The sequence below is a fragment of the Rutidosis leptorrhynchoides genome, chromosome 1 (assembly GCF_046630445.1).
Source record: "Rutidosis leptorrhynchoides isolate AG116_Rl617_1_P2 chromosome 1, CSIRO_AGI_Rlap_v1, whole genome shotgun sequence".
NCBI classification, from domain to species: Eukaryota; Viridiplantae; Streptophyta; class Magnoliopsida; order Asterales; family Asteraceae; genus Rutidosis; species Rutidosis leptorrhynchoides.
In genome coordinates this window covers 305795179-306371894 of record NC_092333.1, presented here as the reverse complement: position 1 = coordinate 306371894, position 576716 = coordinate 305795179, and the positions used below count along the sequence as shown (strand labels likewise).

Here is a 576716-nt window from a genome sequence, read left to right as displayed (position 1 = left end):
CCAACAACCAATTCAACAAGCCCAAAAGAACACTATACATGGACTGTTTTTGCTGCATCATGACCGAAGCAAAATAATGCAGTGCAATTGCCTTAGATTACGGTTCATTTTACACTTTTTAGAATCTATAATGGGAGACAGGAACACCAACAACTAATCGTGCAAACCACTTTTATCATTCAATTCCATTTGGTAGGTTTCAACACCTTTTGCTTTATTATTTCTTCTATAATTGGACGATAGCCATTTCAACCTCACGTCCCTCTTTATCATTTATATTTATTGTATAATTCGTTGTCTCAAGAAAAAAAATGAAGAGGAAAATACGGAGAATGGTTCACAAAAGAAAACTATTTATCGGTTTGCTTAAGGTGGTGGTTCTTGGTTATGTTTGAGTGGTATAGCAAATTAATGTGGCGAGTTTATTGTGCTGTTTTGGATGTGGCATTCGAACAGGAAAAAAAATATAACAATCGGTGAAAAGATTTCAAATGGTGTTAGTTTTGAAAGGTGGTTCATGAAGAATATTAAAGAAGAGGAAAGGGTTGTGGTTCTTGTGAAACAATTGCAGCTTCGAATGACTAGTAGTAATATGAGTAATGGTGATCGTTTTGGGTTGTGATTAAAATAGAAACAAATAACGGGAAAACGTTCAAGGTGACGAAGGTGGTTGATGGTGAGTTGCAGCGGAGATATACTAGGAGGTGGTCGTATGGTGATTCTTGTAGGTTGAAGAAGGTGGTGGCTCTAAGTGGTTTAAGGTGGTGTTTTTGGTTGTAAACCGAAGAGGAACAAGGAGTTGTTGAATGGGTTTCAACAATAAAGAAGATAGAAGGGCGAATCAAATCCCTAACAACTTCTATTCATCATATTATATAATGAACGTGGCATTGACAGATTTATTCAAGCCAGGAAGAAGAAAACAAGATAAATAAAGGTAGATTATGACCTGTAACAAATTAGTACACTTATTTGATATTTATTTCTGACACATTTTGTTTTGTAGCTTATTGATATTGACAGAAGAATCATTTGAGTCGACAAGAACAAAAGAGAAGAAATAAAATCCAAAAGCTGATATCTACGTTCAACTGATTTCGTTGTTATATGGAAGAATTGGGTGTTGACAGCAGTTCCAATCAGAAAGCAAATAGGAAAATATAAAAGTTGAGATTGATTGCTAACAGATTCGTACAAGTGATATGGATATGTAGCAAAGAGTTAAACAAGAATATTAATTAGAAAAAGAAAAGAAATAAACAGATTGTGATATTTGACTGATTCATACATATTTCCTTTTTCTTTTCTGTGTTATAAATAATAAATAATATAAATATATTATTAATTATAATACTAATTAATAATAATAATAATAATAGTAATAATGATAATCTTATTATTATTTATACATATAAAAATACTGTTAATAATAATATAATGATAGTACTAATAACAAAAATGATAATTCAATAAGTTTACCAATAATTAATAATAAAAATGATAACAATAGTATTACCAATTAAATGTATCCAATTTCATGTATATATTATATGTATATAATGATATTGATAATAATGATATTAATATTAATAATACTAATGAAAGTAATAACAACTATATTTTAACTTGTGATTACATTTTTATATATTAATATTACAATTTTAATTATGTAATATTATAGAATATATATTTAATATCATATATTGAATATTTACCATTTATATATTTTAATATTTTACAATATACATCTAATTATTAGTTTTGTATGTATATATATATTCTAATAACAACTTAATTAGTTATATTTTATTATCTCTAATTAATATATATACATATTTATTTTCAAACAATTGTTCGTGAATCGTTGGGAATATTCAAGGTCAAATAAATATAGATTTCAAAACATTCGAGACTCAACATTACAAATTTTGCTTATCGTGTCGGAAACATATAAAGATTAAAGTTTAAATTTGGTTGGAAATTCCCGGGTCATCACAGTACCTACCCGTTAAAGAAATTTCGTCCCGAAATTTGAGTGAGGTGGTCATGGCTAACAATAAAAATGTTTTCATGACAAATATGAGTTAATAAATATCGTTTTATCATTATTGATTAATATAGATAAAACGATTCGATCATACGGAGCGTATGAGTAAAGCTATCACAAAATAGTGAAATGAAAGGATAAAGATTTGCCTTAGCTTTTGACAGTGTCAGGGTTGAATTCCGGAATTCAAGGGATATAAAGAAAATTTTCGAAATCTACAAGATTTTATTCTTCGGCGAATAAGGAAATTAAGATCTCTATAATTAAATACGAAGATCTGCCTTGATTACTCTGTCTGATATTTTCATTATAAATTAAGCTTCTTCCGTTCCATTATCCTCATCATTCCTATATTTTCTTTCTTAGTTCATACGTCCAAAGATTGTGAACTGCTTAATCCAGTTCTAATCCTTGATATTTTTCTAATTATCATTTCTGTCATCCTTCTTTCAATCTTCCACCAGAAGAATCTGTCTACTTCTGCTTTTACCTTGGGGTGATACTATTCTTAATTATACCTTGTCTTTATATTGCTTTTCATATTAATATTCACGGTTTGTAACCTCCGTGTTGTTATTGGGCTTTATATTTTCTCTTATATTTTTGAGCTCTTTGCCTTTTTATTATCCTCCCGACCTCTAGTAAAGCGAGTAACGGTCCAGAATTCGTAAGTATGGAATTTCGAACAAACATCGTGTTCTAAATAAGAACTAATGTATTAACACGATTTGATTTATCAAATTATCAGAATCACTGAAAATAGAATTATCAAGAATATATTTTCTTGATATGTTCAGAAGTTATGAAGAATGAAAGAGTTATGTAACAGGGCACGTGATGACGTTAGGATCTGTGAATCATCACGTCCCATTAGAAACTCAGCATGACTTACTATAATATAATCACGTTGATCAAATGTCATTATATTATACTAATTCATGCATCAGCTCCCAACATTACTTCAATAACATTCATATTTTAATCTCGAAAGTTTACAGAATATAGAAACTAACAGTTTCTATATGATGTAACACTGATAGCACTAATAGATTAATGATTTCTAGATAAGAATAGTTACGAAAATGTCTTCAGAAATATGGAGGATATTTATAATGAAAGATACGATGATATCTTGGAATTTCTAATATCTAAGGATGATGAAGAAGATTTATCCTTAAGGGTTTAGATTCTGAAGCACGATGTTGGCTAAGGATTTCATCAGATATAGAATCATCAAGATTTTTAATGTACAAGTTTAGTCCTTGTGATTTGTTCAGAGACTCCTTCATGGTTAGCTCAATCTGTTTTCCAGTTCCAAAGTTTCTGAGCTTTTCCAACATACTATTCTTTATCATCAAACTTTTAACCGTTTAGACCATCTACAATTTTTCTGTTTCCTCTGCATTTAATGCTACGATATCTGAATCATCGGTTATCATTCAGAAGTGGTTTTAAGAGAATTGTGTTTTTAGATGATTAAACGCTAATGGTAACATGGTGGAATATGAAAGGTTCCCTGGTAACAATAAAAGAGCACACATATATATATCAAGGTTATAATAAGGTTGTTTCGAATGAAAAGTCGAAGTTGACTTGCTGGAGCTGTGATAAAATTGGCTACTTTGAAAAAGGATCGCAAAGTTATTTTTGCTAATAAATGCCAAAGGATCTGACGTGGCTACGTGTTAAACTTTTACTCAGTTGTCGAGAGTTTCTCAGGTGCATAACTATATGCATCAATCTTTCTTTCCCGTAGATGATGTGCGGTTGATTTATCCTTTCGGTTGAGGTGTTTTTAAGAATCATGAAAGGTTTGAACGCAGAATGTAATCGTGAAGATACGAACGAGGTTTAAGATGAATTCAAGTGGCAACTTGAGGAAATATTTAACTGTAGAAGATGAAATTTATTTACAATCTTTTAAGTCGAAAAGTGTTGTATTTAATATTTCCTACTATTTTAATAATTTTTAATTGTCCATAATAGTAGTCCAATATTCCAATAGTTCAATAGCTCCACCAAAACTAGTATATTTTAAGGAAATAGTCATGTAGTAACAGTTAGCTAGGAACAGTTAACATAGTTTTAAGGTTTTACGTAGTTAATTAATTGGTTACTAATAAATTTTATTTTGTTCATTATTTTCTTCATTATGCCACTTGTCAAATCTTGACTTGGGTTTGATCGACAAAAACTCGTATGTGAAATTTAATTTGAATGAAAATGGTTATTCTTTGGTGAACAGATACGTATACCTGTGGAGTAAGTAGGATAGTAAATGACTGTTGAATCAGATTCGAAGAATGTACATTGTAACTTATTAATTTGAAATCTAACTATTCCTCGGGTATTACCTACCCGTTAAAATATTTTCATCATTAATGGTTTGTACAAGAGAATTTTTAATTACAATCGTTATGAAAAAATATATATACATATATATTTTCTTCAGATGTAATCATGGATTTAATGAATTAACATGATATTAAACTCATTAGATCTACGGTTAGAACTAGAGTACATAATCTCTAAAACATTAGAGATTATATTTAATCGCCATGAAAGACGAAGATAATCGATGTAGAATGATACGTAGAACGATGATTATACTCAAAGTACAGGTGATGATATTGAAACATGGATTGTTGATGGTACTGGTGCTGTTATTGATTGTACTGTTGGTGCCGGTGATGTTGCTGAAGCTGGTACATTTTGCACCATATTCTCCGAATTGATTATTCGAGCGCGAAGTTCATTGACTTCTTCTATTATTCCGGGATAATTGTTGGTCGGAATGAGCAGATGAATAAGGTTTAGAATTGTGGATAGAATATAATCGTGTCAAGCTACTCTTGAAATGAGAGAGAAAATGGTGTCTCGAATAGGTTCGCCGATAATTGTTTCAGGTTCTTCGCCAAGAGGTGAATTTGGTTGATGGAAAGGATCGCCTTCTTCGTGTCTCCATTGATTTAATAGACTACGAACCCATCAGATGAATTGGAGATGGCTGATTGGTTGTTTTCATTCTAGTGACACAACTTTCGGAGTTTAGGTGAAACTCGATGTCGGAATAGCTGTCGGAATTCGAGGAATTCGAACTGGTTGAGGGATTCATCTCGTACGATCAGAATGAAGGATTTTCGATAAGAAATAGATTATAGGATGTAGATTAGTACCCTGCAATACATAATTTACATATGTATATTTAATACTAAAATCCCATAAGTTACGGAGGAATCTACGGAGGTTGTCAGGCAAAGTCTACAGTAACAGATACGCTAAGATATGAATTGTTAGATACGCTAAGATATGAATTATAAGATACGCTAATGAAGGTATTTCGTATGCCCGAGAGACATATTAAATTAACGTGGCTGACGTGTTATGATCCAAGTCGGGTCATACCCAATAACAAACTTACCAACACCTTATATGTATTTAATCTTAACGAATGGGTCGTTAAAAAATACGCGACACTTGAATTTTAGAAAATCGGTTTTCTAAAATATTATTACTTGAGATAAATTATTAGGATAATTTATATGATAAGCATTCAAATATTTACAAGTTTAAGTAAGTTATATTGTGATACATTTCATAATTGTTTTATAAAATGTAAGTAATAAAAGAGCATGACATGATATGTAACTAGTTTTATTAAATAATGCAAGTTACATAATTTTGTAACATATCCCCATGGGGGACGGTTTTGTGGAGACCAAGGGGGTCTCACCCATGCTCATTTTACTACTTTAATGTGGCACAATATCACATACACATGCTTAACATAGATACCCATGCTTTGACTCAAGTATTTTTTCCAAGACATGCATTCAAACATAACTACAACAAGAAACACACTCTCATGCTTGGTGAGCTGATTCTGGCCGAAATTTTCAGCTAGAGGAGAAGGTTCTTGAGCTTGTTTGAAAGCTTGTTTTCAAGTGATAATAAATCCTAACCATAGCATTAGGTGTTGGGTAAAAGTTTGGGGTATTTCTCCTTGAGGCTTCATTGTTTTGGAGCTTGCTTTCATCATCTTATTCCCTACTTGTTGCTGTCCAAATTCAGCTCAATACTCATCATTGTGAGGAGGTATAATCTTCTTCTTCACTCATTTTATATGTAAGCATGATTCAAGACTTGATATTTATATGGAATTTGACAAAATGCCTTTACAAATATACATGTTCTAATAATGCTTCCGCTTGTATTAACTATCTTAAAATTGGTTTTATGATTGTGCAAATTACATGAACATGTCATTTTGAACTTATTAAATTCCATCAATGGTATCTAGAGCCGAAGTCTATGGATTATGCTTCGTATATTGTCTTTAAAACCCACTATATTTGCATTCCATGTACATGCATGAATATGGAATGTAAAAATGTTCGGGTTTGGGTGGGTTTGGTAAGTTGGCCGAATTATTGGGGTTCCAAAAGGGTTTGGAACTTGTCATTTGGTCAATTTTATTCTATGTTGTTGTTCACAATCAATGCCTAGACCTTGTGTTTGTTTGGTTGTGTGTTTGAATGATTTGTATTATTCATTTGGTTTGTAAAATTAATTATTCATTTGGTATGTAATATTAATTTTGGCTATGTAATTTATTTTATATTTGGTATGTAAAATAGATTAGGTTGTATTTTCATTTTTTTTAGAAAAATGTATTAGGATATATTTTTTGTAAAAATGAAGATAAAAGATGGTGTCAAAGGAAGAACACAAGAAGAATCTACTTGGATGCAAGATTAAGTGGGAGTGGTAAAATCTCCTACTTTGTGTTATGACCCATTACCCGGTGGCATTTTGTTTTCGGCTAAACAAAATGCTTACCAAAAGGCTTGATTGTGAACAAAATTGTTTTGCATGCATGTTGTGTTGTTTGATTATGGTTTGTATGTTTGGTTACTACAAGTTATCACACAAGTTTACAACAAGCACAACTACATTTAATTGGTTAAATTAATAATAGTTAACAACATGCAAAACGGAAAATTTAATTGGTTAAATTATTAACAAACATGAAATTTATCAAACCACAATTTAATCGGTTAAATTGAAATGGCTAAAAGGACATTAATAAGTGGTTATTAAGAACATGATGTATAAAATGGTTTATATCATGTAATTGGCTAAAATTACAAGACATGAAAATGGTTTTTCATAAGTACCATACACTAAATGCATGTTGGTGTATGGCATAAAAGTTTTCTCAAACTAGAATTAACGAAAACTCAAAATCCCTTTCACTAACAAGGTAAACAAGTTTAACGCCATCCTATTGTGTGACACTTAAAAGTATTAGGGAACTCATGATGGGATAAAGGTCACCTAACCGTTATGAGCAAACTAATATGATTAAGGTAAATTTCGCATGCTTGTGGGATAAAGGTCACCTAACCACATGTATGTTAAATTTACAAGTCTATACAAGTAGGACGACTTGATTTGGGAATCATGAACTTAGGGTCACCGAAGCATGAAGAACAAATAGGCGTTGATGGGATAAATATGCCATGCAAAAGGATTGCATGATCCCATACTCTAGAAGTTGCAAATGGATTGCAATTGTCATTTATTTGACTACCTAGCTAAATCAAATTGCGGGATAAAGGTCACCTAACTGAAATTTGGTTTACCGTTGGATTCTAGAATTTAATAATTCAATTTGATTTAAAGGGTATTGAATGTTAAATTAAAATCGATACTTAAACGAACTTTGTTAATTTTGTAGATGGCCACCAATAACAACAACAACATTCCTAACGCACCACTTAACCTAAACCACCTATCATTAAGGTCTCTCTTAGAGAAAGACAAACTCAACCATACAAACTTTATGGATTGGTTTCGCAATCTTCGGATTGTCCTCAAACAAGAGGATAAAATGTATGTGCTTGAGGACCCCATTCCCGATCAACCGGATGAGAATGATGTGGAGGCAATGGCCTCTTACGATAAGTATTGCCACGACTCCCTTCAAGTCTCATGCTTAATGCTTGGGACTATGATACCCGAACTCCAAAAGGATTTCGAACATCATAGTGCATACGACATGATAACGCAATTGAAGGAGATGTTCCTTCAACAAGCGCGTGTCGAACGCTTCGAAACGGTTCGAGCGCTACATGCTTGTCGTATGGACGATACCCAATCGGTTTCATCTTATGTACTTAAGATGAAAAGCCTTATTGATCGTGCTAACCGTCTTAACCTAAACATATCTAATGAGTTAGCCACCGATCTTATCCTTAACTCCCTATCAAAAAGGTTTGATCAATTTGTAATTAATTACAATATGAATGGGATGGATAAGAGCATAGGTGAGCTTCACGGTATGCTTAGAACGGCGGAAACTAGCATGGGTAAAAGGGCTTTACCCGTGTTAGCAATCGATCAAGGTGGGTCCAAAGGTAAGACCTCTAAGCCAAAGGTGGCTAAGAGAAAAGGACCCGCTTACCAAGGCAAAGGGAAGGGGAAGATGGTTACCCCAACCATCAACAAGGCTAAGAGGCAAAAGGTAGCCGAGAAGGCAAACCCCAAGGAAGACCCATGTTTCGGTTGCGGTGAAATGGGTCATTGGAAACGAAACTGTCCGATCTATCTTAAGGAGTTGAAGGATAAGAGGGATGCAGGGCAAACCTCAGGTAATATATATATGGTATATATAGAGCTAAGTATTACTTCTTCTAATACATGGGTATTAGACACTGGATGTGGAACTCATATTTGCAATTCTTTGCAGGGGTTCAAAAGAAGTGATCATAAGGCGGGAATATCAAGTCTCTATATGGGCAATGGTGCAAAGGTGCATGTTAAAGCTCAAGGAGATTTTATTTTAAAGCTTCCAAGCGGATTGGAACTTATTTTAGAAAATGTTTTGTATGCTCCGGATTTGTGTAGAAACATTATTTCTATTTCTCGCTTAAAACAATGTGGTTACATTGTTAATTTTATTGATGATATTCATGTTTCTAAAGATAATGTATTCTATTTCAAGGCTTCGCCTTCAAATGGAATTTATGAATTGGTTCATGATGACACATCATCGAGCTCTATATACCACACTAGCACCAAGAAACTCAAAAGGGATTTGAGTGATTCCTACTTATGGCATTGTCGCCTTGGTCACATAAACAAGAACCGAATGCATACACTTCAAAAGAATGGACTCTTGAAATCAAATGAGATGGACTCGTTTGATGTGTGTGAATCTTGTTTACAAGGCAAAATGACTAAAGCACCTTTCAAAGGGACCTATGAAAGGGCTAAGGACTTATTGGGATTAATACATTCGGATGTATGTGGACCCTTTAAGCCCATAGCTAGGAATGGTGAAAGATACTTCGTTACTTTCATTGATGACTTTAGTCGTTTCGGATATGTCTACTTATTAAGACACAAGGACGAAACGTTTGAAGCATTCAAAGAATATCAAAACGAAGTACAAAATCAACTCAATAAGACAATTAAGGTACTTCGAACCGATAGAGGAGGTGAATACCTAAGCGATGCCTTCCAAGATCATCTTAGAAGTTGTGGGATTATCTCGCAATTTACTCCACCTGGGACACCACAGCTTAATGGTGTGTCCGAAAGGAGGAACCGAACCCTAATGGATATGGTTCGATCTATGATGGCTAGAAGCTCGTTACCTCTATCATTCTGGGGTTATTGTCTATGCTCAGCGGCTCGTATTTTAAATATGGCCCCAACCAAGAAAGTGGAACGAACACCTCATGAGATGTGGTTTGGAAAACCTCCATCTCTATCATACTTAAAGGTATGGGGATGTGAAGCTTACCCTAAGCGTTACGTCCCTAATAAGTTGAATGCTCGATCCACGAAGTGTATCTTCATAGGATATCCCAAGGATAATATGGGATACTATTTCTATGATCCTTCCGAGCAGAATGTATTTGTTGCTCGGAAGGCTGAATTCCTTGAAACTAAGTTCCTAATGGAAGGAAATAGTGAAAGGAAAATAGATCTTGAAGAGGTTCAAGATCAAGTAGATGATACACAATTGGTTGACACTAGCACTCAACATGAAAATGTTGATAGTGATCAAATGGATGATCAAAATACACAAGACATTCGTAGATCTGGTAGGATTAGCAATCCTCCTGAGAGATATGGGTTTCTCATAGATGGTTGCTATACGGTTGATTTGGATGAACCAACAAACTACCAAGATGCTTTATCAAGGATTGATAAAGATAAATGGCAGGAAGCCATGAACGCCGAGATGCAATCCATGTATGAAAACCAAGTGTGGGAACTTGTTGAGCAACCTCCTAGCTCTAAGCTAGTTGATTGCAAATGGCTTTTCAAAATGAAAACCGACATACATGGAAACTTGGATACATATAAAGCTAGACTTGTTGCAAAAGGTTTCACTCAAACTCAAGGGGTTGATTATGATGAAACTTTCTCGCCTGTGGCAATGCTAAAGTCTATTAGGATATTATTTGCCATTGCTGCTCACTACGACTATGAAATATGGCAAATGGATGTCAAAACCGCATTCCTAAATGGATATCTTATGGAAGATGTCTATATGGTCCAGCCTGAAGGTTTTGTTGATCCAAAATATCCTAAAAGTGTATGCAAGTTAAAGAAGTCAATCTACGGATTGAAACAAGCATCTAGAATGTGGAATCATCGTTTTAATGAGGAAGCCGAGAAATTTGGCTTCATTAAAAATGGTGATGAAGCTTGTGTATATAAGAAAGCTAGTGGGAGCACTATCATGTTCCTTGTACTATATGTGGATGATATATTATTATTTGGGAATGATATTACCACAATGCAAGGAGTCAAAACTTGGCTAAAGAGTTGCTTCTCCATTAAGGATCTTGGAGATGCACAATACATATTGGGGATAGGGATCTATAGGAATAGATCCAAGAGATTGATAGGTTTAAGTCAAAGTACATACATTGATAAAATCTTGAAAAGGTTCAAGATGGAAAACTCTAAGAGAGGTTTGGTACCTATTCAAAAGGGAACCGTTCTCAGTTCATCTCAGTGTCCTACCACGAAAGATGAACAAGAGAGAATGAAGAAAGTCCCATACGCATCTGCTATTGGGTCTATCATGTATGCAATGATATGTACTAGACCGGATGTGTCATGCGCTCTAAGCTTGACAAGTAGATACCAGAATAACCCAGGAAATAGTCATTGGATTGCTGTTAAAAGCATATTGAAATACCTTAGGAGGACTAAGGATATGTTTCTAATATATGGGTCTGGTGAGGAGGAACTCGCTGTAAAAGGTTACGTGGACGCGAGTTTTCAAACTGATCGAGATGACTCTCGATCACAATCCGGTTATGTCTTCATGTTAAATGGTGGTGCGGTCTCTTGGAAGAGTTCGAAACAGGAAGTTGTTGCGTTATCCACTACAGAGTCGGAGTACATTGCCGCCTCACTGGCAGCTCAGGAAGCTGCATGGATGAAGAAATTCATCGACGACTTAGGAGTGGTCCCTTCCATTCAGGACCCTCTTGAGATCTTTTGTGACAACGAGGGTGCGATTGCTCAAATCAAGGAACCTCGTGCTCATCAAAAGACTCGTCACATTGAGCGGAGATTCAACTACATCAGGGATGAGGTTGAAAAGGGAAAGATATGTATTCACAAAGTTCACACAGATCAAAATGTTGCGGATCCACTCACGAAGCTTTTACATGGGCCAAAACATGAGGGACATGTTTGTGCATTAGGGCTTCGATATTCTAGTGATTGGATATGATCTATTTTATGTATTGTACCGGAACGAAATTATTCAAACTCATTAATATAACTATGGTGTTAATTTATTTGAGTTATGTTCCTATTTTGCATATTTCATCCATGAATAAGCAACTATTCTAAATTTCCGTAGTCGATCACATTTGTGGGAACAAGTGTGAGGTTTAGACTATTATGAACTTGGATTGGTATACATTCATAGGTTGAATGTGGGGCAAGGTTGCAACCAAGGTTCATAGATATTTGTGGGAAACAAATATTGGAAGACCCGCTCTCAAGAATTACTGTATAGAGCCTTTGTGGTTGATCACATGTAATCTTGAGTAAAGGCGAATATCATCGTATCCTCTGACCTGAGATACATATTGGGTCCTAATATTCACCAAGTATTATGCCTTGATTCTTTCCTTCACTATTCTGGAATATGATAGTACATAAGGAAGAGCTCAGGTATAATACAAAGTGTGTATCTAGGACGTATGTAGTCAAGATGGAATTTGTCCCTCTTATTCGTTGAGAGTCAGATGTCTAAGGCCTGATAAAGTTAAATCTATAAGAGAGTGGTCACTCTGTATCTCTTGGATTTGACATGACATCTAGGACGAAAGGATATAATGAAAGATTCACCTAATCATGTTCGAGATGGGAACTCGAAAGGGATGATGTTATTGAATGGCACAAAGTCATAACATATCAGGGGTGATGGACGGTGTGTTAGGCTGTATCCATCACTTGCATTAATTTCTTATGTTTCTCGTGCAAGTGGGAGATTGAAGGTATTTCGTATGCCCGAGAGACATATTAAATTAACGTGGCTGACGTGTTATGATCCAAGTCGGGTCATACCCAATAACAAACTTACCAACACCTTATATGTATTTAATCTTAACGAATGGGTCGTTAAATAAATACGCGACACTTGAATTTTAGAAAATCGGTTTTCTAAAATATTATTACTTGAGATAAATTATTAGGATAATTTATATGATAAGCATTCAAATATTTACAAGTTTAAGTAAGTTATATTGTGATACATTTCATAATTGTTTTATAAAATGTAAGTAATAAAAGAGCATGACATGATATGTAACTAGTTTTATTAAATAATGCAAGTTACATAATTTTGTAACATATCCCCATGGGGGACGGTTTTGTGGAGACCAAGGGGGTCTCACCCATGCTCATTTTACTACTTTAATGTGGCACAATATCACATACACATGCTTAACATAGATACCCATGCTTTGACTCAAGTATTTTTTCCAAGACATGCATTCAAACATAACTACAACAAGAAACACACTCTCATGCTTGGTGAGCTGATTCTGGCCGAAATTTTCAGCTAGAGGAGAAGGTTCTTGAGCTTGTTTGAAAGCTTGTTTTCAAGTGATAATAAATCCTAACCATAGCATTAGGTGTTGGGTAAAAGTTTGGGGTATTTCTCCTTGAGGCTTCATTGTTTTGGAGCTTGCTTTCATCATCTTATTCCCTACTTGTTGCTGTCCAAATTCAGCTCAATACTCATCATTGTGAGGAGGTATAATCTTCTTCTTCACTCATTTTATATGTAAGCATGATTCAAGACTTGATATTTATATGGAATTTGACAAAATGCCTTTACAAATATACATGTTCTAATAATGCTTCCGCTTGTATTAACTATCTTAAAATTGGTTTTATGATTGTGCAAATTACATGAACATGTCATTTTGAACTTATTAAATTCCATCAGCTAAGATATGAATTTTGTCTATACACTATTCATGCAGTCATTGCAGTAAGATGTGTCTAGACTAAGAATGATGAGCAGGTAATTTCCTAAGGATGATAAGTAGATGATTTTCGACTAGAAATGATAAGCAATACTTTTGACATGCAGACACGGTCGAAGTCCAGACTTACTAATGTATCTACACAAGTATCAGTTAGACACACTAATGCATGACCTGGTTCGCTAAGACCACCGCTCTGATACCAACTGTGAAGACCCGTCCTAATCCATCCGGACGAAGTCCATATCGATTATAAACGATTCTCAATAGTGGATTACATCGCGAGGTACTTGACCTCTATTTGATACATTTTACAAACATTGCATTCGTTTTTAAAAGACAAACTTGCTTTACATCGAAAGTTGATGACGTGCATATCATTTCATAATATATTCAACTATAATTGACTTAAATATAATCTTGATGAACTCAACGACTCGAATGCAACGTTTTTTGAAATATGTCATGAATGACTCCAAGTAATATCTCTAATATGAGCAAATGCCCAGCGGAAGATTTCTTTCATACCTGAGAATAAACATGCTTTAAAGTGTCAACCAAAAGGTTGGTGAGTTCATTAGTTTAACATAAAATAATCATTTTCATCATTATAATAGACCACAAGATTTTCATTTCTCATAAACATACGTCCCATACATAGAGACAAAAAGCATTCATATGGTGAACACCTGGTAACCGACATTAACAAGATGCATATATAAGAATATCCCCATCATTCCGGGACACCCTTCGGATATGATATAAATTTCGAAGTACTAAAGCATCCGGTACTTTGGATGGGGTTTGTTAGGCCCAATAGATCTATCTTTAGAGTTCGCGTCAATTAGGGTGTCTGTTCCCTAATTCTTAGATTACCAGACTTAATAAAAAAGGGGCATATTCGATTTCGATAATTCAACCATAGAATGTAGTTTCACGTACTTGTGTCTATTTTGTAAATCATTTATAAAACTTGCATGTATTCTCATCCCAAAAATATTAGATTTTAAAAGTGGGACTATAACTCACGCATATAAATATTGTAAAACAGTTAATAAAGCATTTTGCATGTATTCTCAGCCCAAAAATGTAATGAATAAAAAGGGAGCAAATGAAACTCACCATAATGTATTTTGTAGTAAAAATACATATGACGACAATGAACAATGCAGGGTTGGCCTCGGATTCACGAACCTAAATCATTCATATTTTTATTAAAACATATACTTGTAACCGAACAAATATATATATAAATATATTATTAGTGATATAGTTTTTATATTAATACTTATATATTTCATTATTTAATTAGGTTTATTCATTTTATATATTTTAATAAATAAAATATTAATATACTTTAAGTATGTGTATTAAGTATATTTCTATTTATTTGTTAAATTATTTATTATGATAACATCAATATTAATAATAACAATGTTATTTTATAATAATAATGATAAAAGTGATAATAATAATAATGTTAATAAAATATTGATATTAATAATGATAATAATACTAAATTGTATCATAATTATAATAAATATGATAAGAATAGTTATAATAATTTTACTAATTCCATTAAATCATATCTTGATTAAAGTTCTAGTCATTTTCATAATAATAATATTTATATCAAAATTTCTATATTTTATTTTAATAATATTTTGAAAGCCTTTATTTTTATGGTCATAATAATCATAATCTTCGTAGTTAATAACTATGGCTTCTCATAACCTTAATTTGTATCAAAATTATAATTTTACATATATCATATAATTATAACAAATTTCTATAATCTTTAATATAACAACCTTTACTATATACTTGTGTTATTAACCTGTTTAATAACCTTGAAATCATAATAATAATATTAACAATAATAATATAATGATAATAATACTAATAATAACAATAATATTTGTAGTAATGATAATACTAAAAATCATAATATGGTACATGTATTCGTTTTAATAAAAATGATATTAATAATAATCTTAATAATAATAACTGATAACTATTACTTATCTTACTAACAATAATAATAATCATACTATTATAGGATAATATTAATAATAGAAATAACAATAATATTTACAATAATAATAACAACAATAATAATAAACATAATAATAATAATAATTGATAAATAGTAATAAAAATATATAAAAGTGTGTACCCCTTAGAATCTTTTTTTCTAAAAAGAATTGTCGGAGACCGGACTCGAACCCCCGACCTCTTGTTAACCTCTAAACACCCAAACCACTCTACTGTCACCTTCATTTCCGAATTAAATCACAGAAGTAAATATATAAGCCGTATACTCATCTCGATTTTCTCCTTCTTCTTCATAAATCTGATCGATCAAAAAAAAAATACTTCTCTGTACCGAGTTCGGCCCAACAACCAATTCAACAAGCCCAAAAGAACACTATACATGGACTGTTTTTGCTTCATCATGACCGAAGCAAAATAATGCAGTGCAATTGCCTTAGATTACGGTTCATTTTACACTTTTTAGAATCTATAATGGGAGACAGGAACACCAACAACTAATCGTGCAAACCACTTTTATCATTCAATTCCATTTGGTAGGTTTCAACACCTTTTGCTTTATTATTTCTTCTATAATTGGACGATAGCCATTTCAACCTCACGTCCCTCTTTATCATTTATATTTATTGTATAATTCGTTGTCTCAAGAAAAAAAATGAAGAGGAAAATACGGAGAATGGTTCACAAAAGAAAACTATTTATCGGTTTGCTTAAGGTGGTGGTTCTTGGTTGTGTTTGAGTGGTATAGCAAATTAATGTGGCGAGTTTATTGTGCTGTTTTGGATGTGGCATTCGAACAGGAAAAAAAATATAACAATCGGTGAAAAGATTTCAAATGGTGTTAGTTTTGAAAGGTGGTTCATGAAGAATATTAAAGAAGAGGAAAGGGTTGTGGTTCTTGTGAAACAATTGCAGCTTCGAATGACTAGTAGTAATATGAGTAATGGTGATCGTTTTGGGTTGTGATTAAAATAGAAACAAATAACGGGAAAACGTTCAAGGTGACGAAGGTGGTTGATGGTGAGTTGCAGCGGAGATATACTAGGAGGTGGTCGTATGGTGATTCTTGTAGGTTGAAGAAGGTGGTGGCTCTAAGTGGTTTAAGGTGGTGTTTTTGGTTGTAAACCGAAGAGGAACAAGGAGTTGTTGAATGGGTTTCAACAATAAAGAAGATAGAAGGGCGAATCAAATCCCTAACAACTTCTATTCATCATATTATATAATGAACGTGGCATTGACAGATTTATTCAAGCCAGGAAGAAGAAAACAAGATAAATAAAGGTAGATTATGACCTGTAACAAATTAGTACACTTATTTGATATTTATTTCTGACACATTTTGTTTTGTAGCTTATTGATATTGACAGAAGAATCATTTGAGTCGACAAGAACAAAAGAGAAGAAATAAAATCCAAAAGCTGATATCTACGTTCAACTGATTTCGTTGTTATATGGAAGAATTGGGTGTTGACAGCAGTTCCAATCAGAAAGCAAATAGGAAAATATAAAAGTTGAGATTGATTGCTAACAGATTCGTACAAGTGATATGGATATGTAGCAAAGAGTTAAACAAGAATATTAATTAGAAAAAGAAAAGAAATAAACAGATTGTGATATTTGACTGATTCATACATATTTCCTTTTTCTTTTCTGTGTTATAAATAATAAATAATATAAATATATTATTAATTATAATACTAATTAATAATAATAATAATAATAGTAATAATGATAATCTTATTATTATTTATACATATAAAAATACTGTTAATAATAATATAATGATAGTACTAATAACAAAAATGATAATTCAATAAGTTTACCAATAATTAATAATAAAAATGATAACAATAGTATTACCAATTAAATGTATCCAATTTCATGTATATATTATATGTATATAATGATATTGATAATAATGATATTAATATTAATAATACTAATGAAAGTAATAACAACTATATTTTAACTTGTGATTACATTTTTATATATTAATATTACAATTTTAATTATGTAATATTATAGAATATATATTTAATATCATATATTGAATATTTACCATTTATATATTTTAATATTTTACAATATACATCTAATTATTAGTTTTGTATGTATATACATATTCTAATAACAACTTAATTAGTTATATTTTATTATCTCTAATTAATATATATACATATTTATTTTCAAACAATTGTTCGTGAATCGTTGGGAATATTCAAGGTCAAATAAATATAGATTTCAAAACATTCGAGACTCAACATTACAAATTTTGCTTATCGTGTCGGAAACATATAAAGATTAAAGTTTAAATTTGGTCGGAAATTCCCGGGTCATCACAGATCGTGTCGGACCAGTAGCTTACCGACTTGAGTTACCTCAACAACTCGCGGCTGTACATAACACTTTCCACGTCTCGAATTTGAAGAAATGTTTTGCTAAAGAAGATCTCACTATTCCGTTAGATGAAATCCAAATCAACGAAAAACTTTAATTCATCGAAGAACCCGTCGAAATAATGGATCGTGAGGTTAAAAGACTTAAGCAAAACAAGATACCAATTGTTAAGGTTCGATGGAATGCTCGTAGAGGACCCGAGTTCACCTGGGAGCGTGAAGATCAGATGAAGAAGAAATACCCGCATCTATTTCCAGAAGATTCATCAACACCTTCAACAGCTTAAAATTTCGGGACGAAATTTATTTAACGGGTAGGTACTGTAGTGACCCGAACTTTTCCATGTTTATATATATTAATTGAGATTGATATTTACATGATTAAATGTTTCCAACATGTTAAGCAATCAAACTTGTTAAGACTTGATCAATTGAAATATGTTTCATATAGACAATTGACCACCCAAGTTGACCGGTGATTCACGAACGTTAAAACTTGTAAAAACAATATGATGACATATATATGGATATATATATAGTTAACATGATACTATGATAAGTAAACATATCATTAAGTATATTAACAATGAACTACATATGTAAAAACAAGACTACTAACTTAATGATTTTTAAACGAGACATATATGTAACGATTATCGTTGTAAAGACATTTAATGTATATATATCATATTAAGAGATATTCATACATGATAATATCATGATAATATAATAATTTAAAATCTCATTTGATATTATAAACATTGGGTTAACAACATTTAACAAGATCGTTAACCTAAAAGTTTCAAAACAACACTTACATGTAACGACTAACGGTGACTTAACGACTCAGTTAAAATGTATATACATGTAGTGTTTTAATATGTATTTATACACTTTTGAAAGACTTCAATACACTTATCAAAATACTTCTACTTAACAAAAATGCTTACAATTACATCATCGTTCAGTTTCATCAACAATTCTACTCGTATGCACCCGTATTCGTACTCGTACAATACACAGCTTTTAGATGTATGTACTATTGGTATATACACTCCAATGATCAGCTCTTATCAGCCCATGTGAGTCACCTAACACATGTGGGAACCATCATTTGGCAACTAGCATGAAATATCTCATAAAATTACAAAAATATGAGTAATCATTCATGACTTATTTACATGAAAACAAAATAACATATCCTTTATATCTAATCCATACACCAACGACCAAAAACACCTACAAACACTTTCATTCTTCAATTTTCTTCATCTAATTGATCTCTCTCAAGTTCTATCTTCAAGTTCTAAGTGTTCTTCATAAATTCCAAAAGTTCTAGTTTCATAAAATCAAGAATACTTTCAAGTTTGCTAGCTCACTTCCAATCTTGTAAGGTGATCATCCAACCTCAAGAAATCTTTGTTTCTTACAGGAGGTTATCATTCTAATACAAGGTAATAATCATATTCAAACTTTGGTTCAATTTCTATAACTATAACAATCTTATTTTAAGTGATGATCTTACTTGAACTTGTTTTCGTGTCATGATTCTGCTTCAAGAACTTCGAGCCATCCAAGGATCCATTGAAGCTAGATCCATTTTTCTCTTTTCCAGTAGGTTTATCCAAGGAACTTAAGGTAGTAATGATGTTCATAACATCATTCGATTCATACATATAAAGCTATCTTATTCGAAGGTTTAAACTTGTAATCACTAGAACATAGTTTAGTTAATTCTAAACTTGTTCGCAAACAAAAGTTAATCCTTCTAACTTGACTTTTAAAATAAACTAAACACGTGTTCTATATCTATATGATATGCTAACTTAATGATTTAAAACCTGGAAACACGAAAAACACCGTAAAACCGGATTTACGCCGTCGTAGTAACACCGCGGGCTGTTTTGGGTTAGTTAATTAAAAACTATGATAAACTTTGATTTAAAAGTTGTTATTCTGAGAAAATGATTTTTATTATGAACATGAAACTATATCCAAAAATTATGGTTAAACTCAAAGTGGAACTATGTTTTCTAAAATGGTCATCTAGACGTCGTTCTTTCGACTGAAATGACTACCTTTACAAAAACGACTTGTAACTTATTTTTCCGACTATAAACCTATACTTTTTCTGTTTAGATTCATAAAATAGAGTTCAATATGAAACCATAGCAATTTGATTCACTCAAAACGGATTTAAAATGAAGAAGTTATGGGTAAAACAAGATTGGATAATTTTTCTCATTTTAGCTACGTGAAAATTGGTAACAAATATATTCCAACCATAACTTAATCAACTTGTATTGTATATTATGTAATCTTGAGATACCATAGACACGTATACAATGTTTCGACCTATCATGTCGACACATCTATATATATTTCGGAACAACCATAGACACTCTATATGTGAATGTTGGAGTTAGCTATACAGGGTTGAGGTTGATTCCAAAATATGTATAGTTTGAGTTGTGATCAATACTGAGATACGTATACACTGGGTCGTGGATTGATTCAAGATAATATTTATCGATTTATTTCTGTATATCTAACTGTGGACAACTAGTTATAGGTTACTAACGAGGACAGCTGACTTAATAAACTTAAAACATCAAAATATATTAAAAGTGTTGTAAATATATTTTGAACATACTTTGATATATATGTATATATTGTTATAGGTTCGTGAATCAACCAGTGGCCAAGTCTTACTTCCCGACGAAGTAAAAATCTGTGAAAGTGAGTTATAGTCCCACTTTTAAAATCTAATATTTTTGGGATGAGAATACATGCAGGTTTTATAAATGATTTACAAAATAGACACAAGTACGTGAAACTACATTCTATGGTTGAATTATCGAAATCGAATATGCCCCTTTTTATTAAGTCTGGTAATCTAAGAATTAGGGAACAGACACCCTAATTGACGCGAATCCTAAAGATAGATCTATTGGGCCTAACAAACCCCATCCAAAGTACCGGATGCTTTAGTACTTCGAAATTTATATCATATTCGAAGGGTGTCCCGGAATGATGGGGATATTCTTATATATATGCATCTTGTTAATGTCGGTTACCAGGTGTTCACCATATGAATGATTTTTATCTCTATGTATGGGATGTGTATTGAAATATGAAATCTTGTGGTCTATTGTTACGATTTGATATATATAGGTTAAACCTATAACTCACCAACATTTTTGTTGACGTTTTAAGCATGTTTATTCTCAGGTGATTATTAAGAGCTTCCGCTGTCGCATACTTAAATAAGGACAAGATTTGGAGTCCATGCTTGTATGATATTGTGTAAAAACTGCATTCAAGAAACTTATTTTGTTGTAACATATTTGTATTGTAAACCATTATGTAATGGTCGTGTGTAAACAGGATATTTTAGATTATCATTATTTGATAATCTACGTAAAGCTTTTTAAACCTTTATTGATGAAATAAAGGTTATGGTTTGTTTAAAAATGAATGCAGTCTTTGAAAAACGTCTCATATAGAGGTCAAAACCTCGCAACGAAATCAATTAATATGGAACGTTTTTAATCAATAAGAACGGGACATTTCATAAATCCCTACAACCAAGGCTCTGATACCACTTGTAGCGACCTCGACAAATCGTCAAGTGACGGCGTCGACTACGTGGGTCCCATTACCTGGTCATAAGTCTTTATGACAATGTTTGACCAAAATATGTCACCCTCATTTCAAAATAAAGATTGTTTTCAAAGTTTACAAGAATTTTTCAACCAAAAGTTAAGTTACAAGGTTATAAGTACATTTGAAATCTAGGCGACACGGTTTAAAGTAAAGTCAAAAGACGCTCCAAGTAATGCATGTATACTCGACATCCAATGCAAGTATCAAATAGTGAGCGGAAGCATGTATCATATATCGTGCAAGACCTGAGAAAAACATAGAAATCTGTCAACGAAAACGTTGGTGAAATCATAGGTTTAAATAAGTAAATGAGTAAAAGCAAGCTGAACCACAAGAGTTCCAATATTGATAAAGTCATAGTACATTCTAAAAGTTAATATTCACGAGCACCCAATTATCAAAGCTTAACATTCCGTCCGTTGAATACCCCATAAATTAGTGCTAGAACAACACTGTTTCCCGAAAATATATTTCATCCGTAGACGGTAGCGAACCGTCAAAGATGAGGGTTGTCAACCCATATGGCCATATAACATAAGTTCTCGCTTACACCATCTGATGTAACTAATGATAATCGGATTGAGGATTTTCGTTCTAAACTCGTATGTAGAATGTTTGTTTTCCCGTTCTTGTGTTCACTTAGTTCAAAAGAATCGTTTATGTTTTCTCATCCCAAAAGTAAGTTTAAAAGAGTAAAAGTGGGACTATGATCTCACCTTGCATGCACGAACCAAAAAGTACTTCGACAAGTAAACATGCAAGAAACAATGCTAGTCTTGACCTAAACAAATAGGTTGTATCAATAACGATAGTCACGAAGGGTCAAAGATGTTAAATTAGTCCTATGGCTCGTTACGACTCGATTAATATAGCACGTGGATCAATTTGTCAAGTTTCATGCACGACACAAGTAGTTAAGCATGTTAGAACGATTGTATAATCGTTTGGTTAAGTTTGACTAAAAGTCAAACTTGGTCAAAGTCAAAGTCAACGGGGTCGGGTCGGGTGTCCGACAATTTTCTCATGATGAGAAGTCATATACGAGCATAATAGTCAAGTTTCATGGTAAACGGGGTTATAGTAAAGCGGGAAACATTTTTGTGACATGAAAAACAAAGACAAAATGAGCTGGGCAGTATGCGCGGCGCGCTATGGGTTGCGCGGTGCGTACCCAAGTGTAAATCCTGGTCAGAACTTAACCACGAAGGCAAACATCTGGGATTTCTAATTCTGCGCGGCGCGCGGGTATATGCGCGGCGCGCAATACCTGGGAAACATGCAGTTTGCAGAAAAATGGTCCAAGTCACGAACCAAAATACAATTTAACACATCTCATGCACCGAAAACACTTAAAACGCATATCATATATCATTAGAAAGGTAATTTGACAAGGAGAATAACTAAACGCATTTACTCAATCAAAACCAAACAAACTCATATCAAAATCACCATTAATGCTCATCATTTATTACTCCAAGTTCAAAAATGCCATATTATGATTCGGGAAATTAATGCACATGTGTAATACGCCGTTTTGAAGATAATCAAACACACATTGCAACAAAACACTTAACAACAATATCTCATAGCATTTGACGCATCAAAAGTTCATGTAAAGCTCATCAAACCCTAATCCAAGTTCACAAAATCATTAATCATGTTCTTGGAGTTTCCTTAATCAACCTATACATCAAAACGAAGCTAATGATACTAGTAACACTTTTAAAACATGCACTTTAACAATCTAACAACATTTGATCATCCAAAATCAAGGATTTAGCAAGTAATTTTCATATTGAACTAGTTACACCAAAAACAACGAATCGAGCATACAAATTACATACACGACATCACAATGAGCCATAGACACTTAATTAACAACTTTATAACTCAAAAATCTCAAGAACACATAAAATTAGTGATTTTAGAAAGTTACCCAAATGAGATGAAGTTGGTATCAAATTGAAGAGGATGAAGAGAGGATTCCAAATATGTATTTTGTTTTGGTTGAAGCTTCCAAATCCGAATTTAGATGATGATTCTTTGTAGTGGTGTTTGAGAGAAAATTGGAAAGTATAGAAAGAAAATGGAAATGAAAATGAAAAGGAAAATGGGGAGGTGGGTGTTGACTAGTCAAGCTAGTCACATCTTTTGTAGTGACCCGGAAATTTCCGATCAAATTTAAACTTTAATCTTTATATGTATCCGACACGATAAGCAAAATCTGTAATGTTGAGTCTCGAAAAGTTTGAAAACTATATTCATGTAATCAATTACCCTTTGACCATGTCTGACGATTCACGAACAAAAATGTGTAAATAGAAATGTATGTGTATGTACATATGTGTATATTTTTTTTAAGCTAAGAAATATTGATAAAACATTTAAGAGCTTGGTGATACAAAAATAGATTATGAGATTATTATGTGACTTGAAAGCATTGAACGAATTAGTTGATATGAATATAAGCTACGAGATCTATTTTATGAACATAGAAATGCTATCACAGTAGTTAGTGAATAATACTTTACTTGAACGTATTTGTTCGATGTAAGTTTATCAATGAGATTAAAAGATAATATCAAGTGATTGATTTATCAGGTACATTGAATTATAATTACGAGTCTTTGTTATGAGGTCCACTTGAATTAGAAAACTCTTACTTTTAACGGTATTCGGAATATTTAGTAAAGTGATTCCATGTAAGAACAAAAGTGTTATTATTGAGGATTAGACAGAGGTTAGCGGAGAGTCTCGTTTAATTATCAAAAGCGTACCTTGCAATGATTGACTTGTGTCACTTGGTAGGTTAATTATTTAGTTTTCTTAATATTGAAGACGTTTTACGATATAGATGAAACCTTTTAAAGAATGATTTTGAATATAACTAATTTTGGAAAACTAAATTATATTTATTCAATTTAGTACAAACACATTTTTTTTCGATATAATAGAATTTGATTATAAAATATTTTTATGGATTTTCAATGATATAAAAATAAAAATAAATATAAAATAAAGATTTCTAATGAGCACCAAAAGACTACAACATTTCATCACAAGATTGAAAGTTAAAATGTTGGAAATCACTAAACCTGCGCACTTGCACGAGAAAAATCATAACTAAATCATACTGACTCGAAAAAGGGTGATTCCGGTGTCCAAACGACCGTAACTCAAAAATCTACAACTTTCATGAAGACACCATACACGAATCGTGTACCTATCTACACGAAACGTGTAATCTTGTGCCGACATATTTTGGTGGCGGCTCACTATGCAACATGTTTTTAATTTTTATTAATATTATATTATATTATTATATTATTTATAAATCTATATATATAGGATCGATCATAATTGTTTTCTAACTATCTATCTCTCACACTCTCTCTATAATTATATTTATTATTATTATTGTTAGTGTTATTATTATTATTATTATTAGTATTATTATACATAAAATACTACGACGAGGTCATGGGCGAGTTATTTCAAAACGGGTTTTATGAGCGGGATAGAGCTAAGGAAATTATGAGTTATGGTTATGGAGGTGATGGGTATTGTTCATGGGTATGCTTGTGAGGTTAAACTAGTGTTTGTCACCTCCATTGCGTCTACGTACCTTTCCTACAATATTGAACCTCAATATTGATACGTGAGTACTCCTAATTTAATTTTTACATACTAATAGTGTATCCCTGACTAGTGCTCGAGAAAATAGGATTATGCATGCTTGTAAATTTGATAGTGCCCTTAGATAGGTTATGCCGAATCTTAAAGGTTGTTATATTATAGTTGAAGGAAGATATAAGATTTGCATGTCCTTAAAAAGCTAGAAAAAAAATTAAGAACTTTTCCTTTAGATGCCAAATAGATTTGATGGACGGATTAAAAGTTATAGTCAATTAAAATTTCGTAAAAATGATTATTATCGTCGTTAATATCGTTGTCTTAATTTTTTTATCAAATTGTTATTATTCCAAAATAACACGACTGTTACTTATTATTATTATCAATACTATATTATTAACTAGAAATGTAATACAAATTATATAACTACCTTAATAGAATCTATCGTAGTATTTTTATGATATTAAATGAACTTTATAAGTTTTATTACTTAAGATATATAAAAGTATATTTTAATATAAAATTTTATTTATAAACGAATTATATTATTTACTTTATTAAATCTTTAAAAAAAAAATATTTTAAAAATATAAAACGACGATATTTAAATTATATAATAAAACATTTATAAAGTTTTGAAATCATTTGGAGTTAAACTAATTTTTGTCGACCTTTGCATACTAGACTCGAGCATTAGGATTGTGGTACACTATGACTTAACTTAATGTATTAGACAAATATTGACAAATACATAATTATATATAAATAATTTAGGTTCGTGAATCCAAGGCCAACCTTACACTTGTTCAATGATGTTATATGTATTTTTACTACAAAATACAGTATGGTGAGTTTCATTTGCCTTTTTACCCTTTATATTTTTGGGACTGAGAATACATGCGCTTTTATAAATGTTTGACGAAATAGACACAAGTAATTGAAACTACATTCAATGGTTGAATTATCGAAATCGAATATGCCCCTTTTTATTAAAGTCTGGTAATCTAAGAATTAGGGAACAGACACCCTAATTGACGCGAATCCTAAAGATAGATCTATTGGGCCTAACAAACCCCATCCAAAGTAACGGATGCTTTAGTACTTCGAAATTTATATCATGTCCGAAGGAGGATCCCGGAATGATAGGGGATATTCTTATATGCATATTGTTAATGTCGGTTACCAGGTGTTCACCATTTGAATGATTATTTTTGTCTCTATGCATGGGACGTATATTTATGAGAACTGGAAATGAAATTCTTGTGGTCTATTAAAATGATGGAAATAAATGATTATGATAAACTAATGAACTCACCAACCTTTTGGTTGACACTTGAAAGCATGTTTATTCTCAGGTTTGAAAGAGATCTTCCGCTGTGCATTAGCTCATTTTAAAGATATTACTTGGAGTCATTCATGACATATTTCAAAAGACGTTGCATTCGAGTCGTTGAAGTTCATTAAAGATTATTATTAAGTAAATGACAGATTAGGTCATTTATAGTTTGGATATTATGAAATGGTATGCATACATGTCAATTTTCGATGTAAAGAAAGATTGTCTTTTAAAAACGAATGCAATGTTTGTAAAATGTATCATATAGAGGTCAAATACCTCGCAATGTAATCAACTATTGTGAATCGTTTATAATGTATATGAACGGGTCCTTTCAGTTGGTATCAGAGCGGTGGTCTTAGCGAACCAGGTCTGCATTAGTGTGTCTAACTGATAAGTCGTTAGGATACATTAGTGAGTCTGGACTTCGACCGTGTCTGCATGTCAAAAGTTTTGCTTATCATTTCGTGTCGAAAATTACCTGCTTATCATTTTTAAGTCTAGACGCGCTTTCCTGCATTTATTGCATAATAGTGTATAGACAAATTCTTATCTTAGCATATCTGATACTGTGAACTTTGACTGACATTTTTAAAGATTCTCCGTAATTTATGGGATTTTGGTATTATATATACATATGTAAATTATGTATAGAAAGATATCAAATCTAACTCCTATAATCTATTTCATATCAAAAATTCATTCCCTTGATCATACGAGATGGATCCCTCAACCAGTTCGAATTCCTCAGATTACGACAGCTATTCCGATATGGAGTCTCATTCCAGCTCCGAAAGCAGTATGACCGGAATAGATCAACCAATCAGTCATCACCTATTCTGGATGAAATGGGGATGGGTTCGTAGCCTCCTCAATTATTGGAGACAAGAAGAAGGTGATCCTTTCCATCCACCAAATTGCCTTATTGACAATGAACCTGAAGCACTTACCGGCGAACCTGTTCGAGAAACCATTTTCTCTCTCATCTCCAGAGTATCTCGTCACGATTATATACTACACCAAATTCTTGATTATATTTATCCGCTCGTCCGAACCGACGATCACCCCGGTGTAATAGAAGAAGTTAACGAGCTTCGCGCTCGGGTAGTGGCTTTGGAGAATACGGTGCGAAGGTTACAAACACCATCAGCAGCACCAGCAGCGTAACCAGTACCGCCAGTAACATCCACATCGCAAGTCTCAATACTAAAAGCACCAGCAGCATCACCGACATCAACATCAACCACCATTATTAACATCAACAGGATCATTACCACCACCAACAATCACATCCGCATCACACACCTCAATATCCCAATCTGTATATCGGATATCAACGTCACACGCACCAAAGATACCAAGGAGTACCAACAACAACAAACGATGAAGTATTGATTCATAACTTCATCGGAGAAACATTCTGTGGTGATTAGGTAATCTCTAAAGTTTTAGAGATTATCTATCTCAGCCTTAACCATAAACCAGATGAGTGGACAGAGATGATAGAGAGAAGAACCGAAACCCTAACAAGACTGGTGCGTAAGGTACAAGCTAGACTTGTTTTACCAACATCATCAGCAGTACCAATAGCCTCACCAACACAGTCAATGCTGTCAACATTGTTAGAATCGTCAGCACCTCTAACTTCACAAGTTTCGCCAATTCAAGAATCACTGTGGAAACCATTACAAATTAATAACAAGTATATTGTATCAACGAGTTATGAAGTATTAACTCAGTTCCTCCGAAGAATTTATATGTATATTCTATAAAAAAATTTTTACCATAATAAATCTTTCTGTACTAAGCTATTATGTATGGAACTTAACTATCTGGTTAATTCATATTACTAATTTGCTATGATGTACATTCTTCGTTAACAATTTAATCATTGTTAACTACAATCTCTGCTTCAACTCAATGAATTTTATTTCATAATAAATCAAGTGTATCATTCAATAACATGTTTGATTATACACTTTCATCTTTGATATACCCGAAATTTACGGGAAAACAATATTCGTATCTTGCGAAGTTAGCAAGAGTTCCATGAGCATCAGCATGATTCACTAAGGAAATACATATAAATATTGAAGCATTGATTACATTAGTGAAATACTCCGCAAAGTTTATGTAATCTCTAATGTTTTAGAGAAAATTCATTTCTAATTCAATCCGAAAAAATCAAATGAGCTTAGTATGATATTAACTCATTGAATCTGTACTACATCTGAAGAAAATATACCCACATATATTTTCATAAAGATTGTAATGAGAATTCTTGTTCAAAATATTATTTGTGAAATTTTTTTAACGGGTAGGTAATACCCGAGAGATATATAAAATCACAATTAATATGTTACATTCTTCAATTCTGATTCAATAATCATCAACTAAACCAATATACATTCTTCTATAGAAATCAAAACAATCATACTCATTCGAATCTAATTACATATTCTGATTTTGGGAATTTCAGAATTCAACTCGAGATACAACCAAAATCATCACTCTTAGATCCTTATATTTTTCAAAGCTATACTTTGACTTCAAAACTGTGATAGCACATCACTTTTAATCGTAATACACAAGATGGATATGAGAAATCATTCGGGATTTAGGACGATTTCATCATTTGGATATTGACTATGACAATCTGCAATCAAAACCCTCCAAAATTCTAGAAGACACTTCAAATAATAAACAATTGAGATGATGATCCAACCACACGTTACCCGAAGTTTTGTACCTGAAAAACTCTCGAAACCAAAGTCATAATCTAACATGTACCTGCGTCGAATTCTTCTAGCAAGAACAACATTTCGATTCCTTTTCAAAGTAGCCAATTTTGTCATGGATCCAGCAAGTCAACTTCGATTTTTTCAGTCGGACCAGTCTTATTATAACCCTGATAGATACGTTGCCCTTTCGTCATTATTACTGGGGAACCTTTCATATTCCACCATATTACCACCAGCGTTTAATCATCTAAAACACGATTCTTCTGAACCCACCTCAGATTGATAACCAGAGATTCAGATATTATTGCATTAAATGCAGAGGAAACATAAAAATGGTAGATGGTTTAAACGGTCAAAAGTTTGATGATAAAAGATAGTGAGTTGGTAAAGCTCAGAAAAAGAAAGGATTTGGTACTAAAAAATGGATTGAGCAAAGTATGAAGGAAGCCATGGACAAATCACAGAGACTGAATCTGCCTTCAAAGGATCCAAATGATTCAGTGCCTGCTGAACTCGTTAGCGAACACCTTATTTCTTATTCTAAATCTCCACAGACAAATATTCTTCATCATCATCATATCTTGAATATTCTAAGATATCATAGTATCTTTCATTATAAATATCCTTGATAATTCTGAAGATATTTTCATAAGTATTCTCATTTGAAATCAATTATCTCTCTGTAATATCTGCAACATAAAAAGAAACTGTGTTAGTTTCTAAATACTGAAAAATTCGAATATGAATGTTTTTGAAGTAGTGTTGGGAACTGATACATGAGTTAATATAATATAATGACACTTGATCAACGTCATTATATTACAGTAGGTCATGTTAAGTTTCTAATGGGATGTGATGATTCACAGCACCATCATCATGTGCCATTTACACGACTCTTACATTCGATCTAATCCTTAAACATAGCAAGAAAATATTTCTTGATGATTCGATCTTTTACAGGATATTCTGGTAATTTGACAAGTCAAAATCGCATCATTAAGATTTCCTTCTTAGAACATTAACTATGTTCATTCCGAAATTCATAACTGCAAATTCTGGACCATTACTCGCTTGACTCGAGGACGGGAAGAGGAAACGAAAGAATGAAGCTCCAAACTAGAAATTGGAGCATAAACCGCAGCAAATAAAAGAGAATATTAATTATGGGTGACAATGATTATAGAAGACAGATGCAGGGGCATCGAAATATAAGGGAAGATATAAAACTCAACAACCACCCTGAAGCTACAAACCGTGCATATCAATACGTATTGCCACGTAAAGGCACGGAAAAATTAATAACACTATAACCCCAAGATAATAGTAGAAGTAAATAAAATCTTCCGGTGGTAGATGAAAGAGAAGGATGACAGATGTAAAAATTAAGAGTATATCAAGGATCAAAATGGGATGGAGCATATTGACGAATGTTTTAAAGTATGAACTGAGGAGAAAGAATAGAAGGTGTGAGTTGTAAGGAAACAAAGAGGGTGGATTTATAGAAAAATATCCGACAGAGCAATCGGAACAGATTATTACATTTACTCAAAGAAGATCCTGATTTCCTAAGTCGCCGAAGAACCAAATCTTATTACGAAAATTTTCTTTAAATCCCTTAAATTCCGGAAATCAATCATAGCTACGTCATCAGTTAAAACAAATCTACATTTACTCATTTCGCTCTTTTACGATAGCTTCACTCATACGCTTCGAGAAATCGAATTATTTTATCCGTACTTCTTAATCATGATAAAACTCTATGTATCAGCTTATATTCGTCATAATAACATTCTTACTATTAGCTATGACGACCTCTATCAAATTTCGGGACAAAATTTCTTTTAACGGGTAGGTACTGTAGTGACCCGGAAATTTCCGATCAAATTTAAACTTTAATCTTTATATGTATCCGACACGATAAGCAAAATCTGTAATGTTGAGTCTCGAAAAGTTTGAAAACTATATTCATGTAATCAATTACCCTTTGACCATGTCTGACGATTCACGAACAAAAATGTGTAAATAGAAATGTATGTGTATGTACATATGTGTATTTTTTTTTTAAGCTAAGAAATATTGATAAAACATTTAAGAGCTTGGTGATACAAAAATAGATTATGAGATTATTATGTGACTTGAAAGCATTGAACGAATTAGTTGATATGAATATAAGCTACGAGATCTATTTTATGAACATAGAAATGCTATCACAGTAGTTAGTGAATAATACTTTACTTGAACGTATTTGTTCGATGTAAGTTTATCAATGAGATTAAAAGATAATATCAAGTGATTGATTTATCAGGTACATTGAATTATAATTACGAGTCTTTGTTATGAGGTCCACTTGAATTAGAAAACTCTTACTTTTAACGGTATTCGGAATATTTAGTAAAGTGATTCCATGTAAGAACAAAAGTGTTATTATTGAGGATTAGACAGAGGTTAGCGGAGAGTCTCGTTTAATTATCAAAAGCGTACCTTGCAATGATTGACTTGTGTCACTTGGTAGGTTAATTATTTAGTTTTCTTAATATTGAAGACGTTTTACGATATAGATGAAACCTTTTAAAGAATGATTTTGAATATAACTAATTTTGGAAAACTAAATTATATTTATTCAATTTAGTACAAACACATTTTTTTTCGATATAATAGAATTTGATTATAAAATATTTTTATGGATTTTCAATGATATAAAAATAAAAATAAATATAAAATAAAGATTTCTAATGAGCACCAAAAGACTACAACATTTCATCACAAGATTGAAAGTTAAAATGTTGGAAATCACTAAACCTGCGCACTTGCACGAGAAAAATCATAACTAAATCATACTGACTCGAAAAAGGGTGATTCCGGTGTCCAAACGACCGTAACTCAAAAATCTACAACTTTCATGAAGACACCATACACGAATCGTGTACCTATCTACACGAAACGTGTAATCTTGTGCCGACATATTTTGGTGGCGGCTCACTATGCAACATGTTTTTAATTTTTATTAATATTATATTATATTATTATATTATTTATAAATCTATATATATAGGATCGATCATAATTGTTTTCTAACTATCTATCTCTCACACTCTCTCTATAATTATATTTATTATTATTATTGTTAGTGTTATTATTATTATTATTATTAGTATTATTATACATAAAATACTACGACGAGGTCATGGGCGAGTTATTTCAAAACGGGTTTTATGAGCGGGATAGAGCTAAGGAAATTATGAGTTATGGTTATGGAGGTGATGGGTATTGTTCATGGGTATGCTTGTGAGGTTAAACTAGTGTTTGTCACCTCCATTGCGTCTACGTACCTTTCCTACAATATTGAACCTCAATATTGATACGTGAGTACTCCTAATTTAATTTTTACATACTAATAGTGTATCCCTGACTAGTGCTCGAGAAAATAGGATTATGCATGCTTGTAAATTTGATAGTGCCCTTAGATAGGTTATGCCGAATCTTAAAGGTTGTTATATTATAGTTGAAGGAAGATATAAGATTTGCATGTCCTTAAAAAGCTAGAAAAAAAATTAAGAACTTTTCCTTTAGATGCCAAATAGATTTGATGGACGGATTAAAAGTTATAGTCAATTAAAATTTCGTAAAAATGATTATTATCGTCGTTAATATCGTTGTCTTAATTTTTTTATCAAATTGTTATTATTCCAAAATAACACGACTGTTACTTATTATTATTATCAATACTATATTATTAACTAGAAATGTAATACAAATTATATAACTACCTTAATAGAATCTATCGTAGTATTTTTATGATATTAAATGAACTTTATAAGTTTTATTACTTAAGATATATAAAAGTATATTTTAATATAAAATTTTATTTATAAACGAATTATATTATTTACTTTATTAAATCTTTAAAAAAAAAATATTTTAAAAATATAAAACGACGATATTTAAATTATATAATAAAACATTTATAAAGTTTTGAAATCATTTGGAGTTAAACTAATTTTTGTCGACCTTTGCATACTAGACTCGAGCATTAGGATTGTGGTACACTATGACTTAACTTAATGTATTAGACAAATATTGACAAATACATAATTATATATAAATAATTTAGGTTCGTGAATCCAAGGCCAACCTTACACTTGTTCAATGATGTTATATGTATTTTTACTACAAAATACAGTATGGTGAGTTTCATTTGCCTTTTTACCCTTTATATTTTTGGGACTGAGAATACATGCGCTTTTATAAATGTTTGACGAAATAGACACAAGTAATTGAAACTACATTCTATGGTTGAATTATCGAAATCGAATATGCCCCTTTTTATTAAAGTCTGGTAATCTAAGAATTAGGGAACAGACACCCTAATTGACGCGAATCCTAAAGATAGATCTATTGGGCCTAACAAACCCCATCCAAAGTAACGGATGCTTTAGTACTTCGAAATTTATATCATGTCCGAAGGAGGATCCCGGAATGATAGGGGATATTCTTATATGCATATTGTTAATGTCGGTTACCAGGTGTTCACCATTTGAATGATTATTTTTGTCTCTATGCATGGGACGTATATTTATGAGAACTGGAAATGAAATTCTTGTGGTCTATTAAAATGATGGAAATAAATGATTATGATAAACTAATGAACTCACCAACCTTTTGGTTGACACTTGAAAGCATGTTTATTCTCAGGTTTGAAAGAGATCTTCCGCTGTGCATTAGCTCATTTTAAAGATATTACTTGGAGTCATTCATGACATATTTCAAAAGACGTTGCATTCGAGTCGTTGAAGTTCATTAAAGATTATTATTAAGTAAATGACAGATTAGGTCATTTATAGTTTGGATATTATGAAATGGTATGCATACATGTCAATTTTCGATGTAAAGAAAGATTGTCTTTTAAAAACGAATGCAATGTTTGTAAAATGTATCATATAGAGGTCAAATACTGTAACACGGGATGGGTGACCTCCTGGGAAAGTGCTCGTCGTGTGTGGTTGCCAAAAAAATCCGTGCGCCTACGGGCAAAGCGGACAATATCATGCTACGGGGAACGTTTACCTGGGATGTTACAGATGGTATCAGAGTCAGGCCCCGGACCAAACGTGCACAGCGAGGACGCTGTGTCCCATTAGGGGGGAGGATTGTAACACCCGTGTTACATCCGTCCCATATCGGTTGGAGAGGGGAACGAAGCATGCCTTATAAGGGTGTGGAGACCTTTCCTAGCAAGACGCGTTTTGGGACCACAAGCGCAGTAGATCTCATGAGAACTCTGCAGTTAAGCGTGCTCAGGCAAGAGCACTACCAGGATGGGTGACCTCCTGGGAAAGTGCTCGTCGTGTGTGGTTGCCAAAAAAATCCGTGCGCCTACGGGCAAAGCGGACAATATCATGCTACGGGGAACGTTTACCTGGGATGTTACAAATACCTCGCAATGTAATCAACTATTGTGAATCGTTTATAATGTATATGAACGGGTCCTTTCATCTTTGCTCCAATGGCGAAACTAGTCCCTCGCGTTCGGTTGCGGGTGCGTGAATTGACCAAACGAATTATTTTAAATTACACGGAAGTACGGGAGATATTAAAAATCCGATAACGAGAATATTTAAAATGTTACTTAACAAAGGATACGAATCTAGATATGAAGGGTATTATTTAAAAAGAAAAATACGGGCGTTAAAATAATTTAACGGAAAAATGCGGGATGTTACACAATTCATCTGATGGGTTCGTAGTCGACTTAATCAATGGAGACGCGAAGAAGGCGATCTCTTCCACCAACCGAATTTACCTCTTGGCGATGAACCTGAAGCACTTACCGGCGAATCTGTTGGTAATACTATTTTCTCTCTCATTTCCCGAATATCTCGTCAAGATTATATTCTATCTAAAATTCTAAACCTTATTCATTCGCTCGTTCCAACCAACAATCATCCCGGAATAATAGAAGAAGTCAACAAACTTCGCGCTTTAAAAATAAACTTGGAAAATATGGTGCAAAATGTACCAGCTTCAACAACATCAACGGCATCAACTGTACCACCAGCAACAACACAAACCACAACAACACATGCCTCAACATCCCATTCAGTACCTCGAGTACAATCATCGTTCTACGTATCGTTCTACATCAATTATCTTCGTTCTTCATGGCGATTATGTAATCTCTAATGTTTTAGAGATTATGTATTCTAGTTATAACGGTAAATCAAATGAGATTAATATTATATTAACTCATTGAATCTATGATTAGATCTGAAGAAACTATATATGTAAGTATATTTTCATAAAGATTGTAATTAAAAATCCTTTTGTACAAAATATTAATGGTGAAAATATTTTAACGGGTAGGTAATACCTGAGAAATATTTAGATTTCACATTAATAAGTTACACTGTACATTCTTCAAATCTGATTCAACAGTCATTCACTATCCTACTTACAACTACCGATATACGAATCCGTTTATCGCAGAATAACCATTTTCATCCAATTTCATATTTAGATTTTGATTTACCAGAATTCAACAAGTGGCATAATGAAGAAAACATTGGACAAAATAAAATTTGTAGAAACAAACAAATTAACTATGAGAAATTCTATTAAGAATCCACGCTAACAAAATCCTAGCTAACTGTTCCTAGCTAATTGTTAATGCCGTATTACCTTTTATTTATCGCAACTTATTTATTGCATTTTATTTATCGCAATTTTAATTCTCGTAATTTTATTTATCGTCATTTAATTTATGTTATTTATTTTATGCACTATAAATATCGGGACACGTATACAAGGTTTTGACATATCATATTGACGCATCTATATATATTATTTGGAATAACCATATACACTCTATATGCAGTAATGCGGGAGTTAGCTATACAGGGTTGAGGTTGATTCTACAATAATATATATAGTTTGAGTTGTGATCGAGTCTGAGACGTATACGGGTCACGATACGTATTAATTAATTCAAATATTATATATTAAACTATATATGAATCATTGGATTGTTAACTGTGGACTATCGACTGTGGACTAATAACATTGGACAATTAAAATGAATTAAAATATTGATTATAACATATGAAACTAAACATTTCTTCAAGTTTGCCACTTGATTTCATCTTAAACCTCATTTGTATCTTGACGATTACAATCTACGCTCAAACCTTTCACGAATCTTGAAAACACCTCAATTGAGAGGATGAACCAGCCGCACTTCATCTACGGAAGAAAAGATTGATGCATATAGTCATGCACCTGAAAAACTCTCGAAAACTGAGTAAACGTTTAACACATAGCTGTGCTAATTCCTTAGTGTTATTATTACCCAAAATAACTTGATAATTCCTTTCAAAATAGCCAATTTTGTCACAGCTTCAGCAATACAACTCCGACTTTTCATTCGAAACAACCTTATTATAACCTTGATATATATGCCTGTTCTTTATTGTTACCAGGAAACCTTTCATATTACCATCAGCGTTTAATCATCTAAAAACAAAATTCTCTTGAAACCACCTCGGATTGATAATCGATAATTCAGATATCGTAGCATTAAATGCTGAGGAAACAGAAAAATTGTAGATGGTTTAAACGGTCAAAAGTTTGATGAAAAAGAAGGGAGTATTAGGAACGCTCGATAGAAAATTTGGTACTGAAAAACGGATTGAGTTAACCATGAAGAAAACAAAGAACAAATACAAGGACCAAACCCTATATTCAAAGAATCTAGGTAAATCTGGATCCGATGAAATCTTTAGAAAATATTTTGCTCCGTACCCACGTTAAAATTTTGCGGGAAAATTTTCTCCATCAATCTTTGAACTTAGAAATTCCAAAATATCATCATAAATATCTTCGATATTTTTGAGGATATTTTCATAAATATTTCTGTCCGAAATTATCTACCTCTTCGTGTTTTCAGTATTCCATTATATTGAAAACTTCTGTAAAATCTAAGTATAAATAATGAATGAATTGTGGAGAAGTGTTGGAAATTGAAGCATGAGTTAGTATAATATAATGGCGCTTGGCCAACGTGATTATATTACAGTAAGTCGTGCTGAGTTCTAATGGAACGTGATGATTCACAGATTCTAACGTCATCATGTGCCATGTTACACGACTCTTTCATTCTACTTAATTTCTAAGCATATCACGGAAATATTTCCTTGATATTTCTGTTCTTCCGTAATTCCAACAGTTGCTAATAATTCGTGCTAATACATTTTCCTTCTGATTAGAAGATTTCCTTAAATTCCTTGAATTCCGGAAATCCACCATGACTACGTCAAAAGTTAAGACGAAACTTTTCACTCTTTTGTGATAGCTTCACTCGTACGCTTCACATGATCGAATCGTTTTATCTATATTAATCAATAATGATAAAACTCTAATTATCAACTCATATTCGTCATGAAAACATTTTTATTGTTAGCCATGACGACCTCGATCAAATTTCGGGACGGAATTTCTTTAACGGGTAGGTACTGTCACGACCCGGAAAATTTTGACTAATTTTGAACCAAACTCTCGATACAATTTGATATCTGTAACACGATAAGCAAAGTCTGTTAGGTTGAGTCTCAAAAATTGTGAACTGTTTCATATATTCAATTGACCTTCGACTGTTCTCGACGATTCACGAACAACTATTTGTAAATAGATACATATATATATATATATATATATATATATATATATATATATAATAATAATTTGAAATATTATTTGATATAATATATGATTTAATTTTAGGAAATAAATATGTAAAATAATATGCGATGTAATGAAAACTACCATTATAAATATATAGATATGTATATATATGTATATCTAAATGCTTCTTGTAAATATATCAAATTATATTAAATCTAATTGTTTAAAAATATATAATATATTTTAGTAGTTAAAACTTGCTAAAACTATTTGCATATAGAAAGAGAATATATTAAAAGTAATTGATCTCGAGTCTAATTAGTAATCGTCAGTGACACTCAGTTGACGTTTCGTTAGTTTTAATATAAATATAATACGTGTTTATGAAAGATTAAAATAAAAATTGGAGTGCAAATTGATTACGAAGATTCTAGATTTGTTAAAAAATATTTTTATCCTTTTAGTTTAAATTTTAGTACTCCGTACATATTAATTGGTACAAAAAATAAATAATTACCGAACCTTTTTGATTAGGTTTCAAACAGATAACGAGTGAAATAATTTAATATGCTTAATCTAAAAATTTGGGATTTTTAGGGACACTTTTATGTATTAACTGTTTAGCAATGGACACGAAATAATACCTGGGAAAAGTGTCGGTAAATACAACAAATATTAAGCACGAGATATGTTACTGTTTTCACTCTCTTTTCCCCACCATCATATTATTACTATTTATTTATTTATTATATTTATATAAGTATTATATATGTATATATAAGTATGCAGTAAGAGTTAGAGAGTTAAAGACACTTGAACACTTGAACACAACCACTATTTAATCACTATTACCTTTTATTTTTTTTGTTTGCTGTCTTAATCGAACACCTGCATTCCATTTAAGATTTTTTTAATATTATATTATTATTAATTAATATTATTATAATGATATACATATATAGTTAGATGGCAGATATATATATATATATATATATATATATATATATATATATATATATATATATATATACATTCAATCTTATAAAAACATCATCACCACAATTAAACCCGACACCACACCCTTGCATTTTGTTTTCCGTTTCTTTCTTGCTTGTAGAGCACCGGCTACCGCCACTTCCACACCGAACAACCACCATAAAACCGCCATCACAATTCTACAACCCATATCACCACCCTCTCTATTCCGTCTCTCTCTACTTTCTCTCTATATATTTTTCTCGTGAATACCATGGATACAAACCACCACCTTCGGCTCATCTCTTTCATCCAAAACAAACATTAAAACACTTTCACCACCGGTTACCACTTTCGATCACCACCACCGTTTAACCACCATGATCACATATCCGCCATCATTCACTCTCCATCTTCGTTGTTCGAGACCATCATTAAACCCACCACTATCGACACCCATTAAACCACTCACTCATCGCTTTGTTTTTTTAGGTATATTTATATTTATTATTAATATTGGTATAATTATAATTAGTATTAGTATTATAAATATTATTATTATCCTAATAATTATTAATATATGATTATAATTATGTTAAAGGGTAACGAGGATGATGATGTGTAAATGATGGAGTGAGTAACGATTATGCAGTAGGAAGAAGATGGGAAAACAGAAAAATACGAGTTATATATTTAACAAGATAGATTAAAACAGAAAAAGGAAACAGTGAGACGGTTGTGGTTGTTTGTATATAATCGAGAGGTCCCTGGTTCAAAACCAGGCGGCGACTCCCTATTTATTTTTGTTAATGAACCTGGTCTATTGTCAAAGTGAGTTTGTCACGACCCGAAAAATTTCGACTAATTTTAAACCAAACTCTCGATACGATATTTTATTTTGACACGATAAGCAAAGTCTGTAAGGTTGAGTTTCAAAAATTTTGAACTGTGTTCATATATTCAATTAACATGGGGACTACTTCCGACGATTCACGAACCTTTAATCGTAAATAGAAATATATATATATATATAAATAACTATGCATGTAAATAATTATATATTATAAATATATTAAGGAACTATTATGTGATTAGAAAGAAAACTTAAAATTTGTATTTAAAAATGATAATGAGAGTAGATTGAATGTACATAATTATTGATTGTATGTTCTTTACAATATATTTAAAAGAATGAATAGTTAATATTCGATACATGTTAATATTACTATATTAAAGGCAATTACAAATTAAAAGTGTATTGTTTATAATAATATTATTATTACTTTTATACATAGTAATATCAAAATAAGTATTATTAATATATGACTTTAATATAAAAATAGAAACAAGTAATTTGTTATATTTTCATTATTACTTGTATTATGATTAGATACTATTACTATTAAAAATCATTATTAAAGATATCATTGTGCTTATTATAAAAATAATACAAATTATTATTATTATTTTTATTACTTTTATTATTATCTTAATTGTTATTATCATATTATTGTTATCTTTATTATTATTATTTTATTACCATTATCATTAAGAATTATTATTATTATTATTATTATAAATTTTAAGAATATAAGTATCAAAATAAAGATTTTAAAAATAAATATTATTATGAAAATGATAAAAAAATTTAATTTAGTTGTAATTTAAATACTATTAGTTATTATTATTACAAATTTTCATTTTTAACATGATTATTAAAAAGAAATTACATTTTTATCTAAAATTACCATTTTCTTTATTACTTTTATCATTATTACAAGTAATATTTTGATTTTATTATTATTAATAAAATTATTACATTATGTTAACTTTATTATATTTTTTTTTATATTTATTTACTATTAATATTAAATATAAAATATAAAGACAAATGATTTAAATAATTTGAATAATTCGATCTGTTTGATATCACGAGCGTAACTGTTTTTGATTTTTGTACCTATCTATAAATTTGTTATAGATCGACATCAGTAGTACAAATCTATTTCCTTTTCAGTAACTTTTATTTTTATTTTTTTTTCTTTATATATTTCTGATTGAAATATTGTTGATTACTTCGTATTTTAAATCAATCGAATTACTCAAGATATTGATTAATTCCTTCAACCATAAATCGTCACCATCAATTAGAAACTATTACAACCATTAACAGAGTAAATTCATCAGAGATATATCAAGGAAATCGGGTCGCCTCTGTTCTGTGTTCATTTAATCATACATTCGATCTTAAATGAAATTTAAAATTCTAATTATGCAGTTTTGTTAGAAAACATTCGTTCAAACAAACTGGAAAGTTTCAATTGCCAATTTTCTATATCGAATCTGAATTCTTGAGTCAAAGTTTGAGTTTGTAAAAGTCAACATTTTGTTTATCACAAAATTCGGAACCAAATCGAGGTTTCTGTTTCAATTGAGTATTCATAAAGATTATAGAGGTGATTTATAAACTTTTTCGTGTTACAATCTATGTCTAAAACAGACCTCAATTTAAGATTTAATGTTGGAGTTCATAGAAGGTTTATCGTGAACCGTCATCTTTATTTTCATTTATTTTGTTTTCCTGATAATCTCGATCAATCACAAAGAACATTCTGTATCAAATTTTAGTCCAGTATCAATTCATAAATTCGTTATAAAGATTGTTAAGAGGGTTGAGTTCTGATTGACTAATATTGAAGAAGAAGAGAAACTGTAATATACGGGTTATAAATTAATAGAATCAGATTTTAAAACAGAAAGACACGATTGGCCTGAATGGTTAAGGGTACTAAAGGGTGAGCAATAGGTCTCGGGTTCGAGTCCCTCATGGAGCAATATATATTTTTAAGCCTTTCTCAAAGAAGGTAGTTCATTTTTATTATTATTTTTATTTTCATTATTACTTATTATTATTGTTAACATAAGTTTTTGTTATTATGTTAAAATTTAAGTTATGATATAATTATTATTAATATCAATTTGGTTATTATTAAGTAATATCATTAAATATTATTATTATTATTATTAGTATTATTATCACTAGTATTATTGTTATTATTTGTAGTGACCCGAACTTTTCCATGTTTATATATATTAATTGAGATTGATATTTACATGATTAAATGTTTCCAACATGTTAAGCAATCAAACTTGTTAAGACTTGATTAATTGAAATATGTTTCATATAGACAATTGACCAACCAAGTTGACCGGTGATTCACGAACGTTAAAACTTGTAAAAACTATACGATGACATATATATGGTTATATATATAGTTAACATGTTTTTATTATAAGTATGTATCTCATTAGGTATTTTAACAATGAGTTATATACATAAAAATGAGACTATTAATTTAAGAAACTCGAAAACGATATATATAACGATTATCGTTATAACAACGTCTTACTAGGTACATATGAATCATATTAAGATATTGATACACTTGGTTAATTATGTTAAATGATAAGTAAATATATTATTAAGTGTATTAACAATGAAATACATATGTAAAAATAAGACTACTAACTTAATGATTTCGAAACGAGACATATGTGTAACGATTATCGTTGTAACGACATTTAACTGTATATACATCATACTGAGATATATTATATATCATAATATCATGATAATATAAAAATTTAATATCTCATTTGTTATAATAAACAATGGGTTAACAACATTCAACAAGATCGTTAACCTAAAGGTTTCAAAACAACATTTACATGAAACGACTAACGATGACTTAACGACTCAGTTAAAATGTATATACATGTAGTGTTTTAATATGTATTCATACACTTTTGAAAGACTTCAAGACACTTATCAAAATACTTCTACTTAACAAAAATGCTTACAATTACATCCTCGTTCAGTTTCATCAACAATTCTACTCGTATGCACCTGTATTCGTACTCGTACAATACACAGCTTTTAGATGTATGTACTATTGGTATATACACTCCAATGATCAGCTCTTAGCAGCCCATGTGAGTCACCTAACACATGTGGGAACCATCATTTGGCAACTAGCATGAAATATCTCATAAAATTACAAAAATATGAGTAATCATTCATGACTTATTTACATGAAAACAAAATTACATATCCTTTATATCTAATCCATACACCAACGACCAAAAACACCTACAAACACTTTCATTCTTCAATTTTCTTCATCTAATTGATCTCTCTCAAGTTCTATCTTCAAGTTCTAAGTGTTCTTCATAAATTCCAAAAGTTCTAGTTTCATAAAATCAAGAATACTTTCAAGTTTGCTAGCTCACTTCCAATCTTGTAAGGTGATCATCCAACCTCAAGAAATCTTTGTTTCTTACAGTAGGTTATCATTCTAATACAAGGTAATAATCATATTCAAACTTTGGTTCAATTTCTATAACTATAACAATCTTATTTCAAGTGATGATCTTACTTGAACTTGTTTTCGTGTCATGATTCTGCTTCAAGAACTTCGAGCCATCCAAGGATCCATTGAAGCTAGATCCATTTTTCTCTTTTCCAGTAGGTTTATCCAAGGAACTTAAGGTAGTAATGATGTTCATAACATCATTCGATTCATACATATAAAGCTATCTTATTCGAAGGTTTAAACTTGTAATCACTAGAACATAGTTTAGTTAATTCTAAACTTGTTCGCAAACAAAAGTTAATCCTTCTAACTTGACTTTTAAAATCAACTAAACACATGTTCTATATCTATATGATATGCTAACTTAATGATTTAAAACCTGGAAACACGAAAAACACCGTAAAACCGGATTTACGCCGTCGTAGTAACACCGCGGGCTGTTTTGGGTTAGTTAATTAAAAACTATGATAAACTTTGATTTTAAAGTTGTTATTCTGAGAAAATGATTTTTATTATGAACATGAAACTATATCCAAAAATTATGATTAAACTCAAAGTGGAAGTATGTTTTCTAAAATGGTCATCTAGACGTCGTTCTTTCGACTGAAATGACTACCTTTACAAAAACGACTTGTAACTTATTTTTCCGACTATAAACCAATACTTTTCTGTTTAGATTCATAAAATAGAGTTCAATATGAAACCATAGCAATTTGATTCACTCAAAACGGATTTAAAATGAAGAAGTTATGGGTAAAACAAGATTGGATAATTTTTCTCATTTTAGCTACGTGAAAATTGGTAACAAATCTATTCCAACCATAACTTAATCAACTTGTATTGTATATTATGTAATCTTGAGATACCATAGACACGTATACAATGTTTTGACCTATCATGTCGACACATCTATATATATTTCGGAACAACCATAGACACTCTATATGTGAATGTTGGAGTTAGCTATACAGGGTTGAGGTTGATTCCAAAATATATATAGTTTGAGTTGTGATCAATACTGAGATACGTATACACTAGGTCGTGGATTGATTCAAGATAATATTTATCGATTTATTTCTGTACATCTAACTGTGGATAACTAGTTGTAGGTTACTAACGAGGACAGCTGACTTAATAAACTTAAAACATCAAAATATATTAAAAGTGTTGTAAATATATTTTGAACATACTTTGATATATATGTATATATTGTTATAGGTTCGTGAATCAACCAGTGGCCAAGTCTTACTTCCCGACGAAGTAAAAATCTGTGAAAGTGAGTTATAGTCCCACTTTTAAAATCTAATATTTTTGGGATGAGAATACATGCAGGTTTTATAAATGATTTACAAAATAGACACAAGTACGTGAAACTACATTCTATGGTTGAATTATCGAAATCGAATATGCCCCTTTTTATTAAGTCTGGTAATCTATGAATTAGGGAACAGACACCCTAATTGACGCGAATCCTAAAGATAGATCTATTGGGCCTAACAAACCCATCCAAAGTACTGGATGCTTTAGTACTTCGAAATTTATATCATATCCGAAGGGTGTCCCGGAATGATGGGGATATTCTTATATATGCATCTTGTTAATGTCGGTTACCAGGTGTTCACCATATGAATGATTTTTATCTCTATGTATGGGATGTGTATTGAAATATGAAATCTTGTGGTCTATTATTATGATTTGATATATATAGGTTAAACCTATAACTCACCAACATTTTTGTTGACGTTTTAAGCATGTTTATTCTCAGGTGATTATTAAGAGCTTCCGCTATCGCATACTTAAATAAGGACGAGATTTGGAGTCCATGCTTGTATGATATTGTATAAAAACTGCATTCAAGAAACTTATTTTGTTGTAACATATTTGTATTGTAAACCATTATGTAATGGTCGTGTGTAAACAGGATATTTTATATTATCATTATTTGATAATCTACATAAAGCTTTTTAAAACCTTTATCTATGAAATAAAGGTTATGGTTTGTTTTAAAAATGAATGCAGTCTTTGAAAAACGTCTCATATAGAGGTCAAAACCTCGCAACGAAATCAATTAATATGGAACGTTTTTAGTCAATAAGAACGGGACATTTCAGTTGGTATCCGAGCGTTGGTCTTAGAGAACCAGAATTTTGCATTCGTGTGTCTTATCGAGTTTGTTAGGATGCATTAGTGAGTCTGGACTTCGACCGTGTTTACTTGAAAAATGATTGCTTAACAAATTTTGTTGGAAACTATATATTTTTAACATGTGAATATTATGTGATATATTAATCTCTTAACGCGTTTGATATTATGTGATAGATGTCTACCTCTAGAACAAGTCCCATTGACTCACCTAATAATAATGAAGAGTCAAATGTAAATTGGAATGATTTGTGGACTGATTCACAAGTTCCCGAAGAGGAACCGGAAGAAGAGTCGGAACCGGAAGAAGAATCGGAACCGGAAGAAGAATCGGAACCGAATGAAGAAATAGAACCGGTGGGGGAAATAATAAAACGGTTAAGTAAAAGAAAATCCTCAACCAACCGACCAAGGTTAATTATGGTCAATGGTGTTTCCGCCAAGGAAGCAAAATATTGGGAGGATTACCAATTCTCCGATGAATCGGATTCCGACGAGAATTCCGATGATGTTATAGAAATTACCCCAACTGAATTTAAAAAGGCAAAAGAAAATAATAAGGGAAAGGGCATAAAAATAGAGAAATCTAATTCCAACCCCGATGAACTTTATATGTATCGTCAACCCCCGAAGTCCTTAAGTTGTAACAATGACCCGGGAACCTCTAAACCACCAGGTTTTTCTAAACCAATGTGGATCACGACGGCTCGTATTAGGGGAACATCATATATCCCTAGAAACTTGGCAAAACGAACCAAAACTGAAGAAGAAGAAACGAGCGAGTCGGAATAAGATAGTTGTATTCGTGTGGTGTAATATATGTAATATAGTGTTCGTATGCTTTATGATATATGTAAAAATTGCTTGTATTAATAAGTATTTTTTTATGAATCTAACTCTTGTCTATTTTACAGTTTAAAAACACAAAATGGATAGACAACCCAATATTTTAAGAGACCTACCCGGAGACATGATTGATGAAATCTTGTCTAGAGTCGGCCAGAATTCCTCGGCACAACTATTTAAGGCGAGATCAGTTTGTAAGACATTCGAAGAACGTTCCAAGAATGTCTTGGTTTATAAGAGACTTTCGTTTGAAAGATGGGGGATATCACATTGGGAAACCCATAAGTTACGATGTGTTTACTTTGACGCATATATTGCGGGGAACCCAAATGCTATTTTACGCAACGGGTTAAGAAATTATTTTGACTCAATATATCCGAATATTGGACTTCGTGATTTAGAAAAAGCGGCTAACATGCAACATAAAGAAGCATGTTATGCTTACGGATTAGTAATGTTCGCTTCTCACCAAAGTGAGAACAAGAACATCGGGCTACAACTATTAAACAAAACGTTTCCACAAGTGACGGAGTCGGTAATTGGGGTAAGAAATGAGGTTTTTAGATTATTACGGGACTGTTGGACATTACGTAACCCTCGTCCCTTTGACGACGTTACAACACGCTGTCTTATCAACGGCCATAACGGTTATGTTGCACAAGACCAAGGATGGGAAGTAGTCCTAGTAAAACCAGAATGCATGACTTGTTTCTGGACGTATGAATTACGTGTCTTTATTGCCTTTGCTGAACGACTTGTGTACTAGCTAGAATTATCTTCACAACTATCGTGTATCAAAGTTATTGTGTGCTATATTTCATGCTTTATGTAAAATAAGCGGTATTGTAAGTTTGTAAAATATTGTATAAAAGTTTGAACGCGAAATATTATTATAATCAGTTTTTCATATAGAATTGTAGTAGTTGAATTGTATATTAGCTACTAAGTATGAACTTAACGGGTAGGTACTACCCGAATTTAAACTTATAGAACGCTAATATGAAGAAAAAGCTTTTATAAATGAGTTCATATTATGCTACGAAATACTATTAACTACTCTTAATATTCTGTATGATTAACTTGTTCCATTTAACTATTTTGAAGGAAATGGCACCGACTACTCGACACACCGTGAATATGAATGAAGAGGAATTTCGTACTTTTCTAGCTTCAAACATAGCCGCAGTACAGGCTGCGCTACATACCAACAATAACCTTGGATCTAGCAGTACAGGAAATCGTGTAAGATGCACCTACAAAGAATTCACTGCCTGCAAACCTTTGGAATTTGATGGAACCGAAGGACCGATCGGATTGAAACGGTGGACCGAGAAGGTCGAATCGGTGTTTGCCATAAGTAAGTGTACTGAAGAGGACAAAGTAAAGTACGCTACGCATACCTTCACAGGTTCTGCGTTAACATGGTGGAATACCTATCTAGAGCAAGTGGGACAAGACGATGCGTACGCACTACCGTGGTCAGCATTCAAGCACTTGATGAACGAGAAGTACCGTCCCAGAACCGAGGTCAATAAGCTCAAGACAGAACTTAGAGGGTTACGAACCCAAGGATTTGATATTACCACGTACGAAAGACGATTCATAGAATTGTGCCTATTGTGTCCGGGAGCATTCGAAGATGAGGAAGAGAAGATCGACGCGTTTGTGAAAGGATTACCGGAAAGAATCCAAGAAGATATAAGTTCACACGAGCCCGCCTCCATACAACAGGCATGTAGAATGGCTCACAAACTCGTGAACCAAATTGAAGAAAGAATTAAAGAATAGACTGCTGAAGAGGCCAATGTGAAGCAAGTCAAAAGAAAGTGGGAGGAAAACGGTGATAAGAATCACCAATACAACAACAACAGCAATTACAACAATAATCGCAACAATTATCCCAACAATCGCAACATCAATCGCAACTACAACAAACGGCCCAACAACAACAACAACAACAACAACAGCAACTACAACAATCATCCCAACAACAATAATAACCGCAACAACAACAACAACAATCAGAAGCAGCTATGCCAAAGGTGTGAAAAAAATCACTCGGGGTTCTGCACCAAATTTTGCAACAAGTGTAAAAGAAATGGTCATAGCGCGGCGAAGTGTGAGGTCTACGGACCAGGGGTTAATAGAACGAAAGGAACAAATGGTGTCGGAACGAGTAATGGTGGAGCAAGTAGTGTCGGAGCAAGTTATGCCAATGTAGTTTGTTATAAATGTGGAAAACCGGGCCACATTATTAGAAATTGCCCGAACCAGGAGAACACGAATGGACAAGGCCGTGGAAGAGTTTTCAATATTAATGCGGCAGAGGCACAGGAAGACCCGGAGCTTGTTACGGGTACGTTTCTTATTGACAATAAATCTGCTTACGTTTTATTTGATTCGGGTGCGGATAGAAGCTATATGAGTAGAGATTTTTGTGCTAAATTAAGTTGTCCATTGACGCCTTTGGATAGTAAATTTTTACTCGAATTAGCAAATGGTAAATTAATTTCAGCAGATAATATATGTCGGAATCGAGAAATTAAACTGATTAGCGAAACATTTAAGATTGATTTGATACCAGTAGAGTTAGGGAGTTTTGATGTGATAATCGGTATGGACTGGTTGAAAGAAGTGAAAGCGGAGATCGTTTGTTACAAAAATGCAATTCGCATTATACGAGAAAAAGGAAAACCCTTAATGGTGTACGGAGAAAAGGGCAACACGAAGCTACATCTTATTAGTAATTTGAAAGCACAAAAACTAATAAGAAAAGGTTACTATGCTGTTCTAGCACACGTCGAGAAAGTACAAACTGAAGAAAAGAGCATCAATGATGTTCCCGTCGCAAAAGAATTTCCTGATGTATTTCCGAAAGAATTACCGGGATTACCCCCACATCGATCCGTTGAATTTCAAATAGATCTTGTACCAGGAGCTGCACCAATAGCTCGTGCTCCTTACAGACTCGCACCAAGCGAGATGAAAGAACTACAAAGCCAATTACAAGAACTTTTAGAGCGTGGTTTCATTCGACCAAGCACATCACCGTGGGGAGCTCCTGTTTTGTTTGTCAAGAAGAAAGATGGTACATTCAGGTTGTGTATCGACTACCGAGAGTTGAACAAACTTACCATCAAGAACCGCTACCCACTACCGAGAATCGATGACTTATTTGATCAACTACAAGGCTCGTCTGTTTATTCAAAGATTGACTTACGTTTCGGGTATCATCAAATGCGGGTGAAAGAAGATGATATTCCAAAGACTGCTTTCAGAACACGTTACGGTCATTACGAGTTTATGGTCATGCCATTTGGTTTACTAATGCACCAGCTGTGTTCATGGACCTTATAAACCGAGTGTGTGGACCATACCTTGACAAGTTTGTCATTGTTTTCATTGATGACATACTTATTTACTCAAAGAATGACCAAGAACACGGTGAACATTTGAGAAAGGTGTTAGAAGTATTGAGGAAGGAAGAATTGTACCCTAAGTTTTCAAAGTGTGCATTTTGGTTGGAAGAAGTTCAATTCCTCGGTCACATAGTGAACAAAGAAGGTATTAAGGTGGATCCGGCAAAGATAGAAACTGTTGAAAAGTGGGAAACCCCGAAAACTCCGAAACACATACGCCAGTTTTTAGGACTAGCTGGTTACTACAGAAGGTTCATCCAAGACTTTTCCAGAATAGCAAAACCCTTGACTGCATTAACGCATAAAGGGAAGAAATTTGAATGGAATGATGAACAAGAGAAAGCGTTTCAATTATTGAAGAAAAAGCTAACTACGGCAGCTATATTGTCATTGCCTGAAGGGAATGATGATTTTGTGATTTATTGTGATGCATCAAAGCAAGGTCTCGGTTGTGTATTAATGCAACGAACGAAGGTGATTGCTTATGCGTCTAGACAATTGAAGATTCACGAACAAAATTATACGACGCATGATTTAGAATTAGGCGCGGTTGTTTTTGCATTAAAGACTTGGAGGCACTACTTATATGGGGTCAAAAGTATTATATATACCGACCACAAAAGTCTTCAACACATATTTAATCAGAAACAACTGAATATGGGGCAGCGTAGGTGGATTGAATTATTGAATGATTATGACTTTGAGATTCGTTACCACCCGGGAAAGGCAAATGTGGTAGCCGATGCCTTGAGCAGGAAGGACAGAGAACCCATTCGAGTAAAATCTATGAATATAATGATTCATAATAACCTTACTACTCAAATAAAGGAGGCGCAACAAGGAGTTTTAAAAGAGGGAAATTTAAAAGATGAAATACCCAAAGGATCGGAGAAGCATCTTAATATTCAGGAAGACGGAACCCGGTATAGGGCTGAAAGGATTTGGGTACCAAAATTTGGAGATATGAGAGAAATGGTACTTAGAGAAGCTCATAAAACCAGATACTCAATACATCCTGGAACGGGGAAGATGTACAAGGATCTCAAGAAACATTTTTGGTGGCCAGGTATGAAAGCCGATGTTGCTAAATACGTAGGAGAATGTTTGACGTGTTCAAAGTTCAAAGCTGAGCATCAGAAACCATCAGGTCTACTTCAACAACCCGAAATCCCGGAATGGAAATGGGAAAACATTACCATGGATTTCATCACTAAATTGCCAAGGACTGCAAGTGGTTTTGATACTATTTGGGTAATAGTTGATCGTCTCACCAAATCAGCACACTTCCTGCCAATAAGAGAAGATGACAAGATGGAGAAGTTAGCACGACTGTATTTGAAGGAAGTCGTCTCCAGACATGGAATACCAATCTCTATTATCTCTGATAGGGATGGCAGATTTATTTCAAGATTCTGGCAGACATTACAGCAAGCATTAGGAACTCGTCTAAACATGAGTACTGCCTATCATCCACAAACTGATGGGCAGAGTGAAAGGACGATACAAACGCTTGAAGACATGCTACGAGCATGTGTTATTGATTTCGGAAACAATTGGGATCGACATCTACCGTTAGCAGAATTTTCCTACAACAACAGCTACCATTCAAGCATTGAGATGGCGCCGTTTGAAGCACTTTATGGTAGAAAGTGCAGGTCTTCGATTTGTTGGAGTGAAGTGGGGGATAGACAGATTACGGGTCCGGAGATTATACAAGAAACTACCGAGAAGATCATCCAAATTCAACAACGGTTGAAAACCGCCCAAAGTCGACAAAAGAGCTACGCTGACATTAAAAGAAAAGATATAGAATTTGAAATTGGAGAGATGGTCATGCTTAAAGTTGCACCTTGGAAAGGCGTTGTTCGATTTGGTAAACGAGGGAAATTAAATCCAAGGTATATTGGACCATTCAAGATTATTGATCGTGTCGGACCAGTAGCTTACCGACTTGAGTTACCTCAACAACTCGCGGCTGTACATAACACTCTCCACGTCTCGAATTTGAAGAAATGTTTTGCTAAAGAAGATCTCACTATTCCGTTAGATGAAATCCAAATAAACAAAAAACTTCAATTCATCGAAGAACCCGTCGAAATAATGGATCGTGAGGTTAAAAGACTTAAGAAAAACAAGATACCAATTGTTAAGGTTCGATGGAATGCTCGTAGAGGACCCGAGTTCACCTGGGAGCGTGAAGATCAGATGAAGAAGAAATACCCGCATCTATTTCCAGAAGATTCGTCAACACCTTCAACAGCTTAAAATTTCGGGACGAAATTTATTTAACGGGTAGGTACAGTAGTGACCCGAACTTTTCCATGTTTATATATATTAATTGAGATTGATATTTACATGATTAAATGTTTCCAACATGTTAAGCAATCAAACTTGTTAAGACTTGATTAATTGAAATATGTTTCATATAGACAATTGACCACCCAAGTTGACCGGTGATTCACGAACGTTAAAACTTGTAAAAACTATACGATGACATATATATGGTTATATATATAGTTAACATGTTTTTATTATAATTATGTATCTCATTAGGTATTTTAACAATGAGTTATATACATAAAAATGAGACTATTAATTTAAGAAACTCGAAAACGATATATATAACGATTATCGTTATAACAACGTCTTACTAGGTACATATGAATCATATTAAGATATTGATACACTTGGTTAATTATGTTAAATGATAAGTAAATATATTATTAAGTGTATTAACAATGAAATACATATGTAAAAATAAGACTACTAACTTAATGATTTCGAAACGAGACATATATGTAACGATTATCGTTGTAACGACATTTAACTGTATATACATCATACTGAGATATATTATATATCATAATATCATGATAATATAACAATTTAATATCTCATTTGTTATAATAAACAATGGGTTAACAACATTCAACAAGATCGTTAACCTAAAGGTTTCAAAACAACATTTACATGTAACGACTAACGATGACTTAACGACTCAGTTAAAATGTATATACATGTAGTGTTTTAATATGTATTCATACACTTTTGAAAGACTTCAAGACACTTATCAAAATACTTCTACTTAACAAAAATGCTTACAATTACATCCTCGTTCAGTTTCATCAACAATTCTACTCGTATGCACCTGTATTCGTACTCGTACAATACACAGCTTTTAGATGTATGTACTATTGGTATATACACTCCAATGATCAGCTCTTAGCAGCCCATGTGAGTCACCTAACACATGTGGGAACCATCATTTGGCAACTAGCATGAAATATCTCATAAAATTACAAAAATATGAGTAATCATTCATGACTTATTTACATGAAAACAAAATTACATATCCTTTATATCTAATCCATACACCAACGACCAAAAACACCTACAAACACTTTCATTCTTCAATTTTCTTCATCTAATTGATCTCTCTCAAGTTGTATCTTCAAGTTCTAAGTGTTCTTCATAAATTCCAAAAGTTCTAGTTTCATAAAATCAAGAATACTTTCAAGTTTGCTAGCTCACTTCCAATCTTGTAAGGTGATCATCCAACCTCAAGAAATCTTTGTTTCTTACAGTAGGTTATCATTCTAATACAAGGTAATAATCATATTTAAACTTTGGTTCAATTTCTATAACTATAACAATCTTATTTCAAGTGATGATCTTACTTGAACTTGTTTTCGTGTCATGATTCTGCTTCAAGAACTTCGAGCCATCCAAGGATCCATTGAAGCTAGATCCATTTTTCTCTTTTCCAGTAGGTTTATCCAAGGAACTTAAGGTAGTAATGATGTTCATAACATCATTCGATTCATTCATATAAAGCTATCTTATTCGAAGGTTTAAACTTGTAATCACTAGAACATAGTTTAGTTAATTCTAAACTTGTTCGCAAACAAAAGTTAATCCTTCTAACTTGACTTTTAAAATCAACTAAACACATGTTCTATATCTATATGATATGCTAACTTAATGATTTAAAACCTGGAAACACGAAAAACACCGTAAAACCGGATTTACGCCGTCGTAGTAACACCGCGGGCTGTTTTGGGTTAGTTAATTAAAAACTATGATAAACTTTGATTTTAAAGTTGTTATTCTGAGAAAATGATTTTTATTATGAACATGAAACTATATCCAAAAATTATGATTAAACTCAAAGTGGAAGTATGTTTTCTAAAATGGTCATCTAGACGTCGTTCTTTCGACTGAAATGACTACCTTTACAAAAACGACTTGTAACTTATTTTTCCGACTATAAACCTATACTTTTCTGTTTAGATTCATAAAATAGAGTTCAATATGAAACCATAGCAATTTGATTCACTCAAAACGGATTTAAAATGAAGAAGTTATGGGTAAAACAAGATTGGATAATTTTTCTCATTTTAGCTACGTGAAAATTGGTAACAAATCTATTCCAACCATAACTTAATCAACTTGTATTGTATATTATGTAATCTTGAGATACCATAGACACGTATACAATGTTTCGACCTATCATGTCGACACATCTATATATATTTCGGAACAACCATAGACACTCTATATGTGAATGTTGGAGTTAGCTATACAGGGTTGAGGTTGATTCCAAAATATATATAGTTTGAGTTGTGATCAATACTGAGATACGTATACACTGGGTCGTGGATTGATTCAAGATAATATTTATCGATTTATTTCTGTACATCTAACTGTGGACAACTAGTTGTAGGTTACTAACGAGGACAGCTGACTTAATAAACTTAAAACATCAAAATATATTAAAAGTGTTGTAAATATATTTTGAACATACTTTGATATATATGTATATATTGTTATAGGTTCGTGAATCAACCAGTGGCCAAGTCTTACTTCCCGACGAAGTAAAAATCTGTGAAAGTGAGTTATAGTCCCACTTTTAAAATCTAATATTTTTGGGATGAGAATACATGCAGGTTTTATAAATGATTTACAAAATAGACACAAGTACGTGAAACTACATTCTATGGTTGAATTATCGAAATCGAATATGCCCCTTTTTATTAAGTCTGGTAATCTATGAATTAGGGAACAGACACCCTAATTGACGCGAATCCTAAAGATAGATCTATTGGGCCTAACAAACCCCATCCAAAGTACTGGATGCTTTAGTACTTCGAAATTTATATCATATCCGAAGGGTGTCCCGGAATGATGGGGATATTCTTATATATGCATCTTGTTAATGTCGGTTACCAGGTGTTCACCATATGAATGATTTTTATCTCTATGTATGGGATGTGTATTGAAATATGAAATCTTGTGGTCTATTATTATGATTTGATATATATAGGTTAAACCTATAACTCACCAACATTTTTGTTGACGTTTTAAGCATGTTTATTCTCAGGTGATTATTAAGAGCTTCTGCTGTCGCATACTTAAATAAGGACGAGATTTGGAGTCCATGCTTGTATGATATTGTATAAAAACTGCATTCAAGAAACTTATTTTGTTGTAACATATTTGTATTGTAAACCATTATGTAATGGTCGTGTGTAAACAGGATATTTTAGATTATCATTATTTGATAATCTACGTAAAGCTTTTTAAAACCTTTATCTATGAAATAAAGGTTATGGTTTGTTTTAAAAATGAATGCAGTCTTTGAAAAACGTCTCATATAGAGGTCAAAACCTCGCAACGAAATCAATTAATATGGAACGTTTTTAGTCAATAAGAACGGGACATTTCATTATTACTATGAATATAACTTTTATCATTATTAAGAAAAATAAGACAACCTATTATTACTATTATCATTAATTATTGTTATATTATTAGTAGTAATGTTATTATCAATATAATTAACTACAACTTTTATTTATATTAAATATTATTAGCTATATAAAAATATACTTATAAATATATATATAAAAGTATAAATTCAGTTGATTAACAATCTGTATATAAATATCTATATATATAATAAATTAAGTATTTTTAAGATATAGATATGAATATAGATATATTAACATAACTAAATGAATACATATATACAAATTAAAATAAAATAAAGTATATGTTTTAAAATGAGATTCAGTATAGGTTCTATATAACTACATGTATATAAATAATATATATTAATAAATGAAATTATGTGAAATCCATTATATGCATTAATAAATATACAAATGATATAGGTTCGTGAATCCGAGGCCGACCCTGCATTGTTCAATATAGTCCTATGTATTTTTACTACAAAATACAGTATGGTGAGTTTCATTTGCTCCCTTTTTAATTACTTTTGCAATATATATTTTTGCGCTGCTTTTATAAATGTTTACAAAATAGACACAAGTACTAAAAAAATATATTCTACGTTGAGTTGTACCACTAGCATATTTCCCTGTAAATTGGTAACTATTATTTACATGAGGTATTGTAAACGCGAATCCTGTTGATAGATCTATCGGGCCTGACAACCCCAACCGGACTGGACGACCAGTATTCAACGGTTGCACAGTACTTCATTTTGTAGGCTACACTTGGTACAGTGTAGTGAGATTTCATAATAAAGGGAATATGGGACGTTGATTAATAGTTAAGTATGGTTACCAAGTGCTTAATAGTTAAGTATGGTTACCAAGTGCTCAACCACTTAGAATGCTTTACATACACTTGCGAGTGTATTATGTTTATGATTATGAAATCTTGTGGTCTATTAATATATTAAAAAGATTGTTATGATAAACCTATGAACTCACCAACCTTTTGGTTGACACTTTAAAGCATGTTTATTCTCAGGTGCAAATTAAGTCTTCCGCTGTGCATTTGCTCATTTTAAGGACATTACTTGGAGTCGATCATCGCAATGGGACCAAATGTTGATGACTTCGTCCAGGTGGATAAGGACGGGTTGTTACAGAGTTGTTGGGCCGCAGGTTTACTCTTGGGCCGAGAATTAAATTATTATTGGGCTTCTAAGTTTTAGCTTCTATCGTTGGGCCGAAGGAACATACTAAATGAATATTTGGTCGAGTTATTAACAAAACAAACAGATGGTTCAGCTGGTTAGTGCATGTGCTAGAGTATCGGGAGGTCGTGGGTTCGAGTCGAGGCAAGGGTATTTTTATATTTTTTTTGGACTGGACGACCAGTATTCAACGGTTGCACAGTACTTCGTTTTGTAGGCTACACTTGGTACAGTGTAGTGAGATTTCATAATAAAGGGAATATGTGACGTTGATTAATAGTTAAGTATGGTTACCAAGTGCTCAACCACTTAGAATGCTTTACATACACTTGCGAGTGTATTATGTTTATGATTATGAAATCTTGTGGTCTATTAATATATTAAAAAGATTGTTATGATAAACCTATGAACTCACCAACCTTTTGGTTGACACTTTAAAGCATGTTTATTCTCAGGTGCGAATTAAGTCTTCCGCTGTGCATTTGCTCATTTTAAGGACATTACTTGGAGTCGATCATCGCAATGGGACTAAATGTTGATGACTTCGTCCAGGTGGATAAGGATGGGTTGTTACAGGTGGTATCAGAGCGGTGGTCTTAGTGAACCAGGTCTTGCATTAGTATGTCTAACTGATAGTCGTTAGGATGCATTAGTAAGTCTGGACTTCGACCGGGTCTGCATGTCAAAAGTTTTGCTTATCATTTTTGTCAGAAATCATCTGTTTATCATCCTTAGGAAATTACCTGCTTATCATTCTTAGTCTAGACACATCTTACTGCAATGATTGCATGAATAGTGTATAGACAAAATTCATATCTTAGCGTATCTGCTAATTCATATTTTGGCATATCTGTTACTGTAGACTTTGCCTGACAACTTCCGTAGATTCCTCCGTAACTTATGGGATTTTAGTATTATATATGCATATGTAAACTATGTATTGCAGGGTACTAATCTACATCCTATAATCTATTTCTTATCAAAAATCCTTCATCTGATCGTACGAGATGAATCCCTCAACCAGTTCGAATTCCTCGGATTCCGACAGCTATTCCGATATGGAGTTTCACCTATGCTCCGAAAGCAGTGTCACCAGAATGAATCAACCAATTAGCCATCCCCAATTCATCTGATGAGTTCGTAGTCTACTTAATCAATGAAGACGCAAAGAAGGCGATCCTTTCCACCAATCGAATTGCCCTCTTGGCGAAGAACCTGAAGCAATTACCGGCGAACCTGTTCGAGACACCATTTTCTCTCTCATTTCCAGAGTAGCCCGACATGATTACATTCTATCCACAATTCTTAACCTTATTCATCCGCTCGTTCGAACCGACAATCATCCCGGAATAATAGAAGAAGTTAGCGAACTTCGCGCTCGAGTAATCAATTTGGAGAATATGGTGCAAAATCTACCAGCTTCAACAACATCACCGGTACCAACAGTACCATCAGTAACAGCACCAATACCATCAACAATCTATGCCTCAATATCAGCATCTGTACTTCGAGTACGATCTTCGTTCTACGTATCGTTCTACCTTATTTATCTTCGTTCTACATGGCGAATATGTAATCTCTAAAGTTTTAGAAATTATTTATTCTAGTTCCAACCGAAAACTAAATGAGTTTAATATTATGTTAACTTATTAAATCCATGATTACATCAGAAGAAAATATATATGTATATATGATTTCATAAAGATTGTAATGAAAAATTCTTTTGTACAAACTGTTAATGGTAAAAATATTTTAACGGGTAGGTAATACCCGAGGAATATTTAGATTTCACATTAATAAGTTACATTGTACGTTCGTCGGATCTGATTCAACAGTCATTTACTATCCTACGTACATCCACAGATATACGTATCCGTTCACCGCAGAATAACCATTTTCATTCAATTTCATATTTGGATTTTGACCTATCAGAATCCAACAAGTGGCATAATGAAGAAAAATATTTGACAAAATAAAATTTGTTAGAAACAAACAAATTAACTATGAGGAATTTTGTTAAGAATCCACGCTAACTGTTCCTAGCTAACTGTTCCTAGCTAACTGATTATATTTTATTTATCGCAATTTAATTATCGCAATTTACATTCTCGCAATTTACATTCTCGCAATTTACATTCTCGCAATTTACATTCTCGCAATTTTATTTATTGTCATTTAATTTCTGTATTTATTTTACGCACTTTAGATAACGGGACACGTATACAAGGTTTCAACATATCATATTGACCCATCTATATATCTATCTTGGAACAACCATAGACACTCTATATGCAAATGACGGAGTTAGCTATACAGGGTTGAGGTTAATTCCAAAATATATATATAGTTTGAGTTGTGATCAATACTGAGACCGGTACACGGGTCACGATACGTATTAATTAATTCGAGTATTATATATTAAACTATATATGAATCATTGGACTATTGGACTATTGGACTGTTGGACTACTAACTTTGTACAATTAAAATGAATTAAAATATTGATTATAACATATGAAACTAAACAATTCTTCAAGTTTGCCACTTGATTTCATCTTAAACCTTGTTTGTATCTTGACGATTCCAATCTGCGCTCAAACCTTTCACGAATCTTGAAAACACCTTAATCGAGAGGATGAACTAGCCGCACTTCATCTACGGAAGAAAAGATTGATGCATATTGTTATGCACCCAAAAAACCCTCGGAAACTGAGTAAACGTTTAACACGTAGCTGTGTTAATTCCTTTAGTGTTATTATTACCCAAAATAATTTGGTAATCCCTTTTCAAATTAGCAAATTATGTCACAGCTCCAGCAAGTCAACTTCGACTTTTCACTCAAAACAACCTTATTATAACTTTGATATATATGCGTGCTCTTTTATTGTTACCGGGGAACCTTTTATATTCCACCATGTTACCATAAGCGTTTAATCATCTAAAAACACAATTCTCCTGAAAACACCTCGATTTGATAACCGATGACCCAGATCCGTTAACTTTGAAAATGTTGACGAAGCACCATGTTGTAGATGGTGCTAATGACCAAAAGTTGATGATAAAGAAGGAAGTGTTAGGAACGCTCGATAGAAAATTTAGTACTGAAAAACGGATTGAGCTAACCACGAAGGAGACCAAGGACAAATACAAGGACCAAACCCTATATTCGAAGAATCCAGGTAATTCGGGATCCGATGAAATCTTTAGAGAATATCTTGCTCCTAAGTCATGTTAAAATCTTGCGGAAAATCTTTCTTCATCAACCTTCGAACTTAGAAACTCCAAAATATCATCATAAATATCTTCGATATTTCTGAGGATATTTTTATAAATATTCTTGTTCGAAATTATCTACCTCTTTGCATTTCTGTATTCCATTATATTGGAAACTTCTGTAAAATCTATGTATAAATTATGAATGAATTGTGGAGAAGTGTTGGGAACTGAAGCATGAGTTAGTATAATATAATGTGCTTGGCCAATGTGATTATATTACAGTAAGTCATGCTGAGTTTCTAATGAAACGTGATGATGGTTCACAGTAGATCATACCATTATCATGTGTCATGTTACATAACTCTTACATTCTACTTAACTTCTGAACATATCAAGAAAATGTATTCTTGATGGTTCTATCTTCCGTGATGCTGATAAATTTGAAAATCAAATCGTGCTATCACGTTCCTTCCTGCTTAGAACATTATAATCATTCTAAACTCTATATCTACAAATTCTGGACCATTATTCGCTTGACTTGAAGTCGGGAAGAGAAAACAAGAGCATGGATCTCCGAAATATAAAGGAAAATACAAAGCCGATCATAAACCCATAAATTACAAACCATGTATATCAATGTGAATATAAAAATAAAGACACGGGAGAATTGGAAAGACAATAATCCCTAAGGCATAATGGAAGAAAACAGATTGCTCTGGAGGCAATTGAAAGAGAAGGATTATTGTTGTAATGACCAGAATAATGCTCAGAATTAAAACTGGATTAAGCATTTACACAATCCTTGGAAGAATAGATTAAGGAAGAAGTTATAGGGATGATGAAAATAAAGGGAACAGAAGAGGTTAATTTATAGTGATATACCGGACCAAGCAATCGAGGCAGATCATTGCATTTAATTAAAGAGATCCTAAGTTCCTCATTTACCGGAGAATCAGATCTTATAGATTTTGAAGATTTTCTTTAATTCCTTGAATTTCGGAAATCTACCGTGGCTACGTCAAAAGTTAAATCTCTATCTTTTGTGACAGCTTCACTCGTACGCTTCACATGATCGAATTGTTTTATCTATAATAATCAATAATGATAAAACTCTATTTATCAACACCTTTTCATCATGAAAACATTTTTAGTGTTAGCCATGACGACCTCGATCAAATTTCGGGATGAAATTTCTTTAACGGGTAGGTACTGTCACGACCCGGAAAATTTCGACTAATTTTATACCAAACTCTCGATACGATATTTTATTTTGACACGATAAGCAAAGTCTGTAAGGTTGAGTTTCAAAAATTTTGAACTGTGTTCATATATTCAATTAACATGGGGACTACTTCCGACGATTCACGAACCTTTAATCGTAAATAGAAATATATATATAAATAACTATGCATGTAAATAATTATATATTATAAATATATTAAGGAACTATTATGTGATTAGAAAGAAAACTTAAAATTTGTATTTAAAAATGATAATGAGAGTAGATTAAATGTACATAATTATTGATTGTATGTTCTTTACAATATATTTAAATGAATTAATAGTTAATATTCGATACATGTTTATATTACTATATTAAAGGCAATTACAAATTAAAAGTATATTGTTTATAATAATATTATTATTACTTTTATACATAATAATATCAAAATAAGTATTATTAATATATGACTTTAATATAAAAATGGAAACAAGTAATTTGTTATATTTTCATTATTACTTGTATTATGATTAGATACTATTACTATTAAAAATCATTATTAAAGATATCATTGTGCTTATTATAAAAATAATACAAATTATTATTATTATTTTTATTACTTTTATTATTATCTTAATTGTTATTATCATATTATTGTTATCTTTATTATTATTATTTTATTACCATTATCATTAAGAATTATTATTATTATTATTATTATGATTATAAATTTTAAGAATATAAGTATGAAAATAAAGATTTTAAAAATAAATATTATTATGAAAATGATAAAATTTTTTAATTTAGTTGTAATTTAAATACTATTAGTTATTATTATTACAAATTTTCATTTTTAACATGATTATTAAAAAAAAAATTACATTTTTATCTAAAATTACCAGTTTCATTATTACTTTTATCATTATTACAAGAAATATTTCGATTTTATTATTATTAATAAAATTATTACATTATGTTAACTGTATTATATTTTTTTTTATATCTTTATTTACTATTAATATTAATATTAAATATAAAATATAAAGACAAATGATTTAAATAATTTGAATAATTCGATCTGTTTGATAACACGAGCGTAACTATTTTTTATTTTTGTTCCTATCTATAAATTTGTTATAGATCGACATCAGTAGTACAAATCTATTTCCTTTTCAGTAACTTTTTTTTATTTTTTTTTTCTTTATATATTTCTGATTGAAATATTGTCGATTACTTCGTATTTTAAATCAATCGAATTACTCAAGATATTGATTAATTCCTTCAACCATAAATCGTCACCATCAATTAGAAACTATTACAACCATTAACAGAGTAAATTCATCAGAGATATATCAAGGAAAGCGGGTCGCCTCTGTTCTGTGTTCATTTAATCAGACATTCGATCTTAAATGAAATTTAAAATTATAATTATGCAGTTTTGTTAGAAAACATTCATTCAAACAAACTGGAAAGTTTCAATTGCCAATTTTCTATATCGAATCTGAATTCTTGAGTCAAAGTTTGAGTTTGTAAAAGTCAACGTTTTGTTTATCACAAAATTCGGAACCAAATCGAGGTTTCTGTTTCAATTGAGTATTCATAAAGATTATAGAGGTGATTTATAAACTTTTTCGTGTTACAATCTATGTCTAAAACAGACCTCAATTCAAGATTTAATGTTGGAGTTCATAGAAGGTTTATCGTGAACCGTCATCTTTATTTTCATTTATTTTTTTTCTGATAATCTCTATCAATCACAAAGAACATTCTGTATCAAATTTTAGTCCAGTATCAATTCTTAAATTCGTTATAAAGATTGTTAAGAGGGTTGAGTTCTGGTCGACTAATATTGAAGAAGAAGAGAAACTGTAATATACGGGTTATAAATTAATAGAATCAGATTTTAAAATAGAAAGACACGATTGGCCTGAATGGTTAAGGGTACTAAAGGGTGAGCAATAGGTCTCGGGTTCGAGTCCCTCATGGAGCAATATATATTTTTAAGCCTTTCTCAAAGAAGGTAGTTCATTTTTATTATTATTTTCATTTTCATTATTACTTATTATTATTGTTAATATAAGTTGTTGTTATTATGTTAAAATTTAAGTTATGATATAATTATTATTAACATCAATTTGGTTATTATTAAGTAATATCATTAAATATTATTATTATTATTATTAGTATTATTATTACTAGTATTATTGTTATTATTACTATGAATATAACTTTTATCATTATTAAGAAAAATAAGACAACCTATTATTACTGTTATCATTAATTATTATTATATTATTAGTAGTAATGTTATTATCAATATAATTAAATACAACTTTTATTTATATTAAATATTATTAGCTATATAAAAATATACTTATAAATATATATATATATAAAAGTATAAATTCAGTTGATTAACAATCTATATATAAATATCTATATATATAATAAATTAAGTATTTTTAAGATATAGATATGAATATAGATATATTAACATAACTAAATGAATACATATATACAAATTAAAATAAAATAAAGTATATGTTTCAAAATGAGATTCAGTATAGGTTCTATATAACTACAAGTATATAAATAATATATATTAATAAATGAAATTATGTGAAATCCATTATATGTATTAATAAATATACAAATGATATAGGTTCGTGAATCCGAGGCCGACCCTGCATTGTTCAATATAGTCCTATGTATTTTTACTACAAAATACAGTATGGTGAGTTTCATTTGCTCCCTTTTTAATTGCTTTTGCAATATATATTTTTGGGCTGAGAATACATGCGCTGCTTTTATAAATGTTTACAAAATAGACACAAGTACTAAAAAAATATATTCTACGTTGAGTTGTACCACTGGCATATTTCCCTGTAAATTGGTAACTATTATTTACATGAGGTATTGTAAACGCGAATCCTGTTGATAGATCTATCGGGCCTGACAACCCCAACCGGACTGGACGACCAGTATTCAACGGTTGCACAGTACTTCGTTTTGTAGGCTACACTTGGTACAGTGTAGTGAGATTTCATAATAAAGGGAATATGGGACGTTGATTAATAGTTAAGTATGGTTACCAAGTGCTTAATAGTTAAGTATGGTTACCAAGTGCTCAACCACTTAGAATGCTTTACATACACTTGCGAGTGTATTATGTTTATGATTATGAAATCTTGTGGTCTATTAATATATTAAAAAGATTGTTATGATAAACCTATGAACTCACCAACCTTTTGGTTGACACTTTAAAGCATGTTTATTCTCAGGTGCGAATTAAGTCTTCCGCTGTGCATTTGCTCATTTTAAGGACATTACTTGGAGTCGATCATCGCAATGGGACCAAATGTTGATGACTTGGTCCAGGTGGATAAGGACGGGTTGTTACAGAGTTGTTGGGCCGCTGGTTTACTCTTGGGCCGAGAATTAAATTATTATTGGGCTTCTAAGTTTTAGCTTCTATCGTTGGGCCGAAGGAACATACTAAATGAATATTTGGTCGAGTTATTAACAAAACAAACAGATGGTTCAGCTGGTTAGTGCATGTGCTAGAGTATCGGGAGGTCGTGGGTTCGAGTCGAGGCAAGGGTATTTTTATATTTTTTTGGAGCGTTTTCTTCAAGAGGTAGTTATTATTATTATTATTATTATTATTATTATTATTGTTGTTGTTGTTGTTAATATTATTATTATTAAAAAAGTAATTACTTTTGGTAAACTATTATTTTTACTTTATCATTATTAGTAAAAATATTTTTTTATTAAAATTACTATTATTACTATCATCATTATTATTATTATCTTCAATCTAGTAATACTACAAATATTTATTTTACAAAACAACATAAGTATATATATATAAAAAATATATATATTTTTTTTACATAAGGTATACAAATATCACATAAATTTTGTTTTAACTAATATTATTAATATAACATTAACTAAATATCAACTAAGTATCATAATGTATTATAAGTATTAATAAAATTATATATAAAAACATTAATCTTTATACATTACAAAATATATAAACTTAATTGATTTATATCATAATGTGTTAATATATATACATGATATAGGTTCGTGAATCCGAGGCCAACCATATACTTGTTAAATGTCGTCGTATGTATTTTTACTAGAAAATACAGTATGGTGAGTTTCATTTGCTCCCTTTTTAATTGCTTTTGCAATATATATTTTTGGGCTGAGAATACATGCGCTGCTTTTATAAATGTTTACAAAATAGACACAAGTACTTAAAAATATATTCTACGTTGAGTTGTACCACTGGCATATTTCCCTGTAGCTTGGTAACTACTATTTACATGTGGTATTGTAAACGCGAATCCTGTTGATAGATCTATCGGGCCTGACAACCCCAACCGGACTGGACGACCAGTATTCAACGGTTGCACAGTACTTCGTTTCGGTGACTACACTTGGTACGGTGTAGTGAGATTTCATAATAAAGGGAATATGCGACGTTGATTAAATGTTAAGTATGGTTACCAAGTGCTCAACCACTTAGAATGCTTTACATACACTTACAAGTGTATTATGTTTATAAATATAAAATCTTGTGGTCTATTAAGATATTGAAATGATTGTTATGATAAACCTATGAACTCACCAACCTTTTGAAGGTATTTCGTATGCCCGAGAGACACATTAAATTAATGTGGCTAATGTGTTATGATCCAAGTCGGGTCATACCCAATAACAAACTTACCGACACCTTATTCGTATTTGATCTAAGCGGTTGGATCGTTGATTAAATACGCGACACTTGAACCTTAAGAAAAATGGTTTTCTGAAATATTACTTGATGTGTATATATATATTATGGAATAATTTATATATTATGGATTTAATTATTTATAGGTTAAATAATTAATTAATTTGTGTTACATTTTATATAAATTGGTTTATATAATAAAATGTACATAAAATTAATATGCAAATTTATAAAATGTATTTTATAAAACTAGTTTTATATAAATCTAGTTTTATTAAACTATTTTATAAAAGAAATGGAAGTGGCATTGGAGTCCATGTAAGCATGCATTTGACTTGTCTTTTGTATGGTTACTTCCCATTTTCAAGAAGCATATTAACCAAGGCATTCAAAGACCAAAAGGGACTTGCAAAAACACACACCAAGCAACAAAAAAATTCTGCTTTCTTTGAGCAGTTTGGCCGTGAGGTTTGGTTCTCAAAAGGGAGTCCTAAAATTAGTTTTTACAAGCTAGATTCAAGTGTAATTAAATCCTAACCAAAGGCTAGGTGTTGGTGCATAAGTTTGGGGTATATCAACTTGAGGTTTCATACTTTTGGAGCTCCATTCATCATCATCATCTTCATCATTCACTAGCTAGCTTGGAGAAGGTATAAACTCCTTTCTTGCTTGTAGTTTGTAAGTATGTTTCACAACTTGATCCTATTTGGGATTTAACTTTAAAAGGTTAAAGAAATACAAGTTCTAAAATGGTTATTAACATGCTTCCGCTTTCATATAATTCTTAAAATGGTTTATGTGTTTTTGAACTTGTTAAATCCCAACAATGGTATCTAGAGCCGAAGTTGTTGAAATATGCTTCGAGATGGTTATTAAACCCACTATAATTTTGCATTCTATGAACATGCATGAAGTAGAATGTAAAATTTTCGGTTTTGGGTGGTTTGTCATTTTGGCCAAAATCACTTGTGATTCTGCATTCTGTACTGCAAATCACTTGTGATTTTGTACTGCCAATCACTTGTGATTCTGTGTTGCCGATCACTTGTGATTCTGTACTGCCGATCACTTGTGATTCTGTACTGCCAATCACTTGTGATTCTGTGTTGCCGATCACTTGTGATTCTGTACTGCCGATCACTTGTGATTCTGTACTGCCAATCACTTGTGATTCTGTGTTGCAGATCACCTGTGATTCTGTGTTTCCAATCACTTGTGATTCTGTATTGCCTATCTCTTATGTAGTTAAAGTTCACAATCTAAGCCTTGACCTTATGTTTGGTTGCATGCATGGTTGATTGATATTTATTCAATTGGTTTGTAATAATATTTATTCATTTGGCATGTAATAATTCATTTGGTTATGTAATTTATTTTATATTTGGTATGTAAAATAGATTAGGTTGTAATTTCATTTTTTAGACAAAATGTATTAGGATATATTTTGTAAAATGATGAAGAATGATGAAGACTTGAAGAACACATGAAGAAGCATTTGGATGCAAGGTTAAGTGGGAGATTTGAAATCCCCTACTTTGTGTAATTACCCCTTACCCGGTGGCATTTTGTTTTCGGCTAAACAAAATGCTTACCAAAAGGCTTGATTGTGAACATGTTGTTTTGCATGCTTGGTTGTTTTGTATGATTATGTGGATTGTATGTTTGTATGCTACAATTTAATCACACAAGTCGACAACTAGAAAATGAAAATTTAATTGGTTAAATTAAAAATGGCTAAAAGGACATTAATAAACGGTTATTAAGATCATGATTAGGATCATATATATAAAATGGTTTGTAGACATGAAAATGGATTTTCATAAGAACCATACACTAAATGCATGTTAGTGTATGGCATAAAAGTTTTCTCAAACTAGAATGAATGAAAACTTAAAATCCCTTAACTAAAACAAGGTAAACAAGTTTAACGCCATCCTTTTATGGAAACACTTAGACATATTAGGAATCTCTTGATGGGATAAAGGTCACCTAACCGTCATGAGTGAACTAATATGAATAAGGTACACTTCGCATACATGTGGGATAAAGGTCACCTAACCACTTGTAGGTTAAGTCTACATGTTTACACAGGTAGGACGACTTGATTTGGGAATCATGAACTTAGGGTCACCGAAGCATGAGGAACAAATAGGCGTTGATGGGATTAATATGCCATGCAAAAGGATTGCATGATCCCATAACTTAGAAGTTGCAAAATGATTGCAATTGTCATTATGAGTACCTAGCTAAATCAAATGACGGGATAAAGGTCACCTAACCGGAATTTGATTTACCGTTGAATTCTAATATTTAATAAAACAAATTAAAAGGGTATTGTTTATTAAATCTAAAATCGATACTTAAAATGAACCTTGTTGAATTTTGTAGATGGCCGCTAATAACAACAACAACAACAACATGCAAAACGCACCACTTAACATGAACAACCTATCGTTACGGTCTCTCCTCGAGAAATACAAACTCAACCATACCAACTTTATGGATTGGTTCCGCAATCTTCGGATTGTCCTCAAACAAGAGGATAAAGCGTATGTACTTGAGGACCCCATTCCCGATCAACCGGATGAGAATGATGTGGAGGCAATGGCCTCTTACGATAAGTATTGCCACGACTCCCTTCAAGTCTCATGCTTAATGCTTGGGACTATGATACCCGAACTCCAAAAGGATTTCGAGCACCATAGTGCATACGACATGATAACGCAATTGAAGGAGATGTTCCTTCAACAAGCGCGTGTTGAGCGCTTCGAAACGGTTCAGGCGCTACATGCTTGTCGTATGGACGATACCCAATCGGTTTCATCTTATGTACTTAAGATGAAAAGCCTTATCGATCGTGCTAACCGTCTTAACCTAAACATATCTAATGAGTTAGCCACCGATCTTATCCTTAACTCCCTATCAAAAAGGTTTGATCAATTTGTAATTAATTACAATATGAATGGGATGGATAAGAGCATAGGTGAGCTTCACGGTATGCTTAGAACGGCGGAAACTAGCATGGGTAAAAGGGCTTTACCCGTGTTAGCAATCGATCAAGGTGGATCCAAAGGTAACACCTCTAAGCCTAAGGTGGCTAAGAGAAAAGGACCCACCCATCAAGGCAAAGGGAAGGGGAAGATGGTTACCCCAACCATCAACAAGGCTAAGAAGCAAAAGGTAGCCGAGAAGGCAAACCCCAAGGAAGACCCATGTTTCGGTTGCGGTGAGATGGGTCATTGGAAACGAAACTGTCCGGTCTACCTTAAGGAGTTGAAGGACAAGAGGGATGCAGGGCAAACCTCAGGTAATATATATATATGGTATATATAGAGCTTAGTATTACTTCTTCTAATACATGGGTATTAGACACTGGATGTGGAACTCATATTTGCAATTCTTTGCAGGGGTTCAAAAGAAGTGATCATAAGGCGGGAACATCAAGTCTCTATATGGGCAATGGTGCAAAGGTGCATGTTAAAGCTCAAGGAGATTTTATTTTGAAGCTTCCAAGCGGATTGGAACTTATTTTAGAAAATGTTTTGTATGCTCCGGATTTGTGTAGAAACATTATTTCTATTTCTCGCTTAAAACAATGTGGTTACGTTGTTAATTTTATTAATGATGATATTCATGTTTCTAAAGATAATGTATTCTATTTCAAGGCTTCGCCTTCAAATGGAATTTATGAATTGGTTCATGATGACGCATCATCGAGCTCTATATACCATACTAGCACCAAGAAACTCAAAAGGGATTTGAGTGATTCCTATTTATGGCATTGTCGTCTTGGTCACATAAACAAGAACCGAATGCATACACTTCAAAAGAATGGACTTTTGAAATCAAATGAAATGGATTCGTTTGATGTATGTGAATCTTGTTTACAAGGCAAGATGACTAAAGCGCCTTTCAAAGGGACTTATGAAAGGGCTAAGGATTTATTGGGATTAATACATTCTGATGTATGTGGACCCTTTAAACCCATGACTAGGAATGGTGAAAGATACTTTGTTACTTTCATAGATGACTTTAGTTGTTTCGGATATGTCTACTTATTAAAACACAAGGACGAAATGTTTGAAGCATTCAAAGAATATCAAAACGAAGTACAAAATCAACTCAATAGGACAATTAAGGTACTTCGTACTGATAGAGGAGGTGAATACCTAAGCGATGCCTTCCAAGATCATCTTAGGAGTTGTGGGATTATCTCACAACTTACTCCACCCGGAACACCCCAACTTAATGGAGTTTCCGAAAGGAGGAACCGAACCCTAATGGATATGGTTCGATCTATGATGGCAAGAAGCTCGTTACCTCTATCATTTTGGGGTTATTGTCTAAGCTCCGCGGCTCGTATTTTAAATATGGCCCCAACCAAGAAAGTGGAACGAACTCCTCATGAAATGTGGTTTGGAAAACCTCCTTCTCTTTCATATCTAAAAGTATGGGGATGTGAAGCTTATCCTAAGCGTCATGTAGCAAATAAGCTACATGCTCGATCCACAAAGTGTATCTTCATAGGATATCCCAAAGATGACATGGGATATTACTTCTATGATCCATCCGAGTAAACGGTATTTGTTGCTCGAAAGGCGGAATTCCTTGAAACCAAGTTCCTTATGGAAGGTCATGGTGAAAGGAAGATAGATCTTGTAGAGATACAAGATCAAATCGATGATACACAATTGGTTGGCACTAGTACTCAACATGAGGATGTTGAAAATGATCAAGTGGATGATCAATGTACACAAGACGTTCGAAGATCTAGTAGGATTAGTAATCCTCCCGAGAGATATGGGTTTCTCGTGGATGGTTGCTATACGGTTGATTTAGATGAACCGACAAACTACAAAGATGCTTTATCAAGGATTGATAAAGATAAATGGCAGGAAGCCATGAACGCCGAGATGCAATCCATGTATGACAACCAAGTTTGGGAACTTGTTACACAACCTGCTGGCTCAAGGCTAGTTGATTGTAAATGGCTTTTCAAAATGAAAACCGACATACATGGAAACTTGGATACATATAAAGCTAGACTTGTAGCAAAAGGTTTCACTCAAACTCAAGGGGTTGACTATGATGAAACTTTTTCGCCTGTGGCAATGCTAAAGTCTATTAGGATATTACTTGCCATTGCTGCTCATTATGATTATGAAATATGGCAAATGGATGTCAAGACCGCTTTCCTAAATGGATATCTTTTAGAGGATGTCTATATGGTTCAGCCTGAAGGTTTTGTTGATCCGAAATATCCTAAAAAGGTATGCAAGTTAAAGAAGTCAATCTACGGATTGAAACAAGCATCTAGAATGTGGAATCATCGTTTTAATGAGGAAGCCGAGAAATTTGGCTTCATTAAAAATGGTGATGAAGCTTGTGTATATAAGAAAGCTAGTGGGAGCACTATCATGTTCCTTGTACTATATGTGGATGATATATTGTTATTTGGAAATGATATTCCGGCAATGCAAAGAGTTAAAACTTGGCTAAGTAAATGCTTCTCCATTAAGGATCTTGGAGAAGCACAATACGTCTTGGGGATTGGGATCTACAGGGATAGATCCAAGAAACTGATAGGTTTGAATTAAAGTGCATACATTGTAAAGATCTTGAAAAGGTTCAAGATGGAGAACTCTAAGAAAGGTTTGGTACCTATTCAAAGAGGAACACTCCTTAGTTCATCTCAGTGCCCCACCACGAAAGATGAACAAGAGAAAATGAAGAAGGTCCCATATGCGTCTGCCATTGGGTCAATCATGTATGCAATGATATGCACTAGACCGGATGTGTCATGCGCTCTTAGCCTGACAAGTAGATACCAGAATAACCCAGGAAACAGTCATTGGATTGCTGTCAAAAGTATATTGAAATACCTTAGGAGGACTAAGGATATGTTTCTGATATATGGGTCTGGTGAGGAGGAACTAGCTGTAAAAGGTTACGTGGATTCAAGTTTCCAAACTGATCGAGATGATTCTCGATCACAATCCGGTTATGTCTTCACATTAAATGGAGGTGCGGTCTCTTGGAAGAGTTCAAAACAGGATGTTGTTGCTTTATCCACTACAGAGTCAGAGTACATCGCCGCATCATTGGCAGCTCAGGAAGCTGCATGGATGAAGAAATTCATCGACGACTTAGGAGTAGTCCCTTCCATTCAGGACCCTCTTGAGATCTTTTGTGACAACGAGGGTGCGATTGCTCAAATCAAAGAACCTCGTGCTCACCAAAAGACCCGTCACATTGAGCGGAGATTCAACTACATAAGGGATGAAGTTGAAAAGGGAAAGATATGTATTAGCAAAGTTCACATAGATCTTAATATAGCGGATCCTCTCACGAAGCTCTTACATGGAGCAAAACATACTGGTCATGTTTGTGCATTAGGGCTTCGATATTCTAGTGATTGGTCATGATCTGTTTTAAGTATTGTAACGGAACGAAATTGTTCAAACTCATTAATATAATTATGGTATTAATTTATTTTGAGTTATGTTCCTATTTTGCATATTTTATCCATGAATAAGCAATTATTCTAAATTCCGTAGTTGATCACATTTGTGGGAACAAGTGTGAGGTTTAGACTATTATGAACTTGGATTGGTATACATTCACGGACTGAATGTGGGGCAAGGTTGCAACCAAGGTTCATAGATATTTGTGGGATACAAATATTGGAAGACCCGCTCTCAAGATTCACTAAATGGAGCCTTTGTGGTTGATCACATGTAGTCTTGAGTAAAGGCGAATATCATTGTATCCTCTGACCTGAGATACATATTGGGTTCAGATATTTGCCAAGTATTGTGCCTTGATTCTTTCCTTCGCTATTCTGAAATATGGTAGTTCATAAGGAGGAGCTCAGGTATAATGCAAGGTATATATTTAGGACATATGTAGTCAAGATGGAATTTTTCCCTCTTATTCATTGAGAGTCAGATGTCTAAGGCCTGATTAAGTTAAATCTAAAGGAGAGTGATCACTCTGTATCTCTTGGATTTAACATGACATCTAGGATAAAAGGATGTAATGAAAAGATTCACCTATTCATATTCGAGATGGGAACTCGAAAGGAATGATGTTATTGAATGGCACAAAGTCATAACATATTGGGGGTGATGGACGGTCGTTAGGTGGTATCCATCACTTGCATTAATTTCTTATGTTTCTCGTGCAAGTGGGAGATTGAAGGTATTTCGTATGCCCGAGAGACACATTAAATTAATGTGGCTAATGTGTTATGATCCAAGTCGGGTCATACCCAATAACAAACTTACCGACACCTTATTCGTATTTGATCTTAGCGGTTGGATCGTTGATTAAATACGCGACACTTGAACCTTAAGAAAAATGGTTTTCTGAAATATTACTTGATGTGTATATATATATTATGGAATAATTTATATATTATGGATATAATTATTTATAGGTTAAATAATTAATTAATTTGTGTTACATTTTATATAAATTGGTTTATATAATAAAATGTACATAAAATTAATATGCAAATTTATAAAATGTATTTTATAAAACTAGTTTTATATAAATCTAGTTTTATTAAACTATTTTATAAAAGAAATGGAAGTGGCATTGGAGTCCATGTAAGCATGCATTTGACTTGTCTTTTGTATGGTTACTTCCCATTTTCAAGAAGCATATTAACCAAGGCATTCAAAGACCAAAAGGGACTTGCAAAAACACACACCAAGCAACAAAAAAATTCTGCTTTCTTTGAGCAGTTTGGCCGTGAGGTTTGGTTCTCAAAAGGGAGTCCTAAGATTAGTTTTTACAAGCTAGATTCAAGTGTAATTAAATCCTAACCAAAGGCTAGGTGTTGGTGCATAAGTTTGGGGTATATCAACTTGAGGTTTCATACTTTTGGAGCTCCATTCATCATCATCATCTTCATCATTCACTAGCTAGCTTGGAGAAGGTATAAACTCCTTTCTTGCTTGTAGTTTGTAAGTATGTTTCACAACTTGAACCTATTTGGGATTTAACTTTAAAAGGTTAAAGAAATACAAGTTCTAAAATGGTTATTAACATGCTTCCGCTTTCATATAATTCTTAAAATGGTTTATGTGTTTTTGAACTTGTTAAATCCCAACACCTTTTGGTTGACACTTTTAAGCATGTTTATTCTCAGGTATGAAAGAAACCTTTCGCTGTGCATTTGCTCATTTTAGAGATATTACTTGGAGTCGTTCATGGCATATTTAAGATCAGTACCTCGCAATGGGACCAGATGTTGATGACTTCGTCCAGGTGGATAAGGACGGGGTTTGACATTGAGATTCGTTACCACCCGGGGAAGGCAAATGTGGTAGCCGACGCCTTGAGCCGAAAGGACAGAGAACCCATTCAAGTAAAATCTATGAATATAATGATTCACAATAACCTTACTACTCAAATAAAGGAGGCGCAACAAGGAGTTTTAAAAGAAAGAAATTTAAAGGATAAAATACCCAAAGGATCGGAGAAGCATCTTAATATTCGGGAAGACAAAACCCGGTATAGGGCTGAAAGGATTTTGGTACCAAAATTTGGAGATATGAGAGAAATGGTACTTAGAGAAGCTCATAAAATCAGATACTCAATACATCCTGGAACGGGGAAGATGTACAAGGATCTCAAGAAACATTTTTGGTGGCCGGGTATGAAAGCCGATGTTGCTAAATACGTAGGAGAATGTTTGACGTGTTCTAAGGTCAAAGCTGAGCATCAGAAACCATCAGGTCTACTTCAACAACCCGAAATCCCGGAATGGAAATGGGAAAACATTACCATGGATTTCATCACTAAATTGCCAAGGACTGCAAGTGGTTTTGATACTATTTGGGTAATAGTTGATCGTCTCACAAAATCAGCACACTTCCTGCCAATAAGAGAAGATGACAAGATGGAGAAGTTAGCACGACTGTATTTGAAGGAAGTCGTCTCCAGACATGGAATACCAATCTCTATTATTTCTGATAGGGATGGCAGATTTATTTCAAGATTCTGGCAGACATTACAGCAAGCATTAGGAACTCGTCTAGACATGAGTACTGCCTATCATCCACAAACTGATGGGCAGAGCGAAAGGACGATACAAACGCTTGAAGACATGCTACGAGCATGTGTTATTGATTTCGGAAATAGTTGGGATCGACATCTACCGTTAGCAGAATTTTCCTACAACAACAGCTACCATTCAAGCATTGAGATGGCGTCGTTTGAAGCACTTTATGGTAGAAAGTGTAGGTCTCCATTTTGTTGGAGTGAAGTGGGGGATAGACATATTACGGGTCCGGAGATAATACAAGAAACTACCGAGAAGATCATCCAAATTCAACAACGGTTGAAAACCGCCCAAAGTCGACAAAAGAGCTACACCGACATTAAAAGAAAAGATATAGAATTTGAAATTGGAGAGTTGGTCATGCTTAAGGTTGCACCTTGGAAAGGCGTTGTTCAATTTGGTAAATGAGGTAAATTAAATCCAAGGTATATTGGACCATTCAAGATTATTGATCGTGTCGGACCAGTAGCTTACCGACTTGAGTTACCTCAACAACTCGCGGCTGTACATAACACTTTCTACATCTCAAATTTGAAGAAATGTTTTTCTAAAGAAGATCTCACTATTCCGTTAGACGAAATCCAAATCAACGAAAAACTTCAATTCATCGAAGAACCCGTCGAAATAATGGATCGTGAGGTTAAAAGACTTAAACAAAACAAGATACCAATTGTTAAGGTTCGATGGAATTCTTGTAGAGGACCCGAGTTCACCTGGGAACAAGAAGATCAGATGAAGAAGAAATACCCACACTTATTTTCAAAAGATACGTCAACACCTCCAACTGCTTAAAATTTCGGGACGAAATTTATTTAACGGGTAGGTATTGTAGTGACCCGAACTTTTCCATGTTTATATATATTAAATGAAATTGTTATTTACATGATTATGTGTTTCCAACATGTTAAGCAATCAAACTTGTTAAGACTTGATTAATTGAAATAGGTTTCATATAGACATTTGACCATCCAAGTTGACCGGTGATTCACGAACGTTAAAACTTGTAAAAACTATATGATGACATATATATGGATATATATATAGTTAACATGATATTATGATAAGTAAACATATCATTAAGTATATTAACAATGAACTACATATGTAAAAACAAGACTACTAACTTAATGATTTTGAAACGAGACATATATGTAACGATTATCGTTGTAACGACATTTAATGTATATATATCATATTAAGATATATTAATACATCATGATATCATGATAATTTAATAATTTATACATCTCATTTGATTTAATAAACAATGGGTTAACAACATTTAACAAGATCGTTAACTTAAAGGTTTCAAATCAACATTTACATGTAACGACTAACGATGACTTAACGACTCAGTTAAAATGTATATACATGTAGTGTTTTAATATGTATTCATACACATTTGAAAGACTTCAAGACACTTATCAAAATACTTCTACTTAACAAAAATGCTTACAATTACATCCTCGTTCAGTTTCATCAACAATTCTACTCGTATACACCCGTATTTGTACTCGTACAATACATAGCTTTTAGATGTATGTACTATTTGTATATACACTCCAATGATCAGCTCTTAGCAGCCCATGTGAGTCACGTAACATATGTGGGAACCATCATTTGGCAACTAGCATGAAATATCTCATAAAATTTACAAAAATATGAGTAATCATTCATGACTTATTTACATGTAAACAAAATTACACATCCTTTATATCTAATCCATATACCAACGACCAAAAACACCTACAAACACTTTAATTCTTCAATTTTCTTCAACTAATTGATCTCTCTCAAGTTCTATCTTCAAGTTCTAAGTGTTCTTCATAAATTCTACAAGTTCTAGTTTCATAAAATCAAGAATACTTCCAAGTTTGCTAGCTTACTTCCAATCTTGTAGAGTGATCATCCAACCTCAAGAAATCTTTCTTATTTATAGTAAGATATCTTTCTAATACAAGGTAATACTCATATTCAAACTTTGATTCAATTTATATAACTATAACAATCTTATTTTCGAGTGGAAATCTTACTTGAACTTGTTTTCGTGTCATGATTCTACTTCAAGAACTTTCAAGCCATCCAAGATCCTTTGAAGCTATATCATTTCTTGTCACTTCCAGTAGGTTTACCTACTAAAATTGAGGTAGTAATGATGTTCATAACATCATTCGATTCATACATATAAAACTATCTTATTCGAAGATTTGAACATGTAATCACTAGAACATAGTTTAGTTAATTCTAAACTTGTTCGTAAACATAAGTTAATTCACGAACGTTAAAACTTGTAAAAACTATATGATGACATATATATGGATATATATATAGTTAACATGATATTGTTGTAAGTAAACATATCATTAAGTATATTAACAATGAACTACATATGTAAAAACAAGACTACTAACTTAATGATTTTGAAACGAGACATATATGTGACGATTATCGTTCTAACGACATTTAATGTATATATATCATATTAAGATATATTAATACATCATGATATCATGATAATGTAATAATTTAAACATCTCATTTGATTTAATAAACAATGGGTTAACAACATTTAACAAGATCGTTAACTTAAAGGTTCCAAATCAACATTTACATGTAACGACTAACGATGACTTAACGACTCAGTTAAAATGTATATACATGTAGTGTTTTAATATGTATTCATACACTTTTTAAAGACTTCAAGACACTTATCAAAATACTTCTACTTAACAAAAATGCTTACAATTACATCCTCGTTCAGTTTCATCAACAATTCTACTCGTATACACCCGTATTCGTACTCGTACAATACACAGATTTTAGATGTATGTACTATTGGTATATACACTCCATTGATTAGCTCTTAGCAGCCCATGTGAGTCACCTAACACATGTGGAAACCATCATTTGGCAACTAGCATGAAATATCTCATAAAATTACAAAAATATGAGTAATCATTCATGACTTATTTACATGTAAACAAAATTATACATCCTTTATATCTAATCGATATACCAACGACCAAAAACACCTACAAAAACTTTCATTCTTCAATTTTCTTCATCTAATTGATCTCTCTCAAGTTCTATCTTCAAGTTCTAAGTGTTCTTCATAAATTCTACAAGTTCTAGTTTCATAAAATCAAGAATACTTCCAAGTTTGCAAGCTTACTTCCAATCTTGTAGAGTGATCATCCAACCTCAAGAAATCTTTCTTATTTACAGTAAGATATCTTTCTAATACAAGGTAATACTCATATTTAAACTTTGATTCAATTTCTATAACTATAACAATTTATTTCGAGTGGAAATCTTACTTGAACTTGTTTTCGTGTCATGATTCTACTTCAAGAACTTTCAAGCCATCCAAGATCCTTTGAAGCTAGATCATTTCTTGTCACTTTCAGTAGGTTTACCTACTAAACTTGAGGTAGTAATGATGTTCATAACATCATTCGATTCATACATATAAAACTATCTTATTCGAAGATTTGAACATGTAATCACTAGAACATAGTTTAGTTAATTCTAAACTTATTCGTAAACATAAGTTAATCCTTCTAACTTGATCTTTAAAATCAACTTTACACATGTTCTATATCTCTATGATATGCTAAATTAATGATTTAAAACCTAAAACACGAAAAACACCGTAAAACCGGATATACGCCGTCGTAGTAACACCGCGGGCTGTTTTGGGTTAGTTAATTAAAAACTATGATAAACTTTGATTTAAAAGTTGTTCTTCTGAGAAAATGATTTTTCTTATGAACATGAAACTATATCCAAAAATTATGGTTAAACTCAAAGTGGAAGTATGTTTTCCAAAATGGTCATCTACACGTCGTTCTTTCGACTGAAATGACTACCTTTACAAAAATAACTTGTAACTTATATTTCTGACTATAAACCTATACTTTTTCTGTATAGATTCATAAAATAGAGTTCAATATGAAACCATAGCAATTTGATTCACTCAAAACGGATTTAAAACGAATAAGTTATGGGTAAAACAAGATTGGATATTTTTTCTTGTTGTAGCTACGTGAAAATTGGTAACAAATCTATATTAATCATATCTTAGCTAAATTATATTATATTATACATGTATTCTAATATATTATGTAATCTTGGTATACCATAGACACGTATGCAAATGTTTTGACATATCATATCGACCCATGTGTATATATTATTTGGAACAACCATAGACACTCTATATGCAGTAATGTGGGAGTTAGCTATACAGGGTTGATGTTGATTCCAAAAATATATATACTTTGAGTTGTGATCTAGCCTGAGACGTGTATACACTGAAAGGACCCGTTCATATACATTATAAACGATTCACAATAGTTGATTACATTGCATTTATTTTTAAAAGACAAACTTTCTTTACATCAAAAATTGACAGGCATGCATACCATTTCATAATATCCACTATCAAACTATAAATTGATTTAATAATAATCTTTGATGAACTCAATGACTCGAATGCAACGTTCTTCGAAATATGCTATGAAAGACTCCAAGTAATATCTTTAAAATGAGCAAATGCACAGCGGAAGATTTCTTTAACACCTGAGAATAAACATGCTTTAAAGTGTCAACCAAAAGGTTGGTGAGTTCATTAGTTTATCATAATCATTTATTTCCATCATTTTAATAGACCACAAGAATTTCATTTCCAGTTCTCATAAATATACGTCCCATGCATAGAGACAAAAATAATCATTCATATGGTGAACACCTGGTAACCGACATTAACTAGATACATATAAGAATATCCCCTATCATTCCGGGATCCTCCTTCGGACATGATATAAATTTCGAAGTACTAAAGCATCCGGTACTTTGGATGGAGTTTGTTAGGCCCAATAGATCTATCTTTAGGATTCGCGTCAATTAGGGTGTCTGTTCCCTAATTCTTAGATTACCAGACTTTAATAAAAAGGGGCATATCATATTCGATTTCGATAATTCAACCATAGAATGTAGTTTCAATTACTTGTGTCTATTTCGTCAAACATTTATAAAAGCGCATGTATTCTCAGTCCCAAAAATATAAAGGGTAAAAAGGCAAATGAAACTCACCATACTGTATTTCGTAGTAAAAATACATGGTGCAAGGTTGGCCTCGGATTCACGAACATAAATTAATTATATATAATTATGTGTTGGTCAATATTTGTCTAACAAATTAGGTCAAGTCATAGTGTACCACAATCCTAATGCTCGAGACTAATATGCAAAAGTCAACAAAAGTAAATTTGACTCAAAATAATTTCCAAAAATCTATACATGATTAATATATAGTTTAAATATTGCCATTTTATATTTTTAAATATTTTTAAAAGATTTATTAGAGTAAATAATATAATTTATTTATTAATAAATAAAATTTTTATATTAAATTTATATAATAAAATATACTTTTATATATATTAAGTAATAAAATTTATAGGGTTCATTTAATATCATAAAGATAATATGATAGGTATTATTAAAGTAAGTTATTACACGTAGTAAAATATGTTTGTATCACATATTTATTTGATAAAATAATATCTATAATGATAGTAAGTAAAATTTATATTATTTTGTAATAATAATTATTATTATAAAAATATCAATATTTATAATTACTAAGATGACATTATGATAAAACGATAATTCTAATTATGATAACTTCAATATTTACGATAATTTTTAATATTATCTTTAAAATAATAATTTTATTTAAAATAATAATAATAATGATATTTTATAGTAACAATGACATTTCTATTAAAATGATATTTTTTGTTAAAATGATAGTTTTAATACTAACGATACTTTTAATAATAATAGTAATGATAAAAATAATAAGAACGATAATTTTATCTAAATCAATATCTTATAATATGTTAATTTTATCATGATACTCTTACTCATTATTTTCTAATCATTTCGTTTAATAGCTTTTAATTGTCTTTTATATCGTGTGCATAATAATGATAATAATAGTAATCAAAATAATTAGGTGTTACAAATATTTGTTTTAATTACACTAATATTAATAATGATAGTTACTATAACATTATTAACGATAATACTAATAATTATCTTAATGATAATATAGTAATAATAATAATAATAACAATAACAATAACCATTTTTAAATAATGATATATATATTAATAATGATAATAATAATAATAATAATAATAATAATAATAATAATAATAATAATAATAATAATAATAATAATAGTAATAATAATTGGATAATAATAATAATACTAATTATAACTTTAACGATAATAACGATAGTAATAATAAAAAAAATAACAATTTTTAATGATAAATTCCTTTTATTGATAAAGATAATAATAATAATAATAATAAGATAAAACTAGAACGACGATAAAAACGACGATAATAATAATCATTTTTAATAAAAATATCGAAAATTCAATTGATTATAACTTCTAATCCGTTCATCGAAACCATTCGATATCTAAAGGAAAAGTTCTTAATTTTTCGCTATCTTTCCAAGGACATGCATATCTTATACCTTATCTCAACCGCAAGTGTAACTAATTCAATATTCAACCTAACCTGTCTAAGGGCAATATCAAAAGTACAAGCATGCATAATCCTAAAAACTCGAGCACTAGTCAGGGATACACTATTAGTATGTAAAAGTTAAATTATGAGTACTCACGTATCAATATTGAGATTCAATATTGCAGGAAAGGTACGTAGACGCAACGGAAATGATAAACACTATATTGACCTCACGAGCATACCCATGAACCATACTCAATCACCTCCATAGCTATAACCCATAATTTCCTTAATCATATCCTACTCGAAAAACAATTTCGAAATCACTCGGACAGCACTCCTCGTAATATTTTATGTATACTAATAATATCTTGAAATAATACGGAGTAAATATATATATGTAAATCGATTGAGAGAGTTTAGAGAAAAATATTTTCAAGTTTCTATGAAATAATGAAACCTATTGAATTCTATTTATAATAGATTTTTGAATTATTAAAGTGAATTATTAAAGTATGAATTATTAAAGTGAATTATTAAAGTATAAATTATTAAAGTGAATTATTAAAGTATGAATTATTAAAGTGAATTATTAAAGTATGAATTATTGAAGTGAATTATTAAAGTTAAAGTAAAGTAAAAATAAAGTAAAGGTAAAGTTTAAGTATAGTAAAAGTATAAAACTATGTACGTATAATACGCGTATAAATATATATAATATTAATTTAAATTGTTATATATATTTAATAAAATAAAATAAAATATCGTTATCTTTATCATACTAGTTAAGTAATGAGTTGTCAAAAGTAGTTCTAGATATTTATAAAAGTTATATACGTTTTAATAATAAAGTTCTTTTTAAACTGAAAACGTTTTTTTTTTACGTTTGAAACTAAATAGATCAATCGAGTCTTTATAAGATTCAATCTTCCACTATCCTTTGTCTAGTTCTCAATGATTGACAATTTGTTCTTATTTATAAATCACTTTACCATTTTCCGAATATTGTTAAAATGGAAAGATTTCTCAAATCAACGTGGGCTTTTCAACAGAGACATGTAATCATAATTCAATATATCTGATAATTCAATCATTTGATCTTATCTTCTAATTCCATTGATAAACATTTTGAAACAGATACAATCATATAAAGTATTTAATCTAATATTTTGTTTACGTTTCAAGTTATAATATATATACACATATACATATATAATCATATTCGTTCAATGGTTCGTGAATTGTTGGAACTTGGTCGAGGTTGAATGAATGTATGAACATAGTTTAAAATTCTTGCAATTTAACTTAACAAATATTGCTTATCATGTCGGAATATATAAAGAATAAAGTTTAAATTTGGTTGGAAATTTTTGGGTTGTCACAGTACCTACCCGTTAAAGAAATTTCGTCCCGAAATTTGAGTGGAAAGGTCGTGAATGATAATAAGTATGTTTTCATGATGCATACGGGCTGAAAATTAGAGTTTTATCATAAGTGAATAATTTGGATAAACAATCCATTTATATGAAGAGTACGAATGAAGCTAACATAGAAGAGTGAAATGAGTAAGTGTAGATTCATCTTATCATTTGACGTAGATATGATTCATTCCCAGATTTCAAGGGATTTGAAGAAAATCTTCTTAATAAGATTTAACTCTCCGGTAATCAAGGGAATTAGGATCCGCTTTAAATGCGATCGTCCATTTTAAGTGTTCTATCATAAATTCACCTCCTTCATTTCCTTACAACTCACACATTCTGTTGATGCATTTTATGCAAGTCCCTAGTCATCTACCCACGTCCATTGTAGGTACAACAGTTTACAGGCCACCATGATTGCTCGTTATCATCCTATCCGTGTTTGTATGTGGTTACAGGAACAGCAGGAACGAGATTTAGATGTTTGACTATGTTAGACTTAGTCAGACGTACGAGTGAAGCCTCACTAGTACGGCTGACAGGCTCATATGCACGGTTGATGCTGAGCTAAGTCACAATTACAACCTAAATGAGAAGACACAAGTGAGTGATCACCCGTACGGCTGATGAAGCCAACTCGTACGTGTGATGAATGAATCGTATGGATGAGTCACCAGCAGGAGTATACAAAGTCTTATGTTCTTCATTTTAGGTTAAGCCTCTCATTTGTTACACACACTCAGATCTAGTGAGCTCCTCCGATTCTCTCTCAGTCCAAATCACCCAGGTGGTGAATAATAGCTCTAGGTGTTGATCTAATCACACTTGATTTAGTTGTGGTTTGACTAAATTAATTAAAAAAAACTTAACCTATTCACTAGAGAGTTTGATTCACTTATTCCGCCATTGTGTGAGTTAAATCTGTTGATTTCTAAGTTCATAGTCATGTTTCATCACCTTCTATTCTTTCCCCCTCAACTCATATTTTAAAGTATTCATCAATATGCTCCATCCAGTTCTGATTCTCGATATACTTCTAACTTTCATATCGGTCATTCTTCTTTTTTATCTACCGCCGGAAGAATCTATTTACTTCTACTATACTCTTGGGTTTATAGTGTTTCTAGTTCTCCCGTGTCTTTATATTGCTATATGCATCGATATATATGGTTTATAATTTCTGATTTGTCGTTGGGATTTATATGTTCCCTTATATTTCAAAGTCTCTGCTTCTGTCTTCTATTATCATTATCATTCACAGTTAATTCTCTCTTTTATTTGCTGCAATTTATACCCCAATTTCTATTTCGGAGTTTTGTCCTTTCGTTTCTTCTTCTTGCGATTAAGCACCGCTTGTAATGGTCCAGAATTCACAGATATGAATTTCGGAATGAACATTGTTAATGTTCTAGGAAGGAAATTGTGATGGCACGATCTTGACTTGTCAAATTACTAGAATACCTTGGAAAAGGCCGAATCATCATGAAATATTTTCTTGATATTTTAGAGGTTAAATAGAATACAAGAGTCGTATAACATGGCACATGATGATGTTATGATCTGTGAATCATCACGTTCCATTTAGAAACTCAGCATGACTTACTGTAATATAATCACATTGATCAAGTGTCATTATATTATACTAATTCATGCTTCAGTTCCCAACATTACTTCAAAATATTCCTATTTTAAACTTGCATGTTTCAGAATTTAGAAACTAAAATAGTTTCTTTTATGATGTAATACAGAAATATGGAGGATATTTATAATGAAAGATATGATGATATTTTAGAATTTATAATATCAGAGGATGATGAAGAATATTGTCCGCAGGGGTTTAGATTCAGGAGCAAGGTATTCGTTAATGACTTCAGCAGGTACTGAATCATTTGGATCCTTTGAAGTCAGGTTCAGTCTTTGTAATTTGTCCACAGCCTCCTTCCTACTTTGCTCAATCCATTTTCCAGTTCCAAAACTTCTCTTTTTCTGCGCTTTGCCAGCACATTTCATCATTATCATCCAGCTTTTACCGTTTAAAGTCGTTTATAGTTTTTGCTGCTTCATCAGCATTTTTTTTTCCATTTTTGGAGAACCAATTCGTAGTTCGGAGTGTTTTTCAGAAACTTCACATTCAAATTAAGTCCAGAAGATAGACGTTATATACACATATAACTGTTGGCGTAGACATCCTGCGAGATTTCAAAATACTGATTGCTAATTCCCAATGATTCGTATGGCAATTCTCATTACAAGATGCGAATGAGTAAATGATGGGGTTTCAATGAATAATTATAATGACTTTTTGGAGAGGCTAAAGTCAAAGGGTAATGAAGTTGTTGGTGCATCTGCTAATAATGTGGTGGAATGTAAAAGGTTCCCTGGTAACGATGGTGTATATCTTAAGGTTATAATAAGGTTAGTCTGACTGAAAAGTCGAAGTTGACTTGCTGGAGCTGTGACAAAACTGGCTACTTTGAATAGGGGTCGCAAAGTTATTTTTGCTAATAAATGCCAAAGAATCTGACGCGGATACGTTGTTTAAACTTTTACTTTGGTTTCAAGAGTTTTTCGGGTACATAACTGTGGGTAACATGTGGTTGGATCATCATCTCGATTGCTCATCATTCGAAGTGTCTTCGGAAATTTTCGAAGGGATTGAACACAGATTTTAATCGTTAACATACATTTGATGTTCTAACACAGTTTTGAAGTCAAAATATAGCTTGTGAAAGATGTAAGGATCTAAGAGTGATGATTTTGGTCATATCTCAAGTTGAATTTTGAGATTTCAAAATCAGAATATGTAATTAAATTTTGAATGAGTATGGTTGTTTTGATTTCTATAAAAGAATGTATATTGTTGTGACAGTAGGGAGTATAATGGATGATTTGCTGAATCAGATTCGAAGAATGTAACATATTAATTGTGAATTTATATATCTCTCGGGTATTACCTACCCGTTAAAAAAAATTTCACAATTAATATTTTGTACAAAAGAATTTTATTACAGTCTTTATGAAAATATATATATATGTATATTTTCTTCAGATGTAACATAGATTTAATGAGTTAATGTTAAATTAAACTCATTTGATTTACGGTTGAAACTAGAATTGAATAATCTCTAAAGGCTTTAAAAAGTACATAACTTTTACGCAGTATTTCTTTAATGATATTGAAATTATGAATCAATACTTCGTTATTTGTTGATGTATGATGTTTGGTTCGTGGAATTCTTGTGAATTTCGCAAAGTACGAATGATGTTATCTGAAAAGTTTCGGGTACATCGATGATGAAAGTGTAAAATCAAATATATACTTGATTTATTATGAATTGGAATTTGTTGAATTGCGACAGAGATTGTAGTTAACGCTGGTTAAGTTGCGGCTGAAGGACGTACATTATTGCATATTTGTAATATGAATTAACCGAGTAGTTAAGATTCACACACAATAGCTTAGCACGGAAAGATTTATTTCAAATATATATATATATATATATATATATATATATATATATATATATATATATATATATATATATATATATATATATATATATATATATATATAATATACATATAATTTTCTTCAGAAGGAATGAGTTAATTCTTCATAACTCGTTGATACAATATACACCTTATTGATTCGTAATGATGTCCACAGTGATTCTTGAACTGACAGAGTTTGTGATGTTATCGCTGTTGTTGATTCAGATGTTGACTGTACAGACGATGCTGGTAACGCTGACGGTACTGTTGATGCTGTTAGTAAAGCAAGTTTAGCTTGTTAATCATACACCATTTTTGTCAGGGTTTCTACTCTTCCTTCTATCATTTTGGTTCGTTTAACTGATTTATGGTTAGGGCTAGATTAGATAATCTCTACGACTTTAGAGATTACATAATCGCCACGGAATGTTTCTCCAATGAAGTTATGAATTAATACTTCGTTAGTTATTGTTATTGGTACTCCTTGGTATCTATAGTGCGTATGACGTTGATGCTCGTGGGACAGATTGTGAAGTTGAGGATTACGACGCAGTTGTGGTTGGAGGTGGTAATGGTACTGTTGGTGTTGAGGATGGTGGTACTGGTTATGCTGCTGATGCTGCTGCTGGTGTTTGTAATCTCTACACCATATTCTCCAAAGCCACTACCCGAGCGCGAAGCTCGTTGACTTCTTCTATTACACCGGGGTGATTGTCGGTTCGGACGAGCAGATAAATAAAATCTAAAATTTGATGTAATATATAATCGTGACGAGATACTCTGGAAATGAGCGAGAAAATGGTGTTTCGGACAGGTTCGCCGGTAAGTGCTTCAGGTTCTTCATCAAGAGGGCAATGTGGTGGATGGAAGGGATCACCTTCTTCTTGTCTCCAATGATTGAGGAGGCTACGAACCCATCTCCAATTCATCCAGAATAGGTGATGACTGATTGGTTGATCTATTCCGGTCACACTGCTTTCGGAGCTTGAATGGGATTCCATTTCGGAATCTGAGTGACTTGAACTGATGACGATTTCCATTTCATACGATTGGATAAAGGATTTTTTTTTTCGATATGAAATGATTTTGGCTAACGGATGGTATTCTAATTACATAGAATATATATATATATATATATATATATATATATATATATATATATATATATATATATATATATATATATATATATATATATATAGATCAAAAGATTTCGTAGATTACGGAGGACTTTGCGGGATATGTCAGGAAAAGTTTAAAGTAACAGATACGATAAGATATGATTTAGCAGATATGCTAAGATATGAATTTTTGTCTATACACTATTCTTGCAATCAATGCAGCAAGACGTGTCTTAGACTAAAAATGATAAGCAGTTAATTTCCTGAGGATGATAATGAAATGTCCCGTTCTTATTGATTAAAAACGTTCCATATTAATTGATTTCGTTGCGAGGTTTTGACCTCTATATGAGACGTTTTTCAAAGACTGCATTCATTTTAAAACAAACCATAACCTTTATTTCATCAATAAAGGTTTAAAAAGCTTTACGTAGATTATCAAATAATGATAATCTAAAATATCCTGTTTACACACGACCATTACATAATGGTTTACAATACAAATATGTTACAACAAAATAAGTTTCTTGAATGCAGTTTTTACACAATATCATACAAGCATGGACTCCAAATCTTGTCCTTATTTAAGTATGCGACAACGGAAGCTCTTAATAATCACCTGAGAATAAACATGCTTAAAACGTCAACAAAAATGTTGGTGAGTTATAGGTTTAACCTATATATATCAAATCATAATAATAGACCACAAGATTTCATATTTCAATACACATCCCATACATAGAGATAAAAATCATTCATATGGTGAACACCTGGTAACCGACATTAACAAGATGCATATATAAGATTATCCCCATCATTTCGGGACACCCTTCGGATATGATATAAATTTCGAAGTACTAAAGCATCCGGTACTTTGGATGGGGCTTGTTGGGCCCGATAGATCTATCTTTAGGATTCGCGTCAATTAGGGTGTCTGTTCCCTAATTCTTAGATTACCAGACTTAATAAAAAGGGGCATATTCGATTTCGATAATTCAACCATAGAATGTAGTTTCACGTACTTGTGTCTATTTTGTAAATCATTTATAAAACCTGCATGTATTCTCATCCCGAAAATATTAGATTTTAAAAGTGGGACTATAACTCACTTTCACAGATTTTTACTTCGTCGGGAAGTAAGACTTGGCCACTGTTGATTCACGAACCTATAACAATATATACATATATATTAAAGTATGTTCAAAATATATTTACAACACTTTTAATATATTTTGATGTTTTAAGTTTATTAAGTCAGCTGTCCTCGTTAGTAACCTATAACTAGTTGTCCACAGTTAGATGTACAGAAATAAATCGATAAATATTATCTTGAATCAATCCACGACCCAGTGTATACGTATCTCAGTATTGATCACAACTCAAACTATATATATTTTGGAATCAACCTCAACCCTGTATAGCTAACTCCAACATTCACATATAGAGTGTCTATGGTTGTTCCGAAATATATATAGATGTGTCGACATGATAGGTCGAAACATTGTATACGTGTCTATGGTCTCTCAAGATTACATAATATACAATACAAGTTGATTAAGTTATGGTTGGAATAGATTTGTTACCAATTTTCACGTAGCTAAAATGAGAAACATTATCCAATCTTGTTTTACCCATAACTTCTTCATTTTAAATCCGTTTTGAGTGAATCAAATTGCTATGGTTTCATATTGAACTCTATTTTATGAATCTAAACATAAAATTATAGGTTTATAGTCGGAAAATAAGTTACAAGTCGTTTTTGTAAAGGTAGTCATTTCAGTCGAAAGAACGACGTCTAGATGACCATTTTAGAAAACATACTTCCACTTTGAGTTTAACCATAATTTTTGGATATAGTTTCATGTTCATAATAAAAATCATTTTCTCAGAATTACAACTTTTAAATCAAAGTTTATCATAGTTTTTAATTAACTAACCCAAAACAGCCCGCGGTGTTACTACGACGGCGTAAATCCGGTTTTACGGTGTTTTTCGTGTTTCCAGGTTTTAAATCATTAAGTTAGCATATCATAAAGATATAGAACATGTGTTTAGTTAATTTTAAAAGTCAAGTTAGAAGGATTAACTTTTGTTTGCGAACAAGTTTAGAATTAACTTAACTATGTTCTAGTGATTACGAGTTTAAACCTTCGAATAAGATAGTTTTATATATATGAATCGAATGATGTTATGAACATTATTACTACCTTAAGTTCCTTGGATAAACCTACTGGAAAAGAGAAAAATGGATCTAGCTTCAACGGATCCTTGGATGGCTCGAAGTTCTTGAAGCAGAATCATGACACGAAAACAAGTTCAAGTAAGATCATCACTTGAAATAAGATTGTTATAGTTGTAGAAATTGAACCAAAGTTTGAATATGATTATTACCTTGTATTAGAATGATAACCTACTGTAAGAAACAAAGATTTATTGAGGTTGGATGATCACCTTACAAGATTGGAAGTGAGCTAGCAAACTTGAAAGTATTCTTGATTTTATGTAACTAGAACTTGTAGAATATATGAAGAACACTTAGAACTTGAAGATAGAATTTGAGAGAGATCAATTAAATGAAGAAAATTGAAGAATGAAAGTGTTTGTAGGTGTTTTTGGTCGTTGGTGTATGGATTAGATATAAAGGATATGTAATTTTGTTTTCATGTAAATAAGTCATGAATGATTACTCATATTTTTGTAATTTTATGAGATATTTCATGCTAGTTGCCAAATGATGGTTCTCACATGTGTTAGGTGACTCACATGGGCTGCTAAGAGCTGATCATTGGAGTGTATATACCAATAGTACATACATCTAAAAGCTGTGTATTGTACGAGTACGAATACGGGTGCATACGAGTAGAATTGTTGATGAAACTGAACGAGGATGTAATTGTAAGCATTTTTGTTAAGTAGAAGTATTTTGATAAGTGTATTGAAGTCTTTCAAAAGTGTATAAATACATATTAAAACACTACATTTTAACTGAGTCGTTAAGTCATCGTTAGTCGTTACATATTAAAACACTACATTTCAAAAGTATATACATATTAAGTCATCGTTAGTCGTTACATATTAAATACATATTAAAACACTACATTTCAAAAGTATATACATTTTAACTGAGTCGTTAAGTCATCGTTAGTCGTTACATGTAAGTGTTGTTTTGAAACCTTTAGGTTAACGATCTTGTTAAATGTTGTTAACCCAATGTTTATAATATCAAATGAGATTTTAAATTATTATATTATCATGATATTATCATGTATGAATATCTCTTAATATGATATATATACATTAAATGTCTTTACAACGATAATCGTTACATATATGTCTCGTTTAAAAATCATTAAGTTAGTAGTCTTGTTTTTACATATGTAGTTCATTGTTAATATACTTAATGATATGTTTACTTATCATAGTATCATGTTAACTATATATATATCCATATATATGTCATCATATATTTTTTACAAGTTTTAACGTTCGTGAATCACCGGTCAACTTGGGTGGTCAATTGTCTATATGAAACATATTTCAATTAATCAAGTCTTAACAAGTTTGATTGCTTAACATGTTGGAAACATTTAATCATGTAAATATCAATCTCAATTAATATATATAAACATGGAAAAGTTCGGGTCACTACAGTACCTACCCGTTAAATAAATTTCGTCCCGAAATTTTAAGCTGTTGAAGGTGTTAACGAATCTTCTGGAAATAGATGCGAGTATTTCTTCTTCATCTGATCTTCATGCTCCCAGGTGAACTCGAGTCCTCTATGAGCATTCCATCGAACCTTAACAATTGGTATCTTGTTTTGCTTAAGTCTTTTAACCTCACGATCCATTATTTCGACGGGTTCTTCAATGAATTGAAGTTTTTCGTTGATTTGGATTTCATCTAACGGAATAGTGAGATCTTCTTTAGCAAAACATTTCTTCAAATTCGAGATGTGGAAAGTGTTATGTACAGCCGCGAGTTGTTGAGGTAACTCAAGTCGGTAAGCTACTGGTCCGACACGATCAATAATCTTAAATGGTCCAATATACCTTGGATTTAATTTCCCTCGTTTACCAAATCGAACAACGCCTTTCCAAGGTGCTACTTTAAACATGACCATCTCTCCAATTTCAAATTCTATATCTTTTCTTTTAATGTCAGCGTAGCTCTTTTGTCGACTTTGGGCGGTTTTCAACCGTTGTTGAATTTGGATGATCTTCTCGGTAGTTTCTTGTATAATCTCCGGACCCGTAATTTGTATATCCCCCACTTCACTCCAACAAATCGGAGACCTGCACTTTCTACCATAAAGTGCTTCAAACGGCGCCATCTCAATGCTTGAATGGTAGCTGTTGTTGTAGGAAAATTCTGCTAACGGTAGATGTCGATCCCAACTGTTTCCGAAATCAATAACACATGCTCGTAGCATGTATTCAAGCGTTTGTATCATCCTTTCGCTTTGCCCATCAGTTTGTGGATTATAGGCAGTACTCATGTCTAGACGAGTTCCTAATGCTTGCTGTAATGTCTGCCAGAATCTTGAAATAAATCTGCCATCCCTATCAGAGATAATAGAGATTGGTATTCCATGTCTGGAGATGACTTCCTTCAAATACAGTCATGCTAACTTCTCTATCTTGTCATCTTCTCTTATTGGCAGGAAATGTGCTGATTTGGTGAGACGATCAACTATTTCCCAAATAGTATCAAAACCACTTGCAGTCCTTGGCAATTTAGTGATGAAATCCATGGTAATGTTTTCCCATTTCCATTCCGGGATTTCGGGTTGTTGAAGTAGACCTGATGGTTTCTGATGCTCAGCTTTGACCTTAGAACACATCAAACATTCTCCTACGTATTTAGCAACATCGGCTTTCATACCCGGCCACCAAAAATGTTTCTTGAGATCCTTGTACATCTTCCCCGTTCCAGGATGTATTGAGTATCTGGTTTTATGAGCTTCTCTAAGTACCATTTCTCTCATATCTCCAAATTTTGGTACCCAAATCCTTTCAGCCCTATACCGGGTTTCGTCTTCCCGAATATTAAGATGCTTCTCCGATCCTTTGGGTATTTCATCCTTTAAATTTCCCTCTTTTAAAACTCCTTGTTGCGCCTCCTTTATTTGAGTAGTAAGGTTATTATGAATCATTATATTCATAGATTTTACTCGAATGGGTTCTCTGTCCTTCCTGCTCAAGGCATCGGCTACCACATTTGCCTTCCCCGGGTGGTAACGAATCTCAAAATCGTAATCATTCAACAATTCAATCCACCTACGCTGCCTCATATTCAGTTGTTTCTGATTAAATATGTGTTGAAGACTTTTGTGGTCGGTATATATAATACTTTTGACCCCAAATAAGTAGTGCCTCCAAGTCTTTAATGCAAAAACAACCGCGCGTAATTCCAAATCATGCGTCGTATAATTTTGTTCCTGAATCTTCAATTGTCTATACGCATAAGCAATCACCTTCGTTCGTTGCATTAATACACAACCGAGACCTTGCTTTGATGCGTCACAATAAATCACAAAATCATCATTCCCTTCAGGCAATGACAATATAGGTGCCGTAGTTAGCTTTTTCTTCAATAATTGAAACGCTTTCTCTTGTTCATCATTCCATTCAAATTTCTTCCCTTTATGCGTTAATGCAGTCAAGGGTTTTGCTATTCTGGAAAAGTCTTGGATGAACCTTCTGTAGTAACCAGCTAGTCCTAAAAACTGGCGTATGTGTTTCGGAGTTTTCGGGGTTTCCCACTTTTCAACAGTTTCTATCTTTGCCGGATCCACCTTAATACCTTCTTTGTTCACTGTGTGACCGAGGAATTGAACTTCTTCCAACTAAAATGCACACTTTGAAAACTTAGCGTACAATTCTTCCTTCCTCAATACTTCTAACACCTTTCTCAAATGTTCACCGTGTTCTTAGTCATTCTTTGAGTAAATAAGTATGTCATCAATGAAAACAATGACAAACGTTTCAAGGTATGGTCCACACACTCGGTTCATAAGGTCCATGAACACAGCTGGTGCATTAGTTAAACCAAACAGCATGATCATAAACTCGTAATGACCGTAACGTGTTCTGAAAGCAGTCTTTGGAATATCATCTTCTTTCACCCGCATTTGATGATACCCGGAATGTAAGTCATTCTTTGAATAAACAGACGAGCCTTGTAGTTGATCAAATAAGTCATCGATTCTCGGTAGTGGGTAGCAGTTCTTGATGGTAAGTTTGTTCAACTCTCTGTAGTCGATACACAACCTGAATGTACCATCTTTCTTCTTGACAAACAAAACAGGAGCTCCCCACGGTGATGTGCTTGGTCGAATGAAACCACGCTCTAAAAGTTCTTGTAATTGGCTTTGCAGTTCTTTCATCTCGCTGGGTGCGAGTCTGTAAGGAGCACGGGCTATTGGTGCAGCTCCTGGTACAAGATCTATTTGAAATTCAACGGATCGATGTGGGGGTAATCCTGGTAATTCTTTCGGAAATACATCAGGAAATTCTTTTGCAATGGGAACATCATTGATGCTCTTTTCTTCAGTTTGTACTTTCTCGACGTGTGCTAGAACAGCATAGCAACCTTTTCTTATTAGTTTTTGTGCCTTCAAATTACTAATAAGATGTAGCTTTGTGTTGCCCTTTTCTCCGTACACCATTAAGGGTTTTCCTTTTTCTCGTATAATGCGAATTGCATTTTTGTAACAAACGATCTCTGCTTTCACTTCTTTCAACCAGTCCATACCGATTATCACATCAAAACTCCCTAACTCTATTGGTATCAAATCAATCTTAAATGTTTCGCTAACCAGTTTAATTTCTCGATTCCGACATATATTATCGGCTGAAATTAATTTACCATTTGCTAATTCGAGTAAAAATTTACTATCCAAAGGCGTCAATGGACAACTTAATTTAGCACAAAAATCTCTACTCATATAGCTTCTATCCGCACCCGAATCAAATAAAACGTAAGCAGATTTATTGTCAATAAGAAACGATCCCGTAACAAGCTCCGGGTCTTCCTGTGCCTCTGCCGCATTAATATTGAAAACTCTTCCACGGCCTTGTCCATTCGTGTTCTCCTGGTTCGGGCAATTTCTAATAATGTGGCCCGGTTTTCCACATTTATAACAAACTACATTGGCATAACTTGCTCCGACACCACTTGCTCCGCCATTACTCGTTCCGACACCATTTGTTCCTTTTGTTCTATTAACCCCTGGTCCGTAGACCTCACACTTCGCCGCACTATGACCATTTCTTTTACACTTGTTGCAAAATTTGGTGCAGAACCCCGAGTGATTCTTTTCACACCTTTGGCATAGCTGCTTCTGATTGTTGTTGTTGTTGCGGTTATTATTGTTGTTGGGATGATTGTTGTAGTTGCTGTTGTTGTTGTTGTTGTTGTTGTTGTTGTTGTTGTTGTTGGGCCGTTTGTTGTAGTTGCGATTGATGTTGCGATTGTTGGGATAATTGAAATGTCCCGTTCTTATTGATTAAAAACGTTCCATATTAATTGATTTCGTTGCGAGGTTTTGACCTCTATATGAGACGTTTTTTTCAAAGACTGCATTCATTTTTAAACAAACCATAACCTTTATTTCATCAATAAAGGTTTAAAAAGCTTTACGTAGATTATCAAATAATGATAATCTAAAATATCCTGTTTACACACGACCATTACATAATGGTTTACAATACAAATATGTTACAACAAAATAAGTTTCTTGAATGCAGTTTTTACACAATATCATACAAGCATGGACTCCAAATCTTGTCCTTATTTAAGTATGCGACAGCGGAAGCTCTTAATAATCACCTGAGAATAAACATGCTTAAAACGTCAACAAAAATGTTGGTGAGTTATAGGTTTAACCTATATATATCAAATCGTAACAATAGACCACAAGATTTCATATTTCAATACACATCCCATACATAGAGATATAAATCATTCATATGGTGAACACCTGGTAACCGACAATAACAAGATGCATATATAAGAATATCCCCATCATTCCGGGACACCCTTCGGATATGATATAAATTTCGAAGTACTAAAGCATCCGGTACTTTGGATGGGGTTTGTTAGGCCCAATAGATCTATCTTTAGGATTCGCGTCAATTAGGGTGTCTGTTCCCTAATTCTTAGATTACCAGACTTAATAAAAAGGGGCATATTCGATTTTGATAATTCAACCATAGAATGTAGTTTCACGTACTTGTGTCTATTTTGTAAATCATTTATAAAACCTGCATGTATTCTCATCCCAAAAATATTAGATTTTAAAAGTGGGACTATAACTCACTTTCACAGATTTTTACTTCGTCGGGAAGTAAGACTTGGCCACTGGTTGATTCACGAACCTATAACAATATACACATATATATCAAAGTATGTTCAAAATATATTTACAACACTTTTAATATATTTTGATGTTTTAAGTTTATTAAGTCAGCTGTCCTCGTTAGTAACCTACAACTAGTTGTCCACAGTTAGATGTACAGAAATAAATCGATAAATATTATCTTGAATCAATCCACGACCCAGTGTATACGTATCTCAGTATTGATCACAACTCAAACTATATATATTTTGGAATCAACCTCAACCCTGTATAGCTAACTCCAACATTCACATATAGAGTGTCTATGGTTGTTCCGAAATATATATAGATGTGTCGACATGATAGGTCGAAACATTGTATACGTGTCTATGGTATCTCAAGATTACATAATATACAATACAAGTTGATTAAGTTTTGGTTGGAATAGATTTGTTACCAATTTTCACGTAGCTAAAATGAGAAAAATTATCCAATCTTGTTTTACCCATAACTTCTTCATTTTAAATCCGTTTTGAGTGAATCAAATTGCTATGGTTTCATATTGAACTCTATTTTATGAATCTAAATAGAAAAAGTATAGGTTTATAGTCGGAAAAATAAGTTACAAGTCGTTTTTGTAAAGGTAGTCATTTCAGTCGAAAGAACGACGTCTAGATGACCATTTTAGAAAACATACTTCCACTTTGAGTTTAACCATAATTTTTGGATATAGTTTCATGTTCATAATAAAAATCATTTTCTCAGAATAACAAATTTTAAATCAAAGTTTATCATAGTTTTTAATTAACTAACCCAGAACAGCCCGCGGTGTTACTACGACGGCGTAAATCCGGTTTTACGGTGTTTTTAGTGTTTCCAGGTTTTAAATCATTAAGTTAGCATATCATATAGATATAGAACATGTGTTTAGTTGATTTTAAAAGTCAAGTTAGAAGGATTAACTTTTGTTTGCGAACAAGTTTAGAATTAACTAAACTATGTTCTAGTGATTACAAGTTTAAACCTTCGAATAAGATAGCTTTATATGTATGAATCGAATGATGTTATGAACATCATTACTACCTTAAGTTCCTTGGATAAACCTACTGGAAAAGAGAAATGGATCTAGCTTCAACGGATCCTTGGATGGCTCGAAGTTCTTGAAGCAGAATCATGACACGAAAACAAGTTCAAGTAAGATCATCACTTGAAATAAGATTGTTATAGTTATAGAAATTGAACCAAAGTTTGAATATGATTATTACCTTGTATTAGAATGATAACCTACTGTAAGAAACAAAGATTTCTTGAGGTTGGATGATCACCTTACAAGATTGGAAGTGAGCTAGCAAACTTGAAAGTATTCTTGATTTTATGAAACTAGAACTTTTGAAATTTATGAAGAACACTTAGAGCTTGAAGATAGAACTTGAGAGAGATAAATTAGATGAAGAAAATTGAAGAATGAAAGTGTTTGTAGGTGTTTTTGGTCGTTGGTGTATGGATTAGATATAAAGGATATGTAATTTTGTTTTCATGTAAATAAGTCATGAATGATTACTCATATTTTTGTAATTTTATGAGATATTTCATGCTAGTTGCCAAATGATGGTTCCAACATGTGTTAGGTGACTCACATGGGCTGCTAAGAGCTGATAATTGGAGTGTATATACCAATAGTACATACATCTAAAAGCTGTGTATTGTACGAGTACGAATACGGGTGCATACGAGTAGAATTGTTGATGAAACTGAACGAGGATGTAATTGTAAGCATTTTTGTTAAGTAGAAGTATTTTGATAAGTGTCTTGAAGTCTTTCAAAAGTGTATGAATACATATTAAAACACTACATGTATATACATTTTAACTGAGTCGTTAAGTCATCGTTAGTCGTTACATGTAAATGTTGTTTTGAAACCTTTAGGTTAACGATCTTATTGAATGTTGTTAACCCATTGTTTATTATAACAAATGAGATGTTAAATTATTATATTATCATGATATTATGATATATAATATATCTTAGTATGATGTATATACAGTTAAATGTCGTTACAACGATAATCGTTACATATATGTCTCGTTTCGAAATCATTAAGTTAGTAGCCTTATTTTTACATATGTATTTCATTGTTAATACACTTAATAATATATTTACTTATCATTTAACATAATTAATCAAGTGTATCAATATCTTAATATGATTCATATGTACCTAGTAAGACGTTGTTATAACGATAATCGTTATATATATCGTTTTCGAGTTTCTTAAATTAATAGTCTCATTTTTATGTATATAACTCATTGTTAAAATACCTAATGAGATACATACTTATAATAAAAACATGTTAACTATATATATAACCATATATATGTCATCGTATAGTTTTTACAAGTTTTAACGTTCGTGAATCACCGGTCAACTTGGGTGGTCAATTGTCTATATGAAACATATTTCAATTAATCAAGTCTTAACAAGTTTGATTGCTTAACATGTTGGAAACATTTAATCATGTAAATATCAATCTCAATTAATATATATAAACATGGAAAAGTTCGGGTCACTACAGTACCTACCCGTTAAATAAATTTCGTCCCGAAATTTTAAGCTGTTGAAGGTGTTGACGAGTCTTCTGGAAATAGATGAGGGTATTTCTTCTTCATCTGATCTTCACGCTCCCAGGTGAACTCGGGTCCTCTACGAGCATTCCATCGAACCTTAACAATTGGTATCTTGTTTTGCTTAAGTCTTTTAACCTCACGATCCATTATTTCGACGGGTTCTTCGATGAATTGGAGTTTTTCGTTGATTTGGATTTCATCTAACGGAATAGTGAGATCTTCTTTAGCAAAACATTTCTTCAAATTCGATACGTGGAAAGTGTTATGTACAGCCGCGAGTTGTTGAGGTAACTCAAGTCGGTAAGCTACTGGTCCGACACGATCAATAATCTTGAATGGTCCAATATACCTTGGATTTAATTTCCCTCGTTTACCAAATCGAACAACGCCTTTCCAAGGTGAAACTTTAAGCATGACCATCTCTCCAATTTCAAATTCTATATCTTTTCTTTTAATGTCAGCGTAGCTCTTTTGTCGACTTTGGGCGGTTTTCAACCGTTGTTGAATTTGGATGATCTTCTAGGTAGTTTCTTGTATAATCTCCGGACCCGTAATCTGTCTATCCCCCACCTCACTCCAACAAATCGGAGACCTGCACTTTCTACCATAAAGTGCTTCAAACGGCGCCATCTCAATGCTTGAATGGTAGCTGTTGTTGTAGGAAAATTCTGCTAACGGTAGATGTCGATCCCAACTGTTTCCGAAATCAATAACACATGCTCGTAGCATGTCTTCAAGCGTTTGTATCGTCCTTTCGCTCTGCCCATCAGTTTGTGGATGATAGGCAGTACTCATGTCTAGACGAGTTCCTAATGCTTGCTGTAATGTCTGCCAGAATCTTGAAATAAATCTGCCATCCCTATCAGAGATAATAGAGATTGGTATTCCATGTCTGGAGACGACTTCCTTCAAATACAGTCGTGCTAACTTCTCCATCTTGTCATCTTCTCTTATTGGTAGGAAGTGTGCTGATTTGGTGAGACGATCAACTATTACCCAAATAGTATCAAAACCACTTGCAGTCCTTGGCAATTTAGTGATGAAATCCATGGTAATGTTTTCCCATTTCCATTCCGGGATTTCGGGTTGTTGAAGTAGACCTGATGGTTTCTGATGCTCAGCTTTGACCTTAGAACACGTCAAACATTCTCCTACGTATTTAGCAACATCGGCTTTCATACCCGGCCACCAAAAATGTTTCTTGAGATCCTTGTACATCTTCCCCGTTCCAGGATGTATTGAGTATCTGGTTTTATGAGCTTCTCTAAGTACCATTTCTCTCATATCTCCAAATTTTGGTACCCAAATCCTTTCAGCCCTATACCGGGTTCCGTCTTCCCGAATATTAAGATGCTTCTCCGATCCTTTGGGTATTTCATCCTTTAAATTTCCCTCTTTTAAAACTCCTTGTTGCGCCTCCTTTATTTGAGTAGTAATGTTATTATGAATCATTATATTCATAGATTTTACTCGAATGGGTTCTCTATCCTTCCTGCTCAAGGCATCGGCTACCACATTTGCCTTCCCCGGGTGGTAACGAATCTCAAAATCGTAATCATTCAATAATTCAATCCACCTACGCTGCCTCATATTCAGTTGTTTCTGATTAAATATGTGTTGAAGACTTTTGTGGTCGGTATATATAATACTTTTGACCCCATATAAGTAGTGCCTCCAAGTCTTTAATGCAAAAACAACCGCGCCTAATTCCAAATCATGCGTCGTATAATTTTGTTCGTGAATCTTCAATTGTCTAGACGCATAAGCAATCACCTTCGTTCATTGCATTAATACACAACCGAGACCTTGCTTTGATGCGTCACAATAAATCACAAAATCATCATTCCCTTCAGGCAATGACAATATAGGTGCCGTAGTTAGCTTTTTCTTCAATAACTGAAACGCTTTCTCTTGTTCATCATTCCATTCAAATTTCTTCCCTTTATGCGTTAATGCAGTCAAGGGTTTTGCTATTCTGGAAAAGTCTTGGATGAACCTTCTGTAGTAACCAGCTAGTCCTAAAAACTGGCGTATGTGTTTCGGAGTTTTCGGGGTTTCCCACTTTTCAACAGTTTCTATCTTTGCCGGATCCACCTTAATACCTTCTTTGTTCACTATGTGACCGAGGAATTGAACTTCTTCCAACCAAAATGCACACTTTGAAAACTTAGCGTACAATTCTTCCTTCCTCAATACTTCTAACACCTTTCTCAAATGTTCACCGTGTTCTTGGTCATTCTTTGAGTAAATAAGTATGTCATCAATGAAAACAATGACAAACTTGTCAAGGTATGGTCCACACACTCGGTTCATAAGGTCCATGAACACAGCTGGTGCATTAGTTAAACCAAACGGCATGACCATAAACTCGTAATGACCGTAACGTGTTCTGAAAGCAGTCTTTGGAATATCATCTTCTTTCACCCGCATTTGATGATACCCGGAACGTAAGTCAATCTTTGAATAAACAGACGAGCCTTGTAGTTGATCAAATAAGTCGTCGATTCTCGGTAGTGGGTAGCGGTTCTTGATGGTAAGTTTGTTCAACTCTCGGTAGTCGATACACAACCTGAATGTACCATCTTTCTTCTTGACAAACAAAACAGGAGCTCCCCACGGTGATGTGCTTGGTCGAATGAAACCACGCTCTAAAAGTTCTTGTAATTGGCTTTGCAGTTCTTTCATCTCGCTGGGTGCGAGTCTGTAAGGAGCACGAGCTATTGGTGCAGCTCCTGGTACAAGATCTATTTGAAATTCAACGGATCGATGTGGGGGTAATCCCGGTAATTCTTTCGGGAATACATCGGGAAATTCTTTTGCAATGGGAACATCATTGATGCTCTTTTCTTCAGTTTGTACTTTCTCGACGTGTGCTAGAACAGCATAGCAACCTTTTCTTATTAGTTTTTGTGCCTTCAAATTACTAATAAGATGTAGCTTCGTGTTGCCCTTTTCTCCGTACACCATTAAGGGTTTTCCTTTTTCTCGTATAATGCGAATTGCATTTTTGTAACAAACGATCTCCGCTTTTACTTCTTTCAACCAGTCCATACCGATTATCACATCAAAACTCCCTAACTCTACTGGTATCAAATCAATCTTAAATGTTTCGCTAACCAGTTTAATTTCTCGATTCCGACATATATTATCTGCTGAAATTAATTTACCATTTGCTAATTCGAGTAAAAATTTACTATCCAAAGGCGTCAATGGACAACTTAATTTAGCACAAAAATCTCTATTCATATAGCTTCTATCCGCACCCGAATCAAATAAAACGTAAGCAGATTTATTGTCAATAAGAAACGTACCCGTAACAAGCTCCGGGTCTTCCTGTGCCTCTACCGCATTAATATTGAAAACTCTTCCACGGCCTTGTCCATTCGTGTTCTCCTGGTTCGGGCAATTTCTAATAATGTGGCCTGGTTTTCCACATTTATAACAAACTACATTGGCATAACTTGCTCCGACACTACTTGCTCCGCCATTACTCGTTCCGACACCATTTGTTCCTTTAGTTCTATTAACCCCTGGTCCGTAGACCTCACACTTCGCCGCGCTATGACCATTTCTTTTACACTTGTTGCAAAATTTGGTGCAAAACCCCGAGTGATTCTTTTCACACCTTTGGCATAGTTGCTTCTGATTGTTGTTGTTGTTGCGGTTATTATTGTTGTTGGGATGATTGTTGTAGTTGCTGTTGTTGTTGTTATTGGGCCGTTTGTTGTAGTTGCGATTGATGTTGCGATTGTTGGGATAATTGTTGCGATTATTGTTGTAATTGCTGTTGTTGTTGTATTGGTGATTCTTATCACCGTTTTCCTCCCACTTTCTTTTGACTTGCTTCACATTGGCCTCTTCAGCAGTCTGTTCTTTAATTCTTTCTTCAATCTGGTTCACTAGTTTGTGAGCCATTCTACATGCCTGTTGTATGGAGGCGGGCTCGTGTGAACTTATATCTTCTTGGATTCTTTCCGGTAATCCTTTCACAAACGCGTCGATCTTCTCTTCCTCATCTTCGAATGCTCCCGGACACAATAGGCACAATTCTGTGAATCGTCTTTCGTACGTGGTAATATCAAATCCTTGGGTTCGTAACCCTCTAAGTTCTGTCTTGAGCTTATTGACCTCGGTTCTGGGACGGTACTTCTCGTTCATCAAGTGCTTGAATGCTGACCACGGTAGTGCGTACGCATCATCTTGTCCCACTTGCTCTAGATAGGTATTCCACCATGTTAACGCAGAACCTGTGAAGGTATGCGTAGCGTACTTCACTTTGTCCTCTTCAGTACACTTACTTATGGCAAACACCGATTCAACCTTCTCGGTCCACCGTTTCAATCCGATCGGTCCTTCGGTTCCATCAAATTCCAAAGGTTTGCAGGCAGTGAATTCTTTGTAGGTGCATCCTACACGATTTCCTGTACTGCTAGATCCAAGGTTATTGTTGGTATGTAGCGCAGCCTGTACTGCGGCTATGTTTGAAGCTAGAAAAGTACGGAATTCCTCTTCATTCATATTCACGGTGTGTCGAGTAGTCGGTGCCATTTCCTTCAAAATAGTTAAATGGAACAAGTTAATCATACAGAATATTAAGAGTAGTTAATAGTATTTCGTAGCATAATATGAACTCATTTATAAAAGCTTTTTCTTCATATTAGCGTTTTATAAGTTTAAATTCGGGTAGTACCTACCCGTTAAGTTCATACTTAGTAGCTAATATACAATTCAACTACTACAATTCTATATGAAAAACTGATTATAATAATATTTCGCGTTCAAACTTTTATACAATATTTTACAAACTTACAATACCGCTTATTTTACATAAAGCATGAAATATAGCACACAATAACTTTGATACAAGATAGTTGTGAAGACAATTCTAGCTAGTACACAAGTCGTTCAGCAAAGGCAATAAAGACACGTAATTCATACGTCCAGAAACAAGTCATGCATTCTGGTTTTACTAGGACTACTTCCCATCCTTGGTCTTGTGCAACATAACCGTTATGGCTGTTGATAAGACAGCGTGTTGTAACGTCATCAAAGGGACGAGGGTTATGTAATGTCCAACAGTCCCGTAATAATCTAAAAACCTCATTTCTTACCCCAATTACCGACTCCGTCACTTGTGGAAATGTTTTGTTTAATAGTTGTAGCCCGATGTTCTTGTTCTCACTTTGGTGAGAAGCGAACATTACTAATCCGTAAGCATAACATGCTTCTTTATGTTGCATGTTAGCCGCTTTTTCTAAATCACGAAGTCCAATATTTGGATATATTGAGTCAAAATAATTTCTTAACCCGTTGCGTAAAATAGCATTTGGGTTCCCCGCAATATATGCGTCAAAGTAAACACATCGTAACTTATGGGTTTCCCAATGTGATATCCCCCATCTTTCAAACGAAAGTCTCTTATAAACCAAGACATTTTTGGAACGTTCTTCGAATGTCTTACAAACTGATCTCGCCTTAAATAGTTGTGCCGAAGAATTCTGGCCGACTCTAGACAAGATTTCATCAATCATGTCTCCGGGTAGGTCTCTTAAAATATTGGGTTGTCTATCCATTTTGTGTTTTTAAACTGTAAAATAGACAAGAGTTAGATTCATAAAAAAATACTTATTAATACAAGCAATTTTTACATATATCATAAAGCATAAGAACACTATATTCCATATATTACACCACACGAATACAACTATCTTATTCCGACTCGCTCGTTTCTTCTTCTTCGGTTTTGGTTCGTTTTGCCAAGTTTCTAGGGATATATGATGTTCCCCTAATACGAGCCGTCGTTGTCCACATTGGTTTAGAAAAACCTGGTGGTTTAGAGGTTCCCGGGTCATTGTTACAACTTAAGGACTTCGGGGGTTGACGATACATATAAAGTTCATCGGGGTTGGAATTAGATTTCTCTATTTTTATGCCCTTTCCCTTATTATTTTCTTTTGCCTTTTTAAATTCAGTTGGGGTAATTTCTATAACATCATCGGAATTCTCGTCGGAATCCGATTCATCGGAGAATTGGTAATCCTCCCAATATTTTGCTTCCTTGGCGGAAACACCATTGACCATAATTAACTTTGGTCGGTTGGTTGAGGATTTTCTTTTACTTAACCGTTTTATTATTTCCCCCACCGGTTCTATTTCTTCATCCGGTTCCGATTCTTCTTCCGGTTCCGATTCTTCTTCCGGTTCCGACTCTTCTTCCGGTTCCTCTTCGGGAACTTGTGAATCAGTCCACAAATCATTCCAATTTACATTTGACTCTTCATTATTATTAGGTGAGTCAATGGGACTTGTTCTAGAGATAGACATCTATCACATAATATCAAACACGTTAAGAGATTAATATATCACATAATATTCATATGTTAAAAATATATAGTTTCCAACAAAAATGTTAAGCAATCATTTTTAAAGAAAACACGGTCGAAGTCCAGACTCACTAATGCATCCTAACAAACTCGATAAGACACACTAATGCAAATTTTCTGGTTCTCTAAGACCAACGCTCGGATACCAACTGAAATGTCCCGTTCTTATTGATTAAAAACGTTCCATATTAATTGATTTCGTTGCGAGGTTTTGACCTCTATATGAGACGTTTTTTTCAAAGACTGCATTCATTTTTAAACAAACCATAACCTTTATTTCATCAATAAAGGTTTAAAAAGCTTTACGTAGATTATCAAATAATGATAATCTAAAATATCCTGTTTACACACGACCATTACATAATGGTTTACAATACAAATATGTTACAACAAAATAAGTTTCTTGAATGCAGTTTTTACACAATATCATACAAGCATGGACTCCAAATCTTGTCCTTATTTAAGTATGCGACAGCGGAAGCTCTTAATAATCACCTGAGAATAAACATGCTTAAAACGTCAACAAAAATATTGGTGAGTTATAGGTTTAACCTATATATATCAAATCGTAACAATAGACCACAAGATTTCATATTTCAATACACATCCCATACATAGAGATATAAATCATTCATATGGTGAACACCTGGTAACCGACAATAACAAGATGCATATATAAGAATATCCCCATCATTCCGGGACACCCTTCGGATATGATATAAATTTCGAAGTACTAAAGCATCCGGTACTTTGGATGGGGTTTGTTAGGCCCAATAGATCTATCTTTAGGATTCGCGTCAATTAGGGTGTCTGTTCCCTAATTCTTAGATTACCAGACTTAATAAAAAGGGGCATATTCGATTTCGATAATTCAACCATAGAATGTAGTTTCACGTACTTGTGTCTATTTTGTAAATCATTTATAAAACCTGCATGTATTCTCATCCCAAAAATATTAGATTTTAAAAGTGGGACTATAACTCACTTTCACAGATTTTTACTTCGTCGGGAAGTAAGACTTGGCCACTAGTTGATTCACGAACCTATAACAATATACACATATATATCAAAGTATGTTCAAAATATATTTACAACACTTTTAATATATTTTGATGTTTTAAGTTTATTAAGTCAGCTGTCCTCGTTAGTAACCTACAACTAGTTGTCCACAGTTAGATGTACAGAAATAAATCGATAAATATTATCTTGAATCAATCCACGACCCAGTGTATACGTATCTCAGTATTGATCACAACTCAAACTATATATATTTTGGAATCAACCTCAACCCTGTATAGCTAACTCCAACATTCACATATAGAGTGTCTATGGTTGTTCCGAAATATATATAGATGTGTCGACATGATAGGTCGAAACATTGTATACGTGTCTATGGTATCTCAAGATTACATAATATACAATACAAGTTGATTAAGTTTTGGTTGGAATAGATTTGTTACCAATTTTCACGTAGCTAAAATGAGAAAAATTATCCAATCTTGTTTTACCCATAACTTCTTCATTTTAAATCCGTTTTGAGTGAATCAAATTGCTATGGTTTCATATTGAACTCTATTTTATGAATCTAAACAGAAAAAGTATAGGTTTATAGTCGGAAAAATAAGTTACAAGTCGTTTTTGTAAAGGTAGTCATTTCAGTCGAAAGAACGACGTCTAGATGACCATTTTAGAAAACATACTTCCACTTTGAGTTTAACCATAATTTTTGGATATAGTTTCATGTTCATAATAAAAATCATTTTCTCAGAATAACAAATTTTAAATCAAAGTTTATCATAGTTTTTAATTAACTAACCCAGAACAGCCCGCGGTGTTACTACGACGGCGTAAATCCGGTTTTACGGTGTTTTTAGTGTTTCCAGGTTTTAAATCATTAAGTTAGCATATCATATAGATATAGAACATGTGTTTAGTTGATTTTAAAAGTCAAGTTAGAAGGATTAACTTTTGTTTGCGAACAAGTTTAGAATTAACTAAACTATGTTCTAGTGATTACAAGTTTAAACCTTCGAATAAGATAGCTTTATATGTATGAATCGAATGATGTTATGAACATCATTACTACCTTAAGTTCCTTGGATAAACCTACTGGAAAAGAGAAATGGATCTAGCTTCAACGGATCCTTGGATGGCTCGAAGTTCTTGAAGCAGAATCATGACACGAAAACAAGTTCAAGTAAGATCATCACTTGAAATAAGATTGTTATAGTTATAGAAATTGAACCAAAGTTTGAATATGATTATTACCTTGTATTAGAATGATAACCTACTGTAAGAAACAAAGATTTCTTGAGGTTGGATGATCACCTTACAAGATTGGAAGTGAGCTAGCAAACTTGAAAGTATTCTTGATTTTATGAAACTAGAACTTTTGAAATTTATGAAGAACACTTAGAACTTGAAGATAGAACTTGAGAGAGATAAATTAGATGAAGAAAATTGAAGAATGAAAGTGTTTGTAGGTGTTTTTGGTCTTTGGTGTATGGATTAGATATAAAGGATATGTAATTTTGTTTTCATGTAAATAAGTCATGAATGATTACTCATATTTTTGTAATTTTATGAGATATTTCATGCTAGTTGCCAAATGATGGTTCCCACATGTGTTAGGTGACTCACATGGGCTGCTAAGAGCTGATAATTGGAGTGTATATACCAATAGTACATACATCTAAAAGCTGTGTATTGTACGAGTACGAATACGGGTGCATACGAGTAGAATTGTTGATGAAACTGAACGAGGATGTAATTGTAAGCATTTTTGTTAAGTAGAAGTATTTTGATAAGTGTCTTGAAGTCTTTCAAAAGTGTATGAATACATATTAAAACACTACATGTATATACATTTTAACTGAGTCGTTAAGTCATCGTTAGTCGTTACATGTAAATGTTGTTTTGAAACCTTTAGGTTAACGATCTTATTGAATGTTGTTAACCCATTGTTTATTATAACAAATGAGATGTTAAATTATTATATTATCATGATATTATGATATATAATATATCTTAGTATGATGTATATACAGTTAAATGTCGTTACAACGATAATCGTTACATATATGTCTCGTTTCGAAATCATTAAGTTAGTAGCCTTATTTTTACATATGTATTTCATTGTTAATACACTTAATAATATATTTACTTATCATTTAACATAATTAATCAAGTGTATCAATATCTTAATATGATTCATATGTACCTAGTAAGACGTTGTTATAACGATAATCGTTATATATATCGTTTTCGAGTTTCTTAAATTAATAGTCTCATTTTTATGTATATAACTCATTGTTAAAATACCTAATGAGATACATACTTATAATAAAAACATGTTAACTATATATATAACCATATATATGTCATCGTATAGTTTTTACAAGTTTTAACGTTCGTGAATCACCGGTCAACTTGGGTGGTCAATTGTCTATATGAAACATATTTCAATTAATCAAGTCTTAACAAGTTTGATTGCTTAACATGTTGGAAACATTTAATCATGTAAATATCAATCTCAATTAATATATATAAACATGGAAAAGTTCGGGTCACTACAATAATTGTTGCGATTATTGTTGTAATTGCTGTTGTTGTTGTATTGGTGATTCTTATCACCGTTTTCTTCCCACTTTCTTTTGACTTGCTTCACATTGGCCTCTTCAGCAGTCTGTTCTTTAATTCTTTCTTCAATCTGGTTCACGAGTTTGTGAGCCATTCTACATGCCTGTTGTATGGAGGCGGGCTCGTGTGAACTTATATCTTCTTGGATTCTTTCCGGTAATCCTTTCACAAACGCGTTGATCTTCTCTTCCTCATCTTCGAATGCTCCCGGACACAATAGGCACAATTCTGTGAATCGTCTTTCGTACGTGGTAATATCAAATCCTTAGGTTCGTAACCCTCTAAGTTCTGTCTTGAGCTTATTGACCTCGGTTCTGGGACGGTACTTCTCGTTCATCAAGTGCTTGAATGCTGACCACGGTAGTGCGTACGCATCGTCTTGTCCCACTTGCTCTAGATAGGTATTCCACCATGTTAACGCAGAACCTGTGAAGGTATGCGTAGCGTACTTCACTTTGTCCTCTTCAGTACACTTACTTATGGCAAACACCGATTCGACCTTCTCGGTCCACTGTTTCAATCCGATCGGTCCTTCTGTTCCATAAAATTCCAAAGGTTTGCAGGCAGTGAATTCTTTGTAGGTGCATCCTACACGATTTCCTGTACTGCTAGATCTAAGGTTATTGTTGGTATGTAGCGCAGCCTGTACTGCGGCTATGTTTGAAGCTAGAAAAGTACGGAATTCCTCTTCATTTATATTCACGGTGTGTCGAGTAGTCGGTGCCATTTCCTTCAAAATAGTTAAATGGAACAAGTTAATCATACAGAATAATAAGAGTAGTTAATAGTATTTCGTAGCATAATATGAACTCATTTATAAAAGCATTTTCTTCATATTAGCGTTTTATAAGTTTAAATTCGGGTAGTACCTACCCGTTAAGTTCATACTTAGTAGCTAATATACAATTCAACTACTACAATTCTATATGAAAAACTGATTATAATAATATTTCGCGTTCAAACTTTTACACAATATTTTACAAACTTACAATACCGCTTATTTTACATATAGCATGAAATATAGCACACAATAAATTTGATACAAGATGGTTGTGAAGATAATTCTAGCTAGTACACAAGTCGTTCAGCAAAGGCAATAAAGACACGTAATTCATACGTCCAGAAACAAGTCATGCATTCTGGTTTTACTAGGATTACTTCCCATCCTTGGTCTTGTGGAACATAACCGTTATGGCCGTTGATAAGACGGCGTGTTGTAACGTCGTCAAAGGGACGAGGGTTACGTAATGTCCAACAGTCCCGTAACAATCTAAAAACCTCATTTCTTACCCCAATTACCGACTCCGTCACTTGTGGGAACGTTTTGTTTAATAGTTGTAGCCCGATGTTCTTGTTCTCACTTTGGTGAGAAGCGAACATTACTAATCCGTAAGCATAACATGCTTCTTTATGTTGCATGTTAGCCGCTTTTTCTAAATCACGAAGTCCAATATTCGGATATATTGAGTCAAAATAATTTCTTAACCCATTGCGTAAAATAGAATTTGGGTTCCCCGCAATATATGCGTCAAAGTAAACACATCGTAACTTATGGATTTCCCAATGTGATATCCCCCATCTTTCGAACGAAAGCCTTTTATAAACCAAGGCATTCTTGGAACGTTCTTTGAATGTCTTACAAACTGATCTCGCCTTAAATAGTTGTGCCGAAGAATTCTGACCGACTCTAGACAAGATTTCATCAATCATGTCTCCGGGTAGGTCTCTTAAAATATTGGGTTGTCTATCCATTTTGTGTTTTTATACTGTAAAATAGACAAGAGTTAGATTCATAAAAAAAATACTTATTAATACAAGCAATTTTTACATATATCATAAAGCATAAGCACACTATATTACATATATTACACCACACGAATACAACTATCTTATTCCGACTCGCTTGTTTCTTCTTCTTCGGTTTTGGTTCGTTTTACCAAGTTTCTAGGGATATATGATGTTCCCCTAATACGAGCCGTAATTTTCCACATTGGTTTAGAAAAACCTGGTGGTTTAGAGGTTCCCGGGTCATTGTTACAAATTAAGGACTTCGGGGGTTGACGATACATATAAAGTTCATCGGGGTTGGAATTAGATTTCTCTATTTTTATGCCCTTTCCCTTATTATTTTCTTTTGCCTTTTAAATTCAGTTGGGGTAATTTCTATAACATCATCGGAATTCTCGTCGGAATCCGATTCATCGGAGAATTGGTAATCCTCCCAATATTTTGCTTCCTTGGCGGAAACACCATTGACCATAATTAACCTTGGTCGGTTGGTTGAGGATTTTCTTTTACTTAACCGTTTTATTATTTCGCCCACCGGTTCTATTTCTTCATCTGGTTCCGATTCTTCTTCCGGTTCCGATTCTTCTTCCGGTTCCGACTCTTCTTCCGGTTCCTCTTCGGGAACTTGTGAATCAGTCCACGAATCATTCCAATTTACATTTGACTCTTCATTATTATTAGGTGAGTCAGTGGGACTTGTTCTAGAGGTACACATCTATCACATAATATCAAACGCGTTAAGAGATTAATATATCACATAATATTCACATGTTAAAAATATATAGTTTCCAACAAAATTTGTTAAGCAATCATTTTTCAAGTAAACACAGTCGAAGTCCAGACTCACTAATGCATCCTAACAAACTCGATAAGGCACACTAATGCAAAATTCTGGTTCTCTAAGACCAACGCTCGGATACCAACTGAAATGTCCCGTTCTTATTGATTAAAAACGTTCCATATTAATTGATTTCGTTGCGAGGTTTTGACCTCTATATGAGACGTTTTTCAAAGACTGCATTCATTTTAAAACAAACCATAACCTTTATTTCATCAATAAAGGTTTAAAAAGCTTTACGTAGATTATCAAATAATGATAATCTAAAATATCCTGTTTACACACGACCATTACATAATGGTTTACAATACAAATATGTTACAACAAAATAAGTTTCTTGAATGCAGTTTTTACACAATATCATACAAGCATGGACTCCAAATCTCGCCCTTATTTAAGTATGCGACAGCGGAAGCTCTTAATAATCACCTGAGAATAAACATGCTTAAAACGTCAACAAAAATGTTGGTGAGTTATAGGTTTAACCTATATATATCAAATCATAATAATAGACCACAAGATTTCATATTTCAATACACATCCCATACATAGAGATAAAAATCATTCATATGGTGAACACCTGGTAACCGACATTAACAAGATGCATATATAAGAATATCCCCATCATTCCGGGACACCCTTCGGATATGATATAAATTTCGAAGTACTAAAGCATCCGGTACTTTGGATGGGGCTTGTTGGGCCCGATAGATCTATCTTTAGGATTCGCGTCAATTAGGGTGTCTGTTCCCTAATTCTTAGATTACCAGACTTAATAAAAAGGGGCATATTCGATTTCGATAATTCAACCATAGAATGTAGTTTCACGTACTTGTGTCTATTTTGTAAATCATTTATAAAACCTGCATGTATTCTCATCCCAAAAATATTAGATTTTAAAAGTGGGACTATAACTCACTTTCACAGATTTTTACTTCGTCGGGAAGTAAGACTTGGCCACTGTTGATTCACGAACCTATAACAATATATACATATATATTAAAGTATGTTCAAAATATATTTACAACACTTTTAATATATTTTGATGTTTTAAGTTTATTAAGTCAGCTGTCCTCGTTAGTAACCTATAACTAGTTGTCCACAGTTAGATGTACAGAAATAAATCGATAAATATTATCTTGAATCAATCCACGACCCAGTGTATACGTATCTCAGTATTGATCACAACTCAAACTATATATATTTTGGAATCAACCTCAACCCTGTATAGCTAACTCCAACATTCACATATAGAGTGTCTATGGTTGTTCTGAAATATATATAGATGTGTCGACATGATAGGTCGAAACATTGTATACGTGTCTATGGTATCTCAAGATTACATAATATACAATACAAGTTGATTAAGTTATGGTTGGAATAGATTTGTTACCAATTTTCACGTAGCTAAAATGAGAAAAATTATCCAATCTTGTTTTACCCATAACTTCTTCATTTTAAATCCGTTTTGAGTGAATCAAATTGCTATGGTTTCATATTGAACTCTATTTTATGAATCTAAACAGAAAAGTATAGGTTTATAGTCGGAAAAATAAGTTACAAGTCGTTTTTGTAAAGGTAGTCATTTCAGTCGAAAGAACGACGTCTAGATGACCATTTTAGAAAAAATACTTCCACTTTGAGTTTAACCATAATTTTTGGATATAGTTTCATGTTCATAATAAAAATCATTTTCTCAGAATTAAAACTTTTAAATCAAAGTTTATCATAGTTTTTAATTAACTAACCCAAAACAGCCCGCGGTGTTACTACAACGGCGTAAACCCGGTTTTACGGTGTTTTTCGTGTTTCCAGGTTTTAAATCATTAAGTTAGCATATCATATAGATATAGAACATGTTTTTAGTTAATTTTAAAAGTCAAGTTAGAAGGATTAACTTTTGTTTGCGAACAAGTTTAGAATTAACTAAACTATGTTCTAGTGATTACGAGTTTAAACCTTCGAATAAGATAGTTTTATATATATGAATCGAATGATGTTATGAACATTATTACTACCTTAAGTTCCTTGGATAAACCTACTGGAAAAGGGAAAAATGGATCTAGCTTCAACGGATCCTTGGATGGCTCGAAGTTCTTGAAGCAGAATCATGACACGAAAACAAGTTCAAGTAAGATCATCACTTGAAATAAGATTGTTATAGTTGTAGAAATTGAACCAAAGTTTGAATATGATTATTACCTTGTATTAGAATGATAACCTACTGTAAGAAACAAAGATTTCTTGAGGTTGGATGATCACCTTACAAGATTGGAAGTGAGCTAGCAAACTTGAAAGTATTCTTGATTTTATGTAACTAGAACTTGTAGCACTTAGAACTTGAAGATAGAACTTGAGAGAGATCAATTAGATGAAGAAAATTGAAGAATGAAAGTGTTTGTAGGTGTTTTTGGTCATTGGTGTATGGATTAGATATAAAGGATATGTAATTTTGTTTTCATGTAAATAAGTCATGAATGATTACTCATATTTTTGTAATTTTATGAGATATTTCATGCTAGTTGCCAAATGATGGTTCCCACATGTGTTAGGTGACTCACATGGGCTGCTAAGAGCTGATCATTGGAGTGTATATACCAATAGTACATACATCTAAAAGCTGTGTATTGTACGAGTACGAATACGGGTGCATACGAGTAGAATTGTTGATGAAACTGAACGAGGATGTAATTGTAAGCATTTTTGTTAAGTAGAAGTATTTTGATAAGTGTATTTAAGTCTTTAAAAAGTGTATAAATACATATTAAAACACTACATGTATATACATTTTAACTGAGTCGTTAAGTCATCGTTAGTCGTTACATGTAAGTGTTGTTTTGAAACCTTTAGGTTAACGATCTTGTTAAATGTTGTTAACCCAATGTTTATAATATAAAATGAGATTTTAAATTATTATATTATCATGATATTATCATGTATGAATATCTCTTAATATGATATATATACATTAAATGTCTTTACAACGATAATCGTTACATATATGTCTCGTTTAAAAATCATTAAGTTAGTAGTCTTGTTTTTACATATGTAGTTCATTGTGAATATACTTAATGATATGTTTACTTATCATAGTATCATGTTAACTATATATATATCCATATATATGTCATCATATAGTTTTTACAAGTTTTAACGTTCGTGAGTCACCGGTCAACTTGGGTGGTCAATTGTATATATGAAACATATTTCAATTAATCAAGTCTTAACAAGTTTGATTGCTTAACATGTTGGAAACATTTAATCATGTAAATATCAATCTCAATTAATATATATAAACATGGAAAAGTTCGGGTCACTACAGATAAGTAGTTAAATTTCGACACAAAATGATAAGCAAAACTTTTGACATGCAGACACGGTCGAAGTCCAGACTCACTAATGCATCCTATCGATTTATCAGTCAGACACACTAAGACCAGCGCTCTAATACCAACTGAAAGGACCCGTTCATATACATTATAAATGATTCACAATAGTTGATTACATTGCGAGGTATTTGACCTTTATATGATACATTTTACAAACATTGCATTCGTTTTTAAAAGACAAACTTTCTTTACATCGAAAATTGACAGGCATGCATACCATTTCATAATATCTACTATCCAACTATAAATTGATTTAATAATAATCTTTGATGAACTCAATGACTCGAATGCAACATTCTTCGAAATATTCTATGAAAGACTCCAAGTAATATCTTTAAAATGAGCAAATACACAGCGGAAGATTTCTTTAACACCTGAGAATAAACATGCTTTAAAGTGTCAACCAAAAGGTTGGTGAGTTCATTAGTTTATCATAATCATTTATTTCCATCATTTTAATAGACCACAAGATTTTAAATATTATAAAACGTGCAGAAGTCCCATTCCAACTGCAAAAAAAAATTATCTTTCATATGAAGAACACCTGGTGAGGATTCAATATATAATAGTAACCATCTGTGCCAGTCTTTCACCCCACGGCTGAATACATGTGCCTTCAAAATATAGAACCTCTGTGCCGGTCTTTACACCCCACGGCTGAACACATGTTTATAAAATATAGGACAACTTGTGCCAAAATGTCGTAAATAATAAACCATCCACCCGGCTCGGGAGCTCATACACTCTAACGAAAACTGGGGGCTAATGCGTGTCATAATAATCAACCCCAATCCCAGGTAATTCTTTCATAGAATACAGTTAAGGTACTTGTGTCTATTGCGTCAAACATTTATAAAAGTGCATGTATTCTCAGTCCCAAAAATGTAAAGCGTAAAAGGGGAGCAAATGAAACTCACGCATATAAATATTGTAAAACAGTTAATAAAGCATTTGCATGTATTCTCAGCCCAAAAACGTAAAGAGTAAAATGGAGCAAATGAAACTCACCTAATGTATTTTGTAGTAAAAATACATAGAACGATATTGAACAAGTATAGGGTTGGCCTCGGATTCACGAACCTATATCATTTGTATATTTATTAATATTCATGGTTGTAATTGAATACACATATATATAAATGTATTAGTTATATCATTTTTATGTTAATAATATATACATGTTTTATATGTTCATTTTGTATATAATAAAATATTAAATTTTGTTATGTTATATGTGTTAAATAAATATGTTTATGTATGTATTTCATTTGTTTATCAAAACAGTAATTCCGTTATATTAAGTTAATACTAGTAAAAAATAATGATAATAACATTAATAATATACATATGTTAATAATAATCCTATTAATGATAATAATCATGATATTAATAATAATACTTGTAAAAATATTAATTTTACTGTCTATGATAGTTATTAATGATTTACTAATAATAAAAATAATAATTTTATTAAGAATGATAATATTAATAAAAATAATGATATTGCTATTAATTATACACTTGTTTAGTAATAATAGTAATGATATTTATAATAATACTTATGTTAACAATAATGATACTAATATTAGTATTACTTATATTATCATAATCTCATTCATAACATTATAATTTCACTTAATCAATTCCTAATATAATTATTATTGTTTTATAATATCAAGTTTGTATCATAATAAAGGTTTTATTATTATCTTCATCCCTAATTCTATTTACATATTTATATTTATATTCATATTCATATCATACTTATATTTTTGTCATCAAAACATATCAATCATTATCATTTTTCATAATAACACTAATATGTATAATACTTAATAATAATAATAATAATAATAATAATAACAATAGCAATAATAAATTAATAATAATAATAATAATAATAATAATAATAACAATAATAATAAATATAATTACAATAATAATAATAATGATAATAATAATAATTATAATAAATAATTAGGAAACTACCTCATATAAATGGGGTTTAAAAAGAAATGCCACCAGCGGGTCTCGAACCCGAGACCTCTCGATACCCCGTCACCTCCCCTAACCATCCAGCTGTGATTGTTTATCTGATTTAATACCGTTTGCATTTATATAAAACCCGAAAAAAATGTTTCCATTATCTCCTTCAATCTCTAACCCAAACTGTGATGACCCGGGAATTTCCGACCAAATTTAAACTTTAATCTTAATCTATAATCGACACGATAAGCAAAGTCTGTAATGTGAAATCTCAAAAACTGTGTTCCTGTAATCATTTGACCTTAGACTGTTCCCGACGATTCACGAATAATTGTTTGTAAATAAATAAATAAATATATATATATATATATATATATACATATATATACATACATATATATATATATACATATACATATATACATATATATATATATATATATATATATATATATATATATATATAAATGTAGGAATTGGAAATGATAAAATTAAATCATTTGAATTAAGAATTATTAAAATAAAGTATTGTCATTAATAATTATTATTATTATTAATATTATTATTATTATTAATTATTTTTATTATTAATATCAATAACAAGTATAGCAAATATATTTGGAATTATCAATCAATAATATTAATAAATCAAATAATTATTTACATTAGGTACTAATGAAACCTGTTGAAAGTCCCATCAGCTTTTAATTTTTTTTTTCTTCTTTGTTCGTTTCCTTCTGACACCACCTTTACAATACAAAACAAATATGAGTTATTTATATCTACATTGCCTACACATATACAGTGATTTAATTGATTTCTGTCCTTGGTTGTTATAAGATCACTGTTAAACTTTTGGCTAATTGTTACATATCAATATCATAGTACGAATTCAGTTAGACATATCCATCTACTTTATTTTTTTTCTTTGATCCCTGCTCACAAATTTGTTTCTCTGTCGACTAATCTTGGCTACAAGACAACTTCACTTGATTCTTGATTATTACAGAAAACGTTCATTGGCACATTAAATATATATCTCTTTCTCTAATCGGATATGAGAGAGGAAATACATGATAAACCCATAATCACCTTCATCATAATAAACGATCATCACAAACCATTACCCACTTCAACATTCGAACACAATCGCACCTACACCACCAATTCATATATATATATAAATTATTACATACATATATCTATGTATAATATACTTACATATTTTCTCGCCATCTTCCTTTTTTTTTATGTCAAGCTTCAACCACGACAACCACCCTCCTAGACAATTTCCTGCTACCCGTTACTATATCTATTCCGGTCACAACCATCGCGAAACCAATCCAAGACTCCACCTACAACTGCGATTATTTTCTGTTTCTGTTTTATCAACGGGACCAAAAATCAAACCCAAAACCCATCTTGTTTTCTATTTCTCTTTATGGTTCACCATAGAACCACCACCATACAAGAAATTCGATATAATTTTCGTTTACAAATTCAGATAGATGACTGCTACTGCAGTCACTGTTTTCCTGTACAAGGATAGTCATCACCGCCACCTGTTACAAACCACCACAAAGCCACCATCCGACTACTCTTTTCCTTCTCTCTCTCCTAACCGTTTGAAAACCATTATTTTGTTGAAACAACAACACCGTACCACCTCTGCAAATTGCAGCCTTTAACTACACACCACCATGGTTAAACACAACTCTCGTATGCTACCTTCCACGGCTGTTTTCTGTTCCCAGCTAATAATATCTGTTTCCTATTTGAACGACCGGTTATATTGCTGTGAGTAAATGAATACATGTTGATGATAGGTGTAAAGTTAACAGATAATGATGATGAATAATAAATGGTGTAAAGATCACGATTAATGATGACACGTTTTCCTTTCTATCTTCTTTAGCCGACAACTATCAAGCAATTAACCCTACATATGTTTTTAACGAATTTAATAGTGGCGTACATATGTTCAATGGCTGGGCCGATATATATATATTTTTTTCTCTGCTGGACTTAAGTTTTGAAAAGGGCTGAAATATTCAAATGGGCCGAGGAGCTGTGGTTAGCCTGTTGGGCCGTGACCCAACTCCATTTTCCCTTGGACTTGCTGTCGATTTTTTTTTTGTTTGGAGAAAGAAGTGAAGAGAAACAGAAGTAGAAAGTTAAATAAAGTTAGGTTGTATTTAAGAACAGAAAAACAAGGGTGGATGGATGGTTGAGGGTGTTTGTGTGAAACGAGGAGTTGCAGGTTCGAGCCCGGGCGTGGGCAATTCTTTTTAGAACAATTCTTTTAAATGGTATACTTTTCTATTTCATTATCTAATTATTTTTATTATTATTATTTATTGTTAATATTAATTATTATTATTATTTTGATTATTAATAATGTTGTTATAATTAGTACAACTGCAAGTATTAATTATCATTACAACTATATAATTATTATTATTAACATTATTATTATTATGAGATTTTTATTAAAAACTATCATCAACATTATCATTAATAGAATTATCAATACTATTATCATTATTATCAATATCGGTATTATAATCATTTTATCATCTTAAATATTATTTTGTATTACTAAATTACTAAATTATACTTTTACTTAAAAATATATAAAATGATAATATAATAAAGTAAATAAGTTATTGATATAAAAATTTATCATTAATAATAATATATAAACTGTTCGATTACAACTATGAATATTAATAAATATACAAATGATATAGGTTCGTGAATCTGAGGTCAACCCTGCATTGTTCAGTATCATTATATGTATTTTTACTACAAAATACAATAGGTGAGTTCATTTGATCCCTTTTACTCTTTATATTTTTGGGATTGAGAATACATGCGCTATTTTTATAACTACTTTATTAAATGCTTTTGAAATATATTTTGAACTGCGAATACATGAAATGCTTTTATAAATGTTTGACTAGATAGACACAAGCAAATGATTCCTCGAATGAATTATTATGCAGACAGAAGTTCTGCAGATTATTATTGAATTATGTGGACATGATAATTGCCACCATTGAATTATGTGGACATGATAATTGCCACCATTGAATTATGTGGACATGATAATTACCACCAGTTGATGTGAATGTTATATATCGAGAGAATGATTTTATACACAGGTTATATGTATGTTATTTTTGTGCACAAGATATGTGTAGTGACACGAACTTTTCCATGTTTATATATATTAATTGAGATTGATATTTACATGATTAAATGTTTCCAACATGTTAAGCAATCAAACTTGTTAAGACTTGATTAATTGAAATATGTTTCATATAGACAATTGACCACCCAAGTTGACCGGCGATTCACGAACGTTAAAACTTGTAAAAACGACATGACGATATATATATGGATATACATATGGTTAACATGAGATTATGATAAGTAAGCGTCTCCATAAGTATATTAACAATGAGTTATATACATATAAACAAGAGAACTAACTTAAGGATTTCGAAACGAGAGATATATGTAACGATTATCGTTGTAACGACATTTAAATGTATATATATCATATTAAGATATATTAATATATCATAATATCATGATAATATAATAATTTAACATCTCATTAGATATAATAAACAATGGGTTAACAACGTTAATTGAGATCGTTAACTTAAAGGTTTCAAAACAACACTTACATGTAACGACTAACGATGACTTAACGACTCAGTTAAAATGTATATACATGTAGTGTATTTAGATGTATTAAAATACTTTTGGAAGACTTCAAGACATATATCAAAACACTCATACTTAACGAAAATGGTTACAGTTACTTTTCCATTCTTTTCTTTCATCAAGAATTCTAGTCGTATTCTTACCCGTATTATACACAGCTTCAAAACGTACTTACTATGAGCATATACCAATAGGAACTAGCATGGGATTCCACTCTTGATTATGTCATGTATGACTAATCAATTTTAACTTCTACCATGAGCTAGTCAACTAACTAGAACTCCTTTTAACCCCACTCACCAATTACCACTCATCATTCACTCCATTTCACTTCCAATTCTCTTTCTAATTCTCTCTCAACACACACACACTATTATGAATGTATTTTTCCAGTAGTTAATCATCATCTTCATCAAAAATCACTTCAAGAATCAAGCTATAATCATCATAGGAAGAACACTTCAAGAACACTTCAAAAATCCCTTCAAGTTTACTAATTTACTTCCAAGCTTTCTAATCCATTCCAAGTAATCATCTAAGATCAAGAAACCTTTGTTATATACAGTAGGTTATCTTTCTTATTCAAGGTAATATTCATATTCAAACTTTGATTCAATTTCTATAACTATAAACTATCTTAATTCGAGTAAAAATCTTACTTGAACTTGTTTTTGTGTCATGTTCCTACTTCAAGAACTTTCAAGTCATCCAAGATCCTTTGAAGCTAGATCATTTCTTGTCACTTACAGTAGGTTTACCTACTAAACTTGAGGTAGTAATGATGTTCATAACATCATTCGATTCATATATATAAAACTATCTTATTCGAAGGTTTAAACTCGTAATCACTAGAACATAGTTTAGTTAATTCTAAACTTGTTCGCAAACAAAAGTTAATCCTTCTAACTTGACTTTTAAAATTAACTACACACATGTTCTATATCTATATGATATGCTAACTTAATGATTTAAAACCTGGAAACACGAAAAACACCGTAAAACTGGATTTACGCCGTCGTAGTAACACCGCGGGCTGTTTTGGGTTAGTTAATTAAAAACTATGATAAACTTTGATTTAAAAGTTGTTATTCTGAGAAAATGATTTTTATTATGAACATGAAACTATATCCAAAAATTATGGTTAAACTCAAAGTGGGAGTATGTTTTCTAAAATGGTCATCTGGACGTCGTTCTTTCGACTGAAATGACTACCTTTACAAAAACAACTTGTATCTTATTTTTCCGTCTATAAACCTATACTTTTATGTTTAGATTCATAAAATAGAGTTCAATATGAAACCATAGCAATTTGATTCACTCAAAACGGATTTAAAATGAAGAAGTTATGGGTAAAACAAGATTGGATAATTTTTCTCATTTTAGCTACGTGAAAATTGGTAACAAATCTATTCCAACCATAACTTAATTAACTTGTATTGTATATTATGTAATCTTGAGATACCATAGACACGTATACAATGTTTCGACCTATCATGTCGACACATCTATATATATTTCGGAACAACCATAGACACTCTATATGTGAATGTTGGAGTTAGCTATACAGGGTTGAGGTTGATTCCAAAATATATATAGTTTGAGTTGTGATCAATACTGAGATACGTATACACTGGTTCGTGGATTGATTCAAGATAATATTTATCGATTTATTTCTGTACATCTAACTGTGGACAACTAGTTGTAGGTTACTAACGAGGACAGCTGACTTAATAAACTTAAAACATCAAAATATATTAAAAGTGTTGTAAATATATTTTAAACATACTTTGATATATATGTATATATTGTTATAGGTTCGTGAATCAACCAGTGGCCAAGTCTTACTTCCCGACGAAGTAAAAATCTGTGAAAGTGAGTTATAGTCCCACTTTTAAAATCTAATATTTTTGGGATGAGAATACATGCAGGTTTTATAAATAATTTACAAAATAAACACAAGTACGTGAAACTACATTCTATGGTTGAATTATCGAAATCGAATATGCCCCTTTTTATTAAGTCTGGTAATCTAAGAATTAGGGAACAGACACCCTAATTGACGCGAATCCTAAAGATAGATCTATTGGGCCTAACAAACCCCATCCAAAGTACCGGATGCTTTAGTACTTCGAATTTATATCATATCTGAAGGGTGTCCCGGAATGATGGGGATATTCTTATATATGCATCTTATTAATATCGGTTACCAGGTGTTCACCATATGAATGATTTTTATCTCTATGTATGGGATGTGTATTGAAATATGAAATCTTGTGGTCTATTATTTTGATTTGATATATATAGGTTAAACCTATAACTCAACAACATTTTTGTTGACGTTTTAAGCATGTTTATTCTCAGGTGATTATTAAGAGCTTCCTCTGTCGCATACTTAAATAAGGACGAGATTTGGAGTCCATGCTTGTATGATATTGTGTAAAAACTGCAGTCAAGAAACTTATTTTGTTGTAACATATTTGTATTGTAAACCATTATGTAATGGTCGTGTGTAAACAGGATATTTTAGATTATCATTATTTGATAATCTACGTAAAGCTTTTTAAAACCTTTATCTATGAAATAATGGTTATGGTTTGTTTTAAAAATCAATGCAGTCTTTGAAAAACGTCTCATATAGAGGTCAAAACCTCGCAACGAAATCAATTAATATGGAACGTTTTTAATCAATAAGAACAGGACATTTCAATATGTGTACGATTATTATGATTTATGAAAATGGTTTCGTACACGAGAAAGATGTACTGTATTTAAAAGATATAGCATGTACATTACAGGTGGGTATAGGATTCGGGCCCATTTGTACCATGCAGCATTTAAATTTTGTGGTCTATCAAAATCATGAATTTTATTGTTTTATGATAAACTTATGAACTCACCAACCTTATGGTTGACACTTGAAAGCATGTTTATTCTCAGGTATGAAAGAAACATTCCGCTGTGCATTTGCTCATTTTAAAGACATTATTTGGAGTCGATCATCGCAATGGAACCAGATGTTGGTGACTTCGTCCAGATGGATTAGGACGGCTCCTTTCAGTTGGTATCATGGCGGTGGTCTTAGCGAACCAAGTCTTGTATTAGTGTGTCTAACTGATAGTCGTTAGGATGCATTAGTAAGTATGGACTTCGACCGTGTCTGCATGTTAAAAGTTTTGGTTATCATTCGTGTTGAAAATCATCTACTTATTATCCTTAGGAAATTAGCTGCTTATCATTCTTAGTCTAGACACATCTTACTTCAATGATTGCATGAATAGTGTATAGACAAAATTCGTATCTTAGCGTATCTGCTAATTCATATCTTAGCATATCTGTTACTGTAGACTTTGTCAGACAGTTTCCGTAGATTCCTCCGTAACTTATGGGATTTTAGTATTATATATGCATATGTAAATTATGTATTTCAGGGTACTAATCTACATCCTATAATCTATTTCTTATCGAAAATCCTTCATCTGATCGTACGAGATGAATCCTTCAACTAGTTCGAATCCCTCGGATTCCGACAGCTATTCCGATAGTTATCCCGACAGTTATTCCGAATGGATAGTCATCTAAGCTCCGGAAGCAACGTCACCAGAATGAATCAATCAATCAACCATCTCCAAATCATCTGATGAGTTCGCAGTCTACTCAATCATAGGAGACAAGAAGAAGGCGATCCTTTCCACCAAACAAATTCACCTCTTCACGATGAACCTGAAGCACTCACCGGCGAACCAATCCGAAACACCATTTTCACTCTAATTTCCTAAATATCTCGCCACGAACATATCATATCTCATATTCTAAACCTTATTCACTCGCTCGTTCCTACCGACAATCATCCCGGAGTAATAAGTCAACGAGCTTCGTAACCGAGTTGTAGCTTTGAAAAATATGGTGCAAAATGTACCAGCTTCAGCAACATTATCGGCATCAACAGTATCACCAACAACAACATCCGCATCCTAAGCCTCAACATCACAATCTATCCTACGAACATCAACATCATACGCACCATGGATACCAAGGAGTATCATCAGCAAATAAAATGAAGTATTGAACCATAACTTCATTAATATTATGTGAAGAATATGTGGATCCTAATAATTAGCGATGAAGTATTGATCCATAACTTCATTAATATTCTGTGAAGAATATGTGGATCCTAATAGTTTTAGAGATTACTTATTCTAGCTCAAATCGAAAATCGAATGAGTCTAATATTATATTGACTCAGTAAATCCATAATTACATCTGAAGAAAATATATATGTATATATATTTTCATAAAGATTGTGATTAAAAATTCTTTCGTACAAACTGTTAATGATGAAAATATTTTAACGGGTAGGTAATACCCGAAAAATACTTAAGATTTCATATTAATAAGTTACACTGTACATTCTTCAATTCAGATTCAGCAGTCATTAACAACACTGCTCAAACTCACTCATATACGTATCCGTTCACCAAAGAACAATTATTTTCATCCAAATTCAATTTCATATTCGGATTTTGACCTATCAGGATCGAACAAGTGGCATAATGAATAAAACATTTGACGGAATAAAATTTGTTAGAAACAAACAAATTAACTATGAGAAATTTTGTTAAGAATCCACGCTAACAAAATCCTAGCTAACTTTGGACAAATCAACTGAGGACTACCAATAGTGGACAATTAAAATGAATTAAAATATTAATTATAACATATGAAACTAAACAATTCTTCAAGTTGCCACTTGATTTTTATCTTAAACCTCATTTGTATCTTGACGATTACAATCCGCGTTCAACCCTTTCGTGATTCTTGAAGACACCTCAATCGGGAGGATGAACCAACCGCACTTCATCTATTAAAGAAAAGATTGATACATATAGTTATGCACATGAAAACACTCAGAACCTGAGAAAACGTTTAACACGTATCTGAGCTAGCTCCATTGGCATTGTTATTACTGAAAACAACTTTGCAATCCCTTTCCAAATTAGCAAATTTTGTCACAGCTCTAACAAATCAACTTCGACTTTCATTCGGATTAACTTTATTATAAGCTTGATATATAAGTTTGTCTTTCGTCATCGTTACCGGAGAACCGTTTATATTCCACCACATTAGCCTTAAACTTACCAGCAACTTCATTACTCATTGACTTAAGTCTCTCCGAAGAATCATTATATTTGTTCATTAAAACCCTATCATATACGTATCCGCATCTTATAACGAGAGTTGTCATATCAATTACCGGGAATCAGCAATCAGTATTTCGAATCTCGTAGCATTTCTACATCAATAGTTATATGTATACGTATAACAATTATCTCCTAGAATTACGATCTTCAATTTTGAAATTTTGAAAAGGCACCCAGTTTACGAATCGATACTCTGAATGTTGAAAAAGCAGAATACAGCAGCAAAAACTGTACAAACTGAATACAGCAGCAAAAACTGTACACGACCTTAACCGTCGAAGGTATAAAGATAATGAATAGTATATTGGCAAAGCTCAGAAAAGTTGAAACTGGAAACCGGATTGAGCAAACTATGAAGGAGACTCTGAACAAATTACAAAGACTAAACTTGTAATAAAGAATCCAGATGATTCTGTTTCTGATGAAATCTTTAGCGAATACCTTACTCCTTAACCACTCTAAATCATCGTGAATGAATTTCTTCATCACAATTTGATTCTGAAATCCTAAGATATCATCGTACCTTTCTTTATTAATATCCTCAATATTTCTGAAGATATCTTCATAAATATTCTCGTTTGATATTAATTATCTTTCTGTGCTATCCATATGATATCATAAAAGGAAACTGTTTTAGTTTCTATATTCTGCGAATCTTCGAATTTAAAATATGAATGTTTTTTTTTAAGTAGTGTTGGAAACTGATGCATGAGTTAGTATAATATAATGACACTTGATCAACGTGATTATATTACAGTAATTCATGCTGAGTTTCTAATGGAACGTGATGATTCACAGATCATACCGTCATCATGTGCCATTTACATGACTCTTGCATTCTATTCAATCTCCAAACATAATAAGAACATATATTCTTGATAGTTCTATCTTTTCGGATATTCTGGTAATTTACCAAATCAAGATCGTGCTATAACAATCTCTCTCGTAGAACATTAGTCATGTTCATTCGAAACTCCATATTTACAAATTCTGGACCATTATTCGCTTGACTTAGAGTCGAAAAGAGAAAAAAGGCAAAGAGCTCCGAAATATAAGGGAAGATATAAATCTCGACAATAACACATAATTTACAAACTGTGTATATCAATACGTATTGCAACGTAAAGACACGGGAAAATTAATAACACTATAACCCCAAGATAGTAGTAGAAGTAAATAAAATCCTCCGGTGGTAGATGAAAGAGAAGAATGACATATATGAAAGTTAAGAGGATATCAAGGATCAGAATGGGATGGAGCATATTAACGAATGTTTTAAATTATGAATTGAGGAGAAAGAATAGAAGATGTAAGATATGGAAATAAGGAAGCGGTGTGACAACCCAGAAATTTCCGACCAAATTTAAACTTTATCTTCATATGATTTAATATTTCCGACACGATAAGCAAAGGCTGTAATGTTGAAATCTCAAAAACTTTGAACTATGTTCATGTATTCATTTACCTTTCGACTGCTCTCGACGATTCACAAACAATTATGTGTAAATAGATATGTATGAATATATACATATGTGTGATTATTAAATTGAGAAATATTAATGAAACATTAAACGGTTTGATTAATATGAAAATAAGTTACGAAATCTATTATATGAATTGAGAACGTTAACAAGGTATTAGATGAATAATACTTTACATGAACGTAATTATTTCAAGATAATATCAAATGATTTATTTATCAGATACATTGTTTGATTATGAGTCTCTGTTGAAAGGTCCACTTTGATTTAGAAAACCTTTCCTTTTTAACGGTATTCGAAATGATTGGTAAAGTGATTTACAAGTAAGAACAAAAGTGTCAATTAACGGTAACTGGACAAAAGTTAGTAGAGATTCCTGTTTAATTTTCAATGCATGCTTTACAATAACTTTCTCGTGACTCTTGATAAGTTAATTATTTAACTTTCATAAAATTAATAGTAAGAACATGAAATGTAAATGGATGTCGACAAGGTAAGCAAATAGATATGTTGATTTAAAACGATTTCATACGTTTAATTGTCCATTGGACTTAACCCTGCGATTTACGAATAAACTGTAAGTAAAAACTAGAAATCCATTATGACTTATATATTATATGATTTTACAATTTCTATTATTTAAACCTTTTAATAAAATGATATTGAATATAAGTAGTTTTGGAAAAACTAAACCTTATAGTATTATTTGATTTAGTTTTAAACGTACGAAAACATTTTTATTCTTTCGATATAATAGAATTTGATTATAAAATGTTTTTATGGATTTTCAATGATATAAAAATAAAAATAAAGATAAAATAAAGATTTCTAATGGGCACCAAAAGACTATAACATTTCATCTCAAGATCGCAAGTTAAAATGATGGAAATCACTAAGCATGCGCACTTTCACGAGAAAAATCATAACTAAATCATACTGACTCGAAAAAGGGTGATTCCGGTGTCCAGACGTCGGTAACTCAAAAATCTACAACTTTCATGAAGACACCATACGTGGATCGCATACCTATCTACGCGAAACGCGTAATGTTGTGTCGAAATATTTTTGTGGCGGCTCACTATTTAACATGTTTTTTATTTATTTTAATATTATATTATATTATTATATTATTTATATACCTATATATATATGATCGATCATAATTGTTTTCTAACTACCTATCTCTCACACTCTCTCTATAATTATATTTATTATTATTATTAGTATTATTATTATTAGTATTATTATACATAAATTACTACGACGATGTCATGAGCGAGTTATTTCAAAATGGGTTTTTCGAGCGGGATAGAGCTAAGAAAATTATGGGTTATAGCTATGGAGGTTATGGGTATTGCTTGGGGGTTATGATCATGAGTCAAAGGTCAACCTAGTGTTTATCATCTCCGTCGTGTTTACGTACCTTTCCTGCAATATTGAATCTCAATATTGATACGTGAGTACTCATAAATTAACTTTTATATATTAATAGTGTATCCCTGACTAGTGCTCGAGTATATAGGATTATGCATGCTTGTACTTTTGATATTGCCATTAGATAGGTTATGTTAAATCCTGAATTAGTTACATATGCGGTTGAGATAAGGTATAAGATATGCATGTCCTTGGAAAGCTAGCGAAAAATTAAGAACTTTTCCTTTAGATATCGAATGGTTTCGATGAACGGATTAGAAGTTATAATCAATTGAATTTTCGATATTTTTATTAAAAATGATTATTATTATCGTCGTTTTTATCGTCGTTCTAGTTTTATCTTATTATTATCATTATTATTATCTTTATCAATAAAAGGGATTTATCATTAAAAAATATTATTTTTTTATTACTATCGTTATTATCGTTAAAGTTATAATTAGTATTATTATTATTATCCAATTATTATTATCATTACTATTATTGGTATTATTATTATTATCATTATTAATATATTTAAAAATGGTTATTGTTATTGTTATTATTATTATTACTATATTATCATTAAGATAATTATTAGTATTATCGTTAATAATATTATAGTTACTATCATTATTAATATTAGTGTAATTAAAATAAATATTTGTAACACCTAATTATTTTGATTAATATTATTATCATTATTATGAACACGATATAAAAGACGATTAAAAGCTATTAAACGAAACGATTAGGAAATAATGGGTAAGAATATCATGATGAAATTAAAATATTATAAGAAATTGATTTAGATAAAATTATCGTTCTTATTATTTTTATCATTACTATTATTATTAAAAGTATCGTTAGTATTAAAACTATCATTTTAACAAAAATTATCATTTTAATAGAAATGTCATTGTTACTATAAAATGTCATTATTATTATTATTTTAAATAGAATTATTATTTTAAAGATAATATTAAAAATTATTGTAAATATTAAGGTTATCATAATTAGAATTATCGTTTTATCATAATGTCATCTTAGTAATTATAAATATTGATATTTTTATAATAATTATTATTACAAAATAATACAACTTTTACTTACTAACATTATAGATATTATTTTATCAAATAAATATGTGATACAAACATATTTTACTACGTATAATAACTTACTTTAATAATACCTATCATATTATCTTTATGAAATTAAATGAACCCTATAAATTTTATTACTTAATATATATAAAAGTATATTTTATTATATAAATTTAATATAAAATTTTATTTATTAATAAATAAATTATATTATTTACTCTAATAAATCTTTTAAAAATATTTAAAAATATAAAACGACGATATTTAAACTCTTTATTAATCATGTATAGATTTTTGGAAATTATTTTGAGTCAAATTTACTTTTGTTGACTTTTGCATATTAGTCTCGAGCATTAGGATTGTGGTACACTATGACTTGACCTAATTTGTTAGACAAATATTGACCAACACATAAATATATATAATTAATTTAGGTTCGTGAATCCGAGGCCAACCTTGCACTTGTTCAATGACGTTATATGTATTTTTACTACGAAATACAGTATGGTGAGTTTCATTTGCCTTTTTACCCTTTATATTTTTGGGACTGAGAATACATGCACTTTTATAAATGTTTGATGAAATAGACACAAGTAATTGAAACTACATTCTATGGTTGAATTATCGAAATCGAATATGCCCCTTTTTATTAAAGTCTGGTAATCTAAGAATTAGAGAACAGACACCCTAATTGACGCGAATCCTAAAGATAGATCTATTGGGCCTAACAAACCCCATCCAAAGTACCGGATGCTTTAGTACTTCGAAATTTATATCATGTCCGAAGGAGGATCCTGGAATAATAGGGGATATTCTTATATGTATCTAGTTAATGTCGGTTACCAGGTGTTCACCATATGAATGATTATTTTTGTCTCTATGCATGGGACGTATATTTATGAGAACTGGAAATGAAATTATTGTGGTCTATTAAAATGATGGAAATAAATGATTATGATAAACTAATGAACTCACCAACCTTTTGGTTGACACTTTAAAGCATGTTTATTCTCAGGTATTAAAGAAATCTTTCGCTGTGCATTTGCTCATTTTAAAGATATTACTTGGAGTCATTCATGGCATATATTTTCGAAATACGTTGCATTCGAGTCATTGAGTTCATCAAGATTTTTATTAAGGCAATTATAGTTGGATAGTGGATATTATGAAATGGTATGCATGCCTGTTAACTTTCTATGTAAAGAAAGTTTATCTTTTAAAAACGAATGCAATGTTTGTAAAATGTATCATATAGAGGTCAAATACCTCGCGATGTAATCAACTATTGTGAATCATTTATAATGTATATGAACGGGTCCTTTCAGCTGGTATCAGAGCGATGGTCTTAGCGAACCAGGTCTGCATTAGTGTGTCTAACTGATAAGTCGTTAGGATGCATTAGTGAGTCTGGATTTCGACCGTGTCTGCATGTCAAAAGTTTTGCTTATCATTTCTAGTCGAAAATCATCTGCTTATCATCCTTAGAAAATTACCTGCTTATCATTATTAGTCTAGACATGTCTTGCTACATTAATTGCATGAGTAGTGTATGGACAAAATTCATATCTTAGCGTATCAGCTAAATCATATCTTATCGTATCTGTTACTTTAGCTTTGCCTGATTTATTTCGTAAATTCCTCCGTTATTTATGAAATCTTTTGCTCTACATATATAGATATTCTATGTAATTAGAATACCATCCGATAGTCGGAAGATCATTTCATATCGAAAAAAAAAATCCTTTATCCAATCGTACGAAATAGAATTCATCGTTAGTTCAAGTCACTCGGATTCCGAAATGGAATCTCACTCAAGCTCCGAAAGCAGTGTGACCGGAATGGATCAACCAATCAGTCATCACCTATTCTGGATGAATTGGGGATGGGTTCGTAGCCTCCTCGATCATTGGAGACAAGAAGAAGGCGATCCTTTCCATCCACCACATTGCCCTTTTGACGAAGAACCTGAAGCACTTACTGGCGAACCTGTCCGAAACACCATTTTCTCTCTCATTTTTAGAGTATCTCTTCATGATTATATACTACATCAAATTCTAGATTTTTTTTATCCGCTCGTCCGAACCGACAATCACCCCGGTGTAATAGAAGAAGTCAACAAACTTCACGCTAGGGTAGTGGCTTTGGAGAATATGGTACAAAGATTACAAACACCATCAGCAGCATCAGCAACATAACCAGTACCACCATCATCAACGCCAACAGTACCATTACCACCTCCAACCACAACCACGTCGTAACCCTCAACTTCACAATCTGTCCCACGAGCATCAAAGTCATACGCACCATAAATACCAAGGAATACCAACAAACACGAACGATGAAGTGTTGATTCATAACTTCATTAGAGAAACATTCTAAGACGATTATGTAGTCTCTAAAGTCTTAGAGATTATCTATTCTAGCCCTAACCATAAATCAGTTGAGTGAACTAAAATGATGGAAGGAAGAGTAGAAACCCTGACAAGAATGGTGTGTGATTTACAAGCTAGACTTGATTTACCAACATCATCAACAGTACCATTAGCATCATCAGCACAGTCAGTGCCGTCAACATCGTCAGAATCAGCAGCACCTAAACATCACAAACTCCGTCAGTTCAAGAATCACTGTGGACATCATTACGAATCAACAACGAGTATATTGTATCAACGAGTTATGAAGTATTAACTCATTTCCACCGAAAGATTTATATGTATATCTTATATATATAAATTTTTAAACCATAATAAATCTTTCCGTACTAAGCTATTATGTGTGAATCTTAACTACTCGGTTAATTCATATTACAAATATGCAATGATGTACGTCTTTCGTCCACAACTTAACCATCGTTAACTACAATCTCTGTCTCAATTCAATAAATTCAATTTCATAATAAATCAAGTGTATTATTCGAATATATGTTTGATTTTACACTTCCATCATTAATGCACTTGAAACATTCCAGATAACATCATTCGTACCTTGCGAAGTTCACAAGGATTTCACGAAAACCAACATTATGCATCAACAAATAACGAAGTATTGATTCATAATTTCAATTTCATTGAAGAAATACTCCGCAAAAGTTATGTAATTTCTAAAGTTTTAGGGATTACTCAATTCTAGTTTGAACTGTAAATCAAATGAGTTTAATTTTATTAACTCATTAAATTTATGTTACATCTGAAGAAAATATGCACATATATATTTTCATAAAGACTGTAATAAAAAAAATTCTGTTGTACAAAATATTAATTGTAATTTTTTTTAACGGGTAGGTAATACCCGGGAGATATATAAATTCACAATTAATATGTTACATTCTCCGAATCTGATTCAGCAGTTCATTCATTATACTCCCTACTTTCACAGCAATATACATTCTTCTATAGAAATCAAAACAACAATAGTCATTCAATTTCAATTACATATCCTGATTTTGAAATTACAAAAATCAATTCGAAATATAACTAGTAACATCACTCTTAGATTCCTATATCTTTCTAAGTTATACTTTGACTTCAAAACTGTGTTAGAACATCATACGATTACAATATACGTTCAAACCCTCCGAAATTCTTGAAGACACTTCAAATAATGAGCAATCGATATGATGATCCAACCACATGTTACCCACAGATATACACCTGAAAAACTCTCGAAACCCAAAGCCATAGTTTAACCCGTAAATGTGTCAGACCCTTTGGCATTTATTAGCTAAAATAAATTTTCAATTCCGTTTCAAAATAGACAGTTTTGTCACAGCTCCAGCAAGTCAACTTCGACTTCTCAATCAAAATAGTCTTATTATAACCTCGATAGATACGTTGCCTTTCGCCATCGTTATTGGGGAACTTTTCATATCTCGCCACATTAGTAGTAAACTTATTAACAACTTCACTGATTTTTAATTTTCCGAAAAATCTTTATATTTATCAAAACCCCATCATTTACTCATCTACATCTTGTAACGAGAATTGCCATACGAATCATCGAGAATTAACAATCAGTATTTTGAAATCTCGCAGCATGTCCACGCCAACAGTTTCTGAAAACACCTTAAACTGCGGAATAGTTCTCGAAATTGTTGATGAAGCAGCAAAAACTATAAAACGACCTTAACAGTAAAAAGTTTGATAATAACGAGTAGTGTGTTGGCAGAACTCAGAAAAAGAAAAGAGTTGGAACTAGAAAACGGATTGATCAAAGCATGAAGGAGGCTGTCTACAAATCACAAAGGCTAAACCTGCCTTCAAAGGATCCAAATGATTCAGTATCTGCTGAAGTCATTATCGAATACCTTGCTCCTGACTCTAAACCTTTGCGGGAAATATTCTTCATCATCCTCTGATATTAGAAATCCTAAGATATCATCATATCTTTCATTATAAATATCCTCCATATTTCTGAAGATATTTTCTTAATTTTTCTTATTTGAAATCATTTACCTCTTCGCGCTATCTGTATTACATCATAAAAGAAACTATTTTAGTTTCTAAATTCTGAAGCATTCAAGTTTAAAATAGGAATATTTTGAAGTAGTGTTGGGAACTGAAGCATGAATTAGTATAATATAATGACACTTGATCAACGTGATTATATTACATTAAGTTATGCTGAGTTTCTAAAATGGAACATGATGATTCACAGATCATAACGTCATCATGTGCTATGTTACACGACTCTTGTATTCTATTTAACCTCTAAAATATCAAGAAAATATTTTCAGGATGAATCGGTCTTTTTCAGGGTATTCTGGTAATTTAACAAATCAAAATCATGCCATTACCATTTCTTTATTAGAACATTAACAATGTTCATTCCGAAATTCATATCTGCGAATTCTGGATAATTACAAGAGGTGTTTAATCGCAAGAAGAAGAAACGAAAGGACAAAACTCAGAAATAGAAATTGGGGTATAAATCATAGCAAATAAAAGAGAGCATTAACTGGGGATGACAATGGTTATAGAAGACAGAAGCAGGGACATCGAAATATAAGGGAAGATATAAAACCCAACAACAACCCAGAAATTACAAACCGTATATATCGATGCATATAGAAATATAAAGACATGGGAGAACTAAAAACACTATAAAACCTAGGGTATAGTAAAAGTAAATAGATTCTTCCAGAGGCAGATGAAAAAGAAGAACTACAGATATGAAAGTGAGGAGTATATCAAGAATCAGCACTGGATGAAACATATTGACGAACACTTTACAATATGAGTTGAGGGAGAAAGAATGGAAGGTGTGAGTTCTAAGGAAACAAAGGGGGTGGATTTATAAAAAAAAAATATATTCGACAGAGCAATTAAAACAGATGATCGTATTTAAAGCGGATCCTAATTTCCTTGATTTCCGAAGAATCAAATCTTATTACGAAGATTTTCTCCAATTCCCTTGAACTCTGGAAATCAATCCGGTCTGTGTCAAAAGGTATGACGAATCTACACTTACTCATTTCGCTCTTTTGTGATAGTTTCACTTGTACTCTACACAAAATCAAATGGTTTTTCTATATTACTCAATGATGATAAAACTCTAATTTTCAGCTTATATGCGTCATGAAAACTTACTTATTGTTAGCCATGACCATCCTAATCAAATTTCGGGACGAAATTTCTTTAACGGGTAGGTACTGTGACAACCCGGAAATTTCCGACCAAATTTAAACTTTATCTTCATATGATTTAATATTTCCGACATGATAAGCAAAGGCTGTAATGTTGAAATCTCAAAAACTTTGAACTATGTTCATGTATTCATTTACCTTTCGACTGCTCTCGACAATTCACGAACAATTATGTGTAAATAGATATGTATGAATATATACATATGTGTGATTATTAAATTGAGAAATATTAATGAAACATTAAACGGTTTGATTAATATAAAAATAAGTTACGAAATCTATTATATGAATTGAGAACGTTAACAAGGTATTAGATGAATAATACTTTACATGAACGTTATTATTTCAAGATAATATCAAATGATTTATTTATCAGATACATTGTATGATTATGAGTCTCTGTTGAAAGGTCCACTTTGATTTAGAAAACCTTTCCTTTTTAACGGTATTCGAAATGATTGGTAAAGTGATTTACAAGTAAGAACAAAAGTGTCAATTAACGGTAACTAGACAAAAGTTAGTAGAGATTCCTGTTTAATTTTCAATGCATGCTTTACAATAACTTTCTCGTGACTCTTGATAAGTTAATTATTTAACTTTCATAAAATTAATAGTAAGAACATGAAATGTAAATGGATGTCGACAAGGTAAGCAAATGGATATGTTGATTTAAAACAATTTCATACGTTTAATTGTCCATTGGACTTAACCCTGCGATTTACGAATAAACTGTAAGTAAAAACTAGAAATCCATTATGACTTATATATTATATGATTTTACAATTTCTATTATTTAAACCTTTTAATAAAATGATATTGAATATAAGTAGTTTTGGAAAAACTAAACCTTATAGTATTATTTGATTTAGTTTCAAACGTACGAAAATATTTTTATTCTTTCGATATAATAGAATTTGATTATAAAATGTTTTTATGGATTTTTAATGATATGAAAATAAAAATAAAGATTTCTAATGGGCACCAAAAGACTATAACATTTCATCTCAAGATCGCAAGTTAAAATGATGGAAATCACTAAGCATGCGCACTTTCACGAGAAAAATCATAACTAAATCATACTGACTCGAAAAAGGGTGATTCTGGTGTCTAGACGTCCATAACTCAAAAATCTACAACTTTCATGAAGACACCATACGCGGATCGCGTACCTATCTATGCGAAACGCATAATGTTGTGTCGACATATTTTTGTGGCGGCTCACTATTTAACATGTTTTTTATTTATTTTAATATTATATTATATTATTTATATACCTATATATATGATCGATCATAATTGTTTTCTAACTACCTATCTCTCACACTCTCTCTATAATTATATTTATTATTATTATTAGTATTATTATTATTAGTATTATTATACATAAAATACTACGACGATGTCATGAGCGAGTTATTTCAAAACAAGTTTTTCGAGCGGAATAGAGCTAAGGAAATTATGGGTTATAGCTATCGAGGTTATGGGTATTGCTTGGGGTTATGATCATGAGTCAAAGGTCAACCTAGTGTTTATCATCTCCATCATGTTTACGTACCTTTCCTGCAATATTGAATCTCAATATTGATACGTGAGTACTCATAAATTAACTTTTATATATTAATAGTGTATCCCTGACTAGTGCTCGAGTATATAGGATTATGCATACTTGTACTTTTGATATTGCCATTAGATAGGTTATGTTAAATCCTGAATTAGTTACATATGCGGTTGAGATAAGGTATAAGATATGCATGTCCTTGGAAAGCTAGCGAAAAATTAAGAATTTTTCCTTTAGATATCGAATGGTTTCGATGAACGGATTAGAAGTTATAATCAATTAAATTTTCGATATTTTTATTAAAAATGATTATTATTATCGTCGTTTTTATCGTCGTTCTAGTTTTATCTTATTATTATCATTATTATTATCTTTATCAATAAAAGGGATTTATCATTAAAAAATATTATTATTTTTTTATTACTATCGTTAAAGTTATAATTAGTATTATTATTATTATCCAATTATTATTATTATTATTATTATTATTATTATTGGTATTATTATTATTATTATTATTATCATTATTAATATATATATCATTATTTAAAAATGGTTATTGTTATTGTTATTATTATTATTACTATATTATCATTAAGATAATTATTAGTATTATCGTTAATAATATTATAGTAACTATCATTATTAATATTAGTGTAATTAAAACAAATATTTGTAACACCTAATTATTTTGATTAATATTATTATCATTATTATGAACATGATATAAAAGACGATTAAAAGCTATTAAACGAAACGATTAGGAAATAATGGGTAAGAGTATCATGATGAAATTAAAATATTATAAGAAATTGATTTAGATAAAATTATCGTTCTTATTATTTTTATCAATACTATTATTATTAAAAGTATCGTTAGTATTAAAACTATCATTTTAACAAAAATTATCATTTTAATAGAAATATCATTGTTACTATAAAATGTCATTATTATTATTATTTTAAATAGAATTATTATTTTAAAGATAATATTAAAAATTATTGTAAATATTAAGGTTATCATAATTAGAATTATCGTTTTATCATAATGTCATCTTAGTAATTATAAATATTGATATTTTTATAATAATAATTATTATTACAAAATAATACAACTTTTACTAACATTATAGATATTATTTTATCAAATAAATATGTGATACAAACATATTTTACTACGTATAATAACTTACTTTAATAATACCTATCATATTATCTTTATGATATTAAATGAACCGTATAAATTTTATTACTTAATATATATAAAAGTATATTTTATTATATAAATTTAATATAAAATTTTATTTATTAATAAATAAATTATATTATTTACTGTAATAAATCTTTTAAAAATATTTAAAAATATAAAACGGCGATATTTAAACTCTATATTAATCATGTATAGATTTTTGGAAATTATTTTGAGTCAAATTTACTTTTGTTGACTTTTGCATATTAGTCTCGAGCATTAGGATTGTGGTACACTATGACTTGACCTAATTTGTTAGACAAATATTGACCAACAAATAAATATATAATTAATTTAGGTTCGTGAATCCGAGGCCAACCTTGCACTTGTTCAATGACGTTATATGTATTTTTACTACGAAATACAGTATGGTGAGTTTCATTTGCTTTTTTACCCTTTATATTTTTGGGACTGAGAATACATGCACTTTTATAAATGTTTGACGAAATAGACACAAGTAATTGAAACTACATTCTATGGTTGAATTATCGAAATCGAATATGCCCCTTTTTATTAAAGTCTGGTAATCTAAGAATTAGGGAACAGACACCCTAATTGACGCGAATCCTAAAGATAGATCTATTGGGCCTAACAAACCCCATCCAAAGTACCGAATGCTTTAGTACTTTGAAATTTATATCATGTCCGAAGGAGGATCCCGGAATGATAGGGGATATTCTTATATGTATCTAATTAATGTCGGTTACCAGGTGTTCACCATATGAATGATTATTTTTGTCTCTATGCATGGGAGGTATATTTATGAGAACTGGAAATGAAATTCTTGTGGTCTATTAAAATGATGGAAATAAATGATTATGATAAACTAATGAACTCACCAACCTTTTGGTTGACACTTTAAAGCATGTTTATTCTCAGGTATTAAAGAAATCTTCCGCTGTGCATTTGCTCATTTTAAAGATATTACTTGGAGTCATTCATGGCATATATTTTCGAAAGACGTTGCATTCGAGTCATTGAGTTCATCAAGATTTTTATTAAGGCAATTATAGTTGGATAGTGGATATTATGAAATGGTATGCATGCCTGTTAACTTTCTATGTAAAGAAAGTTTATCTTTTAAAAACGAATGCAATGTTTGTAAAATGTATCATATAGAGGTCAAATACCTCGCGATGTAATCAACTATTGTGAATCGTTTATAATGTATATGAACGGGTCCTTTCAAACGGAGGGGGTGGATGTATAGTGAAAAATTCGACAAGACAATCGAAACAGATTATTGTATTTTATCAAAGAAGATCCTGATTTCCTTAATCGCCGAAGAACCAAATCTTATTACGAAGATTTTCTTTAAATCCCGTAAATTTCGGAAATCAATCATAACTACGTCATCGGTTAAAACGAATAAACATTTATTCATTGCACTCTCTTGCTATAGCTTCACTCGTACTCTTCACAAAAATCAAATGGTTTTATCCATATTAATCAATAATGATAAAACTCTATTTATCAACTCATATTCATCATAAAAACATTTTTATTGTTAACCATGACGACCTCACTCAAATTTCGGGACGAAATTTCTTTAACGGGTAGGTACTGTGATGACCCGGGAATTTTTGACCAAATTTAAACTTTAATCTTAATCTATAATCGACACGATAAGCAAAGTCTGTAATGTGAAATCTCAAAAACTGTGTTCATGTAATCATTTGACCTTAGACTGTTCCCGACTATTCACGAATAATTGTTTGTAAATAAATAAATATATATATATATATATATATATATATATATATATATATATATATATATATATATATATATATATATATATATATATATATATATATATATATATATATATATATATATATAAATATAAATGTAGGAATTGGAAATGATAAAATTAAATCATTTGAATTAAGAATTATTAAAATAAAGTATTGTCATTAATAATTATTATTATTATTAATATTATTATTATTATTAATTATTTTTATTATTAATATCAATAACAAGTATAGCAAATATATTTGGAATTATCAATCAATAATATTAATAAATCAAATAATTATTTACATTAGGTACTAATGAAATCTGTTGAAAGTCCCATCAGCTTTTAATTTTTTTTCTTCTTTGTTCGTTTCCTTCTGACACCACCTTTACAATACAAAACAAATATGAGTTATTTATATCTACATTGCCTACACATATACAGTGATTTAATTGATTTCTGTCCTTAGTTGTTATAAGATCACTGTTAAACTTTTGGCTAATTGTTACATATCAATATCATAGTACGAATTCAGTTAGACATATCCATCTACTTTATTTTTTTTTCTTTGATCCCTGCTCACAAATTTGTTTCTCTGTCGACTAATCTTGGCTACAAGACAACTTCACTTGATTCTTGATTATTACAGAAAACGTTCATTGGCACATTAAATATATATCTCTTTCTCTAATCGGATATGAGAGAGGAAATACATGATAAACCCGTAATCACCTTCATCATAATAAACGATCATCACAAACCATTACCCACTTCAACATTCGAACACAATCGCACCTACACCACCGATTCATATATATATATATATATATATATATATATATATATATATATATATATATATATATATATATATATATATATAGATATATATATATATATATATATATATATATATATATATATATAAATTATTATATACATATATCTATGTATAATATACTTACATATTTACTCGCCATCTTACTTTTTTTATGTCAAGCTTCAACCACGACAACCACCCTCCTAGACAATTTCCTGCTACCCGTTACTATATCTATTCCGGTCACAACCATCATGAAACCAATCCAAGACTCCACCTACAACTGCGATTATTTTCTATTTCTGTTTTATCAACGGGACCAAAAATCAAACCCAAAACCCATCTTGTTTTCGATTTCTCTTTATGGTTCACCATAGAACCACCACCATACAAGAAAGTCGATATAATTTCTGTTTACAAATTCAGATAGATGACTGCTACTGCAGTCACTATTTTCCTGTACAAGGACAGTCATCACCGCCACCTATCACAAACCACCACAAAGCCACCATCCGACTACTCTTTTCCTTCTCTCTCTCCAAACCGTTTGAAAACCATTATTTTGTTGAAACAACAACACCGTAGCATCTCTGCAAATTGCAGCCTTTAACTACACACCACCATGGTTAAACACAACTCTTGTATGCTACCTTCCACGATTGTTTTCTATTCCCAGCTAATAATATATGTTTCCTATTTGAACGGCCGGTTATATTGCTGTGAGTTAATGAAGACATGTTGATGATAGGTGTAAAGTTAACAGATAATGATGATGAATAATAAATGGTGTAAAGATCACGATTAATGATGACACGTTTTCCTTTCTATCTTCTTTGGCCGACAACTATCAAGCAATTAACCCTACAAATGTTTTAAACGAATTTAATAGTGGCATGTATATGTTCGATGGCTGGGCCGATATATATATATATTTTTTTTCTCTAATGGACTTAAGTTTCGAAAAGGGCTAAAATATTCAAATAGGTCGAGGACATGTGGTTAGCCTGTTAGGCCGTGACCCAACTCCATTTTCCCTTGGACTTGCTGTCGATTTCTTTTTTTTTTTTGTTTGGAGAAAGAAGTGAAGAGAAATAGAAGTAGAAAGTTAAATAAAGTTAGGTTGTATTTAAGAACAGAAAAAAAAGGGTGGATGGATGGTTGAGGGTGTTTGTGTAAAATGAGGGGTTGCAGGTTCGAGCCCGGGCATGGGCAATTCTTTTTAGAACAATTCTTTTAAAGGGTATACTTTTCTATTTCATTATCTAATTATTTTTATTATTATTATTTATTGTTAATATTAATTATTATTATTATTTTGATTATTAATAATGTTGTTATAATTAGTACAACTGCAAGTATTAATTATCATTACAACTATATAATTATTATTAACATTATTATTATTATGAGATTTTTATTAAAAACTATCATCAACATTATCATTAATAGAATTATCAATACTATTATCATTATTATCAATATCGGTATTATAATCATTTTATCATCTTAAATATTATTTTGTATTACTAAATTACTCTACTAACAAACGAATGATATAAATATATTTATTTCATATAACATAACAAAAATTATACTTTTATTTAAAAATATATAAAATGATAATATAATAAAGTAAATAAGTTATTGATATAACAATTTATCATTAATAATAATATATAAACTGTTCGATTACAACTATGAATATTAATAAATATACAAATGATATAGGTTCGTGAATCCGAGGTCAACCCTGCATTGTTCAGTATCATTATATGTATTTTTACTACAAAATATAATAGGTGAGTTCATTTGATCCCTTTTACTCTTTATATTTTTGGGACTGAGAATACATGCGCTATTTTTATAACTACATTATTAAATGCTTTTGAAATATATTTTGAACTGCGAATACATGAAATGCTTTTATAAAAGTTTGACGAGATAGACACAAGTAAACCATTCCTCGAATGAATTATTATGCAGACAGAAGTTCTGCGGATTATTATTGAATTATGTGGACATGATAATTTCCACCATTGAATTATGTGGACATGATAATTGCCACCATTGAATTATGTGGACATGATAATTGCCACCATTGAATTATGTGGATATGATAATTGCCACCAGTTGATGTGAATGTTATATATCGAGAGAATGATTTTATACACAGGTTATGTGTATGTTATTTTTGTGCACAAGATATGTGTACGGTTATTATGATTTATGAAAATGGTTTCGTACACGAGAAAGATGTACTGTATTTAAAAAATATAGCATGTACATTACAGGTGGGTATAGGATTCGGGCCCATTTGTACCATCCAGCATTTAAATTTTGTGGTATATTAAAATGATGACTTTATTGTTTTATGATAAACTTATGAACTCACCAACCTTTTAATTGACACTTGAAAGCATGTTTATTCTCAGGTATGAAAGAAACATTCCGCTGTGCATTTGCTCATTTTAAAGACATTATTTGGAGTCGATCATCGCAATGGAACCAGATGTTGGTGACTTCGTCCAGATGGATTAGGACGGGTCCTTTCACAAACGACCAGGGATCAATCCATCTTTTTAAATAATCAATTCAACAATTTAGAATTTATATTGGACACAGAAACGCTTAGAGATTGATTAGATTAGTTAAACAAAATAAAGTTTAAATCAAACTGTGACAGAAAAAAAAATTACGTCCTTGAACCTTGGTTTGGATTTTTAATTTAAGAAAGTTTTAGGCTTCGATTTCAAAATGAAAAAGGTCCTAAATTGTTCCAGTAAACTATATGGATCATTAATTAAACTTAAATCAAAACAGAAAGCCCGAATTTTGCTGATGAACAACCTTTGACTTTTTGAATCGTGAACTTTGACTCCAAAATTCCTACTCAATACTAAGAATTGAGCTTTAAAACTCTCCAGAAAGTTTTAATAAAAGATTTAGAATGGAACTGCATTGAAAGATTTTTAAATGAATCAAAGATTCGAAATTTTTGAAAAATAATACAAGAACAGGGGGTACCGTCGGTTTATATTTATAATTTCTGTTTCATTTTCTATTGTGCAGATATATTTGATAATGGTGGTGAGAAGGTGAGTGATTTTTAGCAGTATCGTGTAGCTACCAGTTGTTTTATGGAAGTAGTAGTCGACAGGAAATATATCTCAGAAACAGTAAATAATGAGAATAATGTATGATAAAAAAAATGATGGTGACCTTCAACTGATTTTAACCCTATCTATTGGAACTCGAATCTTTGTACATGATGGTATTAAGACTTGTAACAATTTAGAGACAGAAAGTAACGATTAACACAGTGTGATTGATACTTGTAACAAATTTGTTCGATTTTCCTTGATTTATATTTTATATAATTAATATTAATATTAATAAGTAATAAATAATAATTATTATTATATTTAAAATAATAATAATAATTATATTAAAAATAATAATAATATTTTATTACTTATAATAGAAGTAATAATAATTTCGATAATATTATTAATACAATAATTTTTTTATAATAATACTATTAATAATAATAAGAATGATAATGATAATATTATAAAAAAATAATTTTTTTAATGATAATAATATCTAATGATAATACAAGTAATAATTATGATCTAACAAGTTTCATATCTATATATTTTATATTAGAATTATTAATATTAGTATTACAAATATCAATTTTTAACATTAGTATTAAGGATTGACAATAATAATGAGAGTAATGATAATATTAATACGACAGTTAGATTAAATTTTGAATTTAATAAATTAATATTATATATTATTATTTATATCATTAATATTGGTAATAATACTTCAACCATTTATATATACCAATTTACATCTATAGATTATATATATATATATATATATATATATATATATATATATATATATATATATATATATATATATATATATATATATATATATATATATATATATATATATATATATAGTATTAATAACACTAATATTAATATAAATATTGAAAGTAATAACAATACTATTATAATAACTACTTATATTATTGACTCTAATAGGTTGTTAATTATGTACTACTTATATCATAGTTGAATATATTTTATACATGTTACAATATAATAGTTATTAATATAAGTCTTTTATATATATATCTATATATTTATTTATATAGATTCATAATAATATTATATCTATTTACATATATTTATTGTAATAATAATTTAATTATTTTGTTTTTTTCTTACAATTTTAATTCTAATTGCATAATGTATACTTATTAATTTAACTTATTATATCTACTCTTATTTATATATATATTTACATAATTGCTTACACATTGGTTCGTGAATCGTCGGGAATGGTCAAAGGTTAAAAATGAATCCATATAAATAGTTCAAAGTTCAAATGTATACATGAACATGGTTCTAAGTTTTTGAGATATCAACATTACAGACTTTGCTTATCGTGTCGAATTCATATAAAGATTAAGTTTAAATTTGGTCAGAAATTTTCGGGTCATCACAGTACCTACCCGTTAAAGAAATTTCATCCCGAAATTTGATCGAAGTCGTCATGGCTAACTATAAAAATGTTTTCATGATGAACATGAGGTGATAATAGAGTTTTATCATCATTGAGTAATATAGATAAAACAATTTGATTATACGAAGAGTATAAGTGAAGCTATCGCAAAAGAGTGAAACGAGTAAGTGTAGAATCGTTTTAACCTATGACCTAGTTATGATTGATTTCCGGAATTCATGGGATTTAAAGAAAATCTTCGTAATAAGATTTGGTTCTTCGGCGATTTAGGAAATTAGGATCTTCTTTGATTAAATGCAATAATCTGTTTCGATTGCTCTGTCGGATATTTCACTATAAATCCACCATCTTCGTTTCCTTACAACTCACATCTTCTATTCTTTCTCCTCAATTCATACTTTAAGGCATTCGTTAATATGCTCCATCCCGTTTTGATCCTTGATATACTTCTAACTTTCATATCTGTCATTCTTCTCTTTCATCTACCACCGGAGGATTTTATTTACTTCTACTATTACCTTGGGGTTATAGTGTTCTTAATTTTCTCGTGCCTTTACGTGGCAATACGTATTGATATGCACGGTTTGTATTTTATGTGTTGTTGTCGAGCTTTATATTTTCTATTATATTCAAGGGTTCCATACTTTTGTCTCCCCTTCCCGACTACAAGTCAAGCGAATAATGATCCAGAATTCATAGGTATGAAGTTTTGGATGAACATAGTCAATGTTCTAAGAAGAAAATCGTAATGGCACGATCTTGATTTGGCAAACTACCAGAATATCCGAAAAGATAGAACTATCAAGAATATATGTTCTTAATATGTTTGGAGATTTGATAGAATGTAAGAGTCGTGTAAATGGCACATGATGACGGTATGTTCTGTGAATCATCATGTTTCATTAGAAACTCAGTATGAATTATTGTAATATAATCACATTGATCAAGTGTCATTATATTATACTAACTCATGCATCAATTTCTTACACTACTCCAGAAGTCATTCATAATTTAAACTCGAATTTTAAAGAAATTTAGAAACTAAAATGGTTTCCTTTATGATGTAATATTGATATCACGAAGAGATAACTAATTTCGGACAAGAAGAGTTATGAAAATATCCTCAGAAATATCGAAGATATTTATGATGATATTTTGAGATTTCTAAGTTCGATGGTTAATGAAGGAAGATTTTTCGCAAGATTTAAACATGAGTACGGAGCAAAATATTCGTTAAAGATTTCAACGGATTCAGAATTACCTGTATTCTTTGAATATAGGGTTTGGTTCTTGTATTTATCCTTGGTCTCCTTCGTGGTTAGCTCAATCCGTTTTCCAGTTCCAACTTTTCTGAGCTTTTCCAACATACAATTTTTTTTATCATCAACTTTTGGCTGTTGAGGTCGTTTACGGTTTTTGTTGCTTCATTCAACTTTTCAAAATTCAGAGCATTAATTCGCAGACTGGGTGATTTTCAGAATTTCTGAATGGAGAACCATAATTCTAAGAGATGAATGTTATATGTATATCTATTGATGTAGACATGCTGCGAGTTTTCAAAGTACTGATTGCTAATTCCCGGCAATTGGTATGGTAATTCTCTTTATAAGATGTAGATGAGTATATGATATGGTTTTAATACACAAATATAAGGGTTCTTTAGAGAGAGTTAAGCCAATGAGGAATGAAGTTGTTGGTAAGTTTACTAATACTGTGATGGGATGTAAACAGTTTCCCGATAACGATGAAGAAAGGCAAGCTTATTAATCAAGGTTATAATAAGTCTTATCTGAATGAAAGTCGAAGCTGACTTGTTGGAGCTGTGACAAAATTGGCTAATTTGGAAAGAGATCGAAAAGTTATTTTCGGTAATAATAACGCTAAAGGGATTAGCACAGCTACGCGTTAAACGTTTTCTCAGTTTCTGAGAGTTTTCAGGTGCATATCTATGTGCATCAATCTTTTCTTCCGTAGATGAAGTGCGGTTGGTACATCTTCTCGATTGAGGTGTTTTCAATAATCATAAAAGGTTTGAACGCAGATTGTAATCGTCAAGATACAAATGGGGTTTAAGATGAAATCAAGTGGAAAACTTGAAAAATTGTTTAGTTTCATATATTATAATCAATATTTTAATTCATTTTAATTGTCCAATGTTGGTAGTCCATAGTTGATAGTCCACAGTTAGCAATTCAATAATTCATATATAGTTTAATATATAATATTCGAATTAATTAATACGTATCGTGACCCGTATTTGTCTCAGACTCGATCACAACTCAAACTATATATATTATTGTAGAATCAACCTCAACCCTGTATAGAGAACTCGATCATTACTGCATATAGAGTGTCTATGGTTATTCCAAATAATATATATATATATATATATGCGTCGATATGATATGTCAAAACCTTGTATACGTGTCCCGATATTTAAAGTGCGTAAAATAAATACAGAAATTAAATGACGATAAATAAAATGCGTAAAGTAAATAACAGAAATTAAATGACGATAAATAAAATTGCGAGAATATAAATTGCGATAAATAAACTGCGATAAATAAATTACGATAATTAAATATAATACGGAATTAACAGTTAGCGATGAACAGTTAGCTAGGATTTTGTTAGCGTGAATTCTTAATAAAATTTCATATTATTAATTAGTCTGTTTCTAATCAATTTTTATTGTGTCCATTAATTCTTCATTATGCCACTTGTTGAATTCTGATAGGTCAAAATCTAAATATGAAATTGAATAAAAATGGTTATTCTGCTGTAAACGGATACGTATATCTGTGGATGTAAGTAGGATAGTAAATGACTATTGAATCAGATTTAAAGAATGTACAATGTAACTTATTAATGTGAAATCCAAATATTTCTAGGGTATTACCTACCCGTTAAAATCAACTATGACCTCTAATTAATATATTTATAACGGGGTGTTTCAGTTGGTATCAGAGCGGTGGTCTTAGCAAACCAGGTCTTGCATTAGTATGTCTAACTGATAGTTGTTTAGATGCATTAGTGGGTCTGGACTTCGACCGTGTCTGCATGTCAAAAGTTTTGCTTATCATTTAGTGTCGAAAATTATTTGCTTATCATCCTTAAAGTCTATACACGTCTTATTGCCTCTATTGCATAGACAGTGTATAGATAAGTTCATATCTTAGCGTATCTGTTATTGTTACCTTTGCCTGACAGCTTCGGTAGATTCCTCCGTAATTTATGGAATTTTAGTATTATATATGCATATGTAAATTATGTATTGCAGGGTACTAATCTACATCCTATAATCTATTTCTTATCGAAAATCATTCATCTGATCGTACGAGATGAATCCCTCAAGCAGTACGAATTCCTTGGATTCCGACAGCTATTCCGATATGGAGTTTCACCTATCAGCGTCACCGGAATGAATCAAACAATCAGTCATCTCCAATTCATCTGATGGGTTCGTAGTCGACTTAATCAATGGAGACGCGAAGAAGGCGATCCCTTTCATCAAACTAATTCACCTCTTGACAATGAACCTGAAGCGGTTACCCGCGAACCTGTTCGAGACACCATTTCTCTCTTATTTCCAGAGTGTCTCGTCACGATCATATACTATCTCAGATTCTAAACCTCATTCATCCGCTCGTTCGAGCCGACAATCATCCTAATATAATAAAACAAGTCAACGAGCTTCACGCCTGAGTTGTAGCCTTGGAAAAGATAGTGCAAATTTTACCGGCTTCAGCAACATCACCGGCATGAACAGTACCATCAATAATAGTACCAGTACCATCAACAATCCATGCCTCAACATCTCACTCTGTACCTCAAGTATAATTATCGTTCTACGTATCGTTCTACATCAATTATCTTCATTTTTCATGGCGATCAAGTAATCTCTAATGTTTTAGAGATTATGTATTCTATTTCTAATGGTAAATCAAAAGAGATTAATATCATATTAACTCATTAAATCCATGATTACATCTGAAGAAAATATATATGTAAGTATATTTTCATAAAGATTGTAATTAAAAATTCTTTCGTGCAAACTGTTAATGGTGAAAATATTTTAACGGGTAGGTAATACCCGAGGAATATTTAGTTTCACATTAATAAGTTACACTGTACATTCTTTCAATCTGATTCAACAGTCATTTCCTATCCTACTTACATCCACAGATATATGAATCCGTTCACCACAGAATAACCATTTCCATTCAAATTTTATATTCGGATTTGGATCTATCAGAACCCAACAAGTGGCATAAAGAAGAAAACATTGGACAAAATAAAACTTATTAGAAACAAACAATTTAACTATGAGAAGAATTTTGTTAAGAATCCACGCTAACTGTTCCTAGCTAACTGTTCCTAGCTAACTGGTTACATTTTATTTATTGCAATTTAATTATCGAAATTTACATTCTCGCAATTTACATTCTCGCAATTTTATTTATCGTCATTTAATTTCTGTTATTTATTTTAAGCACTTTATTTATCGTCATTCTGTTATTTACGCATTTTAAATATCGGGACACGTATACAATGTTTTGACATATCATATCGACCCATATATATATATATATATATATATATATATATATATATATATATATATATATATATATATATATATATATATATATATATATATATATATATATATATAGTTTGAGTTGTGATCGAGTCTGATACATGTACACGGGTCACGATACGTATTAATTAATTCGAATATTATATATTAAATTATATATGAATTATTGGACTGTTAACTGTGGATTATCGACTGTGGACTAATGACATTAGACAATTAAAATGAATTAAAATATTGATTATAATATATGAAACTAAATAATTCTTCAAGTTTGCCACTTGATTTTCATCTTAAACCTCATTTGTATCGTGACGATTACAATCTGCGTTCAAACCTTTCGTGATTCTTGAAAACACCTCCATCGGGAGGATGAATCAACCGCACTTCATCTACGGAATAAAAGATTGATGCACATAGATATGCACCTGAAAACTCTCGGAAACTAAGAAAATGTTTAACGCATAGCTGTGCTAAACCCTTTAGCGTTATTATTACCAAAAATAACTTTTTAATCTCTTTCCAAATTAACCAATTTTGTCACAGCTCCAACAAGTCAACTTCGACTTTTCGTTCGAAACAACCTTATTATAACCTTGATATATATGTGTGCTCTTTTATTGTTACCGGGGAACCTTTTATATTCCATCATATTATCAGCAGACGTACCAGCAACCTCGTTGCTCCTTGGCTTAAATCTCTTCGATAAATCACTATAATTATCTACTGAAGTCTTATCATGAACTCATCAGCATCTTGTAACGAGAATTGCCATACCAAGTATCGGGAAATCAGCAATCAGTATTTTGAATCTCGCAACTTTTCTACATCAAAAGTTATATATACATATAACATTTATCCCTTAGAATTATGATCTCTCATCCTGAAACTCTGAACAAATTACAAGGACTAAACTTGTACATAAAGAATCCTGATGATTCTGTTTCTGATGAAATCTTTAGCGAATACCTTACTCCTTAACCACTCTAAATCATTGTGAATGAATTTCTTCATCACAATTTGATTCTGAAATCCTAAGATATCATCGTACCTTTCTTTATTAATATCCTCAATATTTCTGAAGATATCTTCATAAATATTCTCGTTCGATATTAATTATCTCTATGCGCTATACGTATTATATCATAAAAGGAAACTGTTTTAGTTTCTATATTCTGCGAATCTTCGAATTTAAAATATGAATGTCATTGAAGTAGTGTTGGGAGCTGAAGCATGAGTTAGTATAATATAATGACACTTGATCAACGTGATTATATTACAGTAATTCATGTTGAGTTTCGAATGGAACGTGATGATTCACAGAACATACCATCATCATGTGCCATTTACACGACTCCAACATTCTACCCAATCTCCAAACATAGTAAGAACATATCTTCTTGATAGTTCTATCTTTCTGGATATTCTGGTAATTTGACAAATCAAGATCGTGCCATTACGATTTTCTTCTTAGAATATTAACTACGTTCATTTCAAAAACCATACTTACAAATTCTGGACCACTATTCGCTTGACTTGAAGTCGGAAAGAGGAGACAAAAGTATGGAACTCTTGAATATAAAAGAAAATATAAAGCTCGACAACAACACATACATTACAAACCGTGCATGTCAATACGTATTTCCACGTAAAGGCACGGGAAAATTAATAACACTATCACCCCAAGATAATAGTAGAAGTAAATAAAATCCTCTGGTGGTAGATGAAAGAGAAAAATGACAGATACGAAGGTTAGAAGTATATCAAGGATCAGAACGTGGTGGGGCATATTGAAGAAAGTTTTAAAGTATGAATTGAGGAAAAAGAATAGAAGGTGTGAGTTGTAAGGAAACAAAAGGGGTGGATTTATCGTGAAATTCAGACAAAGCAATCAAGACATATCATCGCATTTAATCAAAGAGGATCCTAATTTCCTTAATTACCGAAGAATCAAATCTTATTATGAAGATTTTCTCCAAATCTCTTGAACTTGGAAATCAATCCTATCTACGTCAAAAGATATGACGAATCTGTATCTACTCATTTCACTCTTTTACGTTAGCTTCACTCATACGCTTCAAGAAATCGAATTAATTTATCCGTATTTCTTAATCATGATAAAACTCTATGTATCAGCTTATATTCGTCATAATAACATTCTTACTGTTAGCCATGACGACCCCTATCAAATTTCGGGACGAAATTTCTTTTAACGGGTAGGTACTGTGATGACCCGGAAATTTTGGATCAAATTTAAACTTTAATCTTTATATGTTTCCGACACGATAAGCAAAATCTGTAATATTGAGTCTCGAAAGTTTTGAAATCTATTTTCATGTAATCAATTACCCTTTGACCATGACTGGCGATTCATGAACATTTATGTGTAAATAGATATGTATAATTATATACACATGGGTGAATATTAAACTGACTGATATTAGCAAAACAGTTAACGGTTGATTGATATGAAAGTAAGTATATAAATAATTTGAAATTATAAAATATAATTTAATCAGTAGAATTAAATATGTAATATAATATAGTTAGTATTAAAAAGAATCTATATATAAACATATATGATAACTATACATAATTATTAATTAGTATATATATATATATATATATATATATATATATATATATATATAAGATATGAATATCATGTGTTGAAATTTATAATATCTATATCTCATTATAAAATAATATAGTAAATAGATATATATAACATTATTAATGTATTCATATTTACATATATAATATATGATATAACAACAAGTTAAAAATATAATAGTAATGACAAATTATATTATTACTACTTTCATTATTAACATTATTAATGATATTAACAATTGTTAGATATTAAAATTTTAATAAATTTAAGTTTATGATTATCAAAATAAATATTTAAATATGAATACTACTATGAGAATGATTAAAATTATTATTTAGTTGTAATTTAAATATTAAAAGTTATTATGATTAACATTATTATTTATACCATTACTTTTATAACTATAATTACTACTATTGTTAAAGTTGAAGGATTTCGTATGCCCGAGAGACATATTTAATTAATGTGGCTAATATGTTATGATCCAAGTCGGGTCATACCCAATAACAAGCTTACCGACACCCTATTCATATTTAATCTTAATGAATGGATCATTAAATCAATACGCGACACTTGGATTTTAGAAAATCGGTTTTCTAAAATGTTATTACTTGAGATAAATTATTTGGATAATTTGTAAATTAAGGACTTAATTGTTTATAAGGATAAACAATATATTGTGTTATATTTTATATAAAGTTTATAAAATAAATATGTATGTAACTTAACAAGTCATGTTTTTATATATACAAGTTTTATAAAAATAAAAGGGTTATTTTTATATAAAACCCATGTGATATAGTATGCAGTTTTTGGGACTCCAAGACAAGCATCTCATGCTTGTTTTGTTACTTTTAACATTACACAAGTATTAAGGAGCATGGGTATTAAGTCCTTGACTTAAGAGAGAGCTAGGAACTAGCAAATACATAAAATACACTTCAAAAAACCTGCACAAACAGCTCCTTCATTGCTGTTCTGTCCGTGGCCTTTTCTTGCCAAAAAGGGGTGCTTAATTTGAAGTTTGCAAGCTTAATCAAGTATCTAATAAATCCTAACCAAAAGCTAGGGTGTTGGGGTTAAAAGTTTGGGGTATTACTTGCTTGAGGCTTCAAGTTAGAGGCTCACTTTTCATCATCTTCTTCAACATCATCTAGTTGGAAATCTTAACCCTCAATTAACTTTAGGAGGTATATTTCTTATCTTCTTCCTTTATTTGTAAGCATATGTTTCAAGACTTGATATTTACATGGAATTTAACTTAATGGTCAAACTTATAAACATGAACTTATGCATGCTTCCGCTTTCTTTATTATCATAAAAATGGTTTTATGAACATGTAAATATTAAGAACATGTTGTTTATTAAGTTGTTAAATTCCATCAATGGTATCTAGAGCCGAAGTCTATGAAATATGCTTCTTATACTTGGTCTTTAAAACCCACCAACTTTGCATTCTATGTACATGCATGAATGTAGAATGTAAAAATATTCGGGTTTGGTTGGGTTCATGATTTTGGCCGAATTTTAAGGGTTCCAAAAGTGGGTTTGGAACTTGCAAATTGGTCAAATTTGTTGTATGTTGAAGTTCACAATCAAGCCTTGACCTTTTGTTTGAATGGTTGCATGTTTGGATGATTATTAATAATTCATTTGGTATGTAATATTAATTCATTCATGTGGTTGTAATATTCATTCAAGTTGGTTTGTAATATTGTTATTTTGGTTATGTAATTTATTTTATATTTTGTATGTAAAATAGATTAGGTTGTATTTTCATTTTCTAGAAAAATGTATTAGGATATATTTTTTGTAAAAATGAAGATACAAGATGAAGACTTGGATGATGCATTTGGATGCAAGATTAAGTGGGAGATTTTGAAATCTCCTACTTAGTGTTATAACCCTTAACCGGTGACATTTGTTTTCGGCTAAACAAATGTCTACTAAAGTGGCTTGATTGTAAACACATTTGTTTGCATGTGTGGTTGTTATATTTCTTGTATGATTGAGGATTGTGTATGTTACTACGACAAGTTATCACTCAAGTTAACAAACAAGCATAACTACAATTTAATTAGTTAAATTATTAACGACATGCAAAATGTCAATTTAAATGGCTAAATTAAAAACGGCTAAAAAGACATTAATAAACGGTTATTAAGAACATGATAAGGATCATATATAAAATGGTTTATATCAAGTAATTGGCTAAAATTACAAGACTTGAAAATAGATTTCAAATGAACCATACACTAAATGCATGTTGGTGTATGGCATAAATGTTTTCTTAAACTAGAATTAACGAAAACTTAAAATCCCTTAATCGACAAGGTAAACAAGTTTAACGCCATCCTTTTGTGGGATACTTAAACATAGTAGGGAACGCATAATGGGGTAAAGGTTACCTAACCATTATGAGCTAACTAATATGGTTAAGGTAAAATTCGCATGCTTGTGGGATAAAGGTCACCTAACCACTTGTATGTTAATTTTACATGTTTACACAAGTAGGACGACTTGATTTGGGAATCATGAACTTAGGGTCACCGAAGCATGAGGAACAAATAGGCGTTGATGGGATAAATATGCCATGCAAAAGGATTGCACGATCCCATAATTTAGAAGTTGCAAAAGGATTGCAATTGTCATATAAATGACTACCTAGCTAAATCAAATAACGGGATAAAGGTCACCTAACCGAAATTTGATTTACCGTTGGATTCTAATATTTAATAAGTCAATTAAAATTTAAAAGGGTATTGTTTATTAAATTTAAAATCGATACTTAAATAAACTTTGTTAAATTTTGTAGATGGCCGCCAATAACAACAACATGCAAAACGCACCTATTAACTTGAACAACCTATCGTTAAGGTCTCTCCTCGAGAAAGACAAACTCAACCATACGAACTTTATGGATTGGTTCCGCAATCGTAGGATTGTCCTCAAACTTGAGGATAAGGCGTATGTGTTGGAAGACCCCATTCCCGATCAACCCGACGAGGATGATACGGAAGGCATGGCTTATTTGGATAAGTATTGTGCCGATTCGGTGCAAGTCGCTTGCCTAATGCTTGGGACTATGATACCCGAACTCCAAAAGGATTTCGAGCATCATACTGCATACGACATGATCACGCAATTGAAGGAGATGTTCCTTCAACAAGCACGTGTCGAGCGCTTTGAGACCGTTCGAGCGCTTCATGCATGTCGTATGGACGACTCCCAATTCGTTTCATCTTATGTCCTTAAGATGAAAAGCCTCATTGATTGCGCAAACCAACTTAATCTCAACATATCTAATGAGCTAGCCACGGATCTTATCCTAAACTCCTTGTCAAAGAGGTTTGACCAATTTGTATTAATTACAATATGAATGGGATGGATAAGACCATTAGCGAACTTCATGGCATACTTAGGACGGCGGAAACTAGCATGGGTAAGAGGGCTTCACCCATGCTAATGATCAATGATGGTGGGTCCAAAGGTAACAACACCTCTAAGCCAAAGGCAGCTAAGAGGAAAGGACCCGCCCATCAAGGCAAGGGAAAGGGGAGGATGGTTACCCCAACTAAAAACAAGAACAAGAAGCAAAAGGTTGCCGGACAAGCAAACCCCAAGGAAGACCCGTGCTTCGGTTGCGGTGAAATGGGTCACTGGAAACGCAACTGCCCGGTCTACCTTAAGGAGTTGAAGGAAAAGAGGGATGCGGGGAAAACCTCAGGTAATATATATATGGTATATATAGAGCTTAGTATTACTTCTTCTAATACATGGGTATTAGACACTGGATGTGGAACTCACATTTGCAATTCTTTGCAGGGGTTCAAAAGAAGTAGCAAGCAAACAGGAACATCAAGTCTCTTTATGGGTAATGGAGCCAAAGTGCAAGTGAAGGCTCAAGGAGACTTTGTATTAAAGCTTCCAAGTGGTTTGGAACTTATTTTGAACAATGTTTTGTATGCACCGGATTTATGTCGAAACATTATTTCAGTTTCCCGTTTAAAACAATGTGGTTTTTATCTTAATTTTGTTAATGATGATATCCACGTTTATTTATATAATGTATTTTATTTTAAGGCTTCGCCTTCAAATGGAATTTATGAATTGGTTCATGATGACACATCATCTAGTAGCTCAATATACCATACTAGCACCAAGAAACTCAAAAGGGATTTGAGTGATTCCTACTTATGGCATTGTCGCCTTGGTCACATAAACAAGAATCGAATGCATACACTCCAAAAGAATGGCCTTTTGAAATCAAATGAACTAGACTCGTTTGATGTATATGAATCTTGTTTACAAGGCAAAATGACTAAAGCACCTTTCAAAGGGACCTACGAAAGGGCTAAGGACTTATTGGGATTAATACTTTCGGATGTATGTGGACCCTTTAAGCCCATAACTAGGAATGGTGAAAGAAACTTCGTTACTTTCGTTGATGACTTCAGTCGTTTCGGATATGTCTACTTGTTAAGACATAAGGACGAAACTTTTGAACCATTCAAAGAGTATCAAAACGAAGTACAAAATCAACTCAATAAGACAATTAAGGTACTTCGTACCGATAGAGGAGGTGAATACCTAAGTGATACCTTCCAAGATCATCTTAGAAGTTGTGGGATTATCTCGCAACTTACTTGTAGTGACCCGGAAAATTTCGACTAATTTTAAACCAAACTCTCGATACGAGTTAATGTTTCTGACACGATAAGCGAACCTATTATGTGGAGTCTCAAATTTCTTTTTGTTTTTGTTTCATTCAATTACCCATTCGAACTTTCTGACAATTCACAAACTATAATATACACATAAAGATTAGAGGGAATTAAATATATTATTCTTACTTTGTACTATAATCATCAAATCAAAGATCAAAGACAACATATAATAATAAAGTGTGAATTGAAGAATAATATTGCCAAGTACAGGTCATACTACAACATTATACCATATTCCTTGTTAATCTAATAAACACAAATAATAAGGGACATGAGTAGACTTATGTTGAAAATTTAAGAGTTGGTCAAATACGAGTAGGTAACTTCCATTATTTTAAGCGCACACCTAAACCATGATTATATTTTCATATATATAATCATTCACATTTACTTTCGGTGTAGCAATAATACAACATTTTAGAAAGTATGATTATATTATTCAAACTAGTGGAATAAATGACGTATGCATGGCAATATGTGATAATCACGGACAAAGTTAAGAAATATAACGACAACAATGAGTTGTCAATCTTGTTTGGGTTGTATAACAATGATCACACTCATAAATTATAATATTATATTATATATATTTAAAACACAATGATGATCAACCCACAAAGTAATAAGGTTACTATCCCCACAGCTAAAAGGCAACCTTATATATATATATATATATATATATATATATATATATATATATATATATATATATATATATATATATATATATATATATATATATATATATATATATATATGCAGCTTAATCATAACAATATGATTTACTTATCTTTAACCTTTCGCAATCACAAACATAAGGAGTTAAGATAAAAATAGCAAACAAAAGGGTACACTTGAAGCTTGAAAACACAGACGAGTGCGTGCTATTTTGGTTATACCCATCGCATACTGGAGGTAAATCTTAATCAAACTTGAATATTAATATGTTTTTAAGATTCATTCATCATCTAGTCTTTATATTTTAATCGAAATAAACAAGAAACAACCCATAATATAATATCGATATTGGTTAGTTACGGGGTGGCATAAGTTTAGGGTTTTCAGGTATATATAGTTTAGTTATAAATATAAATTAAAGTCGGGAGTCGGAATGGGAAATTTCAAATAATGATAAACTAGGTATGGTGACTTATCTAACATGTATAGGTTGAAAGTAAAAAAATAAAAATAAAAAAAAAATAATAAATAAATAAATAAAATAAAAATTTAATACTATGTTTTCTCTTCGAATTCCTTTTGGCAACACACAATTCGATCCATGATGATGTTTAAAGTATTACTATTTCGATCCCTAACATATTTATTAATTTACAATATATATTTTTTTAAAAATCCTTTTATTGTACGAGTTCAATTCGGATATTAATATTTGTTCATACTGTACATATGTATATGCAAGTACGAATTTAGATAAAGATGATGAGATGATTTTTATAATTTTCGATTTAACCCCTTGAACTATAATCATGGTTACAACTTTCACAAGAATTAAAATTTAAAAATTTATTCATACTCTATCTCTATCGTAGGAATTGTAAAGCAAAAGAAGGTTTAATACTTTATGAATTTACGTATATAGCCCCTAGGTTATGAACAGTTTTACAAAATTAATAAATAAGATAATCTAACTATCTTTGTAACTAGAAATGAATCGATAAAGACAAAATATGAATATATGATACTCCATGTCATTATGGTTTTCATTTATGGCCTCTAAGGTATTATAAGTATTACAAAATAGATAAAGTGATTGTCATAATTACTATTTACTCTCCTAAATTCATATAATTTTTTTTTAAAAGAGTAGAATCAAAATATACATATATAAAGAATATGAAGTAGTATATAAATTTAAAATTTTATAAAGTAAATAACACATATACTATTAATTAACATTTATCACATACAATACAAGATACAATTAATATATATATTTATAAATGTTATAAAGATAACCTATAAAGCTGTTGTATGACCACTGATCAACCTTATTACTCTAGGTTAAACGCTTCGGAACACTCTTACACTCTTGTTCTTGTTTATTTTACCGCGCATTCAAGGTGAGTTTCATTTGCTCCCTTTTACTCATTACATTTTTGGGCTGAGAATACATGCACTGTTTTAATAACTGTTTTACAATATTTATAAGCGTGAGTTTCATTTGCTCCCTTTTACTCATTACATTTTTGGGCTGAGAATACATGCACTGTTTTAATAACTGTTTTACAATATTTATAAGCGTGAGTTTCATTTGCTCCCTTTTACTCATTACATTTTTGGGCTGAGAATACATGCACTGTTTTAATAACTGTTTTACAATATTTATAAGCGTGAGTTTCATTTGCTCCCTTTTACTCATTACATTTTTGGGCTGAGAATACATGCACTGTTTTAATAACTTTTTTACAATATTTATAAGCGTGAGTTTCATTTGTTCCCTTTTACTCTTTACATTTTTGGGACTGAGAATACATGCGCTGTTTTTACAACTGCTTTATTAAATGCTTTTGAAATATATTTTGAACTGCGAATAATGAAATGCTTTTATAAATGTTTGAAGAGATAGACACAAGCAAAACATTCCTCGAATAAATTATTATGCAGACAGAAGTTCTGCGGATTATTATTGAATTATGTGGACATGATAATTGCCACCATTGAAGAATTATGTGGACATGATAATTGCCACCATTGAATTATGTGGACATGATAATTGCCACCATTGAATTATGTGGACATGATAATTGCCACCAGTTGATGTAAATGTTATATATCGAGAGAATGATTTTATACACAGGTTATGTGTATGTTATTTTTGTGCACCAGATATGTGTACGGTTACTATGATTTATGAAAATGGTTTCGTACATGAGAAAGATGTACTGTATTTAAAAGATATAGCATGTACATTACAGGTGGGTATAGGATTCGGGCCCATTTGTACCATGCAGCATTTAAATCTTGTGGTCTATCAAAATGATGAATTTTATTATTTTATGATAAACTTATGAACTCACCAACCTTTTGGTTGACACTTTAAAGCATGTTTATTCTCAGGTATGAAAGAAATCTTCCGCTGTGCATTTGCTCATTTTAAAGACATTATTTGGAGTCGATCATCGCAATGAGATCAGATGTTGGTGACTTCGTCCAGATGGATTAGGACGGGGTATGACATGTGGTATCAGAGCGGTGGTCTTAGCGAACCAGGTCTGCATTAGTGTGTCTAACTGATAAGTTGTTAGGATGCATTAGTGAGTCTGGACTTCGACCGTGTCTGCATGTCAAAAGTTTTGCTTATCATTTAGTGTCGAAAATTACCTGCTTATCATTCTTAGTCTAGACACGTTTCACTGCATTGACTGCATGAATAGTGTATAGACAAAATTCACATCTTAGCGTATCTGCTACTGTAGACTTGCCTGACAGCTTCCGTAGATTCCTCCGTAACTTATGGGATTTTAGTATGATATATGCATATGTAAATTATGTATTGCAGGGTACTAATCTACATCCTATAATCTATTTCTTATTGAAAATCCTTCATCTGATCGTACGAGATGAATCCCTCAACCAGTTCGAATTCCTCGGATTCCGACAGCTATTCCGATATGGAGTTTCACCTAAGCTCCGAAAGCAGTGTTACCAGAATGAATCAACCAATTCATTTGATGGGTTCGTAGCCTACTTAATCATTGGAGACAAAAAGAAGGTGATCATTTCTATCAACCAAATTCACCTCTTGGCGAAGAACCTGAAGCACTTACCGGTGAACCAGTCTGAAATACCATTTTCACCCTCATTTTTTTTCCGAATATCTCGTCATGATTACATACTATCTCAGATTCTAAACCTTATTCATTCGCTCGTTCTGACCGACAATCATCCCGAAATAATACAAGAAGTCAACGAACTTCGCGCTCGAGTAATCAATTTGGAGAATATGGTGCAAAATTTACCAGCTTCAGCAACATCATCAGCACCAATAGTTCCACCAACATCAACACCAGTACCACCAATAACCTAAGTTTCAACATCACATGCCTCAACATCTCATTCTGTACCTCGAGTATAATCATCGTTCTACGTATCGTTCTACATCAATTATCTTCGTTCTTCATGAAGATTATGTAATCTCTAAAGTCTTAGAGATTATTTATTCTAGCTCAAACCGGAAAGCAAATGAGATTAATATCACAATTGACTCATTAAATCCATGATAACATCTGAAGAAAATATATATGTAAGTATATTTTCATAAAGATTGTATTAAAAAAAAAAATATCTTTCGTACAAACTGTTGATGGTGAAAATATTTTAACGGGTAGGTAATACCCGAGGAATATTTAGCTTCACGTTAATAAGTTACACTGTACATTCTTCCAATTTGATTCAACAGTCATTTACTATCCTACTTACATCCACAGATATACGTATCCGTTCACTGCAGAATAACCATTTTTATTCGATTTCATATTTGGATTTTAACTTATCAGAATCCAACAAGTGGCATAATGAAGAAAACATTGGATAATTATAATGAATTAAAATTTTGATTATAACGTAAGAAACTAAACAATTCTTCAAGTCTGCCACTTGATTTCATCTTAAACCTCATTTGTACCTTGACGATTCCAATCTGCGTTCAAACATTTCATAATTCTTAAAAACACCTCAATCGAAAGAATGAACCAACTGCATCTCATCTACGGAAGAAGATTTATGCATATAGTTACGCACCTGAAAAACTCTTGGAACCTGAGTAAAGGTTTAGCACGTATCTGTGCTAATTCTTTTAGCATTATTATTACCGAAAATAATTTTGCAACTCCTGTTCGAGATAGCCAGTTTTGTCACAGCTCCAGCAAGTAAACTTCGACTTTTCGTTCGAAACAACCTTTTTATAACCTTGATATATAGGCGTGCTCTTTTATTGTTACCGGAGAACCGTTTATATTCCACCACATTAGCAGTAAACTTACCAGCAACTTCATTACTCATTGACTTAAGTCTCTCCGAAAAACCATTATATCTGTTCATTGAAACCCTATCATGTACTCATCGACATCTTGTAGCGATAATTGCCATACTAAATACCGGGAAGCATTAACCATTAATTCTCGAATTTTGCAGCGTTCCTACGTCAACAGTTATATATCTATATATAACACATATCTTCTGGACCGATGAATTTCAATTCAGAATCTCTGAATTTCCTGAAAAACCCTCTAGCTTACGAATCAGATCTCTGAGTTCTGAAAATGCTGATGAAGCAGCAAAAGTTGTAAATGGTCTTAATATCCAAAAGTTTGATGATAAAGAATAGAGTGTTGGAAACACTCAATAGAAAATTAGTACTGAAAAGCGAATTATACAAAACTATAAAGGAGACTGTGGACAAACCGCAAGGACTAAACCTGTACTTAACGAATTCAGATGATTCTGTATCTGATGAACTCTTCAGCGAATATCTTGCTTCTTACTTATTCTAAATCCTTACAGAAAAGTTCTGCAACATCCTTTGATTCTAGATATTTTAAATTCTAAGATATCATCGTATCTTTAGTTATAAATATCTTCGATATTCCTGAGGATACCTTCACATCTATTCTTGTCCGAAATTATTTATCTCTTCGTGCTATCTATATTACATCATAAAAGAAACTATTTTAGTTTCTATATTCTGTGACAATCGAGTTTAAATTATGAATGATTTTCTGGAGAAGAGTTGGGAATTGAAGCATGAGTTAGTATAATATAATGACGTCAGGCCAACGTGGTTATATTACAGTAAGTCATGCTGAATTTCTAATGTAACGTGATGATGATTCACAGACCTTATGCTCATCATGTGCCATGTTACATGACTCTTTCATTCTACTTAATTTCTAAGCATATCACGGAAATATTTCCTTGATATTTCTGCTCTTCCGTAATTCCAACAGTTGCTAATAAATCGTGTTATTACATTTTCATCCTGATTAGAAGATTTTCTTAATTTCCTTGAGTTCCAAAAATCCACCCTGACGACGTCAAAAGTCAAGAAGAATCTTATTTTCCCAGTTCACTATTTTGTGATAGCTTCACTCGTACTCTTTGAATAATCGATTTATCTTACCTATATTACGCAATGGTGATAAAATTTTATTTTATCAACTCATATTCGTCATGAAAATATTTTTATTGTTAGCCATGACCACCTCACTCAAATTTCGGGACGAAATTTCTTTAACGGGTAGGTACTGTAGTGACCCGGAAAATTTCGACTAATTTTAAACCAAACTCTCGATACGAGTTAATGTTTCTGACACGATAAGCGAACCTATTATGTGGAGTCTCAAATTTCTTTTTGTTTTTGTTTCATTCAATTACCCATTCGAACTTTCTGACAATTCACAAACTATAATATACACATAAAGATTAGAGGGAATTAAATATATTATTCTTACTTTGTACTATAATCATCAAATCAAAGATCAAAGACAACATATAATAATAAAGTGTGAATTGAAGAATAATATTGCCAAGTACAGGTCATACTACAACATTATACCATATGCCTTGTTAATCTAATAAACACAAATAATAAGGGACATGAGTAGACTTATGTTGAAAATTTAAGAGTTGGTCAAATACGAGTAGGTAACTTCCATTATTTTAAGCGCACACCTAAACCATGATTATATTTTCATATATATAATCATTCACATTTACTTTCGGTGTAGCAATAATACAACATTTTAGAAAGTATGATTATATTATTCAAAGTAGTGGAATAAATGACGTATGCATGGCAATATGTGATAATCACGGACAAAGTTAAGAAATATAACGACAACAATGAGTTGTCAATCTTGTTTGGGTTGTATAACAATGATCACACTCATAAATTATAATATTATATTATATATATTTAAAACACAATGATGATCAACCCACAAAGTAATAAGGTTACTATCCCCACAGCTAAAAGGCAACCTTATATATATATATATATATATATATATATATATATATATATATATATATATATATATATATATATATATATATATATATATATATATATATATATATATATATATATATATATATATATGCAGCTTAATCATAACAATATGATTTACTTATCTTTAACCTTTCGCAATCACAAACATAAGGAGTTAAGATAAAAATAGCAAACAAAAGGGTACACTTGAAGCTTGAAAACACAGACGAGTGCGTGCTATTTTGGTTATACCCATCGCATACTGGAGGTAAATCTTAATCAAACTTGAATATTAATATGTTTTTAAGATTCATTCATCATCTAGTCTTTATATTTTAATCGAAATAAACAAGAAACAACCCATAATATAATATCGATATTGGTTAGTTACGGGGTGGCATAAGTTTAGGGTTTTCAGGTATATATAGTTTAGTTATAAATATAAATTAAAGTCGGGAGTCGGAATGGGAAATTTCAAATAATGATAAACTAGGTATGGTGACTTATCTAACATGTATAGGTTGAAAGTAAAAAAATAAAAATAATAAATAAATAATAAATAAATAAATAAAATAAAAATTTAATACTATGTTTTCTCTTCGAATTCCTTTTGGCAACACACAATTCGATCCATGATGATGTTTAAAGTATTACTATTTCGATCCCTAACATATTTATTAATTTACAATATATATTTTTTTAAAAATCCTTTTATTGTACGAGTTCAATTCGGATATTAATATTTGTTCATACTGTACATATGTATATGCAAGTACGAATTTAGATAAAGATGATGAGATGATTTTTATAATTTTCGATTTAACCCCTTGAACTATAATCATGGTTACAACTTTCACAAGAATTAAAATTTAAAAATTTATTCATACTCTATCTCTATCGTAGGAATTGTAAAGCAAAAGAAGGTTTAATACTTTATGAATTTACGTATATAGCCCCTAGGTTATGAACAGTTTTACAAAATTAATAAATAAGATAATCTAACTATCTTTGTAACTAGAAATGAATCGATAAAGACAAAATATGAATATATGATACTCCATGTCATTATGGTTTTCATTTCTGGCCTCTAAGGTATTATAAGTATTACAAAATAGATAAAGTGATTGTCATAATTACTATTTACTCTCCTAAATTCATATAATTTTTTTTTTAAAAGAGTAGAATCAAAATATACATATATAAAGAATATGAAGTAGTATATAAATTTAAAATTTTATAAAGTAAATAACACATATACTATTAATTAACATTTATCACATACAATACAAGATACAATTAATATATATATTTATAAATGTTATAAAGATAACCTATAAAGCTGTTGTATGACCACTGATCAACCTTATTACTCTAGGTTAAACGCTTCGGAACACTCTTACACTCTTGTTCTTGTTTATTTTACCGCGCATTCAAGGTGAGTTTCATTTGCTCCCTTTTACTCATTACATTTTTGGGCTGAGAATACATGCACTGTTTTAATAACTGTTTTACAATATTTATAAGCGTGAGTTTCATTTGCTCCCTTTTACTCATTACATTTTTGGGCTGAGAATACATGCACTGTTTTAATAACTGTTTTACAATATTTATAAGCGTGAGTTTCATTTGCTCCCTTTTACTCATTACATTTTTGGGCTGTTTTAATAACTGTTTTACAATATTTATAAGCGTGAGTTTCATTTGCTCCCTTTTACTCATTACATTTTTGGGCTGAGAATACATGCACTGTTTTAATAACTGTTTTACAATATTTATAAGCGTGAGTTTCATTTGTTCCCTTTTACTCTTTACATTTTTGGGACTGAGAATACATGCGCTGTTTTTACAACTGCTTTATTAAATGCTTTTGAAATATATTTTGAACTGCGAATAATGAAATGCTTTTATAAATGTTTGAAGAGATAGACACAAGCAAAACATTCCTCGAATAAATTATTATGCAGACAGAAGTTCTGCGGATTATTATTGAATTATGTGGACATGATAATTGCCACCATTGAAGAATTATGTGGACATGATAATTGCCACCATTGAATTATGTGGACATGATAATTGCCACCATTGAATTATGTGGACATGATAATTGCCACCAGTTGATGTAAATGTTATATATCGAGAGAATGATTTTATACACAGGTTATGTGTATGTTATTTTTGTGCACCAGATATGTGTATGGTTACTATGATTTATGAAAATGGTTTCGTACATGAGAAAGATGTACTGTATTTAAAAGATATAGCATGTACATTACAGGTGGGTATAGGATTCGGGCCCATTTGTACCATGCAGCATTTAAATCTTGTGGTCTATCAAAATGATGAATTTTATTATTTTATGATAAACTTATGAACTCACCAACCTTTTGGTTGACACTTTAAAGCATGTTTATTCTCAGGTATGAAAGAAATCTTCCGCTGTGCATTTGCTCATTTTAAAGACATTATTTGGAGTCGATCATCGCAATGAGATCAGATGTTGGTGACTTCGTCCAGATGGATTAGGACGGGGTATGACATTACTCCACCCGGAACACCACAACTTAATGGTGTGTCCGAAAGGAGGAACTGAACCCTAATGGATATGGTTCGATCTATGATGGCTAGTAGCTCGTTACCTCTATCATTTTGGGGTTATTGTCTATGCTCCGCGGCTCGAATTTTAAATATGGCCCCAACCAAGAAAGTGGAACGAACACCTCATGAGATGTGGTTTGGAAAACCTCCATCTCTATCATACTTAAAGGTATGGGGATGTGAAGCTTACCCTAAGCATTACGTCCCCAATAAGTTGAATGCTTGATCCATGAAGTGTATCTTCATAGGATATCCCAAGGATGATATGGGATACTATTTCTATGATCCATCCGAGCAAAATGTATTTGTTGCTCGGAAGGCTGAATTCCTTGAAACTAAGTTCCTAATGGAAGGTAATAGTGAAAGGAAAATAGATCTTGAGGACGTTCAAGATCAAGTAGATGATACACAATTGGTTGACACTAGCACTCAACATGAAAATGTTGAGAATGATCAAATGGATGATCAAAATATACAATACGTTTGCAGATCTGGTAGGATTAGTAATCCACCTGAGAGATATGGGTTTCTCATGGATGGATGCTATGTGGTTGATTTGGATGAACCAACAAACTACCAAGATGCTTTATCAAGGATTGATAAAGATAAATGGCAGGAAGCCATGAACGCTGAGATGCAATCCATGTATGTCAACCAAGTTTGGGAACTTGTTACATAACCGACTGGCTCAAGGCTAGTTGATTGTAAATGGCTTTTTAAAATGAAAACTGACATATATGGAAACTTGGATACATATAAAGCTAGACTTGTAGCAAAAGGTTTCACTCAAACTCAAGGGGTTGACTATGATGAAAATTTTTTGCCTGTGGCAATGTAAAGTCTATTAGGATATTACTTGCCATTTCTGCTCATTATGATTATGAAATATGGCAAATGGATGTCAAGACCACTTTCCTAAATGGATATCTTGTGGAAGATGTCTACATGGTTCAGCCTGAAGGTTTTGTTGATCCGAAATATCCTAAAAAGGTATGCAAGTTAAATAAGTCAATCTACAGATTGAAACAAGCATCTAGAATGTGGAATCATCGTTTTAATGAGGAAGCCGAGAAATTTGGCTTCATTAAAAATGGTGATGAAGCTTGTGTATATAAGAAAGCTAGTGGGAGCACTATCATGTTCCTTGTACTATATGTGGATGATATATTGTTATTTGGAAATGATATTCTGGCAATGGAAGGTGTTAAAACTTGGCTAAGTAAATGCTTCTCTATTAAGGATCTTGGAGAAGCACAATACGTTTTGGGGATTACGATCTACAGGAATAGATCCAAGAAACTGATAGGTTTGAATCAAAGTGCATACATTGAAAAGATCTTGAAAAGGTTCAAGATGGAGAACTCTAAGAAAGGTTTGGTACCTATTCAAAAGGGAACACTTCTCAGTTCATCTCAGTGCCCCACCACGAAAGATGAACAGGGGAGAATGAAGAAAGTCCCATATGCGTCTGCCATTGGGTCAATCATGTATGCAATGATATGGACTAGACCGGATGTGTCATGCGCTCTTAGCTTGACAAGTAGATACCAGAATAACCCAGGAAACAATCATTGGATTGCGGTTAAAAGTATATTGAAATACCTTAGGAGGACTAAGGATATGTTTCTAATATATGGGTCTGGTGAGTAGGAACTCGCTGTAAAAGGTTACGTGGATGCGAGTTTCCAAACTGATCGAGATGATTCTCGATCACAATCCGGTTATGTTTTCACATTAAAAGGAGGTGCGGTCTCTTGGAAGAGTTCAAAATAGGATGTTGTTGCTTTATCCACTACAGAGTCAGAGTACATCGCGGCCTTACTGGCAGCTCAGGAAGCTGCATGGATGAAGAAATTCATCGACGACTTAGGAGTAGTCCCTTCCATTCAGGACCCTCTTGAGATCTTTTGTGACAACAAGGGTGCGATTGCACAAATCAAGGAACCTCGTGCTCATCAAAAGACCCGTCACATTGAGCGGAGATTCAACTACATAAGGGATGAAGTTGAAAAGGGAAAGATATGTATTCACAAAGTTAATACAGATCTTAATATAGCGGATCCACTCACGAAGCTCTTACATGGTGCAAAACATCAAGGGCATGTTAGTGCATTAGGGCTTCGATATTCTAGTGATTGGTCATGATCTGTTTTAAGTATTTTAACGGAACGAAATTTGTTCAAACTCATTAATATAATTATGGTGTTAATTTATTAATCTTGAGTCAGGTTCCTATTTTGCATATTTTATCCATGAATAAGCTATTATTCTAAATTCCGTAGTCGATCACATTTGTGGGAGCAAGTGTGAGGTTTAGACTATTATGAACTTGGATTGGTATACATTCACGGACTGAATGTGGGGCAAGGTTGCTACCAAGGTTCATAGATATTTGTGGGATACAAATATTGGAAGACCCGCCCTCAAGATTTACTAAATGGAGCCTTTGTGGTTGATCACATGTAATCTTGAGTAAAGGCGAATATCATTGTATCCTCTGACCTGAGATACATATTGGGTTCGGATATTCACTAAGTATTCTACCTTGATTCTTTCCTTCGCTATTCTGAAATATGGTAGTTCATAAGGAAGAGCTCAGGTGTGATACAAAGTGTATATCTAGGACGTATGTAGTCAAGATGGGATTTGTCCCTATTATTCATTGAGATTCAGATGTCTAAGGCCTGATAAAGTTAAATCTAAAAGAGAGTGATCACTCTGTATCTCTTGGTTTTAACATGACATCTAGGACGAAAGGATGTGATGAAAGATTCACCTATTCATATTCGAGATGGGAACTCGAAGGGGATGATGTTATTGAATGGCACAAAGTCATAACATATTGGGGGTGATGGACGGTCGTTAGGTGGTATCCATCACTTGCATTAATTTCTTATGTTTCTCGTGCAAGTGGGAGATTGAAAGTTTTCGTATGCCCGATAGACATATTTAATTAATGTGGCTAATATGTTATGATCCAAGTCAGGTCATACCCAATAACAAGCTTACCGACACCCTATTCGTATTTAATCTTAATGAATGGATTATTAAATCAATACGTGACACTTGGATTTTAGAAAATCGGTTTTCTAAAATGTTATTACTTGAGATAAATTATTTGGATAATTTGTAAATTAAGGACTTAATTGTTTATAAGGATAAACAATATATTGTGTTATATTTTATAAAAAGTTTATAAAATAAATATGTATGTAACTTAACAAGTCATGTTTTTTTATATACAAGTTTTATAAAAATAAAAGGGTTATTTTTATATAAAACCCAAGTGATATAGTATGCAGTTTTTGGGACTCCAAGACAAGCATCTCATGCTTGTTTTGTTACTTTTAACATTACACAAGTATTAAGGAGCATGGGTATTAAGTCCTTGACTTAAGAGAGAGCTAGGAACTAGCAAATACATAAAATACACTTCAAAAAAACTGCACAAACAGCTCCTTCATTGCTGTTCTGGCCGTGGCCTTTTCTTGCCAAAAAGGGGTGCTTAATTTGAAGTTTGCAAGCTTAATCAATTGTCTAATAAATCCTAACCAAAAGCTAGGGTGTTGGGGTTAAAAGTTTGGGGTATTACTTGCTTGAGGCTTCAAGTTAGAGGCTCACTTTTCATCATCTTCTTCAACATCATCTAGTTGGAAATCTTAACCCTCAATTAACTTGAGGAGGTATATTTCTTATCTTCTTCCTTTATTTGTAAGCATATGTTTCAAGACTTGATATTTACATGAAATTTAACTTAATGGTCAAACTTATAAACATGAACTTATGCATGCTTCCGCTTTCTTTATTATCATAAAAATGGTTTTATGAACATGTAAATATTAAGAACATGTTGTTTATTAAGTTGTTAAATTCCATCAAAAGTCATTATTAAAAATTATTATCAATTAATAGCATTAATATCATCTATATTATTATTAATAATAATATTATTATTATCATTAAACATATTGAAATTATCATTATTATTATTATTATTATTAATATCATATTGTTATTATTATTAGTAACATTACTAGTAGTATTATTAATAGTATAAATATATATACACTTGTTATTTTCTAAAATTTCGAATTTCATACAAGTATATATATAAATAGTTATAATAATGGATACATAATCAGATACAGTTATAAAATACAGATCAATACAGATTTTATATATACGATATATAATGATATAAATATATTATACGTATAAAAATATAGAACATACAAAATTCTGTTGTAAATCACTTTCATTGCTGTAGATAATTGATACACCTAGTACCAATTAGAATAAAATCTTTAGAACCAAACAAATTCTGTTAGAATCGTACTCCATTCTTTATATTTTTTTTTCTTTTTATCTCTGATATTGAAGGTTGTCGACCAAAGTCGCCATAATTCAACCAACTTGTTCTGTGTTGTAACTAATGCACTCAGTTCTCTCCTTATCATTATCCATTATCAACTAAAAATCTTTATATCAAATTAAAATCTAGGCAGAAATAGGCAAGAACAACCGGTGCCTTGTTCTTTAGGGAAATTTCCAAAACTACAAATTTGAGTTTTATTTAAAAATCCATTAATGCAATTCTATTGGAAAACTTTTATTTAAACTACCTGGAAAATCCCAAGCCTCAATTTTATCTAGCGAATTCAAATTGTGGGGTCAAAGTCAATTTTTAAAGAGTCAAAGATTTAGTTCATCAGGAAATTCGAACATGTGGTGATGTTTTGAATTAAATTAATGTTACAGAAAGTTTGTAGGATGGATTTGGAATCATTTTCATTTAGTAATTGTGGTCTAAAACAGTCTCTATAATCGAATTCAAAATTGGGTTTCAAAAACAGGTTCTACATCAGGAAATAAACGGGTTCTACATCATCTTATAATGGATTAATCAATTGAAGCTGTTCTCTGGTTGACTGGTTTAGTGTAGAAGATGGACACAGGAAATAAACGGGTTATATTCAAATCAATAGGATTTAAAACAGAAAAAGGGCATCAGCCCAGCTGGTTTAGGTGTTGTCGGGTGTAAGAGTGGTCGCGGGTTCGAGTCCCTTAAGAGGCAGTAACTCTTTTTAAACCTATTTTCCATGAAGGTAGTTCCTTTTATTTAGTTTTTATTATTATTATTATCATTCTCATTATAATTATAATTATAATTATTATTATTATTGTTATTATTATGATAAAAGTTATGATATGATTATTATTATTATTATTATCATTTTATTTATTAATAAGTAATATCACTAAGTATTTGTAGGATTATCATTATAACTACAATCGTTAATATCATTATTATCATTATTATCATTATTATTATTATAAATATTATAATAATTATTATTAGCATCATAATAAGTGATATAACAATTATTATTATTATCACTAAAAGTATTATTAATGATATCATTATTATTGTTAATATTATTATTGTTATTATTAGTGCTAAAACTTATTAATATTAATATATGTATATGTATTATAATCATAATTATTATCATTATAAGTATTAATAATATTATTAATAGTAAACTTATAATTATTAGTATTATTATTATTATAATTAACGAAAATATCATTCTTAACAATGCCATTATTATTATTAGCATTATCATTTAGATTACTTGACCTCTATATGATACATTTTACAAACATTGCATTCGTTTTTAAAAAGACAAACTTTCATTTCATCGAAAGTTGACGGCATGCATACCATTTCATAATATATCCAACTATAATTGACTTAATAATAATCTTGGTGTACTCAACGACTTGAATGCAACGTCTTTTGAAATATGTCCTGAATGACTCCAAGTAATATCTTTAAAATGAGCAAATCCACATCGGAAGATTTCTTTAATACCTGAGAATAAACATGCTTTAAAGTGTCAACCAAAAGGTTGGTGAGTTCATTAGTTTATCATAAACATTCATTTTCATCATTTTAATAGACCACAAGAATTTCATTTCCAGTTCTCATAAATATACGTCCCATGCATAGAGACAAAAATCATTCATATGGTGAACACCTGGTAACCGACATTAACAAGATGCATATAAGAATATCCCCTATCATTCCGAAAAATCCTTCGAACATGATAAAAATAACATCGAAGTACTAAAAGCATCCGGTACTTTGGATAGGGTTCGTTAGGCCCAATAGATCTATCTTTAGGATTCGCGTCAATTAGTAGATCGGTTTACTAATTCTTAGGTTACCAAGCAAAAGGGGCATATTCGGCTTCGATCATTCACCCATATAATGTAGTTTCAATTACTTGTGTCTATTTCGTAAAAAATTTCTAAAAATTGCGTATGTATTCTCAGCCCAAAAATATAAAGGGTAAAAAGGCAAATGAAACTCACCCTACAATATTTTGTAGTAAAAATATTCATATGACGAAACTGAACAATGCAGGGTTGGCCTCAGATTCACGAACCTATATCAAGTATATATATATTAACACATATAATGGTAATCGAACAATTTACGTATTATTATTAATTGTTATTTTAGTAACTTGTACATTTCATTAATAACTAAATTAACAATATTTATTTTATATACATTAAATAGATAATTAATATTTATTACAAAAATATTAATATAGTTATGATTTATGTTAATAATATATATTTTTATATAGAAAATCTTTATTTGATATATTAATAGTACTAATAATAAAAATGATAAGAATAATAATATAAATGTTAAAAATAATAATAATAGGGATAATAAATTAATAATGATAAAAATAATGAAAATTCTAATAATAATAATAATGATACTTAATAATAATAATAATAATAATAATAATAATAATAATAATAATAATAATAATAATAATAATAATAATAATAATAATAATAATAGTTTCAATAAGAATAGTATTAATAATTTTCAGAAATAATCATAGGTATTAGTCATAAACTTATTCATACTTTTTCTTAATAATCATAATTATATTATTAACCTATTTTAAATCATAACTTAATCCTAAATTTTACTTTTAAACCTAACCTTAACATTTTAATAATAATAATAATAATAATAATAATAATAATAATAATAATAATAATAATAATAATAATAATAATAATAATAATAATAATAATAATAATAATAATAATAATAATAAAGTGTAATAAGTAATACTACCTCACAGAAGTTGTTTTAAAAGAAATGCCCAAGTCCGGGTTTGAACCCGCAACGTCCCGCTAACCCGATAATATCCTTAACCACTTCTCTGATAACGCTTTTTCAGATTATAACTAGGATTTAGATTTATTAAACCTGTTTTTCCTGTTTCTATAATTCTTGTCATTCATCATCGAAGGTTATCTTCATCATACATATCATATATCAAAATTATAAATCTAAAATCACCACCATGTTATTCATACTATCATCATCATATATCATAACCTCGTCATCATCAACATCAATATCGTCCTCGTATATCTTCATAACCGTTCTTATTACTATCATTGTTTTTATATCATCCTCCTAATTACATCATCACCATAAATGGTTTCTCCATTGTACATCATAATCCCGTCACCATATTTACCATCCTTTTCATCTATCTCTAATTATCATACGCCATTATCCTCACCCTTGTCATCATCATCATGCATCACTTAATCTTATCAACCAACACCCTAATCATCATTATTATTAGTAACCTAAATATCATCATCGTCAATCACGGCATTTAATACCAACTTTAAATTGCATCTCAATCATCAACTAGCAGGCATCATAAAAAAAATAACAATGGAATGGCAGCAGTATAGTAGTCGAGCAAAGTGGCTTTAACTGGCCCAACAAGATAAACAAACCCAGCCCAAAACTTCAAGTAATCCAAAGAAAACTAAATGGCCCAACATGAAATTAAAAGCCCACGTTAAAACAAGTATTGATTCAAGGCTCTTTTCATTATACCGATAGTTTGTGAGTCTTGTCTGGAAATAGAAAACAACCACGTTTGAAATCATCTTAATCATTATGTATTATGTATTCATATACTAAACATCTCTTCTTTTCACCTTCCTAACTTAATTCGTCAAAAAAAAATTTGAAATATAACCCTCGTAGAACTAGATATGAGAAATGTAAAAAGTATGTTCACCTTTATGCTATGTTCCTCATTATTGGATGTTCCCCATTATAGCATGTTTTCCCCAAATTGTCATATAATAGATCATTCCTAACGTCATGTTCCACTAATTTTATTATTAAAAGTAATTTCCTATATCCATCTAAAATGGAATGAACGTCCACTATATAATGGGTCTTATGTGGAGTTACCAAATACAGAATAGTAGCTAACAAAGATAAACAGAAGGTTCGATGAGGGCTGTTGGCGATCGAATATGATGCAGCAGATTTAACTGTAGCAGCTCAAGTTGTTATTCGATAATAGAAGTAAACGGAATCAGTTAATAGTGTAACGGAAGGTCGCACAATGATTTTGAGGCTGTTATGGGGTGATAGAAAGTGGTTTTCAAAGGGTTCGTTACACAGAAAAAGAAGCTAGCGTAGCAGCTCAGTAGGAAAAGAGAATAAAGGTGTTTGTGATGGTGATTGAGGTGGTTTGATGATCGTGGAAAACAAAGCTGAAGTAGAAGAGCTCGACTGGTAAACTGAAACTAGAGTGGTGGTAAGATGGGGTGGTAGCTCAACGATGGTGGAGGTTTATGTTGAAGTTCAAGAGAGAAAGAAGAGAGAGATGGAGAAGGTGGTGATCGCGCATGGTGATGGTGTGGTTCTCGAATGAATTTCACGGTGGTTAGTAGGGTTTGAGGTAGTGTTTGGAATAGAACATGAAACAGAATCAGAGAGACATATAGTGAGTTGGTGGGTGGCGGCATAGAGAGGTAGTGATGCAAACGAGACAGAAAAACCAACTAAGGTTAGTTTGAGCACTAGTATATATTGAATAGCAAGAGCAGTAAGTGATGGTTTAAGGGTTGTTTGTTAGATGGTTCCCGGACAGAAAAAGAAATAGAACGATGGTGGTGATGAATGGTGTTCTAGTGAGGGTTGATGGTATGAGTAGAAGGTGATGAAGCTAGGGTGCCGGTGGGTTGTCATGGAGGAGAAGAGAAGAGAGATTTCAATGGGTTTAAGATGGTGATACATTGGTGATTCTCATATCTATCTATATGTGTTTACATAATATGATATAATAATATCATAAGGTATTAAGAAAACGTGTAAAAAGGCTTAGCAGCCACTTGTTTCTATTATTGTCGACATGAATAAATGATTAATAAATCACGGATTGAATAGTTGATGTAATGTTACTATTTGTTTGATGAGAGATTCATGTAGTGAGGCATGTTTTTATGTAAACTAATGCGTGAGTGTACTTAATAGAAGAAAAGGAATCAGGAAAAAAAATGTATCTATTAAACTTACTTGGCCCCATCTGGAAATAAATCAAGGCAATCAATTCATGAATTATCCTTGTGGGTTGTTGTTGTTCAACGAGTAGGAAACAGAAGGCAAAAGAAATTTTTATTTTTTTTTGTAAAATCACATTACCATTTTCCGAATATGGTTAAAAGGGAAAGGTTTTCTAAATAAAAGTGGACCTCCTAATAGGGACTCGTAGCCATAATTCAATGTATCTAATAACTCAATCATTTGATATTATCTTTTAATTCCTATGATAACAATTTTTGAAATAATTACGTTCGTTTAAAGTATTATACGTTTAAATACTTTGTTGACATTATCAAGTTATAATATATATATATATAAACACATATACATATATACTCATATACGTTCAATTAATGGTTCGTGAATCATTGGAATTTGGTCGAGGTTTAAATGAATGTACAAACATAGTTTAAAACTTTTGAGATTCAACTTAACAACCTTTGCTTATCGTGTCGGAATAATATAAAGATAAAGTTTAAATTTGTTCAGAAATTTTATGGTCATCACAGTACCTACCCGTTCAAGAAATTTCGTCCTGAAATTTGATTGGGCTGGTTATGGCTGACAATAAGTATGTTTTTATGACGCATATATGCTAAAGATTAGGGTTTTATCATCATTGAATAATAAGGATAAAACCATTTGAATTTGTGAAGAGTACGAGTGAAGCTATCACCAAAAGAGTGAAATGAGTAGATATAGATTCGTCATATCTTTTGACGTAGATAGGATTGATTTTCAAGTTCAAGAGATTTGGAGAAAATCTTCGTAATAAGATTTGATTCTCCGGTAACCAAGGGAATTAAGAGTCGCTTTAATGCGATCGTCCATTTTGATTGCTCTGTCGGAGATTTTCCTATAAATCCACCTCCTTCATTTTCCTTACAACTCACACCTTCTATTCTTTCTCCCTCAACTCATATTTTAAAGTATTTGTCAATATGCTCCATCCAGTTCTGATTCTCGATATACTTCTAACTTTCATATCGGTCATTCTTCTTTTTCATTTATCATCGGAAGAATCTATTTACTTCTACTATACTCTTGGGTTTATAGTGTTCCTAGTTCTCCCGTGTCTTTATATTGCTATATGTATCGACATATACGGTTTATAATTTTTGGATGGTTGTTGGGTTTTATATCTTCCCTTATATTTCGATGTCCCTGCTTCTGTCTTCTATAATCATTGTCATCTCCAATTAATGCTCTCTTTTATTTGCTGCGATTTATATCCCAATTTTCTATTTCGGAGCTTTGTCCTTTCGTTTCTTCTTCTTGCGATTAAGCACCGCTTGTAATGGTACAGAATTCGCAGATATGAATTTCGGAATGAACATTGTTATTGTTTTAGGAATGAAATTGTAATGGCACGATCTTGACTTGTCAAATTACCAGAATCATTGAGAATAGAACTATCAAGAAGATATGTTCTTAATATGTTTCGAGATTAGATTAAATGTAAAAGTCGTGTAACATGACACATGATGACGTTATAATCTGTGAATCATCACATTCCATTAGAAGCTTAGCTTGACTTACCGTTTATAATCACATTGATCAAATGTCATTATATTATACTAACTCATGCTTCAGTTCCCAACACTACTTCAAAAATATTCTTATTTTAAACTCGAAGGTTTCAGAATTTAGAAACTAAGATAGTTTCTTTTATGATGTAACACAGATAACGCGAGGAGATAAATGATTTCAGATAAGAATAATTATGGAAATATCTTCAGAATTATGGAGGACATTTATAATGAAAGATACGATGATATCTTAGAATTTCTAATATCAGAGGATGATGAAGAATATTGTCCACTGGGGTTTAGGGTCAGGAGCAAGGTATTTGTTAATGACTTCAGCATATACTGAATCATTTAGATTCTTTGAAGGCAGGTTCAGTCTTTGTGATTTGTCCACAGCCTCCTTCATACTTTACTCAATCCGTTTTCCAGTTTCAAAACTTCTCTTTTTCTGTGCTTTACCAGCACACTATTCATTATCATCAAACTTTTTACTGTTAAGGTCGTTTTATAGTTTTTTTTTTCATCAAAATTTCGAGAACTATTCCGCAGTTCAGGGTGTTTTTCAGAAACTTCTCATTCAAAGTATGTAAGTCCAGGAGATAGACGTTGTACGTACACATATAATTGTTGGCGTAGACATGCTACGAGATTTCAAAATACTGATTGATAATTCCCGATGATTCGTATGGCAATTCTCGTTACAAGAGGCAGATGAGTAAATGATGGGGTTTCGATAAATATAATGATTCTTCGGAAGGTCAAAGATCATTGGAGTTGTGAATAAGTTTATTGCTAATGTGGTGGAATATGAAAAGTTCCCCAGTAACGATGCTGAAAGGACAATGTATATATAAAGCTATAATAAGGCTGTTTCAACTGAAAAGTTGAAGTTGACTTGTTGGAGCTGTGACAAAACTGGCTACATTGAAAAGAATTCGCAAGGTTATTTTTTGCTAATAAATGCCAATGGATCTGTCGTGGGTACATGTTAAACTATGACTTTAATAAATATTCTGGTGATTGAATTATATATAATATGTATTATTACTCAAAAATTAACAAATTGATACATATAATATTATCTAATAAAATGACGTATATATATTATTAAATATTATTATTATTATCTAATTAATATTCCATTATATTTAATAATTAATATTTTAGTGGGTGCATACCATTTCAAATTGTTATCATGGAGGATAATTATAACTTATTAGTAATATGTATTAAATCAAGGCTAGGATATGATTCTATCTAAAATTTTAAACCTTATTCATTCGTTTGTTACGACCGACAATCATCCCGAAATAATATAAGAAGTCAACGAACTTCGCGCTCGAGTGATCAATGTGGAGAATATGGTGCAAAACTTACCAGCTTCAGCAACATCAACAGTACCACCATCACCAACAGTAACATCCGCATCCCACACCTCAACATCACAATCTGTCCCACGAACATCAACATCATACGCACCATGGATACCAAGGAGTACCAACAGCAATTAACGATGAAGTATTGAACCATAACTTCATTAATATTCTGCGACGAATATGTGGATCCTAATAATTAACAATGAAGTATTGATCCATAACTTCATTAATATTCTGCGAAGAATACGTGGATCCTAATAGTTTTAGAGATTACTTATTCTAGCTAAAACCGAAAATCAAATGAGTCTAATATTATATTGACTCATTAAATCCATGATTACATCTGAAGAAAATATATATGTATATATATTTTCATAAAGTTTGTGATTAAAAATTCTTTTGTACAAACTGTTAATGATGAAAATATTTTAACGGGTAGGTAATACCCGAGAAATATTTATATTTCACATTAATAAGTTACACTGTACATTCTTCAATTCAGATTCAGCAGTCATTAACAACACTGCTCAAATTCACACATATACGTATCCGTTCACCAAAGAACAACTATTTTCATTCAAGTTCAATTTCATATTCGGATTCTGACCGATCAAAATCCAAATCAAGATTTGACAAGTGGCATAATGAAGAAAATAATGAACAAAATAAAATTGATTAGTAACCAATTAATTAACTACGTAAAACTTTAAAACTATATTAACCAAATCCTAGCTAACTGTTCCTATATGACTATTTCCTTAAAATATACTAGTATTGGTGGAACTATTGAACTATTGGACTACTATCATGAACAATTATAAAGTATTAAAAGAGTAGGAAATATTAAATACAACACATTTCGACTTAAAAGATTGTAAATAAATTACATCTACTACAGTTAACTATTTCCTCAAGTTTGCCACTTGATTTCATCTTAAACCTCATTTGTATCTTGACGATTATCATATGCGTTCAAACCTTTCATAATTCTTGAAAACATTTCAATCGAAGGAATGAACCAACCGCACTTCATCTACGGAAGAAAAGATTGATGCGTATAGATATGCACCTGAGAGTTGAGTAAATGCTTAACACTTATCTGTGCTAGCTCCGTTGGCATTGTTATTACCGAAAATAACTTTGCAATCCCTTTCCAAAGTAGCCAATTTTGTCACAGCTTCAGCAAATCAACTTCAATTTTCACTCGGATTAACCTTACTATAACCTTAATTTATAAGTTTGCCTTTCGTCATCGTTACCGGGGAACCGTTTACACCCCATCACATTATCAGAAAACTTAGCAGCAACTTCATTACTCATTGACTTAAGTCTCTCTGAAGAACCATTATAGTTGTTCGTTAAAACGTATTCATATACTCATTCACATCTTATAACGAGAATTGCCATACCAATTACCGAGAATCCACAATCAGTATTTTGAATCTCGTAGGATTTCTACATCAACAGTTATATGTATACATATAACATTTATCTCATAGAATTATGAACTTTCATTCTGAAATTCTAAAAAGCACTCTAGCTTACGAATCAGATCTCTGAGTTCTGAAAAATGAATCGAGCAAACATGAAGGAGACCAAGGACAAATACAAGGACCAAACCCTATATTTAAAGAATCCTGATGATTCTGTTTCTGAAGAAATCTTTAGCGAATACCTTACTCCTTAACCGCCCTAAATCACCGTGAATGAATTTATTCATCACACTTTGGTTCTAACATTCCAAGATATTATTGTATCTTTCTTTATTAATATCCTCAATATTTCCGAAGATATCTTCATAAATATTCTCGTCCGATATTAATTAGATCTCCGCGCTATCTGTAGTATCTCATAAAAGGAAACTATTTTAGTTTCTATATTCTGTGAACCTTCGAATTTAAAATATGAATGTTTTTAAAGTAGTGTTGGGAACTGATGCATGATTTAATATAATATAATGACACTTGATCAACGTGATTATATTACAGTAATTCATGCTGAGTTTCTAATGAAATGTGATGATTCACAGTACCATCATCATGTGCCATTTACACGACTCTTACATTCTATTTAATCTCCAAACATATCAAGAATATATTTTTTTGATAGTTCTATCTTTTCTCGTGACTTCTGGTAATTTGACAAGTCAAATTGAGTTGTGGAAATAAGGAAATAAAGAGGGTGGATTTATAGTGAAATATCCGACATAGCAATCAAAACAGATGATCACATTTAAAGCGGATCCTAATCTCCTTGATTACCGAAGAATCAAATCTTTTTACGAATATTTTCTCCAAATCTCTTGAACATGGAAATCAATCCTATCTATGTCAAAAGATATGATGAATCTATATTTATTCATTTCACTCTTTTGTGATAGCTTCACTCGTACGCTTCACACGATCGAATCGTTTTATCCATATTACTCAATGATGATAAAACTCTATTATCACCTCATATTCATCATGGAAACATTTTTATAGTTAGCCATGACGACCTCGATCAAATTTTGGGACGAAATTTCTTTTAACGGGTAGGTACTGTGATGACCCAGAAATTTTCGACCAAATTTAAACTTTAATCTTTATATGTTCCCGACACGATAAGCAAAGTCTGTAATGTTATAGTCTCAAAAAGTTTTGAACTGTGTTCCTGTATACAATTGACCTTTGACTACTAGCAAAAACATTAACAAAGTACTATTATTATAATTATTATCATCATTAAAATAAGTATTAAGATTACTATTACTAATATTAAAAGTATTAATTTTATTAATATATTTATATTTATTAATTATTAATAGTAATATAAATTATAAAATCAGATAATTAGAATCTGTTAAACTTTTTTATAAAATGTCCCTTTCCTTATTCATTCTGGTGATTTAATGTTGGCACCATGACTTGAATCATTGCAACTACTTAATATTTCTTTCATCAAACACACGTTTAAAATTTATTATTATTATTATTAGTATTTATATTATTATTAATATACTGATATTTAATTACTATTAATATTAATTAAAAAGTCAATAAATGGTACAAGTTTGTTAGGAGTTCTTATCAACTTTCTCAAGTTATTCTTCTTGATTACAACCTGTCGATCCACTCACAGATATAATAGAAATTCTGTTAGAGTCACCATCGATTTATTCATTTTTATATATATGCTTCTGTCCTTCGTGATTGAAATTCATGTCCTTGCTGTCTGATAATTGTTATACGTCGCATCACTTGTCAATACAAAACATTTGTGATTAGTCACCAATACGGCATAGAAAATTAAAAGAAAACAGAAATGTTAAGATTCATATACATAGGCTTATATTACTTGTACATATACATGAAAATGATATTGTTCTTTTTTTTTCTTTCTTTAATTGTTTTTGAGAAATCATCGAACTCTCATCAAACAAATACTAATAGATATTTATATTCAAAAACACGACAACAGAAACCCGAACCTGCAAATTGTTACCTCCTTTTACTTCTGTTAATCAAATTACACATTAAATCTTCTCTCTTTCTTTTCCTCTTTTCTTGTCAAGTAACACCATAAGCCACAACTTTTTAGCACCAAATTAACGATACAATCTCGAACCATCAACGAGCCACCCTTCTTCTGGTATTCTTGATTCGGCCAACCATAGTACACCACTAAACTACTTGATCACAAAACAACCAACAACAACCACCAAAAACTGCTACTGCTATTTTATCCGTTGAAATTTAAAAACACGAAGAAGAAGTAAATACAAACGATAAGAGAACCTGCAGTTTATCCTATATTTTTTCTTGCCGCCTCGAAGTAACCCCATGATCATCCTTTTCCAGCCAATCCTTGCTACTGTAAGATGTTCAAAACCTTAACACACAGCTACTATAAATTTGAATATGCAGTCTTCAAAATAAGTCTTCAAATAAGATTTCTTTTGCTTAATATTTTTTCTTTGTGGCTGGCAATATTTAAAGGAACCCACTTGATCATTAAAGGTAATGATAGAGAGGTTAAGTGCTATTTAACTAATCACTTAGGTATAAAGTGTCGGCCATTGAATGATGGAACCCAACTGGATACCAATTCACCGAAACTTTTGTTGATAGGCTGTTATATATTTTTTTGCGGGCTTATTGAGTTAGGAAGTATGATGTGGGCTGCCATATTGATATTGGGCCGGGTCTGTAACAATCTTTAACACACTAAAGTTGTAGTATTAAGATCATAGGTTGATAAATACAAATAATGATGATGACGAGGTGATATAATACTATAAGGTTGATCATAATTTCGCTGTTGGTAATGTAGACTATGAATGATGAGGTTAGATGATTATGATTGTTATAATGATAATGAAGATGGTCACGGTTTATAAAGATGATAATGGTAATTTGAATTGCGAAAATGATGAGTCTGTAAGTTAACAAGATGATACATGAAATCATAAGGGAAGATGATGAAGGATTTATTAATAACGAATCTGTGAGGATATTTGATTAGGGTTTTGATGATTGGGGTTTTGGTTTTTGAAAAAGAAAGAATAACAGAAATATATACGGTTTACATATAATCAGGGTCTAATTTAAATTAAGAAAAGCATTCACATATCGATGGTAGAGAGTGCGGGTTTTAAGCTAGAGGTCTCGAGTTCGAGCCTAGGATCTTGCAAATATTTTTTTAGGAAAAGAAGAAGAATAGGGGAAACAGATAAATACAATTTATATAAAATTAGAACCTGATTTAAATCAGAAAGAAATGATGGACGAATGGTCTAGGTGTATTGGGGTGTAACAATAGTGTGACGACCCGGAAATTTCCGAACAAATTTAAACTTTAATCTTTATATATCCCCGACACGATACGCAAATTTTGTTGAATCTCAAGAATTTTAAACTGTGTTAACCTCGACCAAATTCCAATGATTCACGAACCATTATATGAACGGATATGATTATATATGTATATGTATATATATTATAACTTGAAAATGTTAACAAAGTATTAGACGTATAATACTTTACATGAACGTATTTGTTTCAAAATATATTTTTTAAGATAATATCAAAAGATTGAAATATCACATACATTAAGTTAAGATTTCGAGTCTCTATTGAGAGGTCCACTTTGATTTAGGAAACCTTTTCTTTTTAACGGTATTCAGAATATTTAGTAAAGTGATTTATAAATAAGAACAAAAGTGTCATTAACAAAGATTAGACAAAAGTTAGTGGAAGATTTAAATTACATAAGAATCAATTGACTTAATTTCAAATGTACGAAAACATTTTTCGATATAATAGAACTATACTATTAGTGTCTTTGTTTAAATAACGTATATTGGAATATGAGTTGCTAAATATATAATTAACTTGCAATGTATGTTTAATACGTACTCATTAAATATATATGTTTTCAAATTGGTTTAGTACACGATAATAACACTCGCTTAGTGATGCGATTGATATTTAAAAAGTTAGTACATAAATGAATGGTATCTATTTAAGTTTTCTAATGAAAACGTTACGAGTTATAATATTTTTCTAAACGATTTTAAAACAAACTTTGAAATATAATTAGTTTTGAAAAGCCAAATATTATATCATTAGATAAATATTTCAAACATATATATATTATGTATAAATTTGTAATTCCAAAAGAAATATATATATATATATATATATATATATATATATATATATATATATATATCAATATATTTTAACTCAGTCATAAAATGTTCTGATTTAAAATAATATATTTGAAAAAACAATGAGCCACTGATTTATAAAAGCAAATGACCATAACACTCAATTATATAAGTTACATTTTTTTATAAAATAATTTATCGATGATTAAGTCTAAATTTTGATAATGGTACCTATCACTAAATGTAAAGGGCTAGTTTTCTAAGCGTACGAAACATCGTTTCAAAAACCGGAGCCAGGACATTAGTCGAGCGACAACGTACAAGTCATCGGAACTAAAATTACAAGTCAACTATGCACGGAAATATAATATAATATATAATTAATCATATGAATTAAATATATATTTATATATAATATTATTAAATTAAAAAAAAGGTAAGTAGTGTTCTATCAAAATCACGGGTCATAAAGGTGACCACTTTTTCCATACCCATACATCACACGTTTTTTATTTTTTTTATTTTTTTTTATTATTTATTTCTTTATTATACTATTATAATTATATAATTATATTATTATTATATGACAACTTGTAAAATGAATGACACTCTAAACCACCGGACACCTACAACCACTTTAACAACCCGTTTCTTAGTTTTCATGAAAGGGATAAAGATTTTAATGTCATCCTAAATTTGAAAATTTTTATAAGACTTTTTGATATTATTATTATTATTATATAAAGAAATAAAAAAAAATCTGAAGACCTGCGTTTAGTTCTACTTTAATTTCATATACAATCATCATCCATCTATCACTCATTACTCCCGTACTATTATTTTTTATTTTATTTTATTTATTTTATTATTTTTTTTTTATGTTTTTACATTTTTAAAATTCTTAAAAATCATGTAGTAGTTGTGGACTAATGTTTGATTTGAAAAGATGTCGGTAAAAAATAAAAACAAATAATCACGAGTTTTGGTTCTTTGCTAACTACGAGACTAAAGTTGACAAGAATTGAGACGGAGGACACGGGATAAACAAAACTTTTTCAACTAGCTTCTTAGCTATCATGACAAAGATAAATATTTTAACCTTATCTTAAAATATATAATTATTATAAGACCTCTTGAAATTAATTATTGGTACGGGCATGAAATAAAAGGTCCGTGACTTATAGGGGAGAATAGTGTCGGTAAATTAATTCATGGCTTCTAAATTCTTCCTCCTCTTTTCGCAAGTCAAAATCAAGTGGGGTGGTATGTTTTTGTTTTGCTCGATATCCCACAAAGACAAAAGCAAATTTTATATTTTTTTTTATGATCGATGACCCACACAAAAGCTAACGGGCATTATACTATGCGATTAGATGATGGATAAGTTTCACAAATATTTTCTCTTCTTCTTATATATTAAATTGGGGAAACGGTAAAAGGGAGATAGGATCCCCAACTTGTTTTTTTTTCCTTCTCTCTTTTCGCTTACTACAACACACGCACAAAAACATATCTATATTTTCATCTCCACATTGCATCTTATTATTTTTATTATTATTATTAGATAATAATATACATAAATACTACGATGGGTTATGCTCGGGTGATTTCAAAATGAGTTTTCAAACGTATTAAAGCTAAGAAAATTGTGGGTATTATCTAAGGAGGTTATGAGTATTGTTTGGGGGTATTGTTCATGAATCTGAGGCCAACCCTGCATTGTTCAGTATCGTCGTATGAATATTTTTACTACAAAATATCATATGTGAGTTTCATTTGCTCCCTTACACTCTTTACATTTTTGGGACTGAGAATACGTGCGCTGTTTTTTTTTTACAACTGCTTTATTAAATGTTTTTGAATATATATTTTTGAACTGCGAATACATGCAAATGCTTTATTAACTGTTTTACAATATTTATATGCGTGACTTTCATTACTCCCTTTTTAAATGCTTTTGCAATATATATTTTTGGGACTGAGAATACATGCGCTGTTTTTATAACTGTTTTACGAAATAGACACAAGTACATGAAACTACATTCTATGGTTGAATTATTAAACCGAATATGCCCCTTTTTATTAAGTCTGGTAATCTAAGAATTAGGGAACAGACACCCTAATTGACGCGAACTCTAAAGATAGATCTATCGGGCCCAACAAGCCCCATCCAAAGTACCGGATGCTTTAGTACTTCGAAATTTATATCATGTCCGAAGGAGGATCCCGGAATGATGGGGATATTCTTATATGCATATTGTGAATGTCGGTTACCAGGTGTTCAATCCATATGGATGATATTTTTGTCTCTATGCATGGGACGTATGATTATGAGAAATGGAAGTATGAAATCTTGTGTCTATTAAAATTATAAAATGATTCTTTATGATAAACTAATGAACTCACCAACCTTTTGGTTGACACTTTAAAGCATGTTTATTCTCAGGTACGAAAGAAATCTTCCGCTGTGCATTTGCTCATATTAGAGATATTACTTGGAGTCATTCATGACATATTTCAAAAGATGTTGCATTCGAGTCGTTGAGTTCATCAAGATTATTATTAAGTCAATTATATTTGGATATATTATGAAATGTTTTACATGCCTGTCAACTGTCGATGTAACGAAAGTTTGTCTTTTAAAAACGAATGCAATGTTTGTAAAATTTATCATATAGAGGTCAATTACCTCGCGATGTAATCAACTGTTGTGAATCGTTTGTAATCGATATGGACTTCGTCCGGATGGATTTGGACGGGTCTCTACAGTTGGTATCAGAGCGGTGGTCTTAGCGAACCAGGTCTGCATTAGTGTTTCTAACTGATAAGTCGTTAGGATGCATTAGTGAGTCTGGACTCCGACCGTGTCTGCATGTCAAAAGTTTTTCTTATCATTTCGTGTCGAAAATTTCCTGCTTATCATTCTTAGTCTAGACACGTTTTACTGCATTGACTGCATGAATAGTGTATAGACAAAATTCATATCTTAGCGTATCTGCTACTTTATATCTTAGCGTATCTGTTACTGTAACCTTGCCTGACAACTTCCGTAGATTCCTCCGTAACTTATGGGATTTTAGTATTATATATATATATATATATATATATATATATATATATATATATATATATATATATATATATATATATATATATATATATATATATATATATATATGTAAATTATGTATTGCAGGGTACTAATCTACATCCTATAATCTATTTCTTATCGAAAATTCTTCATCTGATCGTACGAGATGAATTCTGCAACAAGTTCGAGTCCCTCAGATTCCGATAGCTATTCCGATAGTTATTCCGACAGCTATTCCGACATAGATGTTCACCTAAGCTCTGAAAACAGCGTCATCGGCATGAATCAACCAATCAGCCATTATCAATTCATCTAATGGGTTCGTAGTCGACTTAATTAATGGAAACGCGCAGAAGACAATCCCTTCCACCAACCGAATTCACCTCTTGACAATGAACCTGAAGCATTTACCGGCGAACCTGTTCGAGACACCATTTTCAGTCTCATTTCCAGGGTAACTCGACAAGATTATATTCTATCCACAATTCTGAACCTTATTCATCCGCTCGTTCCGACCGACAATCATCCTGAAGTAATAAGTCAACGAAATTCACGCTCGAATAATCAATTCGGAGAATATGGTGCAAAATGTACCAGCTTCAGCAACATCACCGGCACCAACAGTACCATCAATAACAGCACCAGTACCATCAACAATCCATGCTTCAATATCATCATCTGTACTTTGAGTATGATCTTCGTTCTACGTATCGTTCTACCTCATTTATCTTCGTTCGACATGGCGAATATGTAATCTCTAAAGTTTTAGAGATTATTTATTCTAGTTCCAACCGAAAAGCAAATGAGTTAATATCATATTAACTCATTAAATCCATGAATACATCTGAAGAAAATATATATGTATATATGTTTTCATAAAAATTGTAATTAAAAATTCTCTTGTACAAACTGTTAATGGTGAAAATATTTTAACGGGTAGGTAATACCCGAGGAATATTTAAATTTCACATTAATAAGTTACATTGTACGTTCTTCGAATCTGTTTCAATAGTCATATACTATCCTACTTACATCCACCGATATACAAATCCGTTCACCACAGAGTAACCATATTCATCCAATTTCATATTTGAATTTTGATTTATCAGAATCCAACAAGTGGCATAATGAAGAAAACATTTGACAAAATAAAATTTGTTAGAAACAAACAAATTAACTATGAGAAATTTTGTTAAGAATCCACGCTAACTGTTCCTAACTAACTGATTACATTTTATTTATCGCAATTTACATTCTCACAATTTTATTTATCGTCATTTAATTTATGTTATTTACTTTACGCACTTTATTTATCGTCATTTAAATTTCTGTTATTTATTTTTTTACGAACTTTAAATATCGGGACACGTATACAAGGTTTTGACATATCATATCGACACATCTATATATATTATTTGGAATCACCATAGACACTCTATATGCAGTAATGATCGAGTTCTCTATACAGGGTTGAGGTTGATTCTCAAATAATATATATACTTTGAGTTGTGATCGAGTCTGAGACGTATACGGGTCACGATACGTATTAATTAATTCGAATATTGTATATTAACCTGTATAAGAATTATTGGACTGTCAATTGTGGACTATCAAATATGGACTGTCGACATTGGATAATTAAAATGAATTAAAATATTGATTATAACATATGAAACTAAACATATCTTCAAGTTTGCCACTTGATCTCATCTTAAACCTCATCTGTATCTTGACGATTACAATCTGCGTTCAAACCTTTCATGATTCTTGAAAACACCTCAATCGATAGGATGAATCAACCGCACTTCATCTACGGAAGGAAAGGTTTATGCATATAGTTATGCACCTGAGAAACTCTCGGCAACTGAGTAAAAGTTTAACACATAGCCGCATCAGATCCTTTGGCATTTATTAGCAAAAATAACTTTGCGATCCCTTTTCAAAGTAACCAATTTTGTCACAGCTCCAGCAAGTCAACTTTGACTTTTCATTCGAAGTAGCCTTACTATAATCCTGATATATACAATTACCCTTTTTATAACGGAGAATTCTTTTATATTCCACCATTTACCAGAAGACGTACCAGCAGCCTCGTTGTTTTTTTTTTTTTTGGCTTAAATCTCTCTGACAAATCATTATATTTATTCATTGAAACCCTATCATATACTCATCCGCATCTTGTAACGAGAACTGCCATACCAATTACCGGGAATCAGCAAATTTGTATTTTGAGTCTCGCAACGTTTCCACATCAACAGTTATATGTATCCATATAACATTTATCTCTTAGAACTATGATCTTCCATTCTGAAATTCAGAAAAGCACCTAGTCTGTGAATTAATGCTCTAAATTTTGAAAAGTTGAATGAAGCAACAAAAACTATGGATGATTTTAACAGTCAAAAGTTTGATAAAAAAAATACGTTGGAAAAGCTCAAAAGGAAGTTTGGTACTGAAAAACGAATTGAGCAAACCATGAAGGAGACTGAGAGCAAATCACAAGGACTAAACTTGTACATAAAGAACCCTGATGATTCTGTTTCTGATGAAGTCTTTAGTGAATATCTTGCTTCTTATTTATTCTAAATCCTTGCGGAAGGATTTTCTTCATCAACATTCGATTTCAGAAATTCTGAAAATATCATCATAAATATCTTTTATATTTCCGAGAATATTTTGATAACAATTCTTATCTGAAATCATTAATCTCTTCGTGCTATCAGTGTTACATCATATAGAAACTGTTAGTTTCTATATTCTGTAAACTTTCGAGCTTGAAATATGAATGTTATTGAAGTAATGTTGGGAACTGATGCATGAGTTAGTATAATATAATGACACTTGATCAACGTGATTATATTACAGTAAGTCATGCTGAGTTTCTAATGGAACGTGATGATTCACAGATCATAACGTCATCATGTGCCATGTTACACGACTCTTACATTCTACCCAATCTCCAAGTATATCAAGAACATATATTCTTAATAGTTCTATCTTTTCAGATATTCTAATAATTTGAAAAATCAAGATCGTGCCATTACGATTTCCTTCTAGAACATTAACTATGTTCATTTCAAAATCCATATCTACGAATTCCGGACCATTATTCACTTGACTTGAAGTCGGGAAGAGGAGACGAAAGTATGGAACTCTTGAATATAAAGAAAATATAAAGCTCGACAACAACACATAAATTACAAACCGTGCATATCAATACGTATTGCCACGTAAAGGCACGGGAAAATTAAAAACACTATAACCCCAAGAGTATAGTAGAAGTAAATAGATTCTTCCGGCGGTAGATGAAAAAGAAGAATGACAGATATAAAAGTGAGGAATATATCAAGAAGCAAAACTGGATGAAGCATATTAACGAATGTTTTAAAATATGTGATCAGGAAGAAAGCATAGAAGGAGTGAATTGTAAGGAAAAGAAAGAGGTAGATTTATAGTAAAATATCCGACGGAGAAATCGAGATGGATTATCGCATTAAATCGAAGGGGATCATAATTTCCTTAATCGCCGAAGAATCAAATCCAATATAGATTACAAAGATTTTCTTTAATCCAGAGATCAATTGCGATGACGTCAAAAGACATGACGAATCACTACTATCTTATTCACGTGCGATAACTTCACTCATATACTTCGAGTAGTCAAATTATTTTATCCATACTTCTTAAACAAGATAAAACTCTATAATCGTCATAATAACATTCTCATTGTTAGCCATGACGACCTCTATCAAATTTCGGGGACGAAATTTCTTTAACGGGTAGGTACTGTGACGACCCGGAAATTTCCGAACAAATTTAAACTTTAATCTTTATATATTCCCGACACGATACGCAAATTTTGTTGAATCTCAAGAATTTTAAACTGTGTTCATACATTCATTTAACCTCGACCAAATTCCAATGATTCACGAACCATTATATGAACGGATATGATTATATATGTATATGTATATATATTATAACTTGAAAATGTTAACAAAGTATTAGACGTATAATACTTTACATGAACGTATTTGTTTCAAAATATATTTTTTAAGATAATATCAAAAGATTGAAATATCACATACATTAAGTTAAGATTTCGAGTCTCTATTGAGAGGTCCACTTTGATTTAGGAAACCTTTTCTTTTTAACGGTATTCAGAATATTTAGTAAAGTGATTTATAGATAAGAACAAAAGTGTCATTAACAAAGATTAGACAAAAGTTAGTGGAAGATTTAAATTACATAAGAATCAATTGACTTAATTTCAAATGTACGAAAACATTTTTCGATATAATAGAACTATACTATTAGTGTCTTTGTTTAAATAACGTATATTGGAATATGAGTTGCTGAATATATAATTAACTTGCAATGTATATTTAATACGTACTCATTAAATATATATGTTTTCAAATTGGTTTAGTACACGATAATAACACTCGCTTAGTGATGCGATTGATATTTAAAAAGTTAGTACATAAATGAATGGTATCTATTTAAGTTTTCTAATGAAAACGTTACGAGTTATAATATTTTTCTAAACGATTTTAAAACAAACTTTGAAATATAATTAGTTTTGAAAAGCCAAATATTATATCATTAGATAAATATTTCAAACATATATATATTATGTAAAAATTTGTAATTCCAAAAGAAAATATATATATATATATATATATATATATATATATATATATATATATATATATATATATATATATCAATATATTTTAACTCAGTCATAAAATGTTCTGATTTAAAATAATATATTAGAAAAAACAACCAGCCACTGATTTATAAAAGCAAATGACCATAACACTCAATTATATAAGTTACATTTTTTTATAAAATAATTTATCGATGATTAAGTCTAAATTTTGATAATGGTACCTATCACTAAATGTAAAGGGCTAGTTTTCTAAGCGTACGAAACATCGTTTCAAAAACCGGAGCCAGGACATTAGTCGAGCGACAACGTACAAGTCATCGGAACTAAAATTACAAGTCAACTATGCACGGGAATATAATATAATATATAATTAATCATATGAATTAAATATATATTTATATATAATATTATTAAATTAAAAAAAAGGTAAGTAGTGTTCTATCAAAATCACGGGTCATAAAGGTGACCACTTTTTCCATACCCATACATCACACGTTTTTTATTTTTTTTATTTTTTATTATTATTTATTTCTTTATTATACTATTATAATTATATAATTATATTATTATTATATGACAACTTGTAAAATGAATGACACTCTAAACCACCGGACACCTACAACCACTTTTAACAACCTGTTTCTTAGTTGTCATGAAAGAGATAAAGATTTTAACGTCATCCTAAATTTGAAAATTTTTATAAGACTTTTTGATATTATTATTATTATTATATAAAGAAATAAAAAAAAAATCTGAAGACCTGCGTTTGGTTCTACTTTAATTTCATATACAATCATCATCCATTTATCACTCATTACTCCCGTACTATTATTTTTTATTTTATTTTTTTTATTATTTTTTTTTATGTTTTTACATTTTTAAAATTCTTAAAAATCATGTAGTAGTTGTGGACTAATGTTTGATTTGAAAAGATGTCGGTAAAAAAAAAAAAAACAAATAATCACGAGTTTTGGTTCTTTGCTAACTTACGAGACTAAAGTTGACAAGAATTCAGACGGAGGACACGGGATAAACAAAACTTTTTCAACTAGCTTCTTAGCTATCATGACAAAGATAAATATTTTAACCTTATCTTAAAATATATAATTATTATAAGACCTCTTGAAATTAATTATTGGTACGGGCATGAAATAAAAGGTCCGTGACTTATAGGGGAGAATAGTGTCGGTAAATTAATTCATGGCTTCTAAATTCTTCCTCCTCTTTTCGCAAGTCAAAATCAAGTGGGGTGGTATGTTTTTGTTTTGCTCGATATCCCACAAAGACAAAAGCAAATTTTATATTTTTTTTATGATCGATGACCCACACAAAAGCTAACGGGCATTATACTATGCGATTAGATGATGGATAAGTTTCACAAATATTTTCTCTTCTTCTTATATATTAAATTGGGGAAACGGTAAAAGGGAGATAGGATCCCCAACTTGTTTTTTTTTCCTTCTCTCTTTTCGCTTACTACAACACACGCACAAAAACATATCTATATTTTCATCTCCACATTGCATCTTATTATTTTTATTATTATTATTAGATAATAATATACATAAATACTACGACGGGTTATGCTCGGGTGATTTCAAAATGAGTTTTCAAACGTATTAAAGCTAAGAAAATTGTGGGTATTATCTAAGGAGGTTATGAGTATTGTTTGGGGGTATTGTTCGTGAATCTGAGGCCAACCCTGCATTGTTCAGTATCGTCGTATGAATATTTTTACTACAAAATATCATATGTGAGTTTCATTTGCTCCCTTACACTCTTTACATTTTTGGGACTGAGAATACATGCGCTGTTTTTTTTTTTACAACTGCTTTATTAAATGTTTTTGAATATATATTTTTGAACTGCGAATACATGCAAATGCTTTATTAACTGTTTTACAATATTTATATGCGTGACTTTCATTACTCCCTTTTTAAATGCTTTTGCAATATATATTTTTAGGACTGAGGATACATGCGCTGTTTTTATAGCTGTTTTACGAAATAGACACAAGTACATGAAACTACATTCTATGGTTGAATTATTAAACCGAATATGCCCCTTTTTATTAAGTCTGGTAATCTAAGAATTAGGGAACAGACACCCTAATTGACGCGAACTCTAAAGATAGATCTATCGGGCCCAACAAGCCCCATCCAAAGTACCGGATGCTTTAGTACTTCGAAATTTATATCATGTTCGAAGGAGGATCCCGGAATGATGGGGATATTCTTATATGCATATTGTGAATGTCGGTTACCAGGTGTTCAATCCATATGGATGATATTTTTGTCTCTATGCATGGGACGTATGATTATGAGAAATGGAAGTATGAAATCTTGTGGTCTATTAAAATTATGAAATGATTCTTTATGATAAACTAATGAACTCACCAACCTTTTGGTTGACACTTTAAAGCATGTTTATTCTCAGGTACGAAAGAAATCTTCCGCTGTGCATTTGCTCATATTAGAGATATTACTTGGAGTCATTCATGACATATTTCAAAAGATGTTGCATTCGAGTCGTTGAGTTCATCAAGATTATTATTAAGTCAATTATATTTGGATATATTATGAAATGTTTTACATGCCTGTCAACTGTCGATGTAACGAAAGTTTGTCTTTTAAAAACGAATGCAATGTTTGTAAAATTTATCATATAGAGGTCAATTACCTCGCGATGTAATCAACTGTTGTGAATCGTTTGTAATCGATATGGACTTCGTCCAGATGGATTAGGACGGGTCTCTACAAATAGGTCTTGAGTTCGAGCCTGGTCTATGCCATATTTTTCTTTTTAGAAGGCTTTTAGAGAGGTAGCTATTATTATTATTATTATTATTATTATTATTATTATTATTATTATTATTATTATTATTATTATTATTATTATTATCATCATTATTATGATTATTATTATTACTTATTGTTGTTGTTATATAATTAAAATGATTATTATTATTATCATTTAGTTATTACAAAGTAATAGCATTTGAGCATTATAAGTAATATTATTATTATTATTATTATTATTATTATTATTATTATTATTATTATTATTATTATGATTAAGATTATTGTTATTATTAATATATTATCATTAATATTGTTATTATTATTATTATTCTTATCAACATCATTTAAAAGTATTATGATTAAAATTATGGAATTATCATTGTTATTAGTATAGGTATTATTATTATTATTACTACTATGATTATGATTATTATGATTATTATTATTATTATTTTGAAAACAATACAAATCATTATTATTTTCCTTAGTATTAGTATCATTTTTATTATTATTATGATTATTGATATTATAGTTATTGTTAATATTACTATTATTATTATAAAAATACATCCTTTTATAATTAGTAGTAGTTTTAACAAGTAAAATGTTAGTTACATAAAAATATATTTAATACATATAAAATATATATTATAATATTTATAATAAATAATAATTATTTATTTAAAGTATATATAAAATAAATGTACATAATTAATTAATAAGACCTATAGATTATTAAACTATATCACTAATAATATATAAGTTTATTCGATTATAATTATATGTGTTAATATATATAAATGATATAGGTTCGTGAATCCGAGGCCAACCCTGCATTGTTCAGTTGTGCAATGTCATTATATGTATTTTTACTACAAAATACATTAGGTGAGTTTCACTTGATTCCCTTTTTACTCTTTACATTTTTGGGACTGAGAATACATGCGCTTTTATAAATGTTTGACGCAATAGACACAAGTACCTTAACTGCATTCTATGATAGAATTATCTGGGATTGGGGTTGATTATTATGACACGCATTAGCCCCCGGTTTCCGTTAGAGCGTATGAGCTCCCGAGCCTGGTGGATGGTTTATTATTTACAACATTTTGGCACCAGTTGTCCTATATTTTATAAACATGTGTTCAGCCGTGGGGTGTAAAGACCGGCACAGAGGTTCTATATTTTGAAGGCACATGTATTCAGCCGTGGGGTGAAAGACCGGAACAGATGGTTACTATTATATTTTGAATCCTCACCAGGTGTTCTTCATATGAAAGATATTTTTTGTGCAATTAGAATGGGACTTCTGCACGTTTTATAATATTAAAAATCTTGTGGTCTATTAAAATGATGAAAATGAAATGATTACTTTAAACTAATGAACTCACCAACCTTTTGGTTGACACTTGAAAGCATGTTTATTCTCAGGTTTAAAAGAAATCTTCTGCTGTGCATTAGCTCATTTTAAAGGAGGTTTTGACCTCTATATGAGACGTTTTTCAAAGACTGCATTCATTTTTAAAACAACCATAACCTTTATTTTATCGATAAAGGTTTAAAAAGCATTACGTAGATTATCAAATAATGATAATCTAAACTATACCGTTTACACACGACCATTACATAATGGTTTACAATAAGAACATATTACATCAAAAATAAGTTTCTTGAATGCAGTTTTTACATAATATCATACAAGCATGGACTCCAAATCTTGTCCTTATTTTAGTATGCAACAGCGGAAGCTCATAATAATCACCTGAGAATAAACATGCTTAAAATGTCAACAAAAAATGTTGGTGAGTTATAGGTTTATCCTATATATTATCAAATCATAATAATAGACCACCAGATTTCATATTTCAATATACATCCCATACATAGAGATAAAATTCATTCATATGGTGAACACCTGGTAACCGATATTAACAAGATGCATATAAGAATATCCCCTATCATTCCGGGAAATCCTTCGGACATGATAAAAACGAATTCGAAGTACTAAAGCATCCGGTACTTTGGATGGGGTTAATTAGGCCCAATAGATCTATCTTTAAGATTCGCGTCAATTAGTAGATCGGTTTACTAATTCTTAGGTTACCAAGCAAAAGGGGCATATTCGGCTTCGATCATTCACCCATATAATGTAGTTTCAATTACTTGTGTCTATTTCGTAAAACATTTATAAAACTGCATGTATTCTCATCCCAAAATATTAGATTTTAAAAGTGGGACCGTAACTCACTTTCACAGATTTTTACTTCGTTGGGAAGTAAGACTTGGCCACTGGTCGATTCACGAACCTATAACAAATATGTACATATATATCAAAGTATGTTCAAAATATATTTACAACACTTTTAATACATTTTAATGTTTTAAGTTTATTAAGTCAGCTGTCCTCGTTAGTAACCTACAACTAGTTGTCCAAAGTTAGATGTACAGAAAAAAATTGATATATATATTATCTTGAATCAATCCACGACCCAGTGTATACATGTCTCAGGCTAGATCACAACTCAAAGTATATATATTTTTGGAATCAACATCAACCCTGTATAGCTAACTCCCACATTACTGCATATAGAGTGTCTATGGTTGTTCCAAATAATATATACACATGGGTCGATATGATATGTCAAAACATTTGCATACGTGTCTATGGTATCCCAAGATTACATAATATATTAGAATACATGTATAATACAATATAAGTTAGCTAGGATATGATTAATATAGATTTGTTACCAATTTTCACGTAGCTAGAACAAGAAAAATATCCAATCTTGTTTTACCCATAACTTATTCGTTTTAAATCCGTTTTGAGTGAATCAAATTGCTATGGTTTCATATTGAACTCTATTTTATGAATCTAGACAGAAAAAGTATAGGTTTATAGTCAGAAATATAAGTTACAAGTCATTTTTGTAAAGGTAGTCATTTCAGTCGAAAGAACGATGTCTAGATGACCATTTTGGAAAACATACTTCCACTTTGAGTTTAACCATAATTTATGGATATAGTTTCATGTTCATAAGAAAAATCATTTTCCCAGAAGAACAACTTTTAAATTAAAGTTTATCATAGTTTTTAATTAACTAACCCAAAACAGCCCGTTGTGTTACTACGACGGCGTATATCTGGTTTTACGGTATTTTTCGTGTTTTCAGGTTTTAAATCATTAAGTTAGCATATAATATAGATATAGAACATGTGTTAAGTTGATTTTAAAAGTCAAGTTAGAAGGATTAACTTATATTTACCAACAAGTTTAGAATTAACTAAACTATGTTCTAGTGATTACATGTTCAAATCTTAGAATAAGATAGTTTTATATGTATGAATTGAATGATGTTATGAACATCATTACTACCTCAAGTTTAGTAGGTAAACCTACTGGAAGTGACAAGAAATGATCTAGCTTCAAAGGATCTTGGATGGCTTGAAAGTTCTTGAAGTAGAATCATGACACGAAAATAAGTTCAAGTAAGATTTCCACTCGAAATAAGATTGTTATAGTTATAGAAATTGAATCAAAGTTTGAATATGAGTATTACCTTGTATTAGAAAGATATCTTACTATAAATAAGAAAGATTTCTTGAGGTTGGATGATCACTCTACAAGATTGGAAGTAAGCTAGCAAACTAGGAAGTATTCTTGATTTTATGAAACTAGAACTTGTAGAATTTATGAAGAACACTTAGACCTTGAAGATAAAACTTGAGAGAGATCAATTAGATGAAAAAAATTGAAGAATGAAAGTGTTTTTAGGTGTTTTTGGTCGTTGGTATATGGATTAGATATAAAGGATGTGTAATTTTGTTTACATGTAAATAAGTCATGAATGATTACTCATATTTTTATAATTTTATGAGATATTTCATGCTAGTTGCCAAATGATGGTTCCCACATGTGTTAGGTGACTCACATGGGCTGCTAAGATCTGATCATTGGAGTGTATATACCAATAGTACATACATCTAAAAGCTGTGTATTGTACGAGTACGAATACAGGTGTATACGAGTAGAATTGTTGATGAAACTGAACGAGGATGTAATTGTAAGCATTTTTGTTAAGTAGAAGTATTTTGATAAGTGTCTTGAAGTCTTTCAAAAGTGTATGAATACATATTAAAACACTACATGTTTATACATTTTAACTGAGTCGTTAAGTCATCGTTAGTCGTACATGTAAATGTTGATTTGAAACCTTTAAGTTAACGATCTTGTTAAATGTTGTTAACCCATTGTTTATTAAATCAAATGAGATGTTTAAATTATTACATTATCATGATATCATGATGTATTAATATATCTTAATATGATATATATACATTAAATGTCGTTACAACGATAATCGGTACATATATGTCTCGTTTCAAAATCATTAAGTTAGTAGTCTTGTTTTTACATATGTAGTTTATTATTAATATACTTAATGATATGTTTACTTATCATAATATCATGTTAACTATATATATATATATCCATATATATGTCATCATATAGTTTTTACAAGTTTTAACGTTCGTGAATCACCGGTCAACTTGGATGGTCAAATGTCTATATGAAACCTATTTCAATTGATCAAGTCTTAACAAGTTTGATTGCTTAATGTAGCGACCCGACAAAATCGTCATTGACGGCGCCGTCTACTTAGGTCTCGTTACGTGGTCATAAGTCTTTAAAACAACGTTTGACCAAAAGTTATGTCGCATTTATTTCAAATGTAAAGATTGTTCAAAGTTTACAAGAATAGTTCCACCACAAGTTACGTTACAAAGTTATAAGTACAAATGAAACTTATGCGACACAATTTAAAAGTAGCCAAAAGACGCTCCATGTATGCATATATACTCGACATCCAATGCAATTATCAAAATAATGAGCGGAAGCATGTATCATGTATCGTTCAAGGACCTGAGAAAAACATAGAAATCTGTCAACGAAAACGTTGGTGAAATCATAGGTTTGAGTAAGTAAGTACAAGTGAACCAAAAGATTTGCAACAATGATATAATAGTAATACATTCCAATAGTTTGTTTCGCGAGCACCCAATTATCAATGCTTAACATTTCTCCCATTGAACCCCATCACTTAGTGCTAGAACATACACTGTTTCTCGAAAATATATTTCATTCGTAAACGGTAGTGAACCGTTTGAATGAGGGTTTGTCAAACCCATATGGATCCATACAACATAAGTTCTCGCTTACACCCGGCAAGTGTAACTAATGATAATCGAATTGAGGATTTTGTTCTAAACTCGTATGTAGAATGTTTGTTTTCCTGTACTTGTGTTCACTTAGTAAAAAGAAACGTTTATGGTCTCTCATCCCAAATGTAAGTGCAAAAGAGTAAAAGTGGGACTATGATCTCACCTTGAGTGCACGAGTAGTAAAGTACTTCAACAAGTAAACGTGTGCAAAGAACAATGCTAGTCTTGACCTAAACAATAGGTTGTATCAATAACGGTAATCACGATAGGTCAAAGATGTTCAATTAGTCCTACGGCTTGTTACGACTCGATTATGTAGCATGTGAAATCAAATTGTCAAGTTTCATGCAAGTTACAAGTATAGAAACAAGTTAGGAAGGTTGCATAATCATTTGGTTAAGTTTGACAAAAATCAAACTTTGGTCGGTCAAAGTCAACGAAAAAGTCAACACATTCGGGTCGGGTCCCGAACTATTTTTCTGAGGTTTTTAATCATGTATGAGCATGTTAGGACAAGTTACATGTGAATCGGAGGTGCGTAGCATAGTAAACATTTTTCGAAAAATGACCAACGAAGACAGAAGCTGTCAGTGTATCTGGACGGCGTCCAGATTGTCTGGACGGCGTCCAGCTTTGAAGGCTGGGACGGCGTCCAAATATCTGGACGGCGTCCAGCTTTGAAAAGTGGGACGGCGTCCAAGGATCTGGACGGCGTCCAGATTGTTTTTCAAGTCTGATGCAGAAACTCCTAAGTGCACGAACCAAAAACCAAATAAACACAATTTACGATCCGCAAACAATCAAGTCAAGTATTTTATACCGTTGGGAAGGTAATTTGACGAGGAAGACAACTAAACACATTTCATCAATCAATCTACCTATTATAACAACCAAAACTGCATCTAATGCTCAACATTAATCACATACAAGTTCATAAATGCAATTCAATGATTCGGGCAACCAATTTACATGAATGATATGCCGTTTCGAAGGTAATCAAGCATACAATCCAACTAAACACTTACCAACAATAATCCATGGCATTCAATGCATCAAAAGTCCATTTTAAGTTCATCAAACCCTAACCCAAATTCACCAAAATCATAAATCAAGTTCATGAACTTTTCTAAAGCAACCTACACATCAAATTGAAGCTAGTGATACTAGGAACACAATTAGAACATGAACTTTTAACATCTAACAACATATGATCATCCAAAATTCAAGAACAACACACCAAAATTCAAGTTCATGCTAGTTACACTAAAACAACGAGATCGAGCATATAAATCATATAATCATGTTAGACTTGAGCCATAGACACTAATTAACACTTTTATAAGTTAAAAACATAAAGAACACAAAATCTAGTGATTTTAGAAAGTTACCCAAACGAGATAAAGTTGGTACCAAAATGAAGAGGATGAAGAGAGGATCACGAATATGTAATTTATTTTGTTGTAAGCCTCCTAGATCGAATTTAGATGATGATTGAATGAATTTGGTAATTGTGTGTGTGTTCTTGCTAGAGAGAAAGAGAGAGAGATGGAGATGGTTGAATGGTGGTGATTGGGGTGGACTAGGTGACCTAGTCAACTAGTTTGCCCCGTGTCAATTTTAGTCCCTCGAGTTTGTAGTCGGGTGCGGAAATTACCTAAACGGAATATTTTAAAACGCGTATTAACGGGAGATGTTATAAACATATAACGGAGTTTAAATTAGTATAACGGAAAAGTAAATGGAAAAAGGCGGGATGTTACATTACCTACTCCTTAAAAGAAATTTCGTCCCGAAATTTAAGTAGGCGTAGTAGTCGTTGTTTCTTCCTCGAGATCTTGCGTTTCCGAATTCACGAATAGATGAGGATACTTCCTTTGCATTTGATCTTGTCTTTCCCAAGTAAACTCGGGTCCCCTTTTGGCGTTCCAACGGACTTTAACAATCGGGATTCGGCTTTGTTTCAATGTCTTGACGGAGGTGTCTACAATTTCAACCGGTTCCTCCACAAAATGAAGTTTGTCATCAATAGTAAGTTCGTCGAGAGGGATGACGATATCGGGTTCGGCAAGACACTTTTTCAAGTTAAATACATGGAAGGTAGGATGAACGGAGTTCAATTGAGGCGGAAGATCTAAACGATAAGCAACGGTTCCAATACGCTCCAAAATTTCGAAAGGACCAATATACCGCGGATTTAGCTTCCCGCGTTTCCCAAAACGTATTACACCCTTCCAAGGTGCGACTTTTAACATGACGCGGTCACCGACTTGAAATTCAAGGTCGTTGCATCGTTTGTCGGTATAGCTCTTTTGACGACTTCAGGCCGTCCTAAGCCTATCTCGGATTTGAACGATTTTCTCGGTGGTTTCGTGAATGAGTTCGGGTCCGGTGATTTGCACGTCGCCTACCTCGGCCCAACAAAGAGGTGAACAACATTTTCGGCCATATAGCGCTTCAAAAGGTGCGGCTTTAATACTCGCGTGATAACTATTGTTGTAAGAGAACTTGGCGAGAGGTAAGTGCTTGTCCCAAGCTTTTTCGAAATCAACCACGCAAGCTCGTAACATGTCTTCTAAGGTTTGAATTGTGCGTTCGCTTTGTCCGTCGATTTGAGGATGATATGCGGTGCTCATGTCTAAACGCGTTCCCAACGCTTCTTGCAATGTACGCCAAAATCTAGAAACGAAACGGCCATCTCGGTCAGAGATAATCGATAAAGGTACACCGTATAGGGCTACGATCTCCTTAATGTAAAGTTGTGCAAGTTTCTCCATTTTGTCCGTTTCTTTCATGGCAAGGAAGTGTGCGGATTTGGTGAGACGGTCAACAATAACCCAAATGGTATCATAACCGCCCGTCGTTTTTGGTAGCTTGGTGATAAAATCCATCGTTATCCTTTCCCACTTCCATTGCGGGATCTCGGGTTGTTGAAGTAGTCTGGACGGTCTTTGGTGTTCGGCTTTGACTTTGGAACATGTCAAACACTTGGAAACATAAGTAGCTACGTCCCTTTTGATGTTCAGCCACCAATATAGTTGTTTAAGGTCGTGGTACATCTTATTGGCACCGGGGTGAATCTAGTATCGTGACTTATGGGCTTCATCTAAAATAATGCTTCGTAGGTCCCCATAACTAGGCACCCAAATCCTTCCGGTGAAATATCGGAGTCCGGTCTCCCTAATTTCTAATTGAGAGACGAGAATGTTCAAGAGCTCATGTGAAAGGTTTTCATCCTTGAGAGCCTCATCTTGGGCTACCCAAATTTGGCTATTAAGGTTTGTATGGATGGTGATGTTTAAGGCTCGAACACGATGAGACACCGTTCTTTCTTTTTGACTTAAAGCATCGGCTACTACATTTGCCTTCCCGGGATGGTAACGAAGCTCGCAATCGTAATCGTTTAAGGTTTCAATCCACCTTCGTTGTCTCATGTTTAGTTGCTTTTGATCGAAGATGTGTTGAAGGCTTTTGTGATCGGTGAAGATAGTACTCTTGGTTCCATAAAGATAGTGTCTCCATATTTTAAGTGCAAAGACAACGGCTCCGAGTTCGAGATCATGCGTCGTATAGTTTCGTTCATGAATTTTGAGTTGTCGAGAAGCATAAGCAATGACTTTCGTTCGTTGCATCAATACACACCCAAAACCATGTTTTGAGGCATCGCAATATACAACAAAGTCATCATTGCCTTCGGGAAGTGACAAGATAGGAGCGGTGGTTAGCTTCGTTTTTAAGATTTGGAATGCGGATTCATGCTCGGTCGCCCAAATGAATTTCTTTCCCTTGTGAGTTAATGCGGTTAGAGGACGTGCAACCAAAGAGAAGTTTTCGATGAATCTACGATAGTACCCGGCGAGACCCAAGAATTGACGAATGTGAGTAGGAGTAGTAGGAGTCTCCCATTTACTAATGGCTTCGATTTTCATTGGATCGACTTTAATACCTTGGTCACTGACAACATGACCAAGAAATTGAACTTCCTTTAACCAAAATTCACACTTGGAGAATTTGGCATAAAGTCGTTCTTGTCTCAAGAGTTCAAGCACAAGTCGGAGAGGTTGTTCGTGCTCTTCTTCATTTTTAGAATAGATCAATATGTCATCGATGAACACAATAACGAATTTATCGAGATACGGTTTGCACACGCGGTTCATAAGATCCATGAACACCGCCGGTGCGTTAGTGAGACCAAATGGCATGACAAGGAATTCATAACTACCATAACGAGTCCGGAAAGCGGTTTTGGAGACATCTTCCCCCTTAACCCTTAATTGATGATAACCCGAGCGGAGATCGATTTTCGAATATACACAACACCCTTGTAATTGATCAAAGAGGTCATCGATGTGAGGAATAGGATATCGGTTCTTAACCGTCAATTTATTTAGTTCACGATAATCAATGCACATTCGTAGGGATCCGTCTTTCTTTTTAACAAACAAAATCGGAGCGCCCCATGGTGAATGGCTAGGTTGGATAAAACCACGGTCAAGTAGTTCTTGGATTTGACTTTGCAATTCTTGCATTTCAGATGGAGCAAGTCTATACGGTGCACGTGCTACGGGTGCGGCTCCCAGAATAAGATCGATTTGGAATTCTACTGGTCGATGAGGCGGAAGACCCGGCAATTCGTCGGGAAATACATCGGAATAGTCACTAATAATTGACACATCATCGATGTGCTTCTCATCAGACTCGACTTCCTTAACGTGAGCAAGGATCGCAAAACAACCCTTACGGAGTAGTTTTCTAACTTTAATACACGAAACGAGGTTTAGTCCGGTGCAACTCTTATCGCCATAGACGATCAAAGGTTCACCATTCTCGATAGGGATTTGGATTGCGTTAAGATCACAAAGGATGTGAGATTTCGTTTTGACTAACCAATTCATACCGATTATTACATCAAAGCTTCCTAGTTCCATGGGTATCAAGTCAATTTCCAATTCCTTACCCAAAATGTTTAACGTACACCCCCGGTAATATGAGTCGGCACTTAATAGTTTTCCGTTGACCACTTCAATGGTATAAGTGGTATCTAGTGGACGTGGTGGAGTATTAAAAGAATGAGTCAAAGTCTTGGATACAAAACATTTATCGGCACCCGAATCGAATAAGCAAGAGACATAAGAATTGTTGAGAAGGAACGTACCCGTGACTAGTTCAGTGTCATCCCGGGCTTCCTCAGTGTTGATGTTGAAAGCTCGGCCGCGCATGTTGGGGTTATCTTTCTTCTTTGGGCATGCATTTCTATAATGACCCGTTTGGCCACATTCATAACAAGTGCCCGTCTTTGGTGCATTGGGCCACTTTCGAGCGACGGGAGTGGCACTTTTACAATCGTTGGCATTATGACCAATTCCTTGGCACCGATGGCAAATTAGCTTACTACATTCACCAAAGTGATGTTTGTTGCATTTGTTGCAAAGAGGTAGATTTCCGGCATAACCCTTCTTGCCGTCGGAGGTGTAAGGCTTCTTAGCAAAGTTGTCGTTGCTTGATTGGGAGGGTTCCCACTTTCTTTTGTTGCCGCCCAATTTATCCTCGGCCTTAGGTGCCGGAACTACGATTTCGTCAACCGTTTCTATCAATTTGCGGGCCATGTTCAAAGCTTCTTGATGATTAGTGGGTTTGGATGACATTACCCCGTGTTTGATACTCTTTGGGAGACCATCCATGTAAAGTTCAACCCTTAAAGCTTCGGGGTTCACAAGATTTGGGCACATCAAGGCTAGTTCGGAAAATCGTTGATTATAAGCCTTGAGATCATTTCCGATTACCTTTAAAGTTCTTAGCTCTTGTTCGAGCCTTCGGATTTCTTCACGAGGAAAATATTCGACAATCATCTTTTCCCTCAAGTCGGCCCAAGAGAGGGCGTGAGCTTCATCGGTACCCACCGATTGTACATAAGTATTCTACCATGTAAGAGCGACACCGGCGAAGGTGTGAGTGGAGTATTTGACCTTGTCTTGGTCCCGACAACCGCTTATGCTAAAGACGGCTTCCGTTTGCTCAAACCATCGGGTGAGCACGACCGGTCCCCCGGTTCCATCAAAAGTGTGAGGTTTGCACCCCATGAAGGATTTATAGGAGCACCCTTCGTTTGAGTTACCGGCTCCATTGTTGTTGTTGTTGTGGTTGTTGTTATTATTGTTGTTGTTGTTGGATGAGTGACCGGCCATGGCCGCATCTACGGCGGTAGCTATCATCCGTTCGAGAGCTTGTTCGGGAGTTTCATTGCGGCGTACACGACGAGGAGCCATTGTTCCTTCAAGACACAAGAATATCATTGATTAGTATTCTCAATAATACTAACCGTGATATAGAATAAAGATAAAGAGAAGTTTTTCCCCGACTCGCCTTAAATTCTTTATGTCATAATGTCGGAACGTTCATATGAGTCACCGTAATATAATCCCGGCAATTATATTACCCTGATTCATATGTGCATTCGACATTATTCTATAAAGTCAAGGTGGCGTGTCAATCAAATTAAACAACGTGAGATTAAGGTGAACAAAAGTAGATATGAGTAGAAGCATTCGAGTATAAATGCACAAGTAGTCAAGTAATTCCTACTTCAAGTCTATATGCCGGTTGTAGTCTAGACTCACCAATGTACCCTATGACTCGAGGTTGACACCAATGAACTCTAAATCCCTACAACCAACGCTCTGATACCATCTGTAGCGACTCGACAAAATCGTCATTGACGGCGCCATCTACTTAGGTCCCGTTACATGGTCATAAGTCTTTAAAACAACGTTTGACCAAAAGTTATGTCGCATTTATTTCAAATGTAAAGATTGTTCAAAGTTTACAAGAATAGTTCCACCACAAGTTACGTTACTAAGTTATAAGTACAAATGAAACTTATGCGACACAATTTAAAAGTAGCCAAAAGACGCTCCATGTATGCATATATACTCGACATCCAATGCAATTATCAAAATAATGAGCGGAAGCATGTATCATGTATCGTTCAAGGACCTGAGAAAAACATAGAAATCTGTCAACGAAAACGTTGGTGAAATCATAGGTTTGAGTAAGTAAGTACAAGTGAACCACAAGATTTGCAACAATGATATAATAGTAATACATTCCAAAAGTTTGTTTCACGAGCACCCAATTATCAATGCTTAACATTTCTCCCATTGAACCCCATCACTTAGTGCTAGAACATACACTATTTCTCGAAAATATATTTCATTCGTAAACGGTAGCGAACCGTTTGAATGAGGGTTTGTCAAACCCATATGGATCCATACAACATAAGTTCTCGCTTACACCCGGCAAGTGTAACTAATGATAATCGAATTGAGGATTTTGTTCTAAACTCGTATGTAGAATGTTTGTTTTCCTGTACTTGTGTTCACTTAGTAAAAAGAAACGTTTATGTTTTCTCATCCCAAATGTAAGTGCAAAAGAGTAAAAGTGGGACTATGATCTCACCTTGAGTGCACGAGTAGTAAAGTACTTCAACAAGTAAACGTGTGCAAAGAACAATGCTAGTCTTGACCTAAACAATAGGTTGTATCAATAACGGTAAACACGATAGGTCAAAGATGTTCAATTAGTCCTACGGCTCGTTACGACTCGATTATGTAGCATGTGAAATCAAATTGTCAAGTTTCATGCAAGATACAAGTATAGAAACAAGTTAGGAAGGTTGCATAATCATTTGGTTAAGTTTGACAAAAATCAAACTTTGGTCGGTCAAAGTCAACGAAAAAGTCAACACGTTCGGGTCGGGTCCCGAACTATTTTTCTGAGGTTTTTAATCATGTATGAGCATGTTAGGACAAGTTACATGTGAATCGGAGGTGCGTAGCATAGTAAACATTTTTTGAAAAATGACCAACGAAGACAGAAGCTGTCAGTGTATCTGGACGGCGTCCAGATTGTCTGGACGGCGTCCAGCTTTGAAGGCTGGGACGGCGTCCAAATATCTGGACGGCGTCCAGCTTTGAAAAGTGGGACGGCGTCCAGATTGTTTTTCAAGTCTGATGCAGAAACTCCTAAGTGCACGAACCAAAAACCAAATAAACACAATTTACGATCTGCAAACAATCAAGTCAAGTATTTTATACCGTTGGGAAGGTAATTTGACGAGGAAGACAACTAAACACATTTCATCAATCAATCTACCTATTATAACAACCAAAACCGCATCTAATGCTCAACATTAATCGCATACAAGTTCATAAATGCAATTCAATGATTCGGGCAACCAATTTACATGAATGATATGCCGTTTCGAAGGTAATCAAGCATACAATCCAACTAAACACTTACCAACAATAATCCATGGCATTCAATGCATCAAAAGTCCATTTCAAGTTCATCAAACCCTAACCCAAATTCACCAAAATCATAAATCAAGTTCATGAACTTTTCTAAAGCAACCTACACATCAAATTGAAGCTAGTGATACTAGGAACACAATTAGAACATGAACTTTTAACATCTAACAACATATGATCATCCAAAATTCAAGAACAACACACCAAAATTCAAGTTCATGCTAGTTACACTAAAACAACGAGATCGAGCATATAAATCATATAATCATGTTAGACTTGAGCCATAGACACTAATTAACACTTTTATAAGTTAAAAACATAAAGAACACAAAATCTAGTGATTTTAGAAAGTTACCCAAACGAGATAAAGTTGGTACCAAAATGAAGAGGATGAAGAGAGGATCACGAATATGTAATTTATTTTGTTGTAAGCCTCCTAGATCGAATTTAGATGATGATTGAATGAATTTGGTAATTGTGTGTGTGTTCTTGCTAGAGAGAAAGAGAGAGAGATGGAGATGGTTGAATGGTGGTGATTGGGGTGGACTAGGTGACCTAGTCAACTAGTTTGCCCCGTATCAATTTTAGTCCCTCGAGTTTGTAGTCGGGTGCGGAAATTACCTAAACAGAATATTTTAAAACGCGTATTAACGGGAGATGTTATAAAAATATAACGGAGTTTAAATTAGTATAACGGAAAAGTAAATGGAAAAAGGCGGGATGTTACACTTAACATGTTGGAAACACTTAATCATGTAAATAACAATTTCATTTAATATATATAAACATGGAAAAGTTCGGGTCACTACAATACCTACCCGTTAAATAAATTTCTTCCTGAAATTTTAAGCAGTTGGAGGTGTTGACGTATCTTCTGGAAATAAGTGCGGGTATTTCTTCTTCATCTAATCTTTTCATTCCCAGGTGAACTCGGGTCCTCTACGAGCATTCCATCGAACCTTAACAATTGGTATCTTATTTTGTTTAAGTCTTTTAACCTCACGATCCCTTATTTCGACGGGTTCTTCGATGAATTGAAGTTTTTCGTTGATTTGGATTTCGTCTAACGGAATAGTGAGATCTCCTTTAGCAAAACATTTCTTCAAATTCGAGACGTGGAAAGTGTTATGTACAGCCGCGAGTTGTTGAGGTAACTCAAGTCGGTAAGCTACTGGTCCGACACGATCAATAATCTTGAATGATCCAATATACCTTGGGTTTAATTTACCTCGTTTACCAAATCGAACAACGCCTTTCCAAGGTGCAACCTTAAGCATGACCATCTCTCCAATTTCAAATTCTATATCTTTTCTTTTAATGTCGGCGTAGCTCTTTTGTCGACTTTGGGCGGTTTTCAACCGTTGTTGTATTTGGATGATCTTCTCGGTAGTTTCTTGTATTATCTCCGGACCCGTAATTTGTCTATCTCCCACTTCACTCCAACAAATTGGAGACCTGCACTTTCTACCATAAAATGCTTCAAATGGCGTCATCTCAATGCTTGAATGGTAGCTGTTGTTGTAGGAAAATTCTGCTAACGGTAGATGTCGATCCCAACTGTTTCTGAAATCAATAACACATGCTCGTAGCATATCTTCAATCATTTGTATCGTCCTTTTGCTCTGCCCATCAGTTTGTGGATGATAGACAGTACTTATGTCTAGACGAGTTCCTAATGTTTGCTGTAATGTCTGCCAGAATCTTGAAATAAATCTGCCATCCCTATCAGAAATAATAGAGATTGGTATTCCATGTCTGGAGACGACTTCCTTCAAATACAGTCGTGCTAACTTCTCCATCTTGTCATCTTCTCTTATTGGCAGGAAGTGTGCTGATTTTGTGAGACGATCAACTATTACCCAAATAGTATCAAAACCACTTGCAGTCCTTGGCAATTTAGTGATGAAATCCATGGTAATGTTTTCCCATTTCCATTCCGGGATTTCGGGTTGTTGAAGTAGACCTGATGGTTTCTGATGCTCAGCTTTGACCTTAGAACACGTCAAACATTCTCCTACGTATTTAGCAACATCGGCTTTCATACCCGGCCACCAAAAATGTTTCTTGAGATCCTTGTACATCTTCCCCGTTCCAGGATGTATTGAGTATCTGGTTTTATGAGCTTCTCTAAGTACCATTTCTCTCATATCTCCAAATTTTGGTACCCAAATCCTTTAAGCCCTATACCGGGTTCCGTCTTCCCGAATATTAAGATGCTTCTCTGATCCTTTGGGTATTTCATCCTTTAAATTTCCCTCTTTTAAAACTCCATTTTGCTCCTCCTTTATTTCAGTGGTAAGGTTATTGTGAATCATTATATTCATAGATTTTACTCGAATGGGTTCTCTGTCCTTCCTGCTCAAGGCTTCGGCTACCACATTTGCCTTCCCCGGGTGGTAACGAATCACAAAGTCGTAATCATTCACCAATTCAATCCACCTACGCTGCCTCATATTCAGTTGTTTCTGATTAAATATGTGTTGAAGACTTTTGTGGTCGGTATATATAATACTTTTGACCCCATATAAGTAGTGCCTCCAAGTATTTAATGCAAAAACAATCGCGCCTAATTCCAAATCATGCGTCGTATAATTTTGTTCGTGAATCTTCAATTGTCTAGACGCATAAGCAATCACCTTCGTTCGTTGCATTAATACACAACCGAGACCTTGCTTTGATGCATCACAATAAATCACAAAATCATCATTCCCTTCAGGCAATGACAATATAGGTGCCGTAGTTAGCTTTTTCTTCAATAACTGGAAAGCTTTCTCTTGTTCATCCTTCCATTCAAATTTCTTCCCTTTATGCGTTAATGCAGTCAAGGGTTTTACTATTCTGGAAAAGTCTTGGATGAACCTTCTGTAGTAACCAGCTAGTCCTAAAAACTGGCGTATGTGTTTCGGAGTTTTTGGGGTTTTCCACTTTTCAACAATTTCTATCCTTGCCGGATCCACCTTTATACCTTCTTTGTTCACTATGTGACCGAGGAATTAAACTTCTTCCAAGCAAAATGCACACTTTAAAAACTTAGCGTACAATTCTTCCTTCCTCAATACTTTTAACACCTTTCTCAAATGTTCACCGTGTTTTTGGTCATTCTTCGAGTAAATAAGTATGTCATCGATGAAAACAATGACAAACTTATCAAGGTATGGTCCACACACTCGGTTCATGAGGTCCATGAACACAGCTGGTGCATTAGTTAAACCAAACGGCATGACCATAAACTCGTAATGACCGTAACGTGTTCTGAAAGCAGTCTTTGGAATATCATCTTCTTTCACCCGCATTTGATGATACCCGGAACGTAAGTCAATCTTTGAATAAACAGACGAGCCTTGTAGTTGATCAAATAAGTCGTCAATTCTCGGTAGTGGGTAGCGGTTCTTAATGGTAAGTTTGTTCAACTCTCGGTAGTCGATATACAACCTGAATATACCATCTTTCTTCTTGACAAACAAAACAGGAGCTCCCCACGGTGATGTGCTTGGTCGAATGAAACCACGCTCTAAAAGTTCTTGTAATTGGCTTTGCAGTTCTTTCATCTCGCTGGGTGCGAGTCTGTAAGGAGCAAGAGCTATTGGTGTAGCTCCTGGTACAAGATCTATTTGAAATTCAACGGATCGATGTGGGGGTAATCCCGGTAATTCTTTCATAAATACATCGGGAAATTCTTTTGCGACGGGAACATCATTGATGCTCTTTTCTTCAGTTTGTACTTTCTCAACGTGTGCTAGAACAGCATAGCAACCTTTTCTTATTAGTTTTTATGCCTTCAAATTACTAATAAGATGTAGCTTCGTGTTGCCCTTTTCTCCGTACACCATTAAGGGTTTTCCTTTTTATCGTATAATGCGAATTGCATTTTTTTAACAAACGATCTCTGCTTTCACTTCTTTCAACCAGTCCATACCGATTATCACATCAAAACTCCCTAACTCTACTGGTATCAAGTCAATCTTAAATGTTTCGCTAACCAGTTTAATTTCTCGATTCCGACATATATTATCTGCTGAAATTAATTTACCATTTGCTAATTCGAGTAAAAATTTACTATCCAAAGGCGTCAATGGACAACTTAATTTAGCACAAAAATCTCTACTCATATAGCTTCTATCCGCACCCGAATCAAATAAAACGTAAGCAGATTTATTGTCAATAAGAAACGTACCCGTAACAAGCTCCGGGTCTTCCTGTGCCTCTGCCGCATTAATATTGAAAACTCTTCCACGGCCTTGTCCATTCGTGTTCTCCTGGTTCGGGCAATTTCTAATAATGTGGCCCGGTTTTCCACATTTATAACAAACTACATTGGCATAACTTGCTCCGACACTACTTGCTCCGCCATTACTCATTCCGACACCATTTGTTCCTTTCGTTCTGTTAACCCCTGGTCCGTAGACCTCACACTTCGCCGCGCTATGACCATTTCTTTTACACTTGTTGCAAAATTTGGTGCAGAACCCCGAGTGATACTTTTCACACCTTTGGCATAGCTGCTTCTGATTGTTGTTATTGTTGCGGTTATTATTGTTGTTAGGATGACTGTTGTAGTTGTTGTTCTTGTTGTTGGGCCGTTTGTTGTAGTTGCGATTGATGTTGTGATTGTTGGGATAGTTGTTGCGATTATTGTTGTAATTACTGTTGTTGTTGTATTGGTGATTCTTATCACTGTTTTCCTCCCACTTTCTTTTGACTTGCTTCACATTGGCCTCTTCAGCAGTCTGTTCTTTAATTTTTTCTTCAATCTGGTTCACTAGTTTGTGAGCCATTCTACATGCCTGTTGTATGGAGACGGGCTTGTGTGAAATTATATCTTCTTGGATTCTTTCCGGTAATCCTTTCACAAACGCGTCGATCTTCTCTTCCTCATCTTCGATCGTCTTTCGTACGTGGTAATATCAAATCTTTGGGTTCGTAACCCTCTAAGTTCTGTCTTGAGCTTATTGATCTCGATTCTGGGATGGTACTTGAAGCGACCCGTCCTAATCCATCCGGACGAAATCCATATCGATTATAAACGATTCACAACAGTTAATTACGTCGCGAGGTATTTGACCTCTATATGATACATTTTACAAACATTGCATTCGTTTTTAAAAAGACAATCTTTCATTACATCGAAAGTTGACAACATGCATACCATTTCGTAATATATCTTACTATAATAGACTTAATAATAATCTTGATGAACTCAACGACTCGAATGCAACGTCTTTTGAAATATGTCATGAATGACTCCAAGTAATATTTCTAAGATGAGCAAATGCATAGCGGAAGATTTCTTTCGTACCTGAGAATAAACATGCTTTAAAGTGTCAACCAAAAGGTTGGTGAGTTCATTAGTTTAACATAAATAATCATTTCATAATTTTAATAGATCACAAGATTTCATACTTCCATTTCTCATAATCATACGTCCCATGCATAGAGACAAAAATATCATTCATATGGATTGAACATGTGGTAACCGACATTCACAATATGCATATAAGAATATCCCCATCATTCCGGGATCCTCCTTAGGACGTGATATAAATTTCGAAGTACTAAAGCATCCGGTACTTTGGATGGGGCTTGTTGGGCTCGATAGATCTATCTTTAGAGTTCGCGTCAATTAGGGTGTCTGTTCCCTAATTCTTAGATTACCAGACTTAATAAAAAGGGGAATATTCGATTTCGATCATTCAACCATATAATGTAGTTTCAATTACTTGTGTCTATTTCGTAAAACAGTTATAAAAACTGCGCATGTATTCTCAGTCCCAAAAATATATATTGCAAAAGCATTTAAAAGGGGATTAATGAAACTCACAATAATGTATTTTGTAGTAAAAATACATATGACGACATTGAACAATGTAGGGTTGGCCTCGGATTCACGAACCTATATCATTCATATATCTATTAAGACATATACTTGTAATCGAACAAATATATTTATTTATATTATTATTAGTGATGTAATTTATATATATAGTAGACTAATAGGTTCATTATATATATTTTCATTATATATATATAGATATATTAGTATAGTTAAGTTATGTGTATTAAATATATATTTATATATAAAATCTTTATTTTTATGTTTATAATTTTAATAACGTCTTTAAAACTTTTATTTTTCATAATCGTAATTATTTTAATAATAATGACATAGATAATACTGATATCAATAATAATGATAATTTTAGTAAAAAATAATACTAATAATAATAATGGTAATTTTTAATAGTTTTAATAGAAATTTTCAGTAATTATACAATATCACTAATATTAATGTTTAAATGATAAGTCTATTAATGATACTTTGTAATATTAATAATAATGATGATAATACTAATAATAATACCTATGTGGATGATAATAATAACACTAACGATTATAAAATGTTACAAGTACTAATATTAATGAAAATAATAATAATTTGTATCATTCTCATAATAATAATAATAATCATAATCATAATTATAATAATAAACTATAGTCTTTATAATAATACTTGTATTAGTAATAATAAGTGTTCTAAAAATAACCATAATAATAATAATCACAATACTAATAATAATAATAATTTTGGTAATGAAATCTACCTTCCAAAGCCTTTCTAAAAAAATATGCCCTGAACTGGGTTTGAACTAGAGACCTCCTGCTCACCCGCAAACACACTTAACCATTCCCTCTGTCTTGTTTATCTGATTTATAAGGCAACCCAAACTATATATCTAGTATTTCATTTAGCCATGTTCATCATCTTCTTCACCAAGTTTAAAATCAAACGGGGGCAAAAACTCAACAACAATCGAACGGGTTTTCATTTATGAATTGTAAACAACATGAAACAAAACAAAAAAAATGTGTTCATGATATTAAAAAAATGAGAAAAAAAACAAAAAAAAATCCTACTGCTTGCTGGTAGCCAAGAAAAAATAAATTTTGTTTTCAATTTTGAGTTCGTTTTGGACAATCTTTACAACATGAAACATGTTTCAAATCATTCCTAAAATCTATTTAAATCATCAATTTAACTAGAAACTTCAACACGATTACGAATTTCGCGATGAACACTTTCTTTGACTTTTGACAATATAACTTTGACTCGCAAATTCGATTTCGTTATTAAGAATTGGAACTTGAGATTTTACAAGAAGTTTAAGTAAATGATTCCTAACAACTCTACATTTCCAGTTTTTGAAATTTGTTTCGAATTCTGGTTAGTGTATATCACTGTGAAGAACTCAAGAACTCAAAAATTGATTTTTATATTAAGAGTGTTATAGGTTATGATTACAACATGAATTGTGTTGCAAATCATTCCTATAAACTTTATGGATCATCAAATTAACTGGAGATATCAAAACAAACTCGAATTTAATTCAAGAACACTTAGTTGACTTTGAAAACCAAAACTTTGACTCTCAAATTAGAAATTGATAGAAAGAATTGAAGATTGAAAACTTACAGATAGTTTAGATAGATAATTCCTAACAAGACTGCATTATTACATTTTGAAAATTCATTCGAAATCAAAATATGGTTAAAAAGATGAATGTACAGAGTGTCGAGCTTATTTAGTGATTTTTTCTCAGGTTCATTCATTCACTGGATGCAAGAGACATTATATAGCACAAGATTTTTGTTTTGAATTGTGATTGAGAATGACTTGTAACAACATCTGACAATTACAAAAATCAAATACAGTTTTGAGGGATATGGGTAACTGAATGGTACTAGCTCATGACTTTTCTTTTTTTTATTTAATATTAATAATTAATAAATATAATAATAATAATAATAATAATAATAATAATAATAATAATAATAATAATAATAATAATAATAATAATAATAATAATAATAATAATAATAATAATAATAATAATAATAATATCAATAATAATAATAATAAGTAATAATGATAAAAAATCATAAAAATGATAATAATTTTATAAATGAATAAAAAAAATAATAGTGTCTTTAATAATATCTAATTATAATACAATTAAGGTTTAACATATAACAAGTTTTATATTTCAATTTTTATATCTATGTATTATATAATATTAATAATACAAATATTAATATTAACATTAATAATAATAATGAAAGTGATAATTATATTACTACAACAACTATATTCTTATCTTGTATTTACTTTTAATGTATTAATATTATAATTTATTAATTATGTAAATTTTAACATATCTTTTATATTTAATACTTATACATTTTTATATATATTACAATATAACTATAGTCACCAATTATAGAAATCATGTTCATATATATATATATATATACACCTATATATATTTATAGTAATTTATTTATTCTATATATTATTTTATATTTTTAATTCTAATGATTAAATTGTATTATTTCAATTCATTATATATATATATATATATATATATATACTTTTGTTTATATTTATATATACATATATATATATACATATTTATTTAAACACAATTGTTCATGAATCGACGGGCATAGTCAAAGGGTAATTGAATATGAACATAGTTCCAAAATATTCGAGACTTAACATTATAGAATTTGCTTATCATGTCGGAATCATATAAAGATCAAGTTTAAATTTGGTCAGAAATTCCTGGGTCATCACAGTACTTCTCGTTCATCAAGTGCTTGAATGCTGACCACGGTAGTGCATAAGCATCATCTTGTCCCACTTGCTCTAGATAGGTATTCCACCATGTTAACGCAGAACCTGTGAAGGTATGCGTAGCGTACTTCACTTTGTCCTCTTCAGTACACTTACTTATGGAAAACACCGATTCGACCTTCTCGGTCCACCATTTCAATCCGATCGGTCCTTCGGTTCCATCAAATTCCAAAGGTTTGCAGGCAGTGAATTCTTTGTAGGTGCATCCTACACGATTTCCTGTACTGCTAGATCCAAGGTTATTGTTGGTATGTAGCGCAGCCTGTACTGCAGCTATCTTTGAAGCAAGAAAAGCACGAAAATCCTCTTCGCTCATATTCAAGGTGTGTCGAGTAGTCGGTGCCATTTCCTTCAAAATAGTCAAATGAAACGAGTTAATCATATAGAATATCAAGAGTAGTCAATAGTATTTCATAGAGTAATATGAACTTATTTATAAAAGCTCTTTCTTCATATTAGCGTTTTATACTCTTTAATTCGGGTAGTACCTACCCGTTAAGTTCATACTTAGTAGCTAACATACCATTTCAACTACTACAATTCTATATGAAAAACTAATCACAAAAACAAACAAAAAAATATATATCATATTAAAGCCTTTATACAATAAATTGCAAACTTACAATACTGCTATTTTACATATAGCATGAAATATAGCACATAAAACTTTGATACAAAGTAGTTGCGAAGATAATTTTAGTTAATAAATAAGGCGTCCAGCAAAGGCAATAAAGACACGTAATTCATAAGTTCAGAAACAAGTCATGCATTCTGGTTTTACTAATACCACTTCCCATCCTTGGTTTTGTGGAACATAACCATTGTGACCGATAGTAAGACAATGTGTTGTAACGTCGTCAAAAGGATGAAGGTTACGTAATGTCCAACAGTCCCGTAACAATCTAAAAACCTCATTTCTTACCCCAATTACCGACTCCGTCACTTATGGGAACGTTTTGTTTAACAGTTGTTGCCCGATGTTCTTGTTCTCACTTTGGTGAGAAGCGAACATTACTAACCCGTAAGCATAACATGCTTCTTTATGTTGCATGTTAGCCGCTTTTTCTAAATCACGAAGTCCTATATTCGGATATATTGAGTCAAAATAATTTCTTAACCCGTTGTGTAAAATAGCATTTGGGTTCCCCGCAATATATGCGTCAAAGTAAACACATCGTAACTTATGGATTTCCCAATGTGATATCCCCATCTTTCGAACGAAAGCCTTTTATAAACTAAGGCATTCTTGGAACGTTCTTTGAATGTCTTACAAACTGATCTCGCCTTAAATAGTTGTGCCGAGGAATTCTGACCTACTCTAGACAAGATTTCATCAATCATGTCTCCGGGTAGGTCTCTTAAAATATTAGGTTGTCTATCCATTTTGTGTTTTTAAACTGTAAAATAGACAAGAGTTAGATTCATAAAAAAATACTTATTAATACAAGCAATTTTTACATATATTATAAAGCATAAGCACACTATATTATATATATTACACCACACGCATACAACTATCTTATTCCGACTCGCTCGTTTCTTCTTCTTCGGTTTTGGTTCGTTTTGCCAAGTTTCTAGGGATATATGATGTTCCCCTAATACGAGCCATCGTTTTCCACATTGGTTTAGAAAAACCTGGTGGTTTAGAGGTTCCCGGGTTATTGTCACAACTTAAGAAATACGGGTGTTGACGATACATATAAAATTCATCGGGTTTGGAATCGAATTTCTCTATTTTTATGCCCTTTCCCTTATTGTTCTCTTTTGCCTTATTAAATTGTGTTGGGGTAATTTCTATAACATCATCGGAATCCTTGTCGGGATTCGATTCATCGGAGAATTGGTAATCCTCCCAATACTTTTCTTCCTTGGCGGAAACACCATTGACCATAATTAACTTTGGTCGGTTGGTTGAGGATTTTCTTCTATTTAACCGTTTTATTATTTCCCCCACTCGTTCTATTTCTTCTTCCAATTCCGATTCTTCTTCCGGTTCCGATTCTTCTTCCAGTTCCGACTCTTCTTCCGGTTCCTCTTCGGGAACTTGTGAATTAGTCCACGAATCATTCCAATTTACATTTGACTCTTCATTATTATTAGGTGAGTCAATGGGACTTGTGATAGATGTCTAGAGGTAGACATCTATCACATAATATCAAACACGTTAAGAGATTAATATATCACATAATATTCACATGATAAAAATATATAGTTTCCAACAAAATTTGTTAAGCAATCATTTTTCAAGTAAACACGGTCGAAGTTCGGACTCACTAATGCATCCTATCAAACTCGATAAGACACACTAATGCAAAATTCTGGTTCTCTAATGTGAGGACCCGTCCTAATCCATCCGGACGAAGTCCATATCGATTATAAACGTTTCAGAACAGTTGATTACATCGCGAGGTACTTGACCTCTATATGATACATTTTACAAACATTGCATTCGTTTTTGAAAAGACAATCTTTCCTTACATTGAAAGTTGATGGCATGCATACTATTTCATAATATATCTAACTATAATTGACTTAATAATAATCTTGATGAACTCAACGACTCGAATGCAACGTCTTTTGAAATATGTCATGAATGACTCCAAGTAATATCTCTAAGGTGAGCAAATGCACAGCGGAAGATTTCTTTCATACCTGAGAATAAACATGCTTTAAAGTGTCAACCAAAAGGTTGGTGAGTTCATTAGTTTAACATAAATAATCATTTCATAATTTTAATAGACCACAAGATTTCATATTTCCATTTCTCATAAACATACGTCCCATGCATAGAGACAAAAATATCATTCATATGGATTGAACACCTGGTAACCGACATTCACAATATGCATATAAGAATATCCCCATCATTCCGGGATCCTCCTTCGGATGGGGCTTGTTGGGCCCGATAGATCTATCTTTAGAGTTCGCGTCAATTAGGGTGTCTGTTCCCTAATTCTTAGATTACCAGACTTAATAAAAGGGGCATATTCAGTTCGATCATTCAACCATAGAACGTAATTTCAATTACTTGTGTCTATTTCGTAAAACAGTTATAAAAACAGCGCATGTATTCTCAGTCCCAAAATATATATTGCGAAAGCATTTAAAAAGGGATTAATGAAACTCACATATACTGTATTTTGTAGTAAAAATACATATGGCGACATTGAACAATGCATGGTTGGTCTCGGATTCACAAACCTATATCATTTATATTTATATTAACACATATATTTGTATTTGAACAAATTTACATATTATATCTTAAGTTTTATATCTTATACATTGAATAAATAATAGTTTTATAGTTTTATATATAATTAATTTTATATTAAAATCAATGATTTTGTTATATGTAAATATTTATATAAATAATTTTTAATATATATAATTATATGTAATACTATGGTAGTTGTAATAAATATATTTTTATATAGGAAATATTTAATTGGAATAATAATATTGTTAATATGAAAATATTAATAGTAATGATAATAATAATAATCTTAATGATAACTCTAGTAATAATGATAACGTCGATAAAATTTTTGATAATCCTTAATAATAATAGTATCGTTAATAAAAATGATAATGATAATAGTAATGATAATTTTAATAATAACATCAGTATCAATGATAATAATAATAATAATAATAATAATAATAATAATAATAATAATAATAATAATAATAATAATAATAATAATAATAATAATAATAATAATAATAATAATAATAATGATGATGATGAATATAACTTAACTACCTCAAAAGCTTTTCCCAAAACAAAATGCCCCAGACAAGGCTCGAACCCGCGACCTCTTGCTTAAGCACAAACATACTAAACCACTTGAGTTCTACATGCCTTTCTGATTTAATCCCATATTATAAAATATAAACCCCGTGTTTTGTTTTGGCCTAACAACAATTACACAGCCCACTAACACTTTCGGCCCAATTAATATTACAAGAACTCGACCCAAAAGCATTTCTTATCCTCGGCCCAATATTACAATTAAGTTTACGGCCCAAAACTTAAATAATTACTCGATGGCCAAAGTAAAAACAAATACTCCGTAACATTTGGGGTCTTCATTACCCACTTGTCCACTATGTTCTTTATGGTTGGCCACCATAATATTAATTTATGTTTATTTGTACATCTTTGCTCATACAGAAAAGGAGAAGTAAAACTATGTATATAATTGCAGCAGTTTTTGTTGGTTTATGTTGTGGGTCGACAGGAGAGTGGTAAAACAGAAACAGATAGTACAACAGTGTCGCGATGGTTATGGTTTTTAGGCTGCTACAGTAGCGAAAAATAATAATAATAGAAGATGAGTTGCAGGTTGCAGGAAATAAGAGCATGGTAGCTGTGGTGGTTGGTCAGAAATTCGTATAGCAGCGTGTAGCAATAGCGAATGGGTGGTGATTGGCAGTGGTGGTTATGGATGTTGTTTCAACGAAGAAGAAAAGTAAGAAAGGGAGAGGAGAGAGAGAATAGTGGTTGTTTTGGGTTGTTGGTAATCGGAACTCAGCAGTCGCGGTTATCAATAGTAGTAGGTCACAAGAAATATTAGTAACAAGAAGATGACTAGTGGTGTTGATATTTGGGTTCACGAAGAGAACATAAATAGTAAAAGTGAGAGTGATTGTTTTCGATTTAGACATAACAAAGAAAAAAAATGCAAGTAACAAAGGTGTTCAGTATGGGTTTGTTCAAACCAGAAGTTTAACTCAAAGATGGTTCAGTGTTGGTTCTAATGGTGGGTTGGTGTTTAATAATTTAGGGTGGCGGCCTTCAAGGTGGTCTCGGTTAGGGATTCACCACAAGATACTGTTATGGCGGTTGTACAATGCCGGTGGGTTGTTAATCAAAAAGGTCGTGGTTTGTAAGAGAGTGAAGGATTGTAGGTTAAATTTACACAGAGATAGATAGATGGTTAAATCTACTATCAATATGAAAGAAAGAATCAATATGAAAGAGAGATGAGGATAATTGGTTAATGTATGTGTAAGTGTGTGTTTAGTGTGTGAATGGTGATGGGTTTCATTTGGTGATAGCAACAGTACCTTGAAAAGCTCCAGTTTTTGGATGATCGAAATAGTACAAATTTCATAATAATGGTTTGGTCCGGTCAAGTTGTAAGTCGACGAAAATAGAAAACAGCATTCATCTCGAGTACATTCTTGTATGGTGATGGTTCTATGGTGAACCAAAATAAATGAAAAGATGATAGGTTTTGTATTTTGATGAAGTTAGATGATGAGTGGTAAATATATATCAAATAACAAGACAGAAAGTTTAAGTCTTGTTTTGTGTTGGTGTAGGAATTGATTAATATGAGAAACGAATAATTGTACGGTAAAAGAGAAATGTTATTGAACAAGTTGATGTGTGGTTGAATTTGCATACTGAATGTGATCAAATAGAATCATAATATTATAAAGAAATACAACATGATATGTGACGAAGACAGAAAACAAATCAAACACTGTAATCTTTTGATTATAATATAATTAATCTTTCAAATTTTAAACATGTAAAAATTCTTAGCAGCCGTTCAATAATTCTACCGACAATTTTCATAGGGATAATATTTCGTACTACATTGTTATTCAGTGGCGGATAAAAGTCTTCAGAAAAAAAATTCCAAAATTTTAAATTAACTATATTTTTTTTTTTTGGTCATTATGGTATAAAATTCGATCCTTAAATTAATAAATAAAAATTACATCAACTGTCCCTCTCATTTAAGGGTAAAATATAGAAAGTGTTAAAATTAATTAATTAGATTCTAAATATACTTTTAATAAGCCTACAACTTATATAACTCATTTTTGTATCACCGTTTACTTTAAAATTACATAAGTTTGAATTTAACTTGCTTAATATCAACCGAAACATCAAACGAGTATTGCAATCATTTAATATTTACTTTTAATATATTTTATTTATATATAGAAATATATTTTAAATAATAATTAGAATATCCTATTTTTATTTTTATTAATTTTTAATAACAATAACATATAATACTTCAAATTATATTTCGAATTATTATTTATATATACATACACACATATCTATTTACAATTAATTGTTCGTGAATCGTCGAGAGCAGTCGAAGGTCAATTGAATATAAGAACATCGTTCCAATTTTTTCTAAACTCAACATTACATACTTTGCTTATCGTGTCAAGATCATAATAAGATTAAGTTTAAATTTTATCAGAAATTTCAGGGTCGTCACAGTACCTACCCGTTAAAGAAATTTCGTCCCGAAATTTGAGTGAGGTGGTCATGGCTAACAATAAAAATGTTTTCATGACGAATATAAGTTGATCAATAGAGTTTTATCATTATTGATAAATATAGATAAAACGATTCGATTATGTGGAGCGTTCGAGTGAAATTGTCGCAAAAGATTGAGATAAAGATTTAACTTTTGACATAGTCATGATTGATTTTTAGAAACTAAAGTGCGTCTTAGAATTTTGACGTAGCCAGGGTTGAATTCCGGAATTCAAGGGATTAAAGAAAATCTTCGAAATCTAAAAGATTTGGTTCTTCGGCGAATAAGGAAATTAAGATCTCTATAATTAAATACGGTGATCTGCCTCGATTACTCTGTCTGATATTTTCATTATAAATTAAGCTCTTCGGTTCCATTATTATCACCATTCCTATACTTTCTTTCTTAGTTCATATATCCAAAAGATTGTGAAAATGCTTAATTCTGTTCTAATCCTTGGTATTTTTTTTTTTTAATTATCACTTCTGTCATCCTTCTTTTTAATCTTCCACCAGAAAAATCTGTTTACTATTACTATTACCTTTGGATGATTCTATTCTTAATTCTACCGTGTCTTTAGGTTTTTATAAACATTGATATACACGGTTTGTAATTTCTACGTTGTTGTTGGATTTTATATCTTCCCTTATAGTTCGATGTCCTTGCTTCTGTCTGTCATAACCCGTCCTTAACCATAAGAACGTGTTAGATAACGTATGATTTCATTGCGAGGTATTGACCTCTATATGCGACATTTTTAAAAGAACAACTGCATATATTTTACATTACAAACCATAACTCTTATTTTAATACAAGCTTTAGACAATAAAAAGATGATTATCGTTTAGCGATAATCTTAGACTTACAAACTTTACATGTGATGATAACAATACAATTTCTAGCATATTTTACATTACAATTCCTCGGATATGCAGTTTTATTTTTGACACAAATATGCATACTCAAGATCTTGCTTAAATTCAACATGTTGCAGCGGAAGCTTTTAGTTATCACCTGAGAATAAACATGCTTAAAACGTCAACATAAAGTTGGTGAGATATAGGTTTAATGCCGGCAGCAATATATATATATATAGACCACAAGATTTCATATATAAACATTTTAATAAAAATATTCTAAGTGGTTGAGCACTTGGTAACCATACTTAACATTTAATCACGTCGCATATTCCCTTTATTATGAAATCTTACTACACCGTACCAAGTGTAGTCACAAAACGAAGTACTGTGCAACCGTTGAATACTGGTCGTCCAGTCCGGTTGGGGTTGTCAGGCCCGATAGATCTATCAACAGGATTCGCGTTTACAATACCGCTGTAAATAACAGTTACCAAGCTACAGGGAAGTATGCCAGTGGTACAACTCAACGTAGAATATATTTTTCAGTTACTTGTGTCCATAACGTAAAACATAAAATACATGTATTCTCATCCCGAAATACTTAGAGTTTAAAAGTGGGACTATATACTCACTTTCGTCTTGAAGATATGTAATTTTGACTTGGTCTCCGATTGATATCACGAACCTATCCATATATAATATATCAATACCTTTTCTTTTTAGACAAACGTCACATATATATACTTATAATACTTTTAATACTTTTAATAATTCCTTAGTCCGTAGTTAGCAGTCCGATGTTAGTAATTCAATTTTAATGGTTCATTTTTAGGTGTTTAATAAACCCCCAATGAAATAAATAAAAACCCCCATCGTATATGTATTGGTCGAGATTAATCTTGACCCACGGTACCGGTGTTGTCAAATGACGTGTTGCGTACATAAAGTACCGGTGTTGTCAAATGACGTGTTGCGTACAATCATGGTATCTTATGATTAATCTTCTCGTATTGTTTACGGGTGATCCTGAACCATATAAAATTAAATTATGAGTACATATATATAAAATATCATGTTATTTTAAAAAGATGTGATTTATTTAATTTTCTCCAATTATTTTCGTAGCTAAACTAGTCTTAGATATCCGATCTCGTTTTGGTCATAGTTTCTTCGTTACAACTCCGTTTTCGTTGATTCAACTTGCCACTTCCTTGGATCGAGTCCCTCTTTAAGACTATGAACTGTAAATACCTTAGTTTGTATTCGAAATCACAGGTCATAGGTCAAACTTTAGTGAAACTTATGAAGTTAATCATTTTCCATCATGTAAACAACCTTAAATGATTATTTTTCTAAAAATACTTATACTTTGAGTTAAATCATGAAATTTTTATGTGTTATCATATTCATAGTAAAAATCATTTTTCCAGAAAATAAACCTCCAATTCAAAGTTTAAGATGGTTTTTAATTATCCAACCCAAAACAGCCCCCGGTTGCACTTCGACGTCGTAAATTCAGTTTTTAAGGTGTTCTTTGAAAAACCAAGTTATACCTTGTTAAATTAGCATATATTTATGATATATTACAGGTCTTGAAGTATTTTAAAAGTTAAGTGAGAAGGATCTATTTAGTTTGCAAACAAGTTTGAAAACATTCAAACTATGTTCTTGTTGTTAAAATTTTATACCACAAAATAAGATAGCTATATATATATGAATCGAATAAGGTTATGAACAAAGTTACTACCTCAAGTTACTTGGACAAGATTGCTGTAAAAGAGAAGTAAAAATCTAGAACCAAAAGAGTGATGGAGTTGGATGAAAGATTGGAAGTAAACTTGTGTTCTTGAAAGGATTCTTGAAGTGTTTTTGTAAGGTTTTTCTTATAGTGTTTAAGTGATGTTTTTATGGCTAGATCTTCATGGATACTAGCTGAATGGTTATGGAGTTTCTTAAGAGTGTGTTTTTGGTTAAAGAAATGAGGTAATAAAATTTGAAAATGGAAGATGTATTTAAGGCCATAAAAACATGATTAATGGAAAAACATGGACAAAATTTCATGTTGTATTTTTATGTAATTAGTCATACTAAACATCAAAAGTAGTTACCTTATACATAAGGCATGAACAAGAGAGTTACCTTATACATAAGGCATGAACAAGGGCTGGTTGGTGGTGATTTGATGTGTATATACCAATAGTAAATACGTATAGAAGCTAGGTATGATACGAGTACATATACTCTAGATATACGTATAGAAAATCTTGTGAAAAATGGAATGAGAATTCAAATATAGCTATCTTTTGTGAATATACTTATATTGTTTTATGTATTTAAGTCTTTAAAAGTGATTAAATACATTACATATACGATATATGTATAAACATTATATGTTATAAGTATTTATGTCAAATAACGTTACGTATGGTTATCGTTTTGAAAACTTAAGTTAGTAGTTTCAAAATATACTTATAACTTATTGTTATTAATACAAAATGAGATATTAAAACATCCTTAGATCATGTTAAATATGTATATATACATATATATACACAAACGTATAATTATCATATGTTATATAGTTCGTGATATCATCGGTCAAACTAGACGGTCAAACGTTGTGTAAAACTCATTTCAAAAACATAAGTCTCAACAATTTGGATTGCTTATCATGTTGGTAAGGTTTAATTTATGTAAATATTAATCTTATAAGTATAGAACGATCGAAAAAGTGCGGGTCATTACAGTACCTACCCGTTAAATAAATTTCGTCCCGAAATTTTAAAATTGTACCTATTTTGCGTCATCGAGAAACAAGTGTGGATACTTTTGTTTCATCTGATCCTCTCGTTCCCAAGTAAACTCGGGACCCCTTCGAGCATTCCAACGAACCTTAACGATCGGTATGTTGCTCTGCTTGAGCTGTTTAACTTCACGGTCCATGATTTCGATTGGTTCTTCGACGAATTGTAGTTTCTCGTCGACATGGATTTCTTCAAGAGGAATGGTGAAATCTTCCTTTGCAAGACACTTCTTAAGGTTTGAGACGTGAAAGGTATTATGTACTCCGGCGAGTTGTTGCGGTAACTCGAGTCGATAAGCTACCGGTCCAATGCGTTCGATGATCTTGAACGGGCCTACATATCTTGGGTTCAGTTTACCCCTTTTTCCAAAACGTATTACACATTTCCATGGTGACACCTTTAACATAACCATGTCACCGATCTGAAACTCTAATGGTTTCCTTCGGACATCGGCGTAGCTCTTTTGGCGACTACGGGCTGTTTTCAATCTCTCCTTGATTTGTACTATCTTTTCAGTAGTTTCATGTATGATCTCGGGACCAGTTAATTGTCGATCTCCTATTTCATTCCAACAGATAGGAGATCTACACTTCCTTCCGTACAATGCTTCGAATGGTGCAGCTTTAATGCTCGCATGATAACTATTATTATACGAGAATTCTGCTAATGGTAGATATTTATCCCATCCGTTTCCAAAATCGATCACACATGCCCTGAGCATGTCTTCAAGAGTCTGAATTGTTCTTTCACTCTGCCCGTCGGTTTGAGGATGATATGCGGTACTCATATCCAAACGAGTTCCTAGTGCCTCCTGTAGTGATTGCCAGAACTTTGAGGTAAATCTACTATCACGATCAGATATAATGGAAATAGGTATTCCATGTCTTGAAACAATTTCCTTTATGTATAATCATAATAGTTTCACCATTCTATCCGTTTCCTTTATAGGCAAGAAATGTGCAGATTTGGTGAGACGATCAACTATTACCCAAATGGTGTCATAACCCCAGGCAGTCTTAGGTAATTTTGTGATGAAATCCATGGTAATACCATCCCATTTCCATTCTGGGATTTCTGGTTGTTGAAGTAACCCTGACGGCTTCTGGTGTTCTGCTTTGACCTTAGAACAAGTTAAACACTCCCCAACATATGTTGCAACGTCTGTCTTTAAATTAGGCCACTAATAACGTGTCTTAAGATCTTGGTACATCTTTCCAACTCCAGGATGTATCGAGTATCTTGTCTTATGTGCCTCGTTCAATATCAACTTCCTTAATCCACCCAACTTCGGTACCCAAATACGATTTGCAAAATATCGAATTCCATCTTCCCGTATAACGAGTTGCTTCTCATACTTCTTCATTATTTCATTTCTTATGTTTTCTTTAGTAAGTGCTTCTCGTTGAACTTCTTTGATTTGTGAGTTGAGATTCATGCGAATTTTTATGTTCATCGCTCGTACTCGAATTGGTTCTCGTTCCTTTCTGCTTAATGCGTCAGCCACCACATTCGCTTTCCCGGGATGATAACGAATTTCACAATCATAGTCGTTTATTAACTCGACCCACCTACGTTGCCTCATGTTCAGCTGTTTCTGATCAAAAATATGTTGAAGGCTTTTATGATCAGTAAACACAGTGCATTTAACTCCATACAAGTAGTGTCTCCACATCTTCAATGCAAACACGACTGCTCCCAATTCTAGATCATGCGTCGTATAATTTCGCTCGTGAATCTTCAATTGTCGGGATGCGTATGCAATAACTTTCTTCCGTTGCATAAGAACGCAACCAAAACCTTGTCGCGAAGCGTCACAATATATTTCAAAATCATCGTTCCCTTCTGGTAACGATAAAATAGGCGCCGTAGTTAACTTCTTCTTCAGTAATTGAAATGCACTCTCCCGCTCAGAGGTCCATTCATTTTTCTTCCCTTTTTGCGTTAACGCTGTCAACGGCTTAGCTATTCGGGAAAAATCTTGAATAAACCTTCTGTAATAACCGGCTAAACCCAAAAATTGGCGTATCTGCGTTGGTGTCTTAGGAGTCTCCCATTTTTCAATGGCTTCAATTTTTGCTGGATCAACCTGAATTCCTTTGCTACTAACAACGTGGCCAAGAAATTGCACTTCTTTCAACCAGAAAGCACATTTAGAAAATTTAGCATATAGCTGTTCTTTTCTCAACAACTCTAATATCAACCTTAAATGCTGTTCATGCTCTTGCTCACTCTTGGAATAGATAAGAATATCATCAATGAAAACGATAACAAACTTATCTAAATATGGACTACAAACTCGATTCATGAGGTCCATGAATACAGCTGGCACATTCGTCAATCCAAACGGCATGACCAAAAATTCGTAATGACCATAACGTGTCCGAAAAGCAGTTTTCGGAATGTCCTCTTCTTTGACACGTAATTGATGATAACCCGATCTTAGGTCGATTTTCGAATAAACACATGATCCTTGCAGTTGATCAAATAAGTCATCAATTCTCGGTAGTGGATACCGATTCTTGATAGTTAACTTATTTAATTCACGATAATCTATACACATCCTAAAAGATCCATCTTTCTTCTTAACAAACAAAATTGGAGCTCCCCACGGTGAAGTGCTTGGTCGTATGAATCCACGGTCTAGTAATTCTTTTAACTGACTTTGAAGTTCTTTTAATTCGGACGGTGCAAGTCTATATGTAGCACGAGCCACTGGTGCAGCTCCTGGTACTAAATCTATTTGAAATTCTACAGATCTAAATGGAGGTAATCCCGGCAACTCTTCCGGAAAAACTTCAGGAAAATCTCTTGCCACAGGCACATCGTTGATGCACTTCTCTTTTTCTTTCTTTTCGACTTTATTAACATGTGCTAGAATAGCATAACATCCCTTTTCTAAACACTTCTTGGCTTTCAAACAGCTAATGAGTTTTAGCTTTGAATTACCCTTCTCTCCATAAATCATCACCGGCATTTTATCCTTACTAGGAATGCGAATTGCCTTCTTGGCACACACAACTTCAGCTCCTACTTTGGACATCCAGTCCATGCCGACTATTACATCAAAACTTCCTAATTCTACGGGTATTAAGTCAATTTTAAACGTTTCTCCAGCTAAATTTATTTCACAATCACGACAAATTTTATCGGCTTTAATTAGTTTACCATTAGCTAACTCAATCATGTACTTAGCATCTAGAGGTAATGATGAACAATTCAATTTAGTGTAAAAATTTCTACACACGTAACTTCTATCGGCACCAGTATCAAATATAATAGACGCTGATAAGTTATTAATGGTAAACGTACCCGTAACAAGCTCCGGGTCTTCACGTGCCTCTCTAGCATTAATAATAAATGCTCTCCCACGTGCAGGTCCGACATTCTTCTCTGGATTCAGGCACTGGCTCTTATAGTGACCTTGTTTTCCACACCCAAAACAAGTAACGGTAGCCAAAGCAGTTCTATTTGCATTGGTGGCAGGAGTCTTGGTACCATTTGTATTTGTAATGAGAGCCCTACAATCTTCAGCAAGATGACCCTGTCGATTACACTTGTTGCATACCACACTACAGTAACCAAAATGATGTTTGTGGCATCGGTTGCATAAAGGACTTTGTCCTTTGTAACCAAAACCTGAACCACTACCCGCACCTTTCGTGGTTTCTTGTTTCTTAAAAGATTGTTGTTGGTTACCTCGATCATAATTTCCATTCCACTTTCTTTTGTTACCCAATACCTTCACATCAGTATTGGATGATTTCTTATCCAAGATGACCTGATCCATTAGCTCGTTTGCCATGGTTATAGCTTCATGAATTATCTTAGGTCTCGATGCTGTAACGTTTGCCATGACCTTTGTGGGCAAACCATCTTTGTACATTTCAATCTTCCGTTCTTCGGTTGGAACCAATTCAGGACATAGCAAAACTAATTCCATGAATCGCTGATTGTAGTTGGTGATTTCAGTACCAACAACCTTCAGACTTCGTAATTCATCTTCCAACTTCCTAACCTCGTTCCTTGGACAATATTCGTTGATTAACATTGTTTTGAATTCTTCCCATGGAGTATCATAAGCTACATCTCCTCCTACAGCCTTCACATAATTTTTCCACCACGTGAGTGCACTATCTTGTAAAGTGCACGATGCATACTTAGTCATGTCCTTTTCAACACAACCACTGATTTTAAACACAGTCTCCATCTTTTCTATCCACCGGGTTAAACCGATCGGTCCTTCCGTTCCACTGAATGATGAGGGCTTGCAAGCTTGAAACGTCTTGTAGGTGAATCCTACACGAGGATTTGGGTTAACTGCAGCAGCTCTTGCAGCTTCGACCCATAACATTCTGTCATTGACTCGCTGGTTGATGAATTCCTCGACTTCTTGTTCCGTCATTCGATTCAATCGTGCCATTTCCTAATGAAAGAAAATAATTATTCACATGGAATATTATAGATGTAGTGTGTATTTATAGTACATTATAGCTTGTTAATAATATGAACTAGGTATTATTATAAAAGCCTTTTCTTCTTATTAGCATTTTATAATTATATCTAGGGTAGTACCTACCCGTTAATGTTCATACTTAATAGCTTAGTACAGAACCAATTACAACAATCTAAATAATACTTAACCATGGAAAATTATTGCATTTCATACTTCACTATTTTACATATGCTTATCTTACATCGAACATTAAGCAAACCACTCTAATAATATTATACAAAACATTATATGATCCCATGGTTTAATACGGCAGCGCATCGTTTGGTCTATTTTCTAGGACGTTTAGGTTCAAGGAATGGCCTAACGCTTATCCTAGCTGTCTGCCTATATTTTGGTGGTGGGGCTGAAGAACTGGATGCCGGGATAGAACGAATAGGTATAGCGGGAATAGGGGTGGTAGTGTTTAGTGGAGTTGGTGCCACATCATCCTCACTAAACTCGGGATTTGAATTTTCTAATTCATTAGCCTTTCGTTTCTTTCCTAATTCGAACTTGTCTTTCGTAATTTCCTGTATTTCTTCCTCGGGTTCACTTTCCTCCTCGGGTTCACTTTCCTCCTCGGGTTCACTTCCCGGGTTCCCTATAGTTGGTTCATCCGGAATTTGTGAGTCTTCCCCAAAGATATTATTTTCGTCATCGGATAGGTTAATGACTGAAACGCCATCTGAAGATTCTGATTCGGAGTCGCTGAATGTGATAATAAGTTTCGAGCCCGACATCTATCATATAACAACTAACCCATTAGTACTACATAATATTTACATATAAATTTTAACCAACAATGATAAGCAATGGTTTTTAAATCAGACCCGGTCAAAGTCCAGACTTACTAATGTATCCTAACGACTTATCAGTTAGACACACTAATGCAAACCTGGTTCGCTAAGACCACCGCTCTGATACCACATGTCATAACCCGTCCTTAACCATAAGAACGTGTTAGATAACGTATGATTTCATTGCGAGGTATTGACCTCTATATGCGACATTTTTAAAAGAACAACTGCATATATTTTACATTACAAACCATAACTCTTATTTTAATACAAGCTTTAGACAATAAAAAGATGATTATCATTTAGCGATAATCTTAGACTTACAAACTTTACATGTGATGATAACAATACGATTTCTAGCATATTTTACATTACAATTCCTCGGATATGCAGTTTTATTTTTGACACAAATATGCATACTCAAGATCTTGCTTAAATTCAACATGTTGCAGCGGAAGCTTTTAGTTATCACCTGAGAATAAACATGCTTAAAACGTCAACATAAAGTTGGTGAGATATAGGTTTAATGCCGGCAGCAATATATATATATATAGACCACAAGATTTCATATATAAACATTTTAATAAAAATATTCTAAGTGGTTGAGCACTTGGTAACCATACTTAACATTTAATCACGTCGCATATTCCCTTTATTATGAAATCTTACTACACCGTACCAAGTGTAGTCACAAAACGAAGTACTGTGCAACCGTTGAATACTGGTCGTCCAGTCCGGTTGGGGTTGTCAGGCCCGATAGATCTATCAACAGGATTCGCGTTTACAATACCGCTGTAAATAACAGTTACCAAGCTACAGGGAAGTATGCCAGTGGTACAACTCAACGTAGAATATATTTTTCAGTTACTTGTGTCCATAACGTAAAACATAAAATACATGTATTCTCATCCCGAAATACTTAGAGTTTAAAAGTGGGACTATATACTCACTTTCGTCTTGAAGATATGTAATTTTGACTTGGTCTCCGATTGATATCACGAACCTATCCATATATAATATATCAATACCTTTTCTTTTTAGACAAACGTCACATATATATACTTATAATACTTTTAATACTTTTAATAATTCCTTAGTCCGTAGTTAGCAGTCCGATGTTAGTAATTCAATTTTAATGGTTCATTTTTAGGTGTTTAATAAACCCCCAATGAAATAAATAAAAACCCCCATCGTATATGTATTGGTCGAGATTAATCTTGACCCACGGTACCGGTGTTGTCAAATGACGTGTTGCGTACATAAACTACCGGTGTTGTCAAATGACGTGTTGCGTACAATCATGGGATCTTATGATTAATCTTCTCGTATTGTTTACGGGTGATCCTGAACCATATAAAATTAAGTTATGAGTACATATATATAAAATATCATGTTATTTTAAAAAGATGTGATTTATTTAATTTTCTCCAATTATTTTCGTAGCTAAACTAGTCTTAGATATCCGATCTCGTTTTGGTCATAGTTTCTTCGTTACAACTCCGTTTTCGTTGATTCAACTTGCCACTTCCTTGGATCGAGTCCCTCTTTAAGACTATGAACTGTAAATACCTTAGTTTTTATTCAAAATCACAGGTCATAGGTCAAACTTTAGTGAAACTTATGAAGTTAATCATTTTCCATCATGTAAACAACCTTAAATGATTATTTTTCTAAAAATACTTATACTTTGAGTTAAATCATGAAATTTTTATGTGTTATCATATTCATAGTAAAAATAATTTTTCCAGAAAATAAACCTCCAATTCAAAGTTTAAGATGGTTTTTAATTATCCAACCCAAAACAGCCCCCGGTTGCACTCCGACGTCGTAAATTCAGTTTTTAAGGTGTTCTTTGAAAAACCAAGTTATACCTTGTTAAATTAGCATATATTTATGATATATTACAGGTCTTGAAGTATTTTAAAAGTTAAGTGAGAAGGATCTATTTAGTTTGCAAACAAGTTTGAAAACATTCAAACTATGTTCTTGTTGTTAAAATTTTATACCACAAAATAAGATAGCTATATATATGAATCGAATAAGGTTATGAACAAAGTTACTACCTCAAGTTACTTGGACAAGATTGCTGTAAAAGAGAAGTAAAAATCTAGAACCAAAAGAGTGATGGAGTTGGATGAAAGATTGGAAGTAAACTTGTGTTCTTGAAAGGATTCTTGAAGTATTTTTGTAAGGTTTTTCTTATAGTGTTTAAGTGATGTTTTTATGGCTAGATCTTCATGGATACTAGCTGAATGGTTATGGAGTTTCTTAAGAGTGTGTTTTTGGTTAAATAAATGAGGTAATAAAATTTGAAAATGGAAGATGTATTTAAGGCCATAAAAACATGATTAATGGAAAAACATGGACAAAATTTCATGTTGTATTTTTATGTAATTAGTCATACTAAACATCAAAAGTAGTTACCTTATACATAAGGCATGAACAAGAGAGTTACCTTATACATAAGGCATGAATAAGGGCTGGTTGGTGGTGATTTGATGTGTATATACCAATAGTAAATACGTATAGAAGCTAGGTATGATACGAGTACATATACTCTAGATATACGTATAGAAAATCTTGTGAAAAATGGAATGAGAATTCAAATATAGCTATCTTTTGTGAATATACTTATATTGTTTTATGTATTTAAGTCTTTAAAAGTGATTAAATACATTACATATACGATATATGTATAAACATTATATGTTATAAGTATTTATGTCAAATAACGTTACGTATGGTTATCGTTTTGAAAACTTAAGTTAGTAGTTTCAAAATATACTTATAACTTATTGTTATTAATACAAAATGAGATATTAAAACATCCTTAGATCATGTTAAATATGTATATATACATATATATACACAAACATATAATTATCATATGTTATATAGTTCGTGATATCATCGGTCAAACTAGACGGTCAAACGTTGTGTAAAACTCATTTCAAAAACATAAGTCTCAACAATTTGGATTGCTTATCATTACATTACAGAATATAGAAACTAACAGTTTCTATATGATGTAACACTGAGAGTACGAATAGATTAATGATTTCATATAAGAATAGTTATGAAAATATCTTCAAAAATATGGAGAATATTTATTATGAAAGATACGATAATATCTTTGAATATCTAAGATCAGTGAATGATGGAGACTATTGTCTTTAAGGGTTTAGAGTAACGAGCAAGATATTCGCTAAAGACTTTAGCAGATATTGAATCATTTAGATTCTTTGAAGTCAAACTTATTCTTTGTGATTTGTCCATGGTTTCCTTCATAGTTTCGCATAATCCGCCTTCAGGTACTAAATTTTTCTATTGAATGTTTCCAATATAATGATACACTGGAAGCACGAAGAGGTATGTAATTTTGGGCGAGAATATTTATGAAAATATCCTCAGAAATATCGAAGATATTGATGATGATATTTTAGAATTTTTAAGTTCGATGGTTGATGGAGAAAGATTTTCCGCAAGATTTTAACATGACTTCGGAGCAAGATATTCTCTAAAGATTTCAACGGATCCAGAATTATCTGGATTCTTTGAATACAGGGTATGGTCCTTGTATTTGTCCTTGGTCTCCTTCGTGATTAGCTCAATCCGTTTTCCAGTTCCAACTTTTCTGAGCTTTTCCAACATACTATTCTTTATCATCAAACTTTCGATGATTAAGGTCTTTTACGGTTGTCTATGGTTTTTGCTGCTTCATTCAGCTTTTTCAACATTCAGAGTATTGATTTGTGACTGAGTGCTTCTCAGAATTTCATAACAAAAGATCATAATTCTAAGAGTTGAATGTTATACATATAGCTGTTGATATAGATATGCTGTGAGTTTTTAAAGTACTGATTGCTGATTCCCGGTAATTGGTATGTCAGTTCTCGTTACAAGATGCGGATGAGTACATGATAGGGTTTCAATGAATAAATATCATGATTTGTCAGAGAGAATTAAGCCAAGAAGTAACGAGGTTGCTGGTATGTCTGCTGATAATATGGTGGAATATAAAAGAATTCTCCGGTATCACAAGGGTAATCGTATATATCAGGATTATAGTATGGCTACTTCGAATGAAAAGTCGAAGTTGACTTGCTGAAGCTGTGACAAAATTGTCTACCTTGAAAAGGGATCGCAAAGTTATTTTTGCTAATAAATGCCAAAGGATCTGACGCGGCTACGTGTTAAACTTTTACTCAGTTACCGAGAGTTTCTCAGGTGCAATACTATATACATAAATCTTTCCTTCCGTAGATGAGGTGCGGTTGGTTCATCCTATCGATTGAGGTGTTTTCGAGAATCATGAAAGGTTTGAACGCAGAATGTAATCGTGAAGATATAAATGAGGTTTAAGACGAAATCAAGTGGCAAACTTGAAGAAATGTTTAGTTTCATATGTTATAATCAATATTTTAATTCATTTTAATTGTCCAATGTTGGTAGTCCTCGACTGATAGTCCACAGTTAGCAATTCAACATTTCATATATAATTTAATATATAATATTCGAATTAATTAATACGTACCGTGACCCGTATTTGTCTCAGACTCGATCACAACTCAAAGTATATATATTAATTGAGAATCAACCTCAACCCTGTATAGAGAACTCGATCATTACTGCATATAGAGTGTCTATGGTGATTCCAAATAATATATATAGATGCGTCGATATGATATGTCAAAACCTTGTATACGTGTCCCGATATTTAAAGTGCGTAAGATAAATAACCGAAATTAAATAACGATAAATAAAGTGCGTAAAGTAAATAACAGAAATTAAATGACGATAAATAAAATTGCGAGAATATAAATTGCGATAAATAAACTGCGATAAATAAATTGCGATAATTAAATGGTAATACGAAATTAACAGTTAGCTAGGAACAGTTAGCTAGGATTTTGTTAGCTTGGATTCTTAATAGAATTTCATATTGTTAATTAATCTGTTTCTAATCAATTTTTATTTTGTCCATTATTTCTTCATTATGCCACTTGTTGGATTCTGATAGATTAAAATCCAAATATGAAATTGAATAAAAATGGTTATTCTGTGGTAAACGGATACGTATATCGATGGATGTAAGTAGGATCGTAAATGACTGTTAAATCAGCTTCGAAGAACGTACAATGTAACTTATTAATGTGAAATTTAAATAGTCCTCGGGTATTACCTACCCGTTAAAATATTTTCACCATTAACAGTTTGTACAAGAGAATTTTTAATTACAATCTTTATGAAAACATATGTACATATATATTTTCTTCAGATGTATTCATGTATTTAATAAGTTAATATGATATTAAACTCATTTGCTTTTCGGTTGGAACTAGAATAAATAATCTCTAAAACTTTAGAGATTACATATTCGCCATGTCGAATGAAGATAAATGAGGTAGAACGAATATCATACTCAAAGTACATATGATGATATTGAAGCATTGATTGTTGATGGTACTGGTGCTGTTATTGATTGTACTGTTGGTGCCGGTGATGTTGCTGAAGCTGGTACATTTTGCACCATATTCTCCGAATTGATTATTCGAGCACGAAGTTCGTTGACTTATTACTCGAGGATGATTATCGGTCGGAACGAGCGGATGAATAAGGTTCAGAATTGTAGATAGAATATAATCTTGTCGAGGTATCCTGGAAATGAGACTGAAAATGGTGTCTCGAACAGGTTCGCCGGTAAACGCTTCAGGTTCATTGTCAAGAGGTGAATTTGGTTGATGGAAGGGATTGTCTTCTGTGCATTTCCATTTATTAAGTCGACTACGAACCCATCATATGATTTGATAATGGCTGATTGGTTGATTCATGCCGATGACGCTGTTTTCGGAGCTTAGATGAACATCTATGTCGGAATAGCTGTCGGAATAACTATCGGAATAGCTATTGGAATCTGAGGGACTCGAACTGGTTGCAGTATTCATCTTGTACGATCAGATGAAGGATTTTCGATAAGAAATAGATTATAGGATGTAGATTAGTACCCTGCAATACATAATTTACATATGCATATATAATACTAAAATCCTATAAGTTATGGAGGAATCTACGGAAGTTGTCAGGCAAAGTTACAGTAACAGATACGCTAAGATATGAAGTAGCAGATACGCTAAGATATGAATTTTGTCTATACACTATTCATGCAGTCAATGCAGTAAAATGTGTCTAGACTAAGAATGATAAACAAGTGATTCTCTAAGAATGATAAGCAGGTAATTTTTGACACAAAATGATAAGCAAAACTTTTGACATGCAGACACGGTCGAAGTCCAGACTCACTAATGCATCCTAATGACTTATCAGTTAGACACACTAATGCAGATATGGTTCGCTAAGACCACCGCTCTGATACCAACTGTGAGGACCCGTCCTAATCCATCCGGACGAAGTCCATATCGATTATAAATGTTTCAGAACAGTTGATTACATCGCGAGGTACTTGACCTCTATATGATACATTTTACAAACATTGCATTCGTTTTTGAAAAGACAATCTTTCATTACATTGAAAGTTGACGGCATGCATACTATTTCATAATATATCTAACTATAATTGACTTAATAATAATCTTGATGAACTCAACGACTCGAATGCAACGTCTTTTGAAATATGTCATGAATGACTCCAAGTAATATCTCTAAGGTGAGCAAATGCACAGCGGAAGATTTCTTTCATACCTGAGAATAAACATGCTTTAAAGTGTCAACCAAAAGGTTGGTGAGTTCATTAGTTTAACATAAATAATCATTTCATAATTTTAATAGACCACAAGATTTCATATTTCCATTTCTCATAAACATACGTCCCATGCATAGAGACAAAAATATCATTCATATGGATTGAACACCTGGTAACCGACATTCACAATATGCATATAAGAATATCCCCATCATTCCGGGATCCTCCTTCGGACATGATATAAATTTCGAAGTACTAAAGCATCCGGTACTTTAGATGGGGCTTGTTGGGCCCGATAGATCTATCTTTAGAGTTCGCGTCAATTAGGGTGTCTGTTCCCTAATTCTTAGATTACCAGACTTAATAAAAGGGGCATATTCAGTTCGATCATTCAACCATAGAACGTAATTTCAATTACTTGTGTCTATTTCGTAAAACAGTTATAAAAACAGCGCATGTATTCTCAGTCCCAAAATATATATTGCGAAAGCATTTAAAAAGGGATTAATGAAACTCACATATACTGTATTTTGTAGTAAAAATACATATGGCGACATTGAACAATGCATGGTTGGCCTCGGATTCACAAACCTATATCATTTATATTTATATTAACACATATATTTGTATTTGAACAAATTTACATATTATATCTTAAGTTTTATATCTTATACATTGAATAAATAATAGTTTTATAGTTTTATATATAATTAATTTTATATTAAAATCAATGATTTTGTTATATGTAAATATTTATATAAATAATTTTTAATATATATAATTATATGTAATACTATGGTAGTTGTAATAAATATATTTTTATATAGGAAATATTTAATTGGAATAATAATATTGTTAATATGAAAATATTAATAGTAATGATAATAATAATAATAATCTTAATGATAACTCTAGTAATAATGATAACGTCGATAAAATTTTTGATAATCCTTAATAATAATAGTATCGTTAATAAAAATGATAATGATAATAGTAATGATAATTTTAATAATAACATCAGTATCAATGATAATAATAATAATAATAATAATAATAATAATAATAATAATAATAATAATAATAATAATAATAATAATAATAATAATAATAATAATAATAATAATGATGATGATGATGATGAATATAACTTAACTACCTCAAAAGCTTTTCCCAAAACAAAATGCCCCAGACAAGGCTCGAACCCGCGACCTCTTGCTTAAGCACAAACACACTAAACCACTTGAGTTCTACATGCCTTTCTGATTTAATCCCATATTATAAAATATAAACCCCGTGTTTTGTTTTGGCCTAACAACAATTACACAGCCCACTAACACTTTCGGCCCAATTAATATTACAAGAACTCGGCCCAAAAGCATTTCTTATCCTCGGTCCAATATTACAATTAAGTTTACGGCCCAAAACTTAAATAATTACTCAATGGCCAAAGTAAAAACAAATACTCCGTAACATTTGGGGTCTTCATTACCCACTTGTCCACTATGTTCTTTATGGTTGGTCACCATAATATTAATTTATGTTTATTTGTACATCTTTGCTCATACAGAAAAGGAGAAGTAAAACTATGTATATAATTGCAGTAGTTTTTGTTGGTTTATGTTGTGGGTCGACAGGAGAGTGGTAAAACAGAAACAGATAGTACAACAGTGTCGCGGTTTGTAAGAGAGTGAAGGATTGTAGGTTAAATTATGGCGGTTGTACAATGCCGGTGGGTTGTTAATCAAAAAGGTCGTGGTTTGTAAGAGAGTGAAGGATTGTAGGTTAAATTTACACAGAGATAGATAGATGGTTCAATCAACAATCAATATGAAAGAAAGAATCAATATGAAAGAGAGATGAGGATAATTGGTTAATGTATGTGTAAGTGTGTGTTTAGTGTGTGAATGGTGATGGGTTTCATTTGGTGATAGCAACAGTACCTCGAAAAGCTCCAGTTTTTGGATGATCAAAATAGTACAGATTTCATAATAATGGTTTGGTCCAGTCAAGTTGTAAGTCGACGGAAATAGAAAACAGCATTCATCTCGAGTAGATTCTTGTATGGTGATGGTTCTATGGTGAACCAAAATAAATGAAAAGATGATGGGTTTTGTATTTTGATGAAGTTAGATGATGAGTGGTAAATATATATCAAATAACAAGACAGAAAGTTTAAGTCTTGTTTTGTGTTGGTGTAGGAATTGATTAATATGAGAAACGAATAATTGTACGGTAAAAGAGGAATGTTATTGAACAAGTTGATGTGTGGTTGAATTTGCATACTGAATGTGATCAAATAGAATCATAATATTATAAAGAAATACAACATGATATGTGACGAAGACAGAAAACAAATCAAACACTCTAATCTTTTGATTATAATATAATTAATCTTTCAAATTTTAAACATGTAAAAATTCTTAGCAGCCGTTCAATAATTCTACCGACAATTTTCATAGGGATAATATTTCGTACTACATTGTTATTAAGTGGCGGATAAAAGTCTTCAGAAAAAAAATTCCAAATTTTTAAATTAACTATATTTTTTTTTTTGGTCATTATGGTATAAAATTCGATCCTTAAATTAATAAATAAAAATTACATCAACTGTCCCTCTCATTTAAGGGTAAAATATAGAAAGTGTTAAAATTAATTAATTAGATTCTAAATATACTTTTAATAAGCCTACAACTTATATAACTCATTTTTGTATCACCGTTTACTTTAAAATTACATAAGTTTGAATTTAACTTGCTTAATATCAACCGAAACATCAAACGAGTATTGCAATCATTTAATATTTACTTTTAATATATTTTATTTATATATAGAAATATATTTTAAATAATAATTATAATATCCTATTTTTATTTTTATTAATTTTTAATAACAATAACATATAATACTTCAAATTATATTTCGAATTATTATTTATATATACATACACACATATCTATTTACAATTAATTGTTCGTGAATCGTCGAGAGCAGTCGAAGGTCAATTGAATATAAGAACATCGTTCCAATGTTTTCTAAACTCAACATTACATACTTTGCTTATCGTGTCAAGATCATAATAAGATTAAGTTTAAATTTTATCGGAAATTTCAGGGTCGTCACATCTAAGACCAACGCTCGGATACCAACTGAAATGTCCCGTTCTTATTGATTAAAAGCGTTCCATATTAATTGATTTCGTTGCGAGGTTTTGACCTCTATATGAGACGTTTTTCAAAGACTGCATTCATTTTAAAACAAACCAAAACCTTTATTTCATCAATAAAGGTTTAAAAAGCTTTACGTAGATTATCAAATAATGATAATCTAAAATATCCTGTTTACACACGACTATTACATAATGGTTTACAATACTAATATGTTACAACGAAATAAGTTTCTTGAATGCAGTTTTTACATAATATCATACAAGCATGGACTCCAAATCTTGTCCTTATTTAAGTATGCGACAGCGGAAGCTCTTAATAATCACCTGAGAATAAACATGCTTAAAACGTCAACAAAAAAATGTTGGTGAGTTATAGTTTAACCTATATATATCAAATCGTAACAATAGATCACAAGATTTCATATTTCAATATACATCCCATACATAGAGATAAAAATCATTCATATGGTGAACACCTGGTAACTGACATTAACAAGATGCATATATAAGAATATCCCCATCATGTAGTGACCCGAACTTTTCCATGTTTATATATATATATTAAATGAAATTGTTATTTACATGATTAAGTGTTTCCAACATTTTAAGCAATCAAACTTGTTAAGACTTGATTAATTGAAATAGGTTTCATGTAGATAATTGACCACCCAACTTGACCGGTGATTCACGAACGTTAAAACTTGTAAAAACTATACGATGACATATATATGGTTATATATATAGTTAACATGATTTTATTATAAGTATATATCTCATTAGGTATTTTAACAATGAGTTATATAATAAAAATGAGACTATTAATTTAAGAAACTCGAAAACGATATATATAACGATTATCGTTATAACAACGTCTTACTAGGTACATATGAATCATATTAAGATATTGATACACTTGGTTAATTATGTTAAATGATAAGTAAATATATTATTAAGTGTATTAACAATGAAATACATATGTAAAAATAAGACTACTAACTTAATGATTTCGAAACGAGACATATATGTAACGATTATCGTTGTAACGACATTTAACTGTATATATATCATACTAAGATATATTATATATTATATATCATAATATCATGATAATATAACAATTTAACATCTTATTTGTTATAATAAATAATGGGTTAACAACATTCAACAAGATCGTTAACCTAAAGGTTTCAAAACAACATTTACATGTAACGACTAACGATGACTTAACGACTCAGTTAAAATGTATATACATGTAGTGTTTTAATATGTATTCATACTCTTTTGAAAGACTTCAAGACCCTTATCAAAATACTTCTACTTAACAAAAATGCTTACAATTACATCCTCGTTCAGTTTCATCAACAATTACACTCGTATGCATCCTTATTCGTACTCGTACAATACACAGCTTTTAGATGTATGTACTATTGGTATATACACTCCAATGATCAGCTCCTAGCAGCCCATGTGAGTCACCTAACACATGTGGGAACCATCATTTGGCAACTAGCGTGAAATATCTCATAAAATTACAAAATTATGAGTAATCATTCATGACTTATTTACATGAAAACAAAATTACATATCCTTTATATCTAATCCATACACCAACGACCAAAAACACCTAAAAACACTTTCATTCTTCAATTTTCTTCATCTAATTGATCTCTCTCAAGTTCTATCTTCAAGTTCTAAGTGTTCTTCATAAATTCCAAAAGTTCTAGTTTCATAAAATCAAGAATACTTCCAAGATTGCAAGTTTACTTCCAAGTTTTCTAAATCCATTCCAAGTAATCATCCAAGATCAAGAAACCTTTGTTACTTACAGTAGGTTATCTTTCTAATACAAGGTAATAATCATATTCAAACTTTAATTCAATTTCTATAACTATAACAATCTTATTTCGAGTGGAAATCTTACTTGAAATTGTTTTCGTGTCATGATTCTGCTTCAAGAACTTTCAAGCCATCCAAGGATCCTTTGAAGCTAGATCTATTTTTTTTCATTTCCAGTAGGTTTATCCAAGGAAATTAAGGTAGTAATGATGTTCATAACATCATTTGATTCATACATATAAAGCTATCTTATTCGAAGGTTTAAACTTGTAATCACTAGAACATAGTTTAGTTAATTCTAAACTTGTTCGCAAATAAAAGTTAATCCTTCTAACCTGACTTTTAAAATCAACTAAACACATGTTCTATATCTATATGATATGCTAACTTAATGATTTAAAACCTGGAAACACGAAAAACACCGTAAAACCGGATTTACGCCGTCGTAGTAACACCGCAGGCTGTTTTGGGTTAGTTAATTAAAAACTATGATAAACTTTGATTTAAAAGTTGTTATTCTGGGAAAATGATTTTTATTATGAACATGAAACTATATCCAAAAATCATGTTTAAACTCAAAGTGAAAGTATGTTTTCTAAAATGGTCATCTAGACGTCGTTCTTTCGACTGAAATGACTACCTTTACAAAAACGACTTGTAACTTATTTTTTCGACTATAAACCTATACGTTTTCTGTTTAGATTCATAAAATAGAGTTCAATATGAAATCATAGCAATTTGATTCACTCAAAATGGATTTAAAATGAAGAAGTTATGGGTAAAACAAGATTGGATAATTTTTCTCATTTTAGCTACTTGAAAATTGGTAACAAATCTATTCCAACCATAACTTAATCAACTTGTATTGTATATTATGTAATCTTGAGATACCATAGACACGTATACAATGTTTCAACCTATCATATCGACACATCTATAGATATATCGGAACAACCATAGACACTCTATATGTGAATGTTGGAGTTTGCTATACAGGGTTGAGGTTGATTCCAAAATATATATAGTTTGAGTTGTGATCAATACTGAGATACGTATACATTGGGTCGTGGATTGATTCAAGATAATATTTATCGATTTATTTCTGTACATCTAACTGTGGACAACTAGTTGTAGGTTACTAACGAGGACAGCTGACTTAATAAACTTAAAACATCAAAATATATTAAAAGTGTTGTAAATATATTTTGAACATACTTTGATATATATGTATATATTGTTATAGGTTCGTGAATCAACCAGTGGCCAAATCTTACTTCCCGACGAAGTAAAAATCTGTGAAAGTGAGTTATAGACCCACTTTTAAAATGTAATATTTTTGGGATAAGAATACATGCAGGTTTTATAAATGATTTACAAAATAGACACAAGTACGTGAAACTACATTCTATGGTTGAATTATCGAAATCGAATATGCCCCTTTTTATTAAGTCTGGTAATCTAAGAATTAGGGAACAGACACCCTAATTGACGCGAATCCTAAAGATAGATCTATTGGGCCTAACAAACCCCATCCAAAGTACCGGATGCTTTAGTACTTCGAAATTTATATCATATCCGAAGGGTGTCCCGGAATGATGGGGATATTCTTATATATGCATCTTGTTAATGTCGGTTACCAGGTGATCACCATATGAATGATTTTTATCTCTATGTATGGGATGTGTATTGAAATATGAAATCTTGTGGTCTATTATTATGATTTGATAATATATAGGTTAAACCTATAACTCACCAACATTTTTGTTGACGTTTAAAGCATGTTTATTCTCAGGTGAATACTAAGAGCTTCCGCTGTTGCATACTAAAATAAGGACAAGATTTAGAGTCCATGTTTGTATGATATTGTGTAAAACTGCATTCAAGAAACTGATTTCGATGTAACATATTTGTATTGTAAACCATTATGAAATGGTCGTGTGTAAACAGGATATTTTAGATTATCATTATTTGATAATCTACGTAAAGCTTTTTAAACCTTTATTTATGAAATAAAGGTTATGGTTTATTTTAAAAATGAATGCAGTCTTTGAAAAACGTCTCATATAGAGGTCAAAACCTCGCAACGAAATCAATTAATATGGAACGTTTTTAATCAATAAGAACGGGACATTTCAGTTGGTATCCGAGCGTTGGTCTTAGAGAACCAGAATTTTGCATTAGTGTGTCTTATCGAGTTTGTTAGGATGCATTAGTGAGTCTGGACTTCGACCGTGTTTACTTGAAAAATGATTGCTTAACAAATTTTGTTGGAAACTATATATTTTTAACATGTGAATATTATGTGATATATTAATCTCTTAACGCGTTTGATATTATGTGATAGATGTCTACCTCTAGAACAAGTCACATTGACTCACCTAATAATAATGAAGAGTCAAATGTAAATTGGAATGATTCGTGGACTGATTCACAAGTTCCCGAAGAGGAACCGGAAGAAGAGTCGAAACCGGAAGAAGAATCGGAACCGGAAGAAGAATCGGAACCGGATGAAGAAATAGAACCGGTGGGGGAAATAATAAAACGGTTAAGTAAAAGAAAATCCTCAACCAACCGACCAAGGTTAATTATGGTCAATGGTGTTTCCGCCAAGGAAGCAAAATATTGGGAGGATTACCAATTCTCCGATGAATCGGATTCCGACGAGAATTCCGATGATGTTATAGAAATTACCCCAACTGAATTTAAAAAGGCAAAAGAAAATAATAAGGGAAAGGGCATAAAAATAGAGAAATCTAATTCCAACCCCGATGAACTTTATATGTATCGTCAACCCCCGAAGTCCTTAAGTTGTAACAATGACCCGGGAACCTCTAAACCACCAGGTTTTTCTAAACCAATGTGGAAAATTACGGCTCGTATTAGGGGAACATCATATATCCCTAGAAACTTGGCAAAACGAACCAAAACCGAAGAAGAAGAAACAAGCGAGTCGGAATAAAATAGTTGTATTCGTGTGGTGTAATATATGTAATATAGTGTGCTTATGCTTTATGATATATGTAAAAATTGCTTGTATTAATAAGTATTTTTTTTATGAATCTAACTCTTGTCTATTTTACAGTATAAAAACACAAAATGGATAGACAACCCAATATTTTAAGAGACCTACCCGGAGACATGATTGATGAAATCTTGTCTAGAGTCGGTCAGAATTCTTCGGCACAACTATTTAAGGCGAGATCAGTTTGCAAGACATTCGAAAAACGTTCCAAGAATGCCTTGGTTTATAAAAGGCTTTCGTTCGAAAGATGGGGGATATCACATTGGGAAATCCATAAGTTACGATGTGTTTACTTTGACGCATATATTGCGGGGAACCCAAATGCTATTTTACGCAATGGGTTAAGAAATTATTTTGACTCAATATATCCGAATATTGGACTTCGTGATTTAGAAAAAGCGGCTAACATGCAACATAAAGAAGCATGTTATGCTTACGGATTAGTAATGTTCGCTTCTCACTAAAGTGAGAACAATAACATCGGCCTACAACTATTAAACAAAACGTTCCCACAAGTGACGGAGTCGGTAATTGGGGTAAGAAATGAGGTTTTTAGATTGTTACGGGACTGTTGGAAATTACGTAACCCTCGTCCCTTTGACGACGTTACAACACGCTGTCTTATCAACGGCCATAACGGTTATGTTCCACAAGACCAAGGATGGGAAGTAGTCCTAGTAAAACCAGAATGCATGACTTGTTTCTGGACGTATGAATTACGTGTCTTTATTGCCTTTGCTGAACGACTTGTGTACTAGCTAGAATTATCTTCACAACTATCTTGTATCAAAGTTATTGTGTGCTATATTTCATGCTTTATGTAAAATAAGCGGTATTGTAAGTTTGTAAAATATTGTATAAAAGTTTGAACGCGAAATATTATTATAATCAGTTTTTCATATAGAATTGTAGTAGTTGAATTGTATATTAGCTGCTAAGTATGAACTTAACGGGTAGGTACTACCCGAATTTTAACTTATAAAACCCTAATATGAAGAAAAAGCTTTTATAAATGAGTTCATATTATGCTACGAAATACTATTAACTACTCTTAATATTCTGTATGATTAACTTGTTCCATTTGACTATTTTGAAGGAAATGGCACCGACTACTCGACACACCGTGAATATGAATGAAGAGGAATTCCGTACTTTTCTAGCTTCAAACATAGCCGCAGTACAGGCTGCGCTACATAACAACAATAACCTTGGATCTAGCAGTACAGGAAATCGTGTAGGATGCACCTACAAAGAATTCACTGCCTGCAAACCTTTGGAATTTGATGGAACCGAAGGACTGATCGGATTGAAACGGTGGACCGAGAAGGTCGAATCGGTGTTTACCATAAGTAAGTGTACTGAAGAGGACAAAGTGAAGTATGCTACGCATACCTTCACAGGTTCTGCGTTAACATGGTGGAATACCTATCTAGAGCAAGTGGGACAAGACGATGCGTACGCACTACCATGGTCAGCATTCAAGCACTTGATGAACGAGAAGTACCGTCCCAGAACCGAGGTCAATAAGCTCAAGATAGAACTTAGAGGGTTACGAACCCAAGGATTTGATATTACCACGTACGAAAGACGATTCACAGAATTGTGCCTATTGTGTCCGGGAGCATTCGAAGATGAGGAAGAGAAGATTGACGCGTTTGTGAAAGGATTACCGGAAAGAATCCAAGAAGATATAAGTTCACACGAGCCCGCCTCCATACAACAGGCATGTAGAATGGCTCACAAACTAGTGAACCAGATTGAAGAAAGAATTAAAGAACAGACTGCTGAAGAGGCCAATGTGAAGCAAGTCAAAAGAAAGTGGGAGGAACACGGTGATAAGAATCACCAATACAACAACAACAATAATCGCAACAATTATCCCAACAATCGCAACATCAATCGCAACTACAACAAACGGCCCAACAACAACAACAACAACAACAACAACAACAACAACAGCAACTACAACAATCATCCCAATAACAATAATAACCGCAACAACAACAACAATCAGAAGCAGCTATGCCAAAGGTGTGAAAAGTATCACTCGGGGTTCTGCACCAAATTTTGCAACAAGTGTAAAAGAAATGGTCATAGCGCGGTGAAGTGTGAGGTCTACGGACCAGGGGTTAACAGAACGAAAGGAACAAATGGTGTCGGAACGAGTAATGGCGGAGCAAGTAGTGTCGGAGCAAGTTATGCCAATGTAGTTTGTTATAAATGTGGAAAATCGGGCTACATTATTAGAAATTGCCCGAATCAGGAGAACACGAATGGACAAGGCCGCGGAAGAGTTTTCAATATTAATGCGGCAGAGGCACAGGAAGACCCGGAGCTTGTTACGGGTACGTTTCTTATTGACAATAAATCTGCTTACGTTTTATTTGATTTGGGTGCGGATAGAAGCTATATGAGTAGAGATTTTTGTGCTAAATTAAGTTGTCCATTGACGCCGTTGGATAGTAAATTTTTACTCGAATTAGCAAACGGTAAATTAATTTCAGCAGATAATATATGCCGGAATCGAGAAATTAAACTGGGTAGCGAAATATTTAAGATTGATTTGATACCAGTAGAGTTAGGGAGTTTTGATGTAATAGTTGGCACGGACTGGCTGAAGAAAGTGAAAGCAGAGATTGTATGTTATAAAAATGCAATTCGCATTGTACGAGAAGAAGGAGAACCCTTAATGGTGTACGGAGAAAAGGGCAACATGAAGCTACATCTTATTAGTAATTTGAAGGCACAAAAACTAATAAGAAAAGGTTGCTATGCTATTCTAGCACACGTCGAGAAAGTACAAACTGAAGAAAAGAGCATCAATGATGTTCCCGTCGCAAAAGAATTTCCCGATGTATTTCCGAAAGAATTACCGGGACTACCTCCTCATCGATCTGTTGAATTTCAAATTGATCTTGTACCAGGAGCTACACCAATAGCTCGTGCTCCTTATAGACTCGCACCCAGCGAGATGAAAGAACTTCAAAGCCAACTGCAAGAACTATTAGAACGTGGTTTCATTCGACCAAGCAAATCACCATGGGGAGCTCCTGTTTTGTTTGTCAAGAAGAAGGATGGTACATTTAGGTTGTGTATTGACTACAGAGAGTTGAACAAACTTACCATCAAAAACAGTTATCCACTGTCGAGAATTTACGACTTATTTGATCAACTACAAGGCTCGTCGGTTTATTCGAAGATCGATTTACGTTCTGGATATCATCAAATGCGAGTAAAGGAGGATGATATTCCAAAAATTGCTTTTAGGACGCGTTATGGTCATTACGAGTTTATGGTTATGCCGTTTGGATTGACTAACGCACCAGCTGTGTTCATGGACCTTATGAACCGAGTGTGTGGGCCATATCTTGACAAGTTTGTCATTGTTTTCATCGATGACATACTTATTTACTCAAAGAATGATCAAGATCACGAAGAACATTTGAGAAAAGTGCTAGAAGTATTGAGGAAAGAAAAACTGTACGCTAAGTTTTCAAAGTGTGCATTTTGGTTGGAAGAAGTTCAATTCCTCGGTCACATAGTAAACAAAGAAGGTATCCAGGTGGACCCGGCAAAGATCGAAATCGTTGAAAAGTGGGAAACCCCAAAAACTCCGAAGCATATACGTCAATTTTTAGGACTAGCTGGTTACTACAGAAGGTTCATCCAAGACTTTTCCAGAATAGCAAAACCCTTGACTGCATTAACGCATAAAGGGAATAAATTTGAATGGAAGGATGAACAAGAGAAAGCGTTTCAGTTATTGAAGAAAAAGCTAACTACGGCACCTATATTGTCATTTCCTGAAGGGAATGATGATTTTGTGATTTATTGTGACGCATCAAAGCAAGGTCTCGGTTGTGTATTAATGCAATGAACGAAGGTGATTGCTTATGCGTCTAGACAATTGAAGATTCACGAGCAAAATTATACGACGCATGATTTGGAATTAGGCGCGGTTGTTTTTGCATTAAAGACTTAGAGGCACTACTTATATGGGGTCAAAAGTATTATATATACCGACCACAAAAGTCTTCAACACATATTTAATCAGAAACAACTGAATATGAGGCAGCGTAGGTGGATTGAATTGTTGAATGATTACGACTTTGAGATTCGTTACCACCCGGGGAAGGCAAATGTGGTAGCCGACGCCTTGAGCAGAAAGGACAGAGACCACATTCGAGTAAAATCTATGAATATAATGATTCACACTAACCTTACTACTCAAATAAAGGAGGCGCAACAAGGAGTTTTAAAAGAGGGAAATTTAAAGGATGAAATACCCAAAGGATCAGAGAAGCATCTTAATATTCGGGAAGACGGAACCCGGTATAGGGCTGAAAGAATTTGGGTACCAAAATTTGGAGATATGAGAGAAATGGTACTTAGAGAAGCTCATAAAACCAGATACTCAATACATCCTGGAACGGGGAAGATGTACAAGGATCTTAAGAAACATTTTTCGTGGCCAGGGATGAAAGCCGATATTGCTAAATATGTAGGAGAATGTTTGACGTGTTCTAAGGTCAAAGCTAAACATCAGAAACCATCAGGTCTACTACAACAACCTGAAATCCCGGAATGGAAATGGGAAAACATTACCATGGATTTCATTACTAAATTGCCAAGGACTGCAAGTGGTTATGATACTATTTGGGTAATAGTTGATCGTCTCACCAAGTCAGCACACTTCCTGCCAATAAGAGAAGATGACAGGATGGAGAAGTTAGCACGACTGTATTTGAAGGAAGTCGTCTCCAGACATGGAATACCAATCTCTATTATCTCTGATAGGGATGGCAGATTTATTTCAAGATTCTGGCAGACATTACAGCAAGCATTAGGAACTCGTCTAGACATGAGTACTGCCTATCATCCACAAACTGATTGGCAGAGCGAAAGGACGATACAAACGCTTGAAGACATGCTACGAGCATGTGTTATTGATTTTGGAAACAGTTGGGATCGACATCTACCATTAGCAGAATTTTCCTACAACAACAGCTACCATTCAAGCATTGAGATGGCGCCATTTGAAGCACTTTATGGTAGAAAGTGCAGGTCTCCGATTTGTTGGAGTGAAGTGGGGGATAGACAGATTACGGGTCCAGAGATAATACAAGAAACTACCGAGAAGATCATCCAAATTCAACAACGGTTGAAAACCGCCCAAAGTCGACAAAAGAGCTACGCTGACATTAAAAGAAAAGATATAGAATTTGAAATTGGAGAGATGGTCATGCTTAAAGTTGCACCTTGGAAAGGCATTGTTCGATTTGGTAAACGAGGGAAATTAAATCCAAGGTATATTGGACCATTCAAGATTATTGATCGTGTCGGACCAATAGCTTACCGACTTGAATTACCTCAACAACTCGCGGCTGTAAATAACACTTTCCACGTCTCAAATTTGAAGAAATGTTTTGCTAAAGAAGATCTCACTATTCCGTTGGACGAAATCCAAATCAATGAAAAACTTCAATTCATTGAAGAACCCGTCGAAATAATGGATCGTGAGGTTAAGAGACTTAAAAAAAACAAGATACCGATTGTTAAGGTTCGATGGAATGCTCGTAGAGGACCCGAGTTCACCTGGGAGCGTGAAGATCAGATGAAGAAGAAATACCCGCATTTATTTCCAGAAGATACGTCAACACCTCCAACTGCTTAAAATTTCGGGACGAAATTTATTTAACGGGTAGGTACTGTAGTGACCCGAACTTTTCCATGTTTATATATATATTAAATAAAATTGTTATTTACATGATTAAGTGTTTCCAACATGTTAAGCAATCAAACTTGTTAAGACTTGATTAATTGAAATAGGTTTCATATAGACAATTGACCACCCAAGTTGACCTGTGATTCACGAATGTTAAAACTTGTAAAAACTATACGATGACATATATATGGTTATATATATAGTTAAAATGATTTTATTATAAGTATGTATCTCATTAGGTATTTTAACAATGAGTTATATACATAAAAATGAGACTATTAATTTAAGAAACTCGAAAACGATATATATAATGATTATCGTTATAACAACGTCTTACTAGGTACATATGAATCATATTAAGATATTGATACACTTGGTTAATTATGTTAAATGATAAGTAAATATATTATTAAGTGTATTAACAATGAAATACATATGTAAAAATAAGACTACTAACTTAATGATTTCGAAACGAGACATATATGTAACGATTATCGTTGTAACGACATTTAACTGTATATATATCATACTAAGATATATTATATCATAATATCATGATAATATAACAATTTAACATCTTATTTGTTATAATAAACAATGGGTTAACAACATTCAACAAGATCGTTAACCTAAAGGTTTCAAAACAACATTTACATGTAACGACTAACGATGACTTAACGACTCAGTTAAAATGTATATACATGTAGTGTTTTAATATGTATTCATACACTTTTGAAAGACTTCAAGACACTTATCAAAATACTTCTACTTAACAAAAATGCTTACAATTACATCCTCGTTCAGTTTCATCAACAATTCTACTCGTATGCATCCGTATTCGTACTCGTACAATACACAGCTTTTAGATGTATGTACTATTGGTATATACACTCCAATGATCAGCTCTTAGCAGCCCATGTGAGTCACCTAACACATGTGGGAACCATCATTTGGCAACTAGCATGAAATATCTCATAAAATAACAAAAATATGAGTAATCATTCATGACTTATTTACATGAAAACAAAATTACATATCCTTTATATCTAATCCATACACCAACGACCAAAAACACCTACAAACACTTTCATTCTTCAATTTTCTTCATCTAATTGATCTCTCTCAAGTTCTATCTTCAAGTTCTAAGTGTTCTTCATAAATTCCAAAAGTTCTAGTTTCATAAAATCAAGAATACTTCCAAGATTGCAAGTTTACTTCCAAGTTTTCTAAATCCATTCCAAGTAATCATCCAAGATCAAGAAACCTTTGTTACTTACAGTAGGTTATCTTTCTAATACAAGGTAATAATCATATTCAAACTTTAATTCAATTTCTATAACTATAACAATCTTATTTCGAGTGGAAATCTTACTTGAAATTGTTTTCGTGTCATGATTCTGCTTCAAGAACTTTAAAGCCATCCAAGGATCCTTTGAAGCTAGATCTATTTTTCTCATTTCCAGTAGGTTTATCCAAGGAAATTGAGGTAGTAATGATGTTCATAACATCATTCGATTCATACATATAAAGCTATCTTATTCGAAGGTTTAAACTTGTAATCACTAGAACATAGTTTAGTTAATTCTAAACTTGTTCGCAAATAAAAGTTAATCCTTCTAACTTGACTTTTAAAATCAACTAAACACATGTTATATATCTATATGATATGCTAACTTAATAATTTAAAACCTGGAAACACGAAAAACACCGTAAAACCGGATTTACGCCGTCGTAGTAACACCGCAGGCTGTTTTGGGTTAGTTAATTAAAAACCATGATAAACTTTGATTTAAAAGTTTTTATTCTGGGAAAATGATTTTTATTATGAACATGAAACTATATCCAAAAATCATGGTTAAACTCAAAGTGAAAGTATGTTTTCTAAAATGGTCATCTAGACGTCGTTCTTTTGACTGAAATGACTACCTTTACAAAAACGACTTGTAACTTATTTTTTCGACTATAAACCTATACTTTTTCTGTTTAGATTCAAAAAATAGAGTTCAATATGAAATCATAGCAATTTTAAAATGAAGAAGTTATGGGTAAAACAAGATTGGATAATTTTTCTCATTTTAGCTACGTGAAAATTGGTAACAAATCTATTCCAACCATAACTTAATCAACTTGTATTGTATATTATGTAATCTTGAGATACCATATACACGTATACAATGTTTCGACCTATCATGTCGACACATCTATATATATTTCGGAACAACCATAGACACTCTATATGTGAATGTTGGAGTTAGCTATACAGGGTTGAGGTTGATTCCAAAATATATATAGTTTGAGTTGTGATCAATACTGAGATACGTATACACTGGGTCGTGGATTGATTCAAGATAATATTTATCGATTTATTTCTGTACATCTAACTGTGGACAACTAGTTGTAGGTTACTAACGAGGACAGCTGACTTAATAAACTTAAAACATCAAAATATATTAAAAGTGTTGTAAATATATTTTGAACATACTTTGATATATATGTATATATTGTTATAGGTTTGTGAATCAACCAGTGGCCAAATCTTACTTCCCGACGAAGTAAAAATTTGTAAAAGTGAGTTATAGTCCCACTTTTAAAATCTAATATTTTTGGGATGAGAATACATGCAGGTTTTATAAATGATTTACAAAATAGACACAAGTACGTGAAACTACATTCTATGGTTGAATTATCGAAATCGAATATGCCCCTTTATATTAAGTCTGGTAATCTAAGAATTAGGGAATATACACCCTAATTGACGCGAATCCTAAAGATAGATCTATTGGGCCTAACAAACCCTATCCAAAGTACCGGATGCTTTAGTACTTTGAAATTTATATCATATCCGAAGGGTGTCCCGGAATGATGGGGATATTCTTATATATGCATCTTGTTAATGTCGGTTACCAGGTGATCACCATATGAATGATTTTTATCTCTATGTATGGGATGTGTATTGAAATATGAAATCTTGTGGACTATTATTATGATTTGATAATATATAGGTTAAACCTATAACTCACCAACATTTTTGTTGACGTTTAAAGCATGTTTATTCTCAGGTGAATACTAAGAGCTTCCGCTGTTGCATACTAAAATAAGGACAAGATTTAGAGTCCATGTTTGTATGATATTGTGTAAAACTGCATTCAAGAAACTGATTTCGATGTAACATATTTGTATTGTAAACCATTATGAAATGGTCGTGTGTAAACAGGATATTTTAGATTATCATTATTTGATAATCTACGTAAAGCTTTTTAAACCTTTATTTATGAAATAAAGGTTATGGTTTATTTTAAAAATGAATGCAGTCTTTGAAAAACGTCTCATATAGAGGTCAAAACCTCGCAACGAAATCAATTAATATGGAACGTTTTTAATCAATAAGAACGGGACATTTCACATCATTCCGGGACACCCTTCGGATATGATATAAATTTTGAAGTACTAAAGCATCCGGTACTTTGGATGGGGTTTGTTAGGCCCAATAGATCTATCTTTAGGATTCGCGTCAATTAGGGTGTCTGTTCCCTAATTCTTAGATTACCAGACTTAATAAAAAGGGGCATATTCGATTTCGATAATTCAACCATAGAATGTAGTTTCACGTACTTGTGTCTATTTTGTAAATCATTTATAAAACCTGCATGTATTATCTGTGACGACCCGGAAATTTCCGACCAAATTTAAACTTTAATCTTTATATTATTCCGACACGATAAGCAAAGTTTGTTAAGTTAAATCTCAAGAATTTTAAACTGTGTTCATACATTCATTATAACCTCGACCAAATTCCGACGATTCACGAACCGTTATATATAAATAGATATGTATATGTATATATATATATTATAACTTAAGAATATTAATAAAGTATTAAACGTATAATACCTTACACGAACGTATTTGTTTCAATATGATTTTCGATGAAATTAAAAAAATATATTAAATGATTGAATTATCAGAAACATTGAATTATGATTACAAGTCTCTGTTGAGAGGTCCACTATGATTTGAGAAAATCTATTCCTCTTAACGATATTCAGAATAATTTGTAAAGCTATTTATAAATAAAAACAAAAAGTGTCATTTACGAAATTTAGACAAAAGTTAGTGGAGAATTGGTTTCCATAATATTCTATTAATTTAGTTTCAAAAGTACAAAAAACGTTTTCAGTTTAAAAAGAACTTTATTATTAAAACGTATATATCTTTTATAAATATCTTGAACCACTTTTGACAACTCATTACTTAACCAGTATGATAAAGATAACGATATTTATATTTTATTTTATTAAATATATATAACGATTTAAATTAATATTATATATACTTATACGCGTATTATACGTATATAGTTTTATACTTTTACTATACTTTAACTTTACCTTTACTTTACTTTTATCTTACTTTAACTTTAATAATTCATACTTTAATAATTCAATTTAATAATTCATACTTTAATAATTCACTTTAATAATTTACTTTAATAATTCATACTTTAATAATTCACTTTGATAATTCACTTTAATAATTCATACTTTAATAATTCACTTTGATAATTCACTTTAATAATACATACTTTAATAATTTATTTTAATAATTCATACTTTAATAATTCACTTTAATAATTCAAAAATCTGTTATAAATAGAATTCAATAGGTTTCATTATTTAATAAAAACTTGAAAATATATTTCACTAAACTCTCTCAATCGAATTACATATATATATTTTCTTTGTATTATTTCAAAATATTATTAGTATACATAAAATATTACGACGGAGTGCTGTCCGAGTGATTTCAAAATAGTTTTTTTGAATGAGTCGAAGCTAAGGAAATTATGGGCTATAGCTATGGAGGTGATGGGTATGGTTCATGGGTATGCTCGTGAGGTCAATCTAGTGTTTATCATCTCCGTTGCGTCTACGTACTTTCCTGCAATTTAGAATCTCAATATTGATACGTTCGTGAATCCGAGTCCAACCTTGCACTTGTTAAATGACGTTATATGTATTTTTACTACGAAATACAGTATTGTGAGTTTCATTACTCCCTTTTTATATATATTTTTGGGCTGAGAATACATGCGCTGTTTTATAAATGTTTTACGAAATAGGCACAAGTACTAAAACTAATTCTATGTGGGTTTAAACCAGAAATATACCCTTAGCTTGGTAACATTAAACTACTTGTCTATGTACGGTAGGCGCGAATCCTAAAGATAGATCTATTGGGCCTGACAAACCCCATCCTGACTATGGGATGCTTTAGTACTTCGAGGTTTTTTTAAACACACCTGATCTGGTGTACTTCAGAGGGTAAAACATGAACGTTAAGGCTTGTTACCGGGTGCCTACAACTTATAGATTACTTTTATACACTTACGAGTGTACATATATTTATAAACGGAAATCTTGTGGTCTATTAATATATTGAAATGATCGTTATGATAAACCTATGAACTCACCAACCTTTTGGTTGACACTTTAAAGCATGTTTATTCTCAGGTATTAAAGAAATCTTCCGCTGTGCATTAGCTCATTTTAAGGATATTACTTGGAGTCATTCATGGTATATTTTGAAAGACGTTGCATTCGAGTCATTGAGTTCATCAAGATTATTATTAAGCCAATTATAGTTGGATGTATTATGAAATGGTGTGCATGCCGTCAACTTTCGTTGTAAAGAAAGTTTGTCTTTTAAAAACGAATGCAATGTTTGTAAAATGTATCATATAGAGGTCAAATACCTTGCGATGTAATCAACTATTGTGAATCGTTTATAATGTATATGAACGGGTCCTTTCATTATCATCCCAAAAATATTAGATTTTAAAAGTGGGACTATAACTCACTTTCACAGATTTTTACTTCGTCGGGAAGTAAGACTTGGCCACTGGTCGATTCACGAACCTATAAATAATATGTACATATATATCAAAGTATGTTCAAAATATATTTACAACACTTTTAATACATTTTGATGTTTTAAGTTCATTAAGTCAGCTATCCTCGTTAGTAACCTACAACTAATTGTCCAAAGTTAGATGTACAGAAAAAATTGATATATCTTATCTTGAATCAATCCACGACCCAGTGTATCACATCTCAGGCTAGATCACAACTCAAAGTATATATATTTTTAGAATCAACCTTAACCCTGTATAGCTAACTCCCACATTACTGCATATAGAGTATCTATGGTTGTTCCAAATAATATATACACATGGGTCGATATGATATGTCAAAACATTTGCATACGTGTCTATGGTATCCCAAGATTACATAATATATTAGAATACATGTATTATACAATATAAGTTAGCTAGGATAAGATTAATATAGATTTGTTACCAATTTTCACGTGGCTACAACTAGAAAAATTATCCAATCTTGTTTTACTCATAACTTCTTCATTTTAAATCCGTTTTGAGTAAATCAAATTTCTATGGTTTCATATTGAACATCTATTTTATGAATCTAAACAGAAAAAGTATAGGTTTATAGTTGGAAATATAAGTTACAAGTCATTTTTGTAAAGGTAGTCATTTCAGTCGAAAGAACGACGTCTAGATGACCATTTTAGAAAACATACTTTCACTTTGAGTTTAATTATGATTTTTGGATATAGTTTCATGTTCATAAGAAAAATCATTTACCCAGAAGAACAACTTTTAAATCAAAGTTTATCATAGTTTTTAATTAACTAACCCAAAACAGCCCGCGGTGTTACTACGACGGCGTATGTCCGGTTTTAAGTGTTCTTCGTGTTTTCAGGTTTTAAATCATTAAGTTAGCATATCATATAGATATAGAACATGTGTTTAGTTGATTTTAAAAGTCAAGTTAGAGGGATTAACTTTTGTTTGCGAACAAGTTTAGAATTAACTAAACTATGTTCTAGTGATTACAAGTTTAAACTTTCGAATAAGATAGCTTTATATGTATGAATCGAATGATGTTATGAACATCATTACTACCTCAAGTTTTTTGGATAAAGCTACTGGAAATGAGAAAAATGGATCTAGCTTCAAAGGATCCTTGGATGGCTTGAAAGTTCTTGAAGCAGAATCATGACACGAAAAACAAGTTCAAGTAAGATTTCCACTCGAAATAAGATTGTTATAGTTATAGAAATTGAATCAAAGTTTGAATATGAGTATTACCTTGTATTAGAAAGATATCTTACTATAAATAAGAAAGATTTCTTGAGGTTGGATGATCACTCTACAAGATTGGAAGTAAGCTAGCAAACTTGGAAGTATTCTTGATTTTATGAAACTAGAACTTGTAGAATTTATGAAGAACACTTAGAACTTGAAGATAGAACTTGAGAGAGATCAATTAGATGAAGAAAATTGAAGAATGAAAGTGTTTATAGGTGTTTTTGGTCGTTGGTGTATGGATTAGATATAAAGGATATGTAATTTTGTTTTCATGTAAATAAGTCATGAATGATTAATCATATTTTTGTTATTTTATGAGATATTTCATGCTAGTTGCCAAATGATGGTTCCCACATGTATTAGGTGACTCACATGGGCTTCTAAGAGCTGATCATTGGAGTGTATATACCAATAGTACATACATCTAAAAGCTGTGTATTTTACGAGTACGAATACGGGTGCATACGAGTAGAATTGTTGATGAAACTGAACGAGGATGTAATTTTAACCATTTTTGTTAAGTAGAGGTATTTTGATAAGTGTATTGAAGTCTTTCAAAAGTGTATGACTACATATTAAAACACTACATGTATATACATTTTAACTGAGTCGTTAAGTCATCGTTAGTCGTTACATGTAAGTGTTGTTTTGAAACCTTTAGGTTAACGATCTTGTTAAATGTTGTTAGCCCAATATTTATAATATAAAATGAGATTTTAAATTATTATATTATCATGATAATATGATGTATGAATATCTCTTAATATGATATATATACATTAAATGTCGTTACAACGATAATCGTTACATATATGTCTTGTTTCAAAATCATTAAGTTAGTAGTCTTGCTTTTACATATGTAGTTCATTGTTAATATACTTAATGATATGTTTACTTATCATAATATCATGTTAACTATATATATATCCATATATATGTCATCATATAGTTTTTACAAGTTTTAACGTTCGTGAATCACCGGTCAACTTGGGTGGTCAATTGTCTATATGAAACCTATTTCAATTAATCAAGTCTTAACAAGTTTGATTGCTTAACATGTTGGAAACACTTAATCATGTAAATAACAATTTCATTTAATATATATAAACATAGAAAAGTTCGGGTCACTACAGTACCTACCCGTTAAATAAATTTCGTCCCAAAATTTTAAGCAGTTGGAGGTGTTGACGTATCTTCTGGAAATAAGTGCGGGTATTTCTTCTTCATCTGATCTTCTCGTTCCCAGGTGAACTCGGGTCCTCTACGAGCATTCCATCGAACCTTAACAATTGGTATCTTGTTTTGTTTAAGTCTTTTAACCTCACGATCCATTATTTCGACGGGTTCTTCGATGAATTGAAGTTTTTAGTTGATTTTGATTTCGTCTAACGGAATAGTGAGATCTTCTTTAGCAAAAAATTTCTTCAAATTCGAGACGTGGAAAGTGTTATGTACTGTGACGACCCGGAAATTTCCGACTAAATTTAAACTTTATCTTTATATTATTCTGACACGATAAGCAATGTTTGTTAAGTTAAATCTCAAGGATTTTAAACTATGTTTATACATTCATTTAAACCTCGACCAAATTCCAATGATTCACGAACCATTAAATGAACATATATGAATATGTATGTATATGTGTATATGTTATAAATTGAAAATGTCAACAAAGTATTTAAAAGTATAATGCTTTATATGAACGTATTTGTTTCAATATGATTATCGACGAAATTAAAAAAAATATATTAAATGATTGAATTATCAGAAACATTGAATTATGATTACAAGTCTCTCTTGAGAGGTCCACTATGATTTGATAAATCTATTCCTCTTAACGATATTCGGAATAATTTGTAAAGCTATTTATAAATAAAAATAAAAAGTGTCATTTACGAAAGTTAGACAAAAGCTAGTGGAGAATTGGTTTCCATAATATTCTATTAATCTATTTTCAAACGTACAAAAATGTTTTTGGTTTAAAAAAAAACTTTATTATTAAACTTTTATAAATATCTAGAATCACTTTTGACAACTCATTACTTAACAAGTATAATAAATATAACGATATTTATATTTTATTTCATTAAATATATAACGATTTAAATTAATATTATATATATTTATACGCGTATTATACATACATAGTTTTTATACTTTTACTATACTTTAACTTTACCTTTACTTTACTTTTACTTTACTTTAACTTTAATAATTCACTTTAATAATTCATACTTTAATACTTCACTTTAATCATTCATACTTTAATAATTCATACTTTAATAATTCACTTTAATAATTCATACTTTAATAATTCACTTTAATAATTCAAAAATCTATTATAAATAGAATTCAATAGGTTTCATTATTTCATAGAAACTTGAAAATATATTTCTCTAAACTCTCTCAATCGATTTACATATATATATATATATATATATATATATATATATATATATATATATATATATATATATATATATATATATATATATATATTTGCTAAGTATTATTTCAAGATATTATTAGTATACATAAAATATTACGACGGAGTGATGTCCGAGTGATTTCAAAATAGTTTTTTGAATGAGTCGAAGCTAAGGAAATTATGGGTTATAGCTATGGAAGTGATGGGTATGGTTCATGGGTATGCTCGTGAGGTCAATCTAGTGTTTATCATCTCCGTTGCGTCTACGTACTTTCCTGCAATATTGAATCTCAATATTGATACGTGAGCACTCATAACTTAACTTTTATATATCAATAGTGTATCCCTGACTAGTGCTCGAGTATATAGGATTATGCATACTTGTACATTCGATATTGTCCTTAGATAGGTTTGTTGAATCCTGAATTAGATACATATGCTACTGAGATAGGGTATATGATATGCATTTCATTGGAAAGCTAGCGAAAAATTAAGAACTTTTCATTTAGATATCGAATGGTTTCGATGAACGGATGTGAAGTTATAGTCAACTGAATTTTAGTATTATTGTTAAAATGATTATTATTACTATCGTCGTTATTATTTTAATAGAAATATCATTGTTATTATAAAATATCATTATTACTATTATGTTAGTATTATCATTTTATCATAATAACATTTTTAGTAAATATAAATATTGTTATTTTTTATAGAATAATAATAATTATTATTACAAAATAATACAACTTTTACTTATTATTATTATGATCAATATTATTTTATCAAATAAATAGGGGATACAAAGATATTTTTCACCACGCGTAATATAATTACATTAATAATACTTACCACTATAGTTTTAAGATATTAAGTGAACTTTATAAATTTTACTACTTAAGATATATAAAAGTATATTTTATCATATATAAACGTTAATATAAATTTTTATTAATAAATGACTTTTATTATTATAAAATCTAATAAATATATTTAAATATGTAAAACGACTATAGTTAAGTTATATAATAAACACGTTTAAATTTTAGAAGTCATTTTGGGTCAAGTTGACTTTTATTGACTTTTGCATATTAGTCTCGAGCATTAGGATTGTGGTACACTATGACTTGATCAAAAATTGTTAGACAAATATTGACCAACATATAAATATATATAATTAATATAGGTTCGTGAATCCGAGGCCAACCTTGCACTTGTTAAATGACGTTATATGTATTTTTACTACGAAATACAGTATGGTGAGTTTCATTTGCTCCCTTTTATATATATTTTTGGGACTGAGAATACATGCGCTGTTTTTATAAATGTTTTACGAAATAGGCACAAGTACTAAAACTAATTCTATGTGGGTTTAAACCAGAAATATACCCTTAGCTTGGTAACATTAAACTACTTGTCTATGTACGGTAGGCGCGAATCCTAAAGATAGATCTATTGGGCCTGACAAACCCCATCCTGACTATGGGATGCTTTAGTACTTTGAGGTTATTTTAAACACACCTGATCTGGTGTACTTCAGAGGGTAAAACATGAACGTTAAGGCTTGTTACCGGGTGCCTACAACTTATAGAATAATTTTATACACTTGCGAGTGTACATATATTTATAAACGGAAATCTTGTGGTCTATTAATATATTGAAATGATTGTTATGATAAACCTATGAACTCACCAACCTTTTGGTTGACACTTTAAAGCATGTTTATTCTCAGGTATTAAAGAAATCTTCCGCTGTGCATTAACTCATTTTAAGGATATTACTTGGAGTCATTCATGGCATATTTTGAAAGACGTTGCATTCAAGTCATTGAGTTCATCAAGATTATTATTAAGTCAATTATAGTTGGATGTATTATGAAATGGTGTGCATACCGTCAATTTTTGTTGTAAAGAAAGTTTGTCTTTTAAAAACGAATGCAATGTTTGTAAAATGTATCATATAGAGGTCAAATACCTCGCGATGTAATCAACTATTGGGAATCGTTTATAATGTATATGAACGGGTCCTTTCAGTTAGTATCAGAGCGGTGGTCTTAGCGAACCAGGTCTGCATTAGTGTGTCTAACTGATAGTCGTTAGGATGCATTAGTGAGTCTGGACTTCGACCGTGTCTGCATTTCAAAAGTTTTGCTCATCATTCTTGTCGGAAATTACCTGCTTATCATTCTTAGTCTAGACACATCTTATTGCATTGATTGCATGAATAGTGTATAGACAAAATTCATATCTTAGCGTATCTGCTAATTTATATCTTAGCTTATCTGTTACTGTAAACTTTGCCTGACATATTCCGTAAATTCCTCCGTAATCTACGAAACCTTTTGCTCTATATAATTAGAATACCACCCGATAGCCGGAAAATCATTTCATATCCAAAAATTCTTTATTCAATCGTACGAAATGGAATTCGTCATTAGTTCAAGTCCCTCGGATTCCGAAATGGAATCCCACTCAAGTTCCGAAAGCAGTGTGATCGGAATGGATCAACCAATTAGTCATCATCTATTCTGGATGAATTGGGGATGGGTTCGTAGCCTCCTTAATCATTGGAGACAAGAAGAAGGTGATCCCTTCCATCCACCACATTGCCCTCTTGGCGAAGAACCTGAAGCACTTACCGGCGAACCTATCCGAAACACCATTTTCTCTCTTATTTCTAGAGTATCTCGTCACGATTACATACTACACCAAATTCTAGATTTTATTTATCCGCTCGTCCGAACCGACAATCACCCCCGTGTAATAGAAGAAGTCAACGAGCTTCGCGCTCGGGTAGTGGCTTTAGAGAATATGGTGCAAAGGTTACAAACACCAGCAGCAGCACCAGCAGCATAAACAGTACCACCATCAGCAACACCAACAGTACCATTACCACCACCAACAACAACCGCATCGCAAACCTCAACTTCACAATCTGTCCCATGAGCATCGACGTCATACGCCCTGTAGATACTAAGGAATACCACAACGATGAAGTATTGATTCATAACTTCATTGGGAAAATATTCTACGACGATTATGTAATTTCTAAAGTTTAAAAATTATCTATCCTAGCCTTAACCATAAATCAAGTGAGTTTAATTTAATATTAACTCATTAAATCTATATTACATCTGAAGAAATATACACATATATTTCCATAAAGACTGTAATAAAATTCTTTTGTACAAAATATTAATTGTGACATTTTTTTTAACGGGTAGTTAATACCCGAGAGATATATAAATTCACAATTAATATGTTACATTCTTCGAATCTGATTCAGTAAATCATCCATTATACTCCCTACTTTCACAACAATATACATTCTTTTATAGAAATCAAAACAACCATACTCATTCAAAAATTTAATTACATATTCTGATTTTGAAATCGCCGAATTCAATTCAAGTTATAAACGATATCATCACTCTTAGATTCTTACATCTTTCAAAGCTATACTTTAACTTCAAAACTGTGTTAGAACATCGTATGTATATTAACGATTATAATCTGTGCTCAAGCCCTTCGAAATACCTGAAGACACTTCAAATAATGAACAATCGAGATGATGATCCAACCACATGTTATCCACAGTTACGTACCTGAAAAACTCTTGAAACCAAAGTCATAATTTAACATGTATCCATGTCAGACCTTTTGGCATTTACTAGCTAAAATAACTTTTCAATCCCTTCTAAAAATAGACGATTTTGTCACAGCTCCAGCAAACCAACTTCAATTGTTCATTCGAATAAGCCTTATTATAATGATTACCCCTTCATCATTATTACCGGGGAACCTTTCATATCTCGCCACATTAGCAGTAAACTTATTAACAACTTCATTGATCTTTGACTTTCCGAAAAATCTTTATATTTATCAAAATCCCATCATTTACTCATCTGCATCTTGTAACGAGAATTGCCATATGAATCATCAGAAATTAGCAATCAGTATTTTGAAATCTCGCAGCATGTCTACGCCAACAATTATATGTGTCTATCTTATGGACTTATATACTTTGAATGTGAAGTTTCTGAAAAACACCTTAAACTGCGAACTAGTTCTCGAAATACTGATGAAGCATCAAAAACTGTAAACGATCTTAACAGTAAAAAGTTTGATGACAAAGAATAGTAAGGTGGAAAAGCTGAGAAAAAGAGAAGGTTTGGAACTGGAAAATGGATTGAACAGACTATGAAGGAGGCTGTGGACAAATCACAAAGACTAAATCTGCCTTCAAAGAATCCAAATGATTCAGTGCCTGCTAAAGTCATTAACGAATACCTTACTCTTTATTCTAAACCTTTACAGACAAATCTTCATCATCATCCATCAATATTAGAAATTCTAAGATATTATCATATCTTTCATTATAAATATCCGCGATATTTCTGAAGATATTTTCACAACTAATCTTATCTGAAGTCATTTATCTCTTTGCGCTATCAGTGTTACATCATATAAGAAACTATTAGTTTCTATATTCTATAAACTTTCGAGTGTAAATTATGAATGTTTTGAAGTAGTGTTGGGAACTGAAGCATGAGTTAGTATAATATAATGACACTTGATCAACGTGATTATATTACAGTAAGTCATGCTGAGTTTCTAATTGGACATGACGATTCACAGACCATGCCGTCATCATGTTATATGTTACACGACTCTTGTATTCTATTTAATCTCTAAAAATATCAAGAATATATTTTCTTGATGATTCGGTCTTTTCAGGGTATTCTGGTAAATTAACAAATCAAGATCGTGCCATTACCATTTCCTTCTTAGAACATTAACTATGTTCATTCTGAAATTCATATCTGCGAATACTGGACCATTACAAACGTTGCTTAATCGCAAGAAGAAGAAACGAAAGGACAAAACTCCAAAATAGAAATTGGAGTATAAATCACAGCAAATAGAAGGGAGCATTAACTGTGGATGTCAATGATTAAAGAAGACAAAAGCAGGGGCTTTGAAATATAAGGGAAGATATAAAATCCAACAACCACCCAAAAATTATAAACCGTATATATCGTTGCATATAGCAATATAAAGACACGGAAGAACTAAAAACACTATAAAACCGAGAGTATAGTAGAAGTAAATAGATTCTTCCGGAGGCAGATGAAAAAGAAGAACGACATATATGAAAGTGAGGAGTATATCGAGAATCAGTACTGTATGAAGCATATTGACAAATACTTTAAAATATGAGTTGAGGGAGAAAGAATAAAAGGTGTGAGTTGTAAGGAAACGAAGGAGGTGGATTTATAGTGAAATACCCGACAGAGAAATCAAGATGGATTATCGTATTAATTCGAAGAGAATCATAATCTCCTTAATCACCGAAGCATCAAATCCAACATAGATTACAAATATTTTCTTTAAATTCGGAGATCAATTGTGATGACGTCAAAAGATATGATGAATCACTATAATCTTATTTCCTTCATTTACGATAACTTCCCTCATACGCTTTGAGTAATCGAATTATTTTATCCATACTTCTTAGACATGATAAAACTTCATAATCGTCATAATAACATTCTCATTGTTAGCCATAACAACCTCTATCAAATTTCGGGGACGAAATTTCTTTAACGGGTAGGTACTGTGACGACCCCGAAATTTCCGACTAAATTTAAACTTTATCTTTATATTATTCTGACACGATAAGCAATGTTTGTTAAGTTAAATCTCAAGGATTTTAAACTATGTTTATACATTCATTTAAACCTCGACCAAATTCCAATGATTCACGAACCATTAAATGAACATATATGAATATGTATGTATATGTGTATATGTTATAAATTGAAAATGTCAACAAAGTATTTAAAAGTATAATGCTTTATATGAACGTATTTGTTTCAATATGATTATCGACGAAATTAAAAAAAATATATTAAATGATTGAATTATCAGAAACATTGAATTATGATTACAAGTCTCTGTTGAGAGGTCCACTATGATTTGAGAAATCTATTCCTCTTAACGATATTCGGAATAATTTGTAAAGCTATTTATAAATAAAAATAAAAAGTGTCATTTACGAAAGTTAGACAAAAGCTAGTGGAGAATTGGTTTCCATAATATTCTATTAATCTATTTTCAAACGTACAAAAACGTTTTCAGTTTAAAAAAAACTTTATTATTAAACTTTTATAAATATCTAGAATCACTTTTAACAACTCATTACTTAACCAGTATAATAAATATAACGATATTTATATTTTATTTCATTAAATATATATAACGATTTAAATTAATATTATATATATTTATACGCGTATTATACATACATAGTTTTTATACTTTTACTATACTTTAACTTTACCTTTACTTTACTTTTACTTTACTTTAACTTTAATAATTCACTTTAATAATTCATACTTTAATAATTCACTTTAATAATTCATACTTTAATAATTCACTTTAATAATTCATACTTTAATAATTCACTTTAATAATTCAAAAATCTATTATAAATAGAATTCAATAGGTTTCATTATTTCATAGAAACTTGAAAATATATTTCTCTAAACTCTCTCAATCGATTTACATATATATATATATATATATATATATATATATATATATATATATATATATATATATATATATATATATATATATATATATTGCTCTGTATTATTTCAAGATATTATTAGTATACATAAAATATTACGACGGAGTGATGTCCGAGTGATTTCAAAATAGTTTTTTTGAATGAGTCGAAGCTAAGGAAATTATGGGTTATAGCTATGGAAGTGATGGGTATGGTTCATGGGTATGCTCGTGAGGTCAATCTAGTGTTTATCATCTCCGTTGCGTCTACGTAGTTTCCTGCAATATTGAATCTCAATATTGATACGTGAGCACTCATAACTTAACTTTTATATATCAATAGTGTATCCTTGACTAGTGCTCGAGTATATAGGATTATGCATGCTTGTACATTCGATATTGTCCTTAGATAGGTTTGTTGAATCCTGAATTAGATACATATGCTACTGAGATAGGGTATATGATATGCATGTCATTGGAAAGCTAGCAAAAAATTAAGAACTTTTCATTTAGATATCGAATGGTTTCGATGAACAGATTTGAAGTTATAGTCAACTGAATTTTAGTATTATTGTTAAAATGATTATTATTACTATCGTCGTTATTATTTTAATAGAAATATCATTGTTATTATAAAATATCATTATTACTATTATGTTAGTATTATCATTTTATCATAATAACATTTTTAGTAAATATAAATATTGTTATTTTTTTATAGAATAATAATAATTATTATTACAAAATAATACAACTTTTACTTATTATTATTATGATCAATATTATTTTATCAAATAAATAGGGGATACAAAGATATTTTTCACCACGCGTAATATAATTACATTAATAATACTTACCACTATAGTTTTAAGATATTAAGTGAACTTTATAAATTTTACTACTTAAGATATATAAAAGTATATTTTATCATATATAAACGTTAATATAAATTTTTATTAATAAATGACTTTTATTATTATAAAATCTAATAAATATATTTAAATATATAAAACGACTATAGTTAAGTTATATAATAAACACGTATAAATTTTAGAAGTCATTTTGGGTCAAGTTGACTTTTATTGACTTTTGCATATTAGTCTCGAGCATTAGGATTGTGGTACACTATGACTTGATCAAAATTTGTTAGACAAATATTGACCAACATATAAATATATATAATTAATATAGGTTCGTGAATCCGATGCCAACCTTGCACTTGTTAAATGACGTTATATGTATTTTTACTACAAAATACAGTATGGTGAGTTTCATTTGCTCCCTTTTATATATATTTTTGGGACTGAGAATACATGCGCTGTTTTTATAAATGTTTTACGAAATAGGCACAAGTACTAAAACTAATTCTATGTGGGTTTAAACCAGAAATATACCCTTAGCTTGGTAACATTAAACTACTTGTCTATGTACGGTAGGCGCGAATCCTAAAGATAGATCTATTGGGCCTGACAAACCCCATCCTGACTATGGGATGCTTTAGTACTTCGAGGTTATTTTAAACACACCTGATCTGGTGTACTTCAGAGGGTAAAACATGAACGTTAAGGCTTGTTACCGGGTGCCTACAACTTATAGAATAATTTTATACACTTGCGAGTGTATATATATTTATAAACGGAAATCTTGTGGTCTATTAATATATTGAAATGATTGTTATGATAAACCTATGAACTCACCAACCTTTTGGTTGACACTTTAAAGCATGTTTATTCTCAGGTATTAAAGAAATCTTCCGCTGTGCATTAACTCATTTTAAGGATATTACTTGGAGTCATTCATGGCATATTTTGAAAGACGTTGCATTCAAGTCATTGAGTTCATCAAGATTATTATTAAGTCAATTATAGTTGGATGTATTATGAAATGGTGTGCATACCGTCAATTTTTGTTGTAAAGAAAGTTTGTCTTTTAAAAACGAATGCAATGTTTGTAAAATGTATCATATAGAGGTCAAATACCTCGCGATGTAATCAACTATTGTGAATCGTTTATAATGTATATGAACGGGTCCTTTCATGTACAGCCGCGAGTTGTTGAGGCAACTCAAGTCGGTAAGCTACTGGTTCGACACGATCAATAATCTTGAATGGTCCAATATACTTATTAGCTAATATACAATTCAACTACTACAATTCCATATGAAAAACTGATTTTAATAATATATCACATACAAATATTCTTCAAACTTATAACTTCGCTATATTACATATAACATGAAATATAGTACACTATGATACAGGATAGTTTTGAAGGTAAATCTAGTTAATACGCAAGTTGTTCAGCAAAGGAAATAAAGACACGTAATTCATAAGTCCAGAAACAAGTCATGCATTCTGGTTTTACTAAGACGACTTCCCATCCTTGGTCTTGTGGAAAATAACCGTTATGACCATTTGTGATGACCCGTCCTAATCCATCCGGACGAAGTATACATCGATTATAAACGATTCACAATAGTTTATTACATCGCGAGGTACTTGACCTCTAAATGATACATTTTACAAACATTGCATTCGTTTTTAAAAGACATACTTTCTTTTCATCGAAAGTTGACAGGTATGCATACCATTTCATAATATCTAACTATAAATGACCTAATCTGTCATTTACTTAATAATAATCTCTATTGAACTTCAACGACTTGAATGCAACGTCTTTTGAAATATGTCATGAATGACTCTAAGTAATATCCTTAAAATGAGCTAATGCACAGCGGAAGATTTCTTCCAAACCTGAGAATAAACATGCTTTCAAGTGTCAACCAAAAGGTTGGTGAGTTCATTAGTTTAACATAAATAATCATTTCATAATTTTAATAGACTACAAGATTTCATATATTATAAAACGTGCAGAAGTCCCATTCCAACTGCACAAACAAAATATCTTTCATATGAAGAACACCTGGTGAGGATTCAAAATATAATAGTAACCATCTGTGCCGGTCTTTCACCCCACGGCTGAATATATGTGCCTTCAAACTATAGAACCTCTGTGCCGGTCTTTACACCCCACGGCTGAACACATGTTTATAAAATATAGGCCAACCGGTGCCAAAATGTCGTAAATAATAAACCATCCACCCGGGAGCTCATACCCTCTAACGGAAACAGGGGACTAATGCGTGTCATAATAATCAACCCCAATACCAGATAATTCTATCATAGAAGGCAGTTAAGGTACTTGTGTCTATTGTGTCAAACATTTATAAAAGCGCATGTATTCTCAGTCCCAAAAATATATATTGCAAAAGCATTTAAAAAGGGAGCAAATGAAACTCACCTAATGTATTTTGTAGTAAAAATACATATGACGACATTAGACAAACTGGACAATGCAGGGTTGGCCTCGGATTCACGAACCTATATCAGTAGTATATATATTAATACATATACAGGAATTCACATAATTTCCTTTATTAATTATATATTATTTATATGTTTGTAGTTTATATAATTTATATTAAATTCCGTTTAAAAAAAATATATACATATATTATATCTTAAAGTATATGATATATTTACTTATTTTATATATATTTAAAATGGTTAAAATCTATACATTTAGTTATATTAATATATCCCTATATATACATACTTGTTTAGGGTTATATTTATAAATTAATAGTTTGTTATATGTAGTTACGTGAAATACTAATATAATTATAGTATATGTAATAAAAAAATATAATGATAGTTTTGATATTATTTGGTTACTAATACACATAATAATAACTTTATTAATAATGGTAATAATAATAACAATAAATATTATTCTTAATGATGCTTATATTAATATTGATAATAATAATACTAATAACTAATAAAATGATACTAATGCTAATATTTAAGGAAAATAATAATAATAGTAAATATAAAGAGTTACCACCTTTGATGAGAAGTCCAAAAAAAAAAAAAAAAGAACGCTGCTGCCGGGACTCGAACCCACGACCTCTCGAAAACCCATAACACCCTTAAGCCACTCGTTCGATCCATTTTATATGTTAAAATCTCACACGCAAATTCATTTATACCGAAATTCTGATTCTATGCTCTGTCTGCCATCGGCCCAATATCATATTCGACCCAACTGAGATAAAATCTCGACCCAATTCACTAATCATTTTATTGCTGATTCGGGAAGGAGTAATAAAGAAAATAAAAGAAATAAAAAAAAAACAAGTTGCAACCAACTCTCTACTTCAACATCCAGCTGTAGTTCAAATTTAGGGATATATTAATCAAGTAAGTGGGAAGTAAGTGGGGTTTGGTAACATGAAGTTCATATGGCAGTTGAATAAAAAAATTCGCATGCTCTTCTCTCTTATCACCTTTTTTTTTCGTCAATCAAGGAACCTCACAAAATAAAACACGTTCCCTCATGGTCGACCATCTAGCTTCATTTGTAATTTAGAAAAGGGCTGTATAATATTATTAATTGTATCCAAGTTGACACCTTTTAGAAAGTGCACATATTCCACTCATCTTATTTTGTTATAAAATTCGATAGAAAGAGGAATGGTTACCAGTAGTAGCGACGGTGGTTTGGTGTTCAATGGTGGTTGCAAGGTGACAGATATTGTGGTCATCAACAAGCGGGAACAAGTAGGAAGGTTTCAGGTGATGGTGATTCACGACGAAATTAAAAGATAGGGAATGAGAGAGAAAGAGAAGGTCATGGAGGTTTAAGGTGATGGTTGTTCATGATCATGACCGAAAGGAGTTTAAAGTGGTGGTGTCGATTATGGTTATGGTGTAAAGGTGATCGAGCTAGTTCCTATATATCATGTTTGGGTTTTGAATTTTTCATGATAATAATTATGAGCAAGATTTAGAAGATGCACATGAAAATGAAATGTGATGATTAATTGATGGTGTTCGATCAGAGAAAGAAGAGAAAACAGGAAAACAATTGAATAAGATATTCAATGGTTCAAGTTCTTGTCTATGTGGTTTCATGAATACAATAAGAGAGATGGTAGAGAGAGATTACGTTTGATGTGGTTGTGGTTTCGTTGGTATGAAAACGAAAACGTCGACAGCAGTAATCTATAGTACAGAAAAAAATATAAACAAAATAAAGTATGATTTCGATGGTTAACAAATTGGGATTTGATTATGTCATTCCACGCTAATTGGTACGACTAATTCATCAGAAAAAACAATCACCTACAGTCTAGAAAACGATTGAAAGCATCATATAAATTTTCTATATCTTTATACGTATAAAAAACCGTATATATATACCATTGTATAAGTAGCTGTATATGTATATGTATTCATGTATAACTGTACTTGTATAAGTGCATATTGATTATTCCTATATCTGTGTATTTAATTTATACATAAAACATAATAATGTTAATTATACATATATTAATTTTTAATATAAATTTTGTTAATAATATTGGAACTAATAATAATAATAATATTATCAAAAATAATGATAATAATATCAATAGTATTAATAACACTAATCAAATTTCATATAAATTAAGAATAATAATTATAATAATAATAATAATAATAATAATAATAATAATAATAATAATAATAATAATAAGTAATCATGATAATAATGAAAATGATAACAATATTATTAATGCTGATAATACTAATTATAATAATACTAATATTATTAATGTTAATAATAATATTATTAATAATAGAACTACAATCAATTTATATATAACAATTTCATATCTATAGATTATATATATATATATATATATATATATATATATATATATATATATATATATATATATATATATATATATATACTATTTATAATTAAAGGTTCGTGAATCGTCGAGCATAGTCAAAGGGTAATCGATTATATGAACATAGTTCCAAAATTTTTCGAGACTCACTATTACAGACTTTGCTTATCGTCGATATCATATAAAGATTAAGTTTAAATTTGGTCGGAAATTTCCGGGTCGTCACAGTACCTACCCGTTAAAGAAATTTCGTCCCAAAATTTGAGTGAGGTCATCATGGCTAACTATAAAAATGTTTTCATGACGAATATGAGTTGATAAATAGAGTTTTATCATCATTGAGTAATATGGATAAAACAATTTGATTATTCGAAGAGCACGAGAGAAGATATTCACAAAAGAATGAAATGAGAAACAAAGATTTGTTTTTAAATTTTAACGTAGACAGGTTTGAATTTAGAAAATAAGGCGCATCTTAACTTTCGACATTGCCTTGGTTGAATTCCGGAATTCAAGGGATTTAAAGAAAATCTTGAAGATCTATAAGATCTGATTCTTCGGGATTTATGGAAATTAAGATCTCTTTAATTAAATACGGTGATCTGTCCCGATTACTAAGTCTGATATTTCCTTTATAAATTTACCTTTTCTGTTCCATTTATTTTCACCACTTCTATACTCAATTCCCAAATTCAAAGGATTTATGAAAATGCTTAACCCTGTTCTGATCCTTGTTCTTATTCTAACTATCGCAATGATCGTTCTTCTTTTCCAACTCCCACCTGAAGAATCTGTTTATTTCTATTATGCTCTAGGGATTATTGTATTTATAATCCTCCCGTATCTTTATATTGCTATACATACTGATATCCACGGTTTGTAATTTTGGTGTTGTCATTGGGCTTTATATTTTCTCTTATATTTTGGATCTCTTTGCTTTTTTTTTCTCCCGACCTCTAGTAAAGCGAGTAATGGTCCAGAATTCGTAAGTATGGAATTTCGGATAAACATCATGTTCTAAGTAAGAAAGAAGGTATTAGCACGATTTGATTTGTCAAATTATCAGAATCACTGAGTATAGAACTATCAAAAATATATTTTCTTGATATGTTCAGAAGTTAATCAGAATGAAAGAGTTATGTAACATGACACATGATGACGTTATAATCTGTGAATCATCATGTTCCATTTAGAAACTCAGCATGACTTACTGTAATATAATCACGTTGATCAAGTGTCATTATATTATACTAACTCATGCATCAGTTCCCAACATTACTTCAATAACATTCATATTTTAAGCTCGAAAGTTTACAGAATATAGAAACTAACAGTTTCTAAATGATGTAACACTGATATCATGAAGAGATTAATGATTTTAGATAAGAATACTTATGAAAATATCTTCAGAAATATGGAGGATATTTATAATGAAAGATACGATGATATCTTGGAATTTCTAATATCGATGGATGATTAAGAAGATTTATCCGTAAGGGTTTAGATTCAGAAGCAAAGTATTCCCTAAAGATTTCATCAGCAACGGAATCATTTGGATTCTTTGAAGTCAAACTTATTCTTTGTGATTTGACCACGGCTTCCCTTATAGTTTCACATAATCTACTTTTCGGTACTAAATTTTCTATTGAATGTTTCCAATATAATGATACACATGAAACACGAGGAGGTATATAATTTCGGACGAGAATATTTATGAAAATATCCTCAGAAATATCGAAGATATTGATGATGATATTTTGGAATTTCTAAGTTCGATGGTTGATGGAGAAAGATTTTCCGCAAGATTTTAACATGACTTCGGAGCAAGATATTCTCTAAAGATTTCAATGGATCCAGAATTACCTGAATTCTTTGAATATAGGGTATGGTCCTTGTATTTGTTCTTGGTCTCCTTCATGGTTAACTCTATCCGTTTTCCAGTTCCAACGTTTCTGAGCTTTTCCAACATATCATTCTTTATCATCAAACTTCCGACGGTTAAGGTCGTGTACAGTTTTTGCTGCTGTATTCAGCTTTTTCATAATTTGTGGTATTGATTTGTAGACTGAGTGTTTTTCAGAATTTCAGAATGAAAGATCATAATTCTAAGAGGTAAATGTTGTACATATAACTGTTGATGTAAGTATGCTGTGAGTTTTTCAAGGTATTGATTGCTGATTCCTGGTATTTGGTACGGCAATTCTCGTTATCAGATGCAGATGAGTAGATGATAGGATTTCAATGAATATATTAACTTTTCATAAGGTCAAAGATCAATGATATTGCTGGTAAATTTGCTGCTAATGTAGTGAGATATAAACGGTTTACCGGTATTGATGACAAAAGGCATCTTTTATATCAGGGTTATAATAAGGTTGTTTTGAACGAAAAATTGAAGTTGACTTGTTGGAGCTGTGACAAAATTGGCTAATTTGAAGAGAGATTGTAAAGTTACTTTCGGTAATAATAACGCCAAGGAGTTAGCACAGATACGTGTTAAATGCTTACTCAGGTTCCGAGTGTTTTTAGGTGCATAACTCTATGTATAAATCCTTCCTTCCGTAGCTGAAGTGTGGTTGGTTCATCCTCTCGATTGAGGTGTTTTCAAGAATCATGAAAGGTTTGAACGCAGACTGGAATTGTCAAGATACAAATGAGATTTAAGATGAAATCAAGTGGCAAACTTGAAGAATTATTTAGTTTCATATGTTATAATCAATATTTTAATTCATTTTAATTGTCCAATGTCATTAGTCCACAGTCGATAGTCCACATTTAACAGTCCAATAATTCATATATAATTTAATATATAATATTCGAATTAATTATTAGTATCGTGACCCGTATACGTCTCAGACTCGATCACAACTCAAAGTATATATATTATTTGAGAATCAACCTCAACCCTGTATAGAAAACTCGATCATTACTGCATATATAGTGTCTATGGTGATTCTAAATAATATATATAGATGCGTCGATATGATATGTCAAAACCTTGTATACGTGTCCCGATATTTAAAGTGCATAAAATAAATACAGAAATTAAATGACGATAAATAAAATGCGTAAAGTAAATAACAGAAATTAAATGACGATAATTAAAATTGCGATAATTAAATTGCGATAAAATAAATTGCGATAAATAAATTGCGATAATTAAATGGTAATACGGAAATAACAGTTAGCTTGGAACAGTTAGCTAGGATTTTGTTAGCGTGGATTCTTAATAGAATTTCATATTGTTAATTAATCTGTTTCTAATCAATTTTTATTGTGTCCATTATTTCTTCATTATGCCACTTGTTAGATTCTGATAGGTCAAAATCCAAATATGTAATTGGATGAATATGGTTACTCTGTGGTGAACGGATTTGTATATCGATGGATGTAAGTAGGATAGTATATGACTGTTAAATAGATTCGAAGAACGTACAATGTAACTTATTAATGTGAAATTTAAATAGTCCTCGGGTATTACCTACCCATTAAAATATTTTCACCATTAACAGTTTGTACAAGAGAATTTTTAATTACAATCTTTATGAAAACATATATACATATATTTTTTTTTCCAGATGTATTCATGGATTTAATGAGTTAATATGATATTAAACTCATTTGCTTTTCGATTGGAACTAGAATAAATAATCTCTAAAACTTTAGAGATTACATATTCGCCATGTCGAACGAAGATAAATGAGGTAGAACGATACGTAGAACGAAGATCATACTCAAAGTACAGATGATGATATTGAAGCATGGATTGTTGATGGTACTGGTGCTGTTATTGATTGTACTGTTAGTGCCGGTGATGTTGCTGAAGCTGGTACATTTTGCACCATATTCTCCGAATTGATTACTCGAGCACGAAGTTCGTTGACTTATTACTCCAGGATGATTGTCGGTTGGAACGAGCAGATGAATAAGATTCAGAATTGTGGATAGAATATAATCTTGTCGAGTTACCCTGGAAATGAGACTGAAAATGGTGTCTCGAATAGGTTCGCCAGTAAACGCTTCAGGTTCATTGTCAAGAGGTGAATTCGGTTGGTGGAAGGGATTGCCTTCTGCGTGTTCCCATTAATTAAGTTGACTATGAATCCATCAGATGAATTGGGGATGGATGATTGGTTGTTTCATTCTGGTGTCGTTGCTTTCGGAGCTTAGATGACTATCCATTCTGAATAACTGTCGGGATAACTATCGGAATAGCTGTCGAAATCCGAGGGACTCGATCTAGTTGAGGGATTCATCTCGTACGATCAGATGAAGGATTTTCGATAAGAAATAGATTATAGGATGTAGATTAGTATCCTGCTGTAGTGACCCGAACTTTTCCATGTTTATATATATTAATTGAGATTGATATTTACATGATTAAATGTTTCCAACATGTTAAGCAATCAAACTTGTTAAGACTTGATTAATTGAAATATGTTTCATATAGACAATTGACCACCCAAGTTGACCGGCGATTCACGAACGTTAAAACTTGTAAAAACGACTTGACGATATATATATGGATATACATATGGTTAACATGAGATTATGATAAGTAAGTATCTCCATAAGTATATTAACAATGAGTTATATACATATAAACAAGACTACTAACTTAAGGATTTCGAAACGAGACATATATGTAACGATTATCGTTGTAACGACATTTAAATATATATATATCATATTAAGATATATTAATATATCATAATATCATGATAATATAATAATTTAACATCTCATTAGATATAATAAACAATGGGTTAACAACATTAATTGAGATCGTTAACTTAAAGGTTTCAAAACAACACTTACATGTAACGACTAACGATGACTTAACGACTCCGTTAAAATGTATATACATGTAGTGTATTTAGATGTATTAAAATACTTTTGGAAGACTTCAAGACATATATCAAAACACTCATACTTAACAAAAATGGTTACAGTTACTTTCCCGTTCTTTTCTTTCATCAAGAATTCTAGTCGTATTCTTACCCGTATTATACACAGCTTCAAAACGTACTTACTATGGGTATATACCAATAGGAACTAGCATGGGATTCCACTCTTGATTATGTCATGTATGACTAATCAATTTTAACTTCTACCATGAGCTAGTCAACTAACTAGAACTCCTTTTAACCCCACTCACCACTCACCAATTAACACTCATCATTCACTCTATTTCACTTCCAAATCTCTTTCTAATTCTCTCTCAACACACCCACACTATTATGAACGTATTTTTCCAGTAGTTAATCATCATCTTCATCAAAAATCACTTCAAGAATCAAGATATAATCATCATAGGAAGAACACTTCAAGAATACTTCAAAAATCCCTTCAAGTTTACTAATTTACTTCCAAGCTTTCTAATCCATTCCAAGTAATCATCTAAGATCAAGAAACCTTTGTTATATACAGTAGGTTATCTTTCTTATTCAAGGTAATATTCATATTCAAACTTTGATTCAATTTCTATAACTATAAACTATCTTAATTCGAGCAAAAATCTTACTTGAACTTGTTTTTGTGTCATGATCCTACTTCAAGAACTTTCAAGCCATCCAAGATCCTTTGAAGCTAGATCATTTCTTGTCACTTCCAGTAGGTTTACCTACTAAACTTGAGGTAGTAATGATGTTCATAACATCATTCGATTCATATATATAAAACTATCTTATTCGAAGGTTTAAACTCGTAATCACTAGAACATAGTTTAGTTAATTCTAAACTTGTTCGCAAACAAAAGTTAATCCTTCTAACTTGACTTTTAAAATCAACTAAACACATGTTCTATATCTATATGATATGCTAACTTAATGATTTAAAACCTGGAAACACGAAAAACACCGTAAAACCGGATTTACGCCGTCGTAGTAACACCGCGGGCTGTTTTGGGTTAGTTAATTAAAAACTATGATAAACTTTGATTTAAAAGTTGTTATTCTGAGAAAATGATTTTTATTATGAACATGAAACTATATCCAAAAATTATGGTTAAACTCAAAGTGGAAGTATGTTTTCTAAAATGGTCATCTAGACGTCGTTCTTTCGACTGAAATGACTACCTTTACAAAAACGACTTGTAACTTATTTTTCCGACTATAAACCTATACTTTTTCTGTTTAGATTCATAAAATAGAGTTCAATATGAAATCATAGCAATTTGATTCACTCAAAACGGATTTAAAATGAAGAAGTTATGGGTAAAACAAGATTGGATAATTTTTCTCATTTTAGCTACGTGAAAATTGGTAACAAATCTATTCCAACCATAACTTAATCAACTTGTATTGTATATTATGTAATCTTGAGATACCATAGACACGTATACAATGTTTCGACCTATCATGTCGACACATCTATATATATTTCGGAACAACCATAGACACTCTATATGTGAATGTTGGAGTTAGCTATACAGGGTTGAGGTTGATTCCAAAATATATATAGTTTGAGTTGTGATCAATACTGAGATACGTATACACTGGGTCGTGGATTGATTCAAGATAATATTTATCGATTTATTTCTGTACATCTAACTGTGGACAACTAGTTATAGGTTACTAACGAGGACAGCTGACTTAATAAACTTAAAACATCAAAATATATTAAAAGTGTTGTAAATATATTTTGAACATACTTTGATATATATGTATATATTGTTATAGGTTCGTGAATCAACTAGTGGCCAAGTCTTACTTCCCGACGAAGTAAAAATCTGTGAAAGTGAGTTATAGTCCCACTTTTAAAATCTAATATTTTTGGGATGAGAATACATGCAGGTTTTATAAATGATTTACAAAATAGACACAAGTACGTGAAACTACATTCTATGGTTGAATTATCGAAATCGAATATGCCCCTTTTTATTAAGTCTGGTAATCTAAGAATTAGGGAACAGACACCCTAATTGACGTGAATCCTAAAGATAGATCTATTGGGCCTAACAAACCCCATCCAAAGTACCGGATGCTTTAGTACTTCGAAATTTATATCATATCCGAAGGGTGTCCCGGAATGATGGGGATATTCTTATATATGCATCTTGTTATTGTCGGTTACCAGGTGTTCACCATATGAATGATTTTTATCTCTATGTATGGGATATGTATTGAAATATGAAATCTTGTGGTCTATTATTATGATTTGATATATATAGGTTAAACCTATAACTCACCAACATTTTTGTTGACATTTTAAGCATGTTTATTCTCAGGTGATTATTAAGAGCTTCCGCTGTCGCATACTTAAATAAGGACGAGATTTGGAGTCCATGCTTGTATGATATTGTGTAAAAACTGCATTCAAGAAACTTATTTTGTTGTAACATATTTGTATTGTAAACCATTATGTAATGGTTGTGTGTAAACAGGATATTTTAGATTATCATTATTTGATAATCTACGTAAAGCTTTTTAAACCTTTATTGATGAAATAAAGGTTATGGTTTGTTTTAAAATGAATGCAGTCTTTGAAAAACGTCTCATATAGAGGTCAAAACCTCGCAACGAAATCAATTAATATGGAACGTTTTTAATCAATAAGAACGGGACATTTCACCTGCAATACATAATTCACATATACATATATAATACTAAAATCTCATAAGTTACGGAGGAATTTACGGAAGCTCTCAGGCAAAGATAACAATAATAGATACGCTAAGATATGAATTAGCAGATACGCTAAGATATGAATTTTGTCTATACCCTTTTCATGCAGTCAATGCAATAAGATATGTCTAGACTAAGAATAATGAGCAGGTAATTTACTAAGGATGATAAGCAAATGATTTCCGACTAGAAATGATAAGCAAAACTTATGACATGCAGACACGATCGAAGTCCAGACTCACTAATGCCTCCTAACGATTTATCAGTTAAACACACTAATGCAGACCTGGTTTGCTAAGACCTCTGCTCTGATACCAACTGTGATGACCCGTCCTAATCCATTCGGACGAAGTCCACATCGATTATAAACGATTCACAATAGTTGATTACATCGCGAGGTACTTGACCTCTAAATGATACATTTTACAAACATTGCATTCGTTTTTAAAAGACATACTTTCTTTTCATCGAAAGTTGACAGGTATGCATACCATTTCATAATATCCAACTATAGATGACCAAATCTGTCATTTACTTAATAATAATCTCTATTGAACTTCAACGACTCGAATGCAACGTCTTTTGAAATATGTCATGAATGACTCCAAGTAATATCCTTAAAATGAGCTAATGCACAGCGGAAGATTTCTTTCAAACCTGAGAATAAACATGCTTTCAAGTGTCAACCAAAAGGTTGGTAAGTTCATTAGTTTAACATAAATAATCATTTCATAATTTTAATAGACCACAAGATTTCATATATTATAAAACGTGCAGAAGTCCCATTCCAACTGCACAAACAAAATATCATTCATATGAAGAACACCCGGTGAGGATTCAAAATATAATAGTAACCATCTGTGCTGGTCTTTCACCCCACGGCTGAATACATGTGCCTTCAAACTATAGAACCTCTGTGCCGGTCTTTACACCCCACGGCTGAACACATGTTTATAAAATATAGGCCAACCGGTGCCAAAATGTCGTAAATAATAAACCATCCACCCGGGAGCTCATACGCTCTAACGGAAACCGGGGACTAATGCGTGTCATAATAATCAACCCCAATACTAGATAATTCTCTCATAGAAGGCAGTTAAGGTACTTGCGTCTATTGTGTCAAACATTTATAAAAGCGCATGTATTCTCAGTCCCAAAAATATATATTGCAAAAGCATTTAAAAAGGGAGAAAATGAAACTCACCTAATGTATTTTGTAGTAAAAATACATATGACGACATTAGACAAACTGGACAATGCAGGGTTGGCCTCGGATTCACGAACCTATATCAGTTGTATATATATTAATACATATACAGGAATTCACATAATTTCCTTTATTAATTATATATTATTTATATGTTTGTAGTTTATATAATTTATATTAAATTCCGTTTAAAAAAATATATATACATATATTATATCTTAAAGTATATGTTATATTTACTTATTTTATATATATTTAAAATGGTTAAAATCTATACATTTAGTTATATTAATATATCTCTATATATATACATAATTATTTAGGGTTATATTTATAAATTAATAGTTTGTTATATGTAGTTACGTGAAATACTAATATAATTATAGTATATGTAATAAAAAAATATAATGATAGTTTTGATATTATTTGGTTACTAATACACATAATAATAACTTTATTAATAATGGTAATAATAATAACAATAAATATTATTCTTAATGATGCTTATGTTAATATTGATAATAATAATAATACTAATAACTAATAAAATGATGCTAATGCTAATATTTAAGGAAAATAATAATAATAGTAAATATAAAGAGTTACAACCTTTGATGAGAAGTCCAAAAAAAAAAACGCTGCTGCCGGGACTCGAACCCACGACCTCTCAAAAACCCATAACACCCTTAAGCCAATCGTCCGATCCATTTTATATGTTAAAATCTCACACGCAAATTCATTTATACCAAAATTCTGATTCTATGCTCTGTCTGCCATCGGCCCAATATCATATTTGGCCCAACTGAGATAAAATCTCGGCCCAACAGATTTCTAGTTCTCGACCCAATTCACTAATCGTTTTATTGCTGATTCGGGAAGGAGTAATAAAGAAAATAAAAAAAATAAAAAAAAAACAAGTTGCAACCAAATCTCTACTTCAACATCCAGCTGTAGTTCAAATTTGGGGATATATTAATCAAGTAAGTGGGAAGTAAGTGGGGTTTGGTAACATGAAGTTCATATGGCAGTTGAATAAAAAAATTCGCATGCTCTTCTCTCTTATCACCTTTTTTTCGTCAATCAAGGAACCTCACAAAATAAAACACGTTCCCTCATGGTCGGCCATCTAGCTTCATTTGTAATTTAGAAAAGGGCTGTATAATATTATTAATTGTATCCAAGTTGACACCTTTTAGAAAGTGCACATATTCCACTCATCTTATTTTGTTATAAAATTCGATAGAAAGAGGAATGGTTACCAGTAGTAGCGACGGTGGTTTGGTGTTCGATGGTGGTTGCAAGGTGACAGATATTGTGGTCATCAACAAGCGGGAACAAGTAGGAAGGTTGCAGGTGATGGTGATTCACGACGAAATTAAAAGATAGGGAATGAGAGAGAGAGAGAGAGAGAGAGAGAGAGAGAAGGTCATGGAGGTTTAAGGTGATGGTTGTTCATGATCATGACCGAATGGAGTTTAAAGTGGTAGTGTCTGTTATGGTTATGGTGTAAAGGTGATCGAGCTAGTTCCTATATATCATGTTTGGGTTTTGAATGTTTCATGATAATAATTATGAGCAAGATTTAGAAGATGCACATGAAAATGAAATGTGATGATTAATTGATGGTGTTCGATCAGAGAAAGAAGAGAAAACAGGAAAATAATTGAATAAGATATTCAATGGTTCAAGTTCTTGTCTATGTGGTTTCATGAATACAATAAGAGAGATAGTAGAGAGAGATTACGTTTGATGTGGTTGTGGTTTCGTTGGTATGAAAACGAAAACGTCGACAGCAGTAATCTATCGTACAGAAAAAAATATAAACAAAATAAAGTATGATTTCGATGGTTAACAAATTGGGATTTGATTATGTCATTCCATGCTAATTGGTACGACTAATTCATCAGAAAAAAACAATCACCTACAGTCTAGAAAACGATTGAAAGCATCATATAAATTTTCTATATCTTTATACGTATAAAAAAAATGTATATATATATACCATTGTATAAGTAGCTGTATATGTATATGTATTCATATATAACTGTACTTGTATAAGTGTATATTGATTATTCCTATATCTGTGTATTAAATTTATACATAAAACATAATAATGTTAATTATACATATATTAATTTTTAATATAAATTTTGTTAATAATATTGGAACTAATAATAATAATAATATTATAAAAAATAATGATAATAATATCAATAGTATTAATAACACTAATCAAATTTCATATGAATTAAGAATAATAATAATAATAATAATAAGTAATCATGATAATAATGAAAATGATAACAATATTATTAATGCTGATAATACTAATTATAATAATACTAATATTATTAATGTTAATAATAATATTATTAATAATAGTACTGCAATCAATTTATATATAACAATTTCATATCTATAGATTATATATATATATATATATATACTATTTATAATTAAAGGGTAATCGATTATATGAACATAGTTCCAAAATTTTTCGAGACTTATTATTACAGACTTTGCTTATCGTCGATATCATATAAAGATTAAGTTTAAATTTGGTCGAAAATTTCCGGGTCGTCACACCATTGGCTAGGTAACATGTTGTAACGTCGTCAAAAGGACCAGGGTTTCGTAATGTCCAACAGCCCCGTAATAATCTAAAAACCTTGTTTCTCACCCCAACTACTGAATCCGTCACTTGTGGGAAGGTTTTATTTAAAAGTTGCAATCTGATATTCTTTTTCTCACTTTGGTAAGAAGCATACATCACTAACCCGTAAGCATAACATGCTTCTTTATGTTGCATGTTAGAAGCTCTTTCTAATTCATGAAATCCTATGTTGGGATATATTGAGTCAAAATAGGTTCTTAACCCGTAGCGTAAAATTGCATTTGGGTTCCCCGCATTTAACGCTTTAAAGAAAACACGGCGTAACTTACGGTCTCCCCAATGTGATATACCCCACCTATTAAAGGAAAGCCTTTTATAAACTAAGGCATTTCTGGAAAGTGTTTCAAATGTTTGACAAGTTAATTTTTCCATAACTAAATGTGCTGATGAATTCTGACTGACTCTAGACAAGATTTCCTCAATCATATCATCTGGTAGGTCTTCTAAAATATTCGGTTGTCTACCCTTAACTTCCATTTTGTTTTTATACTGTAAAATAGACAAGAATTAGATTCGTAAAAGATAATTAACAAACAATACAAGCAATTTTTACATAGAACAAAAAAAATACAAGCACACTACAATACATATAATACACAACATGATTACAACCCTCTAATCTGAATCACTGGTTTCTTCTTCTTCGGACTTGGTTGTTTTCCTAATTTTCTAGGAATATATGGTGTTCCTCTAATACGAGCCGTCGTTTTATATAATGGTTTAGAAAAACCTGGTGGTTTAGAGGTTCTCGGGTCATTGTTACATTTTAGGAAATACGGATGTTGTCGATACATATAAAGTTCATCGGGGTTGTAATCGGGTTTCTCTATTTTTATACCTTTTCCCTTATAATTTTCTTTCGCTTTATTAAATTGGGTCGAGGTAATTTCTATAACATCATCAGAATCCTCATCGGGATCCGATTCATCAGAAAATTGGTAATCTTCCCAATATTTTGCTTCCTCAGCGAAAACACCATTGACCATTATTAACTTTGACCCGTTGGTTGAGGATTTTCTTTTATTTAATCGATTTACTATAGGTATCAATATTTCTTCCACCGGAACCTCTTCTTCTTCTGGTTCCTCCTCTTTCGATTCCTCCTCTTCTGGTTCCTCTTTTTCCGGTTCCTCCTTTTCCGGTTCCTCCTCTTCCGGTTCCTCTTCTTCCGATTCCTCTTCGGGAATTTGTGAATCTTCCCAAAATATATTCGACTCTTCATTATTATTAGGTGAATCAATGGGATTTGTACTAGAGGTAGACATCTATCACACAATATCAAACACGTTAAGAGATTAATATATCACATAATATTTACATGTTAATAATATATAGTTTCCAACAACAAAAAATGTTAAGCAATCTTTTTTTTTTTGAAGAAAAAGACGGTCGAAGTCCAGACTCACTAATGCATCCTAACAAACTCGGTAAGATACACTAATGAAATTTTCTGGTTCTCTAAGACCAACGCTCTGATACCAACTAAAATGTCCCGTTCATATTGATTATAAACGTTCCATATTAATTGATTTCGTCGCGAGGTTTTGACCTCTATATGAGACGTTTTTCAAAGACTGCATTCATTTTTAAAACAACCATAACCTTTATTTTATCGATAAAGGTTTAAAAAGCATTACGTAGATTATCAAATAATGATAATCTAAAATATACCGTTTACACACGACCATTACATAATGGTTTACAATAAGAACATATTACATCAAAAATATGTTTCTTGAATGCAGTTTTTACAAAATATCATACAAGCATGGACTTCAAATCTTATCCTTATTTTAGTATGCAACAGCGGAAGCTCTTAATAATCACCTGAGAATAAACATGCTTAATACGTCAACAAAAAATGTTGGTGAGTTATAGGTTTATCCTATATATTATCAAATCATAATAATAGACCACAAGATTTCATATTTCAATATACATCCCATACATAGAGATAAAATTCATTCATATGGTGAACACCTGGTAACCGACATTAACAAGATGCATATAAGAATATCCCCTATCATTCCGGGAAATCCTTCGGACATGGTAAAAACGAATTCGAAGTACTAAAGCATCCGGTACTTTGGATGGGGTTCGTTAGGCCCAATAGATCTATCTTTAGGATTCGCGTCAATTAGTAGATCGGTTTACTAATTCTTAGGTTACCAAGCAAAAGGGGCATATTCGGCTTCGATCATTCACCCATATAATGTAGTTTCAATTACATGTGTCTATTTCGTAAAACATTTATAAAACTGCATGTATTCTCATCCCAAAATATTAGATTTTAAAAGTGAGACTATAACTCACTTTCACAGATTTTTACTTTGTCGGGAAGTAAGACTTGGCCACTGGTCGATTCACGAACCTTTAACAAATATGTACATATATATCAAAGTATGTTCAAAATATATTTCAACACTTTTAATACATTTTGATGTTTTAAGTTTATTAAGTCAGCTGTCCTCGTTAGTAACCTACAACTAGTTGTCCAAAGTTAGATGTACAGAAAAAAAATTGATATATATTATCTTGAATCAATCCACGACCCAGTGCATACACGTCTCAGGCTAGATCACAACTCAAAGTATATATATTTTTAGAATCAACCTCAACCCTGTATAGCTAACTCCCACATTACTGCATATAGAGTGTCTATGGTTGTTCCAAATAATATATACACATGGGACGATATGATATGTCAAAACATTTGCATACATGTCTATGGTATCCCAAGATTACATAATGTATTAGAATACATGTATAATACAATATAAGTTAGCTAGGATATGATTAATATAGATTTGTTACCAATTTTCACGTAGCTACAACAAGAAAAAATATCCAATCTTGTTTTACCCATAACTTATTCGTTTTAAATCCGTTTTGAGTGAATAAAATTGCAATGGTTTCATATTGAACTCTATTTTATGAATCCAGACAGAAAAAGTATAGGTTTATCGTCAGAAATATAAGTTACAAGTTATTTTTGTAAAGGTAGTCATTTCAGTCGAAAGAACGACGTCTAGATGACCATTTTGGAAAACATACTTCCACTTTGAGTTTAACCATAATTTTTGGATATAGTTTCATGTTCATAAGAAAAATAATTTTCCCAGAAGAACAACTTTTAAATCAAAGTTTATCATAGTTTTTAATTAACTAACCCAAAACAGCCCGCGGTGTTACTACGACGGCGTATATCCGGTTTTACGGTGTTTTTCGTGTTTTCAGGTTTTAAATCAGTAAGTTAGCATATAATATAGATATAGAACATGTGTTAAGTTGATTTTAAAAGTCAAGTTAGAAGAATTAACTTATGTTTACGAACAAGTTTAGAATTAACTAAACTATGTTCTAGTGATTACATGTTCAAATCTTCGAATAAGATAGTTTTATATGTATGAATCAAATGATGTTATGAACATTATTACTACCTCAAGTTTAGTAGGTAAACCTACTGGAAGTGACAAGAAATGATCTAGCTTCAAAGGATCTTGGATGGCTTGAAAGTTCTTGAAGTAGAATCATGACACGAAAAAAGTTCAAGTAAGATTTTCACTCGAAATAAGATAGTTATAGTTATAGAAACTGAATCAAAGTTTGAATATGAGTATTACCTTGTATTAGAAAGATATCTTACTGTAAATAAGAAAGATTTCTTGAGGTTGGATGATCACTCTACAAGATTGAAAGTAAGCTAGCAAACTTGGAAGTATTCTTGATTTTATGAAACTAGAACTTGTAGAATTTATGAAGAACACTTAGAACTTGAAGATAGAACTTGAGAGAGATCAATTAGATGAAGAAAATTGAAGAATGAAAGTGTTTGTAGGTGTTTTTGGTCGTTGGTGTATGGATTAGATATAAAGGATATGTAATTTTGTTTTCATGTAAATAAGTCATGAATGATTACTCATATTTTTGTAATTTTATGAGATATTTCATGCTAGTTGCCAAATGATGGTTCCCACATGTATTAGGTGACTCACATGGGCTTCTAAGAGCTGATCATTGGAGTGTATATAGCAATAGTACATACATCTAAAAGCTGTGTATTGTACGAGTACGAATACGAGTGCATATGAGTAGAATTGTTGATGAAACTGAACGAGGATGTAATTGTAAGCATTTTTGTTAAGTAGAAGTATTTTGATAAGTGTCTTGAAGTCTTTCAAAAGTGTATGAATACATATTAAAACACTACATGTATATACATTATAACTGAGTCGTTAAGTCATCGTTAGTCGTTACATGTAAGTGTTGTTTAGAAACCTTTAGGTTAACGATCTTGTTAAATGTTGTTAACCCATTGTTTATTAAATCAAATGAGATGTTTAAATTATTACATTATCATGATATCATGATGTATTAATATATCTTAATATGATATATATACATTCAATGTCGTTACAACGATAATCGTTACATATATGTCTCGTTTCAAAATCATTAAGTTAGTAGTCTTGGATTTACATATGTAGTTCATTGTTAATATACTTAATGATATGTTTACTTATCATAATATCATGTTAACTATATATATATATCCATATATATGTCATCATATAGTTTTTACAAGTTTTAACGTTCGTGAATCACCGGTCAACTTGGATGGTCAAATGTCTATATGAAACCTATTTCAATTAATCAAGTCTTAACAAATTTGATTGCTTAACATGTTGGAAACACTTAATCATGTAAATAACAATTTCATTTAATATATATAAACATAGAAAAGTTCGGGTCACTACAATTTGATTAATATTAATATATGCAAATTTTAAACATGAAAGAATTATAAACAGGATATGATTCTATCTAAAATTTTAAATATGTACTAATAATAATATATTCATTTCAAATAAATATTATTTTATAATAAACTTCATTAATATTCTGCCATAAGTATATTATATGTAAACTAATAATAATAATATTAATATATATACATATTAATATATATAATCAAATAAATTAATATTCATATTTCATTAATAAACTTCATTGATGTACAAGATCGTTAACTTAAAGGTTTCAAATCAACATTTACATGTAACGACTAACGATGACTTAACGACTCAGTTAAAATGTATATACATTTAGTGTTTTAATATGTATTCATACACTTTTGAAAGACTTCAAGACACTTATCAAAATACTTCTACTTAACAAAAATGCTTACAATTACATCCTCGTTCAGTTTCATCAACAATTCTACTCGTATACACCTGTATTCGTACTCGTACAATACACAGCTTTTAGATGTATGTACTATTGGTATATACAAACCAATGATCAGCTCTTAGCAGCCCATGTGAGTCACCTAACACATGTGGGAACCATCATTTGGCAACTAGCATGAAATATCTCATAAAATTACAAAAATATGAGTAATCATTCATGACTTATTTACATGTAAACAAAATTACACATCCTTTATATCTAATCCATATACCAACGACCAAAAACACCTAAAAAAACTTTCATTCTTCAATTTTCTTCATCTAATTGATCTCTCTCAAGTACTATCTTCTAGTTCTAAGTTTTCTTCATAAATTCTACAAGTTCTAGTTTCATAAAATCAAGAATACTTCCAAGTTTGCTAGCTTACTTCCAATCTTGTAGAGTGATCATCCAACCTCAAGAAATCTTTCTTATTTACAGTAATATATCTTTCTAATACAAAGTAATACTCATATTCAAACTTTGATTCAATTTCTATAACTATAACAATCTTATTTCGTGTGGAAATCTTACTTGAACTTGTTTTCGTGTCATGATTCTACTTCAAGAACTTTCAAGCCATCCAAGATCCTTTGAAGCTAGATCATTTCTTGTCACTTCAAGTAGGTTTACCTACTAAAATTGAGGTAGTAATGATGTTCATAACATCATTCGATTCATACATATAAAACTATCTTATTCGAAGATTTGAACATGTAATCACTAGAACATAGTTTAGTTAATTCTAAATTGTTCGTAAACATAAGTTAATCCTTCTAACTTGACTTTTAAATCAACTTAACACATATTCTATATCTATATGATATGCTAACTTAATAATTTAAAACCTGAAAACACGAAAAATACCGTAAAACCGGATATACGCCGTCGTAGTAACACCGCGGGCTGTTTTGGGTTAGTTAATTAAAAACTATTATAAACTTTGATTTAAAAGTTGTTCTTCTAGGAAAATGATTTTTCTTATGAACATGAAACTATATCCAAAAATTATGGTTAAACTCAAAGTGGAAGTATGTTTTCCAAAATGGTCATGCAGACGTCGTTCTTTCGACTAAAATGACTACCTTTACAAAAACGACTTGTAACTTATATTTTCGACTATAAACCTATACTTTTTCTGTTTAGATTCATAAAATAGAGTTCAATATGAAACCATAGCAATTTGATTCACTCAAAACGGATTTAAAATGAATAAGTTATGGGTAAAACAAGATTGGATATTTTTTCTTGTTGTAGCTACATGAAAATTGGTAACAAATCTATATTAATCATATCCTAGCTAACTTATATTGTATTATACATGTATTCTAATATATTATGTAATCTTGGGATACCATAGACACGTATGCAAATGTTTTGACATATCATATCGACCCATGTGTATATATTATTTGGAACAACCATAGGCACTCTATATGCAGTAATGTGGGAGTTAGCTATACAGGGTTGAGGTTGATTCCAAATATATATATACTTTGAGTTGTGATCTAGCTTGAGACGTGTAAACACTGGGTCGTGGATTGATTCAAGATAATATATATCAATTTTTTCTGTACATCTAACTTTGGACAACTAGTTGTAGGTTACTAACGAGGACAGCTGACTTAATAAACTTAAAACATCAAAATATATTGAAAGTGTTGTAAATATATTTTGAACATACTTTGATATATATGTACATATTTGTTATAGGTTTGTGAATCGACCAGTGGCCAAGTCTTACTTCCCGACGAGGTAAAAATCTGTGAAAGTGAGTTATAGTCCCACTTTTAAAATCTAATATTTTGGGATGAGAATACATGCAGTTTTATAAATGGTTTATGAAATAGGCACAAGTAATTGAAACTACATTATATGGGTGAATGATCGAAGCCGAATATGCCCCTTTTGCTTGGTAACCTAAGAATTAGTAAACTGATCTACTAATTGACGCGAATCCTAAAGATAGATCTATTGGGCCTAACGAACCCCATCTAAAGTACCGGATGCTTTAGTACTTCGAATTCGTTTTTATCATGTCGGAAGGATATCCCGGAATGATAGGGGATATTCTTATATGCATCTTGTTAATGTCGGTTACCAGGTATTCACCATATGAATGAATTTTATCTCTATGTATGGGATGTATATTGAAATATGAAATCTTGTGGTCTATTATTATGATTTGATAATATATAGGATAAACCTATAACTCACCAACATTTTTTGTTGACGTTTTAAGCATGTTTATTCTCAGGTGATTATTAAGAGCTTCCGCTGTTGCATACTAAAATAAGGACAAGATTTGGAGTCCATGCTTGTATGATATTATGTAAAAACTGCATTCAAGAAACTTATTTTTGATGTAATATGTTCTTATTGTAAACCATTATGTAATGGTCGTGTCTAAACGGTATATTTTAGATTATCATTATTTAATAATCTACGTAATGCTTTTTAAAACTTTATCGATAAAATAAAGGTTATGGTTGTGACAACCCAGAAATTTCCAACCAAATTTAAACTTTAATCTTTATATGTTTCCGACACGATAAGCAATATTTGTTAAGTTAAATTTCAAGAATTTTAAACTATGTTCATACATTCATTCGACCTCGACCAAGTTCCAACGATTCACGAACCATTAAATGAATATGATTATATATGTATATGTGTATATATATATTATAACTTGAAACGTAAACAAAATATTAGATTAAATACTTTATATGATTGTATATGTTTCAAAATGTTTATCAATGGAATTAGAAGATAAGATCAAATGATTGAATTATCAGATATATTCAATTATGATTACAAGTCTCTGTTGAAAAGCCCACGTTGATTTGAGAAATCTTTCTATTTTAACAATATTCAGAAAATGGTAAAGTGATTTATAAATAAGAACAAATTGTTAATCATTGAGAACTAGACAAAGGATAGTGGAAGATTGAATCTCATAAAGACTCGATTGATCTATTTAGTTTCAAACGTACAAAAACGTTTTCAGTTTAAAAAGAACTTTATTATTAAAACGTATATAACTTTTATAAATATCTAGAACCACTTTTGACAACTCATTACTTAACTAGTATGATAAAGATAACGATATTTATATTTTATTTTATTAAATATATATAATGATTTAAATTAATATTATATATATTTATACGCGTATTATACGTATTATGTAGTTTTATACTTTTACTATACTTAAACTTTACCTTTACTTTATTTTTACTTTACTTTAACTTTAACTTTAATAATTCACTTTAATAATTCATACTTTAATAATTCATACTTTAATAATTCACTTTAATAATTCATACTTTAATAATTCACTTTAATAATTCATACTTTAATAATTCACTTTAATAATTCATACTTTAATAATTCACTTTAATAATTCAAAAATCTATTATAAATAGAATTCAATAGGCTTCATTATTTCATAGAAACTTGAAAATATTTTTCTCTAAACTCTCTCAATCGATTTACATATATATATTTACTCCATATTATTTCAAGATATTATTAGTATACATAAATATTACGTCAGAGTACTGTCCGAGTGATTTCGAAATTGTTTTTCGAGTGGGATTGGATTAAGGAAATTATGGGTTATAGCTATGGAGGTGATTGGGTATGGTTCATGGGTATGCTCGCGAGGTCAATATAGTATTTATCATCTCCGTTGCGTCTACGTACCTTTCCTGCAATATTGAATCTCAATATTGATACGTGAGTACTCATAATTTAACTTTTACATACTAATAGTGTATCCCTGACTAGTGCTCGAGTATATAGGATTATGCATGTTTGTACTTTTGATATTGCCTTTAGTTAGGTTATGTTGAATCCTGAATTAGTTATATATGCGACTGAGATAAGGTATAAGATATGCATGTTGTTGGAAAGCTAGCGAAAAATTAAGAACTTTTCATTTAGATATCGAATGATTTCGATGAACGGATTTGAAGTTATAGTCCATCGAATTTTTGTATTATTATTAAAAATGATTATTATTATCGTCGTTATTATCGTCGTTCCAGTTTTATCTTATTATTATTATTATTATTATTATTATTATTATTATTATTATTATTATTATTATTATTATTATTATTATTATTATTATTATTATTATTATTATCTTTATCAATAAAAGGATTTATCATTAAAAAAAATTATTATTTTTTTATTATTACTATCGTTATTATCGTTAAAGTTATAATTAGTATTATTATTATTATCCAATTATTATTATTATTATTATTATTATTATTATTATTATTATTGGTATTATTATTATTATTATTATTATTATTATCATTATTAATATATATATCATTATTTAAAAATGGTTATTGTTATTGTTAATATTATTATTACTATATTATCATTAAGATAATTATTAGTATTATCGTTAATAATGTTATAGTAACTATCATTATTAATATTAGTGTAATTAAAACAAATATTTGTAACACCTAATTATTTTGATTACTATTATTATCATTATTACGAACATGATATAAAAGACGATTAAAAGCAATTAAACGAAACGATTAGGAAATAATGGGTATGAGTATCATGATGAAATTAAAATATTATAAGATATTGATTTAGATAAAATTATCGTTCTTATTATTTTTATCATTACTATTATTATTAAAATTATCGTTAGTATTAAAACTATCATTTTAACAAAAATTATCATTTTAATAGAAATGTCATTGTTACTATAAAATATCATTATTATTATTATTTCAAATAGAATTATTATTTTAAAGATAATATTAAAAATTATCGTAAATATTAAAGTTATCATAATTAGAATTATCATTTTATCATAATGTCATCTTAGTAATTATAAATATTGATATTTTTATAATAATAATTATTATTACAAAATAATACAACTTTTACTTACTTTCATTATAGATATTATTTTATCAAATAAATATTTGATACAAACATATTTTACTACGTGTAATAACTTACTTTAATAATACCTATCATATTATCTTTATAATATTAAATGAACCCTATAAATTTTATTACTTAATATATATAAAAGTATATTTTATTATATAAATATAATATAAAATTTTATTTATTAATAAATAAATTATATTATTTACTCTAATAAATCTTTTAAAAATATTTAAAAATATAAAACGACGATATTTAAACTATATATTAATCATGTATAGATTTTTGGAAATTATTTTGAGTCAAATTTACTTTTGTTGACTTTTGCATATTAGTCTCGAGCATTAGGATTGTGGTACACTATGACTTGACCTAATTTGTTAGACAAATATTGACCAACACATAAATATATATAATTAATTTAGGTTCGTGAATCCGAGGCCAACCTTGCACTTGTTCAATGACGTTATATGTATTTTTACTACGAAATACAGTATGGTGAGTTTCATTTGCCTTTTTACCCTTTATATTTTTGGGACTGAGAATACATGCGCTTTTATAAATGTTTTGACGAAATAGACACAAGTAATTGAAACTACATTCTATGGTTGAATTATCGAAATCGAATATGCCCCTTTTTATTAAAGTCTGGTAATCTAAGAATTAGGGAACAGACACCCTAATTGACGCGAATCCTAAAGATAGATCTATTGGGCCTAACAAACCCCATCCAAAGTACCGGATGCTTTAGTACTTCGAAATTTATATCATGTCCGAAGGAGGATCCCGGAATGATAGGGGATATTCTTATATGTATCTAGTTAATGTCGGTTACCAGGTGTTCACCATATGAATGATTGTTTTTGTCTCTATGCATGGGACGTATATTTATGAGAACTGGAAATGAAATTCTTGTGGTCTATTAAAATGATGGAAATAAATGATTATGATAAACTAATGAACTCACCAACCTTTTGGTTGACACTTTAAAGCATGTTTATTCTCAGGTGTTAAAGAAATCTTCCGCTGTGCATTTGCTCATTTTAAAGATATTACTTGGAGTCTTCAATAGCATATTTCGAAGAACGTTGCATTCGAGTCATTGAGTTCATCAAAGATTATTATTAAATCAATTTATAGTTGGATAGTGGATATTATGAAATGGTATGCATGCCTGTCAATTTTCGATGTAAAGAAAGATTGTCTTTTAAAAACGAATGCAATGTTTGTAAAATGTATCATATAGAGGTCAAATACCTCGCAATGTAATCAACTATTGTGAATCGTTTATAATGTATATGAACGGGTCCTTTCAGTTGGTATCAGAGCGGTGGTCTTAGTGAACCAGGTCTGCATTAGTGTGTCTAACTGATAAGTCGTTAGGATGCATTAGTGAGTCTGGACTTCGACCGTGTCTGCATGTCAAAAGTTTTGCTTATCATTTCTAGTCGGAAATCATCTGCTTATCATCCATAGGAAATTATCTACTTATCATTATTAGTCTAGACACGTCTTGCTACATTAATTGCATGAGTAGTGTATAGACAAAATTCATATCTTAGCGTATCTGCTAAATCATATCTTATCGTATCTGTTACTTTAAACTTTGCCTGACATATCCCGCAAATTCCTCCGTAATCTATGAAATCTTTTGATCTCTATATATAGATATCCTATGTAAATAGAATACCACCCGATAGCCGAAAAATCATTTTATATCGAAAATCCTTTATCCAATCGTACGAAATGGAATTTGTCATCAGTTCAAGTCACTCGGATTCCGAAATGGAATCTCACTCAAGCTCCGAAAGCAGTGTGACCGGAATGGATCAACCAATCAGTCATCACCTATTCTGGATGAATTGGGGATGGGTTCGTAGCCTCCTCAATCATTGGAAACAAGAAGAAGGCGATCCTTTCCATCCACCACATTGCCCTCTTGGCGAAGAACCTGAAGCACTTACCGGCGAACCTGTTCGAGACACCATTTTCTCTCTCATTTCCAGGGTATCTCGTCACGATTATATACTACATCAAATTCTAGATTTTATTTATCCGCTCGTTCCGACCAACAATCATCCTGGAATAATAGAAGAAGTCAACGAACTTCGCGCTCGGGTAGTGGCTTTGGAGAATATGGTGCAGAGATTACAAACACCAGCAGCAGCACCAGCAGCATAACCAGTACCACCATCATCAACGCCAACAGTACCATTACCACCTCCAACCACAACCGCGTTGTAAACCTCAACTTCACAATCTGTCCCACTAGCATCAACGTCATACGCACCATAGATACCAAGGAGTACCAACAACAATAACTGACGAAGTATTAATTCATAACTTCATTGGAGAAACATTCCACGGCGATTATATAATCTCTAAAGTCTTAGAGATTATCTAATCTAACCCTAACCATAAATCAGTTAAGCGAACCAAAATGATAGAAGGAAGAGTAGAAACCCTGACAAAAATGGTGTGTGATTAACAAGTTAAACTTGTTTTAAGAACAGCATCAACAGTACCGTCAACGTCACCAGCATCGTCAGTACAGTCAACATCAGAATCAACAATACCTATAATATCACAAACTCCGTCAGTTCAAGAATCACTGTGGACATCATTACGAATCAATAACGTGTATATTGTATCAACAAGTTATGAAGAATTAACTCATTCCCTCTGAAGAAATTATATATATATATATTTTTTATATATATATTTTGAAATAAAAAATAAATCTTTCCGTGCTAAGCTATTGTGTGTGAATCTTAACTACTCGGTTAATTCATATTATAAATATGCAATAATGTACGTCCCTCGCCCGCGACTTAACCATCGTTAACTACAATCTCTGTCTCAATTCAACAAATTCCAATTCCTAATAAATCAAGTATATATTTGATTTTACACTTCATCATTGATGTAACCGAAACTTTTCAGATAACATCATTCGTACTTTGCGAAGTTCACAAGAATTTAACGAAAACCAACATCACATCTCAACAAATAACGAAGTATTGATTCATAATTTCAATATTATTGAAGAAATACTTATGTAACCTCTAAAGCCTTCAAGGAATTATTCAATTCTAGTTCCAACCGTAAATCGGATGAGTTTAATTTAGTATTAACTCATTAAAATCTATGTTACATCTGAGGAGAATATATACATATATATTTTCATAAAGACTGTAATAAAATTCTTATGTACAAAATATTAATTGTGAAAATTTTTTAACGGGTAGGTAATACCCGAGAGATATATATAAATTCACAATTAATATGTTACATTCTTCGAATCAGATTAAGCAAATTATCAATTATACTTCCTACTTTCACAATAATATACATTCTTTCATAGAAATTAAAACAACCATACTAATTCAAACCCAATTACATATTCTGATTTTAAAATCTCAGAATTTAATTCGAGATATAATCGGTACTATCACTTTTAGATTCCTACATCTTTCAAAGCTATACTTTGACTTCAAAAGTGTGTTAGAACATCAAATGTATATTAACGATTACAATCTGTGTTCAAAATCCTTCAAAATTCCTGAAGACACTTCAAATAATAAACAATCGAGATAATGATCCAACCACATATTAACCACAGTCTTGCATCTGAAAAGCTCTCGAAACCAGAGTCATAATTTAACACGTATCCGTGTCAGACCCTTTGGCATTTATTAGCAAAAATAACTTTGCGATTCCTTTTCAAATTAGTCAGTTTTGTCACAGCTTTAGCAAGTCAACTTCGACTTTTCAGTTGAAACAGTCTTATTATAACCTTGATATAGACGTTGCCCTTTCGTCATTGTTACCGGAGAACCTTTTATGTCTCACCACATTAAAAATAAACTTACCAACAACTTCACTGATCTTTGACTTTCCGAAAAGTCATTATATTTATCGAAACCCCATCATTTACTCATCCGCATCTTGTAACAAGAATTGTCATGCCAATTACTGGGAATCAGCAATTAGTATTTTGAAATCTTGCAGCATGTCTCTGCCAACAGTTATAGGTGTATATATAACGTCTATCTCCTAGACTTATATACTTTGAATGTGAAGTTTCTAAAAAACACCCTAAACTGCGAACTAGTTCTCCGAAGTTTGGAAAATGCTGATGAAGCAGCAAAAACTGTAAACGACCTTAACAGTCAAAAGTTTGATAATAAAGGATAGTGTGTTGGAAAAGCTTAGAAAAAGAGAAGGTTTGGAACTGGAAAACGGATTAAGCAAACCATGAAGGAGGCTATGGACAAATCACAAAGACTAAACCTGCCTTCAAAGAATCCAAATGATTCAGTGTCTGCTGAAATTATTATTAAATACCTTACTCCTGACTCTAAACCCTTGTGAATAATATTCTTCATCATCCTCTGATCTTAGATATTCTAAAATATCATCATATCTTTCATTATAAATATCCTCCATATTTCTGAAGATATTTTCTTACCTATTCTTATCTGGAATCATTTATCTCTTTGCGCTATCTGGATTACATCAAAAAGGAAACTGTTTAGTTCCTATACTCTGTAAACCTTTGAGTTTAAACTATGAATGTTTTTGAAGTAGTGTTGGAAACTGAAGCATGAGTTAGTATAATATAATGACACTTGATCAACGTGATTATATTACAGTAATTCATGCTGAGTTTCTAAATGGAACGTGATGATTCACAGATCATAACATCATCATGTGCCATGTTATACGACTCTTGTATTCTATTTAACCTCTAAAATATCAAGAAAATATTTCTTGATGATTCGGCCTTTTCCAAGGTATTCTAGTAATTTGACAAGTCAAGATCGTGCCATCACAATTTCCTTCCTAGAACATTAACAATGTTCATTCCAAAATTCATATCTGTGAATTCTGGACCATTACAAGCGGTGCTTAATCGCAAGAAGAAGAAACGAAAGGACAAAACTCCGAAATAGAAATTGGGGTATAAATTGCAGTAAATAAAAGAGAGCATTAACTGTGGATGACAATGATTATAGAAAATAGAAACAGAGACTTTGAAATATAAGGGAAGATATAAATCCCAACGACAAACCAAAAATTATAAACCATATATATCGATGCATATAGCAATATAAAGATACGGGAGAACTAGAAACACTATAAACCCAAGAGTATAGTAGAAGTAAATAGATTCTTCTGGCGGTAGATGAAAAAGAAGAATGACCGATATGAAAGTTATAAGTATATCGAGAATCAGAACTGGATGGAGCATATTGATGAACACTTTAAAATATGAGTTGAGGGGGAAAGAATAGAAGGTGATGAAACATGACTAGGAACTTAGAAATCAACAGATTTAACTCACACAATGACGGAATAAGTGAATCAAACCCTCTAGTAAGTAGGTTAAGCGTTTTGGGATTAATTTAGTCATACCATAACTAAATCAAGTGTGATTAGATCAACACCTAGAGCTATTATTCACCACCTGGGTGATTTGGGTTGAGAGAGAATCGGAGGAGCTCACCAGATCTGAGTGTGTGTAACAAATGAGAGGCTTAACCTAAAATGAAGAACATAAGACTTTATATACCCCTGCTGTTGACTCACCCGTACGATTCATCCATCACACATACAAGTTGGCTTCATCAGCTGTACGGGTGATCACTCACTCGTGTCTTCTCATTTAGGTTGTAACTGTGACTTAGCTCAGTATCAACCGTGCGTATGAGCCTATCAGCCGTACGAGTGAGGCTTCACTCGGACGTCTGACTAAGTCTAACATAGTCAAACATCCAAATCTCGTTCCTGCAGTTCCTGTAACCACATACAAACACGGATAGTATAATAACGAACAATCACGGTGGCCTGTAAACTGTTGTACCTGCAATGGACGTGGGTAGATGTCTAGGGACTTGCATAAAATGCATCAACAGAAGGTTTGAGTTGTAAGGAAACGAAGGAGGTGAATTTATAAGAAAATCTCCGACAGAACAATTAAAATGGACGATCGCATTTAAAGCGGATCCTAATTCCCTTGATTACCGGAGAGTCAAATCTTATTAAGAAGATTTTCTTCAAATCCCTTGAAATCTGGGAATCAATCATATCTACGTCAAATGATAAGATGAATCTACACTTACTCATTTCACTCTTCTATGTTAGCTTCATTCGTACTCTTCATATAAATGGATTGTTTATCTAAATTATTCGCTGATAATAAAACTCTAATTTTCAGCCCGTATGCATCATGAAAACATACTTATTATCATTCACGAGCTTTCCACTCAAATTTCGGGACGAAATTTCTTTAACGGGTAGGTACTGTGACAACCCAGAAATTTCCAACCAAATTTAAACTTTAATCTTTATATGTTTCCGACACGATAAGCAATATTTGTTAAGTTAAATTTCAAGAATTTTAAACTATGTTCATACATTCATTCGACCTCGACCAAGTTCCAACGATTCACGAACCATTAAATGAATATGATTATATATGTATATGTGTATATATATATTATAACTTGAAACGTAAACAAAATATTAGATTAAATACTTTATATGATTGTATATGTTTCAAAATGTTTATCAATGGAATTAGAAGATAAGATCAAATGATTGAATTATCAAATATATTCAATTATGATTACAAGTCTCTGTTGAAAAGCCCACGTTGATTTGAGAAATCTTTCTATTTTAACAATATTCAGAAAATGGTAAAGTGATTTATAAATAAGAACAAATTGTTAATCATTGAGAACTAGACAAAGGATAGTGGAAGATTGAATCTCATAAAGACTCGATTGATCTATTTAGTTTCAAACGTACAAAAACGTTTTCAGTTTAAAAAGAACTTTATTATTAAAACGTATATAACTTTTATAAATATCTAGAACCACTTTTGACAACTCATTACTTAACTAGTATGATAAAGATAACGATATTTATATTTTATTTTATTAAATATATATAATGATTTAAATTAATATTATATATATTTATACGCGTATTATACGTATTATGTAGTTTTATACTTTTACTATACTTAAACTTTACCTTTACTTTATTTTTACTTTACTTTAACTTTAACTTTAATAATTCACTTTAATAATTCATACTTTAATAATTCATACTTTAATAATTCACTTTAATAATTCATACTTTAATAATTCACTTTAATAATTCATACTTTAATAATTCACTTTAATAATTCATACTTTAATAATTCACTTTAATAATTCAAAAATCTATTATAAATAGAATTCAATAGGCTTCATTATTTCATAGAAACTTGAAAATATTTTTCTCTAAACTCTCTCAATCGATTTACATATATATATTTACTCCATATTATTTCAAGATATTATTAGTATACATAAATATTACGTCAGAGTACTGTCCGAGTGATTTCGAAATTGTTTTTCGAGTGGGATTGGATTAAGGAAATTATGGGTTATAGCTATGGAGGTGATTGGGTATGGTTCATGGGTATGCTCGCGAGGTCAATATAGTATTTATCATCTCCGTTGCGTCTACGTACCTTTCCTGCAATATTGAATCTCAATATTGATACGTGAGTACTCATAATTTAACTTTTACATACTAATAGTGTATCCCTGACTAGTGCTCGAGTATATAGGATTATGCATGTTTGTACTTTTGATATTGCCTTTAGTTAGGTTATGTTGAATCCTGAATTAGTTATATATGCGACTGAGATAAGGTATAAGATATGCATGTTGTTGGAAAGCTAGCGAAAAATTAAGAACTTTTCATTTAGATATCGAATGATTTCGATGAACGGATTTGAAGTTATAGTCCATCGAATTTTTGTATTATTATTAAAAATGATTATTATTATCGTCGTTATTATCGTCGTTCCAGTTTTATCTTATTATTATTATTATTATTATTATTATTATTATTATTATTATTATTATTATTATTATTATTATTATTATTATTATTATTATTATTATCTTTATCAATAAAAGGATTTATCATTAAAAAAAATTATTATTTTTTTATTATTACTATCGTTATTATCGTTAAAGTTATAATTAGTATTATTATTATTATCCAATTATTATTATTATTATTATTATTATTATTATTATTATTATTGGTATTATTATTATTATTATTATTATTATTATCATTATTAATATATATATCATTATTTAAAAATGGTTATTGTTATTGTTAATATTATTATTACTATATTATCATTAAGATAATTATTAGTATTATCGTTAATAATGTTATAGTAACTATCATTATTAATATTAGTGTAATTAAAACAAATATTTGTAACACCTAATTATTTTGATTACTATTATTATCATTATTACGAACATGATATAAAAGACGATTAAAAGCAATTAAACGAAACGATTAGGAAATAATGGGTATGAGTATCATGATGAAATTAAAATATTATAAGATATTGATTTAGATAAAATTATCGTTCTTATTATTTTTATCATTACTATTATTATTAAAATTATCGTTAGTATTAAAACTATCATTTTAACAAAAATTATCATTTTAATAGAAATGTCATTGTTACTATAAAATATCATTATTATTATTATTTCAAATAGAATTATTATTTTAAAGATAATATTAAAAATTATCGTAAATATTAAAGTTATCATAATTAGAATTATCATTTTATCATAATGTCATCTTAGTAATTATAAATATTGATATTTTTATAATAATAATTATTATTACAAAATAATACAACTTTTACTTACTTTCATTATAGATATTATTTTATCAAATAAATATTTGATACAAACATATTTTACTACGTGTAATAACTTACTTTAATAATACCTATCATATTATCTTTATAATATTAAATGAACCCTATAAATTTTATTACTTAATATATATAAAAGTATATTTTATTATATAAATATAATATAAAATTTTATTTATTAATAAATAAATTATATTATTTACTCTAATAAATCTTTTAAAAATATTTAAAAATATAAAACGACGATATTTAAACTATATATTAATCATGTATAGATTTTTGGAAATTATTTTGAGTCAAATTTACTTTTGTTGACTTTTGCATATTAGTCTCGAGCATTAGGATTGTGGTACACTATGACTTGACCTAATTTGTTAGACAAATATTGACCAACACATAAATATATATAATTAATTTAGGTTCGTGAATCCGAGGCCAACCTTGCACTTGTTCAATGACGTTATATGTATTTTTACTACGAAATACAGTATGGTGAGTTTCATTTGCCTTTTTACCCTTTATATTTTTGGGACTGAGAATACATGCGCTTTTATAAATGTTTTGACGAAATAGACACAAGTAATTGAAACTACATTCTATGGTTGAATTATCGAAATCGAATATGCCCCTTTTTATTAAAGTCTGGTAATCTAAGAATTAGGGAACAGACACCCTAATTGACGCGAATCCTAAAGATAGATCTATTGGGCCTAACAAACCCCATCCAAAGTACCGGATGCTTTAGTACTTCGAAATTTATATCATGTCCGAAGGAGGATCCCGGAATGATAGGGGATATTCTTATATGTATCTAGTTAATGTCGGTTACCAGGTGTTCACCATATGAATGATTGTTTTTGTCTCTATGCATGGGACGTATATTTATGAGAACTGGAAATGAAATTCTTGTGGTCTATTAAAATGATGGAAATAAATGATTATGATAAACTAATGAACTCACCAACCTTTTGGTTGACACTTTAAAGCATGTTTATTCTCAGGTGTTAAAGAAATCTTCCGCTGTGCATTTGCTCATTTTAAAGATATTACTTGGAGTCTTCAATAGCATATTTCGAAGAACGTTGCATTCGAGTCATTGAGTTCATCAAAGATTATTATTAAATCAATTTATAGTTGGATAGTGGATATTATGAAATGGTATGCATGCCTGTCAATTTTCGATGTAAAGAAAGATTGTCTTTTAAAAACGAATGCAATGTTTGTAAAATGTATCATATAGAGGTCAAATACCTCGCAATGTAATCAACTATTGTGAATCGTTTATAATGTATATGAACGGGTCCTTTCAATGGTTGTTTTAAAAATGAATGCAGTCTTTGAAAAATGTCTCACAACAGTTGATTACATCGCGAGATACTTGACCTCTATATGATACATTTTACATACATTGCATTCGTTTTTGAAAAGACAATCTTTCATTTCATCGAAAGTTAACGGCAGGCATACCATTTCATAATATATCTAACTATAATTGACTTAATAATAATCTTGATGAACGCAACGAATCGAGTGCAATGTCTTTTGAAATATGTCATGAATGACTCCAAGTAATATCTCTAAGATGAGCAAATGCACAGCGGAAGATTTCTTTCATACCTGAGAATAAACATGCTTTAAAGTGTCAACCAAAAGGTTGGTGAGTTCATAGTTTTATCATAAAACAATAAAATTCATCTTTTTGATAGACCACAAGATTTAAATCCTGCATGGTACAAATGGGCCCGAATCCTATACCCACCTGTAATGTACATGCGATATCTTTTAAATACAGTACATCTTTCTCGTGTTCGAAATCATTTTTCATAAATCTTAGTAACCGTACACATATCTCGTGCACAAAATAACATACACATAACCTGTGTATAAAATCATATTCTCGATACATAACATTCATATTAATTGGTAGAAATTATCATGTCCACATAATTCAACGGTGGCAATTATCATATCCACATAATTCAACGGTGGCAATTATCATATCCACATAATTCAATGGTGGCAATTATCATGTCCACATAATTCAATAATAATCTGCAGAACTTCTGTCTGCATAATAATTCATTCAAGGAATGTTTTGCTTGTGTCTATCTCGTCAAACATTTATAAAAGCATTTCGTGTATTCTCTGTTCAAAATATATTTCAGAAGCATTTAATAAAACAGTTATAAAAACAGCGCATGTATTCTCAGTCCCAAAAATGTAAAGAGTAAAAGGGAGCAAATGAACTCAAAATACTATATTTTGTAGTAAAAATACATATAACAACATTGGACAAGTGTAAGGTTGGCCTCGGATTCACGAACCTATAACATTTATATATATATTAACACATATTATCACATAAATCCATTCTACATAATATTTATATATATTAAGTGTTGTAGTTATGTATATATATATACTTTATTTATGTTTTATGTCTTCAGTTATAAATTATTTATGGTTATTTTGTAAAATAATCAATATTCATACATATAGTTTTATAAAAAAAAATATACATATTTATTTGTAATTGGTATTATATCAAAATAAATAATTTGTTATAAAACAATACTATTATTAATAATAATAATGATTCTTGTAATAAAATGATAATAATAATGATGATGGTGATAATAATAATAATAATAATAATAATAGTAATAATAATAATAATAATAATAATAATAATAATAATAATAATAATAATAATAATAATAATAATAATAATAATAATAATGATAATATAAAAAAATCAATAAGATTATAATATAAAATCATACAATTTTTTAATATGTTAACTTTTTTTATTTGCATGTAAATATATTTTAGATTATATTATTATATAAGTTAACAATATGTAATTACCTTATTATAGTAATGATAATTTAATAATTATAAACTTAAAACATCAAAATGTATTAAAAATGTTGTAAATATATTTTGAACATACTTTGATATATATGTACATATTTGTTATAGGTTCGTGACTCGACCAGTGGCCAAGTCTTCCTTCCCGACGAAGTAAAAATCTGTGAAAGTGAGTTATAGTCCCACTTTTAAAATCTAATATTTTGGGATGAGAATACATGCAGTTTTATAAATGTTTTACGAAATAGACACAAGTAATTGAAACTACATTATATGGGTGAATGATCGAAGCCGAATATGCCCCTTTTGCTTGGTAACTTAAGAATTAGTAAACCGATCTACTAATTAACGCGAATCCTAAAGATAGATCTATTGGGCCTAACGAACCCCATCCAAAGTACCGGATGCTTTAGTACTTCGAATTCGTTTTTATCATGTCTGAAGGATTTCCCGGAATGATAGGGGATATTCTTATATGTATCTTGTTAATGTCGGATACCAGGTGTTCACCATATGAATGAATTTTATCTCTATGTATGGGATGTATATTGAAATATGAAATCTTGTGGTCTATTATTATGATTTGATAATATATAGGATAAACCTATAAATCACTAACATTTTTGTTGACGTTTTAAGCATGTTTATTCTCAGTTGATTATTAAGAGCTTCCGCTGTTGCATACTAAAATAAGGACAAGATTTGGAGTCCATGCTTGTATGATATTATTTTAAAAACTGCATTCAAGAAACTTATTTTTGATGTAATATGTTCTTATTGTAAACCATTATGTAATGGTCGTGTGTAAACGGTATATTTTAGATTATCATTATTTGATAATCTACGTAATGCTTTTTAAACCTTTATCGATAAAATAAAGGAGTGTATATACCAATAGTACATACATCTAAAAGCTGTGTATTGTACGAGTACGAATACGGGTGTATACGAGTAGAATTGTCGATGAAACTGAACGAGGATGTAATTGTAAGCATTTTTGTTAAGTAGAAGTATTTTGATAAGTGTCTTGAAGTCTTTCAAAAGTGTATGAATACATATTAAAACACTACATGTATATACATTTTAACTGAGTCGTTAAGTCATCGTTAATCGTTACATGTAAATGTTGATTTGAAACCTTTAAGTTAACGATCTTGTTAAATGTTGTTAACCCATTGTTTATTAAATCAAATGAGATGTTTAAATTATTACATTATCATGATATCATGATGTATTAATATATCTTAATATGATATATATACATTAAATGTCGTTACAACGATAATCGTTACATATATGTCTCGTTTCAAAATCATTAAGTTATTAGTCTTGTTTTTACATATGTAGTTCATTGTTAATATACTTAATGATATGTTTACTTATCATAATATCATGTTAACTATATATATATCCATATATATGTCATCATATAGTTTTTACAAGTTTTAACGTTCGTGAATCACCGGTCAACTTGGATGGTCAAATGTCTATATGAAACCTATTTCAATTAATCAAGTCTTAACAAGTTTGATTGCTTAAAATGTTGGAAACACTTAATCATGTAAATAACAATTTCATTTAATATATATAAACATGGAAAAGTTTGGGTCACTACAAAATCCATCCGGACGAAGTCCATATTGATTATAAACGATTCACAACAGTTGATTACATCGTGAGGTACTTGACCTCTATATGATACATTTTACAAACATTGCATTCGTTTTTGAAAAGACAATCTTTTATTACATCGAAAATTAACGGCATGCATACCATTTCATAATATATCTAACTATAATTGACTTAATAATAATCTTGATGAACTCAACGACTCGAATGCAACGTCTTTTGAAATATGCCATGAATGACTCCAAGTAATATCTTTAAAATGAGCAAATGCACAGCGGAAGATTTCTTTCATACCTGAGAATAAACATGCTTTAAAGTGTCAACCAAAAGGTTGGTGAGTTTATTAGTTTAACGTAAATAATCATTTCCATTATTTTAATAGACCACAAGATTTTCATTTCTCATAAATATACGTCCCATGCATAGAGACAAAAATAATCATTCGTATGGATTGAACACCTGGTAACCGACATTCACAATATGCATATAAGAATATCCCCATCATTCCGGGATCCTCCTTCGGACATGATATAAATTTTGAAGTACTAAAGCATCCGGTACTTTGGATGGGGCTTGTTGGGCCCAATAGATCTATCTTTAGGATTCGCGTCAATTAGAGTGTCTGTTCCCTAATTCTTAGATTACCAGACTAAAAGGGGCATATTCGATTTCGATCATTCAACCATATAATGTAGTTTCGATTACTTGTGTCTATTTCGTCAAACATTTATAAAAGCGCATGTATTCTCCGTCCCAAAAATATACATTGCAAAAGCATTTAAAAAGGGAGTAATGAAACTCACCATACTGTATTTCGTAGTAAAAATACATATAACAGCATTGAACAAGTGTAAGGTTAGCCTCAGATTCACGAACCTATATCATTTATATATATATATATATTAACACATATACTTGTAATCGAATAATTAAATTTACATATTATTAGTAATTAGTAATATAATTGTTAAATTATATATCTTATCAATAAGTAATTTGAATATTTCTATTTTATGAATTTTATCTAAATAATTAGTATTTATTATAAAATGTTAATATAGATATGTTATATGTTTTAACTATAATGTTATGTAACTAAAAATCATTTGATTAAATAATATTATTAATAATAAATAAAAGGCTGTATTATTTTATAATAATAATATTAGTAATTATACTTGATAATGATAATAATAATAATTATGATTCAAAAAATAATAATACTTATAGTGATAATGATATTAATAGTAATATTGATAATAATAATGATGATAGTTTTAATGATAACAATACCTAATACCTAATACTTAATAATAACGATCTTATAACTAACGATAATATTAATAACAATACTACTTACTAATACTACTAATGGTAATAATATTAGTAATAATAATAATAATAATAATAATAATAATAATAATAATAATAATAATAATAATAATAATAATAATAATAATAGTATTAATAATAATGAAAATGAAAATATAAAAAATGTATACCCTTTTTAAAGCTTTTCTAAAAAGAATTGCCCGCGACGGGGCTCGAACCCTCGACCTCTCGCCCACCCGACGCTCCTCCAAACCAGCTGAGCTGCTGCTCATTTTCTATTTTAATCCGTAACCCAAGTCTATTAAACCATTAAATCAGTCTATCCTCTTCCTCTTACTAAAACCTAATCGCATCTTCATCATCATTATATTTATATTATCATTCGGCTGACACACACAAAAATTGCAGCGAGCGACTTATCAATGAACATAGTCGATGGATGTTTCTGCTGGCCCAATAGTAATCCAAGAGAAATCGGCCCAACATAGAATAATATGGCGGCCCACTAATGAAACTGAATTGGTTTAGCCCAACATATAGGAGTCTTGTGGTTTTAATCAAACATGTTTCGGATGACAGAAAAAAAAATAAACAGGACATACTCGATCGGACATAATTATCTATATAACATCCATCATTATAACACTCTAGAATTATCAATTGCATCAGAAACAACATACAATTCAAGAATTTGAAGGAAGGAGAAAACAGTTGACTTTTTGAATGAACTTTGACTTCGAAAATTCTTCATCGTTTCATCAAGTTAGATTCTGAAATTATACATACATATTCAGGATATGAAGGGGAAGAGATCTTCATTTATACTTTCCCTCAATTTGGTCCGAATCAATTCGAATGTTAAATGGTTTCAGGTTTATGAAAGAAGAGAAAAAAGAAACATATATGAAATGTCCCGTTCTTATTGATTAAAAACGTTCCATATTAATTGATTTCGTTGCGAGGTTTTGACCTCTATATGATACGTTTTTCAAAGACTGCATTCATTTTAAAACAAACCATAACCTTTATTTCATCAATAAAGGTTTAAAAAGCTTTACGTAGATTATCAAATAAAGATAATCTAAAATATCCTGTTTACACACGACCATTACATAATGGTTTACAATACAAATATGTTACAACAAAATAAGTTTCTTGAATGCAGTTTTTACACAATATCATACAAGCATGGACTCCAAATCTTGTCCTTATTTAAGTATGCGACAGCGGAAAATCTTAATAATCACCTGAGAATAAACATGCTTAAAACGTCAACAAAAATGTTGGTGAGTTATAGGTTTAACCTATATATATCAAATCATAATAATAGACCACAAGATTTCATATTTCAATACACATCCCATACATAGAGATAAAAATCATTCATATGGTGAACACCTGGTAACCGACATTAACAAGATGCATATATAAGAATATCCCCATCATTCCGGGACACCCTTCGGATATGATATAAATTTCGAAGTACTAAAGCATCCGGTACTTTGGATGGGGCTTGTTGGGCCCGATAGATCTATCTTTAGGATTCGCATCAATTAGGGTGTCTGTTCCCTAATTCTTAGATTACCAGACTTAATAAAAAGGGGCATATTCGATTTCGATAATTCAACCATAGAATGTAGTTTCACGTACTTGTGTCTATTTTGTAAATCATTTATAAAACCTGCATGTATTCTCATCCCAAAAATATTAGATTTTAAAAGTGGGACTATAACTCACTTTCACAGATTTTTACTTCGTCGGGAAGTAAGACTTGGCCACTGGTTGATTCACGAACCTATAACAATATATACATATATATCAAAGTATGTTCAAAATATATTTACAACACTTTTAATATATTTTGATGTTTTAAGTTTATTAAGTCAGCTGTCCTCGTTAGTAACCTACAACTAGTTGTCCACAGTTAGATGTACAGAAATAAATCGATAAATATTATCTTGAATCAATCCACGACCCAGTGTATACGTATCTCAGTATTGATCACAACTCAAACTATATATATTTTGGAATCAACCTCAACCCTGTATAGCTAACTCAAACATTCACATATAGAGTGTCTATGGTTGTTCCGAAATATATATAGATGTGTCGACATGATAGGTCGAAACATTGTATACGTGTCTATGGTATCTCAAGATTACATAATATACAATACAAGTTGATTAAGTTATGGTTGGAATAGATTTGTTACCAATTTTCACGTAGCTAAAATGAGAAAAATTATCCAATCTTGTTTTACCCATAACTTCTTCATTTTAAATCCGTTTTGAGTGAATCAAATTGCTATGGTTTCATATTGAACTCTATTTTATGAATCTAAACAGAAAAAGTATAGGTTTATAGTCGAAAAAATAAGTTACAAGTCTTTTTTGTAAAGGTAGTCATTTCAGTCGAAAGAACGACGTCTAGATGACCATTTTAGAAAACATACTTCCACTTTGAGTTTAACCATAATTTTTGGATATAGTTTCATGTTCATAATAAAAATCATTTTCTCAGAATAACAACTTTTAAAATCAAAGTTTATCATAGTTTTTAATTAACTAACCCAAAACAGCCCGCGGTGTTACTACGACGGCGTAAATCCGGTTTTACGGTGTTTTTCGTGTTTCCAGGTTTTAAATCATTAAGTTAGCATATCATATAGATATAGAACATGTGTTTAGTTTATTTTAAAAGTCAAGTTAGAAGGATTAACTTTTATTTGCGAACAAGTTTAGAATTAACTAAACTATGTTCTAGTGATTACAAGTTTAAACCTTCGAATAAGATAGCTTTATATGTATGAATCGAATGATGTTATGAACATCATTACTACCTTAAGTTCCTTGGATAAACCTAATGGAAAAGAGAAAAATGGATCTAGCTTCAATGGATCCTTGGATGGCTCGAAGTTCTTGAAGCAGAATCATGACACGAAAACAAGTTCAAGTAAGATCATCACTTGAAATAAAATTGTTATAGTTATAGAAATTGAACCAAAGTTTGAATATGATTATTACCTTGTATTAGAATGATAACCTACTGTAAGAAATAAAGATTTCTTGAGGTTGGATGATCACCTTACAAGATTGGAAGTGAGCTAGCAAACTTGAAAGTATTCTTGATTTTATGAAACTAGAACTTTTGGAATTTATGAAGAACACTTAGAACTTGAAGATAGAACTTGAGAGAGATCAATTAGATGAAGAAAGTTGAAGAATGAAAGTGTTTGTAGGTGTTTTTGGTCATTGGTGTATGGATTAGATATAAAGGATATGTTATTTTGTTTTCATGTAAATAAGTCATGAATGATTACTCATATTTTTGTAATTTTATGATATATTTCATGCTAGTTGCCAAATGATGGTTCCCACATGTGTTAGGTGACTCACATGGGATGCTAAGAGCTGATCATTGGAGTGTATATACCAATAGTACATACATCTAAAAACTGTGTATTGTACGAGTACGAATGCGGGTGCATACGAGTAGAATTGTTGATGAAACTGAACGAGGATGTAATTGTAAGCATTTTTGTTAAGTAGAAGTATTTTGATAAGTGTCTTGAAGTCTTTCAAAAGTGTATGAATACATATTAAAACACTACATGTATATACATTTTAACTGAGTCGTTAAGTCATCGTTAGTCGTTACATGTAAATGTTGTTTTGAAACCTTTAGGTTAACGATCTTGTTAAATGTTGTTAACCCAATGTTTATAATATCAAAAGAGATTTTAAATTATTATATTATCATGATATTATGATGTATGAATATCTCTTAATATGATATATATACATTAAATGTCGTTACAACGATAATCGTTACATATATGTCTCGTTTCAAAATCATTAAGTTAGTAGCCTTGTTTTTACATATGTAGTTCATTGTTAATATAATTAATGATATGTTTACTTATCATAATATCATGTTAACTATATATATAACCATATATATGTCATCATATAGTTTTTACAAGTTTTAACGTTCGTGAATCACCGGTCAACTTGGGTGGTCAATTGTCTATATGAAACCTATTTCAATTAATCAAGTCTTAACAAGTTTGATTGCTTAACATGTTAGAAACATTTAATCATGTAAATATCAATCTCAATTAATATATATAAACATGGAAAAGTTCGGGTCACTACAGTACCTACCCGTTAAATAAATTTCGTCCCGAAATTTTAAGCTGTTGAAGGTATTGACGAATCTTCTGGAAATAGATGCGGGTATTTCTTCTTCATCTGATCTTCACGCTCCCAGGTGAACTCGGGTCCTCTACGAGCATTCCATCGAACCTTAACAATTGGTATCTTGTTTTGCTTAAGTCTTTTAACCTCACGATCCATTATTTCGACGGGTTCTTCGATGAATTGAAGTTTTTCGTTGATTTGGATTTCATCTAACGGAATAGTGAGATCTTCTTTAGCAAAACATTTCTTCAAATTCGAGACGTGGAAAGTGTTATGTACAGCCGCGAGTTGTTGATGTAACTCTAGTCGGTAAGCTACTGGTCCGACACGATCAATAATCTTGAATGGTCTAATATACCTTGGATTTAATTTCCCTCGTTTACCAAATCGAACAACGCCTTTCCAAGGTGCAACTTTAAGCATGACCATCTCTCCAATTTCAAATTCTATATCTTTTCTTTTAATGTCAGCGTAGCTCTTTTGTCGACTTTGGGCGGTTTTCAACCGTTGTTGAATTTGGATGATCTTCTCGGTAGTTTCTTGTATAATCTCCGGACCCGTAATCTGTCTATCCCCCACTTCACTCCAACAAATCAAAGACCTGCACTTTCTACCATAAAGTGCTTCAAACGGCACCATCTCAATGCTTGAATGGTAGCTGTTGTTGTAGGAAAATTCTGCTAACGGTAGATGTCGATCCCAACTGTTTCCGAAATCAATAACACATGCTCGTAGCATGTCTTCAAGTGTTTGTATCGTCCTTTCACTCTGCCCATCAGTTTGTGGATGATAGGCAGTACTCATGTCTAGACGAGTTCCTAATGCTTGCTGTAATGTCTGCCAGAATCTTGAAATAAATCTGCCATCCCTATCAGAGATAATAGAGATTGGTATTCCATGTCTGGAGATGACTTCCTTCAAATACAGTCGTGCTAACTTCTCCATCTTGTCATCTTCTCTTATTGGCAGGAAGTGTGCTGATTTGGTGAGACGATCAACTATTACCCAAATAGTATCAAAACCACTTGCAGTCCTTGGCAATTTAGTGATGAAATCCATGGTAATGTTTTCCCATTTCCATTCCGGGATTTCGGGTTGTTGAAGTAGACCTGATGGTTTTTGATGCTCAGCTTTGACCTTAGAACAGGTCAAACATTCTCCTACGTATTTAGCAACATCGGCTTTCATACCCGGCCACCAAAAATGTTTCTTGAGATCCTTGTACATCTTCCCCGTTCCAGGATGTATTGAGTATCTGGTTTTATGAGCTTCTCTAAGTACCATTTCTCTCATATCTCCAAATTTTGGTACCCAAATCCTTTCAGCCCTATACCGGGTTCCGTCTTCCCGAATATTAAGATGCTTCTCCGATCCTTTGGGTATTTCATCCTTTAAATTTCCCTCTTTTAAAACTCCTTGTTGCGCCTCCTTTATTTGAGTAGTAAGGTTATTATGAATCATTATATTCATAGATTTTACTCGAATGGGTTCGCTGTCCTTCCTGCTCAAGGCATCGGCTACCACATTTGCCTTCCCTGGGTGGTAACGAATCTCAAAGTCGTAATCATTCAATAATTCAATCCACCTACGCTGCCTCATATTCAGTTGTTTCTGATTAAATATGTGTTGAAGACTTTTGTGGTCGGTATATATAATACTTTTGACCCCATATAAGTAGTGTCTCCAAGTCTTTAATGCAAAAACAACCGCTCCTAATTCCAAATCATGCGTCGTATAATTTTGTTCGTGAATCTTCAATTGTCTAGACGCATAAGCAATCACCTTCGTTCGTTGCATTAATACACAACCGAGACCTTGCTTTGATGCGTCACAATAAATCACAAAATCATCATTCCCTTCAGGCAATGACAATATAGGTGCCGTAGTTAGCTTTTTCTTCAATAACTGAAACGCTTTCTCTTGTTCATCATTCCATTCAAATTTCATCCCTTTATGCGTTAATGCAGTCAAGGGTTTTGCTATTCTGGAAAAATCTTGGATGAACCTTCTGTAGTAACCAGCTAGTCCTAAAAATTGGCGTATGTGTTTCGGAGTTTTCGGGGTTTCCCACTTTTCAACAGTTTCTATCTTTGCCGGATCCACCTTAATACCTTCTTTGTTCACTATGTGACCGAGGAATTGAACTTCTTCCAACCAAAATGCTCACTTTGAAAACTTAGCGTACAATTCTTCCTTCCTCAATACTTCTAACACCTTTCTCAAATGTTCACCGTGTTCTTGGTCATTCTTTGAGTAAATAAGTATGTCATCAATGAAAACAATAACAAACTTGTCAAGGTACGGTCCACACACTCGGTTCATAAGGTCCATGAACACAGCTGGTGCATTAGTTAAACCAAACGGCATGACCATAAACTCGTAATGACCATAACGTGTTCTGAAAGCAGTCTTTGGAATATCATCTTCTTTCAACCGCATTTGATGATACCCGGAACGTAAGTCAATCTTTGAATAAACAGACGAGCCTTGTAGTTGATCAACTAAGTCATCGATTCTCGGTAGTGGGTAGCGGTTCTTGATGGTAAGTTTGTTCAACTCTCGGTAGTCGATACACAACCTGAATGTACCATCTTTCTTCTTGACAAACAAAACAGGAGCTCCCCACGGTGATGTGCTTGGTCGAATGAAACCACGCTCTAAAAGTTCTTGTAATTGGCTTTGCAGTTCTTTCATCTCGCTGGGTGCGAGTCTGTAAGGAGCACGAGCTATTGGTGCAGCTCCTGGTACAAGATCTATATGAAATTCAACGGATCGATGTGGGGGTAATCCCGGTAATTCTTTCGGAAATACATCGGGAAATTCTTTTGCAATGGGAACATCATTGATGCTCTTTTCTTCAGTTTGTACTTTCTCGACGTGTGCTAGAACAGCATAGCAACCTTTTCTTATTAGTTTTTGTGCCTTCAAATTACTAATAAGATGTAGCTTCGTGTTGCCCTTTTCTCCGTACACCATTAAGGGTTTTCCTTTTTCTCGTATAATGCGAATTGCATTTTTGTAACAAACGATCTCTGCTTTCACTTCTTTCAACCAGTCCATACCGATTATCACATCAAAACTCCCTTACTCTACTGGTATCAAATCAATCTTAAATGTTTCGCTAACCGGTTTAATTTCTCGATTCCGACATATATTATCTGCTGAAATTAATTTACCATTTGCTAATTCGAGTAAAAATTTACTATCCAAAGGCGTCAATGGACAACTTAATTTAGCACAAAAATCTCTACTCATATAGCTTCTATCCGCACCCGAATCAAATAAAACGTAAGCAGATTTATTGTCAATAAGAAACGTACCCGTAACAAGCTCCGGGTCTTCCTGTGCCTCTGCCGCATTAATATTGAAAACTCTTCCGCGGCCTTGTCCATTCGTGTTCTCCTGGTTCGGGCAATTTCTAATAATGTTGCCTGGTTTTCCACATTTATAACAAACTACATTGGCATAACTTGCTCCGACACTACTTGCTCCGCCATTACTCGTTCCGACACCATTTGTTCCTTTAGTTCTATTAACCCCTGGTCCGTAGACCTCACACTTCACCACGCTATGACCATTTCTTTTACACTTGTTGCAAAATTTGGTGCAGAACCCTGAGTGATACTTTTCACACCTTTGGCATAGCTGCTTCTGATTGTTGTTGTTGTTGCGGTTATTATTGTTGTTGGGATGATTATTGTAGTTGCTGTTGTTATTGTTGTTGTTGTTGTTGTTGTTGTTGTTGGGCCGTTTGTTGTAGTTGCGATTGATGTTGCGATTGTTGGGATAATTGTTGCGATTATTGTTGTAATTGCTGTTGTTGTTGTATTGGTGATTCTTATCACCGTTTTCCTCCCACTTTCTTTTGACTTGCTTCACATTGGCCTCTTCAGCAGTCTGTTCTTTAATTCTTTCTTCAATCTGGTTCACTAGTTTGTGAGCCATTCTACATGCCTGTTGTATAGAGGCGGGCTCGTGTGAACTTATATCTTCTTGGATTCTTTCCGGTAATCCTTTCACAAATGCGTCGATCTTCTCTTCCTCATCTTCGAATGCTCCCGGACACAATAGGCACAATTCTGTGAATCGTCTTTCGTACGTGGTAATATCAAATCCTTGGGTTCGTAACCCTCTAAGTTCTGTCTTGAGCTTATTGACCTCGGTTCTGGGACGGTACTTCTCGTTCATCAAGTGCTTGAATGCTGACCACGGTAGTGTGTACGCATCGTCTTGTCCCACTTGCTCTAGATAGGTATTCCACCATGTTAACGCAGAACCTGTGAAGGTATGCGTAGCGTACTTTACTTTGTCCTCTTCAGTACACTTACTTATGGCAAACACCGATTCGACCTTCTCGGTCCACCGTTTCAATCCGATCGGTCCTTCGGTTCCATCAAATTCCAAAGGTTTGCAGGCAGTGAATTCTTTGTAGGTGCATCCTACACGATTTCCTGTACTGCTAGATCCAAGGTTATTGTTGGTATGTAGCGCAGCCTGTACTGCGGCTATGTTTGAAGCTAGAAAAGTACGGAATTCCTCTTCATTCATATTCACGGTGTGTCGAGTAGTCGGTGCCATTTCCTTCAAAATAGTTAAATGGAACAAGTTAATCATACAGAATATTAAGAGTAGTTAATAGTGTTTCGTAGCATAATATGAACTCATTTATAAAAGCTTTTTCTTCATGTTAGCTTTTTATAAGTTTAAATTCGGGTAGTACCTACCCGTTAAGTTCATACTTAGTAGCTAATATACAATTCAACTACTACAATTCTATATGAAAAACTGAATATAATAATATTTCGCGTTCAAACTTTTATACAATATTTTACAAACTTACAATACCGCTTATTTTACATAAAGCATGAAATATAGCACACAATAACTTTGATACAAGATAGTTGTGAAGATAATTCTAGCTAGTACACAAGTCGTTCAGCAAAGGCAATAAAGACACGTAATTCATACGTCCAGAAACAAGTCATGCATTCTGGTTTTACTAGGACTACTTCCCATCCTTGGTCTTGTGGAACATAACCATTATGGCCGTTGATAAGACAGCGTGTTGTAACGTCGTCAAAGGGACGAGGGTTACGTAATGTCCAACAGTCCCGTAACAATCTAAAAACCTCATTTCTTACTCCAATTACCGACTCTGTCACTTGTGGGAACGTTTTGTTTAATAGTTGTAGCCCGATGTTCTTGTTCTCACTTTGGTGAGAAGCGAACATTACTAATCCGTAAGCATAACATGCTTCTTTATGTTGCATGTTAGCCGCTTTTTCTAAATCACGAAGTCCAATATTCGGATATATTGAGTCAAAATAATTTCTTAACCCATTGCGTAAAATAGCATTTGGGTTCCCCGCAATATATGCGTCAAAGTAAACACATCGTAACTTATGGATTTCCCAATGTGATATACCCCATCTTCCGAACGAAAGCCTTTTATAAACCAAGGCATTCTTGGAACGTTCTTCGAATGTCTTACAAACTGATCTCGCCTTAAATAGTTGTGCCGAAGAATTCTGACCGACTCTAGACAAGATTTCATCAATCATGTCTCCGGGTAGGTCTCTTAAAATATTGGGTTGTCTATCCATTTTGTGTTTTTATACTGTAAAATAGACAAGAGTTAGATTCATAAAAAAAAATACTTATTAATACAAGCAATTTTTACATATATCATAAAGCATAAGCACACTATATTACATATATTACACCACACGAATACAACTATCTTATTCCGACTCGCTTGTGAATATTATGTGATATATTAATCTCTTAACGCGTTTGATATTATGTGATAGATGTCTACCTCTAGAACAAGTCCCATTGACTCACCTAATAATAATGAAGAGTCAAATGTAAATTGGAATGATTCGTGGACTGATTCACAAGTTCCCGAAGAGGAACCGGAAGAAGAGTCGGAACCGGAAGAAGAATCGGAACCGGAAGAAGAATCGGAACCGGATGAAGAAATAGAACCGGTGGGGGAAATAATAAAACGGTTAAGTAAAAGAAAATCCTCAACCAACCGACCAAGGTTAATTATGGTCAATGGTGTTTCCGCCAAGGAAGCAAAATATTGGGAGGATTACCAATTCTTCATCTAATTGATCTCTCTCAAGTTCTATCTTCAAGTTCTAAATGTTCTTCATATATTCTACAAGTTCTAGTTACATAAAATCAAGAATACTTTCAAGTTTGCTAGCTCACTTCCAATCTTGTAAGGTTATCATCCAACCTCAAGAAATCTTTTTTTCTTATAGTAGGTTATCATTCTAATACAAGGTAATAATCATATTCAAACTTTGGTTCAATTTCTATAACTATAACAATCTTATTTCAAGTGATGATCTTACTTGAACTTGTTTTCGTGTCATGATTCTGCTTCTAGAACTTCGAGCCATCCAAGGATCCGTTGAAGCTAGATCCATTTTTCTCTTTTCCAGTAGGTTTATCCAAGGAACTTAAGGTAGTAATGATGTTCATAACATCATTCGATTCATACATATAAAGCTATCTTATTCGAAGGTTTAAACTTGTAATCACTAGAACATAGTTTAGTTAATTCTAAACTTGTTCGCAAACAAAAGTTAATCCTTCTAACTTGACTTTTAAAATCAACTAAACACATGTTCTATATCTATATGATATGTTAACTTAATGATTTAAAACCTGGAAACACGAAAAACACCGTAAAATCGGATTTACGCCATCGTAGTAACACCGCGGGCTGTTTTGGGTTAGTTAATTAAAAACTATGATAAACTTTGATTTAAAAGTTGTTATTCTGAGAAAATTATTTTTATTATGAACATGAAACTATATTCAAAAATTATGGTTAAACTCAAAGTGGAAGTATGTTTTCTAAAATGGTCATCTAGACGTCGTTCTTTCGACTTAAATGACTACCTTTACAAAAACGACTTGTAACTTATTTTTCTGACTATAAACCTATACTTTTTCTGTTTATATTCATAAAATATAGTTCTATATGAAACCATAGCAATTTGATTCACTCAAAACGGATTTAAAATGAAGAAGTTATGGGTAAAACAAGATTGAATAATTTTTCTCATTTTAGCTACGTGAAAATTGGTAACAAATCTATTCCAACCATAACTTAATCAACTTGTATTCTATATTATGTAATCTTGAGATACCATAGACACGTATACAATGTTTCGACCTATCATGTCGACACATCTATATATATTTCGGAACAACCATAGACACTATATATGTGAATGTTGGAGTTAACTATACAGGGTTGAGGTTGATTCCAAAATATATATAGTTTTAGTTGTGATCAATACTGAGATACGTATACACTGGGTCGTGAATTGATTCAAGATAATATTTATCGATTTATTTCTGTACATCTAACTGTGGACAACTAGTTGTAGGTTACTAACGAGGACAGCTGACTTAATAAACTTAAAACATCAAAATATATTAAAAGTGTTGTAAATATATTTTGAACATACTTTGATATTTTTGTATATATTGTTTTAGGTTCGTGAATCAACCAGTGGCCAAGTCTTACTTCCCGATGAAGTAAAAATCTGTGAAAGTGAGTTATAAATGAGAATACATGCAGGTTTTATAAATGATTTACAAAATAGACACAAGTACGTGAAACTACATTCTATGGTTGAATTATCGAAATCGAATATGCCCCTTTTTATTAAGTCTGGTAATCTAAGAATTAGGGAACAGACACCCTAATTGACGCGAATCCTAAAGATAGATCTATTGGGCCTAACAAACCCCATCCAAAGTACCGGATGCTTTAGTACTTCGAAATTTATATCATATCCGAAGGGTGTCCCGGAATGATGGGGATATTCTTATATATGCATCTTGTTAATGTCGGTTACCAGATGTTCACCATATGAATGATTTTTATCTCTATGTATGGGATGTGTATTGAAATATGAAATCTTGTGGTCTATTGTTACGATTTGATATATATAGGTTAAACCTATAACTCGCTAACATTTTTTGTTGACGTTTAAAGCATGTTTATTCTCAGGTGAATACTAAGAGCTTCCGCTGTTCCATACTAAAATAAGGACAAGATTTGGAGTCCATGTTTGTATGATATTGTGTAAAAACTGTATTCAAGAAACTGATTTCGATGTAACATATTTGTATTGTAAACCATTATGTAATGGTCGTGTGTAAACAGGATATTTTAGATTATCATTATTTGATAATCTACGTAAAGCTTTTTAAACCTTTATTTATGAAATAAAGGTTATGGTTTGTTTTAAAAATGAATGCAGTCTTTGAAAAACGTCTCATATAGAGGTCAAAACCTCGCAACGAAATCAATTAATATGGAACGTTTTTAATCAATAAGAACGGGACATTTCAGTTGGTATCCGAGCGTTGGTCTTAGAGAACCAGAATTTTTGCATTAGTGTGTCTTATCGAGTTTGTTAGGATGCATTAGTGAGTCTGGACTTCGACCGTGTTTACTTGAAAAATGATTGCTTAACAAATTTTGTTGGAAACTATATATTTTTAACATGTGAATATTATGTGATATATTAATCTCTTAACGCGTTTGATATTATGTGATAGATGTCTACCTCTAGAACAAGTCCCATTGACTCACCTAATAATAATGAAGAGTCAAATGTAAATTGGAATGATTCGTGGACTGATTCACAAGTTCTCGAAGAGGAACCGGAAGAAGAGTCGGAACCGGAAGAAGAATCGGAACAGGAAGAAGAATCGGAACCGGATGAAGAAATAGAACCGGTGGGGGAAATAATAAAACGGTTAAGTAAAAGAAAATCCTCAACCAACCGACCAAGGTTAATTATGGTCAATGGTGTTTCCGCCAAGGAAGCAAAATATTGGAAGGATTACCAATTCTACGATGAATCGGATTCCGACGAGAATTCCGATGATGTTATAGAAATTACCCCAACTGAATTTAAAAAGGCAAAAGAAAATAATAAGGGAAAGGGCATAAAAATAGAGAAATCTAATTCCAACCCCGATGAACTTTATATGTATCGTAAACCCGCGAAGTCCTTAAGTTGTAACAATGACCCGGGAACCTCTAAACCACCAGGTTTTTCTAAACCAATGTGGAAAACGACGGCTCGTATTAGGGGAACATCATATATCCCTAGAAACTTGGCAAAACGAACCAAAACCAAAGAAGAAGAAACAAGCGAGTCGGAATAAGATAGTTGTATTCGTGTGGTGTAATATATGTAATATAGTGTGCTTATGCTTTATAATTACGTGTCTTTATTGCCTTTGCTGAACGACTTGTGTACTAGTGTAACAACCCGTCCTAATCCTCCTGGACGAAGTCATCAACATTTAGTTCCATTGCAATGATCGATTCCAAGATATGTCCTTAACATGAGCAAATGCACAGCGGAAGACTTAATTCGTACCTGAGAATAACATGCTTTAAAAAGTCAACATAAAGTTGGTGAGATATATAGGTTTGATGCTAGCAGCGTTATAACAATGGACCACAAGATTTCATATGTAAACATTTAAATAAAAATATTCTAAGTGGTTGAGCACTTGGTAACCATACTTAACATTTAATCACGTCGCATATTCCCTTTATTATGAAATCTTAATACACCGTACCAAGTGTAGTCACAAAACGAAGTACTGTGCAACCGTTGAATACTGGTCGTCCAGTCCGGTTGGGGTTGTCAGGCCCGATAGATCTATCAACAGGATTCGCGTTTACAATACCGCTGTAAATATTAGTTACCAAGCTACAGGGAAGTATGCCAGTGGTACAACTCAACGTAGAATATATTTTTCAGTTACTTGTGTCCATAACGTAAATCATTTATAAAAACAGCGCATGTATTCTCAGCCCAAAAATATTTAGAGTTTAAAAAGGACTATATACTCACCTAATGTATTTTGTAGTAAAAATACATATAACACCATTGGTCAATTATAAGGTTGCCTCGGATTCACGAACCTATATCATTTATATATATATTAACACACATAATTGTAATCGAACAAATTTATATAATATGTTTTAAATTATATATCTTATATATATTTAATTTGTAATAATAATATTGTTAATATAAAAATAATAATGTTAATAATAATAATCTTAAATGATAATTTTAGTAATATTGGTAACTTTAATAAAAATGTTAAACCTTAGTTGTAATGATATTTTAATAAAAATGATAATGATAATATAATTAAAATAATACTTTTAATTTTAATGTTATAATAATAACTTTTAAGTAACTAAAAATGTTAATTTTAATAATAATGTATAATAATAATAATAATTCTAAAATTAATGATTTTACTAACAATAATAAAAATGATACCTTTGAAAATTTTACTAATGATAATATTTCTATTAATACTTTTAATAGTTCTTTTAATAGAATAATAATAATAATAATAATAATAATAATAATAATAATAATAATAATAATAATAATAATAATAATAATAATAATAATAATAATAATAATAATAATAATCATAATAATAATCATAATAGTTTTATCAAAAACTACCTTAAAATGCTAAAAAGAAATTAAAGTGTCCGAGCCAAGACTCGAACCCGTGACCCCTCGCTTGCCCGCTAACACCCTAACCATTCAGGCTATTGCCTATTTCCTGATTTTATATCGTATCTGTAATTATATAACTCGTTTCTGTCTATCACCTCTTCACCATCCATGATACAACTCGTAGTCTAGCAAGATCACAAGTTGGGTCGGCCCAAAAGAAAATTAAAAACTCTCGGCCTATTAACAAACGAAATTAAGGCCCAACAAAAAGTTCGTGGCCTTTTGTTTATATCTGGTAACGTGAATTTGGAATGGCAGGAACTTGAATAAAAAAAACAGTCGCTATCTATCTAACTTTATAGGCCATCTCTACACCGAAATTATTATCATTATCCTCTCAATAATATCTTCGTTTTTAGTAAAAAAAATGTGCAGCTATAATTGTCTACGGCGGTGGTGGTTTCTGAGTGACAGTTTGCAGTGGTTCGAAACAGGAAAAAGAAGCATAGCAACCCGTAGTGGTGAGTGGTGGTGTTTGTTGACGGTGATGATAATCATGATGGTTGTAGTGGTGGTCTAGTGGTGGTGACTTGGTAGTTGATATGGGTGTCGGTTGTGTAGATTATACATGAAAATAATATGTTAGTGATTTATGGTGGCGTTTGGTGGTGAGATATTATAAAGATGAAGGTGTCGGTTGGTTGTTCTTGGTGGTGATAGTAAAACGAAGATGGTAAGGATGGTTTCGGGTTGAGGTGGTGATGAATAGGGTGGCGGTTTTGGTGCTCCGATGGTGTTAGTCGGTGGTGATACTTCAACGGCAGTGGGATGGTAGTTTGTGTTGGTTGAGTGAATTTGATCAAACAAGAAACAAAAATAATCGAGCTTGTGGGTTTCGGTTATGGTGAGGGTGTGAGAACAAGGGTGGTGACGGTTTGTTGATGGAGAGGAAAAAGACCAAGGTGGCTCTCGGTAGTGGATGATAGCCGTGGTGGAGAGTGGTGATTGTTATGGAAGTAAGATGGTTTGTTCATGAAGAAGAAGAACAATTTAGTAATGGGTGTAAGGTGACCAATGTTTGTGTTAATGTCAGTATATATGTGTGTGAACATTCATATTCATATTCCTATATATGAATATATCTATATTATAGAATTAGATATGGAGAAGACAAAACACGTAATTACTTCAATTAGCAATAGTAAAAAGTAAAGTGTAATAGCAAAGCCGCCTGATTAATTGTTTTTATGTACCGACACTTTTCAGAGCCCGTGTATCGTGCACTATTTGAAATTAGGGACGGATAAAAGTCTTCAGAAAAATCCCAAAATTTTAATTTGAGTAACTTTATTTATATAGGTCATTATGGTATAAAGTTTGGTCATTAACTATTAAAAAAAATACATTAATTAATCACTCCCAACTCCCAAGCAAAATATAAAAGTTTTAAAATTTGACAAACAACATCTTAATATATTATTAATAAGCCTAGAATTTATAGAACTCATTTTCGGACCACCGTTCATTTTAAAATCTTATAAGTTCGAATTAAACTTCTCTAAATAATAATCGAAACGTCCAACGAGTATTACAATTATTAATTAATTATATTTAATATACCCTATACATATATTTATATTTATTTTTATATGTATACATATTTATTTACAACTAATAGTTCGTGAATCGTCGAGAATGGTCGAAGGTCAAATGAATATATGAAACAGTTCAAAATTTTTGAGACCCAGCATTACAGATTTTGCTTATCGTGTTGGAAACATATAAAGATTAAAGTTTGAATTTGATCGGAAATTTCCGGGTCATTACAGTACCCACCCGTTAAAGAAATTTCGTCCCCGAAATTTGATAGAGGTCGTCATGGATAACAATAGGTATGTTTTCATGACGAATATGAGGTAATAATGGAGTTTTATCATTATTGAGATATATAGATAAAACGATTCGATCATGTGAAGCGTACGAGCGAAGCTATCATAAAAGAGTGAAATGTGTAATATGGAATTGTTTTAACCGATGACGTGATTAGGATTGATTTTCGGATTTTAAGGGATTTTGGGAAAATCTTACGTAATAAGATTTGGTTCTTCGACGATCATGATCTTCTTTGATTTAATGTGGCAATCTGTTTCGATTTCTCTGTCAGATGTTTTTTCTATAAATTCACTCCTTCGTTTCCTTATTTTCCTCAACTCACATCTTCTACTCTTTCTCCTTAATTTCTATTTTAAGACATTTGTCAATATGCTTCATCCTATTCTGATCCTCGATATATTCTTAATTTTCACATCTGTCATTCTTCTTTTTCATCTACCACCAGAAGAATCCATTTACTTCTACTATACTCTTGTGTTTATAGTGTTTCTAATTCTCCCGTGTCTTTATATTGCTATCTGTATCGATATACACGGTTTGTAAATTCTAGGTGATTGTTGGGTTTTATATCTTCCTTTATACTTCGATGCTCCTGCTTCTGTCTTCTATAATCATTGTCATCCACAGTTAATATCTCCTCCTATTTGCCGTGACTTTTACCCTAATTTCTATTGCAGGGCTTTATCCATCCGTTTCTTCTTCCCGTTCTCGAGTCAAATGAGCAATGGTCTGGAATTCGTAGGTATGAAATTTGGAATGAACATTGCTAATGTTCTTAGAAAGAAATGATAATGGAATGGTTTCGAATTGTCAAATTACCAGAATATTCTGGAAAGATAGAACTATCAAGATGATATGTTCCTAATATGTTTGGAGATTGGATAGAATGTAAGAGCCGTGTAACATGGCACATGATGATGGTACTGTGAATCATCACATCCCATTAGAAACTTAACATGACTTACTGTAATATAATGAAGTTGATCAAGTTTCATTATATTATACTAATTCATGTATTAGTTCCCAACACTGCTTCAGAACATTCCTATTTTAAACTCGAAGGTTTTAGAATTTTAGAAACTAACACAGTTTCTTTTATGTTGTAACGCAGATGTTACAGAGTGATAAATGATTTCAGATAAGGATAGTTGTGAAAATATCTCCAGAAATATGGAGAATATGTATAACAGAAGATATGAAGATATCTTATAATATCTAAGATAAGATGATGATGATGAATATCATCTGGAAAGGTTTAGAATAAGGATTAGGGTTCTTACTAACGGTTTCAGCAGGCACTGAATCGTTTAAATTCTTTGAAGTCAAACTTATTCTTTGTGATTTATCCACGGCTTACTTCATAGTTTCGCATAATCCGCTTTTCGGTACTAAATTTTCTATTAAGTGTTTCCAATACTCCGTTCTTTATCATCAACTTTTGGCTATTAAGACCATCTACAACATGCTGCTTCGTCAGCATTCTCAAATTTAACGGATCTGGGTCATCGGTTATCAACTTGAGGTGGTTTCAGGAGAATTGTGTTTTTAGATGGTTAAACGCTGATGATGGAATATAAAAGATTCTCCGGTAACGACAGCGAAAGAATAACGTGTATATATATCGAAACTAACCTTTCTGAGAAATCGAGGTTAACTTGCTGGAGCTGTGACAAAATTGGCTAATTTGAAAAGGGATTGCAAAGTTATTTTGGGTAATAATAACACTAAAGAAATTAACACTGCTGCGTGTTAAACGTTGACTCAGTCTCCGAGAGTCTTACAGGAGCATAAGTCTTTTCTTCCGTAGATGAAACGCGGTTGGTTCATCCTCTCGATTGAGGGGTTTTCAAGAATCATGAAAGATTTGAACACGCATTGTAATTGTCGAGATACAAATGAGGTTTAAGATGAAATCAAGTGGCAATCTTGAAGAATTATTTAGTTTCATATGTTATAACCAATATTTTAATTTAATTCATTTTAATTGTCCAAAGTTAGCAGTTCAGTAGTCCGATGGTTCAATGATCCAATATATTCATATATAATTTAATATATAATATTCGAATTAAATAATACGTATCGTGACCCGTGTACCGGTCTCAGTGTCGATCACAACTCAAAGTATATATATATTTTGGAATCAACTCCGACCCTGTATAGCCAACTCCCACCTTCACATATAGAGTGTCTACGATTGTTCCGAAATATATATATAGATGGGTCGATATGATAAGTCGAAACCTTGCATACGTGTCCCGTTATTTATAGTGCGTAAAAGTAAATAACAGAAATTAAATGACGATAAATTAAATGCGTAAAGTAAATAACAGAAATTAAATGACGATAAATAAAATTGCGATAATTAAATTACGATAAATAAAATGTAATCAGTTAGCTAGGAACAGTTAGCTGGAACAGTTAGCGTGGATTCTTAACAAAATTTCATTTAGTTAATTCGTTTGTTTCTAACAAATTTTATTTTGTCCAATGTTTTCTTCCTTATGTGTAACATCCCGCGTTTTTCCGTTAAATTTATTTTAACACCGTCTTTTTTTTTAAAATAATATCTTTCGTATTTAAATTCGTCGACTCCGTTGACGAACGTTCATAATATTCTCGTTATTTAATTATAACATCTCTAGTTAACTTGCGTTTTAAAAATATTCGATCGGTTAAATCCCGCACCCGCTTCTAAACTCGAGGGACTAAAATTGACACGGGGCAAACTAGTTGACTAGGTCAACTAGTCCACCCCAATCACCACCATTCAACCATCTCCCTCTCTCCCTCTTTCTCTCTAGCAAGAACACACACACAAACCCCAACTTCATAAAATCATCATCTAAATTCGGGATTGGAAGCAAACTTCAAAACAAATTACATTTTCGTGATCCTCTCTTCATCCTCTACATTTTGGTACCAATTTCATCGAGTTTGGGTAACTTTCTAAAATCACTAATTTTATGTGTTCTTGAGATTTTTGAGTTATAAAGTTGTTAATTAGTGTCTATGGCTCATTGTGATGTCGTGTATGTAATTTGTATGCTCGATTCGTTATTTTTGGTGTAACTAGTTCAATATGAAATTACTTGCTAAATCCTTGATTTTGGATGAAAAAATGTTGTTAGATTGTTAAAGTGCATGTTTTAAAAGTGTTACTAGTATCATTAGCTTCATTTTGATGTATAGGTTGATTAAGGAAACTCCAAAAAAATGATTATTGATTTTGAGATGTTTGACTAGGGTTTGATAGTTCTTGACATGAATTTTTGGATGCTTGAATGCCATGGAATGTTAATTATTAGTGTTTAGTTGTAATGTATGTTTCATTACCTTCAAAACGGCATATTATATGTGTGAATTGGTTTCCCGAAACTCAAATTGCATTTGAAGAACTTGAAACCTTAAAAATGAACGTTTAATGATCACTTGATGAGTTTTCGACTATTATAAATGATGTTTTTGTTTGGTGAAACATGTCTAGTTGTGTTCCTTGTCAAAAGAGCTTTCCAACGGTATAAGATACGTCTTCTAGTTGTTTACGGTTTGAGTTTTGCGTTTGTTTGAAAATTGACCAAGTCTTGAACAAGTGAAACAGGCCTGGGACCAGGCCACGGCCATTGTCGCGGCGCGACAGGCCTGGCCGCGGCGCGGCATAAGCCGTGCCCAGCTTCTGTCTCCAATGTCCGTTTCACGTGAAATGTTTGCCATGTTTTAGACTTCCAATTCGCATGCAACTTGTTCTAACATGCTTATATATGAATAACTAGCATAGAAAATTTGTCCGAGACCCGACCCGAACATGTTGACTTTTTCGTTGACTTTGACCAAGTTTGACTTTTTGTCAAACTTAACCAATTAATTATGCAATCTTTCTAACATGATTCTATACTTGTATCTTGCATGAAACTTGACAATTTGACTCACATGCTTCATAATCGAGTCGTAACGAGCCATAGGACTAATTGAACATCTTTGATCGTTTGTGTTTACCGTTATTGATATAACCTATATGTTTAGGTCAAGACTAGCCTTGTCCTTGCACACGGTTACTTGTTGAAGTACTTTATTAACTCTTGTACTCAAGGTGAGATCATAGTCCCACTTTTTCAATCACTTTTATTCGTTACATCGTGGGCTGAGAAACACATACATTTCATACTTATTTACTTTTCATGCTTTTACATTGTGAACAAATACGAATACAAAGATGCATACGAGTTTGAACAAAAGTCCTCAATCCAATTATCATTAGCTCCACTTGCAGGGTGTAAGTGTAAGCGTGTAATTATGTTGTGTGGCCATACGGGTTTAACAAACCCTCATTCAGACGGTTCGCTACCGTTAGTGAATGAAATATAATTTCAACAATGTATAGTGTAAGTTCTAACACTAAATTCAAAATTCAGAGGGAAGATTCGGTTAAGCCTTGATAATTGGGTGCTCGTGATACAAATACTATTTTGGAATGTGAATGATTCTGGTTGAGCAATTCTTAAAGAACCTTGTGGTTCAATACAATTTACTTACTAAACCTATGATTTCACCAACGTTTTTCGTTGACAGATTTCTATGTTTTTCTCAGGTCTTGCACGATATGTGATACATGCTTCCGCTCATTATTTGATACTTGCTTTGGATGTCGAGTATACATGCTTTTCATGGAGCGTCTTTTGACTTTACTTTAAACCGTGTCGCCTAGATTTCAATCGTACTTGTAACGTTGTAACTTAACTTTTGGTTGAACAATTCTTGTAAAATTTGAAACAATCTTTATTTTGAAATGAAGGCGACATATTTTGGTCAAACGTTATCTTAAAGACTTATAATCAGGTAATGGGACCCACGTAGCCGACGCCGTCACTTGACGATTTGTCGGGGTCGCTACATTATGCCACTTGTTGGATTCTGATAGGTAAAAATCCAAATATGAAATTGAACGAAAATGGATTCTGTGGTGAACGGATACGTATATCTATGGATACAAGTAGGATAGTGACTGACTGTTGAATCAGAGTCGAAGAATGTACCGTGTAGCTGATTAATGTGAAATCTAAATATTCCTCGGGTATTACCTACCCGTTAAAATATTTTCACCATTAACAGTTTGTACAAAAGAATTTTAATTACAATCTTTATGAAAATATATATTTGCATATATATTTTCTTCAGATGTAATCATGGATTTAATGAGTCAATAAGATATTAAACTCATTTGATTTACCATTAATACTAGATTACATAATCTCTAAAACTTTAGAAATTACATAATCGCCATGTCGAGCGAAGATAATCGATGTAGAACGATTCGTAGAACGATGATTATACTCGAGGTGCAGAATGAGATGGTGAGGCATGGATTGTTGAAACTTGGGTTATTGGTGGTACTGGTACCGTTGGTGCTGAAGCTGGTGATGTTACTGGTGTTGGTGATACTGCTGGTGCTTGCAAATTGTGTACCGTGCTCTCTAAAGTTAACACTCGAGCTCGGAGTTCTTTAACTTCTTCTACTAACCCTGGTTGGTTATCAGTGTGAGGTAAAGGTCGGATATCTTCTCTAGTTCCGTTAATGGTAGCCTCAAGACGAAAAATTCTTGCAAAAAGGGTATAAACGGTGTTGCGAACAGGTTCGCCGGTGAGCGGGTCGAGCACTCCGACGTTAGGTGGTAAGTTCGGCTCGTGATATGGAGTACCTTCTTCATTTCTCCATAGGGTAAGTATTTCGCGAACCCATCCCCACTTTCTAAAGAAATCACGATAGTTGATCGGTTGGTGCGCTCCCGTCACGCTATCTTCGGAGTCAGAAGAACTTGGTCGATTCGTAGAGGCCATCGTACGCGATCACAGAAAAGATTTTTGGTATGAAAAGCTTAGTGACAGCAAATAATAGTTGGATGGTATTCTCAATGCATAATATGCATAGATATATATAGTACCAGGATCCCTTAAATTACGGAGAAATTTACGGAAGATAGTATGCAAAGTCTATCGTAATAGATACGCTAAGATATAAATTTGTCTATACACTATCTATGCAATAAAGGTAGTAAGGCATGTCTAGACTTAAGAATGGTAAGCAGGCAATTCTCTAAGGATGATAAGTAGATGATTTCCGACTAGAAATGATAAGCAAAACTTTTGACATGTAGACACGGTCAAAGTCCAGACTCATTAATGTATCCTAACAACTACTAGTCAGACACACTAATGCAAGACCTGGTTCGCTAAGACCAAAGCTCTGATACCAACTGTAACAACCCGTCCTAATCCTCCTGGACGAAGTCATCAACATTTAGTTCCATTGCAATGATCGATTCCAAGATATGTCCTTAACATGAGCAAATGCACAGCGGAAGACTTAATTCGTACCTGAGAATAACATGCTTTAAAAAGTCAACATAAAGTTGGTGAGATATATAGGTTTGATGCTAGCAGCGTTATAACAATGGACCACAAGATTTCATATGTAAACATTTAAATAAAAATATTCTAAGTGGTTGAGCACTTGGTAACCATACTTAACATTTAATCACGTCGCATATTCCCTTTATTATGAAATCTTAATACACCGTACCAAGTGTAGTCACAAAACGAAGTACTGTGCAACCGTTGAATACTGGTCGTCCAGTTCGGTTGGGGTTGTCAAGCCCGATAGATCTATCAACAGGATTCGCGTTTACAATACCGCTGTAAATATTAGTTACCAAGCTACAGGGAAGTATGCCAGTGTTACAACTCAACGTAGAATATATTTTTCAGTTACTTGTGTCCATAACGTAAATCATTTATAAAAACAGCGCATGTATTCTCAGCCCAAAAATATTTAGAGTTTAAAAAGGACTATATACTCACCTAATGTATTTTGTAGTAAAAATACATATAACACCATTGGTCAATTATAAGGTTGCCTCGGATTCACGAACCTATATCATTTATATATATATTAACACACATAATTGTAATCGAACAAATTTATATAATATGTTTTAAATTATATATCTTATATATATTTAATTTGTAATAATAATATTGTTAATATAAAAATAATAATGTTAATAATAATAATCTTAAATGATAATTTTAGTAATATTGGTAACTTTAATAAAAATGTTAAACCTTAGTTGTAATGATATTTTAATAAAAATGATAATGATAATATAATTAAAATAATACTTTTAATTTTAATGTTATAATGATAACTTTTAAGTAACTAAAAATGTTAATTTTAATAATAATGTATAATAATAATAATAATTCTAAAATTAATGATTTTACTAACAATAATAAAAATGATACCTTTGAAAATTTTACTAATGATAATATTTCTATTAATACTTTTAATAGTTCTTTTAATAGAATAATAATAATAATAATAATAATAATAATAATAATAATAATAATAATAATAATAATAATAATAATAATAATAATAATAATAATAATAATCATAATAATAATCATAATAGTTTTATCAAAAACTACCTTAAAATGCTAAAAAGAAATTAAAGTGTCCGAGCCAAGACTCGAACCCGTGACCCCTCGCTTGCCCGCTAACACCCTAACCATTCAGGCTATTGCCTATTTCCTGATTTTATATCGTATCTGTAATTATATAACTCGTTTCTGTCTATCACCTCTTCACCATCCATGATACAACTCGTAGTCTAGCAAGATCACAAGTTGGGTCGGCCCAAAAGAAAATTAAAAACTCTCGGCCTATTAACAAACGAAATTAAGGCCCAACAAAAAGTTCGTGGCCTTTTGTTTATATCTGGTAACGTGAATTTGGAATGGCAGGAACTTGAATAAAAAAACAGTCGCTATCTATCTAACTTTATAGGCCATCTCTACACCGAAATTATTATCATTATCCTCTCAATAATATCTTCGTTTTTAGTAAAAAAAAAAAATGTGCAGCTACAATTGTCTACGGCGGTGGTGGTTTCTGAGTGACGGTTTGCAGTGGTTCGAAACAGGAAAAAGAAGCATAGCAACCCGTAGTGGTGAGTGGTGGTGTTTGTTGACGGTGATGATAATCATGATGGTTGTAGTGGTGGTCTAGTGGTGGTGACTTGGTAGTTGATATGGGTGTCGGTTGTGTAGATTATACATGAAAATAATATGTTAGTGATTTATGGTGGCATTTGGTGGTGAGATATTATAAAGATGAAGGTGTCGGTTGGTTGTTCTGGGTGGTGATAGTAAAACAAAGATGGTAAGGATGGTTTCGGGTTGAGGTGGTGATGAATAGGGTGGCGGTTTTGGTGCTCCGATGGTGTTAGTCGGTGGTGATACTTCAACGGCAGTGGGATGGTAGTTTGTGGTGGTTGAGTGAATTTGATCAAACAAGAAACAAAAATAATCGAGCTTGTGGGTTTCGGTTATGGTGAGGGTGTGAGAACAAGGGTGGTGACGGTTTGTTGATGGAGAGGAAAAAGACCAAGGTGGCTCTCGGTAGTGGATGATAGCCGTGGTGGAGAGTGGTGATTGTTATGGAAGTAAGATGGTTTGTTCATGAAGAAGAAGAACAATTTAGTAATGGGTGTAAGGTGACCAATGTTTGTGTTAATGTCAGTATATATGTGTGTGAACATTCATATTCATATTCCTATATATGAATATATCTATATTATAGAATTAGATATGGAGAAGACAAAACACGTAATTACTTCAATTAGCAATAGTAAAAAGTAAAGTGTAATAGCAAAGCCGCCTGATTAATTGTTTTTATGTACCGACACTTTTCAGAGCCCGTGTATCGTGCACTATTTGAAATTAGGGACGGATAAAAGTCTTCAGAAAAATCCCAAAATTTTAATTTGAGTAACTTTATTTATATAGGTCATTATGGTATAAAGTTTGGTCATTAACTATTAAAAAAAATACATTAATTAATCACTCCCAACTCCCAAGCAAAATATAAAAGTTTTAAAATTTGACAAACAACATCTTAATATATTATTAATAAGCCTAGAATTTATAGAACTCATTTTCGGACCACCGTTCATTTTAAAATCTTATAAGTTCGAATTAAACTTCTCTAAATAATAATCGAAACGTCCAACGAGTATTACAATTATTAATTAATTATATTTAATATACCCTATACATATATTTATATTTATTTTTATATGTATACATATTTATTTACAAATAATAGTTCGTGAATCGTCGAGAATGGTCGAAGGTCAAATGAATATATGAAACAGTTCAAAATTTTTGAGACCCAGCATTACAGATTTTGCTTATCGTGTCGGAAACATATAAAGATTAAAGTTTGAATTTGATCGGAAATTTCCGGGTCATTACAACTAGCTAGAATTATCTTCACAACTATCTTGTATCAAAGTTATTGTGTGCTATATTTCATGCTTTATGTAAAATAAGTGGTATTGTAAGTTTGTAAAATATTGTATAAAAGTTTGAACGCGAAATATTATTATAATCAGTTTTTCATATAGAATTGTAGTAGTTGAATTGTATATTAGCTACTAAGTATGAACTTAACGGGTAGGTACTACCCGAATTTAAACTTATAAAACGCTAATATGAAGAAAAAGCTTTTATAAATGAGTTCATATTATGCTACAAAATACTATTAACTACTCTTAATATTCTGTATGATTAACTTGTTCCATTTGACTATTTTGAAGGAAATGGCACCGACTACTCGACACACCGTGAATATGAATGAAGAGGAATTCCGTACTTTTCTAGCTTCAAACATAGCCGCAGTACAGACTGCGCTACATACTAACAATAACCTTGGATCTAGCAGTACAGGAAATCGTGTAGGATGCACCTACAAAGAATTCACTACCTACAAACCTTTGGAATTTGATGGAACCGAAGGACCGATCGGATTGAAACGGTGGACCGAGAAGGTCGAATCGATGTTTGCCATAAGTAAGTGTACTGAAGAGGACAAAGTGAAGTACGCTACGTATACCTTCACAGGTTCTGCGTTAACATGGTGGAATACCTATCTAGAGCAAGTGGGACAAGACGATGCGTACGCACTACCGTGGTCAGCATTCAAGCACTTGATGAACGGGAAGTACCGTCCCAGAACCGAGGTCAATAAGCTCAAGACAGAACTTAGAGGGTTACGAACCTAAGGATTTGATATTACCACGTACGAAAGACGATTCACAGAATTGTGCCTATTGTGTCCGGGAGCATTCGAAGATAAGGAAGAGAAGATCGACGCGTTTGTGAAAGGATTACCGGAAAGAATCCAAGAAGATATAAGTTCACACGAGCCCGCCTCCATACAATAGGCATGTAGAATGGCTCACAAACTAGTGAACCAGATTGAAGAAAGAATTAAAGAACAGACTGCTGAAGAGGCCAATGTGAAGCAAGTCAAAAGAAAGTGGGAGGAAAACAGTGATAAGAATCACCAATACAACAACAACAACAATTACAACAATAATCGCAACAATTATCCCAACAATCGCAACATCAATCGCAACTACAACAAACGGCCCAACAACAACAACAACAACAACAACAACAACAACAACAACAACAACAACAACAACAACAACAACAGCAACTACAACAATCATTCCAACAACAATAATAACCGCAACAACAACAACAATCAGAAGCAGCTATGCCAAAGGTGTGAAAAGTATCACTTGGGGTTCTGCACCAAATTTTGCAACAAGTATAAAAGAAATGGTCATAGCGCGGCGAAGTGTGAGGTCTACGGACCAGGGGTTAATAGAACGAAAGGAACAAATGGTGTCGGAACGAGTAATGGCAGAGCAAGTAGTGTCAGAGTAAGTTATGCCAATGTAGTTTGTTATAAATGTGGAAAACCGGGCCACATTATTAGAAATTGCCCGAACCAGGAGAACACGAATGGACAAGGCCGCGGAAGAGTTTTCAATATTAATGCGGCAGAGGCACAGGAAGACCCGGAGCTTGTTACAGGTACGTTTCTTATTGACAATAAATCTGCTTACGTTTTATTTGATTCGGGTGCGGATAGAAGCTATATGAGTAGAGATTTTTGTGCTAAATTAAGTTATCCATTGACGCCTTTGGATAGTAAATTTTTACTCGAATTAGCAAATGGTAAATTAATTTCAGCAGATAATATATGTCGGAATCGAGAAATTAAACTGGTTAGCGAAACATTTAAGATTGATTTGATACCAGTAGAGTTAGGGAGTTTTGATGTGATAATCGGTATGGACTGGTTGAAAGAAGTGAAAGCAGAGATCGTTTGTTACAAAAATGCAATTCGCATTATACGAGAAAAAGGAAAACCCTTAATGGTGTACGGAGAAAAGGGCAACACGAAGCTACATCTTATCAGTAATTTGAAGGCACAAAAACTAATAAGAAAAGGTTGCTATGCTGTTCTAGCACACGTCGAGAAAGTACAAACTAAAGAAAAGAGCATCAATGATGTTCCCATTGCAAAAGAATTTCCCGATGTATTTCCGAAAGAATTACCGGGATTACCCCTACATCGATCCGTTGAATTTCAAATAGATCTTGTACCAGGAGCTGCACCAATAGCTCGTGCTCCTTACAGACTCGTACCCAGCGAGATGAAAGAACTGCAAAGCCAATTACAAGAACTTTTAGAGCGTGGTTTCATTCGACCAAGCACATCACCGTGGGGAGCTCCTGTTTTGTTTGTCAAGAAGAAAGATGGTACATTCAGGTTGTGTATCGACTACCGAGAGTTGAACAAACTTACCATCAAGAACCGCTACCCACTATCGAGAATCGATGACTTATTTGATCAACTACAAGGCTCGTCTGTTTATTCAAAGATTGACTTACGTTCCGGGTATCATCAAATGCGGGTGAAAGAAGATGATATTCCAAAGACTGCTTTCAGAACACGTTACGATCATTACGAGTTTATGGTCATGCCGTTTGGTTTAACTAATGCACCAGCTGTGTTCATGGACCTTATGAACCGAGTGTGTGGGCCATATCTTGACAAGTTTGTCATTGTTTTCATCGATGACATACTTATTTACTCAAAGAATGATCAAGAGCACGAAGGACAATTGAGAAAAGTGCTAAAAGTATTGAGGAAAGAAAAACTGTACGCTAAGTTTTCAAAGTGTGCATTTTGGTTGGAAGAAGTTCAATTCCTCGGTCACATAGAGAACAAAGAAGGTATCCAGGTGGACCCTGCAAAGATCGAAACCGTTGAAAAGTGGGAAACCCCAAAAACTCCGAAGCATATACGTCAATTTTTAGGATTGGCTGGTTACTAAAGAAGATTCATCCAAGATTTCTCCAAAATAGCAAAACCCTTGACTGCATTAACGCATAAAGGGAAGAAATTTGAATGGAATGATGAACAAGAGAAAGCATTTCAGTTATTGAAGAAAAAGCTAACTACGGCACCTATATTGTCATTGCCTGAAGGGAATGATGATTTTGTGATTTATTGTGACGCATCAAAGCAAGGTCTCGGTTGTGTATTAATGCAACGAACGAAGGTGATTGCTTATGCGTCTAGACAATTGAAGATTCACGAACAAAATTATACGACGCATGATTTGGAATTAGGCGCGGTTGTTTTTGCATTAAAGACTTGGAGGCACTACTTATATAGGGTCAAAAGTATTATATATACCGACCACAAAAATCTTCAACATATATTTAATCAGAAACAACTAAATATGAGGCAGCGTAGGTGGATTGAATTATTGAATGATTACGACTTTGAGATTCGTTACCACCCGGGGAAGGCAAATGTGGTAGCCGATGCCTTGAGCAGGAAGAACAGAGAACCCATTCGAGTAAAATCTATGAATATAATGATTCATAATAACCTTACTACTCAAATAAAGGAGGCGCAACAAGGAGTTTTAAAAGAGGAAAATTTAAAGGATGAAATACCCAAAGGATCGGAGAAGCATCTTAATATTCGGGAAGATGGAACCCGGTATAGGGCTGAAAGGATTTGGGTACCAAAATTTGGAGATATGAGAGAAATGGTACTTAGAGAAGCTCATAAAACCAGATACTCAATACATCCTGGAACGGGGAAGATGTACAAGGATCTCAAGAAACATTTTTGGTGGCCGGGTATGAAAGCCGATGTTGCTAAATACGTAGGAGAATGTTTGACGTGTTCTAAGGTCAAAGCTGAGCTTCAGAAACCATCAGGTCTACTTCAACAACCCGAAATCCCGGAATGGAAATGGGAAAACATTACCATGGATTTCATCACTAAATTGCCAAGGACTGCAAGTGGTTTTGATACTATTTGGGTAATAGTTGATCTTCTCACCAAATCAGCACACTTCCTGCTAATAAGAGAAGATGACAAGATGGAGAAGTTAGCACGACTGTATTTGAAGGAAGTCGTCTCCAGACATGGAATACCAATCTCTATTATCTCTGATAGGGATGGCAGATTTATTTCAACATTCTGGCAGACATTACAGCAAGCATTAGGAACTCGTCTAGACATGAGTACTGCCTATCATCCACAAACTGATGGGCAGAGTGAAAGGATGATACAAAAGCTTGAAGACATGCTACGAGCATGTGTTATTGATTTCGGAAACAGTTGGGATCGACATCTACCGTTAGCAGAATTTTCCTACAATAACAGCTACCATTCAAGCATTGAGATGGCGCCGTTTGAAGCACTTTATGGTAGAAAGTGCAGGTCTCCCATTTGTTGGAGTGAAGTGGGGGATTGACAGATTACGGGTCCGGAGATTATACAAGAAACTACCGAGAAGATCATCCAAATTCAACAACGGTTGAAAACCGCCCAAAGTCGACAAAAGAGCTACGCTGACATTAAAAGAAAAGATATAGAATTTGAAATTAAAGAGATGGTCATGCTTAAAGTTGCACCTTGGAAAGGCGTTGTTCAATTTGGTAAATGAGGGAAATTAAATCCAAGGTATATTGGACCATTCAAGATTATTGATCGTGTCGGACTAGTAGCTTACCGACTTGAGTTACCTCAACAACTCGCGGCTGTACATAACACTTTCCACGTCTCGAATTTGAAGAAATGTTTTGCTAAAGAAGATCTCACTATTCCGTTAGATGAAATCCAAATCAACGAAAAACTTCAATTCATCGAAGAACCCGTCGAAATAATGGATCGTGAGGTTAAAAGACTTAAGCAAAACAAGATACCAATTGTTAAGGTTCGATGGAATGCTCGTAGAGGACCCGAGTTCACCTGGGAGCATGAAGATCAGATGAAGAAGAAATACCCGCATCTATTTCCAGAAGATTCGTCAACACCTTCAACAGCTTAAAAGTTTGGGACGAAATTTATTTAACGGGTAGGTACTGTAGTGACCCGAACTTTTCCATGTTTATATATATTAAATGAAATTGGTATATTTACATGATTAAATGTTTTCAACATGTTAAGCAATCAAACTTTGTAAGACTTGATTATTTGAAATGTGCTTCATATAGACAATTGACCACCCAAGTTGACCGGTGATTCACGAACGTTAAAACTTGTAAAAACTATATGATGACATATATATGGATATATATATATAGTTAACATGATACTATGATAAGTAAACATATCATTAAGTATATTAACAATGAACTACATATGTAAAAACAAGACTACTAACTTAATGATTTTTAAACGAGACATATAAGTAACGATTATCGTTGTAAAGACATTTAATGTATATATATATCATATTAAGAGATATTTATACATGATAATATCATGATAATATAATAATTTAAAATCTCCTTTGATATTATAAACATTGGGTTAACAACATTTAACAAGATCGTTAACCTAAAGGTTTCAAAACAACACTTACATGTAACGACTAACGATGACTTAACGACTCAGTTAAAATGTATATACATGTAGTGTTTTAATATGTATTTATAAACTTTTGAAAGACTTTAATACACTTATCAAAATACTTCTACTTAACAAAAATGCTTACAATTACATCCTCGTTCAGTTTCATCAACAATTCTACTCGTATGCACCCGTATTCGTACTCGTACAATACACAGCTTTTAGATGTATGTACTATTGGTATATACACTCCAATGATCAGCTCTTAGCAGACCATGTGAGTCACCTAACACATGTGGGAACCATCATTTGGCAACTAGCATGAATTATCTCATAAAATTACAAAAATATGAGTAATCATTCATGACTTATTTACATGAAAACAAAATAACATATCCTTTATATCTAATCCATACACCAACGACCAAAAACACCTACAAACACTTTCATTCTTCAATTTTCTTCATCTAATTGATCTCTCTCAAGTTCTATCTTCAAGTTCTAAGTGTTCTTCATAAATTCTAAAAGTTCTAGTTTCATAAAATCAAGAATACTTTCAAGTTTGCTAGCTCACTTCCAATCTTGTAAGGTGATCATCCAACCTCAAGAAATCTTTGTTTCTTACAGTAGGTTATCATTCTAATACAAGGTAATAATCATATTCAAACTTTGGTTCAATTTCTATAACTATAACAATCTTATTTCAAGTGATGATCTTACTTGAACTTGTTTTCGTGTCATGATTCTGCTTCAAGAGCTTCGAGCCATCCAAGGATCCGTTGAAGCTAGATCCATATTTCTCTTTTCCAGTAGGTTTATCCAAGGAACTTAAGGTAGTAATGATGTTCATAACATCATTCGATTCATACATATAAAGCTATCTTATTCGAAGGTTTAAACTTGTAATCACTAGAACATAGTTTAGTTAATTCTAAACTTGTTCGCAAACAAAAGTTAATCCTTCTAACTTGACTTTTAAAATCAACTAAACACATGTTCTATATCTATATGATATGCTAACTTAATGATTTAAAACCTGAAAACCCAAAAAAACACCGTAAAACCGGATTTACGCCGTCGTAGTAACACCGCGGGCCGTTTTGGGTTAGTTAATTAAAAACTATGATAAACTTTGATTTAAAAGTTGTTATTCTGAGAAAATGATTTTTATTATGAACATGAAACTATATCCAAAAATTATGGTTAAACTCAAAGTGGAAGTATGTTTTCTAAAATGGTCATCTAGACGTCGTTCTTTCGACTGAAATGACTACCTTTACAAAAACGACTTGTAACTTATTTTTCCGACTATAAACCTATACTTTTTCTGTTTAGATTCATAAAATAGAGTTCAATATGAAACCATAGCAATTTGATTCACTCAAAACGGATTTAAAATGAAGAAGTTATGGGTAAAACAAGATTGGATAATTTTTCTCATTTTAGCTACGTGAAAATTGGTAACAAATCTATTCCAACCATAACTTAATCAACTTGTATTGTATATTATGTAATCTTGAGATACCATAGACACGTATACAATGTTTCGACCTATCATGTCGACACATCTATATATATTTCGGAACAACCATAGACACTCTATATGTGAATGTTGGAGTTAGCTATACAGGGTTGAGGTTGATTCCAAAATATATATAGTTTGAGTTGTGATCAATACTGAGATACGTATACACTGGGTCGTGGATTGATTCAAGATAATATTTATCGATTTATTTCTGTACATCTAACTGTGGACAACTAGTTGTAGGTTACTAACGAGGACAGCTGACTTAATAAACTTAAAACATCAAAATATATTAAAAGTGTTGTAAATATATTTTGAACATACTTTGATATATATGTATATATTGTTATAGGTTCGTGAATCAACCAGTGGCCAAGTCTTACTTCCCGATGAAGTAAAAATCTGTGAAAGTGAGTTATAGTCCCACTTTTAAAATCTAATATTTTTGGGATGAGAATACATGCAGGTTTTATAAATGATTTACAAAATAGACACAAGTACGTGAAACTACATTCGATGGTTGAATTATCGAAATCGAATATTCCCCTTTTTATTAAGTCTGGTAATCTAAGAATTAGGGAACAGACACCCTAATTGACGTGAATCCTAAAGATAGATCTATTAGGCCTAACAAACCCCATCCAAAGTACCGGATGCTTTAGTACTTCAAAATTTATATCATATCCGAAGGGTGTCCAGGAATGATAGGGATATTCTTATATATGCATCTTGTTAATGTCGGTTACCAGGTGTTCACCATATGAATGATTTTTATCTCTATGTATGGGATGTGTATTGAAATATGAAATCTTGTGGTCTATTGTTACGATTTGATATATATAGGTTAAACCTATAACTCACCAACATTTTTTGTTGACGTTTAAAGCATGTTTATTCTCAGGTGAATACTAAAAGCTTCCTGTAGTGACCCGAACTTTTCCATGTTTATATATATTAATTGAGATTGATATTTACATGATTAAATGTTTCCAACATGTTAAGCAATCAAACTTGTTAAGACTTGATTAATTGAAATATGTTTCATATAGACAATTGACCACCCAAGTTGACCGGTGATTCACGAACGTTAAAACTTGTAAAAACTATATGATGACATATATATGGATATATATATAGTTAAAATGATACTATGATAAGTAAAAATATCATTAAGTATATTAACAATGAACTACATATGTAAAAACAAGACTACTAACTTAATGATTTTTAAACGAGACATATATGTAACGATTATCGTTGTAAAGACATTTAATGTATATATATATCATATTAAGAGATATTCATACATGATAATATCATGATAATATAATAATTTAAAATCTCATTTGATATTATAAACATTGGGTTAACAACATTTAACAAGATCGTTAACCTAAAGGTTTCAAAACAACACTTACATGTAACGACTAACGATGACTTAACGACTCAGTTAAAATGTATATAGATGTAGTGTTTTAATATGTATTTATACACTTTTGAAAGACTTCAATACACTTATCAAAATACTTCTACTTAACAAAAATGCTTACAATTACATCCTCGTTCAGTTTCATCAACAATTCTACTCGTATGCACCCGTATTCGTACTCGTACAATACACAGCTTTTAGATGTATGTACTATTGGTATATACACTCCAATGATTAGCTCTTAGCAGCCCATGTGAGTCACCTAACACATGTGGGAACCATCATTTGGCAACTAGCATGAAATATCTCCTAAAATTACAAAAATATGAGTAATCATTCATGACTTATTTACATGAAAACAAAATTACATATCCTTTATATCTAATCCATACACCAACGACCAAAAACACCTACAAACACTTTCATTCTTCAATTTTCTTCATCTAATTGATCTCTCTCAAGTTCTGTCTTCAAGTTCTAAGTGTTCTTCATATATTCTACAAGTTCTAGTTACATAAAATCAAGAATACTTCCAAGTTTGCTAGCTCACTTCCAATCTTGTAAGGTGATCATCCAACCTCAAGAAATCTTTGTTTCTTACAGTAGGTTATCATTCTAATACAAGGTAATAATCATATTCAAACTTTTGTTCAATTTCTATAACTATAACAATCTTATTTCAAGTGATGATCTTACTTGAACTTGTTTTCGTGTCATGATTCTGCTTCAAGAACTTCGAGCCATCCAAGGATCCATTGAAGCTAGATCCATTTTTCTCTTTTCCAGTAGGTTTATCCAAGGAACTTAAGGTAGTAATGATGTTCATAACATCATTCGATTCATACATACAAAGCTATCTTATTCGAAGGTTTAAACTTGTAATCACTAGAACATAGTTTAGTTAATTCTAAACTTGTTCGCAAACAAAAGTTAATCCTTCTAACTTGACTTTTAAAATTAACTAAACACATGTTCTATATCTATATGATATGCTAACTTAATGATTTAAAACCTGGAAACACGAAAAACACCGTAAAACCTGATTTACGCCGTCGTAGTAACACCGCGGGCTGTTTTGGGTTAGTTAACTAAAAACTATGATAAACTTTGATTTAAAAGTTGTTATTCTGAGAAAATAATTTTTATTATGAACATGAAACTATATCCAAAAATTATGGTTAAACTCAAAGTGGAAGTATGTTTTCTAAAATGGTCATCTAGACGTCGTTCTTTCGACTGAAATGACTACCTTTACAAAAACGACTTGTAACTTATTTTTCCGACTATAAACCTATACTTTTTCTGTTTAGATTCATAAAATAGAGTTCAATATGAAACCATAGCAATTTGAGTCACTCAAAAAGGATTTAAAATGAAGAAGTTATGGGTAAAACAAGATTGGATAATTTTTCTCATTTTAGCTACGTGAAAATTGGTAACAAATCTATTCCAACCATAACTTAATCAAATTGTATTGTATATTATGTAATCTTGAGATACCATAGACACGTATACAATATTTCGACCTATCATGTCAACACATCTATATATATTTCGGAACAACCATAGACACTCTATATGTGAATGTTGGAGTTAGCTATACAGGGTTGAGGTTGATTCCAAAATATATATAGTTTGAGTTGTGATCAATACTGAGATACGTATACACTGGGTCGTGGATTGATTCAAGATAACATTTATCGATTTATTTCTGTACATCTAACTGTGGACAACTAGTTGTAGGTTACTAACGAGGACAGCTGACTTAATAAACTTAAAACATCAAAATATATTAAAAGTGTTGTAAATATATTTTGAACATACTTTAATATACATGTATATATTGTTATAGGTTCGTGAATCAACAGTGGCCAAGTCTTACTTCTCGACGAAGTAAAAATCTGTGAAAGTGAGTTATAGTCCCACTTTTAAAATCTAATATTTTTGGGATGAGAATAAATGCAGGTTTTATAAATGATTTACAAAATAAACACAAGCACGTGAAACTACATTCTATGGTTGAATTATCGAAATCGAATATGCCCCTTTTTATTAAGTCTGGTAATCTAAGAATTAGGGAACAGACACCCTAATTGACGCGAATCCTAAAGATAGATCTATTGGGCCTAACAAACCCCATCCAAAGTACCGGATGCTTTAGTACTTCGAAATTTATATCATATCCGAAGGGTGTCCCGGAATGATGGGGATATTCTTATATATGCATCTTGTTAATGTCAGTTACCAGGTGTTCACCATATGAATGATTTTTATCTCTATGTATGGGATGTGTATTGAAATATGAAATCTTGTGGTCTATTATTGTGATTTGATATATATAGGTTAAACCTATAACTCGCTAACATTTTTGTTGACGTTTTAAGCATGTTTATTCTCAGGTGATTATTAAGAGCTTCCGCTGTCGCATACTTAAATAAGGACGAGATTTGGAGTCCATGCTTGTATGATATTGTGTAAAAACTGCATTCAAGAAACTTATTTTATTGTAACATATTTGTATTGTAAACCATTATGTAATGCTCGTGTGTAAACAGGATATTTTAGATTATCATTATTTGATAATCTACGTAAAGCTTTTTAAAACCTTTATCTATGAAATAAAGGTTATGGTTTGTTTTAAAAATGAATGCAGTCTTTGAAAAACGTCTCATATAGAGGTCAAAACCTCGCAACGAAATCAATTAATATGGAACGTTTTTAATCAATAAGAACGGGACATTTCAGTTGGTATCCGAGCGTTGGTCTTAGAGAACCAGAATTTTTGCATTAGTGTGTCTTATCGAGTTTGTTAGGATGCATTAGTGAGTCTGGACTTCGACCGTGTTTACTTGAAAAATGATTGCTTAACAAATTTTGTTGGAAACTATATATTTTTAACATGTGAATATTATGTGATATATTAATCTCTTAACGCGTTTGATATTATGTGATAGATGTCTACCTCTAGAACAAGTCCCATTGACTCACCTAATAATAATGAAGAGTCAAATGTAAATTGGAATGATTCGTGGACTGATTCACAAGTTCTCGAAGAGGAACCGGAAGAAGAGTCGGAACCGGAAGAAGAATCGGAACAGGAAGAAGAATCGGAACCGGATGAAGAAATAGAACCGGTGGGGGAAATAATAAAACGGTTAAGTAAAAGAAAATCCTCAACCAACCGACCAAGGTTAATTATGGTCAATGGTGTTTCCGCCAAGGAAGCAAAATATTGGGAGGATTACCAATTCTCCGATGAATCGGATTCCGACGAGAATTCCGATGATGTTATAGAAATTACCCCAACTGAATTTAAAAAGGCAAAAGAAAATAATAAGGGAAAGGGCATAAAAATAGAGAAATCTAATTCCAACCCCGATGAACTTTATATGTATCGTCAACCCGCGAAGTCCTTAAGTTGTAACAATGACCCGGGAACCTCTAAACCACCAGGTTTTTCTAAACCAATGTGGAAAACGACGGCTCGTATTAGGGGAACATCATATATCCCTAGAAACTTGGCAAAACGAACCAAAACCTAAGAAGAAGAAACAAGCGAGTCGGAATAAGATAGTTGTATTCGTGTGGTGTAATATATGTAATATAGTGTGCTTATGCTTTATGATATATGTAAAAATTGCTTGTATTAATAAGTATTTTTTTTATGAATCTTACTCTTGTCTATTTTACAGTATAAAAACACAAAATGGATAGACAACCCAATATTTTAAGAGACCTACCCGGAGACATGATTGATGAAATCTTGTCTAGAGTCGGTCAGAATTCTTCGGCATAACTATTTAAGGCGAGATCAGTTTGTAAGACATTCGAAGAACGTTACAAGAATGCCTTGGTTTATAAAAGGCTTTCGTTCGAAAGATGGGGGATATCACATTGGGAAATCCATAAGTTACGATGTGTTTACTTTGACGCATTTATTGCGGGGAACCCAAATGCTATTTTACGCAATGGGTTAAGAAATTATTTTGACTCAATATATCCGAATATTGGACTTCGCGATTTAGAAAAAGCGGCTAACATGCAACATAAAGAAGCATGTTATGCTTACGGATTAGTAATGTTCGCTTCTCACCAAAGTGAGAACAAGAACATCGGGCTACAACTATTAAACAAAATGTTCCCACAAGTGACGAAGTCGGTAATTGGGGTAAGAAATGAGGTTTTTAGATTGTTACGGGACTGTTGGACATTACGTAACCCTCGTCCCTTTGACGACGTTACAAAACGCTGTCTTATCAACGGCCATAACGGTTATGTTCCACAAGACCAAGGATGGGAAGTAATCCTAGTAAAACCAGAATGCATGACTTGTTTCTGGACGTATGAATTACGTGTCTTTATTGCCTTCGCTGAACGACTTGTGTACTAGCTAGAATTATCTTCATAACCATCTTGTATCAAATTTATTGTGTGCTATATTTCATGCTATATGTAAAATAAGCGGTATTGTAAGTTTGTAAAATATTGTGTAAAAGTTTGAACGCGAAATATTATTATAATCAGTTTTTCATATAGAATTGTAGTAGTTGAATTGTATATTAGCTACTAAGCATGAACTTAACGGGTAGGTACTACCCGAATTTAAACTTATAAAACGCTAATATGAAGAAAAAGCTTTTATAAATGAGTTCATATTATGCTACGAAATACTATTAACTACTCTTAATATTCTGTATGATTAACTTGTTCCATTTGACTATTTTGAAGGAAATGGCACCGACTACTCGACACACCGTGAATATGAATGAAGAGGAATTTCATACTTTTCTAGCTTCAAACATAGCCGCAGTACAGGCTGCGCTACGTACCAACAATAACCTTGGATCTAGCAGTACAGGAAATCGTGTAGGATGCACCTACAAAGAATTCACTGCCTGCAAACCTTTGGAATTTGATGGAACCGAAGGACCGATCGGATTGAAACGGTGGACCGAGAAGGTCGAATCGGTATTTGCCATAAGTAAGTGTACTGAAGAGGACAAAGTGAAGTACGCTACGCATACCTTCACAGGTTCTGCGTTAACATGTTGGAATACCTATCTAGAGCAAGTGGGACAAGATGATGCTTACGCACTACCGTGGTCAGCATTCAAGCACTTGATGAACGAGAAGTACCGTCCCAGAACTGAGGTCAATAAGCTCAAGACAGAACTTAGAGGGTTACGAACCCAAGGATTTGATATTACCACGTACGAAAGACGATTCACAGAATTGTGTCTATTGTGTCCAGGAGCATTCGAAGATGAGGAAGAGAAGATCGACGCGTTTGTGAAAGGATTACCGGATAGAATCCAAGAAGATATAAGTTCACACGAGCCCGCCTCCATACAACAGGCATGTAGAATGGCTCACAAACTAGTGAACCAGATTAAAGAAAGAATTAAAGAACAGACTGCTGAAGAGGCCAATGTGAAGCAAGTCAAAAGAAAGTGGGAGGAAAACGGTGATAAGAATCACCAATACAACAACAACAACAATTACAACAATAATCGCAACAATTATCCCAACAATCGTAACATCAATCGCAACTACAACAAACGGCCCAACAACAACAACAACAACAACAACAACAACAACAACAACAGCAACTATAACAATCATCCCAACAACAATAATAACCGCAACAACAACAACAATCAGAAGCAGCTATGCCAAAGGTGTGAAAAGTATCACTCGGGGTTCTGCACCAAATTTTGCAACAAGTGTAAAAGAAATGGTCATAGCGCGGCGAAGTGTGAGGTCTACGGACCAAGGGTTAATAGAACGAAAGGAACAAATGGTGTCGGAACGAGTAATGGCGGAGCAAGTAGTGTCGGAGCAAGTTATGCCAATGTAGTTTGTTATAAATGTGGAAAACCGGGCCACATTATTAGAAATTGCCCGAACCAGGAGAACACGAATGGACAAGGCCGCGGAAGAGTTTTCAATATTACTGCGGCAGAGGTACAGGAAGACCCGTTGCTTGTTACGGGTACGTTTCTTATTGACAATAAATCTGCTTACGTTTTATTTGATTCGGGTGCGGATAGAAGCTATATGAGTAGAGATTTTTGTGCTAAATTAAGTTGTCCATTGACGCCTTTGGATAGTAAATTTTTACTCGAATTAGCAAATGGTAAATTAATTTCAGCAGATAATATATGTCGGAATCGAGAAATTAAACTGGTTAGCGAAACATTTAAGATTGATTTGATACCAGTAGAGTTAGGGAGTTTTGATGTTATAATCGGTATGGACTGGTTAAAAGAAGTGAAAGCAGAGATCGTTTGTTAAAAAAATGCAATTCGCATTATACGAGAAAAAGGAAAACCCTTAATGGTGTACGGAGAAAAGGGCAACACGAAGCTACATCTTATTAGTAATTTGAAGGCACAAAAACTAATAAGAAAAGGTTGCTATGCTGTTCTAGCACACGTCGAGAAAGTACAAACTGAAGAAAAGAGCATCAATGATGTTCCCATTGAAAAAGAATTTCCCGATGTATTTCCGAAAGAATTACCGGGATTACCCCCACATCGATCCGTTGAATTTCAAATAGATCTTGTACCAGGAGCTGCACCAATAGCTCGTGCTCCTTACAGACTCGCATCCAGTGAGATGAAAGAACTGCAAAGCCAATTACAAGAACTTTTAGAGCGTGGTTTCATTCGACCAAGCACATCACCGTGGGGAGCTCCTGTTTTGTTTGTCAAGAAGAAAGATGGTACATTCAGGTTTTGTATCGACTACCGAGAGTTGAACAAACTTACCATCAAGAACCGCTACCCACTACCGAGAATCGACGACTTATTTGATCAACTACAAGGCTCGTCTGTTTATTCAAAGATTGACTTACGTTCCGGGTATCATCAAATGCGGGTGAAAGAAGATGATATTCCAAAGACTGCTTTCAGAACACGTTACGGTCATTATGAGTTTATGGTCATGCCATTTGGTTTAACTAATGCACCAGCTGTGTTCATGGACCTTATGAACCGAGTGTGTGGACCATACCTTGACAAGTTTGTCATTGTTTTCATTGATGACATACTTATTTACTCAAAGAATGACCAAGAACACGGTGAACATTTGAGAAAGGTGTTAGAAGTATTGAGGAAGGAAGATGAAATGTCCCGTTCTTATTGATTAAAAACGTTCCATATTAATTGATTTCGTTGCGAGGTTTTGACCTCTATATGAGACGTTTTTCAAAGACTGCATTCATTTTAAAACAAACCATAACCTTTATTTCATCAATAAAGGTTTAAAAAGCTTTATGTAGATTATCAAATAATGATAATCTAAAATATCCTGTTTACACACGACCATTACATAATGGTTTACAATACAAATATGTTACAACAAAATAAGTTTCTTGAATGCAGTTTTTACATAATATCATACAAGCATGGACTCCAAATCTCGTCCTTATTTAAGTATGCGACAGCGGAAGCTCTTAATAATCACCTGAGAATAAACATGATTAAAACGTCAACAAAAATGTTGGTGAGTTATAGGCTTAACCTATATATATCAAATCGTAACAATAGACCACAAGATTTCATATTTCAATACACATCCCATACATAGAGATAAAAATCATTCATATGGTGAACACCTGGTAACCGACATTAACAAGATGCATATATAAGAATATCCCCATCATTCCGGGACACCCTTCGGATATGATATAAATTTCGAAGTACTAAAGCATCCGGTACTTTGGATGGGGTTTGTTAGGCCCAATAGATCTATCTTTAGGATTCGCGTCAATTAGGGTGTCTGTTCCCTAATTCTTAGATTACCAGACTTAATAAAAAGGGGCATATTCGATTTCGATAATTCAACCATAGAATGTAGTTTCACGTACTTGTGTCTATTTTGTAAATCATTTATAAAACCTGCATGTATTCTCATCCCAAAAATATTAGATTTTAAAAGTGGGACTATAACTCACTTTCACAGATTTTTACTTCGTCGGGAAGTAAGACTTGGCCACTGGTTGATTCACGAACCTATAACAATATATACATATATATCAAAGTATGTTCAAAATATATTTACAACACTTTTAATATATTTTGATGTTTTAAGTTTATTAAGTCAGCTGTCCTCGTTAGTAAACTACAACTAGTTGTCCATAGTTAGATGTACAGAAATAAATCGATAAATATTATCTTGAATCAATCCATGACCCAGTGTATACGTATCTCAGTATTGATCACAACTCAAACTATATATATTTTGGAATCAACCTCAACCCTGTATAGCTAACTCCAACATTCACATATAGAGTGTCTATGGTTGTTCCGAAATATATATAGATGTGTCGACATGATAGGTCGAAACATTGTATACGTGTCTATGGTATCTCAAGATTACATAATATACAATACAAGTTGATTAAGTTATGGTTGGAATAGATTTGTTACCAATTTTCACGTAGCTAAAATGAGAAAAATTATCCAATCTTGTTTTACCCATAACTTCTTCATTTTAAATCCGTTTTGAGTGAATCAAATTGCTATGGTTTCATATTGAACTATATTTTATGAATCTAAACAGAAAAAGTATAGGTTTATAGTCAGAAAAATAAGTTACAAGTCGTTTTTGTAAAGGTAGTCATTTTAGTCGAAAGAACGACGTCTAGATGACCATTTTAGAAAACATACTTCCACTTTGAGTTTAACCATAATTTTTGGATATAGTTTCATGTTCATAATAAAAATTATTTTCTCAGAATAACAACTTTTAAATCAAAGTTTATCATAGTTTTTAATTAACTAACCCAAAACAGCCCGCGGTGTTACTACGACGGCGTAAATCCGGTTTTACGGTGTTTTTCGTATTTCCAGGTTTTAAATCATTAAGTTAGCATATCATATAGATATAGAACATGTGTTTAGTTGATTTTAAAAGTCAAGTTAGAAGGATTAACTTTTGTTTGCGAACAAGTTTAGAATTAACTAAACTATGTTCTAGTGATTACAAGTTTAAACCTTCGAATAAGATAGCTTTATATATATGAATAGAATGATGTTATGAACATCATTACTACCTTAAGTTCCTTGGATAAACCTATTGGAAAAGAGAAAAATGGATCTAGCTTCAACGGATCCTTGGATGGCTCGAAGTTCTTGAAGCAGAATCATGACACGAAAACAAGTTCAAGTAAGATCATCACTTGAAATAAGATTGTTATAGTTATAGAAATTGAACCAAAGTTTGAATATGATTATTACCTTGTATTAGAATGATAACCTACTGTAAGAAACAAAGATTTCTTGAGGTTGGATGATCACCTTACAAGATTGGAAGTGAGCTAGCAAACTTGAAAGTATTCTTGATTTTATGTAACTAGAACTTGTAGAATATATGAAGAACACTTAGAACTTGAAGATAGAACTTGAGAGAGATCAATTAGATGAAGAAAATTGAAGAATGAAAGTGTTTGTAGGTGTTTTTGGTGGTTGGTGTATGGATTAGATATAAAGGATATATAATTTTGTTTTCATGTAAATAAGTCATGAATGATTACTCATATTTTTGTAATTTTATGAGATATTTCATGCTAGTTGCCAAATGATGGTTCCCACATGTGTTAGGTGACTAACATGGGCTTCTAAGAGCTGATCATTGGAGTGTATATACCAATAGTACATACATCTAAAAGCTGTGTATTGTACGAGTACGAATACGGGTGCATACGAGTAGAATTGTTGATGAAACTGAACGAGGATGTAATTATAAGAATTTTTGTTAAGTAGAAGTATTTTGATAAGTGTATTAAAGTCTTTCAAAAGTGTATAAATACATTTTAAAACACTACATGTATATACATTTTAACTGAGTCGTTAAGTCATCGTTAGTCGTTACATGTAAACGTTGTTTTGAAACCTTTAGGTTAACGATCTTGTTGAATGTTGTTAACCCATTGTTTATTATAACAAATGAGATGTTAAATTGTTATATTATCATGATATTATGATATATAATATATCTTAGTATGATATATATACAGTTAAATGTCGTTACAACGATAATCGTTACATATATGTCTCGTTTCGAAATCATTAAGTTAGTAGTCTTATTTTTACATATGTATTTCATTGTTAATACACTTAATAATATATTTACTTATCATTTAACATAATTAACCAAGTGTATCAATATCTTAATATGATTCATATGTACCTAGTAAGACGTTGTTATAACGATAATCGTTATATATATCGTTTTCGAGTTTCTTAAATTAATAGTCTCATTTTTATATATATGACTCATTGTTAAAATACCTAATGAGATACATACTTATAATAAAATCATGTTAACTATATATATAACCATATATATGTCATCGTATAGTTTTTACAAGTTTTAACGTTCGTGAATCACCGGTCAACTTGGGTGGTCAATTGTCTATATAAAACCTATTTCAATTAATCAAGTCTTAACAAGTTTGATTGCTTAACATGTTGGAAACATTTAATCATGTAAATATCAATCTCAATTAATATATATAAACATGGAAAAGTTCGGGTCACTACAGAAGAATTGTACGCTAAGTTTTCAAAGTGTGCATTTTGGTTGGAAGAAGTTCAATTCCTCGGTCACATAGTGAACAAAGAAGGTATTAAGGTGGATCCGGCAAAGATAGAAACTGTTGAAAAGTGGGAAACCCCGAAAACTCCAAAACACATACGCCAGTTTTTAGGACTAGCTGGTTACTACAGAAGGTTCATCCAAGACTTTTCCAGAATAGCAAAACCCTTGACTGCATTAACGCATAAAGGGAAGAAATTTGAATGGAATGATGAACAAGAGAAAGCGTTTCAGTTATTGAAGAAAAAGCTAACTACGGCACCTATATTGTCATTGCCTGAAGGGAATGATGATTTTGTGATTTATTGTGACGCATCAAAGCAAGGTCTCGGTTGTGTATTAATGCAACGAACGAAGGTGATTGCTTATGCGTCTAGACAATTGAAGATTCACGAACAAAATTATACGACGCATGATTTGGAATTAGGCGCGGTTGTTTTTGCATTAAAGACTTGGAGGCACTACTTATATGGGGTCAAAAGTATTATATATACCGACCACAAAAGTCTTCAACACATATTTAATCAGAAACAACTGAATATGAGGCAGCGTAGGTGGATTGAATTGTTGAATGATTACGACTTTGAGATTCGTTACCACCCGGGGAAGGCAAATGTGGTAGCCGATGCCTTGAGCAGGAAGGATAGAGAACCCATTCGAGTAAAATCTATGAATATAATGATTCATAATAACCTTACTACTCAAATAAAGGAGGCGCAACAAGGAGTTTTAAAAAAGGGAAATTTAAAGGATGAAATACCCAAAGGATCGGAGAAGCATCTTAATATTCGGGAAGACGGAACCCGGTATAGGGCTGAAAGGATTTGGGTACCAAAATTTGGAGATATGAGAGAAATGGTACTTAGAGAAGCTCATAAAACCAGATACTCAATACATCCTGGAACGGGGAAGATGTACAAGGATCTCAAGAAACATTTTTGGTGGCCGGGTATGAAAGCCGATGTTGCTAAATACGTAGGAGAATGTTTGACGTGTTTTAAGGTTAAAGCTGAGCATCAGAAACCATCAGGTCTACTTCAACAACCCGAAATCCCGGAATGGAAATCGGAAAACATTACCATGGATTTCATCACTAAATTGCCAAGGACTGCAAGTGGTTTTGATACTATTTGGGTAATAGTTGATCGTCTCACCAAATCAGCACACTTCCTGCCAATAAGAGAAGATGACAAGATGGAGAAGTTAGCACGACTGTATTTGAATGAAGTCATCTCCAGACATGGAATACCAATCTCTATTATCTCTGATAGGGATGGAAGATTTATTTCAAGATTCTGGCAGACATTACAGCAAGCATTAGGAACTCGTCTAGACATGAGTACTGCCTATCATCCACAAACTGATGGGCAGAGCGAAAGGACGATACAAACGCTTGAAGACATGCTACGAGCATGTGTTATTGATTTCGGAAACAGTTGGGATCGACATCTACCGTTAGCAGAATTTTCCTACAACAACAGCTACCATTCAAGCATTGAGATGGCGCCGTTTGAAGCACTTTATGGTAGAAAGTGCAGGTCTCCGATTTGTTGGAGTGAAGTGGGGGATAGACAGATTACGGGTCCAGAGATTATACAAGAAGCTACCGAGAAGATCATCCAAATTCAACAACGGTTGAACACCGCCCAAAGTCGACAAAAGAGCTACGCTGACATTAAAAGAAAAGATATAGAATTTGAAATTGGAGAGATGGTCATGCTTAAAGTTGCACCTTGGAAAGGCGTTGTTCGATTTGGTAAACGAGGGAAATTAAATCCAAGGTATATTGGACCATTCACGATTATTGATCGTGTCGGACCAGTAGCTTACCGACTTGAGTTACCTCAACAACTCGCGGCTGTACATAACACTTTCCACGTCTCGAATTTGAAGAAATGTTTTGCTAAAGAAGATCTCACTATTCCGTTAGATGAAATCCAAATCAACGAAAAACTCCAATTCATCGAAGAACCCATCGAAATAATGGATCGTGAGGTTAAAAGACTTAAGCAAAACAAGATACCAATTGTTAAGGTTCGATGGAATGCTCGTAGAGGACCCGAGTTCACCTGGGAGCGTGAAGATCAGATGAAGAAGAAATACCCGCATCTATTTCCAGAAGATTCGTCAACACCTTCAACAGCTTAAAATTTCGGGACGAAATTTATATAACGGGTAGGTACTGTAGTTACCCGAACTTTTCCATGTTTATATATATTAATTGAGATTGATATTTACATGATTAAATGTTTCCAACATGTTAAGCAATCAAACTTGTTAAGACTTGATTAATTGAAATATGTTTCATATAGACAATTGACCACCCAAGTTGACCGGTGATTCACGAACGTTAAAACTTGTAAAAACTATATGATGACATATATATGGATATATATATAGTTAACATGATACTATGATAAGTAAACATATCATTAAGTATATTAACAATGAACTACATATGTAAAAACAAGACTACTAACTTAATGATTTTTAAACGAGACATATATGTAACGATTATCGTTGTAAAGACATTTAATATATATATATATATATCATATTAAGAGATATTCATACATGATAATATCATGATAATATAATAATTTAAAATCTCATTTGATATTATAAACATTGGGTTAACAACATTTAACAAGATCGTTAACCTAATGGTTTCAAAACAACACTTACATGTAACGACTCAGTTAAAATGTATATACATGTAGTGTTTTAATATGTATTTATACACTTTTGAAAGACTTCAATACACTTATCAAAATACTTCTACTTAACAAAAATGCTTACAATTACATCCTCGTTCAGGTTCATCAACAATTCTACTCGTATGCACCCGTATTCGTACTCGTACAATACACAGCTTTTAGATGTATGTACTATTGGTATATACACTCCAATTATCAGCTCTTAGCAGCCCATGTGAGTCACCTAACACATGTGGGAACCATCATTTGGCAACTAGCATGAAATATCTCATAAAATTACAAAAATATGAGTAATCATTCATGACTTATTTACATGAAAACAAAATTACATATCCTTTATATCTAATCCATACACCAACGACCAAAAACACCTACAAACACTTTCATTCTTCAATTTTCTTCATCTAATTGATCTCTCTCAAGTTCTATCTTCAAGTTCTAAGTGTTCTTCATATATTCTACAAGTTCTAGTTACATAAAATCAAGAATACTTTCAAGTTTGCTAGCTCACTTCCAATCTTGTAAGGTGATCATCCAACCTCACGAAATCTTTATTTCTTACAGTAGGTTATCATTCTAATACAAGGTAATAATCATATTCAAACTTTGGTTCAATTTCTATAACTATAACAATCTTATTTCAAGTGATGATCTTACTTGAACTTGTTTTCGTGTCATGATTCTGCTTCAAGAACTTCGAGACATCCAAGGATCCATTGAAGCTAGATCCATTTTTCTCTTTTCCAGTAGGTTTATCCAAGGAACTTAAGGTAGTAATGATGTCATAACATCATTCGATTCATACATATAAAGCTATCTTATTCGAAGGTTTAAACTTGTAATCACTAGAACATAGTTTAGTTAATTCTAAACTTGTTCGCACACAAAAGTTAATCCTTCTAACTTGACTTTTAAAATTAACTAAACACATGTTCTATATCTATATGATATGCTAACTTAATGATTTAAAACCTGGAAACACGAAAAACACCGTAAAACCGGATTTACGCCGTCGTAGTAACACCGCGGGGTGTTTTGGGTTAGTTAACTAAAAACCATGATAAACTTTGATTTAAAAGTTGTTATTCTGAGAAAATGATTTTTATTATGAACATGAAACTATATCCAAAAATTATGGTTAAACTCAAAGTGGAAGTATGTTTTCTAAAATGGTCATCTAGACGTCGTTCTTTCGACTGAAATGACTACCTTTACAAAAATGACTTGTAACTTATTTTTCCGACTATAAACCTATACTTTTTCTGTTTATATTCATAAAATAGAGTTCAATAGGAAACCATAGCAATTTGATTCACTCAAAACAGATTTAAAATGAAGAAGTTATGGGTAAAACAAGATTGGATAATTTTTCTCATTTTAGCTACGTGAAAATTGGTAACAAATCTATTCCAACCATAACTTAATCAACTTATATTGTATATTATGTAATCTTGAGATACCATAGACACGTATACAATGTTTCGACCTATCATGTCGACACATCTATATATATTTCGGAACAACCATAGACACTCTATATGTGAATGTTGGAGTTAGCTATACAGGGTTGAGGTTGATTCCAAAATATATATAGTTTGAGTTGTGATCAATACTGAGATATGTATACACTGGGTCGTGGATTGATTCAAGATAATATTTATCAATTTATTTCTGTACATCTAACTGTGGACAACTAGTTGTAGGTTACTAACGAGGACAGCTGACTTAATAAACTTAAAATATCAAAATATATTAAAAGTGTTGTAAATATATTTTGAACATACTTTAATATACATGTATATATTGTTATAGGTTCGTGAATCAACAGTGGCCAAGTCTTACTTCTCGACGAAGTAAAAATCTGTGAAAGCGAGTTATAGTCCCACTTTTAAAATCTAATATTTTTGGGATGAGAATATATGTAGGTTTTTTAAATGATTTACAAAATAGACACAAGTACGTGAAACTACATTCTATGGTTGAATTATCGAAATCGAATATGCCCCTTTTTATTAAGTCTGGTAATCTAAGAATTAGGGAACAGACACCCTAATTGACGCGAATCTTAAAGATAGATCTATTGGGCCTAACAAACCCCATCCAAAGTACCGGATGCTTTAGTACTTCGAAATTTATATCATATCCGAAGGGTGTCCCGGAATGATGGGGATATTCTTATATATGCATCTTGTTAATGTCGGTTACCAGGTGTTCACCATATGAATGATTTTTATCTCTATGTATGGGATGTGTATTGAAATATGAAATCTTGTTGTCTATTATTATGATTTGATATATATAGGTTAAACCTATAACTCACTAACATTTTTGTTGACGTTTTAAGCATGTTTATTCTCAGGTGATTATTAAGAGCTTCCGCTGTTGCATACTTAAATAAGGACGAGATTTAGAGTCCATGCTTGTATGATATTGTGTAAAAACTGCATTCAAGAAACTTATTTTGTTGTAACATATTTGTATTGTAAACCATTATGTAATGGTCGTGTGTAAACAGGATATTTTAGATTATCATTATTTGATAATCTACGTAAAGCTTTTTAAAACCTTTATCTATGAAATAAAGGTTATGGTTTGTTTTAAAAATGAATGCAGTCTTTGAAAAACGTCTCATATAGAGGTCAAAACCTCGCAATGAAATCAATTAATATGGAACGTTTTTAATCAATAAGAACGGGACATTTCACTTCCGCTGTTGCATACTAAAATAAGGACAAGATTTGGAGTCCATGTTTGTATGATATTGTGTAAAAACTACATTTAAGAAACTGATTTCGATGTAACATGTTTGTATTGTAAACCATTATGTAATGGTCGTGTGTAAACTGGATATTTTAGATTATCATTATTTGATAATCTACGTAAAGCTTTTTAAACCTTTATTTATGAAATAAAGGTTATGGTTTGTTTTAAAAATGAATGCAGTCTTTGAAAAACGTCTCATATAGAGGTCAAAACCTCGCAACGAAATCAATTAATATGGAACGTTTTTAATCAATAAGAACGGGACATTTCAAACAGGCTCTGGCATTAATTGCAGGAATCACTGGTTCAACACCAGCTAATCCAGGGAAATGTTGCAGTAGCTCGCTTAAATATCTCTCATTTACTCTGCTAGGAATAGCTGCAACATCCTTTATGGCCGCCATTAATGTTCTAATGAAACAGAAAATAAAGAAGGTATTAATGGAAGAAGATGAATACTGTAGAAGGAAGTTGTAAACGCGAATTATCGGCTAGGGTTTATGATGGTTAAAAGTAAGAAGATATAACAGCTGTAGTTAATGGTGAATTGGAGGTTTTGTTTTTAGCCACACACGTGTAAGGACAAGATAAAAAGGTGAGTACATCGAAGAGTCCTTTTACAGCTAAGAGGCGCGTGCGATATTTTAGCAATCATCATGTTGTCAGTAAAATTCGCCTATCATTTAATGCCTGTGGTGTGATAACCAATGCGAAAGGAAAAGGGGAAATGTGAAGATTTTGGTTGGCATGCGTTATCAAAAGTTTAACAACTTAATCATTTTTCAAATACTTAAGTCCTTAAACTGGGGGGACTTAATGGTGTATCCTATCGTATACACACATAAAAGGCATAATGGTTGCATAAAAATAGCATCAGGAAGGCTGGAAACAACAGTTTTGTGGAGATTGTCCGTCCAGCATTCTCCGCTGTACAGGCTGCTCCGTCATGCATGAAATGTCCCGTTCTTATTGATTAAAAACGTTCCATATATATTGATTTCGTTGCGAGGTTTTGACCTCTATATGAGACATTTTTCAAAGACTGCATTCATTTTAAAACAAACCATAACCTTTATTTCATCAATAAAGGTTTAAAAAGCTTTACGTAGATTATCAAATAATGATAATCTAAAATATCCTGTTTACACACGACCATTACATAATGGTTTACAATTCAAATATGTTACAACAAAATAAGTTTTTTGAATGCAGTTTTTACATAATATCATACAAGCATGGACTCCAAATCTCGTCCTTATTTAAGTATGCGACAGCGGAAGCTCTTAATAATTACCTGAGAATAAACATGCTTAAAACGTCAACAAAAATGTTGGTGAGTTATAGGTTTAACCTATATATATCAAATCATAATAATAGACCACAAGATTTCATATTTCAATACACATCCCATACATAGAGATAAAAATCATTCATATGGTGAACACCTGGTAACCGACATTAACAAGATGCATATATAAGAATATCCCCATCATTCCGGGACGCCCTTCGGATATGATATAAATTTCGAAGTACTAAAGCATCCGGTACTTTGGATGAGGTTTGTTAGGCCCAATAGATCTATCTTTAGGATTCGCGTCAATTAGGGTGTCTGTTCCCTAATTCTTAGATTACCAGACTTAATAAAAAGGGGCATATTCGATTTCGATAATTCAACCATAGAATGTAGTTTCACGTACTTGTGTCTATTTTGTAAATCATTTATAAAACCTGCATGTATTCTCATCCCAAAAATATTAGATTTTAAAAGTGGGACTATAACTCACTTTCACAGATTTTTACTTCATCGGGAAGTAAGACTTGGCCACTGGTTGATTCACAAACCTATAACAATATATACATATATATCAAAGTATGTTCAAAATATATTTACAACACTTTTAATATATTTTGATGTTTTAAGTTTATTAAGTCAGCTGTCCTCGTTAGTAACCTAAAACTAGTTGTCCACAGTTAGATGTACAGAAATAAATCGATAAATATTATCTTGAATCAATCCACGACCCAGTGTATACGTATCTCAGTATTGATCACAACTCAAACTATATATATTTTGGAATCAACCTCAACCCTGTATAGCTAACTCCAACATTCACATATAGAGTGTCTATGGTTGTTCCGAAATATATATAGATGTGTCGACATGATAGGTCGAAACATTGTATACGTGTCTATGGTATCTCAAGATTATATAATATACAATACAAGTTGATTAAGTTATGGTTAGAATAGATTTGTTACCAATTTTCACGTAGCTAAAATGAGAAAAATTATCCAATCTTGTTTTACCCATAACTTCTTCATTTTAAATCCATTTAGAGTGAATCAAATTGCTATGGTTTCATATTGAACTCTATTTTATGAATCTAAACAGAAAAAGTATAGGTTTATAGTCGGAGAAATAAGTTACAAGTCGTTTTTGTAAAGGTAGTCATTTCAGTCGAAAGAACGACGTCTAGATGACCATTTTAGAAAACATACTTCCACTTTGAGTTTAACCATAATTTTTGGATATAGTTTCATGTTCATAATAAAAATAATTTTCTCAGAATAACAACTTTTAAATCAAAGTTTATCATAGTTTTTAATTAACTAACCCAAAACAGCCCGCGGTGTTACTACGACGGCGTAAATCCGGTTTTACGGTGTTTTTCGTGTCTCCAGGTTTTAAATCATTAAGTTAGCATATCATATAGATATAGAACATGTGTTTAGTTGATTTTAAAAGTCAAGTTAGAAGGATTAACTTTTGTTTGCGAACAAGTTTAGAATTAACTAAACTATGTTCTAGTGATTACAAGTTTAAACCTTCGAATAAGATAGCTTTATATGTATGAATCGAATGATGTTATGAATATAATTACTACCTTAAGTTCCTTGGATAAACCTACTGAAAAAGAGAAAAATAGATCTAGCTTCAACGGATCCTTGAATGGCTCGAAGTTCTTGAAGCAGAATCATGACACGAAAACAAGTTCAAGTAAGATCATCACTTGAAATAAGATTGTTATAGTTATAGAAATTGAACCAAAGTTTGAATATGATTATTACCTTGTATTAGAATGATAACCTACTGTAAGAAACAAAGATTTCTTGAGGTTGGATGATCACCTTACAAGATTGGAAGTGAGCTAGCAAACTTGAAAGTATTCTTGATTTTATGTAACTAGAACTTGTAGAATATATGAAGAACACTTAGAACTTGAAGATAGAACTTGAGAGAGATCAATTAGATGAAGAAAATTGAAGAATTAAAGTGTTTGCAGGTGTTTTTGGTCATTGGTGTATGAATTAGATATAAAGGATATGTAATTTTGTTCATGTAAATAAGTCATGAATGATTACTCATATTTTTGTAATTTTATGAGATATTTCATGCTAGTTGCCAAATGATGGTTCCCACATGTGTTAGGTGACTCACATGGGCTGCTAAGAGCTAATAATTGGAGTGTATATACCAATAGTACATACATCTAAAAGCTGTGTATTGTACGAGTACGAATACGGGTGCATACGAGTAGAATTGTTGATGAAACTGAACGAGGATGTAATTGTAAGAATTTTTGTTAAGTAGAAGTATTTTGATAAGTGTATTAAAGTCTTTCAAAAGTGTATAAATACATATTAAAACAGTACATGTATATACATTTTAACTGAGTCGTTAAGTCATCGTTAGTCGTTACATGTAAGTGTTGTTTTGAAACCTTTAGGTTAACGATCTTGTTAAATGTTGTTAACCCAATGTTTATAATATCAAATGAGATTTTAAATTTTTATATTATCATGATATTATCATGATATTATCATGTATGAATATCTCTTAATATGATATATATATATTAAATGTCTTTACAACGATAATCGTTACATATATGTCTCGTTTAAAAATCATTAAGTTAGTAGTATTGTTTTTACATATGTAGTTCATTGTTAATATACTTAATGATATGTTTACTTATCATAATATCATGTTAACTATATATATATCCATATATATGTCATCATATAGTTTTTACAAGTTTAACGTTCGTGAATCACCGGTCAACTTGGGTGGTCAATTGTCTATATGAAACATATTTCAATTAATCAAGTCTTAACAAGTTTGATTGCTTAACATGTTGGAAACATTTAATCAAAAAATCTCAATTAATATATATAAACATGGAAAAGTTCGGGTCACTACAGTACCTACCCGTTAAATAAATTTCGTCCCGAAATTTTAAGCTGTTGAAGGTGTTGACGAATCTTCTAGAAATAGATGCGGGTATTTCTTCTTCATCTGATCTTCACTCTCCCAGGTGAAATCGGGTCCTCTACGAGCATTCCATCGAACCTTAACAATTGGTATCTTATTTTGCTTAAGTCTTTTAACCTCACGATCCATTATTTCAACGGGTTCTTCGATGAATTGAAGTTTTTTGTTGATTTGGATTTCATCTAATGGAATAGTGAGATCTTCTTTAGCAAAACATTTCTTCAAATTCGAGACGTGGAAAGTGTTATGTACAGCCGCGAGTTGTTGAGGTAACTCAAGTCGGTAAGCTATTGGTCCGACACGATCAATAATCTTGAATGGTCCAATATACCTTGGATTTAATTTCCCTCATTTACCAAATCGAACAACACCTTTCCAAGGTGCAACTTTAAGCATGACCATCTCTCCAATTTCAAATTCTATATCTTTTCTTTTAATGTCAGCGTAGCTCTTTTGTCGACTTTGGGCGGTTTTCAACCGTTGTTGAATTTGGATGATCTTCTCGGTAGTTTCTTGTATAATCTCCGGACCCGTAATCTGTCTATCCCCCACTTCACTCCAAAAAATTGGAGACCTACACTTTCTACTATAAAGTGATTCAAACGGAGCCATATCAATGCTTGAATGGTAGCTATTGTTGTAGGAAAATTCTGCTAATGGTAGATGTCGATCCCAACTGTTTCCGAAATCAATAACACATGCTCGTAGCATGTCTTCAAGCATTTGTATCGTCCTTTCGCTCTGCCCATCAGTTTGTGGATGATAGGCAGTACTCACGTCTAGACGAGTTCCTAATGCTTGCTGTAATGTCTGCCAGAATCTTGAAATAAATCTACCATCCCTATCAGAGATAATAGAGATTGGTATTCCATGTCTGGAGACGACTTCCTTCAAATACAGTCATGCTAACTTCTCCATCTTGTCATCTTCTCTTATTGGCAGGAAGTGTGCTGATTTGGTGAGACGATCAACTATTACCCAAATAGTATCAAAACCACTTGCAGTCCTTGGCAATTTAGTGATGAAATCCATGGTAATGTTTTCCCATTTCCATTCCGGGATTTCGGGTTGTTGAAGTAGACCTGATGGTTTCTGATGCTCAACTTTGACCTTAGAACACGTCAAACATTCTCCTACGTATTTAGCAACATCGGCTTTCATACCCGGCCACTAAAAATGTTTCTTGAGATCCTTGTACATCTTCCCCGTTCCAGGATGTATTGAGTATCTGGTTTTATGAGCTTCTCTAAGTACCATTTCTCTCATATCTCCAAATTTTAGTACCCAAATCCTTTCAGCCCTATACCGGGTTCCGTCTTCCCAAATATTAAGATGCTTCTCTGATCCTTTGGGTATTTCATCCTTTAAATTTCCCTCTTTTAAAACTCCTTGTTGCGCCTCCTTTATTTGAGTAGTAAGGTTATTATGAATAATTATATTCATAGATTTTACTCGAATGGGTTCTCTGTCCTTCCTGCTCAAGGCATCGGCTACCACATTTGCCTTCCCCGGGTGGTAACGAATCTCAAAGTCGTAATCATTCAATAATTCAATCCACCTACGCTGCCTCATATTCAGTTGTTTCTGATTAAATATGTGTTGAAGACTTTTGTGATCGGTATATATAATACTTTTGACCCCATATAAGTAGTTCCTCCAAGTCTTTAATGCAAAAACAACCGCGCCTAATTCCAAATAATGCGTCATATAATTTTGTTCGTGAATCTTCAATTGTCTAGACGCATAAGCTGAAATGTCCCGTTCTTATTGATAAAAAACGTTCCATATTAATTGATTTCGTTGCGAGGTTTTGACCTCTATATGAGACGTTTTTCAAAGACTGCATTCATTTTAAAACAAACCATAACCTTTATTTCATCAATAAATGTTTAAAAAGCTTTACGTAGATTATCAAATAATGATAATCTAAAATATCCTGTTTACACACGACCATTACATAATGGTTTACAATACAAATATGTTACAACAAAATAAGTTTCTTGAATGCAGTTTTTACACAATATCATACAAGCATGGACTCCAAATCTCGTCCTTATTTAAGTATGCGACAGCGGAAGCTCTTAGTATTCACCTGAGAATAAACATGCTTTAAACGTCAACAAAAATGTTGGTGAGTTATAGGTTTAACCTATATATATCAAATCGTAACAATAGACCACAAGATTTCATATTTCAATACACATCCCATACATAGAGATAAAAATCATTCATATGGTGAACACCTGGTAACCGACAATAACAAGATGCATATATAAGAATATCCCCATCATTCCGGGACACCCTTCGGATATGATATAAATTTCGAAGTACTAAAGCATCCGGTACTTTGGATGGGGTTTGTTAGGCCCAATAGATCTATCTTTAGGATTTGCGTCAATTAGGGTGTCTGTTCCCTAATTCTTAGATTACCAGACTTAATAAAAAGGGGCATATTCGATTTCGATAATTCAACCATAGAATGTAGTTTCACGTACTTGTGTCTATTTTGTAAATCATTTATAAAACCTGCATGTATTCTCATCCCAAAAATATTAGATTTTAAAAGTGGGACTATAACTCACTTTCACAGATTTTTACTTCGTCGGGAAGTAAGACTTGGCCACTGGTTGATTCACGAACCTATAACAATATATACATATATATCAAAGTATGTTCAAAATATATTTACAACATTTTTAATATATTTTGATGTTTTAAGTTTATTAAGTCAGCTGTCCTCGTTAGTAACCTACAACTAGTTGTCCACAGTCAGATGTACAGAAATAAATCGATAAATATTATCTTGAATCAATCCACGACCCAGTGTATACGTATCTCAGTATTGATCACAACTCAAACTATATATATTTTGGAATCAACCTCAACCCTGTATAGCTAACTCCAACATTCACATATAGAGTGTCTATGGTTGTTCCGAAATATATATAGATGTGTCGACATGATAGGTCGAAACATTGTATACGTGTCTATGGTATCTCAAGATTACATAATATACAATACAAGTTGATTAAGTTATGGTTGGAATAGATTTGTTACCAATTTTCACGTAGCTAAAATGAGAAAAATTATCCAATCTTGTTTTACCCATAACTTCTTCATTTTAAATCCGTTTTAAGTGAATCAAATTGCTATGGTTTCATATTGAACTCTATTTTATGAATCTAAACAGAAAAAGTATAGGTTTATAGTCGGAAAAATAAGTTACAAGTCGTTTTTGTAAAGGTAGTCATTTCAGTCGAAAGAACGACGTCTAGATGACCATTTTAGAAAACATACTTCCACTTTGAGTTTAACCATAATTTTTGGATATAGTTTCATGTTCATAATAAAAATCATTTTCTCAGAATAACAACTTTTAAATCAAAGTTTATCATAGTTTTTAATTAACTAACCCAAAACAGCCCGCGGTGTTACTACGACGGCGTAAATCCGGTTTTACGGTGTTTTTCGTGTTTCCAGGTTTTAAATCATTAAGTTAGCATATCATATAGATATAGAACATGTGTTTAGTTGATTTTAAAATTCAAGTTAGAAGGATTAACTTTTGTTTGCGAACAAGTTTAGAATTAACTAAACTATGTTCTAGTGATTACAAGTTTAAACCTTCGAATAAGATAGCTTTATATGTATGAATCGAATGATGTTATGAACATCATTACTACCTTAAGTTCCTTGGATGAACCTACTGGAAAAGAGAAAAATGGATCTAGCTTCAATGGATCCTTGGATGGCTCAAAGTTCTTGAAGCAAAATCATGACACGAAAACAAGTTCAAGTAAGATCATCACTTGAAATAAGATTGTTATAGTTATAGAAATTGAACCAAAGTTTGAATATGATTATTACCTTGTATTAGAATGATAACCTACTGTAAGAAACAAAGATTTCTTGAGGTTGGATGATCACCTTACAAGATTGGAAGTGAGCTAGCAATCTTGAAAGTATTCTTGATTTTATGAAACTAGAACTTTTGGAATTTATGAAGAACACTTAGAACTTGAAGATAGAACTTGAGAGAGATCAATTAGATGAAGAAAATTGAAGAATGAAAGTGTTTGTAGGTGTTTTTGGTCGTTGGTGTATGGATTAGATATAAAGGATATGTAATTTTGTTTTCATGTAAATAAGTCATGAATGATTACTCATATTTTTGTAATTTTATGAGATATTTCATGCTAGTTGCCGAATGATGGTTCCCACATGTGTTAGGTGACTCACATGGGCTGCTAAGAGCTGATCATTGGAGTGTATATACCAATAGAACATACATCTAAAAGTTGTGTATTGTACGAGTACGAATACGGTGCATACGAGTAGAATTGTTGATGAAACTGAACGAGGATGTAATTGTAAGCATTTTTGTTAAGTAGAAGTATTTTGATAAGTGTATTGAAGTCTTTCAAAAGTGTATAAATACATATTAAAACACTACATGCATATACATTTTAACTGAGTCGTTAAGTCATCGTTAGTCGTTACATGTAAATGTTGTTTTGAAACCTTTAGGTTAACGATCTTGTTAAATGTTGTTAACCCAATGTTTATAATATCAAAAGAGATTTTTAATTATTATATTATCATGATATTATGATGTACGAATATCTCTTAATATGATATATATACATTAAATGTCGTTACAACGATAATTGTTACATATATGTCTCGTTTCAAAATTATTAAGTTAGTAGTCTTGTTTTTACATATGTAGTTCATTGTTAATATACTTAATGATATGTTTAATTATCATAATATAATGTTAACTATATATATAACCATATATATGTCATCATATAGTTTTTACAAGTTTTAACGTTCGTGAATCACCGGTCAACTTGGGTGGTCAATTGTCTATATGAAACCTATTTCAATTAATCAATTCTTAACAAGTTTGATTGCTTAACATGTTGGAAACATTTAATCATGTAAATATCAATCTTAATTAATATATATAAACATGGAAAAGTTCGGGTCACTACAGTACCTACCCATTAAATAAATTTCGTCCTGAAATTTTAAGCTGTTGAAGGTGTTGACGAATCTTCTGGAAATAGATGCGGGTATTTCTTCTTCATCTGATCTTCACGCTCCCAGGTGAACTCGGGTCCTCTACGAGCATTCCATCGAACCTTAACAATTGGTATCTTGTTTTGCTTAAGTCTTTTAACCTCACGATCCATTATTTCGACGGGTTCTTCGATGAATTGGAGTTTTTCGTTGATTTGGATTTCATCTAACGGAATAGTGAGATCTTTTTTAGCAAAACATTTCTTCAAATTTGAGACTTGGAAAGTGTTATGTACAGTCGCGAGTTGTTGAGGTAACTCAAGTCGGTAAGCTACTGGTCCGACACGATCAATAATCTTGAATGGTCCAATATACCTTGGATTTAATTTCCCTCGTTTACCAAATCGAACAACGCCTTTCCAAGGTGCAACTTTAAGCATAACCATCTCTCCAATTTCAAATTCTATATCTTTTCTTTTAATGTCAGCGTAGCTCTTTTGTCGACTTTGGGCGGTTTTCAACCGTTGTTGAATTTGGATAATCTTCTCGGTAGTTTCTTGTATAATCTCCGGACCCGTAATCTGTCTATCCCCCACTTCACTCCAACAAATCGGAGACCTGCACTTTCTACCATAAAGTGCTTCAAACGGTGCCATCTCAATGCTTGAATGGTAGCTGTTATTGTAGGAAAATTCTGCTAATGGTAGATGTCGATCCCAACTGTTTTCGAAATCAATAACACATGCTCGTAGCATGTCTTCAAGCGTTTGTATCGTCCTTTCACTCTGCCCATCAGTTTGTGGATGATAGGCAGTACTCATATCTAGATGAGTTCCTAATGCTTGCTGTAATGTCTGCCAGAATCTTGAAATAAATCTGCCATCCCTATCAGAGATAATAGAGATTGGTATTCCATGTCTGGAGACGACTTCCTTCAAATACAGTCGTGCTAACTTCTCCATCTTGTCATCTTCTCTTATTGGCAGGAAGTGTGCTGATTTGGTGAGATGATCAACTATTACCCACATAGTATCAAAACCACTTGCAGTCCTTGGCAATTTAGTGATGAAATCCATGGTAATGTTTTCCCATTTCCATTCCGGGATTTCGGGTTGTTGAAGTAGACCTGATGGTTTCTAATGCTCAGCTTTGACCTTAGAACACGTCAAACATTCTCCCACGTATTTAGCAACATCGGCTTTCATACCCGGCCACCAAAAATGTTTCTTGAGATCCTTGTACATCTTCCCCGTTCCAGGATGTATTGAGTATCTGGTTTTATGAGCTTCTCTAAGTACCATTTCTCTCATATCTCCAAATTTTGGTACCCAAATCCTTTCAGCCCTATACCGGGTTCCGTCTTCCCGAATATTAAGATGCTTCTCCGATCCTTTGGGTATTTCATCCTTTAAATTTCCCTCTTTTAAAACACCTTGTTACGCCTCCTTTATTTGAGTAGTAAGGTTATTATGAATCATTATATTCATAGATTTTACTCGAATGGGTTCTCTGTCCTTCCTGCTCAAGGCATCGGCTACCACATTTGCCTTCCCCGGGTGGTAACGAATCTCAAAGTCGTAATCATTCAATAATTCAATCCACCTACGCTGCCTCATATTCAGTTGTTTCTGATTAAATATGTGTTGAAGACTTTTGTGGTCGGTATATATAATACTTTTGACCCCATATAAGTAGTGCCTCCAAGTCTTTAATGCAAAAACAACCGCGCCTAATTCCAAATCATGCGTCGTATAATTTTGTTCGTGAATCTTCAATTGTCTAGATGCATAAGCAATCACCTTCGTTCGTTGCATTAATACACAACCGAGACCTTGCTTTGATGCGTCACAATAAATCAAAAAATCATCATTCCCTTCAGGAAATGACAATATAGGTGCTGTAGTTAGCTTTTTCTTCAATAACTGAAAAGCTTTCTCTTGTTCACCATTCCATTCAAATTTCTTCCCTTTATGCGTTAATGCAGTCAAGGGTTTTGCTATTCTGGAAAAGTCTTGGATGAACCTTCTGTAGTAACCAGCTAGTCCTAAAAATTGGCGTATGTGTTTCGGAGTTTTCGGGGTTTCCCACTTTTCAACAGTTTCTATCTTTGCCGGATCCACCTTAATACCTTCTTTGTTCACTATGTGACCGAGGAATTGAACTTCTTCCAACGAAAATGCACACTTTGAAAACTTAGCGTACAATTCTTCCTTCCTCAATACTTCTAACACCTTTCTCAAATGTTCACCGTGTTCTTGGTCATTCTTTGAGTAAATAAGTATGTCATCAATGAAAACAATGACAAACTTGTCAAGGTATGGTCCACACACTCGGTTCATAAGGTCCATGAACACAGCTGGTGCATTAGTTAAACCAAACGGCATGACCATAAACTCGTAATGACCGTAACGTGTTCTGAAAGCAGTCTTTGGAATATCATCTTCTTTCACCCGCATTTGATGGTACCCGGAACGTAAGTTAATCTTTGAATAAACAGACGAGCCTTGTAGTTGATCAAATAAGTCGTCGATTCTCGATAGTGGGTAGCGGTTCTTGATGGTAAGTTTGTTCAACTCTCGGTAGTCGATACACAACCTGAATGTACCATCTTTCTTCTTGACAAACAAAACAGGAGCTCCCCACGGTGATGTGCTTGGTCGAATGAAACCACGCTCTAAAAGTTCTTGTAATTGGCTTTGCAGTTCTTTCATCTCGCTGGGTGCGAGTCTGTAAGGAGCACGAGCTATTGGTGCAGCTCCTGGTACAAGATCTATTTGAAATTCAACGGATCGATGTGGGGGTAATCCCGGTAATTCTTTCGGAAATACATCGGGAAATTCTTTTGCAATGGGAACATCATTGATGCTCTTTTCTTCAGTTTGTACTTTCTCGACGTGTGCTAGAACAGCATAGCAACCTTTTCTTATTACTTTTTGTGCCTTCAAATTACTAATAAGATGTGGCTTCGTGTTGCCCTTTTCTCCGTACACCATTAAGGGTTTTCCTTTTTCTCGTATAATGCGAATTGCATTTTTGTAACAAACGATCTCTGCTTTCACTTCTTTCAACCAGTCCATACCGATTATCACATCAAAACTCCCTAACTCTACTGGTATCAAATCAATCTTAAATGTTTCGCTAACCAGTTTAATTTCTCGATTCCGACATATATTATCTGCTGAAATTAATTTACCATTTGCTAATTCGAGTAAAAATTTACTATCCAAAGGCATCAATGGACAACTTAATTTAGCACAAAAATCTCTACTCATATAGCTTCTATCCGCACCCGAATCAAATAAAACGTAAGCAGATTTATTGTCAATAAGAAACGTACCCGTAACAAGCTCCGGGTCTTCTTGTGCCTCTGCCGCATTAATATTGAAAACTCTTCCGCGGCCTTGTCCATTCGTGTTCTCCTGGTTCGGGCAATTTCTAATAATGTGGCCCGGTTTTCCACATTTATAACAAACTACATTGGCATAACTTGCTCCGACACTACTTGTCCGCCATTACTCGTTCCGACACCATTTGTTCCTTTCGTTCTATTAACCCCTGGTCCGTAGACCTCACACTTCGCCGCGCTATGACCATTTCTTTTACACTTATTGCAAAATTTGGTGCAGAACCCCGAGTGATTCTTTTCACACCTTTGGCATAGCTGCTTCTGATTGTTGTTGTTGTTGCGGTTATTATTGTTGTTGGAATGATTGTTGTAGTTGCTGTTATTGTTGTTGTTGTTGTTGTTGGGCCGTTTGTTGTAGTTGCGATTGATGTTGCGATTGTTGGGATAATTGTTGCGATTATTGTTGTAATTGCTGTTGTTGTTGTATTGGTGATTCTTATCACCGTTTTCCTCCCACTTTCTTTTGACTTGCTTCACATTGGCCTCTTCAGCAGTCTGTTCTTTAATTCTTTCTTCAATCTGGTTCACTAGTTTGTGAGCCATTCTACATGCCTGTTGTACGGAGGCGGGCTCGTGTGAACTTATATCTTCTTGGATTCTTTCCGGTAATCCTTTCACAAACGCGTCGATCTTCTCTTCCTCATCTTCGAACGCTCCCGGAAACAATAGGCACAATTCTGTGAATCGTCTTTCATACGTGGTAATATCAAATCCTTGGGTTCGTAACCCTCTAAGTTCTGTCTTGAGCTTATTGACCTCGGTTCTGGGACGGTACTTCTCGTTCATCAAGTGCTTGAATGCTGACCACGGTAGTGCGTACGCATCGTCTTGTCCCACCTGCTTTAGATAGGTATTCCACCATGTTAACGCAGAACCTGTGAAGGTATGCGTAGCATACTTCACTTTGTCCTCTTCAGTACACTTACTTATGGCAAACACCGATTCGACCTTCTCGGTCCACCGTTTCAATCCGATCGGTCCTTCGGTTCCATCAAATTCCAAAGGTTTGCAGGCAGTGAATTCTTTGTAGGTGCATCCTACACAATTTCCTGTACTGCTAGATCCAAGGTTATTGTTGGTATGTAGCGCAGCCTGTACTGCGGCTATGTTTGAAGCTAGAAAAGTACGGAATTCCTCTTCATTCATATTCACGGTGTGTCGAGTAGTCGGTGCCATTTCCTTCAAAATAGTCAAATGGAACAAGTTAATCATACAAAATATTAAGAGTAGTTAATAGTATTTCGTAGCATAATATGAACTCATTTATAAAAGCTTTTTCTTCATATTAGCGTTTTATAAGTTTAAATTCGGGTAGTACCTACCCGTTAAGTTCATACTTAGTAGCTAATATACAATTCAACTACTACAATTCTATACGAAAAACTGATTATAATAATATTTCGAGTTCAAACTTTTAAACAATATTTTACAAACTTACAATACCGCTTATTTTACATAAAGCATGAAATATAGCACACAATAACTTTGATACAAGATAGTTGTGAAGATAATTCTAGCTAGTACACAAGTCGTTCAGCAAAGGCAATAAAGACACGTAATTCATACGTCCAGAAACAAGTCATGCATTCTGGTTTTACTAGGACTACTTCCCATCATTGGTCTTGTGCAACATAACCGTTATGGCCGTTGATAAGACAGCGTGTTGTAACGTCGTCAAAGGGACGAGGGTTACGTAATGTCCAACAGTCCCGTAATAATCTAAAAACCTCATTTCTTACCCCAATTACCGACTCCGTCACTTGTGGAAACGTTTTGTTTAATAGTTGTAGCCCGATGTTCTTGTTCTCACTTTGGTGAGAAGTGAACATTACTAATCCGTAAGCATAACATGCTTCTTTATGTTGCATGTTAGCCGCTTTTTCTAAATCACGAAGTCCAATATTCGGATATATTGAGTCAAAATAATTTCTTAACCCGTTGCGTAAAATAGCATTTGGGTTCCCCGCAATATATGCGTCAAAGTAAACACATCGTAACTTATGGGTTTTCCAATGTGATATCCCCCATCTTTCAAACGAAAGTCTCTTATAAACCAAGACATTCTTGGAACGTTCTTCGAATGTCTTACAAACTGATCTCGCCTTAAATAGTTGTGCCGAGGAATTCTGGCCGACTCTAGACAAGATTTCATCAATCATGTCTCCGGGTAGGTCTCTTAAAATATTGGGTTGTCTATCCATTTTGTGTTTTTAAACTGTAAAATAGACAAGAGTTAGATTCATAAAAAAATACTTATTAATACAAGCAATTTTTACATATATCATAAAGCATAAGAACACTATATTACATATATTACACCACACAAATACAACTATCTTATTCCGACTCGGTCGTTTCTTCTTCTTCGGTTTTGGTTCGTTTTGCCAAGTTTCTATGGATATATGATGTTCCCCTAATACGAGCCGTCGTTGTCCACATTGGTTTAGAAAAACCTGGTGGTTTAGAGGTTCCCGGGTCATTGTTACAACTTAAGAACTTCGGGAGTTGACGATACATATAAAGTTCATCGGGATTGGAATTAGATTTCTCTATTTTTATGCCCTTTCCCTTATTATTTTCTTTTGCCTTTTTAAATTCAGTTGGGGTAATTTCTATAACATCATTGGAATTCTCGTCGGAATCCGATTCATCGGAGAATTAGTAATCCTCCCAATATTTTGCTTCCTTGGCGGAAACACCATTGACCATAATTAACCTTGGTCGGTTGGTTGAGGATTCTCTTTTACTTAACCGTTTTATTATTTCCCCCACCGGTTCCGATTCTTCTTCCGGTTCCGATTCTTCGTCCGGTTCCGATTCTTCTTCCGGTTCCGACTCTTCTTCCGGTTCCTCTTCGGGAACTTGTGAATCAGTCCACGAATAATTCCAATTTACATTTGACTCTTCATTATTATTAGGTGAGTCAATGGGACTTGTTCTAGAGGTAGACATCTATCACATAATATCAAACACGTTAAGAGATTAATATATCACATAATATTCATATGTTAAAAATATATAGTTTCCAACAAAAATGTTAAGCAATCATTTTTAAAGAAAACACGGTCGAAGTCCAGAATCACTAATGCATCCTAACAAACTCGATAAGACACACTAATGCAAATTTTCTGGTTCTCTAAGACCAACGCTCTGATACCAACTGAAATGTCCCGTTCTTATTGATTAAAAACGTTCCATATTAATTGATTTCGTTGCGAGGTTTTGACCTCTATATGAGACGTTTTTCAAAGACTGCATTCATTTTAAAACAAACCATAACCTTTATTTCATCAATAAAGGTTTAAAAAGCTTTACGTAGATTATCAAATAATGATAATCTAAAATATCCTGTTTACACACGACCATTACATAATGGTTTACAATACAAATATGTTACAACAAAATAAGTTTCTTGAATGCAGTTTTTACACAATATCATACAAGCATTGACTCCAAATCTCGTCCTTATTTAAGTATGCGACAGCGGAAGCTCTTAGTATTCACCTGAGAATAAACATGCTTTAAACGTCAACAAAAATGTTGGTGAGTTATAGGTTTAACCTATATATATCAAATCGTAACAATAGACCACAAGATTTCATATTTCAATACACATCCCATACATAGAGATAAAAATCATTCATATGGTGAACACCTGGTAACCGACAATAACAAGATGCATATATAAGAATATCCCCATCATTCCGGGACACCCTTCGGATATGATATAAATTTCGAAGTACTAAAGCATCCGGTACTTTGGATGGGGTTTGTTAGGCCCAATAGATCTATCTTTAGGATTCGCGTCAATTAGGGTGTCTGTTCCCTAATTCTTAGATTACCAGACTTAATAAAAAGGGGCATATTCGATTTCGATAATTCAACCATAGAATGTAGTTTCACGTACTTGTGTCTATTTTGTAAATCATTTATAAAACCTGCATGTATTCTCATCCCAAAAATATTAGATTTTAAAAGTGGGACTATAACTCACTTTCACAGATTTTTACTTCGTCGGGAAGTAAGACTTGGCCACTGTTTGATTCACGAACCTATAACAATATATACATATATATCAAAGTATGTTCAAAATATATTTACAACACTTTTAATATATTTTGATGTTTTAAGTTTATTAAGTCAGTTGTCCTCGTTAGTAACCTACAACTAGTTGTCCACAGTCAGATGTACAGAAATAAATCGATAAATATTATCTTGAATCAATCCACGACCCAGTGTATACGTATCTCAGTATTGATCACAACTCAAACTATATATATTTTGGAATCAACCTCAACCCTGTATAGCTAACTCCAACATTCACATATAGAGTGTCTATGGTTGTTCCGAAATATATATAGATGTGTCGACATGATAGGTCGAAACATTGTATACGTGTCTATGGTATCTCAAGATTACATAATATACAATACAAGTTGATTAAGTTATGGTTGGAATAGATTTGTTACCAATTTTCACGTAGCTAAAATGAGAAAAATTATCCAATCTTGTTTTACCCATAACTTCTTCATTTTAAATCTGTTTTGAGTGAATCAAATTGCTATGGTTTCATATTGAACTCTATTTTATGAATCTAAACAGAAAAAGTATAGGTTTATAGTCAGAAAAATAAGTTACAAGTCGTTTTTGTAAAGGTAGTCATTTCAGTCGAAAGAACGACGTCTAGATGACCATTTTAGAAAACATACTTCCACTTTGAGTTTAACCATAATTTTTGGATATAGTTTCATGTTCATAATAAAAATCATTTTCTCAGAATAACAACTTTTAAATCAAAGTTTATCATAGTTTTTAATTAACTAACCCAAAACAGCCCGCGGTGTTACTACGACGGCGTAAATCCGGTTTTACGGTGTTTTTCGTGTTTCCAGGTTTTAAATCATTAAGTTAGAATATCATATAGATATAGAACATGTGTTTAGTTGATTTTAAAAGTCAAGTTAGAAGGATTAACTTTTGTTTGCGAACAAGTTTAGAATTAACTAAACTATGTTCTAGTGATTACAAGTTTAAACCTTCGAATAAGATAGCTTTATATGTATGAATCGAATGATGTTATGAACATCATTACTACCTTAAGTTCCTTGGATGAACCTACTGGAAAAGAGAAAAACGGATCTAGCTTCAATGGATCCTTGGATGGCTCAAAGTTCTTGAAGAAAAATCATGACACGAAAACAAGTTCAAGTAAGATCATCACTTGAAATAAGATTGTTATAGTTATAGAAATTGAACCAAAGTTTGAATATGATTATTATCTTGTATTAGAATGATAACCTACTGTAAGAAACAAAGATTTCTTGAGGTTGGATGATCACCTTACAAGATTGGAAGTGAGCTAGCAATCTTGAAAGTATTCTTGATTTTATGAAACTAAAACTTTTGGAATTTATGAAGAACACTTAGAACTTGAAGATAGAACTTGAGAGAGATCAATTAGATGAAGAAAATTGAAGAATGAAAGTGTTTGTAGGTGTTTTTGGTCGTTGGTGTATGGATTAGATATAAAGGATATGTAATTTTGTTTTCATGTAAATAAGTCATGAATGATTACTCATATTTTTGTAATTTTATGAGATATTTCATGCTAGTTGCCAAATGATGGTTCCCACATGTGTTAGGTGACTCACATGGGCTGCTAAGAGCTGATCATTGGAGTGTATATACCAATAGTACATACATCTAAAAGCTGTGTATTGTACGAGTACGAATACGGGTGCATACGAGTAGAATTGTTGATGAAACTGAACGAGGATGTAATTGTAAGCATTTTTGTTAAGTAGAAGTATTTTGATAAGTGTATTGAAGTCTTTCAAAAGTGTATAAATACATATTAAAACACTACATGTATATACATTTTAACTGAGTCGTTAAGTCATCGTTAGTCGTTACATGTAAATGTTGTTTTGAAACCTTTAGGTTAACGATCTTGTTAAATGTTGTTAACCCAATGTTTATAATATAAAAAGAGATTTTAAATTATTATATTATCATGATATTATGATGTACGAATATCTCTTAATATGATATATATACATTAAATGTCGTTACAACGATAATTGTTACATATATGTCTCGTTTCAAAATTATTAAGTTAGTAGTCTTGTTTTTACATATGTAGTTCATTGTTAATATACTTAATGATATATTTAATTATCATAATATAATGTTAACTATATATATAACCATATATATGTCATCATATAGTTTTTACAAGTTTTAACGTTCGTGAATCACCGGTCAACTTGGGTGGTCAATTGTCTATATGAAACCTATTTCAATTAATCAAGTCTTAATAAGTTTGATTGCTTAACATGTTGGAAACATTTAATCATGTAAATATCAATCTCAATTAATATATATAAACATGGAAAAGTTCGGGTCACTACATAAGCAATCACCTTCATTCATTGCATTAATACACAACCGAGACCTTGCTTTGATGCATCACAATAAATCACAAAATCATCATTCCCTTCAGGCAATGACAATATAGGTGTCGTAGTTAGCTTTTTCTTCAATAACTGAAACGCTTTCTCTTGTTCATCATTCCATTCAAATTTCTTCCCTTTATGCGTTAATGCAGTCAAGGGTTTTGCTATTCTGGAAAAGTCTTGGATGAACCTTCTGTAGTAACCAGCTAGTCCTAAAAATTGGCGTATGTGTTTCGGAGTTTTCGGGGTTTCCCACTTTTCAACAGTTTCTATCTTTGCCGGATCCACCTTAATACCTTCTTTGTTCACTATGTGACCGAGGAATTGAACTTCTTCCAACCAAAATGCACACTTTGAAAACTTAGCGTACTATTCTTCCTTCCTCAATACTTCTAACACCTTTCTCAAATGTTCACCGTGTTCTTGGTCATTCTTTGAGTAAATAAGTATGTCATCAATGAAAACAATGACAAACTTGTCAAGGTATGGTCCACACACTCGGTTCATAAGGTCCATGAACACAGCTGGTGCATTAGTTAAACCAAACGGCATGACGATTGAAAGGACCCGTTCATATACATTATAAACGATTCACAATAGTTGATTACATCGCGAGGTATTTGACCTCTATATGATACATTTTACAAACATTGCATTCGTTTTTAAAAGACAAACTTTCTTTACAACGAAAGTTGACGGCATGCACACCATTTCATAATACATCCAACTATAATTTGGCTTAATAATAATCTTGATGAACTCAATGACTCGAATGCAACGTCTTTCAAAATATGCCATGAATGACTCCAAGTAATATCCTTAAAATGAGCTAATGCACAGTGGAAGATTTCTTTAATACCTGAGAATAAACATGCTTTAAAGTATCAACCAAAAGGTTGGTGAGTTCATTAGTTTATCATAATCAATCATTTCCGTAATAGTAATAGACTACAAGATTTCAGTTTCCATAAATATCCGTACACTCGCAAGTGTTTAAAAGTATTCTATAAGTTGTAGGCACCCGGTAACAAGCCTTAACATACATGTTTTACCCTCTGAAGTACACCAGATCAGGTGTGTTTAAAATAACCTCGAAGTACTAAAGCATCCCATAGTCAGGATGGGGTTTGTCAGGCCCAATAGATCTATCTTTAGGATTCGCGCCTACCGTACATAGACAAGTAGTTTAATGTTACCAAGCTAAGGGTATATTTCTAGTTTAAACCCACATAGAATTAGTTTTAGTACTTGTGCCTACTTCATAAAACATTTATAAAACAGCGCATGTATTCTCAGCCCAAAAATATATATTGCAAAAACAATTAAAAATGGAGCAAATGAAACTCACAATACTGTATTTCATAGCAATTATGTATATGACGGCACTGAAAATGATAAACGTTAGGTTGACCTCACGAGCAATACCCTCGATCAATACCCATAACCTCCATAGCTATAACCCATAATTTCCTTAGCTCTATCCCGTTTGAAAACTTATTTTGAAATCGTCCGAGTATAACTCCATCGTAGTATTTTATATATACTAATAATATCTTGAAATAATACAAAAAAAAAATATATATATGTAATTCGATTGAGAGAGTTTAGAGAAATATATTTTCAAGTTTCTATGAAATAATGAAACCTACTGAATTTTATTTATAATAGATTTTTGAATTATTAAAGTAAATTATTAAAGTATAAATTATTAAAGTAAATTATTAAAGTATGAATTATTAAAGTGAATTATTAAAGTATGAATTATTAAAGCTAATGATTAAAGTATGAATTATTAAAGTGAATTATTAAAGTATGAATTATTAAAGTGAATTATTAAAGTATGAATTATTAAAGTGAATTATTAAAGTATGAATTATTAAAGTGAATTATTAAAGTATGAATTATTAAAGTGAATTATTAAAGTATGAATTATTAAAGTGAATTATTAAAGTATGAATTATTAAAGTGAATTATTAAAGTATAAATTATTAAAGTGAATTATTAAAGTTAAAGTAAAGTAAAAGTAAAGTAAAGGTAAAGTTAAAGTATAGTAAAAGTATAAAAACTATGTATGTATAATACGCGTATAAATATATATAATATTAATTTAAATCGTTATATATATTTAATGAAATAAAATATAAATATCGTTATATTTATTATACTGGTTAAGTAATGAGTTGTCAAAAGTGATTCTAGATATTTATAAAAGTTATATACGTTTTAATAATAAAGTTTTTTTTAAACTGAAAACGTTTTTTGTACTTTTGAAACTAAATCAAATAAATATGATAATTTTATTTTCCAAAACTAAATATATTTAAGAATCATTTTGTTAAAAGGTTAAAATAATGGAAATCGTTATACCACAAAACATTTTAGAAAAGTAGAATTATATATATTCATAATAGGTTTCAAGTTTTTAAATTACAGTCTGTTGGTGAAGCATGGGATAAAGTCCAAAGGTTAAATAAACGTATGAAATCATCTTAATGAAAAATGTTGAGTTACTTAACTTGTCGATATCCAACATCTAAGTTATTTACACTCCACGTTCTTATTTTCATATTAAATAAAATGAAAGTTAACATAGTTATCTTATCAAGGTCACGAGGAAAATATTATAAAACATGCCTTGGAAATTAAACAGGAATTTCCACTAACCCTTGTCTAGTTCCCGTTAATTGACACATTTGTTCTTATTTATAAATCACTTTACCATTTTCCGAATGTTGTCAAAAAGAATAGATTTCTTAAATCACAGTGGACCTCATAACATAGGCCCGTAATCATATCATAATGTATCTGATAATCCAGTCATTTGATATTATCTATTAATTCTGTCGATAAATATATCGAAACAAATACGTTCATGTAAAGTATCATATATCTAATACTTTGTTAATGTTTTTAGTTAATATTATATATTATATATACATATCTATATACTCATAATTGTTCGTGAATCGTCGAACACGGTCAAAGGGTAATTGATTACATGAATGTAGTTACAAACTTTTTGAGATTCAACATTACAAATTCTGCTTATTGTGTCAGAAACATATAAAGGTTAAGTTTAAATTTGGTCGGAAATTTTCGGGTCGTCACAGTACCTACCCGTTAAAGAAATTTCGTCCTGAAATTTGATCGAGGTCGTCATGGCTAACAATAAGAATGTTATTATGACGAATATAAGTTGATTCATAGGGTTTTATCATGATTGAGAAATATGGATAAAATAATTCGATTACTCGAAACGTATGAGTGAAGCTATCATAATAGAGTGAAATGAGAAAATAGGGATTCATCTTATCTTTTGACGTCATCACGGTTGATCTCCGGATTAAAGAAAATCTTTGTAATCTATATAGGATTTGATTCTTCGATGATTAAGGAAATTATGATCCTCTTCGATTTAATGCGATGATTCATCTCGATTTTTCTGTCGGATATTTCACTATAAATCCACCTCCTTCGTTTCCTTTTAATTCACACCTTCTATTCGTTCTCCCTCTATTCTTACATTAAAATTATTCGTCAATATGCTTCATCCAGTGCTGATTCTCGATATACTCCTCACTTTCATATCTGTCGTTCTTCTTTTTCATCTACCTCCGGAAGAATTTATTTACTTCTACTATACTCTTGGTTTTATAGTGTTTTTTGTTCTCCCGTGTCTTTATATTACTATATGCATCGATATATACGGTTTATAATTTCTGGGTTGTGGTTGGATTTTATATCTTCCCTTATATTTCGATGTCCCTGCTTCTGTCTTCTATAATCATTGTCATCCCCAATTAATGCTCTCTTTTATTTGCTGTGATTTATTCCCCAATTTCTATTTCGGAGTTTTGTCCTTTCATTTCTTCTTCTTGCGATTAAGCACCGCTTGTAATGGTCCAGAATTCGCATATATGAATTTCGGAATGAACATTATTAATGTTCTAAGAAGGAAATTGTAATGGCACGATCTTGACTTGTCAAATTACTAAAATACCTCGGATAAGGCCGAATCATCAAGAAATATTTTCTTGATATTTTAGAGGTTAAAGAGAATACAAGAGTCGTGTAACATAGAACATGATGACGTTATAATCTGTGAATCATCACGTTCCATTTAGAAACTCAGCATGACTTACTGTAATATAATCACATTGATCAAGTGTCATTATATTATACTAGTTCATGCTTCAGTTCCCAACACTACTTCAAAAATATTCCTATTTTAAATTCGAAAGTTTCAGAATTTAGAAACTAAAATAGTTTCTTTTATGATGTAATACAGACAGCACGAAGAGGTAAATGATTTCAGATAAGAATAATTATGGAAATATCTTTAGAAATATGGAGGATATTTATAATGAAAGATACGATGATATCTTAAAATTTCTAATATCAGAGGATGATGAAGAATATTGTCCGTAAGGGTTTAGAGTCAGGAGCAAGGTATTCGATAATGACTTCAGCAGACATGGAATCATTTGGATTCTTTGAAGGTAGATTTCGTCCTTGTGATTTATCCACAGCCTTCTTCATGGTTTGCTCAATCCGTATTTTTCAGTACCAAATCTTCTCTTTTTCTGAGCTTTGCTAACACGCTACTCTTTATCATCAAACTTTTTACTTTTAAGGTCGTTTATAGTTTTTAATGCTTCATCAGTATTTCGAGAACTAGTTCGTAGTTTAGGGTGTTTTTCAGAAACTTCACATTCAAAGTATATAAGTCCAGAAGATAGACACATATAATTGTTGGTGTAGACATGCTGCGAGATTTCAAAATACTGATTGCTAATTTCCGATGATTCGTATGGCAATTCTCGTTACAAGATGCAGATGAGTAAATGATGGGGTTTTGTTAAATATAAAGATTTTTCGGAAAATCAAAGATCAATGAAGTTGTTAATAAGTTTACTGCAAATGTGGCGAGATATGAAAGGTTCCCCGGTAATAATGATGAAGGGTTAATCATTATAATAAGGCTTATTCGATTGAACAATTGAAGTTGGTTTGCTGGAGCTGTGACAAAACCGTCTATTTTTAGAAGGGATTGAAAAGTTATTTTAGCTAGTAAATGTCAAAAGGTCTGACATGGATACATGTTAAATTATGACTTTAGTTTCAAGAGTTTTTCAGGTACGTAACTGTGGATAACATGTGGTTGGATCATCATCTCGATTGTTCATTATTTGAAGTGTCTTCAGGTATTTCGAAGGGTTTGAACACAGATTATAATCGTTAATATACATACGATGTTCTAACACATTTTTGAAGTTAAAGTTTAGCTTTGAAAGATGTAAGAATCTAAGAGTGATGATACCGGTTATAACTTGAATTGAATTCGGCGATTTCAAAATCAGAATATGTAATTAGATTTTTGAATGAGTATGGTTGTTTTGATTTCTATAAAAGAATGTATATTGTTGTGAAAGTAGGGAGTATAATGGATGATCTGCTGAATCAGATTCGAAGAATGTAACATATTAATTGTGAATTTATATATCTCTCAGGTATTACCTACCCGTTAAAAAAAATGTCACAATTAATATTTTGTACAAAAGAATTTTATTACAGTCTTTATGGAAATATATGTGTATATTTCTTCAGATGTAATATAGATTTAATGAGTTAATATTAAATTAAACTCACTTGATTTATGGTTAAGGCTAGGATAGATAATTTATAAACTTTAGAAATTACATAATCGTCGTAGAATGTTTTCCCAATGAAGTTATGAATCAATACTTCATCGTTGTGGTATTCCTTAGTATCTACAGGACGTATGACGTCGATGCTCATGGGACAGATTGTGAAGTTGAGGTTTGCGATGCGGTTGTTGTTGGTGGTGGTAATGGTACTGTTGATGTTGTTGATGGTAGTACTTGTTATGTTGCTGGTGCTGCTGCTGGTGTTTGTAACCTTTGCACCATATTCTCCAAAGCCACTACCCGAGCACGAAGCTCGTTGACTTCTTCTATTACACCTGGGTGATTGTCGGTTCGGACGAGCGGATAAATAAGATCTAGAATTTGGTGTAGTATATAATCATGACGAGATACTCTGGGAATGAGAGAAAATGGTGTTTCGAACAGGTTCGCCGGTAAGTGCTTCAGGTTCATTGCCAAGAGGGCAATGTGGTGGATGGAAAGGATCGCCTTCTTCTTGTCTCCAATGATTAAGGAGGCTACGAACCCATCCCCAATTCATCCAGAATAGATGATGGCTGATTGGTTGATCCATTTCAGTCACACTGCTTTCGGAGCTTGAGTGGGATTCCATTTCGGAATCCGAGGAACTTGAACTGATGACGAATTCCATTTTGGACGATTTGATAACGGATTTTTCGATACGAAATGATTTTCCGGCTATCGGGTGGTATTCTAACTACATAGAATATCTATATATATAGATCACAAGATTTCATAGATTACGGAGTAATTTACGGAATATGTCAGGCAAAGTTTACGGTAATAGATACGATAAGATATGATTTAGCAGATACGCTAAGATATGAATTTTGTCTATACACTATTCATGCAATCAATGTAGCAAGATGTGTCTAGACTAAGAATGATAAGCAGGTAATTTCCTAAGGATGGTAAGTAGATGATTTCTGACTAAAAATGATAAACAAAACTTTTGACATGCAGACACGGTCGAAGTCCAGACTCGCTAATGCATCTTAACAACTATCAGTTAGACACACTAATGCAAGACCTGGTTCGCTAAGACCACCGCTCTGATACCAACTGAAAGGACCCGTTCATATACATTATAAACGATTCACAATAGTTGATTACATCGCGAGGTATTTGACCTCTATATTGAAATGTCCCGTTCTTATTGATTAAAAACGTTCCATATTAATTGATTTCGTTGCGAGGTTTTGACCTCTATATGAGACGTTTTTCAAAGACTGCATTCATTTTTAAAACAAACCATAACCTTTATTTCATAAATAAAGGTTTAAAAAGCTTTACGTAGATTATCAAATAATGATAATCTAAAATATCCTGTTTACACACGACCATTACATAATGGTTTACAATACAAATATGTTACATCGAAATCAGTTTCTTGAATGCAGTTTTTACACAATATCATACAAACATGGACTCCAAATCTTGTCCTTATTTTAGTATGCAACAGCGGAAGCTCTTAATATTCACCTGAGAATAAACATGCTTTAAACGTCAACAAAAAATGTTGGTGAGTTATAGGTTTAACCTATATATATCAAATCGTAACAATAGACCACAAGATTTCATATTTCAATACACATCCCATACATAGAGATAAAAATCATTCATATGGTGAACACCTGGTAACCGACAATAACAAGATGCATACATAAGAATATCCCCATCATTCCGGGACACCCTTCGGATATGATATAAATTTCGAAGTACTAAAGCATCCGGTACTTTGGATGGGGTTTGTTAGGCCCAATAGATCTATCTTTAGGATTCGCGTCAATTAGGGTGTTTGTTCCCTAATTCTTAGATTACCAGACTTAATAAAAAGGGGCATATTCGATTTCGATAATTCAACCATAGAATGTAGTTTCACGTACTTGTGTCTATTTTGTAAATCATTTATAAAACCTGCATGTATTCTCATCCCAAAAATATTAGATTTTAAAAGTGGGACTATAACTCACTTTCACAGATTTTTACTTCGTCGGGAAGTAAGACTTGGCCACTGGTTGATTCACGAACCTATAACAATATATACATATATATCAAAGTATGTTCAAAAATATATTTACAACACTTTTAATATATTTTGATGTTTTAAGTTTATTAAGTCAGCTGTCCTCGTTAGTAACCTACAACTAGTTGTCCACAGTTAGATGTACAGAAATAAATCGATAAATATTATCTTGAATCAATCCACGACCCAGTGTATACGTATCTCAGTATTGATCACAACTCAAACTATATATATTTTGGAATCAACCTCAACCCTGTATAGCTAACTCCAACATTCACATATAGAGTGTCTATGGTTGTTCCGAAATATATATAGATGTGTCGACATGATAGGTCGAAACATTGTATACGTGTCTATGGTATCTCAAGATTACATAATATACAATACAAGTTGATTAAGTTATGGTTGGAATAGATTTGTTACCAATTTTCACGTAGCTAAAATGAGAAAAATTATCCAATCTTGTTTTACCCATAACTTCTTCATTTTAAATCCGTTTTGAGTGAATCAAATTGCTATGGTTTCATATTGAACTCTATTTTATGAATCTAAACAGAAAAAGTATAGGTTTATAGTCGGAAAAATAAGTTACAAGTCGTTTTTGTAAAGGTAGTCATTTCAGTCGAAAGAACGACGTCTAGATGACCATTTTAGAAAACATACTTCCACTTTGAGTTTAACCATAATTTTTGGATATAGTTTCATGTTCATAATAAAAATCATTTTCTCACAATAACAACTTTTAAATCAAAGTTTATCATAGTTTTTAATTAACTAACCCAAAACAGCCCGCGGTGTTACTACGACGGCGTAAATCCGGTTTTACGGTGTTTTTCGTGTTTCCAGGTTTTAAATCATTAAGTTAGCATATCATATAGATATAGAAAATGTGTTTAGTTGATTTTAAAAGTCAAGTTAGAAGGATTAACTTTTGTTTGCGAACAAGTTTAGAATTAACTAAACTATGTTCTAGTGATTACAAGTTTAAACCTTCGAATAAGATAGCTTTATATGTATGAATCGAATGATGTTATGAACATCATTACTACCTTAAGTTCCTTGGGTAAACCTACTGGAAAAGAGAAAAATGGATCTAGCTTCAATGGATCCTTGGATGGCTCGAAGTTCTTGAAGCAGAATCATGACACGAAAACAAGTTCAAGTAAGATCATCACTTGAAATAAGATTGTTATAGTTATAGAAATTGAACCAAAGTTTGAATATGATTATTACCTTGTATTAGAATGATAACCTACTGTAAGAAACAAAGATTTCTTGAGGTTGGATGATCACCTTACAAGATTGGAAGTGAGCTAGCAAACTTGAAAGTATTCTTGATTTTATGAAACTAGAACTTTTGGAATTTATGAAGAACACTTAGAACTTGAAGATAGAACTTGAGAGAGATCAATTAGATGAAGAAAATTGAAGAATGAAAGTGTTTGTAGGTGTTTTTGGTCGTTGGTGTATGGATTAGATATAAAGGATATGTAATTTTGTCTTCATGTAAATAAGTCATGAATGATTACTCATATTTTTGTAATTTTATGAGATATTTCATGCTAGTTGCCAAATGATGGTTCCCACATGTGTTAGGTGACTCACATGGGCTGCTAAGAGCTGATCATTGGAGTGTATATACCAATAGTACATACATCTAAAAGCTGTGTATTGTACGAGTACGAATACGGGTGCATACGAGTAGAATTGTTGATGAAACTGAATGAGGATGTAATTGTAAGCATTTTTGTTAAGTAGAAGTATTTTGATAAGTGTATTGAAGTCTTTCAAAAGTGTATAAATACATATTAAAACACTACATGTATATACATTTTAACTGAGTCGTTAAGTCATCGTTAGTCGTTACATGTAAGTGTTGTTTTGAAACCTTTAGGTTAACGATCTTGTTAAATGTTGTTAACCCAATGTTTATAATATCAAATGAGATTTTAAATTATTATATTATCATGATATTATCATGTATGAATATCTCTTAATATGATATATATACATTAAATGTCTTTACAACGATAATCGTTACATATATGTCTCGTTTAAAAATCATTAAGTTAGTAGTCTTGTTTTTACATATGTAGTTCATTGTTAATATACTTAATGATATGTTTACTTATCATAGTATCATGTTAACTATATATATATATCCATATATATGTCATCATATAGTTTTTACAAGTTTTAACGTTCGTGAATCACCGGTCAACTTGGGTGGTCAATTGTCTATATGAAACATATTTCAATTAATCAAGTCTTAACAAGTTTGATTGCTTAACATGTTGGAAACATTTAATCATGTAAATATCAATCTCAATTAATATATATAAACATGGAAAAGTTCGGGTCACTACAGTACCTACCCGTTAAATAAATTTCGTCCCGAAATTTTAAGCTGTTGAAGGTGTTGACGAATCTTCTGGAAATAGATGCGGGTATTTCTTCTTCATCTGATCTTCACGCTCCCAGGTGAACTCAGGTCCTCTACGAGCATTCCATCGAACCTTAACAATTGGTATCTTGTTTTGCTTAAGTCTTTTAACCTCACGATCCATTATTTCGACGGGTTCTTCGATGAATTGAAGTTTTTCGTTGATTTGGATTTCATCTAACGGAATAGTGAGATCTTCTTTAGCAAAACATTTCTTTAAATTCGAGACGTGGAAAGTGTTATGTACAGCCGCGAGTTGTTGAGGTAACTCTAGTCGGTAAGCTACTGGTCCGACACGATCAATAATCTTGAATGGTCCAATATACCTTGGATTTAATTTCCCTCGTTTACCAAATCGAACAACGCCTTTCCAAGGTGCAACTTTAAGCATGACCATCTCTCCAATTTCAAATTCTATATCTTTTCTTTTAATGTCAGCGTAGCTCTTTTGTCGACTTTGGGCGGTTTTCAACCGTTGTTGAATTTGGATGATCTTCTCGGTAGTTTCTTGTATAATCTCCGGACCCGTAATCTGTCTATCCCCCACTTCACTCCAACAAATCGGAGACCTGCACTTTCTACCATAAAGTGCTTCAAACGGCGCCATCTCAATGCTTGAATGGTAGCTGTTGTTGTAGGAAAATTCTGCTAACGGTAGATGTCGATCCCAACTGTTTCCGAAATCAATAACACATGCTCGTAGCATGTCTTCAAGCGTTTGTATCGTCCTTTCGCTCTGCCCATCAGTTTGTGGATGATAGGCAGTACTCATGTCTAGACGAGTTCCTAATGCTTGCTGTAATGTCTGCCAGAATCTTGAAATAAATCTACCATCCCTATCAGAGATAATAGAGATTGGTATTCCATGTCTGGAGACGACTTCCTTCAAATACAGTCGTGCTAACTTCTCCATCTTGTCATCTTCTCTTATTTGTAGGAAGTGTGCTGATTTGGTGAGACGATCAACTATTACCCAAATAGTATCAAAACCACTTGCAGTCCTTGGCAATTTAGTGATGAAATCCATGGTAATGTTTTCCCATTTCCATTCCGGGATTTCGGGTTGTTGAAGTAGACCTGATGGTTTTTGATGCTCAGCTTTGACCTTAGAACACGTCAAACATTCTCCTACGTATTTAGCAACATCGGCTTTCATACCCGGCCACCAAAAATGTTTCTTGAGATCCTTGTACATCTTCCCCGTTCCAGGATGTATTGAGTATCTGGTTTTATGAGCTTCTCTAAGTACCATTTCTCTCATATCTCCAAATTTTGGTACCCAAATCCTTTCAGCCCTATACCGGGTTCCGTCTTCCCGAATATTAAGATGCTTCTCCGATCCTTTGGGTATTTCATCCTTTAAATTTCCCTCTTTTAAAACTCCTTGTTGCGCCTCCTTTATTTGAGTAGTAATGTTATTATGAATCATTATATTCATAGATTTTACTCGAATGGGTTCTCTGTCCTTCCTGCTCAAGGCATCGGCTACCACATTTTCCTTCCCCGGGTGGTAACGAATCTCAAAGTCGTAATCATTCAATAATTCAATCCACCTACGCTGCCTCATATTCAGTTGTTTCTGATTAAATATGTGTTGAAGACTTTTGTGGTCGGTATATATAATACTTTTGACCCCATATAAGTAGTGCCTCCAAGTCTTTAATGCAAAAACAACCGCGCCTAATTCCAAATCATGCGTCGTATAATTTTGTTCGTGAATCTTCAATTGTCTAGACGCATAAGCAATCACCTTCGTTCGTTGCATTAATACACAACCGAGACCTTGCTTTGATGCATCACAATAAATCACAAAATCATCATTCCCTTCAGGCAATGACAATATAGGTGCCGTAGTTAGCTTTTTCTTCAATAACTGAAACGCTTTCTCTTGTTCATCATTCCATTCAAATTTCTTCCCTTTATGCGTTAATGCAGTCAAGGGTTTTGCTATTCTGGAAAAGTCTTGGATGAACCTTCTGTAGTAACCAGCTAGTCCTAAAAACTGGCGTATGTGTTTCGGAGTTTTCGGGGTTTCCCACTTTTCAACAGTTTCTATCTTTGCCGGATCCACCTTAATACCTTCTTTGTTCACTATGTGACCGAGGAATTGAACTTCTTCCAACCAAAATGCACACTTTGAAAACTTAGCGTACAATTCTTCCTTCCTCAATACTTCTAACACCTTTCTCAAATGTTCACCGTGTTCTTGGTCATTCTTTGAGTAAATAAGTATGTCATCAATGAAAACAATGACAAACTTGTCAAGGTATGGTCCACACACTCGGTTCATAAGGTCCATGAACACAGCTGGTGCATTAGTTAAACCAAACGGCATGACCATAAACTCGTAATGACCGTAACGTGTTCTGAAAGCAGTCTTTGGAATATCATCTTCTTTCACCCGCATTTGATGATACCCGGAACGTAAGTCAATCTTTGAATAAACAGACGAGCCTTGTAGTTGATCAAATAAGTCGTCGATTCTCGGTAGTGGGTAGCGGTTCTTGATGGTAAGTTTGTTCAACTCTCGGTAGTCGATACACAACCTGAATGTACCATCTTTCTTCTTGACAAACAAAACAGGAGCTCCCCACGGTGATGTGCTTGGTCGAATGAAACCACGCTCTAAAAGTTCTTGTAATTGGCTTTGCAGTTCTTTCATCTCGCTGGGTGCGAGTCTGTAAGGAGCACGAGCTATTGGTGCAGCTCCTGGTACAAGATCTATTTGAAATTCAACGGATCGATGTGGGGGTAATCCCGGTAATTCTTTCGGAAATACATCGGGAAATTCTTTTGCAATGGGAACATCATTGATGCTCTTTTCTTCAGTTTGTACTTTCTCGACGTGTGCTAGAACAGCATAGCAACCTTTTCTTATTAGTTTTTGTGCCTTCAAATTACTAATAAGATGTAGCTTCGTGTTGCCCTTTTCTCCGTACACCATTAAGGGTTTTCCTTTTTCTCGTATAATGCGAATTGCATTTTTGTAACAAACGATCTCCGCTTTCACTTCTTTCAACCAGTCCATACCGATTATTACATCAAAACTCCCTAACTCTACTGGTATCAAATCAATCTTAAATGTTTCGCTAACCAGTTTAATTTCTCGATTCCGACATATATTATCTGCTGAAATTAATTTACCATTTGCTAATTCGAGTAAAAATTTACTATCCAAAGGCGTCAATGGACAACTTAATTTAGCACAAAAATCTCTACTCATATAGCTTCTATCTGCACCCGAATCAAATAAAACGTAAGCAGATTTATTGTCAATAAGAAACGTACCCGTAACAAGCTCCGGGTCTTCCTGTGCCTCTACCGCATTAATATTGAAAACTCTTCCACGGCCTTGTCCATTCGTGTTCTCCTGGTTCGGGCAATTTCTAATAATGTGGCCTGGTTTTCCACATTTATAACATACTACATTGGCATAACTTGCTCCGACACTACTTGCTCCACCATTACTCGTTCCGACACCATTTGTTCCTTTCGTTCTATTAACCCCTGGTCCGTAGACCTCACACTTCACCGCGCTATGACCATTTCTTTTACACTTGTTGCAAAATTTGGTGCAGAACCCCGAGTGATTCTTTTCACACCTTTGGCATAGCTGTTCTGATTGTTGTTGTTGTTGCGGTTATTATTGTTGTTGGGATGATTGTTGTAGTTGCTGTTGTTGTTGTTGTTGTTGTTGTTGTTATTGTTGGGCCGTTTGTTGTAGTTGCGATTGATGTTGCGATTGTTGGGATAATTGTTGCGATTATTGTTGTAATTGCTGTTGTTGTTGTATTGGTGATTCTTATCACCGTTTTCCTCCCACTTTCTTTTGACTTGCTTCACATTGGCCTCTTCAGCAGTCTGTTCTTTAATTCTTTCTTCAATCTGGTTCACTAGTTTGTGAGCCATTCTACATGCCTGTTGTATGGAGGCGGGCTCGTGTGAACTTATATCTTCTTGGATTCTTTCCGGTAATCCTTTCACAAATGCGTCGATCTTCTCTTCCTCATCTTCAAATGCTCCCGGACACAATAGGCACAATTCTGTGAATCATCTTTCGTACGTGGTAATATCAAATCCTTGGGTTCGTAACCCTCTAAGTTCTGTCTTGAGCTTATTGACCTCAGTTCTGGGACGGTACTTCTCGTTCATCAAGTGCTTGAATGCTGACCACGGTAGTGCGTACGCATCATCTTGTCCCACTTGCTCTAGATAGGTATTCCACCATGTTAACGCAGAACCTGTGAAGGTATGCGTAGCGTACTTCACTTTGTCCTCTTCAGTACACTTACTTATGGCAAACACCGATTCAACCTTCTCGGTCCACCGTTTCAATCCGATCGGTCCTTCGGTTCCATCAAATTCCAAAGGTTTGCAGGCAGTGAATTCTTTGTAGGTGCATCCTACACGATTTCCTGTACTGCTAGATCCAAGGTTATTGTTGGTATGTAGCGCAGCCTGTACTGCGGCTATGTTTGAAGCTAGGAAAGTACGGAATTCCTCTTCATTCATATTCACGGTGTGTCGAGTAGTCGGTGCCATTTCCTTCAAAATAGTTAAATGGAACAAGTTAATCATACAGAATATTAAGAGTAGTTAATAGTATTTCGTAGCATAATATGAACTCATTTATAAAAGCTTTTTCTTCATATTAGCGTTTTATAAGTTTAAATTCGGGTAGTACCTACCCGTTAAGTTCATACTTAGTAGCTAATATACAATTCAACTACTACAATTCTATATGAAAAACTGATTGTAATAATATTTCGCGTTCAAACTTTTATACAATATTTTACAAACTTACAATACCGCTTATTTTACATAAAGCATGAAATATAGCACACAATAACTTTGATACAAGATAGTTGTGAAGACAATTCTAGCTAGTACACAAGTCGTTCGGCAAAGGCAATAAAGACACGTAATTCATACGTCCAGAAACAAGTCATGCATTCTGGTTTTACTAGGACTACTTCCCATCCTTGGTCTTGTGCAACATAACCGTTATGGCCGTTGATTTGACAGCGTGTTGTAACGTCATCAAAGGGACGAGGGTTACGTAATGTCCAACAGTCCCATAATAATCTAAAAACCTCATTTCTTACCCCAATTACCGACTCCGTCACTTGTGGAAACGTTTTGTTTAATAGTTGTAGCCCGATGTTCTTGTTCTCACTTTGGTGAGAAGCGAACATTACTAATCCGTAAGCATAACATGCTTCTTTATGTTGCATGTTAGCCGCTTTTTCTAAATCACGAAGTCCAATATTCGGATATATTGAGTCAAAATAATTTCTTAACCCGTTGCGTAAAATAGCATTTGGGTTCCCCGCAATATATGCGTCAAAGTAAACACATCGTAACTTATGGGTTTCCCAATGTGATATCCCCCATCTTTCAAACGAAAGTCTCTTATAAACCAAGACATTCTTGGAACGTTCTTCGAATGTCTTACAAACTGATCTCGCCTTAAATAGTTGTGCCGAAGAATTCTGGCCGACTCTAGACAAGATTTCATCAATCATGTCTCCGGGTAGGTCTCTTAAAATATTGGGTTGTCTATCCATTTTGTGTTTTTAAACTGTAAAATAGACAAGAGTTAGTTTCATAAAAAAAATACTTATTAATACAAGCAATTTTTACATATATCATAAAGCATAAGAACACTATATTACATATATTACACCACACGAATACAACTATCTTATTCCGACTCGCTCGTTTCTTCTTCTTCGGTTTTGGTTCGTTTTGCCAAGTTTCTAGGGATATATGATGTTCCCCTAATACGAGCCGTCGTTGTCCACATTGGTTTAGAAAAACCTGGTGGTTTAGAGGTTCCCGGGTCATTGTTACAACTTAAGGACTTCGGGGGTTGACGATACATATAAAGTTCATCGGGGTTGGAATTAGATTTCTCTATTTTTATGCCCTTTCCCTTATTATTTTCTTTTGCCTTTTTAAATTCAGTTGGGGTAATTTCTATAACATCATCGGAATTCTCGTCGGAATCCGATTCATCGGAGAATTGGTAATCCTCCCAATATTTTGCTTCCTTGGCGGAAACACCATTGACCATAATTAACTTTGGTCGGTTGGTTGAGGATTTTCTTTTACTTAACCGTTTTATTATTTCCCCCACCGGTTCTATTTCTTCATCCGGTTCCGATTCTTCTTCCGGTTCCGATTCTTCTTCCGGTTCCGACTCTTCTTCCGGTTCCTCTTCGGGAACTTGTGAATCAGTCCACAAATCATTCCAATTTACATTTGACTCTTCATTATTATTAGGTGAGTCAATGGGACTTGTTCTAGAGGTAGACATCTATCACATAATATCAAACACGTTAAGAGATTAATATATCACATAATATTCATATGTTAAAAATATATAGTTTCCAACAAAAATGTTAAGCAATCATTTTTAAAGAAAACACGGTCGAAGTCCAGACTCACTAATGCATCCTAACAAACTCGATAAGACACACTAATGCAAATTTTCTGGTTCTCTAAGACCAACGCTCGGATACCAACTGAAATGTCCCGTTCTTATTGATTAAAAACGTTCCATATTAATTGATTTCGTTGCGAGGTTTTGACCTCTATATGAGACGTTTTTCAAAGACTGCATTCATTTTTAAAACAAACCATAACCTTTATTTCATAAATAAAGGTTTAAAAAGCTTTACGTAGATTATCAAATAATGATAATCTAAAATATCCTGTTTACACACGACCATTACATAATGGTTTACAATACAAATATGTTACATCGAAATCAGTTTCTTGAATGCAGTTTTTACACAATATCATACAAACATGGACTTCAAATCTTGTCCTTATTTTAGTATGCAACAGCGGAAGCTCTTAATATTCACCTGAGAATAAACATGCTTTAAACGTCAACAACAAATGTTGGTGAGTTATAGGTTTAACCTATATATATCAAATCGTAACAATAGACCACAAGATTTCATATTTCAATACACATCCCATACATAGAGATAAAAATCATTCATATGGTGAACACCTGGTAACCGACAATAACAAGATGCATACATAAGAATATCCCCATCATTCCGGGACACCCTTCGGATATGATATAAATTTCGAAGTACTAAAGCATCCGGTACTTAGGATGGGGTTTGTTAGGCCCAATAGATCTATCTTTAGGATTCGCGTCAATTAGGGTGTCTGTTCCCTAATTCTTAGATTACCAGACTTAATAAAAAGGGGCATATTCGATTTCGATAATTCAACCATAGAATGTAGTTTCACGTACTTGTGTCTATTTTGTAAATCATTTATAAAACCTGCATGTATTCTCATCCCAAAAATATTAGATTTTAAAAGTGGGACTATAACTCACTTTCACAGATTTTTACTTCGTCGGGAAGTAAGACTTGGCCACTGGTTGATTCACGAACCTATAACAATATATACATATATATCAAAGTATGTTCAAAAATATATTTACAACACTTTTAATATATTTTGATGTTTTAAGTTTATTAAGTCAGCTGTCCTCGTTAGTAACCTACAACTAGTTGTCCACAGTTAGATGTACAGAAATAAATCGATAAATATTATCTTGAATCAATCCACGACCCAGTGTATACGTATCTCAGTATTGATCACAACTCAAACTATATATATTTTGGAATCAACCTCAACCCTGTATAGCTAACTCCAACATTCACATATAGAGTGTCTATGGTTGTTCCGAAATATATATAGATGTGTCGACATGATAGGTCGAAACATTGTATACGTGTCTATGGTATCTCAAGATTACATAATATACAATACAAGTTGATTAAGTTATGGTTGGAATAGATTTGTTACCAATTTTCACGTAGCTAAAATGAGAAAAATTATCCAATCTTGTTTTACCCATAACTTCTTCATTTTAAATCCGTTTTGAGTGAATCAAATTGCTATGGTTTCATATTGAACTCTATTTTATGAATCTAAACAGAAAAAGTATAGGTTTATAGTCGGAAAAATAAGTTACAAGTCGTTTTTGTAAAGGTAGTCATTTCAGTCGAAAGAACGACGTCTAGATGACCATTTTAGAAAACATACTTCCACTTTGAGTTTAACCATAATTTTTGGATATAGTTTCATGTTCATAATAAAAATCATTTTCTCACAATAACAACTTTTAAATCAAAGTTTATCATAGTTTTTAATTAACTAACCCAAAACAGCCCGCGGTGTTACTACGACGGCGTAAATCCGGTTTTACGGTGTTTTTCGTGTTTCCAGGTTTTAAATCATTAAGTTAGCATATCATATAGATATAGAAAATGTGTTTAGTTGATTTTAAAAGTCAAGTTAGAAGGATTAACTTTTGTTTGCGAACAAGTTTAGAATTAACTAAACTATGTTCTAGTGATTACAAGTTTAAACCTTCGAATAAGATAGCTTTATATGTATGAATCGAATGATGTTATGAACATCATTACTACCTTAAGTTCCTTGGGTAAACCTACTGGAAAAGAGAAAAATGGATCTAGCTTCAATGGATCCTTGGATGGCTCGAAGTTCTTGAAGCAGAATCATGACACGAAAACAAGTTCAAGTAAGATCATCACTTGAAATAAGATTGTTATAGTTATAGAAATTGAACCAAAGTTTGAATATGATTATTACCTTGTATTAGAATGATAACCTACTGTAAGAAACAAAGATTTCTTGAGGTTGGATGATCACCTTACAAGATTGGAAGTGAGCTAGCAAACTTGAAAGTATTCTTGATTTTATGAAACTAGAACTTTTGGAATTTATGAAGAACACTTAGAACTTGAAGATAGAACTTGAGAGAGATCAATTAGATGAAGAAAATTGAAGAATGAAAGTGTTTGTAGGTGTTTTTGGTCGTTGGTGTATGGATTAGATATAAAGGATATGTAATTTTGTCTTCATGTAAATAAGTCATGAATGATTACTCATATTTTTGTAATTTTATGAGATATTTCATGCTAGTTGCCAAATGATGGTTCCCACATGTGTTAGGTGACTTACATGGGCTGCTAAGAGCTGATCATTGGAGTGTATATACCAATAGTACATACATCTAAAAGCTGTGTATTGTACGAGTACGAATACGGGTGCATACGAGTAGAATTGTTGATGAAACTGAATGAGGATGTAATTGTAAGCATTTTTGTTAAGTAGAAGTATTTTGATAAGTGTATTGAAGTCTTTCAAAAGTGTATAAATACATATTAAAACACTACATGTATATACATTTTAACTGAGTCGTTAAGTCATCGTTAGTCGTTACATGTAAGTGTTGTTTTGAAACCTTTAGGTTAACGATCTTGTTAAATGTTGTTAACCCAATGTTTATAATATCAAATGAGATTTTAAATTATTATATTATCATGTATGAATATCTCTTAATATGATATATATACATTAAATGTCTTTACAACGATAATCGTTACATATATGTCTCGTTTAAAAATCATTAAGTTAGTAGTCTTGTTTTTACATATGTAGTTCATTGTTAATATACTTAATGATATGTTTACTTATCATAGTATCATGTTAACTATATATATATATCCATATATATGTCATCATATAGTTTTTACAAGTTTTAACGTTCGTGAATCACCGGTCAACTTGGGTGGTCAATTGTCTATATGAAACATATTTCAATTAATCAAGTCTTAACAAGTTTGATTGCTTAACATGTTGGAAACATTTAATCATGTAAATATCAATCTCAATTAATATATATAAACATGGAAAAGTTCGGGTCACTACATATATGATACATTTTACAAACATTGCATTCGTTTTTAAAAGACAAACTTTCTTTACAACGAAAGTTGACGGCATGCACACCATTTCATAATACATCCAACTATAATTTAGCTTAATAATAATTTTGATGAACTTAATGACTCGAATGCAACATCTTTCAAAATATGCCATGAATGACTCCAAGTAATATCCTTAAAATGAGCTAATGCACAGCGGAAGCTTTCTTTAATACCTGAGAATAAACATGCTTTAAAGTATCAACCAAAAGGTTGGTGAGTTCATTAGTTTATCATAATCAATCATTTCCGTAATAGTAATAGACTACAAGATTTCAGTTTCCATAAATATCGGTACACTCGCAAGTGTTTAAAAGTATTCTATAAGTTATAGGCACCCGGTAACAAGCCTTAACATACATGTTTTACCCTCTGAAGTACACCAGATCAGGTGTGTTTAAAATAACCTCGAAGTACTAAAGCATCCCATAGTCAGGATGGGGTTTGTCAGGCCCAATAGATCTATCTTTAGGATTCGCGCCTACCGTACATAGACAAGTAGTTTAATGTTACTAAGCTAAGGGTATATTTCTGGTTTAAACCCACATAGAATTAGTTTTAGTACTTGTGCCTACTTCATAAAACATTTATAAAACAGCGCATGTATTCTCAGCCCAAAAATATATATTGCAAAAACAATTAAAAAGGGAGCAAATGAAACTCACAATACTGTATTTCGTAGCAATTATGTATATGACGGCACTGAAAATGATAAACGTTAGGGTGACCTCACGAGCAATACCCTCGATCAATACCCATAACCTCCATAGCTATAACCCATAATTTCCTTAGCTCTATCCCGTTTGAAAAATTATTTTGAAATCGTCCGAGTATAACTACGTCGTAGTATTTTATATATACTAATAATATCTTGAAATAATACAAAAAAATATATATATGTAATTCGATTGAGAGAGTTTAGAGAAATATATTTTCAAGTTTCTATGAAATAATGAAACCTACTGAATTTTATTTATAATAGATTTTTAAATTATTAAAGTAAATTATTAAAGTACGAATTATTAAAGTGAATTATTAAAGTATGAATTATTAAAGTGAATTATTAAAGTATGAATTATTAAAGCTAATGATTAAAGTATGAATTATTAAAGTGAATTATTAAAGTATGAATTATTAAAGTAGATTATTAGAGTATGAATTATTAAAGTGAATTATTAAAGTATGAATTATTAAAGTGAATTATTAAAGTATGAATTATTAAAGTGAATTATTAAAGTATGAATTATTAAAGTGAATTATTAAAGTATGAATTATTAAAGTGAATTATTAAAGTATAAATTATTAAAGTGAATTATTAAAGTTAAAGTAAAGTAAAAGTAAAGTAAAGGTAAAGTTAAAGTATAGTAAAAGTATAAAAACTATGTATGTATAATATGCGTATAAATATATATAATATTAATTTAAATCGTTATATATATTTAATGAAATAAAATATAAATATCGTTATATTTATTATACTGGTTAAGTAATGAGTTGTCAAAAGTGATTCTAGATATTTATAAAAGTTATATACGTTTTAATAATAAAGTTTTTTTTAAACTGAAAACGTTTTTTGTACTTTTGAAACTAAATCAAATAAATATGATAATTTTATTTTCCAAAACTAAATATATTTAAGAATCATTTTGTTAAAAGGTTAAAATAATGGAAATCGTTATACCACAAAACATTTTAGAAAAGTAGAATTATATATATTCATAATAGGTTTCAAGTTTTTAAATTACAGTCTGTTGGTGAAGCATGGGATAAAGTCCAAAGGTTAAATAAACGTATGAAATCATCTTAATGAAAAATGTTGAGTTACTTAACTTGTCGATATCCAACATCTAAGTTATTTACACTCCACGTTCTTATTTTCATATTAAATAAAATGAAAGTTAACATAGTTATCTTATCAAGGTCACGAGGAAAATATTATAAAACATGCCTTGGAAATTAAACAGGAATTTCCACTAACCCTTGTCTAGTTCCCGTTAATTGACACATTTGTTCTTATTTATAAATCACTTTACCATTTTCCAAATGTTGTCAAAAAAAATAGATTTCTTAAATCACAGTGGACCTCATAACATAGGCCCGTAATCATATCATAATGTATCTGATAATCCAGTCATTTGATATTATCTCTTAATTCTGTCGATAAATATATCGAAACAAATACGTTCATGTAAAGTATCATATATCTAATACTTTGTTAATGTTTTCAGTTAATATTATATATTATATATACATATCTATATACTCATAATTTTTCGTGAATCGTCGAACACGGTCAAAGGGTAATTGATTACATGAATGTAGTTACAAACTTTTTGAGATTCAACATTACAAATTCTGCTTATTGTGTCAGAAACATATAAAGGTTAAGTTTAAATTTGGTCGGAAATTTTCGGGTCGTCACAACCATAAACTCGTAATGACCGTAACGTGTTCTGAAAGCAGTCTTTGGAATATCATCTTCTTTCACCCACATTCGATGATACCCGGAACGTAAGTCAATCTTTGAATAAACAGACGAGCCTTGTAGTTGATCAAATAAGTCGTCGATTCTCGGTAGTGGGTAGCGGTTCTTGATGGTAAGTTTGTTTAACTCTCGGTAGTCGATACACAACCTGAATGTACTATCTTTCTTCTTGACAAACAAAACAGGAGCTCCCCATGGTGATGTGCTTGGTCGAATGAAACCACGCTTTAAAAGTTCTTGTATTTGGCTTTGCAGTTCTTTCATCTCGCTGGGTGCGAGTCTGTAAGGAGCACGAACTATTGGTGCATCTCCTGGTACAAGATCTATTTGAAATTCAACGGATCGATGTGGGGGTAATCCCGGTAATTCTTTCGGAAATACATCGGGAAATTCTTTTGCAATGGGAACATCATTGATGCTCTTTTCTTCAGTTTGTAATTTCTCGACGTGTGCTAGAACAGCATAGCAACCTTTTCTTATTAGTTTTTGTGCCTTCAAATTACTAATAAGATGTAGCTTCGTGTTGCCCTTTTCTCCGTACACCATTAAGGGTTTTCCTTTTTCTCGTATAATGCAAATTGCATTTTTGTAACAAACTATCTCTGCTTTCACTTCTTTCAACCAGTCCATACCGATTATCACATCAAAACTCCCTAACTCTACTGGTATCAAATCAATCTTAAATGTTTCGCTAACCAGTTTAATTTCTCAATTCTGACATATATTATCTGCTGAAATTAATTTACCATTTGCTAATACGAGTAAAAATTTACTATCCAAAGGCGTCAATGGACAACTTAATTTAGCACAAAAATCTCTACTCATATAGCTTCTATCCGCACCCGAATCAAATAAAACGTAAGCAGATTTATTGTCAATAAGAAACGTACCCGTAACAAGCTCCGGGTCTTCCTGAGCCTCTACCGCATTAATATTGAAAACTCTTCCGCGGCCTTGTCCATTCGTGTTCTCCTGGTTCTGGCAATTTCTAATAATGTGGCCCGGTTTTCCACATTTATAACAAACTACATTGGCATAACTTGCTCCGACACTACTTGCTCCGCCATTACTCGTTCCGACACCATTTGTTCCTTTCGTTCTATTAACCCCTGGTCCGTAGACCTCACACTTCGCCGCGCTATGACCATTTCTTTTACACTTGTTGCAAAATTTAGTGCAGAACCCCGAGTGATACTTTTCACACCTTTGGCATAGCTGCTTCTGATTGTTGTTGTTGTTGCGGTTATTATTGTTGTTGGGATGATTGTTGTAGTTGTTGTTGTTGTTGTTGTTGTTGTTGTTGGGCCGTTTGTTGTAGTTGCGATTGATGTTGCGATTGTTGGGATAATTGTTGCGATTATTGTTGTAATTGCTGTTGTTGTTGTATTGGTGATTCTTATCACCGTTTTCCTCCCACTTTCTTTTGACTTGCTTCACATTGGCCTCTTCAGCAGTCTGTTCTTTAATTCTTTCTTCAATCTGGTTCACTAGTTTGTGAGCCATTCTACATGCCTGTTGTATGGAGGCGGGTTCGTGTGAACTTATATCTTCTTGGATTCTTTCCGGTAATCCTTTCACAAACGCATCGATCTTCTCTTCCTCGTCTTCGAATGCTCCCGGACACAATAGGCACAATTCTGTGAATTGTCTTTCGTACGTGGTAATATCAAATCCTTGGGTTCGTAACCCTCTATGTTTTGTCTTGAGCTTATTGACCTCAGTTTTGGGACGGTATTTCTCGTTCATCAAGTGCTTGAATGCTGACCACGGTAGTGCGTACGCATCGTCTTGTCCCACTTGCTCTATATAGGTATTCCACCATGTTAACGCAGAACCTGTAAAGGTATGCGTAGCATACTTCACTTTGTCCTCTTCAGTACACTTACTTATGGCAAACACAGATTCGACCTTCTCGGTCCACCGTTTCAATCCGATCGGTCCTTCGGTTCCATCAAATTCCAAAGGTTTGCAGGCAGTGAATTCTTTGTAGGTGCATCCTACACAATTTCCTGTACTGCTAGATCCAAGGTTATTGTTGGTATGTAGCGCAGCCTGTACTGCGGCTATGTTTGAAGCTAGAAAAGTACGGAATTCCTCTTCATTCATATTCACGGTGTGTCGAGTAGTCGGTGCCATTTCCTTCAAAATAGTCAAATGGTACAAGTTAATCATACCGAATATTAAGAGTAGTTAATAGTATTTCGTAGCATAATATGAACTCATTTATAAAAGCTTTTTCTTCATATTAGCGTTTTATAAGTTTAAATTCGGGTAGTACCTACCCGTTAAGTTCATACTTAGTAGCTAATATACAATTCAACTACTACAATTCTATATGAAAAACTGATTATAATATTTCGCGTTCAAACTTTTACACAATATTTTACAAACTTACAATACCGCTTATTTTACATATAGCATGAAATATAGCACACAATAAATTTGATACAAGATGGTTGTGAAGATAATTCTAGCTAGTACACAAGTCGTTCAGCAAAGGCAATAAAGACACGTAATTCATACGTCCAGAAACAAGTCATGCATTCTGGTTTTACTAGGATTACTTCCCATCCTTGGTCTTGTGGAACATAACCGTTATGGCCGTTGATAAGACAGTGTGTTGTAACGTCGTCAAAGGGACGAGGGTTACGTAATGTCCAACAGTCCCGTAACAATCTAAAAACCTCATTGCTTACCCCAATTACCGACTCCGTCACTTGTGGGAACGTTTTGTTTAATAGTTGTAGCCCGATGTTCTTGTTCTCACTTTGGTGAGAAGCGAACATTACTAATCCGTAAGCATAACATGCTTCTTTATGTTGCATGTTAGCCGCTTTTTCTAAATCACGAAGTCCAATATTCGGATATATTGAGTCAAAATAATTTCTTAACCCATTGCGTAAAATAGCATTTGGGTTCTCCGCAATATATGCGTCAAAGTAAACACATCGTAACTTATGGATTTCCCAATGTGATATCCCCCATCTTTCGAACGAAAGCCTTTTATAAACCAAGGAATTCTTGGAACGTTCTTTGAATGTCTTACAAACTGATCTCGCCTTAAATAGTTATGCCGAAGAATTCTGACCAACTCTAGACAAGATTTCATCAATCATGTCTCCGGGTAGGTCTCTTAAAATATTAGGTTGTCTATCCATTTTGTGTTTTTATACTGTAAAATAGACAAGAGTTTGATTCATAAAAAAAAAATACTTATTAATACAAGCAATTTTTGCATATATCATAAAGCATAAGCACACTATATTACATATATTACACCACACGAATACAACTATCTTATTCCGACTCGCTTGTTTCTTCTTCTTCGGTTTTGGTTCGTTTTGCCTAGTTTCTAGGGATATATGATGTTCCCCTAATACGAGCCCTCGTTTTCCACATTGGTTTAGAAAAACCTGGTGGTTTAGAGGTTCCCGGGTCATTGTTACAACTTAAGGACTTCGGGGGTTGACGATACATATAAAGTTCATCGGGGTTGGAATTAGATTTCTCTATTTTTATGCCCTTTCCCTTATTATTTTCTTTTGCCTTTTTAAATTCAGATGGGGTAATTTCTATAACATCATCGGAATTCTTGTCGGAATCCGATTCATCGGAGAATTGGTAATCCTCCCAATATTTTGCTTCCTTGGCGGAAACACCATTGACCATAATTAACCTTGGTCGGTTGGTTGAGGATTTTCTTTTACTTAACCGTTTTATTATTTCCCCCACCGGTTCTATTTCTTCATCCGGTTCCGATTCTTCTTCCGGTTCCGATTCTTCTTCCGGTTCCGACTCTTCTTCTGGTTCCTTTTCTGGAACTTGTGAATCAGTCCACGAATCATTCCAATTTACATTTGACTCTTCATTATTATTAGGTGAGTTAATAGGACTTGTTCTAGAGGTAGACATCTATCACATAATATCAAACACGTTAAGATATTAATATATCACATAATATTCACATGTTAAAAATATATAGTTTCCAACAAAATTTGTTAAGCAATCATTTTTCAAGTAAACACGGTCGAAGTCCAGACTCACTAATGCATCCTAAAAAACTTGATAAGACACACTAATACAAAATTCTGGTTCTCTAAGACCAACGCTCGGATACCAACTGAAATGTCCCGTTCTTATTGATTAAAAACGTTCCATATTGATTGATTTCGTTGCGAGGTTTTGACCTCTATATGAGACGTTTTTCAAAGACTGCATTCATTTTAAAACATACCATAACCTTTATTTCATCAATAAAGGTTTAAAAAGCTTTACGTAGATTATCAAATAATGATAATCTAAAATATCCTGTTTACACACGACCATTACATAATGGTTTACAATACAAATATGTTACAACAAAATAAGTTTCTTGAATGCAGTTTTTACACAATATCATACAAGCATGGACTCCAAATCTTGTCCTTATTTAAGTATGCGATAGCGGAAACTCTTACTAATCACCTGAGAATAAACATGCTTAAAACGTCAACAAAAATGTTGGTGAGTTATAGGTTTAACCTATATATATCAAATCATAATAATAGACCACAAGATTTCATATTTCAATACACATCCCATACATAGAGATAAAAATCATTCATATGGTGAACACCTGGTAACCGACATTAACAAGATGCATATATAAGAATATCCCCATCATTCCGGGACACCCTTCGGATATGATATAAATTTCGAAGTACTAAAGCATCCGGTACTTTGGATGGGGTTTGTTAGGCCCAATAGATCTATCTTTAGGATTCGCGTCAATTAGGGTGTCTGTTCCCTAATTATTAGATTAACAGACTTAATAAAAAGGGGCATATTCGATTTCGATAATTCAACCATAGAATGTAGTTTCACGTACTTGTGTCTATTTTGTAAATCATTTATAAAACCTGCATGTATTCTCATCCCAAAAATATTAGATTTTAAAAGTGGGACTATAACTCACTTTCACAGATTTTTACTTCGTCGGGAAGTAAGACTTGGCCACTGGTTGATTCACGAACCTATAACAATATATACATATATATCAAAGTATGTTCAAAATATATTTACAACACTTTTAATATATTTTGATGTTTTAAGTTTATTAAGTCAGCTGTCCTCGTTAGTAACCTACAACTAGTTGTCCACAGTTAGTTGTACAGAAATAAATCGATAAATATTATCTTGAATCAATCCACGACCCAGTGTATACGTATCTCAGTATTGATCACAACTCAACCTATATATATTTTGGAATCAACCTCAAACCTGTATAGCTAACTCCAACATTCACATATAGAGTGTCTATGGTTGTTCCGAAATATATATAGATGTGTCGACATGATAGGTCGAAACATTGTATTCGTGTCTATGGTATCTCAAGATTGCATAATATACAATACAAGTTGATTAAGTTATGGTTGGAATAGATTTGTTACCAATTTTCACGTAGCTAAAATGAGAAAAATTATCCAATCTTGTTTTACCCATAACTTCTTCATTTTAAATCCGTTTTGAGTGAATCAAATTGCTATGGTTTCATATTGAACTCTATTTTATGAATCTAAACAGAAAAAGTATATGTTTATAGTCGGAGAAATAAGTTACAAGTCGTTTTTGTAAAGGTAGTCATTTCAGTCGAAAGAACGACGTCTAGATGACCATTTTAGAAAACATACTTCCACTTTGAGTTTAACCATAATTTTTGGATATAGTTTCATGTTCATAATAAAAATCATTTTATCAGAATAACAACTTTTAAATCAAAGTTTATCATAGTTTTTAATTAACTAACCCAAAACAGCCCGCGGTGTTACTACGACGGCGTAAATCCGGTTTTACGGTGTTTTTCGTGTCTCCAGGTTTTTAATCATTAAGTTAGCATATCATATAGATATATAACATGTGTTTAGTTGATTTTAAAAGTCAAGTTAGAAGGATTAACTTTTGTTTGCGAACAAGTTTAGAATTAACTAAACTATGTTCTAGTGATTACAAGTTTAAACCTTCGAATAAGATAGCTTTATATGTATGAATCGAATGATGTTCTGAACATCATTACTACGTTAAGTTCGTTGGATAAACCTACTGGAAAAGATAAAAATGGATCTAGCTTCAATGGATCCTTGGATGGCTCGAAGTTCTTGAAGCAGAATCATGACACGAAAACAAGTTCAAGTAAGATCATCACTTGAAATAAGATTGTTATAGTTATAGAAATTGAACCAAAGTTTGAATATGATTATTACCTTGTATTAGAATGATTACCTACTGTAAGAAACAAAGATTTCTTGAGGTTGGATGATCACCTTACAAGATTGGAAGTGAGCTAGCAAACTTGAAAGTATTCTTGATTTTATGTAACTAGAACTTGTAGAATATATGAAGAACACTTAGAACTTGAAGATAGAACTTGAGAGAGATCAATTAGATGAATAACATTAAAGAATGAAAGTGTTTGCAGGTGTTTTTGGTCGTTGGTGTATGGATTAGATATAAAGGATATGTAATTTTGTTTTCATGTAAATAAGTCATGAATGATTACTCATATTTTTGTAATTTTATGAGATATTTCATGCTAGTTGCCAAATGATGGTTCCCACATGTGTTAGGTGACTCAAATGGGCTGCTAAGAGCTGATAATTAGAGTGTATATACCAATAGTACATACATCTAAAAGCTGTGTATTGTACGAGTACGAATACGGGTGCATACGAGTAGAATTGTTGATGAAACTGAACGAGGATGTAATTGTAAGAATTTTTGTTAAGTAGAAGTATTTTGATAAGTGTATTGAAGTCTTTTAAAAGTGTATAAATACATATTAAAACAGTACATGTATATACATTTTAACTGAGTCGTTAAGTCATCGTTAGTCGTTACATGTAAGTGTTATTTTGAAACCTTTAGGTTAACGATCTTGTTAAATGTTGTTAACCCAATGTTTATAATATCAAATGAGATTTTAAATTATTATATTATCATGATATTATCATGTATGAATATCTCTTAATATGATATATATACATTAAATGTCTTTACAACGATAATCGTTACATATATGTCTCGTTTAAAAATCATTAAGTTAGTAGTCTTGTTTTTACATATGTAGTTCATTGTTAATATACTTAATGATATGTTTACTTATCATAATATCATGTTAACTATACATATATCCATATATATGTCATCATATAGTTTTTACAAGTTTTAACGTTCGTGAATCATCGGTCAACTTGGGTGGTCAATTGTCTATATGAAACATATTTCAATTAATCAAGTCTTAACAAGTTTGATTGCTTAACATGTTGGAAACATTTAATCATGTAAATATCAATCTCAATTAATATATATAAACATGGAAACGTTCGGGTCACTACAATGCGTAAGCCCTGAAGGCCGCCTAGCGTGTAAGCCCTCGCCGGAGAACGGCACTTTCAGCATAAATTTCGGACCGTGAGTAACAGAACGTATCATCATCTGACACGTGTCCCGAAGCAATCTGGTGGATCTAACACTATAAATAGACCCCTTGGGTTGTCATTTTACACGGTTCAGATATTCTGACAACTTTGAGAGCTGAGACTTCACTTCTCTCTTTCTCTCTCTACTTTCTCTCACTAGAAGTCATCCGGCTAGCACTTATACGCTCTGCGGACGACAGATTGATTAAGCCACCCCACAAGTTCTTACACTTGTGTACCGAGTCTGCAAGCTAGATCACTTCTGGTCTCTTGTTGACATACTAAGCCTTATCTCATAAGGAAATAGGTGTTAACAATAACATTAATAAGTAATAGCAAAAATAATAATAACAATAACAATAATAATAATAATAATAATAATAATAATAATAATAATAATAATAATAATAATAATAATAATAATAATAATAATAATAATAATAATAATAATAATAATAATAATAATAATAATAATAATAATAATAATAATAATAAGAATTTTTAAAATTTACAACTACCTCAAAATCAGTTTCTAAAAAGATTTGTCACTAGCTGGAATTGAAACCAAGACCTCTCGAAACCCACAAACACCCATGACCACTCGAGCATCTTTGTTTTTCTGATGTAAATCCCTGGCTATTTTTATTTAACTCTGAAATCTGTTTCTTATATCTTCTCCTTCCTCACCCTAATTAAAATCGAACAGGGACTAACTTATATCGACTATTTACAGTTTTTAACTAGTATCTGGATTCGAAGTAGAGGTACTCAGTGTGATTCCTTGATTTATAAAACAACAAAACAAAAAAAAAATATAAAATAAAAATAAAAAATAAAAAGAAGCAGCACCACACTGCCATCGCTGTTTGGGTTTAAAAAACAAATTGATTTACGAATTTGGTCAAGTATTAAACTTTGATTATAACATAAAATAGTTTGATAAACATATATAAAAACTATTGGAATCGTTAATTGTTCTTGAAATACAAAAACGAATTCAAATTTCTGCAAGAACCCATTGGTTGACTTTTGAAACATAAAACTTTGACCGCGGAATTAGGATTCGATAGAACAAATTAGGATTTGAAACTTTACAGGTAGTTTATATAATCGATTCCTAACAACTTTGCATTTAAACTTTTTGAAAATTAGTTTGAATTCGAAAAATGGCCAAAAAGTGGAAAGTAAGGGTCGACGGTTTAAAAAAATATATCTTCTCCCATTCTAACTTGCAGTAGGTATGTATAATGGTCACAGATTAATTCGTGTATCAATCAAGAATCAATTGAAGTTGTTTTTTAGCTGAGGTTGTTTGACAAGGTACAAATCAGGAGCAGGAAACTTGAGAAAAGTAAATTAAAATGATAAAGACTTACAACAGAATTTGGTTTGTAGTGCTAGTGGAATTCACATTCACAACTTTACATAATTTGGAAAGACCAGATACATATTTGTAGCCCTTCTTTGTAGTTATCTGAGTTGATTTATATTTAATAATAATAATTATATTAATATTAATAATAATACAATTAATAATAAATGATCAAAAATGATTTATAATAAAAATATAAATAATACACATAATAATACTAGGAGTAATATCAAAATAATATTAATATTAATATTTAATATTAATAATAATAGAGTAATGTTAAAAGTAATAAAGTAATGACAATGTAAATTATAAAGGAAAATGACAATTTTTAGTAATAATAATAATATTCATTATAATATCTAACATTATAAATTTTACTACTATATATAATAATACTGATAATAATAATAATATCAATAATATTGGAAATTGAATGTATCTAATTATATATAGATATATTTTAATAATGTTGATAATAATAATATTAATGAAAATGATAATAATATTATTAATATTAATAGTATGGGTAATAATAATACTACCACCATTTATATGTAACAAATTTGCATTTATAGTTTATATATAATATTAGTAACACTAATATTAATATTAATATTGAAGGTAATAACAATATTACTATTTATATGATTGGCTCTAATATGTTGTTAATTCTGTATTACTTATATTATATAATATCATAAGTGAATAATTAAAATTTATATATTTTATACATGTTACAATATATTAGTTATTAATAGAACTCTTTTATAGATATCTATATATTTATTTATATAGGTTCATAATAATATTATATATCTATTTACATATGTTTATTGTAATAATAACTTAATTATTTTATTTGTTATCTTACATTTTTAATTCTAATTACCTAATTGTATACTTATTAATTTAAATTATTATCTATATACTCTATATACTCTTATGTATATATATTCACATAATTATTTACACATTGGTTCGTGAATCGTCGGGAATGGTCAAAGGGTAAATGCATTCATGTAATCCGTTCCAAAGTTTTCGAGACTCAACATTACAGATTTTGCTTATCGTGTCGGAATCATATAAAGATTAAAGTTTAAATTTGGTCAGAAATTTCCAGGTCACTACAGTACCTACCCGTTAAAGAAATTTCGTCCTGAAATTTGAGTGAGGTCGTCATGGCTAACAATAAAAAATGCTTTCATGACGAATATGAGTTGATACATAGGGTTTTATCATTATTGAGTAATATAGATAAAACCATTTATTTATGTGAAGAGTACGAGTGATGTTATCACAAAAGATTGAAGTGAGTAAATGCAGGTTTGTTTTAACTGGTGACGTAGTCACGATTGATTTCCGGAATTTAAGGGATTTAAAGAAAATCTTTGTAATAAGATTTGGTTCTTCAGCGATTAAGGAAATTAGGATATTCTTTGATTAAATGCGATGATCTGTCTTGATTGCTTTGTCCGATATTTCACTATAAATCCACCCTCTTTGTTTTCTTATTTCCACAACTAGATTAGACTTGTCAAATTATCAGAAGTCACGAGAAAAGATAGAACTATCAAGAAAATATGCTCTTGATATGTTTATAGATTAGATAGAATGTAAGAGTCGTGTAACATGGCACATGATGATGGTATTGAGAATCATCACGTTCCATTAGAAACTCAGCATGAACTACTGTAATATAATCACGTTGATCAAGTGTCATTATATTATACTAACTCATGTATCAGTTCCCAACACTACTTCAAAAACAACCATATTTTAAATTCGAAGGTTCGCAGAATATAGAAACTAAAACAGTTTCCTTTTAGGATATAATACGGATAGCGCAGAGAGATAATTAATATCGAACGAGAATATTTATGAAGATATCTTCAGAAATATTGAGGATATTAATAAAGAAAGGTACGATGATATCTTAGGATTTCATAATCAAATTGTGATGAAGAAATTCATTCACGATGATTTAGAGTGGTTAAGGAGTAAGGTATTCGCTAAAGATTTCATCAGAAACAGAATCATCTGGATTCTTTATGTACAAGCTTAGTCCTTGTAATTTGTTCAGAATCTCCTTCATGGTTTGCTCAATCCAGTTTCCAGTTCCAATTTTCCCGAGCTTTGCCAATATACTATTCTTTATCTTTAAGGTCGTGTACAGTTTTTGCTGCTGTATTCAGCTTTTTCAGAATTTGGAGTATTGATTTGTAGAGTGGGTGCTTTTCAAAATTTTAGGATGGAAGATCTTAGTTCTAAAAGATAAATGTTATATGTATCCATATAACTGTTGATGTAGAAACACTGCGAGATTCAAAATACTGATTGCTAATTCTCGGTAATTGGTATGGCAATTCTAGTTATAAGATGTGAATGAGTATATGAATAGGTTTTAATGAACAACTATAATGGTTCTTATGAGAGACTTAAGCCAATGAGTAATGAAGTTGCTGGTAAGTTTACTGCTAATGTGGTGGGATATATATGATTTCCCGGTAACGATGACGAAAGGCAAACTTATAAATCAAGGTTATAATAAGGCTAATTTGAATGAACAATTGAAGGTGATTTGTTGGAGCTGTGACAAAATTGGCTAATTTGAAAAGGAATTGTATTGTTATTTTTGGTAATAGCAATGCCAAAGGAGCTAGCACAAATTCGTGTTAAACCTTTACTCAAGTTCCGAGTGTTTTCAGGTGCATAACTATATGCATCAATCTTTTCTTTCGTAGATGAAATGTGTTTGATTCATCCTCCCGATTGAGGTGTTTTCAAAAATCATGAAAAGTTTGAACGCGGATTGTAATTGTCAAAATACAAATGAGATTTAAGATGAAATCAAGTGGCAACTTGAAGAATTGTTTAGTTTCATATGTTATAATCAATATTTTAATTCGTTTTAATTGTCCACTGATGGTAGTCCTCAGTTCATTAGTCCACAGTTAGCTAGGAACAGTTAGCTAGGATTTTGTTAACGTGGATTCTTAACAAAATTTCTCGTAGTTAAATTTGTTTGTTTCTAACAAATTTTATTCCGTCACATGTTTTCTTCATTATGCCACTTGTTGGATTCTGATAGGTCAAAATCCAAATATGAAATTTGAATGGAAATGGTTATTCTGTGGTGAACGGATTCATATATCTTTGGATGTAAGTAGGATAGGAATGACTGTTGAATCAGATTTGGGGAATGTACAATGTAACTTATTAATGTGAAATCTTAAATATTCCTCGGGTATTACCTACCCGTTAAAATATTTTCATCATTAACAGTTTGTACGAAAGAAATTTTAATCACAATCTTTATGAAAATAAATATACATATATATTTTCTTCAGATGAAATCATGGATTTAATGAATCAATATAATATTAGACTCATTTGATTTTCGGTTTGAGCTAGAATAAGTAATCTCTAAAACTATTAGGATCTATATATTCTTCGCAGAATATTAACGAAGTTATGGATCAATACTTCATCGTTCATTGCTGTTGGTACTCCTTGGTATCTATGGTGCATTTGATGTTGATGTTCGTGGAACAGATTGTGAAATTGAGACTTGGGATGCGGATGTTGTTGTTGGTGGTACTGTTTGTGCCAGTGCTGTTGCTGAAGCTGGTAAGTTTTGCACCATATTCTCCAAAATCATTACTCAAGTGCGAAACTTATTGACTTCTTCGATTACTCCGGGATGATTATCGGTCGGAACGAGCAGATGTATAAGGTTTTGAATTTAAGATAGTATATAATCATGGCGAGATATTCGGGTAATGAGGGTGAAAATGATGTTTCGGATTGGTTCGCCGGTAAGTGATTCAGGTTCTTCGCCAAGAGGTGAATTCGGTTGATAGAAAGGATCGTCTTCTTCTCGTCTCCATTGATTACGTTGACTACGAACTCATCAGTTGATTTGGGGATGGCTTATTGATTGAGTCATTCTGGTGACACCGCTTCCAGAGCTTAGGTGAATATCCATGTCGGAATAGTTATCGGAATAACTATCGGAATAGCTATCGAAATCTGAGGGACTCGAACTGGTTGAGGGATTCATCTCGTACGATCAGATGAAGTATTTTCGATAAGAAATAGATTATAGGATGTAGATTAGTACACTGCAATACATAATTTACATATGCATATATAATACTAAAATTTCATAAGTTACGGAGGAATCTACGGAATCTGTCAGACAAAGGTAACAATAACAGATACACTAAGATATGAATTAGCAGATACGCTAAGATATGAATTTTGTCTATACACTATTCATGCAATCATTGCAGTATGATGTGTCTAGACTAAAAATGAAAAGTAGGTAATTTTTCGACAAAAATGATAAGCAAAACTTTTGACATGCAGACACGGTCAAAGTCCAGACTTACTAACACATCCTAACGACTATCAGTTAGACACACTAATACAAGACCTGTTTCGCTAAGACCACCGCTCTGATACAGTAGTGACCCGGGAATTTTCGACCAAATTTAAACTTTAATCATTATATGTTTCCAACACGATAAGCAAAGTCTGTAATGTTGAAGTCTCAAAAACTTCGAACTGTATCCATGTGTATATTTGATCGTTGAACTATTCATTTAACCCTTTGACTATCTCCAACGATTCACGAACAGTTGTTGTAAATAAATACGTATATATATATATATATATATATATATTTATATATATATATAATTATTAGTTTATATGTTAAATTACATTAATATAATACAAATAAATCATTCAAATTGAATTACAAATTTAATGTGATGAATAAAATAATTAAATTATTAATAAAATATCTTATATAATTAGTAAGTATAACATAAATAATAATGTATAATATTATGTACAAGTTAAACTCTAGTTGTTATAATTACTCTTAGTATTATCATAAAATTAAACATAATAATATTAACATCAGAGTTAATAATTGTATGATATAAATATGAAACCAAATATGTATAAATTATTAGATTATTGTTAATATTATTATTATTATTATCATTTATTGATATCCATTTTATTAAAATTAGTATTATTATTAATGTTACTATCCTTATTGCTATTATTAAAATCATTATATTGTTATTACATTTACTTTTACTAGTTATATAAATATTTCGATAGTTATTATTATTATAAATCAATTTCTACAATTAATAATAAATATTGTAAATATAATCTTTATTAAAATAAAAGTATTATTATTACACATATATATAATTATTATTAATATTGATCGTATATTTTAGAACCACAAATATAAACCAATAATTACAGATAAACAGATAATTTATTTAAACCAGATAAATAACAGATAAATAATTTATTTAGGGTTATATTAGATATATAAATATTCAAAGAAACAGATATATAGATATAAACTATGATATACGCAGATTATATATATACATATACAGACTACTGGATACAGATATATATATAAATATAGATACATGATGTAACTATATGAATACAGAAAAGAGAGTAACCAGTTTCAGATCGTTTTCAGCTGTAGCTAATTTACTTTGTTAGTACAAATCAAAATCTAAAACAAAAGGATAAATCCAAATTTCTGTTATCAATCTTTGTCTTCTGCTATTTTTTAATTCTTATTTTGTACCTGGTAAAAAAAAAGGTTGTCGACTCTCCATGCTATATACCAAGCGAGCTATTTCAATTGATAAAAATTCATTGAACCCACTGCTATATTTATCAACCACACACTGCTACGAACTGCTTTTAACCCTCGAATTTAAACAGAAAATGAAGAACCCAGTTCCTTCACCCCTGTTCTTGAGCCGTTTTTCAAAATTAACAATTTTGAAATCCATTTTAAAATCTAATAATGCCAAGTTGTTAGGATTCAATTTCTCAAACTATCTGCAAGGTTTCATAATCCAGTTCATCCTATAGAGGTTCAATTTTCGAGTCAAATTTACTTTTCAAAAAGTCAAACGGGATGTTCATCCTAAAATTTGAACTCGTGTTGATGTTATATGTTAAATTGATTATGCAAAAAGTTTGTAGAAGTCATTTACTACTTTTTTCATTCAATGATCGAGGTCTAAAACGCTTTGGAAGTTCGAATTCGAATTAAAGTATATACGTGTTCATAGTAACGCTGCTCAGTTTTTTTTATTTTCTTTTCGGTTTTAATTGATTTAAATTCATCTCTAAACGTCTCTGTATCATTTACAAATCCTAAAAACTAATTAATTAAGTGGTTGTTAATTGGTTCGTTCTCTGTTCGATTTAGTTAGTGAAGAAGATGAAGGGATCAAATAAATGGTCGAGTTATATTTTTTAGTCTGAGAGGTTATAACAAAAAATGGGCACAGCCCAGATGGTTTAGGATAGGGATGGGTGTTCGAGAGGTCATGGGTTCGAGTCTCGATAGTGGCTCTTTTTTTAGGCTTTCTTCAAAGGTTGTTACTCTTCATTATTATTTCATTATTATTATTGTTAACATTATTATTATTAATAAGATTAAAATTACCATTATTATTATTAATATTAATTGTTATTAGTATTATCATTATTATTAAAATTATTATCACTATTATCATTAGTATTATTATTAGTAGTAAAACTATTATAATTACTATTATTAGTATCTTTACTATCAATGTTAATATCATTATCATTAGTATTATTGAAATTATTATATAAAGTATTGTTATTATAATTACTAAGCATATTACTATATTTATCATCCTTAACATGTATTATCTAAAATTATCATTGTTATTAAGAATTTGTATTATTATTAAAAAGTATCATTTTTATTATTGTTACAACTGTAGTATTAAACGAATCATTATAAGTAAAACTATCATTTTATCATTATTAGTAAAAACAACATTTATAGTAAAATTATCAGTAATATTAAAATTGTCATTATTAAAATTAACATATTTATTATTATCCCTAATCTAGCATTATTACAAATAGTAGTTTAATAAATAAATGATCTTTAGATAAAAATATACAATTAATACACATAATTTAGCTATATTATTAATTATGTATAAAATGAAAATATATAAGTAGATAATAAAACTTATAAATTATTAAAACAATTACATAACTAAATATATATACAGTTGTTTGATTTCGATTATATGTTTTAATAAATATATATACAAATGATATAGGTTCGTGAATCCGAGGCCAACCATATACTTAATCAATGTCGTTCTATGTATTTTTACTACAAAATACATTAGGTAAGTTTCATTTGCTCCCTTTTTAAATGCTTTTGCATTATATATTTTTGGAACTGAGAATACATGCGCTGTTTTTATTACTGTTTTACGAAATGGACACAAGTAATGGAAACTACATTATATGGTTGAATTATCGAAATCGAATATGCCCCTTTTTATTAAGTCTGGTAATCTAAGAATTAGGGAACAGACACCCTAATTGACGCGAACTCAAAAGATAGATCTATCGGGTCCAACAAGCCCCATCCAAAGTACCGGATGCTTTAGTACTTCGAAATTTATATCATGTCCGAAGGAGGATCCCGGAATGATGGGGATATTCTTATATGCATATTGTGAATGTCGGTTACCAGGTGTTCAATCCATATGAATGATATTTTTGTCTCTATGCATGGGACGTATGTTTACGTGAAATGGAAATATGAAATCTTGTGTTCTATTAAAATTATGAAATGATTATTTATGTTAAACTAATGAACTCACCAACCTTTTGGTTGACACTTTAAAGCATGTTTATTCTCAGGTATGAAAGAAATCTTCCGCTGTGCATTTACTCATTTTAGGGATATTACTTGGAGTCATTCATGACATATTTCAAAAGACGTTGCATTCGAGTCGTCGAGTTCATCATGATTATTATTGAGTCAATTATAGTTAGATATATTATGAAATGGTATGCATGCCGTCAACTTTCGATGTAATGAAATATTGTCTTTTCAAAAATGAATGCAATGTTTGTAAAATGTATCATATAGAGGTCAAGTACCTCACGATGTAATCAACTATTGTGAATCGTTTATAATCGATACGGACTTCGTCTGGATGGATTAGGACGGGGCATTACAGTTGGTATCAGAGTGGTGGTCGTAGCGAACCAGGTCTTGCATTAGTGTGTCTAACTAGTAGTCGTTAGGATGCATTAGTGAGTCTGGACTTCGACCTAGTCTGCATGTCAAAAGTTTTGCTTATCATTTTGTGTCGAAAATCATCTGCTTATCATTCTTAGTCTAGACACGTCTTGCTGCATTGATTGCATGAATAGTGTATAGACAAGATTTATATCTTAGCGTATCTGTTACTGTAAACCTTACCAGGCGTATCCTGTAAATTCCTCTGTAATCTACAAAACCTTTTGTTCTATATATATGGATATTCTATGTAATTAAGAATACCATCTGTTAGCCAGAAAATCATTTCATATCTAAAAATTCTTTATTAAATCGTACGAAATGGAATTCGTCATTAGTTCAAGTAACTCGGATTCCGAAATGGAATCCCACTCAAGCTCCGAAAGCAGTGTGACCGAAATGGATCAACCAATCAGTCATCATCTATTCTGGATGAATTGGGGATGGGTTCGTAGCCTCCTCAATCATTGGAGACAAGAAGAAGGTGATCCTTTCCATCCGCCACATTGCCATATTGGCGAAGAACCTGAAGCAATTACCGGTGAACCTGTTTCGACACCATCTTTTCTCTCATTTCTAGAGTATCTCGCCACGATTATATACTATACCAAATTCTAGATTATATTTATCCGCTAGTCCGAACCGAAAATCACCCCGGTGTAATAGAAGAAGTCAATGAGCTTCGCGCTCGGGTAGTGGCTTTAGAGAATATGGTGCGAAGGTTACAAACACCAGTAGTAGCACCAGCAGCATAACCAGTACCATCACCAATGTCAACAGTACCATCACCACCACCAACATCAACATCCGCATCCCACACCTCAACATTTTAATCTATACCTCGAATATCAACGTCATACGCACCATGGATAATAAGGAGTACCAACAACAACAACATCACCACATGTCTCAACCTCGCAATATATACCTCAAGCATAATCATCGTTCTACAAATCGTTTTACGAATCGTTCTACATAAACTATCTTCGTCCTTCATGGTGATTATGTAATCTCTAATATTTTAGAGATTATGTACTCTAGTTCTAGCCGTAAATCTGATGAGTTTAATATCACATTGACTCATTAAATCCATAATTACATCTGAAGAAAATATATATGTATATATGTTTTCATAAAGATTGTAATTAAAATTTTTATTGTACAAACTGTTAATGGTGAAAATATTTTAACAGGTAGGTAATACTCGTGGAATATTTAGATTTCGCATTAATAAGTTACACTGTACATTCTTCAAATCTGATTCAACAGTCATTTACTATTCCACTTACATCCACAGATATACGTAACTGTTTACCACAGAATAATCATTTTTCATTCAATTTCATATTTGGATTTTTATTTATCAGAATTCAACAAGTGGCATAATGAAGAAAACATTGGACCAAAATAAAATTTGTTAGAAACAAACAAATTAACTATGAGGAATTGTGTTAAGAATCCACGCTAACTGTTCCTAGCTAACTGGTTACATTTTTATCGCAGTTTATTTATCGCAATCTAATTCTCGCAATTTTATTTATCGTCATTAAATTTCTGTTATTTACTTTACGCACTTTATTTATCGTTATTTAATTTTCTGTTATTTATTTTACGCACTTTAAATATCGGGACACGTATACAAGCTTTTGACATATCATATCGACGCATCAATATATATTATTTGGAATCACCATAGACACTCTATATGCAGTAATGATCGAGTTCTCTATACAGGGTTGAGATTGATTCTACAATAATATGTATAGTTTGAGTTGTGATCGAGTCTGAGATGTATACGGGTCACGATACGTATTAATTAATTCGAATATTATATATTAAACTATAAATGAATTGTTGAATTACTAACTGTGCACTATCAACTAAGGAATACCAACAATTGGACAATTAAAATGAATTAAAATATTGATTATAACATATGAAACTAAACAATTCTTCAAGTTTGCCACTTGATTTCATCTTAAACCTCATTGTATCTTGACAATTACAATCTGCATTCAAACCTTTCATGATTCTTGAAAACACCTCAATCGAGAGGATGAACCAACCGCACTTCATCTACGGGAGGAAAGATTTATGCATATAGTTATGTACCTGAAAAACTCTCAGAAACTGAGTAAACGTTTAACACGTAGCTATGCTAATTCCTTTAGCGTTATTATTACCAAAAATAACTTTGCAACTCCCGTTCGAGATAGCCAATTTTGTCACAGCTCCAGCAAATCAACTTCGACTTTTCGTTCGAAACAACCTTATTATAACGTTGATATATACGCGTGCTCTTTTATTGTTGCCAGGGAACCTTTCATATTCCACCATATTACCATCAGCGTTTAATCATCTAAAAACACAATTTTCCTGAAACCACCTCGGACTAATAACCAATGATTCAGATATCATAGCATTAAATGTAGAGGAAACAGAAAAATGGTAGATGGTCTAAATGACCAAAAGTTTGATGATAAAGAAAGGAGTGTTAGGAACACTCGATAGAAAATTGGGTATTGAAAAACAGATTTAGCTACCCATGAAGGAGACCAAGGACAAATACAAGGACCATACCATATATTCAAAGAATCCGGGTAATTCTGGATCCGATGAAACCTTCAACGAATATCTTGCTCCGTACTCATGTTAAAATCTTGCCGAAAATCTTCCTCATCAACCATCGAACTTAGAAATTCCAAAATATCATCATCAATATCTTAGATATTTCTGAGGATATTTTCATAAATATTCTCGTCCGAAATTATATACCTCTTCGTGCTTCCTGTGTATCATTATATTGGAAACATTCAATAGAAAATTTAGTACCGAAAAGCGGATTATGCGAAACTATGAAGGAAGCCGTGGACGAATCACAAAGAATAAGTTTGACTTCAAAGAATCTAAATGATTCAATGTCTGCTGAAATTTTTAGCGAATACCTTGCTTCTGACTCCAAACTCTTGCGGACAGATTTTCTTCACCATCCTTCGATATTAGAAATTCCAAGATATCATCGTATCTTTCATTATAAATATCCTCCATATTTATGAAGATATTTACATAACTATTCTTATCTAAAATCATTAATCTCATCATGATATCAGTGTTACATCATATAGAAACTGTTAGTTTCTATATTTTGTAAACTTTCGAGCTTAAAATATGAATGTTATTGAAGTAATGTTGGGAACTGATGCATGAGTTAGTATAATATAATGACACTTGATCAACATGATTATATTATAGTAAGTCATGCTGAGTTTCTAAATATGATATGATGATTCACAGATTATAACGTCATCATGTGCCATGTTACACGACTCTTACATTTTATCTGATATATAAACATATCAAGAACATATTTTCTTGATAGTTCTATCTTTTCTGGATATTCTGGTAATTTGACGAATCAAGATCGTGCTATTACCATTTCTTTCTTAGAACATTAACTATGTTCATTTCGAAGTTCATATCTTTGAATTTTGGACCGTTGCTCGCTTTACTAGAGGTCGAGAGGATAATAAAAAGGCAAAGAGATCCAAAATATAAGGGAGAATATAAAACCCAACAACAACACCGAAATTACAAACTGTGGATATCAGTGCGTATAGCAATATAAAGACACGGGAGGATTATAAATACAATAATCCCTAGAGCATAATAGAAATAACCAGATTCTTCAGGTGGGAGTTGGAAAAGAAGAACGATCATTGCGATAGTTAGAATAAGAACAAGGATCAGAACAGGGTTAAGCATTTTCATAAAATCTTTTGAATTTGGTAATTGAGTATAGAAGTGGTGAAAACAAATGGAACGGAAAAGGTGAATTTATAAAGGAAATATCAGACGTAGTAATCGGGGCAGATCACCGTATTTAATTAAAGAGATCTTAATTTCTATAAATTCTGAAGAATCAGATCTTATAAATCTTCAAGATTTTCTTTTAAATTCCTTGAATTCCGGAATTCAAACCTGACTAGGTCAAACGTTAAAAAAAAAAAAAAACAAATCTTTGTTTCTCATTTCATTCTTTTGTGAATAGCTTCACTCGTGCTCTCCGAATAATCAAATTGTTTTATCCATATTACTCAATGATGATAAAACTCTATTTATCAACTCATATTCGTCATGAAAACATTTTTATAGTTAGCCATGACGACCTCACTCAAATTTCGGGACGAAATTTCTTTAACGGGTAGGTACTGTAGTGACCCGGGAATTTTCGACCAAATTTAAACTTTAATCTTTATATGTTTCCAACACGATAAGCAAAGTCTGTAATGTTGAAGTCTCAAAAACTTCAAACTGTATCCATATGTACATTTGATCGTTGAACTATTCATTTAACCATGTGACTATCTCCAACGACTCATGAACAGTTGTTGTAAATAAATACGTATATAAATATATATATATATATATATATATATATATATATATATATATATATATATATATATATATATATATATATATATATATATATATAATTATTAGTGTATATGTTAAATTACATTAATATAATACAAATAAATCATTCAAATTGAATTACAAATTTAATGTGATGAATAAAATAATTAAATTATTAATAAAATATCTTATATAATTAGTAAGTATAATATAAATAATAATGTATAATATTATGTACAAGTTAAACTCTAGTTGTTATAATTACTCTTAGTATTATCATAAAATTAAACATAATAATATTAACATCAGTGTTAATAATTATATGATATAAATATGAAACCAAATATGTATAAATTATTAGATTATTGTTAATATTATTATTATTATCATTTAATGATATCCATTTTATTAAAATTAGTATTATTATTAATGTTACTATCCTTATTGCTATTATTAAAATCATTATATTGTTATTACATTTACTTTTACTAGTTATATAAATATTTCGATAGTTATTATTATTAGAAATCAATTTCTACAATTAATAATAAATATTGTAAATATAATCTTTATTAAAATAAGATTATTATTATTACACACATATATAATTATTATTAATATTGATCGTATATTTTAGAACCACAAATATAAACCAATAATTACAGATAAACAGATAATTTATTTAAACTAGATAAATAACAGATAAATAATTTATTTAAGGTTATATTAGATATATAAATATTCAAAGAAACAGATATATAGATATAAACTATGATATACGCAGATTATATATATACATATACAGACTACTGGATACAGATATATATATATATATATAAATAGATACATGATGTAACTATATGAATACAGAAAAGAGAGTAACCAGTTTCAGATCGTTTTCAGCTATAGCTAATTTACTTTGTTAGTACAAATCAGAATCTAAAACAAAAGGATAAATCCAAATTTCTGTTATCAATCTTTGTTTTCTGCTATTTTTTTATTCTTATTTTGTACCTGGTAAAAAAAAAGGCTGTCGACTCTCCATGCTATATACCAAGCGAGCTATTTCAATTGATAAAAATTCATTGAACCCACTACTATATTTATCAACCACACACTGCTACGAACTGCTTTTAACCCTCGAATTTAAACAGAAAATGAAGAACCCAGTTCCTTCACCCCTGTTCTTGAGCCGTTTTTCAAAATTAACAATTTTGAAATCCATTTTAAAATCTAATAATGCCAAGTTATTAGGATTCAATTTCTCAAACTATCTGCAAGGTTTCATAATCCAGTTCATCCTATAGAGGTTCAATTTTCGAGTCAAATTTACTTTTCAAAAAGTCAAACGGGATGTTCATCCTAAAATTTGAACTCGTGTTGATGTTATATGTTAAATTGATTATGCAGAAAGTTTATAGAAGTCATTTACTACTTTTTTCATTCAATTATCGAGGTCTAAAACGCTTTGGAAGTTCGAATTCGAATTAAAGTATATACGTGTTCATAGTAACGCTGCTCAGTTTTTTTTTTTCTTTTTGGTTTTAATTGATTTAAATTCATCTCTAAACGTCTCTGTATCATTTACAAATCCTAAAAACTAATTAATTAAGTGGTTGTTAATTGGTTCGTTCTCTGTTCGATTTAGTTAGTGAAGAAGATGAAGGGATCAAATAAATGGTCGAGTTATATTTTTTAGTCTGAGAGGTTATAACAAAAAATGGGCACAGCCCAGATGGTTTAGGATAGGGATGGGTGTTCGAGAGGTCATGGGTTCGAGTCTCGATAGTGGCTCTTTTTTTTAGGCTTTCTTCAAAGGTTGTTACTCTTCATTATTATTTCATTATTATTATTGTTAACATTATTATTATTAATAAGATTAAAATTACCATTATTATTATTAATATTAATTGTTATTAGTATTATCATTATTATTAAAATTATTATCATTATTATCATTAGTATTATTATTAGTAGTAAAACTATTATAATTACTATTATTAGTATCTTTACTATCAATGTTAATATAATTATCATTAGTATTATTGAAATTATTATATAAAGTATTGTTATTATAATTACTAAGCATATTATTATATGAAAGGACCCGTTCATATACATTATAAACGATTCACAATAGTTGATTACATCGCGAGGTATTTGACCTCTATATGATACATTTTACAAACATTGCATTCGTTTTTAAAAGACAAACTTTTTTTACAACAAAAGTTGACGGCATGCACACCATTTCATAATACATCCAACTATAATTTGGCTTAATAATAATCTTGATGAACTCAATGACTCGAATGCAACGTCTTTCAAAATATGCCATGAATGACTCCAAGTAATATCCTTAAAATGAGCTAATGCACAGCGGAAGATTTCTTTAATACCTGAGAATAAACATGCTTTAAAGTGTCAACCAAAAGGTTGGTGAGTTCATAGGTTTATCATAACAATCATTTCAATATATTAATAGTCCACAAGATTTTCGTTTATAAATATATGTACACTCGCAAGTGTATAAAAGTATACTAATAATATCTTGAAATAATACAGAGCAAATATATATATTTATATATATAAATCGATTGAGAGAGTTTAGAGAAATATATTTTCAAGTTTCTATGAAATAATGAAATCTACTGAATTCAATTTATAATAAATTTTTGAATTATTAAAGTGAATTATTAAAGTATGAATTATTAAAGTGAATTATTAAAGTATGAATTATTAAAGTGAATTATTAAAGTATGAATTATTAAAGTGAATTATTAAAGTATGAATTATTAAAGTGAATTATTAAAGTATAAATTATTAAAGTGAATTATTAAAGTATGAATTATTAAAGTGAATTATTAAAGTATGAATTATTAAAGTGAATTATTAAAGTATGAATTATTAAAGTGAATTATTAAAGTTAAAGTAAAGTAAAAATAAAGTAAAGGTAAAGTTAAAGTATAGTAAAAGTATAAAAACTATGTATGTATAATACGCGTATAAATATATATAATATTAATTTAAATCGTTATATATATTTAATGAAATAAAATATAAATATCGTTATATTTATTATATTGGTTAAGTAATGAGTTGTCAAAAGTGATTCTAGATATTTATAAAAGTTATATACGTTTTAATAATAAAGTTCTTTTTAACTGAAAACGTCTTTGTACGTTTGAAAATAGATTAATAGAATATTATGGAAACCAATTCTCCACTAAATTTTGTCTAACTTTCGTAAATGACACTTTTTGTTTTTATTTATAAATAGCTTTACAAATTATTCTGAATATCGTTAAGAGGAATATATTTTTCTCAAATCATAGTGGACCTCTCAACAGAGACTTGTAATCATAATTCAATGTTTCTGATAATTCAATCATTTAATATATATATTTTTAATTTCGTCAAAAATCATATTGAAACAAATACGTTCGTGTAAAGTATTATACGTTTAATACTTTATTAATATTCTCAAGTTATAATATATATATACATATACATATCTATTTATATATAACGGTTCGTGAATCGTCGGAATTTGGTCGAGGTTATAATGAATGTATGAACACAGTTTAAAATTCTTGAGATTTAACTTAACAAACTTTGCTTATCGTGTCGGAATAATATAAAGATTAAAGTTTAAATTTGGTCGGAAATTTCCGGGTCGTCACAGTACCTACCCGTTAAAGAAATTTCGTCCCCGAAATTTGATAGAGGTCGTCATGACTAACAATGAGAATGTTATTATAACGATTATAGAGTTTTATCATGTTCAAGAAGAATGGATAAAATAATTCGATTACTCGAAGCGTGTTAGTGAAGTTATCGTAAATGAATGAAATAAGATAATAGTAATTCGTCGTATCTTTTGACGTCATCACGATTGATCTCCGAAAAGAAAATCTTTGTAATCTATATTGGATTTGATTATTCGGCGATTAAGGAAATTATGATCCTCTTCGAATTAATGCGATAATCCATTTTGATTTCTCTGTCGGATATTTCACTATAAATCCACCTCATTTGTTTTCTTACAACTCACACCTTCTCAACTCATATTTTAAAGTATTTGTCAATATGCTTCATCCAGTGCTGATTCTTGATATACTCCTCACTTTCATATGTGTCGCTCTTCTTTTTCATCTGCTTCCGGAAGAATCTATTTACTTCTACTATACTCTTGGTTTTATAGTGTTTTTAGTTCTCCCGTGTCTTTATATTGCTATATGCATTGATATATACGGTTTGTGATTTATGGGTTGTTGTTGGGTTTTATATCTTCCCTTATATTTCAAAGTCCTTACTTCTTCTATAATCATTGTCATCCACAGTTAATGCTCTCTTCTATTTGCTATGATTTATACTCCCAATTCTAGTTCGGAGCTTTGTCCTTTCGTTTCTTCTTCTTGCGATTAAGCACCGATTGTAATGGTCCAGAATTCGCAGATATAAATTTCGGAATGAACATTGTTAATGTTCTAGGAAGGAAATTGTAATGGCACGATCTTGACTTGTCAAATTACCAGAATACCTCGAAAAAGGCCGAATCATCAAGAAATATTTTCTTGATATTTAGAGATCAAATAGAATACAAGAGTCGTGTAACATAGCACATGATGACGTTATGATCTGTGAATCATCATGTTCCATTTAGAAACTCAGCATGAATTACTGTAATATAATCACGTTGATCAAGTGTCATTATATTATACTAACTCATGCTTCAGCTCCCAACACTTCTTCAAGAATATTCCTATTTTAAACTTGAATATTTCAGAATTTAGAAACTAAAATAGTTTCTTTTATGTTATAATACAGATAGCGCGAAGAGGTAAATGATTTCAGATAAGAATAATTATAAAAATATCTTTAGAAGTATGGATGATATTTATAATGAAAGATACGATGATATATTAGAATGTCTAATATCAGAGGATGATGAAGGATATTGTCTGCAGGGGTTTAGAGTCAGGAGCAAGGTATTCGTTAATGACTTCAGCAAGCACTGAATCATTTGGATTCTTTGAAAGCAGGTTCAGCCTTTGTGATTTGTCCACAGCCTCCTTCATACTTTGCTCAATCCGTTTTCTAGTTCCAAAGCTTCTCTTTGCCAATATACTATCCTTTATCATCCAACTTTTTACTATTAAGGTCGTTTACAGTTTTTGCGGCTTCATCAGCATTTTTCAAAATTTCGAGAACTGGTTCGCAGTTTAGGGTGTTTTTCAGAAATTTCTCATTCAAAGAATGTAAGTCTTGGAGGTAGACGTTGTGTGTATATGTAATTGTTGATGTAGACATGCTGCGAGGTTTCAAAATACTGATTGCTGATTCTCAATAATTGGTATGGCAATTCTTGTTATAAGGTACGAATGAGTATATGATAGGGTTTCGATAATTATAATGATTTTTTTTTTGGAAAGTCAAAGATCAGTGAAGTTGTTGGTAAGTTTATTGCTAATGCGGTGAATATATGTAGTGACCCGTCCATATCCCCCTGGACGAAGTCAACAACATCCGGTTCCATTGCGATGATCGACTCCAATTAATGTCCTTAACATGAGCAAATGCACAGCGGAAGACTTAATTTGTACCTGAGAATAACATGCTTTAAAAAGTCAACATAATGTTGGTGAGATATATAGGTTTGATGCTAGCAGCATTATAACTATGGACCACAAGATTTCATATATAAAAAAAAAAATATAATACACTCGCAAGTGTATAAAATCATTCTGCTTATGTTGAGGCCTCAGTAACCAACCTTAACAATAATATAATAAGTCATCTTCGCAAAGATGGATGTGTACACTCGCAAGTGTATAAATAAACCTCGAAGTACTAAACATCCGCCCACTAGTTCTTATGTCTAGTGCAGCCTACTGGATGGGGGTGTTAAACCCGATAGATCTATCTTTAGGATTCGCGCTTACATGCTATTATAACATATAACTAAATTACCTAGCACATCAATCCGCAGAATATCATTTTTAATCACTTGTGTCCATAACGTAAATCATTTATAAAAACAGCGCATGTATTCTCAGCCCAAAATATTTAAAGTTTAAAAGGGACTATATACTCACCATTCTGTATTTTGTAGTAAAAATACACATATAACATCATTGTACAAGTGTAAGGTTGGCCTTCGATTCACGAACCTATATCATTTGTATATATATTAACATATATAATGGTAACCGAACAATTTATTAATTGTTAATTTAGTAAATTATATGTTTCATTAATAACTTAGTTAACTATTTATTTTATATACTTTAGATAGATACTTAGTATTTATTATAAAAATTTAATATAGTTAAGTCATATGTATTTGAGTATATTTTTATATAATAAAAATTTATTTGGTAAACTAATATTAATAAAAAAAAATTTATTTGATTAATAATGATTATACCAATAATCTTAGTGATAATAATAATAATAATAATAATAATAATAATAATAATAATAATAATAATAATAATAATAATAATAATAATAATAATAATAATAATAGAAAACTACCTTAGAGAATAAGTTCCAAAAATAAGTGTCCTTGCCCAGGCTCGAACCCGCGACCTCTCGTTTACACACAAACACCCTAACTATCCACATTGCCTCGTGTTATTGGAATAATTCACCCGTTATATTTATTTAACCTTAAACTGTTTATCTTATTTTTCTACAAAAATTAACTTGACCAGACCTATCATCCATCCCCTATCGTCATCATACATAATCCCTAACGAATCATCATCATCATCATCAATACCATCATCCATCACCTTAATTATCTTTTCATCATTCATTAATCGTCATTCTTTTTATATCATCAACTCGTAAATCATTAATATTATAATTATGTCCACAACTAAACAATAACAGGAGGTCATCCTTCATCTCATTACTTCATCTATCCATATCTATAATTATTATTTTCGTACGTCAATGTAACCATATCTCTTCCTCAATGTAACCACAACAAGTTCAGCCCAACAGCAAGAAAGGGAACTCTCGGCCCAATGTTAACAAGGAGTTTCGGTGGCTAGCACAAGGATTCGTATTTGCACGTGAATAAGAGGGGTTGGTATTTTGTTGACCCACTGAATCCTCACCTAACCATCACTTTTTCTTTAGTTAATTCACCAATAGACATCATCATGCCACTAATCAATCATCTCCTTCGTGTTTAATTTTAATAGAAACGACGAGTGGAAACTGCAGTTTACAGCAGCAGTAAAAGAAATAGCAAAATAGTAATTGTTATTGTTATTTTCGCCAAGAAGAAGTAAAAGCCGTATCATGTGTAACATTGACACTGTTATACATATATACACAAACACATCTTCATAGTGTTATGTTTAAGTATATGTATATAGAGAGGGAGTGAGATTACGGCAGGGAAACAGGTACTAGCGAGTATGTATATATTTTGTTTTTCATTTGAATGTAAAAGTGATTTACCTAAACAAAAGTTGGCTCCCACACACAAGTGTGTACACCTAAATGTGATAATTAAAATAAAGACCACTTGTCTTCATCCTTAACGTTTTGTATATCTCAATTATCATGCAATCCTAGTCCCACTTGTTTTTCCAACTTGTCGGCCAATTGAAACAAAATAAAGTAGTATTTCATGAGTATAATAGGTGACTCCATGTTGCTCGTCAACAGAAACAATATAAAATAAAAGGTGATGTGTTCGCTGGTTTATGATGGTTGAAGAAACAGAAAGGAAAACACAAGGTGATAGGAGGGTGATGAGGTGGCGGTTATGGGTGTCATAGTGAAGGTGATGGTGATGACTTGTTGTCCGTGGTGGTGGATTTTGAGTGGCGCAAGGTGATAGTTCATGATGATCTTGTGATCGATGGTGGTAGTAGGAGAAAGAGAGTAGCGACGGTGGTGGTTGTTTTAATTGTTTAACAAAGAGAAGAGGGAGAGAGATAAAGGGTGGCGGTTCAACGATTGAGTGGTGATTCAAGATATGATCTTCGAAGGAGATGAAGGTCTTTAATAGTGATGGATTTCGTGGTTGTTGAGTGTAACCAAAACAGGAACTAAACGATAGTAGTAGGGATCGGTCGATTAGCGAGGAGGTTCTTGAATGATGAAGATTCACGGCCAAACCAAATCAAAAGAGGAGATAGAGAGTAATGGTTTCTAGTGATCATATGTTGTTGTAGGGTGTTGGGTGGTATTGCAAATCAGAGAACAAAACAAGTGTTCTCCCAATCTCTAATATGTAAATATGTATATATATTATATGTACATGGAGATGCATATGTATATAAATATATAATGAAGTCAAGCATAGTAAACATAATCAAGTTTAATTAGGAACAGTAAACTTAATAGTTTAAATCTCGTGACATAATAATTGAAACTATACTGCCGACATGATTTATTTTTATTTATATTTATTTAATTAATTTATATACTTAATTATATATTATATAATATTTACAGTTATGGTAAAAATATAATTTTTACAAAAACTACTTTGTTAACGCTATTAATACATATCGTATATACACATAGATGTTCGTGAATCGTCAGGCTTGGTCAAAAGGGTATCTAATTATCAAATATAGATTTTGAACTTTCTAGACTCAATATTAGGGTTTTTGCTTATCGTGTCGGAAACATATAAAGTTTAAGGTTTAAATTTGGTCGGAAATTTCCGGGTCGTTACAGTACCCACCCGTTAAAGAAATTTCGTCCCCGAAATTTGGTAGATGTTGTCATAAATAACAATAGGAATGTTTTCATGACGAATATGAGGTAATAATAGAGTTTTATTATTATTGGAATATATGGATAAAACGATTCGTTCATGTGAAGCGCACGAGTGAAGCTATCACAAAAGAATGAAATGAGTGAATATGGAATTGTTTTAACCAATGACGTGGTTAGGATTAATTTCCGGAATTTGAGGGATCTAAAGAAAATCTTACGTAATAAGATTTGATTTTTTTTTCCGGCGATCGGGATCTTCTTTGATTTAATGCAGTAATCTGTTTCGATTTCTTTGTCGGATATTTTACTATAAATCTACCCCTTCGTTTTTCTTATTCTCCACACCTTCTATTCTTTCTCTCTACTCTCATTCCTTAATATGCTCCATCCCATCCTGGTTCTTGATATACTCTTAATTTTCACATCTATCATCCTTCTTTTTCATTTACCACCAGAAGAATCTATTTACTTCTACTATACTCTTGTGTTTATAGTGTTTCTAGTTCTCCCGTGTCTCTATATTGCTATTTGCATTGATATACACGGTTTGTAATTTCTGAGTGGTTGTTGGGTTTTATATCTTCCTTTATGCTTCAATGTTCCCGCTTCTGTCATCTATAATCATTGTCATCCATAGTTAATGCTCTTTTCTATTTGCTGCGATTTTTACTACAATTTTTTTTTTCGGAGCTTCATTCTTTTTCTTTTCCTCCTCTTTAACCAAGCATCTCTTGTAATGGTCTGTAATTCACACATATGAATTTTGGAATGAACATTGTTAATGCTCTAAGATAGAAATGGTAATGGAAAAATTTTGATTTGTCAAATTACCAGAATATCCTGGAAAAGACCGAATCATCAAGAAATATTTTCTTGATATTTTTAGAATTTTGAATGGAATGTAAGAGCCGTGTAACATGGCACATGATGATGGTACTGTGAATCATCACATTCCATTAGAAACTCAACATGACTTACTGTAATATAATGAAGTTGATCAAGTTTCATTATATTATACTAATTCATGCATCAGTTCCCAACACTACTTCAAAACATTCATATTTTAAATTCGGAGGTTTCAGAAATTAGAAACTAACACAGTTTCTTTTATGTTGCTATGCAGATATTTTGGAGAAATAAATGATCTCAGATAGGAATAGTTGTGAAAATATCTCCAGAAATATGGAGAATATGTATAACGGAAGATATGAAGATATCTTATAATATCTAAGATAAGATAATGAATTTTGAATATCATCTGGAAAGGTTTAGAATAAGGAGTAGGGTTCTTACTAATGGTTACAGTAGGCATGGAATCGTTTGGATCCTTTGAAATCAAACTTATTCTTTGTGATTTGTCTACGGCTTCCTTCATAATTTCACATAATCCGTTTTTCGGTACTAACTTTTCTACCAAGCATTCCTCACACTCCTTTCTGTATCATCAAACTTTTGGCCGTTTAGACCATCCACCACTTCCCCGTTTCCTCTATATTTAATGCTACGATATCTGAATCATCGGTTGTTAACCCTAGGTGGTTTCAGGAGAATTGTGTTTTTAGATGGTTAAATGCTGATGATAGTAGGGTGGAAAATAAAAGATTTTCCGGTAGCGAAGGCGAAAAGACAACGTATATATTTCGAGGTTATAGTAGGAGTAGTCTCACTGAGAAGTCGAAGTGGAGCTGTGACAAAATTAGCTTCTTGAAAAGGAATTGTAGGGTTGTTTTTGCTAATAAATGGTAAAGGATTCAACACGATATGTGTTAAACTATGAATTTGGATTCGAGAGTTTTTCAGGTGCATAAATCTTTTCTTCCGTAGATGAAGTGTGGTTGGTTCATCTTTTCAATCGAGGTGTTTTCAAGAATCATAATAAGTTGTGAATGCGAATTGTAATCGTCAAGGTACAAATGAGGTTTAAGATAGAATCAAGTGGCAAACTTGAAGATTAGTTTAGTTTCATATGTTATAATCAATATTTTAATTCATTTTACTTGTCCATAGTTAACAGTCTATTAGTCCGATTGTCCAATGGTCCAATAACAGTTCAATATATTCATATATAATTTAATATACATAATTAATACGTATCGTGACCCGTGTACCGGTCTCAGTGTCGATCACAACTCAAAGTATATATATATTTTGGAATCAACTCCGACCCTGTATAGCCAACTCCCACCTTCACATATAGAGTGTCTATGGTTGTTCCAAAATATATATATAGATGGGTCAATATGATAAGTCGAAACCTTGCATACGTGTCCCGTTATTTATAGTGCGTAAAAGTAAATAACAGAAATTAAATGACGATAAATATAATTGCGATAATTAAATTGCGGTAAATAAAATGTAATCAGTTAGCTAGGAACAGTTAGCTGGAACAGTTAGCGTAGATCCTTAACAAAATTTCAATTAGTTAATTCGTTTGTTTCTAACAAATTTTATTTTGTCCAATGTTTTCTTCATTATGCCACTTGTTGGATTCTGATAGGTCAAAATCCAAATATGAAATTGAACGAAAATGGATTATGTGGTGAACGGATACGTATATCTATGGATACAAGTAGGATAGTGACTGACTGTTGAATCAGAGTCGAAGAATGTACCGTGTAGCTGATTAATGTGAAATCTAAATATTCCTCGGGTATTACCTACCCGTTAAAATATTTTCACCATTAACAGTTTGTACGAAAGTATTTTTAATTACGATCTTTATGAAAATATACTTGCATATATATTTTCTTCAGATGTAATTATGGATTTAATGAGTCAATAAGATATTAAACTCATTTGATTTACCATTAATACTAGATTACATAATCTCTAAAACTTTTGAAATTACATAATCGCCATGTCGAGCGAAGATAATCGATGTAGAACGATTCGTAGAACGATGATTATACTCGAGGTGCAGAATGAGATGGTGAGGCATGGATTGTTGAAACTTGGGTTATTGGTTACCGTTGGTGCTGAAGCTGGTGATGTTACTGGTGTTGGTGATACTGCTGGTGCTTGCAAATTGTGTACCGTGCTCTCTAAAGTTAACACTCGAGCTCGGAGTTCTTTAACTTCTTCTACTAACCCTGGTTGGTTTTCAGTGTGAGGTAAAGGTCGGATATCTTCTCTAGTTCCGTTAATGGTTGCCTCAAGACGAAAAATTCTTGCAAAAAGGGTATAAACGGTGTTGCGAACAGGTTCACCGGTGAGCGGGTCGAGCACTCCAACGTTAGGTGGTAAGTTCGGCTCGTGATATGGAGTACCTTCTTCATTTCTCCATAGGGTAAGTATTTCGCGAACCCATCCCCACTTTCTAAAGAAATCACGGTAGTTGATCGGTTGGTGCGCTCCCGTCACGCTATCTTCGGAGTCAGAAGAACTTGGTCGATTCGTATAGGCCATCGTACGCGATCACAGAAAAGATTTTTGGTATGAAAGGCTTAGTGACAGCAAATAATAATTGGATGGTATTCTCAATGCATAATATGCATAGATATATATAGTACCAGGATCCCTTAAATTACGGAGAAATTTACGAAAGATATTAAGCAAAGTCTATCGTAATAGATACGCTAAGATATAAATTTGTCTATACACTATCTATGCAATAAAGGCAGTAAGGCATGTCTAGACTTAGAAATGATTAGCAGGAAATTTTTACACTAGGAATGATATACAATACTTATAATATGCAGCTAAGGTCGAAGTCCAGACTCGCTAATGCATCCTGACAACTATCAGTTAGACACACTAATGCAAGACCTGGTTCGCTAGGACCAACGCTCTGATACCATCTGTAGTGACCCGTCCATATCCCCCTGGACGAAGTCAACAACATCCGGTTCCATTGCGATGATCGACTCCAATTAATGTCCTTAACATGAGCAAATGCACAGCGGAAGACTTAATTTGTACCTGAGAATAACATGCTTTAAAAAGTCAACATAATGTTGGTGAGATATATAGGTTTGATGCTAGCAGCATTATAACTATGGACCACAAGATTTCATATATAAAAAAAATATATAATACACTCGCAAGTGTATAAAATCATTCTGCTTATGTTGAGGCCTCAGTAACCAACCTTAACAATAATATAATAAGTCATCTTCGCAAAGATGGATGTGTACACTCGCAAGTGTATAAATAAACCTCGAAGTACTAAACATCCGCCCACTAGTTCTTATGTCTAGTGCAGCCTACTGGATGGGGGTGTTAAACCCGATAGATCTATCTTTAGGATTCGCGCTTACATGCTATTATAACATATAACTAAATTACCTAGCACATCAATCCGCAGAATATCATTTTTAATCACTTGTGTCCATAACGTAAATCATTTATAAAAACAGCGCATGTATTCTCAGCCCAAAATATTTAAAGTTTAAAAGGGACTATATACTCACCATTCTGTATTTTGTAGTAAAAATACACATATAACATCATTGTACAAGTGTAAGGTTGGCCTTCGATTCACGAACCTATATCATTTGTATATATATTAACATATATAATGGTAACCGAACAATTTATTAATTGTTAATTTAGTAAATTATATGTTTCATTAATAACTTAGTTAACTATTTATTTTATATACTTTAGATAGATACTTAGTATTTATTATAAAAATTTAATATAGTTAAGTCATATGTATTTGAGTATATTTTTATATAATAAAAATTTATTTGGTAAACTAATATTAATAAAAAAAAAATTTATTTGATTAGTAATGATTATACCAATAATCTTAGTGATAATAATAATAATAATAATAATAATAATAATAATAATAATAATAATAATAATAATAATAATAATAATATAATAATAATAATAATAATAATAATAATAATAATAATAGAAAACTACCTTAGAGAATAAGTTCCAAAAATAAGTGTCCTTGCCCAGGCTCGAACCCGCGACCTCTCGTTTACACACAAACACCCTAACTATCCACATTACCTCGTGTTATTGGAATAATTCACCAGTTATATTTATTTAACCTTAAACTGTTTATCTTATTTTTCTACAAAAATTAACTTGACCAGACCTATCATCCATCCCCTATCGTCATCATACATAATCCCTAACGAATCATCATCATCATCAATACCATCATCCATCACCTTAATTATCTTTTCATCATTCATTAATCGTCATTCTTTTTATATCATCAACTCGTAAATCATTAATATTATAATTATGTCCACAACTAAACAATAACAGGAGGTCATCCTTCATCTCATTACTTCATCTATCCATATCTATAATTATTATTTTCGTACGTCAATGTAACCATATCTCTTCCTCATTAATCTTCTCGGCTAAAAATACAAAACAAACACTCATGGCCCAACATAAAACATAATTTAGAATCTCGGCCCAAATGCACAACAAGTTCAGCCCAACAGCAAGAAAGGGAACTCTCGGCCCAATGTTAACAAGGAGTTTCGGTGGCTAGCACAAGGATTCGTATTTGCACGTGAATAAGAGGGGTTGGTATTTTGTTGACCCACTGAATCCTCACCTAACCATCACTTTTTCTTTAGTTAATTCACCAATAGACATCATCATGCCACTAATCAATCATCTCCTTCGTGTTTAATTTTAATAGAAACGACGAGTGGAAACTGCAGTTTACAGCAGCAGTAAAAGAAATAGCAAAATAGTAATTGTTATTGTTATTTTCGCCAAGAAGAAGCAAAAGTCGTATCATGTGTAACATTGACACTGTTATACATATATACACAAACACATCTTCATAGTGTTATGTTTAAGTATATGTATATAGAGAGGGAGTGAGATTACGGCAGGGAAACAGGTACTAGCGAGTATGTATATATTTTGTTTTTCATTTGAATGTAAAAGTGATATACCTAAACAAAAGTTGGCTCCCACACACAAGTGTGTACACCTAAATGTGATAATTAAAATAAAGACCACTTGTCTTTATCCTTAACGTTTTGTATATCTCAATTATCATGCAATCCTAGTCCCACTTGTTTTTCCAACTTGTCGGCCAATTGAAACAAAATAAAGTAGTATTTCATGAGTATAATAGGTGACTCCATGTTGCTCGTCAACAGAAACAATATAAAATAAAAGGTGATGTGTTCGCTGGTTTATGATGGTTGAAGAAACAGAAAGGAAAACACAAGGTGATAGGAGGGTGATGAGGTGGCGGTTATGGGTGTCATAGTGAAGGTGAAGGTGATGACTTGTAGTCCGTGGTGGTGGATTTTGAGTGGCGCAAGGTGATAGTTCATGGTGATCTTGTGATCGATGGTGGTAGTAGGAGAAAGAGAGTAGCGACGGTGGTGGTTGTTTTAATTGTTTAACAAAGAGAAGAGGGAGAGAGATAAAGGGTGGCGATTCAACGATTGAGTGGTGATTCAAGATATGATCTTCGAAGGAGATGAAGGTCTTTAATGGTGATGGATTTCGTGGTTGTTGAGTGTAACCAAAACAGGAACTAAACGATAGTAGTAGGGATCGGTCGATTAGCGAGGAGGTTCTTGAATGATGAAGATTCACGGCCAAACCAAATCAAAAGAGGAGATAGAGAGTAATGGTTTCTAGTGATCATATGTTGTTGTAGGGTGTTGGGTGGTATTGCAAATCAGAGAACAAAACAAGTGTTCTCCCAATCTCTAATATGTAAATATGTATATATATTATATGTACATGGAGATGCATATGTATATAAATATATAATGAAGTCAAGCATAGTAAACATAATCAAGTTTAATTAGGAACAGTAAACTTAATAGTTTAAATCTCGTGACATAATAATTGAAACTATACTGCCGACATGATTTATTTTTATTTATATTTATTTAATTAATTTATATACTTAATTATATATTATATAATATTTACAGTTATGGTAAAAATATAATTTTTACAAAAACTACTTTGTTAACGCTATTAATACATATCGTATATACACATAGATGTTCGTGAATCGTCAGGCTTGGTCAAAAGGGTATCTAATTATCAAATATAGATTTTGAACTTTCTAGACTCAATATTAGGGTTTTTGCTTATCGTGTCGGAAACATATAAAGTTTAAGGTTTAAATTTGGTCGGAAATTTCCGGGTCGTTACAATATAAACGATTCCCCGGTAACGTTGGCTAAAGGGCAACGTATCTATCGAGGTTATAATAAGACTGTTTTGATTGAGAAGTCGAAGTTGACTTGCTGGAGCTGTGACAAAACTGTCTATTTTGAAACGGAATTGAAAAGTTATTTTAGCTAGTAAATGCCAAAGGGTCTAACACGGATACGTGTCGAACTATGACTTGGGTTTTGAGAGTTTTTCAGGTGTATAACTGTGGGTAACATGTGGTTGGATCATCATCTCGATTGTTCCTTAGTTGAAGTGTCTTCAGGAATTTCGAAGGGTTTGAGCACATATTGTAATTGTTAATACATATGATGTTCTAACACAGTTTTGAAGTCAAAGTATAGCTTTGAAAGATATAGAAATCTAAGAGTGATGATACTGGTTATATTTCGAATTGAATTATGCGATTTCAAAATCAGAATATGTAATTGAATTTGAATGAGTATGATTGTTTTGATTTATATGAAAGAATGGATATGGTTGTGAAAGTAGAGAGTATAGTTGATGATTGCTGAATCGGTTTCGAAAAATGTAATATATTAATTGTGAATTTATATATCTCTCGGGTATAACTACCCGTTAAAATTTTTTCACAATTAATATTTTGTACAAAAGAAGTTTATTACAGTCTTTATGAAAATATATGTGTATATTTTCTTTAGATGTAATATAGATTTAATGAGTTAATATTAAATTAAACTCATTTGTTTTATGGTTGGAACTAGAATTGAGTAATCACTAAAACTTTATAAATTGCATAAGTATTTCTTCAATAATATTGAAATTATGAATCATTACTTTGTTATTTATTGGTTTTCGTGAAATTCTTGGGAACTTCGCAAGGTACGAATGATGTTATTTGAAAAGTTTTGAGTACATCGATGATGAAAGTATAAAATCAAACATATATTCGAATAATACACTTGATTTATTATGAATTAGATTTTTATTGAATTGAGACAGAGATTGTAATTAATGATGGTTAAGTTGCGGACGAAGGACGTACATCATTGCATATTTGTAATATGAATTAACTGAGTAGTTAAGATTCACATATAATAGCTTAGTACGGGAAGATTTATTATGGTTTAAAAATTTATACATATAAAATATACATATAAATCTTTCGATTGGAAATGAGTTAATACTTCATAACTCGTTGATACAATATATTTGTTGTTGATTAGTAATGATATCCACAATGATTCTTGAACTGACAGAGTTTGTAATGTTACAGGTGCTGTTGATTCTGACGATACTGACGGCACTGACTGTGTTGATGATGCTACGGTCCTGTTGATGCTGTTGGTAAAACAATTCTAGCTTGTAAATCGTACACCATTTTCGATCAAAGTTTCTACTCTACCATCTCCGTTCACTCATCCGATTTACGGTCAGAATTAAATAATCTCTAAGATTTTGGAGATTACATAACTACCGCAGAGATATCTCTTCAATGAAGTTTATGAATTAATACTTCATCGTTTGTTGTTGTTGATATTCCTGGATATTTACAGGGCGTATGACGTTGATGTTTGAGATACCTATTGTGATGTTGTGGTGTGGGATGTGGATATTGTTGTTAGTGGTGGTGATGGTACTGTTGGTGTTGCTGATGGTGGTACTGTTTATGCTGCTGGTGCTGCTGCTGGTGTTTGTAACCTTTGCACCATATTCTCCAAAGCCAATACCCTAGCGCGAAGCTCGTTGACTTCTTCTATTACACCGGGGTGATTATCGGTTCGGACGAGCAGATAAATAAAATCTAGAATTTGGTGTAGTATGTAATCGTGACGAGATACTCTAGAAATAAGAGAGAAAATGGTGTTTCGGATAGGTTCGCCGGTAATTGCTTCAGGTTCTTCGCCAAGAGGGCAATGTGGTGGATGGAAGGGATCACCTTCTTCTTGTCTCCAATGATTAAGGAGGCTACGAACCCATCCCCAATTCATCCAGAATAGATGATGACTAATTGGTTGATCCATTCCGGTCACACTGCTTTCGGAACTTGAGTGGGATTCCATTTCGGAATTCGAGGGACTTGAACTAATGACGAATTCCATTTCGTACAATGGAATAAAGAATTTTTTTTTTTCTGATATGAAATGATTTTTCGGCTATCGGGTGGTATTCTAATTATATAGAGCAAAAGGTTTCGTAGATTATGGAGGAATTTACGGAATATGTCAGGCAAAGTTTACAGTAACAGATATGCTAAGATATGAATTAGCAGATACGCTAAGATATGAATTTTGTCGATACACTATTCATGCAATCAATGCAATAAGATGTGTCTAGACTAAGAATGATAAGCAGGTAATTTCCGACAAAAATGATGAGCAAAACTTTTGACATGCAGACACGGTCGAAGTCCAGACTCACTAATGCATCCTAACGACTATCAGTTAGACACACTAATGCAGACCTGGTTCGCTAAGACCACCGCTCTGATACCAACTGAAAGGACCCGTTCATATACATTATAAAAGATTCACAATAGTTGTTTACATCGCGAGGTATTTGACCTCTATATGATACATTTTACAAACATTGCATTCGTTTTTAAAAGACAAACTTTCTTTACAACAAAAGTTGACGGCATGCACACCATTTCATAATACATCCAACTATAATTTGGCTTAATAATAATCTTGATGAACTCAATGACTCGAATGCAACGTCTTTCAAAATATGCCATGAATGACTCCAAGTAATATCCTTAAAATGAGCTAATGCACAGCGGAAGATTTCTTTAATACCTGAGAATAAACATGCTTTAAAGTGTCAACCAAAAGGTTGGTGAGTTCATAGGTTTATCATAACAATCATTTCAATATATTAATAGACCACAAGATTTTCGTTTATAAATATATGTACACTCGCAAGTGTATAAAAGTATTCTATAAGTTGTAGGCACCAGGTAACAAGCCTTAACGTTCATGTTTTACCCTCTTAAGTACACCAGATCAGGTGTGTTTAAAATAACCTCGAAGTACTAAAGCATCCCATAGTCAGGATGGGGTTTGTCAGGCCCAATAGATCTATCTTTAGGATTCGCGCCTACCGTACATAGACAAGTAGTTTAATGTTACCAAGCTAAGGGTATATTTCTGGTTTAAACCCACGTAGAATTAGTTTTAGTACTTGTGCCTATTTCGTAAAACATTTATAAAACAGCGCATGTATTCTCAGCCCAAAAATATATATAAAAAGGGAGTAATGAAACTCACAATACTGTATTTTGTATTAAAAATACATATAACATCATTTAACAAGTGCAAGGTTGGCCTCGGATTCACGAACGTATCAATATTGAGATTCAATATTGCAGGAAAGTACGTAGACGCAACGGAGATGATAAACACTAGATTGACCTCACGAGCATACCCATGAACCATACCCATCACCTCCATAGCTATAACCCATAATTTCCTTAGCTTCGACTCATTCAAAAAAACTATTTTGAAATCACTCGGACAGCACTCCGTCGTAATATTTTATGTATACTAATAATATCTTGAAATAATACAGAGCAAATATATATATTTATATATATATATAAATCGATTGAGAGAGTTTAGAGAAATATATTTTCAAGTTTCTATGAAATAATGTAACCTACTAAATTCTATTTATAATAGATTTTTGAATTATTAAAGTGAATTATTAAAGTATGAATTATTAAAGTGAATTATTAAAGTATGAATTATTAAAGTGAATTATTAAAGTATGAATTATTAAAGTGAATTATTAAAGTATGAATTATTAAAGTGAATTATTAAAGTATGAATTATTAAAGTGAATTATTAAGGTATGAATTATTAAAGTGAATTATTAAAGTATGAATTATTAAAGTATGAATTATTAAAGTTAAAGTAAAGTAAAAGTAAAGTAAAGGTAAAGTTAAAGTATAGTAAAAGTATAAAAACTATGTATGTATAATATGCGTATAAATATATATAATATTAATTTGAATCGTTATATATATTTAATGAAATAAAATATAAATATCGTTATATTTATTATACTGGTTAAGTAATGAGTTGTCAAAAGTGATTCTAGATATTTATAAAAGTTATATACGTTTTAATAATAAAGTTCTTTTTAAACTGAAAACGTCTTTGTACGTTTGAAAATAGATTAATAGAATATTATGGAAACCAATTCTCCACTAAATTTTATCTAACTTTCGTAAATGACACTTTTTGTTTTTATTTATAAATAGCTTTACAAATTATTCTGAATATCGTTAAGAGGAATAGATTTTTCTCAAATCATAGTGGACCTCTCAACAGAGACTTGTAATCATAATTCAATGTTTCTGATAATTCAATCATTTAATATATATTTTTTTAATTTCGTCAAAAATCATATTGAAACAAATACGTTCGTGTAAAGTATTATACGTTTAATACTTTATTAATATTCTCAAGTTATAATATATATATATACATATACATATCTATTTATATATAACGGTTCGTGAATCGTCGGAATTTGGTCGAGGTTATAATGAATGTATGAACACAGTTTAAAATTCTTGAGATTTAACTTAACAAAATTTGTTTATCGTGTCGGAATAATATAAAGATTAAAGTTTAAATTTGGTCGGAAATTTCCGGGTCGTCACAATATATTTATCATCCTTAACATGTATTATCTAAAATTATCATTGTTATTAAGAATTTGTATTATTATTAAAAAGTATCATTTTTATTATTGTTACAACTGTAGTATTAAGCGAATCATTATAAGTAAAACTATCATTTTATCATTATTAGTAAAACAACATTTATAGTAAAATTATCAGTAATATTAAAATTGTCATTATTAAAATTAACATATTTATTATTATCCCTAATCTAGCATTATTACAAATAGTAGTTTAATAAATAAATGATCTTTAGATAAAAATATACAATTAATACACATAATTTAGCTATATTATTAATTATGTATAAAATGAAAATATATAAGTAGATAATAAAACTTATAAATTATTATAACAATTACATAACTAAATATATATACAGTTGTTTGATTTCGATTATATGTTTTAATAAATATATATACAAATGATATAGGTTCGTGAATCCGAGGCCAACCCTATACTTGATCAATGTCGTTCTATGTATTTTTACTACAAAATACATTAGGTGAGTTTCATTTGCTCCCTTTTTAAATGCTTTTGCAATATATATTTTTGGGACTGAGAATACATGCGCTGCTTTTATAACTGTTTTACGAAATGGACACAAGTAATGGAAACTACATTATATGGTTGAATTATCAAAATCGAATATGCCCCTTTTTATTAAGTCTGGTAATCTAAGAATTAGGGAACATACACCCTAATTGACGCGAACTCTAAAGATAGATATATCGGGCCCAACAAGCCCCATCCAAAGTACCGGATGCTTTAGTACTTCAAAATTTATATCATGTCCGAAGGAGGATCCCGGAATGATGGGGATATTCTTATATGCATATTGTGAATGTCGGTTACCAGGTGTTCAATCCATATGAATGATATTTTTGTCTCTATGCATGGGACGTATGTTTACGTGAAATGGAAATATGAAATCTTGTGGTCTATTAAAATTATGAAATGATTATTTATGTTAAACTAATGAACTCACCAACCTTTTGGTTGACACTTTAAAGCATGTTTATTCTCAGGTATGAAAGAAATCTTCCGCTGTGCATTTACTCATTTTAGGGATATTACTTGGAGTCATTCATGACATATTTCAAAAGACGTTGCATTCGAATCGTCGAGTTCATCAAGATTATTATTGAGTCAATTATAGTTAGATATATTATGAAATGGTATGCATGCCGTCAACTTTTGATGTAATGAAATGTTGTCTTTTCAAAAACGAATGCAATGTTTGTAAAATGTATCATATAGAGGTCAAGTACCTCGCGATGTAATCAACTATTGTGAATCGTTTATAATCGATACGGACTTCGTCTGGATGGATTAGGACGGGGCATTACAGATACCAACTAAAACGCCCCGTTCTAATCCATCTGGATGACATCCATATTGATTATAAACGATTCATAATAGTTGATTACATCGCGAGGTACTTGACCTCTAAATGATACATTTCACAAACATTGCATTCGTTTTTAAAAGACAAACTTTCATTTCATCGAAATTTGATAGATATGCATACCATTTCATAATATCCAACTATAAATGACCTAATCCGTCATTTACTTAATAATAATCTCTAATGAACTTCAACGACTTGAATGCAACGTCTTTTGAAATATGTCATGAATGACTCCAAGTAATATCCTCCAAGATTTTAAATATTATAAAACGTGCAGAAGTCCCATTACAACTGCACAAAAATATCATTCATATGAAGAACACCTGGTGAGGATTCAAAATATAATAGTAACCATCTGTACCGGTCTTTCACCCCACGGCTGAATACATGTGCCTTCAAAATATAGAACCTCTGTGCCGGTCTTTACACCCCATGGCTGAACACATGTTTATAAAATATAGGACAACCGATGCCAAAATGTCATAAATAATAAACCATCCACCCGGCTTGGAAGCTCATACGCTCTAACGGAAACCGGGGGCTAATGCGTGTCATAATAATCAACCCCAATCCCAGATAATTCTATCATAGAATGCAGTTAAGGTACTTTGGTCTATTTTGTAAAACAGTTATAAAAGTTGCGCATGTATTCTCAGCCCAAAAATGTAAAGGGTAAAAAGTCAAATGAAACTCACCTAATGTATTTTGTAGTAAAAATACATAGAACGACATTGACAAGTATAGGGTTGGCCTTGGATTCACGAACCTATATCATTTGTATATTCATCAATACATATAACCGTACTCGAACAATTTCACATACTATCTCTTTATATATTATTTATTTAATTTGTATATATATATATATATATATATATATATATATATATATATATATATATATATATATATATATATATATATATTGGAAAATGGTTATTACTTATATAGTTATATAGATTAGTAATATAATTGCAGTATATGTAATGAGTAGGTTTTATGTACCAAATATCTATTTGTTAAGAATGATAGTCTTGATATTAATGATAGTTTTATATATATAATGATACTAATAATAATAAAAATGATAATAATTACAATATTCATAAATTTATAGTGATACTCCTAATATCATTTTTACATTATTCAATTTTAATTTTAGTCATTGCTTTGCCTTACGGTTCGTTATCTTTTATTCGTTCCTCTCGTTATCGATAATGTATAATCTTTTCTAAGTTATGGAATTCATAATTTTAATCATCATTTAACTTGCACCTTATATTATCATTAAGTTTATGATCAAAATTGTTATACTAATCTCTTATCATAATAATCTTCATGATGTATAACCCTAATACTTTTATATTTCTTTTTAATAATCATAATCATATTTATTTTTCCTAGGTTACTAATAATATAATAATAATAATAATAATAATAATAATATTAATAATAATAATAATAATAATAATAATAATAATAATAATATAATAATAATAATAATAATAATAATAATAAGTAATAATAATAACAATATTAATGATAATTATAGTAACTATATTCTTAATTATAACTATAACCATAATAATATTAATGATAAATGATAACTAATCCATAAATGACAAGTTTATAATAATAAATACCTTAATAATGTTCACTTCACTTATAATCATGGTAATAATAATAATAATCATAATTCTATCAATATTTAGTAATAATAACATTAATAAGTAATAGAAAAAATAATAATAACAATAATAATAATAATAATAATAATAATAATAATAATAATAATAATAATAATAATAATAATAATAATAATAATAATAATAATAATAATAAGAAATTTTAAAATTTACAACTACCTCAAAATCAGTTTCTAAAAAGATTTGTCACCAGCTGGAATTGAAACCAAGACCTCTCGAAACCCACAAACACCCATGACCACTCGAGCATCTTTGTTTTTCTGATGTAAATCCCTGGCTATTTTTATTTAACTATGAAATCTGTTTCTTATATCTTCTCCTTCCTCACCCTAATTAAAATCGAACAGGGACTAACTCATATCGACTATTTACAGTTTTTAACTAGTATCTGGATTCGAATTAGAGGTACTCAGTGTGATTCCTTGATTTATAAAACAACAAAACAAAAAAAAAAAAAAAAAAAGAAGCAGCACCACACCGCCGTCGCTGTTTGGGTTAAAAAAAATTGATTTACGAATTTGGTCAAGTATTAAACTTTGATTATAACATAAAATAGTTTGATAAACATATATAAAAACTATTGGAATCATTAATTGTTCTTGAAATACAAACACGAATTCAAATTTCTGCAAGAACCCATTGGTTGACTTTTGAAACATAAAAATTTGACCTCGAAATTGGGATTCGATAGAACAAATTAGGATTTGAAACTTTACAGGTAGTTTATATAATCAATTCCTAACAACTTTGCATTTAAACTTTTTGAAAATTAGTTCAAATTCGAAAAATGGCCAAAAAGTGGAAAGTAAGGGTCGACGGTTTTAAAAAAAATATATCTTCTCCCATTCTAACTTGCAGTAGGTATGTATAATGGGTCACAGATTAATTCGTGTATCAATCAAGAATCAATTGAAGTTGTTTTTTAGCTGAGGTTGTTTGACAGGTGAAAGGACCCGTTCATATACATTATAAACGATTCACAATAGTTGATTACATTGCGAGGTATTTGACCTCTATATGATACATTTTACAAACATTGCATTCATTTTTAAAAGACAAACTTTCTTTACATCGAAAATTGACAAGCATGCATACCATTTCATAATATCCACTATCCAACTATAAATTGATTTAATAATAATCTTTGATGAACTCAATGACTCGAATTCAACGTTCTTCGAAATATGCTATGAAAGACTCCAAGTAATATCTTTAAAATGAGCAAATGCACAGCGGAAGATTTCTTTAACACCTGAGAATAAACATGCTTTAAAGTGTCAACCAAAAGGTTGGTGAGTTCATTAGTTTATCATAATCATTTATTTCCATCATTTTAATGATGGAATTTGACAAACTTTTGAGAAACACGTTCTACATTTTAACAAGTTCATAAACCCATTTTATGAAGATAAAGTGAGCGGAAGCATGCAAGTATCATGTTATATATCAACCATTTTAAAAGACAAATTCCATAAATATATCAAGTCTTGAAATAATATGCTTACATACAACAAGTGGGTTTAGTAATTTACCTCCTCAAGCTAGTTGAGGGTTACAACAATATGATGAAGAAGATGAGGATGAATGGAGCTTCAAATGTATGAAACCTCAAGTTGTTATACCCCAAGCTTATCACCAACACCTTGTGCTCTGGTTAGGGTTTGTTAACACTTGAATATGGCTTGCAAAAATCAAATTAAGAACCCCTCTACCCCTTGAAACCCCACGGTTTTTACAGCTCAAAGAGAGCAGATTTTTGCAGTTTTTTGTGCTATTTTGATGTGTATGCATGTGTGTTTTGGTCTACTACAAGTCTTGGTACTTATGCCTCTTGATACTTGAAGTAACCATACACATGGCAAGTCAAAGTGCATGCTCCAATGCCACTTACTTGTAGGCTTTTAAATAAGTTTTATAAAATTAAATTTTATAAACTATTTTATAAAACCTTCCATTTTATTTATACATATACATTTTATTATATAAAACCCATTTATATAAAATGTAACATAAATAAATTAATTATTTAACCTATAAATAATTAATTCCATATTATATAAATTATTCCATAATTTATATATATATGTACACATCAAGTAATATTTCAGAAAACCATTTTTCTTAAAGTTCAAGTGTTGCGTATTTAATCAATGATCCAATCGTTAAGATCAAATACGAATAAGGTGTCGGTAAGCTTGTTATTGGGTATGACCCGACTTGGATCAAAACATATTAGCCACATTAATTTAATATGTCTCTCGGGCATACGAAATACCTTCAATCTCCCACTTGCACGAGAAACATAAGAAATTAATGCAAGTGATGGATACCACCTAACGACCGTCCATCACCCCCAATATGTTATGACTTTGTGCCATTCAATAACATCATCCCTTTCGAGTTCACATCTCAAATATGAATAGGTGAATATTTTCATTACATCCTTTCGTCCTAGATGTCATGTTAATTCCAAGAGATACAGAGTGATCACTCTCTTTTAGATTTAACTTTATCAGGCCTTAGACATCTGACTCTCAACGAATAAGAGGGACAAATTCCATCTTGACTACATACGTCCTAAATATACACCTTGCATTATACCTGAGCTCTTCCTTATGAACTACCATATTTCAGACTAGCGAAGGAAAGAATCAAGGCACAATACTTGGTAAATATCCGAACCCAATATGTATCTCAGGTCAGAGGATACAATGATATTCGCCTTTAATCAAGACTACACGTGATCGACCACAAAGGCTCTATTTAGTAAGTCTTGAGAGCGGGTCTTCCAATATTTGTGTCCCACAAATATCTATGAACCTTGGTTGCAACCTTGCCCCACATTCATCCCGTGAATGCATACCAATCCAAGTTCATAATAGTCTAAACCTCACACTTGTTCCCACGAATGTGATCGACTACGGAATTTTAGAATAATTACTTATTCATGGATAAAATATGCAAAATAGGAACATAACTCAAGATAAATTAATGCCATAATTGTATAAATGAGTTTGAACTACTTCGTTCCGTTACAATACTTAAAACAGATCATAACCAATCACTAGAATATCGAAGCCCTAATGCACAAACATGTCCAGCATGTTTTGATCCATGTAAGAGCTTCGTGAGAGGATCCGCTATATTAAGATCTGTGTGAACTTTACGAATACATATCTTTCCCTTTTCAACTTCATCCCTTATGTAGTTGAATCTTCGCTCAATGTGACGGGTCTTTTGATGAGCACGAGGTTCCTTGATTTGAGCAATCGCACCCTCGTTGTCACAAAAGATCTCAAGAGGGTCCTGAATGGAATGGACTACTCCTAAGTCGTCGATGAATTTCTTCATCCATGCAGCTTCCTGAGCTGCCAATGATGCGGCGATGTACTCCGACTCTGTAGTGGATAGAGCAACAACATCCTGTTTTGAACTCTTTCAAGAGACCGCACCTCTATTTAATGTGAAGACATAACCGGATTGTGATCGAGAATCATCACGATCAGTTTGGAAACTCGCGTCCACGTAACCTTTTACAGCGAGTTCCTCCTCACCAGACCCATATATCAGAAACATATCCTTAGTCCTCCTAAGGTATTTCAATATACTTTTAACAGCAATCCAATGACTGTTTCCTGGGTTATTCTGGTATCTACTTGTCAGGCTAAGAGCGCATGACACATCCGGTCTAGTGCATATCATTGCATACATGATTGACCCAATGGCAGAAGCATATGGGACTTTCTTCATTCTCTCATGTTCATCCTTCGTGGTGGGGCACTGAGATGAACTGAGAAGTGTTCCCTTTTGAATAGGTACCAAACCTTTCTTAGAGTTCTCCATCTTGAACCTTTTCAAGATTTTTTCAATGTATGTACTTTGATTTAAACCTATCAGTTTCTTGGATCTATCCCTGTAGATCCCAATCCCCAAAACGTATTGTGCTTCTCCAAGATCCTTAATGGAGAAGCATTTGCTTAACCAAGTTTTAACACCTTGCATTGCCGGAATATCATTTCCAAATAACAATATATCATCCACATATAGTACAAGGAACATGATAGTGCTCCCACTAGCTTTCTTGTATACACAAGCTTCATCACCATTTTTAATGAAGCCAAATTTCTTGGCCTCCTCATTAAAACGATGATTCCACATTCTAGATGCTTGTTTCAATCCGTAGATTGACTTCTTTAACTTGCATACCTTTTTAGGATATTTCGGATCAACAAAACCCTCAGGCTGAACCATATAGACATCTTCCTCAAGATGTCCGTTTAGGAAAGCGGTCTTGACATCCATCTGCCATATTTCATAATCATAATGAGCAGCAATGGCAAGTAATATCCTAATAGACTTTAGCAACGCCACAGGCGAAAAAGTTTCATCATAGTCAACCCCTTGAGTTTTAGTGAAACCTTTTGCTACAAGTCTAGCTTTATATGTATCCAAGTTCCCATGTATGTCTGTTTTCATTTTGAACAGCCATTTACAATCAACTAGCCTAGAGCCAGGAGGTTGCGCAACAAGTTCCCAAACTTGGTTGTCATACATGGATTGCATCTCAGCGTTCATGGCTTCCTGCCATTTATCTTTATCAATCCTTGATAAAGCATCTTGGTAGTTTATTGGTTCATCCAAATCAACCACATAGCAACCATCCATGAGAAACCCATATCTCTCAGGAGGATTACTAATCCTACCAGATCTGCGAACGTCTTGTGTATTTTGATCATCCATCTGATCACTCTCAACATTTTCATGTTGAGTGCTAGTGTCAGCCAATTGTGTATCATCTACTTGATCTTGAACCTCTTCAAGATCTATCTTCCTTTCACTTTTGTCTTCCATTAGGAACTTAGTTTCAAGGAATTCAGCCTTCCGAGCAACAAATACATTCTGCTCGGAAGGATCATAAAAATAGTATCCCATATCATCCTTGGGATATCCTATGAAGATACACTTCGTGGATCGAGCATTCAACTTATTAGGGACGTAACGCTTAGGATAAGCTTCACATCCCCATACTTTCAAGTATGAAAGAGAAGGAGGTTTTCCAAACCACATCTCATGAGGAGTTCGTTCCACTTTCTTGGTTGGGGCCATATTTAAAATACGAGCCGCGGAGCTTAGACAATAACCCCAAAATGATAGAGTTAACGAGCTTCTTGCCATCATAGATCGAACCATATCCATTAGGGTTCGGTTCCTCCTTTCGGAAACTCCATTAAGTTGGGGTGTTCCGGGTGGAGTAAGTTGTGAGATAATCCCACAACTCCTAAGATGATCTTGGAAGGCATCGCTTAGGTATTCACCTCCTCTATCGGTATGAAGTACCTTAATTGTCCTATTGAGTTGATTTTGTACTTCGTTTTGATATTCTTTGAATGCTTCAAACGTTTCGTCCTTGTGTCTTAACAAGTAGACATATCCGAAACGACTGAAGTCATCAATGAAAGTAACGAAGTATCTTTCACCATTCCTAGTTATGGGCTTAAAGGGTCCACATACATCCGAATGTATTAATCCCAATAAGTCTTTAGCCCTTTCATAGGTCCCTTGGAAAGGTGCTTTTGTCATTTTTCCTTGTAAACAAGATTCACATACATCAAATGAGTCTAGTTCATTTGATTTCAAAAGTCCATTCTTTTGAAGTGTATGCATTCGGTTCTTGTTTATATGGCCAAGGCGACTATGCCATAAATAGGAATCACTCAAATCCCTTTTGAGTTTCTTGGTGCTTGTATGGTATATAGAGTCGATGATGCATCATCATGAACCAATTCATAAATTCCATTTGAAGGCGAAGCCTTGAAATAGAATACATTGTCTTTAGAAACATGAATATCATCATCAATAAAATTAACAACGTAACCACATTGTTTTAAGCGAGAAATAGAAATAATGTTTCTACACAAATCCGGAGCATACAAAACATTTTCTAAAATAAGTTCCAATCCACTTGGAAGCTTCAAAATAAAATCTCCTTGAGCTTTAACATGCACCTTTGCACCATTGCCCATATAGAGACTTGATGTTCCCGCCTTATGATCACTTCTTTTGAACCCCTGCAAAGAATTGCAAATATGAGTTCCACATCCCGTGTCTAATACCCATGTATTAGAAGAAGTAATACTAAGCTCTATATATAACATATATATATTACCTGAGGTTTGCCCTGCATCCCTCTTGTCCTTCAACTCCTTAAGATAGACCGGACAGTTTCGTTTCCAATGACCCATCTCACCGCAACCGAAACATGGGTCTTCTTTGGGGTTTGCCTTCTCGGCTACCTTTTGCTTCTTAGCCTTGTTGATGGTTGGGGTAACCATCTTCCCTTTCCCTTTGCCTTGATGGGCGGGTCCTTTTCTCTTAGCCACCTTTGGCTTAGAGGTGTTACCTTTGGATCCACCTTGATCGATTGCTAATACGGGTAAAGCCCTTTTACCCATGCTAGTTTCTGTCGTTCTAAGCATACCGTGAAGTTCACCTATGCTCTTATCTATCCCATTCATATTGTAATTAATTACAAATCGATCAAACCTTTTTGATAGGGAGTTAAGGATAAGATCGGTGGCTAACTCATTTGATATGTTTAGGTTGAGGCGGTTAGCACGATCAATAAGGCTCTTCATCTTAAGCACATAAGATGAAACCGATTGGGTATCGTCCATACGACAAGCATGTAGCGCCGGAACCGTTTCGAAACTCGACACGCGCTTGTTGGAGGAACATCTCCTTCAATTGCGTTATCATGTCGTATGCACTATGATGCTCGAAATCCTTTTGGAGTTCGGGTATCATAGTCCCAAGCATTAGGCATGAGACTTGAAGGGAGTCGTGGCAATACTTATCGTAAGAGGCCATTGCTTCCACATCATTCTCATCCGGTTGATCGGGAATGGGGTCCTCAAGTACATACGCTTTATCCTCTTGTTTGAGGACAATCCGAAGATTGCGGAACCAATCCATAAAGTTGGTATGATTGAGTTTGTCTTTCTCGAGGAGAGACCGTAACGATAGGTTGTTCATGTTAAGTGGTGCGTTTTGCATGTTGTTGTTGTTATTAGCGGCCATCTACGAAATTCAACAAAGTCCTTTTAAGTATCGATTTTAAATTTAATAAACAATACCCTTTTAATTTGTTTTATTAAATATTAGAATCCAACGGTAAATCAAATTTCGGTTAGGTGACCTTTATCCCGTCATTTGATTTAGCTAGGTAGTCATAATGACAATTGCAATCCTTTTGCAACTTCTAAGTTATGGGATCATGCAATCCTTTTGCATGGCATATTAATCCCATCAATGCCTATTTGTTCCTCATGCTTCGGTGACCCTAAGTTCATGATTCCCAAATCAAGTCGTCCTACTTGTGTAAACATGTAGACTTAACATACAAGTGGTTAGGTGACCTTTATCCCACATGTATGCGAAGTGTACCTTATTCATATTAGTTCACTCATGACGGTTAGGTGACCTTTATCCCATCAAGAGATTCCTAATATGTCTAAGTGTTTCCACAAAAGGATGGCGTTTAACTTGTTTACCTTGTTTTAGTTAAAGGGATTTTATGTTTTCTACATTCTAGTTTTAGAAAACAAAATGCTATACACCAACATGCATTTGGTGTGTAGTGTTTTATGAAAAACCTATTTTCATGTCATATTAGTAAAGCCAATTACGTTGATATAAACCATTTTATATGCATTGTTATTTATGTCCTTAATAACCATTTGTTGTTTTAATTATAACCAATTATAATGTCATTTTGCAAGTTGTAAATGTGTGATAAATTGTAGCAACCAAACATACAAACACAATAAACATGCAAAACAACCAAGTTCACAATCAAGCCAATTTGGTAGACATTTGTTTAGCCAAAACAAATGTCACCTTCTATGGGTTATGACAAAGTAGGAGATTTATAATCTCCCACTTAATCTTGCATCCAAATGCTTCCAACTTATGTTCATCTTCATCATCTTCATTCTTCATTCTCTTTACAAAAAATATATCCTAATACATTTTTTTTTCTAGAAAATGAAATTACAACCTAATATATTTTACATACCAAATATAAAATAAATTACAAATGAATGAATATTACAAATTATTACAAACCAAATGAATGATTAATATTACAAACCATAAGAATGAATAAATCAACCACAACATACAACCATTCAAACACAAGGTCTAGGCTTGATTGTGAACCACATTAAACAACAAAATTTGACCAAAAAATAAGTTCCAAACCCACTTTGGAACTCCCTAAAATTCGGCCAAAATAAGAACCCATCCAAAATCTAAAAATTTTTACATTCTAGTTTCATGCATGTTACTAGATTGTAAGATTAGTGGATTTAAAAGTCATAAACAAGAAGCATATTTCAAAGACCTTGGCTCTAGATACCATTGATGGAATTTGACAAACTTTTGAGAAACACGTTCTACATTTTACCAAGTTCATAAACCCATTTTATGAAGATAAATTGAGCGGAAGCATGCAAGTATCATGTTATATATCAACCATTTTAAAAGACAAATTCCATAAATATATCAAGTCTTGAAATAATATGCTTACATACAACAAGTGGGTTTAGTAATTTACCTCCTCAAGCTAGTTGAGGGTTACAACAATATGATGAAGAAGATGAGGATGAATGGAGCTTCAAATGTATGAAACCTCAAGTTGTTATACCCCAAGCTTATCACCAACACCTTGTGCTTTGGTTAGGGTTTGTTAACACTTGAATATGGCTTGCAAAAATCAAATTAAGAACCCCTCTACCCCTTGAAACCCCACGGTTTTTACAGCTCAAAGAGAGCAGATTTTTGCAGTTTTTTGTGCTATTTTGATGTGTATGCATGTGTGTTTTGGTCTACTACAAGTCTTGGTACTTATGCCTCTTGATACTTGAAGTAACCATACACATGGCAAGTCAAAGTGCATGCTCCAATGCCACTTACTTGTAGGCTTTTAAATAAGTTTTATAAAATTAAATTTTATAAACTATTTTATAAAACCTTCCATTTTATTTATACATATACATTTTATTATATAAAACCCATTTATATAAAATGTAACATAAATAAATTAATTATTTAACCTATAAATAATTAATTCCATATTATATAAATTATTCCATAATTTATATATATATGTACACATCAAGTCATATTTCAGAAAACCATTTTTCTTAAAGTTCAAGTGTTGCGTATTTAATCAATGATCCAATCGTTAAGATCAAATACGAATAAGGTGTCGGTAAGCTTGTTATTGGGTATGACCCGACTTGGATCAAAACATATTAGCCACATTAATTTAATATGTCTCTCGGGCATACGAAATACCTTCATTTAATAGACCACAAGAATTTCATTTCCAGTTCTCATAAATATACGTCCCATGCATAGAGACAAAAATAATCATTCATATGGTGAACACCTGGTAACCAACATTAACTAGATACATATAAGAATATCCCCTATCATTCCGGGATCCTCCTTCGGACATGATATAAATTTCGAAGTACTAAAGCATCCGGTACTTTGGATGGTGTTTGTTAGGCCTAATAGATCTATCTTTAGGATTCACGTCAATTAGGGTGTCTGTTCCCTAATTCTTAGATTACCAGACTTTAATAAAAAGGGGCATATTCGATTTCGATAATTCAACCATAGAATGTAGTTTCAATTACTTGTGTCTATTTCATCAAACATTTAGAAAAACGCATGTATTCTCAGTCCCAAAAATATAAAGGGTAAAAAGGCAAATGAAACTCACCATACTGTATTTCGTAGTAAAAATACATATAACGTCATTGAACAAGTGCAAGGTTGGCCTCGGATTCACGAACCAAAATTAATTATATATAATTATGTGTTGGTCAATATTTGTCTAACAAATTAGGTCAAGTCATAGTGTACCACAATCCTAATGCTCGAGACTAATATGCAAAAGTTAACAAAAGTAAATTTGACTCAAAATAATTTCCAAAAATCTATACATGATTAATATATAGTTTAAATATCGTCGTTTTATATTTTTAAATATTTTTAAAAGATTTATTAGAGTAAATAATATAATTTATTTATTAATAAATAAAATTTTATATTAAATTTATATATTATAATATACTTTTATATATATTAAGTAATAAAATTTATAGGGTTCATTTAATATCATAAAGATAATATGATAGGTATTATTAAAGTAAGTTATTACACGTAGTAAAATATGTTTGTATCACATTTTTATTTGATAAAATAATATCTATAATGATAGTAAGTAAAAGTTGTATTATTTTGTAATAATAATTATTATTATAAAAATATCAATATTTATAATTACTAAGATGACATTATGATAAAACGATAATTCTAATTATGATAACTTTAATATTTACGATAATTTTTAATATTATCTTTAAAATAATAATTCTATTTAAAATAATAATAATAATGATATTTTATAGTAACAATGACATTTCTATTAAAATGATAATTTTTGTTAAAATGATAGTTTTAATACTAACGATACTTTTAATAATAATAATAATGATAAAAATAATAAGAACGATAGTTTTATCTAAATCAGTATCTTATAATATTTTAATTTCATCATGATACTCTTACTCATTATTTCTTAATCGTTTCGTTTAATAGCTTTTAATCGTATTTTATATCGTGTTCATAATAATGATAATAATAGTAAACAAAATAATTAGGTGTTACAAATATTTGTTTTAATTACACTAACGTTAATAATGATAGTTACTATAACATTATTAACGATAATACTAATAATTATCTTAATGATAATATAGTAATAATAATAATAATAATAACAATAACAATAACCATTTTTAAATAATGATATATATATTAATAATGATAATAATAAAAATAATACTAATAATACTAATAATAATAATAATAATAATAATAATAATAATAATAATAATAATAATAATAATAATAATTGGATAATAATAATAATACTAATTATAACTTTAACGATAATAATGATAGTAATAATAAAAAAATAACAATTTTTAATGATAAATCCCTTTTATTGATAAAGATAATAATAATGATAATAATAAGATAAAACTAGAACGACGATAAAAACGACGATAATAATAATCATTTTTAATAAAAATATCGAAAATTCAATTGATTATAACTTCTAATCCGTTCATCGAAACCATTCGATATCTAAAGGAAAAGTCCTTAATTTTTCGCTAGCTTTCCAAGGACAAGCATATCTTATACCTTATCTCAACCGCAAGTGTAACTAATTCAATATTTAACCTAACCTGTCTAAGGGCAATATCAAAAGTACAAGCATGCATAATCCTAAATACTCGAGCACTAGTCAGGGATACACTATTATTATGTAAAAGTTAAATTATGAGTACTCATGTATCAATATTGAGATTCAATATTGCAGGAAAGGTACGTAGACGCAACGGAAATGATAAACACTATATTGACCTCACGAGCATACCCATGAACCATACTCAATCACCTCCATAGCTATAACCCATAATTTCCTTAATCCTATCCTACTCGAAAAACAATTTCGAAATCACTCGAATAGCACTCCGTCGTAATATTTTATGTATACTAATAATATCTTGAAATAATACGGAGTAAATATATATATGTAAATCGATTGAGAGAGTTTAGAGAAAAATATTTTCAAGTTTCTATGAAATAATGAAAATTATTGAATTCTATTTATAATAGATTTTTGAATTATTAAAGTGAATTATTAAAGTATGAATTATTAAAGTGAATTATTAAAGTATGAATTATTAAAGTGAATTATTAAAGTATGAATTATTAAAGTAAATTATTAAAGTATGAATTATTAAAGTGAATTATTAAAGTTATAGTAAAGTAAAAATAAAGTAAAGGTAAAGTTTAAGTACAGTAAAAGTACAAAACTATGTACGTATAATACGCGTATAAATATATATAATATTAATTTAAATCATTATATATATTTAATAAAATAAAATATAAATATCGTTATCCTTATCATACTAGTTAAGTAATGAATTATCAAAAGTGGTTCTAGATATTTATAAAAGTTATATACGTTTTAATAATAAAGTTCTTCTTAAACTGAAAACGTTTTTGTACATTTGAAACTAAATAGATCAATCGAGTCTTTATGAGATTCAATCTTCCACTATCCTTTATCTAGTTCTCAATGATTGACAATTTGTTCTTATTTATAAATCACTTTACCATTTTCCGAATATTGTTAAAATGGAAAGATTTCTCAAATCAACGTGGGCCTTTCAACAGAGACTTGTAATCATAATTCAATATATCTGATAATTTAATCATTTGATCTTATCTTCTAATTCCCTTGATAAACATTTTGAAACAGATACAATCATATAAAGTATTTAATCTAATATTTTGTTTATGTTTCAAGTTATAATATATATACACATATTCATGTATAATCATATTCTTTTAATGGTTCGTGAATCGTTGGAACTTGGTCGAGGTTGAATGAATGTACGAACATAGTTTAAAATTCTTGCAATTTAACTTAACAAATATTGTTTATCGTGTCGGAAACATATAAAGATTAAAGTTTAAATTTGGTTGGAAATTTCCGGGTTGTCACAACTGGGTACAAATCAGGAGCAGGAAACTTGAGAAAAGTAAATTAAAATGATAAAGACTTACAACAGAATTTGGTTTGTAGTGCTAGTGGAATTCACATTCACAACTTTACACAATTTGGAAAGACCAGATACAGATTTGTAGCCCTTCTTTGTAGTTATCTGAGTTGATTTATATTTAATAATAATAATTATATTAATATTAATAATAATACAATTAATAATAAATGATTAAAAATGATTTATAATAACAATATAAATAATACACATAATAATACTAGGAGTAATATTAAAATAATATTAATATTAATAATAATAAAGTAATGTTAAAAGTAATAAAGTAATGACAATGTAAATTATAAAGGAAAATGACAATTTTTAGTAATAATAATAATATTCATTATAATATCTAACATTATAAATTTTACTACTATATATAATAATACTGATAATAATAATAATATCAATAATATTGGAAATTAAATGTATCTAATTATATATAGATATATTTTAATAATGTTGACAATAATAATATTAATGAAAATGATAATAATATTATTAATATTAATAGTATGGGTAATAATAATACTACAACCATTTATATGTAACAAATTTGCATCTATAGTTTATATATAATATTAGTAACACTAATATTAATATTAATATTAATATTGAAGGTAATAACAATATAACTATTTATATGATTGGCTCTAATATGTTGTTAATTCTGTATTACTTATAATATATAATATCATAAGTGAATAATTAATATTTATATATTTTATACATGTTACAATATATTAGTTATTAATAGAACTCTTTTATAGATATCTATATATTTATTTATATAGGTTCATAATAATATTATATATCTATTTACATATGTTTATTATAATAATAACTTAATTATTTTATTTGTTATCTTACATTTTTAATTCTAATTACCTAATTGTATACTTATTAATTTAAATTATTATCTATATACTCTTATGTATATATATTCACATAATTATTTACACATTGGTTCGTGAATCATCGGGAATGGTCAAAGGGTAAATGCATTCATGTAATCCGTTCTAAAGTTTTCGAGACTCAACATTACAGATTTTACTTATCGTGTCGGAATCATATAAAGATTAAAGTTTAAATTTGGTCGGAAATTTCCGGGTCACTACAGTTTTGACCTCTATATGAGACGTTTTTCAAAGACTGCATTCTTTTTTAAATAACCATAACCTTTATTTTATCGATAAAGGTTTAAAAAGCATTACGTAGATTATCAAATAATGATAATCTAAAATATACCGTTTACACACGACCATTACATAATGGTTTACAATAAGAACATATTACATCAAAAATAAGTTTCTTGAATGTAGTTTTTACATAATATCATACAAGCATGGACTCCAAATCTTGTCCTTATTTTAGTATGTAATGGTGTATCCTATCGTATACACACATAAAAGGCATAATGGTTGCATAAAAGTAGCATCAGGAAGGCTGGAAACAACAGTTTTGTGGAGATTGTCCGTCCAGCATTCTCCGCTGTATAGGCTGCTCCGTCATGCGTAAGCCCTGAAGGCCGCTTAGCGCATAAGCCCTGGCCGGAGAGCACCGCATTTAGCATAAATTTCGGAGCACATGTAACAGAACGTATCATCATTCGATACGTGTCCCCAAACAAATCTGGTAGATCTGACACTATAAATAGACCCCTTGGGTCGTCATTTTACACAGGTTCAGACATTCTGACAACTTTGAGAGCTGAGACTTCACTTCTCTCTTTCTCTCTCTACTTTCTCTCACTAGAAGTCATCCGGCTAGCACTTATACGCTTTGCGGATGACAGATTGATTAAGCCACCCCACAAGTTCTTACACTTGTATACCGGGTCTGCAGGGGTTATTTCCCGAGGGTAAAAATCAATCGGCAACACTCTGCCCTCCTAAAAGCTAGATCACTTCTGGTCTCTTGTTGACATACTAAGCCTTACCTCATAAGGAAATAGGTGTTAACAATGGCGCCATCCACTAATGCAAAGAACACACGAAACGAAAAAGGAACGAAGGCAGCTGAAGCTCCATTTGTACTTGAAGCAGTCAATCATCCATCAACCGACGACATGGTCACTGTTGAAGATGTACCTATTTCACCACTAGATGGTATGATTGAAGAAACAGTTGCTGAAACTACAGAGAGGCTTAAACATTTGGCAACTAATTCGGAGAAAAGGCCAGTAATCGAAGAAGTGACAGCTAAAAGTGCAGAAAGACTTCCAAATTTTGTTACTAATCCAGAGCGACGACCATTGATGCAACCACGGTGATGTTCGTCATTTATACCTTTTCGGCGGATGGCGGATGGCAAAGACAAGCAGATAATGAAAAGGCAATCTATATCAAAGTACAAGTTATCCAGGCTACTTGACAAGCTGGGCAGTCTTATTGATGATTCTGGGGATGATAATGACCTGAGTTGTGATAATAATGACTCTGATGATGGAATTGACAAAGATGAGTTCATGTCAGAAAAGCAGGCAGTGTTGCTTTTAAATGACATTCTTAAGCAGACAGCTCCAGCAAAATACAAGCAACGCTTAGCGCAGCCCGCCGTTCGTGTTGTGGCTGTGGACAACTTTTTTGCCCTCATTACTGGAGAACAAGCCACCAAGCCACCAGCGATGGCAGAATCAACGCAGTGTTTCATTGATCGAATTGCTAATTATCCATTGCCCAGAAATCTTGCTATACCAGCAATTGGAGTTTATGATGGCACAACGGATCCGGAAGATTTTCTGACTATGTTTGAAGGTGTTATGAGGTTGCAGCATTGGGAGGATGAAACTGCGTGCCATATGTTTCCTATAGTATTGCAGAAAATGGGACGCGAATGGTTTGCTAGTTTGCCGCCAAGGAGTATTACCAGTTTTCTTGATTTGAGAGCAAAATTTGTGATGCAATACCAAAATCTACGGAGCTGTACTCTGACACATCTTGATGCACACGAGATCACAATGCATCATAACGAATCTTTGAACAATTTTATGAAGCGTTATACACTTGAAGCACAGAAGATTCCTGATTGTCCAGAATCGCAGATTGTATCTGGTTTCATTTTCTGTTTAGACCAGCGACGGTTTAGTGCACTTGTTCATGCATTACGCTATGACTTGCCAAAAACATTAGATCAAGCTTTGGAGGTTGCACAGAGGCATGTTCGAGCTGGTGAGCGTGGGTTTAACAAGTTTGATACTGGCAGTAGTAGCAAGTCGCACAACGGAGGACGGTATTTTGACAAAAATCAGAGAAGGAATGACAATTCAAATGGAGGATGGAGAGGAAACAATCACCCTAATGATTTTCACCACAACAGAAAGCCAATAGAAAGGCACCCGCTGATTATGGCGCTTACCAAAACTCCGAAAGAGATCCTCTTCACTGAACCAATTTGGACCACTTTCAATGCTCCAGCACCTATGGAAGAAAGGGAGGGTCCAAAGAGTGAGTTGTGGTGCGATTTCCATGAGGCTTGGGGCCATGATACGGACAATTGTAAATCTTTGATGAGAGAAATTATAGCGAAAATCAAGGCAGGAGAACTGAATCATTTGTTGCCTGGCAAACAGTACAGGAGGAATGATCCTCGCAGGAAATTTGCGTGGCAAAGGAATGATGGTAGCAGAGGACGCCGTGGAGAGAACAGAAGAGAGCAGCATGGCAGAAGAGATAATCGGAACCAACCGCAGTATGGAGAATGGATCACAGAGCGTGAGACAACTCCAGAAGTTGTAATCAGGATGGTTTGGATTAACGATGGTCATTATGAAGAAGGTGAATCATCAAACAGCAATTTGGACAGCTGGAGATATGCCCCAATTATCTTTCAGCCAATTCAGAATTGGGCGTTGTCCGTCCAACCAGTGATCATTTTACATTTTATCTACACAGATAGCAAATAAGTTTGTCAATTGTATCTACACAGATACAGGAAGTGAAGCTGACATCATCTATTGGCATTGTTTGATAACTTTTCTAAGGCATGTGCAGAGCAGAGCTAGGCAAACGAGGTTGAAAGTTTCTGGACTAACAGGAGCACCGATAAATGCTATGGGGCAGATTCGTTTGGAAGTTGTTATGGGCACATTCCCATTGTTGAGAACGGAAACAATTGATTTCCCAATCATAGATGGCAATTCTCTTTTTAATGTCCTTTTTGGAAGAACAGCTTTGGCTATGTTTGGGGCAATAACATCGACGGCCCATGCAGAGGTCAGATTCCCCAGTCCAAATGGAGTCGCAGCCATACATTCACAGTATGTGCAGCCAACAAGGGAAAGATCAACGTTTGCAAATGGGCTAGAAGGCAGAATGAATCAGAGAATGCGTGATAGGTTATTCAGCGAGGAAGAAGTTCAGGAGTTTTTCATTCCGTAAACAAGTGTGAAGGCCGGACAGCGCTGGGCGCTAGGCATATGAAGAAGCAATTTGTCAACAAGTTATCAAGAACAGTGTTTATCTTTTCAATAAAGAGCAGTTTCATTTAGCATTTTAATAAAAGCAGTCTTTTACAATCAGTGTACTCATGCCTATTTGGCATTTGAAGAACACATTTCGAATTATAAGATGAAGCAGCGTTTATCAAACTTACTGTGAACCATTGTGGTTATTTTGCAGTGCATACATTAGCAATTGCATACATTAAACATTCATGACGTACTAATTAGGCTTGATCCACCTAAAAGTCGTCATCATGTGACAACCCGGAAATTTCCAACTAAATTTAAACTTTAATTTTATATGTTCCGATACGATAAGCAATAGTTGTTAAGTCAAATTTCAAGAATTTTAAACTATGTTCATACATTCATTCAACCTCGACCAAGTTCCAACGATTCACGAACCATTAAACGAATATGATTATATATGTATATGTGTATATATATTATAACTTAAAATGTAACAAAATATTAGATTAAATACTTTATATGATTGTATCTGTTTCAAAATTTTTATGTGACGACCCAGGAATTTCCGACCAAATTTAAACTTTATCTTTATATCATTCTGACACGATAAGCAAAGTTTGATAAGTTAAATCTCAATAATTTTAAACTATGGTCATACATTCATTTAACCTCGACCAAAATTCCAATGATTCACGAACCATTAAACGAACGTAAAAGATTATATATGAATACGCGTATATGTTATAACTTGGTAACATTAACGAAATATTAAGTATAAATACTTTACAATATAGTATTTGGTTCCATATGTTTGTCGATGGAATTCCATAGTAATCAATTGATGTAGTTTTCAACTGTACGAAGACACTTTTTTATATAACAGGATTTGTCTATCTAAACTGCCTTTAAATAAATAAACGTAAGTTGAAATATTGGTTGTAACGTGTATTTCAAATGTGTTCATTAAATATATATGTTTTCAAATTAAGTATATGGTAGTAACATCCGCCTAGTGACGCAATGGATATTTAAAAACGATTAGTACTTGTATCCATTTAAATTCTTAAAAAGAAAAATGTTACGCGCTAAACTATTTTCCTAAATGAAATAAAAATAAACTTTGAAAAATAAATAGTTTTGAAAAACTAAATGTTATATTGTTAGATGAAAGATTTTGGATACAAATTTATATTTCTAAAAATGTATTTATATATTTTAACCTCGTCATAAAACGTCTCAATTTAAAATAAAATATTTTGGTAAACAAAGAGTCACTGATTTATAGAAGCAAATGACCACGACGCTCAAATTTTATAAGATACATTTTTACAAAGTAATTTATTGATGAATAAATCAAATTATTACTAAAGGTGCACGTCGCGTAACGTAAAAGGCTAGTTTTCTAAACGTACGAAAGTGTGCTCGAAAAACTGAAAGTGGTACATGAGTCGTGAGACCACGTCCGTGTCATTTTTGTAAAAATTATATTTTTACCATGAGCGTAAATATAATATAATATTTAATTAATTCTAAAGATTAAATATAATATATATTAAATAAATTATAAATCTATATATAACATACGTAATATAAGATAGGAGTGTCGGTAAGGACTTACAATGCATAACAGCTGGAAAACACGATCGCATGAGGTGGGGATGTTGCCAAAATGCTATAAAGTCGATCTGTTTGCTCCCGAATTCATTTTACTCTCCAGTCTCTCAAAACTCTCTCAATATACATATTATATTTATAATAATTATTATTATTATTATAGAGATTAAAACTATTATTATTATTAATCTTATTATTATTACTAGTGGTATTATTATTATTATTACATAAAATACTACGACGAGGTCATGAGTGGACTATTTTCAAAACTGGTTTTCGAGTAGGATAGGGTTAAGAAAATTATGGGTTAGAGCTATGGAGGTGATGTGTATGGTTCATGGGTATGCTCATGAGGTCAATTTACTGTTTGTCATCTCTGTTGCGTCTACGTATCTTTCCTGCAATATTGAATCTCAATATTGATACGTGAGTACTCGTAAATAAATTTTTACATACTAATAGTATATCCCTGACTAGTGCTAGGGTATTTAGGATTATTAGGAATGGAAACGGATGAGAAAAAAAAAATCCGAGAATCCGTTACACCCGTTTTAAAAATCCGCGGATATATCCGTGAAACAACTCGTGAACCAACATTTTGGGTTGTTTTTAGACGTGTAATTATGAAGATTTGTTTAAGCTTTATAATAATTTAAATACAACTAATAATTACCTACTTGAAATCTTAAACACTTGTTGAATAGTTGCAAATTATTAACTGCATGCATTTTCATAACTCTAACGTCTTTAAATTGTGAAAAGGTATTTATAATATATAATCTCTCTAGATGTTTTTCTGTTCAACGGTCTTAAGAATTTGAAACTTCATACTTACATTTTAGTACAAGTTGACAAGTAACAATTAAACAAAATTTACATCAATTAGTTTAGCCTAAAATTATATATATTTTTTTAAAAGTAAACCAATTTTATTTCATTATAAAGATAAACTTTACAGAGATTGTCATGCCTGGGTTAGGCATAACCAACAAACAGAGGAACTACATACTATATAATAATCATGTATAAAATCTTGAAATCATTTTTAGTTAAATTGACTTTTGTTGACTTTTGCATATTAGACTCGAGTATTAGGATTGTGGTACACTATGTCTTGACCTAATTTGCTAGACAAATATTAACAACACACAAATATATATAGACATGATATAGGTTCGTGAATCCGAGGTCAACCCTGCATTGTTCAGTTGTTCAATATCGTCATATGTATTTTTACTACAAAATACAGTATTGTGAGTTTCATTACTCCCTTTTTATATATATTTTTGGGCTGAGAATACATGCGCTGTTTTATAAATGTTTTACGAAATAGGCACAAGTACTAAAACTAATTCTATGTGGGTTTAAATCAGAAATATACCCTTAGCTTGGTAACATTAAACTACTTGTCTATGTACGGTAGGCGCGAATCCTAAAGATAGATATATTAGGCCTGACAAACCCCATCCTGACTATGGGATGGTTTAGTACTTCGAGGTTATTTTAAACACACCTGAACTGGTGTACTTCAGAGGGTAAAACATGAATGTTAAGGCTTGTTACCGGGTGCCTGCAGCTTATAGAATACTTTTATACACTTGCGAGTGTATATATATTTATAAACGGAAATCTTGTGGTCTATTTGAAATGTCTCGTTCTTATTGATTAAAAACGTTCCATATTAATTGATTTCGTTGCGAGGTTTTGACCTCTATATGAGACGTTTTCCAAAGACTGCATTCATTTTAAAACAAACCATAACCTTCATTTCATCAATAAAGGTTTAAAAAGCTTTACGTAGATTATCAAATAATGATAATTTAAAATATCCTGTTTACACACGACCATTACATAATGGTTCACAATACAAATATGTTACAACAAAATAAGTTTCTTGAATGCAGTTTTTACACAATATCATACAAGCATGGACTCCAAATCTTGTCCTTATTTAAGTATGCGACAGCGGAAGCTCTTAATAATAACCTGAGAATAAACATGCTTAAAACGTCAACAAAAATGTTGGTGAGTTATAGGTTTAACCTATATATATCAAATCATAATAATAGACCACAAGATTTCATATTTCAATACACATCCCATACATAGAGATAAAAATCATTCATATGGTGAACACCTGGTAACCGACATTAACAAGATGCATATATAAGAATATCCCCATCATTCCGGGACACCCTTCGGATATGATATAAATTTCGAAGTATTAAAGCATCCGGTACTTTGGATGGGGTTTGTTAGGCCCAATAGATCTATCTTTAGGATTCGCGTCAATTAGGGTGTCTGTTCCCTAATTCTTAGATTACCAGACTTAATAAAAAGGGGCATATTCGATTTCGATAATTCAACCATAGAATGTAGTTTCACGTACTTGTGTCTATTTTGTAAATCATTTATAAAACCTGCATGTATTCTCATCCCAAAAATATTAGATTTTAAAAGTGGGACTATAACTCACTTTCACAGATTTTTACTTCGTCGGGAAGTAAGACTTGGCCACTGGTTGATTCACAAACCTATAACAATATATACATGTATATCAAAGTATGTTCAAAATATATTTACAACACTTTTAATATATTTTGATGTTTTAAGTTTATTAAGTCAGCTGTCCTCGTTAGTAACCTACAACTAGTTGTCCACAGTTAGATGTACAGAAATAAATCGATAAATATTATCTTGAATCAATCCACGACCCAGTGTATACGTATCTCAGTATTGATCACAACTCAAACTATATATATTTTGGAATCAACCTCAACCCTGTATAGCTAACTCCAACATTCACATATAGAGTGTCTATGGTTGTTCCGAAATATATATAGATGTGTCGACATGATAGGTCGAAACATTGTATACGTGTCTATGGTATCTCAAGATTACATAATATACAATACAAGTTGATTAAGTTATGGTTGGAATAGATTTGTTACCAATTTTCACGTAGCTAAAATGAGAAAAATTATCCAATCTTGTTTTACCCATAACTTCTTCATTTTAAATCCGTTTTGAGTGAATCAAATTGCTATGGTTTCATATTGAACTCTATTTTATGAATCTAAACAGAAAAGGTATAGGTTTATAGTCGGAAAAATAAGTTACAAGTCGTTTTTGTAAAGGTAGTCATTTCAGTCGAAAGAACGACGTCTAGATGACCATTTTAGAAAACATACTTCCACTTTGAGTTTAACCATAATTTTTGGATATAGTTTCATGTTCATAATAAAAATCATTTACTCAGAATAACAACTTTTAAATCAAAGTTTATCATAGTTTTTAATTAACTAACCCAAAACAGCCCGCGGTGTTACTACGACGGCGTAAATCCGGTTTTACGGTGTTTTTCGTGTTTCCAGGTTTTAAATCATTAAGTTAGCATATCATATAGATATAGAACATGTGTTTAGTTGATTTTAAAAGTAAATTTAGAAGGATTAACTTTTGTTTGCGAACAAGTTTAGAATTAACTAAACTATGTTCTAGTGATTACAAGTTTAAACCTTCGAATAAGATAGCTTTATATGTATGAATCGAATGATGTTATGAACATCATTACTACCTTAAGTTCCTTGGATAAAACTACTAGAAAAGAGAAAAATGGATCTAGCTTCAATGGATCCTTGGATGGCTCGAAGTTCTTGAAGCAGAATCATGACACGAAAACAAGTTCAAGTAAGATCATCACTTGAAATAAGATTGTTATAGTTATAGAAATTGAACCAAAGTTTGAATATGATTATTACCTTGTATTAGAATGATAACCTACTGTAAGAAACAAAGATTTCTTGAGGTTGGATGATCACCTTACAAGATTGGAAGTGAGCTATCAAACTTGAAAGTATTCTTGATTTTATGAAACTAGAACTTTTGGAATTTATGAAGAACACTTAGAACTTGAAGATAGAACTTGAGAGAGATCAATAAGATGAAGAAAATTGAAAAATGAAAGTGTTTGTAGGTGTTTTTGGTCGTTGGTGTATGGATTAGATATAAAGGATATGTAATTTTGTTTTCATGTAAATAAGTCATGAATGATTACTCATATTTTTGTAATTTTATGAGATATTTCATGCTAGTTGCCAAATGATGGTTCCCACATGTGTTAGGTGACTCACATGGGCTGCTAAGAGCTGATCATTGGAGTGTATATACCAATAGTACATACATCTAAAAGCTGTGTATTGTACGAGTACGAATACGGGTGCATACGAGTAGAATTGTTGATGAAACTGAACGAGGATATAATTGTAAGCATTTTTGTTAAGTAGAAGTATTTTGATAAGTGTATTGAAGTCTTTCAAAAGTGTATTAATACATATTAAAACACTACATGTATATACATTTTAACTGAGTCGTTAAGTCATCGTTAGTCGTTACATATAAGTGTTGTTTTGAAACCTTTAGGTTAACGATCTTGTTAAATGTTGTTAACCCAATGTTTATAATATCAAATGAGATTTTAAATTATTATATTATCATGATATTATCATGTATGAATATCTCTTAATATGATATATATACATTAAATGTCTTTACAACGATAATCGTTACATATATGTCTCGTTTAAAAATCATTAAGTTAGTAGTCTTGTTTTTACATATGTAGTTCATTGTTAATATACTTAATGATATGTTTACTTATCATAGTATCATGTTAACTATATATATATATCCATATATATGTCATCATATAGTTTTTACAAGTTTTAACGTTCGTGAATCACCGGTCAACTTGGGTGGTCAATTGTCTATATGAAACATATTTCAATTAATCAAGTCTTAACAAGTTTGATTGCTTAACATGTTGGAAACATTTAATCATGTAAATATCAATCTCAATTAATATATATAAACATGGAAAAGTTCGGGTCACTACAGTATCTACCCGTTAAATAAATTTCGTCCCGAAATTTTAAGCTGTTGAAGGTGTTGACGAATCTTCTGGAAATAGATGCGGGTATTTCTTCTTCATCTGATCTTCACGCTCCCAGGTGAACTCGGGTCCTCTACGAGCATTCCATCGAACCTTAACAATTGGTATCTTGTTTTGCTTAAGTCTTTTAACCTCACGATCCATTATTTCGACGGGTTCTTCGATGAATTGAAGTTTTTCATTGATTTGGATTTCATCTAACGGAATAGTGAGATCTTCTTTAGTAAAACATTTCTTCAAATTCGAGACGTGGAAAGTGTTATGTACAGCCGCGAGTTGTTGAGGTAACTCTAGTCGGTAAGCTACTGGTCCGACACGATCAATAATCTTGAATGGTCCAATATACCTTGGATTTAATTTCCCTCGTTTACCAAATCGAACAACGCCTTTCCAAGGTGCAACTTTAAGCATGACCATCTCTCCAATTTCAAATTCTATATCTTTTCTTTTAATGTCAGCGTAGCTCTTTTGTCGACTTTGGGCAGTTTTCAACCGTTGTTGAATTTGGATGATCTTCTCGGTAGTTTCTTGTATAATCTCCGGACCCGTAATCTGTCTATCCCCCACTTCACTCCAACAAATCGGAGACCTGCACTTTCTACCATAAAGTGCTTCAAACGGCGCCATCTCAATGCTTGAATGGTAGCTGTTGTTGTAGGAAAATTCTGCTAACGGTAGATGTCGATCCCAACTGTTTCCGAAATCAATAACACATGCTCGTAGCATGTCTTCAAGCGTTTGTATCGTCCTTTCGCTCTGCCCATCAGTTTATGGATGATAGGCAGTACTCATGTCTAGACGAGTTCCTAATGCTTGCTGTAATGTCTGCCAGAATCTTGAAATAAATCTGCCATCCCTATCAGAGATAATAGAGATTGGTATTCCATGTCTGGAGACGACTTCCTTCAAATACAGTCTTGCTAACTTCTCCATCTTGTCATCTTCTCTTATTGGCAGGAAGTGTGCTGATTTGGTGAGACGATCAACTATTACCCAAATAGTATCAAAACCACTTGCAGTCCTTGGCAATTTAGTGATGAAATCCATGGTAATGTTTTCCCATTTCCATTCCGGGATTTCGGGTTGTTGAAGTAGACCTGATGGTTTCTGATGCTCAGCTTTGACCTTAGAACATGTCAAACATTCTCCTACATATTTAGCAACATCGGCTTTCATACCCGGCCACCAAAAATATTTCTTGAGATCCTTGTACATCTTCCCCGTTCCAGGATGTATTGAGTATCTGGTTTTATGAGCTTCTCTAAGTACCATTTCTCTCATATCTCCAAATTTTGGTACCCAAATCCTTTCAGCGCTATACCGGGTTCCGTCTTCCCGAATATTAAGATGCTTCTCCGATCCTTTGGGTATTTCATCCTTTAAATTTCCCTCTTTTAAAACTCCTTGTTGCGCCTCCTTTATTTGAGTAGTAATGTTATTATGAATCATTATATTCATAGATTTTACTCGAATGGGTTCTCTGTCCTTCCTGCTCAAGGCATCGGCTACCACATTTGCCTTCCCCGAGTGGTAACGAATCTCAAAGTCGTAATCATTCAATAATTCAATCCACCTACGCTGCCTCATATTCAGTTGTTTCTGATTAAATATGTGTTGAAGACTTTTGTGGTCGGTATATATAATACTTTTGACCCCATATAAGTAGTGCCTCCAAGTCTTTAATGCAAAAACAACTGCGCCTAATTCCAAATCATGCGTCGTATAATTTTGTTCGTGAATCTTCAATTGTCTAGACGCATAAGCAATCACCTTCGTTCGTTGATTAATACACAACCGAGACCTTGCTTTGATGCATCACAATAAATCACAAAATCATCATTCCCTTCAGGCAATGACAATATAGGTGCCGTAGTTAGCTTTTTCTTCAATAACTGAAACGCTTTCTCTTGTTCATCATTCCATTCAAATTTCTTCCCTTTATGCGTTAATGCAGTCAAGGGTTTTGCTATTCTGGAAAAGTCTTGGATGAACCTTCTGTAGTAACCAGCTAGTCCTAAAAACTGGCGTATGTGTTTCGGAGTTTTCGGGGTTTCCCACTTTTCAACAGTTTCTATCTTTGCTGGATCCACCTTAATACCTTCTTTGTTCACTATGTGACCGAGGAATTGAACTTCTTCCAACCAAAATGCACACTTTGAAAACTTAGCGTACAATTCTTCCTTCCTCAATACTTCTAACACCTTTCTCAAATGTTCACCATGTTCTTGGTCATTCTTTGAGTAAATAAGTATGTCATCAATGAAAACAATGACAAACTTGTCAAGGTATGGTCCACACACTCAGTTCATAAGGTCCATGAACACAGCTGGTGCATTAGTTAAACCAAACGGCATGACCATAAACTCGTAATGACCATAATGTGTTCTGAAAGCAGTCTTTGGAATATCATCTTCTTTCACCCGCATTTGATGATACCCGGAACGTAAGTCAATCTTTGAATAAACAGACGAGCCTTGTAGTTGATCAAATAAGTCGTCGATTCTCGGTAGTGGGTAGCGGTTCTTGATGGTAAGTTTGTTCAACTCTAGGTAGTCGATACACAACCTGAATGTACCATCTTTCTTCTTGACAAACAAAACAGGAGCTCCCCACGGTGATGTGCTTGGTCGAATGAAACTACGCTCTAAAAGTTCTTGTAATTGGCTTTGCAGTTCTTTCATCTCGCTGGGTGCGAGTCTGTAAGGAGCACGAGCTATTGGTGCAGCTCCTGGTACAAGATCTATTTGAAATTCAACGGATCGATGTGGGGGTAATCCCGGTAATTCTTTCAGAAATACATCGGGAAATTCTTTTGCAATGGGAACATCATTGATGCTCTTTTCTTCAGTTTGTACTTTCTTGACGTGTGCTAGAACAGCATAGCAACCTTTTCTTATTAGTTTTTGTGCCTTCAAATTACTAATAAGATGTAGCTTCGTGTTGCCCTTTTCTCCGTACACCATTAAGGGTTTTCCTTTTTCTTGTATAATGCGAATTGCATTTTTGTAACAGACGATCTCTGCTTTCACTTCTTTCAACCAGTCCATACCGATTATCACATCAAAACTCCCTAACTCTACTGGTATCAAATCAATGCTAACCAGTTTAATTTCTCGATTCCGACATATATTATCTGCTGAAATTAATTTACCATTTGCTAATTCGAGTAAAAATTTACTATCCAAAGGCGTCAATGGACAACTTAATTTAGCACAAAAATCTCTACTCATATAGCTTCTATCCGCACCCGAATCAAATAAAACGTAAGCAGATTTATTGTCAATAAGAAACGTACCCGTAACAAGCTCCGGGTCTCCCTGTGCCTCTGCCGCATTAATATTGAAAACTCTTCCGCGGCCTTGTCCATTTGTGTTCTCCTGGTTCGGGCAATTTCTAATAATGTGGCCCGGTTTTCCACATTTATAACAAACTACATTGGCATAACTTGCTCCGACACTACTTGCTCCGCCATTACTCGTTCCGACACCATTTTTTCCTTTCGTTCTATTAACCACTGGTCCGTAGACCTCACACTTCGCCGCGCTATGACCATTTCTTTTACAGTTGTTGCAAAATTTTGTGCAGAACCCCGAGTGATTCTTTTCACACCTTTGGCATAGCTGCTTCTGATTGTTGTTGTTGTTGCGGTTATTATTGTTGTTGGGATGATTGTTGTAGTTGCTGTTGTTGTTGTTGTTGTTGGGCCGTTTGTTGTAGTTGCGATTGATGTTGCGATTGTTGGGATAATTGTTGCGATTATTGTTGTAATTGCTGTTGTTGTTGTATTGGTGATTCTTATCACCGTTTTCCTGCCACTTTCTTTTAACTTGCTTCACATTGGCCTCTTCAGCAGTCTGTTCTTTAATTCTTTCTTCAATCTGGTTCACGAGTTTGTGAGCCATTCTACATGCCTGTTGTATGGAGGCGGGCTCGTGTGAACTTATATCTTCTTGGATTCTTTCCGGTAATCCTTTCACAAACGCGTCGATCTTCTCTTCCTCATCTTCGAATGCTCCCGAACACAATAGGCACAATTCTGTGAATCGTCTTTCGTACGTGGTAATATCAAATCCTTGGGTTCGTAACCCTCTAAGTTCTGTCTTGAGCTTATTGACCTCGGTTCTGGGACGGTACTTCTCGTTCATCAAGTGCTTGAATGCTGACCACGGTAGTGCGTACGCATCGTGTTGTCCCACTTGCTCTAGATAGGTATTCCACCATGTTAACGCAGAACCTGTGAAGGTATGTGTAGCGTACTTTACTTTGTCCTCTTCAGTACACTTACTTATGGCAAACACCGATTCGACCTTCTCGGTCCACCGTTTCAATCCGATCGGTCCTTCGGTTCCATCAAATTCCAAAGGTTTGCAGGCAGTGAATTCTTTGTAGGTGCATCCTACACGATTTCCTATACTGCTAGATCCAAGGTTATTGTTGGTATGTAACGCAGCCTGTACTGCGGCTATGTTTGAAGCTAGAAAAGTAAGGAATTCCTCTTCATTCATATTCACGGTGTGTCGAGTAGTCGGTGCCATTTCCTTCAAAATAGTCAAATGGAACAAGTTAATCATACAGAATATTAAGAGTAGTTAATAGTATTTCGTAGCATAATATGAACTCATTTATAAAAGCTTTTTCTTCATATTAGCGTTTTATAAGTTTAAATTCGGGTAGTACCTACCCGTTAAGTTCATACCTAGTAGCTAATATACAATTCAACTACTACAATTCTATATGAAAAACTGATTATAATAATATTTCGCGTTCAAACTTTTATACAATATTTTACAAACTTACAATACCGCTTATTTTACATAAAGCATGAAATATAGCACACAATAACTTTGATACAAGATAGTTGTGAAGATAATTCTAGCTAGTACACAAGTCGTTCAGCAAAGGCAATAATGACACGTAATTCATATGTCCAGAAACAAGTCATGCATTCTGGTTTTACTAGGACTACTTCCCATCCTTGGTCTTATGGAACATAACCGTTATGGCCATTGATAAGACAGCGTGTTGTAACGTCGTCAAAGGGACGAGGGTTATGTAATGTCCAACAGTCCCGTAACAATCTAAAAACCTCATTTCTTACCCCAATTACCGACTCCATCACTTGTGGAAACGTTTTGTTTAATAGTTGTTGCCCGATGTTCTTGTTCTCACTTTGGTGAGAAGCGAACATTACTAATCCGTAAGCATAACATGCTTCTTTATGTTGCATGTTAGCCGCTTTTTCTAAATCACGAAGTCCAATATTCGGATATATTGAGTCAAAATAATTTCTTAACCCGTTGCGTAAAATAGCATTTGGGTTCCCCGCAATATATGCGTCAAAGTAAACACATCGTAACTTATGGGTTTCCCAATGTGATATCCCCCATCTTTCAAACGAAAGTCTCTTATAAACCAAGACATTCTTGGAACGTTCTTCGAATGTCTTACAAACTGATCTCGCCTTAAATAGTTGTGCCGAGGAATTCTGACCGACTCTAGACAAGATTTCATCAATCATGTCTCCGGGTAGGTCTCTTAAAATATTGGGTTGTCTATCCATTTTGTGTTTTTAAACTGTAAAATAGACAAGAGTTAGATTCATAAAAAAATACTTATTAATACAAGCAATTTTTACATATATCATAAAGCATAAGCACACTATATTACATATATTACACCACACGAATACAACTATCTTATTCCGACTCGCTCGTTTCTTCTTCTTCGGTTTTGGTTCGTTTTGCCAAGTTTCTAGGGATATATGATGTTCCCCTAATACTAACTGTCGTTTTCCACAACGGTTTAGAAAAACCTGGTGGTTTAGAGGTTCCCGGGTCATTGTTACAACTTAAAGACTTCGGGGGTTGACGATACATATAAAGTTCATCGGGGTTGGAATTAGATTTCTCTATTTTTATGCCCTTTCCCTTATTATTTTCTTTTGCCTTTTTAAATTCAGTTGGGGTAATTTCTATAACATCATCGGAATTCTCGTCGGAATCCGATTCATCGGAGAATTGGTAATCCTCCCAATATTTTGCTTCCTTGGCGGAAACACCATTGACCATAATTAACCTTGGTCGGTTGGTTGAGGATTTTCTTTTACTTAACCGTTTTATTATTTCCCCCACCGGTTCTATTTCTTCATCCGGTTCCGATTCTTCTTCCGGTTCCGATTCTTCTTCCGGTTCCGACTCTTCTTCCGGTTCCTCTTCGGGAACTTGTGAATCAGTCCACGAATCATTCCAATTTACATTTGACTCTTCATTATTATTAGGTGAGTCAATGGGACTTGTTCTAGAGGTAGACATCTATCACATAATATCAAACGCGTTAAGAGATTAATATATCACATAATATTCACATGTTAAAAATATATAGTTTCCAACAAAATTTGTTAAGCAATCATTTTTCAAGTAAACACGGTCGAAGTCCAGACTTACTAATGCATCCTAACAAACTCGATAAGTCACACTAATGCAAAATTCTGGTTCTCTAAGACCAACGCTCGGATACCAACTGAAATGTCCCGTTCTTATTGATTAAAAACGTTCCATATTAATTGATTTCGTTGCGAGGTTTTGACCTCTATATGAGACGTTTTCCAAAGACTGCATTCATTTTAAAACAAACCATAACCTTTATTTCATCAATAAAGGTTTAAAAAGCTTTACGTAGATTATCAAATAATGATAATTTAAAATATCCTGTTTACACACGACCATTACATAATGGTTTACAATACAAATATGTTACAACAAAATAAGTTTCTTGAATGCAGTTTTTACACAATATCATACAAGCATGGACTCCAAATCTTGTCCTTATTTAAGTATGCGACAGCGGAAGCTCTTAATAATCACCTGAGAATAAACATGCTTAAAACGTCAACAAAAATGTTGGTGAGTTATAGGTTTAACCTATATATATCAAATCATAATAATAGACCACAAGATTTCATATTTCAATACACATCCCATACATAGAGATAAAAATCATTCATATGGTGAACACCTGGTAACCGACATTAACAAGATTCATATATAAGAATATCCCCATCATTCCGGGACACCCTTCGGATATGATATAAATTTCGAAGTATTAAAGCATCCGGTACTTTGGATGGGGTTTGTTAGGCCCAATAGATCTATCTTTAGGATTCGCGTCAATTAGGGTGTCTGTTCCCTAATTCTTAGATTACCAGACTTAATAAAAAGGGGCATATTCGATTTCGATAATTCAACCATAGAATGTAGTTTCACGTACTTGTGTCTATTTTGTAAATCATTTATAAAACCTGCATGTATTCTCATCCCAAAAATATTAGATTTTAAAAGTGGGACTATAACTCACTTTCACAGATTTTTACTTCGTCGGGAAGTAAGACTTGGCCACTGGTTGATTCACGAACCTATAACAATATATACATGTATATCAAAGTATGTTCAAAATATATTTACAACACTTTTAATATATTTTGATGTTTTAAGTTTATTAAGTCAGCTGTCCTCGTTAGTAACCTACAACTAGTTGTCCACAGTTAGATGTACAGAAATAAATCGATAAATATTATCTTGAATCAATCCACGACCCAGTGTATACGTATCTCAGTATTGATCACAACTCAAACTATATATATTTTGGAATCAACCTCAACCCTGTATAGCTAACTCCAACATTCACATATAGAGTGTCTATGGTTGTTCCGAAATATATATAGATGTGTCGACATGATAGGTCGAAACATTGTATACGTGTCTATGGTATCTCAAGATTACATAATATACAATACAAGTTGATTAAGTTATGGTTGGAATAGATTTGTTACCAATTTTCACGTAGCTAAAATGAGAAAAATTATCCAATCTTGTTTTACCCATAACTTCTTCATTTTAAATCCGTTTTGAGTGAATCAAATTGCTATGGTTTAATATTGAACTCTATTTTATGAATCTAAACAGAAAAAGTATAGGTTTATAGTCGGAAAAATAAGTTACAAGTCGTTTTTGTAAAGGTAGTCATTTCAGTCGAAAGAACGACGTCTAGATGACAATTTTAGAAAACATACTTCCACTTTGAGTTTAACCATAATTTTTGGATATAGTTTCATGTTCATAATAAAAATCATTTACTCAGAATAAAAACTTTTAAATCAAAGTTTATCATAGTTTTTAATTAACTAACCCAAAACAGCCCGCGGTGTTACTACGACGGCGTAAATCCGGTTTTACGGTGTTTTTCGTGTTTCCAGGTTTTAAATCATTAAGTTAGCATATCATATAGATATAGAACATGTGTTTAGTTGATTTTAAAAGTCAATTTAGAAGGATTAACTTTTGTTTGCGAACAAGTTTAGAATTAACTAAACTATGTTCTAGTGATTACAAGTTTAAACCTTCGAATAAGATAGCTTTATATGTATGAATCGAATGATGTTATGAACATCATTACTACCTTAAGTTCCTTGGATAAACCTACTGGAAAAGAGAAAAATGGATCTAGCTTCAATGGATCCTTGGATGGCTCGAAGTTCTTGAAGCAGAATCATGACACGAAAACAAGTTCAAGTAAGATCATCACTTGAAATAAGATTGTTATAGTTATAGAAATTGAACCAAAGTTTGAATATGATTATTACCTTGTATTAGAATGATAACCTACTGTAAGAAACAAAGATTTCTTGAGGTTGGATGATCACCTTACAAGATTGGAAGTGAGCTAGCAAACTTGAAAGTATTCTTGATTTTATGAAACTAGAACTTTTGGAATTTATGAAGAACACTTAGAACTTGAAGATAGAACTTGAGAGAGATCAATTAGATGAAGAAAATTGAAGAATTAAAGTGTTTGTAGGTGTTTTTGGTCGTTGGTGTATGGATTAGATATAAAGGATATGTAATTTTGTTTTCATGTAAATAAGTCATGAATGATTACTCATATTTTTGTAATTTTATGAGATATTTCATGCTAGTTGCCAAATGATGGTTCCCACATGTGTTAGGTGACTCACATGGGCTGCTAAGAGCTGATCATTGGAGTGTATATACCAATAGTACATACATCTAAAAGCTGTGTATTGTACGAGTACGAATACGGGTGCATACGAGTAGAATTGTTGATGAAACTGAACGAGGATGTAATTGTAAGCATTTTTGTTAAGTAGAAGTATTTTGATAAGTGTATTGAAGTCTTTCAAAAGTGTATAAATACATATTAAAACACTACATGTATATACATTTTAACTGAGTCGTTAAGTCATCGTTAGTCGTTACATGTAAGTGTTGTTTTGAAACCTTTAGGTTAACGATCTTGTTAAATGTTGTTAACCCAATGTTTATAATATCAAATGAGATTTTAAATTATTATATTATCATGATATTATCATGTATGAATATCTCTTAATATGATATATATACATTAAATGTCTTTACAACGATAATCGTTACATATATGTCTCGTTTAAAAATCATTAAGTTAGTAGTCTTGTTTTTACATATGTAGTTCATTGTTAATATACTTAATGATATGTTTACTTATCATAGTATCATGTTAACTATATATATATCCATATATATGTCATCATATAGTTTTTACAAGTTTTAACGTTCGTGAATCACCGGTCAACTTGGGTGGTCAATTGTCTATATGAAACATATTTCAATTAATCAAGTCTTAACAAGTTTGATTGCTTAACATGTTGGAAACATTTAATCATGTAAATATCAATCTCAATTAATATATATAAACATGGAAAAGTTCGGGTCACTACACTATTAATATAATGAAACGATTGTTATGATAAATCTATGAACTCACCAACCTTTTGGTTGACACTTTTAAGCATGTTTATTCTCAGGTATGAAAGAAATCTTCCGCTGTGCATTTGCTCATATTACATGGAGTCGTTTATGGCATATTTAAGTCAGTACCTCGCAATGGAACCAAATATTGAAGACTTCGTCCAGGTAGATTAGGACGGGTCATCACAGGTGGTATCAGAGCGGTGGTCTTAGCGAACCAGGTCTTGCATTAGTGTGTCTAACTGATAGCTGTTTAGATGCATTAGTAAGTCTGGACTTCGACCGTGTCTGCATATCAAAAGTTTTGCTTATCATTTCGTGTCGAAAATTACCTGCTTATCATTCTTAGAGAATCACTTGCTTATCATCCTTAGTCTAGACATTGCACTGATTGCATGAATACTGTATAGACAAAATTCATATCTTATATCTGTTATTGTTACATTCGCCTGACAGCTTCCGTAGATTCCTCCGTAACTTATGGAATTTTAGTATTATATATGCATATGTAAATTATGTATTACAGGGTACTAATCTACATCCTATTCTATTCCTTATCAAAAATCCTTCATCTAATCGTACGAGATGAGTCCCTCAACCAGTTCGAGTCCCTTAGATTCCAATAACTATTCCGATAGTTATTCCGACAGCTATTCCGACACAAGAGTTTCCCTCTAACTCCGAAAGCAGTGTCACCAGAATGAATCAACCAATCAGCATCTCTAATTTATCAGATGGGTTCGTAGCCTCCTTAATCATTGGAGACAAGAAGAAGGCTATCCCTTCCATCCACCACATTGCCTTCTTGACAATGAACCTGAAGCACTTACCAGCGAACATGTCAGAAACACCATTTTCTCTCTCATTTCCAGAGTATCTCGTCATGATTATATACTACACCAAATTCTAGATTTTATTTATTCGCTCGTCCGAACCGACAATCACCCCGGTGTAATAGAAGAAGTCAACGAGCTTCACGCTCGGGTAGTGGCTTTGGAAAATATGGTGCAAAGATTACAAGCACCACCAGCAGCATCAGCAGCATAAACAGTACCACCATCAGCAACATCAACAGTACCATCACCATCATCAACAGCAACATCCACATCTCACATCTCAAATTCACAATCTGTCCCACAGCATCATACGCACCATAGATATCAAGGAGTACCATCAACAATAACCAATGAAGTATTGACCCATAACTTCATTAATATTCTACGAAGAATATGTAGTTCCTAATAGTCTTAGAGATTACTTATTCTAGCTCAAACCAAAAATCATATGAGTTTAATATCATATTAACTCATTAATCTATGATTACATCTGAAGAAAATATATATGTATATATGTTTTCATAAAGATTGTAATTAAAAATTCTTTCGTACAAACTGTTAATGGTGAAAATATTTTAACGGGTAGGTAATACCCGAGGAATATTTAGATTTCACATTAATAAGTTACATTGTACATTCTTCGAATCCGATTCAACAGTCATTTACTATCCTATTTACATTCACCGATATACTAATCTGTTCACCACAAAATAACCATTTTCATTCAAATTTCATGTTTGGATTTTGACCTCTCAGAATCCAACAAGTGGCATAATGAAGAAAACATTGGACAAAATAAAATTTGTTAGAAACAAACAATTTAACTATGAGAAGAATTTTGTTAAGAATCCACGCTAACTGTTCCTAAGCTAACTGTTCCTAGCTAACTGGTTACATTTTATTTATCGCAATTTAATTATCGCAATTTACATTCTCGCAATTTTATTTATTGTCATTTAATTTCTGTTATTTATTTTACGCACTTTAAATATCGGGACACGTATACAAAGTTTTGACATATCATATCGACGCATGTATATATACTATTTGGAATAACCATAGACACTCTATATGCGGTAATGAGAGAGTTAGCTATACAGGGTTGAGGTTGATTCTACAATCATATATATACTTTGAGTTGTGATCGAGTCTGAGACATGTACACGGGTTACGATACGTATTAATTAATTCAAATAATTGGACAATTAAAATGAATTAAAATATTGATTATAACATATGAAACTAAACAATTCTTCAAGTTTTCCACTTGATTTCATCTTAAACCCCATTTGTATCATCACGATTACATTTTGAGTTCAAACCTTTCATTATTTTGAAAAACACCTCAATCGAGAGGAGGAACCAACCGCACTTCACTTACGGAAGAAAAGATTGATGCATATAGTTATGCACTTGAAAAACTCTCGGAAACTAAGTAAACATTTAACACGTAGCTGTGTAATTTTCTTAAGCGTTATTATTACCCAAAATAACTTTGCAGATCTTTTTCAAAGTAGTTAATTTTGTCACAACTCCAGCAAGTCAACTTCGATTCTTCAGTCAAAACAGCCTTATTATAACCTTGATATATACGTTGCCCTTACACCATCGTTACTGGGGAACCTTTCATGTTCCACCACATTAGCAATAAACCTACCAACAACTTCAATTATCTTTGACTTTTCGAAAAATTATTATATTTAACGGAATCCCATCATTTACTCATTTACATTTTATAACGAGAATTACTATACCAACTACCGGAAATCAGCAACCAGTATTTTTGAAATCTAGCAGCATGTCTACGCCAACAGTTATATGTGTACGTAAAACGTCTATCTCCTGGACTTACATACTTTGAATGTGAAGTTCTGAAAGATATTTTGAACTACAAACTAGTTCTTGAAATGCTGACGAAGCATCAAAAACTATAAACGATCTTAACAGTAAAAAGTTTGATGACAAAAAAAAATAGTAAGGTGGTAAAGCTGAGAAAAAGAGAAGGTTTGGAACTGGAAAATGGATTGAACAGACCATGAAGGAGGCCGTGGACAAATCACAGAATAAATCTGCCTTCAAAGAATCCAAATAATTTATGGCCTGCTTAAGTCATTAACGAATACCTTACTTCTTATTCTAAACCTTTACAGACAAATCTTCATCATCATCCATCAATATTAGAAATTCTAAGATATTATCATATCTTTCATTATAAAAACCTTCAATATTTCTGAAAATATCTTCATAAATATTCTCATCCGATATTAACTATATCTATGCGCTATCTGTGTTATACCATGAAAGAAACTATTTTAGTTTCTAAATTCTGAAACCTTCGAGTCTAAAATATGAATGGTTTGAAGTAGTGTTGGGAACTGATGCATGAGTTAGTATAATATAATGACACTTGATCAACGTGATTATATTACAGTAAGTCATGCTGAGTTTTTTTTTTATATTATGGAACGTGATGATTCACAGATCATAACGTCATCATGTGCTATGTTACACGACTCTTGTATTCTATTTTAACCTCAAAAACATGAAGAAAATATTTCTTGATGATTCGGTCTTTTATAGGGTATTCTGGTAATTTAACAAATCAAAATCGTGCCATTACCATTCCCTTCTTAGAACATTAACAATGTTCATTCTTAAACTTATATCTTCGAATTCTGGGCCATTACAAGAGATGCCTAATCGCAAGAAGAAGAAATGGAGGGACAAAGCTCCGAAATAGAAATTAGAGTATAAATCACAGCAAATAGGAGGGAGTATTAACTATGGATGACAACGATTATAGAAAATAGGAATAGGGACATTGAAATATAAGGGAGAATATAAAGCCCAAAAACGACACATAAATTACAAATCGTGTATATCAATGTTTATCGCAACATAAAGACACGGGAGAATTATAAGTATTATAACCCCAAGGGCAAAGTAGAAATAAGCAGATTCCTCTGGTGGAAGTTGGAAAAGGAGAATAATTGCGGCGATAGTAAGGATAAGGACAAGGATTAGAACTGGATTAAGCATTTTCATAATCTTTTGAAATTGAGAATTTAGTATAGGGATGGTAAAAGTAACGGAATGGAAGAAGTTAATTTATAGTGAAAGATTTGATAGTAAAATCAATATAGATTTTCGCATTTAATTAAAGAATCATAATTTTCTTATTTGCTGAAGAATCAAATCTTTTAGATTTTGAAGATTTTCTTTAAATCCCTTGAATTCCGGAATTCAATCAATACCACGTCAAAAGTTAAGACGAAATTCTATTTTTCATTCCAATCTTTTTGAGTAAACTTCACTCGTACTCTTCGAGTAATCGAATTGTTTTATCTATATTACTCAATAATGATAAAACTCTATATATATCAACTCATATTCGTCATAAAAACATTTTTATGATTAGCCATGACGACCACGATTAAATTTCGGGACGAAATTTCTTTAACAGGTAGGTACTGTGACGACCCAGGAATTTCCGACCAAATTTAAACTTTATCTTTATATCATTCTGACACAATAAGCAAAGTTTGATAAGTTAAATCTCAATAATTTTAAACTATGGTCATACATTCATTTAACCTCGACCAAAATTCCAATGATTCACGAACCATTAAACGAACGTAAAAGATTATATATGAATACGCGTATATGTTATAACTTGATAACATTAACGAAATATTAAGTATAAATACTTTACAATATAGTATTTGGTTCCATATGTTTGTCAATGGAATTCCATAGTAATCAATTGATGTAGTTTTCAACTGTACGAAGACACTTTTTTATATAACAGGATTTGTCTATCTAAACTGCCTTTAAATAAATAAACGTAAGTTGAAATATTGGTTGTAACGTGTATTTCAAATGTGTTCATTAAATATATATGTTTTCAAATTAAGTATATGGTAGTAACATCCGCCTAGTGACGCAATGGATATTTAAAAACGATTAGTACTTGTATCCATTTAAATTCTTAAAAAGAAAAATGTTACGCGCTAAACTATTTTCCTAAATGAAATAAAAATAAACTTTGAAAAATAAATAGTTTTGAAAAACTAAATGTTATATTGTTAGATGAAAGATTTTGGATACAAATTTATATTTCTAAAAATGTATTTATATATTTTAACCTCGTCATAAAACGTCTCAATTTAAAATAAAATATTTTGGTAAACAAAGAGTCACTGATTTATAGAAGCAAATGACCACGACGCTCAAATTTTATAAGATACATTTTTACAAAGTAATTTATTGATGAATAAATCAAATTATTACTAAAGATGCACGTCGCGTAACGTAAAAGGCTAGTTTTCTAAACGTACGAAAGTGCGCTCGAAAAACTGAAAGTGGTACATGAGTCGTGAGACCACGTCCGTGTCATTTTTGTAAAAATTATATTTTTACCATGAGCGTAAATATAATATAATATTTAATTAATTCTAAAGATTAAATATAATATATATTAAATAAATTATAAATCTATATATAACATACGTAATATAAGATAGGAGTGTCGGTAAGGACTTACAATGCATAACAGCTGGAAAACACGATCGCATGAGGTGGGGATGTTGCCAAAATGCTATAAAGTCGATCTGTTTGCTCCCGAATTCATTTTACTCTCCAGTCTCTCAAAACTCTCTCAATATACATATTATATTTATAATAATTATAATTATTATTATTATTATTATAGAGATTAAAACTATTATTATTATTAATCTTATTATTATTACTAGTGGTATTATTATTATTATTACATAAAATACTACGACGAGGTCATGAGTGGACTATTTTCAAAACTGGTTTTCGAGTAGGATAGGGTTAAGAAAATTATGGGTTAGAGCTATGGAGGTGATGTGTATGGTTCATGGGTATGCTCATGAGGTCAATTTACTGTTTGTCATCTCCGTTGCGTCTACGTATCTTTCCTGCAATATTGAATCTCAATATTGATACGTGAGTACTCGTAAATAAATTTTTACATACTAATAGTATATCCCTGACTAGTGCTCGGGTATTTAGGATTATTAGGAATGGAAAGGGATGAGAAAAAAAAATCCGAGAATCCGTTACACCCGTTTTAAAAATCCGCGGATATATCCGTGAAACAACTCGTGAACCAACATTTTGGGTTGTTTTTAGACGTGTAATTATGAAGATTTGTTTAAGCTTTATAATAATTTAAATACAACTAATAATTACCTACTTGAAATCTTAAACACTTGTTGAATAGTTGCAAATTATTAACTGCATGCATTTTCATAACTCTAACGTCTTTAAATTGTGAAAAGGTATTTATAATATATAATCTCTCTAGATGTTTTTCTGTTCAACGGTCTTAAGAATTTGAAACTTCATACTTACATTTTAGTACAAGTTGACAAGTAACAATTAAACAAAATTTACATCAATTAGTTTAGCCTAAAATTATATATATTTTTTTAAAAGTAAACCAATTTTATTTCATTATAAAGATAAACTTTACAGATTTTTATTTATTAATAAATTTAATATAAAATTTTATTTATTAATAAATAAATTATATTATTTACTCCATTAAATCTTTTAAAAATATTTAAAAATATAAAACGACGATATTTAAACTATATATTAATCATGTATAGATTTTTGGAAATTATTTTGAGTCAAATTTACTTTTGTTGACTTTTGCATATTAGTCTCGAGCATTAGGATTGTGGTACACTATGACTTGACCTAATTTATTAGACAAATATTGACCAACACATAAATATATATAATTAATTTAGGTTCGTGAATCCGAGGCAAACCTTGCACTTGTTCAATGACGTTATATGTATTTTTACTACGAAATACAGTATGGTGAGTTTCATTTGCCTTTTTACCCTTTATATTTTTGGGACTGAGAATACATGCGCTTTTATAATTGTTTGACGAAATAGACACAAGTAATTGAAATTACATTCTATGGTTAAATTATCGAAATCGAATATGCCCCTTTTTATTAAAGTCTGGTAATCTAAGAATTAGGGAACAGACACCCTAATTGACGCGAATCCTAAAGATAGATCTATTGGGCCTAACAAACCCCATCCAAAGTACCGGATGCTTTAGTACTTCGAAATTTATATCATGTCCGAAGGAGGATCCCGGAATGATAGGGGATATTCTTATATGTATCTAGTTAATGTCGGTTACCAGGTGTTCACCATATGAATGATTATTTTTGTCTCTATGCATGGGACGTATATTTATGAGAACTAAAAATGAAATTCTTGTGGTCTATTAAAATGATGGAAATAAATGATTATGATAAACTAATGAACTCACCAACCTTTTGATTGACACTTTAAAGCATGTTTATTCTCAGGTGTTAAAGAAATCTTCCGCTGTGCATTTGCTCATTTTAAAGATATTACTTGGAGTCTTTCATAGTATATTTCGAAGAACGTTGCATTCGAGTCATTGAGTTCATCAAAGATTATTATTAAATCAATTTATAGTTGGATAGTAGATATTATGAAATGGTATGCATGCCTGTCAATTTTCGATGTAAAGAAAGTTTGTCTTTTAAAAACGAATGCAATGTTTGTAAAATGTATCATATAGAGGTCAAATACCTCGCAATGTAATCAACTATTGTGAATCGTTTATAATGTATATGAACGGGTCCTTTCACATCAATCGTTTATGTACTGCACAGTATTGAGCAATAATTTTATATTTTTCTTAAACAAAATGCTGCCCGTGACAAATGTAAAACATTACATTTATAACCTGTCCACAGAAGGATCGTATTTTTAAATACCTCCGATGGCAGAAGCTTTTGTGCCGGCCAGTAAAGGCACAAGGGATCGGCTAGAAAACGTTTAAGTTTTACTAGAACGCACCGAGGCATGATACAAAACTCAAATACTTGTCATGACAAACATTATAAAAAATTACTTCACAGAACGAAGTTATATATTTTATGTATGAAGGCAAAATAATTAGTAATTCTTCCTCATATACTTTATGACGGAAGGCATAAGACGGAGAGTTTATTGATTTATAGTCATTCTTCTAAAACACTTCATAATTCTTCCTCATTAATTTTATGATGGAAGGCGTAATCAGACATCGTATTCTTGATACTGCAAGGCATTTACATATGAGTTACATTATGCACTTTTCAAAATGATTTGCTCAAATTATACACTGTACAATTGTGTATAGAAATTTTATGCTCAGGTGCATAATTGATTGGTTTTAAAGCGTTAAGCATGAAAATATTTGCAACAAGCATATAAGCACACATAGTCATCACAATAAAGTCAGTATATATATATATATATATATATATATATATATATATATATATATATATATATATATATATATATATATATATAATGTTAAAGTCAGTAAGAAGTTTATTACAAAATGTTGTTTGAAATTTTTACAAAGATCAATTAAACTGCACGCCAAGTACATCTTGAGCAGAAGAGTCTTCTTTGCTGCATACTTCATCATAAACATTTATCTTCAGATTTATCAATTTGTTCTTGGCTTCGTCAACTTTTTCTTGAGTACCAGGAGGCATAAGTTTGGCAATGGTAGCAGAAGGCGTTTGGTTGGGAGCAAGGCGTTTGAACAGCTTGCCGGTCACATCAGCAATAGCATGGGCGCAGGCAGCATCAACATAATCATTGTAGGGATTCCCTACAAGACTGCATCCAAGCACCTTAGCTATTAGACCTGGCACACCTTTCTTAAGCTCAGCAAAATTGCCCTCGCCTTTCTCCGCCCTCCGGAGTAACTCAGCAGACTTCTCTCTCTCTTCACTCAGCTGTTTCTCAGCTCACCCACTTTCACCTGCTCAGCATCCTTTTCCCCTTGCAGAACAGTAGCAACATCTTGAGCACTTTTTAACTCAACTTCTTTAGCCTTTATTATTTTCTGCGCATCATTTAAGGCACGCTCAGCATCGCAGCTCTTTTACGAGCATTTGCACTTCAGCTATGTCTTTACGAGCAAAGGCAAGAATAGACTCTTGATGATCCTGCAGTTGCAGCACAGAGTCCAGGTGGTTGGTTAGCAGTACATGAGCTGCCATAGTTGATTCCCTGAGTTGATGAGAACGGAGAGCAGAGAATTGGGGTTTCAGCTCGGGGATAACACAAACCTGTACATCAATAAAATTTTATGAGTTATTTCAAACAGCTCACATCAATAAATTACAAGCATATATATATGCAGAGGTACCTATCGTTCATACCTGAATAAGAGTTGCAAATTCTTTATCTTTAGTGGCGGGGTTTGCAATGATGGCTTGCAATGCCCTCACGTGAGCAGGAAGAGTTGGCTCTTGAACATTGGAGGAGGTGACAGCAGGATTAGTGATATTAGGAAGAGGAGAATCATAAGCAGAGTTGCCTTCAGGCCTATCTTCATGAAATTCAGATTCATCGAAGGGGGCAAAGTTTGGGTCAGGCATTTTCAGGCCCTTCTCTCCTTCACTTTCAAGATTCCTCTCCGGCCTCCGGTCACCGCCCTCCGTAGCCTTCCCTTAGCTATCATCCGACTCTGCTAAAATTACTAACAAAAACATATTAGTATTATGAACAAACATAACAGTTATAAGCAAAAACATGTGCATTTTCAAAAGAGAGCAGAATGGACATACTTCTTCTACGTTTTTGCTTTTTGCCCTCCTCAGTACTCTTCACCCTTTTAGAGCCTATGCTCTTCTTTCTTGTATTTTGGGTTGGAGGAGGAGTAGGGTTGGTTTCACCCGTGATGTTAATTGATGCCGATGTTTGCTGATCGGCATGGTGGTGTCATCCGTTGTCCGCTCAGTGTCTGTATGATTAGACCCGGATTCGCTGTCTGAGCTGCTCACAGCAATTTCTTTCCCCTTTTCAGCATCAGCAGCAGCTTTAGCTTCAGCTGCAACTCTCTCCGCCTCAAGCTCTTTAACAGTTTTGTCACGAGCAGTGACCTCCACATCATCATCAAGATCAGGGGATAAAAGAGCAGAGCGGGCCTGCATCATGGAGTTGCCTGCAAAGATTATACATTAATAGCAATATAAGTACACATGACAAACAGTGGACAAAAATCTATATATATAATAGGATGATCATATCACATCCTACCCTGTTTTTTCTCACGAAGTACTGGCACAGAATTGCTTGGCCATTCTTGGCTCACTTTGCACAGCACAAGGATTCCCTCATACCTTTCGTATGATCTGGGTGGAATACGGAGTCCTTTCAAGATATTTACTATCCGCTGTTCTTCAGGAGAAATTTTAACACCCTTTCCTATGCCAGCATCAATAGCACCCCACTCCCGGACAATGGAGTTTTCTTCCGGAATAACAGTTTCATCAACAAAGAAAAATGGACTTTTCCAGTCCTTCAAGTTTGAAACTCTATTTAGGCCAACAAAATGATTATTTTTCTTACTATCAATAGTAAGCCAGCAATCGCTAATTGTGCGAGGCTTTATATTAATAGCATTGCAGTACATTTCAAAAAGGATGATTTTTTGAAGACCATGGGGATGTATCTGACTAAGACAGGTGTAATGACCCGCATTTTTCCGATCATTCTATACTTATAAGATTAATATTTACATAAATTAAACTTACCAACATGATAAGCAATCCAAATTGTTGAGAATTATGTTTTGAAAAGAGTTTTACACAACGTTTGACCGTCTAGTTGACCGATGATATCACGAACTATATAACATATGATAATTATACGTTTGTGTATATATATGTATATATACATATTTAACATGATCTAAGAATGTTGTAATATCTCATTTTGTATTAATAACAATAAGTTATAAGTATATTTTGAAACTACTAACTTAAGTTTTCAAAACGATAATCATACGTAACGTTATTTGACATAAATACTTATGACCTATAATGTTTATACATATATCGTATATGTAATGTATTTAATCACTTTTTAAGGACTTAAATACATAAAACAATATAAGTGTATTCACAAAAGATAGCTATATTTGAATTCTCATTCCATTTTTCACAAGATTTCTATACGTATATTTAGAGTATATGTACACGTATCATACCTAGCTTCTATACGTATTTACTATTAGTATATACACATCAAATCACCACCTAACTAGCCATTATTACTGCCCTAGATGAGAGGTAATTAGAATTTGGAAGTTTGTTGACTAATTTCACAAAATAACAACTTGAAAATCTTGTCCATGTTTCCCATGAAAAACGTTTTTTTAAGGCTTTATATACTCCATCCATTTTCAATATTTACTACCTCATTTTCTCTAAACAAAACACAATCTTAAGAACCTTAAGTGTTCATCATAATCCCAGCAAGATACCATAAATATCTAGCTTCAAAAACATCACTTAATCACCATAATAAAACCCTTACAAAAACACTTCAAGAATCCTTTCAAGAACACAAGTTTACTTCCAATCTTTCATCCAATTCCATCACCCTTTTGGTTCTAGGTTCTTACTCCTCTTTTACAGCAACCTTGTCCAAGGAACTTGAGGTAGTAACTATGTTCATAACCTTATTCGATTCATATATATATAGCTATCTTATTTTGTGGTATAAAATTTTAACAACAAGAACATAGTTTGAATGTTTTCAAACTTGTTTGCAAACTAAATAGATCCTTCTAACTTAACTTTTAAAATACTTCAAGACCTGTAATATATCTTAAATATATGCTAATTTAACAAGGTTTAACTTGGTTTTTCAAAGAACACCTTAAAAACTGTTTTTACGACGTCGGAGTGTAACCGGGGGCTGTTTTAGGTTGGATAATTACAAATCATCTTAAACTTTGAATTGGAGGTTTATTTTCTGGAAAAATGATTTTTACTATGAATATGTTAACGCATAAAAATTTTATGATTTAACTCAAAGTATAAGTATTTTTAGAAAAATAATCATTTAAGGTTGTTTACATGATGGAAAATGATTAACTTCATAAGTTTCACTAAAGTTTGACCTATGACCTGTGATTTCGAATACAAACTAAGGTATTTACAGTTCATATTCTTAAAGAAGGACTCGATCCAAAGAAGTGGCAAGTTGAATCAACGAAAACGGAGTTGTAACGAAGAAACTATGACCAAAACGAGATCGGATATCTAAGACTAGTTTAGCTACGAAAATAATTGGAGAAAATTAAATAAATCACATCTTTATAAAATAACATGATATTTTATATATATGTACTCATAATTTAATTTTATATGGTTCAGGATCACCCGTAAACAATACGAGAAGATTAATCATAAGATCCCATGATTGTACGCAACACGTCATTTGACAACACCGGTACTTTATGTACGCAACACGTCATTTGACAACACCGGTACCGTGGGTCAAGATTAATCTCGACCAATACATATACGATGGGGGTTTTTATTTATTTCATTGGGGGTTTATTAAACACCTAAAAATGAACCATTAAAATTGAATTACTAACATCAGACTGCTAACTACGGACTAAGGAATTATTAAAAGTATTAAAAGTATTATAAGTATATATATGTGACGTTTGTTTAAAAAGAAAAGGTATTGATATATTATATATGGATAGGTTCATGATATCAATCGGAGACCAAGTCAAAATTACATATCTTCAAGACGAAAGTGAGTATATAGTCCCACTTTTAAACTCTAAATTTTTTGGGATGAGAATACATGTATTTTATGTTTTACGATATGGACACAAGTAACTGAAAAATATATTCTACGTTGAGTTGTACCACTGGCATACTTCCCTGTAGCTTGGTAACTGTTATTTACAGCGGTATTGTAAACGCGAATCCTGTTGATAGATCTATCGGGCCTGACAACCCCAACTGGACTGGACGACCAGTATTCAACGGTTGCACAGTACTTCGTTTCGTGACTACACTTGGTACGGTGTAGTAAGATTTCATAATAAAGGGAATATGCGACGTGATTAAATGTTAAGTATTGTTACCAAGTGCTCAACCACTTAGAATATTTTTATTAAAACGTTTATATATGAAATCTTGTGGTCTATATATATATATTGCTGTCGGCATTAAACCTATATCTCACCAACTTTATGTTGACGTTTTAAACATGTCTATTCTCAGGTAATAATTAGAAGCTTCCGCTGCAACATGTTGAATTTAAACAAGATCTTGAGTATGCATATTTGTGTCAAAAATAAAACTGCATATCAGAGGATTTGTAATGTAAAATATGCTAGAAATCGTATTGTTATCATCACATGTAAAGTTTGTAAGTCTAAGATTATCGCTAAACGATAATCATCTTTTTATTGTCTAAAGCTTGTATTAAAATAAGAGTTATGGTTTGTAATGTAAAATAAATGCAGTTGTTCTTTTAAAAATGTCGCATATAGAGGTCAATACCTCGCAATGAAATCATACGTTATCTAACTCGTTCTTATGGTTAAGGACGGGTTATGACATGTGGTATCAGAGCGGTGGTCTTAGCGAACCAGGTTTGCATTAGTGTGTCTAACTGATAAGTCGTTAGGATACATTAGTAAGTCTGGACTTTGACCGGGTCTGATTTAAAAACCATTGCTTATCATTGTTGGTTAAAATTTATATGTAAATATTATGTAGTACTAATGGGTTAGTTGTTGTGTGATAGATGTCGGGCTCAAAACTTGTTATCACATTCAGCGACTCCGAATCAGAATCTTCAGATGGTGTTCCAGTCATTAACCTATCCGATGACGAAAATAATATCTTTGGGGAAGACTCACAAATTTCGGATGAACCGACTATAGAGAACCCGGAAAGTGAACCCGAGGAGGAAAGTGAACCCGAGGAGGAAAGTGAACCCGAGGAGGAAAGTGAACCCGAGGAAGAAATACAGGAAATTACAAAAGACGAGTTCGAACTAGGAAAGAAACGAAAGGCTAATGAATTAGAAAATTCAAATCCCGAGTTTAGTAAGGATGATGTGGCACCAACTCCACTAGACACTACCACCCCTATTCCCGCTATTCCTATTCGTTCTATCCCGGCATCCAGTTCTTCAGTTCCACAGCCAAAATATAGGCAGACAGCCAGGATAAGCGTTAAGCGATTCTTTGAACCTAAACGTCCTAGAAAATAGACCAAACGATGCGCTGCCGTATTAAACCATGGGATCATATAATGTTTTGTATAATATTATTAGTGTGGTTTGTTTAATGTTCGATGTAAGATAAGCATATGTAAAATAGTGAAGTGTGAAATGCAATAATTTTCCATGGTTAAGTATTATTTAGATGGTAGTAATTGATTCTGTACTAAGCTATTAAGTATGGACATTAACGGGTAGGTACTACCCTAGATATAATTATAAAACGCTAATAAGAAGAAAAGGCTTTTATAATAATACCTGGTTCATATTATTAATAAGCTATAATGTACTGTAAATATACACTACATCTATAATATTCCATGTGAATAATTATTTTCTTTTCATTCTTATAGAAGAATATGGCGCGATTGAACCGAATGACGGAATAAGAAATCCAGGAACTCATCAATCAGCGAGTGAACGACAGAATGTTATGGGTCGAGGCTGCAAGAGGTGCTGCAGTTAACCCAAATCCTCGTGTGGGGTGCACTTACAAAACTTTTCAAGCTTGCAAGCCCTCATCATTCAGTGGAACAGAAGGACCGATCGGTTTAACCCGGTGGATAGAAAAGATGGAGACTGTGTTTAAAATCAGTGGTTGTGTTGAAAAGGACATGACCAAGTATGCATCGTGCACTTTACAAGATAGTGCACTCACGTGGTTGAAAAATTATGTGAAGGCTGTAGGAGGAGATGTAGCTTATGATACTCCGTGGGAAGAATTCAAAACAATGTTAATCAACGAATATTGTCCAAGGAACGGGGTTAGGAAGTTGGAAGATGAGTTACGAAGTCTGAAGGTTATTGGTACTGAAATCACCAACTACAATCAGCGATTCATGGAATTAGTTTTGCTATGTCCTGAATTGGTTCCAACCGAAGAACGGAAGATTGAAATGTACAAAGATGGTTTGCCCAAAAAGGTCAAGGCAAATGTTACAGCATCGAAACCTAAGACAATTCATGAAGCTATAACCATGGCAAATGAGCTAATGGATCAGGTCATCATGGATAAGAAAGTATCCAATACTGATGTGAAGGTATCAGGTAACAAAAGAAAGTGGAATGGAAATTATGATCGAGGTAACCAACAACAATCTTTTAAGAAACAAGAAAACACGCAAGGTGCGGGTAGTGGTTTAAGCTTTGGTTATAAAGGACAAAATCCTTTATGCAACCGATGCCACAAACATCACTCTGGTTACTGTAATGTGGTATGCAACAAATGTAATCGAAAGGGTCATCTTGCTGAAGATTGTAGGGCTCTCGTTACAAATACAAATGGTACCAAGACTCCTGCCACCAATGCAAATAGAACTGCTTTGGCTACCATTACTTGTTTTGGGTGTGGAAAACAAGGTCACTATAAGAGCCAGTGCCCGAATCCAGAGAAGAATATCGGACCTACACGTGGGAGAGCATTTGTTATTAATGCTAGAGAGGCATGTGAAGACCCGGAGCTTGTTACGGGTACGTTTACCATTAATAACTTATCCGCATCTATTATATTTGATACTGGTGCTGATAGAAGTTACGTGTGTAGAGACTTTCACGCTAAATTGAATTGTTCATCATTACCTCTAGATGCTAAGTACATGATTGAGTTAGCTAATGGTAAACTAATTAAAGCCGATAAAATTTTCCGTGATTGTAAAATAAATTTAGCCGGAGAAACATTTAAGATTGATTTGATACCCGTAGAATTAGGAAGTTTTGATGTAATAATCGGCATGGACTGGATGTCCAAAATAGGAGCTGAAGTTGTGTGCGCCAAGAAGGCAATTCGCATTCCTCGTAAGGATAAAACGCCAGTAATGATTTATGGAGAGAAGGGTAACTCAAAGCTAAAACTCATTAGTTATTTGAAAGCTCATAAGTGCTTGAAGAAAGGGTGCTATGCTATCTTAGCACATGTTAATAAAGTCGAAAAGAAAGAAAAAGAGAAGTGCATCAATGACGAGCCTGTGGCAAGAGATTTTCCTGAAGTATTTCCGGAAGAGTTGCCGGGATTACCTCCATTTAGATCTGTAGAATTTCAAATAGATCTTGTACCAGGAGCTGCACCGGTTGCCCGTGCTCCATATAGACTTGCACCGTCCGAGTTAAAAGAACTTCAGAGTCAGTTAAAAGAATTACTGGATCGTGGATTCATACGACCAAGTACTTCACCGTGGGGAGCTCCAATTTTATTCGTCAAGAAGAAAGACGGATCTTTCCGAATGTGTATAGATTATCGTGAATTAAATAAGTTAACTATCAAGAATCGGTATCCACTACCGAGAATTGACGACTTATTTGATCAACTCCAAGGATCATGTGTGTACTCGAAAATTGACCTAAGATCGGGCTATCATCAATTACGTGTCAAAGAAGAAGATATACCGAAAACTGCTTTTCGGACACGCTACGGTCATTACGAATTTTTGGTCATGCCGTTTGGATTGACGAATGCGCCAGCTGTATTCATGGACCTCATGAATCGAGTTTGTAGTCCATATTTAGATAAGTTTGTTATCGTTTTCATTGATGATATTCTTATCTATTCCAAGAGTGAGCAAGATCATGAGCAGCATTTAAGGTTGATATTAGAGTTGTTAAGAAAAGAACAGCTATATGCTAAATTTTCTAAATGTGCTTTCTGGTTGAAAGAAGTGCAATTTCTTGGCCACGTTGTTAGTAGCAAAGGAATTCAGGTTGATCCAGCAAAAATTGAAGCCATTGAAAAATGGGAGACTCCTAAGACACCAATGCAGATACGCCAATTTTTGGGTTTAGCCGGTTATTATAGAAGGTTTATTCAAGATTTTTCCCGAATAGCTAAGCCGTTGACAGCGTTAACGCAAAAAGGGAAGAAATATGAATGGACTTCTGAGCAGGAGAGTGCATTTCAATTACTGAAAAAGAAGTTGACTACGGCGCCTATTTTATCGTTACCAAAAGGGAACGATGATTTTGAAATATATTGTGACGCTTCGCGACAAGGTTTTGGTTGCGTTCTTATGCAACGGAAGAAAGTTATTGCATACGCATCCCGACAATTAAAGATTCACGAGCGGAATTATACGACGCATGATCTAGAACTGGGAGCAGTCGTGTTTGCATTGAAGATATGGAGACACTACTTGTATGGGGTTAAATGCACTGTGTTTACTGATCATAAAAGCCTTCAACATATTTTCGATCAAAAACAGCTGAACATGAGGCAACGTAGGTGGGTTGAGTTAATAAATGACTATGATTGTGAAATTCGTTATCTTCCCGGGAAAGCGAACGTGGTGGCCGACGCTCTAAGCAGAAAGGAACGAGAACCAATTCGAGTACGAGCGATGAACATAAAAATTCGCATGAATCTCAACTCACAAATCAAAGAAGTTCAACGAGAAGCACTTACTAAAGAAAATATAGGAAATGAAATAATGAAGAAGTATGAGAAGCAACTCGTTATACGGGAAGATGGAATTCGATATTTTGCAAACCGTATTTGGGTACCGAAGTTGGGTGGATTAAGGAAGTTGATATTGAATGAGGCACATAAGACAAGATACTCGATACATCCTGGAGTTGGAAAGATGTACCAAGATCTTAAGACACATTATTGGTGGCCTAATTTAAAGACAGACGTTGCAACATATGTTGGGGAATGTTTAACTTGTTCCAAAGTCAAAGCTGAACACCAGAAGCCGTCAGGGTTACTTCAACAACCCGAAATCCCAGAATGGAAATGGGATGGTATTACCATGGATTTCATCATGAAGTTACCAAAGACTGCCTGGGGATACGACACCATTTGGGTGATTGTTGATCGTCTCACCAAGTCTGCACATTTCTTGCCTATAAAGGAAACGGATAGAATGGAGAAACTATTACGATTGTATATAAAGGAAGTTGTTTCAAGGCATGGAATACCTATTTCCATTATATCCGATCGTGATAGTAGATTTACATCAAAGTTCTGGCAATCACTACAGGAGGCCCTAGGAACTCGTTTGGATATGAGTACCGCGTATCATCCGCAAACCGACGGGCAGAGTGAAAGAACGATTCAGACTCTTGAAGACATGCTCAGGGCATGTGTGATCGATTTTGGAAACGGATGGGATAAATATCTACCATTAGCAGAATTCTCGTATAATAATAGTTATCATGCGAGCATTAAAGCTGCGCCATTCGAAGCATTGTACGGAAGGAAGTGTAGATCTCCTATTTGTTGGAATGAAGTAGGAGATCGACAATTAACTGGTCCCGAGATCATACACAAAACGACTGAGAAGATAGTACAAATCAAGGAGAGATTGAAAACAGCCCGTAGTCGCCAAAAGAGCTACGCCGATGTTCGAAGGAAACCATTAGAGTTTCAGATCGGTGACATGGTTATGTTAAAGGTGTCACCGTGGAAAGGTGTAATACGCTTCGGAAAAAGGGGTAAACTGAACCCAAGATATGTAGGCCCGTTCAAGATTATCGAACGCATTGGACCGGTAGCTTATCGACTCGAGTTACCACAACAACTCGTCGGAGTACATAATACATTTCACGTCTCAAACCTTAAGAAGTGTCTTGCAAAGGAAGATCTCACCATTCCTCTTGAAGAAATCCATGTCGACGAGAAACTACAATTCATCGAAGAACCAATCGAAATCATGGATCGTGAAGTTAAATGGCTCAAGCAGAGCAACATACCGATCGTTAAGGTTCGTTGGAATGCTCGAAGGGGTCCTGAGTTTACTTGGGAACGAGAGGATCAGATGAAACAAAAGTATCCACACTTGTTTCTCGATGACGCAAAATAGGTACAATTTTAAAATTTCGGGACGAAATTTATTTAACGGGTAGGTACTGTAATGACCCGCATTTTTCCGATCATTCTATACTTATAAGATTAATATTTACATAAATTAAACTTACCAACATGATAAGCAATCCAAATTGTTGAGAATTATGTTTTGAAAAGAGTTTTACACAACGTTTGACCGTCTAGTTGACCGATGATATCACGAACTATATAACATATGATAATTATACGTTTGTGTATATATATGTATATATACATATTTAACATGATCTAAGAATGTTGTAATATCTCATTTTGTATTAATAACAATAAGTTATAAGTATATTTTGAAACTACTAACTTAAGTTTTCAAAACGATAATCATACGTAACGTTATTTGACATAAATACTTATGACCTATAATGTTTATACATATATCGTATATGTAATGTATTTAATCACTTTTTAAGGACTTAAATACATAAAACAATATAAGTGTATTCACAAAAGATAGCTATATTTGAATTCGAATTCCATTTTTCACAAGATTTCTATACGTATATTTAGAGTATATGTACTCGTATCATACCTAGCTTCTATACGTATTTACTATTAGTATATACACATCAAATCACCACCTAACTAGCCATTATTACTGCCCTAGATGAGAGGTAATTAGAATTTGGAAGTTTGTTGACTAATTTCACAAAATAACAACTTGAAAATCTTGTCCATGTTTCCCATGAAAAACGTTTTTTTAAGGCTTTATATACTCCATCCATTTTCAATATTTACTACCTCATTTTCTCTAAACAAAACACAATCTTAAGAACCTTAAGTGTTCATCATAATCCCAGCAAGATACCATGAATATCTAGCTTCAAAAACATCACTTAATCACCATAATAAAACCCTTACAAAAACACTTCAAGAATCCTTTCAAGAACACAAGTTTACTTCCAATCTTTCATCCAATTCCATCACCCTTTTGGTTCTAGGTTCTTACTCCTCTTTTACAGCAACCTTGTCCAAGGAACTTGAGGTAGTAACTATGTTCATAACCTTATTCGATTCATATATATATAGCTATCTTATTTTGTGGTATAAAATTTTAACAACAAGAACATAGTTTGAATGTTTTCAAACTTGTTTGCAAACTAAATAGATCCTTCTAACTTAACTTTTAAAATACTTCAAGACCTGTAATATATCTTAAATATATGCTAATTTAACAAGGTTTAACTTGGTTTTTCAAAGAACACCTTAAAAACTGTTTTTATGACGTCGGAGTGTAACCGGGGGCTGTTTTGGGTTGGATAATTACAAACCATCTTAAACTTTGAATTGGAGGTTTATTTTCTGGAAAAATGATTTTTACTATGAATATGTTAACGCATAAAAATTTTATGATTTAACTCAAAGTATAAGTATTTTTAGAAAAATAATCATTTAAGGTTGTTTACATGATGGAAAATGATTAACTTCATAAGTTTCACTAAAGTTTGACCTATGACCTGTGATTTCGAATACAAACTAAGGTATTTACAGTTCATATTCTTAAAGAAGGACTCGATCCAAGGAAGTGGCAAGTTGAATCAACGAAAACGGAGTTGTAACGAAGAAACTATGACCAAAACGAGATCGGATATCTAAGACTAGTTTAGCTACGAAAATAATTGGAGAAAATTAAATAAATCACATCTTTTTAAAATAACATGATATTTTATATATATGTACTCATAATTTAATTTTATATGGTTCAGGATCACCCGTAAACAATACGAGAAGATTAATCATAAGATCCCATGATTGTACGCAACACGTCATTTGACAACACCGGTACTTTATGTACGCAACACGTCATTTGACAACACCGGTACCGTGGGTCAAGATTAATCTCGACCAATACATATACGATGGGGGTTTTTATTTATTTCATTGGGGGTTTATTAAACACCTAAAAATGAACCATTAAAATTGAATTACTAACATCGGACTGCTAACTACGGACTAAGGAATTATTAAAAGTATTAAAAGTATTATAAGTATATATATGTGACGTTTGTTTAAAAAGAAAAGGTATTGATATATTATATATGGATAGGTTCGTGATATCAATCGGAGACCAAGTCAAAATTACATATCTTCAAGACGAAAGTGAGTATATAGTCCCACTTTTAAACTCTAAATATTTCGGGATGAGAATACATGTATTTTATGTTTTACGATATGGACACAAGTAACTGAAAAATATATTCTACGTTGAGTTGTACCACTGGCATACTTCCCTGTAGCTTGGTAACTGTTATTTACAGCGGTATTGTAAACGCGAATCCTGTTGATAGATCTATCGGGCCTGACTACCCCAACCGGACTGGACGACCAGTATTCAACGGTTGCACAGTACTTCGTTTCGTGACTACACTTGGTACGGTGTAGTAAGATTTCATAATAAAGGGAATATGCGACGTGATTAAATGTTAAGTATGGTTACCAAGTGCTCAACCACTTAGAATATTTTTATTAAAACGTTTATATATGAAATCTTGTGGTCTATATATATATTGCTGCCGGCATTAAACCTATATCTCACCAACTTTATGTTGACGTTTTAAACATGTCTATTCTCAGGTAATAATTAGAAGCTTCCGCTGCAACATGTTGAATTTAAACAAGATCTTGAGTATGCATATTTGTGTCAAAAATAAAACTGCATATCGGAGGATTTGTAATGTAAAATATGCTAGAAATCGTATTGTTATCATCACATGTAAAGTTTGTAAGTCTAAGATTATCGCTAAACGATAATCATCTTTTTATTGTCTAAAGCTTGTATTAAAATAAGAGTTATGGTTTGTAATGTAAAATAAATGCAGTTGTTCTTTTAAAAATGTCGCATATAGAGGTCAATACCTCGCAATGAAATCATACGTTATCTAACTCGTTCTTATGGTTAAGGACGGGTTATGACAACAGGCCCCGTAATATCTAAGAAGGCGAAGAAGAAAGTTAGTAAGGGGAACACGGAGGTTGCCGTGGGTAATTTGTAAAGCATATAAAGTAATTTTTCCCTCAGGAGGATTGTCAGCAGTTTGTCTGATAGTGGGAAGAACAGGGTTATATTGATTGAGATGGCGAAAGGCAATCTTTAATCCATCTAAGTATTCACTAGTCAATGATGAAGCCATCGTGCTAACTTCTGGAATGTTAGCAGTATTTGATGAAGAAGGCTTGGCGTGTTCTTGGCCAGTACTCCGTGAAGAAGCCATGATAATACAGTAACAGATATCAACAACAACAAAATAGCAGTAAGATGAAGTGTACTGACCTTGGAAGACGGTGAACCTTAAAAAGTTGAAGATTGAAGAAGGCGATGAAGATTTGGGAGAAATATGCTTTTTGGATCTTGGCAAAGGTAAAAAAGTGATGGTAACAGGGTTATGACGGTTTTTATAAGGGTTTATCAGTGCAATTTTTATGGTCATGATTGAGACACGTGTATGGGTGAGTTTAAACGAAGGGTGCAAGATAACACTTTTTACAGCTGGAGGCGCGTGGATGATCTTAGCCGTAAAAAATTAATCATAATAGTGTCAGTAAAATTCGTCTGCATTTAATGCCTAAAATGTTTTCCCCGATGCAAGTGGGCAATGAACAGGCTGGTTTGGCATGCGTTATCAGAAGTTTAACAACTTAATCATTTTTCAAATGTTTAAGTCCTTAAAATGGGGGACTTAATGGTGTATCCTATCGTATACACACATAAAAGGCATAATGGTTGCATAAAAGTAGCATCAGGAAGGCTGGAAACAACAGTTTTGTGGAGATTGTCCGTCCAGCATTCTCCGCTGTACAGGCTGCTCCGTCATGCGTAAGCCCTGAAGGCCGCTTAGCGCATAAGCCCTGGTCGGAGAGCGCCGCATTTAGCATAAATTTTGGAGCACATGTAACAGAACGTATCATCATTCGACACGTGTCCCCAAAAAAATCTGGTAGATCTGACACTATAAATAGACCCCTTGGGTCGTCATTTTACACAGGTTCAGACATTCTGACAACTTTGAGAGCTGAGACTTCACTTCTCTCTTTCTCTCTCTACTTTCTCTCACTAGAAGTCATCCGGCTAGCACTTATACACTCTGCGGACGACAGATTGATTAAGCCACCCCACAAGTTCTTACACTTGTGTACCGGGTCTGCAGGGGTTATTTCCTGAGGGTAAAAATCAATCGGCAACACTCCGCCCTCCTAAAAGCTAGATCACTTCTAGTCTCTTGTTGACATACTAAGCCTTACCTCATAAGGAAATAGGTGTTAACAGTATGCAACAGCGGAAGCTCTTAATAATCACCTGAGAATAAACATGCTTAAAACGTCAACAAAAATGTTCGTGAGTTATAGGTTTATCCTATATATTATCAAATCATAATAATAGACCACAAGATTTCATATTTCAATATACATCCCATACATAGAGATAAAATTCATTCATATGGTAAACACCTGGTAACCGACATTAACAAGATGCATATAAGAATATCCCCTATCATTCCGGGAAATCCTTCGGACATGATAAAAACGAATTCGAAGTACTAAAGCATCTGGTACTTTGGATGGGGTTCGTTAGGCCCAATAGATCTATCTTTAGGATTCGCGTCAATTAGGGTGTCTGTTCCCTAATTCTTAGATTACCAGACTTAATAAAAAGAGGCATATTCGATTTCGATAATTCAACCATAGAATGTAGTTTCACGTACTTGTGTCTATTTTGTAAAACATTTATAAAAATTTCGCATGTATTCTCAGCCCAAAAATATAAAGGGTAAAAAGGCAAATGAAACTCACTTTCACAGATTTTTACTTCGTCGGGAAGTAAGACTTGGCCACTGGTCGATTCATGAACCTATAACAAATATGTACATATATATCAAAGTATGTTCAAAATATATTTACAACACTTTTAATACATTTTGATGTTTTAAGTTTATTAAGTCAGTTGTCTTCATTAGTAACCTACAAATAGTTGTCCAAAGTTAGATGTACAGAAAAAAATTGATATATATTATCTTGAATCAATCCACGACCCAGTGTATACACGTCTCAGGCTAGATCACAACTCAAAGTATATATATTTTTGGAATCAACCTCAACCCTGTATAGCTATCTCTCACATTACTGCATATAGAGTGTCTATGGTTGTTCCAAATAATATATACACATGGGTCGATATGATATGTCAAAACATTTGCATACGTGTCTATGGTATCCCAAGATTACATAATATATTAGAATACATGTATAATACAATATAAGTTAGCTAGGATATGATTAATATAGATTTGTTACCAATTTTCACGTAGCTACAACAAGAAAAAATATCCAATCTTGTTTTACCCATAACTTATTCGTTTTAAATCCGTTTTGAGTGAATCAAATTGCTATGGTTTCATATTGAACTCTATTTTATGAATCTAGACAGAAAAAGTATAGGTTTATAGTCGGAAATATAAGTTACAAGTCATTTTTGTAAAGGTAGTCATTTCAGTCGAAAGAACGACGTCTAGATGACCATTTTGGAAAACATACTTCCACTTTGAGTTTAACCATAATTTTTGGATATAGTTTCATGTTCATAAGAAAAATCATTTTCCAAGAAGAACACCTTTTAAATCAAAGTTTATCATAGTTTTTAATTAACTAACCCAAAACAGCCCGAGGTGTTACTACGATGGCGTATATCCGGTTTTACGGTGTTTTTCATGTTTTCATGTAATGACCCGAAAATTTCCGACCAAATTTAAACCTTAATTTTTATATGTTTCCGACACGATAAGCAAAATCTGTAACGCTGAGTCTAGAAAGTTTGAAATCTATATTCGGTTAATCAGTTACCCTTTGACCAAGGCTGACGATTCACGAACATTTATGTGTATATACGATATATACTTATTAATTGATAATGGCTTAATCTCTGCACGTTTTAATTTATAATTATTACTATATTATTATTAATATTAATTTAATTTAATGTGATTCTGTTTCTTTCAATCTATAGTAATATATGTTTGTATGTGTGCTTTCGGAGAGAGAAAGATAGATTCATGCATTTTCATCCTTGATTGAAGGTTTAGTGGGATTTCATTGTTTTTAAATATCATCTAACTCTGACATATATCACACATATACATTGAAAGGAGAGAGGGAGAGAAACAAAGCCACTTGTTTTCTGTCTTGCTGTTAAAGAAAGATCACCAACAAACAACCACTTCAAACTATTGAAAACACTGCCGTTTTCTTTCTGTGTTTGCAAACCACCATATCTCATTCATCGTTAGACGAACCACTCTAGGCTACCAGCTGTTGCTAATCGCCTGTTTCCACTTCTATCTTCGATCAAACATTAGAACCATACACCTTAACCATCGACTATCATCAACCACTTGCTTTCTTAATCTTTCCTTCTGAATTCATCACCACCTCAATCTTTCTCTCTTTGTGAACAATCAACTCACAACACACAACAACTATTTCATGTTCGTTGTTTTCATGCTCGACAAACCTCGAACCACCACTTATATTTTCTGTCTTTCTGTTAATCATCGAAAATCCAACTTCACAACCACCACCCTAATCATCGAACCCACCTTCTAACCACCATGATAATCCACCTACGGCTGCTATTTACAGTCACGTAAACCACCACCATAATACACGTATTGTATTTCTTTTTGCTTCAGTTTATTTTGCTGCTATTCGAAACACAAGTCAACCGAACCATTATTGTTTGCTGCAAAACGTTTTCATTTTATTTATCCTCTTCCTGAACTGCTACTGTTGCAGCCTCCACGCACCATAAGACAACTCCATAACAGCCTTTAAAAACCGTCGCCACCACCTTGATCGAAAACCACCACTTAAACCCGCTACCATTACATCAAACCACCCCAAATGCCACCACCCATAACCATAGTGAACCACTCACAAACCATCACTCTTAACCTGTCACTACAACTGCTACCTCTGTATTATATATATATTTTTTTTTGCTATTCGGAACCCACGTTTCTGATTAATGTTGGGGTTATAACAAAGGTAAATATAATAACGATGAACATGACTTTGACAGAAGGTTACGTGGGTCAAGGGTTAAATATATATACTCACAAATTAAGTTGTCGATTTGAATGAATTAAATCCTTATACAACGCATTATCAAAAGTAGAGACAGTTTGAATTATTGGCCGACATATTAAGTGAAGCAATGATATGACAGATGTTAAAATAATAAAAGGATGATAATTGTGTAATTGTCTTCTGCTTCTGTCGGTTAAAAAGGAGAGGAAGAAAAGACTCGAACTTCCTTCTTTTGTGTGGGCCGAATTTCTATTTGCAGTTGGACCATGATCCTTAATTTAGTAGACGGGCCATGTTTATTTTTCTTTGGGCCGGTAGCGGCAGAAGCAGATAAAGAAATGTATATGTATATGATTTCAATGATGAACATGAATTGTTGATCATAAGATGAAGTTAGGGGATGATAATGATGATCTTGTTATGTGAATGATGATGGCGAGTTTGATATAAATTATGATTATGATATAAGAAGATTAGTATATGAGGATTAAGATAGAAATTGATGATGATTTAGGATTGACTAGTTGGGCTCTTAATTCTCAGTTAGGCGTGGTAACGAGCTATTAGACATATAATGAAATAGTTAGGCCGAGCTTATTCTTATTTGGCCGAAATAAATGAAGATGGCGGGATAGGAAGTAACAGAGATAATAATGATATGGGGAAACGGTTTTAATGTGTATCGGATGATTTTGATATACATAGTACATGTAATTGGTGATTTTATGAGATAAAGAGTTATATGAAGATGATGATCGAGGGCGTGATTGAGTGATAGATAATAATGATCGAAACGTGAACATATTAGATGATACGTATAGATAGTGATAACGATGATGCTTGGGTTAGTTAAGATGATATTGAATGATATGATGATGAAGGTAAATAGACTCAGGCCATTAATTAAAATCAAAAGGAAACAATAGTGGGATGGTTTAGAGTGTTGGGGTTTAAGCGAGAGGTCATGGATTCGAGTCCTGTCGCGGGCAGTTTATTTCTTTTTAATGCTACTAAGGTATTAAAATATAAAGTATATTACTAAAATTAATATATAAACTTACTTGATTATATTATAGGTTTTAATATATATACTTGATATAGGTTCGTGAATCCAAGGCCAACCTTACAATTGTTCAATGATGTTATATGTATTTTTACTACAAAATACATTAGGTGAGTATACAGTCCCTTTTAAACTCTAAATATTTTTGGGCTGAGAATACATGCGCTACTTTTATAAATGATTTAAATTATGGATACAAGTGATCAAAAATAAATTCTACGTTGAGTTGTACGATGGCATATTTCTTTATACTTGGTAGCTAATATTTACGTGAGGAGCGTAAACGCGAATCCTGTTGATAGATCTATCGGGCCTGACAACCCCAACCGGGCTGGACGACCAGTTTTAAACGGTTGCGCAGTACTTCGTCTCTGTATGCTACACTTGGTATGGTGTAGTAGTTATTTAAGAATATGCAGCTGTGATTTAAATGTTAAGTATGGTTACCAAGTGCTCAACGACTTTTCCATTCACTTGCGAGTGTATTATGTATGTATATGAAATCTTGTGGTCCATAGTTATAAGGCTGCTAGCATCAAACCTATATATCTCACCAACTTTATGTTGACGTTTTAAAGCATGTTATTCTCAGGTACGAATTAAGTCTTCCACTGTGCATTAACTCATATTAAAGATATTATTTGGAGTCGATCATCGCAATGGGACCAACTGTTGAAGACTTCGTTCGGGTGGATTAGGACCGGTCCTTTCAGTTGGTATCAGAGCTAGTATAATGCCGTCCTTGTGTGGCGGGTTAGTCGTAGAGGAGGTTCTCACAGTGTTACCTGTGACGAAGCATTGGCTCTTACTCCTCGCGATCCTTTTAGGGTTGGCTGGCTTGGCAGAGATGCGGGCCGTAAAATCAGTGTCTGAGGTACGCTCAGTGGTCACCAGGCGGTTAGCTGGGTATCAGCAGCTGCGGAAGGCACTGGGTGGGATGTTGTCCCCACTGTGTTTCAGTTGGTATCAGAGCGGTGGTCTTAGCGAACCAGGTCTTCCATTAGTGTGTCTAACTGGTAGTTGTTAGGATACATTAGTGAGTCTGGACTTTGACCGTTTCTACATGACAAAAAGTTTTGCTTATCATTTCTAGTCGGAAACCATCTGCTTATCATCCTTAGGGAATTGCCTGCTTATCATTCATAAGTCTAGACACGTCTTACTGCATTTACCGCATTGATAGTGTATAGACAAAATCCATATCTTAGCGTATCTGTTACTATAGAATTGCCTGACACATGTCGTAAATTCCTCCGTAGTCTACGGAATCTTTAGTACTATATATATAGGTATTCTATGAAGTTAGAATATCATCCTATATTCGAAAATCGTATCACCTCAAAGATCCTTTTCATCCACCAAATTGTCCGCTTGACGATGAACCTGAAGCACTTACCGGCGAACCTATTCAAAAAACCATTTTCTCACTCATTTCTAGAGTATCTCGTCACGACTATATACTATCCCATATTTCGAATCTTGTTCATTCACTCGTTCCAACCGCCAATCATTCCGGTGGACTAGCAGAAGTTAACAAACTTCGCGCTCGCGTGACGGCTTTGGAGAACATGGTGCGAAGATTGCAAACACCAGCAGCAGCACCAGCAGCATAATCAGGACCACCATCATCAACGCCGACAGTACCCTTATCACCTCCAACCACCGCCGTGTCATAAACCTCAACATCACAAACTATACCTCGGATATCAACATCACATGCCTCAAAATCACCATCTGTACTTTGAGGATGATCTTCGTTCTACACATTATTCTATATCGATTATCTTCACTTTACATATCGTTCTACCCCATTTATCTTCGTTCGACATGACGATTATGTAATCTCTAATGTTTTAGAGATCATGTAATCTAGTAATAACGATAAATCAAATGAGTTTAATATTTTATTGACTCATTAGATCCATGATTACATCCGAAGAAAATATATATGCAAGTATATTTTCATAAAGATTGTAATTAAAAATTCTTTCGTACAAACTGTTAATGATGAAAATATTTTAACGGGTAGGTAGTACCCGAGGAATATTTAGATTTCACATTAATAAGTTACACTGTACATTCTTCGAATCTGATTCAACGGTCATTTACTATCCTACTTACAACCACCGATATACGTATCCGTTCACCACAAAATAACCATTTCCATTCAAATTTCATAATTGGATTTTGACCTATCAGAATCCAACAGGTGGCATAATGAAGAAAACATTGGATATAATAAAATTTGTTAGAAACAAACTGATTAACTAATTGAAATATTGTTAAGATTCCACGCTAACTGTTCCTAGCTAACTGTTCCCAGCTAACTGATTACATTTTATCGCAATTTATATTATCGCAATTTACATTCTCGCAATCTTATTTATCGTCATTTAATTTCTGCACTTTACATACCATTGGGACACATGTACACAATACGTCGGATTAATTCTGAGACAATACGTTGTACACGGGTCATGATATATATTTATTTATTTTACGCACTTTAAATAACGGGACACGTATGCAAGGTTTCGACTTATCATATTGACCCATCTATATATATATTTTGGAACAACCATGGACACTCTATATGTGAATGTGGGAGTTGGCTATACAGGGTTGGAGTTTATTCCAAAATATATTTATGGTTTGAGTTGTGATCAATACTGAGACCGGTACACGGGTCACGATACGTATTAATTAATTATATATATGAATTCATTGGACTATTGGACGATTAGACTATTGGACTGCTAACTTTGGACAATTAAAATGAATTAAAATATTGATTATAACATATGAAACTAAACAATTATTCAAGGTTGCCACTTGATTTCATCTTATACCTCATTTATACCTCGACAAGTACAATCCGCGTTCAAACCTTTCATGATTCTTGGAAATATCTCAATCGAGAGATTGAACCAACCTCACTTCATCTACGGAAGAAAAGAATTATGCACCTGAAAAACTCTCGAACCTAAATTCATAGTTTAACACGTACCCGTGTTGAATCCTTTATCATTTATTAGCGAAAACAACCTTACGATTCTTCTTCAAAGTGGTTAATTTTGTCACAGCTCCAGCAAGTTAACCTCGATTTCTCAGCAAGACTAGTCTTATTATAACCTCGATATATATATGTTGTCTTTCGCCACCATTACCGAAGAACCTTTTATATTCCACGACATCATCAACAGATGTACCAGCAGCTCGTCATCTCTTTGGCGGAATCCGCAATCAGTATTTTGAAAATCTCGCAGAACTTCTCCAGTTATACCTATAACGTCTACCCCTAAGAATTTCATACTTCGAATGCGAAGTTTCTGAAAACTCCCTGAACTATGAAGTAGTTCTTGAAATGTTAATGAAGCAACGAAAACTGTAAACGACTTTAACAGTCAAAAGTTTGATGATGAAGTACAGTGCGTTGGAAAAGCTCAGGAAAATAGAAGGGGTTGGAATTGGAAAACGGATTGAGCAAAGTATGAAAGAGGCTGTGGATAAATCACAAGGACTAAACTTGCCTTCAAAGAATTCAAATGATTCAGTGCCTGCTAAAACTGTTAGTAAGAACGCTACTTCTTATTCTAAACCTTTCCAGATGATATTCTTCATCATCATCTTATCTTAGATATTATAAGATATCTTCATATCTTTCATTATACATATTCTCCAAATTTCTGGAAATATTTTCACAACTATCCTTATCTAAAATCATTTATCAATCTGTAATATCTGCGTTACAACATAAAAGAAACTGTATTAGTTTCTAAATTCTGAAACCTCCAAATTCAAAATAGGAATGTTTTGAAGTAGTGTTGGGAACTGATGCATGAATAAGTATAATATAATGACACTTGATCAACATCATTATATTACAGTAAGTCATGTTGAGTTTCTAATGGAATGTGATGATTCACAGTACCATCATCATATGCCATGTTATACGACTCTTACATTCTACCCAATCTTCAAACATATAAAGAACATATCATCTTGATAGTTCTATCTTTTCGGATATTCTGGTAATTTAACAAATCAAGATCGTGCCAATACCATTTCCTTCTTAGAACCTTAACAATGTTCATTCCAAAATCCGTATGTGTGAATTCCGGACCCTTTACAAAAGATGCTTAGTTGAATAGGAGTAAAAGAAAAAGAATGAAGCTCCGAAATAAAAATTGTAGTAAAAATTGCAGCAAATAGGAAAGAGAATTAACTGTGGATAACAATGATTATAGAAGACAGGAGTAGGAACATCGAAATATAAGGAAAGATATAAAACCCAATAACAATCCCGAAACTACAAACCGTGCATATCAATACGTATTGCCACGTAAAGGCACGGGAAAATCAATAACACCATAATCCCAAGATAATAATAAAAGTAAATGAGATCCTTCGGTGGTAGATAAAAGAGAAGGATGACAGATGTGAAGATTAAGAGTATATCAAGAATCAGGATTGGATGGAGCATATTAAGGAATGAGTAGAGGAAGAAAGAATAGAAGGTGTGGGGAATAAGAAAAACGAAGGAGGTGGATTTATAGTGAAATATCCGACAAAGAAATCGAAACATATTGCCGCATTAAATCAAAGAAGATCCTGATCTCTGAAGAACCAAATCTTATTACGTAAAATTTTCTTTAAATCCCGTGAATTCCGGAAATCAACCATAACCACGTCATCGGGTAAAACGATTCCATATTTACCCGTTTCACTTTCTCGCGATAGCTTCACTTAAACTCTTTGCATAATCAAATTGTCTTATCTATATTACTCAATAATGATAAAACTCCATATTCACCTCATATTCGTCATGGAAACATTCTTATTGTTATCCATAACGACCTCTATCAAATTTCGGGGACGAAATTTCTTTAACGGGTAGGTACTATAATGACCCGAAAATTTTTGACCAAATTTAAACCTTAATTTTTATATGTTTCCGACACGATAAGCAAAATCTGTAACGCTGAGTCTAGAAAGTTTGAAATCTATATTCGGTTAATCAGTTACCCTTTGACCAAGCCTGACGATTCACGAACATTTATGTGTATATACGATATATACTTATTAATTGATAATGGCTTAATCTCTGCACGTTTTAATTTATAATTATTACTATATTATTATTAATATTAATTTAATTTAATGTGAATCTGTTTCTTTCAATCTATAGTAATATATGTTTGTATGTGTGCTTTCGGAGAGAGAAAGATAGATTCATGCATTTTCATCCGTGATTGAAGGATTAGTGGGATTTCATTGTTTATAAATATCATCTAACTCTGACATATATCACACATATACATTGAAAGGAGAGAGAGAGAGAAACAAAGCCACTTGTTTTCTGTCTTGCTGTTAAAGAAAGATCACCAACAAACAACCACTTCAAACTATTGAAAACGCTGCCGTTTTCTTTCTGTGTTTGCAAACCACCATATCTCATTCATCATTAGACAAACCACTCTAGGCTACCAGCTGTTGCTAATCGCCTGTTTCCACTTCTTTCTTCGATCAAACATTAGAACCATACACCTTAACCATCGACTATCATCAACCACTTGCTTTCTTAATCTTTCCTTGTGAATTCATCACCACCTCAATCTTTCTCTCTTTGTGAACAATCAAATCACAACACACAACAACTATTTCATGTTCCTTGTTTTCATGCTCGACAAACCTCGAACCACCACTTATATTTTCTGTCTTTCTGTTATCCATCGAAAATCCAACTTCACAACCACCACCCTAATCATCGAACCCACCTTCTAACCACCATGATAATCCACCTACGGCTGCTATTTACAGTCACGTAAACCACCACCATAATACACGTATTGTATTTCTTTTTGCTTCGGTTTATTTTGCTGCTATTCGAAACACAAGTCAACCGAACCATTATTGTTTGCTGCAAAACGTTTTCATTTTATTTATCCTCTTCCTAAACTGCTACTGTTGCAGCCTCCACGCACCATAAGACAACTCCATAACAGCCTTTAAAAACCGTCGCTACCACCTTGATCGAAAACCACCACTTAAACCCGCTACCATTACATCAAACCACCCCAAACGCCACCACCCACAACCATAGTGAACCACTCACAAACCATCACTCTTAACCTGTCACTGCAACTGCTACCTCTGTGTTATATATTTTTTTTTTTTTGCTATTCGGAACCCACGTTTCTGATTGATGTTGGGGTTATAACAAAGGTAAATATAACAACGATGAACATGACTTTGACAGAAGGTTACGTGGGTCACTGGTTAAATATATATACTCGCAAATTAAGTTGTCGATTTGAATGAATTAAATCCTTATACAACGCATTATCAAAAGTAGAGACAGTTTGAATTATTGGCCGACATATTAAGTGAAGCAATGATATGACAGATGTTAAAATAATAAAAGGAGGATAATTGTGTAATTGTCTTCTGCTTCTGTCGGTTAAAAAGGAGAGGAAGAAAAGACTCGAACTTCCTTCTTTTGTTTAGGCCGAATTTCTATTTGCAGTTGGACCATGATCCTTAATTTAGTAGACGGGCCATGTTTATTTTTCTTTGGGCCGTTAGCGGCAGAAGCAGATAAAGAAATGTATATGTATATGATTTCGATGATGAACATGAATTGTTGATCATAAGATGAAGTTAGGGGATGATAATGATGATCTTGTTATGTGAATGATGATGGCGAGTTTGATATAAATTATGATTATGATATAAGAAGATTAGTATATGAGGATTAAGATAGAAATTGATGATGATTTAGGATTGACTAGTTGGGCTCTTAATTCTCAGTTGGGCTTGGTAACGAGCTATTAGACATATAATGAAATAGTTAGGCCGAGCTTATTCTTATTTGGCCGAAATAAATGAAGATGGCGGGATAGGAAGTAACAGAGATAATAATGATATGGGGAAACGGTTTTAATGTGTATCGGATGATTTTGATATACATAGTACATGTAATTGGTGATTTTATGAGATAAAGAGTTATATGAAGATGATGATCGAGGGCGTGATTGAGTGATAGATAATAATGATCGAAACGTGAACATATTAGATGATACGTATAGATAGTGATAACGATGATGCTTGGGTTAGTTAAGATGATATTGAATGATATGATGATGAAGGTAAATAGACTCAGGCCATTAATTAAAATCAAAAGGAAACAATAGGGGGATGGTTTAGAGTGTTGGGGTTTAAGCGAGAGGTCATGGATTCGAGTCTTGTCGCGGGCAGTTTATTTCTTTTTAATGCTACTAAGGTATTAAAATATAAAGTATATTACTAAAATTAATATATAAACTTACTTGATTATATTATAGGTTTTAATATATATACTTGATATAGGTTCGTGAATCCAAGGCCAACCTTACAATTGTTCAATGATGTTATATGTATTTTTACTACAAAATACATTAGGTGAGTATATAGTCCCTTTTAAACTCTAAATATTTTTGGGCTGAGAATACATGCGCTACTTTTATAAATGATTTATGTTATGGACACAAGTGATCAAAAATAAATTCTACGTTGAGTTGTACGATGGCATATTTCTTTATACTTGGTAGCTAATATTTACCTGAGGAGCGTAAACGCAAATCCTGTTGATAGATCTATCGGGCCTGACAACCCCAACCGGGATGGACGACCAGTTTTAAATGGTTGCACAGTACTTCGTCTCTGTATGCTACACTTGGTACGGTGTAGTGGTTATTTAAGAATATGCTGCTGTGATTTAAATGTTAAGTATGGTTACCAAGTGCTCAACGACTTTTCCATACACTTGCGAGTGTATTGTGTATGTATATGAAATCTTGTGGTCCATAGTTATAAGGCTGCTAGCATCAAACCTATATATCTCACCAACTTTATGTTGACGTTTTAAAGCATGTTATTTTTAGGTACGAATTAAGTCTTCCGCTGTGCATTAACTCATATTAAAGATATTATTTGGAGTCGATCATCGCAATGGGACCAACTGTTGAAGACTTCGTTCGGGTGGATTAGGACCGGTCCTTTCATTTCAGGTTTTAAATCATTAAGTTAGCATATCATATAGATATAGAACATGTGTTAAGTTGATTTTAAAAGTCAATTTAGAAGGATTAACTTATGTTTACGAACAAGTTTAGAATTAACTAAACTATGTTCTAGTGATTACATGTTCAAATCTTCGAATAAGATAGTTTTATATGTATGAATCAAATGATGTTATGAACATCATTACTACCTCAAGTTTAGTAGGTAAACCTACTGGAAGTGACAAGAAATGATCTAGCTTCAAAGGATCTTGGATGGCTTGAAAGTTCTTGAAGTAGAATCATGACACGAAAACAAGTTCAAGTAAGATTTTCACTCGAAATAAGATTGTTATAGTTATAGAAATTGAATCAAAGTTTGAATATGAGTATTACCTTGCATTAGAAAGATATCTTACAGTAAATAAGAAAGATTTCTTGAGGTTGGATGATCACTCTACAAGATTGGAAGTAAGCTAGCAAACTTGGAAGTATTCTTGATTTTATGAAACTAGAACTTGTAGAATTTATGAAGAGCACTTAGAACTTGAAGATAGAACTTGAGAGAGATCAATTAAATGAATAAAATTGAAGATTGAAAGTGTTTTTAGGTGTTTTTGGTCGTTGGTATATGGATTCGATATAAAGGATGTGTAATTTTGTTTACATGTAAATAAGTCATGAATGATTACTCATATTTTTGTAATTTTATGAGATATTTCATGCTAGGTGCCAAATGATGGTTCCCACATGTGTTAGGTGACTCACATGGGTTGCTAAGATCTGATCATTGAAGTGTATATACCCATAGTACATACATCTAAAAGCTGTGTATTGTACGAGTACGAATACGGGTGTATACGAGTAGAATTATTGATGAAACTGAACGAGGATGTAATTGTAAGCATTTTTGTTAAGTAAAAGTATTTTGATAAGTGTCTTGAAGTCTTTCAAAAGTGTATGAATGCATATTAAAACACTACATGTATATACATTTTAACTGAGTCGTTAAGTCATCGTTAGTCGTTACATGTAAATGTTGATTTGAAACCTTTAAGTTAACGATCTTGTTAAATGTTGTTAACCCATTGTTTATTAAATCAAATGAGATGTTTAAATTGTTACATTATCATGATATCATGATGTATTAATATATCTTAATATGATATATACATTAAATGTCGTTACAATGATAATCGTTACATATATGTCTCGTTTCAAAATCATTAAGTTAGTAGTCTTGTTTTTACATATGTAGTTCATTGTTAATATACTTAATGATATGTTTACTTATCATAATATCATGTTAACTATATTTATATCCATGTATATGTCTTCATATAGTTTTTACAAGTTTTAACGTTCGTGAATCACCGGTCAACTTGGATGGTCAAATGTCTATATGAAACCTATTTCAATTAATCAAGTCTTAACAAGTTTGATTGCTTAACATGTTGGAAATACATAATAATGTAAATAACAATTTCAAATAATATATATAAACATGGAAAATTTCGGGTCACTACAATACCTACCCGTTAAATAAATTTCGTCCCGAAATTTTAAGCAGTTGGAGGTGTTGACGTATCTTCTGGAAATAAGTGCGGGTATTTCTTCTTCATCTGATCTTCTCATTCCCAGGTGAACTTGGGTCCTCTACGAGCATTCCATTGAACCTTAACAATTGGTATCTTGTTTTGTTTAAGTCTTTTAACCTCACGATCCATTATTTCGACGAGTTCTTCGATGAATTGAAGTTTTTTGTTGATTTGGATTTCATCTAACGGAATAGTGAGATCTTCTTTAGCAAAACATTTCTTCAAATTTGAGACGTGGAAAGTTTTATGTACAGCTGCGAGTTGTTGAGGTAACTCAAGTCGGTAAGCTACTGGTCCGACACGATCAATAATCTTGAATGGTCCAATATACCTTGGATTTAATTTACCTCGTTTACCAATTCGAACAATGCCTTTTCAAGGTGCAACCTTAAGCATGACCATCTCTCCAATTTCAAAATCTATATCTTTTCTTTTAATGTCGGCGTAGCTCTTTTGTCGACTTTGAGCGGTTTTCAACCGTTGTTGAATTTGGATGATCTTCTCGGTAGTTTCTTGTATTATCTCCGAACCCGTAATCTGTCTATCCCCCACTTAACTCTAACAAATTGGAGACCTGCACTTTCTACCATAAAGTGCTTCAAACGGCGCGATCTCAATGCTTGAATGGTAGCTGTTGTTGTAGGAAAATTTTGCTAACGGTAGATGTCGATCCCAACTGTTTCTGAAATCAATAACACATGCTCGTAGCATGTCTTCAAGCGTTTGTATCGTCCTTTCACTCTGCCCACCAGTTTGTGGATGATAGACAGTACTCATGTCTAGATGAGTTCCTAATGCTTGCTGTAATGTCTGCCAGAATCTTGAAATAAATCTGCCATCCCTATCAGAGATAATAGAGATTGGTATTCCATGTCTGGAGATGACTTCCTTCAAATATAGTCATGCTAACTTCTCCATCTTGTCATCTTCTCTTATTGGCAGGAAGTGTTCTGATTATGTGAGACGATCAACTATTACCCAAATAGTATCAAAACCACTTGCAGTCCTTGGCAATTTAGTGATGAAATCCATGGTAATGTTTTCCCATTTCCATTCCAGGATTTCAGGTTGTTGAAGTAGACCTGATGGTTTCTGATGCTCAGCTTTGACCTTAGAACACGTCAAACATTCTCCTACGTATTTAGCAACATCGGCTTTCACACCCGGCCACCAAAAATATTTCTTGAGATCCTTGTACATCTTCCCCGTTCCAGGATGTATTGAGTATCTGGTTTTATGAGCTTCTCTAAATACCATTTCTCTCATATCTCCAAATTTTGGTACCCAAATCCTTTCAGCCCTATACCGGGTTCTGTCTTCCCGAATATTAAGATGCTTCTCCGATCCTTTGGGTATTTCATCCTTTAAATTTCCCTCTTTTAAAACTCCTTGTTGCGCCTCCTTTATTTGAGTAGTAAGGTTATTGTGAATCATTATATTCATAGATTTTACTCGAATGGGTTCTCTGTCCTTCCTGCTCAAGGCGTCGGCTACCACATTTGCCTTCCCTGGGTGGTAACGAATCTCAAAGTCGTAATCATTCAACAATTCAATCCACCTACGCTGCCTCATATTCAGTTGTTTCTGATTAAATATGTGTTGAAGACTTTTGTGGTCGGTATTTATAATACTTTTGACCCCATATAAGTAGTGCCTCCAAGTCTTTAATACAAAAACAACCGCGCCTAATTCCAAATCATGCGTCGTATAATTTTGTTCGTGAATCTTCAATTGTCTAGACGCATAAGCAATTACTTTCGTTCATTGCATTAATACACAACCGAGACCTTGCTTTGAGGCGTCACAATATATCAAAAAATCATCATTCCCTTCAGGTAATGACAATATAGGTGCCGTAGTTAATTTTTTCTTCAATAACTGAAACGCTTTCTCTTGGTCATCCTTCCATTCAAATTTCTTCCCTTTATGCGTTAATGCAGTCAAGGGTTTTTCTATTCTGGAAAAGTCTTGGATGAACCTTCTGTAGTAACCAGCTAGTCCTAAAAACTGGCGTATGTGTTTCGGAGTTTTTGGGGTTTCCCACTTTTCAACGGTTTCGATCTTTGCTGGATCCACCTGAATACCTTCTTTGTTCACTATGTGACCGAGGAATTGAACTTCTTCCAACCAAAATGCACACTTTGAAAACTTAGCGTACAGTTTTTCTTTTCTCAGTAGCTCTAGCACTTTTCTCAAATGTTCTTCGTGCTCTTGATCATTCTTCGAGTAAATAAGTATGTCATCGATGAAAACAATGACAAACTTGTCAAGAAATGGCCCACACACTCGGTTCATGAGGTCCATGAACACAGCTGGTGCGTTAGTCAATCCAAACGGCATAACCATAAACTCGTAATAACCGTAATGCGTCCTAAAAGCAGTCTTTGGAATATCATCCTCCTTCACCCGCATTTGATGATATCCAGAACGTAAATCGATCTTCGAATAAACAGAAGAGCCTTGTAGATGATCAAGTAAGTCGTCAATTCTCGGTAGTGGGTAGCGGTTCTTGATGGTAAGTTTGTTCAACTCTCAGTAGTCGATACACAACCTGAATGTACCATCTTTCTTCTTGACAAACAAAACAGGAGCTCCCCATGGTGATGTGCTTGGTCGAATGAAACCACGCTCTAAAAGTTCTTGTAATTGGCTCTGAAGTTCCTTCATTTCACTAGGTGCGAGTCTGTATGGAGCACGAGCTATTGGTGCAGCTCCCGGTACAAGGTCTATTTGAAATTCAACGGATCGGTGTGGAGGTAGTCCCGGTAATTCTTTCAGAAATACATCGGGAAATTCTTTTGCGACGGGAATATCATTGATGTTCTTTTCTTCGGAATTGACTTTCTCAACGTGTGCTAGCACATTATAGCAACCTTTTCTTATTAGTTTTTGTGCCTTCAGGTTACTAATAAGATTTATCTTTGCGTTGCTCTTTTCTCCGTACACCATTAAGGGTTTTCCTTTTTCTCGTATAATGCAAATTGCATTTTTGTAACAAACGATCTCTGCTTTCACTTCTTTCAACCAGTCCATACCGCTTATCACATCAAAACTCCCTAACTCTACTGGTATCAAGTCAATCTTAAATGTTTCGCTAACCAGTTTAATTTCTCGATTCCGACATATATTATCTGCTGAAATTAATTTACCATTTGCTAATTCGAGTAAAAGATTACTATCCCAAGGCATCAATGGGCAACTTAATTTAGTACAAAATTTTCTACTCATATAGCTTCTATCCGCACACGAATCAAATAAAACATAAGCAGACTTATCGTCAATAAGAAACGTACCCGTAACAAGCTCCGGGTCTTCCTGTGCTTCTGCCGCATTAATATTGAAAACTCTTTCACGGCCCTGCCCATTAGTATTCCCCTAATTCGGGCAATTTCTAATAATGTAGCCCGGTTTTCCACATTTATAACAAACAGCGTTGGTATTACTTGCTCCGACACTATTCGTTTCGGCATTACTTATTCCGGCATTATTTACTCTCTTAGTTCTGTTAAACTTTGGTCTGTAGACCTCACACTTTGTCGCGCTATGACCATTTCTTTTACACCTGTTGCAAAATGTCGTGCAAAATCCCTGGTGATTTTCTTCACACCTATGACATGGCTGTTTTTGGTTTTTGTTGCCATTGTTGTTATTGAGGTTGTTGTTGGGATTGTTATTGTTGTTGAAATAGTTGTTGTAGTTGTTGTTGTTGTTGGGATGTTTGTTGCAGTTATTGTTAGGATTGCGGTTATTGTTGCGATTGTTGTTGCGGTTGTTAGGATAGTTGTTGTGATTGTGGTTGTAATTGTTATTGTTGTTGTACTGGTGACTCTTGTCACCATTTTCCTCCCACTTCCTCTTGAGTTGTTTCGTGTTGGCATCTTCGGCCGCCTGCTCTTTAATTCTTCACTCAATCTGATTTATGAGTTTATGAGCCATTCGACTTGCCTTCTGTATAGAAGCGGGCTCGTGTGAACTTACATCTTCTTGAATCCTTACTGGTAACCCTTTTACAAATGCGTCGATCTTCTCTTCTTCATCTTCGAATGCTCCCGGACACAATAGGCACAACTCTGTGAATCGTCGTTCATATGTGGTAACGTCGAACCCTTGTGTTCGTAACTCTCTAAATTCTGCCTTGAGTTTATTGACTTCGTTTCTAGGACGGTACTGCTCGTTCATCAATTGCTTGAATGCCGACTACGGTAGTGCGTAAGCAGCATTTTGTCCTACCTGTTCAAGATAGGTGTTCCACCAAGTTAACGCAGTACCTGTGAAGGTATGCGTAGCGTACTTAACTTTGTCCTCTTCAGTACACTTACTTATGGCAAACACTGATTCGACTTTCTCGGTCCACCATTTCAATCCAATTGGTCCTTCAGTTCCATCAAATTCCAAAGGTTTGCAGGCAGTGAATTCTTTGTAGGTGCATCCTACACGATTTCTTGCGCCGTTAGCTGCATTGCTAGATTCATCGTTATTGTTGGTATGTAGCGCAGCCTGTACTACGGCTATGTTTGCAGCAAGAAAGGTACGAAATTCCTCTTCGGTCATATTCATGGTGTGTCGAGTAGTCGGTGCCATTTTCTTCAGAATAGACAACTGAATCGAGTTAATCATACAGAATATTAAGAGTAGTCGATAGTATTTCGTAGCATAATATGAACTCATTTATAAAAGCTTTTTCTTCATATTAGCGTTTTATAAGTTTAAATTCGGGTACTACCTACCTGTTAAGTTCATACTTATTAGCTAATATACAATTCAACTAATACAATTCCATATGAAAAACTGATTATAATAATATATCACATACAAATATTCTTCAAACTTACAACTTCGCTATATTACATATAACATGAAATATAGTACACTATGATACAGGACCGTTTTGAAAATAAATCTAGTTAATATGAAAGTTGCTCAGCAAAGGAAATAAAGACACGTAATTCATAAGTCCAGAAACAAGTCATACATTCTGGTTAATATAGTTATTTATTCAGTTGGTAGGTAGTACCCGAATTTAAACTTATAAAACGCTAATATGAAGAAAAAGCTTTTATAAATGAGTTCATATTATGCTACGAAATACTATTGACTACTCTTAATATTCTGTATGATTAACTCGATTCAGTTGTCTATTTTGAAGGAAATGGTACCGACTACCCGACACACCATGAATATGACCGAAGAGGGATTTCGTACCTTTCTTGCTGCAAACATAGCCGCAGTACAGGCTGCGCTACATACCAACAATAACACTGAATCGAGCAATGCAGCTAACGGCACAAGAAATCGTGTACGATGCACCTACAAAGAATTCACTGCCTGCAAACCTTTGGAATTTAATGGAACCGAAGGACCAATTGGATTGAAACGGTGGACCGAGAAAGTCGAATCGGTGTTTGCCATAAGTAAGTGTACTGAAGAGGACAAAGTTAAGTACGCTACGCATACCTTCACAGGTACTACGTTAACATTGTGGAACACCTATCTTGAACAGGTAGGACAAAATGCTGCTTACTCGGAAATTTTCGATCAAATTTAAACTTAATCTTTATATTATTCCGACACGATAAGCAAAGTTTGTTAAGTTGAATCTCAAAAATTTTAAACTGTCTTCATACATTCATTTAACCTTTGACTATTCCCGACGATTCACGAACAATTGTGTGTAATTAAAAATGTAAATATATATATATATATATATATATATATATATATATATATGAATTTTTTGTACGCAATTAATATACTATGTAATGTATTAAATTTTCGAGTATGTTATATGAATAGTACATAAACAATAATATGTAATGTTAATATATTAAATGTAATTACAAGTTAACATATAATTATTATATTAATAAATATTACCTTCATTATTAATACTTAGATCAGTATTATTAAAATTATTAATTTAATACTTAATATACAAATATGAGATTTGATAAATTGATATATCAAAATTATTAGTATTACTTTCATTATTAGTATTAATATTAGTGTTATTAATATTACATTACTATATATAATAGACAAATATGAAATTTGATACATAAAATGTGTTAAAAGTTTTATCATTTTTGTTTAACAATATCATTATCATTATTTCATCACTTTACTTATTATTAGAAGGTATTATAAATATTATTAAAAACTTTAACATTGAAATGGTTACATTTAATTTGTTAACATCATTACTATTATAACTAGTAGTAAAGTTATGATTTTAGTTATATGATTAATATTAGTAATATTATTAAATATTAATATTGCCTTTTTCATTAAGAATTATTATAATTTTTATAAATATTTAATATTATAATTATTATCATAGCTATGAGAAAATAATACAAATTATTATATTTATCATTAATAATATTATAAATATCATTTTTAGTATTATTTGATAATATTAATATTATTATTATTAAATTCTAATATTAATAATATTATCTTTTTTAATTAATTATAATTATTAATACGTATGAGAGATTACAGAATCAAACAAAATTCGATCTGTTTTTCAAGACAACTATATTCGATTTTTTGTTTGCTACCTCCAGTTTGTTATCCATCTTAATCGATCGTACTAATTTGTTTTCAATCATGTTCAGCTTTTATTTTTTTATTATTTATATTCCTGATTGAATGTTATTAATTGTCGACACTTGATTATAAAATCAATCAAATTGCCTTTGACATTGAGGAGTTTGTTCAGTTTTTTTTCATTCTGAGTATCAATTATATCCTTCGGTAATTATCAAAATCTATAACAATTAGCTATATTTTTTTTATTTACAGCTCGATAACCCTTGTTTATACTTTAAATTACAATGGATCAAACCCGAACTAAATTTCAAAAACTATTACTGCAGCTGTGTTTGGAATATTATGTTCAAACTATCTGCAAATTTGTAGCCTTCAATTCCTAATATTAAAGCCTAATTTTCGAGTCAAAGTTCGAGTTCCAAAAAGTCAAACAAAATGTTCTTGGCAAAATTCGAGTTCAATTCAAAGTTTTGGATCCAATTGAAGTTACAGAAAGTTTATACGTATGATTTGAAACCACTTTCGTGTTATAACCTTTGTCTATAACATTTTCAAAATCAAAAATCAAAAATCTTTTTTTTTTGTTCATAGTCGCGACACAGCAGGCCTCCTTTTTGATTTTTTTTATTTTTTTTCGTTTTCTAATAATACAAATATTTGATGTTAATTGTTTATAATTAAGTGAAGTATCAAAAACTTTGATGTGAAGATTGGAAACTAGTTTTGGTCGATTAAAGTCTAGTGAAGAAGAAGAACAAGTAAATTCGGATTATATTTATATTGATATGGATTTAATCAGAAAAATGTAAACTGTCGAATGGTTAAGGGGTGTTTATTGTGAATGAGAGGTCTCGGGTTCGAGCCCTGCTCGCGACGTTTTTTTAAAGGAGGTTTTCTAAAGGTAGTTTTCATATCAAATTATTATTATTATTATTATTATTATTATTATTATTATTATTATTATTATTATTATTATTATTATTATTATTATTATTATTATTGTTATTAATATGGTTATTATTATTATTATGGTTATTGTTAATGTTACAATTATTATTATTAGTATCATAGTTAAAACACTTAATATTATTATTATAAGTATTACTAATTACTAATGATATTATTATTATTTTTTATGAATATCATTATTATGATTACGATTAGTATTATTGTGAACCTAATAAAATTTATTATAATATTGATTAATATTAAAAATAGTATCATTATAAATATTAGAATTATTATAAACATAAGTATTATTAGTAATATCATTAGTAGTAATAAGATGGTTAAAATTAGTATTATTATTAAGTATTAAATATTTTTATAAAAATGATTATTTCCTACATTACTAAATTTTTCATTTTATTAAAAATTACTATAATTATCATTATTATAAGATTTAGTATTAAAACTATCTTTTCAAATAGATAAATATTTTATACATAAATATACTTATTACATATACTATAATTATAATAAAATTTCATATAACTATATATATGCAATTTATTAAGATTATTTATATAAATACTTAGAAAAGACAAACCATCGATTTTAAATGTAACACTAAACAATTATATATATAAATATGGACGTATTGATATAACTTTACAAATATTAAATTAAATTGAATATATACACAAATCAACTATACATAATATATAAATTAAAATATAATATTTATTCAATTACTATTATATATTAATGAATATACAAATGATATAGGTTCGTGAATTCGAGGCCAACCTTGCATTGTTTAGTTGTTCAATGTCGTTATATGTATTTTTACTACAAAATACAGTATGGTGAGTTTCATTTGATCCCTTTTACTCTTTAATAAGTATATATTGATTGATGTAATGATTTTATTGTATGAACCAAATCAGCACACTTCCTGCCAATAAGAGAAGATGACAAGATGGAGAAGTTAGCACGACTGTATTTGAAGGAAGTAATCTCCAGACATGGAATACCAATCTCTATTATCTCTGATAGGGATGGCAGATTTATTTCAAGATTCTGGCAGACATTATAGCAAGCATTAGGAACTAGTCTAGACATGAGTACTGCTTAACATCTACAAACTGATGGGCAGAGCAAAAGGATGATACAAACGCTTGAAGACATGCTACGAGCATGTGTTATTGATTTCAGAAACAGTTGGGATCGACATCTACCGTTAGCAGAATTTTTCTACAACAACAGCTACCATTCAAGCATTGAGATGGCGCCGGGAAGCACTTTATGGTAGAAAGTGCAGGTCTCCAATTTGTTGGAGTGAAGTGGGGGATAGACAGATTACGAATCCGGAGATAATACAAGAAACTACCGAGAAGATCATCCAAATTCAACAACGGTTGAAAACCGCCCAAAGTCGACAAAAGATGTCATGACCCGGAAAATTTCGACTAATTTTGAACCAAACTCACGATACGATTTCATAATTCTGACATGATAAGCAAAGTCCGTTAGGTTGAGTCCAAAAATTTTGAATTGTTTTCATATATTCAATTGACCTTCGATCATTTCCTACGATTCACGAACAACTATTTGTAAATAGTTATATACATATTTAAATATATAGGTAGATATATATAAAAATAGATATATAAATATTACTTGTATATATATAAAAATGTATTAATCTATTTGTTTAAAAATATGAAATTTTTTTGAACACTTTCATCACCACTGGTTAACAACGGAGTACGAAATCTAGTCCGTGAAAGAATAGCACAGCTAAGAATTCCACGTTTTATATTTAAATTATTATTATATTATATCCTAAATACCTGTGATCGATCTCAATTTCATTACATGGAATTATATACATAAAGTGTTGTGCTTGATTGACATTTACTGTTCTTAAAAATCAACTCAGTAGTTATACGTCTCTTTCCTCTTTATATTACTTTCTCTTTTATATTAAAACAATAGAATGTGATATCCATCATATATCTCTGACTATATATGCATAGGAGTACATATTACCAACATAAAAAAATATAGATATATCTCTCATCCTTCCTTCTCCTCTCTCCCTCTCCTTTCTACTATCTACTTCTATTTCTCATAACAGCTCACTACCATCATCAAACATTTAAAAAGAAACCCACTTGTTCTACAACTCTTATTCGTTTCTATTTATGGACGAGTGTCACCTCAAACCACCACAAACTAATATGGAACCTTGCAACCATTGTCGTTCCATACTCCAAATTCCTGTTCGAGTATTATCACCAAGAACCCAAGACCCAACCCAAAGTACACCACACACATATTAATATATATTAATGTTCTGTTGTTTCCATCAAACACCAAACAACCACCATGAGCGGTCGCCACTATCCATAAATCACCACTCGCCACCTTAGCCATAAACATCATGAATTACCACACTAAACCTCTCTGATATTTCTTTATAAACAACTTCTCTCATATTTTGTTTCCTTCTTCCTTTTTCTACCTCACAACCATCGCCACATTTAATCACATCAAACCCGTACGCCACCACAACAATCAAAATCGACACCCTCACCATAATCTCGAACCAAAAACTTTCGATCATCACCATCCTTGTTGTTTCATGTTTGACCTAAACAATCACCACTTTCATAACCCACAAACCACCTTCATCATCTACGATCACCATTATCATCAACCTGAAACTGCTGTACACTTCCTGTTACTGCTACACCTGCACACGTCTCCTATTTCCATTTTAAAAAGCCTGCAAACCCACCATTTTTCCATTCAAACCTCACAAACCACTACCAATTTCCCTTTATTAATTGCTATGGGTGTCGGTTATAAATAAAAAGAGTTGATGAATGATGATAAAGTTAAAGTTGATTACGTATTATGTTTGTTATACCTCTCAGCCGTTTCGATATTTCTGTTACCAAACCCACGATCCAATAAGATATATTCGCATATTTAATGGAACGGTTTATATATTTATGATAATGGAACATTAGTTGGTAACAACCTGTAAAGTGGCCAAAAGCAAAAGCAAGGTTCATTGTTATTATTATTTTTTTCGAAGCAGGCTCAAGAAACTCAAAAACCTGATTTCATATACCTTGGTCCATTAAGTCTAGTATTGGGCTATGATAAATGGATTGATATTTGTTTAAGCAGTTGGGCCAATAGATAAATGCTTGTGGAGCCGGTTCTATAATAAATGATGTATATGATGATCATAATTAGGATATGATAATGATGAGAGGTTAAGACAATAATGATGTATATGATGATCACCACGGATCATTAAGATTATGATGATACATATAGATGAGATAAATGATGATTATAAGATGATGATAGATGTTTGAAAAGGATAAAACTGGTTCGTGAATAATAAAGATTTAATCCATCAAATTATAAACACAAAGACACGAATGGTTCTGTGGTGTAGCATTATATATGATTAACGAAGGGTCGCAGGATCGAATCCTAGCTTAGACATGTTCTTTTTAGAAAACTGACTTTTCTTAAGGTAGTTTACCTATTTATTTATACATCCTTATTACTACTTGTTTTATTATTATTAGTATTATTAATTATGTTAATATTATTGTGTTAATTATTATTATCACTAGTATTAATATTATGAGTATTATTATCATTAACACAATTAAAATTATTATTACCATTATTGTTATTATTATTATTATTATTATTATTATTATTATTATTATTATTATTATTATTATTATTATAATATTATTATTAGTATTATTATGTTAATTATTATTATCATCATGATTTTTACTAATTTAGTTTACAGTATTATAATTAAAGAGTATATATATAAATATTTACTAAAGAGCATATTTATTACAATTACCCTAATATTTCATATAATTATATATATTAAGACTATATATATAAATATTTACATATTACAAATTATTTATTTTTAGTATAATATTAAACTATATAAATATTAACTATTTTAAATATATACAAATTAAATATATAAGATATATAATTTAAGATATAATATATAAATTTATTTGATTACGAATATATGTATTAATATACATATGAATGATATAGGTTCGTGAATACGAGGACAACCCTACTTTTGTTCAATATCGTCATATGTATTTTACTACAAAATACATTAGGTGAGTTTCATTTGCTCCCTTTTATATATATTTTTGGGACTGAGAATACATGCGCTGTTTTTATAAATGTTTACGAAATAGACACAAGTACTTAAAAATATATTCTACGTTGAGTTGTACCACTGGCATACTTCCCTGTAGCTTGGTAACTACTATTTACATGTGGTATTGTAAACGCGAATCCTGTTGATAGATCTATCGGGCTTGACAACCCCAACCGGGCTGGATGACCAGTATTCAACGGTTGCACAGTACTTCGTTTAGGTGACTACACTTGGTACGGTGTAGTGAGATTTCATAATAAAGGGAATATGCGACGTTGATTAAATGTTAAGTATGGTTACCAAGTGCTCAACCAGTTAGAATATTTTTATTAAAACGTTTGTATACATGAAATCTTGTGGTCTATTAACATATGGAAATGATTGTTATGATAAACCTATGAACTCACCAACCTTTTGGTTAACACTTTTAAGCATGTTTATTCTCAGGTATAAATTAAGTCTTCCGCTGTGCATTTGCTCAATTCAAAAATATTATTTGGAGTCATTAATGGCATATTTAGGTCAGTACCTCGCAATGGGACCAGATGTTGATGACTTCGTCCAGGGGGATAAGGACGGGTCATTTCAGGTGGTATCAGAGCGGTGGTCTTAGCAAAACAGGTCTTGCATTAATGTGTCTAACTGATCGTTGTTTAGATGCATTAGTGGATCTGGACTTCGACCGTGTCTGCATGTCAAAAGTTTTGCTTATCATTTAGTGTCGAAAAATTATTTGCTTATCATCCTTAAAGTCTAGACATGTCTTACTGCCTCTATTGCATATACAGTGTATAGATAAATTCATATCTTAGCGTATCTGTTATTGTTACCTTTACCTGACAGCTTCCGTAGATTCCTCCGTAACTTATGGGATTTTAGTATTATATATGCATATGTAAACTATGTATTGTAGAGTACTAATCTACATCCTATAACCTATTTCTTATCGAAAATCCTTCATCTGATTGTACGAGATGAATCCCTCAACCAGTTCGAGTCCATCAGATTCCGATAGCTATTCCGATAGTTATTTCGACAGCTATTTCGACATGGATAATTACCTAAGCTCCGAAAGCAGTGTCCTTGGAATGAATCAACCAATTATCCATCCCCAATTCATCTGATGGGTTCGTAGTCTACTTAATTATTGGAGACAAGAAGAAGGTGATCCCTTCCATCCACTACATTGCCCTCTTGGCGAAAAACCTGATGCACTTACCGGTGAACCTATCTGAAACATCATTTTTAGCCTTATTTCCAGAATAGCTCGCAACAATTACATAATCTCTACAATTCTAAACCTTATTCATCCGCTCGTTTCAACCGACAATCATCCCAGAATAATAGAAGAAGTCAACGAATTTCGCGCTCGAGTAATCAATTGGGAGAATATGGTGCAAAATTTACCAGCTTCAGCAACATCACCGGCACCAACAGTACCATTAATAACAGCACCAGTACCATCAACAATCCATGCCTCAACATCTCATTCTATATCTCGAGCATAATCTTCGTTTTACACTTTGTTCTACATCGATTAATTTTCGTTCTACGAATCGTTCTATATCATTTATCTTCACGGAACATGGCGATTATGTAATCTCTAAAGTCTTAGAGATTAGTTATTATAGATCAAACCAAAAATCAAATGAGATTAATATCATATTAACTCATTAAATCCATGATTACATCTGAAGAAAATATATATGTATATATGTTTTCATAAAGATTGTAATTATTAATTCTTTCGTACAAACTGTTAATGTTGAAAATATTTTAACGGGTAGGTAATACTCGAGGAATATTTAGATTTCACATTAATAAGTATACTGTATATTCTTCCAAATCTAATTCAATAGTCATTTACAATCCTATTTACAACCACCGATATATGTATCAGTTCACCACAGAATAACCATTTTCATTCAATTTCATATTTGGATTTTGATCTATCAGAATCCAACAAGTGGCATAATGAAGAAAACATTGGACAAAATAAAACTTATTAGAAACAAACAAATTAACTACGAAGAAAATATTGTTAAGAATCCACGCTAACTGTTCCTAGCTAATTGTTCCTAGCTAACTGATTACATTTTATTTATCGCAATTTACATTCTCGCAATTTTATTTATCATCATTTAATTTCTGTTATTTACTCTACGCACTTTATTTATCGTCATTTAATTTCTGTTATTTATTTTTAGGCACTTTAAATATCGGGACACGTATACCAGGTTTTGACATATCATATCGACGCATCTATATATATTATTTGGAATAACCATAGACACTCTATATGCAGTAATGCGGGAGTTAGCTATACAGGGTTGAGGTTGATTCTACAATAATATATATAGTTTGAGTTGTGATCAAGTCTGAGACGTATACTGGTCACGAAACGTATTGATTAATTCGAATATTATAAATTAAACTATATATGAATTATTGGACTGTTAACTGTGGACTATCGACTGTGGACTATCAAGATTGGACAATTAAAAATGAATTAAAATATTGATTATAACATATGAAACTAAACAATTCTTCAAGTTTGCCACTTGATTTCATCTTAAACCTCGTTCGTATATTGACAATTCCAATCTGCGTTCAAACCTTTCATGATTCTTGAAAACACCTCAATCGAGAGGATGAACCAATAGCACTTCATCTATGGAAGAAAAGATTGATTCATATAATTATGCACCTGAAAACACTCAGAAACTGAGTAAACGTTTAAACACGTAAGTTGTGCTAATTCCTTAGTGTTATTATTACCCAAAATAACTTGATAATCCCTTTCGAAATAGCCAATTTTGTCACATCTCCAGCAAGACAACTTCAACTTTTCATTCAAAACAACCTTATTATAACCTTGATATATATGTGTACTCCTTTATTGTTACAGGAGAACCTTTTATATTCCACCATATTACCATCAGCGTTTAATCATCTAAAAACACAATTCTCCTGAAAACACCTCGGATTGATAACCGACGATTCAGATATGGCTGCATTAAATGTAGACGAAACAGTAAAATTGTAGATGGCCTTAATGGCCAAGAGTTTGATGATAAAGAATGGAGTGTTGGGAACGCTCGATAGAAAAATTTGGTACTGAAAAACAGATTGAGCTAACCTTGAAGGAGACCAAGGAAAAATACAAGGACCAAACCCTATATTCAAAGAATCCAAGTAATTCTGGATCTGCCGAAATCTTTAGAGAATATCTTGTTCCGAAGTAATGTTAAAATCTTGCGAAAATTTTTTTTTTCTTCATCAACTTTCGAACTTAGAAATTCTAAAATATCATCATAAATATCTTCGATATTTCTGAGGATATTTTCATAAATATTCTCTTCCGAAATTATATATCTCCTCGTGCTATCTATAATACATTATATTGGAAATTTCTGTAAAATCTAAGTATAAATTATGAATGAATTGTGGAGAAGTGTTGGGAATTGAAGCATGGGTTAGTATAATATAATGACGCTTAGCCAACGTGATTATATTACAGTAAGTCATGCTAAATTTCTAATGGAACATGATGATGGATCACAGATCATACCATTATCATGAACCATGTTACATAACTCTTTCATTCTATTTAACCTCTAAACATATCAAGAAAATATTCTCTTGATATTTCTATCCTTTCCATAATTCCAACAATTGCTAATAAATCGTGCTATTACATTTTCTTTCTGGTTAGAAGATTTTCTTTAAATTTCATGAATTCCGGAAATCAACCATGACTATGTCAAAAGTCAAGACGAATCTTTATTTTCTCATTTCACTCATTTGTGATAGCTTCACTCGTACGCTTCACATAATCGAATCGTTTTATGTATATTAATCAATAATGATAAAACTCAATTTATCAACTCATATTCGTCATGAAAACATTTTTATTGTTAGTCATGACCACCTCGATCAAATTTCGGGACAAAATTTCTTTAACGGGTAGGTACTGTCATGACCCAAAAAATTTCGACTAATTTTGAACCAAACTCACGATACGATTTCATAATTCTGACATGATAAGCAAAGTCCGTTAGGTTGAGTCCAAAAATTTTGAACTGTTTTCATATATTCAATTGACCTTCGATCATTTCCTACGATTCACGAACAACTATTTGTAAATAGTTATATACATATTTAAATATATAGGTAGATATATAAAAAATTAGATATATAAATATTACTTGTATATATATATAAATGTATTAATCTATTTGTTTAAAAATATGGAATTTTTCTGAACACTTTCTTCCGCCACTGGTTAACAACGGAGTACGAAATCTAGTTCGTGAAAGGAATAGCACAGCTAAGAATTCCACGTTTTATATTTAAATTATTATTATATTATATCCTAAATACCTGTGATCGATCTCAATTTCATTACTTGGAATTATATACATAAAGTGTTGTGCTTGATTGAAATTTCCTGTTCTTAAAAATCAACTCAGTAGTTATACGTCTCTTTCCTCTTTATATTACTTTCTCTTTTATATTAAAACAATAGAATATGATAACCATCATATATCTCTGACTATATATGCATAGGAGTACATATTACCAACATAAAAAAATATAGAGATATCTCTCATCCTTCCTTCTCTTCTCTCCCTCTCCTTTCTACTATCTACTTCTATTTCTCCTAACAGCTCACTACCATCATCAAACATTTAAAAAGAAACCCACTTGTTCTACAACTCTTATTCGTTTCTGTTTATGGACGAGTGTCACCTCAAACCACCACAAACTAATATGGAACCATGCAACCATTGTCGTTCCATACTCCAAATTCCTGTTCGAGTATTATCACCAAGAACCCAAGACCCAACCCAAAGTACACCCACACATATTAATATATATTTATGTTCTGTTGTTTCCATCAAACACCAAACAACCACCATGAGCGGTCGCCACTATCCATAAATCACCACTCGCCACCTTAGCCATAAACATCATGAATCACCACACTAAACCTCTCTGATATTTCTTTATAAACAACTTCTCTCATATTTTGTTTCCTTCTTCCTTTTTCTACCTCACAACCATAACGACCATTAATCACATCAAACCCGTACACCACCATAACAATCACCATCGACACCCTCACCATAATCTCGAACCAAAAACTTTCGATCATCACCATCCTCGTTGTTTCATGTTTGACCTAAACAATCACCACTTTCATAACCCACAACCCACCTTCATCATCTACGATCACCATTATCATCAACCTGAAACTGCTGTACACTTCCTGTTGCTGCTACAGCTGTACACGTCTCCTATTTCCATTTTAAAAAGCCTGCAAACCCACCATTTTTCCATTTAAACCTCACAAACCACTACCAATTTCCCTTTATTAATTGCTATGGGTGTCGGTTATAAAGAAAAAGAGTTGATGAATGATGATAAAGTTAAAGTTGATTACGTATTATGTTTGTTATACCTCTCAGCTGTTTCGATATTTCTGTTACCAAACCCACGATCCAATAAGATATATTCGCATATTTAATGGAACGGTTTATATATTTATGATAATGGAACATGAGTTGGTAACAACCTGTAAAGTGGCCAAAAGTAAAAGCAAGGTTCATTGTTATTATTATTTTTTTTCGAAGCAGGCTCAAGAAACTCGAAAACCTGATTTTATATACCTTGGTCCATTAAGTCTAGTATTGGGCTATGATAAATGGATTGAGATTTGTTTAAGCAGTTGGGCCAATAGATAAATGCTTGTGGAGTCGGTTCAATAATAAATATCGAAGGTAAGTACTTGTGGTATTCGACAGTAGCAATGATATGAAGATGTACGGGATGATGATAACAAAGATGATGTTATTATGATACATTAGTGAGATTGAAAAAGGATAATTAGGATCATAATTAGGATATGATAATGATGAGAGGTTAAGACAATAATGATGTATATGATGATCACCACAGATCATTAAGATTATGATGATACATATAGATGAGATAAATGATGATTATAAGATGATGATAGATGTTTGAAAAGGATAAAACTGGTTCGTGAATAATAAAGATTTAATCCATCGAATTATAAACACAAAGACATGAATGGTTCTGTGGTGTAGCGTTGTGTATGATTAACGAAGGGTCGCAGGATCGAATCCTAGCTGAGACATGTTCTTTTTAGAAAACTGACTTTTCTTATAATTATGTTAATATTATTGTGTTAATTATTATTATCACTAGTATTAATATTATGAGTATTATTATCATTAACACAATTAATATTATTATTACCATTATTGTTATTATTATTATTATTATTATTATTATTATTATTATTATTATTATTATTATTATTATTATTATTATTATTATTATTATTATTATTATTATTATTATTATTATTATTATTATTATTATTATATTATTAGCATTATTATGTTAATTATTATTATCATCATGATTTTTACTAATTTAGTTTACAGTATTATAATTAAAATAAATATTATGAGTATTATTATATTTATAATGAACATAAGTATTAGTATTAAAGTTATTATTATAATTATCATTGTTATTTTTATATTAACAATATTATCATAACAAATAAATATTTTCCATAAAAGAGTATATTTATTATAATTACCCTAATATTTCATATAATTATATATATTAAGACTATATATATAAATATTTACATATTACAAATTATTTATTTTTAGTATAATATTAAACTATATAAATATTAACTATTTTAAATATATAAGATATATAATTTAAGATATAATATATAAATTTATTTGATTACGAATATATGTATTAATATACATATGAATGATATAGGTTCGTGAATACGAGGACAACCCTACTTTTGTTCAATATCGTCATATGTATTTTTACTACAAAATTCATTAGGTGAGTTTCATTTGCTCTCTTTTATATATATTTTTGGGACTGAGAATACATGCTCTATTTTTATAAATGTTTACGAAATAGACACTGGCATACTTGAGTTGTACCACTGGCATACTTCCCTGTAGCTTGGTAACTACTATTTACATGTGGTATTGTAAACGCGAATCATGTTGATAGATCTAACGGGCTTGACAACCCCAACCGGGCTGGACGACCAGTATTCAACGGTTGCACAATACTTCGTTTAGGTGACTACACTTGGTACGGTGTAGTGAGATTTCATAATAAAGGGAATATGCGACGTTGATCAAATGTTAAGTATGGTTACCAAGTGCTCAACCACTTAGAATATTTTTATTAAAACGTTTGTATACATGAAATCTTGTGGTCTATTAACATATGGAAATGATTGTTATGATAAACCTATGAACTCACCAACCTTTTGGTTGACACTTTTAAGCATGTTTATTCTCAGATACCAATTAAGTCTTCTGCTGTGCATTTGCTCAATTGAAAGATATTATTTGGAGTCATTCATGGCATATTTAGGTCAGTACCTCGCAATGGGACCAGATGTTGATGACTTCGTCCAGGGGGATAAGGACGGGTCGTTTCAAAAGAGCTACGCCGACATTAAAAGAAAAGATATAGAATTTGAAATTGGAGAGATGGTCATGCTTAAGGTTGCACCTTGGAAAGGCGTTGTTCGATTTGGTAAATGAGGTAAATTAAATCCAAGGTATATTAGACCATTCAAGATTATTGATCGTGTCGGACCAGTAGGTTACCGACTTGAGTTACCTCAATAACTCGCGGCCGTACATAACACTTTCCACGTATTAAATTTGAAGAAATGTTTTGCTAAAGAAGATCTCACTATTCCGTTAGACGAAATCCAAATCAACGAAAAACTTCAATTCATCGAAGAACCCGTCGAAATAATGGATCGTGAGGTTAAAAGACTTAAACAAAACAAGATACTAATTGTTAAGGTTTGATGGAATGCTCGCCGAGTTCACCTGGGAATGAGAATATCAGATGAAGAAGAAATACCCGCACTTATTTCCAGAAGATACGTCAACACCTCCAACTGCTTAAAATTTAGGGACGAAATTTATTTAACGGGTAGGTATTGTAGTGACCCGAACTTTTCCATGTTTATATATATTAAATGAAATTGTTATTTACATGATTAAGTGTTTCCAACATGTTAAGAAATCAAACTTGTTAAGACTTGATTAATTGAAATAGGTTTCATATAGACATTTGACCATCCAAGTTGACCGGTGATTCACGAACGTTAAAACTTGTAAAAACTATATGATGACATATATATGGATATATATATATATATATATTTAACATGATATTATTATAAGTAAACATATCATTAAGTATATTAACAATGAACTACATATGTAAAAACAAGACTACTAACTTAATGATTTTGAAACGAGACATATATGTAACGATTATCGTTGTAACGACATTTAATGTATATATATCATATTAAGATATATTAATACATCATGATATCATGATAATGTAATAATTTAAACATCTCATTTGATTTAATAAACAATGGGTTAACAATATTTAACAAGATCGTTAACTTAAAGGTTTCAAATCAACATTTACATGTAACGACTAACGATGACTTAACGACTCAGTTAAAATTTATATACATGTAGTGTTTTAATATGTATTCATACACTTTTGAAAGACTTCAAGACACTTATCAAAATACTTCTACTTAACAAATATGCTTACAATTACATCCTCGTTCAGTTTCATCAACAATTCTACTCGTATACACCCGTATTCGTACTCGTACAATACACAACTTTTAGATGTATGTACTATTGGTATATACACTCCAATTGAAAGGACCCATCCTAATCCATCCGGACAAAGTCCATATCTATTATAAACGATTCACAATAGTTGATTACATCGCGAGGTACTTGACCTCTATATGATACATTTTACAAACATTGCATTCATTTTGAAAAGACAATCTTTCATTACATCTGAAGTTGACAGACATGCATACCATTTCATAATATATTCAACTATAATTGACTTAATAATGATCTTGATAAACTCAACGACTCGAATGCAACGTCTTTTGAAATATGTCATGAATGATTCCAAGTAATATCTTTAAAATGATCAAATGCACAGCGGAAGATTTCTTTCGTACCTGAGAATAAACATGCTTTCAAGTGTCAACCAAAAGGTTGGTGAGTTCATTAGTTTAGCATAAATAATCATTTCATAATTCTAATAGACCACAAGATTTCATATTTCCATTTCTCATAACATACGTCCCATACATAGAGACAAAAATATCATTCATATGGATTGAACACCTGGTAACCGACATTCACAATATGCATATAAGAATATCCCCATCATTCCGGGATCCTCCTTCGGACATGATATAAATTTCGAAGTACTAAAGCATCCGGTACTTTGGATGGGGCTTGTTGGGCCCGATAGATCTATCTTTAGAGTTTGCGTCAATTAGGGTGTCTGTTCCCTAATTCTTAGATTACCAGACTTAATAAAAAGGGGCATATTCGATTTCGATAATTCAACCATAGAATGTAGTTTCACGTACTTGTGTCTATTTTGTAAATCATTTATAAAAGTAGCGCATGTATTCTCATCCCAAAAATATTAGATTTTAAAAGTGGGACTATAACTCACTTTCACAGATTTTTACTTCGTCGGGAAGTAAGACTTGGCCACTGTTGATTCACGAACCTATAACAATATATACATATATATTAAAGTATGTTCAAAATATATTTACAACACTTTTAATATATTTTGATGTTTTAAGTTTATTAAGTCAGCTGTCCTCGTTAGTAACCTATAACTAGTTGTCCACAGTTAGATGTACAGAAATAGATCGATAAATATTATCTTGAATCAATCCACGACCCAGTGTATACGTATCTCAGTATTGATCACAACTCAAACTATATATATTTTGGAATTAACCTCAACCCTGTATAGCTAACTCCAACATTCACATATAGAGTGTCTATGGTTGTTCCGAAATATATATAGATATGTCGACATGATAGGTCGAAACATTGTATACGTGTCTATGGTATCTCAAGATTACATAATATACAATACAAGTTGATTAAGTTATGGTTGGAATAGATTTGTTACCAATTTTCACGTAGCTAAAATGAGAAAAATTATCCAATCTTGTTTTACCCATAACTTCTTCATTTTAAATCCGTTTTGAGTGAATCAAATTGCTATGATTTCATATTGAACTCTATTTTATGAATCTAAACAGAAAAAGTATAGGTTTATAGTCGGAAAAATAAGTTACAAGTCGTTTTTGTAAAGGTAGTCATTTCAGTCGAAAGAACGACGTCTAGATGACCATTTTAGAAAACATACTTCCACTTTGAGTTTAACCATAATTTTTGGATATAGTTTCATGTTCATAATAAAAATCATTTTCTCATAATAACAACTTTTAAATCAAAGTTTATCATAGTTTTTAATTAACTAACCCAAAACAGCCCGCGGTGTTACTACGACGGCGTAAATCCGGTTTTACGGTGTTTTTCGTGTTTCCAGGTTTTAAATCATTAAGTTAGCATATCATATAGATATAGAACATGTGTTTAGTTGATTTTAAAAGTTAATTTAGAAGGATTAACTTTTGTTTGCGAACAAGTTTAGAATTAACTAAACTATGTTCTAGTGATTACAAGTTTAAACCTTCGAATAAGATAGCTTTATATGTATGAATCGAATGATGTTATGAACATCATTACTACCTTAAGTTCCTTGGATAAACCTACTGGAAAAGAGAAAAATGGATCTAGCTTTAATGGATCCTTGGATGGCTCGAAGTTCTTGAAGCAGAATCATGACACGAAAACAAGTTCAAGTAAGATCATCACTTGAAATAAGATTGTTATAGTTATAGAAATTGAACCAAAGTTTGAATATGATTATTACCTTGTATTAGAATGATAACCTACTGTAAGAAACAAATATTTCTTGAGGTTGGATGATCACCTTACAAGATTGGAAGTGAGCTAGCAAACTTGAAAGTATTCTTGATTTTATGAAACTAGAACTTTTGGAATTTATGAAGAACACTTAGAACTTGAAGATAGAACTTGAGAGAGATCAATTAGATGAAGAAAATTGAAGAATGAAAGTGTTTGTAGGTGTTTTTGGTCGTTGGTGTATGGATTAGATATAAAGGATATGTAATTTTGTTTTCATGTAAATAAGTCATGAATGATTACTCATATTTTTGTAATTTTATGAGATATTTCATGCTAGTTGCCAAATGATGGTTCCCACATGTGTTAGGTGACTCACATGGGCTGCTAAGAGCTGATCATTGGAGTGTATATACCAATAGTACATACATCTAAAAGCTGTGTATTGTACGAGTACGAATACGGGTGCATACGAGTAGAATTGTTGATGAAACTGAACGAGGATGTAATTGTAAGCATTTTTGTTAAGTAGAAGTATTTTGATAAGTGTATTGAAGTCTTTCAAAAGTGTATAAATACATATTAAAACACTACATGTATATACATTTTAACTGAGTCGTTAAGTCATCGTTAGTCGTTACATGTAAGTGTTGTTTTGAAACCTTTAGGTTAACGATCTTGTTAAATGTTGTTAACCCAATGTTTATAATATCAAATGAGATTTTAAATTATTATATTATCATGATATTATCATGTATGAATATCTCTTAATATGATATATATATACATTAAATGTCTTTACAACGATAATCGTTACATATATGTCTCGTTTAAAAATCATTAAGTTAGTAGTCTTGTTTTTACATATGTAGTTCATTGTTAATATACTTAATGATATGTTTACTTATCATAGTATCATGTTAACTATATATATATATATCCATATATATGTCATCATATAGTTTTTACAAGTTTTAACGTTCGTGAATCACCGATCAACTTGGGTGGTCAATTGTCTATATGAAACATATTTCAATTAATCAAGTCTTAACAAGTTTGATTGCTTAACATGTTGGAAACATTTAATCATGTAAATATCAATCTCAATTAATATATATAAACATGGAAAAGTTCGGGTCACTACAGTACCTACCCGTTAAATAAATTTCGTCCCGAAATTTTAAGCTGTTGAAGGTGTTGACGAATCTTCTGGAAATAGATGCGGGTATTTCTTCTTCATCTGATCTTCACGCTCCCAGGTGAACTCGGGTCCTCTACGAGCATTCCATCGAACCTTAACAATTGGTATCTTATTTTGCTTAAGTCTTTTAACCTCACGATCCATTATTTCGACGGGTTCTTCGATGAATTGAAGTTTTTCGTTGATTTGGATTTCATCTAACGGAATAGTGAGATCTTCTTTAGCAAAACATTTCTTTAAATTCGAGACGTGGAAAGTGTTATGTACAGCCGCGAGTTGTTGAGGTAACTCAAGTCGGTAAGCTACTGGTCCGACACGATCAATAATCTTGAATGGTCCAATATACCTTGGATTTAATTTCCCTCGTTTACCAAATCGAACAACGCCTTTCCAAGGTGCAACTTTAAGCATGACCATCTCTCCAATTTCAAATTCTATATCTTTTCTTTTAATGTCAGCGTAGCTCTTTTGTCGACTTTGGGCGGTTTTCAACCGTTGTTGAATTTGGATGATCTTCTCGGTAGTTTCTTGTATAATCTCCGGACCCGTAATCTGTCTATCCCCCACTTCACTCCAACAAATCGGAGACCTGCACTTTCTACCATAAAGTGCTTCAAACGGCGCCTTCTCAATGCTTGAATGGTAGCTGTTGTTGTAGGAAAATTCTGCTAACGGTAGATGTCGATCCCAACTGTTTCCGAAATCAATAACACATGCTCGTAGCATGTCTTCAAGCGTTTGTATCGTCCTTTCGCTCTACCCATCAGTTTGTGGATGATAGGCAGTACTCATGTCTAGACGAGTTCCTAGTGCTTGTTGTAATGTCTGCCAGAATCTTGAAATAAATCTGCCATCCCTATCAGAGATAATAGAGATTGGTATTCCATGTCTGGAGACGACTTCCTTCAAATACAGTCGTGCTAACTTCTCCATCTTGTCATCTTCTCTTATTGGTAGAAAGTGTGCTGATTTGGTGAGACGATCAACTATTACCCAAATAGTATCAAAACCACTTGCAGTCCTTGGCAATTTAGTGATGAAATCCATGGTAATGTTTTCCCATTTCCATTCCGGGATTTCGGGTTGTTGAAGTAGACCTGATGGTTTCTGATGCTCAGCTTTGACCTTAGAACACGTCAAACATTCTCCTACCTATTTAGTAACATCGGCTTTCATACCCGGCCACCAAAAATGTTTCTTGAGATCCTTGTACATCTTCCCCGTTCCAGGATGTATTGAGTATCTGGTTTTATGAGCTTCTCTAAGTACCATTTCTCTCATATCTCCAAATTTTGGTACCCAAATCCTTTCAGCCCTATACCGGGTTCCGTCTTCCCGAATATTAAGATGCTTCTCCGATCCTTTGGGTATTTCATCCTTTAAATTTCCCTCTTTTAAAACTCCTTGTTGCGCCTCCTTTATTTGAGTAGTAATGTTATTATAAATCATTATATTCATAGATTTTACTCGAATGGGTTCTCTGTCCTTCCTGCTCAAGGCATCGGCTACCACATTTGCCTTCCCCGGGTGGTAACGAATCTCAAAGTCGTAATCATTCAATAATTCAATCCACCTACGCTGCCTCATATTCAGTTGTTTCTGATTAAATATGTGTTGAAGACTTTTGTGGTCGGTATATATAATACTTTTGACCCCATATAAGTAGTGCCTCCAAGTCTTTAATGCAAAAACAACCGCGCCTAATTCCAAATCATGCGTCGTATAATTTTGTTCATGAATCTTCAATTGTCTAGACGCATAAGCAATCACCTTCGTTCGTTGCATTAATACACAACCGAGACCTTGCTTTGATGCATCACAATAAATCACAAAATCATCATTCCCTTCAGGCAATGACAATATAGGTGCCGTAGTTAGCTTTTTCTTCAATAACTGAAACGCTTTCTCTTGTTCATCATTCCATTCAAATTTTTTCCCTTTATGCGTTAATGCAGTCAAGGGTTTTGCTATTCTGGAAAAGTCTTGGATGAACCTTCTGTAGTAACCAGCTAGTCCTAAAAACTGGCGTATGTGTTTCGGAGTTTTCGGGGTTTCCCACTTTTCAACAGTTTCTATCTTTTCCGGATCCACCTTAATACCTTCTTTGTTCACTATGTGACCGAGGAATTGAACTTCTTCCAACCAAAATGCACACTTTGAAAATTTAGCGTACAATTCTTCCTTCCTCAATACTTCTAACACCTTTCTCAAATGTTCACCGTGTTCTTGGTCATTCTTTGAGTAAATAAGTATGTCATCAATGAAAACAATGACAAACTTGTCAAGGTATGGTCCACACACTCGGTTCATAAGGTCCATGAACACAGCTGGTGCATTAGTTAAACCAAACGGCATGACCATAAACTCGTAATGACCGTAACGTGTTCTGAAAGCAGTCTTTGGAATATCATCTTCTTTCACCCGCATTTGATGATACCCGGAACGTAAGTCAATCTTTGAATAAACAGACGAGCCTTGTAGTTGATCAAATAAGTCGTCGATTCTCGGTAGTGGGTAGCGGTTCTTGATGGTAAGTTTGTTCAACTCTCGGTAGTCGATACACAACCTGAATGTACCATCTTTCTTCTTGACAAACAAAACAGGAGCTCCCCACGGTGATGTGCTTGGTCGAATGAAACCACGCTCTAAAAGTTCTTGTAATTGGCTTTGTAGTTCTTTCATCTCGCTGGGTGCGAGTCTGTAAGGAGCACGAGCTATTGGTGCAGCTCCTGGTACAAGATCTATTTGAAATTCAACGGATCGATGTGGGGGTAATCCCGGTAATTCTTTCAGAAATACATCGGGAAATTCTTTTGCAATGGGAACATCATTGATGCTCTTTTCTTCAGTTTGTAATTTCTCGACGTGTGCTAGAACAGCATAGCAACCTTTTCTTATTAGTTTTTGTGCCTTCAAATTACTAATAAGATGTAGCTTCGTGTTGCCCTTTTCTCCGTACACCATTAAGGGTTTTCCTTTTTCTCGTATAATGCGAATTGCATTTTTGTAACAAACGATCTCCGCTTTCACTTCTTTCAACCAGCCCATACCGATTATCACATCAAAACTTCCTAACTCTACTGGTATCAAATCAATCTTAAATGTTTCGCTAACCAGTTTAATTTCTCGATTCCGACATATATTATCTGCTGAAATTAATTTACCATTTGCTAATTCGAGTAAAAATTTACTATCCAAAGGCGTCAATGGACAACTTAATTTAGCACAAAAATCTCTACTCATATAGCTTCTATCCGCACCCGAATCAAATAAAACGTAAGCAGATTTATTGTCAATAAGAAACGTACCCGTAACAAGCTCCGGGTCTTCCTGTGCCTCTACCGCATTAATATTGAAAACTCTTCCACGGCCTTGTCCATTCGTGTTCTCCTGGTTCGGGCAATTTCTAATAATGTGGCCTGGTTTTCCACATTTATAACAAACTACATTGGCATAACTTGCTCCGACACTACTTGCTCTGCCATTACTCGTTCCAACACCATTTGTTCCTTTCGTTCTATTAACCCCTGGTCCGTAGACCTCACACTTCACCGCGCTATGACCATTTCTTTTACACTTGTTGCAAAATTTGGTGCAGAACCCCGAGTGATTCTTTTCACACCTTTGGCATAGCTGCTTCTGATTGTTGTTGTTGTTGCGGTTATTATTGTTGTTGGGATGATTGTTGTAGTTGTTGTTGTTGTTGTTGTTGTTGTTGTTGGGCCGTTTGTTGTAGTTGCAATTGATGTTGCGATTGTTGGGATAATTGTTGCGATTATTGTTGTAATTGCTGTTGTTGTTGTATTGGTGATTCTTATCACCGTTTTCCTCCCACTTTCTTTTGACTTGCTTCACATTGGCCTCTTCAGCAGTCTGTTCTTTAATTCTTTCTTCAATCTGGTTCACTAGTTTGTGAGCCATTCTACATGCCTGTTGTATGGAGGCGGGCTCGTGTGAACTTATATCTTCTTGGATTCTTTCTGGTAATCCTTTCACAAACGCGTCGATCTTCTCTTCCTCATCTTCGAATGCTCCCGGACACAATAGGCACAATTCTGTGAATCGTCTTTCGTACGTGGTAATATCAAATCCTTGGGTTCGTAACCCTCTAAGTTCTGTCTTGAGCTTATTGACCTCGGTTCTGGGACGGTACTTCTCGTTCATCAAGTGCTTGAATGCTGACCACGGTAGTGCGTACGCATCATCTTGTCCCACTTGCTCTAGATAGGTATTCCACCATGTTAACGCAGAACCTGTGAAGGTATGCGTAGCGTACTTCACTTTGTCCTCTTCAGTACACTTACTTATGGCAAACACCGATTCAACCTTCTCGGTCCACCGTTTCAATCCGATCGGTCCTTCGGTTCCATCAAATTCCAAAGGTTTGCAGGCAGTGAATTCTTTGTAGGTGCATCCTACACGATTTCCTGTACTGCTAGATCCAAGGTTATTGTTGGTATGTAGCGCAGCCAAGGTTGGAGAATTCGGATCTCAGGGAGATCTCATTTGGACTTTTTTTAGGGAGATCTCGGCATCTCGGAATAATCTCGGGGAGATCTCGGACGTTGACTTACGTTGAATTTATAGTTTTTTTACTAAAAATATACATAAAAACATAAATATCTGTATATTTATATACGTTTTTACGAGATTTTACAAAAATATCCGAGAAATGAGCGAGAAAATCTTAGAGATTATGAATTTTACAAGAAAATTTTACAAATTAGCAAGAAAATCCGAGAAATCATGGTTTTGACTAAGTTTGACCTCGTTGACCGAGAAATCTCGGGAGATGAACATCTCGTCTCGGTTGCCTTCTAAAAACGAGATCTCAGGGGAGATCTCGAGGAGATCTCGGGAGATTTACAACAGTGAGCGCAGCCTGTACTGCGGCTATGTTTGAAGCTAGAAAAGTACGGAATTCCTCTTCATTCATATTCACGGTGTGTCGAGTAGTCGGTGCCATTTCCTTCAAAATAGTTAAATGGAACAAGTTAATCATACAGAATATTAAGAGTAGTTAATAGTATTTCGTAGCATAATATGAACTCATTTATAAAAGCTTTTTCTTCATATTAGCGTTTTATAAGTTTAAATTCGGGTAGTACCTACCCGTTAAGTTCATACTTAGTAGCTAATATACAATTCAACTACTACAATTCTATATGAAAAACTGATTGTAATAATATTTCGCGTTCAAACTTTTATACAATATTTTACAAACTTACAATACCGCTTATTTTACATAAAGCATGAAATATAGCACACAATAACTTTGATACAAGATAGTTGTGAAGACAATTCTAGCTAGTACACAAGTCGTTCGGCAAAGGCAATAAAGACACGTAATTCATACGTCCAGAAACAAGTCATGCATTCTGGTTTTACTAGGACTACTTCCCATCCTTGGTCTTGTGCAACATAACCGTTATGGCCGTTGATAAGACAGCGTGTTGTAACGTCATCAAAGGGACGAGGGTTACGTAATGTCCAACAGTCCCGTAATAATCTAAAAACCTCATTTCTTACCCCAATTACCGACTCCGTCACTTGTGGAAACGTTTTGTTTAATAGTTGTAGCCCGATGTTCTTGTTCTTACTTTGGTGAGAAGCGAACATTACTAATCCGTAAGCATAACATGCTTCTTTATGTTGCATGTTAGCCGCTTTTTCTAAATCACGAAGTCCAATATTCGGATATATTGAGTCAAAATAATTTCTTAACCCGTTGCGTAAAATAGCATTTGGGTTCCCCGCAATATATGCGTCAAAGTAAACACATCGTAACTTATGGGTTTCCCAATGTGATATCCCCCATCTTTCAAACGAAAGTCTCTTATAAACCAAGACATTCTTGGAACGTTCTTCGAATGTCTTACAAACTGATCTCGCCTTAAATAGTTGTGCCGAAGAATTCTGGCCGACTCTAGACAAGATTTCATCAATCATGTCTCCGGGTAGGTCTCTTAAAATATTGGGTTGTCTATCCATTTTGTGTTTTTAAACTGTAAAATAGACAAGAGTTAGTTTCATAAAAAAAATACTTATTAATACAAGCAATTTTTACATATATCATAAAGCATAAGAACACTATATTACATATATTACACCACACGAATACAACTATCTTATTCCGACTCGCTCGTTTCTTCTTCTTCGGTTTTGGTTCGTTTTGCCAAGTTTTTAGGGATATATGATGTTCCCCTAATACGAGCCGTCGTTGTCCACCTTGGTTTAGAAAAACCTGGTGGTTTAGAGGTTCCCGGGTCATTGTTACAACTTAAGGACTTCGGGGGTTGACGATACATATAAAGTTCATCGGGGTTGGAATTAGATTTCTCTATTTTTATGCCCTTTCCCTTATTATTTTCTTTTGCCTTTTTAAATTCAGTTGGGGTAATTTCTATAACATCATCGGAATTCTCGTCGGAATCCGATTCTTCGGAGAATTGGTAATCCTCCCAATATTTTGCTTCCTTGGCGGAAACACCATTGACCATAATTAACTTTGGTCGGTTGGTTGAGGATTTTCTTTTACTTAACCGTTTTATTATTTCCCCCACCGGTTCTATTTCTTCATCCGGTTCCGATTCTTCTTCCGGTTTCGATTCTTCTTCCGGTTCCGACTCTTCTTCCGGTTCCTCTTCGGGAACTTGTGAATCAGTCCACAAATCATTCCAATTTACATTTGACTCTTCATTATTATTAGGTGAGTCAATGGGACTTGTTCTAGAGGTAGACATCTATCACATAATATCAAACACGTTAAGAGATTAATATATCACATAATATTCCTATGTTAAAAATATATAGTTTCCAACAAAAATGTTAAGCAATCATTTTTAAAGAAAACACGGTCGAAGTCCAGACTCACTAATGCATCCTAACAAACTCGATAAGACACACTAATGCAATTTTTCTGGTTCTCTAAGACCAGCGCTCGGATACCAACTGAAATGTCCCGTTCTTATTGATTAAAAACGTTCCATATTAATTGATTTCGTTGCGAGGTTTTGACCTCTATATGAGACGTTTTTCAAAGACTGCATTCATTTTTAAAACAAACCATAACCTTTATTTCATAAATAAAGGTTTAAAAAGCTTTACGTAGATTATCAAATAATGATAATCTAAAATATCCTGTTTACACACGACCATTACATAATGGTTTACAATACAAATATGTTACATCGAAATCAGTTTCTTGAATGCAGTTTTTACACAATATCATACAACCATGGACTCCAAATCTTGTCCTTATTTTAGTATGCAACAACGGAAGCTCTTAATATTCACCTGAGAATAAACATGCTTTAAACGTCAACAAAAATGTTGGTGAGTTATAGGTTTAACCTATATATATCAAATCGTAACAATAGACCACAAGATTTCATATTTCAATACACATCCCATACATAGAGATAAAAATCATTCATATGGTGAACACCTGGTAACCGACAATAACAAGATGCATATATAAGAATATCCCCATCATTCCGGGACACCCTTCGGATATGATATAAATTTCGAAGTACTAAAGCATCCGGTACTTTGGATGGGGTTTGTTAGACCCAATAGATCTATCTTTAGGATTCGCGTCAATTAGGGTGTCTGTTCCCTAATTCTTAGATTACCAGACTTAATAAAAAGGGGCATATTCGATTTCGATAATTCAACCATAGAATGTAGTTTCACGTACTTGTGTCTATTTTGTAAATCATTTATAAAACCTGCATGTATTCTCATCCCAAAAATATTAGATTTTAAAAGTGGGACTATAACTCACTTTCACAGATTTTTACTTCGTCGGGAAGTAAGACTTGGCCACTGTTGATTCACGAACCTATAACAATATATACATATATATTAAAGTATGTTCAAAATATATTTACAACACTTTTAATATATTTTGATGTTTTAAGTTTATTAAGTCAGCTGTCCTCGTTAGTAACCTATAACTAGTTGTCCACAGTTAGATGTACAGAAATAAATCGATAAATATTATCTTGAATCAATCCACGACCCAGTGTATACGTATCTCAGTATTGATCACAACTCAAACTATATATATTTTGGAATCAACCTCAACCCTGTATAGCTAACTCCAACATTCACATATAGAGTGTCTATGGTTGTTCCGAAATATATATAGATGTGTCGACATGATAGGTCGAAACATTGTATACGTGTCTATGGTATCTCAAGATTACATAATATACAATACAAGTTGATTAAGTTATGGTTGGAATAGATTTGTTACCAATTTTCACGTAGCTAAAATGAGAAAAATTATCCAATCTTGTTTTACCCATAACTTCTTCATTTTAAATCCGTTTTGAGTGAATCAAATTGCTATGATTTCATATTGAACTCTATTTTATGAATCTAAACAGAAAAAGTATAGGTTTATAGTCGGAAAAATAAGTTACAAGTCGTTTTTGTAAAGGTAGTCATTTCAGTCGAAAGAACGACGTCTAGATGACCATTTTAGAAAACATACTTCCACTTTGAGTTTAACCATAATTTTTGGATATAGTTTCATGTTCATAATAAAAATCATTTTCTCAGAATAACAACTTTTAAATCAAAGTTTATCATAGTTTTTAATTAACTAACCCAAAACAGCCCGCGGTGTTACTACGACGGCGTAAATCCGGTTTTACGGTGTTTTTCGTGTTTCCAGGTTTTAAATCATTAAGTTAGCATATCATATAGATATAGAACATGTGTTTAGTTGATTTTAAAAGTCAAGTTAGAAGGATTAACTTTTGTTTGCGAACAAGTTTAGAATTAACTAAACTATGTTCTAGTGATTACAAGTTTAAACCTTCGAATAAGATAGCTTTATATGTATGAATCGAATGATGTTATGAACATCATTACTACCTTAAGTTCCTTGGATATACCTACTGGAAAAGAGAAAAATGGATCTAGCTTCAATGGATCCTTGGATGGCTCGAAGTTCTTGAAGCAGAATCATGACACGAAAACAAGTTCAAGTAAGATCATCACTTGAAATAAGATTGTTATAGTTATAGAAATTGAACCAAAGTTGGAATATGATTATTACCTAGTATTAGAATGATAACCTACTGTAAGAAAAAAAGATTTCTTGAGGTTGGATGATCACCTTACAAGATTGGAAGTGAGCTAGCAAACTTGAAAGTATTCTTGATTTTATGAAACTAGAACTTTTGGAATTTATGAAGAACACTTAGAACTTGAAGATAGAACTTGAGAGAGATCAATTAGATGAAGAAAATTGAAGAATGAAAGTGTTTTTAGGTGTTTTTGGTCGTTGGTGTATGGATTAGATATAAAGGATATGTAATTTTGTTTTCATGTAAATAAGTCATGAATGATTACTCATATTTTTGTAATTTTATGAGATATTTCATGCTAGTTGCCAAATGATGGTTCCCACATGTGTTAGGTGACTCACATGGACTGCTAAGAGCTGATCATTGGAGTGTATATACCAATAGTACATGCATCTAAAAGCTGTGTATTGTACGAGTACGAATACGGGTGCATACGAGTAGAATTGTTGATGAAACTGAACGAGGATGTAATTGTAAGCATTTTTGTTAAGTAGAAGTATTTTGATAAGTGTATTGAAGTCTTTCAAAAGTGTATAAATACATATTAAAACACTACATGTATATACATTTTAACTGAGTCGTTAAGTCATCGTTAGTCGTTACATGTAAGTGTTGTTTTGAAACCTTTAGGTTAACGATCTTGTTAAATGTTGTTAACCCAATGTTTATAATATCAAATGAGATTTTAAATTATTATATTATCATGATATTATCATGTATGAATATCTCTTAATATGATATATATATATTAAATGTCTTTACAACGATAATCGTTACATATATGTCTCGTTTAAAAATCATTAAGTTAGTAGTCTTGTTTTTACATATGTAGTTCATTGTTAATATACTTAATGATATGTTTACTTATCATAGTATCATGTTAACTATATATATATATATATCCATATATATGTCATCATATAGTTTTTACAAGTTTTAACGTTCGTGAATCACCGATCAACTTGGGTGGTCAATTGTCTATATGAAACATATTTCAATTAATCAAGTCTTAACAAGTTTGATTGCTTAACATGTTGGAAACATTTAATCATGTAAATATCAATCTCAATTAATATATATAAACATGGAAAAGTTCGGGTCACTACATTTTACACCATACTTTCAAATGCTACAACTTGGGCATGAAGCTTGTTGACTTATTACTCCAAAATGATTGTCGGTAGGAACGATCGAATGAATAAGGTTTAGAATTTTAGATAGAATATAATCTGGGTGAGATACTCTGGAAGTGAGTGTGAAAGTGGTGCTTCGAATGGGTTCGTCGGTAAGTGCTTCAGGTTCTTCGCCAAGAGGTGTATTCGGTTGGTGGAAGGGATCGTCTTCTTTGGGTTTCCATCGGTTAAATCGTCTATGAACCCATCAGATGAATTGGGAATGGCTGATTGGGTGATACATTCTGGTGACACTGCTTTCGGAGCTTAGGTGAATATCCATGTCGGAATAGCTATTGAAATCTGAGGGACTCGAACTGGTTGCAGGATTCATCTCGTACGATCAGATGAAGGATTTTCGATAAGAAATAGATTATAGGATGTAGATTAGTACCCTACAATACATAGTTTACATATGCATATATAATACTAAAATCCCATAAGTTACGGAGGAATCTACGGAAGTTGTCAGGCAAAGTTACCGTAACAGATACGCTAAGATATAAAGTAGCAGATACGCTAAGATATGAATTTTTTTCTATACACTATTCATGCAGTCAATGCAGTAAAACGTGTCTAGACTAAGAATGATAAGCAAGTGATTCCCTAAGAATGATAAGCAGGAAATTTTCGACACGAAATGATAAGCAAAACTTTTGACATGCAGACACGGTCGGAGTCCAGACTCACTAATGCATCCTAACGACTTATCAGTTAGACACACTAATGCAGACCTGGTTCGCTAAGACCACCGCTCTGATACTAACTGAAAGGACCCGTCCTAATCCATCCGGACAAAGTCCATATCGATTATAAATGATTCACAACAGTTGATTACATCGCGAGGTACTTGACCTCTATATGATACATTTTACAAACATTGCATTCGTTTTGAAAAGACAATCTTTCATTACATCTGAAGTTGACAGACATGCATACCATTTCATAATATATTCGACTATAATTGACTTAATAATGATCTTGATAAACTCAACGACTCGAATGCAACGTCTTTTGAAATATGTCATGAATGATTCCAAGTAATATCTTTAAAATGATCAAATGCACAACGGAAGATTTCTTTCGTACCTGAGAATAAACATGCTTTCAAGTGTCAACCAAAAGGTTGGTGAGTTCATTAGTTTAGCATAAATAATCATTTCATAATTTTAATAGACCACAAGATTTCATATTTCCATTTCTCATAACATACGTCCCATACATAGAGACAAAATATATCATTCATATGGATTGAACACCTGGTAATCGACATTCACAATATGCATATAAGAATATCCCCATCATTCCGGGATCCTCTTTCGGACATGATATAAATTTCGAAGTACTAAAGCATCCGGTACTTTGGATGGGGCTTGTTGGGCCCGATAGATCTATCTTTAGAGTTCGCGTCAATTAGGGTGTCTGTTCCCTAATTCTTAGATTACCAGACTTAATAAAAAGGGGCATATTTGATTTCGATCATTCAACCATATAATGTAGCTTCGATTACTTGTGTCTATTTCGTAAAACATTTATAAAAGTAGCGCATGTATTCTCAGTCCCAAAAATATATATTGTAAAAGCATTTAAAAAGGGAGCAAATGAAACTCACGCATATAAATATTGTAAAACAGTTAATAAAGCATTTGCATGTATTCTCAGCCTAAAAATGTAATGAGTAAAAAGGGAGCAAATGAAACTCACAATACTGTATTTTGTAGTAAAAATACTTATGACGATATTGAACAATGCAGGGTTGGCCCCGGATTCACGAACCTATATCAAGTATATATATTAACACATATACTTGTAATCGAACAGATATATTTATTATAATTGTTATCTTATTAAATTATATGTTTCATTAACAATTTAAATATATCTATTTTACATACCCTAAATAAATAATTTATATAATATAGTTTTATTAAATATATTTTTTCTTTTATATATAATTAACTTTTATTGTAATAATAATAATATTAATAATATTACTAATAATAATAACAATAAAAATAATGGTTTTACTAATACTAATAATACTAATATTTATATTAATAATTATAATGATAATACTAATACATATGATAATAATAATAATAAAAATAATAATGATAAGAATAATAATAAGAATAATGATATTAATAATAATAAAATGATAAAAAGACTACCTTAATGGATCAATCCTTAAAAGGATCAAACGCCTCTGCCCAGACTTGACCACAAGACCTCTCGTTAAACCAACACTCCCTCTTACCACTACACTGCTTATTGTTTTTCTGTTTTAGTTCACTCAGTTAATTATGTAATATGTATAAAACCGTTTCATCATTTTCTCATTACTGTAATCACCATTGAGCTTCTCCTCTTCATCATCATACAACATCATGACCTTAATAGTATTATCGTTGCTTTCTATCATCATCATCATATCACCATAAAATCATCAAATCATGTACGTAACAACATAGAATCGCAATTAAAATCTTAACATCATCCTTGTCGTTGTTTTAACCTTATCATCACTCATCATTATTTTAGCTGGGTCTCGACCCATTTAGGAAACGAATTAGTTAGACTCAACTAATAACATTAAATTGGGTTACGGTTTAGAAGACCCATATCAAATAGTCTGTTAACAAGCAAGTGTTGATTTGTGTTTTTGAAATGTGTGCCATGACAGAAGTATTTAGAAAAGAAAGGAACTCGATGGTTTGATAAGAGTTTCGTGGTCGACCAAAAGGAAAAAGATAACAAAAAAAAAAATAATGAAACGTGTACCCCCTACTCAATCAAAAGAACTCGTTTGTTGATTGAACAAAAAAAAATATAGCGGGATCGAGCTGTAAGAATAATATCGTGGCTTTATCATCATCTTCCACTTTAGCTACATCATCATCATCATTGCCTACCTTATACTCACTAATTACTACAATAAAGAAAACCAAAACGACCCTATTGTCTCCCACTTGTTTATTAATCGATGTTAGAAGCAACCCACAATAACACTTTGTTGACTTAGGATTCGGTTTAAAAAAAAAACAATTATGGACGATGCCATTTGCAATATTAAAGCAACCCTTTCCAATACCAAAGGAATATTTAAATACCACCTTTGTGATTCATAAAGTCGACCACGATTAAAAGAAGGCACTCATTCCAGGTTTTTTTTTTATGCTTTTAAACTCCTCAATATTTATACTTATTTCATTGTGCTAGTTTGGATAAGAAAAAAAAATACGCAACAACATTTAAGGTGGACATTTCGATTGCAACAGCAAAGTAAAATAATTATCTGTATTAGCAAAGTTTTGGTGCGATGAGGTGAAATTTGAAGATGATGAGTGATGGTTGCGGTATTATGTTCATGGTGGCTGTAAGTTGTGTTTGTGTAACTCAAACAATGAAGAGAAAGAAAGATGAAATAAAAGGAACCGGTAACGAGTGGTTGTTGTAATCCTGGTGGTGATTAAAGGGACGTTCCAGTGGTGGTTTGTAATGGTGGTTTACGGCTATGAACGTTAGTCATAAATGGGTTTTGACGAGCTAGGTTTGAACTGTTCTTGTTAAGGGATTTGTCGAATAATAGAAGGCAAAGAAAGGGTCTGTGTAACTCAAACAATGAAGTAGAAAGGAATTAAGTTTTAAAGATGCCAAAATTTCATTTTCATATATGCCGTAAATTTGCACCAACAATCAATAGTATTAATATAATAATAATTATAATTAAATCATAAAACGTGGGATATTGAAAAGAGAAAACAGCATCCTTCATTTTGTTATTTAGTTACCGACGGTTTTCACGGAGTTATAACGTGGTTCATTGCTAAACAGTTAAAATATAAAAGTGTTCCTAAAACTACTAAATTTTTAGATTAAATATATTTAATTATTTCACTCATTAACTGTTTGAAACCTGATAAAAAAGGTTTGATAATTATTTATTTTCGGTTCCAATTTATATGTACGGAGTACTAATATTTAAAATTAAAAAGGTAAAAATATTTTTAACAAATCTAACATCTTCGTAATCGATTTAGTGTTTAACTTTTATTTTAGTCCTTCATGAACATGTAATATATCTATATTAAAACTAACAAAATGTCAACCGAGTGTACCTGACGTTTACTAATTAGGCTCGAAATCAATTATTTTTAATATATTCTCTTTATATATATAAATAGTTTTAAATAGCAAGTTTTATTACACAATTGAATATATTAATTATATATGTTAAGTAATTAAATTTAATATAACAATATATATATATATATATATATATATATATATATATAATAGTTTATTAATTTAATTCAAGTTATTATATATATATACATGTACATATATTTATATATACACATATATTTACAACCAATGGTTCGAGAATCGTCGGAAATAGTCAAGGTCAAATGATTTCATGAAATAGTTCAAAATTTCTGAGATTCAACATAACAGACTTTGCTTATCGTGTAGAAAATATGAAATCGTATCGAGAGTTTGGTTCAAAATTAGTCGAAATTTTCCGGGTCACTACACCAATGATCAGGTCTTAGCAGCCCATGTGAGTCACCTAACACATGTGGGAACCATCATTTGGCAACTAGCATGAAATATCTCATAAAATTATAAAAATATGAGTAATCATTCATGACTTATTTACATGTAAACAAAATTACACATCCTTTATATCTAATCCATATACCAACGACCAAAAACACCTACAAACACTTTTATTCTTCAATTTTCTTCATCTAATTGATCTCTCTCAAGTTCTATCTTCAAGTTCTAAGTGTTCTTCATAAATTCTACAAGTTCTAGTTTCATAAAATCAAAAATACTTCCAAGTTTGCTAGCTTACTTCCAATCTTGTAGAGTGATCATCCAACCTCAAGAAATCTTTCTTATTTACAGTAAGATATCTTTCTAATACAAGGTAATACTCATATTCAAACTTTGATTAAATTTCTATAACTATAACAATCTTATTTCGAGTGGAAATCTTACTTGAACTTGTTTTCGTGTCATGATTCTACTTCAAGAACTTTCAAGCCATCCAAGATCCTTTGAAGCTAGATCATTTCTTGTTACTTCCAGTAGGTTTACCTACTAAACTTGAGGTAGTAATGATGTTCATAACATCATTTGATTCATACATATAAAACTATCTTATTCGAAGATTTGAACATGTAATCACTAGAACATAGTTTAGTAAACATAAGTTAATCCTTCTAACTTGACTTTTAAAATCAACTTAACACATGTTCTATATCTATATGATATGCTAACTTAATGATTTAAAACCTGAAAACACAAAAAACACCGTAAAACCGGATATACGCCGTCGTAGTATCACCGCGGGCTATTTTGGGTTAGTTAATTAAAAACTATGATAAACTTTAATTTAAAAGATTTTCTTCTGGGAAAATGATTTTTATTATAACATGAAACGATATCCAAAAATTATGGTTAAACTCAAAGTGGAAGTATGTTTTTCAAAATGGTCATCTAGACGTCGTTCTTTCGACTGAAATGACTACCTTTACAAAAATGACTTGTAACTTATATTTCCGACTATAAACCTATACTTTTTCTATCTAGATTCATAAAATAGTGTTCAATATAAAACCATAGCAATTTGATTCACTCAAAACGGATTTAAAACGAATAAGTTATGGGTAAAACAAGATTGGATATTTTTTCTTGTTGTAGCTACGTGAAAATTGGTAACAAATCTATATTAATCATATCCTAGCTAACTTATATTGTATTATACATGTATTCTAATATATTATGTAATCTTGGGATACCATAGACACGTATGAAAATGTTTTGACATATCATATCGACCCATGTGTATATATTATTTGGAACAACCATAGACACTCTATATGCAGTAATGTGGGAGTTATCTATACAGGGTTGAGGTTGATTCCAAAAATATATATACTTTGAGTTGTGATCTAGCCTGAGATGTGTATACACTCGGTCGTGGATTGATTCAAGATAATATATATATCAATTTTTTTCTGTACATCTAACTTTGGACAACTAGTTGTAGGTTACTAACGAGGACAGCTGACTTAATAAACTTAAAACATCAAAATATATTAAAAGTGTTGTAAATATATTTTGAACATACTTTGATATATATGTACATATTTGTTATAGGTTCGTGAATCGACCAGTGGCCAAGTCTTACTTCCCGAGGAAGTAAAAATCTGTGAAAGTGAGTTATAGTCCCACTTTTAAAATCTAATATTTTGGGATGAGAATACATGCAGTTTTATAAATGTTTTACGAAATAGACACAAGTAATTGAAACTACATTATATGGGTGAATGATCGAAGCCGAATATGCCCCTTTTGCTTGGTAACCTAAGAATTAGTAAACCAATCTACTAATTGACGTGAATCCTAAAGATAGATCTATTGGGCCTAACGAACCCCATCCAAAGTACCGGATGCTTTAGTACTTCGAATTTGTTTTTATCATGTTCGAAGGATTTCCCAGAATGATAGGGGATATTCTTATATGCATCTTGTTAATGTCGGTTACCAGGTGTTCACCATATGAATGAATTTTATCTCTATGTATGGGATGTATATTGAAATATGAAATCTTGTGATCTATTATTATGATTTGATAATATATAGGATAAACCTATAACTCACCAACATTTTTGTTGACGTTTTAAGCATGTTTATTCTCAGGTGATTATTAAGAGCTTCCGCTGTTGCATACTAAAATAAGGACAAGATTTAGAGTCCATGCTTGTATGATATTATGTAAAAACTGCATTCAAGAAACTTATTTTTGATGTAATATGTTCTTATTGTAAACCATTATGTAATGGTCGTGTGTAAACGGTATATTTTAGATTATCATTATTTGATAATCTAAGTAATGCTTTTTAAACCTTTATCGATAAAATAAAGGTTATGGTTGTTTTAAAAATGAATGCAGTCTTTGAAAAAAGTCTCATATAGAGGTCAAAACCTCGCGACGAAATCAATTAATATGGAACATTTATAATCAATATGAACGGGACATTTCAATACTGTTAACATTGAATATTATTAATAAAAATAAAATAATAATAATTATAAATATTAATGATAATAATAATTGTAAAAATGATAATAATAATAATAATAATAATAATAATAATTAGAATGATGTTGCTAATAGTAATAATAGTTATAATAATATTCATCATGATAATTTTAATAGATTGTGTTCTTTTTATGATACTAATATTAATGTTAATATATATAACAATAATCATGATCCTTAATACTAACACTTAATAAAATATTATTTAATGATAATACAAATAATGATAATAATATTAGTATTAACCATAGTAGTAACAATACTGTTAATTTTAATAATAATAACTAATAATATTTAAATTACAGTTTGGTTATAATTTTAATTATTTTTATAATAATATTAATACTTTATCCTTTGTTTCGATGATCACACATTACAATCATTATAAATTTAATTATAACAGTAATAATAATAATATTAGTAATATTAATTGTGATATTAATATTAATAATAATAACGATATTAGCTTGATTATCCTAATTATTACATTCAAATTAATTAAAGTATTCTTTATTAAATCATAATATTATATATTCTTTTATTTATATTTATATATCATATACACATATTTATTTACAAATAATTATTCGTGAATCGTCGGGAATAGCCAAGGGTAATTGCATTCATGATAATAGTTCAAAAGTTTTAAGGCTCAACATTACAGACTTTGCTTATCGTATCGAAATCATATAAGATTAAGTTTAAATTTTGGTCGGAAATTCCCGGGTCATCACAGTACCTACCCGTTAAAGAAATTTCGTCCCGAAATTTGAGTGAGGTAGTCATGGCTAACAATAAAAATGTTTTCATGACAAATATGAGTTGATAAATTGAGTTTTATCATCATGGAGTAATATGGATAAAATAATTCGATTATTCGAAGAGCACAAATGAAGCTATCATAAAAGATTGAAATAGGAAAAGTAAAGATTCATCTTACTTTCGACAGAGTCAGGGTTGAATTCCGGAATTCAAGGGATTTAAAGAAAATCTTCGAGATTTACAAGATTTGATTCGTCGGTGAATAAGGAAATTAAGATGTCTATAATTAAATACGGTGATCTGCCTTGATTACTCTGTCTGATATTTCCATTATAAATTAAGCTCTTCCGTTCCATTATTCTCATCATTCCTATACTTTCTTTCTTAGTTCATACATCCAAAAGATTGTGAAAATGCTTAGTCCAGTTCTAATCCTTGATATTTTCCTAATTATCATTTCTGTTATCCTTCTTTTCAATCTTCCAATAGAAAAATCTGTTTACTATTACTATGGGGTGATACTATTCTTAATTATGTCGTGTCTTTATATTGCTATTCCTATTAATATCCACGGTTTATAACTCCCGTGTTGTTATTGAGCTTTATAATTTCTCTTATATTTTGAAGCTCTTTGCCTTTTTATCATCCTCCCGACCTCTAGTAAGCAAGTAACGGTCCAGAATTCGTAAGTTTGGAGTTTCGAATGAACATTGTTAATGTTCTAAGAAAAAAACGGTAATAGCACAATTTGACTTGTCAAATTACCAGAATTCAAGGAAAGATAGGACTATCAAGAAAAACATGTTCTTGATATGTTTATAGATTAGACAGAACGTAAGAGTCGTGTAACATGGCATATGATGACGTTATGATCTGTGAATCATCACGTTCTATTTAGAAACTCAGCATGACTTACTGTAATATAATCACGTTGATCAAGTGTCATTATATTATACTAACTCATGCTTCAGTTCCCAACATTACTTCAATAACATTCATATTTTAAGCTCGAATTTTAAAGAAATTTAGAAACTAAAATGGTTTCCTTTTTGATGTAATACGGATAGCACGAAGAGATAACTAATTTCGGACAAGAAGAGTTATGAAAATATCCTCAGAAATATCGAAGATATTTATGATGATATTTTGGAATTTCTAAGTTCGATGGTTGATGAAGAAAGATTTTACGCAAGATTTTAACATGAGTATGAAGCAAGATATTCGTTGAAGGTTTCATCGGATCCAGAATTACCTAGATTCTTTGAATATATGGTATGGTCCTGGTATCTGGCCTTGGTCTCTTTCATGGTTTGCTCAATCTGTTTTTCAGTACCAAATTTTCTATCGACCGTTCTCAACACTCTCTTCTTTATCATCCAACGTTTGACCGTTTAGACCATCTACGATTTTTTTTTCTGTTTCCTCTGCATTTAATGCTACGATATCTGAATCATCGGTTATCATTCCGAAGTGGTTTCAAGAGAATTGTGTTTTTAGATGATTAAACGCTGATGGTAACATGGTGGAATATAAAAGGTTCCCCAGTAACAATAAAGAGTACGCATATATATCAAGGTTATAACGAGGTTGTTTTGGACGAAGAGTCGGAGTTGACTTGTTGGAGCTGTGAAAAAATTGGCTAATTTGAAAAGAGATTGCAAAGTTATGTTCCGTAATAATAACGCTAAAGGAATTAGCACAACTACACGTTAAACGTTTACTCAGTTTTCGAATGTTTTTCAGGTGCATAACTATATGCATCAATTTTTTTTTCCGTAGATGAAGTGTGGTTGGTTCAACCTCTCGATTGAGGTGTTTTTAAGAATCATGAAAGGTTTGAACGCAGATTGGAATCGTCAAGATACAAATGAGGTTTAAGATGAAATTGTAGTGACCCGAATTTTTCCATGTTTATATTTATTAATTGAGATTGATATTTACATGATTAAATGTTTCCAACATGGTAAGCAATCAAACTCGTTAAGACTTGATTAATTGAAATATGTTTCATATAGACAATTTGTCATAACCCGTCCTTAACCCTAAGAACGAGTTAGATAACGTATGATTTCATTTCGAGGTATTGACCTCTATATGAGACATTTTTAAAAGAAAACTGCATATATTTTACATTACAAACCACAAATCTTATTTTTGATACAAGCTTTAGACGATAGAAAGATGATTATCGTTTAGCGATAATCTTCGACTTACAAACTTTACAAATAATGATAACAACACGATTTCTAGTATATTTTACAACACAAATCCTCGGGTATGCAGTTTTATTTTTGACACAAATATGCGTACGCAAGATCCTGCTCAAATTCAACATAATGCAGCGGAAACTTCTAATTATCACCTGAGAATAAACATATTTAAAACGTCAACATAAAGTTGGTGAGATATAGGTTTAGTGCCGGCAGCAATATATATATAGACCACAAGATTTCATATATAAATAGTTTAATAAAAATATTCTAAGTGGTTGAGCACTTGGTAACCATACTTAACATTTAATCACGTCGCATATTCCCTTTATTATGAAATCTTACTACACCGTACCAAGTGTAGTCACGAAACGAAGTACTGTGCAACCGTTGAATACTGGTCGTCCAGTCCGGTTGGGGTTGTCAGGCCCGATAGATCTATCAACAGGATTCGCGTTTACAATACCGCTGTAAATATTAGTTACCAAGCTACAGGGAAGTATGCCAGTGGTACAACTCAACGTAGAATATATTTTTCAGTTACTTGTGTCCATAACGTAAAACATAAAATACATGTATTCTCATCCCGAAATATTTAGAGTTTAAAAGTGGGACTATATACTCACTTTCGTCTTGAAGATATGTAATTTCGACTTGGTCTCCGATTGATATCACGAACCTATCCATATATAGTTTATCAATATATTTCTATTTTAAACAATCGTCACATATATATACTTTTTATACTTTTAATAGTTTTAATAATTTCTTAGTCCGTAGTTAGCAGTCCGATGTTAGTAATTCAATTTTAATGGTTCATTTTTAGGTGTTTAATAAACCCCCAATGAAATAAATAAAAACCCCCATCGTATATGTATTGGTCGAGATTAATCTTGACCCATGGTACCGGTGTTGTCAAATGACGTGTTGCGTACATAAAGTACCGGTGTTGTCAAATGATGTGTTGCGTACAATCATGGGATCTTATGATTAATCTTCTCGTATTGTTTACGGGTGATCCTGAACCATATAAAATTAAATTATGAGTACATATATATAAAATATCATGTTATTTTAAAAAGATGTGATTTATTTAATTTTCTCCAATTATTTTCGTAGCCAAACTAGTCTTAGATATCCGATCTCGTTTTGGTCATAGTTTCTTCGTTACAACTCCGTTTTCGTTGATTCAACTTGCCACTTCCTTGGATCGAGTCCCTCTTTAAGACTATGAACTGTAAATACCTTAGTTTGTATTCGAAATCACAGGTCATAGGTCAAACTTTAGTGAAACTTATGAAGTTAATCATTTTCCATCATGTAAACAACCTTAAATGATTATTTTTCTAAAAAATACTTATACTTTGAGTTAAATCATGAAATTTTTATGTGTTATCATATTCATAGTAAAAATCATTTTTCCAGAAAATAAACCTCCAATTCAAAGTTTAAGATGGTTTTTAATTATCCAACCCAAAACAGCCCCCGGTTGCACTCCGACGTCGTAAAAACAGTTTTTAAGGTGTTCTTTGAAAAACCAAGTTATACCTTGTTAAATTAGCATATTTTTAAGTTATATTACAGGTCTTGAAGTATTTTAAAAGTTAAGTCAGAAGGATCTATTTAGTTTGCGAACAAGTTTGAAATCATTCAAACTATGTTCTAGTTTATAAACTCTTATATATATAGCTATAAATATATGAATTGAAAAAAGAGTTGAAGTAGAGTTTTTACCTCAAGTTTAAAATGTAAAGTTGCTGGAAAGAAGTAGTAAAATAAAAGTTGAGAGAGTTCTTGCAAGTGTGTGTGAAAATTGGAAGTAAAATTTGGAAAATAAATGTGTAAAAATGAGTTAGAAATGGTGCTTATTTATAGGCTTGAAAATTTGGTTTTTAGTGAAAATATCTAAGATAAGTTAAAATTTATTATGTCATGAATGACATATTATTCCAATAATTGAAGATTTCTATTGGTATATACCAATAGTAAATACTTCTAGAAGCTGTGTATAGTACCCTAGATATACGTATAGGATTATTGAGGAAACGGAACGAGAATTCAAATATAACTATCTTTTGTAAATATACTTATATTGTTTTATGTATAAAAGCCCTTTAAAAATGATTAAATACATTACTTATACGATATATGTATAAACATTATAAATCATCAGTATTTATGTCAAATAACGTTACGTATGGTTATTGTTTTGAAAACTTAAGTTAGTAGTTTCAAAATATACTTATGACTTTTTGTTATTAATACAAAATGAGATATTAAAACATCCTTAGATCATGTTAAATATATATGTATAATTATCATATATTGTATAGTTCGTGATATCATCGGTCAAACTAGACGGTCAAACGTTGTGTAAAACTCTTTTCAAAAACATAAATCTTAACAATTTGGATTGCTTATCATGTTGGTAAGGTTTAATTTATATAAATATTAATATTATAAGTATAGAATGATCGAAAAAGTGCGGGTCATTACAGTACCTACCCGTTAAATAAATTTCGTCCCGAAATTTTAAAATTGTACCTATTTTGCGTCATCGGAAAACAAGTGTGGATATTTTTGTTTCATTTGATCCTCTCGTTCCCAAGTAAACTCGGGACCCCTTCGAGCATTCCAACGAACCTTAACGATCGGTATGTTGCTCTGCTTGAGCCGTTTAACTTCACGATCCATGATTTCGATTGGTTCTTCGATGAATTGTAGTTTCTCGTCGACATGGATTTCTTCAAGAGGAATGGTGAGGTCTTCCTTTGCAAGACACTTCTTAAGGTTTGAGACGTGAAAGGTATTATGTACTCCGGCGAGTTGTTGTGGTAACTCGAGTCGATAAGCTACCGGTCCAATGCGTTCGATAATCTTGAACGGGCCTACATATCTTGGGTTCAGTTTACCCCTTTTTCCGAAGCGTATTACACCTTTCCACGGTGACACCTTTAACATAACCATGTCACCGATCTGAAACTCTAATGGTTTCCTTCGAACATCGGCGTAGCTCTTTTGGCGACTACGGGCTGTTTTCAATCTCTCCTTAATTTGTACTATCTTCTCAGTCGTTTCGTGTATGATCTCGTGACCAGTTAATTGTCGATCTCCTACTTCATTCCAACAAATAGGAGATCTACACTTCCTTCCGTACAATGCTTCGAATGGCGCAGCTTTAATGCTCGCATGATAACTATTATTATACGAGAATTCTGCTAATGGTAGATATTTATCCCATCCGTTTCCAAAATCGATCACACATGCCCTGAGCATGTCTTCAAGAGTCTGAATCGTTCTTTCACTCTGCCCGTCAGTTTGCGGATGATACGCGGTACTCATATCCAAACGAGTTCCTAGGGCCTCCTGTAGTGATTGCCAGAACTTTGATGTAAATCTACTATCACGATCGGATATAATGGAAATAGGTATTCCATGCCTTGAAACAACTTCCTTTATATACAATCGTAATAGTTTCTCCATTCTATCCGTTTCCTTTATAGGCAAGAAGTGTGCAGACTTGGTGAGACGATCAACAATCACCCAAATGGTGTCGTATCCCCAGGCAGTCTTTGGTAACTTCGTGATGAAATCCATGGTAATACCATCCCATTTCCATTCTGGGATTTCTGGTTGTTGAAGTAACCCTGACGGCTTCTGGTGTTCAGCTTTGACTTTGGAACAAGTTAAACATTCCCCAACATATGTTGCAACGTGTGTCTTTAAATTAGGCCACCAATAATGTGTCTTAAGATCTTGGTACATCTTTCCAACTCCAGGATGTATCGAGTATCTTGTCTTATGTGCCTCATTTAATATCAACTTCCTTAATCCACCCAACTTCGGTACCCAAATACGATTTGCAAAATATCGAATTCCATCTTCCCGCATAACGAGTTGCTTCTCATACTTCTTCATTATTTCATTTCCTATATTTTCTTTAGTAAGTGCTTCTCGTTGAACTTCTTTGATTTGTTTGTTGAGATTCATGCGAATTTTTATGTTCATCGCTCGTACTCGAATTGGTTCTCGTTCCTTTCTGCTTAAAGCATCGGCCACCACGTTCGCCTTCCCGGGATGATACCGAATTTCACAATCATAGTCGTTTATTAACTCGACCCACCTACGTTGTCTCATGTTCAGCTGTTTCTGATCAAAAATATGTTGAAGGCTTTTATGATCACTAAACACAGTGCATTTAACCCCATACAAGTAGTGTCTCCATATCTTCAATGCAAACACGACTGCTCCCAGTTCTAGATCATGCGTCGTATAATTCCGCTCGTGAATCTTCAATTGTCGGGATGCGTATGCAATAACTTTCTTTCGTTGCATAAGAACGCAACCAAAACCTTGTCGCGAAGCGTCACAATATATTTCAAAATCATCGTTCCCTTCTGGTAACGATAAAATAGGCGCCGTAGTTAACTTCTTCTTTAGTAATTGAAATGCACTCTCCTGCTCAGAAGTCCATTCATATTTCTTCCCTTTTTGCGTTAACGCTGTCAACGGCTTAGCTATTCGGGAAAAATCTTGAATAAACCTTCTATAATAACCGGCTAAACCCAAAAATTGACGTATCTGCGTTGGTGTCTTAGGAGTCTCCCATTTTTCAATGGCTTCAGTTTTTGCTGGATCAACCTGAATTCCTTTGCTACTAACAACGTGGCCAAGAAATTGAACTTCTTTCAACCAAAAAGCACACTTAGAAAATTTAGCATATAGTTGTTCTTTTCTCAACAACTCTAATATCAACCTTAAATGCTCTTCATGCTCTTGCTCACTCTTGGAATAGATAAGAATATCATCAATGAAAACGATAACAAACTTATCTAAATACGGACTACAAACTCGATTCATGAGGTCCATGAATACAGCTGGCGCATTCGTCAATCCAAACGGCATAACCAAAAATTCGTAATGACCATAACGTGTCCGAAAAGCAGTTTTCGGTATATCTTCTTCTTTGACACGTAATTGATGATAGCCCGACCTTAAGTCAATTTTTGAGTACACACATGATCCTTGGAGTTGATCAAATAAGTCGTCAATTCTCGGTAGTGGATACCGATTCTTGATAGTTAACTTATTTAATTCACGATAATCTATACACATCCTAAAAGATCCATCTTTCTTTTTAACAAATAGAATCGGAGCTCCCCACGGTGAAGTACTTGGTCGTATGAATCCATGATCCAGTAATTCTTTTAACTGACTCTGAAGTTCTTTTAACTCGGACGGTGCAAGTCTATATGGAGCACGAGCCACTGGTGCAGCTCCTGGTACTAAATCTATTTGAAATTCTACAGATCTAAATGGAGGTAATCCCGGCAACTCTTCCGGAAAGACTTCAGGAAAATCTCTTGCCACAGGCACGTCATTGATGCTCTTCACTTTTTCCTTCGTTTCGACTTTATTAACATGTGCTAAGATAGCATAGCACCCTTTCTTCAAGCACTTTTGAGCTTTCAAATAACTAATGAGTTTTAGCTTTGAGTTACCCTTCTCTCCATAAATCATTACTGGCGTTTTATCCTTACGAGGAATGCGAATTGCCTTCTTGGCGCACACAACTTCAGCTCCTATTTTGGACATCCAGTCCATGCCAACTATTACGTCAAAACTTCCTAATTCTACGGGTATCAAGTCAATTTTAAACGTTTCTCCGGCTAAATTTATTTTACAATCACGGCAAATTTTATCGGCTTTAATTAGTTTACCATTAGCTAACTCAATCATGTACTTAGCATCGAGAGGTAATGATGAACAATTCAATTTAGCGTGAAAGTCTCTACACACGTAACTTCTATCAGCACCAGTATCAAATATAATAGATGCGGATAAGTTATTAATGGTAAACGTACCCGTTACAAGCTCCGGGTCTTCACATGCCTCTTTAGCATTAATAACAAATGCTCTTCCACGTGCAGGTCCGATATTCTTCTCTGGATTCGGGCACTGGCTCTTATAGTGGCCTTGTTTTCCACACCCAAAACAAGTAATGGTAGCCAAAGCAGTTCTATTTGCGTTGGTGGCAGGAGTCTTGGCACCATTTGTATTCGTAACGAGAGCCCTACAATCTTCAGCAAGATGACCCTGTCGATTACATTTGTTGCATACCACACTACAGTAACCAAAGTGATGTTTGTGACATCGGTTGCATAAAGGACTTTGTCCTTTGTAACCAAAACCTGAACCACTACCCGCACCTTTCGGGGTTTCTTGTTTCTTAAAAGTTTGTTGTTGATTACCTCGATCATAGCTTCCATTCCACTTTCTCTTGTTACCTGATACCTTCACATCAGTATTGAATGCTTTCTTATCCAAAATGACCTGATCCATTAGCTCGTTTGCCATGGTTATAGCTTCATGAATTGTCTTAGGTTTCGATGCTGTAACATTTGCCTTGACCTTTTTGGGCAAACCATCTTTGTACATTTCAATCTTCCGTTCTTCGGTTGGAACCAATTCAGGACATAGCAAAACTAATTCCATGAATCGCTGATTGTAGTTGGTGATTTCAGTACCAATAACCTTCAGACTTCGTAACTCATCTTCCAACTTCCTAACCTCGTTCCTTGGACAATATTCGTTGATTAACATTGTTTTGAATTCTTCCCACGGAGTATCATAAGCTACATCTCCTCCTACAACCTTCACATAATTTTTCCACCACGTGAGTGCACTATCTTGTAAAGTGCACGATGCATACTTGGTCATGTCCTTTTCAACACAACCACTGATTTTAAACACAGTCTCCATCTTTTCTATCCACCGGGTTAAACCGATTGGTCCTTCTGTTCCACTGAATGATGAGGGCTTGCAAGCTTGAAAAGTTTTGTAAGTGCACCCCACACGAGGATTTGGGTTAACTGCAGCACCTCTTGCAGCCTCGACCCATAACATTCTGTCGTTCACTCGTTGATTGATGAGTTCCTCGATTTCTTGTTCCGTCATTCGGTTCAATCGCGCCATATTCTTCTATAAGAATGAAAAGAAAATAATTATTCACATGGAATATTATAGATGTAGTGTATATTTACAGTACATTATAGCTTATTAATAATATGAACCAGGTATTATTATAAAAGCCTTTTCTTCTTATTAGCGTTTTATAATTATATCTAGGGTAGTACCTACCCGTTAATGTCCATACTTAATAGCTTAGTACAGAATCAATTACTACCATCTAAATAATACTTAACCATGGAAAATTATTGCATTTAACACTTCACTATTTTACATATGCTTATCTTATATCGAACATTAAGCAAACCACACTAATAATATTATACAAAACATTATATGATCCCATGGTTTAATACGGCAGCGCATCGTTTGGTCTATTTTCTAGGACGTTTAGGTTCAAGGAATGGCCTAACGCTTATCCTAGCTGTCTGCCTATATTTTGGCTGTGGGGCTGAAGAACTGGATGCCGGGACAGCACGAATAGGAATAGCGGGAATAGGGGTGGTAGTGTCTAGTGGAGTTGGTGCCACATCATCCTTACTAAACTCGGGATTTGAATTTTCTAATTCATTAGCCTTTCGTTTCTTTCCTAGTTCGAACTCGTCTTTTGTAATTTCCTGTATTTCTTCCTCGGGTTCACTTTCCTCCTCGGGTTCACTTTCCTCCTCGGGTTCACTTTCCTCCTCGGGTTCACTTTCCTCCTCGGGTTCACTTTCCGGGTTCTCTATAGTTGGTTCATCCGGAATTTGTGAGTCTTCCCCAAAGATATCATTTTCGTCATCGGATAGGTTAATGACTGGAACACCATCTGAAGATTCTGGTTCGGAGTCGCTGAATGTAATAACAAGTTTTGAGCCCGACATCTATCATACAACAACTAACCCATTAGTACTACATAATATTTACATATAAATTTTAACCAACAATGATAAGCAATGGTTTTTAAATCAGACCCGGTCAAAGTCCAGACTTACTAATGTATCCTAACGACTTATCGGTTAGACACACTAATGCAAACCTGGTTCGCTAAGACCACCGCTCTGATACCACATGTCATAACTCGTCCTTAACCCTAAGAACGAGTTAGATAACGTATGATTTCATTTCGAGGTATTGACCTCTATATGAGACATTTTTAAAAGAAAACTGCATATATTTTACATTACAAACCACAAATCTTATTTTTGATACAAGCTTTAGACGATAGAAAGATGATTATCGTTTAGCGATAATCTTCGACTTACAAACTTTACAAATAATGATAACAACACGATTTCTAGTATATTTTACAACACAAATCCTCGGGTATGCAGTTTTATTTTTGACACAAATATGCGTACGCAAGATCCTGCTCAAATTCAACATAATGCAGCGGAAACTTCTAATTATCACCTGAGAATAAACATATTTAAAACGTCAACATAAAGTTGGTGAGATATAGGTTTAGTGCCGGCAGCAATATATATATAGACCATAAGATTTCATATATAAATAGTTTAATAAAAATATTCTAAGTGGTTGAGCACTTGGTAACCATACTTAACATTTAATCACGTCGCATATTCCCTTTATTATGAAATCTTACTACACCGTACCAAGTGTAGTCACGAAACGAAGTACTGTGCAACCGTTGAATACTGGTCGTCCAGTCCGGTTGGGGTTGTCAGGCCCGATAGATCTATCAACAGGATTCGCGTTTACAATACCGCTGTAAATATTAGTTACCAAGCTACAGGGAAGTATGCCAGTGGTACAACTCAACGTAGAATATATTTTAAACAATCGTCACATATATATACTTTTTATACTTTTAATAGTTTTAATAATTTCTTAGTCCGTAGTTAGCAGTCCGATGTTAGTAATTCAATTTTAATGGTTCATTTTTAGGTGTTTAATAAACCCCCAATGAAATAAATAAAAACCCCCATCGTATATGTATTGGTCGAGATTAATCTTGACCCATGGTACCGGTGTTGTCAAATGACGTGTTGCGTACATAAAGTACCGGTGTTGTCAAATGACGTGTTGCGTACAATCATGGGATCTTATGATTAATCTTCTCGTATTGTTTACGGGTGATCCTGAACCATATAAAATTAAATTATGAGTACATATATATAAAATATCATGTTATTTTAAAAAGATGTGATTTATTTAATTTTCTCCAATTATTTTCGTAGCCAAACTAGTCTTAGATATCCGATCTCGTTTTCTTCATAGTTTCTTCGTTACAACTCCGTTTTCGTTGATTCAACTTGCCACTTCCTTGGATCGAGTCCCTCTTTAAGACTATGAACTGTAAATACCTTAGTTTGTATTCGAAATCACAGGTCATAGGTCAAACTTTAGTGAAACTTATGAAGTTAATCATTTTCCATCATGTAAACAACCTTAAATGATTATTTTTCTAAAAAATACTTATACTTTGAGTTAAATCATGAAATTTTTATGTGTTATCATATTCATAGTAAAAATCATTTTTCCAGAAAATAAACCTCCAATTCAAAGTTTAAGATGGTTTTTAATTATCCAACCCAAAACAGCCCCCGGTTGCACTCCGACGTCGTAAAAACAGTTTTTAAGGTGTTCTTTGAAAAACCAAGTTATACCTTGTTAAATTAGCATATTTTTAAGTTATATTACAGGTCTTGAAGTATTTTAAAAGTTAAGTCAGAAGGATCTATTTAGTTTGCGAACAAGTTTGAAATCATTCAAACTATGTTCTAGTTTATAAACTCTTATATATATAGCTATAAATATATGAATTGAAAAAAAAGTTGAAGTAGAGTTTTTACCTCAAGTTTAAAATGTAAAGTTGCTGGAAAGAAGTAGTAAAATAAAAGTTGAGAGAGTTCTTGCAAGTGTGTGTGAAAATTGGAAGTAAAATTTGGAAAATAAATGTGTAAAAATGAGTTAGAAATGGTGCTTATTTATAGGCTTGAAAATTTGGTTTTTAGTGAAAATATCTAAGATAAGTTAAAATTTATTATGTCATGAATGACATATTATTCCAATAATTGAAGATTTCTATTGGTATATACCAATAGTAAATACTTCTAGAAGCTGTGTATAGTACCCTAGATATACGTATAGGATTATTGAGGAAACGGAACGAGAATTCAAATATAACTATCTTTTGTAAATATACTTATATTGTTTTATGTATAAAAGCCCTTTAAAAATGATTAAATACATTACTTATACGATATATGTATAAACATTATAAATCATCAGTATTTATGTCAAATAACGTTACGTATGGTTATTGTTTTGAAAACTTAAGTTAGTAGTTTCAAAATATACTTATGACTTTTTGTTATTAATACAAAATGAGATATTAAAAAATCCTTAGATCATGTTAAATATATATGTATAATTATCATATATTGTATAGTTCGTGATATCATCGGTCAAACTAGACGGTCAAACGTTGTGTAAAACTCTTTTCAAAAACATAAATCTTAACAATTTGGATTGCTTATCATGTTGGTAAGGTTTAATTTATATAAATATTAATCTTATAAGTATAGAATGATCGAAAAAGTGCGGGTCATTACACAATTGACCACCCAAGTTGACCGGTGATTCACGAACGTTAAAACTTGTAAAAACTATATGATGACATATATATGGATATATATATAGTTAACATGATACTATGATAAGTAAACATATCATTAAGTATATTAACAATGAACTACATATGTAAAAACAAGACTACTAACTTAATGATTTTTAAACGAGACATATATGTAACGATTATCGTTGTAAAGACATTTAATGTATATATATCATATTAAGAGATATTCATACATGATAATATCATGATAATATAATAATTTAAAATCTCATTTGATATTATAAACATTGGGTTACCAACATTTAACAAGATCGTTAACCTAAAGGTTTCAAAACAACACTTACATGTAACGACTAACGATGACTTAACGACTCAGCTAAAATGTATATACATGTAGTGTTTTAATATGTATTTATACACTTTTGAAAGACTTCAATACACTTATCAAAATACTTCTACTTAACAAAAATGCTTACAATTACATCCTCGTTCAGTTTCATCAACAATTCTACTCGTATGCACCCGTATTCGTACTCGTACAATACACAGCTTTTAGATGTATGTACTATTGGTATATACACTCCAATGATCAGCTCTTAGCAGCCCATGTGAGTCACCTAACATATGTGGGAACCATCATTTGGAAACTAGCATGAAATATCTCATAAAATTACAAAAATATGAGTAATCATTCATGACTTATTTACATGAAAACAAAATTACATATCCTTTATATCTAATCCATATACCAACGACCAAAAACACCTACAAACACTTTCATTCTTCAATTTTCTTCATCTAATTGATCTCTCTCAAGTTCTATCTTCAAGTTCTAAGTGTTCTTTATATATTCTACAAGTTCTAGTTACATAAAATCAAGAATACTTTCAAGTTTGCTAGCTCACTTCCAATCTTGTAAGGTGATCATCCAACCTCAAGAAATATTTGTTTCTTACAGTAGGTTATCATTCTAATACAATGTAATAATCATATTCAAACTTTGGTTCAATTTCTATAACTATAACAATCTTATTTCAAGTGATAATCTTACTTGAACTTGTTTTCGTGTCATGATTCTGCTTCAAGAACTTCGAGCCATCCAAGGATTCGTTGAAGCTAGATCCATTTTTCTCTTTTCTAGTAGGTTTATCCAAGGAAATTAAGGTAGTAATGATGTTCATAACAACATTCGATTCATACATATAAAGCTATCTTATTCGAAGGTTTAAACTTGTAATCACTAGAACATAGTTTAGTTAATTCTAAACTTGTTCGCAAACAAAAGTTAATCCTTCTAACTTGACTTTTAAAATCAACTAAACACATGTTCTATATCTATATGATATGCTAACTTAATGATTTAAAACCTGGAAACACGAAAAAAACCGTAAAACCGGATTTACGCTGTTGTAGTAACACCGCGGGCTGTTTTGGGTTAGTTAATTAAAAACTATGATAAACTTTGATTTAAAAGTTGTTATTCTGAGATAATGATTTTTATTATGAACATGAAACTATATCCAAAAATTATGGTTAAACTCAAAGTGGAAGTATGTTTTCTAAAATGGTCATCTAGACGTCGTTCTTTCGACTGAAATGACTACCTTTACAAAAATGACTTGTAACTTATTTTTCCGACTATAAACCTATACTTTTTCTATTTAGATTCATAAAATAGAGTTCAATATGAAACCATAGCAATTTGATTCACTCAAAACGGATTTAAAATGAAGAAGTTATGGGTAAAACAAGATTGGATAATTTTTCTCATTTTAGCTACGTGAAAATTGGTAACAAATCTTTTCCAACCATAACTTAATCAACTTGTATTGTATATTATGTAATCTTGAGATACCATAGACACGTATACAATGTTTCGACCTATCATGTCGACACATCTATATATATTTCGGAACAACCATAGACACTCTATATGTGAATGTTGGAGTTAGCTATACAGGGTTGAGGTTGATTCCAAAATATATATAGTTTGAGGTGTGATCATTACTGAGATACGTATACACTGGGTTGTGGATTGATTCAAGATAATATTTATCGATTTATTTCTGTACATCTAACTGTGGACAACTAGTTGTAGGTTACTAACGAGGACAGCTGACTTAATAAACTTAAAACATCAAAATATATTAAAAGTGTTGTAAATATATTTTGAACATACTTTGATATATATGTATATATTGTTATAGGTTCGTGAATCAACCAGTGGCCAAGTCTTACTTCCCGACGAAGTAAAAATCTGTGAAAGTGAGTTATAGTCCCACTTTTAAAATCTAATATTTTTGGGATGAGAATACATGCAGGTTTTATAAATAATTTACAAAATAGACACAAGTACGTGAAACTACATTCTATGGTTGAATTATCGCAATCAAATATGCCCCTTTTTATTAAGTCTGGTAATCTAAGAATTAGGGAACAGACACCCTAATTGACGCGAATCCTAAAGATAGATTTATTGGGGCTAACAAACCCCATCCAAAGTACCGGATGCTTTAGTACTTTGAAATTTATATCATATCCGAAGGGTGTCCCGGAATGATAGGGATATTCTTATATATGCATCTTGTTAATGTCGGTTACCAGGTGTTCACCATATGAATGATTTTTATCTCTATGTATGGGATGTGTATTGAAATATGAAATCTTGTGGTCTATTATTATGATTTGATATATATAGGTTAAACCTATAACTCACCAACATTTTTGTTGACGTTTTAAGCATGTTTATTCTCAGGTGATTATTAAGAGCTTCCGCTGTCGCATACTTAAATAAGGACGAGATTTGGAGTCCATGCATGTATGATATTGTGTAAAAACTGCATTCAAGAAACTTATTTTGTTGTAACATATTTGTATTGTAAACCATTATGTAATGGTCGTGTGTAAACAGGATTTTAGATTATCATTATTTGATAATCTACGTAAAGCTTTTTAAACCTTTATTGATGAAATAAAGGTTATGGTTTGCTTTAAAATGAATGCAGTCTTTGAAAAACGTCTCATATAGAGGTCAAAACCTCGCAACGAAATCAATTAACATGGAACGTTTTTAATCAATAAGAACGGGACATTTCAGTTGGTATCCGAGCGTTGGTCTTAGAGAACCAGAATTTTGCATTAGTGTGTCTTATCGAGTTTATTAGGATGCATTAGTGAGTCTGGACTTCGACCGTGTTAACTTGAAAAATGATTGCTTAACAAATTTTTTTGGAAACTATATATTTTTAACATGTGAATATTATGTGATATATTAATCTCTTAACGCGTTTGATATTATGTGATAGATGTCTACCTCTAGAACAAGTCCCATTGACTCACCTAATAATAATGAAGAGTCAAATGTAAATTGGAATGATTCGTGGACTGATTCACAAGTTCCCGAAGAGGAACCGGAAGAAGAGTCGGAACCGGAAGAAGAATCGGAACCGGAAGAAGAATCTGAACCGGATGAAGAAA

At 32.3% G+C, this 576716-nt stretch overlaps 2 long non-coding RNA genes across 2 annotated transcripts; both read left to right on the top strand.

Moving 5' to 3' along the window:
• The first annotated feature begins 157837 nt into the window (after positions 1-157837).
• LOC139870164 (uncharacterized) lies at positions 157838-160232 on the top strand. Its single transcript, XR_011766527.1, has 3 exons — positions 157838-157949; positions 159056-159115; positions 160113-160232. It is a non-coding gene; the product is annotated as an uncharacterized lncRNA (long non-coding RNA).
• Positions 160233-164199: 3967 nt separating this feature from the next.
• Positions 164200-166580, top strand: LOC139870160 (uncharacterized). Its single transcript, XR_011766526.1, has 3 exons — positions 164200-164311; positions 165419-165478; positions 166461-166580. It is a non-coding gene; the product is annotated as an uncharacterized lncRNA (long non-coding RNA).
• Positions 166581-576716: the final 410136 nt, after the last annotated feature.